Source organism: Lathamus discolor, chromosome 5, assembly GCF_037157495.1.
Source record: "Lathamus discolor isolate bLatDis1 chromosome 5, bLatDis1.hap1, whole genome shotgun sequence".
Classification (NCBI taxonomy): domain Eukaryota; kingdom Metazoa; phylum Chordata; class Aves; order Psittaciformes; family Psittacidae; genus Lathamus; species Lathamus discolor.
This window is the reverse complement of record NC_088888.1, coordinates 53,661,349-54,218,201: the sequence shown is the minus strand read 5'-3', so window position 1 is coordinate 54,218,201 and position 556,853 is coordinate 53,661,349. Positions and strand designations below refer to the sequence as shown.

Below are 556,853 nucleotides of genomic sequence, written 5' to 3'. Positions count from 1 at the left end.
CCAAACAATGAGGCTGTGTTTGCTCTGCTCTCACTGGCAGGAGCTCAGGGTTTCCTCCCAAATGCACTGTCATTACCACCCTTATTTTTGACAATATACTGGAAATTAATGCTCAGAACAACACAATTTGGCAGAAACTTCACAGACATTAATTAGTAAAAAACAGAGCATGGGAGTGTAAACCTATCAAAATTCACACTTTATAAGAGGTTTTCTTTGTATCTCTATCAACCACCAAAAACTGAATCCCCTCAGTATTCTTAGAGCTATGCAAGCGCAAAATATCACTTTTCTAAATCCAAACCTAAAGAAACTGTAAAAAGCCGTGACTCAGCTTAGATCCTGCACCGTACTCATTATTATGCCTTTTACTTAATGTTCAAAATTAAAATGAAATCGGGAACCCTACACTATAACTGGATCTTTTCGGGAAGTTTCACCGCAGCAAAGTCATCCGGCTCCGCCGTGATGTGCTGGGAGCACAATCCTCACCGCGCCTGTCCCAGTTCTGGACCGGCCACTGCCGGCGGTTCGAGTGATTTATGTTATTTTTAGCTTTTTTTCCTTCTAACTGGTACAACGAAAGGCCCGTTTAAGCCTAAATCCGAAATCTCGGTCCTCACAGAACTCCGCCACACAACCTTCCCCCCCTGTGCAAACCCACGTGGCGCCAGGATGCAGCGTCTCCGCAGGTTTTCCTGTCGGGAACAGCTGTCCAGGAGGAAAAACGCATAAATAAAAGGCAGCAGCAACAAAAGGGAAAAGTCCGGAGGCTCCACCCGCCAGCGTGAGGGTCTCCCGTGCCTGGGGCTCCAGGCAGGGCTTCCCCCGCCGCCAGCCCCCTTCCCCCGCCTCTCCCAGATCCCTTTAAGGTCGAGATGGGTTTAAGCTTTGGGAGAGCTGCTGCCTTTTGTCAGGGTTTTAAAAGCGCGGAAGGATTTTCGCAGGTTCCCCTTCATACCTGGCAGGTTTGTTGCATCCGAATCCCAAGTAACGTTCCCTTTTCGGAGGGGAAAAAAATGAATATAAAAGGCTTGGGTCTAAAGATTCCGCATTACTCACCACCACTTTGTCTGCCGCCGGGCTGGCGAAATGCATGCAACGGAGAGACGGGCACCCGCACACGAGGTAGCCGGCGCTGCTAGAGCCGCTCAGGAAAATGAAGTAATATTCATGAGCTGACCTCACTGGGCCTAGGAGACGGAAAGAGGGGGGAGAAAGGAAAGCAGCGAAGAGAAGAGAAAAGAGAAGATTAAACGGCAAGAACCCCGCCCAGGCCTGAGGGCTGAGTTGCGTCCCCTTCTCTAGCTGCACATGATGGAATAGGATTACAGAGCAAATGGGGGAAGGACCGAGCTGTATGCAAGGGATGCGCCCGGTTTCCGTTCCCAATGCATGCAGGCAATCGATGCCGATCAAATTATTCAGTGCCCCCTCCCAGGGAGCCTGCTCTGTCCCTGCAGGGCGCCACCGGGACAGTAACGGGGTTTTCCTTTGTTCGTTCTCTCCACCCGCGGTGGGAGCGCAGCAGCCAGGAAGAATTGAGACAAAGACTGCTCTGGTGGGGATCACCACCTGGTGTTATTTATTCTCGTGAATACAGGAACTACCGGGCCATTGACCCTATCATGGGCAAATCCCAGAGGTGATCATTTCTTTCACCTGCTTATTTTATCACGAAGTGAATTCACCTTTGCTCTGAAGCATCTCAGAGGACTCGTAAGATTTCACTCTTGAAGTCTTTCTTAATCACTGACAAAGAAGAGTGGAGAAAAAGCTTTCTTTCCTTTTCCTTTCCCATTTTCCTTCCCTTTCCCTGTCCTCTGAGGAGGTAAACTTTCCACCCCATGGCTGCGTCTGGGAGTGCCCTGGGCCAACCCGTGTCGGTGTTCTGCATGAACACTCACCAAGAACAGGCTTGGGGGAAGCAATGCTGGTGCTGGGGCCGTCTCCAACACCATTCTCCCAGCAGCAGCTGGCAGGGCCCGTGGGCTCCTGGGCTCTGCATCAGCCCCAGAAAGCACCAGGGGTACACAGCCTACACTTTGCTCCAGCCAGGATAAAACTGTTTTCAGCCTGGAAGTTCCTCTTGGGGATAATTAAATGAGGATTTTGTGCCCATAGGTATGCCAGCATATACATGCATGCATACATCTATCTACAATATATATATACAAATGCACTGTACGGACTTATATACGTAAATGTGTGAGCATACACATATGTGAGCATATATATTATATGTATGCACATGAATTTATATATTGTATCTACATATATGTAAGTATCTATATATATCTGTAGGTATATGATGTGAGGTCCTCATGCATCCCCCTTGCGCAGGAGGAGGGCAAGCTCAGAGGAGACAGCTGTCTTCTTTCCAGCTACCACTGCTCTGCAGTCCTCTCTATTGCTCTGTTATGGCAAGAGGGACCCAACACATCTGAAACAAGATATCCTGGGATACATGAAGGTGCTCCTCCCCATGCAGTTGCATGTCCTCCAGTCTTGAGCCCTGGGACTACAGGAACTTCACGTATATATAGATGCAAGGAGTCGAGGAGAGTCAGAAAATAGGAAATAGAACATTTATGCTGAAGAAGAAGAACACTGGGATGATGAAAAGCTACTTTTAAAATTAATCATATTTAATGATTTGTTAGGCCTTTGAAACTCGCGAATACTGACTGAAGTCGTACCAACTAAACACAAAATGTTTCTGGAGTTGGAGCTGAGAAATTTTCCTATGAACGTAGTGGGTAGATTCTGCTAGAACCCCTGGGCTACTTGTCTTGGTGAATATACAAAATAGCAGTGATGAGGTCATCGCAATAACATATTTCATCCACACAATAACCTCCAGAAGGACAAGAACATCAGTCTCTACCGTTAAGCACTGTACAGCAATTCGCATCCTTTCTGCTGCCTTGGTAGATGAGATCCCTGTAAGGACTTTCCATAGTAAACCAAACATGGGATATGGCGACATTGCATATCACCCACATGTTTTATTGTGCTTTTGGGGAAAGAGCCTTATTTTCTCATAGTAGTGTCCAAGTGAAGACCAGGTCATCAGATTATCTTCACCCATATTGTCAGGCGACCTGTCTATAGAAAAGATCAGTCTTACAGTAGAAAAACTTGCCAATCTCTCAGTGTCATTTGGGATTTTTGACTTTGTTCTCAACACTTGTATTCTGCCCAAGCCATCAGTGCCGACACAGTTATAAAAACTGACACAGGCAAAAAAATATGCTTCTACTCATAACATTTATTCTTCTGGGGGGAATTGATAAAATCTACACAAGCAAAATACTCTTTTGCTAATAAAGGCTCTATTTCCATTAGGAAATTTGCTGCTAGATCTCTGTAGGCATTTTACATCACCAGCAGGTCATGTACATAATAGATGCAATAATTATCTCTACCCTACAATAAGTCCAGTATGAAGAGACCTAACAGAAAAGTTAGCACAGTAAGAGTTCCATTTATGATCATTATGAGTCTCTAAAAAGCTGTGGATGGGAAAAATGCACAGAAAATAAAAATCTTAACTTCACATAGAAGACAAGGAACTCTCTGATTATTACCAAAATGAAGCACTGACATGATGCTTAGCAGTTGTATAAATACATTGGCTAAAATGTCAGTTCTAGGCAAAACAATGGAATAAAATATTAGAAATTATTTTGGGATAAGCGGAGAACAAACCAGAAAACTTTGTTACTGCTCCAGTGTTATTCCATTGTACAGACAGATTTTCATTACCGAGAGCAGTTCTGGTCCCCCATCTCAAATTAGGCATGGTGGAAATACAGGTGAGGTACAGAGAGGGTCTACCAGGGTCTGAAGTGTCTCTGTTCAAGGAATGACTAGGTATGGTAGGAGTCTTCAGCTGGAAATGGGGTGACTGAGAAGAAATATGATGCAAGTCCCCACAAACTTTAGTTAGGAAGGTAAACAAGAGTAAAAGGTTCACTGTTACTCACAGTCCCTTCCCATACAAGTAGTGAAAGATGCAAATGTGAAGGAAAGAAACAAGCAGAAGAACTCCAGAATGTAAAATGGTCCTTGTGGTCAAGCTATCCAACTCCTTGGCACAGAGTGTTATGAATATAAGGGTCTACATGAGTTTAAAAAGGGAATGAACAAAGTTATGGAAGAAAAGTCGGTTGGAGATAACAAAGGATAAACATGTTGCTGAAAAAGCTCTCCACTGACAGTTGGTTTTGTTGGGTTTTGCTGTTTTGTTTTTGTTTTTTGTTTTGATTTTGTTTGTTTTTTTTTTTTTTTTAATCTGGGAAATGGCCTGGGAGGGATACCGATATGTGTTTTTGTATTCTGTTCTAACACCCACTATTGATCGCAGCCAGTTACCTATCAGTAAGCTAAAACGATCTGTGATCTGGCTTCATATGAAAATCTTTATTCTATTAGTATTACCCTATAGTTTTGCCTCTGTGTCCCACATTCTTTTCATTTCTTAATTTCTTTTTCATTCTTCTTCCTTAGATTCGTTGTGAAGCAGAGCATTTGTAACCTGCTGCATCCTGGTAGAACATACCTATGACTTTTTCACTACTTTTTTGCCTTGAATAGCTAAAAGTATTTTGACTTGAATTAGAGCTGGAATACCTTGTTTTCTAGTCCCCATTATTGCTTGCTCACATAGAGATATAGTTTTTATTCAGCCTACAGCTGTGTTTAGTTGTATGCAGTTGTGCAAGAGATGAAAAGACACCTGGCTGAAAGAGGAGGAGAGGAAGAGAAAGGAGAGGAAAGATTTCTCCTCCAAGTAGAGTTTCAGCTGAGGTCATTTAGGTTTCTTCTCCTAAGTTAAGAATTCCTTTATGTAACACCCTAAAATTATGACCCAGACATGACCTCCTGGCTTTCAGTAGAGAATACTTTAATAACAACTTTCAGAAGTGGGTTGGAGAGGACGCTTTTCCAGGAGGATGCCTGGGTGGCACGCACTTGCTGTACATCTACCACTTTGCTTACTCACCTCCTCTGCCCTCTTGGGAATATGCTGGGTTATTCTAGGGCTGAAAGAGGAGCTGCTGGAGCGTGCTGTGCTAGTTCATGGTACTGGCACTGCCCCAGCTGGCACAGGATGCAACTTATCTCCTTACCTATGGAGATGTGCTGGGCATGACTAATTATACACCAGCCCAGAGCCCTTTTTCTCTGTCCATGAAAAATTGAAAGTTTGAGACTTTAACTCAACAACTTCCAATATGTTGACTAAGCAGCCTGATATCTATAGCACCAAGCAGTAATTTGAGAATAAACAATGAATACTTTATAACTGTTCTCTTTTCTTATTGACTTGGAAATTGAAAAGCTTTCCAGATATACTGCATAGCAGAACTGCATAGCAGAATTGCACAGCACTGAATCATGGTATTTCAAAATGAAGAAAGCCTTAAGTTAGAGAGGAATGAGATTTGGAGGAAAAAGCAAAGCTAGGAAACCAATAATCTTTCAAGTTCATGCAACTCATCAAATAAAAACATGCAAACAGCACCAAATAGTTTGTTAAAACAGGCATATTTTTGCATGCATGTTTGTCCAGATCATTATACAAAATCATGGTGGTCCTGGTTGTCATGTCTCTCTCCTTTTTCCTCCTCCTCCTATTTAACGGCTGCTCCTCAGCTGGAGACAGCTATAGCATGGCACATTGTGTCTGCACCTTCTGTTCATCCATGTCCTCCTACCCACAGACCCCACCAAGGGGACAATGATACCATCTGCACACTCTCTGACAATTCATCCCAATGGGAGAAGTAGGTCATGCTGCTTTTCACTGCTAAGTAAAGGAAATAGCTTCAGCCTATGTATCTGTAAAGGATCTCCTTTATCCCATGTAGGGAAGTCTGCATGTCACTGTGTCATACCTGTCTTGGTTTGAGTCTTGTGTTGCAACACACCTGGCTGGTTTCTCAGCATCACAGGGGGTGAGAAAGCGCAAAATATTGAAATTATAATGGAAATTAAAGCAATATTTAGCTCTGTCAATAAAAGCAGGTGAAATTAGATCTGTTGCTTATTAGAACTCGGTTCTCATAGAATAATGGTCTGGGTCTATTTTTGCTATTAAAAAAAAAATAATTCATCCTTTCTGAAGGCTTCAGGAAGTTTTATATTCCTGCTTTTTATTCCTACTGCAATCAATTGTACCTATTGTTCAGAGATAATGACAGAACTGAGCATGCTCTGAAACAGGCCAGTGCTATTCAGCCATTTCTAATGAAAAAACAAGCTCTACCAGTCTCTGTGTGTCTCCTGGACTTGCTATACTTTGTGTTACTAGAATGATTTATAAAAAAAAAATAATAATTTGGAACTTAAGACATCATTTACACTGAAAATAGTCTCTTTGTATTGCTGAGTTTGCTGCCACTTTTTCATATTCAGTGGATAGCATTATACCAAACTTGCATAAATCATGCATAGTCTATATATTGCATTAGTATCTACAGCTCATTGATTATTTAATGAGGCTAATGGGAGAGGAACAGTATAGAAAATTTTATAGCTAAGACTGTAAGAATGAAAGCTAAAATATGGAACTTCTGTAGATTAATCAGTCTAGTACCCTGTCTCGTTGCATTTTATGCAACATGCTTACTGGCTGCTGAAGAAAAACAATATTCCTGTTTGAGCACTAACATGGTACCAATATGTTCAAGCAGTCATTTCCAGGGAGACATTTGAAATACAAAGGACAATGATTGCAGGTAACCTCAGAGCTCTTCTCTAGCATTAAATGGATGGTCTTAAAAGAAGTTAGTCACGAGCAGGCTGTACTCCAGGGTCTGCCTGCCTCCTCCTGTGAGGGAGGCTGTGCCACAAGCTCAGCATCTCACCAAGCAGTGGCCACAGTCAATAAGAAGGTTTTGTGGCTCATTTAAAGTCCTCATTATGACTTGCTCAATCAGGTTGCAGAATTCTTACCACACTGCACTCCACCACAGCATAGACTAAGTGACAACAGCAGTTCTAGCATCCTAGGGGGTTTACAGATGCCTTCCTCCATGCCTAAGGAGAGTTTGGGAGAAGCAGGGCCATCCCAGTCTCATACATCCAGCAACTAACAAGGCAAAGTCCTTTCTAAAGGTCTCCACAGTAGGTGATTTTTCTTCATTAGTCCATTGCAGCCCAGCAGCTGACTACAGCATCAGTCAGGCAAGTGTAAAATGAAACTGCACAACCTTAAAAGCACTGAAGTGCCCAATTATTTTTGACTGCTGGGGGATAAGCCCTTACCTCGAAAAGGCAGGGGCCGAAGCGAGGAAGCAGTGATGAAACAGTCTGTGTTTTGTCAGCTGAGAGGCTTGATTGTGTTTTATTTTTTATTTATTTCTCATTTAATGTTAATTGATTATTTTATTTCCTCCTTGTTCATTTGGGATGCTTGTTTTAATAACTTAAGGATGCATATAATTGTTTAGGCTGGAACTGTATCTTGTTAACCTGGCTTCCAGGTGGCATCACATTACCATACACATAAACTTCCAGATTCAAATTTAATGTAGATTTTCCAAGAGCTGGTGTTAGACAACTGGTTGCCTTTCCACCTGTGGTGCCTCCTGAGTTACCGTCTGCCTTACTGTCATCTTCTTACTGATAACCTGTCTAGTCTCGCTGGTATTTATTCACTGTAACTTGTATTTCAGGATCAGTGGATGTTTGTTTGGATCTAAGTAATTTGTGAGACTGATGTCATTTTCCAGGATACTCTTGGACTATGAACTTTTGAAAATGTTGGCAAATTTATCTCTGTTCTTTATTCTCTAAAAAGCCTGTGAGAGCTCAGCATAAGTAACTTTGAAAATAAGTTTTCTCACTTGTATGTCTTAATGAATTCTGAATATGATGAGTTGGCATTTTATTTGTTATTTTACACTAGCAAAGGCTGGGGAGAAATCACTGTAATTAGGCAAGCTGAAAATTAATACATCAATAGTGAATCAGATCCTTTGTTCACCAATTTGTTGGGCTTTCTATCACGCCTGTTATGCTGTTATCTAAATCCTGGGTCATATCCAAGCTTCTTACATAATGCCCTGGTGCTTTTGGAGAAATCAGGGGACTTCTGGCACACATCACAATAATAAAATCAGGATATCAGGTTTTTCTGGTACATGTTGATGGAAAAGGCTCTGTAGGTGTATTGAGAAGTACATACAACAGCTCTGTTGTATGGCTTTTGATTCAGGGATCACACATTTGAAGAGCAATTGAGAAAATTATTTGCCCCCCCATATCCTTCTTTGTGTATGTTGGTATAGTTTTATGCGATTTTGAACGGCAGGCAGCTTCAGCTGGCTGTGATTATACCTACAACAGCTTTGCGTGCTGTAGCTCGGTGCGGGAATGAGGCCAGAATCCCCGTTTCTATGGTGACTTCACCCGCACATCACCCTATCAGGCAGCCCCTTTTCAATGCCATTGCCCTGGTGGGAGGGAGGGAGGGAGAGGAGGTGGAGGCAAGGAAGGAGCATTTCTGACTGGGGGCCATGGAAATCAGGGTTGGTGAGTCACCTTTGTGGCCTTTATGGTAGTCTGGGAGGATCGGGAGAATGCAAAAAGAGAACTCGCTCCTACTCAAACTTTGGGGGGATGTTAGACTCCTCACCTTATCTCCTTCCTGTACGCTTTGCATCTCTCAGAAGCACAGCACAGACAAGGTGCTAGTAGCCTGATACTGTTTGCAGTCCCGGTGGAGTAATGGTATTTGGCACAGCACATCTTACTTTGGTGTAATTCTATTACAAACAAAATAACTATCAGGCTTTGTGGAGAAAGGGCAGGCCAGGTGACACTGGAGTCCAGGAATAAACCGCTGGGTCACATTGGCACAGCAAAATGTAAACCCCAGACAGATGATATTGCTGCCCATGGAGAATCAGAATGCTGCAGCACAGATCTGAGATAATCATTTATTGATCTGAGACACTGGAGACCGTGATTGAAGGATTCCCTTAAGCTTAAGATAGTGCCTTTGCGTTGGAAAGAGTGTTGCAGAGTGAATCTTTCTCCTTCCCTCTCCTCTGAGCGCGGGGTTAACTTGGTATCTATCTCAACAAGGTCAGCAACAAATGCAGGTGTTTCTGTTTGGCCTAAATAATCAGTTATTAATGAAACATATATACAGCATGTATATATAGGATGCCCCACAGGTTTTATTCATTACTGAGGGAGAAAGTCCAAGGAAGGCATATGATTACCCTGCTGCAATTCTGTACTTGCTCAAAAGAGCTGGGATCTCCTCTTTCCAAACTCATTCTCTTTTCCCATGTTCCAGGTTGTCTTGTAGTTGTGGAAGACACATGTGCAGGAAGAAACAAAACCTCATATTACAGTGCTATCCTTTAAAATCTTCTGTGGCTAAATTTTGTCTCCACTGAGGTTAACAGCAAATCTCACCCTGTCATTAAAATAGCCTGACAAAAATGTTAGGATTCAGTGGCCAGTTAACTCAATGTCTCCTCTAAGGTGGCACAGGATTGTTCACAGTGATTTGAGTACTGACAGAGTTAATCTAGAAGCTTCACTAAATAAACTGCTATAAAGTAAATGCATATTTTCAAGTCACTGATTATTTCTGCCATGGTTACCAAAAAAAAAAACCCCAATGTTCCGTTCACCTGAAATACTTCATATAACCTGAGAAAGTCTGTGAATCATAACAGCGAATTGTACTACAAAGAGGTTTTATTAGAACAGCAGTTGTCTTTGCTGTCTTTGCATGCAACTTTTTTTGTATGACAGAAAAAAACATAAGCAGTGCACTCTGATCTCCTGTTTGGTGCTGGCCATGTACCACATGACTTTCTGTGTGACACTCTCTAAAAGTCATGATAATACTCGCTGCTGTCTCTTCCCCTCCTAACCTTCAGATCTAATTCTGGAACAAGCTATGAAAAACAGATTAACTCAGGGCAGTTAAGTCCCTTCTCTCAGAGAGGACTGAATTCAGGCTTTTGAGGGGCGGGAGGAAAAAAGGCATTTTTACCACTTTTCATTTGCATGTAGTTTCCATTAATCCAAAATAATTTAAAAAATGCCTGAGTTGAAGCACAATTCCAGCTTTCTTTTTGTTTAACGTACTCTTAATAGCTCAAAATGCAACTACACTGCTGAAGGCTTCACTATCATTAAAGCCCACAAAAAGACGTGTGTGGAAACTTTTCTTGAGCCCGGAATATCCGTCTTTCAGCAAGAGTAAGTGGCTCCTTCGGTGACTGCTGTGGCGATGTTCTTTCTTGTTGCAGGATGCTTTGTGAGCCACTGGGCTCTGAGTCTGGATCCGAGCACTGAATTATGAATCTGGTTTGATTATGTTTACTTTTATAGCTTTTCAGCCCCATTTTCTAGGCCATATGCAAGAGTTTCATAACTATACTGAAGCAGTTAAATTGGATTGCACATTGGGTACTGTGTATAATGCAACAGAGACTTGTAGTCCCCAAAAATGTTGTGTTTCTGCAAAGCTGAGAAATTGAGTTGCTGTGAATCTGCCTTATCTTATGACTTCCCAGGGTAAAGAATGTTCCTGCTAGCATCCTCAGCATACTGGAAAAATCAAGTAGTTTCCCTCCATGCACAAAGGAGGAAGTTGATCTGTCCGTAACGCAACTGGAGACATATAAGAAAACTGAAAGACTGATGTCTGATGTATACTGCTATTGAAGTAATACCGATGAAACAGGAAACAAAAGGCCTGCATGCAGGGAAGCCTTATTTCCTGTCACTGGAAGCTGAAGGTGCATACAGGGAATAAGTACAAAAGTTCAGCTGTATATTAAAATATTCTTGATGAGGGCATGAACTTAATACACAACAGTTAGAAAAGTCTAGCTAAGTCAGTTCTCTAGTTTGTATGAAAGAGGTAGCAACATCTGCTCCCCAGTTACGCTCTTACCAATATACTTGTAATCACACTCAATTGACAGAGACCAGAGTTGTTCACAGGCTCTGGAGCCTCAGTGCTCTAGTTCTGATAATGCTAAAATTCAAATATGCTAAAGTTTTATCGCTACAGATTTCTCTTCTGCAACAATAGCAACAACCTTCACAGCTGCTCTGTTGTGTCTTATATAAAAAGGTACATCTTTGCTACAGTGGTGGCTGTCTCAGACAGGATTTCTTAGTGATGCTTTGCTGGGTGCACTCAATGATTTCCCTGAAATCCACTCATTTTGGCAGAAGACTGCTGGGTAATTTTAATCTCCTTTTTCCTGTACTCTATTTGGCAATCTTGCCACAGTCAGCTCTGTGCCTCCTGGGACACTGAGGAGCCACACACCTTCTCAGGCGGGAGCATGACACTTTTGAGGCCCTGCAGGCAAAGTCTGCACAAATCATCCCACAACAGGAATCAGGATCAGATTCTGCCAAGAGTGCAACAGTGGAGGATTACTAAACCCAGCCCTGTGTCTTATGTTTTCCATATGCATTTTTATGTCTTCTCTTTTTCAGCATAGGCAGTAAATGAAAAGGAGCTGCAAGAACAGGATATAAATACACTCAGAAAGTACATCTTAGAAGAGATGTGTAAGTTGCATACAAGTGGAATTGCTGTACCTTTTTCTCCCACATATACAATTCAGGGTGTGTTCAATAGCACGTTTTTTTCAGGCAATACAAATACTTGCTGCGTTTAGTCTCTTTCTTGATTTCATAGCAGAATTAAATAAAAACTATGATTACTAGGTCTCAAATTAGTGAAATGCCATAAGACTTTTATAATTTGTGGAAGACAGGCACAACTCTTTTCCCACATATAAAGCAACAGAAAAATGTAGATAGATATTTCGGTGTCTTAACAACCAGGCAGTGGAAACACTTTCTGTCATTTCACTGTAAAATATCAGTGGTGTTAATGAATGTTTTTATTGACAGTATGCTGTAATTAATAGTATTAATACACTAGCTAGGTTGGGTTTTCTTCCTGGGTACAACAACAGAAGACTCAAGACATCTGTCAGATGACATTGTTATCTAGGAGCGGAGGACACATGGCCATTATTTAGCACTGTCTCTCTTTTCTTAGTTCGAGTCAAGAACTAAGCACAGTCACCCAACACCCATGTATCTTGGTGGGCAAACATTACAAAGCAAGACCAGAGCAGCATCAGTGAGCCAGAGCATGGGGGTAAAAAAGCATGCTTTGCATGGGTGGGGCAAAGCCCCGCACTCTCTTCACTGCTCTGCATGTGTCCTCCTGAGTTCCTGGGGGAATTTAGGACCTGAATTCTACCTGAACCTCACTCCCTTCCAGGCGGGGGTAGAAACACGGTCAGTGGGAGACAGCAAAAAAATGTTGTCTTTCCCCTCTTTCATGTAGGGGCAACACTAAACAGGAGTGGCAGGGACTGTCACAAGGAGACTTCTCCCTGACTCTACTTTGAGGAGGCGGAGCAGGAGCAGTGGGATATAGTAGGCCATTCCAGGAATGGCGTGTGACAAGCAGGGTGTAGGGACGCTGCTAACCTTGACGTGTTATTTGGTATCACTTGGGAGCATGCAATGGGTAAACCGAGCCAAGCAAAATAAACAATCCAAGAGTATTAGTACATTTTAACTTTAAACAAATGAGCAGATTGACTGAGCATATTTATGTATGAAGGAACAGGTAATTTTATCCCTGAAAGCCTGTAATACTTAATCAGTAGTCTATACAACTTGGCTCAGTCACGTTACTGAAAAATAGGAATTTATTGTTCTTACTATCCTAGTGGATAGAGTTTGTCTCTGGGTAGTGGCCTGAAAGTCCAGAAGACTTTGCAAAAGTATGAGACTTCTTTTCACTGGTGCAACACCCCCAGAAAAAAACCAAAAAGAAGAAACACAATTAGATTTAACCAGACAACTCACCTTTTGGAAGTGTTTTGTAGGTCTTGGTGAAGACCCTTTTAAAGCTGCATCTTGCAATCATTACCAAAGCTTGGGTAAAGGATCAACCAATTCTTTGAGCAACTTTAAAGTGTAACTCAAGCCCTTCTGCCCTCATCAACTGCCCTTTCAATTAGCCTGAAACAAGCCATTCAGATAATGGTGACCTGCACCAGTGGTGTGAAATGAGCACATCTATGACATCAGAGTTATTTCCATGACTGCCTGGTGAGCACATTAATGTATTTGCAATGTCCCTTGACCAGGGAGTTCTGGGAACTGCACAGATCCATACCTCCCTGGGGAAAGAGCAGTTGAGATTTTTCCTTTCAGTATTTCTGCAAGTGATAAAAACCTCATGAATACGTGAGCAGGTACTTGTCTGTATCTATATCCATCATGAGACTCAGATTCACTGTTTGGTTAGTGTTTGAACAGTGACATAGAGATGTGAAATGTAGAAGACATCAAGGATCTTATTGATCAGAGGAGCTTTTTCTCATAGGAAAAATAGGAGAATTCAGAATGACTCCAAAGCTTTTTCTGAGTCACAGCCTTTTTCTGTACACTACTACATTACCTGCCAGCACAAGTTTCATCTGGATCAAAACCAAGCTGACTTAGTCCAGTCAGCTTTATGCCAGTTTAATGCATTATCCTGAGTGCAGGAAAAGAGCTGATACTTGATACAGTATAAAAGCAGCTGAGCGAAAGTTACTTTTCACCAGTTTCCCAAAGCACTTTGGCTGCAAAGGTTTGCTTAAAATCATTCTGTAGCACTTTGCCACGATATTTTTGGTCTGGCACAAGAAACCCTAAAATCACATGTACCCTCTCGTTGCATCCATCTGTCAACAACTGCTGACCGAGAGAGGAATGTAGACTTTTTCACGTCAAGTGCTAAGGTTTGGCTTATGTGCATGTCTGCCACTGTATAGGAACCAAGTTCTATTCCAGGCTTCTAAGGTTTTATTTTTCCCAGTTACGTGCGAGAGGAGCAGAGATTGGAAAGTTCTATAGCATCATCTAGTGGTGACACCCAAATTCACACAGCCAAATTCACAGGGCAGTTTCACTGCCTTTACCCCAGCAGATTGCCCTGCACCGGTGCTGACTGCAAAGGAAAATGTGAGGTAAATTCTGCACTTCCAGCTGTGAACCTGAGGACTCTTAAGGAAAAAAAAATGAAGTAGAGCATCGGGTTAGGAGTTGTGTTATGCGCATTTACCCTGTTACCATTCACAGCTGTGGGACAAGAATATCAAGTATCTTCTTGCAAGGTTTTTTTGCAGATAAGGTTAAGCCAAAAAAATTTGGCATGCAATTTTAGTATAAAGCCCAGGATCAGAACCTGATGGAGTCACTCAGATTTAACAAAGTAAGCTATAATGCTTTTGAATTATTTGTTCAAAGGCAGAGCATCAGAACTGGAATCCAACCCTTCTGTCTCCAAGGCTGATCTTTTTAAAATTAGATTAATTAGAAGAAAATGCAACAGAAATCCAGGAGGAAGTCACAGACTTCAGAAGCCTGCCTTCTGTAAAGCTTGGCTGTTCATACTCCCTGTTCTGGAGGGGGATTTGTCTTCTGCCTCCTTCTTAAAAGCTTAAGATTTCAGTATTTCAAGAACTTACGATTGATTGTGTTTAACTGTGTACCGTATTAGTATGTGTAAATTAGCCTTCATCTACATCTATGCTAAGGCAAAAAAATTAATCCTGGTCTTTCTGGTTTCTCATTTAAACCTAGGCTGTAGGGTAAGGCTTTCTTATACCTGTGCCAATGTCACTCAGTCATCTCGAACAGGTCTCATCACTCTCTGAGGAGGGCAGCCTTTATTCCTAGGAAACACAGCAGCTTCCCTTCACCATCCGAACAGCAGAAGAAGATTCAGGTTATAGCTCCCAGCCTCTTCTGCTGGGTGGTTCCCCATGGTTTGCCATTCCAAAGTGTCATGTTGTGGTTCTCTTCAGTGACCACAGAGCATGATCTGGGCAGTGGTGCTGGCAGGGAGAAGTTGAAGGTAGGTTATATTGGAAACTAAGGTGGCAACAGGGCAGAGAGCTGGATGGGAGGCTGTGGGAGGCATACCTTTTTTCAACAAAGACTATTCTCATCTTCCTGATGTGAATAAAATATGACAAGTAAGTATGACTCACATCGAGTAAGGTCATGTGCCTCATTCATTTGAGGCTCTGTGGAGTAGCCCAGGAATGTTTGGGAAGCTGGATGTTTCTTCCAGTGAAATCAGTAAGTCCTCAGAGGTTCTCGTTTGAGTGGACTAAAAGAATGCATTTCAAACCAGTTTAAAACAAAACATGTTGTTTTTTTTTTTTTTTTTTTTCCATCCTTTTGATAATTCAAGGCTTAACTTTTTGGTAACATGGGGCAATGGACTAGAAAGTCCTGCCCCAAAGCAGTTGCCCAATTATGTGCCACATGGTTTTCATTATGGTCTCAAGCTTGGGAGCCTTTGTGGCACTTACTCATGTTTGTGTTTGCTGTGTAGTATCAGCAGATAGCTGTCAGCTACAGGAAATACTTTTCACGTGAATCTTTATGTGTTGGACATTCGTATTATGGAATTGTCATTGGTGTGCATGAAATTGTGTCTTGTGAGAGATCTCCAAAATCAAGTCCTTGGGAGCATATAGGTGTTGGATTTAAAAAGAAATAAAAGGTGTGATCTAAAAAGAAATAAAACCAAAATGAAACAAATGCATAAAAAAAAAAAAAAAAGAAAAAAAAAGAAAAGTGGAAATATTTATCATGTTTTCCAGAAAAATATTCTGGTTTACAAAATATGTTTTTTGCCACCTCTCAACTGCTGATGTGACACCTCTCCATATACTATGATTAGGTCTCATTTTAAAATAATGCTAGCTTTGTTGCAGAAGTATCTTTCAGTAGGCAGTCATTTCTCTCTTTTAATACCTGTCCATGCATGTTTGCTCATTCCATACCTTTCCTAGGTGTATAGTACCATTATTATGTTTCTGAAAAGACGATATGATGTAGGAAGTATATGTTAAATATACATGTTAATTTAATCAAATAGGTTTGGAATCTGTTTCTAGTGAGCTATTCATTCTTCTCTAAACAAGACTGAAATATCTTTTTCTTGAAAATGACCTTCTTTTCGTCTATCATTGAAAACAAAACAGCAGAACCAAGTTACTGTGTTGTATACCAACACAGAATATCAATTAGAAACAACAGAAGTGTTATTCTTTCCCATGACAGAAGCAAAATTAGGCAATGAATGTGAGGATGATTTCTACTTCCTGTCTTTTATTTTACTACATTTCATTCCAGTTGTCTTATACCAACATTTATCTTTCCTGCTTGCACACTAAAGACTCATTTATTTCTCTGAGAAACATTTTTGCTAGCTCTCCTTTCCTTTCTTGCAAGGAAGCTTCTCCCCTCCCCCTCCCTTTGATTTTTTCAGTCTAAGGAAAATGGCTGCAGCTGGAAGAAGATGGATCACAGTTCTGCGAAAACTGCAGAGGACTCTCTGCAGTCTCCGAGTTTAAAGAGGTGAAAACATCTCCAGATTTAAATTTCTGAATTAATTGCTTACTCCTAAATAGCAAAAAAAGCTGGTTTGGTCCAAGTTTTTAATTGATGCTGTCATTTTACACACTTCACATCAGTTAATCTGGGCACTAGCATCCAGCTACAGATTTACTGCTTTGGATGTTTGTGCGTTTCTTTTAATGAATCTTTGCCATTATGCTGATTTTTTCCTAATTAGTTATTCCCACTTATTCCCATTTTCATCTAATTAAAATGCCATGCTAAAAATATAAGTGAAGATTCACTTAATTTGCCTTATAAATGGATGCATAATTAATTAGAGATTGAAAAAAAGCCAACTCACAATATGGTTCTGGTACTTTTTCCTGCAGTTTGCTCTTTCCCTAGTGATATACAAACAAACAGCCAAAAGATTTCCTTGAATTTAGAAGCAGGCTTAGGGCTGTGTTTAAGTAACTGAGACAAAATAGGCATATTATATTAAAAGTGTATGATCATCTTCCTACATTAAACAATAGTCTACAATCCTGATGCTCTCAGGAATATATCTATTTTTGTTTAATCAAATTTTAAATATGCATTTCAGTAAGTGGGGGGTTTGGGTGGTCTGCTTTAAAGGAATTAATTCCATCACATTATGAAAATAAGACTGATGTCTTTTATGACATGCTGTTGAAGAGGTGGTGATGAAGACCACGTATCTGTAGGTGCCAAGTGGTACAGATATCCAACTTCATGCAGTTTAACCTTTGCCTCCTGAGCTGAAGATAACAAAACCACATGATGGTTACGGTACCATCTGAAGTAACCTATAAGGTAAATATACATTCATAATATCATAATGAAAATATAGGTTAATTCAAATTTTCCTGTTTGAGGTCTGATGAAGGGGGGGTTGTTTGTTTGTTTTATATATATATATATATAAAGGTGTATATATATATATATAAAGGTGTATATATATAAAGGTGTATATATATATATACACCTTAACGGTGGTCCTGCAAGCAAACCTGCACAGGAAATTCAAGTATTGCCTGTGCTTCTCTGGAGCACTCTGACTGAAAAGTGTACCTCTGGGACTGCATTGGGTACCCATTACGCATTCTGTGTGTAGGCTTGCTTCTAAATCAATATTTTTAGCTTGTTGGTAGTTCATTTTCTTTTAATAGTAATAATTGGAACTCTGGAAACACTGGATTTACATTTGTGTTTGTAGCCATTTATTCAGCCAGTCATTCGCCCAGCCAGCCTCATGGAAGAATGAATTATCTGGAACAGAAAAACTGCATAAGCTAAATATCCCATCACAATTATGAATCTGGTATTTCCTAAAATAGGAGTGAATGAATTTGATTTGAACATTATTCATTATCGGTTTATTTAAATTTAAATTTATTTTTTTTTAATTGCTTCTGTTAAACAAACAGACAAACAGAAAAAACAAAGCGAGTATTATGGCCATCCTTCATCAGCAGGATTTATCAGCACAATTTAAAACCTGAATTGTTGGGATCTGTAGCACAGGTTACTCTTTCTGGCAAGGCATGATCAGCAGATAACATAGGAAGGTTTTTGCAGAGGGGTGAAAAGATTAATAGATAACGTGATAATGATGTTATCCAATGAAGGAGAAATTTTAGGTCCAAGGATGTATGAAGGAGCCAGGGTATGAGTACACAGCACTTCATGCTAGATCCACACATGCAAAGTGTAACTTCCGCCTCAGATGCCTGGTGGTGTTACCACAACATCCATTGCTGCATTAGTGGGGGAGCCCACTCACACGGCCATGGGCTTTGGCTAATGACCTTTACACAGAACCACACCTAAAGGAAGTGAAGTGGCAATTTAAAACCCCTCCTATAACCCTGATATGAAATTTTGCCGGAGGACACTGGAGCCAGAGATCCTCCCTGCCAAATTTCAAAGGCCTGTGAAAAAAATAGAGCATCCATTCAAAGCGATAGCTGCAGACAGTAGCAACAGAGATGGCTAAACAACCGAAATATATTCACTGCTACAAGTTTATCCAATGAAATACATGGAGAATGCCTTTTGCTACAGCATGGTTTTGTTTTTCCTGGAACTACTTGCAGTCAAGCAGCATACACAATCAGTGGTGGAAGTGCCAGTGCATGAAAAAATGGTGACAGGGAGGTTCATCAAGACTCATTCTTCTTCCCCTTAGGACATCTGCCTGAAAAGAAAATGCATGAACTTTCAGTGTTGTTTTATGTGGCTGGAGGATAGTCACATCCCCAGATTCCTGTTAGGGTGGTGAGACACTGGAATCGGTTGCCCAGGGAGGTTGTGAGTGCTCCATCCCTGGCAGTGTTCAAGGCTAGGTTGGATGAAGCCTTGTGTTGGATGGTTTAGTGAGAGGTGTCCCTGTCCATGGCAGGGGGGCTGGAACTAGATGATTTTGAGGTCCTTTCCAACCAGAACTATTCTATGATTCTATGATTCTATGATTACCTGAAGGTTTCTCACCTGCAAAGCTCCATATCAATTCCAAGCTCATTCCAGTGAGAGTACTGATGTCTCTTCCTCACTGGCTTGCCAGTTTCTTCCTCATTGTGTTCCACCAGGACTAAGGAACTTCATGTTTTGACAGTCTGGGGACTTAAACATTGCCTGCCATTTCTTCTTATAGTTACCTTGACTAAGCTAGCTGATGCTTATTTGCTTTTCTGCAGTTACCTTGCAGCAAACTCTGCAGCCCAGCTGAAAACTACCGTGTTCTCTCTTGAAGCTTGACAAGAATTACATATCAGACCTGAATTTACCATCTGTCACTACCCACAGTCTTTTCCAGGACTTGCTTCTGTTACAATGTCTGTTAGAGCACAGTTGTACCGAGAAACTGGTAGAGTACTTATTAAGAAAGTGGTGAATAGATCAGTGATGCCGCCATTACCAATAACCTTCCTTAATCTTTCACTTATTTAAAATACTGACATCCCTGAAGGGACGCTATGACTCAAGACCTGACAGCAATACCACTCAAGTCCAGTCAATGCCACATGAATACTCCCCTCATCCCATTCAGGGCAGCAAACGAGCAGGACTGGATTCCAAGCTCGGAACTCCAGAGCAGAGATTTCTCAAAGCAAAGCTGTTGTTCTTAATGTCTTCAAAAACTTCAGCAAATTATTTGCCCACACAGATAAGTGGGGAAATGGTGTAAGAGCCACAAAACGAATTATAGTATTTTGCAGGAGGAGTACTTTTCTTACATTAATTTAAATATTATTCTTGACTCATTAAAGATTAACAGGGTTGTTGAAGTCCTTCTGTTACCATAATAAGGCTCAAACTTCAAAAAATGAAGGAATTCAGTACAGTCTGTCTAGTAGGTGTATTCTTGGTTTATAATTTTTCACTCTATGTAATTTACTACATGTAATCTGCCATGAGGATGTAAATATATGGTATCTCTGTGAAAAATGAAAATGTTTATTCATGTATCTTTACCTTAGGCACCTAAAGTGAAATCACTCATGTAATATGAATGACTGGTATCCATCAGTAGGAGAATTCAAACTCTACTCCTTGACTCTAGAAAGGCAGAGAGAGTTTAGACTCACAAATTGGACACTTGTCTCAGTGGTGGTAAAAATAACCTCCACTGTTACCCACTCCTCCAGGTTCCCAACTAGCATTTCTGCCCTAGTGCAATTGAGACCTTTGTGCCATTTATATCATACAGTCACACTTTCCTCCACATACCTTGTAACCTAGCTAATGCTTTTCAGCATTCCCGCTTTTCAGGTGAGCTTTGCTGCTTGTTACCTCAGTTACAGCCTAATAAATATATATTAGGCTCTAATATATATATGTTATATATATTATGTGTGCATATATATACATACATATATATGTTTTATATATATATTAAAAACCCAATACAGTTCTTGGCATTTATTCTTACCATTATTTTATAGAATGTCTTCTTTCAAGAAAAAACAAGTATCTTTGAAATAATTTCTGAAATAATTACATAAAAGTAGGTTAAACCGATATTGATTTTTTTTTTTTTTTTTTACTCTGACGTATATTTACATGTCTAGAGCTAAACCTGTAATTTCAACTCCCTCTGCAGTCACTCAAGAGAAATGCATCTCTCAGTAGTGTATTTAAATGAGTTATATCCTCTGCTTTGGCTGTCGAGGGAACGAACCTACATAGATAAGTTAATGTTTAAATATCCACAGTAGGGTTAGATAAATCTAATCCATAGAAACTCAGCGACAGAACAACCTGATTGCAACTTGATTATTTCAAATGTCTGTGAGGCAGCATGATTAGGAAAAGTGTTCTCAGATCTATGCTAATCTCTGTTGAACACTGATTGTTTTTCAAAAGCCTTTGGGTTTCTTTCTCAGTAAGGGAGCCAGAAATAAAGAGTAACCATTGAAAAATCATGCCTTTTGCTAGAAAATCTCCTTAATAAATAGCAGAAATTGAAGAAGTTTGAACTAAAATGATGCATTTCTTTTAAATTTACTATCAAAAGTTTTCAGCCAGTTTTGACTTGCTCTCATTCAGGGTTTAAGGTACTTTAGGCACACAAAGCCTGACCAGAACTCATAGAATTACTTCAAAGAAAATGGGCATCTGCAATTTTTCTCATGCAAAAGGAAGGCTACAGAGATAACAAATGATGTATTTGTTTGCTAAGTGCTCTTTGGTAACCCTTGCTTATCTGAGAAAAAGCAGCTGAAGATCATAAAGAAATAGGGGAGGTGAAGGTAAGTGGACAGTTTAATTTTTGTTGTATTGTAACTTAGGCAGACATCGACTTTATCAGTGGAGGATTCTGTTCTCTTCGGAGTCTACAAGATAGTGGAGCTCCAGGAGGAGACTTTAGGTCTTTATAATGACCGTTTCCACACAAGGCAAACTAACACTAAAAATAAAGCTAGCCAGGTGCTGCACGGCCTGCCACCAGGCTGGTTTGGCTACTTCCAATGCCTTCATGACGCAAAGGCTGCAGGCAGTTGTCCCAAGGCCAAATGACAAAGGTGCTAATGGCAGGGCCTGCCTTATGTCACTTCTGCTCCTTGGTCAGTGCCTGGAGCTATCATCAGAGCGCCTACCTCAGCCCTAACCTAATCCTGCCTGTGTCTGGCAGGGGTGAGCTCTATGGCACTGCTGTCCCCAGAGGGACAAACGTGACAAATACAGTGTAATCAGTACTGTACCACATCGACTTTGTGGGAGGTTGGGAGGGTGAGTATACATGGTGGCCAGCACAGATCTGGACGTTTTCTCATCGTACTGATCCCTCTTGAACATCTGGTGCTGTTCCCCAGATCCCACTGGATCCAGCTCCCCAGGGAGGACAGAGCATTACTCAGAGTTTGCCAATCCCGCAGCTCCACGTCAGGGTCACTGGAAAGAGGGAAGGGAGATAGACACCTCTGTGCCTGAGTCACCCTTTTCTGCCCAGCCCTCACCTTTCATGATAAAAGCCCTGCAGCCACGAACGCCTGGTCCACACACCTTCACAATGTGGTCTTACTTTGGCATACATGCTCTTCTTACAGTAACTATTACCCTGAGTCCAGTGACTGCTGCAGCGTGGAGTGAAAAAGATGTAACTGGAGAGGACATTTATCCCCCTCTGTGGAACCTCGCTCCTGAAAACCTGCTGAATTTCTTAGTAAAGGACAACAAAATCGTCATCAATGCTTGGAACTACCAAGAACGACTGGGATTGTACAAGAGCTTGCTAAACTCTTCAGCCAAATATTTTACTGCCTTTGGATACCAAAATTTTGGCAATATTCTCTGGGGATTACCATTGCAGCATGGGTGGCAATTTCGTACAGGTATGAGTTATGCCGTTCAGCTGCTGGAACAGCAAAGTGTTTACCAGACCTACTTTGGGCCATTCTTTCCAAGGTTTCTGCCTAGCAAGTCCAGTACAGCCTCCGATGGTGTGAATTTTGACATACTGGGCTAAGCTGCCAATTTGAAAAAGAAATCCTAAATGAAGGGAACACCCTTCACTTGTTGAGCAATAGCTATTAAACACTATTAAATGCGTATTACTAACATAGTACTGGTCAGAATTCAAAAGATGTGTGGTTTAGATGGACAATATTCCAGTTAGCTGAGAATCCCAGTTGCCTCAATTTATAGTAGGTATATTTCAGGGCCTGGACTCTGCAGTGCTGTTCTTAAATTGGTAACTAATAGGCTTTTTTGTTGTTGTTGTTGTTGTTAATGTTATGATCTTCTGTTGGTGGCTTGAGTTTCATTTCTAATACACATAGTGAAAAGTCCTCCTCTGCCCCTGAGAATTACTTCAGAAGTAGCCTCATTATTTTCTAAATATGTTTTTTATAAAAACAAAAGTTTGCTCTGCTTGGTGGGGGAGGTGTGGTATTGGCTCATCCCTCAAAAGCTGTTTGCCATCTGAGCAGCCATTCTTGTTTGCTTGTTGGCCGTGCCAAGGAAGGAGGCACAGAAACACATGTGGAAGGTCCCTTGAGGCTAAGAATGCATTATCTTATCAGGAGCTTTATGAGAGAACATGTTCTTCCACAAGCTGCTTCACATACAGGAGACAGTGAAACTTCCTTTCAAAACCACAGTTGACTTGCCTTGTTCTAGCAACCAGGAGATGTGGAAAGAAAGGTAGAAGAGTCAATGATGTTTTCAGGAACTTGTGGCTGATGGTAACAAGGCATAAGCAAATGCAGCTGTCTGACTGTTGTTTTCTGTAGTGGCTGTAATGTATAGCTTCACAAGGTGGTGGTTTAGCTGAAGCTGTATGTTCGGAAGAAGAGAGAGGTGCTGCAGCTGGTGGTGAAGGAAGGCTGCCAGCATTTAGTCACACCTAACAGAAAATTAATTGCAAGTCAAAATGAGGAAAAGGAGGTAGGGTAGGCAAAATCCTAGCAGGCAACTAGCTGCCAAACAGCAGCAAGAATTTGGTTGAAGTTTAGGCAAGCTGTTTCCTCTTTCCGCTCTTTATGTACAGGAAAAGAAAGAGAAGATAATGAGAATGGATGGTGCAGCAGGAAAGCTGACCCAGTGTGTGGCAGAGGCAAAGATGACTGGAAGCAGAAGCTACACTTGAGTGGTGACCTGCTGAAAAGGATCTAATTTGTGTAGTGTGGCTTCCTCCACAAAGGGAAGATGTCTGACTGCAGTGACAGTTGCCAAATAGAGTTGAGGGACATGGTAGGTGAAAGGAAGATTTACACCCGGTTGCACAGACAGGTAACGATCTACTGTCACCTGTCGGACAGGCATAGGGCTGGTCCTTAGACAAGGAGATACATTTTTGAAATTACATGACCAGAAGGTTAAAAAAATAGTAGAAGGTGAAATATCCCACGGCTGGAAAGAGTTTTACAGTAAAAAAAATGTGACAAGTAAAAGGATAAAATGGATAAGGGGGAAAGAAAGACAGAATTTTGGTACGTACAGTAGTGAGGTTACAAACTGGCTAAACCTAATCCAGATAGGCAGCTGAGCTAGGTTAGTAAGGAATGACTGAAGCATTTGTATACTGGCATAATAAGCTTGTGTAAACAAAAGCAGGGTTTAAGTTCAGAGTGCAAGACAGCAGATCCTTGAAAATGCTACAAAAATTGTTGAATTAACAGTTCTGTCTGATCATGAAAGTTATGTTGCTGAGAAAATATTTTTATGGGTATGATTCTATATAAACCATCAAGAGCAAGTGATGTTGCTACTTAGTAAGAGTGGCAGAAAGATATGCAATAATCTACTCATGGACATTAAATTAAATCAGTAATTTGGCTAAGTTTTCAGTAGAGACAATGATGTTGAGATAGCACAGTTGGCAGGAATGAGATTTTGGAAAAAGAAATTGTCACCTGGGAGACAGAGCTAACCTGAAAGTCCTGCCTACACAGAGTGAAGAAACTGGATAGCCTCTACCCCCACTTGGAAGAATTGACATATAGAAGTACAAATCCAGGAGCACTGGATTTAAGAACTTTAAAAAATATTCAGGTGGTATTGTACGTCGGAAGAGTAGGAAAGCAAAGTAATGCAGACATTCCTGAAATCGTCATGTGCATGTTTAAAGAATGTAATGAGGTTTACTTCTAAACTGACAGAAATGAGGCTGTCATTATTTAGCTGACTCACCCGAGAGTAAGTGCTCTGCAGGGCAGAGATGGGGAGCTTCTGGAACAGTTCAAGCACTGGACCTGACCATGGAAATTTCATGTCATACACTTCAAGCAGGATTCTTGACTCACTACATGACTGCTTACCACACAATGTACATGTACATGATGATTTCAGGGATTAGGTTGTTTCTCTGTGTCATGTGCTTAAAGTAAAATACGCTCTACATGCTGTCATGAAGAATTGTGAAATGTCTTGTGTGTTTGCTACAGCACAGGTGCTTGAAAACCTTCTTAATCAGACACAACATTTGCATGCTTAGCTTCACAGTAAGGTCATGTTTGTGTGCATCATTAAACTGGAGAGATTCCATATCACACAACCCAATTAGGTGAGACGATTACTAGCACATTTAATTTGTGCTCTTCCGTTCATTAAGCAGCTCTCCTACACTGGCAGCCCTGCATCTACGGAAAAAGCAACATCAGCTATGCATGTATTTATGTCTGTCTGTGCATGTATATTTATATCTCCAAAGAAATATCACTATGATGTCCTACTTTCAGACAGTTCCATAAATTCTCAGAGTACATTTACACTTAGGAATAAATCGAACTGTAAAACATAACCAAATTACTATGCAGTGCATGAAGTATTGACTGAGAAATGCGACTACTGTAGGAACAGTAATTTATGAAGCAAAACAACAGTAATTGTTCTGTGTCTCTGAGCAAAATTCTGCATTCTTCTGTATTTTTTTTTTTTTTTTATCACAGTGGGATTTCTTTTGTGAAAAAGATTGAGAAGTATTTGGTGTACTATTTAATTTGATTTAGGCAGATTAGCAGATCCTTCCAATGTGACTTCCTGTGGCTATGAAGATGGAGACCTCCTGTGTATATCTGTAAGAAGCTGGTGGTCCTGTAAGTATAAGCTGTTACACTATTCTTCTTCAAAATATGATTAGTGTCTGAGAAGGCAATTTAGAATCTTTTTTCCCCTTAGGCTTCTATATTACAAAATAATTTCAGTGCTACTTAATTCTCCATTAAAAACTTGCAGCAAGTGAGTAAATGATGTGAGTAAACGAAAGTTAATTGACTTTGATAACTTATTTGAGGAAGGAAAAAATTGTGAATTTGCAGCTTTAAAAAGAATTACACTGCAAAAAATGCATGTAGAAATGCGTGAGAAACATCACAATGGGTATCTGTAGACATTCATAGAAATTAGAGTTTTAAATTACTCTATAACAGTTTTGTTCAGTTTAGATTTTAATACTTCCAGTTAAAACTTAGTGTGAGAATGTCAAGCAGGAATCTTTGTGGTTCTTGCGTCACCCTCAGTAATACAAATCTAACAGGACTTTTCTGCCTTCAGTTGCACTTTTACAACTTCACTGTGGTCAGGAGGCTACAGAGAATGAAAAAAAGGGAGAATTTGTGACCATGACGTCCAAATGACTTAACTATGTTCATTACATTGACATTTACCAACAGCCTTTCAAGTATTCAGATAAAACTTAGTTAATATTTTGACCTGGTGTACACAAGCTGTAAGGCAATTTCTATTTACTTAAATATCGGCTTTGTAGTTCTAAAAAGTTAAAATTCTGGGTGTTTTTTTTTCATTATTCCAGTAAGTAGAAACAAACTAAACACAGTGACAGAGAGAAAGAAGTATAAAAATCTGAGTTTCCAGTGACAATGCTCCAGACATTTTCAGTGTTTTCCTCAATATCTCTGAAAACACACATCCTGATAATTCAGTCTTCCCCGCAACTGAAACATCAGAAAAAACCTGGATACTTTTCATAATTCGGGCCTTTCATATGTTGCCCTGTTGAACCGGAGGGATCAAGCTAATGCATGGTTTCTTTTAACTTGAGAAACACAAGAATTTCATTTGTAAAAATGTATATCACAGTGTAATGGAAGAATGCTTCTATCCCTTACACCCAAGCAAATTTGCATTGCAGGAAGCAGTGCCATCTCAGCAATGGTGGTGTCAAATTTGGAAGCACCTTTGCACTAGGCAGTGCAGAATAAAGGCAAAGTGACAAACTCTACCGAAGGACCAGCTGCGAGCTCAGTTGTATTTGTTGGCATCACTCCTGGTAGATGTGGCAGAACATCTTGTCCTCCCGGGACATAAGGGTAGGTCCACTGCCCTTATGTGAGACAAGATACTGTAACCAGGTTTTTACATAGAAAGAAAAAAAAATAAAGCCCAGTTATGTCCACTTCTACCTAAGAGCTTTGCTGAAGAGGAAAGGAAGGAATCTAGAATGCCACATGCAGCTCAAGGATATCTATTTATTACTGCTTAGAGCAGCCCAGTGAATAACATTTGTAGCATCAGTAAAAAAAGCACTGATATAGGGCTCTCTGTGTTAAGTGTAAGAATACGTGTAGCCTGTTTCCCTCTGGTATTTTTAGAACCAGGTCTATATGGAAACAGATTCCTCAAACAAAAATAGATAGTTAGATTTCCACAGAGTTCATCTTATAAAGGATTTCTTTTCTGAGCCTATGCAAAAACATAAACAACTGTTACATTTTCTCCTATGATTAATGAAATTTAATTAATTTCCCCACATAAATTGAAGAACATATCCCAGCCAGGCCGAAAAAAACACTCCTAAACAATGTTTTTGTTTCTATTTTTCAAAAGATGAACAAACACATACTTAAAAAAACAAAAAAAGAAAAATCCTCTTTTTTCTGATGTGGGTCAAAGTCAATATTTTAGGGACTTTTTTTTTTCTGAAACTGGAACTTTAACTCTTTTAGAAAGGTTATCTTCTCTTCTAAAAGAAGTTGAACTGACAGGTAAGGTAGGGGGGAGAAAGACAAAACTAATGTATGGATTACAATCACTGCTTGTATCTAAAGGAAATAAAATGATGGAAAACTTCTGTTTGGTATGTTTTGTTTTAAGGAGGTAAGAGGCCTTGCAAGCCCTCCAGCTTGCAAGCCCTATCCCGTTCCTTCCTAGGGAAGGGAAAGCTACACACTTTTCCTGTAGTACATTTTCCCTCCATCACTCTGTCCCTCACTCCCTCAGCTTCCCTGCTGTCCTGTTACAAGCCACACTTTTCGCTAGACTTGCTGGCAGGCTTCAGCAAACAGCTTTGTCCCTTCCCTGACACACAAGCACTTTGTTGTAGAGGCCCTTAGAATGAAGCTTCTGCCTTTGAGCTAGAAATTAAATGTATGTATCTTCAAGTAAACAAAGCTGTAAGCACAGAGTAAATTAAATATGTAAATTTTAAATAAAACCAAAGCTGACTGTGATACTCATTCCAACTTCAGTTTCCCATCTCTGTGAACAGCTAGCAGCAGGTGCCCCATGGGAAGGCATCCCACGCAGTGACAAGTAACAAGCATCATTACGTAGCCCTGTGCAAGCAGGGGGCCTTCCTGGAATAGAAATCATTACCTTTACTTCCTTGGTGTTTGCATTTCTGCTGTTCACTTCTAAACACTGTACATTTATTTGATACTAATTTTGCTGCCTCTAGAAAATGTATAAACTCAACCTTGATTTACCCTACTGCAGTAGGAGCGCACAAAAAGTCTTTCAGACTGCACAGAAATCTCTCTCACTGTTTTGAGGATGTAAGTGGTTTCAGCTGGCTTTCAGGGCAGCTCTCTCTGGCCTGAGTACTCATATGAAGTCAGGAATCGGCTTAAACCAGAAACTCACATTTAATACACCCCTAGGTGTATGAGACACTCCCTGCTTGAGAACGTCAGTCCTTTTTGCCTGGTATAATAGTCAATATAGTCCTCTCCTGCACTGTTTTCTGCCTGCCCTCTCAGTTACCCAAGCAGGCACAAATGTGTAATATATGCAAGCTCACTTAAAGTACTTTCTGAGGTGAAATCAAGGTTTCAATACTTCTCATGAAAATAGTGAACAAGAAGCTCATGCAAGGCTATTAAAGGGCAATATATAAATGAACGTTACAAAAAGTATCTAAATCAATACAGACATCATCATTAATGTATGTCAGTACATACGTCCTACTGCTGAACACAGCTGTATCAGTGGCAATTTGAAACCACTGCATTTAATATGGGAGAATGGTCATTTTTCTAAGCAGGGATTTTTAATTTGCATGAGGTTAACACCTTCTCCTTTCTAATTACCTTCACAGGCATGAATTACTACCTGGCTGTCATACCCTTTCTGGGGGCAGTGGAAGCTGGACTCTTTGGGCAGCTGCAGTATGAGATTGAAATACTGCCTCCAGAGGAGCGAAGATCTGATTTCTGTTATAGTGTTGCTGACTGCCGGTCTCGCATTCCCAATCTTATGAATGCCTGGAAGGCCTATTTTGAAGTAAGCAATTTTACTTTGGTGCTTTGGGCTGGGTTTTTTTCATATTTTCTGGGAAATTATACCAGAATATTGCCTTTTAAAACTATTATTACTGTTATTTGTAAGATTCAGAGAGCTTAGTTTGCTTTCAGTAACAGCTTGCTATAAAAGTAACAAGCAGGAAAAAATGAAAAGCATAACATAAAGTGAGTCAGACATAAGAAGGCCAGTTTTTTTACAGGTTATGGATTTTTTCCTTTCTTTAAGATAATTCTGTACTTTGTCCCAAGAGACTGTTTTGTTAACAGCTATATCTGTATTCTGCCTATAGTGCTTATATTAGCAATGCAAAATAAGCATGCAACATAGAACATTACCCTTGAGAAGTGGTCTTGCGTTGGTTTTATAGGGTTAATTTATTATTTTGAATATCTAAAAAACATGAAAATGCTGAAACTTCATTCAGAAGGACACATTTATGCAAGCAGATATTCTCTTTCCTCCTCATTCAGGTATTCCCAAATCCCCAAGACGACAATATTTCTTACTACATAGATTCGATAACTGTTTTTACAGATAGACTTCTACATTTGGCATTTTTGTTAGCAGTCAAATAATTAATAATGATCAGAAAATTTAAACCTTAAGTCCTTCTTGGCAACTGTGAGTGAATGTAGAAGTTCTAGGAGCAAGATTTGATTTTTCTTAAGATTAATTTTCCTACACAGTATGTTTCAGAAGTTGTTATAAAAGACCTGCTCTTCAAGTAGCCATAATGGTAACCACCAAGGATAATTTTCTTATTTTCTGAAAACCTTCAGAAAGTTGTGGTCAAAAGAACATAAGCAGGTTTTCAAGGAATCCAATACTTCAGCACAGAAACTTCCATGGCACTCAGATACAAAAGTACACTGAATTACCGTGACAAAGTCCTTAAACTATTTGGATAAAGCCCTCACTCTGTTGAAGTCAAAGAAGAGCAACTCCCATTGACTTCATCATCTATATTAATCACCTTTCTGTCCCTACGTCAGACATTGTAGTCATTTAGAAAACAGCACAATCTAGCTACTCAAAAGCAATTTCCCTTAGCTTGCAAACTTACTATTTCATGAGGCGTGTGTGTAAGTCTAAAAAATTAATGTGGTTTAAACCGCCCCTATGTTTCTCTGCCTTTTTATGTCTCCCCAGTATCTGTTATCTACAGAACACAAAGCCAAGAGCCCTGCAACCTTCTCCTCCTTCAAACTGGATGATGCCCTCTGTCTCATGTGGAGGGCACATGTTGCCTCCATTGCTTATGCACTGCCCAAGTTCCACGACAGGTATGGGGATGAGAGGGGTGGCCAATGGGGATCTTCCTACTTGTATGCCTCTTTAGAAGGATAGTATCCCAACAAAGTCCATATGAATTTTCTTGCTTTAGGCCTCTGCTCTTTAGGCTCTGCTCTCCCTTCTGCTCTCTTGGAGTATGAGAGAACCAGCGAGAGATGGCTGCTCAGGCTGCGATGGGTGGGCAGGCTGTGGGCTTAAAACGAGATGCTGATTCTTCTCTGGGAGCCAGGGCCCAAGTCAGGAGCTGTATTTAGTTTGGGCAGAGGCAGCGACGTAAGGATAAATTAGGTGCTCTACAGGCATGTCAATTATCTGTTACATTTTTATTTATTTTGATCTCTTTCAGCTTAAAATACCTCTCTGATCCAGAAGCAAATTTCGGTGAGGACTGGGCTAATGCTGTAGATTTCATTGCAGCCACATACTTCTCTACAGATTTATTGACCACAAACGACTTCCAGGTTTTCCTGCCCCAGAGGATGCTTGTTGTAGGGGATGTCGCCCCATTCATTAGCGACTTCAGTCCACAGCAAAATAGAGTCCTGCTTTCACTGAGTGCTCTTTATAAAACAAATAAAATAACAGGTACGAACCCAACCTACAGATGTTTGTACTCCACAGATATCTAATAACTTGTTCTCTCTTTCTATACCTTTCTCCATAGAAACACAGATTTTTTATATATAATAGTATAAGCACTTCCTAGAGACTAACAGTAAATCAGTGCAGATAAAAATACAACCATAAGTAAGCAACGCACCAGAGAGCAAATGCAACACTGACGGTATGCGGTGAGTATTTCACACGAGACAAATGCATCATTTGTTGGAACAGATGATCTTAGTTTTTTTCTCCAGTTTTTACAGGAACTTTAAACCACGAATACTAGTTTGTGTTTCACCAGGTAAATCTGAAGCCATTAAAGCTGTAAATGAAGTTATTAGATCGGTTGGCATCACTAAAAAAAAAAAAACTGGGCAAAAGATCACGAACAACAGTTTGTGTGCCCACAAATGTTCTTGTTTGGTCTTTTGGTTTTGTCTCAGTGTTTGGTTTAACAGAATATAATCTGTCCCAGCAAAACTGCATCTTTAAACAAGGCCTGCTTCCTTGCAAAATAAGTTGTGCACCACCATCCAGCGGTGAGACACAGAATTACAGTCCGTGGATATTTCTGTTTGTCATTTGTGGAGGAAAGTTATTTTGAATCTTTAAATGAAAATACAGCATAAAAGTACACTGAAAAATAAGTTAGTTCGTTTCCAGAGCTATGGTGTTGGGGTTTTTGTTTTTTTTTTTTTTGTGATCCTCTTCTGCCCATATATTTCAGTGCAAATTCTCTCACTAACTATAGCTGAAAAGCCATATAATGAAGGTATTCAGTGTTACAAAAAAGCATCCTCACATCACAGAGTGCTAGCCTCACACCTTCTGCAGCAGAGGGTCTCAGTACTTCTTAGGCCAGGACCGAGTCCAACCCAGTGTTGGATTTGATTTCTTAACTCAGAATTTGATTGTCCTTTATTTTCCTTTCGCTGCCTCTGCCAGTCCAGCTGGGACCTGTACTGAGACAGGGCTGCACTGTGTTTGAAGTTTCCTGACCCATGGACATCAAAAAGCTTCAATTTTTATGCTTTTCTTGTCACTGATGTGCAAAAGCAGAACAGCAGGTGCCTTGCTATTCAAGGCCTTTACTGCAGTCCTCACCTTTCCTGCAGTCCCCCTGCAGTCCTAGGAAAGAGGACTGTTTGCTGCCTTCTCCTCTTAACTCCTCATCTCCCCAGTGCAACACTGCAAATTCAGTTCCCCACTGCTGTCTGTTTCCTTCTAAAGCATGTTTTGCAGAATAAAGTCCTCTTGGTTTTCTAATAAACTTTTTCTTTTTTTTTCTTTTTTTTACCCTCAGATTTCCTCTGTGGGTCCTTTATCCCCCATAAAGATCAGCACTGAGAAGACTGGGAAGCAGGCAAACTGGTGCTAATACTGGCCTGGTTAGGCGTACTTCCTAGACAGCCACTGCTTATTGCCTGTATGAAAGTATGAGGAACACTTGTTTCTTTAGCTTGAAGGCTTAGCTGGCAGCAAGTGCAAATTCTTGGTGGTTTTAGAGTAAAAACAAAGATGTTCTTGACTATAACTACAAGGCTACTGCTTCATAAGCCTTAAAGCTATGTGCAGTTGCAGACCAAGACCTTAACATGCATATTCAACCATTTTGACTTGCAAGACTGGTGACAAGAGAACAAGCCCAGTTGTTTGTCACTACAAAGGATCCTGAGCTGAATAAATGGCCTGTGTCTCCCTACACATTTGTGGGCAATTATTACCCCATTGGCACACTCCTGTCTTTGTCTACATTGCAATATCCACAGGAGAGTGGTGGGTGTCTGTTGCTGGACAAATACCCACATCCACCACTCTCCTGGGCTTCGTCCCTTGTGTATGTGAGCTCTGTGTGCTCCATGTTAATTTCACAATGTCTTCTCGTGCTTCTTTTCAAGGAGGATTGCTGCTGAGTCTCTGGCGCAAGGCTATGTCTACTGAAGAAGGAAGAAAAATGGGCCGAAAGCTGATTGCAGACATGGCTGCAGGCCAGAAGTTTGACCTCCTGGGAATGTATAACGGTTTGAAAAGAGCTGATTTGACAGCACCCAGTTTCTTGAGAAAAAGCAGTTCCAGCATTGAGTGATTAAATCTTTTAGCAGATGTGTGCCTGGTAATCCAGACCTGGCAATTTCTTACAGCAGGGTTTCCTGAGTAGCCATGTGTGCATCTCTCATATTGAATCAACATTTTTATCCTTAATTTTCCTAATTAGCTCATTTGCTTAACGCAATTCTTTATAAATAAAAGACCTCACAAAAAATCTTACCTTATTGCTCTCCTCAACTCTATAAATAATGTATCACTGTTGGATACAAAAGTAAATGAAGGCAAATTATATTCTGTTTCAGACTGTTTTTTTCTCTGCATACAGGAATCTTACCAGATATGTAATTACTCAAGTCCTTGATGGTCCAACAGATGATCATCAGAAACTTTTCTTTGAAGTTCAAATCCAAAATCAATGCCTCGACTGTTTTCCACCAAAGTTATTATTTTGAAGACCAGCAGCAATCAAAGTTGAAGCTTTCAGTCTTTTCATATTAAACACACTAATACAGACAGATTCCCTCAGTATGCTGCTTTACAACTGGCGTGTGCCTCGTGTGGTGCTGTGGAGCCAGTCCTGAAGTAAAAGGGCTTATTCTCTGTCACCTCTTACACGATTCTGGTATTTGATTCATTTCACTTATTTCAAGAAAACATTGATCTATCTATCTGTTTATTTAATTATTTATTTATGTGGTTGTGTAGTCTGTATAGCCACAAGTTGCTTTTTCATTCCATGTCTAGTCCTTATTGCAGTGTGTCATACATTAGATTTGATTACCGAGGAAGAGATGTATTCGTACTGTTCACACTCCCAGTACCTGGCGCACTCAGACCCAAGTGCTGATCCCAGTCTTCTGTGCTGGGAATTGATAAGAATAACCTGGCATTCAGAGATTGTTGGGAAGTGGGGCAGGGGTCCTGCAGGCAGGCAGGCAGGGGTTGAAGGCTTCCTAGGAAACCTGCTGACTTGGATCCTCTATCCTCATGGAAACTTCCCCTAGAGAGTAGGCATGTTTGGAGCTCCCTTTCATTGGTGCACAGCTGGGGATGGCCACTGCCTGCTGCATCCTGTTAAGCTACAGCCTACATTGCAGCATAGTTAAAAATAACACAAGGCTTAGATTCATAAGTCAAAACAAGGGAAAGCAGCACTGCTTTTCCACCATTTTAGGCCTGCCCCTCATTTTAGGTTGCACGTAGCATCTCAATTGGTAACCATCTCACACCTCTTGCTTGGAAGGAGAAAGGCATGTGCCACTCACTCTTCTGCTGGAGCACAGAGTTCTGTGGCACTCACATACCACATTTCCTTTGTAGCCACTGTAGCAATAGCCTTTCTGACACATGTACAGCAGTCAGAAGTTTTCCACAGACTATAGGGGTGAGATTTGGACTTTTCCCCCAGTGCCAGTCTGAGAGATGCTCTCACAGCTCCAGTAGCAACCAAGTAAGGGCCCTTCCAGCAGGGCCCCTCTGGAAGGCACCTTGTGAGGCTGCCCTTCAGAGCCCAGATAGCAGGAGAAACACCAGTTCCCCAGGAGTCTCCACACTTCCTGAAGTATTAGCCAGGTACCAAGTAACTGAAATAAAAGAAAATCAATTGTGTCTTTGCCTGCCACTTTCCCAGTTTGATTGGTCCTTTCTCCCCAAACTTGCACCATACTTGCACTGGAAATTAAGAAATAATTACCAACACGTTGAGCAGTTAAACACTGCTCTGTCCTTTAACGTCCCAGGACAAATGTTTTAATTATTCACTGCCATTTTATGGATAAACTCTTAATGTATCATCATTAGCTAACAATTTTCAAAGGAAATACATTAATGAGGTCTAAGAAAATGTGGGAGTTTTTACCTTAATTACCTGGTTCATAGATCAGAGTAATTAGATTCCAACAGACTTTAGGTATAATGTAAAAGTAATTACCACAGCTGCCAGCTGTTAAAATATTAAGTTAGTTGTGTTCCAGAAAAGTTTGGAAAAAATTTGTTAACTTTTCTGTGATTAACTACACCTAAGGTGCATTTTGAGAAAACGAAAAGAGAGCCATCAATACAAATAGGAAAAAAACAATTTATAAACTGCCACACTTGAAGGGAGATTTGTAAAATGCATTCTTAAAAAGCAAATATTTCTTTACCTGAATTTATGATGACATTAGGCAATACTTCAGTGTTTTGAAAAAGAACCATCTTTCTTATTGAAATACAGAACACTTGTATATTTGAGACACTATGTCCTAACCTAGCATGCCAACCAGCCAGGTAAAGGCTTTAGAAATAAGCCAGCAATTGCGGTTTGGAGGTTGAGGCACGTATAGAAGTTTAGACAAAACAGAGGTGGTGGATTCTTACAAGTAGAACAAAACCAGGTGTATTGAAACAGAATAGAAGAATCCTAGGAAGAAAACGTGGGTATCAGAAAAAACAGCAGAGATGAAAGCATAAACAGAAGGCCGACTGGGCCAAGAGCAGCTGCAGCAAGGCAAAGGCAGGCAAATCCCACCAGCAGCTGGCAGTCTGCACTTAAATCAGAGCAGCACAGTTTAGCAGCTCCAGAGAGAGCTGTAAATGGCTATCCTAGAAAATGCGAAAAACCAAGACAAGAGACAGAAGCAGCTCATCAAAGATGTGTAGTACTGCAAAGCACAAGAACACTCCCAGCACACAGGCGCATCAAAACGAGGAGGGAGGAAAATAACAATAGAAAAAAAAACAACCCACCAAACCAGAAAACATCAAACCAACCTGTCACTAGTACATAATGTAGAAGCAAGAAAACAGTTTCTCTTTGGAGACTATCAGTTCCCATGTGGTGTTAAGTTGTTGAAAGTTAACATGGTACAGGCACATCAAAGTGAAAAAAGTTAGGAAAAGACCTGGACAGTCTTAGGAGAGGTGGGAATAGTGGCATATGCATTAGGTGAAGAGATAGCAAGAATAAACAGCGGCCTCTTATTGGAAGGAGTGTGGTAGATAAGCGTTTGTTTGACATGTATTTAAACAAAAGAGCTTTTGGCATTTAAAGAAGAATGCAGGAAGAAGATTCTACTTATCTTCCCAGGCACAAAAGCTAGATATTTCAAGAATATGCATGTGATCATCCAAACAGAAAATGCCATCTCACTGAAGGCTTAGGCACACATGGAGTACTGCGGAAGCAGTTGCTCCTGAGCCGGCCTTCAGTGAGAACACAGTGGAAATACTTCTTAGCATTAAAAGAGATAAGCCTTTAAGCTAACAAGCCTGGCAAAAGCTTATGCCAATCTTTTGCAAAGCAAATATCTCATTATTTAAATACACTTGTATTCCCTTCAGGCATAGCAATTGTGGTCTATGTTCAGCTGAAAATGGCTTTCCCCTCTCAAATGCAGTCTTCTTGAGCCTTAATGTCTGGGCATGATAACCAGATTCCTCAAGGATCGTGATGACATTATAGCTTTGTCAAACATGTATTAGCAAATAGTACAAAATCACTTTGGTCATCTGTATGGCATAAGAGAATCACAATACTTAGTAAATCTTAAGCATCAACCTTTTACTAGGATATTACTTCATGCCTCCTTCCTCCCCTCTGCTTTCTGCAGCAAGACTGGATGTTTTTCCCTTGCAGCGCAGCACCATGATCTCTCTTTCATGCCAAGAACCTAATGCAGATGCACTGTTTCTCCATGTAAACTTAATGGTCAGGCTAGTTCTCATTTCCGTGACAGGATATGATGCTGGCACACATGCCTAAGGAAAAGATACCAGAGACACCTTTGCTACTAATATATTTACAAGGTTCATAAAATCTGCCACCTTTACACAGATGAATTATACTCATTGAACTCAAGGAGGCTGAATATACAAGACAGGATTGTTGCACATCACTTCTTATGTGACAGGATCTACTTTATCCATTCAGCTGGGATAGAGTTCATTTTCTTCCTATTAGCTGGTGCAGTGCTGTGTTTTGGCTTTAGTCTGAGAACAGTGCTGATAACACACCAGTGTTTTGGTTGTTGCTAAGTAGCACTTGCCCTGATCAAAGACTTTTCAATCTCTCATGCTCGGCCAGTGAGGAGGGGCAGAGGAGAAGAGAAGCCAGGAGGAAGCAGAGGCAGGATACCTGACCCAAACTAGCCATAGGGGTATTCCATACTAGAGCATTTCATGCTGAGTATATAAACGGGGGATTTACCTAAAAAGGGATTGGATCACTGCTCAGGTCAGGCTGGGCATCGGTCAGCAGGCGGTCAGCAATTGTATTGTGCATCATGTGAGGCTTTTTGGAGGGCAGGGTTTATTCCTTCCTCTCTATTTTATTTCCTATTGTTATTGTTGTTGATATTATTACATTCTACTTTTATTTCAGTTATTAAATTGTTCTCATCTCATGGACTTTTACCTTTCTTCTGATTCTCTCCATCCCACTGCATGGGGTAGAGGACTGAGCAAGTGGCTGCATAGCTGGACTTAAACCACAACAGCAAAGAAGAGAGATTGCATTTTTGAAGCATTTTAAAGGGAAGAAATTATAAAAACGGATTATAAATCTTGGTTTTATTCACAGACTGGATCACATATACTTTGACAGAATGTCTGAAAGAAGCTTAAGATCTGTTGGGAAAGTAACTGTTGGGAAAGTAACTGTTGGAAAAGTAACTGCATCCCATACTATTCACACCCATCCTAACACTTAGAGCAACTAATGAGCACCTTGTTTTTTTCTAGGCTCTCTCAGCATCCACTTGTATTTCAGATGCTCCAAGTTCTCACTGCCCTTTGCTGGACTCACTCCAGTATGTCTACATTTGTACTGGGGGTCCCAGAACTGGGTACAGTAGTGCAGATGTGGCCTTTTCAGTACTGAGCAGAGGAAAGGAGTCACATCCCTCAAGCCGACGGCACTGTTCCGTCAGTGCAGCCCAGAAGGCTTTCCTCTCCTTTCTAGCTGTAGAAGTCAGGCTTCTGGCACTTCAGTGAAGAAAAATTGTGGTAGTAACCTATCACATTTTTCAGCCATCCAGCAAAGGACAGCATTACATTCAGTAGACAAAAAAGTCAGTAAAATACACAACAAATTTGTTTTATTCAAATAGCAGACTGCATTTGCTGGCTTAACAAACAGGGCTGTTTTCAGCTGCCATAAAGAGAAATACAGATTTTAGTAAAAAAAGCTTAAAATGCATTTCAAATAACCACAAGTGATGTATCATCTACAAGTTTTGTACACACCTGCAAGCCTCCATATTAACTACTGATATGCAAAACACTGTATGCTACATATGCATGGAATCAAAGCACTCCGTGTGGTATTTATAATACTTAAATTGTAACTGATTTTAATGAGGATGAACATTTATCTTGAATAAATTAATTTGAGACAATATTGAGAAATTCTAAATTAATTAGTGAAAATTATTCAGTAGAATTTTAATAGGCAAATCTGAAGATACTGTACTGTCTGCTTGAAAAGACTTTAAAGTATATTAAGGCATTTTTGTGAGCATATGCTTATTAACTCCTCAGTAGGACTAAAAATGTGGTGTGTCTAGGCTTTCTAAATACTTTCCCTTTCTCCAACCCTCTGTCTGGGACTTCTGGATATGCTACTCTGATCAAGCTGTTGTTGAGTCTGGAAACTTTTGGCACATCAACTGTGTATTTACACATCTGTTCTCAATAGCTTCCTCTGAGTCAAAGTATTGCCAGAGGGATATGTACTTGCCTAGATCTAACAATTCTAGAAACACAGCACTCACTATGCATGCATTGCCCAGATCTTGTTCTTATATGCTGCAAATGATGGGTATCAGACTGGCTCTGCCAGAATATGAGGCCTAAGTCCTGTGCCACCCAAAGATGTTAAGCACATTCTACCTGTACAGCTTGTGTGACTGCACATAGTGACCCTAGATAGGAATACAGCAGTTCTAATATTAGCACAAATACTACTCTTTCAGCTCCAGATTCTGTCCTTCCTTCCCAGCTGCATTTTCAGCAAATTGCTGAACATAACAGCAAAACAAACAGCTCTAGTGTGATTCTAGATAATTTAAGCTGTGCAAGGGCTTATGGAGGTGGCATTTGTAGGCCTTCTGAGTAACACTTCCCCCTGGTAGGAGTGGCATTGCTTTACAGAGTGAATTAGTTGTTGAGTAACAGTACTACCTGTGAAATAAAGCATTGCTCATTATCTGAAAGAGTGGCAGAATTCATCTGTTTCCAATTCTGAGCCTTAAACTGAAACATATGAGACTTGCCAAAGAAATAGACATTCACCTTAGACAACCTTCATTCCCCTTTCTACTGTTCCCTTCTATAAAAAAAAAAGGAAACAAGCAAGCAGCTTTCAGTAAGGGATGTTCATTTTGCATATGCCCTGCAGTGGTTCAGAAAATCCACTGGAATTTGAGGTACAATAAGAATGAAAGATTGGACTTGGCATCATTATCTGAATTCATGAATAAGTATGTACAGAGGAACTTTGTCCCTTCAAAAGGTGAGACATTATCTGGTTTGACTTCTTATTTAGGACAAGTAAGCAGTTTAGTTTCTCAGGAGAATATTATAGTTAAATTACAGCCTCGTATGCTCTTCATGAGACAAGAAGGACACTGTCATGAGCAGCTTTTTCTTACAGTTGAGGTCGATCTTAATGTGTGAAGGACACAGCTTCCTATTTGTTTCCAGATTATTTCAGAATTATTTTACTTCAGACGTCTCTGAAAACAAACAAAACAAAGTGACAGGGTGAAACAGGACATCTTTACATTTCAATTTAAAAGTTACACAGAGAATGCAGGTGAACGAGCTCTTGAGTCAACTGGCAGCTAGTTAGGGCTTGTCTGTGCTCTAAAAAGGTTTGTCAGTACAGTTACAGCAAAAATAAAGCTGATGTATGACTTCATCACAGCTATGCCAGCAACTTTGTCTAAGTGTGTGAAACCAGTGTGCAACCAGTAAATTTCTCTTTCACTAGTATAGCTTATGCAGTTTAGGGAAATATTTGACCTATACAGGGTGAAAGAGCTCATTCAGTCAGTGCAAGCTGTGACTCCAGCAAAATGCTTTTGTGGTGTTTCTCCAGTGTCACTATGCCCATGATGTCTGTGTGGTATTGATGGTCTGGCAGACGGGAGAAGAAATAGCCCCCTCTTGGAAGGAGGCTTCCAATGGGTGTGCCTTGGGGCTGGGATAAGGGATGCAGGCCTGGAGGGAACTTAATTAATAACTTAATTAATATTTAATGGCAATATGCTAGTGTGCTGAGACTTCACCAGTGGGCTCTGTTCCCAGCTCTGCCACATTACAAAAATGCATGTTTTAACCTGACGTCTAGGGGAGTGGCAAGACCTGGGCATCTAGAAGGAACATCTAGATAATTATGGTAACCTGGTAGTCTTCCCTGCCCTTAGGGTCTCTGAACCTATAACTGCTTTGAGACAGGCTGCTTGAAGTCCTGCCTACGTCAAAGCTAAGAATCAAATTGCAGCTCCCAGAGTAGCACACTATTTATTTGCTCCCTTTTGGCTCCTCCTTCCCTCTGTAATCACCATTGATTGCACTCTGGGAAAAAAGGTTCAGTTTTCACTGTGTAAAGTGCAGACACCAAGCAGTAGAAAAATTACCTAACAATGAAAATTAGCAAAGTAGGTGATGCTCCAAATCTGCATTGAAAACTACTTAAGAGGAGGGGGACTTTCAAAAGTGCTGAGAACGTACAACTCCGGTCTTGGATTTGAGTTTCTCGCTCCAGTATCTTCAAGGCTACAAAGTCTGCTCAGCCCTTCAGTCAGAGACAAGCAGAGCTACGAAAGAAACAGCCTGCTTAAAGGGTCAGTGGCATGAAAGCTCCAGAGAAACGTCTTGGAAAAACAGTACAAAAGGACTAATGAAGATGAGGTGGTCTTAGAAAGGTTGGTTTTCATTTGTTATCAAAGCTCTCTCTAGCTTTCAGTTCTGCAGGAACCTACATCTAACACAACCAAGATTAAAATAAAAATAAAATGGTCGTACCTCAATCTGTTTCATGCAATTACTTAAAAAAAAATGGTATACATTGAAAATAGAGAAAACTGCTTTGTCCAAAAAAAAAAAACAGCTCAGATATTGAGCTCATGACAAGAGGAAACACAGCTGCAATGTTTTTTCATTCCCTTCTGCATCTCTCTTCCTTTTCTACTTTTTCTTTTTTTGCTCCTCTTTAATAAACCACTCAGGCTTAGTAAGGTGAGACTGTTCCTTTTCCAGGATTTGTGTGAAGTTCAAGTCCAGAAAGCAATGCCCTGAAACAGCCTAACTCCAGTACTCATTTTCAGCTTTCCAGGGGGCTGGACCATGCTGTTTCTGCCTTTTTCATCCATGAGGTTACAAGGAGCTATGAGCTCTGGAGACAGAAGCTGCCTTCTCCAGTTTTGCTGTTGCTTTTTGTTGCCGTTGCTTCTGCTGCATGTCTCCATCTCAATTTTTGTTTGTAGGGACATGTGCTGAGACATTATAGCAGCACCAGAGGTATTCCAGTTCATTTCAACGAACCTTCTCCCTCCCATTTTTCTCACACCCAAGAAAAAACACTGCTGATATCTTTAATGCTTTCTAAAAGACTGAAAAACTGAGGGCATTCCTCATTAGAAAAAATAAAATCCCCCCTCCTCAACAACTCTTGGAGATAAAAGGAAATAAACTTCAGTTGTTATAAAGAAAGCCACACCATTTAAATGCTTTCAGACAGTGGGGTTTTTTTCTTACTTTCTCTTGAATCTTTAATGAAAGGCTAAAATATGTTAATGGTGGTTGTTGCTATAGCAAGCTCAGGCATCTGTAGTGAAGTCCCTGGTTTAATTGCTTGCTGTTCTGCAGTGGTGAGGTCATGTTAACATCACTGACCCTTGGGTACATTTATTCTATCCAAATTAACATAGCAATGACCTGAGGCAATCTCTGTTCTTTCTCCCTACTGCTTAGGATGAGGACTAGCCATTACTAGTTTCATCCTGGCCTGCTCTGGTGCTGATCGTGGAAAGATTTTTTTGGGGCACTGGTGAAACACTACAAATAATACTGATTTTCTCGAAGTACACCTGACTGTTGAATTTTACTGTATTTCATTAAAACTATCTTTTCCCCTAATGACTCTATTTAAAAGTAACTTGGATCAACAGTTTTAATTTTTATAGATCATACTGATAATTAAAAGTGGATATTCATAAATAGCATAGATGTCTGGAGGAAGGGAGGGACCATGGGTGGGAAATGGTTTACTGGTGAATTCTTGAGGTATAACTAACATGATCAGATGTTGGGCATTTAGCACAGGTGCAAGACCCAACATATTTTTGTTCATTGTTTGCCTGTAAGTAAGCCTAAAAGAGCTAATTTGGTTATTTTTTAATAGTCCCTTTAGCCAGCTGTGGAGCATCCATGCTCAAAACCTGATTTTTAAAGTTCATCAATCATTTTGCCTGGCTAGATAATTTATAGGGGGTTTGTCCACATTAAAGGTTAATTTCATCTGCTCACATGAAATACATATTTTTACAAAATGCTCACAAGTGCAAGTGTAGTAGCTTGATAGAAACTTAAAGTGCTAGATAAAAGCCATAATGGAGGATTTCTGATGGTCAGGGGGAGATTAGCAGGCTAGAGGAGCTATGTGCTCCTTGGCTAGCTAATGATTTCAGAGGGTGGATACTTCTGTCATGCACCAAGGGTGATAATTTATGGGACTGCTTCACAATCCAAACCAGATAGTGATCACCCTCAAGGCAGCAAAGGTCCTTTCTTTCATATTTTGATAGAGGCCTTAAAGAAGACAACTAATATAGTGAAACCTTGCCTCTATTGATAGGAAGTTTAAAGGGCAGGTGGATAAAAACTTAAAGGAGCTGATGCCACAACAGTAAGTAGTATAATTAGATGATGATCCCTTAGGCTGGCATAGCTTTTTGAAACTGTGCTTTTCCCTGAATGCCTATAGACAAAAGGACTATTTTAATCAAAAAAGGGTTTCATTCTCTCTTTCTTGACTTCTTTACTCAATAAAGCAAGTCACCATCACAGTGACATGTGGACTGAGAAAGCAACGCACTATGTGAAATGCATTGCTTTGTTTCATTTTTCATTCTTTCCTGTAAGTTGGAGTTTCTGTGGCTGTGAGTAGGGGAAGAGATGGCCACACAGATATCACACACTACTCCGGATGTAATGTTTCTGAGTGGTTTGAGCATTTCAGAAAAAAATAACAGCTTGTTTCAGATTCAGTACATTACTTACAGAATAGAAACATTGCATGCCATTTTAAAATAAATACAAGGTACATTTTGAAATAAACCACCACTTTATAATAAAGCAATTTTTAAAATCTCTGAAACACGACATTAAGTTTTGCTGGGTTTTCAGCAATTCAGCCAGATCAAGTGAAGTTCATAGAAGGTCCAGCTATAAGTGAAAAGAGGTGGGACTACACAGTTTCACTCAAATCTCAGAAAAAAGTCTAATTTATGTTTAGCTGGAAATGATGCCTGGATCTTTTTAGAAGCAAAGACCCTGTTCACTGGCACTTTAATTCTCTGCAGACTGCCAGAGCAGAACCTCGAGGCTCTAGTGAAAACACAGATAAATCCTGAAAGCTTTTTAAGAGAAACCCTTAGTCATGCACAATAAGGCATCCACTTCTCAAAAGAGGGAAAGGATTGCATTTATAGTATTATAATTTGTTACAGCAAACTGGCACAAACCAGAAAAATTACACAGGCTTTTAGATATAAAGCCTTTCTCTGGGTTTGTGCGTGTTTTTGTAAGGACTACTTTTTGTCTAATTAAGTTTTTGTCCCTATCTACAAACCTGATCTTGCCTGGTCACCTCTATCACCAGAACGATGGTAGGTACTGATTTGAGAAAGGTGACACAGCTAAAAGTGACAGGGGGTCACAGGCAGCAGCTTAGAGTTGCCCTTTCTGCATTATTTACAGGATATTCAGGGTAATAGTGTCAGCTCCCAGGGGAAAGCCTCCCTTGCTTTGCGGAGTCAAGGTTAGTGGCCATCCTGACAAATCATTCTGCCCACACTTGTTTGCATCCACAAGCGATCACAGGTCACACTCACCTTCTTCCTTCAGAGACTGCATGCTTATTTCTAATAGTGGAGTCTTGAAATACTTTACGTATGTGTTCAATTATGTTTTCATCAACATAGTTGTAGCTGTGCTCTTCCTCCTCATCCTCTTCTGCCTCACAATTGCCAAGTGCCTGATTTGTTAGACCTGAACAATTAGCAAAAAACAACTGTAAGGAAATGGAAGACTCTGCCCTTGCCCTATAAAAAATGTACAATTCATGCAGACAACCACAAAAGCAAAAGGCAAAGAAAGCAATGTTCTCCTCACTTCTCTTCATATCTTAACAGACTTACCTAAGTTCCTGAAGAATACCTGGCAGATCAAGAATGAAACCTACTTGAGCATTTTATGAGAGAGTCTTAGCTGAAGAATTCCTGGTTTAGTTTTTGCACAATACTTGTACCTCAGTGTCTGTAGACAAACTGGATAATCTGTTGCCTACTCTCCACTAGCTGCGCACAAGTAACTATAAGGTTTATTAAAATGGTTAAAAAGTGTGATCACTGACGGTGCAAAAGCAGGCAGATAAAATTGTCTGACTGTATCAAGAGAAAAGCAGTCCACTTGCAGCATGTACCATCCCTATTGCAGATTTGCTTTCCTGCAGTCATGTTTCGTTACCTGAAGAGATGAGCCTCTGCGGCTAGGAAACTGTTGTGTGACTTTGGGATTTCCTAGAACAAACCTCCCATTTTTTCTTAATCTGAAGGTGATATAAGAGATACAGGCCTGAAAGTGGCTTGAGGTTAAAACTAAAAGTTCTGAAGCATATTTATTTACATCCACCTAGACTAACCTCAGGCAATACTGAGGACAAACCCTCCCAAAAGCAGTTGAATTTTCCCACAAGGGCAGAGACCCTCACAGGAGTCCACGCTGCAGCTCTAGCACTGGGTTGAGTTCTGCACTGATTCTTGGCAGAGACAGCATAGCATTACAGCTCATACTGGTGAGGTATAGGTTGCTGCCAAAAGGTCCCAGAGTCTTCTTCTCTGCCTGGGTGATCCTACTGCTTCTCTGAGGCTAGAGGCAGCTCCAAGAAAAGCATGAGACCACTGGTCACATGGAGCAGGACATCACAAGTATTGGCCAGTGAATGCCCCACATTTCGCCTCCAGACCCGCCTGTTATGGTGGGGAAGAACCAGGTAGCAGTAGGACAGAAATTCCCATACCAGGAGCAGCTCACCCTTGGGTTTTATCAGGAGGCTTCACATTAGATGGAGCTGAGGGGATACTGTGTTTCTAAAGCAAAAGGTTTCACCTGAAATGGCAAAACAGTGTGAAAGCCTTTGGTAAAGCTGTTCCTGGTTGTTTAATTTGCTACAACATGCACATATGCACAGGGCCTCACAGCCTATCTGACCTAACAGCAAGGCTGTACTTGTCAAACAGGTCCTTCTTTATGGGACTAAGCTTCTCAAACAAGAATCCTCCCAAGCTTACTCTTACGACCACTGTGTGCCCCTTCATCAAGAAAATAGCTGCATATACTCTCAGTGGTGTCCAACTCCTACTTGTGCTCCTCCTGAGACTCTCCAAAGCTGAGGTGTCTCCCCTTGAAAAACTGTGTAGGAACCATTTCTTTCTGAAGTTATGATCCTTTCCTTTATAGATTTTTTTTTAAGTCCAGAAATAACCCTTAAGTTAATCAAGCAGCTGACTAGCCACACCAGCACAGAGTTTCTCATAGTCTAATTTACCTACAAGTACCCCTGCTACATTTTAGGAATGAGTAACTTAGAAAAGTATTTACAGATCTAGGCATCAAAAGAAAAAAAACAAACAAAACCAAACCCAAACAACAATGACAAAACCCCCAACCAAAACCCCAAACATATAATGAGAAATTTAATTAAGATCTCATTCACACATGTGGCCACTATCTTGTTAATAAACATTTTCAGGTTTGTAGTTCATTTGCAAGTTGGCTGTGTTTCATATAAGTAAACTAATGAATAAAACAGGCACTGAAAGAATAAACTAACCCCTTTGATTCAGCAAGTGAAATACTTTTTCTGTGCTTAGACTTGCTGATACAAAGCACAGACTGCTCACGGATGGCATAGCCAGACTCTGTTCTTTTCCAAACACATGGAAACAAAATGATATGGTTCTAAGCAAGATAGCTCAAGAAGAAGGGAAATTAATGTCATCAGGCCATACTAAATCAAAGCTGTCCTTAGTCCCAAACCTGTGTAGGATGCCTTCTGAAACATATATATTTACACTTCAGTAAAGCATTAAGCAATGAATAGGACAAGCTGAACGATCCCAAGAGGATTCTGAACAGTGAAATCAATGCAATTTCCTCCCCTGATTGAAAAAAACCCTATTACTCTCAACACTGAATTACTGAATCAGATATGCCATCTCAGCCTGCTAAGAAAACAAGTCTTATGTCATTGTACTGTCAATCTCTTCAGTACTTTTAAAAGGTTTTTTTGCCAATTTCAGTCAGATTTGAAAAAGGGGCAGAAGTCTCAATGTGATTACAAAAGCAAGAGTTGAATTAGTTCCTCTATTGAAAGAAAAGCATGCAGAACACAGCTGTTATACACTCCATTTGGCAGCAACCAGCAGGATAAATCAGTATGTGCATATTTGTTGGCCACTCAACACACACATAGCTCCAGACCTGCTCTTTTTCATTTGATAGGAGTGCCATAAGGAGAGTTTTGGTTATTATCAGGAGAAGAGCAATAGGGGACAACAGACCTGAATACTTATTAAACCAAATTTCATTAATCCTGCTCTTCCTGGAACAATTTGTATAATTATGTTTGCCGCTGTAGTGGAAGGGTAGTGCTCTGCAGACTAAACATTTCCATTTATCTCACTCGTATCCTTGAATGTTCCCCCCCCGCCTCAGAATATACTTGCTGTTTTTTCACAAAATTCAAGGTCACAACTGTCATAATTCTCAATTCTGCCCTCCTTCAAAATGTAGGCAACAGAAGTAACTCAACCCATCAGGACTCTTGCTTGAATGAAATCAGTGCTAGAAACCCCAACTCATGTACATACAAGGCCGTATACCTAAACAACTCTGACCGTGACCATAACACACTTTTATAGCTGTGGCAAATATCTCAGTTCAGGTTTTATGCCGCATGAACTAACATTCAACCACATAATAACATTCAGTGTTTATTTATGCCTAATTTGAAAACAATAGTTGTGAATTATTATGTGCAACAGCAATGTGAATCAAACTTGGCAGAACCACATCCTCATTTCTGCACATTACTGAAGTGAAAATGTACAGAACTAAAGGCATACACAGAAGCCAAAGTGTTTTTATGAACAATAGCATTTTATTTGCTGTGGGTCTGGTTCTAATGCTCCTCAGTACTAATGAGAGCTAATTCCTTATGGATTGCTACTGAAAACTATTCAGTGACAGCAGAATCAGTCTCTATAAAACTAACTGACTGTTCCTTCGGCTGGCATTCATCAACTATTGCTTCAAGTGATGATGTAACATACCTTTAAAAACTGCAAAGTGCTACAATCAAAGTATTTCATATGCACTGTTGGGTTACAATTCATGTGTGGGTAATATTTATCTCTTACTTGAATCTACCAACCCATTGTTTGGAAAAGTTTAATCTTAAACTTGATTTCTTAAAAAATCTTAAATGTCCTGGGAGAGACATCTGTTGGTTGCTTTCACTGTCCTTTTATATTTTAATTTTCTTCTTTGTCACTTTTCACCTTGCTGGTTTTATTGAATCTTTAGAGACAGTAATTTCCACTGTTGCACTACTGCCTCTTTTTGTAAAACAAATCCTCAGTGTATCAACAGCTCTTGCAGATGAGAAACAGCTCCCACAAGTTTTAAACAATTGCATATTTCAAGCTCAACAATACCTTCCTGCAAGAAGGTATGAGAAGGGCTGAGGGCACTGTCATGCACCCCTTTAGATCCCAGGTGCTGCTCTGCACAGAGCTCATGGAACAGAGACAGGCAGCATTGCTGGGCACTGGGCAAGATGGCTCACGTGAAGGCGTTTTCAGTTATCCTACAGGTAACACTGCTTTACCTTTTCCTTTGCAACCACTTCTCCAAGCTTTTGCCTGGAGCCTCTGCCTATTACTGCAATTACAATCAGTCATATCTAAGAAATTAATGAAATATGTAAAGATTCAGACTCTATGCTTTCTTTGCCCTGCTGTAGAATAAGTTACAGTTTGGTTCAGAGCAAAGCTGATTGAAAATGTTTAAATACAATTTAGGAACGTGTACTCTTTGTCCTATGAAATTATGTGATCTCTGTCACATCATTTTCTCCCTTTTCTAAACTTATCTCAGAATATGCATCAGCCAAGAGTAAGTTTTGTGTTCACAGCCCCAAAAAACAGAAAAAGAGTCCAATTGCATTTTTTAAAGATAGTTACAGGACCATAGAAGCAAAAGTATCTGATAACAGTTTTGCCCTAACTAAAGACTGAGCTGCAGCATGGAAGCTGGACAGAGTTGTCATACATGCATACAGTAAAGGAGTCCTAATTCATATTTCTTATCACTATGTGCCTGCTTCCTAATTCTGAATGTTAATAAGAAATCCCTGTGATGTCATAAAAGAGCAGCTTCCCCCCCCCCCCCCCCCTTATTTTTTTAATAATTCCTAATTCTATGGTTTTGGGGATATTTTGTTTAACTCATTTTAATGTTTATTTTAGACCACAGATCTGTAACCAAATGTGTGGCCCTAACTGATGGGACAGCAAGCTACAGCCCAGGGGCAGAAATTTCTTAAACCATCTTCATTGTCAAATTAGTAGACATTATATGTGTATCCTAAATGGCAATCAGAAGACCCATTCTTTTTTCATTTTCTCCAATCCACTGGCCTCCTAAATCAAGTGCTTAAAGTCAGAATGTATATATTCCCCAAAATGTCCTGACATCAATAAACAAAGTCAACATAAACACATTTTTATTGCATACTGTAATGATTCCAGAAAACTAAACCACAAGCAAGAAGATTAGGTAAGATTAGCTTTAGAAACTCCACTTAGAAAAAATTTCAAGGTCACAGAAAAACTGATAGAGAGAGTTATTATCCTGCAGATATTGCTATTATTTCTAACGAATTCAAACTCAGTCAAATATAATAAGATAATGCCTTTAGTGGTCAATTCAGGTTTAATTGCAACAGAAGAAAAAGGTTCAATTTCTTAGCAACAAAGATAATAAATCCTATATTTTTTAACATGAACTCTGTAAGGAAAGACAATAGAGGCATTAAAGCTGAAAGAAAAACACGTTGCTTTGCTTTTTGGAACCGTGTGGCCTTTGATAAGAAATAGAAATTGCCTCTGGTTATTGGGGGGTTTTCTTGAGAGCACAGATTCAACATCCTTATTAGGAATCTGAAACAGGTAGGTGATTTGAAGTGTGGCTTAACATTCATCAGTAGAAGTTTAAAGATTAGTCAGTGAATGGTGTATTTCCTCCTACTCAAAACCCACAGGAGTGTGTCTGTGTTATTAGTCTTGACATACTTTCTAATCCATTATCTTGTGAATTAGCAGAGCAGAGTATACTCTTTGGAACAGGCAAGCTTGTTGCACGCAACAGTGGACTCATGGGAATCCTTTGGCTGGCCTGGAAGAACTGCTATGTCATCTAATCCAATCTCCTGCATAATTCTGCAGTTATCTTTGAATTAAGTCAAATAATTTTGGGCTATACTAACACACATCTCACAGAAAAAGATTTCATTTTGTCAGCGTACAATCCATCACTGTTCTTTCATCTAGGTTAAATCTGCCTAGCTCAAACTCACACTACACTCAAATTTAAGACAAAGTTTGTACAGGGATATACTCCAAGGCAGTTTAACAAGAAGCAATTTCCTAGCCTTGCAAAAGAAGAAACACTATGATGTGCTGCTTCTTGATTTTGTATGTATGTACTAAACAAAGGAACTGAGTGTTTGTTTGAAACCCTCAGTAACAAAGGCTATTTTTTATCTGTGAATAAGCCAGTCCTCAGCATAAACGTTAAGCCTGGCCTACTTCAGTAAGGATGCTTTGGTCATGTTTTTTCCTGGTGCACCCCACCCGCTGCTTCCCTCACCCTGCAGAGATTAATCCATGCAAGTGATCCAACTGATCCCTGTAGCACGGACAGTGTTTTTCAGAGCCAAGTCCCAGTGATTTGCAGGTGGTTCCTTTGACACAGAAAAGTACAACATTAACCCATCTTGGTATTCATCTTTTTTCCTGGAGTTTAAAGAGAGGATAATGTCTTCTGTAGCTGCCAGTATGGAAGCTACCCTTTACCCCTACAAATCTAATCAAATCATTAAGCAGTGACAAAACGGAGCCTGCAGGTACATTTTTCAAATCCACTAAATATTGAATTTGGGATTATCTTTCAAAGCAGCCAGATACCAAAATACCTTTCAAAAACCAGCCCACAACCAATCAACTTCTACAGCAGTAAGGATGAGTGAATATTCAATATGCTAAACTAATTAATAATAAAAGCTGTTTATGTCGCATTTGGCATTATCAATATGAGTAGTTTCAAATAGACAGTCCTTTTTAAGAGTCTTACATGCTAAATGACAAGACAATAAAGGGAAACTTTATGGGAAATTCAGTTATGACATCAGTTATCAGTTAACAAGCGCTGTGAGAATGAGCATTTGTGCTTTACTCTTCCAAATATTTCAGTGTTGTAATTAATGTGATGTGTTCATATTTCAGATTTAACCTGTGAGTGACAGATTAATTAAATCAAATTCATTTTCTATATGTACTGCAAAGTGTTTTGAATTTGCCCTCTTATTCAGTTTCTCAACTTTACCACATTTCCTTCTGAATAACTTGAAAGATAACTAGGGAAACTAACTGTCTATCAAAAATGCTTGGGAAATTCAAGCAAACAGTGACTTTAAAACCAATTATCAGTCAAGTAATTTGCTTTTTTTTTTTTTCCTTCAAAATACAAAAATGTGAAGACATCTTGATATCTTTAATGTAAATTGTTTGCTTGTCTTTAAAACCTGTTGGAACAAGAGTTTTAATAACAGATTACGTGTAAGCATCATCCTAAAGCAAAAAGCAAGTGCATCTTTTCCACATGTCTGTTCCTAAAAAATACTGAATATTCACGCTGCAGAGTCAAACAGAGTTTAATACCATGCTGCTGTTGAGAGTTTGGATGAATTTGCCTTATGGCATTTATGGAGGAAGAACAAAAATGTTCACTTTTCATCTCTTTTGAATAAGGCATATACTCCAAGTGAAATCACACAAGATAATTCTGTATGTAAATTACTTTTCAGGGCTGGATATAAGCTTTGTTATATTAATAACTCAAATAATTAAGCTTAACTGACCTTTAATCACACTGGTGTCCACTGATGTAGCATTTCCAGTCATGTCCTTCTTACTGTCATGATGCACCAAATCATTTTGACAACTAACTTGCAATTCCAAAACATCAGCAGCTTGATTCGAGCACAATTTCTTGGTGGTGTCTACACAGAAATTCTGAAATTACATAGAAGAGCATATTGACTTTACATATAAATTGTTACTCCAAACTGAATGTTTTCAGAGATGTGACACACAAAAGGAACATTCTTTGGGTTACTTCTATGAATTTTAACCACATATCTTCTGTTTGTCAAAGTAATCTATCACATTTAACATAATGCTTGTCTTTGAGGCATGTATATCACAAAACAACATGACCAGAAGGCCGGCATCCTCAGTGAAGGAATTACCTTTAAAACTTATCTCTAGTATTTCTTTTCTTTTTTTGGGGGTATATGGAGCTATGCAAACACAAGGAGGGAGATTTATGCATCCCTTTTGGTTGATGCAGATTTCTTTCTGATTAACTATTTTTACTGTATCAATTATTCATTTAATGAGTTCTGTTACACATTACATCACAAATTCATATAAAGCCTGGCATTTCAATTACATTTATCCAGTAGCATTTATAGTATAGCAAGTATAGTTATATGATAGGAACAGACAATTATGATGTGATTAATTGTAATGTTAATACATTGCAGGAAGTGAGCTACATGGCTGTAATATTTACACCTCTTGAAATTCAGGCTTGATACATACATTTCCATAATTCTGTGTTTGGCTTGTTGGTTGCTGGATTGGGTTTTTTAATTCTGAAGTATTTATGTCATAAATACTTTCAATCAAATACATATTTTTAATTTGTGTAAATAAGGGTCAATTAAAAGTGTCAAAAATATATCTGTAGAGAAGCTGTACAGTAGCCAGAATGTAGGTACAGTCCAATTGTAATTGTTATATCAGAGAGTATGCATTTTAAAAAATATTCAGGATAGATTTTCCATGCAAAATAAAATGCGTATTTTCCTCAGCAATGACAAAGCCCATCCTATTCAGAGGGAGAAGGTCATGTTGGTAAAATTGACAGTAGCTATACAGTAATAGCATCTGCTCCTTTCAGAATCAACCCACAGTTTGCAAAAAAAACCCATGAGCCCCCATTTTATGACAAACTGCCCTTAAAAAAAAAAAAAGAGAAGATATCAGCTGGCAACAAGAAAATCACTCGTAATTGAAATAAAAATTTGTGAGAGTATATTAAGAATAACAGATAAGGGTGAAATCTGTAAAATCTATAGACAATTTTCGTCAGTGGGTGGGTCACAATGTAACATAAGTGAAAGACCCTCATTTTTAAGTTAGAGGAATCTATGGTAGTTTCTCCATTTTCTAAAATAAACACTGCAAGCTCAACCTGCAGGAGTTGACTGAATTACAGTATTCAATGCATAGCACAGGCTGTGCAATGCTGGCTAGTGCTCTCCTTGATTGCAAAAGAGCCTCTGAGGTCAAGCAAAGGTTTAAGGAATGATGTAATTCACAAAAACCTCAGCAATTTTTGCAAAAAGAAATAGGGATGAAAAATGTCAGAAGAAGTTCTTCACAGCTGAGAAAATAACCCAAAGAAAAAGGCACTGTTCAAACTAGGATAATGCTCAGCTGGTGTGTTGTGGAATGGCTTCACTGAGGTTACAAGACCTTTGCCTTTCTTTCATCTCCAGTTCTTTCCTCAACCATCCGCACACAAACATTCCTGTATGCACTACATGTTTGTTGCTAATCTGGTCTGAGAATATGAACATATGCTTTACAGGTAGTTATCAAGAAGCATCCACCTTTTGCTCAGGGAAAATACATGCTTAAATAATCATTTTTCAAAGCTGTCACTTCTCCTATCCTTACTATCAGTCACTCCTGTTTATGACAAATTAAAGGTCTTGGAAGGCCTAGAAACATTATTCAGATTCTTCCTGTGTTCAAGTTATCGGGCATACTTATCACATAGAAAGCTTTCACTTAAAAGTTAACTTTCAAGTAACAAGGGGACCTTAATTTAAATAGTAGACATAAAAAAAATGGATTTTATTTTTTTAAATCATTAATTCTCTTGTTTTCCAGTCAGCTCCTTATTTCATAGAATCAGAGAATCAGAGAATTGTAGAACCATAGAATGGTTTGGGTTTGAAGGGACCTTAAAGCTCCTCCAGTTCCAACCCTCCTGCCATGGGTAGGGACACCTTCGACTAGACCAGGTTGCTCAAAGCCTTGTTCAACCTGTCCTTGAACACTGCGAGGGATGGGGCAGCCACTGCTTCCCTGGGCAACCTGTGCCAGTGTCTCACTACCCCCACAGTGAGGACTTTTTCCCAAATCTCAGTAAAGCAATATTATAAATTAGTATGTTGAGATTATTTATTTTGCATTGCCTAAACTAACTAAAAACAAGCCTTGGTATCAAAACAGAAAGATTCTCCTCATTCAGAAGAATGTAGCTGAAATCTGTGCTAATCTATCTCATCAGTTATCAGCAAAACCACACATTGTAATACAATGGTTATCTGGGGTACCTTGCAAACAAATTAAAAGATGCAGAGTTCAAACATGAAAACCTAAACAGATTACAGAAGCTGAATTGTCACTTCGCTATATGCTGAAATCTGATATCACTTGAACATTCTTAACGGCATTATAGATAACAATTATGCTAGAGACCAACAGAGATAAGATACTTTTTTAACCTATACAAGAGTGAACTCTTACAGCAGTCTTTCTGATATGAGGAAGGCTTAACAGTATAAGGTTTCTGTCGACACGGAGTCATTGTTCCACTAATTTAAAAGTCATGATGTCAGCCATGGTCTCCAGTGCTGTTACTGCCAGAAGAAACACTAATTAAGTTAAAAACTCATGATCTCAACTATAGTCATTTGTTATAATGAATCACCCACTAGGAAACCCCAAATCTCAGCATTTGGAAATTCCAACCAACAGCAACATGTGCATGAATTAAAAATTTTACCCCAATGGCTAAGCATTGCCCGTTACATCTCTACATTCACTTAGTGCCCAGAAACAACTCAGAAGACAAAGCAGAAAGCCATAAAGGTCAGATAGTCTAAGTTTGCCCAGTTCCTCTCAGGAAATAGGAGGTCTTATACTGAACAGGATACAAAAAAGTGTGAAACCTAAGGTGAGAACTAAAGGGCTGGAAATGCATCACATTAGTAAGAACAGAAGTTTCAGCATTCTGTGTATGTACGTGAGTGCAGAGTGTATTGAAGATGCACGAACTGAAAATGCTGCAGTAGCAAACTGAGTTTCAGAGTGAAGAGTTTGAATTAATTTCCCTTGATTACCTGAAGAGCTTATGCACTACCTTCATGTGTGAGAGAGAGTTCTCTTCTGCAAGCAAGTTTTCCCTCCACTTGCAGTTAAAACCTGACAGGAGTTCTTGTTCTTACCAGTGTCACTGCGCAAATAGTAATGCTTTGTCTATCTACAGCAAACGTTACACAAAATCTGTTCCAAAAAGGGCAATTGCCCCTGAGATTTAAGCATATGCTGGTATCCCCTTCCCACAGTTCCAAGGTGTTTTGTCCTCTGACTGCAAAATTTTGGGCTATTAGCAGTTGTCTCTCTGTGAATATTTCTTTCATTACTGGGTCTAAATGCTTTTTGAAGTCATTTACATAGAATCATAGAATTATAGAATAGTTAGGGTTGGAAAGGACCTTAAGATCATCTAGTTCCAACCCCTCTGCCATGACCAGGGACACCTCACACTAAACCATATCACCCAAGGCTCTGTCCAACCTGGCCTTGAGCACCGCCAGGGACTGAGCATTCACAACTTCGTTGTAAACAACATCACGTGGCAACAAATTCCAGAGTCCAGCTCTGCATTGTGTAAAATTTCCTTTGAGTTTTTGCTTGTTGGTTGCTTTTTTTTCCTGCTCTACCTTGTGATTTCATGCTGCTGTTGTAATCCTTCTCTATTAATTTTCACCCTGCATTCAGGTTTTTACTCTTATTCCTCAGCACCTCTTCTTCAGGCTGAAGTGTTTCTGGTCTATTTTATCTTTCCTGTTACAGGAGCCAAACTGTAATTTATGATGCATAAGCTCCAGAAGTTCCTGCTTCTTTACAAGATAGATACAACCAAAACTATTGAAGGCAGTCCATATACCACACCTACTTCAGACAGCAGGATTTGGTCACAACTATTCAACAAGCTAAGAATATAGCAAGAGAATTCTTATGATAAAAACCCCAAACCAAAACAGAACAAAACCTTTGGAGGTGCCCAGTAAAACTAGTCTAACCTATTCTGAGATAGAATAGCAGAAAAAGAAGCTCTCATAGGAAGCAAGAAAGAATGAAAAAAGAGCTGTTACGTCTGTTTACAAAAAAAGCAATGTAATACATGTGTTCATAATATACATTAGCATTTTGGTTGCTTTTCTTCTTTTCGTTTTTTTTTCCCCTCAAGGAAAGAAGGCCTCAACAGCATCTAGAACATTCAGAGTAAAGAAGGAGAAGCAACATTTGTTTAAAATACAGAAAAATGTGGGAGTAAATATGAAACCAACAGCTGTCATAGTCTCTGAAAATGCTGTGAGAGATGTAGTGGCATAAACCAATCTGACAAAACTATGCTTTTCCAGGCAGAAAGTCAAGCTGTTATATGATTACAAATTACTCTAGTGAATAAGAGCACTCATTTGTAGGAGCAATCAGTGCTGGACATGGCACTATACCTTTGGAGTACATTTATTATGAGTCACCCGTGCTAGCAGGTACAGATCATAAAACTTTTACTGCAATCTTTAAAGACAGCTTGGAGCAGCATTCTTTCTGCTTTCAGAAACCCAAGCCAAAGCTCTAGATATATATCTTTGCTTTGGCATATACTGTACAGGTATATTTCTCTGTAAAATGCTTAATTGCTGCATTCACCCTTCCACCAGAAAAAAACCTCTGTATGTAGAATGAAAGTGCAATGAATGATTTTGCAGTCCAAACACATATCACTGTTTACAGACAAAAAAGACAAATTATCCTCACAAGCTACAAATGAAGGTTCTGTAAGAAAGCCACATAGCACTGTATTCATGAGGAAGCCCCTACCAGTCTGAGTGAATCTTTACGTTTTAATATTTTGGAAAATATGAGGGGTAGAGAGACATATATCAGTCTAAGTGAGATAGGGTATTCATAGCTGTTGATTTATAGAGAAGGCTTCTTGAATTTCAGAGCAACTTGAATTTTCAGAGCTACCAATGCAATTTTCCTCCAACCCTCATTATATCTGCATGACTTTCTTCAAAAACAGTTTGGAACTCCAGTGAATCAGAGAAGAATCACAGGTTTTGGTTCCCATACTGTATCAATACAGAACCAGGGTAGACACTATCATAATCAGAGCCTTGGACCATCCCAAAACACAGATCTGAATTATTTTCTGGTTTGCAAGCACATAAGCCAGAGTAACTACATTCTGAAGTAACTATTGGTCAGAGTCGGTCAGATTTACACAGTTGCTAGTCAAAATTTCACCCACTGTATGATGGGTGTATGAAGTAGAAATGGGTACTTCCACTTAAAAGATGGGAAACACAAATTCAAATAGTGGGAACACATGCACAGAAACTGCTGACACCTCTCAGGAAATTTGCATTATTATGGCGGGCAGTTAGGACTGATTTATTCCACTTGAAAGGAAACAATTACCGCTAGATTATTACTCATTTGTATCCCAAGGTAGCGTTCTTGTGTGATCTACTGGCAAACCAACTTACCGTGCACATCAAGGTAATATTTGCAAGGGCACAGTGTACCCATAGGTAAGGGTACTGACAAAGGTCTATGATTTTGTAGCAAGGAATTTTAACAGTTTTCCCCATTGCACTTATTCCAGTACAAGATTTCATTTTCCAGTACAAGCCTTCATTTTCCACAGTCCATTGGAGTGTGGAAAAGGAAAGGATCTAGTTAGAAGATGCTTCAGAAAGGCCATGGGCAATAAAGAGGATCCTCATTTAGCCTCATTAACATACAGGATGGGCGCCCTTTGGAGAATTATTGTTTGCCTGCAGAACTCATAAGGTTCTATAAACTACAGATGAACTATTTTTTGCCAAAGAAGGGGTCAAGATCATATAGTTTCAAAGACAGGAACAAAATTACATTGGTTTGTGAGTTCTCTGCCTAAAAGGGACATGAAACATCTGATGAAATTAAGTTTTCTGATCAAGGTTCAAGCTCTTAACAGGATTCTCTCTCACTAGGTATTTTCTGTACATGCCTACAATATCACAATTAATATGACTTTCATTATCAATAGTGTGGATTTTCCCAAGGATTAAAAAGGGGGTGGCTATGTAATAGCCACCGCAGGCAGATGACACTTTAGGCTCATTCTTGTGGTTCAATGTATTTAAAAAGCAGTATTCTCCTAACAGTAGGGACAGAATTAATCCTTGTTCATAGCTTGAACAAGAATATCTGGTTGTAAAAAACAAAGCAGACCAGAAAGTCACGTTCTAGCTATATTGATTTCTACAAAAAATAAAAGCAAATAACATATCAAACTGAATGTACCTGGAGAAATCAGCGGCAGACGGACCAGTCTGAGTTTTGCCCAACACACAGTTTATCCGGGAGCCTGAACAAATATTCTGATGACACCCTGGGTGAAAAAGACTAAACAGCAAAGGCAAAGAGATTCCTGCCTGCAGAGAGGGAGCTGCTCGGCACCAGGGGTCTTGGCTGGGTCGGCGGGCCTAGTACCACTAGATGGCTGTGTCCCCCACCTTATCAGTGGAATACGGGGATGAAAGAGCTTACAGTCCAACAGTGCAACAATAGGTACAACCCCAGCATGCCAACTCTCCTCTGACAAAAACTTCTGCTGCTCCACTCCTTTCCCCCGCATTTGAAAACCCACGCATGACAAATTCCACAGTTGTATCTGGGATGTTGTAGAAAGAAAATATTCTTGATAGGTTTTGATGATTTCCTGGAGCAGTGATGTGGTAAGTTGTTAAAATCTGATAAGTAAACAGGCTGAGGTTTAACAATTTGGAGGGAGTAGCAAACAGGGGAAAACAGGGATACAGCCAACAGGATGACCTTTAAAGAGTGGCTTTTGTATGTGCACAGTAAATGCTTTTCAAGGAAATTTCATGAGGGTTTTAAGGAGGTAACTAAATACTGCTACTATTCACTGTGAGTTCCCACACTTCAGGTAAATTTTCTACAGCTGATTGAGACAAAACAAGTTGCATTATGCTATCAATAAAAGCCATGCAAGAGTGTACTGCTATTACATTCTATTAAAATCCTTTGCTTGCTTCAGAAATTCAGAGCCACAAGCTTTTTGTTCTTAATCCAACAACTTTCATGTACTCATTCACTGCTCATAGTACTCATTTAATCATTTATTGTTGAATGAGATCTTTTTCTTTTCCAAAATCTGTCCCAGAATAGTACAGAGTATGTCTCAAGAGACTTTAAAATGAGGTTTTGCTACCAAAGGGTCTTTTATATCAATGGGTAACCAGAGCTGTCAGCCTCTTTTCCCAGACATTTTTCTCCTGCTCTGCGTGTGTACAAGCAAAAGAGAACAGAAAATTATGTTGGGCACCCTTGAGTTGCCTGGGAAGAAACAATGCTGAATTAGCCAGCACAAAATCACCAGGCTTTGTGCCTTCAGCTATTAATGTTACAAATAAAAAATAAAATCTTTGTTAGCAATAGTTCAAATGCAAAATATGGAACTGCATAATGCCCTCCCAGCTCCATCTCTTCCCTCTCCCCTCCCTGCTAAGCACGTAGAATGCTTGATCCCCAGAATCTCAAAGCAGAAAAGCTTTTTCATCTTTGCTGTAATGTAGATGATGTTAGCACTACATTTAGTTTTGTAGATATGTCTTTATCTTAAGGCCTATTTTTTTCTGAGTACTTAGTCTTAAACAGCACTTTCTTTATTCAATCTTCTGTGCAGTGAAACGTAGGTATTGTTTTCTGCATTTTACTTGCTGGCAAATTGAAATGTGCTCTTTCCCACATAGCTCCAAAAAGTGGGTAGGAACCGAGGAGGTGTCCACAGCTGTCACCTTTCCATGCATCCTGACTCTTCACCACCCTACCCTTCACCAGTGCCTGCTAGCAGCACTGCCTGCCTGCTCTACCCATCAACTGCAGCCTCGCTTGAGAGTGCTCAGCTGCAGAAATTAGGACTGGGCTTCCTCAGATTGGGCAATGAAACACAGTTAGTTAGTAGCAACCTGCGAAAATTCTGGTTTCCATGGCACTCACGGTGTGAGAGGGCAACCGTGAAAGGAGCACCCTGTTGTTTGATGGCAAGTCAGATGCCCTATCCCCAAGGCAGGCTTTGCTCTTCTCCTGGGATACTCACCCACTGAGCACTGAAGTTCTTGGGAGAAAAATAGTGTCCATCTGAAGATGTAAATTATTAAGATCTGCTTCTGCATTACAAATACATCTTACCTTGACAAATGGAAGTGCTTGTTTGTTCAAAGGCTATGCAATGTTGCATTTTGTGAAATCACCACTTAAGCAGAAGATGTGAAGTCTTCTCATTTATCTTTAATGGGGCATTAACTGGAAATATAATTACAATGGAGAGCTAATTATCTGCAGGTTTGCCAAACTGCAGATGGAATATACTCAACAGAATGGAATCTGAATGCTGAAGCTGATGCAAACATAAGTGCAGTTTTCTGTGGGGAAAATTTGAACTGAAACCAAATGAAAAGAGCAAAATTTCCTGCAACTCCTGACTCGAAACCTCCAAAGAGACACCCCTCACTGCACTGTTCACCCAGGTGTCTCCCCATCAGTCCTCAGATCTTCTCTGTTGCTAAAAAATGAAATAACAGCCACACTGTTCCAGGTCAAAATGCATCTCACTTAGTACTTCTTTACCGTTGCTCTAAGCAGACACAAAGAAGAGTGAGGACAGAGCAAAGCAATCTGCTACCTCCAAATACACTCTCAGCCCCTTCCTATTTTCAGCTCAGGAGAATTTCCTGAGTTTGATGTGGTTTGTCTATTAGTAACCCTGGAAGGGTCTCTCTTCCAAGTATTTGTCCAGTCCCCTTGAACTCCTGTTCCACTTCCAGCCTCATTCCGGCTGCCGTTGATCTGAATGCATCCTGCCCCATTTCCTCTAATTGTGGCCCTGCAAAGGGGAGAGGGGGAGGTGCTGGTAAGATTTTTAAAGTAAGTTGTTTTCAAGTTCTTACTGCTGTGCTGTTCTTCCTAGCACGAGTCTGCAAGTCCAGCTGCAGAGCTCACACTGTGCTTCCTCTTACTGCATGACAGAAAAAGCTGTGCGTGGCAGACAGCAGCCTCAGGAAAGCAGCAGGACGTTGCATTGGTAGGAATTAAATACTTCAGACCAGATTCGTATCTCAGAAACTGGGTGTAAGTCTGAAGTCTGTCTCTACAGCTTGGAAGCATTATTCTGGATTTACTCAGTCATGGCTGAATTCAGCATCAGGCTTCTTTCTTGTTTTTCAAAATCATCTGGTTTCCAGGCCACAGTGGGGAATGTAGCAGCAGGAGTGAGAAGAAAAATGGGTTATTTTATTAGTAAAATGCATTTCTATTCTAACAGGTATTTCTGCAACATTTGGATCCTTTCAAGGATTTTGCCTTCTCACACTTGTATAGACATATAAATGTACACAGAGGTATAAGTACATAAATATTTCAGCTTGCTCACTAGAAGGTAGTTTGTTTTAGCAGAAAGAAACTATTCTGCCCCATTTTTCACTTCACTCTTTGTTTTTTATTCTCTGACATAATTTCCAAGCTCTGACACTCTGAATTCTTTCACAGCTGTGTTAAATTGCACACTGGTGGTTAGAAAACCTGGCCAAATCACAGGGGGTTTTGGCTTGTTGGCAATACTGAAAAATGTCCTGGGGAGGAGCTAGAATCTTCCTCATCAGAAAGGACATTTGCATCCTGTAACTTCTGGCAAATTGGGAATTTCAATTCACTTCAAATTACAAGTACTTATCAAAACTATTAAAAGGGGACTTTTTGGTCTGTTTCTCTCTGTTGGAAGTTTAGATTTTGAATTTCCTCAGTTCAGTGTAGAGAACAAAAAGTAAGGTGAAGGGAGGCTTGCAAAGGCATTTGGTCCCTAGTATCAAAATGAAACTGTGCAATACAATGTGCCCACTTCTGCTTCTTGCCCCACTTCCCAAACCACCCTCCCTCACGGTGGGCTGGCAAGTTGAATTCCAGTTGAAACGAAAGGCCTGGGTGAATTCTATGGTGCATATAAGGTCTGTATTTGATGATATTATTAATGCTCTCACACAGTCCTTGGGGAATACTAATCTTCAAATTCACAGGAAGGACCAAAAGATTTCAGTCTCAGTCCCTGGGGTAATCTCTTGCTTTTGTTCTCAGTGCATGGCATTATCAGAATCTACCTTGTCTGGCAGTGAGTTCCCCTGGCACCGATGATGAAGCTGCCAAAACTGTATTCAAATAAAACAGATTTCAGCAACTGGTTGCCACTGACTGTTTTACTTGTGCAGTCATGTTCCAAGTCATCTGTCTTGAGTAGGCAGTTTCTTTGTAGCCCACCTCCCAGTGACAATATTCTTACCACAGCTACGGTAGATTGATGTGAACAGGTCATCAGGTAAATACTGATGCCATGCAAGAATAATTAAAAGAGTCATGATTTTACAGCACCCAACACCTGTGATTTATTTTTGTCAGACTCAGGAAAGTCTGTAATAAAAATTTTTAAGGCATTTAGATATTTAGGTAATTTTTAGACTTCAAGGCAGATTTTGTTCTCCTTCAGACAGCATGCTTGACAAATAGTTCTTTCACTGCTTGTCTCTTTCTGATACGGGACAATTTCTTTATTATAGAATGATACGTCAGCTATAATAATGGTTGGCTTACTTGGGTTAAAAATAGGAGAATGAGGATTTCATTAATCTCACTGAAGGTTTTTTTCTCACAGCTGTTCATTGAGTGTAGTAGCTCAAAAGGAAAGCATGAAATTTCAGCCATGTTAAGTATGCATTTGTCTTAAAAACTAACGACACCCTGATAAAACCTCAGTTGTTCTGCCGTTATGCAGATGACACTAATCATTATGCAGCCCTAAAAGCAGATGTTACTTCTCCCCAGTTCACATTCGTTTGTGTTCAGAATATGTCTAACTTCATGAAATATTGCCTGAACCTTGCATATTGTCTCAATGTACTAAACCAGACCCTTTAAACCACTTGTTTAATATTTTTTTCTGGAAGATTCTGTCTGCAGAAGACATTCTAAATGACAAATATCTGCCTTTCCTAACCAAAAAAAAAATGAAGTAAATAATTCCCATACTACATTTACAAAGCCCAAGAAGACACCGACACTGGTAGGTTTTTAAGCACTGCTGCAACTGACCAATGCATTAAAGATGTTGGCATGGATAGTCTTGCTGTGTCCCATGTCTAGGCACATACGCAGCTGTTAAATTCTGAGTTGTCAAGGCAGTCACATACATCTTCAGAGGGCTTTGCCACAATGATCACAGATATACACCAGTTAGATAGAAGGTTCTCTGAGCAAACAAATAGTTGCTTGGTGGATCGTGCTTCAAACTATTGACAAGAAAGCTCTTTTCAGTTTCCTCTGAGGATGAAGAGCTGTGTAACTCTCATGAATTTGGTCACATGGGACTGCTTTGGTGTCCTCAGCCTACTGAATTACTTTGGGAAGTTTGAAAAGATTTTATTTCTGCAGCCTGAAGTTTTATCTCATTCAGTCTTTGAACCAAGCTTAACTGTTTATTTGCTTTTCATTTCAGAAGCCAGCCATTAAAACTATAACACTATCTTTTCCTGAAGCTTCATGCTCAACATTCAGATGGTCAGATGGATCTGTTTTTTTTTTGGTGGTAATACTTCCTTTCAGGATATGGGAATTGAGATGACTCCAAGCAAGCTCACAGAAGATTTTAAAGAGATTATTGTAATATGAATCTTGTTTCAGTCTTCAGAGGTAAAATTTGCAGTCCCATTACCTGCACAAGAAAAAAACTTTCTGAGTCTTCCCAGCAGCAAGTATTTCAAACATGCAGACTAGACCTCTCCTCAATGGTATGTATCACAGGTCAGATTATTAGTAGAACTTTCATGCTCCATGTTGCAGAGGAGTTTGTAAGCAGCATCACAGGCAGGTCTCCCAGATCCACCAACTCAGCTCTCGTGCTTCAGTTCCAGGAGCAAAAAGGAGAGCATGTCTGATCAAACTGGCAGCAGTGGCAGCAGGAACTTTTTTCTTAGCTGAAACGACTGCTGATCTCTGCTCTCCCCTCAGTTCCTTTGTCTCATTTGCAAAATGGTGTCAGGCAGGAGAGGAGGAGGGTGGGCTCTTGGCTGAAGTGGCAGGAGTTAGTCCTTGCTGCCTCAGGAAATTGCCCAGTGCAGCCAGCCAGAAACACGGGGCTTGGTGAAGAAAGACTCACTGCAGCCAGCTGTGAGAAGACATTTCTCTCTCCAGAGCTGTTCTCTTCTGCATCTTTCACCAAACCCACAGGTTGTGTAAGTACAGTGCTACAGAGAGGCACAGCATTGAGCAGGTGCAAAAATGTTCCAGTACCAGAGAGACCAGGCTGTCTCCCCGCTGTGCCTTTGGCTAGCTACCATGAGCAGATCAGGGCTGCTGTAGATCATGCAAAGAGGCATGTGGCAGAAGTAAAATTGTCTGAGCTGAAACAAGATGGCAAACCTGAAGTGACCCTGGCTGAGTTGCAGAAAGAAAAGGTTGTTGGTGCTTGTTTCAAGCTGGTGGAAAAACAGCTTGCTGAGAGTTTAATGAGAGCAATACAAATTCTTAAAAGCACTTGGCTGGTTCTGGCTATTGTTGTCTTCTTGACTCAGTGCGAAACAGATTAATGCAAGATAAATATGTAATCATCTGGAGTAAATTAGTCTATTAAAATCAATGTGCATCCTTGTATGAGTATGCTTATGCATAAGTGTTTACAGGAGCAGAGCCTTAGAGGCTTTGACCCTGCCAACACATTCATACATACTTAAGTGTACAGCAGTGAACAATCCCATTTGGTAAATGGAAAATCTCGCCATGGTATTGTACAAGCCTCCAAGTTGGCAAGATCAGGACCTTGGACTCAGTGTTTTCCACAGCAAAGTATTTTTGGCATTAAGTAAATGAGAAAATGTAGCTGAATAATCTATCAGATAAACAAATCCTTTGTCTTAAACCGAAAAGTGTTCATGAAGGAACTATACTTCTCCACAGAAGAGGTCAGTGTTTAACATATTGTAGGTGCTACCAAAATTCAAATAACAAATACAGAAAATAACTAGGCATAATTTATCTATTATTTGCTTCTTCATGGATTTATGACAAGCCTAACAAGAATAAAAGATTGTACAGCTTGCTATCATTAGTTCTGTGGTTCAATAGTCTTTTTTTCACTTAGGTGTAGAAAACTGCAAAACTAACAAATCTATCTATGTTTTCTGGGTTTTTGGTGACATTAGAAAGCTTACATAAATAATGCAGATTTCAGGTTAGCCTCACCCTCCAACACTTCTTTCAGCTTCTTGGATAACTAGGAAAATCAATAGCAGGTGGCACTCCATGTGACAATGGCTCTTAGGAGAAAATTCTCTGATCTACCTGGAGCTGGACTAAAATCTATCATTAATTTCACATGAATCATCAGCGAGCATCTGTGAGGTAGCAATGGTTTGTAGATGAAACAACTCTGCTTGCCAGAAAAGCTTTCCCTTCAGCACCACTCATTTCCTACAGTCCCAGAATTCTGCATTCTTGACTGAAATCATGGAAACAAAATGCTGTGAGTTAAAAGACTGTGTCACAGGCAACCTGAGGGTATCCCTGATACCTCCTTCTGAGCCAGAATTTATCGGATCAGCAACTTCTGACTCCTCCTTGCCCATTTGGCCATCTCTATAACTAGCATGTTAGCAACAGGGAAACACACCCCTCTGTCACAGTAACTGGCTCCCTTCCAAGGCCCCATCTTACACTGGCATAGCAAAAAGAGGCTTCAGTGCAGGTGAGAGCTACATCCAGGAAGGAGTAAGAAGCCACACTTGCAGTGTTGGGCTCTTTGAAGCCAGTGAGTTTTCATTATTCTCTGGTTTTAGCAAACTTCTGCAGGATGTGGTCTATGTGGTTTTGTGACACAAAAGTTTCATTTTAAGTTTGGGAGTTGGGTGAAAGAAGACATTTGGGAAGAAACTGGGTGATTTACTTGTATCTTTGAAGTCTTGGTTTCTAGTCCAAAGTATGATTTCACTGGAATTTTCCAGTAGAATTCCTAAGAACTTGAGTTTTGATCCATCATACATATGTTTGAGATTAAAAAAGCAGAAAGAAAAGATCCTGCATTTTAAACTAGTTTATTTCAATAGATTAATCTAGTAAATGTTGCATAAACGTCTTCTAATGTCTTAGAACTTCATATTAGTAATACTGCAGTTACAAAGGAACGAGAAAAAGTGGTTTTCAGCATTCATATAGTGAAAGGAAGAAAGCAAGCTATAAAGAGGCTATAAAATACTCTGCTGATAAAAGCAGTATTACTGATAGAAATTTCTAGGTTTAAATAGTCCTCATCACCTTTCTCTTACAAACTTAAAAATATTCTTTACAGCAATTTCATAATGTAGCTGTCTAAAAATGTCTATATTAAGCCCTGGATTCAAGCAGGTATTAATTTTTTTGTGACTTTACAGGTACAATTGGTACATTGCTCCTGGCAGACCGGCAAGACGGCACACAAAAATTATCTCATTTAACTGTAGATCAATGCCATGACTGTGAATAAGAATTGTAGGCAAATTGTACAGCAACTGCAAAGTTATTATCAATCACTTTTAGCTCTGCAATGGCACAGGAGAGGGAACAGATATTGTAAGAGGCTCTCTGCTAACTGCAATTCATTAATATACTGGTTTCTTCCAGAGTCTTAGAAATCTCTTGCTCCCAATGGGTACTTTTGTCTTGCTAGTAATAAAAGTAGGGAAGTCAGCCCTGTTTCAAGTAAATACATCAGGATCAGTGATGACTTTCTTCTCATAGACAAAAGGGTTTATTTATTTATTTATTATATCATTTGTTAGAAAAGCATTGCATGGACATTTCATAAAATCAACCATTACCTTTTTGCTTTCACTTGGTAGTTAGTCACAGTCCAAAGTGGAAGACAAAGCAGAACCAAAGGTCTGCAGTGGATTTCCAGTATAGGCAGGTTTTACTTTACTGAACATGGTAGCATTAGAGAGGCAGAGGCATAAAATCAAGTGGCTGGTCAAGCCACAATACTATTCCTCAACTGCTGATTAGATTTTAACTGATAACACATAGATGCAGGAATGGAGACACACTCTTTGTCATTGCTGCTTATTATCAATGGCTGAAAAGTCATTTAAATATTTAAAGCAGTAGTACAGGAAAGTAGACTTCAAACTTTGCTTAAATAAATTTTCTTGGTTTTGCAAATCTCAAATATTTATTTTTAAAATTACCCTTTAAAAAGTATTTATTTAATTCCTGACCAAAACGCTAATTTCAGGTGGTCCTCTGACCCTCTTGCTCATGGCCATGGTGGAATTTAATGTTACGAGCCAGGGAAACAGTTGTAACAGACATTGTCACAAAAGGTTCTGGCGAGGATTTTACTCCACATGAGAACTGAGTACAGTTGTCACTTGCTCAAGGATTTCTTCTTACCTGCCTACATTTCACCATTCCACTATAAAGAGAATGAAAGGAAGGTCTTTGAGAAGAGTAAGGTGGCAAATTTATTCCTACTGTCAGTACAAAAGTGGGCGTCATTCAAGAAAGAGCTGTCTGGTTATGAACTCCAACTACTTCAGAATCATTTTCCAAAAATAATACTTAGTAGTATTTCACAAGGCTATTCTAACAAATAACTTTTTGCAAGGGTTTGATGTAGATGTATAAGGACACGTTACACCATTGTGACAAATTCAGCCTTCCAAGAACAGCATTAATTCAACCTGAACAACAACCTGTTGACTTAAAATATACTGTGGTAGCTGCGAATGCAGTTTGTAGGTTGATGGTTTGACAGACTTTGTTTCTAGGATCTCAGTCTATTTTTCTCCCCCAAAACTGAAAAGGAAAATTCCTGTACAGAGCTTTAGTTCAGGACAAAACAGGTCTGCTAGCCAAGAAACCTTGCCACTAACCTGCTGAGTGACTGCAGGCAAGTCATCTGCTGTCTGGTCCCTCTGTCATGTGTTATGCATCTATTTAGAGCATAAGGATGTCTGCTGCGACTGCCACACACTGAGTGTTTCTGCAGGGCTCAGAGACCCCAAGACCCTCCCTCTACATGGGCCTGTAGGTGATACAATGACTGTAAATATCCATGCAAGGGATCTTTACTATCACACCATTTCCTACTGGAATTTCATTTCATTCAAATACCCAATTCTTATTTTCCAGTGATTGGCCAAGCCAGGTCCCCAGGTGTGAGAAGCCCTCCAGCTGCCTAGAAACTGAAGCTACAGACAGCTGCAATAGTATTAAATACCTCCCCAGGATCCTTATAGCTAGCAGTAGTCTTTTGTTCTCGTCTCTTTTCATATTACCTTTACACAGTCCTCTTGTTTAGACAATACTAAAGTGAAAAATGTGAAAAAAGTCAAGCTTGCCTTAGTCTTGAGAAAACAGACACACTCACACACAAATAGTTGTATATCTATAAAATACAGATATTTTGAATACAGAATGTTGGAAACCTAAATGAAGCAGAAGTCTGAGGTCAGAAAAGTTCCACTAAGTTATGGTTAAGGGTGCAAAAATGAGTTGATTTGAAAATAGTCTGTCAAGAAAGCAAATTGTTTTCATCTCTGTACATACTGGGGAAAGAATCTTGTCTCCAGCAACTGACTTGTCTAACATCAAAAAATGGTGCAAAAGTGTATTTATCTGAACCACAATATATTAAAACCTAAACATAAAACTGACTCCTCAAGACAAAAGAGTTGCCTTTTCTGAGGGTTCATTGTATAACCCGGTCACCATGACAATAACTACCAACCAGCTTACAGTGTTATGTGAGACACTGCGGGGACCTGACTTACACAAAATAGCAGAACGCGGTACAGTGTATTCCAGTAGGCGGTAAGACAGTTTAGCATTGAAGAATATCAAGATTAAATGACAGGCACAGAATCAAACGCTTAGAAAGTAATAGAATCAGTTCATAGCTTCCCCAATGCGCATAATGTCTTTACAGGCCACATAAGCCTTCCATTTCGGTTACATTGACTATAACACCAGCCTTAACCCCGATACATTTTTTTTCTGCAGATTTTTGTTTGCTTGTTTGGTTTTGGTTTTTTTTTTTTTCAGATGGCAAGTTCTTTCAGCAAGTATCATCTCTTCCTCACTGTTTGCAAACAAGGCAGCCTTCTCTCACGTTTAGCAGCATGGGCATATATGCTTGCTGGCCCTGTTGACTCCAAATAGATTTTGACAGAAAGGAAGGCTAATGTGCAAGAATGGCAGCATCAGACATGGAGCAGGGCTACATGGAAGTGTGCCTCAGGTGCCACTAAGGCAGATACTCCAGCAATTAATGCCAAGGAGAAAACTGACCAGTGAAAACATAGCACAGCCTTTATGAAAATACTAATGTAAGACTTGGAAAGTAGAAACACATCAGCTGTCATAATTGCATAGTTCATCAGAAATGAAGCACCCCACTAACAGTTACGTGTCCGGTGTGCAGGTGTGAGTGGTGTCAAATCCATCACTATTCAGTCAAAAACCCAAGGGTGAAATTCTGTGCTGTGAAACAAAAAAATTACAGCTGAGGAAGAGGGAGCTTTGATGGTTTAAAAGTCTTCCTATCATCCAACTTTTAAATGCTTCAGGAGCTATAGCTGACACCAACCACTTTTATGCCCTACTACCTCATTTGTCCTTCAGAACAGGGGGAACATTGTAATGAAGTACATAAGCTACCATCCAAGGATGTTATTTGTTTCAGTCACATGTAGTGAAGAAGGCATGCTCAGCAGATGAGAGACAGGACATAGCAGAGAGAACAAAATTGTGGAAGTGAAGAGGAGCTGTTCAAATTAATCCATTTCCTCTGTCTTAAGTCATACAAAAAAATATAATTTCACTGAAGAGCAAGCCTTCCAAGTGTCAATTTCTTTTCTAGAAATAATTTAATGACACACACTAGTTGAGTGCCTGGTAGTTTACATACAAATAAAAATGGCAAGTCCTTGTACTTCAGTGTTGTCATCCAAATTAGACTTCTGAGACCAAGTCCTCTGTTGGTATAAATTAGCATAGCTCCACTAATGCTAGAGGAATTATTTATGCACCAGAAGGGAAAATAGTATGGGGAAAATACACGTTTTGACTGTAAAGCACCAACTTAGCCCTGATTGGTTTTATTTAAATTATTAATCCTCTGGGCATCTCCAGTGACTCGGTGATTTTATGACATTTGTAGATATGGAGAATCTACATTTACATTCATAAAGCAATAGGAAGAGGCCTTTCAGCTCTCAGAGGAAACATAGGCATAAGCTATGTAGAACAGGGAATTCTACAACCAAGGCTTCTAGGCTGCTTATGTAAAACTCCAGCAATTTTGGCTTTAAAGGCCACAAATGACAGCAGGGAAAATGGTCATAAAAATTACATATGCTCATATTTAAAGCAAAAAAATCCTTGACTGTTAATTATTGTCAGAGCCAGTGTATTCTTTGAGCTTTCAGGAGTCCCTTGGTGGAGAACTGAAATCTTTCTAAAGAAAAGTAACAAGCAGTAGAGTAGACAAGAGCATGCCACTGGTATGTGCTGTTAGTATCCACACATGGGATGTAATCTCCTGCCTGAATGTGTACCAGTCACAAAAGACAGGTAAAAAAAAAAATTTCCTGCAATAGAATTTAAAGCCTTGTAAAAAAAAAAAAAAAATCTCTAAAGTGGTACAAATTACAGCCAGAACAAATTGTGCACCTAAATTCTTACTGAAGAGAATCCAAGATGCTGTCCTTCAAGATCGTGGGACTCAATGACATGGTTGCATTCAGCACTGCCTTGAAGCCAAACCATTTGTACCTTATTGCAACCAGTTATGATCCCTTCAGAGGAACTACAACTGGGCTATTCATCTTTCACTGATGGTCCTTCAAAGGTGGTACGACATTTTTTTTCTTCTTCTCAGGAGCCATTAGGTAATGGTACTTTCACCTGCTGATGTGCATCATGAGAGTTCCCTTGTGAAATGTTCCTCAGGAGTGTTGGGAAACCAACAACTATACTTCTATTTCCTCACTGCTAATTCCATTTATTTCAGAATACTGCCTATGTGTTCTCTCTTCTCAAAGAATATATTCAAGTGGGCCCACAAAAATCAAATAAAAAACATTCAATTATTTAGAGAGAAAAAAATTGGGTAGCAGGAGACTGGCTAGTGCTCTGAACAGTGCTTCATCTTCTGAACTTTTACCGTATACATTTTGCTAGGAACATTTTATTCATTGCTCATGTTCTGCAAGTTGGATGACAGTGATGTTTTCACAGACTGATCAATTTCTTAAAGAGGGATTTTATAACACCCTATTTATTGTAAAGTGTAGAATGCTGGCTAAGTACCTAAAATACTTTTTTTTTACAGGTGAATATTGCATTTATTAAACTAAGCAAAAGTGAATCAAATTTTAATGTGAAAAAGTGTGCTTTTTCTGGGTTCAGGTTTTTCTCCACGTAAGTGTTGATTGAAAGAGTAGAGACGGCATCTTAACTGAAGAAGCTTTTAAATGCAATGCAATTATAGATGCACAAAAATGCTTAGTAGCTGTAGATCAGTAGACAACCCTGTCAGATTTGAAATAAGTCTTGTCCGAGGTTATCTAATATTGTAAACTATAACCATTTCAGGTAAATTAACAGAAAAACCTAACTCACTAGGCTTTAAGCAAGGGTTCTCAATACGGTTTGGTACTTTGTAAATCATAATTCTCTATAAATTAAATCTATTCACTTACATATTCCAGATGAAAGAGAAATGTTAGTGAAATAAAGATCAGAAAGTAACATGAAAGAGAAATATATTCACTTTATTGCACCTATAATGAAAACCTGGCCTCTGTGTGATTAGTAGCTGGGAACACATTTATTAAATACTGAGGAAAAAAGAATTCCTGTACAAAATTATTCTATGGATTATTTCTTTTATCTGCCATTGAAAATTATCTAGGACAGAAGTTCAATACAGTGCGATTCTTGTGTAATAAGCGTGAATGAAATGGATTGATAATATTAGAAAATGAAAGGAAAGGTCAAAGATTTTGTACTTCTGTCAAGTTATACTTGGCAATATCCCACGAGAAAGGAGAGGGAGAGGACCTATTCAGTTATACAACCCTATATGAGTGGGGCAGAATTTTAATAAATTGCTGTAGTTTATGTACCAGTGAGGAATGGAAAACCACGACACATGGATACTCTCTTCTACTTGAGATTCAAGCTGAACAGTCACATTGATATATGTGGTGTTTCAATATATAGGAATCAAAACTTACAGCAGGACTACAAACATAACCATTTCTTCCAATCCAAATGGACTTTTCAAATGTAAATTAATGTAGTTAAGGTTTTCTTTGTCACAACAAAGGTATTAAAATCTTACTGGAACTGTTTCTTTTAATTCAAGGTGGTACTTTATATCTTCATGGGAGTGAAGATGAAGTCTTCAGAAATATACATTATTTGTGCTGTAAAAAAAGCATGGGGGCATGCTATAGGCTTAGACTGTCAAAATAAACACTTCGTCTTTCTTGACTTATTATGTGTGTGCATGTTTGCAAAAGGCAAAGGGCACTGTTCAAGAATTTCAAGACTTCAAACAAAGATTCAACCACTAAGAAAACAACCTGTTTTAAATAAGAGTGAAGAATAAAAGCCACAGCTGTCACTTCTGAGTGGAAAGTGTTTCTTATGCCTTTGAAGCATGCATGGATCTTCTCATCTGTGTCCCCAGTTCCTGTTTCAATAAATGCTACGGAAGCAGAGTGGGGGATGAAAACAAGGATCTGTTAGACATCCTACACTCCACTGTGCCCTTCAATTACTGGCATTGTAAGAGCTGTGGAAACAGGATTGACTAGCTCACATTGGAACCCTTAACTTTATCTCTTTATCTAGAAAGAATTGGCATGACAATAATTTTAAGAAAAACATCTGAGAAACACTCCTTTTTTTTCAGCTTCACTAAATAATTTCATTAAATGTTTACTTACACATTTTCCCTGAACACCTTCTCACTTCAGTAGGAATCAAATGTGCACATCAGGAAAGCATGGATCCTCAAACCTTATTTTGAGAATCTACTTTGAAATTAAATTATGGTTATGTCTGCTTCTGTGCAGGAATGAACTTCATCCATGATATGCATATGGCCCAACTTCCAGCTGTGTGTGTTGTAGCTTTCGGGATGACACAGGGACACCTAAGCCTCATCATTCCCTGCTGAAGCATTTTCTTCTGAACCAGGGTTGCACCTTGTCCCTCAGACCTTATACCTGCACAACATCGCAGTGTTCAAGTCAATACAGCCGTGGCATCAGGGCTTTGCTTGTACTGCTGATGGGCCTCGTGTGTCAGCAGCCATAATGTGGGGATAATTTCCCTAGGCAAATGAACTAATTGCAGCTCTGTCATGAAAAAGAGATGCCTATCAATCATGCAGTTTGGGTTAATTCTTACACAGTGGGTGGAATTCAGCTCCAGGTCAAGGCACAAATATGTGCATAACTACACGTACCTATCTACATGCTTCACAGGTCCTTGCTCCGCCTTCAGTCAGGAAATTTATTTGGTACAGTTAAAAAGTGATTCATCTAACTGCAAAGTATCTATTTGGCTCTCTAGGCACCACTGATAATACAGGCCATAATGGGAATTAGAGACCTTGCATACACGTGGCCATGTAAGCAGTCACCTTTCTCTGGAGGGCTCTCCCAGCCCCTCAGTCACCGCACCATGCTGGCCCAGCTTTGAAGTAACAGATGTGCCATATTCCTCTTCCAAAACAAATCTTCCGAATTCACACTTCTTTGAAGAAGTTTCAGTTTGATTAAAATTATGGAACTGCATTTCCTTAAACCAAGTATGCACATGTCCCATCAGATCCATCCATCTTGAGCATAGACAGTCTAAGACAGAACATAGGCATCAAAATGTAGTCACAACCGAACAGCTAGACAAACAGTAGAACAGTCAAAAAAGTGCTAGTAGCAAGGATTTTGTAAAGGAAACTATTTGGCACTGCCTAATGAACAGCATCAGCTTGAAATAACAAATGCTCTGACAGGCATTTTCATATCAGAGTGGAGGTTTCCTTGTGGTTACATCTGAACAACACTACATGTTGAGAGAAACCCAAGCACAACAATTTTGTTGGGGCTTCATACAATGTATAAGCACATAAAACATTTGTAAAGGATTTTTTAAATCAACAAATGAATGTTGCAGGCTACCACATTATTACAACTGTGCTGCACCTTCAGTCAGGGTGAAAAGCTGCATTTATGTTTGCAGATTGTAAATACAAATTACATTTGTACTGTTGAAAATATATTTATATTGAAAAAGTTAAGAAAAACATGATGGCATTACTTGGCAATGTGTCTTTTGAAATAAACTGTTAAGTTCCCATTAATTTGAAATTGTTAGCATAACGCCATTAAGTATAAAATCTCTTTTTGTAACTACATAAGAGATCACAACCAACAAATAAAGAAAATGTGTTTAGGTGATTAGGAAAAACAAATTAGTTTAATCTATAGGCCACAGAATTTTAGAGTTGTATATTATTGTTGCTGTTGTTACTTTTGAAAGCTGCTATGATTTATTACTCTAAACATATAGCCACAAATTGAAAACATAAATTTAAATGTCTCCTACTTGACCTTTTCACAGATATTCCATGAATATAAATATTAATTTTACACATTCAACAGTTGCTGATCAAGCTATGTATTATGGAAAGTATTGTTTGAGATATTATTCCACCATATGATTCACATAGTTTCATGGCAAATTTTATGGCTATTTTATGTTAATAGGCATTTTACAAACCATCGCATAACCCGCACAAATTTACACAATGTGAGTGGCTGTAGAGGCATATGACGACTTCTGGTTTATGACTGGATGATCTTTGTACTTCAGTAATGCAAGAAATCCCCTTTAATATCACCCCTTCACCCAAAATAAATATTGACTTTTATTTATTAATTCAGAGACAAGAAATCAGTCAGCTACTCATGCATAAAACCGTAAAAATGAATGCACAAGAACAAAAATAAAGCAAGCCCTTTCCACTATCTCTTGGAATTTTATTCCTTTTCACATCTGCAGCACCTTCACTCTTAGACCTTACTTCTCTTAGGCACTGCAATATCAGTGAAGACTAAGCTGTCTCTGCTTGGTACAAAGCAAAGTAAAAGATAGTGCTGAGCTGCAATGATTGAATACAACTAAGAGTAGAATGTGTACTCTCTCAGTACAGCTACTAAATTCTGGTATGGGTTGTAGCCTTTTTTCCCTTGTTGAGCCACTGAGGGAGAAAAGATTGTTTACTCTCTTCTTCCCAGTGTGTATATCTGCCATAGGACCAAGCACACAAACAGTAAGTCCTTACAGTCATGCAAAGAATTCCATGGAATTAAACTTACGCAAGCCTCTCATGATAGAGTTCATGTGTACTCTGAAAAATAGATATCTCACCTGTTGCTGCACATGAAGCTCCAAGAATGGCATACTAATTCGCAAAACACTAGATATTACTAAATTTTGTCTATCTTTTGGGTAAAGAGTGAGAATTAAATAATTAAATTAATTTTATGATTTCTTTTTCACATGCAAAGATGTTAAGAGCATTATTGAATATTTAGCTAATAACAAAATCATCCTAATTCTGCATCACAATGCTAATACTTCTTATAGCTTGGTTACTTAGGAAGACCTTTCTCAACAAGTATGTTGATGAAGACTGGCTTTGTTGCAGTTAGGACTACTTGTCTTCTAGCCCCATTACACTTGTAGTATATGTCATGTCATGAGCAAAATGCTCTTGGGACATAAAAAAGAAAGCATTCACTGCCATTACAAATACTCAGATGGCTCTGATATCCCAGCAAACTGGTGACTCTAATGTGTGTGCTTTGAAGGAGGGCTTGGGGCTGCTTGAAGCTGACATAAATTTGCTTGCCCATCAGGTAACAATCAGGTACATGAGCTGCAAAAGGACTTGCCATACACTTTACATCATCTGCAACAAGTTGCCACCAGCTCCTTTGCCTTTCATTTTCTGCCAAAGCAGACTGGCTTTTTTTTTATAACTTCTGTTTCCCTCAAAACATGTTGCACCAAAAATTGCCTCTTTAGGTCCTCCTTAGGTCCCCCTATGATTTCTTGTAGAAAGTGCTTACTATTCATATCTATAAACAACAAGTTTCTTACTAGTTCATAACCATTTTTGGTTCTGTATACAGGCTTGGTGTTAATAGATTATTTGTTATTTGTCCTGCAAGGCAGTGAAAACAATTTGATGTCTCTGTGTTTGCTGGAATTATACTATTCATTAGAAAGCTACTTTAATTTCCTGCTTATTGCAACCATGTTGGTTTAACAGTGAACAGGAACATTTTCTGGGAATTATCATTTCAGCTGCCATAGAAAAGTGCTTTCTGTAAACTCTTTATTTTTTTGAGTTGAGTATAAATTATACTTACTCTGTGGTTTCTGTGTCCTTAATGAACTGTAGTCTGCATGGAAATGCACCACATTCCTCTGTTACACCCGTGGAATCAGGGCCTCCAGTATGCAATTTATAGATTTTGCCTCTTCTAAATGACATTTATTTAAGATGCATTTCCAACTGCTTTCAGTCTCAGCCTGTCTTTGGTCTTGTTTATAAAGTTAGTGTGCAGTAAGTTACAGTATGAATTTACAGTTCCTTGCCACTAACTCTCTTTGTAAACACTCCCACAGCACACTAAATTGCCTTGGTTTGAATCCTCTCCCAATGCCATGTGAATTACCTAATACTTTCTGCATACTGAGTAACCACAAAAGAGGCCATGCAGAAAACCAAATTAATTGTAAATTCACTGAAAATCACACTTCTTTATGTAGAAAAACCATCTATTTTAGTTGACTCTTTGCAAGTAGGTTGTAGTAATCATATACGAGCATCCCTGAGAAGTTTCATTTACTCTTTCTGCTTTCACTTTCACTGTCATGACTCTAGAGCTGGTGTCTAGTCAGTAAGAGAATCTTATTATAGCAACATCCAAATGTGACACACAGCAAGGATTAAAGTGTTATCCAACTTGTACATGCATAAGTAGGCTCCCTGGAAACAGAATTCAGACTGATATTTTCATTTTCAAACCTGCATTTTCCTGCATTTGAGCAGTCAATGGAGCATCTTCCTTTCTAAGTAAGATCCAATTATAATGAGAGCTTGGATTGACAGGAAACATTATTATAACTGAATGAGCTGTCAAATCCATGATTAATAAGGTTTTTCATTTAGGTTCAACAATAGCAGCATCATACCACTGGCATATTATTATTCAATAACTCATAACATTCGTACATTCATAATAAGGTTTACTTTCCATTTTGTAGGGTAGAGGGAGATCTTTCACATTCAGCTATTAGTATAGGGCAGAAGTGGTTTCAATATTTCAAGAGCGGATTTTACCTCTGTGTGTGTGAAGATGCAAACTAATGAAAAGCCTTATGCAAAATCTAAGCCTCCTGTATAAGAATTTAGTTTCTTTTTTCCTTCTAGCTGACATATTTTTGCATCCACATTCCTATTGCTTGAACCATAAGAACAGGGAGGGAGTATTAGTAGTGTAGGAGGTTGGTAGCCTGGGTGTCTACGTCATCAGATGTTGACTGGGTGGAGGGTAAGTAGGAGGCAAAACAAGACCTCTCTGGTCCATCTTTGCTCACTGAGGTGCAAAGTAGCAGATAAACAGCAGACATTTCATGTTAAACACCATGAACATATGCATTTTAAATCATTGTGTGCGACACAAACAGAGCAAGTTTTTTTACAGTACACTACTTTTCATTTTTATGTGAGGGACAATGAGGGCAGGATAGCTATGAATCAGTATATTCATAAGGTGAAAGAACAGATTTAGAAAGAAAAATCATCCCCCTCAAAAAAGTCTTTTTATAACAAAAATGCAATTCCCTCCATCCTGTATAAATTCTGCTTTCCCATCCTACTTCACAGTTTGATAAAATGTAACTAGATATTCCATTTTTCTGTTTCACTGTTTCTCAATTTCACCTCTCTAGCCTACTTCTTTAATCCTCTCTTCCATCCTAATGGTGGTGCTGCTCCATCGCTGCAAGCAGCATAAGTGATTTGGCTGTAAAAGCTATGTGCTAGGGCTGACTTTGAATAATGGCCTTTCAGTCCAGCATTCATTTATACATCATCAGTTACGTCCCACTACTTTTAATCCAAATATGATCTATCAAAATAAAAATATATATAACCCACACTGTGTCAGTCTCTTCCCTCATTTTCTACCCTTGCTGATACCTTGCATACTTGCACAAACTAACATTTGGCATGCAACTTTTAGTTTAATGTTATCATCTGTCAAAGTCCCACAAAGTGGGGAAATTTATGAAGGCATTCTGAGAAGCACCTGAGTTTCCATCCATAACCCTTCATATCTTGAAACTAACTTCTATCTTCTGTAAGCCAAAAGGTGAACACAAGACTTAAGACAGTGGATATACCATAACAGATGTAGAAGGCAAGCACAAAGGCCAATGTCTACTATAAGAATAAATGACGGAGTGATAACAGAATACCAAACATACCAAAGCGCTAGTAAGCCTCAAGGTTAACACCTGCAACGTTAAATATTGCCATGAAAAATCATAGCAGTCAAGTGAAGTTCCAGACGACCGGAAAAAGGGAAATATAACCCCCATTTTCAAGAATAGGGAAATGGATGACCCAGGGAACTGCAGACCAGTCAGTCTCACCTCTGTGCCTGACAAAATCTTGGAGCAGATTCTCCAGGAAGGCATGCTAAGGCACATGAAAAACAACAAGGTGCTTGGTGACAGCCAGCATGGCTCACTAAGGGGAAATCCTGCCTGACCAATTTGGTGGCCTTCTATGATGGGGCTACAGAACTGATGGACAGGGGTAGAGCAGTTGATGTCATCTACCTGGACTTGTGCAAAGCTTTCGACACTGTCCCACATGACACCCTTTTCTCTAAATTGGAGAGACATCAATTTGATGGATGGACCACTTGGTGGATAAAGAACTGGCTGGATGGCAGCACACAAAGAGTTGTGGTCAATGGCTCAATGTCCGGCTGGAGACTGGTAATGAGTGGTGTCCCTCAGGGATTGGTGCTGGGACAAGCCTTGTTCAACATCTTTGTCACTGACATGGACTGTGGGATTGAGTGCGCCCTCAGCAAGTTTGCCGATGACACCAAGCTGTGTGGTTTGGTTGATACGCTGGAGGGAAGGAATGCAATCCAGAGGGACCACCACACAGTTGTAAGGTGGGATGATGCCAACCTTATGAAGTTTAACCATGACAAGTGCAAGTGCCTGTACCCTGGTCTGGGCAATCCCAGGCACAGCTATAGGCTGGGCAGAGAAGAGATTCAGAGCAGCCCTGCAGAGAAGGACTTGGGGGTGCTGGTCAATGAAAAAATGAACATGAGCTGGCTTCAGTGTGCGCTCGCAGCCCAGAAAGCCAACCGTATCCTGGGCTGCATCAAAAGAAGCGTGACCAGCAGGTCAAAGGAGGTGATCCTGCCTCTCTACTCTGCTCTTGTGAGACCTCACCTGGAGTACTGTGTGCAGTTCTGGTGTCCTCAACACAGGAAGGACATGGAACTGCTGGAACAAGTCCAGAGGAGGGCCATGAGGATGATCAGGGGACTGGAGCACCTCCCGTATAAAGATAGGCTGAGAAAGCTGGGGCTGTTCAGCCTGGAGAAGAGATGGCAGCGTGGAGACCTTGTAGCAGCTTTCCACTATCTGAAGGAAGCCTATAAGGATGCTGAGGAGGGACCCTTCATTAGGGACTGTAGTGATAGGACAAGTGGTAATGGGTTAAAACTTAAGCAGGGGAAGTTTAGATTGGATATAAGGAGGAAGTTCTTTACTGTAAGGGTGGTGAGGCACTGGAATGGGTTGCCCAAAGAAGTTGTGAATGCTCCATCCCTGGCGGTTCTCAAGGCCAGGCTGGACGAAGCCTTGAGTGGTATGGTTTAGTGTGAGGTGTCCCTGCCCTTGGGAGGGGGGTTGGAAGTAGATGATCTTAAGGTTCTTTCCAACCCTAACTATTCTATTATTCTAAATATGGCAAGTTCTTCCTTCTTGTTTCTTCCCCTTTTCAATATCCACAATTCAGAATCCAGATGTCCTAGACAACAGTCACTTGCTTTTTGCACCTTTTATGTACATTAACATTCAGCTGAAAACTTTCAAGGAAGCCTAAAATGTACTATCGTGTAAGAATTTCATTGTTGATATTATTTTTATGTTGTTACTTTTGTTTGTATTGCAGTAACCAATGCACAAAATGCTGCATGCATGTAAAAATGATGCTTGTCTCTATAAATATCCGAGATGAGAAAATGAAGCATAGTGTCCCATTTCATAGACAGAGGAGACAGCTACATGAACAAATTGCCACCAAGTAAATGAGCGTGGATTTACAGCTTATTAACTACTCCATGGCAACTGTCTGTGCTTATTGCTCCAGAGTAAATGTGAGGTAGCTCTGACCCTGACTGAAAGTGCAGCAATGTATCCTGCATTTACCTGAGATTTAAGCACCTGTATAAAGTAACTAATGAGCTATAAATCCACACTCTTTCTTCACACATGGCAGTTTTTTCATGTATCTGGAAACAATGATATTTATGTGATTTGTCTCGTGTCAGTGAAGCAGAATGTGACAGAAGTGGGAATATAAACCAGACCTACTGAGCTCCTGCAAACTTTGCTCTTTGCATAGCCAGAATTTTCTTGTAGAGTTGCTGTTCAATTGCTTCACACATCTCCCTTCAAATGAGAGCAATTCACAAGCACACTCAGCCACCCTTTTCCTCATTAATACTGCAGAGCGTGCATATACCACTTATGCAAAACAGATGGATCAGTAAAAGTATCAGCTTCCAGATACCGTTTCTTCATTTCACACATAAAATATATATATTTTTTTTAAAAATACTCTTAAATTTAAAATTTAAAATAAAATGTTGCTTTGGGAATAGCTTCATCTGTTTTATTCATCAGATTTCAATGCTAGCTAATCTAGAGTCTAAATCAGTGCACAGTCTGATTGGTTTATAGCCAGTGTTGCCCACTAGAATGATGCATAGCATGCCACAAACTGGTAAAGAGGCTTCTTTCTTTTCCTTTTTTTCTCCAGTGACTCCTATCAACACTCCATCACAGTAGTTCAGGTTGACCATTGATATAAGCCACTGCCTACAGCCATTGCAAGCCTGATAATTGCTCTGATTTTTCAGTGGCACCATGGGAATTACAACCAAATTGAATACCCTGTGCCTCCTCAAACCCCTTGTTACTTTCCATTAAAAAGAAAAAAAAAAAGAAAAAAAAAAAAGAAAAAGAAACCCATGGAAGGACAACCTGCATTGCCACAGCATCACAACATACTGCCATTTAAAATATTTACCAGCAAAATTACTTCATGTCCTGAGGTAGAACAAGAACATAATGCTGTTAAATACCTTGACAAAGTTCAGTATAAATTATACACCTCTACCCATAAAGAAGGGAAATTAATTTTCTCAGTACAGATATTAGATACATTATTTTTCAGCCTTTAAAATCTCCGTCATATAATAATTGATAAACCTCATTCATTTCATTATCATCATGCTTTTTTATAGCATGTCTATGGACTAACGCATTCAGAAAGCAGAGAGGGAAAGCCCAGGACTCAGACTGTCTTTATGAATTTTAATGGATTTGATGAGTCTCTCCACAGCATTCTCTCATTTTTGATAATCGCTCAATTCCTCACTGCACGGACTTTCTGGAAAATGTGAGTCATGTTTACAGGTCTTTGGAGATTTGACCCTACTATCACACTGACAGCTACTTTCTCGTTTCATTTCATGGAGCAATACATTTCAAAGCAGAATCCCAACCTTCTGGGATGCTTTCTTTTCTAGGATGCCCGGGTCTGACAGTACTGCAAAAACTTGGATTTCATAAATGAAAGCATAATGTAAATGGGCAGTGTCAGTGCTTTTTTTACATTGACCTCATCCAACACTTTACTGACTGATGAGCATCCTTCTTTTCTCCTTTTTTTTTTTTTTTTTTATTTTTTAGCAGAGGCCACTAGTTTACAGTGCCTGTAAACATCAGTTTCAACCTGTGACAACTAGCACTTTCCTAAACAGCTCCTGGGCCTGATGTGGGGTTAGAGCACCCGAAGGCCCACTCACAGTTTGCAAGCAGCCCCACAAATAAGGCAGACAAGAGGATTATTAGCAGAAACATAAGCCACCTCATGCCAGTGCGCCTTCAGAGCCCAGAAAAGTCCATGAAGGTGTTTAAGCAGCGATGGAGTCAGAAAGTCTGGCAGCTGCCTAGAGTTCAGCAGCTGGCTCTGCGGGAGCCCTGGGAGCTGCCTAGCAAGTCACTGCCACTGCTGTATGTGGGTATCACAGAAGTATAGGGGACTGTGTTTACTGCTGGAGATTTGTTGTGGCGCAGATTATCTCTGGTCAGTTTAAACTGGAGAAATCTTTGGTGACTTCCAAACAGGCCAAAATACAGGCCACAAAAGGTAGCACTTCAATAACCACATTAATTTTCCAACCTCATTTTCCAACCTTCTTGCCATGAGAATGGCAAATGATAAGATGAAGCCTGGAGAATAACCCTGTGGAATGTCACGCTGCCTGGAACCCCAGCTGAAATAAAACATTTCAGATTTCTCTTCACCATTATATTTTGAAGAGTAGAGTTATTCTGCTGCAGTGCTTCCTAGAATTTTGGATTAATTTTTTTACTTTTTTGTCCTGCTTTATAATTATTCATAATTGTGTGATTTTGTTATGCTATGTATTTTGTTATGTACTTTCTGCAAGAGAGAAAAAAAGTGCCAGCCAATTCTCCCTTTACTGACATTAATGGCTTTTGGCTCACACATTCTGTGCAAAATTTTTCATTTCTTATCAAGGGTTCCATATTTTCATGTGGTCTAATTTTTTATTTCTTCTGGGCATCCTTTTGATTTTGATATTTCTTTTCTCTTTGTTCTCCAAGTAATTCATTTTTAGCTTTAAATTAAGCAATTTTCTTTTAATCAGTTGGCATTTTCATCAGTCAGCATATCCAAATGTTCATCTGTACCTTCCTTAATTTCATGTACTATATCAGCATTTCCTGTAGCAGTAATGGCTTTCTGCAATGAAACTTACACCTCAGATTGCTCAGTTTTTCAGGCAATTATCTACTGCTTGTCCTTCTGGCAGGCACATTGCTGTCTTCCCCCCTGTATTTTGGTTTTGAGAGTAACATCAATCCACAGTAAGTGCTTACTACAGACTTGGTGCTTCTCTGTAGAAATTTTTAGCTTTTAGTATTGTTTAAAAGAGAAAGAGGTCTTAATACCAGCTCTCCATACTGAGAATATTAGGAAAAGGCCAGTCATTTAATAGCTGGGGTTGTAGGGTTTCCTGCTCCTCTAACTCCTTCCTGTTGGTTCATACAGGCTCCATAAAGTACCCGGCAGGCCTGATACCCCATCATCCCGATTACAGTGCTTCTCCAGCCAGCAAATCTTGGCTGCTTCTGCAGAAAACGCCAGGACATGAGGTGAGATGACACACATGCAGGCTTCAGCCCAGCAAATGGTCACAAGCATCCAAGTACGTACATAGCTATAAAGATCTCTGTAACTAAGTCCTTCAGCTCAGACTGTCCAGCCTACAAGGAGGAAAAGGACCGTGTGGCACAGCACGGACTTGGTACTAGGAGGAGCAAGAAACTGCAGCACAAAGAGGTGGGGGAATTTGGGATCCATGCAGGAGAGGCTGCAGTGGGGATGGGATTTTGAGAGACTTCAAGAATGTGGGCACAACAACATGTCATAGTCACTAATCTGTAAGGGCTGTGCTACCAGCCTTTCTGTGCTATTTAATAGAGACCTACAAAGCTACTGGAAAAGTGACAGGGAGAAACAGTACATGGGATGTGGGGAAGGAAAGAGAGGGTGAAGGTGAGACAATGCTGCATCTGTCAGAAAGAAACCTTCTTTCTCACATTTGCATATGCATGGTTTTGTACCTGCTGATGAAACACACTTTCATCCCTCTTTTCCAGGCCAAAAGACTAATTCCTGAAGTTTGTTCTTACCTATTTCTTCCTGGCTGTCCTGTGTGTATTTTCTAATACATATTTATTTAGGAAGGTTAGTTTCTTGTCACACTGCAGAAATATTTATGTTAAATCTACTCTATAAAGACCCTAAAAGCATGAAAAAATGCTCTGGAAGCAGAAAAGAAATAGTTAGGAGGAAGGAAAGGAGGCGCTGCAGGAAAATTCATTTGCTGAAAAATGCAGCTTATGTCTTATCAATTTAATTCCAGATAAGTCTTCATTTTGCTGTGAAGACAGATGCGATAAATATGTTAATGGCAGATTTCGATAGCTCAGTTTGTAGCACTGCAAAGCCAGATGGAAATGATAATTTTTTCTTTTATTTTAATTTTGAAATAAAACACAAGAAATCAAGAAAGTTCCTGATACTGTAATACTGCAATGACTTTTTGAAGGATAATGGACCTTAGCACAGAATGACAATTAACTACCATGCCCTGATACTTACTATTAAATTCCAGTTTCCCTGGCTGGAATTCTCTCAGCTTTCTTGACAGAGCTGAGCAGATTCCTGCCTGTGACTGACTTTTCCAGTTCCACATTCATAAAGGTACTTAGCAGAAATCCTAACTTGGAGCTGGTATTTTACTGATTCTACTGATGCTCAGGTTAGAGACATGCCTAACCAAACCTCTGAAAAATAGCATTGGATGGAGCTAATCTCTCTTACTGTTTATCAGGAGCCAAATACTGCCTGTTTTAATTCCTTAAGCAGTGTACTTAGTGCCCTCAGGGTATTAGGACTAAAGTGTGGCCTTCCATGCCTTGATTACCATTCCCCCAGAATCAGTGAATATCAGTGAATATCAGTGAATGCGCTTAACAATATTCGGCATGTGATATTCTTTGATGGTTTCAATTTAAAACTAAGCAATTGAGGGTCATATAGTAACCTTCTTAAATCTGTAGGATATTTACAGCTTTAACTGACAGACCAAAAAAAAGCTGGAAAGTTTCTGCCACTTAAATCCCCTTGTAGGGTAGCATGTAAAAAGCCTGAGGAAATTTTACAAAACAATTCTCAAGCCTCTTTTGTTCAGGATCCCACCTGAAAGCTTATTCTGGAGTTCCTAAGTGAAAACTTGGTTTGTTGTATTCACTGTGGTGAGACTAACTGTGGAAAGAACAGGCACATCTGGCTTGTCTTTTTAAATTAACTATAATTTCAAGAAGGTGAGGTCGTGACTGGTTTCTCCCACAGGAACTTCTCTCCAGGAACAACTTGGCAAGAGAGATAGATGCTCCATTCTCAGATCAGTAGCGTTAACTTCTAGGGGTTTATTAGGTCATTCTCGCTTTCCAGCTAAGCTCACAAGTCAGAAATAGAAAGGCTGAAACTATTTAATTCAACATAGCATTTAGAGCCCTGTGAAGACTTTATTCCAATTATTCCAGTGAGGAAAACGTGGATTTCTTGTGAATGCCTGCTTGTATCCAACTTTTTACCATTAGACAAAGGGCACAATAATTGTTTTCTCATCACTGTCCTCAGCTGGGGATGCTTGTGGGTAGAGGTCATATTAATATAGATATCTGCTATCTGATAATGAGATAGTATCATGGATTGATAGACATCTGATATGTGAAATATCGGATTAATCTAATCATTCAATACATGCTATTTTGTTTCATTTGTTTAGTTTGCATATATTTTATTTAGGTTTGTCTTTGTTTAGTAAATTATACAAAACTGCAAACATATGTGGTCTGGCTGTTTCCTACCCAAACAAAATGATCAGATAAGAGGGACAGAGAAAGTCTATACCGTACTGTGGAGGGAAGAGGAGAGATCTCCAGGATCTGGAAGCGAAAGCTGTGTCAGCAGGAGCCAAGCCAACTTAATTAGCCCTGTGAAAAGACTGGGCAGAGTGCTTGGTTAATGGAGCTATATTATGTTTGAGAATTCATCTGGTGCCTCTGGACTTTGCTGAACTGTGCAAACATCCATGTCTCTGCAGCACTGCACCTTGCACTCAAGCAGAGGCAGTTCTTGCAGTCATCTGAGGTTCCAGTCCATGCTGGCTGTTAATCTCATACAATTCAGTGGCTAATATCGCAAAAAGTACACAGTGAAGCATACGGCACTACTCCTGGCCCTAGTGTTGCCTTATCAATGGCAGAGAACAGCAGGCAGAGACAGCTGAAGCCTCTCTGCCCCCACAGCTTTGCTGTGAGCTAAGAGGTGATCAAAGCACTAGCTATAGCTAGAGGTGATCCACTCTTGCAGAGCATCTTCAGGTATTGGCATAAAACAGCCAGATCTTAGTCCTCTGTGGACTCATGCAGCAGCAGCATTTAATCCTGGAGCACCAAGCCAAGCAGAGTTTCCCAGCTGGTGGGCAAAGAAGCCATTCACCACCCTCCAGCAAGTAGCCAGAGCTCCCTAAGCACCAGGCAGGGAACTGCCACAGGAGGAGCATGACAATTCATGCAGCACTATGGCTTAATTCAGCCTGCCACTTTGTCAGGCTTAAATTCAGCTCATTAGGACATTCATCTGTTATTTATGCAAATAAATCTATGCATAGTCACAAAATATGCAAAGAATGCCAGTTTATCAGTTTGGCACAATTTCCGACTTTCTGAACCCCCAGTCATCCCTGATACTTGTAGAAGAAAATGCAGTCTCCCCTATCACTACCACTGGCAGAGAAGCCAAGGCAAAGATTATGCACTATCAGCCATGTTCTCTCAGACGATTCATGGTGTTTGGAATAGAAAAGATAATGCATTCTGTGTGACTTTAAACCTATTACGTTACAGCTTAGGATGTTTGATCTTATGAATAAGGGATCTCCACCTGTTTCACCTTTTCAGGGAAGTAGATTCACAAATCTGCATAACTCTAAGCATTCCAATTGCAGTTTATATTTATTTATATAGAGCACATGACAAAAATAAAGTTTTCTGGATGAATTTGCTTAAATGTGTTTCATTGTACAGCTGCAGTCTGAGGTTGCTTTCACTCATAAATGTGCAAAAGAACCTGAGCTCACATCTCTCTTGCCCTTATTGCTCTCTCCACAATGCAGGAAAATATTATCTTCTGCGTGAATCTAGACTAGAGTCAGCATCTACCTGCTGCTCTCCACACACCACTATCAGTAACCGCAGGAGATCTGAGTCCTCCTGACAATGATACAGGTCTACCAGAAACACAACTTTAGGGAATTCTTCTCCAGTTCTTCACTCTACACCAACACCAGGATGATGGCCTGCCTGTTAGCTCAAGGGATCAGTTTCTTGTCTATCCTCCCTAGCCTATCAGGATGACTTATTTAAGCTGCTACAAGATTCACTGTACAAATTAGCAGAAAAGAAGTTTCTGTAATGCAAGTAAAGACAAGAAAATGACATGGCTTTTTACTGTATTACCCTATCTGAGGGACCCACCTTACCCATTCATGTCTCCTATGGTCTGTTGTAACCATCTCCCAGAAGATGTGGAGATGTGCACTTGCTTGTGGTCTTGGAGTTGGTGCTGAGGGGAAAAACACCTCCAGTAGGCAAGGAGAGATACTTAACAAAGGCTGCCCCTCCAGGGTCACTATAACTGGACCATAATTTGCTAGCAACACAAAAACTAACCTTCCCCAAACCCCCAAAAATAGAACTCCATGAGTTACATTGCATTTAAAGTGCAACACAATCACAATGCAGAGGCCTGAAAGTATTCCCAGTGTTTTTAATTCTTCCCCTGTAGGGAATTTGTATTTGCGCACGAGAACAACTGCATAAATTAAATACCTCCTGGACAGTCTCTCATTAAAGTCCATAAAGGTGCCCTCCTTTGATTCTTCCAATTTATGAAAGAAAATTGTGGTAGGCTGACCCCAGCCAGCAGCGGAGCACTCACCCAGGTACTCGCTTACTTATGCCTGACATTAGGATTATGATCTCATCAGGAGAGAGAATAATAAGAGCAAAACCAAGAAAACTTGTGGGCTGAGATAAAGGCAGTTTAATAAATTAAGGGGGAAAAAAACAGTGATACAAAGGCACCAGTGACCACCTCCTACAAGCAGACTGATGTCCAACCAGTCTCTGAGGTATGGCAACCTTCCCAGACCAACCACTCCCTCAGTTTTTATTGCTGAGCATAGCAACAAATGGAATATCCTTTTGGTCGTTTGGGGTCAGCTGTGTCATCTGTTTGCCCTCCCAGCCTCTTGCCCACCCATAGCCTGCTTTCTGGGGATGGGCAGCCTGGGAAAAAGAGAAGGCTTTGACACTGTGGGTGCACTGATTTGCAATAGCACTGGTGTTATCAATGCTGTTTAGTCACAAACCCAAAACACAATATCTTACGGGCTGCTGTGAAGAAAATTAACTCCATCTCAGCCAGACCCAACATAAAATGTAATGAACAAATGATTGCCTTGGGTTAGCCATGAAGAAAATTGTCCCAGAAAGGGCACTTACCTCTTAACTTCAAGTGCTATTCTAAACGTCTGCCCTTTTTATTCCAAATCTATTTGCCACTTGGGTAAGCTCAAAACCATGCAGTCAAAAATATCTGTACAACCTGACTTCCTGTGAATTTAATTCTGCTGGTTCCAGCTGAGAAAAAAGATCTTTATATCATTAAAACATATGCTTTTCCTTAATAAAAATTTAAATACAACCACTTCAACTCTCTTCCTTCACTTTTCCATTGGTGCAGTAAAGGATTATCCATGTAAAATTATCCAGCCAAGCTTTCTGCTGTGAGCTGGTATGGTTCCGTTGCTTTTCACAGAACAGTTAACACATACTGATGATTTTAGCCATTGTTGACTATAATGGCCAATTTCCCTATTACAAGAACTGAGAGCCTTCTGTATACAAGCTATTGCAATACACCAGTGAAACGGAGACTGTAAACCAACAGAACATGACCTGTGATTTTAAGAGATTCAAAGACAAGGTGTGATACCTTACCTTTGGAGCTTGTACATCAGTCACACCTTGCTTAGGTACTGTGAAACCAGGTTTTGGTGAAAGTGTTGGCTTTTTAGGAGGCCTTGGTGGTGAACGAAAGGTTTGGTTTTGATATCTTCTCACCATATAGTATTGCTCTTCACTGATCTCTTCCACTTTTGTCTTAGTCACAGGAGGCACAACTGTCTGGACATCTTTGCTGAGCAAATGGACGGACATGTTCAAACGACATACAGGAATCTCCCAGCTCTCCACTGGACTGCTGGCACTACTGATCAGCAAATAAGAGTCTGTGATTTCTTCTTCAAACTGCAGACCAGGCATGGCAGCCACGACATCTTCCTCAATGGAAAGGTCTCTCACAGACACTTTGACGTTAAAAGGCAAACGAAATTCTTTGCAAATCTCAGAAAGCTGGTACTGTTTCTTGTCATGAATCACTTCCACAAATCTACCTTCCATGTACATAGGGAGGAGAACCTTCTTATATGTATCACCTAGTATTTGTTCACAAGCTAAAACATCTATGAGTTTCTTTCTTCCTTCATACAGAACTTCACTAGTCTGGCATTGCTGAACTAGAAATTGATCTCCAACTGAAACAGAGAAAAGCTCTTTATGAGGGGAATCAAAGGCTTTAGTTGCTACGACATGAAGTTGTTCCTTTTCACTTCTTGCTATCTCTAAGTCATAGGCAGTAGGAAACTCCCGAGGTCTTCTTTTGAACCTTCCTTTGTAGCTCATAGGGATTAAAAAATATCTTTTGAGGGGATCACTTCTGATCTCTGAGGCTAGGACTCTTGTTGCCTGGTACTTTTTGTAGATAATGATCTCATTCCCTGTATCCAGAAATTTAAAAGGTTTTTGGCTTTCTGAAGGCCCTTCCATTATCTCAGCAACCATAGGAAATTCCTTGCTTGTTCTCTCAAATATATCTTCCAAAGACAGTGGCTGAAGGAAAGAGCTAATATCATAACAGTCTGTTATATCCTTGACCTCGACATCTAGATCTGAGAGGATATGAACTATGTCCTTTCGAACTGAAAAGAAAAAGACATTGATTTTTGTTTTCAAACTGACATTAGAATAAAACACACATGTCCTATTGGCCAGATACTAGAAGTACCTTCCCTGAGGTATGCATCTCCATACGTAAAGATGCACAATTAACAGGGCTAGTCAAAATCTAGTTTAATTTGAGGTATATGGCTGTTAGATATTCAGGAGACCTCATGAAGGAAGACAGAAACAAGAGGAGATGAGAATAGGATGTGCAAGTGAATAAAAGTTGAAAAAAAAAGGAAAGGGGAAAAAAAATAGCTCACTGTCTTTCTCATAGCACCTCCAAGTTTAATCAGCTGTGCATCTTATCATACTATTTTCCTTGAGTACAAGACGTATTTCTATTATTTCATAGTGACTTATGGTTCCTCCAGAGAAAAGGGTTAGGGGAACATTTGCAATAAATAAATAGCATTTGAACCCATTAACACATATTGTTGCTGTGGCCAGTCTAGGAAAAATATGATATTTTGATATTTATAAGAATAACAAAACCATCTACAATTAGTAGAAAATAATATTTAAAAAAATGCAAAACTTTTATATAATGAAGTCTAAGCTTAGTGTTAGTGAATGAATAAATTTCTACTATGCTCTTCTGTAGTTCTCTTGCATCTTTTACTGCAGCATCTAGTTTTGTTCACTATCAGAATTGAGCCATTGTATTTAACAGTCTGACTGAGAACAACTTTTCATCATCATTGAACTTGCAAAATTTTGGATGTAAAACTTCCAAGTACGAAGCTGACTATGCAGTTAAGGTTTGTTTAAGAATTTGGCTCCAGATCAGTGACACTACAGAGTGCTGACTGGGGCACTAAAATTTAATAAGCAAATAATAGTTAATGACTCTCTTCAGTAAGACTTATTCTGCATAGTCCTGCACAGAAGAATAGTATATCCTGGATTCACACTTTCTTGTAGCAGGACACACTGATATTTTATCCTTAAAAGTTGATAACAGATCTATTTCATATTACAGAGTTTTATGACATTGATTCAGGATCTGTTTATTCCAACAGTACTTTTGCCACATTGACATCTTCAGGTGACAAACATTCTAAGCACCGCAAAGGAAAGCCAATGAAAGAGGAATGACTGGTGAAAATTAAAGTTTTCTATGAGTATCTGGGGGAGTTCCACACACATAATTTGCTCATTATAAAAAATGAGAAGTGTCGAGGATATCTGCTCGCAGCTTGTGAAAGTGTAATCTGCTATCCATCCCTCTTATCGAGAATCTTTTTTATTGAACTGTGGGTAGTATTCCTCACACTTGTGCCTATTTATAGTTCTTCTAAAAATGGTGAAAATCCATTTCTCATGGTCCACAAGAAATCATGTACCATGAAGCCTACTTTTCAAGTTTGTATTAAATAATTATTTAGGACAGATTTAATGCTTTTTAAATATTGAGCACACTATGAAACATAAAATACAATCAACAAATACAGCGCTCCCAAGACAACTGAATCTTCAGAAAGCTTTTTGGGAACACTAAATTCTCATTGATTCTACACATATGTTTAAGCTGGTACTGGAATACACCTAAGTGAATCTAGCTTCAGGAAATGGGCTAGATTCCTGAATCTAGCCAGAGCTGCAGAAAATGTAGTAGTTTATCTCATGAAGATACACTTCCCAGACTCATGCATTAAATCACATAGAAAGTACACCTAAATGCCTCATGATAAGCATTTAACAACTATAGTATATTGTGCTTACAGTCTCTGCCCACTTTTATTCCTCTTTTATTGATTTACCTACATCATTCATCAGAGAAAGCTCAACTGTGAAAAGATTTCCTGCTTAATATACTCATGAATGACATATTTCTGCTAGGATTTAATTTGTATGGTGCACACTGGTTTGTTTCTAGTAAATGCAACTGGCAGAAAAACCTTTCCAAAAGCTAAGCTCTTATCCTGCAAACTTTAAAAGGGTGGGTGCATGAAGAAGTAGAATTGCAGCAGCCCAGGCAGTAGTTGGAAACCAGACATTTTATCCTAAGTTTTTCTTTTGCTTAGTTAGGTATCTCAGTTCAGAGAGGGTACACTATGCATGCACACATCAGTCATTACTGCAGCTTGGCTAGTCTAGTAACCATAGCTCAGGAGCTCTATGCTTATACCTTTGCACACCTTTTAATTTTATTCCCACGACAAATTTTGCTAGCAGGTTTAAAGACATTGATAAGAACACAACTCAGCAGTTGCTGTGTTTTGGTGGAACACCTAGAACAGTGTTAAAGTGTCATAGACAAAATACTTTTTTTTTTTTTCCCCTAATAAAAATTCATAACATAAATGATTGCTTTTAAAGATTTGATTTTCTATTATCTTCCTGTTTCCTCAAATCTAGAGGTTTCTGAAATTGTGAGTCTTTTCTGTTTATATTCTATTGATATTTGCTTCTGCAATAGAGTAAATATGGTTTTGCATTCTGCATCAGCCTCATCCTGAAAAATAAATAGTAATTGAATTTGTTACAACATGTGGGTCTATATTCTTTTCCTGCCTCCTAGCCATAGCCATGAATGATCAAGTGGCTGCTCCATGGCCAAAGTCTGAGACACAAAGAAAAACAATCTGAGAACTCAATAGAATTCTCAAGCTCCACCTTTTCATTATGCAATATATCCGATTTGCAATGATGATTTAATTATAGTAATCGATAAAATGGCAACAGAAAGAAATGCAAGGTAACTTTCTGAATTAACAGCTGATAAAGGAATAAAAGAGGCAATATTATTTTTATATTTCTTCATCTTGAAAGTAGCATCAGTGGCAAATATGGATCACTAATTCTTGACCAAACTGAATCCTTCCTATTTTAAGCAAATTTTGTGTCTTTTGCTATACCGAGTTTATCAGAACATTGACTTTGATTCCTACTTACATTTCATTACTGCCTGCACTTCATAGACAGGTGTGAGAATCAAGCAGCCATCAAAACTCTCAGGAAGTGGATTAGAGAAGTCCCACATATGTATAGTACTTGAAAGTTTGACAATCCTGTTTCTGCACTTAGGGATTTTCCATTCTGCAATCTCTTTTAAGGTGTATATTTGGTCATCTTCACACTCATAGAATTTTCCTTCTTGTGAAAGGGGCAAAGTAAACGAATGAGATTGGTTATTTCTGACCACAACACAGTTCACAGCCATTGTTCCATTGACCTCTTCCACTGAGTTGAAGGTGATGTGCTCACCGTGTTTGATAGTGAGGTTTGCCAACTTTATGTCCTCGTGGCTGTAGAAACATGGATGACCAAATCTTGTTGGCCCGATAGAGACTTTTCTTGTAATTTCTTCAATGCTGACATATGGTGTTTTATCTGCCATAACTTTATAAAGACCTAAGAACAGAAAACTTGCATTACAAAAGGGAAAATATACAAGGCAAGCCTTGCCAAATTTTAGACTATGAATGAAAAAAAAATGGGGAGCAAAGCACATAAAACAATTCATAGCTGATAGTTTGGTTGTTAGAACTGACTCTAAAGAGATAATATCAACTACATGATATTATGTCTAGGCAGCTGGAACTAGCCCTTTTTGCTCTGCATCTGACATCCAACATTTTTACGTCTATGGTAAAAATTTTTCTTTGCCACAGTAAGTAGAAAAATTATCTTAAATTCTCATTTGTCTTCCTAGGAAACCAACCTGTAAGAAATAAATGCAGACATGATATGAGGAAGAGCAGCACTAATGTGAAATGCAAGATAAGTTTTCTGCCTAACCATCAGCACTACATATTCTTCCACACACAGACTGGGGAATCCAAGACCAAATATGTTTAAAGATAGATCACAAATTAAAAAGTAGCACCCATGGATAAGAATAAGCAAAGAAAATTGGTTTTATCATATATGATAGCCCAGACCACCAGATGGAATAATTCGAAGTTTGGGTGTTGTAATATTCTGGCCATTACAAACCAATCAAAATGCTGAAGTTCTGCAAGACAGAAGCTGCATCTGAGCCTCCCTATCCCCTAGGGACACTATTATTTCATGTTAATCATGCCCCTTGAAGCTGTCTCATTGGGAGTTCACATCACAAGAAAAATGTGTACATTTCTGTATTGCATTAGTATTTTCTTAGATGCAGATGAAGTGGATGGCAGGACTTAACAGTAGGGTTTAGCTGAACTGTGTGATTCATCTGTCTTCTTCCCAAGGCACAGCAGTGTGAATGCTGCCTCATGGAATTACACTGCAGCTTCCTGGGACAGGCATTGACTTAGGCTTGCTTCCAAGTGACTATAACTACACATAGAGGTTATTCCTAAGCCAAGCTAGCTAGCCACAAATTAACCAGTAGCTACAGCTACAGTGACAAAGAAGCTACAGTGCCTTTTCTCCCTCATTTCCCCAAGCCCAACCAGCAGAAACTGCACAGGTACAAAGTACAACTTCAACACACTTTTCTTTCTCCCTGGTATTTTTAATGTTGCTCACAGTCGTTTTTAAGACAATTATGAACAAGCAAGTTAGCTACCCCAGTCCTAATCACCACCAGAGCTGCCAGTGCAGATCAGGACAAACTGGCTCATCAGCCTTTAGAATATATTGCAGTGACAAGGCACTAATGATAAACTGAAATCATGGGAAAGACAGTGTCCCCCAAACAGTGTTCCAGTGTCATGCTTTGCAAACACAAGATGGCCATCATCACCTTGCAGTGCTGGGAGAAAGCAAATAGGAATACTCTTCATTAAAAAATTTATTCAAAGTACATACAATGTATCCCAAAGGCAATGTTTATCCACCTGTGATACAGGAGCATGCATGTTGCCCCAAGAAAACCTCCAGAACTGCATTAAAAAGCCTCCATAAGCTATGTTAGAAAAATATTCCCCGTTGAAAATATTTGGCGAGGTACAGGTAAGAGAAATATCATTCTTCTATCTGAGTCTGACAGTAGACTCAGGCTCTACTAATTTTGCTGGTACTATGGGGCTATATGAAAGCCAGCTATTTCAGCAACAAACCAATGAGCATCCTGGGTTAGAAAGCAGGTTTCATATAGAAACATAATTACCAGATCTCATACAAAACTAGACAACTGATTATCCCCTTGGGCCAAGGCAGACTGACTCTGCAAGGGTTGGGTGCAGGAAAATCATCACCTTCCATTTTGCTGGTTTTCTTAATTTGGCTAGCAGAATGCTTGCATAGGCAACTAAAGAGCCATGTGTATACTTCTGCACTGATGAGACCCTTGAAGTAGAGGCACCTAATAACCGCCTGTTTATGCTTATGAGTATGTAAAATTCCATGTTTCTCTCCATATAGAAAAGAGGTGAATATATAAAAATTCATTTTGGTATGATGGGTGAAAGTCACTTGGTTACTATCTAACTCCCTTAATGTGTGATGGTATCTTCTCCTAAATGCTCTCCTTGATAAATATATATATATATATATATACAAAAAAACAAACAAAAAAAAAAGAACCAAACAAAAAACCCAAACCCAAAGAAACAAACACACACACACAAAAAAAAAAAAACACAAAAAACCCTAACCAACCAACCAACCAAAAAACCTCCCACTCTCCCCAAAGAAAAAATATGAACAAACAAAAAAAAAAAACCAAAACAAAACACAAATCCCACACAAACTCACCAAACCCAAAACAACATTACACTATAGGGAACCATTTAGAACCTTATTAAAATCATTATGAATTAAATTACAAACCCAAATATTTTCCAAACTTAAGATAGCAAAGAAATCTCCAGAGTAGGAGACATATGGTAAGTTTGAGATGCTAAAGTTTAGATATTTTGAGGTCAAACAAAAATATTTGTGCATTTTTTCATAAATCATAAAATTACTTAAATTCACTTAGGCTTTCCTAAGAGATCTTGGTGGACTAGTGGGGGGAAAGATGGAAATAGTAAACCTGGAAAAAAGTCTAGCTGGTTTATTAAGAGCTGGCATTATTGCTCCTATATATCTACTTTCTAAATGTAGTCATCTGGTCTACAACCAAAATGAACTGATACCCGATAGTTCTGGAAAAAATTACAGCTAGAGACAAGAATAACTACCCATACATAGTAACTACACGAATGTATAACCCTTGTCACACTCTATAAACCCTCTGCACCAAGGCATTTCCCTACCTAAAGTGCAGGCCTAGCCATAATATGAAAATCAGTAAGCACCAAACCTAATCAGCCCAGCACTTTCAGGAGAGTTTTAGGCACTGATGCACACAGTGGTAGAGAGAGAGGGTTTGGGAATTTGAAAAAAAATTTCTTCACTGGTATGGGAGAGGAAACACAGACCAAGAATCACCCATTTAGTCCAGTGGGAAAGCATGTTTTGCAAGAGGGATGTTTCTAGCACCTTTTTACAGAACAGTATATGCAGGTCTCTTTTAGCAGTTATTGAGTGATACAGTGTATTTCCCTGTATCTTTATAGAGATTCATTTTCAGTCTCAATTATAATTGAGTCCTGAAGAAAAGGAATATGCTTTTTAATATCTTTTTTATTTATTTTTCCTACAGAAAACTGAGAAAGCTAGTAGTTAGGCTCACCCAGTAGAGAAGCAAGTAGCCTTCAAGGAGAAAAAAATAGAAGACCTTCTGTTCCAGACCAGTAATGTCTGCTCCCCAAGGTACTGCAGAAGACTGGAAGGAGCTCAGTTCCCAACTTCTCTGGAGGTGATTTTATTTCTGTTCCTCTTTCCACTCACTTTCACCACACACTCTGCTACCTCCTCTGCTCCAGCATGCTCCTTTCCTTATCCTGCCCCAAAGGCCATCTCTCCTATGTCTCCGTCACCTCCTATTGAGATCAGCCTTCTAATGCCTAACCCCTTGTCTTCCACATATGTACTGTATGGCCACAGACAAGCCCCTGTCCCTTGGCTTGCAGAGGGGGGAAGCTAAAAGGCACAGCCATGCTCAGCTATGCATCTGTCAGACCACGTAGGAATAAGCAGCAGTGCTACCAGGGACCCCCCTGAGAGCACAGACAGCCTAGCAATATTTTTGCAGGAGAAGGAATTTAACAGAACAGAATGAAATCATTTGTGCTGGCACACAGTTTGGGTGTTGTGCAAATTACCTGTCTCTGCTAACTTGTTAGTAGTGAAAATCATAGTTCAAAATGCTGTTAGATGTAGTCATTGAAGTGTCTATAATAACAGCAGAGTTCCTTTTTTACCCAGTACATGTGCATAGAAAGAATAGCCTGGCCCTCTGAGGCATGAAAAAGAGCAAATTAGAATAAGGATAAAATGAAATAACACAGATAGTGAACTTGCAGTTGTAGTGGTTTCTCCAATGCAAGAGACACATTAGGCCTCTATCAAGGATCTGATTTGCCAGAGCAGAAAAAAAGAATTCTGTAGACTGCAAATGCATTCAAAAAGACAAAGAGTAAGGATCGTTTAAAGCAAATGAGCCCAGTTCTTCACTCACAGAGACACTATCCCCAGAGTAACAGAAGTAGAAGAGTTACTTATTTATGCTAGCATGCACATGGTGAAAGGATACATGAGCCCACCACACACAAATGATAACTCACAACAGAGGAAATTGAAAATAACATCAAAGCAAAAGATTTCTTTGCATCAACACTGACAAGAAAGCACTGTACATACAATGTAAATACAATGTCAACCTCCTAGAGATCTGTGGATATTTTTCTTGAAGTAAGTCAATGGCAGTGTGAAAAAGATCATCTGCAGTTTGGTTCTGTGCTTTGTTCTGGAGACAGGGGCAAGCCAGAAATGCTCTAATATAATGTTTTGTTCAGAGTTTAGCATGTGTATGCAATAAAGTGAAAAGGAAAAAGGTCAAGGAAAAGCAGAGACCGGGACATCTTGACTTTGTAAAGCAGAATCATTCTTCAACTCAGAACTAAATTAGAAAAATGACAAATTTACACCTTACCAAAAAGCTCTTGCATGCATAACAGTACACATACAGAGAGAAACAAGAGAGTGGCACTCCCTGTTCTGCTGATAAGAAGTGTCATTGTGCCCCTCTTCAGTGCTGCTGTTCAGTAATACCCGCCATGTGGAGGACAATAATGATGAATTTTAGCAAAATGAACTCTGAATTTATTTTTCTACTGAAATAACCCGGTTTTCTGAACACTGGTTGGGAGAATTCAGAAATATTCATGCGAATTGTAGTGATCAGACCAAATTTGAAAATGTACTCAATAGGGCAAAACCATCCAAATGCCAAGTTGTAAAGTTGATCACTTGAATGCGAACAAATCCAGATTCACCAGGTTCAAGCATTTGAAATCATAAGTCATTCTGTTCTAAAAATCAGGAGATTCAACATTAATAAATGTAGGATTACTTTTATCACTCAGTTGTGTTGGATATTTTAGAATTCAAATGTTCAACCCCATCTGCTAATCAAGATTTAGAATATGAGTATATTAGTATATGTGCCTATACTTTAGAGACAGAAGAAATTTTAATAATGGCAAAGCAGTTTGGATTTGAAGAAAAATACCAAGTATCCTGAGAGTTCACAGTACAGCTATACTTTAATATCTCTAGATAGCCACAGATAATTGTCTTCGATCACTATATTTGGGCCCTACTAATGCTTGAAAATGGCATCCCAAAAAAGTCTTTTAACAAGTGGTCATACAAATGGCTCTGATTCACTGAGTAAGAAAAACAAGAAAGTAAACTGAGGATCTACTGGGGAAAAGAAAATTGTATATAAGACTATTTTAGGCAGAAATTTGTATTTTAGAGATTGAAAATGAAGGCATGGCAAAAGATATTTTCCCGTGGAATTCAGATAAAACATTCATTCTCAGGTGCTTTTACACTTTACTTGCTTCATGAAGTGTGCCTTGTCTTCCTCTGTAGAAAAAGCACATACCAGTTTGGACACTGGCATAGCCTAAACCATATATATGCATGTGCACACATTCTCACATGCTCAGCAATTCATTAGAAGAACATCAATGAAATTACTAAGTCAATCAATTAGAATCATTAGAAGAACAATCATTAGAAGAACATCAATGAAGGTATTAGAAAACACGCAATTATGTTTTCCTACGCAGCACCAATTTAGCTTCCCACGTGCTTGCAGCACAACACAGTGTTAATTAAATGTTTACATTCTGTGATTTATTTTTGTTCTCCTACAGAACTGTAGTCTCATTCAGTGCATTAGCTAGAATTAGTGCTAGCCAAAGTGAGTTCTGGATGTGATCTTTGTCTCTTGAGGGCTGCTGTGTCTTGTGTGTGCTCTGTCCCAGTGTTTCCTATATTCAGGTGTCCCATAACTTCTCTCCCAGACCTACACAGGCTCCCTCCCACATCCCACTTGCCTCTTTTCTGCTGCCTGCAAGACTCCAAGCATATGAAATGCTGTACATGTATATTTCTGTGCGAGTGCAGTCCTCTTCTGATGCTGGTAAAACACCTCTACTGCTATCTCCAGTCCCTGATCTTTGCTTGTTGAGTCTTCATCATGTTCCCCTGCTCCAAGATCCAAACTTTTCCTATCAATCAGTTTCCTAACCTAGTTTGCCTCCTCCACTTCCCACACATGGATGCTGACAGTCCAGCACTTCTCCCTCCGTAGTCCAATAACTTCCCCATTTAACATGGCTGGGCCCTAACAACAGAGGAATTGAGATGAGAGAATTAAAAAATGAATAAATATGACATACAGGACTTGGCCAGCTCACCCTAAAGAGGCCATATAAACAGAGGGAAATGTGTTAAATAACAAGTCAGTACCACCTGCCAAATTTCAGGTCCATCCTCCAAAATACAGATATTTTGGGACTTTGCTATAGAACAGCTGAAGTGGTCTTTAAGAAGGAAAACACATCCATTTTCCTCTAATACTGTTTCCACGCATGGAGCAGCCACTTTGGCTACTGGAATTAAAATAAATCTTTGAAGTAAACCCAAAACATAGCAAAATATTTGCAATACTTTATATCAAAAATAATAAAATAAAAATATAATAATAATAAATAAATTATAGTCTGAGCACACAGCAAGGAGATTTTAGCTCAGAGAAAGCTTGGCAAAGTCATAAATAACTGAAAAGAAGCTTTTGTAGTAATCTTAAGTAGAGAAAGTTTAACTACCAAACATTATAACCTTAATAATATTTATCCAGGCTTGAAAAAGAACTGTAAGAGTTGAAATTTAAAAGCAAGATGATTGTGTCTTGCGCCATCTAATAAAATTATATCATTGATAGTAGAGTTGTAACCTAAACCAATTGTCAATCAAGGAAGCAAATTAATAAAATGAACAAAGCTGACTACTCAGGGTTATAATTTCTTAAAAACATGCATTCATGAAATACTATACCAGGAAAATTCAGTGGTAATTCCACTTTGGCTGAAAACTGGCTGACTTCATTATTCTCACAGATACTTGCTATAAGCTTATTAATTTTGAAGCCAATAACTTTAATGACTTCTCCTGTTGACAGGCAGCATTCATGTCCAAACATTTCATAGATGGAGCCTGAAAAGAAACACAAAGAAAAGCATTATTCAGCTTTTTCTCACTTTTTCAAGTGACTTTACCTCTTTGAATGAAAGCAAAAATACTTAAAACAAGTTATATGAAACAATACTTATATATAATAACTTATATATAACTAACCTAATGTTTTATTTTCTTCTTTAGTGTCTTGAGAGAATCTTGTGACTTCAGTGATCTCTAGGTCAGATCTATGTGTCCACTGATCTTAGGTGCATATGAGGAGAACAAGGTCTAAAGAACATGTATTTCCAAGTTACTAGACAAAAATGGAATGAAGTAGAGCATAGAATTACTCGGGTCATCAGGAGCTGCCTCCTGAAATCACCAGGCAGTGGAGCTTGCACAGGAAAGGTGCCTCTGCATGGCATAGGGCATAGCATATCCCATAGGAAATAGACTACAGCGGAAGACAAAAAAATCATATATGCTAAAGGTCTCCAGGATGAGCCTAGGAGACAGCAAAGTGCAACTACCATTTGAGCTTTCTGTAGGAACAGAAAACCTAAAGAAAGTACAAGAAATTGGAAGACTGGCCAATTGACAGTGGTAATCCCTGCCTCATGCTGAAAAAAAGTCTACTGATACTGACCTGGCAGCAAAAAAATTCCTTTTTTGTCTGTGATGCTCAGAAGTTTGAGGTCAGCAACGAGGCAATTCAATCAGGCATTTCAGAGCTTCCTCACAAAACCTGGAATTGGAGTTTGCCTGCCAAAAGCAACCCTCCCTTCTCTGCCCTGACAAAAGCAACCTTCCCCTTCTCCATTGTAGCTGTGGTCAATCTCTGCTGTTTCAGAAGTACGTAAGAATAAAGCAAAACCAAACCAAAGACAAGTTATGCAGAAGAAGGAAAATTCTTCCTGGTCATTGCAGGAGATTAGAAGAAGCTTTGAAGCATGGGATTAATTAATTTTATAGAAAGACAGTACAGCAAACACATGGTATTCCATTTGTAGATAAAACTGCATTGAACACAGAACATCAGAAATGCTGATTTTAATGCTAGCTTCTGTTCCTCTGATTCTGTGCAGTTCTTTCTAAGAACTTACCAAGCTCTGTATTTAAGTGATGTGAAAGTACTCTTTCTAGAATCCCATCTCAGAATTTCATTTCCCTGTGGTAAGAAACCTTATTCTCATTTTCGCTCCCAATGCCTTGGTAACTGTATTCATTTGCTCTGCTACTAATGTTGTTTTGCTACTTTAAATACTTTTTTTTCTCATTTCCATTTCTCCCTTCTCCAAAGGGTTTCAAGGTTATTTTTGCCCTTCTCTGGTCTCATTTTTGACAAAAATCTAGAAGAAACAAATTCTCTTTATCTCCTCCGGGACGATTTTCCTTCCCATAAGCCCCCAGTAGCCCCTTTCTTGCATTTTGTTCAACTTAAGTTTCTGGGTTTGGCTTCCCCCCACCCCATTTTAACCTAGGTAACCAGAATGATCTCAGGCAATGAGAGGTATTTAACACCTGACCTCTGACTATATAGTAGCAATCAATAACTGAGATAGCCTGGACTGACATATTGCCATTGCCTGCAGAACTCACTTCCTACAGAAAGCACCATTCCTTACTCCACAGCTCTCCTTGTAGTTGCTGGGGAGAAAAAACAAAGCTTCCCCCCCACCCCAGGTGTCATATCAGAAATGCAACTATTAGGTGAGTGATTTTCCTAATGATCATTCAAGATCAGTTCCAGTCACAACCACAGCCTGGGCTAATCAGCATCTCTTACTGAGTCTGGGATATATCTACTAACTCTGTTGCTGCACTTGCAGGTGACAAGCGTTTGGCTACCACCTCGACCTCATGGGACGTCACTGCAAGCGCAGGCTGAGCACACGTTGCTCTGGTTCTAGCCTAAATCCAAAGCCTCAAAATAAGAAGTTTGTATCAGGACAGAAGGATGAACAGAAGTAACACTGAGCAACTGGCTCAAGGTGCTCTGCTGTGAAGGCATGGCCAGGCAAACCTGTCTGTTGCTTGTGCAATGCTTTCAGAGTTGAGATGAACACTTGGAAATCCCCAGCTACTACCCTGAAGAAGACACATACCGATGTAGGTATTTAACCCTGTGTAGAAGGAATATCAGCCAAAAAAAAAACTCCAAACCCCAAAAAACATCAAAATATTGCGTGGCAGTTGCTTTCAGCAGGCTGCATGTGACAACACTGCCTGGTTTCTCTTGTTGAGAACACTACATAGGATCATGACTACTGAGTTTAGGCTCCAAACTCCCCCAGCAGGCTACTGACTCGATGATTAGCACAAAGGGATTCTGGATTATAGTGCCAGACAAATATATCAACTACAGCCAGGTGAAGAACCATGCTGTTAATGCATACTTTCAGCCAATCTGGTACCAAGAAGACCAAGAGAGCTGCTGCCCTTTAACTAAAAAAGAACAATCAGGTTTTCTTATTGTAAAGGTAGTGCATAGTTGTTTACTCTCCCTTGAGTCTCTCTGTAATTCAGCATTAAGTCAGATGTCTCCACTGGATATTGCTACAGCTCCCCTCAGTAGGCTGGCTGTTGCTCTAATAAGCACATGAGGAATTATCGTAGTTCTCATTCCTTTAGCTGAACTCCACAGGACATTTTATGACAGTCAGAAAAGTGTATGTGCAATACTTATTTCATATTACAGGGAGAGAGAAAGACTGAGCAGCCGTGAAGAGGGTAATATTCTTTTTGTGCTGAACCACCTCACTCCTCACATCAGACACAGTAGAGATCACAAGCAGCTATGATATTAGATATAGGGAATCCTAGGGGACGCAGCATGATGAGCTCTGCATTACAGAAACATGGAAAGATGAGAAAATAATTCCAATATTCTCACCTCTGAATAAATATTTGTGAAAACCTACTCAAAATGGGAGCTCATGGCTTCCAGAGTTGTTGGGGTTTTTCTTCAGTGCATATTTAGATCCAACTTCTCCAAAATAACTCCCTTGAAAATAGACCCTTAGAACTCATTTAACATATAAAAGTAACTGCACTGACTAATCATGGCCTCCAGGCACATTTGCCTGCGCTTCTGCTAGACAGCCTTTGCAGGCATTCCCCAGGATGCAGCAGGGCCCTGCTGCACATCCACATGCAGACTCCATAGGAGCATAGGCACTGTGCTACCCAGGTTCCACGGCCTTGCTGGCTGTGGTTGATTTCCAAATAACATGGTAGCTGGAGTAGACCAACCCAAGCAACGGCCCCAAGGGGAAGAATGGAGGAGTTATGAGGCTGAATTTCTCAAAAAATGATTGTGTGATTAAAGAATATTAAAGTACTACTGCTGTCTATATCTGCAGCAGAGTGGTGCCACCAAGAAATAAAGAGGGGAGTCAGAGGAGGGCCCTTTTTCTGATTATGGCTGGTTCTGAAAGACTTAATACTTTTACCACATTTACTTTTCCTCAGGCACAATAGCTTAATAACCAATCGTACGGCAGAGGTTGAGGAGTCCTGCCCTCCATCGCAAAATAAAAGCATAAACAGAGCTTGTGAAAAAGTGAAACTCATCAGTTAGTGATGGTCCCAGTCTGAACATCTAATCTGGCAGTATTATGAGAAGAGACTAGCTCTGCCAAACACTAAAAAATAGATGATTGGATGACACAAAAATTAGCCTTTGACAAAGCAATCAAAATATGCAAACCATGAGAAATACATATAACAACCTATGCAGCGTAAACAGTGGCCTAGCACTGTAGAGATGGCAGAGAATCTAAAATGCTACAAGAAAATAGAATTTCCACTCATAAAAGAGAGAAAGTACCTGAGGCAGACAAGCATATGGAGTGCAAGCTGGAGTCTACAAAAAGCATTACATGGAGCTGCAGGCTCTGTTTGCGACATCAAGGGCCAAGATAATACATTCAGAAAAAAAGATGGATTATAAATGCCACACTGCAAGCCACAGAAGAGTGCACACAGAATAGACAGACAGGGCTGTCATAGCACCTTAACTCTCAGGGTCTTTCAGCAGAACAAAACGTAACATTGTGGAAAACAATGCAGATGTGGAAAACAAGCGGATGTGGAAAACAAGCGGATCATTAATCTAAAAGCACCAGTTTGAGGGAAAAGTGAGATGAAAATTAAAACTTAAAAAAACCCCAAACATTTTATGGCTTTAAATAAATTAATTAAAACCCCCAAAATTAAGTGAGTTGGTTGTCTTACCATCAAAGAAATAAACTATCACATGGGTACATAATCTACTGGCAAAGACAATGCTCTGTAGTAATACCAGGGAAAGGGAACCCATTCTTGAATTAAAAAGGAAGAAATAAAAGACATACTTTTTTTTTACATCATCGAGAAGGGAAAGGGTATTAAGCATTTAGGAAGGCCATTTTAGATCTTGTAGAAGCAAGGAAAGCTTTCAGCAGAGTAGAGGTGGAGAGTGCCCAAGAATCCCAGGACTCATGGTCACAGGACTGTACCTTTCATAGCATAAGAAAAGTTGGATAAATTGCTTATGTAACCACTGAGTAACAGAGGTATCCCACCATATTTTCCATCCAATTAAGGAAATCAGACACCAACCTTCAATAGCTTATCAGTAGTAAAACATATAGAGCATATAGACAGACAAATGTGTGCACATGTATGTAGAAATCTATCTAGATGACCATATTCATGGGAACTTGTGGGTCTTTAATTACTCCTCATTTATCAGCTTCATTTAAAATAGACCAAGAGGTTGAAAGATCATGAGGGTGAGATGCTGGGAGGAAATGGTTTACAGACCGAGACTGATTTCAGAAGCCTCATTTTTAATGATACCAGGTTAAAAAAAATAAAAAAAAAATAAAATGAAACTCTGCCATCCATGCAAGAATAGATTCGTTTTTGGGGGTCCAATTGCACATACAGTATTGATTGTAATTATATATTTGTCTGCAACCAGATTGCCTTAGCCCTGATTTTAGCCTTTCCTTGGCGGTTTGCCTGGAATAGTACAATGAAGATTACATTCAGACAAGAAAAATGTTACCTGTGTGATTTGTCATCTAGGCATTTGCAGCAAATATTTGTGCTGATAAAAGGGAGGGACGGAAACTGCATGGTTTTCAAAAGGGACAATAAAAATTCTTTTTCCTTTAAAAGCCATGATAATTAGTCTTAAAACACTGTGGAAATACCCGCTGTGTGACAACGTGACCCTGAAAGATTTTACTTCAGCTGTGTGATGTGGACACACATGAACATTATAGTTAAAAATAAAATTTAAATGGACCCTTGCAGTACCTTAATCTGTTGTTGCCCAACAATAACTGTGTTTGTCTCACTCAAGCCACAAAGAAAGTCTAAGATGCTGAAAATGTAAATCAAGTAATCTTTTTGATTTGAGAAACATGTATGCAACATAATGAAAAAAACCCACATTTTAGCAGAACCCAGAATAAAGCAGCCTATTTACACTGATCAAACAATGCTCCTGAAGGCTGCAATTAAAGAGCTTCTTGTCTTTGAAACTACCTTTTTTGGATTGTTACTTCGTTCAATAAAAACCACATTTATATCCTTTCATAAGCTCATTTCTAGTCTGACGATCCATATTAGCAACTGCTGTGATCACATCAAAGCAATCATAACAATTGGTTCAGTATCTTTCCCTCCAACTTTCCTAAAATGCTAAGCAGCTACAGCACCATCTTCCCTAACATGAGCCCTTTATTTATTTCTCATTATAGGTACAAAAAGAGTTTTATAAAAACAACAATATAAAATACAAATACAGTGAATGCCTAAGATGGAGAATGACATTCTTCATGTCAGGACACATGAGACCACTGAGAGAAATATTTTATAATACAAGGTAGAACAGCAAATATCTCAGTAATACGTTCCTTTTCCTTCCCAGCAGCTTAGAGCTGAATTTGGTGACTGCCCTCGGAGTGAACGCTTCACAGATGCTGATAGGAAGTATGGCTCAAAATCAGTCCCATGACTGAACAGCAACAATACATCGCTCCTATGCTCCCTTTTGCTGCATGCTCCTTCACAGTTTAGCAAGAAGAGCTAGGGACAGCAATGTGAACAAGACAAAAGGCTTGACTAAGGTGGCACAGAGGATCATTCAGCAGGATTGGAGCTCAAGCCCAGGCTGGCTGACTCCCAGTCTAACCGTCTGTCTGCTACAGGGTGCTGCTAAGCACTTCCAAATATCATCCGTTCTTTTTTTCGTATTTTTTGAACCAAGACCAAGCTTTTTTCCTAACAAAACAAATGTCTTCGGAGTCCAAGCACTAGGCATTGACGCCTCAGCCTATGAGTTTGAATCCTTGAAGGAAAACATTACCCCTTTCATCTCTCAGAAACACCCACTGAATTCATTGCAGCTGGCAAGCTGATCAGTCTCTGAAAGAAGATCCAAAGAACTGGGAACCTGGCTGCTTTGCAGGGAGATGAAAGATCTCCTGAAAGAGTAGAATTTTGCCCCAATGTCCTTTTCCCAGTGCTCCTTTCTCCACTATTATGTTGTCATCAGTTGCCCATATGGGTGCTGCCTCCCCATATCAGAGGTGACTCTGTTTCGGGGGCTGGTGAAATGGTTCTCCTTTCACATAAAGACATGATCCCTTGGTGCAGCCATTCAGCCAGAATAACAATATCCTGCTTTCCCCTACGACAGAGCTCAGCTGAAATCCCAGTTCTATTCAGGCTGCTGCAGGCTCCAAAAGTAACATGAAGGACATAATGTATCTATAATTAGTGTCAATAAAAAAGATATCATTCTTTATGGGCATTATTTGAGGGGTTAGCCAGTTGTTCAATTTATGCTCTTTGGCAAGAAGAGAGATCTACTTTAAAGTTGCGGGGAGGAGAATTTTGCTTAATAACTTTAATCATATTACACTCTGATTAAGCAGTAGTGAAATGTAACCTATTTCTGATGGTGAGAAGTGTCTTTTTTTTTTTTTTCCCAGTCAAATACCTCCTGAACACCGCAGATGCTAATCAGCATGCTGGAATTCCCCCACTAAACTCAAATAAACTAACAACTTGTGGGAAAGATATGAAGAGGCTAAAAATCATATGCTCAATAGCAGGCAAAGAGGAAAGCATGACCCAGCTTCTCTTTCCAACCCCAGGCTGTGAGAGTGGCTGCAAATAGTATAAAGCACTTGTATGGCTTTTATCCATCCCTTCCTTCCTACACCTGGAAGGTGCACCCACCGAGAGCAAGTGAGCCCAGCTCTCCTGTGCCCACAGGGTGTTCCAGGAGCCCAGGGCTAGCAGTGGTCACAAAGGCAGCGTGAATTTCTGTAGAGATCCTTTATCAAGTGACAGAGCAACTTACTAGGCTTTGTAATGGCTCTTCTCTCTTTAATATGTCTCAATCAACAAAAATCTGCAGGTTTGGTCAGTCTGGGACACAAATCCTTCAAGCAGTTCAGCTGCTGAATTGCCATGAAGGTAAATTCCCTTCAAAAGGCTCCGTGGAAAGAAGGCATCTTATCTTGATCATACCTAATTAGGCTGCAGAAGGTCTGATTTTTGCCAGCACAAAACCATCAAAAACCCAAAAGCTCTAAAATTTATCTTTTCCCATACAAAGTCAAACTTTAAATGCTAAGCGCTTTAAGCCATTTCAATCATACTGGAAATTTTCAAAAAATTACTTATGCAGTTTCTGATTTATTCCTTTCCTAATAGGTTTATGGCTATTTATTTTTTTTTAATACTTTCTTCTGATTCTCATCTATCCAGAGGGCTCATGCTCTGCATGTGGCAACAGAGCTTTTTGCATGCAGCAGCCACTATAATGAAAAGAGCAAGCGAAACCACAGCTCCAAATGCAACATCTTTGACCTTCTGTTTGTGTTTAGACATGAGTCAGAATTACTGCTGCAGTGAAGAGAATGCCAAAAGCTGCTTTTGAACAGTATCAGTCACTGGTTTAGCTGTTTATGATTTATTTAGTTTTATTCATTTTCTTTGCAGTGTTAATTACTTTCACTTTAGGTATGTTTACTGAAGTGTACGTTTAACTGGAAATCTGTGCTTTGATCGACTAGGTCTAAGAAGGCTGCCTAAATTAAATTGCAGATCGGGACAGTGCTGAGCATGTCACAGGTGAAGTGCAGGACTGGAAAGATGTTTAAGCATCTTTCCCTATTGAGATCACAGCATGCTGCCCCTTGTGCCATTACTGTGTGTCCAATGGAGCTAACCAGAAACTGTGAAACTGTACTAATGCCATGTCCCCTTATGAATAGATCACCAGGAGCTGGAGAAAAAAAAAATTACTCCACAAAAGCCCTGTAACTTAGAAACAGTGCATGGTCATGGACTTGTGTATGATGTTTATCCCTGGATCCTCCCTCCTTGGTTATTTGCTATGGTTTGTCCCATTACCTTCCCAGAACCTGAGTTTGTAAGAATTGTCTTGGCATTTTTATAGGATGATAGATTCATGTGTAGGCAAACAGGGCTCCTCCTTTTGCAGTCCTCTTCCTCACATCCCTGGAGGCCCAAATGCAACAACAGCCAGGGAGCCCTCTCTGCTGCAGGAAACCAGCACATTGAGGGCAGCTTCAGTAAGCCAAGGCAGGGGGTTGACCCTTGCATCAAGACAAGCCAAGCAATTTGGGTATTCTTCCCACCTCCTATGAGATCCACAGAGAGGCCCAAAGGTGAATGTAATAGAAAGAAAATCCTCACAAGAAGATCCTTGAAGCAGTTTTGCCCTCAGCACCAGCTACCCAGGGTCAGATTTTTCTGTTTCTGGATGACTCATCCCATTGAGGGCAGCAGCATGAATAAAATGAGCAATATTTGACCCATAAAAGTCAGGGTTTGTTCTCATATTGCATTCACTGAAGGGCACTTTCCTTCTTGTTCAGAATAAAGCATAGTTTTGAAGCAGCCTGAACAAGAGCAGGAGAATTTCAGTGGTATATATTAATAAAGAAAATTTACCAACATTCTCCAACTACTGACCAAAAAAGAGAATCCAAACTATCTGTACCGTAGGCTGTACCTAGGGCTCTTGCTCCTAACTGCTCAAGCAAGAGGAAGGGAAACAACTGTGTTCAAAGGAAAAAACCCTTCAATTTTTACAGTCAGGTTTGGCATCTATCTCTATAAAAAAAAAATGTGACAAATTAGTAAGTGCAAACACACTACCACAGATTTCACCCATTCCATGTGCAATTCTCCCTTTGGCATGCACTCAACTGAGAGTCCACTCAATAAATGCACAGCTCATTTTTATTCATCTTCCACCTCTAAGAAATACAACCCTAATTATCTTCATCAAAGCTGTTCAAAGACGTTCATGCTTCAGCCTCTGTTTAAATTGTCTTGCTGCTTTTTATAAGGAAAAGTGCCTTTATTAATCCTGAAGAGGCAGCTTCTTAGTTACATTCATAAGTATTACAGACTGCATATCCTAGTGCTCATTGACTCATAAGCTTTTCACATCTCTAGGTTGGCTTAAAAACATTAGAAAATCATTCCATCCTATGAGATGATTTTCTGTTAGTGTTGAGAGTGATGTATTGTCTACATTAGGACTTGGGACAGCTGAGACTTGATATACAAGGGTTCTTCTATTTGGTTTGCCTAGCTGCAGTTACGGGGTTAACAGGATTTTTGTAAGTGGCTCCAGCACTCTGCCCAGCACTCCCCTGAAAAGCTCACAGAACCACATGCTGAAAAGATGCTGTTACTCAGTAACAGAAGCAGAAAGGGTGAAATTGAAACTGTAAAGACAGTGAGCAGGTACGGATACACAACCAGCAAAGGAGAGCCAAGAGAAGCCATGAGCCTAAGCATGTTCATGTTCTTTATGGTTCACCAAAGGGAGTTCTGAAATGGAACTATTCACATTCCCCAAAGAAGGAGCAAATCCCAAGATGTTTTTGTTCGTCATTGCCCCTCATGCAGCTATTGGAGAACACCAAGCAGCTGCCCAGAGCTGGGATCTCCACCTGGCAATACTGAGCATCTTTAACTCCCTTAGCTCTGGAAGGGCATTAACCAGGGATGTATCTGAGATGCTACTGTTGCCTTTTCCCACCACTTTCTCCCTGTGTAGAAAGACCCGGCACTTTTCTGAGCCTCAGGAGAGAGAGCAGAGGGCGGAATACGCTTACAGTATGTTGCTTCACTGCACTCCCGGCCTGCAGAGGTGTAGGCTGCTGGCTTAGAGTTTCCTCAAAGAAAGAGACCAGAGCATAAACTTTCCTGATGTGTTTCACTGGTCTGTCATAAAGAAGACATGTCCTGGCACTGTGATTTTTTACAACACAAGTGTTCCTTTTGAACAGCTGATCTGCAGCGAGGTGCTACCAGCTCTTCCTGTATTCTCACAGGACCCAGTCCATGGTGTCCTAATCCCATTGCTGATGTGCGCATTTAGCTTTAGGGGAATAAAGGCAATGCGTGATTTTTAGTTAGGTGAAGCAAAAATGGGAAGGCTGTGGGTAGGAAACACGGCTAGCAGCAAGAAACACCAACAGAATAGGTGCCTTGAGAAGTTCTACATTTTTCACAATTAAAGTTTGACACTTTTTACTGTCCTGCCACTGGTTAAATTAAGCCTGCAGAATGTTAAATTCAATTACCCATAAAATATTACATCAGTATTAAAACAGACACAATTTTTTCAACACAAAGATGAAAGCCTGTACTTGCATGCTATCTGTAAAAATCAGTGGTCATACAGTACTTAGCTAAGTATAAATATTTACTAAAATGTTCAAAGAAAGATATTCAATCAATCAATTTTCCAATGGAGTTTTAGTAGTTTAATTTTTAATAACATATTTTAATGAGCAGTTAAATTGTCGTGTACTTCAGTCTGCACTGTAGTTTCTTTCTAATAAATGCTGATTACCAAGATACTTGTATCTGGCAAATTTGCTCTCATTTTATAATCAGCCTTTCTATTCCCTCCAGAGATTCAACAGTCCAGTTCCTGTAAAAACAGTATTAAGACTTCAGAGTCCAAAACAACTTCCCTGAAAAGCATCCCTGAGGTTTGCATAACCGCCCTCTCCTTTTACCTGTTTCTGTTTTCTGACGAATGAAAAGCACTTTAGAACAAGTTGGGGCTATTACTAAAACCCCACATTCCTGAGTCTGCATAGTGTCAGACAGTCATAGGTGGTGACTGCAGGCTGGGACTCTGGCTATGAAACTACACACTGCTAGAGGGAAAGGAGAGTAGGAACATGGAAGTACGAATAAGCTCTTCAAACCTTGGCTATCCTGCCTGAAGTAAACTGGGTAAGGCTTCAACCAACCCCAAAGTCCAGGTGTATCATGAAAAATACTGATATGACTGCAGTGGAAACCCTTCCCTCTGATTCAAGCCAGGAATAGAAATGTGAACAGAGCTTCCTCAGAAAGGTGTCTAGGTGGTAGTACTCACTACTAGCAACAAAAGTTCAACTGCCCATAGCTTTTCTAGCTGAAAGTATTCTGAATGGAAACAGGGTCTATAAAGTTCTGTCCATTTGTAGTTTGGGGAGCTACAATTTCATTAACAGCAGCAAGAACTTAATTTTTTATAGGCCAGTAGAGAGAGTAATGGTGGAATGAGTGCACACAGCATGTCTCAACCTACTCTCCCCCAGGGAACTGCAGCAGGCAGGACTGGGTTTGAAAACAAAGGCATAGACTACATTTGGTGTAACAGCATGAAGGCAGAATGGGATCTTTTAGAGCTTTTACCTTGCCCAAAGCAACCAAATTCCCACTCTTTCCCTAGAGCTTGACTTTAATAAAAATACCTCACCACATGGGAAAATATACATCCATCCTAACAAAGAGCACTATGCTTTCCTTATGCTTCCAGAGGTACTGAAAATCTGTTAAGAGTAGTAAGGCTAATTTGCAAGTCTTAGAGGAGTGTGTGCAAAATGTTGCTTCCAAATAGAGTGGATGAAGAGTTTCATTCCCACAGCACACCATTCACCACAGAAGACCAGTGAATGAATTACACTTTGTTGTCTTCTTACTAACTAAATTACTATAGCCGCCTTTGCTTGGCTGCTACAGCCTTGATGCGACAGCTCCAATGGCTTTAGTAGATCATTATTTTCTCCATTAGCCATTTGATGTTCCTGGTTAAGCTGACACTAAGAAACGTTGCACCTTTTTCTGGTGTTGCTGATAGGGGAACATACATAGCATGTACATATATACATAAAAATCCTTGCTATTTTAAATGTTTACACCAGAAAATTAATCATCTCTTGTGACTGACCAGTTTCAAACAATCCCATGTAATGCTTTAAAAATAAATCTTCTCCGTTACTATCTGCATGTTCTGTTGAGAATAGTTAAAGATTCCTATGAAATTCAGCTCCATAAAAACATTAATCTAAGTAGGACTCAGCTAACCAGGCTGACTCTGTAGACATTTGGGAGCTACTATAATCTGCACAAAAGCTCTGATTTGGCCCCTGCAACGGTAGCAATAAACCCATATTGGTTGCGACAGCCCTGCCATTACCCACAATGAGATTGCTGGTGTACTGCATGTGGCAGAAGAAATCAAAAAGATTATTGGAGGGGTGCGGGTATCTGCCTAAGGAAGGACTAAAGAACGGTCACCCTACTAGAAATTCGAAGTGCATAAAGTGGTTCACTCTCCTGTTTAGCAATATAACAGGATTTACTTCAGACTCTCTCTAAAGCACTACTCTTGCTTTAGAAAATGCAACATAAATCAGAATGCAATCACAGAACAGCGTGTTCACCCCTACTGTCAGGCACGGAGGGGAGCAAAATGTTCAGAAGGAAGCCAACATGGATAGAGTGCTTAGGGAGGGAGGGAGGGAGGGACAAGGGGATGGAGGAAGGAAGGAAGAAGAGGAAGGGAGAGTTTGGTCTGAGAATGTCTTTTGTAGCCCTAGATCCTACAAACCTATCAGGTACATCATAGTGCCTCAACTATCTCAAGCTTCCTCTGAAGCCTCTGAAGCAGGGAAGATGATGATAAAGGAACCAAGAAAAGCCTGCTAGCTGACATCTGTGTTTCTAGGTATTCTGGGGATGTGCCAACTGTGGGAGGAAGAAGCTAAATAGACTGTCTGCATTAGCCTAACTTATTGCATAAGCAAGAAACACCTGCATGTATGTTAGTGCTGCATCTAGCCTGCTGGTGGAATCATATATGAGTATAGCTGAGAGAAAGCCACTGGGAGCAGAGAACAGGAAGAAATGGTGCTGCTGAATACTGAAGCAGCATCAGAGAATCACAACGGCTCTCGGATTTAGTGCAAACATGCCTGACTCTAGAGCACACACCACTCCCTCCCAAAGTTGTGCACACTCTTTTATTATATGCAGTCATCAGCTAATAGCCACTTTTTCTCACACATGGGGATACTGATGCAAAATGGTCTGTGGTATATGTCTCCACTGTTTTTCTCTCCTCATGAGGAAGGATTTACATGATAAATGAAAGCACAAGCTGAAATACCCTGGCTCCAAAGATGTACCGGCATGAGCTTTACCATCCACTAACAGCAGGATGCAGACTATAGGAACTCAGAAACCTGATGACAGCTGGGCTACCATAATTTTACCATAGGATTTTGTATATAAGTATATATCTCACAGTATTTTGTGTACACGTATACACACACATATATGTATACATACACATATATATGCAACTTGTATTTATATTACTACTATTTCCTAGGTGTGTGGAAGGTGGCCAACATTGACCACCTCCTCTCTCCTCTTACTATGGTGCAGAATGGGGATTTTTAGATTAATGTAAAGACAGATATTGTGAATCCTGGAGTAGGTATTCTGCTGAAGCGGAAGTCTTCAGCTCATTTCATGAAGCCCTCTCTGTTTTATTTAGCGTGACCCCAAGTTTACCCTTGCAGTGACAGGGGGGTAACTTTCTTTTCCTAGACTAATGCATGATGAGCTTGACATGGTGTTTTTGTTGTCGTTAAACAGCACCTATGCCCTGACTAAGCACCTAGCATTTCCCTCCTGTGCAAGCCTCTTTACCATTCTTCTACTGTGTTTTGTGCACACGCAGAGCCCAGCACTAAATACAAGAAAAGATCTGCATCAGGAAAACCCAGCAAAATACTGCCTCTGTGGTACTCCTGTCTGGCTCGTACCTATTCTTCTGTATTGTTGCACCACTTGAAGTACCTCCAAATGCAGGGTGGAAAACCGTATAGTCCCTCACAGTCACTTTCCAAACTCCCTGTCTCTTTATTCATGTGACAGAGAGCACCTCCTCATGCCAACCCCAGAACAGTAGAGCTAGGTACAATCAATTAACCTTTGTGAGGTGATCTGCATAGGCTGGACTGATGGCTCTGTGTGACTGCAAAGCAAATTCATGACTCATTCCAGGATACAATGAAGACTATCTACAGCTCCTTCCTCACTGCCTGTAAGAAGACCAGATGCACACCCTATCAAAGACATTTCCAAAGCTATTAATTCTTACGCTGCTTCTTCAAAGGGGAAATTGCAGCTGGTGGAAAACTGCTGGGAGACAACTCTGTCAAAATCCTCCCTCTGCCTCCCCTACATCTAGATCCCAAGGGGGACCTGATGTCAGACTTGCAAAGCTCCGTCAGAAAGCACCCGATGCTTACCTTGGAAATAGATGCCCGACTGGATTTGGAGGACCCTGGGAAGAGTTCTGGGGTCCACAGAATGAATGAACTTCTCCAGAGTAGATGCCATGGTCCGTAGCAAGGCAGCATGTGGATTTGGCACATAAAAAACAGTGAAGAGCTTTCGAGGCAGCAACACTTTCAGCCTGGTGCATGCTGCGCCCAGGAGAGCTGTGGGGCTCCGCAGTGGAGGGGAGGAGCAGCACAGAGAGGTACTTCTGCTTCCTTCGCTTCATGGCCATTTCCTCCCATGGCTGCAGCTGGAGTGTGGTGAGGCTGGGGGATCCTAAGCCAGTGCCTCACCATCAGGATGGGGCACCTGTACCCACCAAAGGACTAGGAGAAGTCCTGTGGGAACTTGTTTTGCAGCAGGCAGAGGGTTCTGCCACAAAACTCCATCTCATCAGTGACAGTCACTGACCTTGTGAAAACAAGATACTATCATCAGTCCTGCCTAGGGTGGGGAAACACCATCATGTCTGGGTGGGTTTTGTTTGTTTATGTATTTGGAGCACAGCAAAATAATTTGGTGTTTGTTGTCTTCAAAACCACAAGCAGCCTTTGAACAAAAGAAAGGAAACCATTTTGTTCTAATGCTTTTGCTGTCTTAAACATTGTATTTGGATTTAAGACTCACAAGGAGAATCCAAATTACTTCATCATGTAAATGGACATTAAAACACAAGGTTGTTTTGCAAAAAGGACAAGATTTTTTAATGTCACCAGTGACTTGTGGAGCTTTGAATCTGAGATGCTGCAACTGGAAATGAATTTTAAGAGGCTGCTGCCCAGTACCAAGTGAAAATCAGACTACACTGAGGGCAAATCCCAAGCATCGGTCCCAACCTTGCTCCTCTGAGCCTGATGGAGTGTTGTTATTGCAGTAGCACTCTTCTGAAGGTGAGATCACATAGCAAATAAGCAGCAGACTCAAATCAGGAAAACTGAAGTCACTGTGATTTCATGTTCCCTTACACTGTCCTCATGTTTCCCTGATGTGTCAGGGAAAATACGATGTTGTGACAAAACGGTGAGTGAGATAAACAACTGCTTATTTTCAAAAACCTACATTTCACTTATATGTAATCATAGAATAGTTAGGGTTAGAAAGAACCATAAGATCATCTAGTTCCAAAGCCCTGCCATGGGCAGGGACACCTCACACTAAACCATACCACCCAAGGCTCCATCCAGCCTGGCCTTGAACACCCCCACGGATGGACCATTCACAACTTCCTTGGGCAACTTGTTCAAGTACCTCACCATCCTCACAGCAAAGACCTTCCTCCTTTTATCCAACCTAAATTTTCCCTGTTTAAGTTTGAACCCATTACCCCTTGTCCTATCGTTACAGTGCCTAATGAAGAGTCCCTCCCCAGCATCCTTGTAGGCCCCCTTCAGTTACTCAAAAGCTGCTGAGGTCTCCACGCAGCCTTCTCTTCTCCAGGCTGAACAGCCCCAACCTTCTCAGCCTATCTTTATACGGGAGGTGCTCCAGTCCCCTGATCATTCTCGTGGCCTCCTCTGGACTTTCACCAACAGCTCCATGTCCTTCTTATGTTGAGGACACCAGAACTGTACACAATAATCCAAGTGGGATCTCATGAGAGCAGAGCAGAGGGGCAGGATCACCTCCTTTGACCTGCTGGTCACGCTCCTTTTGATGCAGCCCAGGATACAGTAGGCTTCCTGGGCTGCGAGCACACACTGAAGCCAGCTCATGTTCATTTTCTCATCGATCAGCACCCCCAAGTCCTTCTCTGCAGGGCTGCTCTGAATCTCTTCTCTGCCCAGCCTGTAGCTGTGCCTGGGATTGCCCAGACCAAGGTACAGGCCCTTGCACTTGTCATGGTTAAACTTCATAAGGCTGGCATCAGCCCAGCTCACAAGCGTGTCAAGGTCCCTCTGGATGGCATCCCTTCCCTCCAGCATATCAACCGAACCACACAGCTTGGTGTCATCGGCAAACACGCTGAGGGTGCACTCAATCCCACTGTCCATGTCAGCGATGTAGATGTTAAACAAGACCGGTCCCACCATCAATCCCTGAGGGACACCACTCGTTACAGGTCTCCAGCAGGACATTGAGCCATTGACCACAACTCTTTGCGTGCAGCCATCCAGCCAGGTCTTTATTCACCGAGTGGTCCACCTGTCAAATTGATATCTCTCCAGTTTAGAGACAAGGATGTCGTGTGGGACAGTGTCGAACGCTTCACACAAGTCCAGGTAGATGACATCAACTGCTCTACCCCTGTCCATCAGTTCTGTAGCCCCATCATAGAAGGCCACCAAATTGGTCAGGCAGGATTTCCCCTTAGTGAAGCCATGCTGGCTGTCACCAAGCACCTTGTTGTTTTTCATGTGCCTTAGCATGCCTTCCTGAAGAATCTGCTCCAAGATTTTGCCAGGCACAGAGGTGAGACTGACTGGTCTGCTCGAGAATGGGGGTTATATTTCCCTTTTTCCAGTCATAGGGAACTTCACCTGACTGCCATTATTTTTAAGTATGACGGCCAGTGGCTTAGCAACTTCATCCACCATCTCCTTCAGGATCCGTGAATGGATTTCATCAGGTCCCATTGACTTGTGCACATTCAGGTTCTTAGGATGACATCAAACCTGATTCTTCCTACAGTGGGCCTAAGATCTTCATTCTCACAGTCCCCGCATCTGCCTCCCAAGACCCTGTCACAGCTCTGAACCATTCCCACACGTCCGATCAATGGATCCCAGTGAGATCAGCACCTCCCTCTCCATTTCGCCTCCTTGGGAAGAGGTGCAGAGAGCAACGAGGTCACCCCTCAGCCTCCTTTTCTCCAAACCAGACAAACCCAGCCTCCCCTCACAGGACATGCCTTCCAGCCCTGTCACCAGCTTTGCTGCCGTCTTCTGGACGCATTCAAGAACCTTCATGTCCTTCTTAAATGGTGGGGCCTAGAACTGCACCCAGTACTCAAGGTGAGGCTGCCCCAGCGCTGATTGCAGCAGGACAGTCACCTCTTCCTCCTTTGGGTTTTTTTTTTTTTGTTTGTTTGTTTGTTTTTTGGTTTGTGTTTGGTTTTTTTTCCCGTTACTGGCTCCCACCTTCCCGGACTGATGCCCTCCTCCTTCTCTGTAAGCGCTGTGGTGGACGCTTGTGGCCACTGCCCAGCTCGGGCCTGGAGCAAGCAGCCCCGCTCCCTCTCGGCTCCCTGACACCTTTCCGCTACCGGCAGCGTCCTGCAGCTCAGCCCCTGCCGCAGGAAGGCCTCCACCGGGGCGCACGAGTGCAGCCCTGCCCGCTGTGCACCCTCGCCCCACGAGACCGGGGCAGGCCCGTTCTACACCCCGAGCTCCGCGCTGCAGCCTCCCCCCGCACGGGCTCTGTCCAGTGCCGCCGCTCCGGGACGCGGGGTTTCCCCTGGCTGCGGGGCTGGAGGAGGCTCCTCTCCGGAGCTGCTCCGCTCAGCACCTCTGTGCCTGGCAAGGTCCTGGAGCACGTTCTGCTGGGAAGCACGCGAGGCACGTGGAAAGCAGCGCCGTGGTTGGTGACAGCCAGCACGGCTTCACTGCGGAGAGCCCTGTCTGACCCGTTTGGTGTCTGACCCATTTGGTGGCCTTCTCTGACGGGGCTGTAGAATACAGCTCTGCATGACAAGCTCCGACGTAGGTCTGAGGGGCTGTCTGCAGCCCCAAGGGAGGCCGGGCCCCTCCAGTAGAGCACTCAGGAAACAAGCCCACGGGAGAGCGACCAGCGGGCATTCTGCATTTCAAGGATTTGAACGAGAGCGCTGGGGGGATTTGTTGCCAATCTCTAAATCTCTGCCAGTCCCTACACAGTACCCTCAGTGACACTGAGCTGAGGGTTTTAAAACTGTTCTCCACAACTGAGCCAGTTACTTGGTTTTCCGGAGTGTTGCAGGGGGAACCTGCGCAGTCCACACGGTTCAAACTGAATTGGGATCAAATACTGAGCTACCAGGAACATGGAAGTAGGCAGCAGTCAGCGAAGGGTTGCATTCGAGTAGTAACACAAGAGGTAACCCCCCAAACTAGACACCTGAATGATAATAAACACAAGCAAATACCTAAACACCCTGCGAAACAAACGCAGAAGAGAGCTCTGAAATTCGCCTTTCCAAGAAGACCTCACCATAAGCAGCGCAGTAGCAAATGCCACTTGGTGCATTGGTAAGGAATGGTGAGGAAATCCTGTACGCGCTCTACGTTTCTGCAGAGCTCACACAGAGGGAACCAACTCCCTTTCTTTCACCTCTGGGCTCACCACAGTCAAATGACCGTACGTGGTATGAAAGCCTTTACTGGCACAGTCTGAACATACAGGTTAACTAACAGGGACCCCCGCAGCGGTGCCCCTCTGTGGCCGCCATGCGCAGGGACATCCCCACGGCCTTTCTCCGCGGCGCGCTGGGTGAAGGGGCAGCGGCAGCGCTGCGCTGGGCGGGGCTGTGGGGGCCCCGTCACCCCCCTGTCATAGTGCAACCGCCCGCCAGCGCAGCATCACAATGCTCTGGGGCGGGGTAAGGCCGCGTCCTCCCGTGTCCCGGTGCCAGAGTGCCCGGCGCTGCCACCGGGACAGGGCTGCAGCCTGCAGGCACCCGAGAGGAATCCTGCAGGCACCCGTGGGATTACTTGGAGGGGCAGAGCAGGGAAGACTGCCCGAAGCTGCTGGGGGTTCTGTGCTGCAATTCCGGATCCGGAGGGGGCACACTCGCAGCTCATCGGATGGATGGAAATCCTGCTTCAGTCTTCGGGCAGATCGCCGCCCTCATCTTCTGGGGGGACAGTGGCAGTAGCCATAAGAAATAGGATCCACAGATGGGCCAGTGCCCTCCCCCCGTGCTTTGGAGCTCCCACTGCCAGGCACAGGAAGGAAGAGTTCTTGTCCCTAGGGGTTGATCAGGCCAGCGGCGTTTTGCTGTTGTTGGAAGCCCCTGAGATGGCTCCAGGTGGAGGCAGAAAAGGCAGTGCCAGTGTCCCCTTGTCCCCTCAGAGGCATAACCAGCCCGCGGACCAGGAGCCGGTCATGCTCACATGCTCAGGGAGTAGCCGATCGCCAGCGCTGGGGTCAGGAAGGAATTTTCCCCCGGGGCAGATCGGCACTGGTCCCCGGGGGTTTTTTGCCTTCCTCTGAGCACTGAGCATGACCACTTGGCAGGGCTCCTCTGGTCCTGGTGCTCTGGGTTATCGCCTGGTGCTCGTGCTCCACGACGGTGGCCCTCGTGTCCTGCAGCTGGGGGGGGAAGGGCTTTTTTCTCCCCAGGCTGGACTAGCAAGTGTCCCCGGGTTTTTTGCCTCCTCCGCAGCCGAGCACAGCCCCTTCATGGGGCTCCTTTGGGCTATTGGAGCCCAAAGGCAGCGGCTCGTGCTCCACGCAGCCGGCCCTCGTGCCCCGCATCCGGGGGGAGGCAGCCTTCGGCACTCCCAGGGTGGCCCCAGCGTGGCCCCGGGACTCGCTGCTGTCCTCTGTAGCACTGAGCACCACCCCGTGTCAGGTCTTCCCCGGCCCATTCTGGCTGGGTTCCTGCACTGCTCTCGCACCACCACAGCACCACTCTGAAAGATTTAGAGAAAGAAAATATAACCTAAACTAAACTAGGCTAAAATTAACTAAACTAAGCTAAACTAAAATAATTTATAAATAAATAAAATACTCTTTCCACCTGTAACCTTACTGATTTGTGTCTTTGAAAGTGGTTTTGGTGCTGAAAACCCCTTGGCATTTCAGGTAAATAATGGTCTCATTGTTACACAATTCATTGTGAGTGCAGGGACTGGACTGGACTGGGATGGAATGAAACAGAGCAGAAGAGAATGGAGTGAAATTAATGGAATGGAATGGAATAGAACGGAATGGAACGGAACAGAATAGAACAGAACATCTATGATATGTTATGCATATAGTTCTGCATGACAAGCTCTAATGTAGGTCTGAGGGGGCTATCTGCAGTGCAGGTCCCAAGGGAGGCCAGTCCCAGGCAGGCATTGAGGCCTATCTGAACTGAGTCTCTTGGACATTGCGTTTCCCTTTGCTCCAGTGTTGAAGGCTCCTCTCTGGAGCTACTCACCTCAGTAAATAATTTAGAGGAGGCAATATTACTAAATATTATTAAAAACCTCACATATTAAACTCCAATTGTTTATAGTGGGTGCTCAGGCGTTTGAGGTGGCAGGCTAACTATAGGGTTTGAAGAGTTTGTTAACTTAGTCTTAACAAACATTGCTCCCGAGAGTGTGAAATGGATTTTGTAAGTGGGGAGCCTGCAGGTGCAGAGCTCACTATTGCCTGTTGTTAACACTGCAGGTGCTGCAGGCAAGATGATTAACAGGACTTTGGGTCTAGGAATGACAGGTATTAGTAAAAGCCAAACTAGAGAACATGCACAGCCAACCTCTCATCAACTATTTTAGAGCAAAAGATCCCACATTCTCCACTCCCAGTAACACACATTTGAAATTAAGCAAATATAATTGATTTGGGAGAGAGCTGGGGAAATCACATACATTCAGTGGTAATCAAAAGACCTATATTGTAAAAAGCTGGTTCTTACAGAGCACAGAGAACTGAAATGTGTGAGTGGTTTCAGCTGTTCCAGTGGGACATCTTTATATTTTTAAAAATTATGTGTACAACTCTAGCAAATCAAAGCTAATTTTCATGATGTACCAGCTTTCCAAGGTTGTCAGGTATTGTGTCAGTGCCAGCAGCTGGGCATTACCTGTCCATATTGGTTTGGCCTAAGTATAAAGAGCCCCTAAGGCCATTTCTGCTGTTCCTGAATTCACTTGTATTTGGCTCCTTGCATTGATAAGATTGCCAGGAACAATACCACAAAAATATTTAACATGAACTGCAAATGTGCATAAAAATTAGAAACTGCTTTCAAAATCACTCGAATCCAGCAAAGCAGATGTACAAACAGGCATGACTTTTATACAAGAAAAATCAGAACAAAACCCATTTTATGTTGCTAAATTCAGCAGCCCAATAGCATGGAGGAGGCAGCTGCAGCTCTGTGGTTCCAGGGTCAGCCAGCAGCATGTGTTTGCAATAGGCACAGACATGCACACATACATATACAGCACCTATACACATAAATATACATGCCAGCCAGCCACCTCAACCCAGGCAGAAAACACAGCATGCACACAAATACTAACAGCCTCTTTCTGTTCCCCTCTGTGGCTGACCCAGATGAAGTGGGAAGTATGCATAAGTATATATAAAGTGGGAATCCCTCCAGTAGCTGAGCCTAGGCACAGTCCAGCAAATAACCTCTGTGCTGGCACTGCGGCACACCAGCAGCCCTTGAGGCCTAGGGCCCCATGCTACTGGCTGGTACAGAACCCCCTAATACATGTAAGTACACACGCACAGAAATACAGCTCCCACTCCCATCTCCAACTGGCACTTCCTCTGGCTCCCAAGCCACTTGCCCTGCTGTCACCCACATGGCCCTATGACCCATGGTCCCACTCTAGCTGCTGGCACTTAGACCCCCATACACACAAACACAGAGGAAAATAATTAGAAATGGAGCTAAATGAGAAGCCAGGACTGACTGGACTGATTCGGTGCAGGGCATGGTCAGCGTACAAATGTACTGACCAGCAGCTTGCTTTTGTGTGACCTTTTACCCCCTTAAGCCCTGTGTTTTCCCACCCTTGTTCCTTCCCAAACCACCTCGATTTCCCTCCTTCCCCATCTTTGGTTTCACTTCTAAACATCCTGTATTAAGTCTTGTACACGGCTATTGCCCTGCTTTCTGTAGTGAGTCCCATAGAGCTTCATCTCAGTCTGTAAGGTGCTCCAGGGAGCCTCTCATGTCACCTCATGTGGTGGATATCACACCCAGCTCAAGGGATGGTCACCCTTCTGCAGTGCCTTGGGGGGCTCTAGACAGGACCCCATTTCTCTGGTGGATTATTGGGGTGCTGTGCTGGTGCTGTGCATCTGTGCTTTCTCAGTGGGAAACGAGCTGTAAATGGGCTGATGGCTCTCCTATAATGTCCTTGTGCTTTTCTCACCCACCATAGCTCCTCCATGCTCCAAAAAGCTCCAGCTGTGTGCAAAGAGCAGCTTTTTATGACATAGTCTGACAAACCCAATTATCTTAGGTGCAGTGAAAGAACTATATATGCACTTGTTTGAAATCGCAATCCAAATCAGGAATGTTACTGACCTCTCACATGTTGTCATAGGAATCCCCATCTCTGCTCGCACCTAGACTGGTAAATGATAACCACTGATCTGGTCTCCCGCATGCTCTGGAGGAGTTTTTTGCAGTTTGCTATGCAATACCAAGTGCAGATAAAAATAATTTGCCATGTCAAAAACCATTCCCGATCCTAGTGTGGAAGATTATCACAATGTAATCATAGACCACTGGTAATAAGGGACCATTTTGGGGGTTATCCTGTTGGAGATTTAATCCTCAGTAGGATCTTGGCTTGCAAATATTCTTTTTGCTTCATCCAACTTTCAGTATGGAAGGTTAAGAAAAGCTGCTGAAAAATGCATGTACTCACAGAAGGCTGTATCTGAGCCTGTTCTTCCTGTACTGAAAGAACAGAGATCACAAACCTCTCCTTACCACCCTTCCATTTCTGAGTTACTACTTTCTTCATAAAGAGCTTATTGGGACTTCCATGTTGCCGATGTCCTGTGGGTGTCTTCAGGTAGCATTCAGTTTGGCCACTCCATCTCCTACCACCAACAGGGTGAAAGTCAAGCCAGGCATGGAAACCTGCAAAAGCCAAAGTAGCCATGACTCTTCATGCAGGCATGGTGTCAGCAGCACAGAGACCCACAACTCCCCACATAGAAAAGCCCCTGCTTGCTCCCCCAAGGGGGTGGCCAGGAACCTACTATAGGGGAATATGCCTGAAAAGTAGAGGTCAGCTAATTCAGAAGAATGGACAAGGCGCAAAACACAGAATTTTGAAAGCTATTTCCAGTAATATTTTTTCTACCATGCTGATGAGTACTCATTTGCTTCAGTTACTGGTTTTCAGGAAGCTAATAAATTGTTTCAAGTTTCCAAATAAATCAGTTCTGACACTGTAAAGGTTTGTGATTTTTTTTTTTTTTTTTCCCCCAAGCTCAGATCATTCTCCAGGTAAATGCAGCCACTGAGCTGGTTGAAGGGAGTCTTTTAAATGACTCTGTAAATACAAAACCAGGCATTATTATTATTATTTCTGGAAGGCATGCTAAGTCACATGAAAAACAACAAAGTGGTTGGTAACAGCCAGCATGGCTTCACTAAGGGGAAATCCTGCCTGACCAATTTGGTGGCCTTCTGTGATGGGGCTATGGAACTGATGGACAGGGGTAGAACAGCTGATGTCATCTACCTGGACTTGTGCAAAGCTTTCGACACTGTCCCACATGACATCCTTGTCTCTAAATTGGAGAGGCATCAATTTGACAGGTGGACCACTCGGTGGATAAAGACCTGGCTGGATGGCTGCATGCAAAGAGTTGTGGTCAATGGCTTGATGTCCGGCTGGAGACCAGTAATGAGTGGTGTCCCTCAGGGATTGATGTTGGGACTGGCCTTGTTCAACATCTCTGTTGGTGACATAGACTGTAGGATTGAGTGCACCCTCAGCAAGTTTGCTGATGACACCAAGCTTTGTGGTTTGGTGGGTACACTGGAGGGAAGGGATGCCATCCAGAGGGACCTTGACATGCTTGTGAGGTGGGCTGATGCCAGCCTTATGAAGTTTAACCATGACAAGTGCAAGGTCCTGCACCTGGGTCGGAGCAATCCTAGACACAGCTACAGATTGGGCAGAGAAGAGATTCAGAGCAGCCCTGCAGAGAAGGACTTGGGGGTGCTGATCGATGAGAAAATGAACATGAGCTGGCTTCAGTGTGCGCTCGCAGCCCAGAAAGCCAACCGTGTCCTGGGCTGCATCAAAAGGAGTGTGACCAGCAGGTCAAAGGAGGTGATCGTGCCCCTCTGCTCTGCTCTCATGAGATCCCACTTGGATTATTGTGTACAGTTCTGGTGTCCTCAACATAAAAAGGGCAGGGAACTGTTGGAACAAGTCCAGAGGAGGCCATGAGGATGATCAGGGGACTGGAGCACCTCCCGTATGAAGACAGGCTGAGAAAGTTGGGGCTGTTCAGCCTGGAGAAGAGAAGGCTGCGTGGAGACCTCAGAGCAGCCTTCCAGTACCTGAACAGGGGCCTATAGGGATGCCAGGGATGGACTCTTCACTAGGGACTCTAGTGATAGGAGAAGGGGTAATGGGTTAAAACTTAAACAGGGGAAGTTTAGATTGGATATAAGGAAGAAATTCTTTACTGTTAGGGTGATGAGGCACTGGAATCGGTTGCCCAGGGAGGTTGTGAATGGTCCATGAAATGGGGGTGTTCAAGGCCAGGTTGGACAGAGCCTTGGGTGGCGTGGTTTAGTGTTGGGTGTCCCTGTCCATAGCAGGGGGGTTGGAACTAGATGATCTTAAGGTCCTTTCCAACCCTAACTATTCTATGATTCTATGATTATGTCTAGGGGCAGATATGCCCCTTTTACTGAGCTTACACAAAGGAAATGTATTTGATACCTGAGCTGGCAGAACTATAACTCCAAAGAGGAATTTGCTTGGGGAAAACTGGGAACAGGTAAGCCCTGGGAGGGAAGTGTGAGTGAGGTTTGTATTGAATGGTTATGTTATCTTTTGAATCAAACCCATGATACTGCAGGAAATACACTTATGCCTTTTTTCCAGTGTAAGGTGGAAATTCCACCTGTCATTAAAAATATAGTCAGAATTAACTGTAGGGAATCCTTCCTGACACAGGTGCATTGAGCCATGAAATAATCTCCAAAGGGAAGAAGTAGACACCTGGGGTGTTTGGCCTTGGGTAAATACAGGACTGTACGGCACTATCAAGAGCAATTCTGACAAAAAAGAAAGATAGGTCATCTATTCCTATAGGTGCTCAACTGTAGTGTCACCCTTTATTTTTACATTTTAGCAATCTACTGGATCATTAGCTAAGTCAAGTGAATAGTATTATACCGAAAAAGCTCCAGAGGTGAACCGAGCATGAAAAGAAGCCGCAGTGACTTCAGGAGCTGGGATCTTCCCCTCCTGCCAGTCGGCACCAGTCCTGGTAGCATCACTCAGGTTTTGTACAACCCACCCAAGAAGCACCTGACACCCAACAGGCAAACATGCCTTTTCAGTAGCCCCTGAAATGGAAACTGATAGTCTCTGCAGCTTGAACAAGCTGTCCCCATCATAAGCAAAAAATACAGCCCCTGCAATGGCACCCCTGGATTTGTTCCAGAGACAGGGACTGAATTGTTAAAGACTTAATTGAAACAACATAAATTGGTGTAACATGAGTTACAACATGATGGATGAATCTTTCTTTACAAGCTTTTTCTACTTCTGCATGTATACATACAGGATAGGATCAGTTGCCCAGTAAAGCCACTGAAATCATTCTTACCAAGGAAATGTAGCTTTGTTACCTCAACTTTTATCTAACTTATCCTCCAGAACCTGCAACAATTGCTTCTAACTTCACCTGAAAACATAAAGGATTTATTGAACAACGTATTTTAATGACACTCCTCCGCCCCCCAAAATATGGGCTTTTTATTAACATTCCTACTTCCATGGGTAGTCTCTGCTCATACTCCTTGTAAGATAAGGACTTTTTAATCCTGCAGACAGAGGCGTAGCAAGATTGTGCTGAAATTTGAAATAAGGAGCTGTGTTAAAAAGCAAGGCTGATTACCCACAGAAATTTATACTATTTCACTATCAGCTGAAGCCCATAGATAAAATCTACCCTTCTAAAGATACTACCTTGCTCTGCTCCAGCATTTAGGGCTTGGTACAAAAATGATTGGGTTGAAAATCCTAACACCTTCACAAAAAAGGCAGTCACCCCAGTGAGCTGTGATGGCTCCTGGCTTTAAAAGCCTGGAGCATTTTAATGCCCTGTGGTTATATTGTGAACTTTCCTTTATGCTTTCAAGAACTAAGTTTTGGGCTCTTTGACATTTCTTTCAGCTTGGCAGAGAGATCTTAGATGTACTCTTCATATGAAATTTAAATGGCTTAGCAGGTGTGAACAAAAGGCTGTTAGTAAAAGCTTCTGAGCCCAGAGGGTTGTTTGCCAATGTTTGGCTCCAGTGAACAGTCTATTGAAGAACCAGGATCCCCCAGTGCTTTTAAAAGAACAGGAGCACATGTACACACATTACACTTTGAAAAATAGTAAGTTTTTGGCTGAGTGTTTTTATGGACTGAACAATAATAACCTGTAGGTATTTTCTCCATTTTATTGAGCAATTCTGTACCTACTGGAGTCAGAAAGGTCTTTTCATTGATTTTAGTAGAGGTTGGGGTAAATTCCTAGTTAGGAAGAGTTATGGCTTTTGGTTGGTTGTGGCTTCCCATAAAAATGCCTTGCTGACAAGGGCATTTTAAGTTACAGCTTTGTAAAGAATATTGACATGCATTTTTGCAAAGTGTCTTCAACAAAGAAAAATGACTTTGCATACACCAGTAACCTATAGGAAATATATCTTCAGAACTCTCTCTCTGTCATTAAGTGTGATCAGCATCATAGTCTTAATAAACACATTTAAATTTTCAGCTCTGTGTATGAATTGGACGCTCAAAACCCTCAAAAGTTCAGGTGCTGCATAGACAGCTCTACTAATGTTTTGTTCAACCACAAAGAAAAGGACGTGACCTGAGGTTTATAACCTCTGCACTAGTCTGGACTCAAAATCTCAAGCTAAGAATTTCCCCATCTATTGACTGGCATTAATTAATGCTGCCTGTTTTTATAATATATTAAGATGATTGATTCTTGAGTGTTTATAAAGCATTTTGAAGACAAAGCAGTATGCAAATGTTTAATACAGTAGGATTTCTGGGCCTTTCCTATGCAAAGAGGAACCTGTCAAAACTGGTGTTTATACAAAATACGCCATCCAGGTGATCCCCAAATAGTGTTGCCCCTTTTTATTTAGCAGCACAGAACATGAACTCTGTATTCTCATGGGAATATTAATATCTCTTTACAAGGCGTCACACCATAACATCTACACAGGCACTTGACCAACCCTCAGTGTTCCAGTAGCTAAGCAAAAATTAAGCGTTTTTGGTCTTTATTTTCCATACTCAGTTTGGGGCAATGCTGGACACAAAACAGAGAATTTGAAACTTATTCATAGGTTCATGGAAAATCTATGGCAGAGCCATGGCTGGTCCAGATCTTCAGAGCCCAACCTGAGCAGTTGTCCTGGGTTTACCAGTAGCCGTTTTGCTCCTTCTTAGTAACTGGTGCAAGCTCTGTGTTTTGACTTCCAGCTTGGGCAGAGAGCTGATAACACCGATTGTTTTCAATTGTTGTTAAGTAATGTTTATTCTGGCCAAGGACTTTCTGAGTCTCATGCTCTGCCAGGGACGAGGGGAGGCTGGGAGGAAGCAGAGACAGGACACCTGACCCAAACTAGCCAAAGAGGTATTCCATACCACAGCACGTCATGCCCAGGGAGGTAACTGGGAGTTACCCGGAAGGGCACAGTCTCTTTTTTGGGGGGGTCGAACTCGTTTGGCGGTGGTATCGTATTCTCTTGTTATTTTCTCTTATCAATATTATCATTGGCGGTAGCAGCAGTGATTTGTGTTATACCTTAGTTACTGGGCTGTTCTTATCTCAACCCATGGGAGTTACATTCTCCTGATTCTCCTCCCCATCCCTCCGGGAGCGGGGAGGGTTAGGTGGGGGGGTGAGTGAACGAGCACCAGTTACTAAGAAGGAACAAAACGGCTACTGGTAAACCCAGGACAGCAGTCTACAAAACACCAAACAAACAAACAACAACAACAAAAAAAGCCAATTCCTGCCACCTCTGCAGATTTTATTAAATATCTGGTTTCTGTGGGTTGTTGTGGTATTTTTTGCCCCTTTTTTTTCTTTTTTTTTTTTTTTCTGGGGCTGGGGAGGGTAGAAAGGGAAATTAAAAAAAAAGGCACCCCACAGTTTTGGAGAGAAGTGCAGGCTTATTGAAGATTTACTTTTTGAGTAAAAATTACTTGAGATATCTTCAAATTACAGAAAGCATTTTGCAATACATTTGGCGCATCTTCAATGCATTTTTGACAGCTGGAGACATGTCAGATAAATTTTTTGAATCAATTTTAAATATCACCCCTTCCCTTTGTGGTTTCCTGAGCAGGGTGTACTGTAATTTATTTTTAAATAGGCGATTTAGGTTTCTAGCTGCTGTTAAAAGAATCTGAAATAATTTTTTGCACCCTGCTGCTGTTCAAAGAAAAGGACAATGAATGCATTTAAATATATTTGTGAAAGATTGATTCCCCCAATGCAATGAAACATCTTTCATTAATTATTCCTGAAGTTTCACCTATCACCAGACAATTTTCTGTTGAAGGGAAGCAAAACAGTTTGACTTTCCCTGACAGCAAAAAGCTTTAACAGAACTAGAATGAAAACAGACATTTCACACTCCTTACCCCCCTAATGTCTACATTACCAGAAGAGCGAGTGCTAATAACCACTTTTAATGTGAACGTTAGAACCCGGAGTTTAGTTTAAGCAGCTGGGAAAAGAAATCAACAAAACATTTATTTTAATAATGGTTACCTTGAATTTTTTGTCATACTTAGTATTTATCTTAAGTGACAGACTTGTTGTCTGAATTTCAAATTAATAATAAAGCAGTGGCACTGAATCTGTTTGCCTGTTTTTACTGGAACTGAAATATCAGCTGTCATGTAAAATTACATTCAAAAACAAGCATTCCCTTTTTCTTAAAAAAAAAACAACAAACAGAAAACCAAATAAAAACTATTAATAGGAGCCTCTCTTAAAAGGACAGTCTATTAAGCACACAATTTTATTGGCCTGATTTTGGAAACAGCTTCAGGAAGTTGGTGAACAAACTTAATTGCAATTACTTCCATGCTGTGTATGAAGTAGAATCTAAAAGCAAATTGTTTCTTCAGGAAAATTGGGTTTCATCAAAGAATAAAGGCTCTATATAAAATGCAGTTAACACTTGCCAACATATCAGTTAAATTGATTCTAATTTCCTACCTTTTTCAAGGCATTGATATTACCCTGCTGCAAGGCATTTTAGTTATTATTTTACTGTATGAAAGCTTAGATGTATTTATTTGCTGCCTAAGTGATCTGCATCTATCCAGGTTCCAGGTGTCCCTTGCCCTTTCTGAAGAAGCAGTATAAAGATTTTGGTAAGTGGTGGACCTCTTTTCTTGGAGGGTTTTTTATTTTTGGATTTGCTTTTTTTTTTTTTTTTTTTTTTTTAGTGATAGGGTTTTGTTGTTATTTTTGTTGTGTTTTGGGGGTTTTTTTGTTTGTTTTTGGTTTTGGTTTTTTTTAATGCCCAGGAGATGAAGAGATCTGGAAAAGTCTAACAAAGCTGTGGGAAAAATAAGATCAGAAATAAAGAAAGGCTAAAGGGTCATTTTATTAGAAGAGGCAGCCAGAGTTGGGCTGGCACCTGCTACAGTTTCAGCCTGTGGCAGAAGATGATACCCAGGGAGTTCTCAGTCTGGCCTCATGACTTGTCACCTCTAAGGATGATCAGGAGGCCAGAACTCACCTTCATTTCAGCACAGGCACAGATACAGCTAGTGCTCTATTCCATGTTTGTGTCATGTAGGCTTTGTTTTTTTTTTACTTACTGGCCATAAAGTTATTTGGTTTCACAAAAGAGTCCCAGTGCTCTTCTTCAGAACAACCTATAAAAAGAGTGGAAAAACCCTTTTTTCTTGAAGAACCCTTACGTTGCATTTAATCTAACTTTTATAGCATGTATTTTATCCCTTTCCTATTAAAATACTCAATCCAGAATCTACACTATGTGTTTTCTTTCCTATTTTGTCTGTTTTTCCAAAGCTGGGTAAATCTCATTACTTCTCATGTAGAGGTAATTTACTGAGCAGCACACACTACACCCATTTCTTCTTGCAGCCTTGCAATATGGAACATATGTTATGATCCAGCCAAGGTCCTTTCACCTTGTCCTTCTCCACAGCCTTCATTTAAATTATCTAAGATTTCAAACAGTCTGTAAGGAAACATCCTGGGGCTCTCGCTTTGGAGTTTAAGTCCTTCTGCCAGCCCTTCATCTTGTTTTCAGTTTGTTGCACCTACATTTATTTGACATCCAAGAGCATTTGTGACCCTTGGGCATCTCATTCAATGTGTTCCTAGCACATGTGCTCATGGGTGAAGCGTGGCAGTTGGACCCTTATTCTTCCTTCTCCTCATCATACTGCTAGAGACCCCAAACCACAGGGTGTTGAGAGCCTGTGGGGCACTACAGCATCCTGGACCTTCTGGTGCTGGGCGCGTTGTGATGTCTATCTAATAAACAGCCAGCATGAATAGATAGATACATTTTGAAAAATGGAAGTCTACAGCTCCATTCACATCTCTCTGAGAAACGTATTTGTAAGTGCTCTTGTAGAATTATGTCAACAAATTAATTCAAACAGACTTGCCATTGCTAAAGGATGAAATCTGAAATCTGAAAAGCCATCACTTACACCAAAGTCCATTTTACAAACAACATATTTTGCTGCACTCTACTCACCTACAAAATCCACCAACACAGTATGGCTGAAGACAAACTTGCCAAGGAAGATTTACTACATTATATGAGAGAAGGGGAAAAAAGGGGGGAAGAAAAGCTTCATTCAGTCCACACACTCAAACTTCTCATAGATGAGAGAATAAAACAAAATCCAAGCAGAGTTACAGCAAAAAACTGCCCAGAGACTGAAGAAGAGTGCTGGAGAAAATGTGCTGATTCCTGTTTTAACACACAGCTGAGAATGCTGTCTGGTTTCCTGAAACTAGCAGATTACCGGAGCCCCTTACTCATCCAAGTCTATCCAATGATAGGCACTCATCACAATGCTGCTCCCTGGGTTTGGCCTCTCTCCTTGCTTGGACAGTAGCAAAAAAGAGTAGTCAGCTCAAGAGATGCTTGTAATTTGAGATTTGAAGTGCCTCAACTTATTTTGGGCAGTTATAGATTTCCCAAATGTCCTGGGTTCAGCAGTAGCAGTCATTTTTCTCCTTCTTAGTAGCTGGTGCAGTGCTGTGGTTTTGACTTTCAGCTTGGGAACAGCGCTGATAACACCGATGGTTTTAGTTGTTGCTCAGTAATGTTTACTCTGACTACAGCCTTTTCTGAGTCTCATGCTCTGCCAGGGAGGAGGGGAAGCAGGGAGGAAGCAGAAGCAGGACACCTGACCCAAACTAACCAAAGAGGTATTCCATACCACAGCACGTCATGCTCACTATATAAACTGGGGGCAGTTACCCAGAAGGGCTAGATCACTGCTCAGTAAGGCTGGGTATCAGTCGGCCTGTGGTGAGAGGTTGCATTCTCTTCCCTTGTTATTTCCCTTATTATTATTATTGGTGATAGCAGTAGTGGTTTGTGTTATACCTTAAGTTACTGGACTGTTCTTATCTCAACCCGTGGGAGTTGCATTCTTTCAATTCTCCTTCCCATAACTCTAGGAGCAGGGGGAGGAAAAGGGAGGGCGTGAGTGGCTGCCTGGTTCTGGGTTGCCGGCTGGATTTAAACCATGACAACAAAACATTGTATTTCTGAATTCTGTCTCCAGGCCATGTGTTTTAAGTCAGCACCTTGGCAAAGGGACAATGCCTCTCCACTTCCATGTGGACACCAGGTATGGGAATATTCCTAGAAGCTGGGCATGGGAAAAATTTTGCTTCTACACCCCCTTCACTAATTAGTATTTAAGCCTCATTCCAAAATCACAGTAGCACATTTCAGGAACTGGCATGACCAAGTCAGTTACACCATACAAACTGGAGTACGTATGCCCAGATATTCCTATTTCCCTTCCCTTAACACCTAGGATCTCCTATTGAGTTAACCAGCCCTTCCCATACATTGTTGGGTTGATCTTTTTCAAATCAAACACAGCTAAACACATCACTAACCAAACTTCTTCCTGTACTGTTTCATATTGCTTTTAAAGCCCACAGACCCTTAAAGAACTGGAAGGGAGCAGGTTTTTCACTTCCTCCCCATCCAGGAGAAGCACTGGAAGGAACAGAAAAGTGGCTGCAGGTGTTTCACTTTGTAACTAAGTCATTGCCATCCTGCTTAACACCCTCAGCAGACTGGCGAAAGACAAGAAGTTCGCTTTTAGAGGTGCAGCTGATCCTGGCCCAGGTGAGATCAGAGGGTGGGATTGTGTTGGTCCAGCTGTTTAAATTTGAAACTACTCCTTGAATTTTCTGCTGAAAAGTTGAAATGTGTACGGAAATAATACCATGTCCCATGCCTGCTTAGCTTCAGCCTCTGCTAAGATGTAGGAGGAGTTAAAAAAAAATAAATCAGTGAAAACAAGAATTAAAAAACTAAAACCAAATCAGCAAAATTGAGTAACCTAAACTACATTTTGAAAAGGGTGATATACAATGTCCATTTACTTGGATTCCAGTAATGTACAAAGACCACTGGAAGAAAAGGAAAACCAAACAGGTAAGTTCGTAGAGTCTAGTCTGAAAAGCACACTGTCTTGAAAAGAGATGAATATATTTCTTTGTTAAAAGTTTGTGTGTCCTGTGACAAATCCGGAATTGACACCTCGACACCAAACCCAAAGTAATGAGCAAGATCAGGATATCGTGATACTGTGATGAGTCTTCGCATGACTAAGTGTGTGTGTTACTTAAAGTTGTAAAAGTGAAGATGTGGAAAATGCAGGCTCGCATATCTATACCATCAAAGTAATTGTCATGATATTCTTTGCTTTTCCCAGGGCCATCTGCTAATTCAATTTTTATTTTGCCATGCTGGACTGTAAACAGAGAAAACAACTTGCAAGGCCTGTGCCCCTGCCCTACCCAAGTTTTGCAATTTCTCCCAAATGCTAAATGATATATGGCTCTGAAGCTGTTTAATTTATCTAGTTGGGTTATGCTTTCAAGACACTCAGAATTCTTCTCAGTCTTGGAAATCTTCATACAGTGACCTCCCTGAGGCCATAGTCAATCAGCTGCCTCTCAGAGTGCTCTTCCAAAATGCTTCTCCTCCCACCCCCCAGTCTCTAATGTTGCTTCTCACAGTATAAATTTTCTTCTTCTAAGAAAGCAAAACCAAACCCAAACTATAATTATGTTTAAAAACAAACATCAGAAAGAAGCCTGCTGTGTAGCATTTGGCTCTAGTGGAGGAGGGGCTGAGATCATGCCTGTGAAATCACACTTAAACTATAATTTACTGTCATATTTACTTCTCATTTGTTGCTTGTCCTCAAAACTAGGATAAGGATGATCTGAACGATAATGTCCATCAGTGTTGTTGTCCTCCTTTTCTTGATCAGCAATGACAAATATGTTATGACAAAACCTTCACCTTGTGGGCTTCAAGGCAGCTGACTGCCCGAGTCCAAAAATCAGGTGGAGTTCATAGGTCATAAAATGAGTGTGTAAATTGATTCCCAAGTTTCTTGCCTGTGCTAAGCCTGGTTTTGGGGAATTATTATCTTTTAAATCTCTCATGATGCCTACTCAGATCTTACCCTTTATTGAAGGAGCTGCTCACATAAACTGCCTGTTTCTTTCCATGATACTGTCCCTTGCTCAGTATCTTTCATCTTCAGTGGCCTAAGCTACCTGTTCAACCTTGTTTGACTACTAGCATGACATACACTCAATATTTGAAACTTTTCCACTGACTGGGAATTCAGGATTTTATTTCCTTCCACGTATTTCATGACCACATACTTCTTAGGAAGTTCCCATCTCATCTAGATCTTTATAGTCTCCATCCTGCCTATTCTTCACATCCAAAACTGGTGCTTTCTGTGTTGTTGCCCAAATAACTAGAGAACAAGATTCCTATCTCATTCTGGTCCTAGCCAGTTCACTGATTATTTTGTTCTCTTTCTCTTGCACAAATTTAATGAATTCCCATGTACAAAAGAAAAAGGCCTATTCCTGAACCTCTGCCCATTGTAGCTCCCTCCTGAATGCACTATAGCATCCCTCATACCAGTACCTGCTACCTTTAATCCATATACCAACAATTTACTTGTATTTAAGGACAGAGACTGCTGCAGGCTGTGACTACTTAAAGGACTGTCATCTCAGAAAGGGTGTATGTTAGGCAAGGGTCTTACTTGAAGTAAGTTCCTGAAAGGAAGGCACAGTGAAGTAGAAACAAAGCCTGCACTTCTTCCCTGCTTTTTACAAGAAACTTTTAAAAGCCTTTGCCACAGACAGAACCACACAGCTATTTTCTCACAGCTGTAATTAAAGCTCACTGTCACACTAGCTGAACCAGCTCATCTCGCTGGAGGAGAAATATAGAAGAACCTATACTATGCTTAGTGCTTTTATGCTCCATTTTTATTCTCATTCCTGCAGTTGTTTGACCTGTGAGAACTACTGCTCAAACACTGCTGTATTTCTTAATGCAAGGTAAGCTGGAAACCTTGATCATTTCAGAAGGTGAAACTAGGCAGCAACCTATTTATACAGTTTAAACTGCTTCAACCAATACCGTTGTGCAACAGAAAAGGTTGCAGCAGTGCCAGAATTTCCTAAGCCTGTGCTTTCTACCTAACTCAAAATGAAGGCATACACCCCTTCAGCAGGTGGCTTCAAGCATTTACAATAAATACAGGAAATTTTGTGTTGCTAATCTGTATTATCAGCAAGTTCCATAACAACTTTATCCTGAAAACAGGAAAAAAGTCTATAGTACCAGGTAGATAGTTCAGAGTGTGGGTCCAGATGGGCTATTTACTGTGCCTGCTCATGGGTACAGCAAGTGGATCAGAAACACTAACAAAGCATAAGCAGTGAGACTTTATGTCCTTGAGTGCAAATGGACTGGGATTTCACCGGCTGGAATTAAGAAAAACAAATGTCTTTCAAAACATTTCTGAAACTTAACATAGTTCAGCTCTATGGCTGCCGCAAAAATCAACCCACTCTGGTTACCTCAGGAGAGACACTCTAAAGGTACTGTAATTTCCAGTTTCATGTTTGCTATTGCAGTGCAAAAAAGACAGTAGCTTCCTTCAAAATATCAGGACTTGGTAAAACATTGTATTGGTTCAGTTACTATTCTACAAAAGATTAGACACACAGAAGAAAGACAAGAGTTTTCCACCGTGAAATGGAAAGAGCTCACACTGGTTTGCACCTGGCAGGAAAAGACATACAATTATCACAATCTCGAGGTACTGTGTTTTGCCAGATGCCATTTTTGTGCTCGTTACCAAAAAGCTCTAGCATATTCTGAAGCTTGCAGAAAGATCATGTTTTGGTTCCAAGTCCAGAAAAGGTTTGTTGCTGTTTGGTTGGGGTTTTTTTTTTCCTTTTCTTTTTAAACACAGACTTCATTTTTCTGTTTAATTAGTGGAGATCTGAAGTATCTTTGAACATATGGGGATTGCAAATTTATCTTGATATAATTTGTGAAGTCAGGACTATATTCTGATCCAGATGGAAGCTAGAGCAGGTTACACAAGATTATTGAAACCAAGCTGTTGTATTTCAACAAGGCCCAAAAACATCTGTTCTTTGTTGGCCAAGACACCGTTAATAAACATTACTATTAAGCAAGCATCCTATTGTGCCTGCCATCATACATGTCAATTGCTGCATAAATTAGGACTCTAAACCAAACAGCAGGGAAAGAATTAATTTCTGAGAAGTGTGGGACAAAATAATGTTTATGCCTGTCAACCACAATCTTATATCATTCTTTTACTCAGTCTTAAAGAGAAAGCACCCATCAAGCTTAAAATAATTTAGAAACACTTCTATATTGTCAGCATCTCAAATTTTGCTCAAAGCCTCTAGTTAAAATATTAATAAAGACAAGGTTTTGCTGCATAAAGTTGAAGGGAAATTTATGGGACTAAGCCTCTGAATATTCTGACTCTCAACCTGAGTACACACAATCTGTTTCTAGCAGATTATTCAACCCCAGAAGGTAAAGACTTAAGTGAATATTCACAGATACCCTGGACTATTCTGGATGTGCAGAGGTTACAAGACCTTTGACTGTTTAACAAAGGAAGAACAGTAGCAATAAACCACCACAAAGGTTCTTTTGTGAGATTAGGATCACTTAAACTCAATTCAGACCTCAACACCGCAGAGGAAAGTACAGCAGAAAATGAGTTACTTTTCACTACAGAGCAGTGCACTACAAAAGCAGCTTTTACATTTATTTCATGATCTCAGGGTTTGTTCTGACACAGCAGCAGAATGAAGCTTAAAAGAGGCCCTTTATACGGTCATTTGTCAGCCCAGGTGGCCTGGCCATGCAATGATCCTACAACATTTTTTCTCAGGCTGCCCTTTCCTTGTCCTTTAACATATCAATTAACTTTGGAGGCTCAATGACATAGCACTTACGTACCATTGCTGCCCCAGTTTGCTGCTTTAGACGATTGATTTTGGAGTTGTTAACCCTTTTGAAAGAGCATACTCCTGCAGTAGCTTTTGTTTTCATATTTCTCTAAGGAATATTGTGTCTCTTAATGTAGTACCTTAGGCAAGACAAGAATGTACCATAAAATACCTAACCCTCTTATCAGAGAGACTTCCTGAATGAAATAAACCCCAGTATCTGCTTGCATATACTGAGGATGTTAAATTTCAAGCTTCAAACTCATGCCTGTGACTAGTTTCCAGGAAGGCAAAGCTTCCCTCAAAACTATTGCTTCCTGATGGCAGCATTTACCCAGGAAGCAGGAAATGTAAATTCCAGGATCTCGTCGACCAGCTGGTGTCTGATCTGTTAAAAAACTGGCTCTCTTCACACCTCTTTCTGCTGGAGCAGGGTCACTATGAACAGGGAAGGCAGATTCAGAGTGCTAAAACATACAGACCAAAGAGAGAAGCCTCTCTCCAATACAGGCTGCTGAGGTTTACTAGCTCTGGTTTTTGCAAACTTAAATCTACATAACACTACTTTACACACTTCCAAGGATTTTGGGTACTCAATGCCTGATACGGTCCTTCAGTGCTGGATCCTAGGATCTGGTTATTTAGAGAAAATTCACATAGTTTGAACACATCCCTAAGCTACCTCTTTGACTACTGTTCTATAGAAAATGAACCAAAGCCATCAAAGTGACACTCAGAACTCCTTCCGCTAGCAAGTATGGACACTAGGACACTGGAGTCATCTCAGTTTGAGAGCAATAAATACCTTCTGACACAGAGCAACTATGTTTTGGGAACTTGTACACTTCTTTGCTTCCTTTCTTGATGTGACATTAGACCAGTTTCAATTTCATTCATTTCAAATTTGAATCGTCTCACACTCCTCCATGAATAAAGTCTTTCGTGCCTTTTCTTTGCATTCTGACTTGATGTCCATTTACTCTGTCTGTATTTATGGCTTGAACTGGTCCAGTCTTGATTTTATGCTGCTGAGGAAAGCAGCTGAATGCCATGGCCTCACAGAGAAAGCTGTGAATGTTGCAATACTGACCCAGTGAACATCTTCAAACCTGATCTGTTTACCTTGCTATTCATATGTGGGAACTAACAATGGGCAACAAAAGGAAAAGACCTTTTTTATATATCTGGAAGAGGTGGAGCTATGCAATATAGATGGAAACACTGAAAAGAAATCCAAATTTCTCTAAACATTTTGTTGCCATTTGTAGTGTTGGTTGGGTAACTCCATGTGTCTGAAATAAAGGAAGAACCTTAGGGCATAGAGATGACATGGAGTCTTCTCAAATCTCTGAAACACTTGGGTGAAAAATAATATCATTTCCTTTTGAGGTTTTCCTTATCCAAATATATTGCTCTTCCAAGACAAGAATGATTCCTTAACAAAGACAGTAAGTGAGAGGGTATCAAAATAGGAAATAAAATAATCTTTAAATAAAAGTTTAATTCACTCTAACTTTACAGAATATTTCAAAGCACCATATTATTTTACTGTCAGTTCTAAAAAAAGACAACCAGAGACTGGAATGATCTTAGCTGGTAAAATATAGGAAACCTTGTGAACAAATGGATACAAGCTACGTGAAAGCACAGTCATATTTTTGTACACAACAACTATAATCAGAATCTGGCATTGGTTTATTCAAATTTTGCTTTCTTGGAAGCAAAGCTTACATGTTCATAAACATCAAATTAAACATTGCTTAATTTCACAATTTGCTGAACAAATACTTTCATACCCTGAAGGGCATATGTAGAGCCATCTATCTGTCTTTCAGTTCTCCTGTTGACCTCTGCTTCGATATTTTTTTAAACAATTGGTTCATTTACAATTCTAATGGTGCTTAAAAATTTCCTCCAATATTGTGCACGTCATAGGGAAGTCCATTTTGATGTGTGCCCTTCCTTACGTAGTTTTCTGATCAGTACTTCACTAATGCAACTGTGAAAAACTATACATTTTCAGGAAAGTGTTTTGATTTTGGTCCTGTAATTAAAGACCTTCTATAACCGAGTTGTTTACGTGGATTCGGATCACAAGCATGTACACAACAAAACCACTATACCAATATTTCTGGGTCTATGCATAAAAAGTATGTCTTCTACTTACACTAAAACATACAAAAAATAAACTACAAAAATTGTTTACACTTGATTTCAGCAAAAAAAGCTTTCTTCAAGAAAAATGATTCTTCTTTTTCCAGCCATCAAAAAAGGAATGCAAGTAAACAATAAATACATGTGCTTTCTCCATATAGACATATTTACACTTGAGTCTTTGGCTTATGTTTAAGTTTCTTTATAAAGATCTTTATGTGATCCAGCCATCATTGCACATTAAAACAAAATAAGCCAGTTTTTTCTTTTTACTATATATAATATATATATGCAACACTTGAAACGTATAAAGAATGAACCTTACTATCAATTTGCACTGTTATTGTACTTTAACATTGTATCAAAAGGAAAAAAAAAGAAAAATTAATACCATATAGGAAATATTGATACATGCAACAGATGGTCGCTCTACTGTAATTGAGAGACGGCTGCATATACAAACACTGAAAGTCCTAATTTGGGCAAATCTCTTCTGACTCTGGTTTTCATTAAATAGTATTTATGTGGCACTAAATGTTGATACTGTATACAAGCATAGAAACAGATTGAGTTCTTTTATTAAGATACACAACTTCATAAGAAAAATACTTTGCATTTAAAATTTAAAATCCCTCCCCCCCTTCCCCCAAATCTTTCTTCACAGGATCAAGAACTGTTGACAAAACAGCTTAATGAGATTCATGTATTTGGTGAACTTTGTCACACCCATTCTGACTAGGAGGATTCCAGGTACTCCAGTGCAACATCGTAGCAGAAACGGTACTGCTCCTTTAAGTGGAAAGAGAGCAAAAAAAAAAAAAAAAAGGATAAATTAAAATTCTAAAGTTTTAGCAGGAATATCTACAAACAATAGTCTTTGCTAAGTACTATGCAATTTTAACTTGAAGCCTGACATGTGTGGTTTTTCTTCCCCTGCTACACAAGTGAAGTATATTACCAGCTCCAACTTAAAATCTCACCCTAACCAACGAACTGGAAAAAACCTGACCACGAAATGCAGTGATTTGCTTCTCTGATTTTTAAAGCTTCTGAACTAGTTTATCAAACATGAAAAGTTCTCCTGTCAGAGCATTCTTGCAGGAAAAGCACCTCGACTCTGACATACTATTTATACTTAAGTTAGCTGATACTTAGCAGTTAACTAGTGCCGGCTGCTTGCACAGCCAGCAAGTGGCTGGGGAACACTGGGCTGTGATGCAAAGCTGTTTGGGGCCCACAGCCTGTTCATACAGTCATGAAGATGTCAGATACACGTTCAAAAGAGAAGTTAAAGCTCAGAATTTCGTTGTGGTTAGTATTTCTCCTAACAAGGCTGCTGTTCAGAGCTGACACAGGGGGAGAGGGAGGAGGAATGTGAGAGGAAAGGGCCTGAAGAATAAAAAACAAGGGAAATTAATAAAATCTCTATTGTCCTTGTGACCTAACAAAGCAAATCTGCTTTTGTGATTTATTTTTGTTTGCAAAGGAAGCTAGCACGAAGCATTTGCAGGAAGCGGTGAGGATATCTTAAAGGCTTTATTGCGCTGCTCGTTTTTGTTATCTGATTATGTTGCTGAATGTAGGGCACACAACAGTGTTATACATTGGCTTTCCTGGTTTGTTTTCTACCTAACAACTCAACAGCTGCCGCTCTTCAAGAGTACTGAGTAAAAACCCACACAACAGAAACACAACTATGGAAATTCAGTAACTGCAGACTAAAGCTGCAATGGAATTCAGGACTATTTTGAAACGAAATATAAGTTTACAGACCATTTATAAGAAACACACACAATCTACCTTGGCCTCCCTTTACAGTGACACAAATAATTTTCCATCAATCTGACCTGTTTTCCTCACAGCAGTGAACTGAAATTCAGGCAGCAATTCACTATGTTGTGTCTCAGATGTCTATGGTACAACAGACTGCAAAGCATTTGCGGCAAACCTAGCAATACCTAGACCAATGTCACTGCTGCTACAGGATGCTCTATCTCTTCACATTTTAACCATCTTCTTAATTTATGTGGTGGCAAGGGTTGGAAGCGGTGCTACTTGATACTAAGCAAACAATAACACCTGGAAAAAAGGGCAATATGGGAAGATGCAGCTACCGCCATTTTGCTCAATATGCAAGTTCACAAGGTCAGAAGCAAATTTCACTATGCATAAACTGCAAAATGTTTTTAATTTCAATTGGCATCCCTGATTTTTATGCTGTAGGCAGCCATATGGCTGAAAAATGACACTGGCTGCTAGCAGTGCGAGAGGCAAATGGCAGAATCTCCCAAACACTAACCTGCTTTCACATAAAACTGCAGGAAGGAAAAAAATCCATTCGGAAGAATTTTTTTAAGGACTTTCCAAAATGTTCAGTCTTTGTGACTGAAGGATTGATCACTTGGGTAGATAGGCTTTCATACTATACGCATAAAGACTGACCAGAAGAATGAAGGTTATTTTGAGTTATATTGAGAAATATTTAATCTTGTGGTTATGCTAATTCAGGCTTATACTGTTTATATTAGTTTACTGTTTATACTGTTTATTTTTTAGGTTAACTCAATAATCTTAACAGTCTTCTCCAATCTAAATGATTCTATGATTCTATATATTCATTTGCAACATACTAGATCGAAGTCTTTGATTTTAAAGTTCTGAGGTATCATTTTGACTACTACAGATCTGAGTAACAAATATTATAATTATTCAGTACAGCTTCCAAAGCAGCAGTTGGTATTAAGAAGCAAAATATTCACATCTCTAGCTACTAATCTAGACTTTACAGCTCATTCGTACCACGAAGAAATGCCGTGCTGTGTGAAATTTCAAGATGCTTTGTGTGAGTACAACCCCACTGCAAGTTCTCTTCAAATAGACTGGGTTATTTTGGGAGATTAACATGCATTCTGTTAACTCAGAATGTTTTCAGTGAAAAGCATGGTAGCATTACAAAAGGAGAAAAATGCTTAACCTGGCCTCTCATGATACTGACTTGTGTACACTCAATAAATATTGCTTTCTTCTTGTGGTACGAACAGGTTTGCTTGGGTTTTGTGCATGCAGGACTGAGAACGCAGCTCACACAACAAGGGAGCCTCTGGCTCCCTGGCTGTCTGCAGTAACCCTGATGGGCTGGTGCTTACCGGAGTTTCTACCATGTTGGGTTTGCTATTCCGTAAAGTCTTCACGGCATGGAAAACGTCCACCACATTCTGCCTTTTTACCATCTCAACCACAATGCCGATGGCACAGAACATCCCGCTCCGGCCACCGCCGTTTCTGTACACAAGGAAAAGAGCTGGTTAAATGTCACTATGGTGCAAGAGAGCATCCAAAACGCACTTCTGTCCTTTTGCTCTGTAAGCATGAGTGATTTGTGAGTCCCACAGGGAGACTGGGCTTTAGCAATCTCCTTGCAGCTCCAGTGGGTTTGGTCTGAAACATTTGCTGCCTCTGACCTTCCTCTCAATTACTTTAGTTCAATTCTGCCCTTACAGCCCACCATGCTGCCCAGCTATGCTATAGCCAAATTTGCATAGACATTAGAAATCAAAACCCAAGTTCAATGGCAAGTACATTTTCCACTTAAATCTCATTTAAATTATCCTATGGCATGAGGATTATCAAGCCAGGGTAATGCCAAGGTATCACTGATCTGATATCTTCTTGACCTTTGGGGATACTTCTGAACTATTTTAATTGTAATTTCAAAGAAATTAAGGTAGGTATTTCTTCTTTGTTAAGTTTAAATTAGACAAAAGGTTCTGCAGATAATGAGGAGAGGTGGGCAGAAAGGGGACACAAGTTAATTCTGAATGTTGAAACAAGAGTCCTTTCAAAAAAGTAAGGAGAAATTGAATTTCTAAGTTTTAAACTCTATATTTAAGTAAGGTAGGAGAGATATTGGTCATTCTCTGCTTAGGGAGAAAAAAGACACCACCTTTTCAAAACTCCCAAACCAGCTGCCAGTTAAGTATCAGACTCAGATAAACAGCCAGCAGTCATTTACCAGCAGTAGTTTTAGGATCATATACTGTGCTATAAAACTTTTCTCTGATTTTGTACATCCATAGTTTTCAGACTAAAACCTTCAAAATATAGTATGCCTTCCAGAAATTATTCAACACACAATATGCAAGAGATACACACAAAATAACTATTTGGCACGTAGAATAAAAGACTTCCTTATGAAGCTGTACAGAAGAAACTGATCTGTACACATTTTGTACCTGAAAAACATTCCAGCGTGTACAGAAGGGGACAATACACAGTATCATTGCAGTATTATGTCCAAAATACTCATTCCCATGGTACCTTGAACTAACACAGACAAATCTGAAAGTCGACCAAAAGCCAGCCTACAGTAGCACTTTTTTTTTTTTAATAAACGAAACAAGGGCATGTGCAAAAGAATGTAACCATAACAACACCACTTGAACTGATTTAGAAGCATTTGTTTGAAGAGCAATTTGACTTTGTCTCAGTTACTCACAAGCAATGAATGATGGTCCGGCCTTCCCCTTCTTCACATTCCTCTTGCCATTTTTCAACCTGGAGAATTAACTTTAAGAATGATCTCTTGGAAGCTGGCACATCTCTATGAGAAGCCCATCCCAAATACTGGAATTGCTGCACCATCAGATAGCCCTCTTGTGGCTGAAGGGAAACCGAAGAGCTTTAGGTCAATATGGCATCTTTACATCTTGGTTTAAAAAAACAAAATATAAACCTGACTGAAACCTAAGTGTTTATATTATTGTGTGCATATATATTTGTGTGTGTGAGTGAGCAAGCGATGGCTGGTACTTAGTTACTGACTTAAATCACAACAATTAAGAAGAGATTCCAACATGTATGTACATTGCATGGTAGGGTCTCTATTAATTTGTATCACTTGAGCTCAAGGAAGATGTCAAAAAAGGAAAAAAAGAAACTAGACTGAAGGCAACATCACAGTTTATCTATTGCTAATATAATCTATCCTTATTCTAAATGGAAAACATTCCCTAGATTCTAAGTGTCAAGGGGTTTTATCCGTAACATCAACAGTCAATTAAAAACATCACTGTTAAATTCCTAGACCTACAAAAATTAATAGATATACCTTTTGGTTCTTATGCATGAACTGACCCCATTATAAATAAATAAGTAATATTGGTAAACAAATATGGCTCTTTTCCTTGAAATCTTCCCTTTTTTTGCCAGACTATGATAATCATGACAGCCTTACTGCCAGTCTCTGAGCCTTCCATGTGCTCAATGCTACACAGGGGGAGCTCTGAATGGAATTACACTGTCACAAGAAAGGCCTCAATAATTGGAACAATAGTCTATTCAGTTCCTTGGAGCTGAAGAAGACAAAGAGTAGTAATATGGATTTTAGAAAGGAAGAACAGAGCAGAGAGATATTCAGAAGCAAGACATAAAGGTGAAAAGGCATGTAAGACAAAGAGAAGCAGAGGAATAGAAAATCAAAACATGGTAAAAAGAAAAAATGGAAAAAGTGAAAATAAGAATTGGCACTCCCCTCTCCCCCTCCCAAAAAAAAAAAACAAAAACAAAAACCAAAAGAGGAAGTCTCAAAATATAACAAAAAAAAAAAAAAAAAAAAGCTATGGCGTAATATTTGCCAGCGTGCCTACACCGCAGTTTCCTGTAACTTCCAAACAAGGTATGAAGAGCCAAAACTGTTTTTCTTAGCTCTGAATATAAACAAAATAATTTTGGCTAAAACACTGGCCACACAAAACCTGATCTCTGCACCTTGAAAATGAAAATCTGACCAAAAGAAAAAAAGTCCCCTGTGCTTTGTATACACATCAGTTTTCCCCATAGCTATTCTTCAACACTAACGAAAGTTAAATGTATACTCCAGGTAGCAATTGGTGGTGGGTAAGTTCAATACAGGATGATTCAAAGTAGTTTTGGTAAGTAAAACAGGGATTGCTGGTTAACTATACATAAAAAGGTGGCACAAGCATCTGTAACTCTTTTTGTATAGGCAACATAAGTGATTTATCACGGTGAGCTAAAGGAAATGATGCTGTGTAGCAAACAAGGTTTGAGAAGATACTGCAATAGTGTGAAACATTAAGTGACAGCAAAAAAACAAGATCGTGCAAAGCGTGAAAGAGCTACAAGAATCCAAGACTGGCGCTGTGAGTAAAGTTGAGAAAGAGATGATAGGTGTAGGTCAAGGAACAGTGGTGCAGAACCCTTGAGAGGCAGAGGAGCTTTCAGAGTTTTTTCACACCCCACTTTGCAAGGTGCTACAATCCTCCTTTTATGTTGTGGTTCTCACATCTGAGGCTGAGAAGGTACTGGTTGCATAACCAGCCTCAGCCCTCCCGTCCCTGATTCTGCATGGAAAATGTCTTACAGAAGCTGTGTATGCCTGTCACTACATGTTCATTACAGGGATATTTCTATTTCTCAGATACTAATACTTATTTTTGATATCTAAGATGTTTGACTGACTCTTTGGGGTAATGTTTTAAGAACATTAGTGTTTTACTCTTATTCAGAATTAAAAACCACAACAGCCTAGACAGCGCTAAAAAATATTTTTTTCCCATTATATATTGTTATGATAATGCTTACTCTTGTTAGATTGCATATCCTGAAAATTCGGCTTATGACGTCGCAGTCCATTGAACATGACATGCATTCCACTTGGATGGGACCGTACCGCAGTATCCCTTCCTCAGGCCAGTACTGTGGGCAGCCCTGTGCCAGGCATAATTAAAAGGTAAGTTACAACTTGAGTGCTGCCTTATTCCACTGCAGACATCTCATCTAACCTTTACTGAGCAACTAGTGTTAATTAGTTGCCTTAGAGCACAGAATAACTGTAAAGTCACTGCACTGCTCTGCATTTTGATCGTGTGGTGGATCCAGAGTGATTAAAGCATGCAATGGTACATGGAAAACTTGAGCCCCAAACTAACCTGTGCTAAGTCGACTTCATTTAACATCACAAGAGACGTACAGCCGTAGTCATACACTAGTCTCCAGAAGTCTTTCACAGTGTTTGGTAGAGGATGTTGTGTGACAATAAAAGCTGCTGGCTGCCTGTAGCTCTGTAAAGGCAAACGATTTTATTAGCACTGGTAGAGGAAGTACTTAATTACTTCTACTCTAACACTGCAACAGAAAAAACATATATATAGAACAAAGCTGCAACATCGAGTACACCAGCCTTCACCAAAGCTGTTAAAAATACATTACTGTATCCAGTAAGAAGAAAGAGGTTACTCTGTTTAGGTCTGCCTTCTGTTTTGTTCATACATGCATGGGCACTGAAGATGTTCTTCAGGGCTCTGCTGAGCTGGGGCTCAGGCAACTCTGCTCCAGGCACTGTGCCTAGGAAACTGAGCAGGAAACCTTCTCCCTGTGTTACAAAAATGGGTACAGAGGTCTCAGAAGATCACCCCATTCACAGCAGATTACACATAAGGTCTGTGACTAAACCGAGTACTAAGCTCAATCCCAAATTCTGTTTCGGCACCACAGCCACAAGGTCTAACCTTCATGATTACTGGGGCCTATTTGCATCAGAAAACATAAGGTAAACAGCAAAACACTATTTCCTTTCATGACAGCAGATTTTACTCTCTTTATGTTGCATTACGCGCAACTGCAAATAAGGATTTCCAGCCTTGCATTAGCTGAGCAGAAGGGCTAATTCCCTGGAGCACACATATTACGAGCAGCAAGCAGAAGAGTAGAGAACGGTTTTTTGCAGGCAATTTTCAACTAGCCATGGAAGAGTTTTGCAGTAAAGGAATACAGATATAAACTGACAAGGAAGCACCAACAGGTTAATCAGAAACAGAATAAGATGGTGAATATTCTTGTAGGCGGATGGGAGCATAAGTCACTAGTTTGAAGATGAAGTGCTGGGACTGCTGTATGTGATGCAGAGATCCCTGTGTTTAGCACCCATGCTAGTACCAAAAGCAGTTTGGCTGCTTTTTTGACTGAATTTAATAGACTAAATTTACCTAGGAGACAGACGTGACAGTGCAACTAAACCATATGTAAGCTTGCTTGTTTGAAAATTGATGTGAGAGATCATGTACAAAGTATCGAGACTTCCTAAAAGAGCGTAGCATGAGGCCCAGAAGAAAATAAATACAATTATTTTCACTCTTCTATTTGCTGTAAATTGTAAGGATAACAAAGTAATGTCTTAGAATCATAGAATAGTTAGGGTTGGAAAGGACCATAAGATCATCTGGTTCCAACCCCCCTCCCAAGGGCAGGGACACCTCACACTAAACCATGCCACCCAAGGCTCTGTCCAACCTGGCCTTGAGCACCGCCAGGGATGGAGCATTCACAACTTCCTTGGGCAACCCATTCCAGTGCCTCACCACCCTTACAGTAAAGAACTTCTTCCTTATATCCAATCTAAACTCCCCCTGCTTAAGTTTTAACCCGTTACCCCTTGTCCTATCGCTACAGTCCCTAAAGATGAGTCCCTCCCCAGCATCCGTATAGGCCCCCTTCAGATACTGGAAGGCTGCTATGAGGTCTCCACGCAGCCTTCTCTTCTCTAGGCTGAACAGCCCCAACTTCCTCAGCCTGTCTTCATACGGGAGGTGCTCCAGTCCCCTGATCATCCTTGTGGCCCTCCTCTGGACTTGTTCCAACAGTTCCATGTCCTTCCTGTGTTGAGGATACCAGAACTGCACATAATACTCCAGGTGAGGTCTCACAAGAGCAGAGTAGAGGGACAGGATCACCTCCTTCGACCTGCTGGTCACGCTCCTTTTGATGCAGCCCAGGATACGGTTGGCTTTCTGGGCTGCAAGTGCACACTGAAGCTGGCTCATGTTCATTTTCTTATTGACCAGCACCCCCAAGTCCTCTGCAGGGCCGCTCTGAATCTCTTCTCTGCCCAACCTGTAGCTGTGCCTGGGATTGCTCTGACCCAGGTGCAGGACCTTGCACTTGTCATGGTTAAACTTCATAAGGTTGGCACCAGCCCACCTCACAAGAGTGTCATTAGCATCAATACTTGTTTGACAACAGAAAAAGGAGCCTGACAATTTTTTTCTCTCTGTTTGCTAAACTTTCCTTGTGCAGGAAGCATACTGGTGTAGTAGCATCTGTGTCTTACTTTCTAGATCTGCCTGGGGAGCAAAGAGGCACAACCAATATTGATTCTTCCTTTGTATTTTTAAGAAATAAAACATGTACTAGCTGATAGGTTTCCTATCCCTATTCACTGTCATTTCTGGTCTTTCCCAAAATGAGAGAATGCACTGAGATGATCAGGTTTTCAAAAAGAATAGGCAGGAGATCTGCTGTCACAATGGGAAGCAGACACCTTCTTGTGGGAACACAGGGACAAGCACATTGTGGAAAGGGAAAAGCTTCCATTTCGGTTTTGCTATTGAAAGCCCCCTTTCTTTGCCTAGCAGAGGGGTCCCTCTCTCTGAATAAATCAGTCTTAAAGAAACAAACAGAAGAGAAATGGCAAGATAAAGCATTTATTGCCCAAAGTTTTAACCCTGTACTTATAGCCTTGTTGTATGCCTGCATTGTAATATATTACTTTTTTCCTCTTCTGCTTTTCTCCTTTTGTTACTACCATTTCTGTCTTTCCTTGCTTGTCTCTGATTGCACATAGCATTGCTAGGTTCCTGCTCCTGCCTGCCACACACTGTTATACGTCCAGGGTCCTCCTACCACCCAGCCATTCAGCCTGAGCTATCTTCTTTTCTCCCCAAACCACACTCCTCTCTGCACCTGCATTGGTTGGTCCATAGCACATCAATTTTATCCAGGTGCTTAATGTAATTTTAACTGCAATTGTAAACAATTTTGGTTGCTACCAAAATTCTGCCCACTGCTTTAATTCATTCATTGAGCCCCAGTGACTCCCTAATAGATTGGTCTCACACATGCTACTCCCCTATTTTTCTGGCACAGTAGCTAATTGTGAGATTAGGCACTGCATTTTTCTAGCAGTTCAAATGTTTCCTGAACTCGCTCAGGCAGAACTCCAGGATGAATACCCCATTCAGTCCTGATGATTTCTGCTGCTGTTTGTCATTTTATTTCATCATCTCTTCTTGACACTGCAGTTTGTGACAGCACTTTATTTCTGGGGAAGAGGAGACGATCCTGGAAATCAGGCCAGTTAAGTATATACTGTTAAGGTGGCTTTAGGGGCCTAACTTTGGAAAAGCTAATAGCAGGCACAGGCAGGCATCTGACAGCACATGCAATGAACTGCTTTATCGATCAGTCACCTACAAGCAGGGTCATCTCTACTTTTCCTATTAATTCACCTTTTCCCCTGACAATACTTTTGTCACTCAGACTTCAGCTTTAAAGAGCTGCAACTCAAAATATGAACACAAAAATCCCAACTCTATCCCCAAACATGCCAAGGAAACATTTTCTTCCCCTGTCTATCCTGCCTCAATAAACATAGCCTTTTGATAAAATAGCAGTAGTAACCTCCTGCTCAGGTAGGTAATATTTACTTCCCAACAAACAGCAGATTTCTAAGATCCTGTTGAGATTTGGAGGGCTGTGGACTAGAACTTTATATAATAGTGTTGAAAAAGGGAGATTTCCTGTAGGTCCCACAAGGATGCAAAAGACTAACAAACCTTCTGAACAAGCAACACAAACTGGTGGTGTTTCTTACCCATTCCCCCCATCCTTCTTCATTAGGACTGTTTTAGTGGGCACTACAGTAAGAAAGAATTACCCTTTCTTAAACCAGCAAGTGCTCTCTCTCATATTACATAGCCTTTCATGGCACACTACACAGACAAAGAAGATAGTCTCTTACGTCCATAAGAGCAGCATTGATGTAGTTACTGCTCTCCCCATCAATAGTAATTAAGAAAGGCAGACATCTGTCAGGTGGCAGCATATCCATGAAGCGATTCTTGTCGTGGTTCCTTGGCAAGCAGGCTATGCTGCAGTCCTCCGCTTGCAGGCGAGGGGTCACAGAATTCAGGGTCTAAGGGAGAGAGGATGTTCACTTTACCATGCTGAACTAACACAATGGACTCGAGGGTCCCCAAGTTTCAATTTAAAATATTGCAATATCAGAAAAAGTGAGGCATGTATTAAGAAAACATTAGCAAATAAGAGCTCCTATCTGTGTTTTTGGGAGTGTTGGGGCTTTTTAAGCGGGGGTTAAGCTGCAGGTGTAAAAGGCAATCTGCATACCACTGAACCGATTCCGCATGACACCATCCCCTCTGAGAGGAGCAGAACAAAGAGGATTCTTTGGAGCCCTAAAGAGTGATGCCTTAGCTGTGCAAATGTAAGCCAAAACTCTCTGTGGTTCCTAATCAGTGCTCTTTATTCCAGACCGATACTTACTGCAATTTTATTCAAAGGAGGATAGTCCATATTTAAACAACTTTGCAAAGCACATAAACATAGGCGCTTTATTTTGTGGACTAAAAGTAAGAGACCAAATGCTATAAACATTATATAAAACCCCTCTCCCTTAAAATAAATTAAATGCATCTAGAGGCAAAAAAACTGTTGTCACATGAAGAGTTAGTAGGAACTGTGAATACCTGAAACTCATCTTTGAGATGCGAAGAGTTTGTCTGTGAGTCTATTCTAATCATATCAAAATAAGCAGCTTTGAATTCGCAGACAGGAATGGCAGTTTCTCCACACAGGCAAGCTTCTAGAATGGCATCATGAATAAAGATGTACTGCTCCTACCAAATTAGGCAAGGAAACAAAAATTATAGCCATTTAAAAACAACAGATCTTCCCTTCTTTTAGAATAAACAGATGTCCCACACACTCATTCAACATAGTGTCCACCAATTAATAATTAAATAATGCTTCAGTATAAACACAATCTTGTCCTAATCGGGATACAGTTAAAAAGGCTGTTTGCAGGACCAATTTAAATTCAGTAAAACTTAACAGAACAGGCATAGCAATATATTTAAGTTGAGTTTTTCAGTTTTCTTGCGATGCTTGTGGGATTCTGCATATCTGCCAGTGACATGTTGGCTTTCTTCGTTTTTTTTTTTTTTTTTTTTAATAGATTTCAGTCTTATCATACTAGCAGAAAGTGTAAATTGCTTCAGGCATTAGCAGTGTGATTAGCAATTATTTGGCACGCTGCGTTCTCCTACTCATGTGCAATCTAGGACAGCAGTTGTGTGATAGCCAGCTACAGGCCAGTAATAAATGCAAACACGTTCCAACAGAAACAACATTTTGCCACTATTTTTTCCTGACTTGTCTTCAGATATCCTGAGTCCTGGACAACTGCATTACTGTTTCAATCAGATCTCCTGTCAATTTTTACACAATGCCTATTATATTTATTCACTTTGAGAGTAATAGGTGTAAATCATGTCTATACAGCACATTGCTAGAACTGCACCGGCGTCATCCAACTGTTGTGGATACCAATATGTTATTAACAGCACAAACTTAAATATGTGCCTATAACAAGAGCACTTGCCTAGGGACCGTGGCCATATTCTGGCCTTACAGCTTCACCTGTTTTACCCACCTAGCTATGGACCTACTGCTATCACTGTTGTATAGATAACCATCACAAGAACTTGCTGCACTTACAGGTTTATTTTGCTGTGTAAGTATGAACCTCTGAGAAAAAACAAGAAGTAAGAGGCGAAAGGAAGAGAAAGAAATAGAAGTAGGGGTGTTAATTCACATACAAGAGCAGATTAAACTGGGATGGTTAAAGCAGTCACACTGAAACACTCCAGTCCATGCACTTCCCAAAGGTTAATGGCCCTACAGCAGAGGTAGTTGATCAGGAACATTTACTTGTTCAGTTGCCACAGGTTGCAGCATTGAATAAAAACTGCACCAAGTTACTTTGATATGCCTGGCCTCCAGCTCCAGAGATTTCCATGTGGTCACAGGTAAAATAACTCCTCAGGTAGATGTCCATATGGAGGACAGAAGTGGCAAACCACTTGTCTTAATTAATAACCTATGTTTCTGTGGAGGGTTAGTGATATGCAGGAGGCAGAATGGGAGCTGTTATAACTTCATCACTAAGGCAATGATTTTACTGTGGAGTTGCTGAAGGCATGACAAAAAGGGTAGAAAAGGAAAAAGGCTTGGCAATGAGGTTTATTAGTAAAAACAGATAGCAAGTAGAACATGTAATGGTGATTGGCTGAAATATCAGATAATGGTGATTGACAAAGAAAAAGGTTTGGCAATGTGGTTTATTAATAAAAACAGATAGCAAATAAAAACAGAGGTGAAAAGGGAGACTGAAGTGGACATAAAGTTTCACAGGTAAGTCAAATTATGGACAAAGTGATTGAAGAGTCTAAAACTAGTAGCAATGTGCTGAAATTCCAACTCTGGGTTCTTGGAATTGCTGATACCAGAGCTAGAGAGAGGTAACAGACAGACCTACTGTAGGGTCCTCCCTAAAAAAAATCTTCCTTGTTTTCTTTTTGTCACAAAGTTAGGTAGGCACTTCTTGGTGTGGAGACTCAAGGAGCTGGCACCATCCTGGTTCTGGGTGTTCTTTGTATTAAGCAATGCTCCCCAGCGAAGAAAACCCCTCAACAGGGCCACTACTTGCTCTTTTCAGAGTAACAGTGAAATCTGATGCATTTCAGAAAGCATCAGGTGCTTTGAAGGTAAACTACTGTACCTCTGTCTGTACCATGTTGATGCGACGAGACCGCAAGGCTTTGACACAGTTATAGATATCCACAACACCTTCTCTTTCTGCCATGTCTAACATGATATCAATCACAATATAACAACCTGTCCGTCCAGCACCAGCACTAAAAAGAATCAGTAAATACTGTTAGGAATAGCCCCAGGAAAGCACCCACAAACTTTATAAACCCAACACTGAGAGCATTTTTATTAAGTCACTCAGTTCTTTCATCAAACCACTAATTTTTATCTTCTCTCCTTCCTTTCAGAACACCCTTTAAATCTTTTGATGTGCCCCAAACAACCTATTTCCATCAGATTTGATCCACTAAGAAAAGAAAAGACTGTTTCTTCCTTTTATCACCCAGATCAATACTTGACGTAAAAAAGAAAAGTTATTTAAACAAAAATCTAGAGGATGATTAAATTCACACCCTTCAAAATATCACAGATCTTGTTTTAATTTAGTAAGACTAAGGATGATTTTTAAGTGATGTATTAGAACAAGAAACTCAAGTCTACGTTTTTATTTTACACATTTAACAGTATCCAGAAGAATCTCTCTTGATTTATTTTGATTTTATATAAAGGTACTGACAAGTTTTGCACAATGAATTTTTGAAATCTTTAAAGGCTGTGTAACTTTATCTAGAGAATGTAATTAAACATTTGACAGTGCTAAAGACAATTCTATTTGTCAAAGAAACACAGAATTTCTTGTTTGTCCCAACAACACAAACCTTGCAAAACTTGCACAGAAAAAAACAACATTCTGTATCTGTTGCCATTAACCCCATTCCATCTTCCTTCACCTACTTGTTTACTTCAATTTAACTTCATAATGTGTTCAGTCATTATGTGCAACACCAAGCTATCAAAGCATCTGAAATTCTTGAATGCTGTCACAAAATTATTGTAGGGTGCCTAACATTATAGCCTGAAGAATAAATAAAAACTCTAGAATCCGGTTATTTCCAAACTTTGCTATAGACAGCCAAATCCTACTGCAGGGTGAACTAGGCAATTTGAAAAGGGACCAAACAAAAACAAAACACTTCAAAATGATGGATGCTTCCCAAGAGACTACTATAAATAATCACATACACAGCTGTGGAAAAAAAAATAAATCAATCTACCTCTTCTGTACATACCTGCAATGGACAACAATGGGCCCTGCGCTAGGAGGGTTGGATAATTTGACTCTCCGTATAAAGGAAAGCAGGCCTGTGGCATTGTAAGGAACTCCATGATCTGGCCAGCCAGTGAAATGAAACTGTTTAACTTCACGGATTTCATTGTAGCCCCTCTGTAAAAGGGAAAATAATTAAAAAAATAATTATGAAATTCAAAATATTTCACAGACCAAATGTTGTCTGACTCAAATAATGATAACACACACTGATAGAATCTACATGCTGTTTTGTTTCACCACTTATTTAAAGCAAAGACCATACAAAGCTTAAAAATATCATTAGGGGTTTTTTTAATTATTATTTTTTTAAGTTCGTGGTTTTTACTTTTGCCATTAAGTATGCTAGTTTTGCCTCATTAGATTTTTTTCTTATGGACGTAGATGCAATTCACATTGATTTTCAGAAGTTTTGCTAAGACCACAGCAAGTACAATGATTTACCCAAAGACCACAGCTGTATCACATACACTGCATTAACAGGGTTTGTTCTTTGATTGAAGTGAGACAGACTCAGCAGCATTCAGGGCAGAGTGAATGGAGACGAATGACAGGTGTGACTCATAACCCAGTATTAGAGACCAGCTCAGAAGTGTGGCTACAAAGAAAAGGTGACTGTCAGAGAGGGGAGGGTAGCAGTCAACATTTCTGGGGAAATCTGAAACCCCACAGCGCGATACATATTTGGATAGTGCTGATGCAGTGCATGACATCCATGGTGAGGTAAGGCTGCCTCCACTGTGGACCTGCTAACCAGACAGAGGGACTTGACACTGTACAGGCACATGCACAAGCACACCCTCCTTCATATTCCTTGCTACTAGGGAAAAGTATTTTGCCAAGCCCTTCCAGAATGCACTTACCCTTCCTAGAGTGAAGGTCCTGACGACATACTCTGCAAGGGGCTCCATCTCCACACAAGTCACTTTGAAGTCCCCATAAACTTCTGTGTCATCAGGCCAGTACTTGTAACACTTGACCTAAATACAAAATGGGAGCATATTTTACACCAAAGGAAAAATAAAAGCTTGAGGATACGTTACTGCATGTACTGCATTACACTGCATTTATTTCCAAAATGACCATGCACTCATGTGGCTTGTCATGGCTAATGGCTGTTCTGTCAAGTTAAGCACTTGTTACAAGGAGCTTCCACTGCTTTACACAGCAGTACTTAGATGCCAAATTAATTTCTAAATGAGCATTTATATCTTTTTTAGTGCTGAGCTATGGAATACATTTCCACTTATCTTAAACTGGGATGCATTTCATATCAGTAATCAAACTGTTGCACATAATCCCAGGTACTTTGTATTACTCCCCGAGGGATGTGTTACTGCTAAACTGTAAATAATTTGCTGATTTCTAGCCACTGATACAGAAGCACATTTGCTCACTAGTCCACTTACTCTGCTCATCTGAGTGACAACATACAAATCTATTTTGCTGAAATACGATTTTTGGATTTTTCACCACTCATGAAAGCATCAGTCTTCTTTAGAAACTGGCTTTGGTTTTACACAACGCCATAACTGCAACAACGTCTGGGCCCCTTCCCGTCCTCTCAGGATGCAGGGTTGTCCTTCACAAGACTCTTCTACATTCTGCTGACGGCATGTCTTGTCAGCAGGCTTTTCTTTAGGCTCGTAGCATTAAAACAAAACGAAAACTTACTCTCCCAACTTCCACTAAATTTGTGACCATCACAACACAGGCTGATTGCTCTTGCCATATCATTCTCCAAAAGTCATACACAGTCTCATGAACTGGACCTGTAAGAGAAAAAAATCCAGGTAATACTCTGCCAAAAAAGAGAACTGCAGTCAAAGTAAACACTAAAAATAAAATTCAGTGCTTTTCAGAGCTGGTACACATGAACACCCTTGCTCAAAGACGAAACCTTCAGGAAACCACATCATCATACCGTCACACCAGTTTCCAGACTATATTGTTATTTATAACCAAAGCTGAATCTTCTCCGTTTAACTGAATTACCACTTGAAAGAAATTAATAGCAGTGTTCCGCATAGCTAAACACCAGAAGTTGCAAGTAGCTTGAAAACTACAAGGATGCAGCAACATATCACTACCTCTAAGTTGCATTTCTAGCTTTGTTTTACACTTGTTAAATATAATGTGTTGAGTGTGAGTTTCTTTAGACGTTCACTAGGAGATGCCGACACCAGAGTGAAGTACTGGTCAGGAGGATGGGTGCTACAGGTTGTGTGCACTTACCATCAAGCTCCTGGCAAAATGGCAACCATGAGTAGGTGCTGAGCTATAAACTCCCCACTGAAGGGTATTTAAACTAACTTAACTGCTTTTCTGTGAAGCAAATAAGAAGCTCTTTTTTAAGCTTTGCCTCCTGCTCTGCTGCACAGGCAAGACACAGCCGGTTGAGTGACAGAGGCTTTTACACTGTTATAGTCATCTCAGAAACAGCTTCCTGACCACAGTCCAGCAGTAGTATAAACATTGCTGTATATGAGACTTCTGAAGACTCAACCATATTCCTTCATATGCCAGATCGAAGGAGCTGCATACAAAACCAGCAATATTTTTTTGTGTCCCTTACACAGTATTATGTGCACAGATTTACAAATATAGGCTTAACTGTCACAGACCTGTTTAGATAGCACTTACTGTCTGTGCTCTTACTTTTATGTCCACATTAATAAAAATGTGGACAGAAATTTGAGCATCTTACTTTAAAATAAGCTTTTAGCTTGTCTTTCTTGTGTGCAGCTACAATCAGCTGAGGGCACAAATAATAGGATATTTCCAGCCAGCTATCTGATTATACTCACAGTTCAAATAATGACATGTCTAAATCTCATTATTTTCACTTTAATTCATAGCCTCTGATATTTCAGTGCAATCTTAGACTAACCTATTTGGTTTTCCTCATTGTTAGGAATTTTATCAGAAATACAAAATGAATAATTTCCATAAATTCAATTTTTTCATTTAACTCCTCTTTTTATTAGCAGGATGTTATATGATAAAGATTTCCCTCACTTCTTCCTACAAAGAGGCTTTGTCCTTCTCTGGCCTTACTTCATCCTGATTTTCTGAGATAGTGTTTAATTTATCATGACTATCTATCTTCACTGTCTGTGTCCTGGACTAAATCCTAGACAGTAAAATAATACACTGTAATATGGAAAGAAGAATGCCTCAAGGCAGGTTGAAACTGTTCTCTTCCCTGTCTTCATGCTTCTTTTCTCTATTCATCTTCATAATTGGAAATCATAGTAGTAGTTTCTGACTTTATCAGCTGAATTTATCACTGAAGGATTTGTTCGATAGCTAATTAACATGATAAATTAGTGCAATTTTAGCATTTATTCACAATCCACCTGAATATGCGATGTTAATTTACCATACCACAAGATGACAACTCACAATATTGGATATGCTTTATTTTCATCTTCCATTTTACCAAAAACACTGCTTCACACTACAGAGAACACTTGTTCAGTTTGATTAATGCTGGCAGATTCTTACCTTGGGTTGCAATGTAGTGACTTGGTCTCTGATATCCCTAAAACAGCAATATAAGTTGGTTTAAGTACCATATTACTAACAGAGAGGGGAATATAAAAGCATACGTCTACTACAGAATTCTTATCTCTACACAATGTTTGCAGAACAAACCAATATTTAAGAGCAGCATGAAGCTCAAAACCTAAAAAAATGGTTAACACTGAAAAGGTTCAAATGACAACAGATAAGATGGAGATAAGAATAACTGGCTTGAACAGACATTGTAGCATAACTAGGAGTATTCTAGATGAGTCCCTTCGGGCTAACAATTAGTCCTCTATTGACATTATCTCCCCAGATGAATACACCAGGGCATCTATTTAAAATTTAGTAAAAATTGTCTTTGTCATAAGATTATCTCAGTAGTTGATCTGTGTTCCCAGCTTATCCAATATGAAAAAATACACACCTTTTGTCTTATTTTAAATAGAGAATTATTTTAAGACACAAAGTGGTATGTACCAGAGTCATAACTAATAGGGACAGAGCTGGACACTGTGCTGTGTGCACAGAACCAAGCTCCTACTGCAGTGGAATCTTCTGCAAAATATTTTGCACTACTGCACAAAGTGTGCATCAATTAGACTGGACATGATACACACAAGTATATACACATACATATATATATATATATATATATATACACATATATATGTATAGACAGATAACCCTACACACCTAAACCTTTCCAGTTAGCTGGGCCTAGGGAATGCAAACAGTACTCTACAGCATTAATTGGCTGCATACAAACTACAAGACAAAGAGCTGCTGCTCTGGAGGAAATAACCCAGAATATATTTTGACCAGCAGCATTAGCTACAAAAAGGAAGGATACTTTAAGTTTAGCTGGTGAGAAGACAACACAGAATTTCACAATTTGTAAATGTTAAAGAAATTACTCCAATTATTTTCTACGTCACAGTTTTATTAGGTCACTTGTTTTAAGTATTGCATTACACAGGGTACAAGTCCTTCGATTCCTGGTACTCACAAGATGCTACTAATGTGAAGGATTTCAATGTACCCAAAGATTTTCTATTTTTTTCCATGGACTGCTTCATTATCCTGTCTAGAGTGAGAGCACCTTCCTCTGGTGCTTATGAAAAAGCTTCTGAGTATCATACCCTTGGCTTTACAAGAGACCAACATTACATGAAATGACTAAAAAAATTTCTCCTGGAGTCCTTCATATCAAGCCCTATTTTCAAATTATGAAAATGAAACTTGCATTATACTGTTTTATACTCAGTAATGCTTTCAAGAAGAAGGTACAAGTGTCACTTTACAATTGCAAAGTGCCAGTTTTAACTTGTTGCTTTCCTGTCTGGTTATAATAAGATTCAATTCACTTCTAAACAAGAGAAACAACATCCTCAAGGAACTATAGAATTATTACAAATCTGGGAGTATTTTCTTATTTAAGGCCCCAAGCAAAATATCATGGGCCTAACACTTCACAGAAATTGCCATATTAAAATACCAAAAGACAACAATATACCTGGAGCTAAATCTTTATATCCTGGAAAGTTAAGAGAGTCTATCAACTAACACTGGACAGGAAAAATTAGTAAGGTGCAATAGTAAAGAAAAGCAGCCAAAGCCATGCATTTTAAAAACTCTTTTCCTAGCTTTTCCAGTATCTTTTAATTTACTTTGGAATTACTTCCAATACAACAAATTGTTTATTCCTAAGGCATTCATCAAATGAAAGTTATATTTTTTTAATCAAAACACCTGTCAGAATTTGTTCAAATTCCCTGTTTGTATATTTTTCATTTATAATTTAATTTGTATTTTAATCAAAGTGTGAAATTTCAAACTTCAGAGGTTTTCTCCAAAAGCAAGTAAATTTCTGTGTTAAAATTTTTATATATATGTTTGTGTATATACTTTGTAATACCTAAATTGTTGCTACAAACAACCAACCAAACAAAACCCCACAAAAGGCCATCATCCCTCCCTTTTTGCCAAACATATATTACAACTACTTCACAGGTACATTTTCAGACGAGTACAGTACAGCATACAATCCAGCTTCTCACATACAAATGGGAAGGGGAAAAGAAAAACTAGTGGCTAAAACCACCATTGAAAAAAAGAGTGAACAGCAAACTCTCTTTAACAGAGGTTCACCTGACTTATCTATCAATGTTTAATAAAATTCGGAGCTATGTTATAAGGCTAAATTATCTTTTCAAAACAGGTACAAAAAATATTCACACAAAAGGAAATTTTTAAAGGAACAGATGAAACAAAGTAGATGAGGCATGCATAGTTATCAACTGATAGAAGAGGAAAGTAATTAATAACAATATCTATATTAAATATTTACAATAGGATGCCGTTATTCACATATAGTGGTACTTACATCCCTGTACAGCCAAATCTACAGCCCAAACCAAAGTCAGATGTGAAAGAAAGCACAACAATGTCAGTGAGTACTAGGACGTAGAACAAGGAAAGTGTACATTTTGTTCTTAATAAAAGAAAGCTTTCAATATATTTGTAGGCATTACATGCAATAATTTCACATAGAGAAGCTGGCAAGTTGAGAGGGAGAAAGCTGTGCAATCCACTCACATCTATGTAGTTGGCATTAATGTAATCTGAAGATGGATCATCTTCAACAGGTTGCAAAATCACCCTGGAGTGGTCATCTGTAAAAACCAAGTGGTTACAGTGCCTTTTTGAAGTGTGATTTTTAAGTAAGATATTACAGTAAGTCATCGAGAAAACCAAAATCAGCTGGCATAAGTGTCTCACAATTTATAATCCTTAAATAGTAAGTGTTTACAGAGAACTAAAAAGAACCATTTCGTCTGAGGTCTCCAATTACTTCAAAAACATTCACTAATCTTCATTAAGTGTAGCTGAAAGGTATCACGCTGTTACATGTGGTTAAAAAGACACAAAGAAACCAGGTTACTTGCTCAAAGTCCCTTTCAACATTAGCTCCGCTGATGGCAATCTAGAAAACCAGAAGTTCTGATTACTGTTTCCTTAGGTCTGACCCTAGATGGCTTCAGTTCAGATTGAGACATTAAAGAAGATAAGGAAGTCACGACATAGGGGTGAGCAATGCACTTGGGTTTCCATGAAGAAGTAACTCTACCCATTCAGGGACTTCTCCAGTAGCTTCATTCCTGTGTATTCAATTACATTTGTAAAATAGTAACAAATTGCCAATTAATAGAATTAACATCCAAATGAGTACTAGCTTGTCACTGTAATATGCTTACCACAGCTTTCACAAGAGAGATGCAAATGCGAAATTCAGCTTGAGTTATAAAAGGAAGCAAGTTGAACTGCGAAGGACAAAATAAAACAAAAAAACCCTGGAAAAATCACTTGTCCTCCTTCTCCACTTGGAGTATTAAGCAGCTATGCCACCGGAGACTTGTAAAGAGAGAGAGAGAACATGACACAAATAACACACGACTACAGCTATCGCTCAAACCAAATTCACCGATACTCACATGCTATAATGTTTCCATAGCGGTTCTTTGTTCTGTTTTGATCCTTCTTAGCGACATCCCAAGAAGCTGACTGCCCCTCAAAGAAACTCTATAAATAAAAATGTTCCGAAAGAAAACATTCTGACCATTAATTTATCTCCAAAAATAGCAGTTTAAAAGACCTGCCCTACCATAAAGTAAGTTCAGCTTTGCCTGTCCGCTCTGGTCACCCAGGCAGTACGATGATACAGAAATACATCTAGAGTAGACAGGAGTCTCTGGAGTCTCTCTCCCCTCTGATTGCTACAGGTCAATGGGCAATTCACTAAGGGACTCCAAGGGGATTTCAAATCCTGGCATCGCTGGGGAGCTAAACTTGCTCAGACATCCTTGCTAGGGAGGAACAACAGTAAGCTGAGAAAGCACAGGAAGACCGATCACCCTTCTTACAAGACACAGTTAATATATAACCTGTTTACTACAGCATTTCACTACTTTCCTTGTCTTGCTCAGTACAACAGCTTTTCTCCCTACAGAGCCATCAGGAAACCTCCTCTACCAATATTCATTGTTTATGCTGTTTCTCTTCATATCCCTTCTTCTACCCACTAGCAAAATTATTCTACATTTTTGAACTCTTAAGAAGAGTTTGATCTCTCAGTAGTGATAGAAGCAGATTTATTCCTCCTTGGCTTTTTCTTCATTGCCCGTAGATATTTTACAGCTGTTGCAGGTTTATGCTATTTTTTCCTTCCAGATGTTCTGTTATCCTGATCTGGGTAAGTTACTTTCAGAAAGTACACAGTAGCCATGGAAACAAAACTTGAATGCATGCTCAGAAGCCCCGGCCAGAGCAAAGATGTCATGTATGGTAACAGAAGAAGTAGTAAGTAGGAAAACACCTGATGTGGATCAGGGACCACCCTCCCCCCCCAGCAGTGGTTGACACTTGGTCTTAGCCCTGAAGTTAGGCAGAGCGTGACGAAGCGTATTTAAGTAAAAGAGAGGAAAAGAGAATAATATTCTTTTAAAAACCAGACATTTATTTATTCCAGTTTTTATGTTACAGTAGAGACAGCTGCAGAAAGGAGAGAAGGTTGAAAACTGAGTCAGAAGAGGTTACTTACTCAGAGAAAACTCATTTTAAACCTAGCTGTATTGCGAGTAACCTTGGCAGTACCATTCCCATCTTTCCTGTGTGCCTTGCATGATATTCTAATCCCAAAGAATCACAATAGATTCAGAGATCAGAAGCAAAAGGAATCTGTACTCATCTTCTATAGCTAGCGCTGGGATTTTTTTGCTTCTACTTTAACATTAAAGTTGTAAGTAGACATGCTCAAGTCTAATTAGAACTTCAAGACATTATTACCGTGGCATGTCTTTACTGCTTCTCAGCTGGAGTTTATTCCCAGTATTGCCCTCCTGAGATGCTACAATAAATCATGACAGTGCTTCCAGTCAGCGCTTCTTGCAAAACCAACCAGGTTAAATCTTTTAACATAATACAGGAGATTTGCACTGAAGATGGCTCAGAAAGCTCACATAAACTAATTACAGAATTTCAACTAAAAAGCAGCAATAAAAAGGTGTCAACTTCTTGCAATATGTCAGAAAGATTCAGCAGGTCATGTCTTCCTATACACGTTTTTTATACAGTTTTTTTTTTTTTTTTCCAGCTACTTGTAAAAGCTCAAACCATTGGACTCCATCCACTATTTCACTTTTGGGTTACAAGTACAGGAACCTTACGCCCGCTTATCCTTATCTCTTTTTCCCATAAACCCATGACATTCAGTTGCATCCTTTTGCAATGCAATGCAAACAAAAGGATCTCCCTTTCCAAGGAATTTTTTCCTAGCAAAACCCCACTACTGAAGATCTCACCTCATACTCCTCTTTAAATCCATAGCTGTCAGAGGTCTTCATTAGATTAATATGCTGCAGGAGATCAGCCACCCTGATGGCAGGATGCAGCTGCCCAGTCTGGTACGGGGATTCTGTGCCTTCGCAGAGGTAACGAGGGACATCCAGGAGCCGGCTGGACTCTGCTGTCACACTGTGATTTTCATCTGTATTTAGAGAAAACCAATGCATTAGGTACCTGCAGAGTAATAACACCTGCTGCCATACATATCACATCTATTTTCAACCTCTTCCTTCAAAAACATGTCTGATTTCTGAAAGCGTAAAGCGCTTACTCTACAGTAAATAAATACCTTGAAGTACATAAAGGAATTTAACTGCAAACACATACAAAAGTTTGCAATTCTTCATCCTGCAATAAAGATGTCTGAAGGGCATTTTATTTGAAGCTACAAAACTTTATGACATTAATGTACTTGGGAACTCCAGCTTCTATCACCCAAAGTAACTTTTTTAATGGCTAATATGTATCAACAGAAATACTACACCTTGAGCAATAAATTAGAATAGGTCTGTAGTGGTATCAGCACATCATTTGTCTAAAGCCAAGAAACAGTAAATTGATATTCCAGTAAAAAAGAGAAGCAATTATTCTACCACTTCAGAACTATTTGGGAACCCTCTATTTGGGAAGACGAATCAGCACTTCAGAGCAGTCATTTTAACTGAGGTCTTTTAGCAGAGAAATGAAACTTGAGTATGCTGATTTCAGCCGCAGTTTTTGCTCTGTACAAAGTCCTCTCTGATGCCCTATGCTACACACCAGTCCTCTTATCAAAACCAAAGGTCAAACCCGCACGAAGAGATCACATTTTGTCAATCCCTCCTATTGAAATAGCTTTTTTAAACAATTAGAAACCAGCATTTCAAATGTATTTACAGGGAAAGAAAAATTCGAATTGAAACATTTTGGGGAAAGTAGCTACCGAAATGAGAAGAGCGGAGCTGACTCCTCATTTTCCTTCCAAAGGATCAATATTAAGAAGTAAAACACTTCAGGAAAAAGAACACCCCAAGGACTGGATTTTCTAAAATTCCACCAAAATGCAAACCCCATTAATGCCTTCTGAAATGAGGTCTCCTAGTAAGAAACCCAGTTCTTTGAACTGCCACACAACTTGATAATTTCAGTACATTTATGTCCCACTAAACTGCCTAATAATGTGAGTGACATGCAGCAGTCACTTTTTATTGTAGTGCTACCAGTATTAAATCATACACATTTCAAACCACCCCAGGATTTACAGTTTCCCCCATTCCTCACGGTATACTTACCAGTAATAGGCACTTTAACCCATTGAGGCAGCAAAAAACAATGAGTGAAAAGAACATGAGAAATTTATTTCAGGACTGTATTAGAAAATGACTACAAGAAAATGACATCAAAAGTTGCTAAAGCTTCACAATAGGTAACAGTGAAAGCCATTTTAAAAATATAAGGGCCACATTATTATGCCATTAATGTAATGATAGGAACTTGAGAAAAGTAAAATTGTCATACTAACTTAGTGCTAATGTACACAGAATGGAGAGTAGCATTAATAACCTATACATGGAGAAAAAGAAACCTATTACAGCTAAAAAGTAATAAGAGCTTAATATAAAATAACATGTTCTATAATTTATAGGCTATAAAATTTTGCTAATCTCTACATAAAACAGAGAAAAACTGTTCTGTGATGCTGGGCTAAGCAAGGGCTATATGAGGGTAAAGTAGGCCAAATGATCTAGTTCCAAAGGAACATGCTTAGAGGTACACAACCCATTCTGCATGGTATGCCAAAAGCTTGTCTACTTCCTTCTGCTATTTGAGTCCATGCAACTAAAAATCATTACCTCTTCCAACTAGTATTTCTCTCCCTACACCAGGAGGCTATCATGCTTAGAACACCATTACTAGTTTATGGAAACGCAGACAAAGAACTATTAAACTGTTCTTCAGTTCATTCCTTACTGATCACAGCTGCTCATATCTGTGTCTGCCACAATGTAGGGGCAACACACTGATCTTTGGAATATACTTACAGACTAAATGAGCTATTAGGAATAGCTTTACAAGTATCAGCAGAGAGCACCTATGTAGCTTGTAGGTGTCTGAAATAAGGCTAAAAGAGACAAGAAGATCAAGAATATCTCAGAAGAATTTCAGGAACATACTAATTTTCTGTAAGTCCACTAATACAGTTTCAGTAAGTATTCAGATTTACTGAGTTTAACCCTCTGCTCTTTCAGGCAATGGTGCCGTTTCACTCAAACTTCTAAAACCACATGGTTATATTTCCTTGGGCTCAAAGTGGAAGGCTCCAACATCCAACTGCTCTGATACATTATAAACTGTCTAGGACATTACTGTAGTCAATAGAATGGTACCTGCAATGTTATCAAAAGGAAATGGGCAGAATATGGCTTGACAAATTTCCCACATGGTGAGTATATCCAGCTTGACAAAGACCAAAGACTACTCACAAACAGGTATTTGCTCTCATTCCCATAGGACAATTTGCATGAAGATTTGGTATACTTTCTACCAACATTTTCCCCCACTATTTGCATAATGGGATAGAAAATACCCAGATAGCATAGGCAGAGGCCACAGATAAGGCATCACAAGCATGTCACAAGTACAGGATCATATTTCAAAGTTATCTTGATTATTTGGGAGACAATGCAGAAATCAACACAGTGAATTAAACAGTGAACGCAATATGCTGTGTGTAGAAAATAAATAAATAACTATAAAATGTAGTAATGGGCTGGGTAATGATAAGCAGGATTTTAACAGGTAACTGAATGCAGGTAAGCAACATAAGCACAATAAAAAAGAAGACAAAATACGGTTCAGGTAGCAGGAGCACTACAAGTAGGGCATGAGGGTACCTATTCCACTCAGCTCAGCATTGAGACTTCTTCTGAGAACTGTACCTGATTTGGGGTACCACAATTTAAAAATCTGTCCTACGTGTTCAGTGGAAAGTTCAGAGGAAAAGAATGGTAAAGTTAGAAAACATGAGCTGCAAGGCGATGAGTGAAAGATCTGGGCTTAACTACATGAGAGACAACCAAGTACATGTGAGCCTTTCAATAGGTTAAAGACTGTTCTAAAAGGACAGGAGTGTGTCAGTTCTTTCTATGAGTCTCTCAAAAGAAAATGGCTCAATCCACAGCAATGAAGATTTAGTCTAGACGAGTCTAGTTAGAAAAAGCTAGGTGTGAGCAGTAACAATGCTCAGTAGTAACACTCAGGCAGTAGTACCTAATACCAAAAAAATGGATCTTTGGGTCCCAAATAATACTCATATGGAATGGAATTTTATTTTTATATCAATTGCCATAAAGCGTCTATATTATACCTATAATGTCGGTTCGCAAAAACAGGGGAAGGATAAAATTGCCTCTAGGTCCCATTAAGTTTTACTTCTAGGAATCTAATTTTCAACCTTAGTTTATATTTATGTCCACTTCCTGATGTTTGTTTTTATCCTAAAATAAACTTAGCAACTGACTGAAACTCAATACTGCACATTTTGTTTATCACACCAAGAACTCAGGTACAAATTACACTATTATCTTTGCATTTAAAAAAACCCTAAAACATGTGTTCAGTGTCAGATGTGACATAGAAATCAGCATATGGTCACATCTGCTGTTCTTTTTAAGTAAGTACAAAGTTGAAAAGCTGACAGGTTAAAATAAATTGAAATATGTAACTAATATAGGTATACAGGAATATTTGTACAGAACCTACAAATGAAGTTGTTGTTTCTTATTGGGTATTATGCAAGATTTTCCCTTTTCAGTTTTTATTTTCATTCTTGTTAGCTAGAAAATTGAGCTTTGGGTGCCAAATAATGCTAATATGGATGTGAATTTTATTTTTCTGTTATCGCTCAATAGAGTTCTAGGTTCACATGTCGCTTCATCGGAACTCAGTTTGAATGCTCTGGGGAGAAAAATTTCAGCATTTTCCATTTACCTATTTCCTCATTTACTCTTCCGTTAGCACTAGCTAGGAATAACTTCCTAATGAGAACGTAACATAATTTTTATTCTAAGAGCAGTGTCAGTTTAATTCTGAATTGCTAATCTGAATGTAGAGTTATATTCTGACAACAGCATAATATCTTTCACATAAAACAAGCTGTTTCAACGTTCAGTCATGCAAGGAGACAAAACTCATGCAGGAATGGATAATGAAGGACTAGGGTCCTCACCTAACACAGCTGTCGGCACAAGTGGATCATTGGGCACTGTAGGAAAACAAAGCTCATGAAGAAATGCATTACCCTCAATTTGTGTATGTTTAAGAATAAAAACAATACACTTCAGAGTATAACCAAGTGATAGCTAAACCCCATTAATTTTACTACAACAGAAAAACAGAATGAATACACAGTTCCAGAATAAAAAAAGGAATGAAAGGCAGTGATTTTGGACTTCAGAAATGTGATGATAAAGGCAAAGAGATTCTTACTGAGAGGAGAAAAAGAAGACATTACATGCAATTTAGTTTCTGAGAGGGTTCCTCCTTCACTATTGTTCTTTCGCTTCACAATATAGGTTCACTTTCATAGAAACAACTCCTTTTCTTTTAAACCCATCCTCTCATGTAATACCTGAATAGCTCATCTCAAAATAAAATGGTATTTCTTTAAAGCCTTCCAGGTAATTTAGAAAAATTATACACATATTTACAGTTAATAGCTTTTTTATGTGCAATGCCAAAAGATATTACTCTTAAGGAACACAGGAAAAATCACAGATACTTGGATGCAGATGCTGGAATAAAATTCATAGATTTTTATCATTTGTTATCACAACAAATGATAGAACTGTGCAGAGACAAACGTGTTGTTTTGGACAGAAATGTCTGGAATCCACAGTGTAATTTTGTTTCAATTTGGAAAACAATTTAAAATACCAACATCTCTGCGGTAAAATTGAGACCCAGTTCTCAGGAAAAATGCCTAAAATCTTGTGAGCTTAGAGAGTTCTTTGCCTCAGCACAGATGATAGTGAGGAGAACTGAACCCTTCAATACCCAAAAAATCACATATTTAAGGCACTGGAAAACAGTGATGCCAAAATGCTTTGCCAACCATCCAAGACAGCTGTGGTGGCTGGGACTCATAGCTCTTGGTGTCATGTCAGTCCATCTGCAAGACTTCCCAAGTGCCTGGCAGCCCTGGTTCTCTAATAGCCATGAAGGCTCCTGATGGGTACTTTGCCTGGGATCCATCATAACTTAGTCCAAATCAAACTGCCTTTGCAAACCTGCCTCCATAAACTTTGACGACAATAAGACATCAAACTCTGGAGAATTTTCAAACAGTTCCAGCCAAAACTGTATAGAAAGACTCATAGGCTGATGCTGAACTCCTATTTGTAATTGGTTATGAGACACTTAGAGTGTTAGCACCGTGCAGTTTGGTAGGCTTCAATAAACTGAGCAATAATCCCTCTGCCAAAACCTATTTCCCTTATAACAATCAAGAAAGAACTGAGGAGCCTTAAGGGATGTATTTTGCTTAAGCATGGTAGGCAAGAGAAGGGAGATGGAGTGCCTTTCCCAAAAGACGGCAATTCAGAAGCAGCTCAGGCTGCTCAGATCTGTTTAAAGCCAAGCCACAAGTCCACATGGCTGTGAGAAGGTCATGTTCCCACCAGCTCCATGGCAGAATTGCAACTCTTTGGTAACTTATATGCTAGTTTTGAGGTATCCACTGAGTCTGCCAGTGGAGTATCTTGCTTTTGTACAAGGCACAGTGCAGAAGGTGGGAGTTATACCCAGCGAGCAAACGTGCTGGGTATAGTAGCTATAACCCAGACACTTAACAGTCAGAAATTCAAACTGCCAAACTTTGTCAAAATGAGATAGTTGTCAAGTCTATAAAAAAGGAATAAAAATACATGTAAATTTGTAGATATATTAACAAGCTTGTTCCTAAACTTCACAAACAGCATCAACAGTTGTCAATGTTTCCTTCTAATGTCCTTACTGCCAAAAGAAAATAATTAATTTGGACCTCATATTATTATTCATTACAGACATGGCACTACACAGTAATATTTAACACGTTGGTATTAAACATCCCCATGAGGGAAAACTCAATTTCAGATTTTAATTGAGATATTCTAGAAGTATAATATTTTTCCTAGAGCAAGTATCAACACATACTGAAAGTACACATAAATATTTAAATAATTGGCCACAGACCAATAAAGATAACATGAAAAACCCTACTCAACCTTTTGATTTACCAGTGTTCCTAGAAAAGCTGGAGCTTACAACAATTTTCCTTAAAAGGTAGACTGTTTTCCATGTTTCTTATATTCACCTATTCTCCCTATTATCTATCACTGTTGTACTTACATCTGGGGCTGAAGTTATGAGAGTCCATAAACGTGATTGAAAGGGGATCCTCTGCATGCAGGGTGCTCTGGTCAGCATAACTCCTATCCATCGCATTCACCATGTGTGTCATCTCCTGGCGAGTGGTCCCCATGGCATCCTTGCGCTTCTTTGCGAGTTTGCTGCCCAGCCAAAAAAAAAAAAAAACCCAAACCACCTTAATATTTCATGAACACTGATGTCTACAGCAGTCATTATCTATAATCCTGAATGACTGAAAAGTCTGGCTGCCTTTCCTAAGTACAACTTTTCCAGCATGAAGTTGATAAAACTATGCACCCTGCTATGAAGGAGTCGCGACCGTGTGTTTTCTATACACACAAATGCAGTAATGGAAGTGCCAACTTCTGTACCCTGGTAATATTTTATTTTCCTGTGGAGTAATTACACTAATATAAACAAATTAGAGAATATAATTACATTTTAACTGAAATGATAAATAAGAAGCATCTGTGCATGCAGTTTTATCAACCATCTCCATTTAAATCGGTGGTTTGATTTTATAAATGGGTAATTCATTCCCCTTGCTTGCCTTGTTGGGAAGAAATTATTTAACCTTCTAAATTACTTTGTCAGTAAAAGCCCCTATGAAATAACAAAAGAGACATAATTATTCAATATGGATTCATATTACCTTTTATTTTAAAGGTTGTTCTTCCCATTCAGTACACAAGATACAGCATGATACCACACTTAATTCATGATACTGAACACTGGTTCTTTAAAAACCAAACAAAATCCCCCTCATCGCTCTACCCTTTCTTGAAGTTTGGAAACATCTTAAATTTTTGACGCTAACAGTCTTACACTCTGTCACCGTTAAGCAGCAACCAAACCTGTACAACTAAGCCCCCCAAATGAACAGCCCATGCCTTCAGGTGCATGCTTCAGAAATATCTCTCAATTCTTTCCTTTTGAGGAAGAACTGGAAGTGATTTTCACTGTCTTCAGAAGTCGGACGGAATCAGATGACATAACCTAATTATCACTTAAATCCTACTACTTTTAAAGCATAAGTAAGAAGTACACAGAGCAGCATGAAATAACACCTAGGCTCTGCAGCAACCTTTGACATACATTAGACTGTTCTGAAACCTCCCTGTTTTCACCTGAAGCTCTGGCTGCAATACAGTAGGTACCCAACCTGCTTATTTGGATAAATCTGACACCAGGTGGGAGAGAGACAATCACTGAAAATACTGTGTTCTTGAAAATGCATGTTTAAAACAGCTTAGCTTCACAAGCTTTTCCTGCATAAAATACCACCAAATATCCTGTTAACTCTAGACAGTGTTTGTCTTACATTTCTCCAACTAAAAAACCTGCTTGCTCTTCCTCTATTCTCCAACAACTTATAATATTCTGGGCTGCACTCTAACAGAAGACAAAAAGAATATTAGTGTAAACTACTTCTCAAGTCCTGGGAAACATCCACCAGAAAAGACCTACACCACTCTCCAAGACAGGAAGCACTTAATGTTTTTGTGTATTTAAGAAAATGCTTAATAGATGATTGTTTCTTAAGTTAATACCCTTGGTTCACAATAAGGGGCCACAAAGTAGGATATAGATGAAGAAAACATTCCCGAGAAGAACAAAGATTCTTTCACTGATCAGACTCATCTCCTTATTTTGTTCCCTCTTTCCCCTCCCCACGTTCTTTTCCCCATTTACAGATAGACTAGTTGGAAAATTACTACTCAGTAACCACATTGCTACAAATATCCAAAAGATGGTCTCTAAACCTATCACTTTTTTCATCAAACCCTTGAGGTGTACATGAGGTGTACATGTGTGTATCAGTTTTGAGTGAAAGCTAAACAAAAAAAACCAACAATGACATCTGGCTACCCCCTCTAAAATTCTTGATTTTATACATTTACTCCACACATTCTTATTTACTTAAGAGAAGTTGGTTTCAGTGATAATCTCGTCAAACAAATGAAGACCGTTAGAAACTCCAGAAGTGAAACTGCTTGAGGTTTATAACTGCTTCCCAGTACTACCAAAGCTTTCACAAAATTGGCATTTCCAGTTCAGACTGTTTTTATCAGTTTTCAAAGCCTTGCAGATAGTCTCTGTACACTGAAGATCGCCTTTTTCTAATGCCATCTCAGAAATGGAACAAAAAGACTATTACATCTCATCTCTCGACTATATTAAGCCCTTCTTTAAAGCATCACTTTTTAACAAAACTTGCTAGCTATGTTAATAAATCAACAGCTATTAAGGCTTTCAAGTTGTTAGCTTATTACAGTAGCTACTTTCTAATACTTATGCTCTAGCTCCTAAAAAGGCTTATTGTGTTGCAGCACCACAACCCAAAGCTGCTGGGAAATGAAAGGATAACTTTATTTCTCAACAGCTCCTGGTTCCCTTGGGTTTGAATTCTTCTTCCTTTCTTTTTTTATGTTCCCTCACTCAGCTAAAGGCGCATGTAATCTATGCTTCAGTTAAGCAAATCCTTAGGTTAAAGTACTTGAGGCTGACAGAACGTGTAAATGAGTCTCATTATCTGCTAAAGGATCCAGTTGGGTGAAACTGTGCAGGTGGGTGTTTCAGTGGGAGCTGGAGGGGAAAAGTGCTCCATCACAGGATGAAACTGTTCAGTTAATTATGTTGAGCAATTGTTATTTAACTAGGAAATTATAATTTGTCACAATAAACTGGAGAATGGCAGCTGGCTAAACCAGCTTAGCGGTGGGGTTTTTATTTTTTTTTTTTAATTTTTAAGTTTTTTTAAAGAATTCAACTACTCTGCTTAAAAATGTGGAAGAGCATCGTTATGAGACACCACCAGTTCATCAAAGCACTTGAGTGCATTTTTAGATCACCTCTTAACTCCAGGGCATTTATTTAAAATTAAGAATGGGTGTAGCTGCTTTGCTCAATCACAGCCAAAACTGCTGCAGCACTTAAAAAAACTCATTTGGTAAACATGTATTAGAAAAAGTCAATTTTGCTTCAGTGAAGCAAAACTTTATGCAAACCAATGTCATAAAGCAAGATCCACACTTTAAAATGTGTATGCAAAGCACCTCACAAGCAATAACCGCAGACCACTTCACAAAAAAATATTTCTGTAAAGCAAGAAAAGAGTTTGGTACCGCAGAGGCAGACATGTTGTTCTGCCATTGGTAGGGCAGAGACCTATTTAGAAAAGTTGAGCATCTGCCTATGATCTGTGTAGGAAAATTGGTGCACAGGATCACTACTCATCTGACATGTTCAGAATGAACGATTTTTGATTTACAAGCCCAGTTCTCTCGCTGGGAAATGGGAAAAGAGGTTTTTTCTTTAGTGTTATGTGTTGCTGTGAATCATAATGCAAATTAAATTATGATTACAATAAACTAAAATGATAGTTATGGGAAAAACTGTAGCAAAAACTGAAAGTCTCAATACACAGTTAGAAATACAATATCCCTTTGAAAAAAAAAAAAACTACCAACAGGTAAGAATAACAGGAACGATACAAAATGTCTTTCAATCCTGAGAATAACGAAAGGTAACTTTCAGTAAAACTTTAGGGAAATTATAGAGACTGTTTTTCTTTTTTAAAAAGGGATACTGCATCTTTAAAACATGTAAAATAGTAAGTCACCCGTGTTCTACTTACAGATAGTAGGAGTAAGAATAGTAGCTCCTCCTGGCAAGCAAATCACAGACAGTGGAAAAAGAGAAGCAATGGTGAATGAAAAGCGTGACTCTGTCACATTCAATAAAGCAGAGAAATGTGCGTTAAAAAAAAAAAAAATTGGAAAATTCATGTTTCTTTGGTTAGCATTTCAACTTGCTCATGCACAAACTAGCCTTACTTTGCCATGCAAGTAAAAAAAAAAAAACCAAAACACACTAGCATATAAAAATGATTTGTTTTTAGAAAGATCACTTGAGAAAATTACATGCTGAAATTTCATCTATTGCCAAAAAATTTGAAAATTAAATGGATTGTGTATTTTCAACATGCAGTTCAGCATAATATAATGATTACCACCTAGATGTCATGACAAATGAACAGCTGTGTACGAATCTTGTGCAGTAAATAGGATTTTTACTTTTCAGTTACAAAAATTAAAGATTCCATTAATAAATACATTTAATCAGAAAACAAATTTCATATCATTAATTTTAACATCTTTATGAGTACACAGGTGTATACATATATGTTTGTATGCATACTATATGTAGCTATATGAGTACACACATGTTAAAGAATGCACGTTCACAACAGATATGTGTGTACTGACATATACACCACACATTTCCTGAATGCAAACATATGCTTCTGTTTTAAAATCTTACAGTTGGAAATGCTGATGTAGTCATGCTAAGCATTAAAAACATGGAAGGTAAACAAATGGAAGGAAATGAAGGACATTTGGAAATAGTCCAACAATGACTGAAAATAAAAATGGCATTGCTTGTTAAAGATGCAGTATCCCTTTTCTTAGCTGGTTTGATTACGCCAGTAAAACTCTTTAAGAGCTGTTAAGAGCTTCATTCCGGAAAACTTCAAACCAATTTGTACAGAATGATCAGGCAAAGCTTAAAACATCTCAAGCTCATGAACAAAACTGCTTAGTACTTCATTTTTCAATAAAATGTAATGCTGCATTTAACCAGTTTGGGATAGTGATGGCTGTGTGAAACCAATGACTTATGAAACCAATGAAAATGCAGAAACCATTGTTTTATTGGCTTTTCAGTGTAATAAGTTGCAGTCAATTCAGGTACCAAAAGGGATACTACATAATGGATCACTGAATATGTACACTACAGAAGATGATTCAAATGGATTTGGTTTTCAGTCCCACCACAGCTAAGTGTGTTGATGTACGTGTGAATGCATCGGGGTTTTTACAGGTGTTCCTGGCTTCATGATATGAATGGCCCTGATTCACTAGGTGAACTGAATTATTAACTCAAATATACAAAGGTTTTCTATGCTTTTTGTAAAAGAACTTGACTAAAGCTGGTACTAAAAAAACTTTCCCTTGGGTGGGGGGGGGGTAGGGGGGGATGGCACACCTATAACATACACATTACACAACCAATTAAGCTATCATGATGAAAAATTGCCAAATACAAAATATCCATTAAACAGGTTAATTTTGCACCTATTTTGAATACAAAATAGTACAGAAGTTTATAAATGTTGTGTGCTTTAGAATGATAATCAAGTATCATTCCTAAGAGGGTACTGCCTTTACAGGTTCAGAGGAAGGAAGGAGAGAAAAGGGGAAATTTTAAACTACTGTTTCATGGACATAGTTAACTTGCTTTCATGAAAAAACTCAACAGTGAAAGTAGGAGTCTGAAAGGACTCTGAATGCAAGAGGTAAAAAGGACAGGAAAAATACACACATTGATTTTTAGGCCTGTTTGTTTGTTTGTTTTTTGTTACTTGGAAAAACTAGCCAATCCCGTCTGGAAGTGACTGACATTATTATAAAGTGGTACACAGTCTCTCTCCCTCTCACACACACACATGCGCACACATAGTTTCCTATTAAGCATAAGGAGACCACTGCATCACGCACTGAGAAGATGATCCTCCCAGCACATACCCTGCAATAAAGCTATGAAATATAATTTTTTTCCTAAAAGCTGAAAGCAACATTTTTTTTTTGTTTGTTTTTAAAAAGTTGAACTTGTGTAAATAAAGTAAATTGGCTGACTGTATGTCATTTTTGCATAGGATGAGTTGGACCTTTCACATATGTGTTAACTCTCAACCACAGAGGTAAACAACAGAGAAAAGTAAAAGCACTTTTGGGAAAAATCACATATGTAGCTAACTAACACAGAACACTATAAGCATACCTAATGTTTCTAATGCAGACGTTTCTTCTCCAAGTTATATATCTCCAGGGATAATTGTAAAGAGGCAATAAATTAAAAAAATCTAAGGCAAACCAGTAATTATAACATATAGAATGATCTTAGGTACAATTTTGATTTTTTTTCTTAATAAGTAATAGCAAGCTGCATTTCAGAGGAACAGTCACAACATTTACAAATATACTTTTCGTTAAGACTTCTGCAAAAGGCAAGGGAACACAATGCACACACCACCGGAAGACAAAGGTCTTGTTCCACCCAAGAGAAACCAGCTTGTGCCCTGTGAAGGGGACCCGCCAGGGAGGGGTACACAGAAAAAGAGGAATTGTTTAGATGCTAAAACTATGGATTTATAGAGCCGTGTTATGAACTTTTATGCCAGGTTAAAAGAGTTGCAGCTACTGGGAAGTCGAGACTTTAAATACTGACCGAGCAACAGCGCAGCACAATTTACTATAGGTAGGAGCATTTGGATGTGGAGTTAGCATTGTACAATGCCAGAAGATGGCGATATTGCTTACTAAGAAAGCACTGGAAAAATGAGAATTCATTTAAATTAATACACTTTAAAACAATTTCATGCACTAAGGACTCGCTAGATAATTTTACAGTGATGTGGTATGACTTTTAAGAAAAACTCCAGGTTTACAAGAGCATAAATAGAGGTATAAAGTTACATTATTTTGCAAGTTGGATAACATACAGATACAAACAACTCATTAGAGCTGCATATAGAAAATAAAATTCATTAGGTGATTATAACATGAAAACCACAGTAATTTTTTTGTTTACTTTGATTAGGAAAAAAAGGTTCTATGAATTTCGATTCCACCTGTTCTAACATTTTGTACATTCTTCCAACTGCAACTTAAAACTAGCAGGAAATAATTAAGTATGAGAAAATGTATAATTATTGGATTCCAAATATAAAGATATCCTCTCTTTAAATCCATCATAAGAATCACAGCAAACCCAACAGGAAACACAAAGAACTCATCAAAAAGATGATGTGAGCTACTGGTCCTGAAACTCTTTTTTTTTTTTTTTTTTTTGAAGACCTATTTAGTTATTGTTTGAGTTGGAGGAAAAAAGGAAGAATCAGCACAGATCATTTTCTTACCTTTTTTTGACGATCAATATGACAACAAGGAGAAGTAGGATGAATACCAGAATTCCAGCACTTATTCCTGCTATTTTCACCACTCGATCTGTTTGTTTAGCTGGATCTGGAATCACCTCAGGTTCTTCTGTTGCTGCTGCTAAATGAATTAAAAAAGAAGTTGCTTATATGTGTAAGCTAGGGACAAAATCATCATCATTGGTGATAATTTCCAAATATGTGTGTGTTTTAATACAGTAGCCAGATTATAGATACATGCATCATGTGTTTATACGTCTACATATATGCATATAGGCACACTATAAATTTCAATCTACATGCCATACATTTGCAACAAGAATATGACTATGTATGTGTATACAGCTGCATATATATATATATATACACACATATAACTTCATGGATCCAGAACTGTATATGCATCTGGATTTCCAAACAAATTACTGTATTACAAAGCTGAAGACAAAGCAGAAATAATCTATCAACTAAATCACTGTTACTTCCTTTAATGTTCTTTTTTTCAGGTATTAAATATGGAATATTTAACATTGACTACTGAGATTACATTAACACACAAGCAGTAAATTAAACTCTCTTTTCCAAGCTGCAATCAGCACCTTTCGCTCCTCTCCTTCACCCAATTTCAGTCCACCATTGCATATTAATTCACCTTACAGCATCTGGCCTGCAATCTGCATTCTCCTGGGAATTCTGATTCTCCAAATAAGGTCACCCACAAAACCAAGCCTAAAGTCAGCAGTAGTTTTATTTCTGTTTATAGGCTCTGAGAAAAGAAAAATTGCTGTTCTACAGAGATGAAACCACTCCGTAACACAGCTGAGCTTGCTGAGGCCACAGGTTACAGCAGAGAGCAAAACAGAATATATGTGAAAGTGCACAGCCATTCAGTCTGCATCTCTTTGTATCAGAGCCTGATGTACAAAGGATCAGGAACATAGCGTTTTCTAGCCTGGCAAAAATATCAAAAAAATATAAATAGGTTTCAGCCAGGGGTAAAACCCCATGAGGTGTTTACTTGTAAAATAGGACGCAGCTCTTCAGTTCTCTAGTTCTTACTTTCTAAGGCTGTGGCTCAGCACTTCACCTCTTGCCTGTTAGGAAGCACAGATGGGTACATGTGCTTTTTCTCTCTCTGACCCTTCTTTTGCTCTCCACCCAGCATGCAGCAGGTGCCACTTAACCTCTCCCCCCTCACAGCAGCTGCACATGGAGTAGTTACAAGTCGTTGGTATCATCATGCCTGTGCCATTACAAAGAAAATGTCCTTCACTCTGAAACCAGGATCTGTCTCAACAGACCACCAAAACCAGCAGAATGAGAAATAAGGTAAAGCCACACCACAGGAAGACTACTGGTGCCCTAAAAATCTGCTCCACAGGCCTTTTAGAAAGCCAGTGTAGTCAGTAGCAGGGATTACTGGTATCTAATACTTTCTAATTTTAACCATGTTGCTCTGACCATTTCTATTCAGGGTGCATATGCAGGAACCCATATTACCTTTTGAGGGATGGATCATGCTGTTGTTTAAAATCACTCTATTACTTGTTTCTGTAACCTTTATCTCAGCAGTATCTGACCCACTTACAAACAACTTACCCTCAAAACAACCTTCTGAGTTAGGAACGTGCTCTCTTTCAGACACCTCTGCGAGAGCTAGGCAGACAGTGAGAGATCTGGCAGTGCTTTAATCATAAAACATAATCATCATCATAAGACTTCATCATCATAATCATCTCTCTCCCCTACAGCTTGAACTCTATCTGCTGAGAAATACTAAATGCTTCCTACTTCGTGTAAATATATGCTTGTATGCATACTTGCATACATAACATGTGTGGACTTAATATTGTATTTTGTTTGTATTATGTGTATCGTTGAGGTGTCTAGGGGTAAGAGTAAGGATCAGGTAAGTGGTGTCTGCATGTGTAGCTGCATGCATACAACACATACACACGAGCTAGAATTAATGCTGGACACACATATGATGCTAACAGAGGAAATGAGGGGCATGACTTTTGAGGTGAAACTGAAAGAAGGTGTTTGAAATTCTCAATGGTTAAAATGAATCAACTCCCAGTCAACTATTAGCTGGGCTGGATGTGACAAATACGAATGAACACTTGATGAGCAGCAGAGCCAAAAGGCCAATCAGTAGAGTCAAAAGACCAATCAAAGCTAAAATAGAGATAGCTGTATATGCCAAGGGGAAAACCTCTCATGTTTGCTGTATAGGGTACTGAAAACCAGCAAGGATGTGGGAAGGGCAGAGAGGGAAGCACGCTGGAGTAGGATAGTCACTGTGTCTGGAATTGCCATGAGTACAACACGAGCGCACCTGTGTAGCTTGGACCTTGCAAAGGTAAGAACTACTCAAACTGCAAAATAACTAAAGCTTGCACAAGAGATTTAGTTCTGTGGATGGAGATTTAAGGCCAGGTCTTTGAGAGATTTCAAAATATGAATCAGAAGGATTGGATGTGACCTGAAGACACACTTCAAAGCTGAAGGCTCAAAAATACATCCAAAAGCTTTGAGCTTTCATCTCACTCTTCCCTGCAGAAAGACAGAGCAAGATTCATTGACAGAGCAAACTGCAGTATAGGTGGTTCCTACTGTTTGGCCGCTTATAATGTTATTTCATTCAGAACAGCTACTTTAGAAAAACAACTATACACTACTCAGAAAATCTGAAAGAAAGGTTACTTGAGGGAGTTTACCTATTCACATAACTTTGGCACTGGTGTTTTACTATATACATATATATATATTCTATAAGAAATGACTGAGTTTGCATTATCAGTAACTGTTCAAAACTGACCAAGTTTTTCACTGTTGTTTTTCCAGTAACAGTGGAAAGTTGGGATGATATCAACTGCTTGCCCATTTATTCTGGTTTGCTTACATTAAAGGCTTTGAAGTAAGAGACAGTAACTCATTCCATGAACTTTAATGCTGCTTATGAGACAAAGTTGGTGCCTACTAGAAACATATCACAAACTCCTAAATTAGTGGAGAAAAACTATACTGTATGGTGATAGACTAAGTATAACAAGTGGTTGAGAATCCTGCATCCAAAATGCTAAAACGTGCAGGCAAAATGCTGCCCCTTTCCCCAGTATCAACAGGAAAATTGCTTTTGACATAAATGAAGCCAGGATTATTGTATGTGTTTTCTAGCACCGGATAATATATGCATTCTCTAGACTGAATGTTACATTTGGGGACTACATGAAAGCAATTATAGATATAAATCACACTGTAATCTCTTATTTATGTGTATGTGCATTGAATGCAATAAGTATACTATTTTGAGGACGCTACTGAATGTCGAATAGAATCATCTAAGGAAATGTAGGAATTTGAGGGTATTTCATATTACTTGTGCTTTAATTTTGATGAAGTGTATTGTAAAACGCATGTGTGGCTTACGCATACACGACCAAAGGCAAAACTACAGAAACCTTGTGCCTATGTGTTAAAACTTAGGCATGTAAGTCAGTGTCTCCTGGTTGCTGGTTGCAAAAGGACTACAGCAGGAAGAGAAATTTTGCTGACTCTGAGAATTTGCTCCCTCTATCATCTATAGGACTGTCAGATTTGCTCCCTCTATCGTCTATAGGACTGTCAGGTTTTTTCTTTCTCTGAAGTGTTTTTTCTATAGACTGAACTGCTCCTTTGCCAAACAAATCAACACAACTAACCAAGGCATCACCAAGGGCAAATCATGCCTAACCAACCTAGTGGCCTTCCATGCTGGAGTGACTACATCACTGGACAAGGAAAGTGCTACTGATGACATCTATCTTGAATTCTGTAAGCCTTGATATGGTTTCCCCCACAACATCCTTATCTCTAGATTAGAGAGATACAGCTGCTGAAAATTGAATTATTGTGATGATTGGAGTTAACTACTGTTTATTTCTAAAGAAGGTAAAAATCATCTGAAATTATTTAAGTTATAAAACAACATGCTTTACTAATTCCTAACATTCCTTTTCAGTAATTTAGTCTTGCAGCCCTTTCTTATATCTTGAATAGCAGACTGTATTAAAGGTAATTTACCAGCATAAAAAGGTAATTAAATGGTAATTTATTGTTTTGAGAAAGAACTTTGTGTGTTAACAGAATGATGATTGTACAAAAATGGACACTGTTGGCTATTAATTCCTTTAGCCAGCCTGACTGCAATACGCCTTGTTAATTTTTACAATATCCTTGCATATTACTGTTTTTCATGATTTGACCCTATCAGTCTAAGAAGGGATAATCCTTCAGTTTTCAACCAGTGCAAAGTCATCCTGCATAAAATTTGCAAAAGCACCTGATCTGAAACAGAGTTAACTATAGTCCATCTCCCCCACCTCCAAATGAACAGCTGCCTACAGAGAAGATTTATGAGCTAGACTTGGAGGAGAACACTAGGTTTAGCAACTCATCCACTCACCTTTCTTCTGAACTAATGAACAGTAACAGCAATCATATTCCACAGTGCCATTCACAAAGTTCATAAAATAACTCAACCTAGTGATTCTGGCTCTGCACATTGCAAATAGTCACCGTATAAGAAGTAGTTCTCCTTGTTTTCATAGATGCTAAAGGACAACATTCAATCAGTTGACTTCCATGATCAATAGCATGAAGTTCAACTGTGAACAGCACTAAATTAGACTAGGATTGCTAACACTCTCAGGGACAGTAAAATTCTAAACAGTTGGTGAGGTAGAGTACATCTTATTCTCACAATTTCCCAATGTACTCAATTCCTCTAAATTCTTTCATCATGTCTTTTATCAAATACACCTAAAAGTCCAACACCCACTTCTAAAATTGACTATGCATAATATTTATACTTAATTCTTAAAAGTCTACGGTGGCATAAGGAATCCAGTCAGCACATATTGCTTTCCTGTCTTCTCCTTCCCTTCTGTGGTTTGGAAATTTACACACAGCTTTGCAAAATTGTCAGAGAATTTTAGACTCAGCACAAAATCTATTCACCTATACCTTCCTAAGGAAATGGTGCTGGAATTAAGAGAATGATATTCTACTTGCTCATCCAAACAAAATTATTCAAGAAGAAACTTTTGGTAGGATTTTGCAGAGTTGCTTGCATGGTACCTTTTAAAAAATAGACAGCCTTCTGAAAGACAGCTTTTAAATCAGAGATTTTAAACGAGATTTTATACATAACATTCTTACCATTCCATTTGACTCTCTTAACATTCACAGCATTTTATGCTGGGTTTCTTTTGTGTAAGCAAGGGAAGAAACTCCATTTTAGGCATGATTAAAGCTGCTATTTTATTACACTGCATTTTCTTTGAATGTTAATTTCTGTTTATGGCAGATCTTTGAATTCTCACAAACTGGTGCTATTGCTGCATAGCTTGATATTCAAAATAGCTCTGCTTGAGATAATCTGTTCTGCACCTTTGTTATGTGGCATTCAAAAACTTTTAATTAAATCCAGGAATGACGTCTGAATGAGTTCAACAAGGTAACATCAGGATAACATCAAGTGAAACTGGAGTTCTATAGCCAGCTCTGGAGATATGACAGTCTACTACCTGAGAAAAGGGCTCTTTGAAAAACTAAGTGAGATCCTCTGATGAATATTTTCTTTTAGACTTGTCTGCCTGTGTTTTAATCATCCACCTAGAAAGATCGCTCCATCTCGAGTTTTGTTTTGTTACTGCTTTACTAGAATGATAATTATTGTGCAATTAAGGAAATTTTTAGAAGCCTGAAAGTTAATTAATAAATTCAAGTTCAGAGAGACAAGATCTGTAACCACTGTTAGCTCAATTACATAAAAAAATAAAATAAGTCTCAGCTGATTCTATTTGATGAAAACACTAGAATGTGCTTTTGCAGGGATGGGGGAGATGGGATGTGCAACTTGTTCACACATTTCCCCATGTGAGTCAGTTTGGTACACCGCTGGCCTCCCTTCAAGATTTTTCTTTTTCAAGTTGAAAGCTGGAGATACATTCACTGGGAAAGGAATCCCCACAATTCCCCCTTCTCTATGTCTTCTAAAGAGCTTCTCTCTTGGAGTACAGCTTCTGGGAGATGAAGGCATGATAGAAATTCACTAGGACATGGGTACATCTAAGCTGTTGCTTCCAGGACTCTAAATTACAGCTTTTTAGGGTAGCATTATTAAAAAGAAAACTTGCATTTGATTGTGAACCAAAACTATGATTCACCAAGCTGTGCTTTGAAGTGTCAGGTTCATCCCTGTCACCATGGTAACCAGGGTCCATGGCTGACCCAAGGAGAAGAGTTTTAACAGGCTCTGCTGGTGAAAAGAGGGGTATCTGGCACCACCAGCCTCTTTTCCACACCCATCCTGAAGGAGGAGGGTAGTGAGGTGATGCTTAGATAAAATCTGCTGCCTTTGTGTTGCAACATACTGTGCCCACCTTTGTCCTCACGTGTTTCTTGCTGTGGGAAAAAGGGAGGTGTCACAGATGCTACCAGCTATGCTTAACAAAGGGAGGTCCTCAAGGGCCCAAAGCTTTGTGATATTATAAGTTAAGCCCTCATACGAACAAAATTAGATACCATTGTTCTCTATATAAAAGGTCATTGCTGCAGAAATGGATAGACACCGTTTCATGGGCCCCTATAGCTCCTTCTGAAACAGCTTTTTGATCCTTCTCAGAGGATGGCTTATGTGCAGAAATGAAATAAATACAGTTTCAGGCTGGCTAACCTCTAGTCAGATTTGGGATGGTACAGGATGCTACAGCCATTAAACACAGGAAGTCCCACAGGTGATTCTGCATAAAAATACGGTACCAGGTAAACAGGTGACCACCTGCTTACACACCCTGGTTCCAAATAATGCAGAAAAATATCCTGAGCTTATGCTACTGGATGCTTTTTAAATTACAAACATGCAGTTCATAAATATTTGTATGCATTTTAATTGATTAAACAAACTAGTACAGCATATCTATACAATAATGAGAATGTTACCGGAAAACTCCAATATAGTATATACATTTATATATAAAAGACCAGTTCCTGGCCAGTATTGTTATGCTCTCACTATATATATGTATATTTGATAAGTCAAACACAGTAATAATAATAATAATAATAATAAGTAATAATAATAATAATAAAACAACCCCCACAACAATCCCATCTTCACTACTCTCCAGGACTTTCGGTTCAGTCCATTTACTGGTTCTACTTTTGTAGGAAATAACAAGGAAAACAATCAGGTGAACCAAGTGTCTGCTGGTACTATGGCCTGAAATAAAATTAATGAGAACTTACTCCTGCAATGTTCCACTGAGAAGCAATTTAAATTCACAATGACTACTCTGAAAACAGTAATGTTCGTGAATTTATAACCAATAAGGAAAGAGTTGACCTTAAAAGATTCAGAAGTATCAAGTGAAGAAAGTGCTGAATCTGTTTGCCTCACTAACTGTCAACCCTTGGATACGTGCAGATGACGAGAGCCAAGGCAGGAACAACGCTGAGGAGACAATGTACCAGCAGCACTCTGCCCTGCTGTCCACAGATCACATCGAAAGATCAGATTGGTGTCTTCAGTGCGTTTCTACTACATCTGCCACTAAGATGTACTATTTTTGTTTGTACTTTGTAAGCACTTTCCTATCTTTGAAGTACGCAAGGGTAGGATTCAGTTACAGGGAATGAAAATGATCAGTTCATCTTACAATCTACAGATTGCACAGCTTTTGATTTGAAAGGTACTATCCTCATGCATGAAACAGCTGTTTATGTAGACATACCTATGCTAGCTTTAAGCGAGCTGGCTCAGTGGCGCAGCTGTGTCCCCAGGACGCAAAAAGCTCTGGGTGAATGCAGATGTCAACTGTGATGAGGTATAATACATCAGGGTGTAAGTTGAAGTTACAATACCATCTTTGGGTTCAGTTGTTTTTACTGGGCAGGACACAAGATAAAAATATGGGCTGAGGATTCTGAAACGGCTCCTCTCAAGGTAAAAGGCATACTCCAAGGTTAGAGGAACACAGCTCTTCCCTGTCTTGCAGCAGCACTGCCCAAGAAGGGAGACTCCTCCTGGCTGGAGCCCATGACAAAACCCACGTGGCACAGTTGTACCTCTGTAATTGTCAGCTCCAAAACGTACAGTGCAAGTGACATTTACACAGTGGAAATCTACCCCATGGATAAATTAGAGTCTATTCATTAGTCGATTTGACACCTGAAAATCCAAGTTTTTTCTCCCCTCCCCTTCTGGCCTGCCTTACCTTCAAAGCAAATGAGAACAAATATTTGAAAGGAATCAGAATACAGTATTTCAGGGTCTTGGTACTGTGTTTTTTCAATCTTTGAAGTTCCCTCTCAGGTCCTCCATTCAAAATTGTCACCAACAGTGAAAAGGCTAGAGATTTAGCCTGAAAAAATCCTAATCTGTGTGGAAACTTACATTTTTAGAAGGCTATAGGATCTAAAATGTGAATTGTGGACAATACTAAGTGCGAATTTCAAAATATCAGGTCGCATCCCATAACAGCTGCACGTTTGAAATCCCTAATGCAATCTTCTTTTAATTTATAATCTGGTTAATTTTCTGTGTCCTGGAAAAAAATCAGTTTTCAGAATAAGACTTTCTTGAGCCACTTGATGTGCTTCTTTCAGTAGCCAGTAGGGAAGCAGAGATCTAAAGACGCAAACCAAAGGGTTATTACACATAGAAAACCAGTTGTATAAATACATAACATGCATGCTGTAAAGTATTGGAGTGAAACAATGCAATCAATACCACTATTTCTCCCTGATTTTCTAGAAAGGGGTATTGGTTGGGAATAGCCCCCTAACACTGACCCAGCTGATCACAACCATTTAGCAACAACTTGTCGAATGGATTGTTATCATTTCTTAAGGTCACTATGAGCACTTCCTAAGTACAAAGGGTCTGTTGTTAGACCTGTTGTAGCATTCTTTCCTGAGAACATACAAAAGCAGTCAGCCTTCTGGTAATGCGATAATTTATGAGGCATTCTAGGGGGAAGAAAAAAAGTGTTAGCATTTGGCCATGGTATAAAGTAATCAACTTTCAAGTTCTAGCCTGATCAAACAGCCTGCTTTCAAAACCATGTGTTTTTAAAAATAAATTCTCACTTGATGTCAGTTACAAAATTTCATCTATGCAAAACACTGCATTAAGAAATTATCTGGCTTTGACAATGACTCCTGTATGGCTTGTTAGCTCAGAATTGAACCTGAAAAGAAAATTACTTTAAAAGCAATGTTTGCTAACAAATACACAAAATGCCTCATCTTTATGTGCCTTTCCAGCAGGTAACATTTAGGAAGGTTAGCAGAAGAAGTACATTATAACAATTGTTATCATTTATATAGACATACAACATGGTTTATGGGGAAAAATATTACTCTCAAATGTCTGAAGTTCCATTTTGCTATATTTATTGAAAAGAACATTCTATGAATAACTTCTGCTAATTAAAGCAACTATAAAATCATAAGTGAGAATTTACTTGTATTGTGGAAGTTGCAGAGTTATTGCGGACCTGTGCAATTACATTGAAGGAAGCAAGGATGGCTTAACTCTCCTCCATCACAAAACTACAAACTCTCAACCCAAACTTTACTCATACTAGCTCAAAAAGCAGAAATTGCTTTAAAAATTAAAAATTGCTTTAAAAATTGCTTTAAAAATTATCTTAGATCAAATGCAGTGCTAAATATGTGGAGAATGGAATCAAAAGACAAAGGCAATGAGGAGGAAAAGAAATTGTGTTTCCTTCACCGTTTCAAAAAACCCCAAATCCACATGCATTAAAGTTTATACAGTGCTAAAACTAGTCTTTAATGGCCCCTTTTGGTTATTAGTATCCTGAATTCTTACCGTCATGAGTGCCAGCCTTCAGTATTTTTTTTGCTGTAAACTTTGGTGCTTTTTCAAATAAAGTGAAAAGGTAAATATAAGTAACCTGAAAGAATCAAAGATACTTTCTTTCACATTACTTCTATTTTTCCATCTAGAGAATTTTTTTTGTGACTTCTTCAGTTATACAACACTTTCCTGACAAGTTTCATTGTCTATAGGAGTCCATTGGGATAGCTGGGAAACAACACAGGATGCACTGGTGTGCAACACCCATGGCAGATAATTTATCTTTAAAATCTTCCCATTTGAAGAGCATTCACTTTCAGAGAGTTACACAGGTCAAAACTCTTGAGGTTCTCCTGAATTCCTTAGCACTATTAGGTGTTCAAGAAGCTGGGGGTCTGGGAGTATCAGGGAAAGGCAAATACCCTCTTTCAGAACAACTGGGTATCACCCAGCTGCACACATCAGTGGGCTGAAAGTACTGTCTCATCCATTACTCTAATTATGCAGTTGTTCCCAAATCTGCTTATCCAGATACATCTGAAAGGTCTTCTGTCAGCACTTTAAGCTAGACCACCTGATTTTGCACTGAAACATCAAAACAGTGGTGCTTATCCATGCCAATCTACCAGCTTCAATGTGAGGGCAACAGCCAAACTGACTGAAAGCTTTGACATCTTCCGCTACACCAATCATTTACAACATAAATATGTTACCTAAGCCTTAAACCCTGTGTAAGAAGTCACAAGCCTGTTTATAGGCTTGTTTACCACATTTGACATCTAGAAACGCAGCTGTAATGGCACTGCAACAGCATGCAGTGTTGAAAAAACATTGACTTTGCAGCTCTGGATTGATTGACATTGACTACCGAGTTCAGATCAGGACCTGTAATGACATTAAAAGCCTTTCATATCATGTCATTGGCTCTCTTTCTACATATACCTACGTTCCTAGTATTTTTAAAGAAACTTTCCAGCAGGAGGAAGAAGTGGGAGTCCTGCAGACCACAGGAAACACATGCCTGCAAACAAGGTGACTGTTGCTGTTACTGCCACTTTCTGAACCTTTGGCTTTACTTTTTCACATTTTTTTTCCTTTCATACAGGAATCTTGCTGCCTTCAAACCTTGAACTCTAATCAATTTCTCTTTTTGAAAGAAATAAAAGACTTTTTGTTGTTTCCATTATTCAAATAAATACACAAAACTGTGATGGGGGAACCAGATGTAATAAAGAGCCTTCATGATTCAAGTTACATAAACTTTCTATATCTGTTACTACACTGGTTCATAAACAATAAAGATGGAACAGTTTTTAATTGCACAAAGCTTACTCTGTCAGAAGGCAGTCAGGCTACAGGAAAATCAGTTCTAGGTTGTATAGTATGCAGAACTAAAACAAATTAGTTTGGAAGTGGATCTGTGGCCCTCTTGGCTGCATGGTTTTGTGGGTTATAGAGCATTTAGTTGTTTTTATCCAGAGGATGAAATTAGCTCTCTGTACTGGATATGCCTTGGGCTGTTGCTTTCCCAGCTAGCTTCTCCAGGAAAATAAAACTCTATGAAAGGAAAAAAGAATATGTCTAACAAAAGCTTCAAATTCACATGGAAGTCAAAATAAATAAAGCCAACTATAACATGCAAATATTGTATTACAATTTATGTAATGGGTTGCTGGCAAAGAAGATTACTGTACTGGTATTTATGATTTAAATCTGGTTTTAGGGTTGTCAGCCAGTTGTGATCTGATTAAAATCTGACTGATTTGGAGAAAATCACCTTAAACTGAAGTAGTGCCAAGAACTCTTGCAGATGAGATGGCAAAAATATCTATACTAAGGCACCGAACTTTGCCTAACAATTACCAAAATGAAATTTGCATTTTAAAAGAAGAACAGAAATTGAAATAAACTAACATGAAACCATTGTGCTCTAGTAATGAGAGCCACGGGCTAAGACACGCCTGTATCTATCTCATGTAAATTGTCCTTTTGGCAAAATGTGACTTGTGATTTGAAACACACAGGCCACTCCACAGTGTGAGCAATATAAGCAGACATTCCTGACAATCCACAACAAAAATGGTCTTTCTTCTCTTCAAGGAAGTGAAAAATGGCTTTACTTGGTGGCTAACTTGATACGACTTTGATGAATGACTCACTTCAACTTCTTATTACTTAAAACCCAGGCAGTGCTCTCTATCAGTTTTCTTAAGAGACAACTAGCCAAAATTTTCAGACTTTGGTAGATGAAGTCACCCTGACATATTCAGACAGTATCAACAGAAGAGATGACTTTCAGATGGCTTGAGTACCTCTTGTAAATCAGATACACCATCACATTTTAACTAATCTTGGAAAAGAAATGTACATCTGGGGAAACATATTAGCCCATCGATGTAATCACAGTATCTCCAGGTAAGACATCCTCTTGTCTGATTCTGGTGTAATAATCAGACTACTATTACATGAAAATATTACACAATCCAGTAGGATCATGTCTGCTACTTACAGAATATCCCAAAAGTACAATGAAATACAAAACTGTTTGCATACCTCAAGTATTTAAAAAATACAGTGGAGAACAATAATATATTTCTGAATCAAACGTTAAATAACTTGGTAGCACATTAAACTTTGTGAGAAAACAATAAAAGCATTTTTTGATCACTAGAACACTTTAGAATGTAAATATTTATCTATTTTTTTTTCAGCAGGATAAAAAGCTGAAAATGAAAAGCAAGAAATGACTGTAACTGCATCTAAAATCACATATAAAACTAACTTGTTTTCTCCGTGCAAGAAATACAATTCTTCAAAAATCTATAGCAGTTGAATGTCAACTGTCTTTTTAATCCCACTGATTGTTTAGGGGTAAATATACCTACCATTACTCCACTGAGAAAGAAGAAAGGATATAGTAACCTTTTAGTTTTGTAGACTTAAGAATTTTACTCAATGTAACCAGTAAAAATAAATGTTCAACTCTGTGCTCCCAATCTTGCACCAGGGTTGACATGTTTCCCCTCAGCTACACATGATATTCTCTGTGGAAAATATTTCCACCTTTTTTCACATACAAAGGCAAGTTCAACACCCTGTACTTGGGATGGTAACACCACACCATGGTATAGCATAAGGTAGAAAGCACCTTTGGAGAAAACAGGGAAGGAGAAAATTGGTCTTGTTGCCATCTTCAGCTGCCTTATGGGTGAATGGATGCAGAGTAGATACAGTTAGACTCTGCTCGGTGAGATGTACAGCAAAGGGACGAGGCACAACTGACATGACCATATAACAAGGGAAATCCCCAAGCAGACAGAAATCCCCCTCCCCAAAACATGAGGGTGGTCAATCACTGGGACAGGTGCGCAAAGAGAGACATTCTTGGAGACATTCAAAACGCAGCTTGACAAGGGCCTGAGCAACTTAATTTAACTTCCAATTTAGATCCAGTTAAGCTGCACATGCTCGGAGTAAGGGTTTGACTAGGCAACTTCCACATGTCCCTTCCAACTGGAATTATTCCAAGATTCCTACTTCATACTTGAAGACACCAACTAAGACTCTGTTCATCTCATTGCTCTAAGTAGTTATTATTGCCTTGTTTTCATAAATAAATAAATGCATGAAGCAATATTCTCTGAAATGCAGGGAATGCAAATTTAATTTTGTATTACTTCCAGTTTCAGTATTTCACTTAGATTCACATTTCAGGCTTTTTTTTGAGGCTGCTGGAATTTCAAAAACAATCCTCTAAGATTCAGTCAGAGCTGGCTTCTAGGCGCTTTTTAAAGTTGACTGTAGCTGTAAGCTTCTGGCCCTGAGTATTTAAGAAATAGCTCATGCTCTGCTTTGCTGAGAGATTCTCAGTGACCACTGATTGCCTGTAGACTGCTCTTCAGGTCCTGCCTCTCAGCCCAGCAGAGAAGAGACATTAGATGAGTTAGTCCCTGCTTACCAGAAAGCATCTCGATCAGATGAAGTTTCTTTAACTGAGAAATGGGATAAAAAGCACCCTTTCAAGCTGCTATTAATATGGCTACATACTGGGCAAAAGAGCTTACTGTCTATAGCGTATGATTGCTATCCTCCCTGAAACACTCTCCTCATTTGCTTGTGGACGTCTCCCTAGGGGCCCCCCAGGGCTGGAGAAACCCTACTAAAAGAGAGAGTGTGGAGATAAAAGAAAGCCGATTCGGGGTTTAGTGGCAGAAAAGACAGCTTGTGGTTAAAAGAGCTGCCCTAGGTCTGACAGGAGAATGAAAATACAGAGACATGGCTAGGGAAATGAGGTAGCAAAACACAGAGAGCCTGGAAGACAGATATGCAGAACAAAGAAAACACAATGCAAAAACAATTGGACTATTAGGAAAACAGAAAAAGAAAAAAAGAACAGAAAAATACCCCACCAAACAGCAAAAATAAGGAAGCACAAAACACACACACACACACAGAGAAATGGGTAATGGCTGACACAGAAAATGCTTACAGTTTTTGTGATAAAAAATTATTTTAGATGAAATAAATGATTTTTGGTTGTAAATGTCAGTTTAAATTGGACTTGAATTGCATTCCCTTGCTACATAAATCTGAGTGATACATATGAATGTAAAGCTGAGCAAACCCATCAAGGATCTCTGAGAGCAAAATAGGTGGCTTCTTCCTTTCCATCTTTCCAAAGGCACAATCCCAGACCTGTTACAAACATTACTTTGCACATTCTAGAAAGATTCTCCCCTGTGCTGGTTAGCAATGGAACTCCAGATGGTACTACACATGCTACCACCACACAAAACTACAACGTATCTCTGCATAAATTGTCTGCCTTTCTGTGAGATGGGCAGAACAAGAGCATAAGTAGTGTTAGAACATAAATAGTGTTACAGATCCTGACTGAAATGCACTGTCAGATCTGCACAAAGTGATTTAGAGGTAAACGTCCTTGTGATATGTATTACCTTGGGTCATTGCTACTAAGTCTTCAACTCTAGCTGTAGCAAATTAAGTTCCTAACTGTTTCTTACCCTGCAGGTAAAAACAAATCAACTAAGCAAAGTCACTGAAATGAGTACAGTAGTGTTACTTTCTCCATAACAGAAAAATATTAATGTGGACCTCATCATTTAACCTTCCTCCTCCTCAAAATCAAACAACTACTGCCTCAAACTATCACACTGTTTTTACACTCGATGCTACCCATAAGGTTTCTAAGCCTGTACACTTTTTCTCTAAGCTTAAAGAAATTATTTCTCAAGTAATCTTTACTGACCAAATGAATAAAAATCAGATGAAGCCTAAATATAAGCAAAGCACCATGTAACCATGTCACTCTTGTAAAAAAAAATTTGCTATGAGTATTGTAAGCACAGAGCCATTTTTTTAAAAGAGTGAACAGGTTTTTAAACTAAAAATGTTCCAGTTTGCTTCAAATATTTTCTACATTCAGCTATTCTCTTAAGACCTGGGAATAAAACAACTCTGCATGCATCTGAGAGCAGACCTTCAGATGCAATCAGTGGGCCTATGCCAGGATGGGCAAATGGAGGAGTGGTTCAACCATGCTTAATAAAAACTACTAAAAGAAAAGCCGTATTTCAAATCTCTTCATCTTCTGCTTCATCAAATGTAGTGAATAAAGATAACAATTTAAGGACTTTCAGTTTACATAAAGCAATACCTACTGAATTTTTTTTCAACAATTTGTTAGATATATTGGCTTTAAACTCCAAGCAGAATCATACACACGTTTACAGCATTTACAGCAGAATGCATTTATGCTAACAACAACAACAAAATTATTAAGCTTTCATAGATACTGCAGGTATTTATTAAATCACTTTCATCACCAGAATATTTTTCTTACATAATATTAATTTTCTATCTGTTTATTGAATGCTTGTAAAGCCTTTCTCAAAAACCAATAAAATACATGAAATGTTTTACTGCATAGCAATACACTAACTAAAGTTCATTCTCACTCAGCTCATTGACTTAACAATGTTTACGTAGTGGATGCAAGTTCAAAACAAGTTTCATTGCATTGAACCAGGTTACACTGATCTTTACTTTTGGCAAGGGTAAAAAGTACCATTAATATTTAAGAAACTTTAATTACAGTTGCTGATTGAAATCCCAGTAACAGCCAAATTCATACTTCTGAAGCAGCCAAACATTCCTTATCCTGTAAACCCTAGAAGAATTAGTTTTTTATATTGGCAGGTAGTCCCTCATCAAAGCCAAATACCCTTCCCCCATAGCATTGCCACCATATATGTGAGCCCAACTGACCAAAGGGATACTTCTTAATATACGATGTTGTGCTCAGAAATAAAATCTGTGAGTTTCATTTTTCAAATTAAGCTTGGCGACTGTCCGAGCATTTGACTGTCTGTGGGAGGACATGAGTGACTGCTTTTGTATCACTTTTTGAAAAATAGATAAACCTTTCCTTCACTTCTAAACCATCTTTATCTCAGCCCACAAGTTTTCTTGCTTTTGCTTTTCTGATTCTCTCCCCCGTTCTGCTGGTGGGCAATGAATGAACAGCTGTGTTGGTGCTAAGTTGCTGACTGTGGCCAACTTCCTCCAAAAAGTATTCAGAAAGGAAAAAAAAAGAGCAACAGTGAAAATAATTTGAAATCTTAAAAAGCAAAAGGAAACAAAACCCCTTAATACCATTGGCCATTTATATTCAGGTTGGCCATCTAAACCCAAGGAAGTTATTTCTTCTTCTCCAATTAACATATTTATGCAGCTTCATTCAGTTAATTACTACATTGTAAATTGCATGCCACCTCTCTTTCTAGTCGAATCCTAAGAATCTTTTCAGGTATTAACTTGAGACAGAATACTCCTATTTAATAGCTGAAAGAGCTGAAACAGAAAATAAACAAGCCTGGGGTTAACAAGAATCTCACACTTGAGCTACAAATGTTCACAGATAAAGGTAATGTTTGGCATAACTCTTACTTTTGACACCATCTTTTTCCCCCTCCTCATTCTGCTGCTTTTATGCTAAGGTAAGGTAAGGTCATACTAGCTTTAGCAACCAAAAATACAAGCAACCTCCACTTACTGGCACTTCACACATTTCTTTTTGCTATACCTAGCCTTCCTCCTCCCCCAGTTTTTACACAGTATTTCAGGCATCTTAAGATTAAATTATTTGAATGATAGTCTTGAAAGGTAAAGCACTCCAGTTTACCACTACTTTTTTTCTTCTCTATAGCAACAGAGGATGAATGAAAAGGGAATGACACAGTAGTGCTTTCATACATCCTTCTTCTTCTAAGAGCATTCTTTTTTATTCCCCTTGCTTTCAATTCACCCCATTCACAAAGGATTAGCATAACACATCTTTTTATGCTTGTAAGGGTTACAGCTGTAATCGCTTCACCTCATCACTTTACTTAGAAATCCTGTCTCCAGAGGAGTAATTCAATTACTCATGACAATCCAACTTTTGCCTAACTAAATAGAAATTCATTATAATGCTGTGCTGGTGCATCAGTTTACTATGAGTGGATGGGGGAAAAAAAACCCAGCAACATGAATAGCTGGGGTGAAAGGAAGAAAGCAATTGTTGCCGAACAAAAGGCTACCAACAAAAGATAGGATGACTAGCAGAAATTCTTAGTCCCATGGGCAGGGCAGCCTTCAAACCTGTAATGACCTATAGCTTTTAAAAGTCTTGGATTTCAAATGGGTGCTGAAAGTCTATAAGTTGATGAGAGCATCCAATTGCTTCCATCTGACTAGTCTTTAGCAGGTACTGGGCAGGCGTGTGTAAAATCCTGATGCAGAGCTTCTACACAGGCTGAGGAGTCAACACCATCTTCTGGAAAATACCTCTATATGCACGCGTTAGTACTTACAATGGCTTCTTTTGCTCTCTGCTTCTGAAATTTGGAACGTACATGCAGGAATCTGACTGCATACTGCTTCAGAATAAAACTAGTACCATCCTTAGCGACTGACAGTGGATAAGGATAAAAGATGAAAAAACAAAAATGAGGACAACTGGCATCTCCAAATGACTTCCAGTTGTCCATATGCCCACAAGCATAAATCTAAGAAAAGACATGCTGATTGTGGCACAGAAGGACGGCACTTGGGGCAGAAGCACAGATGCCAGGATCATGCCTTCTATTTAGAAGTAGAGCATTTTCTTTTATTTTATATTATTTCTGTAGAGTGATTTAAGATGCCCAGATGTAATGAGATAAGTTCTCAAAGGCAACATTTGTTATCCAAAGGTTTAGGAGCATTAGGATCTAGCTGACAAATCTTTAGCTGTTAGACTGGCTTAGGTCTGTTTTCAGCTTTCAGAGCCCATAACTATCCTCTTGATTTTTATTTTTACAGATTCCTAAGGATTGTAGTACAACATATGGGCAGCATTAAGGGCATTAAGGATTTATAAATTTGTAATTTTATTATAAAACCACATGAAGCCTGAAATATATTTGGGGTTAACTGCAATACATATACTAGTTGTGGTCAAATTAAATATTGATGTGTTCATGTCTGCGTTAAGTAGAAAAAGAGAAAACATCCTGTTTACAATAGCCGAAGAAAACATTCCACACTCATGAAGAAAGTCATTCACTGTGTTTAGTTTAGTCTGCTTTGTTTTTAATCTGGAATTTCTTTTTACTTCAAGTCGCTGCTCTTTTACATCCTTCTAGGCACTGAACCTTTATTGTGATGTGTATGTACTTTACAGTGACTGGAAATCAATAATAATTCTGATACTGAGCCTCTTCGTGTTGAAAAACTTAAACTATCCCTAAGACAGCATCTTTCTTCAATGCTACTCATGGGAATTTACTAATAATCACATTGTTGGATGAGAGTGGAGAATTTGAGTATGTGGAATAAAAGCCAGACATTAAAAAGAAAGTCCTCAGAACACAATAAAGACCCAGTGGGTTATTGTTACTTTGCAAATTACTGTTCAACATAAACATAGCTACGATAACTATGCTCACTGTATACAGGCAGAGTATCTGTATTTGTTACATTTATTCCATAGTTAAAAATGAGAGGAGAGCAATCCAACCAAAATTCATGCCCTGATCCTAACAAGATGTCCAGTTTGAAGAGAGAAATTTACAGCTGCACAGAGAAATGGGGCAAGATTCAGCATCCAGTCTTGAATCTATAACATATACCCAGAAATGCAGGAAATTGTTCAGGTACAAGAACATACATTCACTTTTGTCTCCTGACACTTGTGATTTGCCATTGTTTGATTGCTGAAAATGAAGTTACAATATTACTTTTTATGTGAGTGTGCTGTTAAAGAAATGAGCTATTGTTTGAAGAAAAATAGTTCTGATACACTGTGCAGAGAACACAGGCACGGTTGGGAAAGTCAATGCTGTATATCACAATGGAAACAAGACCTTTGTCCTTAATAAAGAGCTCCCACCAGAAAAGCTGAAATACCTCCTATTAAACTGGACAGTAACAATAATAAAATGGAAGCAGCAGTGGAAAGGCCTCAGCACAAACACGAAAGCAGACATTCATATTTCATATGTCCTATCCCAAATTAGAAAAAAATCCTCAAAGTTGTTTAATGAAGCTAAATAAATGTTGTGGGACTGTAAATACCAAACCCTAGCTATCATGCTTATAGATAAAGTAAACATTTTTTAGTGTTCATTATGAGGATATCTTTCTTCATTTTGCTGTACTTCATCTAGTTAGACATTCAAGCAGGAGACAAAGACTATATAGTTCTCAAAATTAATGTTACACAAACACCATCAGGATAGAAAAATGGCTTAGAGTATCTGTTCTCATAAAAAATTGATTTAAAACACAGTAGCCAGTTTCAAAGCTGGCGTAAGAAACATACTTTACATCTGTGCTTAGCTTCCTGTTTAGGGATGTTTCATTTATGCTTCTGTCTCAAACATTTATACCACAGTATAAATTAGTTCAAACTACCTTAGCCATGTTCAAATAAGGACAGAAAAACATAAAATATTTACAATCAGCTTATCCTGCATGATTATATTTCCCCTTTAGCCTAACAAATGTTAAGACAATTTGCTGCAAATCTTGCATTTCTTATTATGCCATGGCCAGGAACAGCAATGACAAAATTTGGCTTGGTAAAATACTTCTGTATTGGGAAGGGTTCAAGAAGGCTCCATAAATGGCTGAGTATGCTGTACAGCTGACATGTTTTGCTTTGAAGAGAGGTTGAGCAAGGAGCTGAAACATGGAAGGAGTGATATTTTAACAAATGTTATCAGTTGATAAAAATCAGCTGTCAGTTGGTCTTATAGTTTTGAAAAAACAGCCTAGTGTCTTGTTCAGCTTATGGACACATTCTAATTTTCCGTGATCTCAGATTGCGTATCATGAGATAAAGGCCTGGTGGGAAGAGGGGCTCAAGAAACCTGGATAATATTTAAGGATCACCTCCTCTAAGTTCAGGATTGATGCATCCCAGTAAAGAGGAAGTCAGGCAAAAACTCCAAGAGCCCTGCGTGTGTGAAGAAGAGCCACTAAATCTTGAAGTCCTGCATTTTCAGACTATACTTGAAATACAGTGCAGCTATGCTGTCTTTAGAAGAAGGGCTCTTGTCCTGGGTTCAGCTGGTGGGGTAGGGCTGGGTATTGGTCAGTGGGGGGTGAGTGGTTTTATTCTCTTCCCTTGTTATTTCCCTTATTATTATTGGTGGTAGCAATAGTGGTTTGTGTTATACCTTAGTTACTGGACTGTTCTTATCTCAGCCTGGGGGATTCACATTCTTTCAATTCTCCTCTCCACCCCTCCAGGAGCAGGGGGAGTAAACAGGGCAGGGACTGAGCGGGCAGTTGCATGGTTCTGAGTTACTGGCTGGGCTTAAACCATGACAGCTCTGCTGATCTTTTCTTATCACAAACACAAGATGAATCAAGAAGCTTGCCATGAAAAACTGAACAAGCCTTTCTGCAGCTGAGCTTCTACAAGTCAACCACTGTCCGCCAAATGCTGCAGCACTGTGTGCCTGCAATCTATCACGCTACATTATGATCTATTCGAGTGCTACAGACCTTCTCCAGCAAACCAGATTGTTTTACCTAAGTAATTGCTTGCATTTATCCAAAACAATTCCTTGAATAGGTTATTAAAAAAAAGCATAAAAGAATTGCACTTCCCAAAATGATTTGGAGAAATACTTTCAGCTGGTTATGTTACATGAGTATAAAATTTCACTGTCCAAATTTCACCAGTAGTACTAAAAAGGGACACTTGGGAAGTTACAATTTCTGTTACTCAATTATCTGCACACACAGATCGATTACACTTTTCGAGTTTGAGAAAACTCTTCAATTCTATTTGAACTTAATCTATATTATTAAAATTATTTGATTTGGCTAAGTAACATCATGCTTCAGAGCTTGAGGTGAGTGAGCAATACCTTTTTATACAAAGGCAACCAGATTACCAGCTTTCGTATTTGGACAAGCATATGATGAGATTCAGTTTGCCATATTTCAGTCCCTAAACTGCCAGCTGCTTATGTAGAATGAGGATTTCTAAATTCTGTTCAGAAGCAAAATAAGATCTTGGCAAATTTATAAATAGGTAGTGATTGCTCCAAATACCCACCAGTCTTTCCCATCTTAGTGTGCAGCATGGTCTAGGCTGAAACACAGAAGTGGTTGGTGACAGCATCAGCATGCTCAACAGTTCAACTTACTGATCAAAACCCCAATTTAACCCTGATGGTTAATACCTGATGCCTATTTATGGGGACATGTGACTTACATTCCTCAATAGACAGAATAGAACTTTTCAGTATTTTACAAACCTTTACACCATAGCAAGGAATAGTAACCCTTTCCATTAGGTGTACAAAAGGCAGTATTATGAAAGATGAAAACGTGGATGTAAATCCCCGTGTCAACATTACGGCTCAGTGATTCAAAGCAGAATGGGAACTAGCTGACAATCTTTCTAAATTTTGGAATAATATCAGATACTAAGCCCTTCAGGATTAAAACTTTATGAACTACCAGATGCAAGAAACTCTAAAACGCTGTGAGAAAATCTGTTTACATCTGCAGAAAATGACAGCATGTTGAATTACCAGGCCTTATAAAATTTGTTACAAAATTCTAGGGAATGTAGCATTGTCACTTCAAAACACAAATGACAGTCTCAATTCAATAAACTGAGAAATCAGAAACAGACCAAGGATTAATCTGAGATTTGCTTGACTACATATTTTCTATTATAATGGGTCAACAAAACAAGCAGACAATTCAGATAATCTGGATAGTGTCAGTGTACACAAAAATTAACGTTCATGTTAAAAAATGCCTGCACTTGTGCAAATGAACTGCCTTCCATATGTTGAGGAAATTTCAATGCCAGTTACATGATTGTAGAATCCTACCCTCTTCTCTCTTTCTCATATGGAAGAACACTCACCCTTTCACTGTCACCTTTTCACGGTCATTAAAAACACGGCTGTAACAGCAAGAATCAACCCCTTCAACAGTTCCAGCAAATAGTCACCAAGTTGGTTTTCCTGTCATTATCTAATGGTCCTAACAAGAAGATATACATTTAGAAAATGTTTTTAAAAATGTATCTTCATATCCCAGATTCATAGAATAGTTTGAATTGGAAGGACCCCTAAAGATCAACTTGTCTAACACCCATGCAATGAGCAGAGACATCTTCAACCAGATTATGTTGCTTAGAGCCTTGCTTGACTAACGGGAGGAGTTTCCAGGGATGTGCCATTTACCACCACTCTGGGAAACCTGTACCACTGTTTAAAAAAATATGATTTATATCTTCCATAAGTAGCCACTTGAAATGGCAAATTCAGAAATAGAGTAACACCAGTGATGGAAAGAGAGTGATTATGATGTTTGTTTTCCATCAGTACATAAGCAGCATCATACATTGCTGCAGAAAGAGGCCCATTTTCATGATACTGTGAAGTGCACAGATATAATCTGTTTCAGTACCATATTCATCATAAAGAACCATTCCAATTTTATTTGCATGTTATGACGGCATAAGTACGTACACTGCCAGTGCAGAAAATCTTCACATGTAATTTCCCACACTGCTGGCACATAACTGAGGATTTGCATTAAACTTGCCCATTAACTACCTCATTATGCTACCTCTGAGCTTTTCTCTGCATTTCAACCCATAGAATTCCCCATAGAAACTGACTGAGCAATCTGTTGTTCAATAAGAGAGCTAGGTCCAGCGTAACTGGACATCCTGTAATCTTGCTCCAGTGTTGACAACATGACAGCAATTTAGGAGTGTAGCATTTAATCCTGCAGTTTTATGGCAGCAAAGGAATGAAAGCAGTGCATTGGAAATGGCTTGGATGCTTGATGCGGAGACTATATACGGTCCAAGTTTTGCAGCCATACAGAGTGGCAACAACTAATGCACAATAGATGTTTACTTTTATTTGAAGCCACGTGTCTCCTATTTCAGACATGCTGCTTTAATGTCCTAAATACTATACTGGCTTTTGCTATTCCCTACATAACTTTGTTATTAACTGTGGTGTTCTGAAAAAAGTATGTTGCTGAAGTAGCACTGCTGTTCTCACAAATTTCAGTAGTGTATTGTCAGTACAGTAGTAATGCCTCAGGATATTTTCCACCACAGGAAGGTTAAAGCAGGACCTCTTTTTCCTCTATGCTAATGGCCTGGCCAAACCACTCAGCAGAGAGGCTGAAACAGTCGATAATATGTGCTTTTCTTACATATGTTTGAATAACCAGTAGTCATCAGCAAAGAGCAAGTAACAAGTCAGCTGATATGGGACCTCTGATTTAATGTTCAGGTTAAATATTCTGGCATCTATATGGTATTGAATGTAGTTACCTTTCCTGTTGACTCAATGAAGCAAATTTTAATCAGAAGTGGCAAAGGATGCAATCTGCTTTGTGACTTCCTTGGCAGTAAAAGGTTCTGAAAATCCATCCTGATCAAGAACCCTAATCACTGTGAAGTGTATAGAGAATATTCACAGGGCTTTCCAGACTGCTGAATTGTCACAAAACCCTCCACACATTTCCAAGGTCAACAGCATTGAAAACCACACACAAAGGTTGTAATTTTGTTCCCTATGCTTAGGATTACCTGGCTACCAAACTCTCCTAAATCTCTTTAATGCCTGTAACTGCCTCCCGCTCTGACAGACAGATGTGAGGTAACCACGCAATTTCTAGAAAGACTGTCCCTCCTGCAACGTCCATTTGCATAACTGTCTGGTCAGGGTCCTTCCAGAACCAGTGTGGTTAGCACACAACTTCCCATTACAGCAGAAAGCAATTTGTTCTCCTCAACTTCAGAGCCATTGTCTCAAACAGCTGACAAAGCATCAATCTCTGTATTCAAGTAATTTGATAGGAATGCCAATCAACCATACCGACTTGCTCTGTAACACTTCTGACAGTGTTTAGGAAGCACTACTATACTTGGCAATGCTGCTCCCTCTTTCTAGGTGACTAGCTGTAGAACTTAACACTGTGTCAGAGTTGACAAGCAAATAATTTAATAAATCATTGTAATGTTCATGACAACAAGGTGGAACTTCATTTCATTTAGTAAAGTGTTTGATGGAAGTGCGGCAGAAGGGCCAGGAGACCTCCTTGGATGGAGAAGGAGCTGCTGAGGAAAATTCAAAGGAAAAAAGAGGCTTATAAAAAATGGAAGCAAGGACAGGCGGCCTGGGTAGAGTACAGGGATGTTGTCTGGGAAGCTAGGGACCAGGTTAGGAAGGCTAAGGCCCAGTTAGAAATAAACCTAGCCAGGGATGTTAAGGATAACAGGAAGGGATTCTACAGGTACATAGCAAACAAAAAACAGACTAGGGACAACATAGGCCCCCTGAGGAAGCTCTCGGGAGAACTGGCTACACAGGATTTGGAGAAGGCTGAGGTTCTGAATGGCTTCTTTGCCTCGGTCTTCACTGGCAAAGGCTCTGACTGCACCACCCAGTTCTTAGAAGGCAGACGCAGGGACTGTGAGAATGAAGACCTTGGGCCCACTGTGGGAGAGGATCTGGTTCGAGACCATCTTAAGAACCTGAACGTGCACAAGTCCATGGGACCTGATGGAATCCATCCGCGGGTCCTGAAGGAGCTGGTGAATGAAGTTGCTAAGCCACTGGCCATCATGTTTGAAAAATCATGGCAGTCAGGTGAAGTTCCCAACGACTGGAAAAAGGGAAATATAACCCCCATTTTCAAGAAGGGGAAAATGGATGACCCAGGGAATTACAGACCAGTCAGTCTCACCTCTGTGCCTGGCAAAATCTTGGAGCACATTCTCCTGGATGGCATGCTAAGGCACATGAAAAACAACAAGGTGCTTGGTGACAGCCAGCATGGCTTCACTACGGGGAAATCCTGCCTGACCAATTTGGTGGCCTTCTATGATGGGGCTACAGAACTGATGGATAAGGGTAAAGCAGTTGATGTCATCTACCTGGACTTGTGCAAAGCGTTTGACACTGTCCCACACCACATCCTTCTCTCTAAATTGGAGAGACATCAATTTGATGGATGGACGACTCGGTGGCTAAAGAACTGGCTGGATGGCTGCACACAAAGAGTTGTGGTCAATGGCTCGATATCCGGCTGGAGACCGGTAACGAGTGGTGTCCCTCAGGGATCGGTGTTGGGACCGGTCTTATTTAACATCTTTGTCGCTGACATGGACAGTGGGATTGAGTGTGCCCTCAGCAAGTTTGCCGATGACACCAAGCTGTGTGGTCCGGTTGATACATTGGAGAGAAGGAACACCATCCAGAGGGACCTTGACACGCTTGTAAGGTGGGCTGATGCCAACCTTATGAAGTTCAACCACAACAAGTGCAAGGTCCTACACCTGGGTCGGAGCAATCCCAGGCACAGCTACAGACTGAGCAAAGAAGAGATTCAGAGCGGCCCTGCAGAGAAGGACTTGGGGGTGCTGGTCGATGAGAAAATGAACATGAGCCGGCTTCAGTGTGTGCTCGCAGCCCAGAAAGCCAACCGTATCCTGGGCTGCATCAAAAGGAGTGTGACCAGCAGGTTGAAGGAGGTGATCCTGCCCCTCTGCTCTGCTCTTGTGAGACCTCACCTGGAGTATTGTGTGCAGTTCTGGTGTCCTCAACATAAAAAGGACATGGAACTGTTGGAACAAGTCCAGAGGAGGGCCACGAGGATGGTCAGGGGACTGGAGCACCTCCCGTATGAAGACAGGCTGAGGAAGTTGGGGCTGTTCAGCCTGGAGAAGAGAAGGCTGTGTGGGGACCTCATAGCAGCCTTCCAGTACCTGAAGGGGGTCTGTAGGGATGCTGGGGATGGACTCTTCGTCAGGGACTGTAGTGACAGGACAAGGGGTAATGGGTTAAAACTTAAACAGGGGAAGTTTAGATTGGATATAAGGAGGAAATTCTTTCCTGTTAGGGTGGTGAGACACTGGAATCGGTTGCACAGGGAGGTTGTGAGTGCTCCATCCCTGGCGGTTCAAGGCCAGGTTGGATGAAGCCTTGTGCGGGATGGTTTAGTGTGAGGTGTCCCTGCCCATGGCAGGGGGGTTGGAACTAGATGATCTTGAGATCCTTTCCAACCCTAACTATTCTGTGATTCTATGATTCTATAAGGAACAGTGATGCTGACTTTAGGGCTGTAAACCATTTTTGTAAAAATTCAATAAGCACTTCTCTGGTTTAGATGTTTCTGAAGTTCTGCATTCTTTGGGCATCATTCTTTTCTGAGACAAAGTCCTGTTTGCCCTTTCTATCCAGATGCACAGTGAGAAGCTTTATTGCTCAAAAATATTTTGTCTTCTACTCAAAATATCTCTCTGTTAGGTGGCTGCTAATGCAAGGATGGATAATTGCAAGGATTATCACCTCTGTGCTAAGGTGTCACACATTGATGCAACATTTTGCTTTTTGTAGTTGGGCTGAAGCAGCTTTGACTTTGGGGATCAATTTTTCTAGCAATTTTAAGCATGACCTCAAGACTTTTGGCATGTGAAAATGGTGAAGCCTACTTCCCGTTTACTTTTCACCAGTCCTCCAGCATGTAATCTCATTTCTACCCTGCTTGTGCAACTGTTCTAACCTAGGAAACATTTAAAATTATTTTGATTATGTAAAGTTAGTTTATTCTGGTGAATATAAGTGAGACCAATCATTTGTAACAGGGATAGCAATGAGCTGCTGACAGGCATTTTTTCCACCAGCTCTGTGACCACTAACCGTACATACTCTCCAAGAATTTAATTTTCTATCTGTGTGGGCTTATGTGTGATCTACTGACATCACCTCCTCATTATAAACTATCAATCACATCATCAATCTGCCACATAAATAATTTTTACTTCATCAGCGCTAAGTTGTAGTGTAGAATGGAAGCTGCTACTATTTCAACACTGAATGCATCCATGATGTCTTCTGTAATGACAGTGCATCAGAACTACAGGAGAGTGATGACTAGCCAGGGCTCAGAGCAAACCAACAGCTATTGGAGTGACATTCAGTTTTTCATTAACTCTTTCAAAACAAGCTGGGACTTTATTTACAAAATTCCAAATCTAATAAATGTGTGCATATTAAAATCTCCCAGACTAATACACCATTTCATGCATGACTGTATGCGACCTCTTTGGTTTGAACTGTAATTTCTGTCCAGACACTAACAATGGTAGCAAGATACCGGTATGCAGAGATATTTCTAGCATCAGCAACTGGTTGCTTTATCAGGTATAGAATTCATCCTAAAAGTCAATGATATGTGTGGCAAAACCTACCCTGGACTGTCAGTGTTGACATGCCCGCTAATGTGGAGAAAGTGTCATTCTGGCTGAAAACTACTGACTGGATGTAGACATAATTAGTAATTCCTAGAGATTCCTTTCTCCTCCTTTCTTTGAAAAGGTGGAACAGCGCTGTACCTTAATAGGGCTGCTCTAAAGCTCCACTGCTGCACAGGGAAGCCAGATTCTTGTCATTCCTGGGCCAAACATGCATGCGAAATCGGCTGTGACAGACTGTTGGAGGCAGCAATCTCTGCCTGTTCTATCTCCTGCACTCTTCTACACCAGGCATTGCAAGGAGCCATTTTATCCAGTAGTACAGTTAATAAAAAATGAAAGTAGACATAGAGAGTCTGTGTGAAAAGCAGATAACGAGCCCAGCCCTATCAGGTGATGGTAAGATTTACTTTCTTTAAACACTTGTAATTTTACAATAAAAAAAAAACATAAAGACATAAGAAAAAGCAAGTAAGAAATGATGAAACAGGAAAAAAAGAAGAGCTAACATAAAAAAACTAACCCAAGACACTGCAGTATTAGCAAGTGAACAGCTTAATTCCTAATCTTAATTCCTAATAAAGCAAATCAAGGATTTTTCTATTGATTTAGATGTATAATGTGTTTTGTAAAACCAGCAGATTTCTACATTTATGTTTCCATATTCTCTAACAATGAATGAAAAGCATTTGATGCACATAATTCCTGACATAATATTCATAATAGCTGAAGAGACCTAAGAAACCAGACACCTACTAAAACAGCATATATGCTAAGATGTTGTTCAGGGAATGTATCAACATTCATCCTCTAATATTTAAATATAAACTTGAATCCTCCACCTGAATTCTTAAAGATTCTTATTCTTTAGGAAACCTTTAAGGTTCCCAAGATTTCAAGCTGCTTACAGCAGCTGTACAAGGTAATTTATTAAGTGTCTAGACCAAAATAAGTACCAAAACATTTCAAAATCAAGGAAAGATAATATTTATTATTTCTTTGGATGCAAAATTTCTTCATTCAATGTCCGATTAAAAAAAACCCCAAACAACCACACTGAAATGTCTCATTAGGGTTTCCTCTTGCAAACTTACTAATTTTAAAAAAGTTAACTTTCAAAACTAAAATAAATTTAATAAAAGAACAAAACCAAAAAATAAAAGAATGTTTGCATGTAATAAATTTATTCACTAAGAAATGTATTTAAAAACAAAGTCTTCTGGTAAAGCAATTAGATTTATTAACTGTACTTACTAGATTTACTCCTCCATGAAAAAACAGTCCTTTTCAAAACATAGTACTAACCCTGTATTCCTGGTGGCTTAGGAAAGGGGTTGGAAACGCAAAAAATACTTCTGATCATAATTGTTTTCAAATATAGTTAAAATAAATAGTTCAGCTCAGACAATGTCATAAGCATATCCTTTGTTTCTTAGAGATATCAAGTAACAAGGAGAAAATGGTACTTCTCTTTAGTGCCTTATAATAAAGAATGGGAAACACATTCTCTGAAAACTGCTGTCCCATGCACATCAATCATATAGCTTACCAAATAAATGCTGTTGTTACATCATATTCTATTTTACTCAAATAAAATTTTGGCCATTGAATTCCACGATTTTATTATCTGCACATATATGAAAATACCCACATTATAGCTTTTGTGTCTGGAAATCTGGAGGTGTCCCTCAGTTTACTACTTTTTTTATAACTACCATCAAATATTCCATCAAAGGATCATTCAATTTTTTATTTACAACTAAAAGTATCACTTATCAGAACTACCATATGTGGTTGCTCAGTGAGCCACTGCAATTTCACATACAAAAGAGGGAAATACGCCATGCTAATATTATTCTTCCATCTTTGGAAAGCTCAGCAAATCACTTAAAACCTCCTCTTCGTGAGATAGAAGACATTATGCAAAAGACCACTGAAGTTTAAACTTATTAAATAAATAGCTTTTTCCTATAAATGACTGGAAAGAAAGATGTGATTTAGGCAACATCTGCATCCATCTCTAAATTCATATTGCTAGTTAGGTCTCCAGTGGCTATTATGGTGGTACAGCTAAAGTCATTGTAGGAACATTGATCCAACCATAACAACAGTGAGAGTTTTGTTTCATATACATTTAGCATCTGACATCTTCCCTTTGTTTGTGCATTAATCAGTAACAGACATATTTGAACATCCTGCCAGGAGGTGATTTGACTTTCACAAATTTCCCTAAGAGAAGAAACATCATCAGGAACAATTTCAAGGAAATAATTATGGTCTAGACAGATTTATGACTTCTAAAGACCTAATCCAAAGCACATTAATGTCAGTGGAAGGACTCCCATTGACATCAAAGGCCTCTGGATCAATCCCCAACTGCTGTGGGAATGAATTCAGAGCAATAATGATGGTGGACTAAATGCACACTTGCAGTTGAAATGTTACCACCCAGACCTTTTTATTCCTCAAATCAGATTAAAAAGTCATTTTCTGCTATTTCACAATTACTTCCAGATGCTCATCATCTCAAACGGCATTTTCATCCATCTGTATGAACCAAACGTGCACAGAGACAGAGAGGTTCTTCTACACTGCCTGAACTAATAATACAAATTAAAACCACCAGGGAAAATAATTTCGGAGGTGATGAAGTTCATGTTATAAATGCAAATGAGAAATCTTGGGTTTCTTTTATTCCTTCTAACTGGAGCTGCCAGGCCCACCACCTCTTTATTTACTGCCAAAGTACATTCTTTCTCATTCAATTTTCAATATTTTTTTTCTAGTCTCCTAAACAAAACAAAAGAATACATGTAAATCTGTGTAACTCTCAAACCTGGCAGCCTACAAACTGTCAGAAATGTCAGCTTCATATACTCACTGCTTAGTAACAGCTCTGTTGTCCCTTCTGTCCTTTTAAATGTCTATTTAAATGCTGAATAATTTGAAGCATCCTTCTTTTCTATGTTAATCGAGTTTCATTCTCTTAGCAGTTGATAACATTTTAGACTGTAAAATGAAATGCCATCATGTGCAAGTGAAAACCCATTCAAAGTTTCACACAGTCCAAGATGTGACTGATCAGTCATAAACATCGTGTTTTACTCAGAAGTGCATGCTTCGAGAATCATGCATCTTTTATTCACGCCTCTATCAATGCTTTGCTTGAGTTACCACACATTCATTGTGCTATGAGCATGTTATGGACTAGTTGAACTCTGCCTTACCAAATCAGTTTTAGAACTTTTGTTAGAAAATTATATGTAACACTTTTTTTGTCAAATAATGCACATTGCTTAGCATAATTCCATCATCTTTTCATTCCTAATGAATATCTGACCTATTAATTATCTATCAGTCTCTCTACCCTTTTCTGCACTTAGAAAACAAGAGTTTTTAATTTTTTTTCTCCTTCTTCAGTTACTGTGGGTGGGATTACTAATGACTGGGTAATGCTCACAGCTAGATTCAAAAAATAACAAGGCAGAGAACAATTGGTTTGTTTGTGGGTCTGTTTTGTTGTGGCTTTGATTTTGTTTTTTTTATTGGTTTGTTGTTTTTCTTTTTAACTGATGCTGATCACTTGTTACTAAGAGGATCTGAATGGGAATGGAATTCAGGTTAATAGAGGAAGATGGTATTCGCTAAAAGCATCCAAGGAATTAAAAAGGTTCACAGCTCATACATTTTCCGGGCTATACATGTCATGGAAATGGTGCTTTAGGTGTGTTCTACCCACCACCTGCGTGACAAGGAGATATTTTAAACCTAGTTTTCTCAAGCATCAAAGATTATGTGAACAGAATGTGTGCAACTTTCATACCCTCTCACCACATCTAATAACTTGGGACCTCCTTGGCCAATACAGTCCAATCTGCAGAAGGGCAAAAGTCATAAAGTCATAAAGGTCTTACTAACTTTGTGGAAATAGGTGTCCAGATAAAGGGGGAATCCTATTATTATCCTAAATCATGGCCATGAAAGAATCATTCTGGCATTCATACTTCAGCTGCAAGTACACAGGAACTGCTCAGGAGACTACATTTAATCTGGTGCTGTTCCAATATTTTCTTCCAGGAAAAATTAACTCAATGTATTTTAATATACCAGACACTAGTAACTCTCTCAGCTTACTCTAAAAGCATTTTTTTCAAGACACACCAAAAGCAGCAACATACTTCAGTCATGGTTTGGCACCATCTTTTAGATGAGTTCACGCTTCAGTGCATTTTGTTATCAGAAGCGCATGAGAACACTGCACCTGGAATATATGGACTAAAAAAGTCTGAGCACTTCAATTTAAATTTGCTGACTTTCATTAGTTTGACACCAATAAAAAACCATTTCATCAGTTCTCAAAGGTAGGGAATGGGAATCCATGGAAAGGGTACATGCAAAACCCTTATGTATTAAAATCTATGTAAATTCTATTAATAGGAACTGCCTAACCAAACAGAAAATTATCAGGGAAAAAACACTATAAGAAAGTTAAATCATCAGGATTATAATTTCAGGGATATGAACTGCTCCAGCACCAAATCATGACATTACTACCGTATTTTTTCCCATCTTTACATCTCACCAGTGTGAATATACACAGTAAATTACACCTGATGTTTGAATGAGATAAAATGAAAAAGTACCTTTGCAGGTAATACTGAACTTCATTACCAGGGAAATTTTGTCTTGCTTTTACATGCACCTTTAATGTTATTTCCCCCTTCCCCAGCTCTTTATGATTTTTAATGCCTTTTCAAAATGTCCAAAGCAAAATTCATTGTGTCCAGCTGTAGGCTGCTTCAAGTCATGGGAAATGATGCAGAACTACAAAATGACACACTGCTTTTATAACTGAATGCAAAGTTTAAACAATTTTATGGATTTTAAAAGGGTATGTTAGCTTTAATGGGGTGTATTAGGTAAGGTGAGGCAGTCCTCTTTTCCTTATATTACAAATGTAAGCTTACATATCCCGGGCCATTGACTCAAAGAAAACTTACACGCTATGAAAAAATTCAGCACAACCAGATGAACATATACAATATGTTAAGTATACTTTTCTTTAAGTACAACAAATCATGGTACTATTTTTACAGTGAAAACATGGGAAAAAATTTCAGTGTCAACTTTTAAAACATGGTCTAGAATACCAGTGTAACTCATTTGAGAGGTATGAATGTATGTGACTTTGAAGCTATGATGCCCTACTAAATGCCTTCCTTCACTGCAAGAAAAAGCCTTTGCTCCTAAAGTTGCCTCCTCCCACATTTGACATCGACTAAAATAAATTCAGAGAAAACATTTTGGGGTTTAGTTCCATATTCAAGGAATATAGTACTGATATATAAGGCATTTACTTCAGGAAAACTTGTCCTTAGTCAGAGTGGCAAAGGCAAGATTTATGTCCGGATGGTAAGAAACCTGCTGCTCATTTCCCCCTTCTTTCAGACTACAGCCATTGGGGTGAATGTGACTGTTACGGCAGAGGGAGGCATAAAAGCAGCCACCAACAGGACTATTGCTCTTGTGAACATTACTTTGAGATCAGTGGGCAGAGTACAGTTAAGTAAAAAGTAATTTCCTCATAAGACAGGTGAATTCTTTCCCTGCTTTGTTCTCACTATCCAGAAAATTCATGAGAGTTCACCACCTTCCCCTTCCTCAGTCCTGCAGTAATTTAGTTTTTTCTGAGCCTTTCAAGACTCACATCCTAGCAATACATGCTTGTGGTACATAAATATTTCTTTATATAAATGTATCTTAATTCAAATATTTAATCTTGCCAGGTAAACATACGTAAGATAATGCTGATGTACTTTTCACAGAAGACTTAGCTCACAGTTTTAATTTTCTGTTTTTATTAGCTTACCTCACTAGATGAAAATTTAACACGTGTTGAGAAGTACATTTTATTTGCTGGTTTCTCAAGAAAATACTTGGTTGCTACACCTCATTAGAGGCATCAGCTTTTAATTGGAACAAGTTTTAAATTGAAAGAAGTGATTAATAAAATGGTGCTGATGTGCTGCTACAGTACTTTAAATGCCCGCTTGCTCATATCTAAAGTTGTTTTTATGCTGAGTATCAATATGCAATTAGAAAATACAATATAAGTAGTGCTGGGCCTCTGCAGAGTACTCTTTTAGCACTTGTAAAGTCGTTCTTGTTTATGCTGCTGAGGTCTACCAAAACAGTCTCATGTTGACACAAGCAAGCAACCAGAATGAATGGCTATAAATACAGTCAAAGCAAGAGATAACAATAATCAGAACTAAGTTCTCATTTGAAGATGAAACAGCAGTTTTGAGTGAGCAGTATATGATTAACCCACTGCATGTGGGGTCAACACGACTTATTCTCACAGCTATGCATTCAGTCTTAGCCCTGGGCCTCACTTGCCATCAAAGACACAAGCCTTCCTCAAATCAACCCTCCCTTATGTCTAGCTAACATTCAGAGCTTGCTTTTAGGAACATTAACTATCATGTCCTTCATTTAAATTATATCCACCCACCCCTGCTTGGAAATAATTGTTAGCATAACAGACAGTTCAATCAACTGCTCTTGCTAGTCTCCAGTCCGTCTATCTGCCACTTGCAATGTTCCAGCAGCCTAAAAGCAGACCTCAGAAACCACAGAGGAAAAGAACCAAAACCAAACCCAAAACCAAAGGGGTGCTTATTTTGTGTAAATCATGAGTATTGCTAGAACACCATTCTTTTGGCCCAAGACCAAAGAATCAGTAGACCATTACATTTTAAGACAATCAAGTGGCTCAAAATAGAGGAACGGTTATGGCCTTGGTTCAAACATTTAATACAAATGTCACATTTCATTAAAAAAGCTACTTTGAGTAGAGGGACAAGGCTCTTACCTTTGGTAGCTATTCGAACACATTGAGTTTTGGTTTCCTGTTGAGGAGGCAAGAGTAAAGAAAACAGTTAGATCAAGCTACTTTTTCTTCCCCTCCCTGCTCCATAAATTCATCTGAAGATCTGCTGATCAGCTGGGGCAACCCAACAAGGTGGCTCAGGGCTCTGATCTTAGCAGGAGAGGAAGCTGGGAGTTTTGCCTTTGAAAACTAGATGAAACTGAGACATAGGTCTGTATTATTCAGGATAATGATGGGAAGAAAAGGTGCAAGACAGGCCAAATGTAGAAAAATTTCAGAGTATTAAAATCTAATGGAAATCATGCCATAAGAATACAGAGAGAGGGTACACTGAAAGAAAAAAGGATTGGTGCTACTGTTTATGTCATGGCAGAGAAAACCTCAGCCAGTGTTGACCTCTGAGAGTACCATGCAGCAAATAAGGTGCATTTGTTCAGCTCTGCCTCCAAACTTGCCTTACTGCATCCTGACAGCCTTGAACAGAGTCACCTGATGCACATTGAAACATAGTCCCTTATGCTTCTGAGGATGGAATGAGCACAGAAGCAGCCCAGGTACTCCTTAACATGACACAGTTAATCTACAACTTATATAACCTGCCCAGGAAAAACAGTGATTTGACAGTGATGTGCTTCAGAAGTTGCACATGCAAAGACAATTTATATGTATCCTACTTTCCCCCTTCTCCTTTAGAAGTTTGGTCAGCAATTGAAATAAAGAAACAGAGAAATGACTTGTTTATGCACAGTTTGGACAGCTTGAACAGACAAGGGTCAGTCACAAATGGGCTTTCTGACCTTTTTGTACAACGTACAGTCATTTTAAAGGCAAACATACTGAAATAGCATAAGGTTGAGTGAGAGGATGCAGCTGCTGTTGTATTAAAGAACTCTAAACAATATCATCATGTAATTAGAAAATATAATAACGACAGTTTCATTCTATAAAACATGCTCCCTCAGTCCTGCAGCCCCCAGCACTCCATCCCTGAATGTATCCCCTCTTGAAGATTCTCACACAACAGGCAAAATACGTTGGTGCTATTTTGCAAACACAGTTCATAAAGAACAAGCAAAGCTGTGAGCTGAGGTTTCCCATAAGTGTTCCATAAAGACAATTTTTCAGTCTAAATGAAAGCCCAGCAAATTTTATCAAAATAACCTCACCTAATTAGCACTCTCCCCAATTACTGGATTTACTTGTCCGCTTTTGGTCAAAATGTCTGTGAAGATCACAGCATAACCCTCATCACAATCCTACAGCATGTTTCAGAGCATAATTTACTTTCCGTTGATGATTTTGGTGCTCCCAATAGTTTATAGTAAAGCAACCGTTTAACATTCTGCAGCTTAGAGGTTATCTTACAATAACTAGATCTCTGTCCTGGAAGAATGCAGTGCGCAAAGCCCCTCAAACCTCCTCCCAAATCCCTGTAGGAATAGAAATCTCATCCAAAGTTGTAAATCATACCAGAGAAAAACATTTTAGAATTAAGATCGATCACAAATTGAAATCAAGTTAAAGTAAAAAGCTGTATGTTCTTCCCTTATCTTCTACTTATCTGCCAAAATGTAAAAGCCAAAATAAAGATCTATTTTTGTATTTAATATTTTTATTTTATTCTTCCCTCTCATTTATTTCTTGAGGAATGAAACAAATTCCCTTACAATTTAGTCTGCGGGAAGCCAACAAAAGCAAAGGGAATTATTTGTAGCAGGTAAGGGAAATATAAATGAGTATCTATCAGATACCTTTTATTTTTGCTTACTTTGCTTCATACAGGTCTATAGGTAAGAACTAAAAAGAAGTTATAGTTTCTTCTGTCAGAAAAAAACCCAACCAGTTCTCAAGCAGCTCCAGTACGGTTTAATTACCTCCTCCTTTATCCCCATTTGACTTGATGCATATGCAATTTTCATAACCATAGGTAGAAGGTGAGATTTTCTTTGAAAGACTCCAAGGCAGGGCTGCCTGTTAGCCAGGATTTGTTCAGTCACTGCCGAGACCCAAATGTAAGGATGGGTAAACACAGCAGCTTCTCGTTTCTGATGGGCCTGGTGTGAATAGCAGCTATCACTCTGGCTTTCCTTTCTAGTTCCTTTCTGACCTGCCTGGACACTTCATATAGAGATGCCTATGGACAAATGACTGCAATTTCCTATAGTTTTCTAAACTATAAATAAAGTTCACACAAGGACGGTGTGAAATGTGAATGGCACGCTGGCATACTGTCACAGCATGGAAGGGATTTCAGCCATGTCACTGCGAACACCTACTACATCCAACTCCAACAGTCCTCTAACTGTCACCATGGCCATGTCTTTGACTCCTTGCAGAAGAAAGGTGTAATTGGCACCTACCTTCTCAACGCTGCTCATGGCCTGGAAATAGATGTTGTAGCCTTTCCGAGGAGCCAGCGGTGGGTTCCAGAAACCCTGGTAAGTCCTGTTATCACCCACGGTAAAAGGGACTGGCTCCGGCAGGTTTCCAGGGGGCAGCTCAGCAGCAAAGTAATACGGTGACCCTCCGCTAAGAGCAGTCTGATAGGTGACAGGGATTTGGTAGCACTCCATGGCACCCGTTTCTCTTTTTGTTCGGTGCGGATGCAGTTCCTCAACAACAATCTGGTAGGCACTGGTGAGACAGGAAAACCAGCATAACCTTAAGGTCACCTGCTAGGGTCAAATCTGTAGTTTCCAAAAAGACTTATTATTAATAATTAATTAATAATAATTAACTCAATTGCTTTCTGTAAACTTGAAAAAGAAGGAAAAAGAAAAAGACAGCAGATGTGTAGATGAAGAGAAGAAACAAAGGCTTGAAATATAACAGAGCTATTTAATTCAGCCACTGGAAAGAAGCAACATTCTTGTGTTGGTTTGTTTTTTTTTCAGGAGAAACAACAATGCAAATCCATACAACAATAACAACAATAATCCTTCTAACAGCAATATCTATTTTTCTTTTTTCTAATGAAGAAACCCAGTAATGAATCTGATTTTAATCTACACTAGATTAAACTCTTGGCTAATCGGAAGCATCTGAAGTTAGCATCTTCTTTTGAAACGATATTAGATAAAGCTGAGCTTCAAGGCCCAATGTAATGACTACCTCCAGGTTGTGCCTGAAGCACCAATTTGCAGTTGTCATATCATTAGAGACAGAATATGCTGACAGGCTTCTCCACCTCTCGACCTTGCTTTGGCTTCTATCTTGGCTCAGAGCTATGCAGATCTAAAGTACAAGTGACATGCTGCGATACAAGCACAGATGGACAGAAATCTGTCCATTTCACCAAAATAGACTGCCTCATTCCTCTACAGTTGTCAATGATAAAACATTACAAATTGCTAAAGCAGATGGCATTTTGCCTATTAAAATGCCATCCCAAACTCCCAATACTTCTCTTGAAATGGTCCATGGCTTGGTCACTTTTCAAAATCACCTGCTCAAAACGGAACAGGCAATTATAATTATTCTTTTTCTTTAGGGAAACTACCTAACTGCAGGTTGTTACCAACTCGTTATCAGCTTCCTCTGCTGTGCAGAAGTACAGAACTTACATATTGAGAGCAAGAGGCAATTCTTCAGTTCATACATTAAAAAAAAGGAGATAAAAAAAGAGGGGTTTCGGTTTTAAGAACTATACGTACACGTACGCACATATGCACAGATGTGTATACATGCAAACAATTTCTCATTTATATGCAGATACGTCTGAAGACCTTATGAAAGATTAGTATGAAAATATGCCTCAGCATGTAGACAAGACCTATCAATTCAGACAAGACCTGTATTCAATTCAGCCAGCAGAACTGCCCATCTTGGTTTTTTTTAAAGCTGTCTAAACAAACATAGTAAAATGGAACAGAGTTCTCGTAGTGCCAGTGCATTGCTGCAGGGACTCCGAAAGGCACAGGAAAAGGCAATCCTCCTTCTTTCAGAACTTATGGGGCAGCATTAAATTATTTTGTCAATTTTCTTTGCTACTACTGCTCTGAAAACCCAATAACTGTAGTGGCAGAGATGAAGTATGATACTGGGGAATTGAAGAGAGGAGAGAAGAAAAAATAAGAAATTAGTTTCGTGTCTTTCTTGAGCTGAAAGAAGAAGTTAGCATTCCCTTTTCCTAGCACCTAAAACATTAAGGAGGAAAGCCTCTTTCTTCCCTGTCAAAGTGTTTAAAAGGAATATACAAGGTCACCTCATTTTTGAAACACCAGGTAAAAAGAAGATACAAAAAAAAAAAAAAAAAAAAAAGAAAAAGATGAGTTAGTTCCATCGATCTCTATTTCTCATAAACCTTTTGTGAACTGAGCCTGGTTGTAAATCACCTACTGTGGTAAACTCTATGTATTAACCACGTCCAGTTAATGTGGCCTGCACCACAATTCACTTCCACAAGACCCCTATTTCTATGCTTCAAAATTAATGTACTAGCAAAATCCCCTAAAAACATCGATATTTCACAAACTTGTCAGGATATAAAGTATTAAAAATAATTTTTGTTTACAACATCCAAAGGGAAGAAATGACTACTGGCACTGTCATTCCCTCCCTGGCCCGGTTGTGGACCCAGGCAGGGTTAAAACCACTGCTCCCAAACTGGGCAGCCAACCAACTGGTGAGTCCTGGGAACACAGACACTGCATCTCTGCTCCCTCCATTCTGCAGTCTTCTCTCATGAGCTGCCAAAGAACTGGGACAGACACAAATTCTGCTCTCTGAAGTGCCAGGAGAGCAGGAAACTTGTCATCTGTGACACCTGCCAACTTCAGAGAAGAAAGCCAGCAGGGAGAGTAGAAAGGCAGACAATGCCTGTGCATGACAGAGGCAACTGTCCCCTGGAACAGCCCAGTTTGTCACCTCTGAGAAGCAGAGCTCCACCACAGCTACCAAATTAAATAACACCCTCTCCTCCCTTCTCTCCTCCCCACCACATTTTATAGAATAAGGAGTAAATGAGGAAATCTTTTCTCTAAGGGTCAAATCTCTTTGGAGACAAAAACAAAACAAAAATCAAAGATGAAGGGCATGAGTGTTATATATCAGGAAAGTCTCCTTCAACAGCATTCTTTAAAAACACACAGCAGTTTTCAGTGTGATAGAAAAGGTATTGCAAAATTTTAAGCATGAACTGATAAAATGTGAAGGCTCTGAAAAAATTTCAAATGAAAGCAATTTACATAAAATGTTTCAAAAAAAAAAAAATGCTTTTTGGGTCCCTACATCTGAAAAGCTACAAAATATGGAAAATAAGAAGTAGATATACACATTGTAGCCTTCTGCATTTATACAGTTACTTTCAGTTAACACAGTCCTCAGAGTCTCTGTAAAGTCTCCAAGGCTTTAAGTTTTTGTCTGGGGAGGTTTCGTTGTTTGTTTTATTTTATTTGTTTATTTTTGTTGTTGTTGCTTGGTTGGTTTTATTGTTTTATTATTTTGACAAAGCTTTTTTTTTTTTTTTTTTTAATGAAAGATGTGCCTATCCGTGTGGGAAAGGGGATCTGGCTGTATTTTTCATGCAACATTACAGACTAACAAGACACGGAGGAATACAGTCATTTAGCTCTGGGCCCTTTGTGATACCATCTGTTTAAACCCATTTACTAAATGCTATAGGGCCCCAAAGCAGCACTGTTACTCCATGTACTCATAGTAGTGGTCAGAAAGGACACCCTGCTGTAAGATGTGAAGAGAGAAGCTGAAGTTAAATTTGCAACTTCAAAAGCAGGGTATTCACTAACTGTAAATGTGGTCTGATATCAGCCTATAAGTGAAAGTTTAACAACTATGTGCTCTCCTTCTTTACATTAATACTTTTACATTAATAATTCTAGCTTCAATGATCTTACATTTTCTACACACTTCTTGTGTAATGGTGGGAATTCAATTATTGAGAAAGCTTTCTTATGACTGGTGCTGGGGGAATTCCTACAATAGCAATTTTTTTCTGGTCTTCCCATACATCAAGGAAAAAATAACAGAAAAATAAAGAGGAAGAAGGGAAAAACCTAGATGACAATATCCCTTCACCGTGGTGACTAAAATAAATTCTAAGCTATTCTGAAGAGTAATACAAATTTCAAAACCTGCTACATAAGTTATTGGGATTATAAAGGCCAAACAGTCGCCTAAGACCGCCATGTATGAAGAGAAAGACGTAGCAGGTAAAGAGCTCCTCAGCTGAGATTTTGCATGAATAATTTATTTTTCATGTCAAAACCAACCCCTTTTTTCACTTTTTTTTTTTTTTTACTCAAGAAAACCTGCACAATACCTCCCTATTGACCAAGACCATTACAGAGAGCTGAAGGAAGCCCCTTCCAACAGATCTTCCTTTCCACCTCTCAATAGAAATTCAGGCTTCCAAAGGGGTATGGCAGTGAAAATGTTTGTACTTCAGGCCTAGTGGTGACAAAGCATCTTCTCCTTTGACAGGTACCAGACTGACTGCAAGCCCAAGTTACAACCCCAGCTCTTGGAATCCTGACTGACAACTAAGTTTTAGCTGCTTCCTGCCATGCTCCACTTAATTAGTCTTGTCGCAAAATGAAAGCAACCTGATTTTGCATATTGAGGTGTAAGAAAAAAACCCAAACCTTTACCAGTCAAATAAAATTAATTTCATAATTAAAAAGTTGTCTATCCTGATTCTGATATACATTGCTTGTAATCCTCATCTGCAGTAGGATTTGAAAACAAAAGATTGCTGTTCTGGTGCTCAATTAGAATCCTTCGGAAGAACTACAGTGACAAATCACATCTTCAGATGAATCAGTGAAGCACCATTGGTTCTACTGACTGGTATCTCATCCACAAGATTGGTGGTGAAACGTTACGTGCTTCAGAGTGAGCCTGAGCCATACAGCCCCGTCTCCCTTTGCATTTCTAGTTTGTAACTTGGCTTAAAACTCCAGGAGGACATAAAAAATGCTAGAGATTACACCGTAACAATTGTCAGGGGAGATATTATTAGAATCATGTTTAAACTGTGATGACTATAGCATCTAGTGTCTTAAATAAATGACTGACAGCTGCATATAGATTACACTTGAGTTAAGGAAAATCCGTTTCCTGAGGGGCTGTAGTGATAGAAAGGCTGAAGTACAACAAAATCTGATCATAGTATTTTGTTTGTCAAAGCAAAAGAGTATGAGAATAAGCTTTATTATTATTACTATGATTATTTATTTTTTCTTAAAACATGGACATACTGCTATTACATAAAATGATCTTTTGACCACCTACAGCTCCAGGGATTAGAGCACTGGCTGAAAACAAACTTTTTCAAAAAGTCAACTGTATTCTTCAGTGTCAGGCTGAAAAAGAGCATTTGAGTCCCTTCTACTCAATCACAGCTGCAGGCATGGTGATGCATTTTTTCCCACCTACCTACTAGCACTCATTATGGCAGCAAGCCAGCTTGTAGTGGAAACACAACCGCAGTGTGGATGGAGTAAAGCTTCACTAAAATGCATCATAAAGTTTAGTGAAATGCATTTAATCAATTCAGAATTACAGTGTGCTACATTTATCTTCCCTATTAAGAAGCTGCTGAAAAAATACCTGACTGCAACATGCGTTAACTTCAGGAAAGGGAATGGGACCATGTCTTCTCAATTCCCCTGGAATTAATTCAAGTGAATAATAAAACACCTGGTTTGCTTTAAGAAAAAAAAAAACGAACAAAACAGCTCTCCGGTCATGGTAAAGGACATATTTCCTTTGCCTTTTGATGTTAGAAATTACATGTAATCTCTTAGGTTTTAGAAATTAATTAAAGTGGAGAGGAAAGATGGGAGGCAGGAAGAGGAATGTATGCTTTTTTGAGAACATACTCAAACAACACTTTATTAATACTCTATCACACTATCTATTAATGTTTAGTACATAGATCTTTTTTGCCACCTTCATAAGTGCTGTAGCTCATGCCATAGTACGCTGCAAGGAAAACTGAGAGAATATACATGAGGTGGTGTGCTGTAGGTTTACTCTGCAGTGAGTTATCTGCCAGCCAGCACAGTGCATGGAAAGCAGAACTCCCCAAGCTAGGTATGAATAATCCTCTAGCCACATCCCATCATGCTACCAGTCTACAAAAGAAAACCCCGAGGAGAGAAAAGTAGGTTGCGAGACTGACCCCTCTCAAAGTGAGTGGTGGGACGGAAGGTGGGTGCCTGCTGCTGTCTGCATAAATATGCCATACGCCAATTGCTGTAACGAAGATGTGCACCACTGTCAGCAGATCCTCATGGGGCCTGGCAGGCATGCTCTGGGAAAGCCAATGCATCAGCCTCCACGGGAGACCACATATAAGACTGAAAGGATTTGGTATGGTATAGTTGAGAGACAGATACCACATTTCTCAAACCGGTACAGCTCTGGTCACGGCCAGCAGCAGGATACCTGGAAGGCTTTAAAAGCACCTACAAAGGTGTGTAGTGAGTTTAAGCACTTGTATAACTTGGGAGCATTTTCAGATCACAGGACTGGTTTCTGCTGTATCAGTTCAACAAAACCCCTATTTTAAGTAATCCAAGTTCTGAACTGGATGTAGTCCTGTCCATTTTATCATTCCTCACACCCCGAAAACTTCTAGGTTTGGTCCAGGTCAATCATCTTTCACAAACTACGTATTTCAGAAATGTATGGGGTTATTATTTATGAATATAAACCCCACCAGTATGTCCTATAAAGGGGATGACTTCAGATTATCTTCTGTGACAGACTATAAATAAATAACTTGAGCATATCAATCATAAGGGTGACTATATGACAAGCATATAAAAATGCTTATAGGTACGTGACTCATCCCCACAACATCCATGTAAAACATGCATTTCTCTTAATGGAAACAGACTTAAGAAATAGTTTATTTTCCTATTAGGGAATATTAGGGCTCAGGCACATTACTTGACAGCAGCTGAGCCACAGTAACCGACTTAAGGTAACACAGAATGAAGTGCATTAGCTTGCATTTCTCTAAAATGTCACAATGGTAAGAGCATGAAAAGGTTCTGATGTTCAGTAGCTAATTAACCTCCAATTAGTCAACCCTGTCCCTGAATATTGCTGATGCAGCCACATCAGTAAAACACAAATGGAACCAAATAATATCACAAAATTTCTGCACTAACAAGTAGAAGCAAAGAGCAGAATGTGGACTAATCTTTGCAAACAGAATTAAATTATCTCTCAATAGAGTGCAGAAAGGGAAAGACCCCTCAAAGTTAACATAAATGAAACACTTTAATATGATTATAGGACACGGCAAATAAAATTTAATAGCCTGCTACATGATTTCTAGTAAGAAGCATTCTGAGAGGAAAAAGGTCAAATAGTTTGTATTCATCACTATTATTCTCTCATTTCCTCTGAGCTTCCAATTTTGCAATCATACACATATGCTATAGAATAGCTGATGTGAAGCACTGGAGAGAAGTGTTATTTTCAAATCCACTTTCTGACAAACACCTTTCAACCTCATATTTCAGAGACACTGTGAGAAAGTAAAATGAAATGATAATGGATAGGAGATTGGTCCTGGGAACCCTAAATCAAACAGGACAGCCAGCAGGATGATTCAGGTCATGACTATTAAAAAAAGAAAAAAATCTTTTTCATTACAGATCTATTGGCAAGCTCAGGCTAGCTAAGAAAAACAACAGTAATGTCAAATGAATGTCACTTGGAAATGAACAGCTCTCTCAGCTTCCATACAGCACATAATTAACCCCAAAAAATTATCTTGATTATTCAGGGGTTTTAATTTCTTTTTTTTTTTTACCTGATGGGTGCACCTTTGGCCTGTGCTGGTCTCAAGAGTACAGTTATTGTAGTAGCAGTTTCATTGAGAGATGCATCGACTCCTTCATAGTCCGGTAAAGTGGGAGCTGATTAATATTGAATGGGAAGGAAAAGAATAAGAAACAAATCAGTGAAAGCATTCTGGATTTTCATGAGATTATGGCTGTTTGCAATATAGTAAAAAGCCACAGTCTTCACCATCCACAAGAGTCTTTTAAAATGATTTTCTAGTCAGGCTCAATCCTTTACTACGGCATGAATAGGCACTTTACCAATAACAGACAACCTTACTGCTCCCCCTCAAATCATGGTACCCATCAAGTCAAACAGGTTTATTCAAGGATAGAAATGGAGGAGGTGACTGCCAAGAAACCCTGAGACTATAAAATCTCATTTTGGCTTCACTATTTCTACCTTACCAAGGACTATAATCACCATCTTGAAGACCCAATCTCTGACACCTCTCTTTTTCCTTCTAACAATTTAAGAATCTCTTACATATCCTTTTACAGGTCAAAGGAGACCATACCAATACCAGCCCAAGTGCAGGAAAACTGGGCTTGGATAGACATGCATCTGTGGAGTAAAACTGTACAGGGGAATATGTTCGCATGCCAATTTCCCCATCCATTTCTAACAATACATGGTCAAGCTGCCTATTAATCAGCTTCTGAACCACTGCATTCTTCAGCCCAGCGTATTAAGAAAAAACAAGAGCAAAGTCAAAGCTAGAAGCAGTTCAGGAACTGATTAACTAATGAACTGGCTGTCAGGTCTTCATGGCAGCAACTCCTATGTTGTGGGTTGGATGGCTGGTGTTGGTGGTTACTTCAACCATCCCACTTTATTCTGCTGCCACAAACCTGTCCTTACTGGTAATATTGTTGCTGACTCCAGCTCTAGCACAAGGAAAGAATGAAGTTTTTCTGCGATTCAGAAAATAATAATTTATATTAGTTATTAATCTTTAACAAGCTTGAAAACTATCTGCAAGGGTGCTGGTTTTTTTTTTTATATCTTTATATTGTTAATGATGCCTGTGTATTTCAAAATTAGTTTTCACAAAAAAAAGATGTTTCCTAGTAGGATATCAATCATTTCAGTCATAATAATTTTACAATAATATATCAATAGATAGAAGAGCACTGAGAGATTGAAAGCTTTGCTTCATTAGTCTCAGATCTGAGATGAACATAAATATTACTCTTATTTCAGGAAATATTATTTTCTAGAAACAGTGTTCATTTAATGTTCATTTATAAATTACTGTTTACACCATGTTCACTAGGATCACAGCAACTACTTGTAAGCTTGTTTAAAATGAGTAATTTCACTCCTCATTAAAAAAGCGCTACCATTTCCTGAAACATTGCTTCTTAAAAAGTGCCAGCACAAAGTTCAGCACAAAGCAAGATGAAAAAAACAACAGTCTGAAATTAAGATACAAAGGGTGTCACAGCCTGCCTTTAAGATTTCCTTGTATTAATCACGTTTTGCAGGCTAACAGATGCATACTGTGTCTAGAATGCGTGGTTGATGGGATTCTGGTCAAAATTCCTGAAATTTCTGGGCGGAAAACAATCCAAACATGTTAAGGTGCTTATTTCTCAAAATACTGAAACGTCTGGGTGACAGACATGCAAGCAAGCTATTACATAGTTACACCTTTCTTTTTTTCTTTTTCCCTCCTACAAAATGGTTAGAAGACAAGTATGCAAGTACTACACCACCATTATCCATGAAAATTTATGAACTGGGATTTACTGTGAAGAAACACAAGGACCATAAAGTAACCTGGGTAAAATAGACTTCAAAACAACCTAGTAGATAGATAAACAGAAAAGAACATTTTGCTTGATTATCTTTTTTGGTGATTTGATGGTTGGCGGTTTTTCTTTTGGGTTTGGGGTATGCGGAGTGCTAGTGCTTATGTGTTGGGATGGAATTCAACAAATCGTTCCATTTAACTATGACAACTACAGCATTTCACTTGCTACATAATTCAAGGAGCCTGATTTTTCTCACATTTTGATTTATGCACATGTTTTTGGGAACTGGGTGAGAAGACTATGTGAGTAGTTTCCCACAGAAATGGTAGGTGCATTCCAATACATTATTAACTTCACTTATAGGACAATAGAAGTTTCATTATGGCAGATATTAAGGAAAATAGCCCGCTCTGTGCTGCTTAAATTTTTAAATGACTGAATTCTTTGATCCCTTCCAAGCTCCAAAGTTGTGGTCATAAAATCAGCTCTTTAGATATAACAATTTACTTATCTTCTGCTATCAACTTCATAAGTGACTATCCTCTTTTTTTTTTTTTTTTTTGAGAATACTGAAATTAAAAAAAAAAAAAAAAAAAGCTAAGGCACGGCATTTGACATCACTTTCTTCTAGAGTTTGCAGTGTGTTATTTAGACAAATAGTGCCAATCTTGGTGCGCTGCAGTAAGTGAATAAGGGCACAAGGAAGCAGACCTATATGAATCTGGCAAAGAAAATTCACACTTCCTCCTAACCGCCCCAATTCTGTTATAGCTGCATACTACTACATGGTGTCACCTTGAGTAAGTCAGCATCTGACTTTACTAATCTGCAAAACAAATACAGTACTTAATGACCTATGGAGTGCTGTAAGGCTTAATTAGTTAAGGTTTGTACAGCACTTCATAATCTTTAGATTAAAGTAGAAGATTACACAAATCAAACAGTTAACCACTACAGGTGTGCAATTTTCATGTCATGCAAGGATTTATCCCTGAACTTATGCTACTCTGGCAAGTATGCTCAAAAACATTTTCAGTATTATAGTTGTACAACATGACAGGCTTTTTTTAGGGGTTTTCTTTTCCATTCCGCACCAGGGCATGATTTTTCCAGTCTTAAAAAAAAAAAAAAAAAAAAAAAAAAATAATCCAAAACCATTACCCTTTATTTTTTTTCCTGCTCTCATTTTTGTTTTTACCTGAGATGTTGGTTGTCACATTGATTGTGGTCGCTGGTCCAAACCCTTTGACAGTGCTTGCACGTATGAAGAACTGGTAAGTAGTACCAGGATGCAAGTGTGAAAAGACGTGGTGTGTGCTGTTCCACAGCTTTGAAACGGTTTGCGGAGGTCCTGCAACTGGAACTGCAGGATCAAATGACCTTATGCTGCTATAGCTGACCTGTGAAAAGAATTAGTTTTGTAACAATTGCTGCAGTTTTGGCACAAGCAGATTAGGTTAGTTTAGCTGGAAAGGAAAAAAAAACACATGCTACCTAGTTACCTTGGGGATAGCATGGGGACTTGTAGAGACTGCTTCACTTGAAAAGGCTATGCAGGTGCCCTTCATCCCTCTTTGTTTGTGATTTTAGTTTATGTATGTGAAATTTCACAGTTACGACACCTCTGCCATCCTCCCCACCTCCACTAAACCCCTTTATTTCTCCTTAATACATTTCCCTCTCCTTTTCTAATAATCACATTGAAATGCTGTCCAAACTGAGCTAATATATTTAAAGTCAGCAATGATATCTTAATGTACTGGTTTTGACTGGAACAGATTTAATTTTCTTCCTAGAACCTTGTAAGGTGCTGATTTTGGATGTGATTAAAACACAAAAGCTTGTACTTTTGCCCTTCCGATTCTCACCCTATCCCACTGTGGAGAAGTGAGTGAGCAGCTGAGGGGGCTGAGCTGCCCTCCAGGGTTAACCCACACTATTTAAAGAACTGTGTTAGCATTAAATAGATAAATAGATCTAAGGAGTTTTGTCTGCTTAGTTAGTTTCTCTTCCTCCTGTAATTCATTACTACACAATATTTTGTCCTCTGGTCCTTCAAAAAAGTGGTGCTGAAGAGGATGGTGTTTGCTCCTCAAATCAGCTGTGTTTCCTGCCAACCTCCTGTGGAGGTCCCCAGAAGGCTCATACACTAAATACACTTTAAATAGAGTATATATGGAGGTTTCCTTGCAGGGTGATACCTAAAGGTTTGACGAAGCTAAAAAAATATTGCTCCAAATCTAATAACCATCTTGCTTTTCATGTAACTTTCTTTTCCAACAAAGAAGATTTCACAGATCACAGCTGTCATGGCTTTGGAAAACTATATATTAATGATACAAGATTTTAAAACCTCGCACCTCCCATGTGGATTGTAATATTGTTATAGTCATATGTCAAAGCCACTTGACAGGGACAGCCAGGCAACAACAAATGCACAATAATTATGATTTTTGAGTATCTGATCACTACACAAAATCCCATAATCTGCAAATGAAAGCAGCATATAATTAAATAGCTGCCTACAGAGCAAACACCCACCATCAGTCACCTTTCTGGCTGCTCTTTCCTAGCCCTACCCAATGCTTGTTAGGTGTTTAATGATTACCTCGTACTGAGTAATGATGCCATTTGGATCCACAGGTTCCTTCCAGTTGAGGAAGATCTTATCTTCAAAAGGAGTTCCTTTCACCGACTTAGCAGGTATAGGGCCTGGCACTACAAATAAAATAACATTTTTAAAAACATGAAATTCAAGAGACAGAAAAAATTAAAGAGGTGACAGAACATCCTATTAAAAACAAAAGTGAGCACAGGTCTATTTTTATTAATATTCATTCACATGCAAAAGGCAGTGGTAGGGAGTATGAAAAAGCACTTCAAAGTGGATTTTGTCATTCAAGGTGCAGAGAGAGCATGAAGTTGAAACGTTATCCCCACATATGGTTTTCAAAACTTCATGCAAAGTCAAATCGTCTCGTTGTATAGCCGGGGGAAACAGTTCAAGCTAGATTGTGACTTCAGGGAACATCACTGAATTCTGTAATGAGCGTATCTTAGGACAAGACTACATGGTTTTAAAATCCTTTTAGAAAGAAAAATCAAAGGCAAGGAAGAGCCTCTGTTATACAGCATCTTCCAAACAAGAGAACTGCTTACAAAATAGTTTTCAGTCACCCCTTCTTATGATTTGTTGTTTAGAAAGAAATCCTGGTTTAAAAAGGAGGCTGGGCACAGGACAAGCACACCAGCTCAAGCTGCCACTTCTTTCAGCCACCAACATGCTTGTGCTCCAGAAGGACTAAAACTGCTTACTTCAAATCTTTCCAACAAGAGGCATTTTCAAAGCTTTGAACTGAACTACACTAAGATGACCCTACTTTCTTACTTTAAATGGAACCAATATCCCTGGTGTAATAACAAGTCTGAAGTGTCACCTCAGGCCTCTCTGCCTGAGTGATTCACAGGACCTGGTAATCCCATCAGCATCAGGCAGGAGCGCCTAGTTATCTCTCATTTCAGCTTACAAGATATTTTTGCCTGCAAGTATGGTTCCTTTTTAACAACAGCAGCTCACCTAGATTTGAACACATACATGCTAAAAGAAGGCGATGAGGACAAAAGAGAGCCTGAAGAAACCCTGAACCCAAAGAAAAAACTTCCCCCCCCCCCAAAAAAAAAAGCCAACATTGTCCAAATCTGCAGTCCTTCAAGCTAAAATGTTACTTCTATTAATTTATTGACATATATTTCTCTCCCCATCTTAATCGGCCTATTTTCTTCACTGCAACTGTAAGTGAGCCTCACGCATGACATTTCTTGGGTATTAATTATCAAAGCAGTCTGCAGTTTTACAAAGAGCAAAAATAAATTAAAACCCGCTGGATCAAAGGAAGCACCAGGCACTGTGCTAGCAGCACAAGGGAGTGAATGGTCTGTCCCAACAGTGGGATTTATTTCAGTCTACACAGAAGCTATAAATGATGATCTGACCCTTGGTACAAACAACGTAATTTGGCGCATTAATAATAAATTCATGGAGTCAAAAAAGCCCACGAGTAAACAGATGAGAGCTTCACAGAAACTGCTCGTCCATCTGTCAGAGGAAAACTTAGAAAAAGTTAACTAAAGTCATAGGCTGCTGCTTTGCTTCAGTCCCAGTACAGACTGGGCAGTGGATGAAGGCTGACACGCCATGAGAGCCCCTGTGTGCTGTTCTTGGCATTGAGAGACTTGCTATAGGCAACATTTTCTTTTTCATGGGAATGTTCTACTATTTTTCTTGTCTATATGTCAGATGAGGTATGAACATACTCTGATGCACACATTTTCCCTGGACTATGTGTGCACAAATGTGTGTGTGTATGTGTGCACACGCATGTGCATGTACATCTGTGTTTGGGAGAAAACACAGGAATGCACCAAGGCATGTACAAAGAATACAAAATGTGATATTAAGCACATTAAAGCATGGTAGGTAAAATGAAACAGACAAATTGCTGAAAACCCTGAAAAAATACTTTTCATGTGGTGCTTTTAAAGGACGCGTTTCATATGCAATTTGAACTCTGTGCATTTGAAACTGGCTCTATGTTCAGGGGTTGCATAAAGCTTTCTACATTTTCTGTTTAAACACCCAAGTGGGAGAAGCCTCTAGGCTCATCACATTGCATGAGTGTGTTTTCTTCTCCTACAATACCAAATGTGATGCTTTGTGGCAGTGGCAGCAATGTTAAACTGACTGGAACTACTGAATGATCCCAGTTAGTTTCATGCTATTCTTCCCATTGACATGGGAAGGGCACAAGAACAGAAGTTAGCACAGTGATGAGCAGCTTGCTGCAATCACAGTAAAAATGAAGTCAGAAAGTAAAAGAGAGCAAGTGTCTAAAAAAATAGAAGAGTGACTCCCCACAAACCTCACCCACCCCTGCAAATTCATCAAAAATGAAGCTTGGGATCAGCTTAAATTATTTCAGAGCTCAACTGGAATTAAAGAAACAAATAAGAGTTCAAATGCCTAAAAAAAAAAAAAAAAATTAATTTGAGTTTGAAGGACATGTTTTCATGGGCCTGAAGTTATTTTTTTCCTTTCATTTTTCAGTTCAGCCACAGCAAGAACATCTTTTAATTGCAAAGGGGCAAAAGGAAGTGAGGAAAGAGAAAAACAGTAGCAAAAGTATTTGAATAAGGAGCAGAGTATCTGTGAGCAGGCCCATAGATTCATCAGCCAGGTTAGTCAAAGTAATGTCTGGGCATCCACATTTGTGGTTTTATGTCTTTGTTCTGAGGTCAGTATTAAATACAAACAGAAGTTTAAAAAAAGCTCAAATTAGTAAAAAGACCCCAAACACAGAAAAGAACAACAGCAAAGTAACCTGTTGGTAGTACTGTCTCGAAGACTTGAACCGTATCTCTCCATGTAGGCAGCCATTGCTGTCTATTCCCTATGACTCCCAGGAGGCCTCCAAGGACTTAAGAAATAACCTTAAATTCCATCTTTCCAAAGCAGTGTTAAGATACTTCCCTTTTATAAAATACTTAGCGAGGACTCAGGTGAAAAAACAGCCAGGTAAACATCATCCTTGAGCTGATAATAGCTTTTGGAAACCTCCTCACGAACAGCCCCAAAGGCTTTCTTTAGACTTGCAATTCCAGAAGCCCCATCGCTCACCCCAGGGCCTCTCTGCTGCCTTTTCAACTCTCATTCTTCTTCCCGCTCAAGCTCTTGCTCTTCTCCTTGTACTTATGGACAGTCTATGCTAAATCAAAACATTCAAGACTATTTCAAGTATATATTAATGTGAAGTATGTGACTTCAGATTCCCTATCAAGCTAGGTATCTGAATAATTCGAAAAGTATAAGTAGCTGCTAGAGACAGACTAGGACTTTTTGGTCTCTGCACTTCCCTTTAGAAAGATTCTAGTCCCACTGATTTTCTTTCAATCTCCTGACCTTGTGAAGTGTGACCCCACCATCTGTCAGGGACAACAACAGTAAACACTCCTTCTTTCACATGTATTATTCTATGATCAACTTCTAACAAGTCAAGATTTCCACTTATCTGAAGAAGTGAAATCATTTAGGTAGGTTTAACTATATGGGTTTCAGAAGAGCAGGGGAGTTTTGAACTTAAGCAAATAAACAAAATATTTTTCCCATTAAAAAGAATACAAACATAAAATTCACAGGTATACAAAAGGAACATAAAAAATTCAAAGGGAATTTCAGCACTATTTTATAGTGGAAATGTCACAAGCTTTTCTTTCATGATTTACATGTATCTTCAGAGCCCTTTTAATGAAGCTATATATCAGTACAGTAAATAGCTGATAATCTTTTCTTTACATACATGTAAGATGGACTTTTATAAATACTATGAATAATTAAAGTACAAACCATCAATCTGATATCAGACCAATTCATTTTAGAGCAATATATTTGCATTAAATTATGTCATAGTCACAGATAAACTTATTCACAAGTAGTGTCACCTAAACCTTGTTCTACAATAACTTAATAGGAAATTTATATTACAATACATTACTTTTGGTAAAACAATGTATTAACTGACACCAACCACTATAAAAATGTATTTATATTACTTCAGTTTTTCTGCTACAAAATGAAAGTGCATGTAAGCAGAGTATTTCATTAATATTATACACTGTGAAAGCCATGCAGAGTATTATTATGCTATATGGTAAAGGCTATGTGCAGATATGTGCATGGTTACACTGGGAAAAATTCCTCTGTGGTAGTCAAAAAGCGAGGGTATATCACAGCAGGAAACTTAGAGCCTTTCTCTGAAGGCAGGTGATCATTTTCAGGAGATGGTGACAGTCAATCTCTTTTATTGTTTAAATGTTACAAGCAATTAAAATGGCCCACCTTTCCATTGGCTTTTTCTGAGGGATTTACCATTTGAACTTTATGCTTTGCTACAACTTGAGACTAAGGCTTAAATAGGAGCAAATTTTATATAATAAAATAGGGGGGAATACCAGAATTACTATTTCTAGTCTTTACTGTAAAAGCATTTGCACCAAAGGTAGTGACAGAAATTGCTTTGGAAATTGCTCAAGCTGCTCCATTTACAGCAAAGAACAAAGTGCTATTGAGAAGAAAACTGATTGCCTATTAATAGTCTCCTTTGGTGCACATGCCCTTTGGTTAATGATCTCTCCTCCTGGAGAAGCTGGGCTGGGCTGGGCACCCCAGGGGGCAACGGAGCAATGGGGCTGTGCCCACAGCCCAGCACGTGTGTGCATCGGCTAGCTGGGGCCACTGCCGGACTGCACAGGCACTGACATGCTCACATCTGTGATGGCTCCCAACTCCTTCCAGCCTACATGAAATTACTAATGTAACAAACATAAATGCTCACAATCAAGCTACTAAATAAGCTGACAGAGACTAAGCAGTCCCAGTAAAGGCAGCAATCACTATAGATATTGGCGCAAATATCAATGGGGGTTAAGTCCACAAGTTCTGCATTTGCTGAATTCAGGCTCCTAACAGTATTTTAAGTCTTTTTACACCAAATGCTGACATCAGCACTCCTCATTTCTGGGATTTGGACATGTTTTTCCATGTCAGGCTGAAATAACCTCCCATACTTTACAGCTTTCTAAAAATATGCAAATCAGTATTTGGAAAGTGCTTTCAGCTAGTGCATGGCTTTGGAATAATGGGAACTTGTGGGCCCAGGTGTAAGCCCTCATTCCATTGCAAACTGCTGAATAGCTGCTAATTCTGGCCTATTTGCAGGCATGGTTATGTCAAACACACCATTTCAACAAAGAATCTCATATGCAATCACTTTTTCAGCTATAAAGCTTCTAATATAGGTACCTAAAGGAAATGAAAGTAGGAAGTTGTTTCAGCCAGAATACATAATTCTGTGCTTCAGGGCCCATTTTTCCTTAGCTATTAATGTAAAACTTAGCTTGTATTTCTAGTCTCTGCAATACCTTAAAACAGCTTACTTTGTTTTGTTGTTTGTTCAGTGTAAGCTTAAAATAAATCTCTGCTAATATTTTCAGTATTTTTCTTACTTTCTCACTTTTCTGATGCCTTTAAGAGAAACTGCTCATGTGTCTTTCTGCAACTGCTTTTTCTCACTCTCAATGACATGCCAATAACAAATCTTACCTACCATCTTAAGAAAGAATTGGGGTTATTTTCACAAGCTGAAGGACAAATAGGTTATCCCAGGCTACCCAGGCTCCTTTTACCAATGTCAGTAGGTTGGGTATAATCAGTTTTGGTTCACTCCTGATGAACACATAAAAAATTCTTCCCTTATTTGACTACATTAATACTAAATTTTGCAACTGCTAATGACACAGATGTTACTAGTCTTCCTTTTAGATCAAGGACCGAGGTCTGTAACTTTAGCAGTGGCATTTATGGCCAACTTCAGATTGAAACTGTCGTCTCTTGCTCATGGGTTTCTCTTTATTAACTACAATCATTTGCTGATTTTTTTCCCCAGCAGCATTAGTATACTGCGTTCACCTCACACCCTTGTTGAGTCACAAGGCTACGTATGTTACACATTTTTTGAGACAGTTTGCCATTTCAAGCAATCTTTGCCTGCTCAACCCACTGCATTAACTTTTCTCCCAGGTGGGCTGTTTTTGTTACTTTTAAAGCGCTACCAGTAGAGTTTTAAGTCTCCTTTTTCAGAGCTTCTTGAAGCATTGTTCATTTGTTCATTTCCTTTAATCAAAGAGTATTTTCTACATTTTCCTCCTCTCCCCTATCCTCTCTTCTCCTGTCTTTTCCTTGAGTGCCAGAGGATTTGCAAAAGCACAAAGGAAAAAGTGCTATTTGTAGTAAATATTTGTAGTAAATAATAAAGGGGGAAAGGAGATGCAGAGAATGAGTTGTGGGGTTTTTTGATGTGTTGTTTTGGTTCTCATTCTTTTGGGCATTTTCTTTGTTTTAAGGCAACTTACAAAGCTTACAATGCTCAATCACAGAAAAAATATTAAATGTCAACTACTTCCATAAAATTCTCCTTCTCAAAGCTGGTAGAAGATAGTTCCTCTTTATACGTCTAGTCAGTATATAAAGTATTACATCTTTTAATTTAAAAAAAATAAAACCTAAACATTTCCCCTTCTTCTGCTGTTACCCAGAATAGTAAGCCTGCTGGCGCTTTCCTAGGATGCATGAGCAATGGTTGGACAGTTGGTGTCTTAACCCCACACTGTAGCTCTAGATATCTCTGCATGGAGCTGAATGAGCCATACTCAGAAAAACCACGGGACCTCATTTCTGTCCAATGAGTATGTCGTGTGGTTGAGATCAAAGCATTGGTATACTTTAAGCCTCAAAATGGGTACTTACCCTCCACTAAGAGACATTTTTAAATTAGTTGTTTGCCTGTTGTTAGCTGACACATTTCCTCACTAGTTATAAAATCAACATCGAACACTTTAACCTTCACAATTTGCTTTCTCCATAGCTGCTCTCTCAGAGCTAATGTCACTAGTCCTGTTAATCCACTGCCTTTTGCATCTGTTTGCAATTAAAAATTAAGGACGCATTTATTTGCTTTAATCCCATTCACTGTCCGTTGCTCTTAGAAAGGGTCCCTTTGAGTTTGCTGTGTCCTTGTTAAGAGGAAGCGCCAAGAACGTGTACATGCTGTTGATTTATGCCAAGCAATAAATTTACTGCTGGTTCTTGTACTTTGCTTCGAAATGCCAAACATCACCTTTGCCCAGCATGCATTCACCCCCAGACTGTGCAAACCTTCCTCTTCTTCCTTTATCAAATCTTCAAACATTGTACGTCTGCTGTACAAGCCAGGTGAAGCAGCAAGCACAGATAATACTGAGTGCCTGGTTACTCAGAAGAACTTTCTTCCAAACCTCAGAAACAGAGTGATCTCTCCCCAGAGCGAAAGACAGGTGTTTCACCTCTAAAACACTCACAAACTTCCTTGTTTTCACCTTCTTTTTGCACAACTTGTTTAACAGTGTATAGCTCAAGGGCTTTTTATTTCAGTGTGATACAGCTTTCTGCAAATTACTATGATATACTTTAAAGATTAATTCCACCTACCCAAGTTAAACAGAAATATTTAAACAACCAAGTATTCAGATCTAGCTCTGGTCAAAAAGGAGGCTATTTTCAGACTGATGTTCCTGGACTTTGCTTTCCTGCAGATACTGAATTATAAGCTATTAAAACCTTCTTCATTTCTCAATCATTGTTACAAAGTTCTGAAGCACAGCTTTTGAATCTTACCCTGTTCTTCTACTAATTGTTTCTTGAATTAGTTCTTCTTGTGGTGTCATACATGGCTCACTTATCACTCAGCACCCTCACAGGTCTGAACATATCTGGAAGAACCCAACTCAGCTATGCAGCCTTAAATAAATGTGAACCTGTGTGAAAAACAACCAGGGATCCTCACTGTCTCACACCACAGCCTCCCAGAAGTCCAAATTCCTCTGCACGTGAGGAATCCCAGAAGTTCAAAAATGTGAAAAACTCCTGGCAGAAGGCAACATGATAGAAGTAGAGAAATGAAAGGAAAAATGTAAACAAAACAACGGCAAAAAGACCAGAAAAAGACAGACAGGTGAAAGCATGGGGAAAATGGATAAAGCAACAGAAGTTTAGGGGAAAATGGTAGAAAGGAAGAGAGGCAAGGAAACCTCTTACTCCAATAGTCTACAGAGTTTTTACTCGATCAGCAGATTTTTTTTGTAAGAAAGAATGGCATTGGAAAGAATACTACACTATAGAAAAGCTAAAAAAAACCTTAAGTATCTGTTGCCATCAGAGGTTTTAAAAGTTTCTATTTATGACAGGTACATGATGTAAGTACACAGCTTCAGATAATCATGCAATACATGGCTATTTCTAATTAATGGTATTTGCAAAAATGTGGGAAAATAGTGTGATACTTCTATTTCTTTCTCCTAAATGAATCACTGACAATGCCCTCAAATTGCAATTAACACCGTGTTTATTCTGTGAAACTGGCAAAAATAATGAAGACAGTGAGGATACATCTGACTACATGTGCAAAGTGCAGCACACATAATCATGTATCAGGCAGATACTTGATTGCTTGGACATTGGACTAAACTAGCATCATACACATAAGCAGTCAACCACAGCACTTGAGTTCACCACTGCTATGTGCTGTCAAGGAAAGATTCAGGTATGAATACACCTTCGATCCTCCAACATAGTTGAAAGTCCTGCACACTGCCTGCATGCTCTGTATTTTGAAATGCATGACAAAATGGGCATAAACTTCCAAGTCAATCAGTAGGATGCAATTAAAAATCTGCATGTTTATGCCTGAGAGCATCACTGAGTAGAGCTCACAAGAGGCTATTTTCAGACCACAAGCATTATTACCACTGATGCCTCTAAATATAGGTACCTTTTAGAATGTATTAATCCCTCCACGGAAACAACATCTGCTTGAAATAGTTTACCTTAGCAACTTCTGCCCAGTAGGTGAGGCTTCTACACTATTAGACCTCTGACACCAATGCTAAGTCTAAACAAGTTCACTGACAGCACACTGGTGTGTTAGCCTGAGATCAAAACTTGCCTTGTGTGCATCATTTCCTAATAACAGTCCACAACAAAACCAGAAGACACAATGTGTGCACTTGAGTCTGCTCTGGGCGAGCACCCCTACAGTGATCAGCCACAATCTCCACACATCTAACTAGATCAAAGCTATCAGAAACAGTAACCTTTCTTGAAAACTCGGTTAAAAAGAAATTCCATATTCTGTGGATATAAAAAAAAATTCCTTTTTTTTTTTTTTTTAACCTCAAGGGAAATAGCAACCATAAAAATCTGTAATGTAAACACAGGTACAGAAACAATTCCTCATGGATTGTAGTTACCATTGACCTCAAAAAAAAAAAAGAGTAATGCTAGAATTTGAATTGCATGAAATATTCTAATTCTGTACTTGTCAGTGATCTTCACATGATGCATCTATGTCTCTATAGTTTTCTACAGCTTCTCATATTCTACCTATTTAAAAAAACTGCTTCCCTCCTTTATTGCAACAGTAAACATATTCCTCTCCTATTTCTTATAAAACTGAAAATATATGGCAAAAAGTGGCATCAGATTCTAACTTTGACTGCTCTCCATATATAAAGCTATACTCCCCAATCCTTTATTTTACAGGTAAGCAAACACACTATCTTTTTTAATTTTACCTTTTTATGTATCTTCAGTCTTACATTAATCCAAGTTGCTTTTTTTTTTGTCACTTACAGCAGCATGTATTTTAATATTGTTGTTATATTTAGATTTCATGAAAATATTGACAAGAAAAGCAAACTTAAATAGCTCTTTGCAACCATATTTTAAATATTATTAGGGAAAAATATCTATTTTAATTCCTTTCATACCAAAGTTCAGAGCCTAACCACTGAATGCCACCATTAACACATCTACATCTGTGCTTTATTTCTTTCCAACTATAGTAAGTTCAACTGTCTTGTCATTGAAATTTCATTGAAAGCATTTTAAAGAGGAATCATAGAGTATCTTGAGTTGGAAGGGGCCCAAAAGGATCACTGAGTCCAACTCCCAGGTTGTCAAAATAATAATTGAATATGATAGGTGGCTTTCAAACAGTTAACAGATACTATATGCTGTAGCCTGCAATAGAAAGTATTTGCTGAAGAGGTTTTAAATCCTAAATAGAGCCTTTAAGCACTGAATTAAATATTTATTTATAATTTACTGAATTAAATTCATTTTCAAATACTACACCTAATACTGTGAAGAGGACCTCGCCTAACACCTCCATGTGTTTCTCATCACCTGCATTAAGGCATTTTTTGAATTACTGGGAAGCCATCCTCCTTTTTCTTGCAAGAGAGAGATTCAGTTTGACTTGTGCTGCATGGACAGTTTCAGCTATATATGCAGGGTGACAGCTATAATAATTATATACAGCTACCATTTTGAGGCTAATTAATACATTAATAGAAGAGAACTTCCATCCTTCAGGACACACATTGTAACACACACAGTCATTTCCTTTCACTGGACTTCGATTTAATATCCATAACAGCATTTAGACGTACCGTCTTCATCTGTCTGGATAATGGTCTCTTCACTTTCCTTCCTCCCTTCTGGGTTGGTTAAGATCATTTTGAGGCTAACATTCGTGTAGGGAGGCAGGTGATCCACGACATGCTGGGGTGCTTTAGGGTCCATGTCCAAGCAGTCCGCCTTGCTCTCATTGTGTCCGCAGAAGTAGTGGTAGCATATAGTGACATTGAAAGTGTGGCAGCGAGTGATGTTGTAACCCAGAGATTCCCAATCCACAGCAATGTGTCTGGCCTGTATCTCAGCAATCTTCAAAGTTTTTGGTGTTCTCATAGGTTCTAGAAAACAGAGTATAATAAAGAAAAACATCATTAACATTCTTCATCCTTGCACTGAACTGGTAGTTGTTACCTCCGGGAATATGAAAGTAAAGGAGGTACCCAACAATCACGGACTCATTACTAGAAGTGTCATCTTTTGTACAGGTACCCTGAAGTGAAAAGAAACTGACAGTCTTTTTTTACTTCATTCTTCTCTGGCCTCTCTTTGCAGGCTTCAGTCAGTAATTAAGACCTAGCAACAGTGAGAAAAAGAACTGTTAATTAGCAGATGCAAGAAAAGTGACCAAAAGGCCACCCAGCTGTCACTGCTGGCTCCCCTTCTTGAATGCCCCCTTACCAGTTTTTTCTTCACCTGTGTAAATTACATAATACATCACAGTGGTAAAGAGTCAACATTCACCGTACTCTGATTTATCATGCCATCAAGCAATGCTGTATACTAATTATACTAATTACCTTACTGAGCTAGCAGTTACAAAAGGAATGCAGATATTAATTATTGTTTATTATGTAGTAATTAAGTTATTCATCCAAGCAAACCCCTTTAGAAATAGTACAAAAAGTGCTTCTGGATATGTATTTGTATCCTGCTTCTTTCAGATCCCCAAAACTTTGCCTCTACATTGTTCTGACGTGCTACCCAAGCTCAGCTGCTTTCCACACATGCAGTTCCACCAGCAGAGTAAGAGATGCTCCCCAAGCTGTCATCGATCTTTCATTATCTCCCTAGTGCATTCATTCCTCATGCAAGGTTAACTTTTATCATTAAACTTAATTAAAATTATTACACAATGAAAATCATGACCATGACTATGTACACTAGAGTTTCACTGGAAATATAGCAAGGGTTATTTATACCCTGCTAATACATCCTTCTTCACCAGAGAAAATAAAGCCTGCTGTAGGTACAGCTTCAGCCTTGTGTTCTTGCTGGTGCAAAGTAGTGTCAAGATTGTTCAAGGAAATGAAATATAGGGTTCCTTTTCCTGGGCATAACAGTTCTTTGTAACTTCCATTTATGCAACTACAGTCCCAAACAGGCTAACAACCTGCCAAAAGCACAGATGGCATATTGAAATAAGGAAAAGTGGATCAGGGTAATCTATTCAGCATGCAGTTTGCCAGACAAACTGCAAACATTTAGTTTCAAACATCAAAACAATCAAATTCTAAATATAACATAAAGGTATTCCTAGTAACACATGATGAGTGTTGAGGATTAAAAATGTGCCTATTTGTTTCCATGATCTGTTTCCTTTCTGGATTTTGGAAAAGCTTGTTCTCTTTGCCCTTAAATGCCGATTTATTATATACATGGTGAAAAATACAAATGAGTAAGTAGAATTCCTGGGCAGTAGCTTTCTCAATATAATGTACACTGTAACAACAGAGATGTGAGCCTGAAAGATGGCATTGAAAAGATCCTCTAGAGATCAGACACTTGAAGAGAAGAAGGTAAAAAAAAAGGGGGTTTATAAAGTAAACAATGGCTGGTGCTTTAGCAAGTACAGACAAGTGTGAGGCAGTCAAAAAAGACAAAAAAAAAAAGGGGCAGCAACACAGCAGAGCTACTGAAATCATTGGCAGGATTCTCCAAGGAATCAGTATTTTCATTTTAATAATTTCCTTTTTATTTTACTAATCTGGGTTGTGTCTTCAGTCACCTCAGAACAGAGATGGAATTTAAAATTTATTGGAGCCTCTAATATAAACACAACATAATACATGTTGTCTAGTCATGGAGGTTGAACCTGTTAATGTCTGAAGCTGAGTAATCAGTAACAGAAAATGCACTCAATTTTTATCTTGCTTCTTTCCTGACAAGACTTAAACTGCATTCACACTATGCGCTTTCAAAAGAGAAGAAAAAATAAAAGCTTTGTTAATCTTAAAGAAAAATTATTTTACAATTCTATGCAAATTTTACAAGTGTGTTACAGTATCAGAAGAGATACTGAAAAGCATCCTTTATTCACCTGTCAAAAAGGAAAGAATGAAAGACAGAGTGTGATCTCGCTTTCTCACAGCTATTCCATTCTTTGGCAGAAATTAAACTTTTGCAATATTGAGATGGTAATTAAAGTCTGCAGAGTCTCTCAACAGCTTTGGTAAACTCTGCCAACTGTCCCACTGCTCCTTAAAATGATGCTTTAAAAACACAATTTTACTCTTGCTTCTGGGCAACATTCATCTTGGGCTCTCCAGAGGTAAAGACCAATTGTTTTAAACTACCACACCACAAAACCTCCATCTGTAACACCTTGGTAGAAAGCAATCTTCAAATAATTATTTTTTTCAGATAAAGCACCATTGAAATTTTGAGTAGGCTTCCCAAAAATCTCTGCATTTCATTAAGAGCAACTGCCTCGATGAGGGCAAAAAGAAGTGTTCATTTTCCATTTCTCCTTTTTCCCATTACACATTTAGGTCTGCATTTCACTAAAACACTTCCTTAATGCTACTGGGATTTAATTTAAATTTATGCATTCACTTCTGACCTCTGGATACTTTTTCAGTGCTACTAATCCCAGGAAATCAATTCACATCTTGTCTTCCCAGTTGCAGTTTTCCCACCTTTTTTCTTTCAGTCACATCTAAGAACTTTTATTCAAAATGCATGGACATTCAAGCACATGACTCTCACTTCTTTGTTGAATTACTCATGTCAAATTTGTACTGTATGTCAAAGAGGGAAGAAATAAGGGTCTCAAAATATCTGTTAGTTCCTTATCCTATCAGCTGGAGTATCAATAATAATGGCAGAAAGCACTTAATATTTTCCAAACATTAATCTACTAATTACCCCTATGAGACAGGTAAATGGTGTTAATCCTTTTCTGCAAGGAGAAAGAGACACAAAAAGGTTAATAGCTTGTTCAGAGCTACAAAGTGATTTACTGCCAGGGCCATAAGAAAACTGAATGCTACCCAGCTCCCAGGTCACCAGTGCTCTGGCCACCCCATTGCGTCAACCAGTAGCAGCAGTTTATTTGCCAGCGTTTCCACCAAAATGCTAACTCCACTCCTCACTTCTAGGGGGGCTTTTTTTCTTTCTTTTTTTTTTTTTTGTGTGTGTTTTGTTTGTGGTTTGTTTTTATGGTTTGTTTGTGTTGTGGGGTTTTTTTCCTTTTTTTGTGTGTTTTTTTTTTTGGGGGGGGGGGTTGTGGTGGCGGGTTTTTTTTGGTTGCTGGTGGGTTTTTTTTTTTCTTAGAACAACTTTGAAAAAGCGGAACATGGCCAGACACTAAGTGAATAGCTGAGCATAAGGACAAGCTATGTAAAAAACAATAGTTTGGCTTATTCATTTTGAAAGATTTCTTGATTGAGAGCTTCAAATGTGAGTGAAACTGCATATCATTTTGCACTAGATCTTGTATTTAAAATTAAAATTTTAGGGAGGAGGTATTCATAATTTATTTTTTCAAGCCTTTTTCTCCAGCAGAAAATATGTCTGAGATGGGAGAAAGTTCCTTTTGGTGATAGGGGAAAGTACTCAGAGCTCCTGCTGTTACAGGAAATTCAATATCCTGTGACTGTATCAAGCGCTTAGACAGCTTCTGACAGTCAGGATATTCACATCATCAAACAGAAACATGGCAGTAAGGCATAGGGAGGATTTGGTGGTGATGGTGGCAGGGTGGTTTTAGATCTTCCCAGGCCCTTCTGCTGATGGCAGGCTCCCTTCTGCCAGACCCTTCTTCCATATGGGCTGCTACTACGACCTCTGCTCCTTTCCCACCTCTGCTTATGGCCAGCTTCTCACTCTGCCCTTTGCTTTCAATGCCTGGCAATACCCATCTCTGTTATCTTCCTCCTCCTCACCCTCCCTTTATCTCTGGCAAACAAATACTCCCAAGGGCCTACTGCCTCATCATCCGATCTGACTGTTTTTACGCTAACTGAACCAACTAAAACCAGAGGCATTGGGAGACTATCAAAAAAATAAAACCCCCAGAATAATAAAAGAAGTCTCTACACTAGAACAGATTACCAAGTCTTCATTCCTTATCCAGGAACCGTGTTAAATAAGAGAATTATAAGCACATGGAACTCACTCGCAACAATTTATGGATCAAAAAGATTTAACCCAACTTTATGGGATAAAATAAAGAACAGCTTTAGTAATTCTCCAAAGGTTAATAATCCACGGGTAGATGGCAAAAGAGACAGAACCTGTTGACCCCGTACCACCTCTCAACTGCAGGATGATTTAATAAGGCACTCCAGATAACAGATAAAATTAAATTCAATTTCTTTAGTGCTTGATAAGCAACATGTGATCTGACAGGTCAATATCACAGCCTCTTTGTAGAGATTATTTTCATTTATACAGAGATGGCAGTGAAAACAAAAGCCTTCACAGTTTCAGAAGCAGCAACTTTGGGATCTCTATCCTGCTCCCACCTGAACTCCTTCTGGTATGGTATTACACTGACTTTAAATTTCTGCTTTAATCACACTGACTGAAATTTATATCCACTTTAAGAGTGATCCAGGTTGCCTTCATTGGTGACACAGGAGGCAAAAAGTAACTGGACTTGGAGGGTGAGATAGTGCAGAAATTTGGATGAGGTTTGAGGATACTGCAGAGAGATGTGGGGTTATATAAAATAAAAAAAATCTGTCATTCAAAAGCAAATATATGATAATTATTAAAGTAGTAGAGTAACTCTGGCTTAAGGTAGTATCCTCGTAATTTAAAACATGGTGTATCCTGCAGAGGCTCTCTTAATAATCTTGCCTTGCAGTTTTGCAAAGCAAAAAGCAAACCAAACAAAAATGACATAGAAGTCTCAGCCTGAACAGCCATTGAACAGCCCCAGACTTTTCATATATGAGAACATGAGTCTCTCTCCTGTGGCTTCCAACCTTTCCCAGACAGGTCCCTTCTTGGCATGTGGGAAATAAAAAGAGGATTATTCTAAGATATCACTGAGGCTCCTGCTGCTTCCTTGGTTCATATAAGGTGCTACAAACAAAATGTTTCCAAAACTAAATTAAAACAAACAAGCAAACAAAAAAAGATTTAATGTTACAGTCCTGCTGCTGTAAAGAATTCCTCAATTCTAAACTCAATTTTAAAAAGACTCCTGATAAGAGCATGGAAGAATGACATAAGTGGAAAACACCAGAAGAAGTGCAACCCAAACCAGAACTGAGCTGTCAAATGTGCAGTAAGAAACTTATAAACAATGGTTCCTCACTTGCTCATTTCAGTTGCATTACTCTCAATAATGACATTTTTCACTAGCAAACAATGGATCACATAGAAAGGTTTTATACACAGAATCACAGAATCATAGAACAGTTAGGGTTGGAAAGGACATTAAGATCATCAAGCTCCAATCCCCCTGCCACGGGCAAGGACATCTCACACTAAACCATCCCACACAAGGCTCTGTCCAACCTGGCCTTGAACGCTGACAGGAATGGAGCATTCACAAATTCACTGGGCAACCCATTCCAGTGCCTCACCACCCTAACAGGAAAGAACTTTATATCCTTATATCCAATCTAAACTTCCCCTGTTTAAGTTACCCCTTGTCCTATCACTACAGTCCCTAATGAAGTGTCCCTCCTCAGCATCCTTGTAGGCCCCTTCAGATACTGGAAGGCTGCTAGGAGGTCTCCAAGCAGCCTTCTATTCTCCAGGCTGAACAGCCCCAAATTCCTCAGCCTGTCTTCATAGGGGAGGTGCTCCAGTCCCCTGATTATCCTCGTGGCCCTCCTCTGGACTTGTTCCAACAGTTCCGTGTCCTTTTTGTGTTGAGGACACCAGAACTGTACACAATACTTCAACTGAGGTCTCACAAGAGCAGAGTAGAGGGGCAGGATCACCTCCTTCGACCTGCTGGTCACGCTCCTTTTGATGCAGCCCAGGATACGGTTGGCTTTCTGGGCTGTGAGCGCACACTGAAGCCGGCTCATGTTCATTTTCTCATCGACCAGCACCCCCAAGTCCTTCTCTGCAGGGCTGCTCTGAATCTCTTCTCTGCCCAACCTGTAACTGTGCCTGGGATTGCTCTGACCCAGATGTAGGACCTTGCACTTGTCATGGTTAAACTTCATAAGGTTGGCATCAGCCCACCTCACAAGCGTGTCAAGGTCCCTCTGGATGGCGTTCTTTCCCTCCAATGTATCAACCAAACCACACAGCTTGGTGTCATCGGCAAACTTGCTGAGGGCGCACTCAATCCCACTGTCCATGTCACTGACAAAGATGTTGAACAAGACCGGTCCCAACACCGATCCCTGAGGGACACCACTCGTTACCGGTCTCCAGCCGGACATCGAGCCATTGACCACAACTCTTTGTGTGCAGCCATCCAGCCAGTTCTTTATCCACCAAGTGGTCCCCCTATCAAATTGATGTCTCCAATTTAGAGACAAGGATGTCGTTTGGGACAGTGTCGAAAGCTTTGCAGAAGTCCAGGTAGATGACATCAACTGCTCTACCCCTGTCTATCAATTCCATAGCCCCATCACAGAAGGCCACCAAATTGGTCAGGCAGGATTTCCCCGTAGTGAAGCCATGCTGGCTGTCACCAAGCACCTTGTTGTTTTTCATGTGCCTTAGCATGCCTTCCTGGAGAATGTGCTCCAAGATTTTGCCAGGCACAGAGGTGAGACTGACTGCTCTGTAATTCCCTGGGTCATCCATTTTCCCCTTCTTGAAAATGGGGGTTATATTTCCCTTTTTCCAGTCGTCGGGAACTTCACCTGACTGCCATGATTTTTCAAATATGATGGCCAATGGCTTAGCAACTTCATTTGCCAGCTCCTTCAGGACCCGTGGATGGATTTCATCAGGTCCCATGCACTTGTGTACGTTCAGATTTTGAAGATGGTCTCGAACCAGATCCTCTCCTACAGTGGGCCCAAGGTCTTCATTCTCACAGTCCCTGCATCTGCCTTCCAAGACTTGGGTGGTGTGGTCAGAGCATTTGCCAGTGAAGACCGAGGCAAAGAAGTCATTCAGAACCTCAGCCTTCTCTAAATCCAGGGTAGCCACTTCTCCTGATAGCTTTCAGAGAGGGCCCACATTGTCCCTAGTCTGTTTTTATTTACCATGTAACTATAGAATCCTTTCCTGTTATCTTTCACATCCCTGTTAGTATACAGATACTAGGTTCCCCCACATCATAAAGTTGGTTAAGATTGCTATACATACAAGTTTATTACTCATTGAAAAGGACTGAAGTTATACATTTCAACAGACAACCAAAGTCTGAGCAAGAACTATGGGCATTTACTATGATCACTTCTGCACTTCTGTGGGTGATATACTACATGTCCAAAGAGCATCCTATGATTATGTTATGAACAAAGCTAACAAAAATCCTTAGAAACCATGAGCTGTTCTAGAATATCCATAATAAAATTCCTGTGTTTTGAGGATTATTAATCTACAATTCCCAAAGACTTTAGTTCAGACTAACTCCCAATAGCTCCATTATTTAACAATATGATGGTATTTCAGGAAGACCTGATTTATTCAGACATCCCATGAATGCCATGAATTCCACTCTCATTTCCTTGCATGAGACTGTCTTTATGACAGAATAATTCTTGTAAATTCTATTCAAGTTTCTTGTTTTTCAAATTCATGTAGTTCATGAACTGCTTAACTTTAGCCAGGGACTCTTTCCTACCTATTTATGTGTATTTCAAGTCAGACACACACAAAATCATATTACCAACTGGATCGATGCAGATTTTTCATATATTATTGGAATAAGTTATTATTCTGGGTATTCCAAGTGTTGTAGTATCTGCATCAGATATGTATATCTACATCAGAATGTATAAAAGCCAGTCTGTCTTGTACATAAATACAGGTTTTGTTTGTTTTGACTTTTTTTTTTTTTTTTGTTCATATCTTGTTCCATGTCATCAGTTTAGAGGCCTGACTTCAGGCAGCCAAATCTGAAAACTTGGACACTCAATCTTTTTAAACTTAGAAGCATGAAGAGAGTGTGATCATGAAAGAGAAATCAAAGTTGGCAGAATTTGTACAATTTGAAGCAATTTCAGCAGTCTGACATAAAATGAAAAATTAACAGGTACATATTTCCGCAATAAAAATCTAGAGGCATTACCGGGCATCTCCTTTCTCAGATGTGTAACACATAGAGAATACAAAACAAATATAGATGCAAAAACAAAAAGAGCCCACTTTATGTGTACTAGTATGTCCATCTTCTCACTGTATGAAATATGAACCCAGAATAAACGAAACAATGGCATTTATACTGTACCAGCACTACAGATTTATTATGTTGCAAATGAAGGTTAAAATGCAATTGCATGAAAATCTATGAGCTTTTTCTCTTTTCACTTCATGTAGCGACTGACTTATTAAGCCAGCTTACAAATTTCTTATTGACCACGTACATCAGGGAGCCGAAGAAAACATCTGAATTATTACATAGATAATCAGCTGTATTACACTGGTTTCAGTAGCAATGAGGGGATATTCTATATATTTTAGGACGTGCCATTTTGGATGCAAAGTATAGTTGCCCTTGCTTCAGTGTAGAGATGAATAAAACTCCACTACGGACAATTATTTGTCCATTCCCTCTTGATAGTATGTTTATCCTGTTGCCCCAATGCATGATCAACAGTTTGTGTATCCTTAGCATGCAATCAATAGCTCTGAAGTCTCGCATTAGCTTTAGAGATTAGACATCCCTTGATTATAAATTCCATTGAATTGATTTCTTCAGTTTCGCTTAGCTGCAGAAATCCACCTTTTTTCTGCTCTCCTCACGCTCCCCTCCCCCCTTCCCCAAGTCTAAATTAAAAGGGGATATATAGTGTTGGAGGAGAGAGCAAAAGCTGGCATGACCTTTTTAAGCTCATTCCTCCAGATGAACAAAATGTGGTGACGTAAAACATGAATCAGCAGGTCAACAAGAATCAGACTACAAGAGGAAACACAGGCAAAGCGCCTAGCATTATAAAATTCCTAGGAAATCTGTCCAGGACTGCAGAGGTGAAGTTTGCATAAAGTACATTACAAAATTAATAGTGACGGGGAAAGAAAATGAACTTATGACTTACGTATTAGTGGCATGAATATATTAAGTCAGAATGGAAGACTCATAATCTAAAAATCATATTATGACTATATTAAAAAAGAATATATAAATATATTTTAAGCACAGTGTTGTGGTTTAAATCGAGCCACACAGCTCGTCCACTCACTCCCCCCTTCTTGCCCTCCCCCTACACCCGGAGGGATGGAGAAGAGAATCGAAAAGAATGCAACTCCCACGGGTTGAGATAAGAACAGTTTGGTAACTAAGGTATAACACAAACCACTGCTGCTACCACCAATAATAACAATGGTAAAGGAAATAACAAGGGGAAAGAATACAACACCTCAACACCAGCTGACCGATAACTCGCCCCACCCCACCCGACCAAGCACCAACCGATACCTCGTCCAACCCTGCAGTCCCCTAGCCCTTCCGGGTAACTCTCCGTTACATCCCGGGCATGACGTGCTGTGGTATGGAATACCTCTTTGGCTAGTTTGGGTCAGGTGTCCTGTCTCTGCTTCCTCCTGGCTTCCCCTCCTCCCTGGCAGAGCATGAGGCTCACAAAGTCCTTGGTCGGACCAAACATTTGTGTTATCAGCTCTGTTCCCAGGCCAAAAGTCAAAGCACAGCGCTGCACCAGCTACTAAGGAGAAAAATGACTGCTACTGCTGAACCCAGGACACACAGACATACATACTTTTTACCTACCTTAACACTGAACCTGACCATTCAACATCATGAAGAAAGCATTTACAAACATTTATTTGAATATAAATCACTAGTTTGCTTAGATGACACATTTTTCATTTTTCTCCAATGCACATTCATAAATATCCTTTTATGTCTTTGTTTACAAACAATATATGTAGGAAGTTAGGATGTTATGAGTATTATGTAAAATGCCTATGTTGGATTAGACTGAATAGGCAAAATAAGAGTTTTCTGTGGATATCATTAAAGATTCAGTTACTTTGTCCTGTATATAAAAATTGTGGTCCTCCAAGTCAGCAAGCATAAATATCAGCATATGAAATAAAATGACCCAATGTAGAGCACAGTATGTAAAAAATAAATAGTAAGAACAAAAGAGATACTCAAACTTTGAATAAAGTTAGGGCCACATTCACCTCTGATGACTAAGAACTGAAAACTGCAAGTAGTAATTATTGATGCCCACTTAAAACTATATGTGTTATATATATATACACAGATATATATATATATGTGCACATACACAGATACTTGTTCACATACGTGTTTCCTCACATACAGATAAAACACCCACCAAAATACATTCTCTCTCTCTGCACACCTACTGAAATGTTCTTAACCTGATTTGCCCTTGTTCCCATTTCATCCCGTGTGGTTCCTGTAGCCCCTGGGTTCCTGCATGAAACTATCTACCTTCCAGCCCACTTCCTGCCACCAGCAAAGCCTCAAATTTCAATCTGGGTCACAGCCCACAAACTTGCCCTTCCAGTGCTGTTCGTATGGTAAAATAGAGCAATAACTGTATGTTTCATATTGCTCTGGCTATGCCCCTTCCACAAAATCAATATATACCATTATTTAGCATATAATGTATATATTGTGTAGCGATACGTATCTGTCATGTAATGTATACGATAAACCTTAGCTGAAACACTGAAATACAAATTCATTAAGTGGCTTAAAACCAAAAATGACACTCTTGTCTTCACAGTGAAAAAATCCTGGTGTTTATATCTTTTTCACTCCAAGTGACCAAACTTGCAGCTCCTGTTGTACAGAAAAGTTTTCCTTAAGCATATGTAAATTTATGTAGTAAATTAGCTTTTTTCTTTTCATTGATTCATACATTCATACATTGACTCAAAATACAAGCAAACTTGTTTTCATCATAAAAGCTGACACAAAAACCCCAGGTGAACAAAGAAGAATTCATCTGACATTAAAATCCTGAGGAAAAAATCAGAAACTATTCTCAAAGATACTCAGAACTCTAAAACTGCTGTTAAGGTACCAAGAGGCAACTTATTTTTTTAAATTAGGTACTTGATTACTGTAATCTTTTATTACCTTTGGATTTTGATGAAATTTTATTACTTAAGTCACTCAGCCACCTGTGAAAACTCTTCTTAATCTATTGGTCAATGACCAATGCCAAGTAACTACCGAATTGTCATACTTGTCCCAGGGTAAAGAATCCTTTTTACTTATGCCTCCAGCACACCTTTAAAGCTGGTATTTCTTTACAGATATTTTATACAACGATAAACTTTCTGTGCATTTTCTGTGCACTTTCTGTGCATTTTATGCAACCTAATTTCATCCATTGATGTAACCGAGAAAAAAGAATGTATTCTTGAGTAAACAGGCAAAGACTGTTTACGATTTGCTAATGGCACAGTAGTGAAATTTTCAGTAGAAAATACAGCCCAAAGTTGTTAAATTCCAGAGGAGTTCTGTTCCCCCTCCTCCCTCAGAATTTCTTTAAAATGTTTGTTTTCAGAAAGGAAAAGGGTGATAAGGAATATTTGCTTTTAACGTCAACTTGCTGTGCCTAGGCAGAACTCACACAGTATCAATTCTCTTTCGTGCCTTCATCACCTGCCTATGAAGGTTTGTAAGGCCATTTTGGGAACTGGGACCTAATGCTGTAAACCTTTTGCTCTTGGACTGCTTTTGCCCAAAAGTAGCAGGGCTCTGCAGAAATGAGCTCATGAGCACCTCTCCTCTACCATGAAACAGGGTCCTTACCACAAAGAATGCAAAAGCAATAAAAAGGCCTCTGCTGCAAACAGGCACTAGCAAGTTGGAGAAATGCCTTCTAAAAGAGACCATGAAATCTAAATGATACATTTCCATTTAACATTTAGCTGAATTAAACACTCTAAAGAAATTGCCTGGCTGCTTTACTTTCAGCCAGACAGTGTTTTACAAAGCTATTGCTTCCTGTTTAAGCAGAAACTTGGAAAACATTAAATAACTCACCCTAAGGTAAAAGAAGGTAATTTATTTTAGAAACAATTTTCTCTTTGAAAACTTACTCTGAAGTCTTGTGGTTTATCCCATGATCCCAAGACACAAAAATGCTCCTGAAAAATTATCCTAGAGTATTTTCACTTGACAGTAAAGCTGGATGAGCGATAACAGAAAAAGATGGCAAACCCAGCAGCTTACTAGAAGCAGCAAAAGAAAAACAATTTTAGATGCTGTTAATAACTTATTATTCTTTCAAAAGAAGCTGTTTTCATAAAAATTAAGTAATGAACAATTGATCCTACTTTATACAGAACAGATGGTGTTGTTAAACGCAAACCTACCTTTCACTCACATGCAAATATAATGGATTAGTTCTTCACTTGCAGGAGTCACCTCTTTTTACTATCTATTCTCTTATGCTAGATACCCACCTAGAGATCTATCCAGTTCAATACCTATAATCACTAATTTTACCACGTTCTGACTTTCAGAAAGATATTGTACTAGCACAGTTGTCTTGGCTTCACTGTCACTGCAAAGCAACTGTCAATGTTCTACTCCAACCAGCAGTGCTGTAAGTCACCCAAGAGAGTGTCAATCACACCTGCTGAGTAAATGGAGTTATTAAATCATTTTTTTATGCCTATGCTGTACATGCTGAATCACTGTCATCATACAGTCACAACAGAATGCAAAAAGGAAAGGCAGCCAATTAGTCAAGTCAAGGCCATATAGGCAAACACAGTATTAATTTGGAAGTGCAGACTAATTGTTGGACACCAGCATTATGTCTGTCACTTAAACGAGATTTACTGCAGAGTGCAACAAATGCTTAAGTATAAAAAGAACAACAATCTCTTCCTCCTAGCTTATACTGAAAGGCTTTAAAATCATCCTGAATGTCTGTTAGGAAATTCTAGGGCTAGCTTTTCTCTTCCCCCCCCCCCCCCATCTGTTAAACCACAATCAACCCATCAGCTCATAGCATCTGAAGGGGGATTATAGGGATGCTGGGGAGGGACTATTCGTTAGGGACTGTAGTGACAGAACAAGGGTTAATGGGTTAAAACTTAAACAGGGGAAGTTTAAATTGGATATAAGGAAGAAGTTCTTTAATGTAAGGGTGGTGAGGCACTGGAATGGGCTGCCCAGGGAAGGCTGTGAACGCTCCATCCCAGGCAGTGTTCAAGGCCAGGTTGGACAAAGCCTTGGATGACATGGTTTAGTGTGAGGTGTCCCTGCCCACGGCAGCGGGGTTAGAATTAGAAGATCTTAAGGTCCTTTCCAACCCTAACTATTCTATGATTCTAACTACAATAATTTGCAGGATTAAGAAACTGCTGTAGAACATCATGAAATTCCTCAGAGTTGAAGACTTTTATGACTGGTAATGATAATTTTTTTACTTACATTCCCAATATACCTGAGTCTTGACAGCTTTTTCATTCCCTTTTATGGTCGTTCCATTCATATTTGTATCCATTCATACCAGCTAGCTATGCCATTCTTAATCTCACACTGGCTACACTCTTCATAACCATCTTCTTTTTCTCTTTCTCCTTGATTTGAACCTTGCAACAATACCTGCTCTTGCCCTCCCATGGGTACTGAGTACTTCAATATTTAGGCAAAATTTAATATAATAATTAATTTGAGCTGTAACAATTACATGCACTAACAGGCAAAACACAGCAACTAAAAACCTTTAAGCACGTGTTTGCCTTTACCAGTAGCCCTTCACTTGTTACTTTTGACTTGGATATCTGGAAGGCAGATTGAATCATGACATCACAGAACGTTTCAGGAGAATCCAAACCGAAGTCTTTTTTATATCTGCTATAGCACCAAGGTAATACACTGCTCTTTTCAGCACTGCAACAAAATGAGTGATCTGTATTAACTGGTTTTGAGCAAACGCTTTATACAGCAATTGAAGAGGCTGATAGAATATATTATTTTCACAGCTAAGCATTTAAATCAAACCAGTTATTAAGAGGGTGAACTAGTTTATTTAATAATGAGGTCTATCATCAGATATGTCTGCCATGGCTGTAGAACTGGCTTATATAAGTGACAGAGTCTGCAGGAAAAGGGGCATATACTCTGTAAAGTGAGAGCACAGGTTGCAATTTAAATATAATTCATGAAGGGCTTCAGAGAAAAAGTCACCACAGCTACAGAAGTATCTAAGCAAAGAATGTAATCCATGCTCTACTTGCAGTTTGGCTCCAGAGGAATGTGTCGCACACGAAACACATCTAGTAGGCTTTCATTCCAAAGGGTCAACTACCTAATTAAGCAGGGCATATGAAATGAAGCTGCTGAGGAGCTTGCTGAATGTTTATTTGTTTTCATTTGGTTTTGGTTGGTTTTTTTTCATGTTTGGTTGTTTTTTGTTTTTTTTTAATCTACTCTCCATTTAAATTCAGATTTTTTTTTCCTAGACACAAAAATCTTCAAGGAGGTTTATTTGAAATGTCTGGTTGGTTTCCTTGCTGTTGCTGGCTCTGAAGTCTCATTTTTGCTTATCTGTTTTGATCAGGCTATGACTGAGTAGCGTCCTAGGAAAACTCCTATATATCTTAGAAAGGAACTGAAATACTCTGAGTTAGCTTTAATTATTTTATCATGATTAACAGATCCAACATAAATTTGAATTTACCTAAATATAAAATATCAGAAGAGGAAGCTATCCATAGACTCATAAGGAATTAATTAAATTAAAAAGCCCACAAATGGAACAGCTTTGTCTTTAACAGAACTGGCTGGAGACAGTTTTACACAGCCTGCTGTTGACACAGTGGTTTAAAAGCCTGATTATAACAATCAGCATTTGGCATTTGAGAAGGAGATGTAATAAACTCAAAAGATACCAGATTTTATTTACAACAAAATGATACTGACTCATTGCAAAGGTAGGTGAGGTCGTAAAATTTGTGTTACCTTCATCTCCATTTGAGTATGAAAATTCAACAACTTTCTCCTCTTTAACATCCCTTGGAAAAGGACAAGAGGATGAGAATTTTTTTTAATTATACTGATTTGAAGTAAAAAAAAAAAAAAAAGACGGAGCTGTAGCTACAATTACAACTATGCTTTGGTACCCCACAGCTGATAAAATCCCAGTGTTATATGGCTCGTGCTACTGCTTGAGCTCAATTTGCTTCAGATAATGTATCTGGATTCCACAATATGCCTCTTTGGTGAAACCAATAACTGAAAACAGTGGTAATTCCTCAGAGAGATATAATTTATGGCAATTGTCTATTCCCACCACTTTTCTCAGTAATTTGTTCCAGTGATTAATAGCCTCACTGTTAAAGATAAATAATTGTGCCTTACTTCTAATTTAAATGAGCCTGACCTCAGCATGCAGTCATTTGAGGTTCTTACATTTTTCCTTCTCTAGAGAAAAAAGGCCTTTTGTACCTGGTATTGTTTTCCTCCTACATACATACTGTATACTCACCTCTCACCTTCTCTTTGACAGTCTTAAAAGATTGAGACCTTTAAGTCAATTTCTGTAAGGCTACATCTTAAACTACGACCCTTCTTGGGGCTCTTTTCTCCATTTCTCCCAAATCTTCACCAGTGTGGTGAAAGCACGGATGCCAGATGTGCGTGCAGTAAACCAATACGGCTCATATTCATAAAATCACATCTTTCCTCCTAGCTATGATCCTGTTTTTATCACAGCACTATGCAAAGAAACACTGCTGACTTCTGATCTATGTCCCTCACAATTCTTTTTGGGTTTCTGTACTACTTCTAAATACATGCTTTTATTTACATTTGTATGTACACAGTAAGGAGTATTATCTATACTATCATTACTTTATAAACTATGAGAGGAGGGAAAAAAGTAAAAATTACACCCCAAATTTAAATCTCAAAGCAGGTGCAAAATATCAAGTGTAATGTCATAAATTTATATAGTGAGTTATCTTATCTTTGCAGATTCTCACTTAGCAGCTCAAAATGCAAAACTGATTGCAATTTGCATTCAAAAGGTGTAAAAGATTACAAGTAAGCACAACAGGCTAAAGTGAAGGGCAGTAAACCTTATCTACAAGCATCTTTACTAATTTACTTTGGTTGTTGCCCAAAATGAAGACTACGTATACACACATTTGTCTAAATTAAAATATGACAATGAAGGCATATTATCAACTGCAGAGAAAAAAAAAAAAAAAAAAAGGCAGAAAAGAATGTCCGTGCACTGGAAAAGGGGTTACACCATCTCCCTATATAAACAACACAAAAAGAGAAGTCATGCTTCACTGCAAAGAACATTCATATAATTTTTTTCTTAAAGGCTAGTGTCTCACTGAAAGTCACTGAAGCTTCCCCAAGGACAATGTGAATTAGAGTCTGAGGCCAAATGTAAACATACTTCTCTGAAACCTAATCCTTCCCAGTTAAAATGCTCCTGCAGCTTCTGACCAGGAAAACCACTGTGACTGCACTGGTAGTTTTGCCTGGTTTTCTTTAGCGTTTTCAGAACCAAATAACTCAAATCTGAACAAGCATCAACACAAAATAAAAACAGCTGATCTCCTCCTTTTGCTACTCTATATAAGATTTTTTTCCCTTTTAAAATACTGTCTTCTGGCACTATCAACATTAAAGTGTTCTTCACTTTCTCCTTGAACACTCCGCTCTTCCCCCTGCTTCACCTGGCTCCCTTAATGCTTATACTCCAAAAATGCTCCATCTTGAAGGCTCAGTTGGATTCTCCTACCACAGTTAGAAAAATATTTCTCTGCTCTTGATTTGGTCTAACAATGTGTCGTGGTTTAACCCAGGACACAATGACATCAGCAACTCCAAACACAGACACAGCAATTCAAGGTAACTCTCGCCCCACACCAAGGCATAAATCTAAGGTATTCTGCAATTTATTACTTGCAAACAAGAAATGCAGTACTGAAATATTGATATATTCACTGTGAACATGTCACAAATGTGTTTATAGTCTTTGCAACAATCTGAAAAGCATTTTAAAAATCGTTATTAATATGCTCCAGATTCTCTGCTTTCTTTCTACCAGTGCCAGGACCTCTCCTACCTTCTCAGGGCTTTGACTTCAATGGGGCATCTCTGAAGAGCTCATGTCTTCTACAGAAAAATCAGAAGGGACACAACACCACCCAAAATTATGACTGGGATGCCAGTCTCTCGTTCCCTTCAGCCCACCTCCCTTCCACATCAAAATGAGAGGAAACGTCTCAGGTCCAGACAGTCTTAGGCTTATGTTGTGTGAAGGAGTGGACTACCTGCCTTCTCATCCATTTTCATTTAGTCTTGCAAGTGTATACTATAAATCAATAAACAAGCTGTTGAATTGATTTTTATCAAGACATTAGATGCTGAATAAACTAAGCCTTAAATAAAACAGAATTCCAGCAGAGGAAATTTCACAGTCTGAATTGAATTAACACAGTCAAAAAATACACCAAGTATTCACCCTCTTCTACTTAACACTAGGAGCTGAAGTCTGGGTAAATTAAGACAAAATCTCTGATAATCACACACTACAAACTTTCCAAACACCTGAAGGAAAATCTCATGAGTTACGTTACAGCTAATTCATAACATAGTATACAATTACTTTAAATTAGTCTATGTATTTTATCCCTTTCCCCAAATTTCATTGTTGAAACTGGACAACTATCCTTTAAAGAACAGCTTTTACAATTCCTCTGTAGATTATCAGTATACTGAACAGTTATTATCACATTTATTAATTATCATATTTCAGAATCAATCTCTTTTCATATGAAGGTGAGCTATGTATTTCCATCTGTATCTTTCAGTTTAACAGTCACAGTTATCAAACGTCCTGGGAAGCCTCCTTCAACACACTTTTGCATTTGTTACTGGTAATATCAACTCCCCATTTTGTGAACAAATACTGCACAGTTACCCTGTGTATAGCACACCTGAGAAAGAAGCTAACACAGTAAATAATGAAAGCCTCAGAATTATTTCCCTCCCCACCCTGAACAAAATAATACTTCATAAATAGAATGTTTTGATGAGAAAATTCTAGAGATTTCTTAGCAAATGCAAGCAGGTTAGACGTTATGTAATAACAACAATACACAGCATAGACATAGCAATCCACATATTATTATAGAAAATTAATTGATTTCCTGTAATAGTGCCAGAATTAATAAATCACTGTTAAAGATGTAATACTGTATTTCTAAAACTGGTATCTTTTGCTGCCAATTCTGTCTCTGAATACCAAAGTAGTAAAGGGCTATTTTCTATTGCAAGGAATCTCTACTTAAACCTTTTTTTTTTTAATAATTAATGGGTTTATAAAAGAAATAAAACTACAACCCATATAAGACAAATACTCCAGTTCAGAATACACAGTATTCAAGACTAGTAAAGTGCTTCCTAACCCTGAAAGAGGGCTCAGCAGACTGACCCAATGCTAAACCAGTAGGAAACAATTGTCACTTAGCACTGAATTACACAGCAATCCAAATTCTTAAGTCAAGCTTTAATAGGCTAGCTCTATTATGTACCCACTGCATAATGAACCAGCTGCCCTCAACAGTTTATTGTCACTTATGATAATAAATGAATAAATTAAAAAAAACCCCAAATATTTAATTTCATACTCTCTTAGCAGAAAACAACAATAACAAAATAAAAACCTTATTTGTTTGTTTGCTTTACTTTGGAACGCACCTAGCAAATTTTGTTTTAAATGAATTTATTCAAATTTTCCTTTTATTTCATATTGCCCTATACTTTCAGGCTTTGTAGTACATAACACACAATTCATTCCCTTCCCTCAACCGTATGGGATCAAATCCGCAGCATTACTTCATTTTCACATATATGACACATATGTAAGAAAATAGCAAACTATCAACATTCCTGTTTTGCCTCTAATATACAACTGGGAAGTCAAGCAGCATTGTTAAAACTGTTACAAGAAGATCTAATTGTGTATGTTTAGTACAGCCTTTCAGTTTGGAAGCATGTCATATTAATAAAATCACTTCAGTATGGAACTTTTTTGTTGAAATGGTAAATTTCCATGCTCCTTAGTCCAAATAAAAATTGAAAAATAAATTTGAAAGTTGTAAAAGAAAAAATTATGATATAATCAGCTCACATGTTCAGAGATTTTAAAACTGTCAAAAATACACAATCAGAGATTAAGGAGATGCAACGTCTGCTGTGACGACAGAGGGACTCAAAATGACTGAGCAAGCAAGAGCAACAAACCCACAAAGTGAAAAACAACAACACCACCTCTTGCATTCCTTTTGCACAGCATTTGTTTTGCTTTTGATATTTACTTCCCAGCTACTCCATGTAAACTATTATTAAATAAAAGCCTTCACGCTTGACGTGCCATGAAGCTGCTACAATTACTCTCTGATAATCTTGACAGCTACTGTTGACCTTTTGCCATTTGCTGTGATTTTGCATAACAAGAATAATGCATATGACATTTTTACTACAGGAAAACTTAGGAAAGAGATAAACATTTTAATGATTAGGAAGGTTTCTTTACGCTCCAGGACTTGAGATTTGAACGCCCACTGACACAGACATGACTATGCCAGTGCAACCCTTGCCCAGCACAGGCAGCAGAGCCATAGCTTGAGTGCTCCACAATACCCAGGCCCTCCCAGTTCTTAATAAGCACTGTATCAGGCTTTTATACTGAACAAATGTACGTAACCTGTGCTACAGCATTTACCTGGTACTGCTTACAAACATCAAGGTTTCCTACTCTATTTCAGCTTATATCAGAGAGACTTGTTTCCTTCCTCTCTTCAACACAATTTCTGATCCCTTTCCCCTAAAATGGATCTCCTGGATCCTTGAAGAGAACCACTGCTGTGTCCCTTGAAAAACATGGCTGAAAACTATGACCAGCAGAAACACTGTGTATAAATATATGACTTTTAATGTGGACATATTAAGTGTGATCGTGTAAGCTAGTGTTTAAGTTGCCTAAATTATTTAATAAATAGCAATCTTTGATGTCAAACAGAAACAAATTAGTCTACAAACCTAATTGCCTTAATCAAAATGATGCAATGCTTAAATTATAATATTGAAATAAATCTTAGGTTGTAGAATCATAGAATACTTAGGGTTAGAAAGGACATTAAGATCATCTAGTTCCAACCCCCCTTCCATGGGCAGGGACACCTCACACTAAACCATGTCACCCAAGGCTCTGTCCAACCTGGCCTTGAACACCACCAGGGATGGAGCATTCACAACTTCCTTGGGCAACCCATTCCAGTGCCTCACCACCCTTACAGTAAAGAACTTCTTCCTTATATCCAATCTAAACTTCCCCTGTTTAAGTTTTAACCTGTCACCCCTTGTCCTATCACTACAGTCCCTAATGAAGAGTCCCTCCTCAGCATCCTTATAGGCCCCCTTCAGATACTGGAAGGCTGCTATGAGTTCTCCACACAGCCTTCTCTTCTCTTCTCCAGGCCTTCTCTTCTCCAGCTTTTGATAGTTTTAGGTACCAAATATCAAGATAGGTGAAAATTAAGAGCCTTTGCTCTTGATTGTTTACCTTACCCCTTCTATCTGTGGAAATGGTAAGATTTTAATAGCTTCCTATTTACCTGCCAATGAAATGCATTTAATTTTCCATGGATTCTTTTAGTTCTTTCTGTTTAACGAAAATGATAAAAGCATAAACCAAAGAACCTTCAAAAAATACAGTGTATTGCTTTTGTGTTCTGTGTTCTGCGTATGCAACGTATCATCTTTGACAAACTTTATTATGTAAAGCTTACAGTGAATTAACACTTCTTGTTCTATTAAAAAACCCAGTTACAAAACAAGCATAAACTTACAACCTCTTACTCATTTTTGCTCTTCTGGCCACAAGTCATCACAATCTGTACCGGAATCCAAACCAAATTATACGCAATCTACTCTTCTACAAATTAACAACAACAAAAAGAAAGTGATTAAAAAATAAAAAAACTAATCAAAGGAGTTCTTCCTACCAGCTGTCTCTTCCTCCCTGAATACCTGACTATTTGGAGTTTGTATCTCCTCTGAAACGTCAAAGTGAATTTTAAACCCATTGTAACGTTTGGTGTTTTTTTCTAGAAATCAGATTATACAACACCTGCTCATCTCTTTCCCTCCACTTTCTTACGCTGGTATCAGGCCGAGGAGCTGAATTTAGCTTTCCAACATCACATGCAAAAGGAGAATCATTAACCTCCTTGCAAGTTCATAACTACCAGTCACTTTGCAGACTACCTCTAGTGTTTAGAGATACCTCATTTTACAATAAAGGGCACTTAACACCTGTAAAGTAATTATATCTACCAAACGTTGATGGCCTGAAATATGAATATATAATTGTTTCTGCCATCTGTCAATTATACTGGTTGAATCACTTATTTAATCATGTACATTTACTTGACATCTACAAACTTTTTAATAGCTTTCACAAATGCTATCCTGGCACTCATGCAGAACTAAGTCATTGTTTATGGGTCCCACAAGGAAACAACACTGATATGTGAGGCCAAATATTGCAGCAGCTCCACAACATGAGAAGGCAGCTAGTGCTAGACATCTCCTCAGCCTGTCTGCGCCAGCTAACAGCCGGAGGAACCAACAGGGGTTTTCAGTAGAGGCAGGGGCATTGTTTGTCAGCAATAAGAATGTCTGAAGACCCAAGGGAGAAGGGAGGAAACTGGCAGAACGGGATGTGGAGGGAGTGACAGTACAACCTGGCTTACTAAGAAAGCTGTCCAAGTGTTCCTCAGGGTAATGATTGCTGCTGCTGAACATATACAGGTAAGGAATCCATGCAAAACATTGAACATTATGTCTACAATGCACAAACTATATCACAGCTTTGGCACTGAGCTTGCATTGTCCTCTCCAGTCTTTTTAAAGAACCTACCAGTGTCCAGCTGAGGCTGCTTTAAAACAATGAAGAACTGCTGTACATGCATATTTTGGAGATCAGCAGCCTAAATTACTCTGAAACTTTTGATGCAAATTTCAATGTCTCTAAGACTACTTCTCTGAGCCATTACAATGCAAATCAAAGTATTGCTGCTAACACAGCACTGCAAGAAAAGGTGTCCCTAGTTTAAAAAGAAAAAAAAAAAAAAAAAAAGCATCAAAGTTAAAAGCAGGTTCTTATCATTTGCACATTGAAATAATTATTTTAACAGGTAATATTTTCACATATACAGACATATCCTCACTTCTTTCTACCTTGGAGAAAAAAAATAAACATTTTTCAAAAACCTCCTTTCTATCAGTTCATCATTAAAACTAACAGTAGGTAAGAAACATGCATAAAATTTCTTGCAAGCATCAGGATAGCTGTCATCCCACAGAAATCAATTTATAACCTGGTACAATAAAGTGAGCCCCATCTTATCTCTTCGTCTTCACAGCTGGTTATATTCTGCAGTACTCAAAACTGCTGACCTTTCCTAGAGCTACCTAAAAATTTCCTCTGGTGCTTGAACATTAATCCAGAACTCACAGTTGAACTCTGCTGGTTGTCAAGTGAAAATAGCTGGGACAACGTTTCCAGCCTGGTGTGGCAGTGGTGGGACAGCAGCACAGGGAATATAACTTGACGGTGCCAGAAGCCTGGGAAGCACTGGGACAGGTACAACTCACGGTCATCTCTACCCTACAAGGCAGCAGATCTGCCTAATAGGGAAATAATGGTATTTTTGATGTGACAAATGCAAATGCAGCTTGCAGAAAATCAACAGCACCCTTATGCTGGTACACAAGTCAAGACATTCTTGCAACAGAAAAGTTTTTTGTTTGTTTTTTTTTTAACAATTCAGTTCAAAACCCAAAGAAATTAATTCAGATGAATCTATTTATTCTACTTTGCAGCTACTTTGCATATCCCTTGATTGATAAATAGTATCTATTGAATCCTCTACACAGAAACTGCAGAGTTATTTTATTGTCCGTAACACCCAGAAACTGGCTACAAAAATTAGAACTTTGCCTGGAGCAGGACTACAAATATGCATTTTGCTTGGAAGGGCAAAAGTCATGCAGTCTCTCCTTCATTTCTAGTGGACATCCTGGATTTCTCAAGCTTCCCCACTTTTCCTGGGAAGCAGCGGCAATATGCCATCACAATCACTATGCAGAAAGGCAACCCATTGGGCTGGAGCCCACAGAATCCCAAGGGTTGGAAGGGACCTCAAAAGATCATCTAGTCCAACCCCCCCGCAAGAGCAGGGTAACCTACAGTACATCACACAGGAACTTGTCCAGGCGGGCCTTGAATATCTCCAGTGTAGGAGACTCCACAAACCCCCTGGGCAACCTATTCCAGTGCTCTGTCACTCTTACAGTAAAGAAGTTCTTCCTGATGGTAACGTGGAACTTCCTATGCTCCAGTTTACACCCATTTCCCCTTGTCCTATCACTGGATATCACTGAAAAAACCTAGCTCCATCATCCTGACACCTACCCTTTACATATTTGTAAACATTGATGAGGTCACCCCTCAGTCTCCTCTTCTCCAAGCTAAAGAGACCCAGCTCCCTCAGCCTCTCCTCATAAGGGAGATGTTCCACTCCCTTAATCATCTTTGTGGCTCTGCGCTGGACTCCTTCAAGCAATTCCCTGTCCTTCTTGAACAGAGGGGCCCAGAACTGAACGCAATATTCCAGATGCGGCCTCACCAAGGCTGAGTAGAGGGGGAGGAGAACCTCTCTTGACCTACTAACCACTCCCTTTCTAATGCACCCTAAGATGCCATTTGCCTTCTTGGCCGCAAGAACACATTGCTGGCTCATGGTCATCCTCCTATCCACCAGGACCCCCAGGTCCCTTTCCCCTTCGCTACTTTCCAGCAGGTCAACCCCCAACCTGTACTGGTACATGGGGTTGTTCTTCCCCAGATGCAAGACTCTACACTTGCCCTTGTTAAATTTCATCAAGTTTCTCCCCGCCCAACTCTCCAGCCTGTCCAGGTCTCGCTGAATGGCAGCACAGTCCTCTGGTGTGTCAGCCACTCCTCCCAGTTTTGTGTCATCAGCAAACTTGCTGAGGGTGCACTCAGTTCCCTCATCCAGGTCATTGATGAAAATATTAAACAGCACCGGTCCCAGCACCGACCCCTGAGGGACTCCACTAGTCACAGACCTCCAGCTAGATTCATCATGCCAAGCATCAGTTGAAACACACATCCATCCTCCTTCTTTCAGAAGGAGGAAAGGGATTAGAAAAGGCAAGATGAAGGATGTTGTCTTTGAAAAAGTCAACAGAAAGGCACCAGTGGTGCCATCGAGGTGTTAGGGGGCCTGCAAGCAGTGGGGAACCCCCAAGGAGGGCTGGGCAAGGACTCAATTTGGGCCCCAAAGTACACAGATGCTTCTTTCTGTGCACACCACAGAGACCTCAGACACCTCCAAAACCTTCTTTGAACATGCAAATGATGTCTTTAGAGAAATTAGGAAAAAGTTGAGTACACTTTATTGGAATCAATTATGACTATTAACTCAAATATTGAAATTAATAAAGAGGTTAGCAAGTAACTTAAAAAAATGTTGAAGGGATATCTGGGTATAAAACAAAGCCTTAGGCCATAATTGTCTCTCCGTATTGCTCAGAAGTTCCCCATGTGAAGATGACTTGCTAAACCATCAAACTTTCTCTAAAGAAACGAGGAATAAATTGAAGTCACATGCTGTGTCTTTTTCAGCAAGGATTAAAAAAATTAAGAGGATTTCATTAGGTATCACAGATATATCACCAAGAGCTATGGGCTCAAGATCTAACATTCTAACTATGCCTGTATTGATTTTACCATTTATTTTGATATTAGTTTTCCCTTTTTCTCAAGCAAGTGCCACTTTAAAAGCGTGTGAATGGTGAGGACAAGCACAGCTAGGCACTCTGCCAAGGACTATGAATGCTCAGAGGCAGCAGAGAAAGAGAAAAAGGCAACAATCTGAACACTGGTTTGAAAGGATTAAAAAGAAAACTAGCCCAAGATTGGAGATTCAGGGAAGACATTGGCAAAGATCAGTGCATCGCACTAGATAAAGGCAAAGGATCCATTTAAATACACTTATAGTACACACAAGAAGCTCAAGTGAAAGCAGACAAGTTTTCATTACCAATCACCATAGGAATCTTTCATATTATTAAAGACAACAAAACTGTAAATGAATTCAGGAAAAGTTATCCAGCTCAGAATTGAACTATATTCTCTGCTTAGACATCTTGGTAATTAATAATTGAATTTAATGCCAAATTGTTTATTGCCTATTATTTCTTTCCATATGCCAAAGCAGATAACTATGCACTATTTTCACATTTGCAAGTCACGCAGGAACATAACTAACCATATCGATAGTGTATTATACACGCTAGAGCAAAATTATTGATTTTCTATATTGAGAACTCCTTTTTCTCCAGTATATGCCTCCCTCACCCCTCGACATGGGCTAAGCTGTGCCTCTTGTCTGGCCTGGCAAGCTGCACACAGTCCAGAGGCTGTTATGCAGACAGAGCCATTCATTCTTAGCATGGGCCTGGATGCCCTGAAGTTTACTTGTTTGACTTTTTTTTTTCCCAGGTGTACCACTGGGCCTAATAAATTCTATAATTTTCCACCATAAAGCTACCTCCCTATAGCATTGGCCATCACAAATACAATAGCGCTCCTATTCCTAAATATTTTGCATGGTGAGGTTCCCACTGACTCCAGTTGTAGCTAAGAAAAATGAGCAGCTCTGTAGGTTGCTCCCCAGGACCCCAGTGCAGGGGCCCAGATGAAATGCAATCAATGGTCACTTGTGAAGTATTTGGTTTAATGAGACCTGCCTAGAATCACTCTGCAATTTCCAGACAATCCAGGGTTTTGAGAGCAGAGCTCATTTTCTTTCATCAAAACTGGATTCACTCTCTTCCCCAAGTCTTTTGCCTTCTTTGCCAATAAGTCTCAACTTTCTGCAAATCCAGTAAGGGTCTTTCTGCCAAGACACCCCTTTATTAAGTAACTGATTCTTTACGAGACACCCCAGAGCACAATCATCCTCTTCACTGAATGAGCTAAAGATTACCGCTAATGAGACAATTGCACATTATCTCAGCATGTACCCTGAAGAGGAACAAGTAAAAGATTGCACTGGCAATCAAACTCTGGCATTTCCTAACTAACAAAGGCTTGACTTTGACACCTGTGTACAAAGTCTTTTCCTTTACAGAACAAGCTGTGCCATTATGCAGATATCCACAGAATCATCAATAGCTTTTGAGCTTTCAAGTCCCCAGCAGAGACACCTGCAGCTTTGAGGCAATGAGGCAACAGGGAGGGACTAGTAATCTAATGCAGATATATGGAACATCACTTTGGAGGGATGTCATACTTTATCATCAGTTTTGCAGTTTTATGCTGGCATTTAAAAAACAGTGACATACAGCAATCCTGGAACACGTTTCAGGCTCACTTCTCGGCTTTCTCGAAATCTGATCCTTTCTTATCTCTCCTCAAGGCTGTCTATGACCCACATCTAATTTTTCCCTTTTTTTCACTCCTCTTGCCATTATTACTTCTCCAACATAGACTCTTTTGTTTTGACTCCAGGCTTCTCATCACAGTGCTTGCTTTCCAGTCTGCCCTACTTGCAGAATCACACAATGTCTGAGGTTGGAAGGCACCTTGAAAATTGTCTAGACTGACCTATCTGGCTAAAGTGGGGTCAACTGGAGCAGGCTGCTCAGGGCCCTGTCTAGTCAGGTGTTGAGAATCTCCATGAATGGTGACTCAGAACTCCCCTGGACAACCTTTATCCACTGATCACAAACTGCAATAAAGGAAATCCATAAGAAGAAACTTTACTGTCGCGTGAGTTTTGTGCCCACTGCCTCTTCCACTTTCAGTGCATACCACTGAAAAAAGCCTGGCTCCATCTTCTTTATTCCTCCAATCAAGTATTTCTACACATGCATAAGAATCCCCTCAGCCTTTCTTCTCCAGACTAAACAGTGTCAGCTTTCTCAGCCTCTCCTCTCATGGCACAGACCAGTCTTTGTGGCCATAGTCATCCCATAACCCTCTGCTTTCTAGTACTGTCTTTGCTGTCTGTCCTAGCTCTATGACTTCTTCTCCTCTCTTAGAAGACTCTGCTTTCCTTGGCTCTTGTCCATCTATTTCCAGCCCTACCCTTGGCTTCTCTGCATTGCTGCTTTCCAGATCCTATTCAACCTACGGTCTGTCGAACTGACCTTCAGTCTCCATTGACTCCCACACAGACAATTTTTGACAATTGTCAAAAGACAATTAAAATCCTAACACCTGCTATTAAAAACTTCAACCCAATGTTATATGCAACTAAAAACAGGGCAAACAATAAACATTTATATAAGTAATTGGAAGTAGCAGCCAGCTTGATAAACACAGCCAATCCAACAGAATAGTCCCTGCACACTTTTAGTCTTAAAAAAACGGTTTCTGTTTATAAAATTGAGTTTTATCAAGTTTAATCAGACTTCTCAAGCAGAGATACTACCAATCACAATCCTAAATTGAATGTCATGATCTTTAGCAAAATCCAGGAATGCTAGGAAAGGTCTGCATATATTTTTAGGATGACTTGTTTCTCTTTTGTCCACACCTCTGTTCCCTTTAGTCTTTACATTTTCTGATGTAGGACAAGTTAGTTGAGTACATTACTCATATTTACACTCTGAAAGAAGAAAAAACCCTCTACCATACAAAGGAACCAATGAAGCCTTTCTTGCCAATCCTGAAAATATAGTTCAACACCACCTGCACTGTAAGAGGCTATAATAGTTCAGTACTTCTTTTTCAACACAGTGCAGTTTTTAACTTTACATGATAAGTTTCTGGAGTATATTTGGGAGCATAGGAAGTTATCTGTCTGTTTTTCATCATCAGCGAGGATCCATTTCTAACTTACATCACAGCCCAGAATATTGCTCTTTATGAGTATAATTTGATCAGTGGAAAGATAATTTCCAATATCACCATTAAAAAGGCATAGAATGGATTGTTGCACACATTACCTTCCTAATTTACTGTCACAATAAACTGCAAGAAAAAAAAAAAAAAGAAATTTAGAAGCATGAGAATATGCACGTAAGAAATAACGAGGTAACTATTGCTGTTTCTCTCTCACATAATCTTACAGATTCATAAATCAGCGCTATTCATGAGACTGCAGGTGTTGCACTAACTTTCAGTCTTTATCTTTCTTCAAAATTGTATAAATAAACCCATTTATACTTTTGCCGAAAATAGACCCCACTAGAATCTTACTCAAGCTACATTTTGGAGAATTCAGTTCTACAGTTAATGAAAAAGCAGGAGTAATGCACCAGGAAATATACTGTACTCACTGGACAAATATAGTGTAGCTTTAAATTCCTAAGAAAGTATGTAGCATGTTTTGGAAGAGCCAGGAAGTCTTACAATAATGGGACGTTTCATGTCAGTCATGCACTGTTAAATCTTTGCTCAGTGGTAAGGACAGATTGTCGCTCTGCACAGATAAATTAGGAAACACAGCGATGAATAAGACCTACTCCTCTTTGAAGAAAGTGCATGCTACTTTAAAGTAGAAATCTACAATGGATATGCTATGCAAAAGATCAAGTAATCACAGCAGCCTTTGTATAATTAAAAGCAGTTCTAATTCTGGCATTCTTTCAAGCACTGGAAGACAAGCAAGTGTCTGTAATTATGGCCATTTTCCAAATCTGAGATGTGCCTGACTGGAATAACTCCTTACCTTGGTAACTAAACATGAACTACTAATGGTTGGGGTTTGAAAGGAAACCTGACCTAATGGAGATCAACAGGAAATTTTGGCAGACTAGGTATGCATTGTGCTCTGTGTACAGGATGGAGAGTCATTTAGAAGCACCTAATCAATTAATTAGGCATCACTGTTGAAATCCACTGATTTTCTCCTGAAAGCTGCTCTCACCACTAACCCCTGTGCTAGATAACAGCGTTCCTATCTCACTGAAGTTGTATCTGAAGAACTTTCAGTTACTGGGGGATAAAAAAAAAGAAAAAAGAAATTTTCACAAAGCACAATGTCATCACTTAGGTACCACAGCACAATTCTGTGATGAATAAAACCCGTTATACAGTGTGTACATAAGCACACAAGTAACTGAATTTTGTAAAAAGGAGACAATATCCTTCCTCTTCTCTTACAAAAACCATACAGGTAACCATTTAAATATAAAGAATGTCTCTCTACCAGTTCTTGATCATGTCAAATTAGTGGCAACTAGCGCTGCAATGCTTCATAATAGGATACAGAAGTTGCAAGTGGTGTTATGAGCAGCTCTATTTTACTCTGATCTTTTCCCCAAAGTAGACAATTACCTTGTGTAGTTTGTATACAAAATATTTAAATAAATTACTCATTTATGCATATGCATTTGTCTTTATAGATAAAAACAGGGCTTTGCTCCATTCAAAAATGATAAAGCATTTCCGTTGTTACAATTTACTATGGTAATTTAAAGCAATGAAGAAAAAAAAATGAAAGAGCAAAACACTGCAACAGAAATTGTGCATAATTAAAGGACAATTTTACAGATGTTTAAAATCCTACAGTCTTAAAGTGTATTTTTCAAAGGTATATTTCCCATGGAACTTGAAAAACTAAGGAAAAATAAATCATGACTGCATAACTTGGATAGAGGTAAGGAAGGACAGAGGAATGCTGGCTAGTATTTACGTTCACCCACTGGTTAAACTCTATGTGGTTTTCCTGAAAGTTAATGTTTGACACCAGACTGCTCTGAGTTTTAACATGGATTTATTTTCAGTGTCACTGCATGGCTAATGAAGAAGAAACAGGTCTATAACCAGATGCAGTCAACACAAAAGTGCACAGAGAAATAACTGTGAAATTCTTAGTTGATATTTACAGTGCAACTCCAATGAGTCTAGGGTCGATAGATCTGTACAAATATTTGTAATTATCCTGACCACAGCAGACTTTCTACTTCCTTACCCCAATGATTTTGAGGAAAAAGGCCAATATTTTTAAGAGGGCCACTTAATTTTTCATCTTGGAGTTCCACCAATCAGCCAAAGTGTTTTACTTCTAAAATAATGAAGAGTTAGGAAACAGTGATATTAAACAAAGGTCTGTAAAAAAGATGATAAGATTTGATCCCCTCCCTTGGCCTGCTGTTTAAAAGGCAAGTATAGCATGTGACATTTGAAGTGCCTGTGGAGCTTTTCCTGTTGACAGAAGACATCAGCAAACTATATAGTTCTACATTTTGAGCAAACAAAATGCTGCCTTCAAAGGCCTTGTTACAAAATGATTCAGTTTCTTAAAATAAAGATGTGACCTACAGAAAAAGAGAAACAGTGTTTCCTCTATCAATTTTCTTCTCCTTATCTACTCATCAGGAAGGAAGAGCTCTTCCAATATAAAACTGACTCATCACACGACCAACCACAAAATCTAGATAACTGCTAGGCTTCTAGAAAAATCTAATGCCATATAGTCCAAGAACTAACACATCATCTTCATATTAATGTATGGTATGAAAAGTAACTGGTAGCCAGCAGCTGAAAGGGAAGTAGGAGAGAAAAGAAAGCGTCAGTGAAGGTATATCATGACTGTGAACAGCTGGGAAGGTCACAATGCTGCCTACTTGATTTATTTAAACTTTGGAGAGTGTTTCTTTTGAAAAACTTGTGTCAATGCAGAGTGCATAGCTATACGCACAGTCTGTAACCTCAATGCTTTTATTTCAGGCATGCTATGGTTCTGTCTAATCAGGATAAACAATTCACTCTAATGAAACTAAAGTATATTAGTGACAGTTGAACATGTTTTGCATTACATAACTAGGAAAATTACATATCTCCCCCAGACAGAAATTAACTTCAGTAACCCATGAACAATAATTACAATCAACTAACACTAAAACACAACATGACAAAATGCACCCTGCAATTTAGCTCCTCAACAAAATTACACTGCACCAAAGGGAAGGTATTCCATCACTTAACTCAGTACCAAAGCACCTACAGGCTAACAAAGTTCCTTTACTTACTGTAGATTCCTTCAAAACATTAGCCATTTAAGATGGAACAGATGCCATACACATACCCTCCTTTAGGAATTAACATAAATGTAATCCAACTGATCTCTTTATTATTCTACATCCTTTTATTTTCTGAAACGTAAAAGTGAAACTCAGTACAAGAGAGCCATTTATAGAATCACAGAATAGTCAGGGTTGGAAAGGACCTTAAGATCATCTAGTTCTAACCCCCTGCCATGGGCAGGGACACCTCACACTAAACCATGTCACCCAGGGCTCTATCCAACCTGGCCTTGAACACCGCCAGGGATGGAGCATTCACAACTTCCCTGGGCAACCGATTCCAGTGCCTCACCACACTTACATTAAAGAACTTCCTCCTTATATATCTAAACTTCCCCTGTTTAAGTTTTAACCCATTACCCCTTGTCCTATCACTTGCAGTTCACAGAAAAGGATGACCCAAATAGACAGCACTATTTGACTGACACTCACTCAGTGATGATCGGTATTATAGCAAACCCTGCGCTGAAGAAAATGCTTACAGCTCAGTTATATTGTAGATGTTGAAGAATAGCAAACAATTTTGTAGCAGACTTATCTCTCCCTTGCTTAGTACACATTGACTGGAGTGGGAAACCACTTCATGAGCACTAGAGCACCTAGCAGAGTAGAAAAGTGAATACCAGTATTCCAGTTCGTGAAGGATACAAACCCAAGCTCTGGATAAGGGACTCCTTTGGAAAACAAACAAAAAACCACCCCAAAACCATTACCAAGACCTCAAGAACAAGCACCTTCCTTCTATTACTGTCTTTGTAGCATTAAACATATGGAGGATAAATTAGCAGCATTTTCTTAGAATACACATACTAAAAAAACAATGCAGCTCATTAATAAGGACAGTGTAATATATTTATTATTTTCAGAGCAAAGAACAAATGTCTTATAAGTCCAATTAAGTTATATACTTTACATACAATTAGATTAGGCAGAGAAAATCGTCATACTAAAAAATTGTACATACTGGCTTGATTCATTATCCCTTTCTTGAAACAGCTGGTTTACAAAGGAAGGTGCTTCTCTGCTGTATGCTGTAGAATGTTAGAATAGATACAATCCCTAAAATACTTCAATGATGCTTAGCTTGAGTGAATTATGGTACACTGGTAAGTTAAAAAAATTACACTCATAAATTGAGTTTGACTTGATTTAAAATCTGATATTATCATAATATTAGGTGTGCCTTCGAAGGTGCAGAAAAAACTTAGGCTACCAATAAGAAATTCCAATAATATTTAGCAACTTTTTAAATACCTACCTGACTTGGAAGCCAAGCGTGAGTTAATATTTGTCTTATGGGATAATGAAGTGAATGATTTACATGAACATTATTTGTACACTTGGGCCTGGACTTTGAGTCTGTCTAACACGAAAAGTACCAATTGCTCTTGCTCTTCCTGATGTCTTTATCCTAGCCAGCAGATCTCAGACTTTCTCACAACGGGAAAGAGGTGAGGGAGTACACAAAAAAGCATAGTAGACGTAGCTGCTGATCAGAATGAAATCATAAACACTTCAGCCAAAATCAACAACAACCTGCAAGCCTGATATCCTCCAGTTATCACACCAATAGGAGGGTGCAAGAGTAGCTCTCTGCAGAAGCTCAAGAAGCAGCACAAATTCATTCATTTTCAGTTTTAAAATTCAAATTGAGCTGCCTGCAGAGAAGCTGATAAGCTCTCTAGTAGAGTATAAAGTGTACACAGACCTTAAGATCTAGCACAGGTGGATTATGTGTAATGAAGTAAAAGGAATAAATATCATCTAGGGTGAACAAATCCATCACAACTCTTACCCATGCAAGCAAAACAAAGCACAAAATGCAGCCAGTTATGAATATAAATATCTGAAAGATCATATACATATTACATTTACAAGAATGTGCCTTAGAGTTGTGTGTGAAATGGAGTTCTATGGTACACATTATATTTTTAAGAGAACAAAAAGCAGAAGGTAAGGGCTTTCCTTCTTCAAGTATTGGGTTAACAAAAAGTGACCAGAAGCACTCATGTAACTTCTGCACAGCATTTATCTTCAGACCTGTCACCAAGATCAGTCAATCTTCTTTATTTCACAAGAGTGGACTTCTTCAGAATTAGTGTTTACATTCCCATTTCATACATGAAAAACGAAATAAAAATGTAGAGGCTTTGGGGATGTTTGTTTTTTTTTTTTTTGGTGGGCTTTGTTTGTTTTCTTTTGTTTTACAGGCAAGCCCACAGCTGTCAACAGAGAAGAAACATCAATATTCATTCTATACAATTACCAGGTTGTATACATGATACCCTGACAATGTCCTAAACTTTGCACCATGAAAATATCATTTTCATACCAGCATCTGAGACACATGTATCCTATGGCATATATGTAAGGAAATTTTTTAAGCTGGACAAAGACCTGCTTCTGCATTTGTATTTCCATATATTTATTTTCAGCAATAGACTACATTTACACAATAGGAAAACATGTAATGTAAAAACTGCAAAAATTCTGGGGAAATTCTGATTTATCAAGTAATGCCAGGAACATACTACAGGTTTTAACCAGCACTGTCAAAGCCAAAACCAAGAGCACCTGACATGACATTTTTCAAGATGAAAATGATAGGTTTTTTTCAAACCAGAAAGGCTGCTGGGGCAAGAGAGGGCTTTCCCTGATGGCCTGACTTTGGTTAGAGAAGTCCCATCTCAGTGCCCGTTGGTCTTCACCTCTTCTAGGATAATTCCAAACTAACAAAAGATGCCATCGTACTCTGGCCTGCTCAAATAAATGCTAATTTTCTGCAACTCATACACACGTTCGAGGTGTCATGCACTATCTTTCACATAACACTTCCATCCCTGACAGGGCCACAGCTGTGATGCAGGTAATAGAGTTAGTCAAGTTCCTGGGTGCTTTCTCCTCTTGGCTTTGCTCTAGTCCCTCCTGAAGAAATATAAAGCTCCTTTTCCTTATCTAAGACCTTTCCTGACCACAGTGCCTCCCCAAAAAACGTCAACTATTAAACTAAGGTGGCTAAGTCAACAGTGCCCCATGTTGCCTCATATTTTGACCTCTCTTTCTCGGTCCCCTGTTTTAATCTTAGCTTCTAAATTATTTACAGCAAGTAATGTGTTTTTTTCCCCCTCCTCATACTTGTCCTGGGTACTGCAGAGAGGAGCCTTATTCTGCTTCAGAGGAAACCTGACGATTTTCTGCAACATGGAGGAGACAATTTGTAAATCTCCTAACATTGGAAGCAAATAAGTTAAAAAGGAAGAAAAAACATGTACAATTAGTTAGAATAAACATTAGCAAATGTTTTTCACTGTGATAATTCACAGCCTATTAGCAAATATTCTAAAGTATTTTCATATTCTCAAACCATTTTAAAAATAGGAATACATTTCAGGAAAAAATTATATGGTAAGTGAGCCGGAGTGTAAATTAGCATTGGCTGTAATACTGTTCCATTAAATCTGTTATTTTGGGGAACATACGGGAAAGTTCTCAGAAAACTAGTGCTTCTTTACTGTTACATTTGCAAATGCGTACTGGGGCAATGACAAGTTAATGACAAGAATTAATACTTTAATATTGTTTCTTGAGCAGTGAAACCAGTTTCATATCATGTTTACAAAATCTACACAAAACGTGCAATTACTTCAAACATGAACATTTTTCAGTACAAATGAACAGCTTAAAAAACATCCACCGGAGGGGCAAAATGGAAACATTCTTCCTGTTTTGTTAAAATTAGCAAATCATTTACTTTAGCTCAGTACCACTGCTATCTTTTGAGATATAGCTCCTGTACGCCTTCAATCTAAGCTGAATTTTAACTCTTGCATACAAATGAGCAAACACACCAGAAGTTCACTGAAAAAGCAGATTTGGCTTTCAGATTCTCAGCTCTGAAGAGTTCTATTTTAGCCTATATTAACAATTTTCATTCCCCGCATCGATTGCCCTTTTCCTCCCTTCAAATTAGACATAGTTTAGTGGAAAGATATTGGCAATACTTAAAAATACCTGTTCTAACATCAAAGTTACTAAATTAAGAACATCTGATTTTAAATTCTAGAACACCCAAAGAGTAAAAAAAAAAAAAAACAAACAAAAAAAAAAAAAACAAAAAACCCCACAAACAAACATAAAAATCCCAAAGAGTTTCGGGTTTTGGAGTTGTGGATGGGAGAACTAAGATTGCAAAATTTCTTTTAGGGACTCAAATTATCTTAGTAGTTTTCATGCAAAACATTAATAACAACTTATTTTTATTTGAAAGCTCAGAAGATATCCATGTCACAGTAAAACATACTGCTGCTCGGCCACATCCTCTTATCCTATTTTTATGCTAGGATCAGAAGCGAGGTAGCACTGAGCTCACTGCAGGCATGGATCCTCTGAACTTGTCCAGGTACCTACCGAGGTTTTCAGCTTTTGCTCTTTTAGCAATACTCCTACCACTATGGCGAGTGGCTAGGTTAAAACCTGGCTTGGATTTACACAAGTTTTAACAAGATTACGTATGTGTGCCAGGTAGATATAACTTGAATAGGAAGTTGGAGAGGATTCACTGAAGGGATGATAATCATACTTATGTAGGTATATTACTTAATCATACTTAAGTAAAACATTCATTTTAGCATGTTGCAGTTTCCTTTAATATGAAGGTTAAGAACTTCTCTCTTCTTAGCAGTCAAGCATTCACAGGCTTTCTCAAGTTACCCTGATATATGGTGTGGTCAATAGGGGCATATACTACATTTATGTTTTGTATCCAGCCTTATCCTTTCTCTTCTCTCCCAGTGAGGCTGGTGTTCTAATATACTTTTTCACAGGATTTTGGATTAACTAACAGCTCTGCAGCTCAATCAGCAAGTGCATTTGGCAAAGCAAATTATTTGCAGGTGCCTGTATTCTGCAGAGGGGCACAGGGGTCGTGCTGACAACCTGGCAGCAATTCTCCCTGATTTCTGAGAGCTTAAATCCATCATGCCCTTTCCTTGCAGGACAACTCTGGAATCCTACCTCCACATCTTACATGGGGGTAGAATATCCAAAATGCTACTTAAAGACATAGGCTCTGCTTGGCACCAGTTTCCTACCATGCAGGAAAGCTCATTCTCCATAATGTGACCTCAGCCTTTGATTCTGCTTTCCCTTAAAAGCCCAGGTCAGATGATATTGATAGAATAATTTAAATTGTAAATCCATGAACTAGGTGACCCAAAACTAGGGGACTCATTAGCCTTGGCTGAGATAGCAAGGCAAGACAAGTATTTCAGAGATTGATGAGATCAGAAATTCGTGTCGGCCAACAGCAACAGACTGGAATACTTGGCCAGAGTTGGGCTATGTGGTGGTCTGATCTACCATGCATAACTAGTTAAGATTGGTTATGCACTGCCATATAGAAAACTGTTACTTAAAATATATGAAGGAAAAAGAAAGAATGCTAGACATGAAGCAATTTAGTGGCTCCTCAAATGTTATAAACTTAACAAAATAGGAGGACAAAGGCTGTGGTGGAAAGGGTTTATTCTGCAAGGGATAATGAAGGAAAAAAGGAGAGCCTACCCTGTCTCAGACACTTTCACAGTAATCATCATGAAAACTATCAACACTTCTGAGCAAAGACTATGCCTGATTTGTCCCTGTGGACCTATTTGCAACTATAGAATCCAAACAATGGCCATAAATTGTATTTCAAAATAACAAAAAGTGCAGAAGATGGGCTCAAATTACAGATCTCTGATTAAGACAGAGAAAATTCTCAGCAGTCAACCAACACAATAGGTTAGATAGCGTATAGATTCATTAAGTTCCACACTTCTTCCCATAAATTTCAGTCTTTTTGCTCTTTAAGCAGACAAATTGGGACACTCAATGTAAAACATAATGTGAAAATCCTGTGTATAATGCCTTTTCTCATGCCCGGTGGTATATGCATTTATGCAAACGTCATACTCAGTAACAGCTGCATATATTAAAAAGGTCGCTTAGGTTTTATGCCCAGAAAACTATAATTCTATCCTTTATGGATCATCCAATATCTGTAACACACAATTTTATTCTGTTTTCAAACTCTACTGGACCAGAAACTATGAAGCTTGCTGAACCTTAAGCCTGATCTGCAGGACTGTTAAACTAGAACATGTAATCCAAGTCAGGCATGATTCCAGCACAGGAAGCTTAGCCTTCCCTTGGGTCTCATTTCCTCCTCTCTTGCCACAACAGAAGCAGCTTGCTCATTCTCCTGACTCTCACTTCACAGACTCATTAGCCTATTAACCAGCTGGATCTGATAAGTGGGCTCCAAAACCATGAAAAAGCCAAGGGCATTGTGAATCAGGGAGACATGTTTCGCCATGTCCCTGGCAGTAGCCCTGAAGCACAGCTTTTCCCAGTATCCGGTGGAAAGGAGGTGTTGCATAATGGATGCAGGGCCGGAAGGGCAGACCAGAAGGGAGTTTTTCTCCCAGCACTACGCTTTATACAATCCCCCTAAAGTCTGACATTGAGGCTTCAAGTTTATGGGCTACTTCAAACAATTTAGGAATAACAGTTCAAAAGACATTTTAAAGCAACAGCGAGCTGTGCAATTTGGGGCAGAGAGAAAAGAAGCAAGCAGCTCTAGATCTTCATTTCTGGCAAACTAGGTACAATTACATTGTATTTCTCATCTTTCATACTTTCATAATTGTATTTTATCATTTTGAAGGTTGAAAGAAAATAACTGAAATATCACAAAAATAAAATGAAATGAATACCACGAAAATATTGAGAAGTCCAAAGAAGACCACCCATGTCTTCCTTTTCCCATGAAAACATCGGGACATTTGTTCTGTTCTCTGGTAGTAGCAATGCATGAAGAAAAACAAGGAAAAAATCATGTGGGCATCACCTGAACCCATGGGTCAGGCTGTGTGTCTCTCAAATACCACCCACTGTCTTCAGAAAGTAATGACTGTTAAGATATTTTAAGAAATTAATGTGAGAAAATATAGATCTCATGGAACTCACTCCTAGTGAGTCACCATTTTAGGTTACTTCAGTCACCATTTCATATCCAAAGTAGAACTGTGATAAACCTTGTCAGTTTGGCATATAAGGATAGCCAAGGACTAGGACAACGTCAGTTCTACGGCATGAAAACAGATTAGGAGCTAATAGATGTTATTAGCATGTACCTCCTTTTCTTTTGTTAAGCGTGTCAGTGTATTCTTCTTTATCCAGGTTGTCAGCCAGACAACCCTGACTGGATCCTAAAGGAAGGTTTATCCTTTCAGAATCCATTTCTCAGTCCATAAAATACTCCCTTCAACATTAGCAACATCTTAAATCTCTTTGGTCTTAACCTTGCATGCAAGCACAGTTCAGCTGAACTGCTGTAATTCTGCTGGGACTACTCAAATGAACAGATACAGACATTTTTACTTGCAAAGCTAGGATGTAACGATAATGCCACCTGAATTTTTAGAATTATCAGAGCCAATGCTAGAGAAATTCTGACAAATGTGAGAAAAAACATTTCAAAAGCAGTTCAGACACTTGGGGCTTTGGAGTCACTCAGGTGATTTTTTCAGCTATCCTACAGCTTTTGTATCAAATTCTACACTTTTGCTTTATACGACAAAGACCACATCAAAGTTGCCTGCATCGTGAAAAACAGGATCAGTTAGTGAAGGCTGAGATATTCAATAACAAACAACACAAAAGAGACGTCATATCCCTGTAGTCTGTACCACATTCAAACAGGGGCTTTGAAATTACTTTTCTGCAATATTCTTCTGAAGGTTGTCAAAGACACAGCCCACACAAACTAACTACTCATAATTGAGAAACATGAAGGAAAATAGCCTGTGGAATATATCAGCTAGTCTAGTTTCTCTATTATTAGCAAATACTCAAGCCACACTGTTGGGCAGCCTTAGAAGTAGCTTGTAAGTGCCAAATAAATGACTAAGAAACTACTAAACCGTATTCTAAATCCTGCTAAAGGCATTTTGACTCTCAACACTCAAGTAAAAGGTTTTTAGGTTTATTTGGTTTCAGGTTTTCTTGATTGGGTTTTCATTTTGTGTGTTTTTTGTTTCTTTTTTAACAGAAACTATTTATGTATTTCGCCTTCATGCCATGGTTTTTCAAAATCTCCTCAAATGATTTGACAGAGAAGGTATCATACATTTTTGCACCTCAGAGTCTGCTCGGCCAGAAGGGAAACAAGAAGAAAGAAAGTATAAGGCAATTGCCCTTAATAAAGTTAGAGATGGAAAGATAACAGAAGCATGTTGGAAATAAAGTCACAGAAAGATTTGTAATTGAATCTGTTTGGGGATTTTAAGGGTTTGAAATAGGTGACAAAAAACTCAACCATTTTTTAATTTTTACAAGGGCAAAATGAAGAGAGTGAAAGAGCAGCCCATAGTCACATGCCAACAAAATCTGAAGATTTAATAAAGATGAAGAACACATTACAATTTTGAAAGACTATTTCTTTCCAGGATCGGGCTGCATGTATTGTAAATCACCCAACAGGATATAATTAAACAATAACACATGTCAGGCATTAGTTTCTGAACAGTGGAAAAACACTATAGATTTCAGTTGAAAAAAACAAACCAAAACACAAAACCCCCATGGTTTACATGTTACTTATCACAGTTTGTACAGCTTTCCTATGACTAGGCTCAGCATGCACAATATGTATTCACTTTGCTGTACAGTTGCATGAAACTCTGTGCAATCATATCCTATAAATCCTTAATTACTTCTTGTGCATAAATCAAGGCCAGTTCTGAAGGCAATCCAAACACAGAATCCTCTCTGTTGAGAGTCCTGTAATCTTTTTATTAAGTTAAGCACTATGGGTGATAAAGTAAACCTTAGCATTCACTAAACATGTACTGACACATTTTTATGGTTGAGAAGTTCCCTGTCCCATCCTGTATTCACTTTGTGATTCTCCTAACAGCAGATGGCCAGCCAACCACACTGCACACAGGAAAACAAAGACAACAGCGTTTTCTCCATGAGTCCAACCAAGAATGAAAACAATGGTAAGATATTTTCTTCTTAAAATATGCTCAGTGCTTAAAATATGCTCAGTGAGCAGCCATTGTTCATTGTATCTCAACCCATTTATATTCTACTGCAAAGTTATTACTTTGTATACTGCAATTTATATTTAAGCTTCCGCAGCTTTGGCATGTTCCTGAAGAAAAGTAACTTCTAAGCAGATTAAGACCATGCAGCACCATTATCACAACAATCACAGTTAAACATGTACTCTTAAATAAGATTACAGTCCTCTCAGAAAAAGGGACCTCTGAATAAAACAAAACAAATACAGTTTTGTACACTGTGAAATACAGTTTCACTGTGCATTTTGGTGAATGATCACTCTGCAGCGACATACTAATGGTCCATTGTTCAGCCCAACTCTGAAATCTTCAAGAACCTGAAGAAGGCATCATGAGATTTCCTTCTATGTAATAAGCACCACTTCTAGAATACTAAACAAGGCTTTTTAAAAAATGACTTGTGCTACGCAGAACAACTTCTGAAATCTAGTGGTGAAAACTGCAAGTAAACGCTTATAACAATGTTCCCCATCTCCTCCTTGCCCAATAATTCCGCCTGCTCATCAGCAACGCTGTTTTACTTCCAGGAAGGGTTCTGTAATATTAAATGAGATTTTGTAACTCAGGTTGTTCCTAAAACAGAAAATGTCTCCCACTTCTCTTTCCCCATGGGAATTTGTATAAGTCTGCTCTTGTTACATCCCTCCACATTTGGGTGAAATGCTGCATTGGCCTCCAAGCTGATACAAGTCTATCTATGAGGCCGCCTACCACAGCTCCTGCATTTCAGAAATTACCCTCACAGAGGTGCTGATGTAACTGTGCTTATGTTGCGCTGCAAACTCAGCCAAAGGAACTCATTTGGCTTTCAAAAACCAGTTAAGACTCGACTCCTATACCTTAAATATTACTGATGCCAAACTTTGCTAAGAAACTCCACCACCAGGCTGACTTCTGCATATTTGTCCTTCAATTAACTTTTGCCAAGATGTGTGTGATTACTGAACACAAGGATAACTTTAATGCCTTCCAATTTATGAGCTTCCAAGATACGATTTTTGAAGCCAGCATATGCATGTGACACTCAAATCCCTGCACAAATCCAGAACTTGGGTGATCTTCACTTTTACCTCTCTCTCCAAAAGCAGCAACATGCAGAAGTTGGATTTCATCACAGTTCATACAACACCATCAAAGTATTCTTTGCTTCATTGCTCCTGGAATAGGAGACAGTCTCCTTAAAATACATCAGCCAACACAATCAGAACAACCTGTAGCTGAAGTACTGATTATTTGCTCACTAGAAAGACCTATCTATTGACTTATAGCTCCCCACTGACTGCCTATTCTACAACAGAAATACAGAGCTTCATTTTGGTCGTGGGACAGAGCATACAGTAGTGATAATGGAGAAAAGGCTTTAGTTCTTCTGGGCAGAAATTCGCACATATATCACAAGGGTCTGAAGGCAATACTAGTTTTACCTCCTGCCTGCCTGTCTTATTCCTATTGCTTCAGCCTTCAGCCCCTCAGCCCCTCTACAACAGAATTTACGTACATTTGTAGACTGGCTTACAGGCTTAAAAAATGCTCCACAACAACGCTTCACTGTCTAATGGGAATAAAGGCTTACAATTATAAAAGATTTCTCAAAAAAAAAAAAAAAAAAAATCACACTGGCATGCTTCATGGACTATGTATACAAGAACTGCTGTGGCACTCAATTATGCTATAGCCAGCACAGCTGATACTGCACAATACGGGCTGAAAAGTCTGCAGAAATAATACTTTAATGATGTTGCCAGCCAAGATGGTATTTAAATCACTGGCTGGCCCCTAAATACAGATCCTGAGAAATGTTTCCTCCTGAGACACACAGTGCCATCAAAATTTTGCAGACTTGTCAATGAACACTTGGATCAGTGTATCAGAGAAAATAATTTCAGGTGCAACTATAATGTACAGTCAAGGAAGTAATTTTCTTCTACTGATTTCTTCAGCAGTTTGCACCAATATACTGTGTGTATCAAATGAAGCCCCTTTGGCAGAGGCAGAATTCCAACACAATATATATAGTGACAATAGAATACATGTAGCGACAAACATCAAATAGACTGTTGACAACTTTAAAATATGAATTCTTTAGCTACACTATAACTGGTCCCAGTACATGCTACTAACACAATGTAGTTTCACAAAACTTCATTCATATACCAAGAAACATACTGTACAGGCGGACCCCTGTTTCTCTTGAGAGGAGGGATGAGCCCTGGAAGACCTCTTGGTTGAGGTCTTGGATGTCTTGACCTCTTGGATGAGGAAGACTCATCAACTTGGAAGAGCATATGTAGCCCTAAGCAACTGACCTGCCTTTGATCCCAGCTTATGCACAGGCCAAGTTACTTTTTCCTCCTTCCTGTTGAAGGTCAGGAGATTTGTGGAGCAAATACCTGGGGAGGGGACATCTAATGGACCATTCATGGAACATCATCTAAGGAATCTGTTGGAAAGGTAAGCTAAAAACTTCAGAACAATCAGTTAGAAGAATAGCATATTTAGAAATTATAAAGCCACTTTAAAAAAAACATGGATGGAAGCCAGGAACTAAGCACAAGTTTTTCTTTGCTTGGCTCAACATCAACGGCCTTCCAAATAATAAGATACATGCTCAGCATACTGGGGTACTTAATAAACCTCTCAGTTTCACAAGGGAACCTCAACTCCAAAACCATAAAGTTGCATAAAAGGCCCCTCCTAAAATGTGGGTTACAGCAGCTGCTGTTTGGCAAACAATATAGGGTGATGCTAGCTATAAAGCAGTTTTAATAGTGGCATTTTGGTTGTTAACTGATGTAAAAAAATAGCAGCTTGCTGCTGCTACATCAAATACATTGTTTGTATGTACATAAAACATATAGTGTGCTAATGTTCGAGGCAGGACTAGGAAAAGAAAGTGGATTTCTTTGTCTGCCTGATACACGTTTCCTTTGAGTGCCCTTTTTTGCCCTCAAGAAAAAAGTTGAAAGTTTTCACAAGTTTCCTTTGGTCAAAAGCAATCAATCCAATGAGGACTTTATTTATTTTTTTTTTTTTTAAAGAGGAAAGGCAGAGGAGAACTCTGAATCCTCCTGTGTGGCCAGGCAGAGCTGCAGTCCACGGTACACACTGCAAATTGTGATTTCTGGACAAAAGATAACATCCACTTTCCAAGTCCTATTATGAATCTGTGGTTTTGTGTTTGAAACTTGCTTCTGCTACATTTAGCTTTTATGTATAATCTTCATTGAACAGAGACAAAGAGGCAGGAAACACATACTTGAGATTATGAAAGAAAAGCAGCAGATTTCTACACTGTACTGTCTCTGACCTTGCAAGTTCCCCATGTTTTTCTTATTCCTCAGGCAAACATATATGATAGGGCTCTGAAACACAATACATTCAATTCTGGAAAGAAAAAGCACTAGCATAATCAAAACAGCACTTTTCCAGTGCTTAATAGCAACAGATTACAAAAGCATTATGTTCCGGTCCTTCTCACTTTTAGAGCAAAAAAATCTGAGGGAGCCTCAGTATTCCGTATGGCACCCCTGCCTTCCTACAGAAGGAAAAGAAGGTTAGTCACTGTCACAAAATTCTCTTTCAAATACTGGTTGTGCCTCCACCATGAGTCATTCACATTAACTTTTCAGGACAGAAGGTAGTTTTCCATTATCTCTCTTTATTTACACAGAGCATCTCTTGTGGCCAGAGCAAATTAGGTTTTCTTCTCTTATGACCCTTTATTCACAGCAATTCCCTAGCTGGACAGCAAAAGAGACACACAATGACAAAAAGAACAGGGAAGGAAAGAGATCTCTCAAACATCACAAGACAGGCATTCTCTAGGAATGAAGCTGCTTGCCAAATGGTTTGCTTGGGAACAGGTGCTGAAACCACCTAGGTTTCTTCCTCACATGACTAATATCTCAGTATTTATCTGTCTCTTTAGAAGGTAGTTCCAACACACATCTTATGAGGCCATCATCCCGGAAGCAGCTTCCCATGATGTACAGATTAACTCAGAAGTTCTTGACTGTGAACACGGCATGAGGAAACCATCAGTAACACTGAGAGAAATCACGGAGTTGCCAAATTTATTCAAATAGCTCCATATCTTTGTGTCATTTAGCACCAGATTTCACTTTCGTGCATTTTTATCAAACGCTTGAGACTAGGAAAGAAGGTTTTCTGATTAGATTATCCAAAAAATCCCCCGGATTCTTGCAAGGAGGGGACAGGGAAAAGTCTACAGACTGCTTTGCACAGTGATGCTGCAAGGACTTCTGTTCATTCTGAAATATAAAGCCAGCTAACCTTTGGATATTGCTGGATATTTTCACCTATTGGGTTTTGTTTGTTAGCCTGTGTATGAGGCAGCACCTATATTTATATGGTCTTGTTTACTTCTTCTGTTTTCCTGCTAATGTCTAGAGTACTTTTTGCATTATCCCACAGTCCACCAGTGCCCCGAAGATGGGTGGGAGAAATGTTTGAGAGTGCCTTCACAAGCACAGCTCTGGTCTACAACCATATTTACAGGGAACACCTCTGTCCTTGCTATTTCTTGGGACTGGACATAGGAGCTTGCCAACCTTATTTTCTCAAGAGTATAACTACTTTAGTTTATCATTTATCATCAGAGCTTTATTATCCACAAGTTTTGGTCTGCCCACAGCATTGTATTTTGACATATTCGCTGCTTTAGCTAGGGTGAATTGCAAGTCTTCTAATAACTTACTTGTGCAAACTGGCCATGGTCTGTGGTTTCTATCTAGTCAAAGCCCTTTCTCATCCTGTGACATCCCGCTCCACAATGAAAAATGAAAAAAAGTAGATAGGCAAGTATAGCCAAATTCTCCATGCTTCTGCCTTCCTCCTGAGCTCTCTTTTGGAGACACAGCACTTCCTGTGTGAGTCTTCTCCATAATTCAGTAGCTTCTTTATGACTGTTTTCTACTATAACTCTTCGCTGCAGTTGAAGATCAAAGTGCTTGAAGCGCTAGTTATTTCCATTAGCTTTCACCTGGGCTGGACTTCTAAGATCTCAATTCTTCTACTCCTAATATTGGCTTAGTTAATTCATTTCTCATTCTATTCAGGAACTGCTTGGAATCAAGGATTTTGGGAGAAACAGGCATCATTTAAACACAGAATCACAGAATAGTTAGGGTTGGAGAGGACCTCAAGATCATCTAGTTCCAACCCCCTTGCCATGGCCAGGGACACAAGAATTTCCTCCTTATATCCAATCTAAATTTCCCCTGTTTAAGTTTTAACCCATTACCCCTTGTCCTGTCACTACAGTCCCTGACAAAGAGTCCCTCCTCAGCATCCCTATAGGCCCCTTTCAGATACTGGAAGGCTGCTATGAGGTCTCCACGCAGCCTTCTCTTCTCCAGGCTGAACAGCCCCAACTTCCTCAGCCTGTCTTCATACGGGAGGTGCTCCAGTCCCCTGATCATCCTCATGGCCCTCCTCTGGACTTGTTCCAGCAGTTCCATGTCCTTTTTATGTTGAGGACACCAGAACTGCACACAGTACTCCAGGTGAGGTCTCACAAGAGCAGAGCAGAGGGGCAGGATCACCTCCTTTGACCTGCTGGTCACGCTTCTTTTGATGCAGCCCAGGATATGCTTGGCTTTCTGGGCTGCGAGCACACACTGAAGCCTGCTCATGTTCATTTTCTCATCAACCAGCACCCCCAAGTCCTTCTCTGCAGGGCCACTCTGAATCTCTTCTCTGCCCAGTCTGTAGCTGTACCTGGGATTGCTCTGACCCAGATGTAGGACCTTGCACTTGTCGTGGTTGAACTTCATAAGGTTGGCATCAGCCCACCATACAAGCGTGTCAAGGTTCCTCTGGATGGCATCCCTTCCCTCCAGCATATCAACCGGACCACACAGCTTGGTGTCATCGGCAAACTTCTGAGGGCGCACTCAATCCCACTGTCCATGTCAGCGACGAAGATGTTAAACAAGACCGGTCCCAACACCGATCCCTGAGGGACACCACTTGTTACCGGTCTCCAGCCGGACATCGAGCCATTGACCACAACTCTTTGTGTGCGGCCGTCCAGCCAGTTCTTTGTCCACCGAGTGGTCCATCCATCAAATTGGTGAAGTTTAACTGAAATCCTGCCTAACATATAACATGACTAGTTCTATCTAGTTATCTTAAAAGCCAAATATTATTACAACTCAGTAATATTTCTGCTGACTCAGATGCTGACTAGTACTCAAATGCACTAGCAAAGTAGTTAATAATGTATTAAAAGTCACAAATGAATGCACAATTAATGCTGAAATTCCACTATCAGTTCCTGTTAAACAAAAAATAAAAATAGTTGGAATTGAAATTTATACATGGCACTAAAAATCACATGTGGAATTTAAATGCAATTAAGTTTTTCAGAATACAAAAGAGTCACCCTAACATAATATTTCCAACAATCTCTTTCTCCCCCTTCATCAAAGATATTCTGGGTTTGTTTGGTTCTGATTTTTTTTTTCTTTCCATCATTTCTCCCTTCTGAATCAGTCAAAAAATGCAGAAAGCAAGAACTTCTGTAATACCCTTCATTTCCATAGCAATAGACTCAGAGATTGAACACGATTTTCAATTACCAGCTAAATTTATACAGTATGAGAGACCAGGGTACTAAAAAACCCCAGCTCAAAACCTAATAATAATAACAACAATAATAATAATACACAAGCTCCCTTACCCACATAACCAGATCCAGCATTTGGGAATAACAGGATAAAAACCAAAGACTATCTTATCAATGTCTGATTTTCCTTTTCTATGTGTGTGAGCAGTATGTCTTATGATTAAAGCCTTATTTTGAAGGCTGACAATGGTATGATAGATTCAAGAAATCCCCAGTTTGTACACAAATAAAAGTGAAAAATATTTTTCCCAGTTCTCTCCCACCCTACTTCTCCAGATATTCCTTCTAGATAATTATGTGTTTTATAATCATAACAGGAAGCAATTTAAAATACTACTTCATTTTGCTTTGTATTTAAAATGATATAGCGTCCTCATTGTTTACTGGGGTATGTTATAATTATTTAGATTAGTAACAGCCATATAAAAAGTGGATCCATTACTTATTCAGTGACATAAGACACATTGTTTGTTTGTTATTGTTTCTTTTACTAACTCCTTTTTTTTTGTTTTGCTTTGGTTTTGTGTTCAGTGTCATACTGTTCTTAAAAACTAATGTATTTGTCTAAGTGCGAAACAATACAGGCTCATGAGCCTGGCATTACAATTTGCATTAATCCTGTATAGTAACCAGATTTCCCCACACTTTCATAACTTCATGTAACAAATAATTTTAAAATTACCATAACAGAAAGAACTTTTCAAAAGGCCTTTACAATCTCTCAAGAACCGATCAATAAAATTATGTGCACTGTTTGAAAATACTGATTTCTTTTCAACATATACAGTGACAATTTTTGAAGAAATCAAAGACTAGGTGAAAGCAGATTTGAGATTCATGACATATATTTCCTTTCTGATGACTACGACTTTGAAAATGGTCTTTCACTGTTCTTGGTTCACAGGGCTTTTCTTTTAGCAGCTGTTAAAATACTTGCACATAAAGCTATGGCTTCTTCCTAGTAAGCAGCAGTCCTTCACAACAATTTAAAGGTCTAAGACTTCAAATAACATGATTCAACCAAAAGGACTATAAAATCATAATCATTGCCCAGACAGTCTTAAGATCTCTACAGAGAAAAGCTGCAAATATTAAGACCAAATTTCCTTTGATCAGAGTCCCTTATCTTACTTGCCAGGCTATCCATAGTGGAGTAATAAAATATCCTCAGAGGCATGTCAGATTAATGTAGCAATTAATTATCAGCCAGAAAGCGACAGTAGATCTACATGGAAGCACCGACTTTACACTACTGGTTGACCACTCTTTTGGTGGTCAAAGACCACTGATGGAGCATCTCCACTGAGTTAAACCAGCATGCAATCTCTGCAACTGCAATAAGGTTTACAGAGCTATGAGGAAAATGATCTAGTTGGCTAACATTTCAAATGCCAAGGCTGAGCGCTTCTTTTCCCCAGGTACATTCCTCTGCTGCTGAAAACCCCCTTAAGATTTACAATACCCTAAATTCCCCCTCCTGCTGTCCCACAGTCTCCTTTTTCCCCACAGCCAGCTTTGAAATCCAGGTTCACACAGATACAAGCAGTCCCCCTAAAGCACATGGCAACAGCACAAGCAAACAGTGCAATTCTGCAGGCAAGCTCAAAACTTCAACACCAAATCACAACTTCCCAGCCACAAAACTTGTTGGAGAGGGACTGACCAAGTGGGAGAGCTGCTCAGCACTGGCATGGTTCCCCCGGGAGAATAAACCTTGCAGGGCTCATGGCAAAGTTACCCAGGCACAAGTGAAATGCTGAATTTGGCTGGGAAGACAGCAGAAACATAAATACCCTTTTTGGATATATGTAAGGCTTTTCATAGCATGTGGCAGGTTAAATCTTCAATCAGAAACATGGAGAGGCATGGTCCTGAATCAGAGGAGAAGGCTTCCTCCTGGAGAAAAGCTCATTCTCCTCCTCTGTGTGTTCCAGGTCCTCTGAAAATTAGCAGTGGCAGTGAACTATTCCCCGGCTGTGAAACAAGGTACTGAGGTGTAAAATGAAGCAAATCTCTGTACAACCCCAAGGAATGCTCGCATACAGAGCTGTGAGGTATGTTCAGTTCAAAAGACAGAAGAAAAAAAAAAATGTGTGTGTGGGGGGACACGGGGAACTGGGAACGACAGAAGGAAAAATTAGCTTCAGTAAAATTGAAATAAAACTTTTTCTCTGGATGTCTCAATATAATTGTTGCCAGGTAGGTTTTCTTTATCCTTTTAAAAATTTAGCTTAGCTCAATTTCAAAACAAAACATAATGTCAAAATCAAAGAAGTGGAGCCATTTCATTTTGAAACCCCTGAAAAAAAATATTTAGTCTCCCAATATTTCTCCTCATCTAAAACTACTGGATGAATTGCATCAAAACAAGAAAACAGCTTTGATCAATACAGTGTTGTGTCTTTCAGTTAATACAGTATTTGCATAAACAATTTCATCAAGCCTTCCTATGAGTGCAATTGAGACCACAGAAATAAGTCAGTCTGCCTTCTGGGTAATTTGCTGTAGGATGCAAACTACATCATTGCTTAAATTCAAGGACAAGAAATTGAATAGCCAAAGAGTAAGTGACATTCCCACTGGTCCCCCCTGCCCTCCCCTGACCCGCCAATGTGTCACTGCTACCGGTGTCTGCTTTAAGTAGCTGAAACAAAAGGATGGAGAGTTTTTATGCAGAAAATATTTGAGATGCAACTGCTTTTCCTTCTGAGAGAAGGACAGAGCCAGAGCCATCACATAGTTGTCATGCTATTGAAGACTGCCCAGATGAGCCATGAGGATCAAGGCTAGGAAAGCATCCTCTCCTAGGAAGGGTTGAAAAGGCGCAAAGTCACAAAGGATGCAATTCCCTGGAAGCATAACACAACCTAAAACTGCATCCACACACTCCCTCCTATGGCCAGTTTTACATTCTTTCCCTTGGGTCATGTATTAAGCCCAAGAGACCAGGTAAATCCAGCTGAAGCCTGGTGAGACAGCAAGGCTAGCCTTTAGCTGAATGGCCTGAGATGAATTTCTGCAGCCAGCCAGCCACACCTTAATGGACACAAATGTCAGGATGGATCAATGTGACCATCTGTGAGGAGGAAGAGTTTTCTGTTTTGGATAGAAAGCAACTTCACTCAGAAGCAATAAAGTGAGCCTATGCTCCCTGCAGACAAATAAGCTGAACCTGCAACACCCGCCTCACACAGGTAAGCGAACAGCACAGTTTCTCAGGTGCCCAAATCCTGGAAACAAAGCGAAGCATTTTTGAAGCAATTGGTTTCTGGCATGAAACTTCTGCAGAATAACAAATGGTGTTTGGCTTCATAATTAACAGTTTCAGGGGCCTTCTAGAATATGAATCAGAAGGAAACAAAATTTGAATAATGCATTAGTGAGAGTTCATGTTCTAGTAGCCCTATGTGGATTGTCAGTATGTGTTCCAGTAGCTCGTTATGATTTATCTTCATCAGCCATGGGCTGAAATTACCAGACTCCAATTACTTTGCTTTCCGTGTTCAAGAGAGAAAAAAAAATATTGTCAGGCCTACCACATGAGATGGTTTAAAATGCCTGAGGTAAAGAAAGTAATCTACTGTTCTCTGACATTCACTGCCTGAAAGTCATTCACATTAACAACCATTCAAACTTGTTTAGTGCAAACCAATTGCTTCTATTTTCCTCTTGTCAGTAACATTAGCTTCAATTCAAATTTAACTCTTCGAAGATTTAAAAATGTAAAATGAAATTTAGCGAGGCTTGACAGGGACAAGCAAGGGTCTTGACAGAACGCACTGTTACTAGATCTATCTTCCTTAATCTGTTAATTTTGAAATTTCTATTTTCAAGGGAAAAAAACCCTGATGATCTGCACTTCCCTCTCTATCTCAGGAAAGCCAAGAGATTTATGCTGATATTTACCAGACTCGCATTTTAATACTACTCCTAACACAACAAGGACTACGGAGGCAGAAAAATAGATGCACTCCATTTAAACTAACTAATTAAGCGATTATTTACGAGCACAACTTGAGGTTTAGTTACGCAGCAAAATACATTTAATAACTTAATATCCCATCGCCATGAATGCTTAGACTTGTATAACAGGCCATTAACTTCTAAGTACTTTGGGCTTATAAGGTTAATGTCTACAGTGAGAAGGGGAAATCGGTTAGATGGTTGAACAACAGTGGCTGTCACAGGCTGCTCACATAGACACCAAGGAGCCTGGTTTTCACCAACACTCCTTCTTCAGGTAACTCCCACCAGAAAAATGCTTGTATAGTTGCTCTTATAGTTAAATAAAATAAACACCCTCCCTCCCCCACACAAGACACCCACCCAGCCTCACTGTTTAATGTATCTATCTAAAAACAAAACACACAGTTGTAGCATTACTAATGTCAATTCAGAACATGCCCCAAAAGGCAACTTTTCATATGAGTTGAGGAGAGGAGAACTCCAAGAACAGAGGGGGAAAATTTATTTTCTTTTGTATTGGTGAAATCAGAAAGGAAAGAAAATGTATACAAGCTTGTTCTGGCTGTGATAAATATAACCACATTTCAAGCAAATTAGTACTGTTATAGTCCTTTGTGGCACAAATAATTCAACCCAAGAAAAAGCCAAATTATCTCCCACATGCTGCAGAAATGAAAGTTGTAAATCTCAGTATTACACAGTTAATTGTTTCTAAGCACAGTATATTCATTATTTTAAAACTAGCAGTAGAAAAACTTACCGACAATAATTAACTTTGAACAGTTTGGGGGGCAGTAGCTGGTTTACAGGCTAAATCAGATGGGTTGATATGAGCCTGATGTCTACAGCTTACATATCAGATCCTGTTACACAAACATGACATTTCTTTACCCAGCCAAACAACCTTCTAGTTTTGGCAGCTCATGTCAAGACAACAGCTCCCTTGGGAAGACTCACACTTACCTTAATGCCGGAGGCTTGGCATCACCGTAACATGTCAAAAATGCAACACAGTAGTTACAAGTTACAAAAGAATTTGACCTACTGCCTTATATTAACATTAATATTACTATTTTACTGGTGGATTCAGCATAAAGCTGGAAATTAGAACCTGGACTTATAATTTCAGTTTTAGCGTTTGTTTCAGTTGGCCTGTACAGCTCTCTTCAGGCAGTTTCATCACAGGTAATTTTATCATGAAATTTCATGTTTCATGATCTAGCCAGAATGTACTTTTGCAGATATATGTTCAAGGTAAGGAAAGAGAGATAATCAAAACCTTGATACTGCCCTGAATGTACTAGCACTCCAGCAGTTAGCTAATTAATGCCTGTCAGCCAGCAATTCTCTCCCCCAAAATCTCCGCCAGTAGAATGAGCAGACCTCATTTTCTTTAGTGAAAAAGTCAAGCAGCTCGAATTAAATTGCCAGCAATGGGGATTTCAGTTAATATGCAAGGCTGGCTTTGCACAGAAGTAGGTAGAGGCCTTGTGTGATCCTTTTCGCTCACCTGTCTGAAAGAAAGGCTGGGGAAGGCAAGGTGGTGTCATTCCTGATAGATGCAATGTTAAGAAGTGGAAGGACAATAATACGTTATATATTACCTATATGTAAAGCAAAGCTTGCAATCAGCATACAGCTACAAAATAAGGTAAAATTATTGGAAGAACGTTACGTAATGCAAAACCTTGTTTCGTTTTAAGGAAAGAACTCACCGGTATTTGGTAAAATATTATGAAATGAAAACACATACAAGAATGCAATGGCATTTTCAGAAGTCTTAAGACACATAATTCTGTCTATACAACTGATGTACCTCCACACTTCTGAAAAAGAAATCATGCTTCAGAGGCTCCTGGGCCGAGGGCTGTTCTAAGTTAGGTTGTCTCAAGTACTTATATGGGAAATCCCACATTACTTCTCGCATTAGAGAACTCTGGGACCATTTTCTGTTGATCACAGATCACTTTGCTGTCATAAAACTTTGCAAGCATTCTAGCTCTTTGGGATTGGAAATGAAGAAAATGGAAAGAAAATATTTTTGATTAAAAAGCACAAAATATTAGAGTATGTAAATTCTCAGCCATCAGATACATTGGATTAATAATATTATACAGTACTTCATTGCTGATTTTCTACTCTTTCTAGGCATCAAATATTATTACTTGTTATTGGTACTGGTAAGTTGATTATTCCAACTATTTTTATGATACTTGGGAATATGACTCAAAGGTATTATTTAATTTTTACTTTTTTTTTTTTTTAGTTTGTTATTTTTCAAAGCAAGCTTTGTCTTTCAAAAGTTAGGCTTCTAACACAGGAAATGACAGCACTCATTTATTACCTATATCACATTCGCAGTAATTCAATCTGTTCTTTTTCAATCAATCTGCATTGTTAGTTTCTTGAGATAACTGAACTTCAATGTTATTCTATACCCTTGTTTCAGTCCTTATTTTCTGTGGAAATTGCACTGTGGCAATAGAAACTTTAGGAAATACAAACTAGTTACCTTTATGATTTTCTTCCAACTGCCTGAACTAAGTTATTTAGAAAGACAGCAAATGAGGTTTTGGAACTTATCAACCTGACATGGAAATTTTACAATTATAAATAGTAGAGCCAATGTTTTTTCAGAAGCATACTAAAGCAAACTTCTTCATTGCATATATATGAAAACAACACAGAAATAAAATTCATACCATTATAGAGTATCTTCTTCCTAACAGGAAACATAGGATAATACCCCTCAAGAATAATCCTAGTGGTGCAGTTTCTATGTTTTGAGAATGCATGCAATTTCCTGACCCAAGGTTTGCATGCCAAAAACTGAAATGCTGCACATATTTTAATATTAATAATAAAACTGAACATTCTACCCAAGGAATGCAATATTCTCGAAATACTAAGTCTTCTGGCTAGTCCAAATATAATGGTATTTCCAAATAAAATTTCAAACTAACAGATCATACCTGATGGCACTGTTCTGCACTGAGGTTATCCCCATTAGCTTTGGTTATACCAAGAATTCTGTTGCCATCGCAGAGCATAAAGTGTCTGACAGGCTTATGTCAGATTTTAAGCTTATCATGTCGTTTCATTCTATTGATGCTTAAAGCAAAAGACAAAAGTAAGAAAACTCATGTTACCGAAAACTCGGGAAGTTGCACCTTGAGAAGCCTCTTCTCATTATTTTAAAGAAGTGATGAACACATAATTCAGAAATCAGGCACCATTTAAGATACTCTGACTGAATAATGAACCAAAACAGTCAATTACTGTTCATTGTTTTAATTTGAATATGGTCATTTCCTTGGTTTTTTTTTTTGCAACAGAAGTTTATTAAACAAGAAACAAAAAGGTTGGCCTCCTATCTTCTTGCAGGAATTTGTTTTTTTCTGCCTTATCACTGGACAAAAAAACATATAGAAACAAGAAAAACACAACCATAAAATTATAGGTATTGCTAAGACACTTTGTGGCAGATGATACAGAGAAGAATACAAGGGGAATAAAAGTAGACACTGATACTGGTGGGACAGAACTACAGCCTCCATTTGTTTCACAGTAGTCCATATCCACACCTGTATTTCAATTTCCAGGTTCAGTATCAGATACTTAACTGGAAATTGAAATCCTGATACGACAGAAAGGTGGAAAATGAGTACCTGAGGGCTAGACAGTTGATGTGAAGTGGCAAAGCACATCCAAATTCATTGCCATCGGCACTAGGGAAAAAGGGCTGAAAGGGAGAAAATAAAGTACAACAGCCTTGAATCTTCTGCTTTGTGTTTTTCTTTTGAAAATACAAGAAACAAAAATACAACATCAAAAAAAAAAAAAAAAAAAAAAAGCACCAACCCATTCATCACAAAACTTTATCTTTATCTTCCAGAAAAAGGGGACAAAGGATTGGGGGTTTGGGATAAGACCTTCCTAAGGACATACTTCCTTCTAAAAGCTGGAAATTAAATATACGAAGTGAATAAAACTACTCTTAAAAGAAAAAATATAAGAAGGCAAGGAATGTTATGTAAAAGACCATGTGCTAACATAAATGCTTGAGAGGAATATAGGATAAAACGAAGTGCAGATGGTTTTATCTAGCATCCCACATAGGACCAAATGTAGTTGAGTAATACTTAAAATGTGGGATATTCCCAATAGTGTAATTAAAATTACAGCAACAAGGAAACAAATCTATACAGAATTCCTTCTACTTAATAATAAAATATAGAAAGCCAAATGATTTTAGTGCCAATTACATTAACATACTTGATAGCAAACATTTTTAAATATGTTTTTCAACTTAAACACTGCGTGTGAAAAAACACAGCCTTATAGGCTGTCATAAGAAATAGCTTGAAGTTAGCACTTTTACTTAATTACACAAAAGTATAATATGAAATCAATTCCTTGTGTCCTGTATTAGTGCCTTGCTTATTAAAAAATACTTTTGTATTTCCTTTGTCAACATAAATTAGACTTGCACATTTTTTTTAACACCACTGTTAAATTAAATTTAAAGTAATGCAAAATTGGTATTACGCTTGTGTGCTTTGCAAGTATAATACTAAACTGATGAAGCTTCTAAATGCCATTAAAGCACTGTGTTTCCTTTTTATTTTATTATGAAACTTTAAAAATCAAAATAGCTCTTAAAAGATGTTTTCAATAATCTGCACTAAGAGCAACTGAGCTATCAACTTGAAATAAAAAAGAGCAAATTTGCATCCTGTCTATAAAAACCTGAAAACCTGCAGCCACCCTTTATTCATTAAAAATCAAACACCAGAGAGAATGCTACCAGCAATTAATTTTGAGCATAGCTTGCATTATCATTTCAAGGTCAGGTTTCACTGCCCATGCCTCAGTGGGAGCTTGGTTTTGAGGAGATCACTAAACACCACTCGCAAGGGAAACATCATTAAACATGTGGTTGGAAAACTGAAATTATTTGCAATAGCAACAACCGAAAAACTCCACCAGCCTGAGTCGACCTATTTACCCTTCAAACAGAAGCAGGTGGGTGCCTTTCAGTAAGCTTTCCCAAGCCACTATGTACCACCAATGGAATACCTGACTCTACCCTTAATAACAGTTTGACCATCTGACCACAGACCCAAAGACTGGTTCAGTCCTGACAATGCCAGATGGGAACACAAAAGAGGTGACCAATACTTCTGGGAAAGATTAAAAGCAGAACACTCAGAAGGCAAATTATTGCACCAATGGGGATGAGGGGGAAGAGAAAGCACAAGCAGTCTTGGCTCCAGCAGAGATCAGCCGTGATCTTGACACAAGGAAATCTAATCTCGGATATCAATGACTGGGATATCCAAACACTCACTCATGCCACAAGCATGATTTTCTATCTGTAGCAGTTCTTTTAGGTCTTCTCTAAAATCCTCTCCATGGACTTAAAAAATGATGAAGCAAATTAAAAATAATAATAAAGAGGTAAGTTCTTTCCCTCCCCATCTTTAACATTCAAACTGCATTTATTTATAATCTAGAAATCTAGATGACTTTTTTTTTTTGTTTTATTTTTGCTACTAATGTAATCCTCTGACACAGCTGTTCAGAATAAGTAGTTCTTTCTCTCACTATATACTCTCCTTACGATGCAGGGGTTTCTAAATAGTAAGGTGAATTCAGGTTGCTGGTGTAATTTATGTACCCCTCTCCCATGACCGATTGAGATGAAGATGTGACTATGATGTGGCGCTGACAATTTGGAAAAATGCACTGAAAATAAGCGGCCATTTCTTTGCAAATGATACCTGGCAGGAATATTGACCTCCTTTGTCTATTTTTCCAAATTCGTAAAATACTGCAGGTATGGATTTTTTTCCCCTTCAAATCTACCATAATACACTGGGGAGAGAAAACAGTTCTAACTATCTGACTAGTTATTAAATATAACATACAGAAAAATGTTTCAGTAAGCTGAAACCAGTATTATTTTCTTCACAAAGCTATCAGAATATTTTTCTTGAAATTGGTATATATATCTCCACACATTTATGTGTTTGTGTGCATATGCATGGTTTTAAATCTCAAAACAAAGGTTTCTCTGTTTTGATCACAATTTTTTTGAAAAAAACACTGCCACCAACACCTATGAATGGTGACGGACATTTGCAAGCAATTGCTGGAAGCAGTTAGGGACCGCAAGTTTTCAATTCAACACCAATGAAGTCCAAACAAAGCTAGATCTTTTTCATGCCCTTCAACGCAGCAGAGAATATTGGTCTGCTTTTCTTTTTTTTTTTTTAATTTATAAACAGCTAAGCAAGAAGCATGTATTTCACCATGACTCCGTCAGGAGCTGTTCACGTTGGCTCTTCCCTTTATGCCTCAGACAACTTCCATACAAAAGGCAGGTGAGAAGACACACTACTCCTCACTGCCACATGCTGTTTCCTGACCCCAGCTTTCAAAGGTGAGCTGCTCCTTGTCTCCTCCTGCCATTCAGTTACAGCAGTGAACTTCAGACTCTCAACAGCACAAGAGCAGCAAGGATTTGCAAGGACAGGCTAGTTCTCATGTCATGCAGCGCTTTGATCTCTTCCCCAGCTTTCCAACACAGATGATCTTAGCTGCTAAATCTGGGTCTCACCACCATCATCTCTTCTGGTCCCATCAGCCCATGTGAGTCTGTACCCTACGAATCCTTCCCTGAAGGACCTTGGAAGCCAGGAACTGCCTTCTCTGGTTAGTGACCTCATGGAGGAGGAAAACACAGCTGCCACCTTGCCTCAAAACATGAGCTGAACTATGTGGCAGAGAAGCAGCTGAGGGATGAAAGCTTCAGTTGCTATATGATAGCAAAGTCTATCAATTAGTTCATTCCTAAGAAAATCTAACATATAGCAGTGAGCATTTCAAGACCTCTCTTGCTCTCCCCTCCATTTTATTTTTAAATATAGGATATGTTTAATGGAAAATGCTGTCCTCTTCTATAAGGACTTCAGTTGATGCTGGCATGGAAGAGGGTAGGGAAGAAGTGTTCTGGTAAGCAAATGCTGGCCTCACCACTGCTGAGATTTGCCCTGTCAGTGTGTAACTGTCAAGGGAGCAGAAGGATCCTTCAGACAAAGTGAAAGGCCTGAGGGCCAGCAGCTACAGAAGATGCAGTCTGTTAATTCTCAGCATACACACAGCAGTACCACCACCAATACAAATCCAGAGGTTACCGACTGCTACAAAGAAATTGATTTACAGATGCTCCAAGAACACTACAAAAACAGCAAAAAAAAAAAAAAAAAAAAAAAGAAAAAATCCCCGCAAAGTAGGGATCAACCAGGTAGGTAGTCACTTTGCAAGTCCAAAAGATAAAAAGTCACAGGGAAACAGACTTTGTCATGTCTGCCCTGACATCCAAGACAACAACAGGATTGGGAAAGACATGCTTTCTTAAGAGTTGGAAGGCTAGTTCTCCTAATACAATTTAGCTTATGAAACAAAGGTGAAGCTTGCTACACAGAAAATTGCTACACATGCTTTAACTTAGCTAATAAACGTCAGTCAGAGTAATGCTCCAAAATGTGCAGACTCAAGCAATTTAAGCGTTTGCATGTTTTGTGCATTTGAAGGCAAATAATTCTCTTTTAAATGTCAAAACACATTTTTTATTAATTTTATTTTTCTCTAACTGCCAGATGAAACTTTCAAGTTAAAGAATTTGAAGGATATTCTTGTTTGTTATTGTTTATAGGAAATTATATGCACAAAAGCTATCTCACAGAAAGAGAGCAAAATGAAGTATTCCAAAGTTAAGCAATGCTATCTTTGAGATATCAGTAACAAATTTAATTCAATTTCCTTATCCTTATGCATTATCATATTATGTTTAACCACATGATTTTCCTTAAAGCAACTTGGAAAGATCTATACAGAAAAATATGTCAACTAAGGTAGGTGATACAGGCCGAAAAAAGCGATAAATACAACCGTGTAATTTTCTGGTGTTCCTTGTATACAGCTTTAAAATAATCAAACTATATTGCAAAAAGGTGAATGAGAGAACACACATTAGTAACAGCTGTAGAAAAAAAAAACAAGTGCAGCCGCGTCGGCGTCTTACTGCATGAGCTCTCACACGCATGTTGTGAATAGTCAACTAGACACTCATCAGAGAACATCCTGAGAGGTTTGCCTGGCCTGTTAAGCTTCTAATGCTTATCACAGTATTACCTTCATAATCTATCATTTGATTCAGCACATGCTAGGGTAGTTTATTTATCAGTTTTCTAAACTCACAAAGTCCCACTACAGAAAAAGTGTCCTCAATTTGCTCAGCAATTCTGAAAAACAACCCAGTTATCCTAACTCTAACAAACTGATATTGTGGTTGCAGCTAGAAAAGCCTACATTACTGATTTAAAATGAAAAGAACAGAAACACAGGCATACTAAACACATATTAAGCTATTAGAAAATTATTCTGATTATGCATATTGATTTAAAAAACATTTTCCTGTATCTGATTCAGGTCAAGTATTTTAAATTTCCAAATCCTTCAAACATGAAAGTAGTGAGTTGTTCCACCACACCACAGGTTAAGAAAAAGCAGGAAGTTCCAGGATGGCACAGCCTATTACTGGAGGATGCCTTTTGTTTTCCTTATTTTTATAGATGATAACTTAGTTTCTCCTTACATATGCAGAAATCTAACAGTTGCAACAGTAGTATGTAATAGTTCAGAATTAAAGCAAGTTTGCTATAAAATGTATTTCATCAATATGCAGAATATCATAATGAGAGTGAATATTGTCGTTCAAAGACAGGACTTGACTGATACAGACTGTGTAGAACTTCTCTATCAGCTATTGCAAAAATAAGTTCCCACTGAGAAGGGAAAAATAAAAAAAACCCAACACACAAAATTCTATTCTGCCATAAGCCCCAGCATACACACACGCTGCTGGAAAAACAGCAGAAAAAGAACGATCAACTCTCTCCAAGCTTTTATGGCAATAGTACAAAGCTAACAGGCTACTCAGTTCAGCTTGGAGAATGGACCCAAAAGAGGAGGCAGTCTGAGGTATAGCTTGAGGTTTTACAGGCTTCCTAATCAACAATAACTTATAGGCTACCAGAAACAAAGCCTCACTCTTCTAGCATATTCCAGGCACCTCTGCATCCAGCTTCAAAGGAAACTGGATAACTATTTCCCCATTTCAGTAAGTATACAAAGCCCATTCACTATATATTAGCTGAGCTCCAGCAGAGAAACAACTTGACAAGTCAGAAGCTGAAGCAATATGTGTCAAAGAGATTGAATTCCACTTTTATATTAGTACAGAAAAAGACAGTGCATGATTATTGCTTGGAGCATGTGGTTGTTTAGGGGATAATGCTAGCACCTTAACACTGAGAAGTAATGGAAATTGTCTGTCTTGTTCTCATTCTTTCTGAGACAGTCACTTGTGATATGTCTTGTTACACTGCCAGGTCATTTCTCTCTTCAGGCTCCTTAAATATCACCTGTCCAAGTTGACAATACATCTCTCCAATGATGACATTATGCTTTGTCCCTTGCTAAATAGCTAGACACTCACTTTACCAAGGATGAAAAGTTACACTTTACTTGCAGAAATTAAAACATTACAGGCTGGCCACTATGTTAGAGCTTTGCTTTCCAACACTGCCCATCTGCAAGGACGCTCAGCCCCCCAGCATCAAGGCATCTTACTCTGCAGCAGCCCAGGCTCCTGTCATCCTTTATGTTCTTGTTTCTCATAGATACAGATTACTCCTAACATGCTAAATTCAGAAAGATGGAATCTATCGATAAAATTTCAAACAAACAAAAAAAGCATACACAATGACTTCAATGTTCTTTTAAGTGCCACCACATCCACGGAAAGGAAACTCTATTACAGAAGTTGCAAAGCTTTGAGTACCCCCTTTTCTCTCACCATCAATTATTCCATGCAGAAAACAACTCAGCAAACCCCACCCTAAAAAGACAGAACTTCAGAACAAGAGAAAGTAGTTTCTTCATGAGCTGTCAATGCTATGTGATACTTAACTACTGCTACAAGTCCACACCAGCTGGAGTAAAGCATAGGATTAAACACAAAAAGGACGGTGAGAGTAATGGTAGGATATTTAAAACCAGATTTTTGCTACCCAAGGTTGAAAAAACTATACTGTAAAGGTTATAAGTTTTTTGTTGTTGATGTCCCTTACTATCATTGCTACATATTTGTTTTCAGGCCTGAGTTACTGTGTAGACCGGCAGAAGGAAGCATGCCCATCATCCTGAGAGCTTTCCATGGAACTACTAAGGCAGGATGCCTGCTCTCCAGAGGCTAGAAAAAAGCCACACATGGGCACACGTGTGTTCACTGAGAAAATATATAAATTATCTAGGAGATTGGTTTAGGAACAGTATCTGTAATGGAAGCATCTGACATTTTCTAATTTAAGTCTGTCCACAAGGCAGACTTTCAGAGTGACCTGAAAGAGCACGACTTCCACAGAATTTGCTCATCATGAGGCACAGAAGCCCAGCTTAAGCCCCACCCCTTGGAACTCTATAGCATACCTATTTCCAAGAGATCTTTAAATCAAGCAGAGTCATCACAGAAACTGCTGTACAGATTCAGAATTCCCACTTTAGACTTGCAAATCCTCTCTTAAACATGGAGACAGAAAGCTGATTTGTGAAGGCAATATTGAAGAGTGGTAGCACTTTTGTTTCCACTGTTGAAATCAGATCAAATTAACACAGGGGGAAAAAAGGCAAGTTTGTGAACTGACTTTATTTAAAGCACACAGCAACTAGTAAATTCAGGACTAAATAATTCACAGTAAGAAATAAAGATCATGGTTATGCATGTTTGTTGAATTCTGTACAACCTTACGGTTGTATATATTTTTTTCCTCATTGTATAAACTATGGGTATATGCTCTGAATATGTCCAACACTAAAGTGACAATAAAAAAAGTCTACCATGTTAATTTTCTTTCAAATATGTGTTCACCACCTTTCCAATTACCAGTAGGCAAGATAAATCATATCTATGAAACTTTTTACTTGTTTCTCTTCTGTATAGGTTGTCGTGGTTTAATCCCAGCTGACAACTAAATATCATGCAGCCACTCGATCACTACCCGCCCCACCCCAGGGGGATTGGGAGAAGAACTGGAAAAGATAAACCCCACCAGTTGAGGTAAGAACAGTTTAATAATTAAAATAAAGTAAAATATATTATCATCATTATAATGAAAAGGGAAGTAATAAAAAGAGAGAGAGGAATAAAACCCAAGAAAACCAAGTGATGCACGATACAATCGCTCACCACCTGCTGATCAATACCCAGCCTGACGCACACAGCGATTGGTCCCTTCTGGGTGACTCCCCACATTTTATATACTGGGCATGACATGCTGTGATATGGAATACCCTTTTGGCTAGTTTGGGTGAGGTGTCCTGTCTCTGCTTCCTCCCAGCTTCCCATGCCCCTCCTCACTGGTAAAGCATGAGAGACTGAAAAGTCCTAGATCAGAGTAAGCGCCACTTAGCAACAGCTAAAACATTGGTGTTTTATCAGCACTGATCTCAGACTAAAGCCAAAACACAGCACTGCACCAGGTACCAAATGAGACCAGGACAAGGTTCTAATACTGTATTCATCACCCTGTAATCTGTGAGGCTTCTAAAAGCATATTACTCAATGTGAATAATTTCTGCAGCGTATGTTCCTTCATCCACTGTTTAGAAAAAAAGCATCTGTACTTTTGCTTCTAAGCTTTAAATTGTGTTTCATGGCTGAAGGGAAGGAATAGATGGGGTTAGAGGGTGGGTATTGCTGTGTTTAAAAAACCCAAAAAGCTGAGCAACAGTAAAAGAAAACTTAGTAATGGCAACCTAAGAAGTCTTAGAGGTGAAGTGGCACACACACACACAAAAGGAACGTGTTCAAGTAGCATGATCCTTAATTATGGCTATTCAGAGAATAAGAGACAAGTGCTAAGACAGCCATAAAAAAAATTAAGTTCAGGAATAAATTGGTCTCCACTGATTTCTATGCCGTATGATTGCTGCGCTCCCCCTACATTCCCCAGCCCAGTAAGCATCAAGTGAACACCAAGAGTACACTCTGCAAGGACAGACACAAAGAAATGTTGGTCACGCTAACAGCTGAAAGCAGAGCAGTTGCTCTTTATTTTCAAGCGGGTGTGTGTGTCTGCCCACAGGACCACAAAAAATTACATCAGTAAGAAAATTTGTCAGTCAATAAAAATTTCTTCTCTAATATGATCTTCATTGTACTAAATTCTAATTACAAACTACTTAGCTGTGGAAAGCATTCAGTCAGATAAAGCAAAGATCTCATTGCAGCCAGCACAATAACAGAAGTGTTAGCTTTGAAAATAAAATCAATTTTCAAAGTCACATGAACATGAGCGAAAACACGCACATTAACCCTGTTTTCCAAATGGCATCGAGATGCGAAGTGAACTGATCTGTCAAGGTGATAAAACAGCCACAAACAAAGCATTTTCTTGAACTGCAGTTCAGCACTGTCTTTGCATGTCACTACTTTAAGGAAGTGTGGTGCAACTGAACTAGTTTGCTTATTTGTAATCATCTAAGCAGCTACAAGTTGTAAACTGTAAATGCAGCACATTCTATTCCCAGTAGGTGTCCATGCTCTGACATTTCAGCCTAATTGGTAGAGTTCATTTTGCAGACAAAAAAAGGTATGCTGTCAAATATATTTTAACCAGTCCCTCACATCAAGCATAATTCTCCAAAATAAAGCTAATAAACTGCAAAATGTGTGCTTATGGTACTCTTAGTATTTGAAATGTTTAATTATCTGGATGATAATGAAACACGTTGCCATTTCCAAGAGTAATGAAATAGCATTCGGCAATTAATGACCGGGGGGGAGGGAAAAAGGCATAAAAGGAAATAGTTTTAAAAAGTAATATGAAATGAAAAATATCACTATACAAATTAAATGATAGACTGATTATGCAGTGTCATTGGAGATGTGAAACAAGGAAAATAAGTTTCAACCACATGAGAAATCATTGTCTAAATCAGATCTGCATCTCTAAAACAAGTATTAATTCTGGACATCTTAACAACAAGATTTTGCTTCCAGATTTTAAGTTCCTGCCAAGATTCTTTTATTTTTGTTTCCTAAATCCAACAACAATCTATTCCACAACACCATCCTTTTAATTCTATAGAACAGAATGCTACGCAGATCTGGGGAGATGTTGGAGAGACAGGGATAAAGGGCTTAGGTCAGAACGAAACTAATTTGGTAAGCAATTTCAAATATGCACCTTCAAAAGCTTTAAAACATTCTCTAATACTAAGGAAAGAGTAGGAAATTTTGCTCTGATTTACACAGCCATGGACTACAGAAGCACTTTTCATTCCAGTGCCCAAGTGACAGCCCTAATGGTCAGTGTTCCCCACATAGTGTCAGCCCATGCCTAGGGCCGGAGCCCCTCCTTTTACCCCTCTATATGGATTATTATATAATATGGACTATTTTGTTTTTATTATACTGCAGCTGGCCTACCTGAAACACAGATTAGCATCTCTCAATTCAAACCACTGTAAATTAATAACCCAATTCTTTCTGGGAATGTTTTTTTCCTACCACTTTCATGATAATTTGCAATTTGCCAGCTTTATCATAGTTACATTTTCTTTATAAATTCTGTGAAACTGTTCCTGACAGGACCCAAACAGAAATGTTTATTTAATTACTTAATAAGAACAGTTTTAGATATATCAGAGAGTTCTTCTCCATTTGAGTTGATTTTATTCTTGTTTCTTAATCAAAATGTTTTATATAAAATTAAATGCATTAGAGAAGAACAATATTGCCTTTATTAACGAAATACGTAATCTGATTTTTAAAAATCAAGTTACTCTGACAAGACCAGTATTCCATAAACCTGTTGACTGTCTTTAATTGCATTACTTTCTTAATTTTTCATTAATCAGCCCTTGTATTGGCTGTTCCATTATTCTGTTTAGAATTAAAGTCAAGATGATGAGCTTTTAATTAATTGGTTGATCCTGATACTTCATGTCAGTATTTTTAATGTTTGTTTTTAAGTCACGTGGAACAGATTTTTTGTTTGGTTTTTTTAAACAGCAAACAAAACCACGTAGCAGTAAGAGTCTTCACAAACCATTTTAGGATTTTTGACTTACTGATTACCCGAGGTGCAACTTGACATCAGCTGTCACTTAATATGCTCCTCAATTTATTGATATAATGGTAGCTATTTCATTAGCCTATCATAAAAAAGCATCACCTGGAACATTCCCCATCTCAGCACCAGCAGGAGGATTTACTGAGAAATAAAATGAAGAAAGTGAAATTCACACGGTTCTGCCTCACACAGTCTCGGTTCAAATTAGGAGGAAAGAATTAAGCTGCAAATTTTTAAAATGAAATAATATTGAGAAAAAAAAATCAAACAAGAATTAAATGAAAAACAAAGATTCATGTAACAGAATAAAGCCTAAAGAATCAATGCCAGTGAGAACAGGGAAACCTGTCCTAAACTTGGGGGGATGTTAATCTCAACTTTATCCCAATCTCACAGCAGCATTAATAATATGACATTTCCCTGTAATGGCTTTGGAGGAGAAAGACATATGGAGGAAAAAGAATAATGAATGCATTTGGGAAATCTCATCAGTATCCATCCCCTCAGCACAGGCTGCTGGTGCTGCTTTCCTCTTCCACATCACCACTCATGCTTCTCACACAGCCCTCCCTCCCTACTCCATGCTACTCCAACAACAGTGCCAAAACAATAGCAAAAAATTAGTGTGCTTCCAAAACCGCACATCCATGTCCTGCAATGACCCTAGTAACTTTCAAAACCCGACTAAAATTTTCCCTGCTTAATTTTTAATAGTGATAAATGAAAATACAATAAATAAAAGCCAGTCCTATAAAAGTACGTTTTATTTCTGTACTTACCATTTCCCATACACTATGAAAGTGATATTACGCTACTAAACAGTTGAGAGACCTTAATTATGAAAGCAGACTAAAGTATCAAGCACACAAATGAATTATACTAAAAAATATTTATTGCAGCTGTAATTAAAAATAGAATTTGCAGTTGAAAAATTATCTGCAGTCTTCTGAAAGGGTAAGATTTTCTCAACCTACAGTCGTGCTCTTTGGAAGTGAACACAGACCAAAAATCTGTGTATATCAGTCCCCAAACTCTGGAGAAGGCATAATCAGGCTCTGAGTTATCTGGCCCAGGTGCACCCGTAGCATTTTCAAGTGCTGCAATATGAATTATTGCCCATGTCCATTCTTTTACAGCTGGAATGGGCTCCATGGATTAATGTACTACAATACATTTTCCTGCCACAGACAGTGCTCCTCTTGAAAGTGTGATCTATTGACTAGTTACATGCATTTTCCTTATATCACAGCAGTCTCAGTGCTTTGGCGTGCTCTGCCCTGGGAAAAGCTGCTCAGCAAGCTTAGGTAAGACAGGAGATGGAGGGATCGCTTGAAAGACAGGGAGGCTCTGGGTGGTGTTGGCAGCTGCTTCTTTTCGTCCGCCAGCCTCTGTTATACAGATGAAGTGATATCCTGACCTAATGTCTTTCACGAGAAAGACAGCTATCATCTTTGACTCAATGACCTACCTCAACTTCATGGACTTGGCACTGAAGGCCTGACTGACCAGCATGTCAGGTGCCAGTGACCATAACTACATCTTGCTGTAGGTAACTTGTCCCTCCCTGCCCACTGGTAAAGACTTCAGAAAGAAGGCAAAAGAAGACGTGCACACAACAGAGGCTTTGCAAAGTGGGCAGCCACTCTAGAGAAACTATCTAGGTCTGCTACCTTAACTCTCAGTGATTTAGAGCAGTGTGATTTACTGCTGAGTTCATCACTATACAATAAAGAACTAGCCTTGAACAAAGCTTATCCCAAAAATGAAGCACAAGAGAATTCAGGAAATCCACGTCGTGTATAACACAGCACTTGTATAACACAGCACTTGCAATGCCATAGGACGAAAGTTTCCAGTTAGTGCAGAGGCAGCTTGCAGCTGCAAATACAAAAAAAAGATTATACTAAGCAAGGCTGAATATAGTGAACAAAAAAAAGTTGAAAACTAATTTAGTGGAGGTCAGTGTCTGAACTTGCAGTTTACTGCCAATTCAACTGAGTCATCTCCATTGTGCTCCTCTGAAAAAGAGGATACCATGCTTAATTTACACAATCTGACAAGAACTTGGCTTAGACAGTCTTCCTGGTCTCCTGCTAGGTGAGTCAGCTGCGCTACGGTCCTTTCTTATGGATATAACCATCATTAGGATTCTATATGTGGTATCGGTATCTGAACAGTGACAAGCAGCGCAATAAGCAGAATATGGTTGTGTGTGCCAGCCTATAGTCCAAATCGGATAGCTCTTCTACAGGATGCTTTCTCAATAACAACTCTGGTATTCAGCCCTAAAGGGAATATGATCAAGTTCATCAGTCCAGACTTTCTCCATTGTTTAAATACCTTTTCTATTTTATTTTTTTCATATCGTCGCCAACTAGTAAACCTATATGAAACAAGAGACTGGTGCATTTGGTATCTGATAGCGAGCTCTTAAATGTTTCCAATTACTACTTGGCCAAAAGCCCAGAAACAGTCATGAATGCCAAACACATTTGTAAAAACAACAGCAACTTATAAATATTGGCATAATGTGGGCCTTTCTCCAATGACAAATGTAAAATAATTTTTAAAAGTACCACATTCATTTAGTTTCAAGTCGTTCATTTTTAGTTTATTCTAAGAAAGTGTTCAACTTGTAAATAACAAAACCATGGGTAATAAAAACATGCAATTTAAGCACTCAAAATGTACTTAAGCTCTTCTTGAAGCTATATGTTAAGTCTCTAATGACATCTACTTGGAGGAGAAAAAAGGGTAAAGATTGTAACATTAAGATGACTATTTTGCCGTAAAGGTAAATATTTTCTCTATGTCCACTTTAAAAAAAATTGAAAATTACACATATATCTCTATTTCTATTACTAGTTATTAACTATTTAAATAATGATTTCAGATTCACTACTGCAAGAGACACAAAGAGCGCAGCTTATCCATTCAGTGTCATATTTTCCAGAACCCTCCTGTGACCTTGACTGTACCCAATTTTACAAGCCCCTTGCCTCACATACCAACATCCTAAATTCTCACATACAGCACACAGCAAAGCCTATAAATCCACCTCTCCACCTTGAACTCCCCACCTTCACTCTTCAAGTGTAAAAGGCAAACACCACCCAAAGAAGCACTGTACGCTCCCCTCATTGGGGCATGTAGATTCTATACTGCACCATGCCTTTCACCCCATTCATTTTAAAAATCAGTTCAATTTTCATGTAACCAGAACAACATTTTAGTTCTCCAGATGGGCATACAAAGTCACTTTCTCAATGGCAACATTGCCAAGGTCCCTTTGTTAAAAATCTCAAGAAAATGAAAACCCAAAACCCAACCTTAAGCTTGCTTTTCTTTTTCAATGTTTCTCCATGTTTTGTCTTCCTTTTTTTTTTTTTGCTAGTGATGAATTCAGCAGTATCCTGTATTCTGTGTACATTGTTTTAAAAATTAATAAATGTGCAAATCGTAAACAAACATTCTGCACTTGAAAAAGGCAGGCAGAAAGCTGCTGAGCTCCCAGGCCTTCAACTGCAGGCAATCACATGCCAGCACTGCACTGCACCGCTGAAACAGCATCTTTGCTATAATGCCTTGAGGCTGGCTGTTACCGTTAGGTCTCTGTGACAGATAATGATTCTGAACAAGCTAATATTATTGTTTTTAACAATAACAACAATAACAATAATAACAGTAATCATAAAACCAATAAATATTGTTCTGTTCTCAGCTTTGGTAAAGCTATAAAGCTTCCCCTCCTCCTTACTCATTATCAAAACCAAATAATGCAGGCAGAAGTTTCCTCAAATCAAGTTATTTTGAAAAAACCTAAAACCACATAGGGCTGTTGCTCCAACTGCTCTATAATTCTCCAGGTTTTACTGAAGAAAAAAAATAAAGAAAAAAATCACATCCTTGCACTCAACTTCAGTAAAGCAGGAGCAAGCAATTCCACTGTGTACATATATTAAGCTCTGGACAGGCTGAACTATTGACCTCCTTTGGCACTAAAATATCAGCTAATCATAAAACTGAGCTGTAAGCTGTTACTCAGAAGCAGAAGCCAATATAAGAAAATAACTTCTAACTTACAATTGATAAAGCAGGCTAAGTGGACAATTTTATATTACCACATACTGTCTACACTCCCCACACGATCTCCAGTCTCAGAAGATACGTTCAGAAGGACAACACACTCCAAAGCCACAGAAGCAGCCATAAGGAGTACTTCTGATTAAATTACTACCTTCTGTCTTTCATTTTGGTTTTAAAGTCCTTGAGAAGTCAGTAATTTGAGCAATGACACCAGGCAAGAGGTATAGTCATACTGAAATAAAGCCCAGGTGCCCCATGAGGACTGATGGGAGGAAGGAGCTTTCAGCATCTGCAGCTTTAAATTATTTGTATTTAACCACACACAGGCAGAAAGACCACACCACACTCAGCACCAACTGCAGTTGTGCTTAGAAATGGAAATACAAAGCATACATCTGGCTATTAATGAGGATAATATCAGAATATAATGTTTTGCTTCACATGCTTTAGTCTTTTAGTCTTAAAATGACTTAAAAGCTGTTTAAAAACACGCAGCGCTTTCATATAGTTGACTGCTCAGCACTACCTTTAATTGCAGACTGGTAAAATAACACACAAGTTTTCTAGCAAATTCTGTAACTCAGCTTCAGCACAGGACACCTTACCTGGGAAATGCCGGGTACACAAGTAGGCTGCCAGAGCACTTTTAACTAGTGGAAGAATTATCTCTTCATTAGAAAGCAATTTTGTTTCTTGTTAGTGGAAACATTTACTAAATGAGTCACCAGACACTGGTTTTGCTATGAGGAAGACAGAAAATTATCTAAATACTTAATAATAAAAGTGCATGTCTGATACCAAGATAAGAACAGTCATTCGAATCGTTCAGAAGTAGGTTAAATCTGCAGCAAAGCACAGGCCAACTGATGAATAATATGTTATTAAGAAATGTCATAAAATTATAAATACTGAATGAGTTATGGAAAAAAAAATCATTTTGAATTTCATTTGAAAACAATGGTAATATTTGCTTAGATATTAAATAAACAAAGAACAGAATGCCAAGCTATTTTTATTGATGTATCAGTGAGTTTACTATTGCTGCTACTTGGAATGTAAACATTAGAAAACTCATCAGATCAATGTTCATTAATGTGTGGGTTTTAATTTGTATGAAGCGCAGTTAAACTTCAAGCTGAAAATTCATTTATTTCCCACCATTCCTTTTGACACTGAGCAGATAATCAATTATAACTTGTTTCAGAATTTGAACTAATATGCACAAAACTCATGGAAAGACAAAATTGACAAAGAACATCGACGCAAAAGAGTGTCTGTCTGAAAAATAAGTGATCTTGTCAGAAACAAGAATTAGGAATAACTGAAGAATCTCCAGAAAGAAGATATTGCTGCAGAGATGTCATCTAATATAGCACAGTAAATCACCTGCCAGTCACTCATATAATACCAGCCACAGCAGAGACTGCAGGGTGAGCTATTCCATTATTATCTTTATCTTTTCTTATAAATCTTCTCTTCAGAAGAAACTAATTTTTATGTACATAGTTTGCCTTTTATGAGCAAAATATAAATAAAAATATATATAAAAACATATACACATTTATATTGACTTCGGCTTTCAGTTATCTTACAGAAACCCTGGGATAACACTGTGGAAAAGGATCTGCCTTCATTTTCCAGACAGGTGAGGAGGCAGCAGGGCAACTTGGTGCTCAACCTAGTGCTTTCCCTGACTCATCACTGGTGCTGAGCACAATCCTTTGGTCTCTTGTTGACTCACCTTTTTCTAATTGAAATCAGTTAATAGTAACATTTATTTGCCTTCACTTTCATAGAATAAGAAGAACCAGTCCTGCTGCAAGACAAACATCTCAAAATTTTATTATTGTTAAAATAATGCTGGTCTGGAAGTTCGATTTGTCAAGTATTTTTTTGATCTGGTTCACTTCATAGTGGATTAAATTAAGTTAAAAATTTGTCTCAAGCCAGACTAGATTTTGGAAACTTACATGTGAGGGGTCAGGTTAAAAACAAAAATAAAATCATACCCATCATAACTTTGTTTCCCCTAAGTGGCTTCTAAAACTACATCACATAAATCACAACTTCCTTTCTTTCCTTTTCCCAATAAAAAAAGCTTTAGTTTGTCACAAACTGGGTAAATTAAATTATATTTTTTCAAGCACTGGGAAAAAAGAACCTAAACATTTGGGTTTTGTTAGTCTTAGCTCAGCCTTTTTAAAACAGAAGCTGTTTTCAAATTTCCATTTTCTCAGAACAATGCCTAAACCAATTCAGTAGAATAAAGCAATGCTTTAACTTAGATCACAACCAACTGCCATCTTAACTGAGATGGACACAAAGGTCCTTTTACTTCACAGGAAAGACAGACTAAATTACAAATGAGATCACAAATTCCAAAAACCACCTTCAGTTTAGTCTTGATCCAGCTGTGTCTCAACTTCTGACAGTACTACACCCAATTTCAAAAAAGACTTCCTAGTACGGAGATTCATACCCACTGACCCAGTTCGCATGAAGTCCTGGCTTCTAATGCAAACCCTGACCCTATTGCTTAAGTAAACAAAATGGGTGCTCATCCATGCTTAGATGAGAACTTGAACAGTTGTCCTACTGAGGTCTGGCACCAAGCTGTGAGAAAATATTTGATTTATATTTGTTTTGTATATGTGCACATATACATGACACATGGAAATCTGCAACTGCAGCTCTTCTTACTACTTTAATGCAGCTTTGACTAGATGGTTATTAGCACTTTTTCCTAAATCCAGTTATAGTGCAAATTTTAAGATACTGTCAGGCCATAAAAATTGTGAGATTAGGAGGGAAAAAAACCCCAACCCCCAAAATACCCAACACCCACAATTTAATTTCTGCTTATTTGCCTCCCAGTCTGATGTTCAATTCTACATTTATTCTTTTCCCCTGCAAGTAGAAGACGTAGGTATTACCTTTCTTCTTATGAAAGCTGATATTAAAATAACCTCCTATAGTTTTAGAAGAAACAGCATACAACACAAATTGGAAGAGCTTAACCTTCTATTGGCCATGTAGGGGCACTCAAAAAAACGTAGCAGGCAGCAGGATTTAGCAGAACATGATTGTAATGGTGATAGTCAAAATGGAGAAAAAAGTCTACTCACATTTGCAATTGTATTTTAGGAGTTAGAGATTTTGGTAGTTGTATTTTAGTTCTTTGAGATTCTGTCAGGCTATGCATATCCTCTTGGAAAATGAAAAATTACTCAGAAGTACACTGCATTTATTTTTCTGTTAATAAAATTCTATTTCCTAAACAGATATCTTTTCCCCCATGCAAGTTCCTTTATGTGCAAGTTTACTTAAAATGTAAGTGAAAATATCCATACATATTCATATTTTCACTGAAAAAAAAACCCATATTTTCATTGTGAAAAAAAAAAACAGATGGTTTGTCCATTCCTAGAAGGATGAAGTCTCCTTCCTTGCATGAGAAGAATAAAAATATTTTCTTAGCTTTCTAACACCCCACTTCTTAACCTACCCTCCCGGGCTTAGCAAACACCAGCCTAGACAGTGACCAGGCAAAGAAGGGGACAGAGCAAATCCTTACTGATACACAAACTTGAGGATCCTGGGGATGCCAAAAGAACCCATTAAGTTCTGCTACAGGTTGGTTAAAGCTAACAAACTTGTCAACTAGTTAAATCATCAGAGTTTTGTTTGTTTCCTTGTTTTTCCAAAGCAGCACTCACCAGCACATTTGGTCCTGGTGATGAGTGGTGGTCCCGGCTGCCCAGTCCCACCTTCTCCTGGTCTGGTGAGCAGTACCCGAATCTCATACTCGGTGTCGGGGTCCAGGTGCCACAGCTTGTAAGTCGGTGCATTGACAGCATGGGTTTCAGTCCAGGTCCCAGATGTCATTCGGTACTCCACTTCTTTCAGGATAATGGGTCCATCCCCAATGATTGAATTGGCGTTCAGCTGAATAAGCAAGTATGTGGGCCCAACGCCCAGCAGCTGTGGGGGTGCGATTGGCCGAGGCGGCTCTGTAGGGAGATAAAAAAGCCAGTGACAAAACAAAAGATGTAAAACCCATTAAGAAAAGGTCTCTTTCCACAGAAAGTTGTCATGTTTTGGTGAGTAGCAATTGCAAAACTCAAAATCAAAATAAAACTGACATCAGAGAAGAACAGCTGAGGAGAATTTCCACAGCTGGAAGTGAATGGTGCACCACTGGCATCTGCCCAGTGCTATTTTTTCCATTTAAAAATCTCAGCTAGGGACCACAAAATCCTATCTGACGGATATACTGCTAGTTCCTCACATTTTTTCTGAAAAAAAAAAAAAAAAAAAAAAAAATCTGGGTTCATGCTCATTTTATCTAATTTACTATGGCAATAACTTGAGATTTTCAGATGTGTAACTGATTTTCTTTTATTCACAGAAGCAACATATGTACTTTCCTTAAAGAGACAGTTGCAATGGTTGATACACTAGTCCTGCACAGGGTAGTCTTAAAAATGAGTATCACTGCAGTTCATCTGAAACCCACCAGATGCAGGTAGGGTAAAAGATGCAGATGCCTATTACAGGCACTCAGAATAATAAGAACTGAGCAAAACTTGACAGGAGAATGACAAAATAAAGACATGTACTAATGACATATAATATTTTGTTCTTTGGCAATTTACTACTGATTTAGAAACTTAAACAATAGGATGTATGGTGCCTTTTGTCTTCCTCTGTTCTTATCATCATCTGACTGCCTAAATATTTCAATACAGCTGGAAAGTAAAAACGTAACAACAGGCCAAACAGGAAGGTGAGGTCTCCCTTACACTGAAAAACGTTTGCATGGAGAATCAGCACACTGCCTTAGTGTGATTTATTTTAAGAAACAAATCACAAGCAACATCTACTTTTCTAATAAAATGAATCCACTGATAAACATGGAAGGTTCATTTTCATTCCAGATGGCTCATATTTCAACTAATTTGCTTCAGTTAATTAGGCAACAATGCTAAATTCATTGCACACAGGGGTTTCACGCAGCTGCGATGCAGAACTAACAACGCAGCAACTCTAAGCAGGTAGAAGGGATCTGATGGCCAGTACACTAAAAATACATTTAAACCCAGACCACAGGATTTCCCTAGAGCAGGGCCCTTTCTGATCACCACTTCCACCACCTCTCTATGAAAAAGAAATTAAGATTCTATGATTCTATGCTGAGGCATCGAACATATTCTGCCTCTTGGGAATGACCTGTCCAGTGCCACAGAGCCCATGGCGGGTGGGGGAAGAGATGATGGAGGGGCTTGCAGCAGGCCTTCAGACCTCCTCTGACATGCCACCGTCTCTGCATGGCGAAGTCTGGCTAACAGCTCCCTGGTTCTACACATCCAACAGTAAAGTTTCCCCTCCAGATGCCAGAGATGTCTCCCAACAATGTATTTACCAGCTCTGTAAGCACCTGAGTTTTCACATGTTTTGGTAAACAAGGTTTCTTGCAGATTTTTTTCCTTGATAACCTGTCTCTCCTGCAATTCAGTTTGGAGACCAGGGGAGCCACAAATGTGCCACAATAGCTGCAAGCAGAGCTGATTTTCTCCTCCCAGAGTGAAAAGGTAAATACTCTCAGGTGTATATACCCCAAAGCAGAAACTCTACAAAGTATCTCAATTAAATATTAACATGTTTTACCCATTTTTGCCAAGAAATACTCATATGAACTAATTTAGATCCCTACCTGCATCAAAGCTCAGAAATGCATCCAGCCTTAATAAGGGCCGTTTATTTGCTGTGGAACTAACACATTAAATGTCAAACTAATGAATTTGAAGGTCAGTGTATATTACAGCAGAAAACATAAATGTTGATGAGCATGATGCACTATCAAGTCTGAGTTATAAACCTCTAAAACATAAGGCTATGTTTAGAAGTATACACTTTGATTAAAAGCACGATTATCTCAAATAAAACCTCACATTAATGAGACTAATATACCATTGCATATTCAATTTTTATATTAAGAAGTAAAGCACATTCTTATATTAGCATATGCATTTTGGTTTTAAGCTCTTGAGGACAAGGAGACTTATTTATAAAGTCTCTCCCAGTTCCAATAAATTATGCATGAATTTTAATCAGTTAGCAAATGAACAAGTAATTGTTCTGCAGCATTATTAATATTCTTCATAATATAATACACTATCAGAACCAGAGGTGAGGTGCAACCAGAAATCCCAAAAGTACATTAAGTATCAACTGAAGCATGTAATCCCAATATACCAGGATAAACTTTTCTGATGTTACCCAATTAACTTTCTATTATTCTCATTCGTTATTTTATAACCACATCCATCAAATATTCCCCAATTATAATTTGAAATCACATGACTTCTTTTTATATATACAGCAATTTGAATCTTTTACAGTTTAAAAATCACCATTGATATCTGAAAGACAACACAAAGCCTTTATTGATGTTTCGGTTGCCATTCTCATATCAAATATCACACATATGAACAATACTCCTTTTCCAGTGCATTTTTAAACACAATTTATATCCCTCAAAGAAGTAATGTTGCTGGCTTTCCACTCAAGAAATCTGGATCCAACTAGTAGTACATAACAGCATCAGTGTTCCTAGAAGACAGTCTGCCAAAAATGAAAAACCTCTTACATGTGGTCTGAGGGGAAAAAAAAAAAAAAAAAGAAATAAAAACGATGTGTGAAAGGGAGCCCCAAACAAAATCACCCCTATCAGAAACTTGGTTTGGTTTATAAACAATATAAACACCCAATTTTCAGCCAAGTAAAGAGACAGCTTTGGAGTTCAAAACTTAGATCAGAGATAGCATTGCAGGTAGCTGAGGCTCACCAGTGACCCATCTCAGCAGCTTCCCTTCTGCCTGGCCCTACCAAGGCACTCTGCTGATGACCATGACTACTACTCAAACACATTTTGTGGCTTTTTGTCACCCATACCCTGCATGGTGAGTTTCATTTCTTCCTTTGCTAAGCACAAATCCTACAATTCCTTTTCCAGTGTAACTAATTTAATTATGGACTCATTTTTCTCTATGTTTTTTCGCCACTGCTTAAAGGTGTTAAATCTGACGAAATCTCTTCCAGTATGCATGACCACTAACATCTCTGAAAGACTATGTAAAAGGACCACTTATACATCTGTGAGACATTACATTAAAGAGATGAAAGTATTTTCATGCACAGCACTTTGCAGTATTTGGTCAGTTCTGGTTTTGACATAAAATGCCCACAGCTAAGTTAATAAAAAAATTAAGACTGACATTTCATCAGCACAAAGTTCCCATTCTGCTGAGCTACTAGCAGTACATTGCACTCACATCAGTATGTATATGACACTATGTATTAAATGTGCTGTGATATTTAGGCACCAATGACTAGAATAAGCATGCAGCATCAACCCCAGCTATAAGTCTTCCTACAGTTAAGCAGTTGTGTCATATTCTTAATATTAAATATTGGATGCAAATAATTATGTGTTCATAGACAGAAAAAATAACCAGAAAGGTCACTACTGTTATTAGTACAGTAACTAATATGCATAAAACTTCCTATATTCCCAAGAAACATGCATACTATGTTGCTTATCACTATTTACCCAGCCTGGATGACAATAGCCATATGACAATTAGCCTTCAAAACTAAACATCTCTTGAATTTAAAATGAAGGAAGGGGGTTTTGTTAGTATCTTAGTGGTAATCATACGCAGTTAATGATCAGCTCAAAGCAAATTAAAAAAGACCTAAATACAAACACAAACCAAACCAGAATCCTACAAGTTTTTCCACTTAGGAGGAAAACCTGATACTAGATACATGAAGTCATGTTTTGCTGAGCATAAAATGTACCAGTCACAGAAGACTGTTGCCTTACTTACAGCAGAAGGCTTTGGGATTGTGGGAGGAGAGGGCTTGGTCACCACAAAGCCTGAACATGGAAGATAGGTGCATACCTTCATTCTCATCAATCTCCATCCCACCTCATTTCCTCTTTTAGGGAAATTTCTTGCAAAGCTGTTTAACAATGCCTGCACATCACTTGCAAGTACTCTGGGTTGCTAGTTGAGGTTCAGTGCCTGACCTACGCTAGCTGTGCATGGTTACAGTACAACTTTTGTCATATGAAGCCCCCTGGGATCAGGGCCCCTAGGGAGTGCAGTCTGAGGCACATAGGCCAAGAGGAAAATTCTTACTTGCCAGAAGCTAGACGTGTGCAGAAACATACTGTTGCTTCTGTGTTGGGCATCAGATTGCATACAGAGTTGTTGTGGCAAAGCTGTGTCAAAAAACCTATGATATAGAGCCGGAACAGTATGGGGAAGCCGTGCAACAGCTAGCTATACTGCTTTGGTACTCTTCCTGTACTGGAAGATTACATATGGCTCTAGGGAGTCAATGTGTTTTAAGGAAAACATTGAAAAACTGAAGAACCAGGAACATTTGTTTAAAAGTCGGAGGAAATGTATGAGATTCAGCAGAAAGAACAAATACTAGCAGGGAAACAAAATTCTCAGTCTTAAAAAAGGTTAAATTCAAATATAGTATTAAGCCACAAATTTAACAATGAGAATAGTAACTGAATAACAATAACTTGTATTACTGTAAGAAATTCTGTATTCTCTGATCATTGTCAGCCAAGGCTGGATGCCTTCTTACAAATTATATCTTAGAGGGAAAAAAAATGGAAGATGGCAACAATATATATGGCTCCAAAGAAGTACAACTGAAACAAATAATGTGGCTCTGAAGGTGGTCACAAAATGAGCTATGAAAAGTTTGAGGACAAAAACACCACAGAGACTTTCAGCACAAGCACTGGGTTCCTTTTATTTTTAGAAAAAAATCATTCCACACATGGCATATCTTTAATATAAACCAGAAACATTTTCAGCAGTTCTCCAAAATGGTTAGGAAGTACTGCTCTGCTAGGGGAAAAGAAATAAATCAGAATTTAAGACAAAAAGGTTTATTTTGGACTTGTGCCTGCCTGAAAGGACACCTGGCTGTCTTCTATGCTGACAGCAGCCTGACAAGACCTGTCACCCTCAGTGCCAGCAAAAGCTGTATTAACACAAACAGGGGGCTTTGCCAAGGAAGGGGAGAAGCATTACAGAAAGCAATACTAGACTGATGAGAAATTCCTCTTTTCTGTTAAAAAAGCAGGTTAATGCAGAGGATGAAGCGATCCCAAGCTGAAAGCACAGATCTGAGGTATCACAAACTTTAAGAGTCACAGAAAGATTCTGCAGTTTATTTTTAAACTTCCAACAAGATCTCAAGTTTTCACTTTCTCTGCTTAACAGACTACACTCACAGCTCAGTCTGCCACCCTATACGTGCCATCTCTAGTGAGTAGTTTGGTCCTTAATGGTTTTGTTGTATAACACACAGAAGACAAATAAAAACCCAACAGCCTATGTATCAAAGAGATTGCCCAAAACACTGAGGATAGTTTATAGTATAAGCTGAGTGCTCTGCAGGGCTTCTGAAAAGAAAGAAAAAAACCCCAACAACAAAACAACAAGCACTTCTAACTTACATTTCACTTTTCTGCATTCTTAAAAGCATACTTATAGATGTACGTTACTGTGAGACCTTCTAACCAGTAGCTAAAACTTCACATGAGAAGTCCAATAAACAAGAGTTACATCAGGACGATCTTAACTAATTCAAAGATGAAAACACACACATCCTTAAGTATAACAATGCTGTTGTTATGGGCTCAGGTAATGGGATTCTTGCTTGCACACCATATACTAGTATTTCATTTTCTCACCTGGGCAGCCTCTATTATTCTTGTGGCAAAGGAGGAGAGTAAGAGTAATCTTATTCTCATCCAGACGTATTATGCATCAGCTATGGAGATTACCCCTGCCCAAGACGCAATGCATGTGAAAAATGATAGAATAAAGGAGCAGGTGCACAAGCAAGTCTTCAATTGTTGTAGGGTTACTTGTGGAAAAGGGAGGGGTTGGAGTGAGAGGCAGCTGTCACAACAGCCTCTTTTGTTCCCAAAGGTTACACTTTTTAATACCACCTTCCTGCTCCCTCAGTTGGGTAGAGTGTACTGGTTCGGCATGTATCAACTAGGCATGAGCCACCACCACCCAGCCCATGCTTGGTCCTGTATCTCACCTCCAGGTGAAAGATACTCAGGCATGGTGTCAGTCAAAACCAGTCTTGCACAGTAGGAGCCCAACTGCAGGCTGTGCACGTTGCAGAGACAGTAGGAGAGCACAGTTGCTTAAACCAGCTTGTAATGCACAAAATAACACACAAAGACTTCAGAGGAGCTTGAGAGTCACCTCTTCTACTCCAAAACCAGATGTTGTTTGCAGATTCATACAATAAAACCCCCACCAGCTGCAAGACCTTTGGAGTTCTCATGGCTTGGCCATTCTTCAAGTTTATTTCCTTAAGCCATTGCTTGGCTTCTCTCTTTGTTCATAAACTTATTTACCATTTTTTCAATAAATTTTGTTTGTTTGTTTTTTGTTTTCCCCAATGGTCAAACACTTGTCTCTGCTCATCAAGTTTAACCCTTTTTAAAGACTGCTTTATTTTTCTACATTATTATCTTCTTCCGGATAGAAAAGTTTCTATTGCTCTCAACTTTGCCTTCTGCAGGTAACTTGGAGGAAACATTTGTGGGTTATGGCTGATCATGCAAGTTAACATCTGGCTCTGAAAGTATACTGCCGAGAATGCAGCAAAATCCTTGTCAGCAAATAACTGACCGTAACATATTACATCATGTAATGATTTCACATAGAAAATCATGTAGGAAATTGGTAGGTTTTAGTTTGGGGTTCCAAATAGCCACAAGCCTCCCTTTACAATTTTTTCAAAAACAATGAAAAGCTAGTTCAGACTTATCTCAGCTGCCATCCTGTGACCATAAGTGATAGTGGTTGCTTGGAGAAACTCATACAGCTTGTGATCTAGTATTCTGCCATGACTTTTTCTCCAGCTTTTTTTATTTGCTTTTTCTTTTTAATGATACTTGTGCAGACTTAATTCCTGTGACTGCAGAAACATTATCTCTGTGACTTTCAAAAACGGCTCAGTACCTGGCACTAGTTGCTAGTCCCAAAGCTGAGACACAATACCTAGAAAAATGTTACATTTTAATTAAGAGAGTTAGTTGTCTGGAACAAAAGAACTCATTCTAAGCGATAGCTTAGTGACCAGGTCATATCAAGTGAATTATCCAATTCACTTCAGAGAGTCTGCAAGACCAATTTCATTGCCTTTTATTACTTGGAATAAAAAACCTGAAAGAATGCATTTTAAACAAACATTCAAAATAAATATCTGTAACATAGGGAGATTCGGGTTATTACCTAAAGAATCAGCTACTGGAGAAAAGCCAGCAACAAACAGTAATGCGAGTTTGAACAGTGAGCTCACAATGTTGGCTTAGGTAGCATACTGACATTATTTCACCATAATATCACTTCTAATTTTGAGTCTGCAAACAGAGATACTATGTCACAAGCTCACCTCAAACTACTGATTTGTCTTTGAGCGCCTGCCTAATATATTAAGTTTGTGTGGTAAGTACAAAATCTGCAAGCTCATGCAGCTAAAACATACTTAATTTAAGCGACATTGCAGTCACTGACCACTTGAAGTGCTGAAACAAGAATTATTTCAACAGTGAAAACTGCTAACTTCTGCATAGCGATTTTGTATCTTATGCATCACTGTGGCATTTTATTCACCTTGAATTGAAACTCCACTGCATTCATTTTATTACGCTCCTTTAAATAAAAGGAACAGTGTGTCGCTTCAGCATTGTCAGAGGAAACTGTAAACAAGGTTAAGCTCATGCCCAAATTACATGTAAAAAAAGTCTGTCTAAAAATTGGATCATGTCATCCCTCTACACAATTTATGAGCAGAACACACGTCTATTTATTGAATGATGGTAGGGCGTGCTACTCTGGGAATCAATTAGAAGAGTATGACATATTTTGTCAAAAAGATTGCATTGTGTTAAAGACGTACGCAGTACGCTCCTACAGGAAAAATGAATAAATGCAAGAAAAAGAGGTGCCTGTAATGAGAAGACATTAAAATTCTCAGGAAAAAAAAAATAATAAAAAAATAAAGCAAAGCTAGTATAAATGACTCAGCTGTAGAAACATCTCAGGCAAAGACTTGATCACAATGACTTCATTATTCACAAGTATCAGTAATTCCCTTGAGACCTCAATATTGAGATTATTGTTGGAAAGAAATATTTCACCTGCTTCATTGTCAGGAGCCAGCAGGTTAAGAACAAAATTGGATGCTTTCTTCAAAACTGGTATTTCCTATGAAAGAATTACTCTCAAGTCTAAAGGCTTTGCAATGGGGTATTTGACAATACTGCATTCTGTATGCATATCCACATGCTGCAAATGATGAAAACAAATAAAACTGGAGATTAGGGAAAAAGTGTTCAAAGGACAAAATATTATTTTAGGGACTCCAGGATTGTCTTTTACATAGCTATGTAATGGGTATATAATTTTCTTTTCCTTCCTGCTTCAAGTACATGGATTTATTTATTTTTCCTTTCAAGTTTGAACTGGCCCAATAAACTAAAATTGCAAAGAGTTTTGCACTGATGTTATACCTGTTGATGCCATAGTCACAATCACAGTCAGTTTACTGCCTAAACAAACTAAGCACAAAAGCTTTCTCTTGGACAAATGGTACAGTGGCAAGTTTCTAATCAAACTCAAGTGTTTCAAACATCTTGTAACAAAACTAGAACATTTCTGTAGAAGCCAGGGAGAAAAACCAAAAGAAAAAAGAAAACAATCACGGATTTATGCATTACTACCTGTACATTTCTATAAAACTTGAAAGCTAAAATAACATATATCTACCCAGCACTCCTGAAGTTTGGTGAAAGCCATCCATCTTTCCTGCATGAGGCTGTCAATAACAACTTGGAATGACCTGCATGTAGCCCAGCTGTGTTTCTTCAGTAATATGGTGCTCTCTTCAGTTGACAACATGACTGTGACAGCTGGGAGATACACACTTTCCTGTGCACCAACTGACTCTTCCTGCTGGGGTGTCTTCTTGTTCTGGAACACTCCTGTATGTCTTACTTTGGAAGTCATGTTATACCTGGCCAAGACTACTTCAGATTTTTATCATCAGCTTTCCTGCATGCCTTTTAAATGACACAGAAAAATGTTTCATGTGCTGTTGGGACGGTATCATGGCTAGGCTGAATTCAAAACTCTATCATGATCTTTAAGTCCATTGGTACACTTTGCTGCACCAGAAGGGTACCAAAATACCTGTAGCAGAGATATGGCTGGCATGGTTTCAGCTTCCAAGCATTTACAGTTTTATTTAATAATGATTACAGAAACTTGAAACATTTAACTGGTGAGTCATGCACATCTCACCTTCCCAGCCCTCCCCATCCTCTGTAATATACCAGCTCACCCAGCACCTGAGACACTATTAATATTTCAGAACTGCTCACTGTCATGCAGCACCTGTGCAGGTTTTTGAAGGTTTTTGCCAAGCACCTGCAAGCTGTTTGCACACCTACAGGGCTACATGCCAAGTCACTTGCTGCTCCTATCCCACCACCTTGCACTGTTCTCCCTCAGCTTTGCCTGCCCAGCAGCACCCTGGAATTCACCGAGGCAGTCCCAGTTCCTCCTCCTGTGTCTATTTCTTTCACTTATTATTGAGGCAAGGCCCTTTCAAATGCATGGGAGACAGGGATGAGCTTGAAACCTTCCCCTTAAGACTGGCAGGACATCCAGGAATGCCTGTAGAAGAGGATGTTTCCTCCAAAGTTCTTCCTCAGGTATCCCATTTCATTGAAGTTAAAAGCTTTCTGACAGTATTTCTATACTACCATCTGTCCTGGGTTCAGCAGTAGAAGTCATTTCTCTCCTTCTTAGGAGCTGGTGCAGTGCTGTGGTTTTGACTTTCAGTCTGGGAACAGCACTGACAACACCAATGTTCCTGGCTGTTGCTCAGTAATGTTTACTCTGACCAAGGACTTTCTGAGTCTCATGCTCTGCCAGGGAGGAGGGGAAGCAGGGAGGAAGCAGGAACAGGACACCTGATCCAAGCTAGCCAAAGAGGTATTCCATACCACAGCACGTCATGCCCAGTATGTAAACTGGGGGCAGTCACCCGGAAGGGCTAGATCACTGCTCAGGTGAGGCTGGGTGTTGGTCGGCAGGTGGTGAGCAGTTGTATTCTCTTCCCTTGTTATTTCCCTTATCATTATTATCATTGGTGGTAGCAGTAGTGGTTTGTGTTATACCTTAGTTACTGGACTGTTCTTATCTCGACCCATGGGAGTCACATTCTTTAGATTCTCCCCCCCACCCTCCCTGATCACAGTGAGGAAGAAAGTGGGGGAGTGAGCGAGTGGCTGCGTGCTTCTGGGTTGCCAGCTGGGCTTAAACCACGACACCATCAAAGGGAAAATGCATGCAATTTAGTATATGGGTTACACATTCATGATTATCTAGAGATTTGATGTGTGCTCAGACTATTTAAGTCTATGGGGAAAATGACAGAATCCAGCACTTCTAAGCAAACTTCTTTTTTGAGGGACTGTCTCTTTGCTCAAATCCCTCTATTTCTATTCATAACCTTTTCCAAGACCCATTCAGTGTTCCCACCAGCAATACCTTCACATTTTTATTACAGCATGCCCAAATATTTCTTGTCAAAGTGCCAGAAGGCAGCCCACTGGAATGATAGATAAAGGGTTAATTTTGGGAGGCACTGAGACACTTCTCTCAATCTATGCAATGAACCAACAGAAAACAAAATGGAAACCCATCTGGTTAATTTTTACACCACAGTCTTACATCACACGTGAATTACACGTCACCTAACACCTACCAGAAAGGAGAGCCCTGCTCCTCCACTTCCCATCGTCAGTGTCGCTTGCAGTGCCACACATCTACTCTACATCCAAGGCGGTTTTCATTAAGAACTGATCCTGGTGGGGGTGTACACGGAGGTTTCCTACCTTCATGGGTCACTGAAGTAGCTCTCAGTGGCTTCAGAGAGGAGTCACTGTCTGCCAGAAGCAGAAGCATAAGTCCAGGTTCTTGACAGGGAGGAAAAGGGAAGGCAAGGATTGAGACTGCCTTTCAGCAGGCGCTGGGCACTGCATCTGTTTAGCTTTACCATGAAACTGCCTTCAGAAAAGGGCAGGGGTGATAGGGGTAGCCAAAAGGAACCAACATTCTTGCCACAGCATCTTGACTGATGGCAAGAAATACCTATGAATTTAGGGGAATAGGTAACAAAGCAGCTGCCTACTTTATTGTTGCTGAATGGATTTTAATTGTGATGAAAAACCTGGAAGAACTTTAAAAAAAACCCAACAAAATCATCAACAAAAATCCTCACACTTCTTCTCCATGCTAGTAAGAATTATGATATTGTAATGTTTTATTATGTTATATACTTCTTCAAAGGAATGAACAGAACATAATGATTTCTTAAGAATTTCACCAATGCAGTGTTGTGAAGTGGTAATAGAAGAGTGAATGGGGATGAAATTCTTACGTAGTCAGTGGAGAGGGGTGACCATTTCATTTATATTAAAAGATCCTATTCATATTATCACTCCTGAGAGTTCACATTGATTTAAGGGCCTTTTTTTTAGCTGGTGCAACAAAAATGGAAAATGAGAATATTTGCCTTTGTGAGAAAGCAGCACACTAGACAAATGGAAAACAGGGTAACTTTTGGCCCTAAAAAGCATTTAGACTAGTTTTATGAGGGTATTTTCATAATCTACTTTTCAGGTAGAGCTGTTTTGCTGAAGAGTTTGAAAATATGTATATTCTCAAGTATGACAGCGTTGCTATGAAGAGGGTGTTCTTGTAATTAAATTGATGCTCAGTGCATTGAATTCTAAATTCAGTACAGGGCATAAAAGCATAGACAGCTTAAAAAGAAAAGAAAATAAAAGAAAAGAGTATGTGTGTTAGACGATTTGGATTATAAAATATGTTCTGAGGAATAGTTTGTAAAAGCTTTTTGTGAGTTATAGTTACCCTACTATCTTTGTTGTGTTGCAACAAATATTTAAAGTATCAATATGACAAAACCCTACCAAACATTTACTCTGGAATTGCAACTCCCTAAGTATAGTGACAGAGTCTAAATTTTGCATCTTATTTCTATTGACAAACATTTGCTTTTCTGTAGCGATATTTATGTGATTAGTGTGACTGCTTAAACTGAGAAAAATCTGACTAGGAAGCCTTTCTTGTCTCAAGAGAAACAGACCCATTCAAGTGCAACCTAACTGGACAAATCAATAAAAGCCAGCTCAAGTGTCTGTAGATCTGCAGCACAACTAATCCACAGCGCTTGAGGTTCAGTCATTAGCAATTAAGAGCTAACCATACCTTAAGGTATGGTTGCATACCATATTTATATCACTCATCTGAGAGTCAGAAGCTCTTCCACTCAAGTTTGTAGAAATGTTTCCTCACAACAGATGGACAACAGGATGGCAGATCACTGAGGAAGCTTGCCTTTGAAATCCAGTCAGCACTGGGTGGGAGGATAGGGCAACACTGTTGTTAAATACTGTGCTTGTCACCTAAAGAGTACCACCCCTAACAACCCTCCAGATCTGCCTGTGTATGTCAAGACATCTGCCTATTTATGACTAGATTTCAGTAAAGGGCAACACTGCTGACTGAAATCCGGGAACATCCTGCTATGAGAAACAGCTTGAGTAGGGAAGGGATCTTCACATTGGAAAAAGAGATGATCTAGGGGTAATATTGTGACAGAGCTGCTTAAAAATCACACACCAGAAAGATGTTAGGATTAATTAATCTTCACCTTTTCCAAAACAGCAACTATGGGTCATCAAGTGAAGCTAGCAGAAGGCAGGCTAAGACAGACAGACTGACAGAAAGAAAGGGGTCTTCATGACAAGAAAAGGTAGAAGTGTCATTGCCAAATAATGTGGGCAAATGAAGGTTACTCTGCACTAACCAGACAACCACCAGGATCAGAACCAGGATCTGCTGAAAGGAATCAGATGCTGAGTGTATGAGGGGAAATGTCACATATGCTTGTTAAGCAATTTCTCCTCCCAGGAAGTCCTCCTCTGGCCACTGCTTAAGAATCCCGATTTAGCTGGCTCGTTTGTTGGAGCATGTGTGACTGTTCCTTGTTGCGCTCTTGTATTCTGTTAATTTCTCTCTACTTAAATTCAGGAACTTTGACATTGAATGGCTAAACTGAAGACAGGGCTATCAATTATGGGGTAAGATAAATGATAATTTTTTTACATTGCCCTGACTCAGGCAACTGAGCTGATTCCCACCTTATCACAGCTTTATACCTAAAATGAATTTTGTTTCTACAATAGTCAAAGAAAAAATCATTCTTTCTGCTACCTTATTTTAATTGCTGTAAGTTATCTTATTAATTTTTTGATGAACAAACCTGAGAATGTTCAGCTTCTTATTCTACTACTGCATGTTTTAATTCTTGAAAATGATGCTAATCAGCATCTTTCAGGCTGAACTAGCACACTGAAAGTTCAGTAACTAGTGGTGTGTATTCATGTAAGAAAGGCAAACAAAATCAACAATGCTACAGAAATAATGAGGTCAGAAGAAATTACTACTGCAGAAACTGGATGGTACAGCTTTCCTTTCCAAATAAAAGATCGACTGCTAATAATATAGTTTATAATAGTTTATAATAACATACACCATTATAGAGATTGCTACCTTCAAAGATTACACAAATAAACGATGTTATTTATTAAATTCAGATGGCCTGTGCACATGGGCATTTTCTCTAAGGCTGTGTTTGCTCGTTCTGCATGTTGAACCGAGCTGTTAAGAGCACATTACAATAGTACTGGTTGGCAAAAATAAATCAGATTGTCACCATATTACCAGTTAAACAAATAGGAATAGTGCCTTAAGAAACCCTTAAATTTTACATAAGCATTGTTAACAAAAGCATGTAACCATGGGGAAAAAATGTTGCATAATTTTATCAGCAAGCTCTGTTGGCATCAATACATAAAGCTAGTAGCACTTTTTCAGGAGTTTTAAATACCACTTTTCATAAAGAGAAGTGAAATCATGACACTTCCTGACAGATCCCAAAGTCCTACCTTAAACTTCTGATGTGTGAGCATTCTTTGAAGGACTTGTTTGTCTGTTTGCCTTTAAACTATTGCAAGCACCAGGAAACCACTCTTGTGGGACTTGCTACTCTTTTGATAAATGTGATTTCACAAAAAACCCCACGAACAGTTCTGCCAGCTTGATCAGAGGACTGGTAAATCTGCCCCACTGAACTCTATTTAGGCTTCTACCTCTGGATCCAAATAATTATCTTGCCTGCTTTCAAGAAAGCCATTGCCTATTATTCACCTTTCTCACCCACCTTATAATGAATAAGACAAACTGGGCTTACAGAAACATTCAAAATAGGTACACATACCTTTTCCCCAGCATAACGAGACACAACACAGCATTTTGACATTTAAAAAAAAAAATCCCCTAAACCTTTTCCTTTTTATTTAAAATAGTTTTTCTTTCAAAATTCACTGGAGTTTTACTTCAAGAAGTTAAATGGTTTGGCCACTGAACTGACAAGTCAGAGATCATCTAGATGTGCATCTCTAAGCTCTCCCCACTGAAATGCTGGCACAGCTTCTTTTCCTAGTTTCTGAGCATGTTTCTGGATACAAACCCTTCTGCTTAGTGCCTACATCCAGCCAGTGAAAATTCAGGGGCTTGGCGACCCCTGAGCACAAAGCTAATTCTGGCTTTTTCCTCAGTCCTCAAACAATCCTTCTCTCAGGGCCACACAAGTGCTGGAAACCCATTTTATTGTCAACTTCAGTTAAAGCCGAGAATATAGAGGTACCACAAACCAATCTCACACATAGATATTTTATACCTTCCTCAGTGAAGGGGCTTAGAAATTGAAAACAGAGGAACTCCACATAAAGGAAAGTCTTCCTTCTTCTAGAGAGTGAAATGAGCTAGGTAGGCTTAGGATGGGATTGGGATTTTGTGGAGGAGGAGGAGAAGGTGGGGGCATGCATGGAGCAAAACACTAAATACAAGTTTAAGGGGTTAAGATAAAAAAATTGAACAATTAATCCAAAATCCAGTGAATAGCTGCAATAAAAAAACATTTACAATAGCATTTTCAAAATTATATATTTTGGCTTTTCAGCCTCCTTGCATGTGAAGCATTAGATAGTAACACGGGGCACTGAGAGCATATTTCAGGACTGTGTCTATAGAGAAGTGGCTTATTCTGATTTAGTCAATATCTCAGCATAAGGACATTCCACAACCATTCTTGTCTGACTGAACTGGGACAATGATTTGATCAGAGACTTACCATTTCCCAGTACATCTCCTTACCCTACAGGTTCAGGGATCCTTAGGAGAGTTGCTTATCATGTTCTCCAGAGGAAAAAAACCCTAGCAGCTGTAAAATTATTGAATGTTGGATGAAGAGACAAACACAAGCTTCAATCCATCTTGGTGAGTGCCCTCTACATAAAACCACAATACTCCCAACTCACCTCCTCTTTCAGGGTGCGAAAGGCTGCATGGCCACATTTCCTTCTCATTTTACTATGAATGATCAAGTTTCTTTTTTTCTGATGCTTGAACAAAAAGCACTTGGTTTTAAAACAAAAACTACTCTGCGATGAGCTAAATTAGTATAAGCTAACCGACTGAAAAAAAAAGAGATTTTCTGTTACTTACATCCCTAAATGGTCAGCATAATACAGATGTAGTAAGAGTAGCATAATTATGTTGTACCTGCACTAAGTCATCCCACTTACATAATATCTTATGAAAAACTTTCTCCCATCGCATCATCCCCTTTAATGTATGAGAGAAAATAAACAGTGAAGATAAACAAAGTCAGCAAGTAAAATAGCTTGTTGGAACTCCTTTAACTCCTCCTCTTACTGCATGCTAATCCATGAGTATTGCTGGGGCTTACAACTGTTAAATACCTTAAAAGAAGATAAAATTACCACTTGTCTATGCAGCCTTTCCTGTCAAGCCAAAATGTTATGCCCTGCTGCCTGCCTTTGTTTTACAGTCAGTATAAACAGTTCCCCTACTGGTAAGTATTCTAACCCTGTGGTGTTTATACTTTCTTTAGCCTGAATTATTTATCATTTCTTTCTCTACAATATATAAAAGAAAAACAGGTAACGGAAGGGGGCCAGTAACATTGCTGAAGCTCAAAATACCCTTTGAAAACACTAAAGCAACTTAGATATTTTCCCTTTGATATGTTCTTTATTTTTTCTCAAGTTATTATGTAAGTACTTCTGTTCATGCCCTATGTCATTTACACCACATATTAACTGTTTATAAAAAATATCAAAACAAAACAACCCACTTGTAATTCCACCTGTCTTTAGTAGCACTTTCCTCATCCAGATTCATAATGCTTCACTGTTCAGTATACTACTTTTGCCTTTGTATTGTATTCTTTCTTCTCTGAATTAATAACACCTTAACAGTGCTCTCTGGTTGCCTTTCTCCTTTTAAATGTCTTTTTGAGCAACATGAATCACTTCTAATATTGGAATCAGCCACTTTTTCTTCAGCAGAAGTATAGTTTTAATTTAAGCTCAACAAATCATTTGACAAGAGTGCATTTTTTCCATAGTTTTGTGGGGTTTTTTTTCCACAGTTTTGGGGGTTTTTTTGTTTTTTTTTTTTTTTTTTGGGGGGGGGGGAGGGGAGTGTTTTGTTTTTTGGTTTTTTTCTTTTAAGACTTTATTGTAGGCAAAAAAAAAATCAAATACGCTTTATAGTAGTGCACTGACGGGTGTATAGCTGTTTATCTTATTACTCATTTAACTACTACTGGTACAACAACTACATAGATGTTTGTTTTTCCACACTTTAATTATATACAAATAGTACTAGCGTACTTCATTAGGATACCATAGAAAAGCCACTCCAAGTGTCATTGTATTTATGTTATTAAATGTCATGATTAGTATTCATAACCTGAATTGGACATTGAGACATTTTGCTTACTTTCCATAACCTTTCTTTTCCTTTTTTACTTCCTCTTCTTTTTGGTAGATTTTCTCCTTTTCCATGCCAAGTCCAATTGTTCTTTTTCTTAACAATCCAAAGATGAGGTTTACTGCAGGTTTTTCTATTCAATGCTATTACATTAAGGCACATCATTCTGGTATCTAGTTATCTCCTCTACTATGACAAGATAATGTGGGCTTGAGGGAACATACTAGTATCTCCTGTCAGCCCCCTCCTGTTACATCAACTCCTCTAAGGGCATGTTCATACAAGGAAGCTGCTATAGAAAAAAAACCCCAAGACAACGGGTGTTTATCTCAGGAACCATTCCACACCACATTTCCCTGTAGGCACAAAAATTTTTGCAGTACAGTGTAATGCACTTTCAAAACAGACTGAAGATGCTCTTTCACATTATAGCTAAGCCAACCTAAAATAACCAAATCATCACGGAGAGTGAACTACCACCTATACCCTGGTCTTTCCATCTGTTCCAGACCACTGGTTCTACTATTAGAAAGCTACCATGACATAAAAATACCCACTTCTTTCTACAGTGTCTATTTTTTGTCAGTTTAGCTGCCAGTCGGCTTACTGCAGAGTGGGACAAGTACAGTTCTGGTAGAAAAGTAGCAGGAATAGCACATTGTTGGGAGTGGGAGAGGGGAAAGAGAAATAGAACCACACCTTTTGGTGCACCTGCTGTGTCATCAGACACTGTTCCACGTATACAGACCTTGAAAAAGCCCTACATATATATTTCAGAAGGGGTCCAACAAATAAACAAACAGACAATTCATGTATGAACCTGTTCATGAGGCACAGAATCAGACAAAAATAGATCACGCAAAAAATTCCTGCACAGATTAGGAAACTTCATTAATTACAGCAGTGTGGACATGCATCTTTCAGAAATTGGGTTGAAACCAAACAAAACGATGACTTTTGGCCTCAGCTCCTTACCGACTGCAAGACTCTCTGGAAGATCTCCTCTGTACCCAGATGCTGAAAGCCAAACCAGGATTCTTGCCATCAAACAATCGCTTCAATGACTCCCTCTCAATCTCTTAAAATTCCAGAATCCTGTGAAGTTTTTAATCCCCCACAGGAATCCAGTGAGTTCTGCTGAGCAGGTGATGAATCCCAGCAAATTTCAATATGGAAACCTCAGGTAACAAACCCCTGGAAGTCAGCAGCAGAACTGGAAGTGCAAAAAGTACAAGGACACTGAACTAACCCTCACAGGAAACAGACTGTAGGTACCTGGTCCATTAATATCTGTTAATTGCCTGAGAGCTCAACTTAGTTTCATTTGCTTCCACTTGGCATCTGCTTAGTCAGTTGGCCAGAAGGCTGTCTTCTTGCTGGAACATAGTTCATCTTAATTATCAGAAGTCCTAATGATGCAAATGTCTTAGGGGACAGTCTCCTTAATAAGGTGACAGTTTGTGCATACCATCTACTGTTTGGCAGACACTTCCTCCTTGCCTCCTTTCTTTTTTTTTCCATATGTAAGCAATAAGAGCTCTACAAAAAACTCAGCTTCTAAGCAAGAACACTCTCCTCCTTTCATTACATATTTTTAACAAATTATTTGTTAGAGCCTGGAAGCACTGACGTATGATTAAATCGCTGTTTTGGGGTTTGTTTATACATAAAGGGCAACAAAATTTGGTCAAAACAAAACATGAATTAAACTGCTCTTATCTGTCTGCAACTCCACAAAGTTGCTTGGTGAGCTTCTTGAATCAGCCACTTGGCGTGGCCTGAATAAAAAGCCAGTCTGTGCGCTCTCTCAATCAATTCTTTAACCTTACACGTTACTCAAAGAATAGGCGAAAGCTGCTCCTGAAACAACTCAAAGTAAAAAAGGAGGATCACTTGGTTTCTAACTGTGAAAATGTCACTGATAACAAGTGTAATTTGGAGGGAAAAGAGATGTCACTCGGGCACAATTCCTTCTGTTGCAAAGTCCACATACTTAGAGATCAAGTACTGGAGGTGTTCGCAGGAAAAATAAAACTCATTAAATATTTCTTTAGGCAGCCATGTTGAATGAAAAATGCAAGAGGAAGGTCAAACAGATTCCTGAAACAGCATTAATAAATAGCTGAAGTTAAAGAACTTAAGCAGTAAAAAGAGAAAAATGAAAAAATGGAGGCAGGTTCTCACATAAAACAAAGACAAATCTCAGGAAAGAAGCCTGTAAGCCTAAAGTCAAAATACATGTTCAACATGCCTGCAGCCAGCCAGAAAGTTGATGTGGTCCAATCTTTTTCTTGAAGTATTCAACTATATTGCTTTTACAAAGCCTTTTAGAAAGAGTTACTCTTTCTAGTAAAAGAGACTTTTTAACCACCTTTCAATAACCTCTTTGCCATTTACTGGTGCATTAAACCTGACAGCATTTTCTAGCAACCAGCAGGTAGGGCACAAAGGGCTGGAGTAGTTGAATCACATTGCAGAAAGTCCAACAGAAGGTCTACTGGTGCACAACTGAAAAATATATAAAAAGAGACAGTGGCAGAAGTGAGGACTAAAGCATGCCATACTTGTGAGAACTAGCAGAGAAGGGTATTAATGGCAACCCGTGAACATGCGTCACATCACTTTGTTAACTTGCTGAAGGAGAGCCAACACAAGGAGTGAAGAGGCACGAGAAAACTCGTGAGGCAAGTCCCTCCCCTGCAGAACTAGAAATGAGATGCTGAATTAATATGATGCCAACCAAAAATAAGCAGCTAAGCTGATTCAGTGGCACTTTCTTGGGTGGAAGCTTGGTTTGAGAGGACAGCAAGTGGGACTCTGCAGGTAGCAAAGAGTTGGAAGAGTCATCACAGGAGTAAGATTTGAGTCCCTTGCTTCAAGTAACAGACTAAAGCTGTTTCTGGAACAGCAGGAAGAGAAGCATCTTTGCAGAAATACTGATACCAAGTTTGAAGCATGGCTTTTTTCCCCCACAGTTGTCTACTTCACCAACTTCTTTGAACATATGCCATGTTTCACATAACTAAAAGCAAAAGGGAGGATAAACATCGCAGATAAGGACTCTGGCTTATCCAGTATGAAAATGCTAAACTCCATTGATTTCACTTAAGCTGCTTTAACTTATTCAAGAGCTGAGCAGGAGTTGTTGCTTCCTCCATTATTATGCTTGGAAAAAATGTGCTGGGTTCCCTCACTCTTTTGTCTTCAGACACCACAGAGACCAGAAGAAGCTGGTCCGAGGGCAACTTCTGGTCTGCAGATCACCCTTAGACTAATTGAGGGCATCTGGGGGGTGATCTGCAGAGATGCTATTTTCCTTCTGCCTATATTCTGAACTCATGTATTTCCCCTTGCTGTGCAGCAGGGGCAGACTAGACTAGAAAGAGGCAAAAAGACACAGAAACACTAGAGGATGTTTCTGGCTGGCTTTCAACAGGAAAACTCTTATATTGTAAGATGACACAAGCTTTCAGCTACAGGAACATGAGAGACCTTTTCTCCTCTTCAGTCCACTAAGGTGACCAAGAGCTATGCTGCATATGTCCAAAGGAAGAAACTGTGCCACAACCCCACATATGAACAGAAAACAACAAAGACTCACCCTACAACTGTACCCTGGAAGTACCTGGCACAAAGCACAACACAAAGCAGTGCTTCACAGACTGCTGGACAGCTGCTGCTTTATATCCCCAAGAAAGAGAAGGGGAAAATATTCACATGGCTGGTAATGCAACCCATAGATCACAAGCTTGATCACACTGACTGTATCTTGTTTTCTCTAGAACATGCAAGTCACCCAGCCCAAGACAAGTGAAAAGTCAAAGAATAAATCATTAGTCAAGACATTTCCAACTGCTGTCAACACATTTCAAAGTCAGAGTGAAGATCAAAGCATTAAAAATCATGAGACTACAATCTCAGTTTTTAAGCCAAAGGAAAACATTTGGTTTATGCATATCTCCCTTCAGAAGCAATAGCCTTCACATCTCCAGTTATTAAAAAAAAAAACGTATGTTACCATGAGGATGTCAATGTAAGAATAAGAATAAAACTGAGAGTTTCACATAAACTGTGAACTGCAACGTCAGGTTTAAAAAAACAACACCCCCAACAACAAAAACCAAAATAAACAAATCCCCCACAAAGCACTAATCACACTAATCTTGATTTTCTCAGGAAATGAGTAAGCTGGTCTACAGACAGCTTTACAGGAAACATGTATGGCATTAGCACTTTAATATTCTTCCTCGTGTCCACAAACAGGTAGAGTTTCATGTGGCTTACGGGATCTACCGCAAAACAGACACAAGGAGTAAAAAGATAATACAAATACTTGAAAATTTGGCTAAAACTTTCCACCAGGTTACAGAAATTATCCTAAAATGCTTGGCAATTTCAAATGGAGCTTAAATTCAGTTAAGCTAAAATCTATTTATCTGGGTGAAAATCTAAACAAAACCTTTACTTTCATCAAGCATTTTTACTGCTATTTATTGAAATTAAGTAATTCACACAAAGTTGGGACTATCATTCTTAGTAATGCCAGAACTCCTCATATCAGATGCTGACTTTACTTTATAAGCCTTGAACCAACACCATGCAATTTCTAAGGCTTTCAGATCACATTGGTTAAGAACATACTTTGTGTTCAAATCCTCCTTTCTTGGAGGGTAAAGGTGATGCATGTAAGGCGACTGTTGAGAGATTTTCCCCACCATCCTTACTAATCCCCTTTATTAGACTGTAAGGTTTCTAAATAAGTCAATTCTAGGTAATTTTTGATTCCTAAGAAGGTATTCACGCTTTGTCCTAACACAGTCCACTGAGTTTTGTCTCTGTTTAGCCCATAAGCTCATGAGTGGAAAATTTCTTTCATTTACTAGTAAAGAATCCAGGAAGTGAAAAATCACACTTATTACCATGTATAGATATCAACTGGAATGGTAAACTCAAAATGTTTGACAGTACAAGATCTGCTACAAGATTAAGAGTTAAATGACTGAGAAAATAACTACACCGAGTAACGACTTCCAAGGGCCTTGACACAAAGCATTTAAAAATAAATAAGTAAAATAAATGAAAAAAATCACAAGTTTAGGGAAGAGTTGAAAATTCAAACTTCAGTCCAACACCACAGTGTCATCCTTCCTTTCAGAAGAGGTAGGGTACAGACTCTGCCATTAGCAACATGCACATACCTGGAGAGCAGGGGAGAGAAACACTGATTTTCCTTGTAACACTCCTTAAATCTTCTCTAAGACATGCCAGTTTGCAGTTCCATATCAGTTTCAATGACAAGCTCTCTAGCAGACCAGCACATCCAAATTCAACACCGCAACTCAGCAGGAAAAAATCTTCCCTTCTGTATGTAGCTAAGCTCCCCACTTCTTCAGGAGAGGATGATATGTTTCTCACTAATTTTTATATAATTCTGAAAATATACTTTCTTCATGAGTTAAAATTTCAGGGTAATCCTTCAATATGAATTATTAAACAAGTAAATATTTCAAGCTCTTTAAGAAAGAAAAAAAAAAAACCTATCCAAACTATTCTAAGTAAACTTTTAAATAGTCTCTTTAAAATTATCCTAAAATAAGTCCCCAACAAAGATGATTAAAGGTCACTAGTACATTACAAAGCATATTTTTATGAGATAAATTCCATTATAATTGCAACAACTATTCCAGCCACAATTTACACATAGAATCCAATTATCCATTTCATTTTCATTTACACCTCATGGGCTAGATCATTTATCACGTTTCATGATAATGATCAGAAGGCACATGGAAAGTGATTTCTGGAGGTAACAAATTACCTACCATATTAGCATAGCTTACAAGATCCTGTCAACAAGTACTATGCATAAATAAGAGGTAATTAAATTTACAATGTGCAGGAGCATTTGATATGCCACTCGCTTTTCTAGCAGCTGCCAAAAAAATCTGGGTTACTAAATTCAACATACCAGTTTAGTTACTTAAGTACAGTAATTTAGCTCTTCATAACACATCAGGAATCATTATGCCACTAGAACACCAACAGGTAGAGAGCATGCTGTGGGCTTAAGATCTGGAGATGAATCTCTCATCTGGTATTATTGCTTCTTGCCACTGAACCATCCATCATGTCTCCAAGACAGCTTGGAATGATAGTGCTGGACCCTCACATTACTGCTCCTTGAACTCTGTCTCATCCATCTTTTGCATCATTCCCCATCTGCAGGTAAGTATCATCTCCCTGCTGCAAAACTGAGTGTGAACCTCCAATGCCTTTAACCTGCAGTGCCACTCTAACAGTAATTGATTTCTTTTTATTGCAGAAATGGTGCTCAGTAAAACTATGTACGGCTGCTGAAACTGGGAGATGGTCAGGACAGTACTACAATGCAAGCGTCTTATGCCTTTAGGAATATGACCTATTTCCAAGGAAATATTGCTATATTTTCATTGCTAGCTATTTTATAGCGCATGTATATTTATCAATATACAAAATTGGTATAGGAACTGATAATGCAGTTTGTGTTCCTGCAGTTCATCTACAATTTAATGGCAAGATTCACTCAAATGCAGCTGAAAATTAATGTCAGGGGTGGCTTCACTTTGTATTTTTGTTAGGTGATTCAGTATTAGAACACTATTAGGTCTTTAAATACATACTAAAGCACACAGGAGCACCTGCATTCAAAAAAGAACTTAGATTAACTCTACATTGATCATGGCACGACTTCACCAGCATGATGAGTTTTGTACCATAAACCAGCCAAGACTAAGCGTTTTAATTCAGCTTCATCTGAATGCTGTTATAAAAGTTTAATAAATCAAAATGATCAAAATGCCCCCAGTGGCAGGTTGGGATTCAGTTTCCAATTCAAATTCCCTTTAATATATGGCTTCTCTGACATCCTGCATTTTCTGCCGTCTATGTTGAATTCCAAATGCACTTCTTCTCGTCATTACCATGCATCTACTCATCGGCACACTTTTTAACAACCCTGCACAATACACAGAAACATCAAACCTAGAGAGGTTTTCCTCTCCCCCAAACTGGAAAATGATGGCAGGTAAGGGAACTTTGCACACCCTTACGTAAATATTTTCTTAACCTCCACACTAATGTCAATGGCATTTAAACTGAGACGAACCATCCTGAGCTGCAGTATTCAAATATAGCATTTGATTTAAATAAATGTAGAGACAGACCAGATACTGGAAAGGAAATTATCCAAGTGAAATACAGCACTGATGTGGTGGGGCAGGTTGGGTAAATCTCTTAAATGAGAAAAATCACATCTCTGCAAATGATCTTCAAGTCATTGTACCTGGATAAAATGCACATATAAGAAACAACTAAACCCCCTTATTTCCTCCCTGAAGTGAAATCTGCCAAGAGTTTTTTCTTTGCCTCTTTCTTATCTTTGCACTGCTTCCCATCAAGTCTAAAGTCAAACAGGGATCCCACTATTCAGTTACTACATTTTAATTTCCTAACTGCTATATTTGCTGTTTGGATTCACCTATCTACTTTCCCAATATGGAGCCACATGAGAAAATGAGAGAGGTATACAACACCACCTAAAAGGCAAGCCCATGCTCAGTTATTATTATGCAGTCGGTTATTAATGCCACATCTGTGGTATCACTGGCAACACAATTTTGAACTGGGCTGAATGAAGCTGCATCATATCTTGGCTTTGGCAGAGCAGGTGATACCCAGCTTATGATGCCTGTAAGGGAGCTGATAATACCTGTTTTGCCACAGAGGCAGAAGATCTCAGAGGACCATTACCTAAAGCCAAGACTATGCTGTCTGGCACAGAAATAGCTCCTCTGCAACTGTGAGCAGCCTGGTCAAGTTCATTGCAGGTCACTAATTCCCATTATGGTCTTCCACCGATTTTGACTGACCCTATTTTACTGTCAAATCATGATGAGGTCTCCACAAGACCTGACAAGAACAAGTAGCAGCCCATTGCCGTTCAAGCAGGGGAGGGCCCCTTTCCTACCCTCCTCTGAGCTCCAGGCTCCCAGCCTTTCAGCCAGTTCTGATGAGCTGATTGCAGTTCCCAGTAAGGCAAAGGTGTCCCAGTCAGGCTGAGACGGAGCAGCTCGATGCCCATTTTGTTTTTGAACCAGCTCACAGAAGTGACAGATCCCTAGAGAAAAGAGAAGATGAATAGTGTGAAGCTAGAAGCATGGGAGAGGAGCAAAGCCTCCCTTGCTGCCAACAGCTGCCCCATCATCATCACTTTACCTGAACACTAAACACAGAGATTCCTTAGAGCAGTTAAGAGGACTTCCACAGAGTTTGCTGTCCCGTATGCTCTTCTACAGGTGGGATGAAGCCTTTCAGAAAACACAACAGGAGCTGCTGGCTGCTTGGACTTGCTACCAAAAGTACCACAGAGCACCAGCATCCACCACAGATGTCAGGAAAAAGTATACAGCAGGCAAAGAAAATGGCAAATAGATGATGTACCTGGCACTGAATTAATTAGTTAATTGTGAATCTGTTTTGTTTCCTGCATAGTTACTTTTTAATAGGTTATTTTAAAGCTATGATCCTTGTATAAAGATATTTAGCAGTTATGCAAAACTCTACGGAGGTTATAAATCTATGCTTTCATACAAGAAGGCATCCATTATCCATTCTTACCGGTGAATGATAACAGGATTGAGTTTGGTTAAGAGAGGATCTCATGAGAATAAAGATTAAAAAAAATGCCTTAAACCACCTCAATCAGCTTGCCTGGTCACTTCTTTGATGTAGCCATTAATTTTGTATATCGTTAGTACCTGATAAACTCTTTTGACAGGCTCTGTGGTTTCCTGTGTAGAACAAATAGCATACTTTTGATAAGAAACAAGTTAAGGCGACCAGTATCCTCTCCCTGACTCTGTACTTTGCCCCTCTGTTCTACACTCATACATCTTCTTCCTGAAGGAAAAACTAAGGAGTAACACCAATATCCAAGCTGAGACTGTATTGCCCCCTACTTAACAGACACCTGAACCACAGATTCCACGGAAGCTAAAATCCCATGCCAACACAGGACACCTCTACATCCACTCTTCTCTGATACTCTGCCTCAAATACCAGCTTCTGTTCCCAGCCATAGGCAGGACATGGGGCTACAAGAGTTTGGCTTTTGCTCTAATCCAGATCAACCACTTTAAAGTTCAGGGAATGCAGTAAGAAGGTGCACATCAGCACTGAAAAGGCTAGCTTCTGCTAATATTATTTTAGACTGTATGAAGCAGTACAAAACTCATGTCTTATGAGATAAAAGTAAAATGTGTGCTTTACCTTACATGTTACAGATCTTCCTGAGGAACAAATCACAGAACTACAACAAAACAACAGTTCATGTTAAAAAGACTTCAAGAGGATTATAAAGGAGGTAGAAATGCTCTCCATCCAAACGAAGCCAACACTGCAATGTAAGCAGTCCATCACACCAAACAGGAGACTGATCTGTCAATAATTGGAAGGTTTTACTTTTAGTGAAAACCCCAAACATATACACATGAAAAGACTTCAAAATGAAAGCACATTGCCCTTCCCTTGGAAAAAAAATAAACAATCAAACCGACTGCTTCAAAGCATTGTAGCATTTCATGTTTAACATGTCCATTAAAGATCTGGATGATGGGACAGAGAGGACCTTCAGCAACTTTGCTGATGACATCAAACTGGAAGGAGTGGCTGACAACGCCAGAGTGCATGCTGCCGTCCAGATGGATCTCAGCAGGCTAGACAAATGGACTGACAAGAGCCTCAAAGTTCAGCAAGTGCAAAGTCACAGAATCACAGAATCACAGAATCCCAAGGGTTGGAAGGGACCTAAAAAGATCATCTAGTCCAACCCCCCTGCAAGAGCAGGGTAACCTACAGTACATCACACAGGAACTTGTCCAGGCGGGCCTTGAATATCTCCAGTGTAGGAGACTCCACAACCCCCCTGGGCAACCTGTTCCAGTGCTCTGTCACTCTTACAGTAAAGAAGTTCTTCCTGATGTTAACGTGGAACTTCCTATGCTCCAGTTTACACCCATTGCCCCTTGTCCTATCACTGGATATCACTGAAAAAAGCCTAGCTCCATCATCCTGACACCTACCCTTCACATATTTGTAAACATTGATGAGGTCACCCCTCAGTCTCCTCTTCTCCAAGCTAAAGAGACCCAGCTCCCTCAGCCTCTCCTCATAAGGGAGATGTTCCACTCCCTTAATCATCTTTGTGGCTCTGCGCTGGACTCCTTCAAGCAATTCCCTGTCCTTCTTGAACAGAGGGGCCCAGAACTGGACGCAATATTCCAGATGCGGCCTCACCAAGGCTGAGTAGAGGGGGAGGAGAAAGTCCTGCACCTCTTAGGCTGCCCCAAGTATCAGTATATTTTAGGAGCCACCCAGCTGGAAAGCAGCTACCAGAAAAGGACTTAGGTATCCTAGTAGACACCAAGTTGAACATGAGCCAGCAACATGCCCCTGGGGCAAAAAAAAACCCCAACAAAACAGAATGAAACAAAAAAAAAAACAAAAAACAACCAAAAAAACCAACAAAAAAACCCCCATCCAAACAACCAGCCAAACAAAAACCCCAAAACCAAACCAACCAAACAAAACCCACTAATGGTATTGTGGGCTGCATTAGAGAAAGTATTGCCAGCTGGTTGAGCGAGATGATTCTTCTGCCCAGCACTGCTAGGTCCAGTGCTGAGTTCCTTGGTACAAGAGAGACATGGGCATACTGGACAGGGTCTAATGGAGGGGCATCCAAAGATGAAGAAGGAACTGGAGAATTTCTTCCATGAACAAAGAAAGGTTGAGAGAGCTGGGACTGGTCAGCCTAGGAAAGGCTTACGGGGATCTTAACAGTGTACATAAATACTGGAGGGAGGGTGCAAAGAGGAAGGAGCCAGGCTCTTTTCAGTGGTGCCCACTGGCAGGATTCACAGGCAATGGACAAACCTGAAACTTGGAGGGTCATCTGAACATCAGTACATGGCTATTTGCTATGAGGGTGATTGAGCACTGGCACAGGCTATCTGTGGAGGTTGTGGAATCTCCATGCATGGAGACATTCACAAGCCACCTGGACATAGTCCCAGGCAACCAGCCATAGGTTGTTCTGTTTGAGCAGGAGGGGTTCGACCAGATGACCTCCAGAGGGCCATTCTAATCTCAACCATTCTGTGATCCTGTATCTTCAAATGTAACCCTGGACAGCTACGATTGCTCAATACAGAAAAATGTAATTGAGTCTATTCCAAAAACTGTTACCTCCTGCAAACCTAAGTCACTTGGCTTCTTTTAAAAATTCAGTCAAAACTATTTTCTCCTGCATCTCTAGGAAAAGCAACATTCCTCCACGTTCAAAGGAAAATAAGCAATGCACCTATTAATTACATAATGTTGGCTTAGTTAGCAAAGGAGACAAGCAAAGCTTGTTTGAACAGAAAGAGAGGGAGGAGTTGTCTGAGGAGGAAGCAAGGCTGCTGGTAGATGTATGAAGTGTTCAGGACTCCTATCCAGTTCAATTAACTACTTATGAACATATAGACCCTACTGAGGTGTTTTCCTATATTCTTGTTTCCTTCTTACGTAAACAGATTTTGACTTCAGGGTGACATCTCCTCTTTACCTACTCTAAGAAACAGGATTGAAAATAGGATGATTCCTATGTTAAACCTGCTTAAAGAGAGTAAGATCTTAATGTGGTAGAGAAATTAAAAGCAGAGGATGCTAGCTGGATCCTGGACTCTCTGAAGGATACTTACACCTAAATATACACCAAAATATAACTTAGCGAGGTTTAGAAAAACCTCACAAAATCATGCCATCTTTCCAATTGATGCAAAGTCAGTAAAACATTGTCACTGCTTCTCCTACAGGGATCCAACCATTAGAGAATTAGGCTTCAACTAATGGGAAAATTTCAGACACAGAGTAGTTTTGAAGGTGGGCTGGGTATCCAAAATACTAACAGTATTAATATCTGTACTCCAGGAATGCACCTTATGAACCAAGCATAGCAGCCACACGGGCGTTCTGACTCACAGCTAAAATGTTTGCATACTCCTATAGAAATCTGGCAATAGTCCAAAGTGGCACTTAGCCAAGACAAAGATGTAAAGCACACGGATTTCAAGAATGTGGACTGTGGAATCTCTCTCCCCGGTTTCTCCTCTGCTCTGAAATTCAGAGAATTGAGAGAAACACACAAAGACCCAGCTCAAGACTCTTCAAATATACAATCCAAGGCCCTATTATAGATCACCACTGTTTTATGGAGACTGACTTTCTGAACACATTACAAAGTATTACTAATAACCTGACTTGTCTAGTATTTCTGATGTGGGCGATATGAGCAGAGGTGAAAAAAAGCAAAATCTATCATTCATCAGATAGAGAACTTAGTAAAGGACAAATGTACGGTAATTTTGCAAAATTGGCACCAAAAAAATTAGCTTATTTACAAGTAGGGAGTATATATTCAGACTACCTGATGCGTCTACTTCTATCTGCCACCTATTGCTCTCCTTGGCTTATTTCTAAGTCTGCTATCATACTGAACAAAACAAACCAGGTAGCAAAGTTGAGGACAAGCATCTGGAGCAAGTCCAGAGATTTGATGTTTTTCCCTGGACAAAACAAGTATTTGTGAAATTCGGAAAGTGTATTTCAGTCCACAACTTTCTCAAATCAAACATTTTAGAGTTTTCTTGTAAGAGGAAAAAAGAATGATATTACTACAAGAAGTACTTGCCAGGGGCAAACTCCATCTTCACAGTATTTTGGCATCACCAGAGACCAGATGAATTGCTGTTTTTTCCTATATAAAATCTCTAAAATTATTTCAGACAAGAAATGCAGACATATCAGTGCCAGATTTAATAAGAACTGCTCCTGATGGCAAACAAAATCCAGTAAGGGAAACAAAGAAGAATATGATCAAAACCCCTCCAAAATCCAAACCTAATGACTTCGAGAAGAGACTGGTTGCTACGTCAAAGCAAATTCTAGAAACAAAATAGCCTCTTTCATATTCACAAACTCATATACATAGGTCAGTTTACCAGAACTTGTGCTTTCTGGAATAACAGTCATAAGACAGTAGTGAAAAACATGTGGAGGAAAACTGCCTTTCTGTTCTTTTCTGTTGTCTTGGATTTGCCAGGGTCATGAAGATAGTTCCATATTGGAACTACAAATCAAGGTGTAGGTCTCCCCCAGGTTTGATCCCACCACAGAAGAACTGTCTGGGTTGGATGAAGAAATGTTAAAGGAAAACTACATTCACCTAGTAAAAACATTAAAATAATGTCATACTTTATGACTCAAAATGCAGAAACTTATCAGTAGAATCAGACATATGGCAGAGCTATTTGCAGATTATTAACAAACACTACAATTGATTCATATATTTTGAGGTTTTTTTTCCCCTTAGTTTTCTCTGTCTTTAACACTAACCTACATAACCAACTAATCTACGTAAGACCCACTATGTAACATAGCACACACCACACTTCCTGCTGATTTTGCAGTATTTAATAGCATGTTACTATGTTTTGTTACTCTGCTAACAACATGTAGCTACTTTAATAGAAAACAAACTTGGGAAAGCATGCAAACACTTTACATAAACTATTTTTCTTTATTATACCATTTGACAGAGTGGGTTTCTTTTTGACAGAGCAACGAACTGTTGTTTCACGAAAACAAAAAGACAGACTTAGCACTCACATGGATCTTCCAGGTACACTGCAACCAAAGAAAGTGGCAATTTGATTCCTGCAGGACAACTTGAGTATGAGACATTTCAAAGAGGTATAAACTGAATTTGGATTAATTTAAGAAGTTTTGCTAACAGACCACATAAGAATGCAACTTCAGCTTCACCTTCTCCTCACAGCTACTTTTAACATGCCAGGTCAACCAAGTTGATCACAACTGCTGTGATAAATACTGCCTTGTTTCTCGATGCACAAGATCACTTCTCTGATAAATATCGCCAATTTCAGACAAACCTTCCAGTAGGCTTTTTTAAGAGCTCTGAACAATGACACAGTGCAAGAACTGATTACAGGGTGAAGTCCTTACTGATTGGAGAGCAGTGTTTGGTACTGTAACTTGCAAAATCTATGGAAGTGTACATATCAAGTACACACAAATCAGGGCACAGGTGATTTCTTTGGGCAGTTAATTTCTACAATTCCATGTTAAGTAACAAAAGGAGCAGAAAAGATTTGAGAGCATAATACACTTGTTGTCAAAAGCAATAAAGAAACAAGTAAAAAGAAACTGTCAGTGTCTTCTTGTTCACCCTTACAGATCACAAATACTGTTCATCCCAGCATCTCCCTCAAGCTCCAGAGCAGACAGCTCTGAAGACTTCAAGACATTACCTTCCCAGAAATTGCCAATTTACTGGCCACCAAGGGAAAATATAAATAGAAAATTAAACTGATGGGCCTATTCAGGATAAGTCAACTAACAGTAACGACAGTACCAGGCTTCCTGTAAAAGGAAGGGGAAAGGGAGAGCTCCTTCTACACATATCCAAGAATGACAGTAATGCCATAGAAACCATGTAAAAAAATCAATACAATGAAGCCACTGAACTGGGAGTTGAAGACTAAGCAAAGGTGAGACACTAAATCATTGGCTGAAACTCCTTTTGGTAAAATATCATAACTGAATTACAAATTCTATCCTAGTCTAATTTTTCTTAAAGAAATTAATCAGAGTAACTGAGTTATCCCTTTCAGGGTCTTTAAATGTATACCATCCCTTTGTAATAAACATTTGCAATAATGTTTAGAACTCCACTGATAGTAATTCTTCTGTTAAAGCTCAAAATGAAATAATAGTTTTCATTATACCACCATAAACTTCCATTATCAAGACTACCTTAAGGACTGCCAACTAGAAAAGTGTCAGATGACTTTGCACCCATATTATGCTACCACATGTCTGTACAGATGTAGAATATGTAATGATCTCATCCACGTACCTGAACACCCAAGTTTTGAGTTACAGGGCAACAACTCCTGCTCCTCATCCCTCTCTCTCTAATAACCAGTATTGTCAATAAAGTTTGGCTTCTACAAACTGAAGACCTTATCATTACTCAAAATGATCTGGAAGCAATACTAAAGCCATGACAAAGTAAATTGTGTTTCATCGTTTTTTTCCCCCTCCTCTGCCTGTGAGAACACACAGATCAATACTCTTCAGCATGAGAATTCTGCTGAGAAATTTTCATTTGTTACAAACAGCAACAAAAGGGCCCCAAGCATGCCCTGTCACTTTCAGTTTAGAAGGAAATGCACTAATAAACTCATCCCCCAGGGTCCTCTTTGACAATGGGCAATACTATGCCAGCTCTTATTAAAGGCAATTCGTATCAGTGGCCCAAAAATTTCCTTTAAAATTATCATCTTTTGTATCCATGTAGCAGGATGTCAGCTTTAAAGTGCCACTGAGATATAGGACCTGTCATTATGGTTAATTTTCAGCACAGTTTTAACACCAGGGTAGCTGATCCCTAAGGGTATGGGTATGCTTTTTTGGCTAACAAGATTTATTTAGTGATAATCCAGACAAACAAGAAAATATATTACTATATACTGCTTTTCAAATATAACAGCAAGCAATAAATCCTGCTATAAAAACATAAATCTTTAATCTTTACCATAAAGTCTAATAGATGAATATTATTTTAGAAGATTAATTTTTCTTTAATTTAGCATTTTAAAAGATTTTATATATATATTATATATATATACACACATATATATGTAATATATATATATAAGAAGGAAGGGAAGGGGGAAGGGAAAGGGGAAGGGAAGGGGGAAGGGAAGGGGAAAGGGAAGGGGAAAGGGAAGGGGAAAGGGAAGGGGAAAGGGAAGGGGAAAGGGAAAGGGGAAAGGGAAGGGGAAAGGGAAGGGGAAAGGGAAGGGGAAAGGGAAGGGGAAAGGGAAGGGGAAAGGGAAAGGGAAAGGGAAAGGGAAAGGGAAAGGGAAAGGGAAAGGGAAAGGGAAAGGGAAAGGGAAAGGGAAAGGGAAGGGGAAAGGGAAGGGGAAAGGGAAGGGGAAAGGGAAGGGGAAAGGGAAGGGGAAAGGGAAGGGGAAAGGGAAGGGGAAAGGGAAGGGGAAAGGGAAGGGGAAAGGGAAGGGGAAAGGGAAGGGGAAAGGGAAGGGGAAAGGGAAGGGGAAAGGGAAGGGGAAAGGGAAGGGGAAAGGGAAGGGGCTTCCAATCCTAAAAGCACATAAAAAGCAAAATTAACCTTAAAATATGAAACCTATATAGCTCATATATATATATCTATAGATCAACTTTATGTTTCAAGCCATAAAGATGGTATTCTCTATCAAATGGCCTAAGCTTCACAGCAGGACAATATGCTGCATTTAAAAAGAGAGAACTATGAAGTTTGATATTGTTATCTCTTTTTTTTTTTTCTTTTTCAGAGAAACAGTGTTTTAAACACCACTTTATTGCTCTATTATACTAGGAAAAAATTCGAAAACTTCATTTATTGGATAAATACATGAATTTTCCCTGCTTTTCTAACAATAGTCTGCTTTCATGCAATAACAGAACTAATTTCATTTGTTAGGATAAAGACTATCTTGTACTGTGCTAGACAAAAGGTACATCTAACAAAATAAAAGAAGAAGCTGTTAACATTGTCTAAACCCTCATACAGTCAGCAAATCCCATTTTTATTGATTTTATATAGAAGGAATAAAATCTAGTTGACCTCAATCAACTTGTCTCTCAGGGAAAAGACCTCTGCCAGCAAATGCCAGATACCAAATGCCTTAGAGCATTTCCTATGTTACTTTAATTTCTACAAGCGGACACTTGTTTTCCCTGTCCCAGATCCAGACGCAGTTGCTGACTCCAGATGCTGCAGCTGATTCCAGATGCCAGCTGACCAAACAGCCCATTGCTGGACCAACGAGTCAAGTGAGAGCCCATTCTACACCTTAATTCTTTGTCTTCCTTGGCCAAAACATCCTCCACACTGGGCACAGCAGCACCACAGACAGATTTTGTACACTTTTCTTTTTTTCCCCAGCTAAAATAACATAAAGCCTCATGACAAGTAAGAGCAAAATGGGCAGTTTTGCTGGTGACAGTTAGGCAAGGAGAGGCTTAATAACTTATTCCAGGCCAAACACAGCAAGTGACTTTTGGAAGTGAAAACTGAACTCTGATACTCAACCATATCCTTTGCCAGTCAAGATTACATGCTTCCAGAACACAAAATGCATAAATAAAATAAATCACCAACCCATCATTACAATGCACAAGCTATGGCTGCATCATGAAGCAGGCTTCCGAATGAATACAGAAAAAAAAAAAACAACCCAGTATTTCAAGTGTAAAAGGCATGTTTCTCTTATTCTTCTTTCTACTTCAGAGGTTAGAAATCATCACAGAACATCTCTATAATGCTCAGTCCTTGGGAAGGTAAAAGTTTACAACTATTTTTATATATGTCTCCCAGGTAACAGAACAATGTATTATTTGCTGTACTACCAGTCTGCTCAAGTGACAGATTTTAAAAGGGAATGTTAACTAAGTACAGTGGAATCTCTCTTACCTGTAGAAGTACTTATGAAAAGCAGTTTTCACCTTAAATTCAATAAATAGCATCCACAGAAAAGCATACTGGCATGTTACATTTGCATTGCATGATCAGGGTTTTTACACACATGCATTTTACGGAAAGCAATTGTAAGAAGTTTTGCAAACCAGTCTTTCGTTTCACAATAATTTCAGAAGCTTCACAACGGTATCTTTGTACGATCATTTCAGATCAAGGCATCTGTAGGCTACATAAATGTTCTTAATAGTGATATTAAGAACATTTAACTGGATAAAAAGAAAGCAATAAAAACTTTACCTCGAACAATAAGCTGAGCAAAATTTGACACTCCAGAACCTCTCTCTGACTGAGTTACACAGCGATATAAATCCTGGTCGGTTTTTGTCACCTCTTGCAACTTAAAGGTAGCAGCAAATCTTCTGTGATTGATATTTTTAGTTTGAGCAACTGGAATGTCTTCTCCATTTCTTCTCTGAAAATAAGAGTAACCAAAGTAGAGTTTATCTCGCAAGAATTAAAAGACATTTATCATGATCATCATACAAAGAATTCACTGAAAAAATTAACAAACAACAATGCATTTATCCCATGCTGCATTTCCATGGTAGAATAGCTCAGTGTTGAGGTCCCATCAAGAAACAGGCAGTACTCAAAAGCATATCAGAATCACATTTCAGAATCAAATTTGAAGGTGAAAAGCACCATCAAGCTTTCACTCTTCCACAAAACATGACTATGACGTACTCAAGTGCCACTGTTTCATAGCTGAAACCTTCCTAGGAGAGCCCAGCAGTAGCCATTGTACTCCTAAGAAAATTCATTCAACTTCAAATAAGATTATAACAGATATAACGTATATTGTAAGAAATACTTAAGCCTGGCATTGAGGGATTTCACAGGTTTTCAACAGCTCTTTATCAGCAACCAGCCAATATTTTCTTTATAATGCTACCTTTTATCTGTCCAAATTCAATACCTTCTAAATTTGTACCTTTGTTATACACCAAGCACCACCTATCTACCTACAACTAGTGGAAATAGAAAGGGGAGGGAAGGAAGATTCTAAAAGAGTAGTAATATATATCTCATGTAAAGAAAGCAGCTTAAAGAGTTCTGAAAATATCACAGCTACCACAAATCACTGAAAATATTAATCTGCCTAGAGCTCTGGATGCAGGGTGAGAGGTCAGTAAGGCAGAAACAGTTTGAGCTTCTTTCTGACCTTATTACCATTCACATTAAATGATCAGTTTTGATTTTAATTGAAAACCAGACCCTCCATCAAAAGTTAGCATTAAGAAAAAAATAAAAGTAAATCCAGAAGCATGCACCAAGTTAACAAATGATTTTACTGTTCTCTCCCACGGATCAACCACATGTTATTCCCTGACCAGAATACAGCTTCTGAGCTTTGCTCAGTCACCAGAAAGAGATCATAATTTCCTTCTAACTGCATTGCCTGCTCTGCTTGATACGTAGCCAAATGTGACCTCCAAGGACATTTTTAGCTCCAATCAACCCCTGGAATGAGAAACTTCATTGAGGTATTAAACTCTGAGCTTTCTGTTTAATACAACAAGTGCTACTGCTGAGCCACAGAATTTAATAACCTGAAAGCCTGTGGCAAAATACATAGGGGAGAAAAAGGAGATGACTTAATGCTGCACGTGTATATTAGCTGGCCTGCTGTCACAGGCAGGAGTACTTCATAATACTCAAACACTTCATTTTACATCTGCCCTTTGTGATCTTAGTATGAGTTAGTCACTCTCTAAACAGTTTTGCAGTAGATTAGCTAGGGGTTCAGCACTACTTCAAACTCACTGAAACAAGTATTCATTTTAATAGTAAAAAAGTTTAAACAGATGAATTTCAGATTCTATTGTCTTTTCTTGCAGAAGTCAAAGCACCCACCCATGCATCACTGCAAGCCTTGGGAGAAAAAGTTCATTTATAAGAATATGCCAGATTTCAGTCATTAGTATCCCACTACAAAAAAGACACCATCACCTTTACCAACAGCAAGTTGTGAGTGTATGACTTCCTCCTTTCACGAAGACTCCATCCAGTTTTTTCTTCCATAGCCACCCTTTTTGCCATTACACCAGAAACAGCAGGAAGCCATTACCCAAGGGTAAGCTTAGCCTGTAGGGCTCTATTGGTGAGATGCAAAGAATGAAAATGGATCTCCAAAAGAAGATGGTGTATGAGATCCTTCCATAAGTTACTTTCACTGCTTCTCCCTCAGTCACCATTCTGTAACCACAGAAGCTGGAAACTATCTGACAGGGTGTTCACAGGGCAAAAGCGGTGGAAGTTGGGCACTTGGAAACCTGGGTCCACCGTAGCACAGCCAAGTCGTCCTATGACAGACACCGGCTCTCTACATAGCTCTATGAATATCTGCCTCCTACCTGGAATTAAGGAAGTTTGCTGATGCCTGCAAAGACTCCTACAAATGAGAGCCCTTACTGAACTTCAGGGATCAATGAAATTATTAAAATACCACACAAATGAGGTGTGATGTTAAAGGCTTTATTTCAGTGCTGCTTAACCTGCAGCAGCAAAATTATTTTGGGGGCAATGCACCTCTCCGTCCTGTTAACTGGCAGCTTCTCATAGGAAAAGCTAAACCTGAAAGCAGGATTTAAAAGCTACTTTCCCCCTTCCCTCCCAGTTTTGACCAAAGGCTTGAACTCTCTGGAATGGTAACAATATAAAACTTGGATCTAGTGCCTTGAACTAAGCAAAATAAATAAACTAAGCAAAATAAATAAACCTTATGGTACTTCCTTCCTCTTGTCCATGCCCTCCCACAGCGTGTGCTCTCATGTGCGCCTCAACAAGCCAGCAACTGGGTGTCAAGCTCCCCCACTAAACACAAACTTGACATATAATTGTTAAAATTACCAAGCAGCATACAATAAGCAGAAAGCATATTTGTAAAAATGATATGACAGCAGACTTGATAACTAACTCATGTAATGCAGTCATTCTTGACCATCTCTGTGAAGAAAAACAAATATTAGAGAGTTTTCTGAAATGAAAGACTGCCTTCACTAAGTTGTGTTTTAAATTTCAATGCCAAGCGCTTACTCTGCAGCAGAGAATCACATCCAAGCTTGCTGTGCAAAATAATTTACCCTCCAAAGCTCAGAACTTGCTTACTTAATCTCATCTGCACTCTTCATGTTGAGAAACAAAGTGAATTGGGCTCCTACTTAAAATGAAATATTAATGCACTTTCAGAGCACTTGATCAAAATGAAATTTAACAAGCTTTACAGTTCTACTCCAACAACAAAACCTAGGATTTTCTTTTCTATTTACATCAGTAATTTCCTAATGCTTTATCTTACAAGGCTTAAAGTAGTTGCTCAAATTTCTCTGCATTAGGGTTTGTTTCTTGGACGCCAAATGCACAATTACATTTTCAAAGTCTATCTTCATGTACAGCTTATCAATTAAAATTTTTTTTTTGCACTAAAATGATGAAAACTTAAAACAGAAGAGACTTCTCACTTTAAAATTAATGTTGAAGAAAATAACTTGCATTCATTTCAGTTCATATTCCTTACACTGGTAACCCATTAGCCAGTCAGAGTGCAGATGCACTGCCACGATCTCTTAATTAAATTCTTCTTTTTAATGTCAGGGCATTACCACTGATTTTAAAGGAGAGGGAAGAAAGGCAGCAGTGCTCTTTGCTTATTAGAGGTTTCTGGTACCTACTATTTCAATTTATGTCCTGCTCACACTGAACAGAGCTTCGAAATGCTGCTCAATTAAGTTTTAAAAATTCAATTTAAAATTAATGTGGAGTTATACTAATAGGTAATGGCTGTACCCTGTGTGATCCTTGGTTCCTCCAGTCCCTTGCTGTCTGATTTGATAACCCTGAATTGCTCATTTAGGAGAGGTCACCACCAGGCAATTCTCCTTTTGTGGAAATAACTCTGGGCTTCACAAAGAATTACTCTCCATAAACACTTCATTAAAAGAAATATAAGCATGTGGAAAAACCTCTTTAATTCTGGCATTTCAGGCATTTAAAATTATGACCTTAAATGAATCTCTATGACTTCAAGGTTATTTTTAATTTGATAGGAACATGATTTTTCTTTTCTTCCATGCAGTGAAATGAGATCATCTATATTTTAAACAAAGTCAACAGTAAAGTCTATGCCACTTAAAAAACAATCACAGGCAAATTAACCATTAGCCTTAAATTTCTCTCTTCTGTCTCAGGAAAGAAGTCAAGCATTTCATAAACATGAAATGAAATTTTAATGGATTTTCCAGGACTTGAATGGAACCAGCAGCATCTAAAGCCACATGTCTTATTGGTAAGATTTAGTTGTATTTCTAATTTCATAATATAAATTTAAAATTTATCTGCATTTCTCTCTCAATTCTTCAGGTTGAAAAGTGGTGGGTCTTGCTGTTTTAACAGAAGTAAGATACCATACCTTTCTGTGGTGATGTTCCCCCTAAATTTTCTGAACTCTTTTTCATACTAGTGATTTTTACCAGCCTGGACAGCTCAACCTTGCACATCCTCATCCCTTTCTTAGTGTAAACACCTTAAAATAAGTCTTCCCCAGTGCCAATAATTACAGTCAACTCTGGTTGCCTTCTCAGGGTCTCAGCTAGATGCCAGGATGCCTCCAGAGACAAGAAGATGTCAACACTTCGGCTGCAGTGACACACGTTACTTAGGCAGCAGTGCCCATTTCAGCTGTCTCCCACAGTCTTCCCTCCTCGCCTTCACTCCAGCGCTCAGGCAGAAAACTGACCCGGAATAAAAAAATACCTGCCTGAAAAACATATTCCCTCCCCATCTATTATCATCTGCAAATAGGTTAGTTTGTGATCAGATTCACTGCACTGCCACAGAGAGTGGAGAGGGCAGGATCCATGTTGAGAGCAGGGCAAAAGCTGAAAGTCTGTCTAAGCAACTTGATCCCTCAAGGTGCAATCAAAACTTCGTTGGACAGCAGAAGGGCTGGAAGGATGCCCCCAGCAGCCCACAGAATTACGCCTCTCCTGCCCCAGAGGAAAAGGGAATTTGTAAATAACATGCTCCAAAACATCCCTGGATTTACTCATTGTTTTAAGGGAGAAATGTCATTTTTTGCAAGAGGGAAGAGGGTTGAATGTGGACAGTCCGAATGCCAGCAAAAATGCATGATTATCTGCCAAAAGAGGTTTTTTTAAAAATAAAACTATGTGAGGGGCATAAACAACACAAATAATGATACTTTTAAAATCTTACATGTAGCTGTCTCACACTTTTCAGCACACACAATGTATGCTTTTACAGCACTTAAGACATTGTTTGCAAATGGAGAAAAATCTATATTTTATAAAAAAATATTTGTTATTTTTATTTTATTCTGTCACACAAATGTATCTATAAATCTTGGGGCTTTAATTAAACATACCAAAACCATGATAAAGCCCCGCATCTATTTATCATAAGAAATTATAAAATTTTATTTTTTTCCCCACCTACAAAAAAGCAAAAGACTGAACAAGTGGGATTATTTTCTCCAGTCAATCTTATTTACAAATGGTTTAAGCCTAAGGAATAATTTTTTTTCAAGCAGAACATGAATTGTAACTATAGCTTAAATAATACATCTAGAGGGACTTTTCTTCTTAGTACACAAAAAAGGTGAAACAGCAATTTCTTCTGTTTGATCAATTTCTTAAGAGAAAGCATGCAGTTGGAGTTTAAGGGTTTTTTTGGTAGGAAATTAATATAGCTTTCTTTAACTTGCTGGTCTCCCTACATGCACAGCTGACCAGACTAAGACTCCACTTTCCAATGAAACACACATTCATTTATTAGCAAGGCACACAACACAGATTTTCCCACACAAACATATACTAAAGATCTTGAATAAATGTGACAAGCCAAATTTTATCCTGCATTGCACTGCAATACAGAAAAATCCATGATTACTTTAAATGTCCTGGGTACATGCACTGCTGTTACTCAAACTTGTCCACTTTGAAGCAGCTCAATTTCCCTCGCCCTGCACTGAACCTCCTACTGAAGAAAACAAGGTTGCTCATGAAATAATGTAATTGAGAGCCATCTGGCCCTTCATAGGTGGCATTCCTAATTTATTTTACTATAATAGAATCTACTGGAGGCAAAATAGCAAAAGTCATGCTACAGTGATCCTCACCATTCCACTATGCAAACAAAAACGACACTTGCTTTTTCTGGATATTTTAAAGCCTTTTATTTTGAACCTAATCTAACATATGCCACAAAAAATCTCTATTAAAAAATTATAATAATAAAGAAGTTTTTCAGAAAGCTATAGTTCTTGAATGCAGTGTTGTTGATCTAAAAAAGAAACCAACCAAACAAAAAAACCCAACCAAAACAAAAAAAACCCCAAACATGATTCATAGAATTTCGGACACAGCTATTAAAGTTCTATTCCACCTTAAGCAGTGTATGCTGAACTACAATATTCATGCTGCAGCTCAAAACCAAAAAGATGACAACAATGAAGGAAAAAAGTTGTAAAAAAACCCCACTACTGAAGACTAACACTACATGAGACAGTTCCTCAAACAATTCGTAGCAGATGATTTCACCCTTTTCTGAAAGCAGCCAAGTATACCAGCCACTTGTATTCTGTAATTCATTAAGTCCTGCAGCTATTTGAGGAAATCAGGCCTGTGGTACCAACAACCCATCACACCTTTGCCAAGAAGACACCTTGAATGCAGGTGTTAACAGACAACTTTCACAGAACTCAGTGGTCAAGGAATTTATACCACCACATGTTTTTATAATCACCTTTATTTCAGGTGTCTTGTTTACATGTGTTTAAGCCACTGGCTGGCTGAGGAAATATTACCAGGACTACATAGAGTGTAGTCCAACACAGCTGGTCTACCTGTAAGCTACAAAACAGCAGCCTGATAAGGTAGTGCCCAGTATTAGAAACAGTGAGTTCCTCCTGTCACCACCACAAGCACAGGCAGCGGTGCCAGCACAGCACCCAGCACCAGGTGCTCCAGACACCATGGGAGCAGCAGTGCCCTGAGGGAAGACCCACAAGGATGACAACCCCAAAAGCTGCTGTGTAAACTAAATGACAGGTAGCAACACAGGCTGGAGGACTTAGTTAACTGGGGCAGAATTAAATTAAAACCAGGAGGATTACAGTATTTCATGTTGCTGAAACCTAAGATGACCGGTCGTCTAGGGAGAACTGCCATATTTATCCAAGAAGCTGATAAACTGAGGAGGCAGAGAGAGTTCATTCAGGGTTAAATAACATAGATAGTACCAAAGGTGAATACAGAGTGAAAAAAACAGAAGGGAAAAAACATCTTTGTGAAACAAACAAGAAGAAGAAACTCAAATATGAAGTTATGACAACTGTATTTTTCATTGTGGAATAATATTTATAACCATGTCAAAGTCAGCAGTGGGTGATACAGAATAAACTACAAGTCAAGTTATTTATAAGGAGTTTGATATATCACTTTGAGGCAGCTTTTCATGAATGTTAAAAAAAAAAAAAAAATGTTTGGAAAACCAGAACGTCTATTACAGAACATAAATATGATAAGGTGCAAATACAGGTAAACCAGATAAGTCGTAGCAAAAGAGGAGTCCTGTCCTCTATGCTTCCCCACTTTCTTCCTCACTTTGAAAAAAACATCTTTTCTATAAGTAAAAAAAACCAAAAAAACCCAATGATGAGACAAATGAGGGCAGTGACATTTCTGCGCAAGCCTCAAGTGCAACAGAAAAAGAACTTACATGCTGCTTAGCTATTGTCAGTAATCAAGCTAAAGGTAGGATGATGTAGACTTGATCAGCATTTTATCAGCTGAGGAAAAAGGTTTGGTATGAACAGCCCAATTAGCTATATTTATTTTGGGCAGATGATGCTGATAACCAACAAGTCTGCCATCTGCCCCTCGGAAGGCACCTCAGAGGTTCACACACCACTCCTGCAATCTGGGGATAACAGCAAAACCAAGTCCTCTCTACTCCTGCTGCCTCCACAGAACATCATAGCTTTGACTCTTCCTTAGGACAAACAGACCTGACTGACTTATTTCAGTTCAACACCAAGAAGCACCAAACTTCAAAGCTGGCTAAAAACAAAAAAGGGACCAAAAATCCCCATCACAGTTCTACAGCTGAAACTCCATGGGTGCTAATAAGGCACCTTCTCTGAAATTTCTCTAGGCCCCACAAAAGAAAAAGCAAAATAACTAAACTCTAACATTCATGGTGTACTCAGCTTCCTTTAATTTTCAGGGGCCATAAAACTCGTGTGAATGAACAAAAAACATTCTTCACTGTAATGAAAGTGGGAAATAGGCAGGTGCACTGTAACAGCAAGTGTTTTATCATTAAACTAAAGAAATGTTATCTTAACAGTTAATAGGCTGTATCAACATGCAATGGGATCTCAAAAGGCAAAGTTACATTAGAAAACGATGAAAACTTCAAATTAGAAAAAAACCTTGCAAACTGAGTAAAACAAAGTTAAATTAAACGTGATTCCTATTATACATTTTCTTCTGAGACCATGAGCAAGCCTCCCAACACTTCACTGCAGCAAAATGGTTTAGGCCAAAGGCCCACAGCCCATACTTAAACCCTCCTGCTGAATACTGACCCATGCCTTCACCTTCTGGGTATAGTGGGAAGAAAGGAATCATATGGCACAACTTCTTTCCTCTAAGGGGAAATAGTGTCCTTCCAAAAAGCAAGCCAAACCAGTTGATGTGTCCCTCAACCCACTGCCACAGGCACATATTCTCCTATAGACTCTCCAGTCTAAATTCCTGAAATACATTGGTTCTGCAAAATGACCTGGCCAAATTCATCATCATAGGACACCATCTGCATGTGCCAGTCCAAAGACTTGTTAAAGAGCACACATACACAGCATCTAGCAAGAAAAAAATGAATGCTAAATATCAAATCACGTTCTGGGGCAACCAGCACCAAACCCAAGATGCTGGTAAATAGGACATGAAAGGTTATGGCAGTTCCCCCAACAAAGTATGCAGGACACAGCCAGTTGTTTGAGCCCGAAGAAACAACCGCGCAGATGCTTGTTCATCATCTGGTAACAGTTGGTACCGCTGGGAGGTCAGCCCAGGTTTTTACAGCAATTTGCATTTTATTTTCCATAATGCTGTTTAATTTCACTTTTTCAATTATTACTCTCAGGCAATTGCTTTAATCGTCTGTTATTCCACAAGGAAAGACATTTTCCTCTGGCGGAGAGACGGGCTGCATCAGACCGCATTAGCGCTGACGAGCCTCTCCACGGGCGAGAGCAGGGCAGCCTTGCCAGGCTTGGCAGCCCAAGTGGAGCGGCCGTTAGCCAGCACCCACAGCTACTGCTGACAGATTGGCCCACTCACCACCACTGTGATGGCAATCTGCACAGGATTACCGGGCGCATATTAAACTTTTAAATGCATGTGGTACCCCTTTGAATTTCAGATTCGCCAAAGCAAATGGTACCGCTGCAAAACCATGGCAAAACACATCCAACTGCAAAGCCAGAACAAGCCGCTTTTCCTAATCCAATGCTATGTTAATGCAAAGCTCAGCAATGATGGATGGACTCATTAGTGCCGCAGTTATCGCCATCTGAACCAGGTGCCAAGACATATGGTTTAACAGATGTTCCAGCAAAAAGCTCTGTTCGCCGCGCTGTGCAAGTGTCCAGTTAAACCGGACATCGATAAGACACTGAAAATCGCATTGGGCTTCTGGGAGCCACAATTGTTCCCAGCTCAGGAAGCTGTTAAACACAGCCTGATTATGCACAAAACCCTATTGCTCTGATATCCCAATTAGATTCACAGAACAAATGCTAGACAATATGTACACTGCTTTCTGGAGTCTTTGTGTACCCTAAAGTTATTATATTCAATCAATCCTATTTCTCCACTGTTATAGTAAGAAACAAAGCTTAAAACTGTGGAAGCTTTTTGCACACAGATATTTCAAAATCAAGGGGGGAAACAGACCCTCCTACAGCCCACTCCTGCATTTTCATGCTTAGCATGCCCTGCACATGCTATTCTTTCAAATATTTAATACTAAACATATCCATCCCGAGCAGAGGATTAACGTGCAGAACTTGTTTGCCAGGTTATTTATTGACGTAGCTCCATCGGAATGAATGGCGTTTCACAGGGGAGAAAACAAACAAACAAACCAACACAGAATAAAAAGGGGGTCCTAGTTATATTAATTCAGCAAATCAATGTGCACAATGCAGCAAGATGCACCAAATGTTAATAAACAAAAGAACATTTATTCTTTAAGTGTCTTTTCAAGGAAAGAAAATTCATAGACTTTAATAAAAAGGCCAGCAGATGTGGGCAACTGCTGATGAGTTATGATGTCTATACATGTTATATTCAATCTTTTAAGATTAAATACACACTTATGTTTACCTCTGACAGAAAACAATTTTTCAGCAAGAACTTCTGCTAATTCCTGATGCTCTTAAGAGAGCATACCAAAACATGACTGGTGAAAAAAGGCTAGGTTACCACCTACGTTTTGGGGACTCCAACCATACAATCCAACTGCTTCCGTGTGTAGTGGCAGAAAACTGCAGCTGTTGGTGTGTGACACATTACAATGGAAATTTTAAGAGGAAGTGAAAAATATGGTGAAAAAGTCCTCGACACCATTACATTCAGAAGCGGATGGCAGGGAAAAAAATAATACACACCAAGAACAAATGTCTTTCAGAAACAACATCAATGCTGACTTTAAACCAAAACTAAGGACTTTGAAATTTTTACAGAATTTGCTAATACTTGCAGGTCATAAGGAGAATCCTTCAGCTCACAATTGTAAGAGATTCAATATTAGATTAGAATGAAAAGGCGAGCAACAACAACAAAAAAATAATTCAAGTGCTGCTTCTCCTGCTCCCACACCTACTATTAACATTGTCACAAAAGGTGTGTTTCAGATCATCTTGTTCAACCAGTTAAATCTCCTTATCTGTGCAAATATTTGCTTCATATTAATGCAGCTGCAACTTTTAAAGACTTCTGTTATCTTTACTGCTTATCTTTCAGTGCCAGAGCTCTGACTGTCCCAGACCTTGGTCCAGCGGGGTTGCAAAATGCAGGGGTGGGAGGGAAGGAGTATGAAATAAGACAAGAGACCAGATGCAATCTAAAAACAAACAGGAGCAGAATCTGCAGGCACGAAAGTCAGGAGAAGTTCAACCCAATGTTAATTCCAATTTGTCTGAAAGGTTCACAGGCATACATTCATAGAAAATGGAGTTGATGAGAATACTGTCAGTGCAGTAGTAAACAGACAGCAAACAGAGTGTTGAAATACTGTGCCTATTTATACAAATTTTTATTTTCAGACAGACCAAGGTATGTGCATTTATATAGATGTATTAAGAAAGAGATAAGCATGGAAATAAGCATGCACATAGATCATTTTTTATATGATCAGGGCTTTTTCCCAGTAACTAAAAAAAAAAAAAAAAAAAAACCAAACCCCAAAATAATTAAAGCTTATGTTTGACATTATAATGAGACAGACTACCAAGATCAACTTTTGCTTCAGCACAGGCTGTTATCATTTTTCCCTCTTCCCTGTTTCTAACCAAACATCCACATCTTTTTCCAACTGCTAGCACTATTTATACAGCTAATTCAGACACGAATCAAGATAAAAAAACCCAACAAAAATCAACAAATCAAAATACAACCAAACAATCCTCCCCACCCCAACAAAAATCCAATTTGGGCTGAAATCTTTCAGTCAGATCACTCTCCTAAACTGACTTACTGGCAAGCTGCAAAAGCTCCAGCATCAGTGCAGAGAACCTGGCTGAAGCAGCTGCGGGACTGCATGACTGAACACAGGACAGGGTTGCTGCTATATTTTTTTCCTTCTACTGCTGCTGAATTCACTTAGCCCTTCCCTGAAACAAAGGGCTCGAGAGCCAGAGAGCACTGGTAGAGTCTGTGATGAAATCTGTGCCTGCATATCTCTATTACTTCAATGTAAGAAATTATTATTTCAGATACAAAAAGCTCTAGTGTCCCAGACTGCAGCTCGGATCTTTACTTATCAAAGAAAGTGTTTTAATAGCAAATTGTTCGCCGTTTTTTCTTTTTATCTTTTTTTTTTTTTCTCCAAAGAAATATATTTTCTCTTTCAATAAGGACATAACCAAAAGCCATTTTCTCTAACACAGTCTACTTAGAAAACATAATCTTCCCCAACCCACCCCTTCATTTTTCATTTTTTGCACTTTTTTCTTCTTTTTTTTTTTCTTATTTTATTTTCCAGTGGCTTTTTATGTTATGAGAAAAATACATTCCTGGAATGTTTCAAGCTCAGAGCTCTCAAAAACAATTACTTAGGCATTTGATTTGATCTGCCAGTTCTTCTGTCCTGGGTATTCGGGCTTTATGAGTCTCTGGTTCGGTCAAAGGTTAAAGCGAACCTTTCCCAAGTCACGCTCCTGAGTCTCACGAGGCCCATACATATCCACCCCTGGTTTTAAGGAAAAGGAGTAAATTCACTATTACCTGTATACAACAGCAGTAACTTGCTGTGTTATCTAAGGAAGAGAATTCAGAGAGGGAAGATTGCCAATTCACCCTTATGTTGGGCAAATAGAATGGAGTGCAATAAGGAGATGGGAAGAAAAAAAAAAAAAAAGGCTCATCTTTAAATTGGTGACAATTTGGCACCGTTTAAGGGAAAACAAAAAGAAGAACAGAAGTTCAAGTACATACTTTTATTAGCAAGACAATAAGCACAAGCAAGAGCTATGATTTCAAAGGTACCATACCATGTGCACCAAGAAATCAACCACATCTGTGATACACACACAAAAAAACCCCAACAAAACACCTATGAAGTATAGGGGGGGAACAAAACATATGTTTTCTGAGTTGTTCTGGCTGCTAACTGGGCTTCTCAGGGGAGTGAAAGTTAGAGTTATCTGCCAGAGTTATCTGACTCTGAGGAGTGAGCAATAGCGAAGATTTCCAACTGACTGTCTCCACTGAGCCTTTCCGACCCATGGTCAACTGATGGTGGTGCTTCACAAGTTTGCTTGGTATGCTCCTATTGCTATTGTCCTACCTTTGATATAGTAAAACCCAGTTCAGCTTCATTTTGTGTTCATTTTGCACTCTGTTTGGCAAGTCTCTGAAATCAAGCTCCTCTTCCTCAGTGAATGCATTATATGGATTTATATTATATTTTAACAAGTTACTACTCAAAGATGTGGAGTACAAAATCATTCCTACTGCTATGATACCTTTTCACTAAATACAATGCAGATACTGCTAGATTTATGTTCCTTTTTTTTAATATTGCAGTGTATTTGTCCAGTAATAGACGACACTGCATATTGGATTCTTCTAATCTCGTTCTATGAAAAAGATCTCTTCAGAATGTTGTTTCTCACATGCCTATATGCAACTGTTACTCAAGGTTTGTGAGCTCCACTCTCTATTAAAAGTAAAAATCAAACAGATTGAAGTAACTGATTGTAATTCATTTCAAAGTACAATGCCTCCCCAAAAAAGTATGTATTTTACAGTCCTGAAAATACACAAATATACACATCTTTAAAAAAGAAATCTTGAAGGGCATATTTAGAAATCATTTGAAAGGAGTGTTGGTGCATAAGGTTTATACATAAAACTAAAGCATACGCATAATGGTACACATACAACTAAAGTGAGTTTTTAATTTTTTTTTAAGTGGCAAAATTTGATTTTTTAAGGAGTAACTGCGAAACTTTGCTATTCTTCTACATAACTGATGAGCTGCTTAACTGTAAGCAACCCCACTCTCGCACAAAGGAAAGTAGCTTGTTGGGGAGGTGGTGGTGGTTTCTTCTTTAATTTTCAGTGAGAACGGCCATTTTCTGGTTTTAGCCATCTCCTACCATATATACATACTACTCACAACTACACACAGATAAAAGTTTAAGTCTCTCCTATTATGGAGACAAAAGACATGCAACTGTCCTTTCATATTGGGCCATTAAATATGCTGCTGAGTAGAACTGATACGCACATAGAAGTACAAGCCACATCACTCCAGCCACCTGCTTGGACAAAGAATTAGTTGCAATTTATATGACAAAATAATCCTCAAATTTATGACAGCTGTGTTACATCTGCGTTTTACTAGATTCCAAATGCCAATTATCTATATTTAATGATAATAAATTTTGATACAGAGAAGATAATTTCCAAGGAGAGAAGGCCCTCAATGCCTTAAACACCAACCCCTCCCCCACCTTACACACCACTTGTTCGAATTTTCAATCCAAGCTTTTTAACATTATTAAATTGATCACGAGTTTCTCCATTTAACAGAGATAAATTTTAATTTAAACTACTTTACATGCAGAAGAAAAAAAGGCTTAGAAATTTAAATATTTCACCTCCAGAAAACAGCTTGTCCTCAGACTAAATAGGCTTGCATGAGTTAGCCTTACCTGGAGCCATAACTTGTTATTCACTGCATCTCTCCCCGTAGCAATGCATTGAAATGTAGCATTCTGCCCTGCATTGACCTCTACATCCCCCAGCCTCAAGAAATGTGGAGATTTATCTGCAGAGGGGTAAAACAAAAAATTACAAATAATGCCTATTGCTAAAAAAAGGTGACTGCAACATTATTGTCTCCCTGAAGATGCATATTATAAAAACCTTTAGCTAAAAAGCAGAAACAGAAGAGAGAAAATTATTTGTTTTATCTCTGCTCAAGAAGAAAGATTGCTTTCAGTCCTTTCCCTTCTCCCCTGGTGATTCTACTAACTTTATGTTATACATGAGTTATAATAAAATCTTTTAACAATAAAAGCCAGGAGAAGGAGAACAAATGCCAAAATGTCAGCAGCACTTTACAAAAATTATCCTAAGACTGAATTCTAAGAAACCCATCATACTGAGAGAAGCCCAATTAACAGGACACTACTCAGGCAAAATATGACTGTACTATCTCAATATGCTATTCAGATTGTTTGCAATGTAATTCAGAGCTCTTTTGGTTTACTAGATTAAATCATATTTGCCACTAAATATAGTATTTCAGGAGCTGAAAAATCTATTTTCCACATTGCAAAGCCCCTAGAAAAGCTCAGTGGCACTACCACCTGAAGGGTTTATTAGACGTAAGAAAGCTGACAGACATATTTGAGGAGTGAGCATGTTACACAGGTCTCACCTGTCCCTTTCTCAAGAACTACTTACTAAAATAGTAGCTGAACTGGGTTTTTTTTTAATTCTTACTAAAAGCGAAACAAAATAAACACACACACACAAAACCCAAACACATAGGAAAAAAAAAGACCCAGCGCATCGGAACAAACAGGATTTAAAAATCAGTAACAAAAAAAAAAAAAGCTTATCTGAATATTGTGTCATGCTGATAGTTTGCCATCATGGCTGTACTCAAGTGCCTTTCCTTTTGGCACTTACGAAAAATACACAAAGGGAAAAAAAAAAAGAAGGGGGGGGGGGAACAAATGAAAAAACACCACACACCAGAAGAAAAAAAAAAAAAAAAAAAAAAGAAAGCCAGATACTGAATCTGAGCAGAGCTTTGCTGAATACAGACATCAGATAGCTGGGCTGGCTGAAATATAAAGAGGTAGCTCACTCAAATACCACTGGGGTGCTTGGTAGTCTCTGAGAGCTATGGTCTTAAAAGTTTTGGGGTAGGAAAAAAAACCAAAATTTGAAGTTGTCAATGCAATTTTATTATTTGGCATCATTTTGCAAATTTGGGTGGGGGTTGTTAGATCTTGATAATTTCAGAGAACACATAAATAACCAGCCATGAGGTACATCATACTGAAATCCCATTTTAGAAAGGGGATGGATGCCTAGGGGAAGATCGGAAGAGTGGAACAGAACCAAATTACCAAAAAAGAATAAAATAAATTGATAAGTGATAAGATGCACAGTAATAATTTATTCCTCACAACTTCTTATTTATAGAATATTCTCACTATTGCAACTTGTGTTTCTGTGCGCAGTTTTTCCCCAGGATAAAGCAGGAAAAGGCAAACATAAATGCCTGAAGTCTGTCCACAAAAACAAAGCAACGAGACCCAAGTAGTTCAATAGCCAGAAGCCTTTTTTTAATAAACATCTGTTGTGTCCGTTTGGAAGGAAAAGAAAAAAAGAACAAGAGCATGAAATCTGATAAACCTGCTACCTCCTACATGCATCTGCCAATTCAGTTTTCTTTAACCAGTGAGTATACACATTAACATTAAAACCCATCTTGATTATGCACACCAACTCTGGTATGACTAAAAAAACACTCTAGAATTTCTGCTTTTGTATTCCCATATACTTCTGTCAGACAAAGATTTTACCTGGGTAGATCCCTGTTGCAACACTACATTTTATCCTGGAAGCTGCAACAAAAATGCTATTGAAAAAAACAAAGAACATCAGTGATCGAGTGATGAAAACTCACCAGTCTACAGCAATATCAAATACGTCCTGAAAAGACAGAGAAAAATGCAGCTCTTAATCATTACTTACCACAAGGGTAACTCAGAACCTGGATGTCATCAATGGCGATGTAGCCATTTCTCCCATCTGAGACTTCAGCTTCAAATATTACCTGTCAAAATGAAAGAAAAAATGTTTACAACACTCATTTCTACAGAATTCCCACAGTGGCAAGCGTGTAGATATAAGACACATTGCCTTTTTCATTTACTTGAAGTTCCTGCAAGGTTTGATGACTGAACGGAATATTTATTACTCAATGTATTGCAGTTCCATACCATTCATATACATGACTTGCCTTGGATTTGCTGCTTACGGCACACCAGAAGAGCATGTTTATTACCTCAATTAACAGCATACTGCTTTCACTCCACTAAACATATAAACATGATTCAATCCTGAAAAAAATGCCATCACTTTCAGATAGGTTCGACATTGCAGCACACAACTGATCGACCAATTTTAACAAAATTTATATTCTTGTCAGGGGTCACGGTATAGTCCACAGTCTCCTGTAACCTTCTGCAGCATAATTGCACAGGAAAACACAGTAGCACAGAAATAGTGCAGCACTCCCCAGTGGCAATGAAAAGAACAGCTGTAGCATAAGATTTATGTAGTAGCTGTTAACTTCATTCTTCATTGTTGCAAGGCAATGGGGAAAACCGCTGTGTGTGAAGGAAAAGAAGAGGTTGTCTTCACATCCAGCTTTTTGTCCTACCCCATATGGACAGTAACAACAAAGAATTGCTCTTGAACTTCTCCAGAGCACAGAGCTGTCTTTTACTACATATATTGCAAAACACCACCAACTGACAAGAACAAATTTATTGTCAAGATTCATGCTTGTATGGATGAAAAAAAGTAGAATGTAAAAGGAAAATAATTAAAATGAAAAAAAAAAAGAAAGATGAAGCACAGATATCTAAAGGAAAGATGTGAAAGAGGGAAGGACACCAATAGAGACTGAGCTAAGAGATATTATATAAACGTGCAGCCATGATTACCCCAAAATAAATATTTGTTGGGGTCTTCTGTACAAGACTTTGAGCAAGGCAGCTGCTCTATAGAAAATCTTTTCACCTACTTTACATATCTCCTTCTAAGGGACAACGTAAACAATCAGCCTGCAGGTGAGCAGGAGAATGAAAGCTGTTCACATCAGGTTATCTTATTGGGGAATCTGTATGGCACCTTGCTAGGAAGTAATGATGACTGTACTCTTCAGTCTCCCATCTACCTCCAGGGTTCCTTTTGGACCTCTGATTCCCCAAAACTACCCTCTTCAGCAAGATACCTGGCATTTACACAGTTTGGCTCAGAGTGCTGCGGCAGGAACACTTCTGTACGCTTATGATCCACTGACTACATTTCCTCATCCTTACCTCCCACCCAGATATGAAGTGTAACTTATCTCCCACCAAAAGGGGCAGGGACCCCAGGTAGCCTGTTTATACTCAGAACTAATTTCACAATCTCAAAGTGAAAACAGGAAAACATCAAAGGAAAGATGATATATAGGCACATATATATGGTTCACAAGGTCTGCAACTTGTGCTTTGACTGCAGAAAGACAAAACCTGTGAGGGACATATACTTAGACAGTGCCAGGCTACAATCCCTCTTCCAGCTTCTCTGGAAGTTCTTGCTGGGTTTCCAGCTGCACTGCTCTCCACTTTTTCTTTGTTTTTTTCTCTTTTAATTTTATCTGCACTCCAGTGCTCTTAAATTACAGAAACCGCTTCATTCTCTGCCTCCTCCTGCCCCTTGGTCAAAAACAGCTTAATGGAAAGCAATTTAGTGTCTGGGATTCCTACTTTTATTCCCTTGTCCAACGACCTTTCTGACCAGAATACTGTTTCACTGTGCCCACCTGTTCCTCAGGCACCTTCAGAGAGCTGGCATTTGTTTCCAGTAAGGAATATCAACATGAATATCTTCAACTATTCAATAATTTGGATTAACCCTCTTTTTTTTTTCTTTTTTTTTTTTTTAATTATTGCTTGTGTGGTGTGGAAGACAACACAGAAAAAATAAAGTCCTTCTGACAGACCAATTTCTTTAAAACAAAGCACAGTTCTATTACATACACAAACTCTGAAAGCACTTTGTTTCCCAAAGACCAGTTAAGAAACCTGAGCATCGCTGTTAAGAACTGGCCTAAATTTATACCTCGATTTAAACTGGATTGTTATTAATTCATTTAGAAGCAACTTAGGTCCAGTCCAGTGCCCAGGGAAACTTGGCCTCATGTGTGTCCTTCCCCTCTGTGCTGATACCTTTGTATATTGAGGGGAAAGTGGAGAAAGTTACCATCCATGGGACAGAGATGGCAATGAATTTTTAATACCTTTTCCAGAATAATTTAATTAGCATGCACACTCCAAAAGTAGGAATTTACCAAAAAAAAAAGTTCACATGAAAGAGTAAGATTAAGGCACAAAGATCCATGAGAAGGAAAAAAAAAATTAAAAAAAATCACAAAATAAAAATCATGAAGGAATATGGAAATGCAAGAAGCCTACACAATGTTACAGGGAGTAATGCTTATGAGGTAAGTAAAAAGAAAATAAGGTTATTGAAAAGACATAGATTAATAATTGGTATAAATACAGCTATGAAGCATTAATAACTATAGACACTGTACAGCAAAAGGTGCAGATCAGTTAAAAAATTCTTATCATTCATTAACTTGATAACATCTGTTTACATTTAAAATAGGAAACTGACAAAGAGAGTTGTATATACAGGGGAAAACCACACTTTAAAATGTTGACAAGTCAGACCAGAACCCAAGGTAGCTCTTTTCCTCACATAAACACACACTACTTGAGAAAAACAAGACCTGAGCTATTCCTTTCACTAGAGGAGTTTTATACTAGTAAGACTCCAGTGATTTGGGGTTGAATCCTCTGCTTAGCCTGCACTGCTGTTCAGTTTACAGTCTTAGAAAGGATGGCCTACACTTTAATTTTAGCCAGAAAATATTAGTTGCCTGTGCAACTATAAATGTCCTTCTACTTATCACAATTTAATTGCATGCTCATCTAGTGCACTTCTGAGAGATGTTCACTTCCTTTAATGCAGAGGAGAGACTGTTTTTGGAGGATGAATTGGACTTAGAGCAGGGCTGTGGAGACAGCTATCCTATTTCATTTGTACCAGCATCATCACAATGAATGAGAATGGGAAGTGTTGAATAGCTCAAGTAAATCAAATGTACTCAAGGGAATTAGATTTGATCCCTGAATTTTTTACACAGTTCCAAGGTAATACCCAAATAGTTTGTTACTTCTCCAGATAAAATGGCATGTCCTTGCTTATGACATGCCTGCACTCAGATGCTACTGAAGATACAGTATCAGAACCTCCTCAGCTGGACATGCTACTACATATTTAACCATCGCTAATGCAACTCTTGTCCATATACTGGTCTAAAACAACGCCAGCTTTTAGTGAACACCCATTCCCATTTGGGAAATACATGGGTTTACTACTGACAGCATTAAGAGACATTTCTCTTTGTCTGTTTTCTACCTGGCTTCTTTTAATGACCCAAATCAGTGACAAATTGATCTGAACCACCCTGCTATATTATTCAAAATTTTGTAGACCTCTATGTCCCAAGTAATGTTGTCTCAAATTTAAAGCGTCACAGATTATTCCGTCAATTTTATATAGAAACCATTCCATTTTCTCTGATTATCCTTCTCATCCTTCTCTAAGCAATAACTGCACTATATTCTTTGAAGATAACGAGAGCAGAGCTGGCACACAGTAATCAAGATGTGGACGAGTCATAACTTATACAACAGCATAATATCATTATCTAATTTGTCCTGAACTTCCTTAACCATTCTTAAAACTTCATTTGCTTTTTTTGACCATCACTGGGCTCTAAGATGACATTTTTATGAACCCCATGATCTTGCTGCAATGTGCCAATGGCAAGCTTCGAGTCCATCATTCTGCATGTGAAATTAGTTTTATGCAGTATTCATTATTTTATATCTCGTTATCTACACTAAAACACGCCTGCCATTTTATTGCCTTATCATTCACGGTTGGCAGTACTGTGATGGTCCTTCTACAGGTCCTCACAATCACATACTGTCCTTGCTATTACAAAGTAGCTTTCACCTACAGCCTTTTAACTTCACATTGTTATCTGGCCCTCACTATGGTCCTTTATGAAAGCCTGTGGAAAGGCACAAATTTTTACAGCATGCCTTGGTAACTATTTCTGGGCATACTGACAATTTATTCATACCTTCTCTTTTTCCTCTTAAACAATTATCTATCTACAGAAGTATTTGTCTTCTCATACAATAGCAGCTTAGTTTTACTACAAGCTTTTGTAGAGGGACATAGTCAAGAGCTTTTTGAAAACCTAAGTAGTCTGTATCAATCAGATCACACTCATCTATATGCTTGCTGACCCCTCTAAAGGAGCCCAAGGTTAAAAATTAAATGTATGGCATGCAAAATACACCAAAAAAGAGAAAAAAAGAGGAAATTCTAGTAGTTTTGTGCCAAGCACTGCAAAATAGCACATACTTTGTTTTTGCATCCCAGTTCTAAAATGCAAATGATGACAATCACTCCTCACCTAATATTATTCCAGAAAGAAATGTTTGTGGACAACTTGAGTACTTGACAGTGCTTGAATGCAATGGAAAAAGTAGTAACTATTAGAGCAGAGACCCCTAAAAGGATTTAGTTACCTAAGTTTGATGCTTAAGAAATACTCAAACTTTCACATTCATACACTGCTCTAACAATGTAATCACCACAAAGACTAAGCCTGCAGTTGCAGCAATATACAAAATAGACATCTTAAGGATTGGCCTCTCTGAATTTTTTAATTTTGCCAGGATCCAAAAATTTCAGTATTCTGATCATTAGCTCATTTGAGGCAATAATTAAAATAAGAATTCCCAAAGCATGCGTAGCCAATTCAGTACAAAACGCAGTCAAGAAACAGGCAGAACAACTCTGTAGCCCAAAGCCTCCCCTTAGAACATAATTATCCCTTTTTCCTAAACTTATTCTAACAGTTGTTTTCTTTTAAACTATACACCACTGTCATCAAACAGGATATTTTAAGTACAGTTTGAGACCTTGCTTGTCCTTCCTTCACTTGACTAGTTCTGACTACTTGCGATACTGAAGAAAGAATCTCCCACAGTTTTGACAGCAGTTCTGTCAGACCATCATATATATGAAGCAATCATCCATAAATCAGTCAGGTAAACTGAGTACTAAAAGGTTTAGTTACAATTGAAATGTAGTGTTTTATTGACTGTTTTTTCCTGCTAAGCTCTAATACACATCACACACACAAGTCTAACACAGAGAGCACTAACAAGGAATTCGAGATGGAGGAAAAAAAACCCAAACCACTGAAATAGTTAGATCTTGTAATTGCCACAGAGCATTCAGTTTGCAACATTTTGTTCAGCTATAGGAGGGCTTCTACTAGCTTAATTATGTGAAATCAAACTTGTAAACAGATCAGTTCCAATGCTTGGTGGAAAGGTGTATTAAAGAGCTGTAAGTAAACAGGAAGTATCATGTTTGTTATAAATCACATTACAACAAACCAAAACCCAAGCGAACAAAGCAAAAAAAACAAGCCAACGAAGAAGCCCACAACTCAAACTTCACCTATAGAATTGCTAGAAACCTTATGCTCTTTTCTCACTGGTCCTGATGGTGTGCATTTGATATTTTTTTGGCATATGCCACATAATTTCTATTCATCTTGTGGATAGAACAAATGAAGAATAAGTTACTTAAATCCAAAAGCAGCAGTGGAGTTATATTGATATATACTATATATTTATATAATTCATACACACCTACTTCATTAATTAATTTTAATTTTTGTCAAAGCACAGTAGGGTTGACTCCAGATATACCTGAACCTAGTACTTACATTAGAAGTGGCTAAGATTGAACACCACATAGGATCAAATTTGTTTTGTAGTAAAGACTTTCTGCAGATGAGAAACCAGAAACAGCAAGACCAGCTATAGACAAGATAAAATACTAACAAATCCCGTTCACTGAGAAGCTTCTAGTTCTATCCAATAAGTATGAAAATAGTATCACGTTACAAAAGAAATACCTACTGTAAGCTAACTGAGGGAAAGGGACAGGTAACCGAATTTTTACCTAACATGTAAAAATTTTGTTGACATTATAAAAAGCATTTGCCTTGTGAAAGTTATATATAATTTTGCTGAACTAATTTAGAAATCATGAAAACATAATTACTTCCATTTGCATACTTAAGTAATGCAGTGAAGCAACCTTTGCTGCTGACAGGGCCCAGGAGAAATTCCAGCACAGCAAAATCAAACATTTGGGTGAAAACTTTGCGAACTCAATTCTGCCAAGCTAGCTAACACCCTATTCTTTTTTACTCAATAACGTACATCCTGAGGTTGCAAGCCAAAGGAATTAAGGGTATCTTCTCAGTAGTGTCTTTACCAGCAAAGCTGATCAACTCAGATTCTTTGACCACCACAGAACCACCCAAAAGGAACCTTGAAATACACCCCACCCCACCCATCCACAAATTCAGATTAAAGTTCTATATTTCCAAGATTCATCTCAGTTCACGCTCTCTGGTGAGGTACTACCCAGAAAACACTCCTAACAAGGGTCCCAAAGGGTAAAAAAAAAAACCAAACTAAACCACACACACACACCTCTCCCCACTAAAAAAAACCTAAACCAGTTCAAACAAAAAATCCCCAAGCCTAAAATTTTCTCTTTACATGTAAGCAAGAACTCTAGGTGAGCTTTAGGAGAGCTACGCACTGTAACATACACGTTACAGGAAAACACATAATTAAGGCAAAGCATAATAAACCTTTGAAAAGGACTGTACAAGAGTTACCTGATTCAGGGAAAGCTAGAGACTTGACTCAGCAACCCTGGAGACCCCTATGCTAGTTAAGAACACCAAGAAAAACCTCATATCCTTCCATTTATCCACATTCCACTTATTACTGAAGTTGTTTATGCCAAATCTTTCTAGGCTCATGCCTAGAAAATGTCTGGATGAAGTACCACACACAGATGAGTTACAGCTGCTCTGGTTTTGGAGCAGTAGTAGTTTATCATCTGGGAATACTTAACAGTCTTACAAAAACCCACCCTGCTCTTGACTGACTGAAGAAGTTGAAGAAAAAACATCCTTACAGAGTCTGTAAACACAAGATCTTCAACAAACCAAAATATTTGTTTAAGAGTGAAAGTTCTTACATTATTTCAGATTTAAAAATAGTAATAACAACACTGCATGCAAAGTCGTGACTTTTAGCCATGGGAAACAAAAACCTTGATAGCATTGTAAATCATGACATTTAAAGGCTAAAACTCTAACAGTAGCAGAAAGAGACAAGTTGAGAATCAATATGAAACACTCGATACTTCACTTATTTTTGTGATAGACAAAAACTTTAAGAAAATACTTTCCAGTATGACAGCAGCAGTCTCTTTAAACATAGAAATCTGCTAGGAAAAGTAGCAGTAAAAGTCTGGCATGATGCCATTGTACTTTTCTAAACCTAGAGCAAAGGTCAGTCCTTTTTGACTTTCAGTGACCTTTGGGAATTCCCTACCATGTGGGGAATTGCGGGTTTTTGTTGTTGTTGGGTTTGGGTGGGGTTGGTTTGTTGGTTGGTTGGTTTTGTTTTACTTTTTTGTTTGGTTTGGGTTTTTTTGTTGTTTTGTTTTGTTCTATTTCTTTATAGATGCTCCATCTCAAACCATATATGTTCCCAGTGAAACTACTGGTACATCTGAAGACACTCAGTAATCATAACCATTAAACCTTAAAGTAATGTCTGCATGATATACAGATAAACAAAATTCTCAGTTTAGCAACCATGGGATCTTTTCCATACTCAATTAAGACAAAAAACCCAAAGCAAAACAAAACAAAAAAAAAAAACACCACCCCCCCCCCGAAAAAAAAAACCAACCAAAAAACCAAAACAAAACCAAAAAAACCTAACCAACCAACTTCATAAAATCAAGTCTATGAAGAACTGCAAAACAAAAAAGCTATGCAGACAGACTAAAACCAGCAGACAAAATTCATAGGTTCATGTTGCTAGAACAATTTTTTCCAGTCCATCTCAGAGAAAAATATCTAACCCTGGTGATTTTCAGAACAGCAGCCAAAAGAGTTTGAAGCACTTATGCAGAGTCAAATCCATATCCATGCATTTGCTTGATCCAGAAAAAGATGCTGTTGAAACCACTTTTTTAATTCCAGCAATCACCAACCAAAGTGTCAACAAGTGCCTTGCTTTCTTTTCCCTCCCTTTTCTGCTCCTCCATAATAAAATTCACATCAGCTATAACTGAAGCTATTACTCTCTGTAACTTTCTCCAAAAGGGTTAATACTCAACCTGCTTGAAGAACAACCCCTCCCAGAACAGAATTAGAGTGTAAAAATATACAGTGAAAGGACAGAATTTTGAATGAACACTCATTCTTGTAAGGGATCCATTCACAGTAGAGTGCAGAAAGATTATGAGTTTTTCAAAGAATAAAAATAGTACCTGGCATATTTCAGAGACACATCTTGACAAAAATACTTTAAATATTTCTTTTTAAAGCCCCAAGCGTGGGTTCTTGTTCATAAGACAACAGAGAACGGTTGCAACTCAGTGGCCAAAGCTATTCAGTTATTCTAGATTGTGACAGCGCTAAATTAGTATGTCAGGAAGGAAACAAACACCAAAAAAAAACCCCAAGCAAAACTGCACAGTAACCCCTAATCCTGTGTCACTATGGACAGCATAGAACAACATCAACATGTCTTAACTCAGGAAAGTTTGGATAAAATATGTTCCAATATAAACAAAGAGCAGTTTAATATGCACAGTTTAACAGATATTTAATGAATACAGAATACAAAGAAAAAAAAACAAGAAAAAACAACCAAAAAACCCCAACTTAGTAAAAAAGAAAAAGCAACTCAAAGCAATGGACAACTTGTGTCAACAGTACAGTGGAGATATTCATTGCATCAGTACCTACCTACGTTGATACTGAAGCTAGCACTGTGAAGGAAATTATTGACACATTCTCTCCAAAATATACTTCAAGATGCAATAGTTCTATCTGCAAATTCTGTATATCATCTTATTTTATCCTCTCTAGTCTGCATTAATCACAAAACACTGGTGCTGGACAAACACAGAAGATGAGAGCCATCTGAGCAAACAGCTTAGGTCTAAAGACACAGGACTATGATGTCAAAACATTTCCTTGCTCTCAGCATTGCACAATATCCAATAAGCTGAACTGAATTTTGCAGATTTCAATTTAGCAGGGGATGTCAAGGGCAACAAGGACTTTTCTAAGTATATGAATAACAAAAGGAAGACTGGGGAAAATGTTGGCCTGCTGCTGCATATGACAAGGAACTGGGTGACAAAGGACATGGAAAAAAAAGAAAAAAATAAGGTACTGATTGCCTTAATCACTTCAGTCTTTTCTTGTAAGATTGACCTGAAATCCAAGGACCCACAAACCAGGAGGAAAGTATAAAGCAAGGAAGACATGCCCTAGGAGCAGTATATGCTGAAGACCACCCAGCTGGAAAGCAGTTGGCAGAAAAGTACCTAGGCATCCTAGTAGACACCAAGTTGAACATAAGTAACATGTGCCCCTGCGGCAAATGCAGCTAATGGCATCCTGGGATGCATAAGACAATGTTGCCAGTGGGTTGAGGGAGTTGATCCTTCCTCTCTACCCAGCACTGGTAATGCCTCATCTGAAGCTCTGAGTCCACAACTGTACACCTCAGTACAAGAGAGACATGGACATCCTGAAGTGCATCCAACGAAAGGACATACAAAGACGATGAAGGAACTGGAACATTTCTTCTACAAGGAAAGGACAGGCAGAGAGAGCTGGGACTGGTCAGCCTAGGGAAGAGAAGGCTCAGGGGAGATCCCACCAATATGCAGAAATAGCTGAAGGGAGGGTGCAAAGAGGATGGAGGATGTAGCCAGGCTCTTTTCATTGATGCCCAATGATGGGATCAGTGGCAACAGACACAAACTGAACAGAGGAGGGTCATCTGAACATCAGGAAATACCTTTTCACTGTGAAGGAGACTGAGTACTGACATAGGCTGCCCAGGGAGGTTGTGAAGTCTTTATCCTTAATGGAGATATTCAGAAGCCATTTGGACACAGTTCTGGACAAGAGGATCTTGGCAGTTCTGCTTGAGCAGTAGGGTTCAAACAAATAACTCCCAGAAGTGCCTTCCAACCTCAGCCACTCTGTGAAACGCTATTTGTGTAAGTCACCTTGTCGTGGTTTAAACCGATCCACACAGCTCGTCCACTCCCCCCCACTTCTTTCCCTCCCTTTACTCCTGGAGGGATGGAGAGGAGAATCGAAAAGAATGCAACTCCCACGGGCTGAGATAAGAACAGTTTAGTAACTAAAGTATAACACAAACCACTACTGCTACCACCAATAATAATGATAAAGGAAATAACAAGGGAAGAGAATACAACACCTCAACACCAGCTGACCAATAACTCGCCCCACTCCCCCCAGCTGAGCACCAACCGATACCTCGTCCAACCTTGCAGTCCCCTAGCCCTTCTGGGTAACTCCCCGTTACATCCTGGGCATGACGTGCTGTGGTATGGAATACCTCTTTGGTCAGTTTGGGTCAGGTGTCCTGTTTCTGCTTCCTCCCAGCTTCCCCTCCTCCCTGGCAGAGCATGAGGCTCAGAAAGTCCTTGGTCAGACCAAACATTTGAGCAGCAACTAAAAACATCGGTGTTATAAACACTGTCCCCAGGCCAAAAAGTCAAAACACAGCGCTGCACTAGCTACTAAGGAGAAAAATGACTGCTACTGCTGAACCCAGGACACACCTGGAGTACCTGACTCAGAAAGGTTTGCTAGTCCCTTCCACTAGAACCTAATATAATGCAGCCTATCAAAAAGTTTTGAGCTATAATTCTCCAGTAACCATTTTTAGCCATGACAAGAGGTATCCATAACCACTGAAACTTAACAGTTGATGTCCATGGAGAAGGAGAGACTCTCTCAAGGGACAATGCAATATATCTCAAACCATCTTGCCCTACCCTCTGTGCTTGTAGTGCGAGCTCACAAAGACTTGGTTGCCAAATGCTGACATCTGAATAGCCACAAGGAACATTTTTCAAACCCAAAGCCCCAGATCTATTGAATTCTCATTTGTTTCCATGTGAGAATCCAGGTCTAAAGGACCATAATGTCCTGGATTATGGAACTGATACAGTATCACAGAATCACAGAATCACAGAATCCCAAGGGTTGGAAGGGACCTAAAAAGATCATCTAGTCCAACCCCCCTGCAAGAGCAGGGTAACCTACAGTACATCACACAGGAACTTGTCCAGGCGGGCCTTGAATATCTCCAGTGTAGGAGACTCCACAACCCCCCTGGGCAACCTGTTCCAGTGCTCTGTCACTCTTACAGTAAAGAAGTTCTTCCTGATGTTAACGTGGAACTTCCTATGCTCCAGTTTACACCCATTGCCCCTTGTCCTATCACTGGATATCACTGAAAAAAGCCTCGCTCCATCATCCTGACACCTACCCTTTACATATTTGTAAACATTGATGAGGTCACCCCTCAGTCTCCTCTTCTCCAAGCTAAAGAGACCCAGCTCCCTAAGTTATGTTTTATGCTCTTTTGATACTTCCTAGCTTGTTTATTGCACCTCAAAGCTCTTCTGTGTTTTGGTTTAATGAAACAGAAGTTTAAGAGAGCAGTCATTACTACCTTTTTTTGTGATAAATGTTTATCAGTAATGACTACAGACCCAAGAAAGCCACATATACATATATGAAGGATAATCTTAAAACTATAATTTACAGGTGGAACAAATGCATGAAGGCAGCACATGCAAGTTCTCTAGAAGCACACTACAGGAAAGAAATTAATTATAAAATGGCTTTTCTCACAATAAAGCAATAGAATGCAAGCATGTCCACATTAATTCATTGTTCCATAGAAGTTTCGCACAGATCAGTTTGACAAACAACACTTTTACTTCAGTGTAAGTAGCATAATTCCCACATTGGCTAGGATTGTAGAATAATGCCAAGCCATGCCTAATAACTGGTCTGACTCCTTTTTTCTATTCCTACCACAACTGAAAGAAATAAATAGTTCATGGTTAGCAAACTGACAGCAAAGCGTATCAAATTCACATTTGTGAATGACAAAGCAAAGCATGTGGTTCTCAAGAGCATTATGCATTGAAAATATGAGAACTGGAAGAAGAACAAGCTTAAACCAATTTGTGCTTCAGTATACATAAGCTAATATCTCTCAAAATATTAGAATACATCTCCCTGGATACAGTATTGTAGCAAATACTTTTTTTTCTTTGCAAAAACATCTTAATTAAAGAGAAAAAATCACAAAAAATAAAACTCACCCAAAACCAAACCAGCCAAAAAAACCCAAAAAAAAGAACCAAAAAAAAAACAACCCACAACCCAAACCCCACAGAAAAACAGAATCACCAACTGAATTTTTTAAATTATGTTAACTGATATCCTCATATATGTCATGTCTAGGGTGTGCACTTGGGACCAAGTTTTGGCAATTTTGCTTTGAGAGGAACTATGAAGAAAAAAAGACCTTGAGAATGCCTCTACATATACCAGATATGCCAGGCCACCAGACATTCAGATTAATTTCAAGAACTCTCTCAAAATTCTGAAAACATTAGACCAGTAACTCTGAAACTATTTAAACTTTCACTATTGCTTTGTTAGATGTAATACCACATGCCTTGCTTAATGAAATCAGACAACTCAGATTAATTTCGTAATTTCCTAGTTAAAGCAGAAACTTGCATTTGAGATAGTGAGTGAAATATTTCTTTTCCAAAGTATTTCTACATCAGAAATTAGTAATAAAGACTATGAAGCACCAAAAGCAATGGCTGTGGAATCTGTCTGCAATATCTAGAAGATAAACATCAGTCAGGAATGATACAGACCTAGTTTACCCCACCACTAGACAAGGCCAATACATTATATTAACTCGAGATTTTCCAGATGCGTTTTTCTGGGATATTTTCAGAGCTGTCAGGCATTATATCATTAATAATAATTAAATACAGAACCTTCGAAGTTTCTTCTACTTATTTGGAGCAGAAAGCTATAGCTTTTCACTAGTTTGAAGTGAGAAATACCAAAGAGCTAGGTGCTATTAAATAGCTGAACAAATAAAATCAGATCAGAGTGAAGACAAGTTACTGACAAGTCAAGTCAGGCACATCACAGAAAGATACAAATCAACAAGACGGAGACTTGGGGGCAAAGAACGTCCTCTGTCCTCCTAAAAGCCTTACCTTGAACATACCTACTAAAATCTTATTAGTCCTTTTCCCTTCTACCTTCCCTCTATTGATCAATCTGCAAAGAAAGCTGCTACATTAACTGGCCTTTGAGCAAACAAACCAAAATGAAAAGTCAAAGAAAGGAATGCTAAATCCTAAATTCAAGAGAAAAGGGTCTTTTCATTCTGAAACAAATTATTTTTAGTTATTGAAGATTTATACTAATTCTTTGTTTCTTCTATAGGTGTATATCACGTAAACAATTTCACCAATTTTGGCTACCAAAACGAGTGATGCTTATGGTCTCTGGTACTGCACATAAATTTATCATTCTTCACAGAAAGAGGTAAGCAAAAATAGTCACTGCCAGAATGAGCATTGTCTCTTGAAAGTCAGAAATAACCAAGAACCATTCTTGCTCACATCTTTTGCACTTTTTCAGGGTAAAGAACCGACCTCTTTGGAAATTGTTCAGAAAAAGAGCTATGAAGCACCAAGCAATTACTATTCTTGAAATAGCTTAAGTTTTATAACTAGCATAACAAATATCTTACCATAAGCTTCTACTAATTTGAGACATATTTTTAACATTCCTATAAAAAAATTCTAACTGATGGATTATTAAACAGCAGAAAAAGATTGCATAGATGAATACAAAACTTTCACTTAAAAAATTACAATTTTTGTCTATAATAAGCAGATGAGAGAAGGACATCCTTACTAGTAACCCTCTGAAGATAAATCCCCAAACATATTTTACAATTTCTGCTCTCAAAGTTCATTGTTCATTATTGTAAGCCATGGTAAGTTATTAAAGACTGTGCTACTGGCCATTACAGGGAAGTATCTGTATTTAAGCTGCCCTTCTTGCCAACAGGGGCTGGGGGCACTGCTGCACCAGTGGATCCAATTACATTTGTATCATAGCACACTGCATTATATTCAACATGGCACTGATTGCTTACATATTTTATGAGAGCTGGTAATGGTGATTTTTAAGTGGGAGGAAATTGAGGGTTGCAATTGAAATGGCAATTCCCTCCTCACCAGATAAAGGTTTCTGGTGTGATCAGATCTTTAGTCTCAAAGGTGGTGTAATATTTCAGACAGGCTCAGTCAGCTAAAGCAGCAAACCTTTACTACTTCTGTCAGGCAATCTGGGACCATAGAATCAAAGAATCATAGAATAGTTAGGGTTGGAAAAGACCTTAAGATCATCTAGTTCCAGCCCATGGCAGGGACACCTTACACTAAACCATGTCACACAAAACTCCATCTGATCTGGCCTTGCACACTGCCAGGGGATGGAGCAGTTGCAGCTTCCCTGGGCAGCCCATTCCAGTGCTCACCACCCTCACAATAAAGAACTTCTTTCTTATATCTATCCTAAACTTCCTGTTTAAGTTTGAACCCATTACCCCTTGTCCTATCGCTACAGACCCTAATGAAGAGTCCCTCCCCAGCATCCTTCTGAACCTGTACAGCAGATTTAGCTCATTGACCAGATTTACTTTAGACCTCAAATCCTGACATTTGAGCACAGAAGCTCTACCTAGATTTAATTCTTTTAAAACAAACACCATACCAAATTTATGCCTTTTAATTTATTCCATGACATTTGCTAAAGCTACTTTTGCGCTTTTTGCTTAGAGAACAATAAATTTGATTCAATAACTTCTATAGCCTGCTCCTTTACAGATGATAGAGAGAAAACGTTTCATTAACTAAGAGTAATGTCCCAAAATACTACAAAATATTCAATTACCTTTATCAGCATTTGTTGTGGGAAATTAGAGGTGTACCTTGGCAAAGCTGACTTTCATTTCGATCACAGCAAACAGTGATAGGACAGGGCTATTCAAAGCATGTCTATTGCCCTCCCTCCCAGTGACTACTGTTTAATAACGGTAAACAAGACAAATTGACTAATACTCATTTTGTCCTTTGGCAAAGCCAGTTATCCTTGGCTTAAGTTTAGTCAATCCAGCGCACAAAACCAAAGTCAAACATCACAGTTCTGACAAAAGCAAGTGCTACTGGCCATTTTTTTTTTTCTGAATAAGGAAATTTTTTTTTTGTCCTGAATAAGGACAATACAAACTAAAAGAATGGAAAACTGTGATCCATCTCTGTGCTGTAAATAGGTCTTTGGATGGGAAAAAATGCAAGGTATTTGTAGAACAATAAATTCAGTGGATGTCAGAATATCTAGGCAACTCAGGTGCTATTTATCTTGTGGCTGAAAGATATGCAGAACAATCCCTTACTAATAGTCATAACTTCTTTTGCTCCTTCCTCTTTATATTTTACTACCTTACTGTAAGACATTGAATGCCTCAATTCTTAAATTCAGAATACATTTCTTAGTTTGTTACAATGCTTTCATTGTAAGCTCAGCAATTTATTAGGGACATGTCCAGGTAATAACACACGTGTGCATGAGCACAGGGAGGATTTTTACCCTTACTGTCCTATTGTTACTCTCTCTGACAACACAGAGGCTTTCAAGACACAGTAAGACAGATTTTCAAGAAAGATTTCTGAGTTTGTTCTGAAAACTTCATCCACACATTATATGAAGATCCAGTGGAGAAGTATACTGTTCTTATCACAGTTCACGTTTTCTTATATTCAGAAAGTTAACATGTAGCAAATAACATTCGGGAACAATTAATTTATAGTGGGATGTTTCAGAAATGTCTGATTTCAACCCACAAAACTCTTTAGGTCTTACATCCAAAGAAAACTTCTCATGAGCACCAGAAGGTAAGACTGAGGTAAACAGTTAATGCCAAAAAGTCATCAAGAAGTTCCAGGGCTTTAAAGCACACTTTGACAAACTTCAAAGCCCAGAGATCTACCAGCACCTCTTATATTGCCTCAAATACTATCTAGCCACTATTATAAGTTAAAGAAATACAAACAGTTAAGTGGGACATATTTTATTGTATTATTTTTGATCCTTGTGAAAGAAACTAAATTTATACTTATTGGGTACCAAAACCAGACAACTGGTATTGTAGAATAGTACTTAAGTGCAAAGGAAACACATAAGAAATAGAAAATAGCTGCTTTGTAATTACTACACATTTTAATTTAAAAGGCAGAAAACCCAGAAGTACCATGAAAGTGAATGCTCGTGACACAGACACAGCATGCTTATTTCTATGCATCTTCAGCACACCTTGTACCTCTGTGTGATTCAGTTACTACAGCAACTCATGCTTTTACTAGTTTACAGAGCTGTAATGTAAACCATTTCACTAACTAGCATGCAAAACACCAGTTCATTCATCCTGAAGATATTGTTTGAGGTGCATCCTCCACTGAAACCTCAAACATGCTTTCAAAAATCCATACAAAACATATAAATATTTACTATGCAGTCTCAGTTGTTTAATTTTTATTTAGTTTCAAACCTTTCTTCAGTGAACAGAGGAGCAGCCAATCAAAAGATAAACCATTAAAAAAATAAAGGGGGGGGTTGAGGTTTGGGGATTTTTGAAGGGTTTGGGTTGGCTTTTTCTTTCTTTTTGGGGATTTTTTGATGGGTTTGTTGTTTTGTTTTTGTTTTCCTGTTCCACCTCCTCCCATTTCTTGCTTTGACTGAAAAAGAAAAGTAATTATATAAAAATGAGGGGATTGGATAAAAATACGACAATTGTCATTGCAGCAACAGCTCTTAAAATTCATGCAATGTGAAATCAAGCTCATTCAGCAGTTAGCTGAAATTAAGTTTCTCGGTGCACATGGCCTCAGGAAAGGCATTAACGAATAGTTGTAGCAGTAAAATAAGGCCAGTTCACTTGATAATTTATTACAAGCCAAAGGGTCATACCCCTTTTCACAGGTTGGTTAGTGGCCAAACCTGTTATATTAAGTCACTTCATGAGAAAGATATTCCATAAAAAAAGAAAAACAACCATTATATTCATATGTAAGTCTGCTCAGCTCATCAAGTCAAAGTATGCATAAAGATGTATAAATTTAATTATTATCAACATGCCCCAAAACATCTCCCCTACCAAGCTTTCCTGATTATCTCCCCTTTTTCTCTTTCTTCGCCTTTCAGCAAAGGATAAAGTATCTTTTGCTATCCTCTGAAAAGTTCTTCAAGGATAGTAATTTTGATGCCTTCCATTTAAACTGTTCCACTTAATTAATGAAAAGCTGTGAAACTTCTACTATCCAAGGCTACTGATGTATTTTTCAAACAGATACAGGAAATTTTATTACATAGACAATATCTTCATTTGTAGGACAGTACAGTAAAAATAAAGCCAGAAGTTTAAAGTGTCCCACAGCTGGCAGCAGAAGTCTGAAATAGAAACTTTTCAATTACTTCAAGAGAAAAAAAAAAAAAACAACCCAAACCACAACCCCCTCCCCCCCCCCAAAAAAAAAACCCAAACAAACAAAACCCCCCACACCAAAACAATATTTTTAAGTCACATGAAAAAAGCCCATCCTGTTTTACCATCCCTTTAACTCACTTAGGCTGCAGCCTATATATAAACATTAAGCATCTTTAGTAAAAAAAAAAAAGCATGAAATCCTGCTTCTTAACTACTGCACAGTATTTTCTCCTTGGAAGGCAGAAAAGTCTTGTAATTCATCATGTGTGGTTGTCCCTGCCAGCAAAGTGGATGCTTTGTCTGGTCTAGCCAATAAGACCAATTTACCTTAGAAACACTTTTCAAAGATACATGTTGTTAAATACTTCAGTGAAATAAAGTCTTCAGCGTTCACTGGGCAACTTTCTAACTGCCTCAGGTAGCAATTCACGGAGTGACTTCAGCAAATCCAGTAATTACACACATCTCAAAGAACAAAACACTCCAATTCTAAAAGACAAAATAAAACATATACAAAACAAAAAGCCATGTGCACACTGTATGTCTGAACAGCAGGCAAGGGCTTCTTGGCCATTTCCCTGTGCTGTTAATAAAAGCATCTTGCTAAGCATAACAAACTTGGACAATTACAGAGAAGCTTCAAAGCATTTGAAGCTGTTTTTCTCTTCTCCTACATTGCCTTTTGTGCATCACCTGTTGACACAACACAAGGATGACCACATTCTCCACTTCTTTCTCAGTGCTGCACAGTTGCTTATTCTACACCTCCATTTACAAACAAATCTTAGGACCCTTTGCCCTTGTCTTCCATACGTTTGCAACCATTGCTGGTTTGTTTTCTAGTCCTACCTTCCTGAACTACACAATTTCATACAGAGGACCTTTCACTTGGAATCATGAGATTCATTGTATCCTGGACCTTGAAGCCTTCCTTGCTCTTTTACTAATTCTCATTCACTCCAGATTTAAATTATAAGTTACACGAAGACTCTTTCATCTCCTCAAATATTCCACCTGCAAATCAGGAAGAAGTGAGATTATTTAACGTACTTTTTAAAGAAACCTACTATATCACGTATATATATAACTGTTAGGAATGCACTTAAGTCTTGTTATGACAATTGAGCAGCTCTTAAAAAAAGATTTGTCTGTGTTTCAAAAATAAGCACTATACTACAGGCAAAGCAATAGTCTTGCTTAGCCTAGATCTAGCGCATTTTGACAATTTGAGATAAATGTACTGAACTTAGCTGTGGCACTAACTTCATACTGATTTTTTTAAAAGCTTTGCTATATATACAGGTAAAAAAACCAAACAACAAACAAATAAAAAACCAAACAAAAACCAACCAACCAAACAAAACCACACCAACAAATAAACAAACAAAAAACCCCTACACAAAACCATAACAGGTATACAGAGGAAGTGATCAGATAGCGATACTGGAACAGCAAAGAATCCAAAAAGTGCTAAATTTCTCGCTTTTAAAATGAAGGCCAACCTGCCAGAGTTATTGGGTTTGACACTACGAGTAAAATTGTACAGACTGAAAAGTTTTATAGAACCTCTACAGAAAAACAGTTAGAAAAGATAAAAAGGAAAGCAATCACACTGATGTTAAGCCTTTCAAAAAGTAAGGCTCAAGTAAAAATCTTTAAATAAATTCATGCTTGATACACCAGATCACTTATGTTACCAGAAGTACATAATTATTCTTGAAAATAAAGAGTATTTTTATCATAAAAGAATTCACAGGCCTGTATCTAAGAGAGCAATTATTTTATCTGGTAACATTTACCTGTAAGTGATAGTTTTTACACTGCTATATATATGCATATGCATATTAATGACCACATTATCAGTTAAGTGACTGAAGTCTGTTCAGTTGTTGAGATTTAAAAGCAAGAGCAAAACCAGAATCTTATTCTTTAAAGAATGGTTCATCATCTGTCTGGAGTACCACCTACCCAGAATTATCCCTCCTTACCTAAGAAGGTCCAGTGTGTACACTTCAGAATATACTGCAAACAAACTAGTGTTTATTTTACTACCATTCTTTTGTTTGCTTCAGTCTTTACTTGGCAATATCTGACTGCTCACATTTCTGTACACTCCTTTTAATTCACTGTCATTTACATTACATATTTTCCCTTTGTAAATAAGCTGCTTGCTGCTATAACAACATGCCTGCTATGAATCAATAAAATATAAATCTATTTTATACAAATCAAAGAGCCATCACATGTCAATTACTGTGAAGAGCACTGCCTAGCATTTCCATTTTCAGCCCACCCATGGAGATCACACAGAGCTTGCACTCTGCAACCTCATATGATGCTCAATTCAAACACATTTGTTACAAACTACTGCTTTTTAGAAGTCAGCTAGTGCTTTGCACCATTTTCAAGTTTTACATTACACACATAAAGAGGTTTTTTGGGGCTTCATTATTTCTTCTTGCCTGCCTATTTTTCACTCTTTCATGCAAGTGAATAATTAGTTAATTCCTTCTTCACTGAAAGCTCAGAGTCTTTCTCCTACAGGTAAGAGCAACTGGCTTTGTCCAGGTGTTGAGAGCTGGCCCTTGCTTTTTACAGGACAAGCTGTGCTTACAAAATATGTCCCAGAGTGATATACTGCATCCATACAGCCAGGATGCTGTGCAAAGTGGAGACTGGGAAATTAACAAAGTTAAATGCACAAATGTTGGCATAAATGTAACACAATCTAGAACTGAATATCTTTCTGATACTAACACAGTCCCATAAAGAAATGAATGGAATTATTTCTGTAAGTAATCATTTCAGAAAGATTTCCTCCACTGCTTTGCCCCATACAACCTTATATAGGCATCCAGTTCACCCAACATAATTCACCCAAAATTTTCTGCAGCAAAGTTGCCCTTGGGTGACTCCATGAGCAGTGCATGAGACCCCACAAACAGAATGCTGGGACAGTATAGGCTTTTGCCATTCCACCTACAAACTCTGCACATGAAAGGGCGGAAGAGTGACAACACTACCTTCCAAAAGCTTTCAAATCCACATAGTTGCTTTTGAATATCCAAGACCTTAGTCCAACCACTCACTTAAAGCAAGCCAACTTCAAAGTTAAGGCCACAAGCAACCTGATTATGCACTCAAGTTTGGGAGATATTCCACTACCACTCCAGGCCACCCACTTCACTGCTTAGCTACTCTTTTTTCACCACTACATCCAGTCAGAAACTTTTAACTGCTGCCTCTTATCCTTTTACTGTGCACTTCTCAGAAGTATACAGCTTCATCTTCTGGTTAACATCCTTCAGGAAGTAGCTCCAAGGTTAACACTAGGAACTTTAGATACCTGTATCTATTTGGCTTGCAGCTTGCTTTTCCACAAACTTTTGGAAAGTATGTTATGTATCTATATGCTTATCCACATGCACACATACTTCATCAAAGCCAGTCACGGAAAAAGGAGGAGAACACAAAAACAAAGGAAGCCTGTCATCCAGAGATTTCTGATTATTAGGAGGAGAGATCCTAAGCTCTATTAATTTTTTAATAACACGTGCCCTTTTAAGCAGCAGTTCAGTGGTTTCCATCTTACAGCTAATGAGATCTATGTTTCCTTAGACAGAAAATGCTGACAACAAGATGACAGTGAGAAAAGATAACGATACTTATACTTTTGTTTTTTTCCTTCTTGGTACGATTATTTATGGGACATTAAATGAGGAGAATCCCCATTCTATTGCGTGCCCTTTCGCAGTCAAAGATTGTTAAAATAGAAAATCAAAAACTATAATCCTCAAAAAGACATCTTCTTTAATGTGCTAGAGGAAAACTTTAGGAACATAGGATGACACTTGCCAACATGGACAGCATTTGACACCTGAAAAACCCTTCGGAGTAGAACTTACTCTGAAGTATTTGAAAGTTTAAAAGGTTGAGAGCAGACAACTTTGCCTTTCCTCTACATTTGCCTAACTTAAAACCAAAAAAAGTATGCTAAGATACTCTCACTTCAATACCTATGGCATTGGTCTCTCTTACGTCTCTAAGAATGTCATAAATTTATAAAAGATGGTATTCAATTACATACTTTCCAAAGCAAAAGCTAAAAAATTCTTGTATTTTGGCCCAAAATATAATTTTCAGTGTCAAAATATAAGTTACAAGATTAAAGATAATTCTAACATTGCTCTTCACAATTTGGCCAACATTACATTTATTCATAAACCTGTGAGTCAATCACCTGTTGTTAAAGTTCCCAAATATAAAACAGTCATCAATAACTATAATGAAATTGTTCCATATTGCATACTAAAAATCTTGATATGAAAGTTTACGTTATGTACTATAAATGGTTAGAAAATCCTCTTTTCTCCAGCTATTGTGAAGTAAGTATTTAATGAAACCACATATTCACCATTTTTCCTGCTCTTTAAGGAACTTTTGCTATTCTGAAAGCTTAGGAAGTTGTTTTCCTTTGTTCAGTTGTCTCTTGTTTTTATTATTTTTTTTTTTCAAACCAGTTTGCATAGCTGCATGGCAGGCACCATTTCAGAACAGTCAAAAACCTGATGCTATTAGAACTATTCCCATAATGCTTTCTGCTTTATTATATATGTATTATTCCTCTCTTAGCAATTCTTAATTGTTTTATTTTTCTTTATGATTACCTTTTTGAGTAATGAGATTTCACAGAACTATCCAATGACACCAATGTCTCTTTCCTCCTGGCAACAGTTTCTTTGCCATCATCTGTGATCATCATGAGATACAAATTATTAGTTGGAATTCCCCCTCAAAGTCATCATTCATTCTGTAATATATTTATTATTAAGTTTGTCTGGCTTACTCTTGTCCTGGAAGAGACACATCTCTTCAAAGATAATTTTAGTTTTGAGTATCTGAAATAATTTGGGATGATCTGAAAAAGATTACCACTTGCTTAAACATCCATTTTCTAATTTATTTGTGAAGATGCTGAACTGCCTGGCTTCCAGAAGAGACCTTTTCACAAGTCCAGTATCAGCTTTTCTCTCACTTCCCCAATCTATGCCCACAAATTTCACTCATACAAATAATTTCCTATTTTACAAGCCACTGACCTGTAAGTTGTCTTTTTGACATATTTCATAAGCAAATTTAAGACTTGGTAAAGAAAGTTCGGTTAAAACTTTTCATTTTAAATCCCTGAAAATATCAACTGAATCATCCTTACACATTTCCTCACGCAATTCATTCCTAGGAACTCATGGATCTATGAGGAATGACTTATTTCCAGAAAGTAGATGAAGACTTCAGTATACTGTTTTTGTAATCTTAACTCTTGTCTTAGCTACTTCTACTGGCTCATAAGGTGCTGCATTTTGGATTTTTAAACAAAACAGTGTTGATAACACAGGGGTCTTTTAGCTATTGCTGAGCAGTACTTGCACAGCATCAAGGCTTTCTGTTTCTCATGCTGCCCCTCCAGTGAGTAGGCTGGGAATGGGCAAGAGGTGTGGAGGGGGCACAACCAGATCAGCTGACTCCAGCCGACCAAAGGGATATCCCATATCATATGACATCATGCTCAGCAACAAAAGCTGGGGGAAAGACAGAGGAATAGGGAGGAAAAAAAAAAAAAAAAAAGGAAAAAAGGAAAAAGGAAAAGAGGAGGGGGAAGAATTGGTTTTATTTTAGTCATTACTGTTTTGGCTCTGTTGTGTTACTGGCTTACATTCTCACTCCCTTTTATATTACTGTCATTAGGACGTGACTTGCACAGTGTAAAAGTTGCCCTCTTCTTTGTAATAGTCACTTTAAGACTCTGGTCTGAAATCACAACAGGTTTTGGCTTTAATGGTGCTGGGATATTCTCAATCCTCTTAGATTTATTCTTCGTGACTCCTCTTACACAGGAGCGTTGTTCCATGTTATCTGCAACTGCTTTAACCTTTCAGCTGCTCCTCTCAATGTATTTTTTTTTCATTTTGCTGTAGAAAGGTCTCACACGTGTGAGACAGCTCGTATGGAATGCAACAGGATAACCCTATGGAATAGCTATAAAGAGAATCATAACTGGAATTTTCCTCTGCTAGACAGAGATTTCTTTTGTAGATTTCCTAACTAATTGCCTCAAGAAATAACCATTTATAGAAGTGAGATATTTCTATCTACATTGCACCTTAATATTTACCCCACCAACTAGTATTACTGGCTTAGTATATCCCATTAACAGTAACCATCCTGGACAGTAGAGTCCTAGCTAATATTCCTCCTAATCAGGTTCACAGTGCCTTCCACTTTGAGGGGATTTTCTGAAAAAAAATAAAAATAAAAATCTCAATTTTCATGATTTTATGGGGTTGACTCAACTTTAAGAGCCCGATGCTGCCCTGTGAATGAACTGGTATAGAACCTCTGTACTCCTTTAATGAGTTATTTTCTTAGGAGCAAAGATTCTTCCAATATCTCCATAAGGACAGACAGAATATTACTGGAATTTTTCTTAGCGAGATTAACCTTTTCCTTTTCTGCATATCTTACCTTTTATTATATATTTTCTAAAGGAAATTAAAAGCAGAAATGAACCTACAGATTCAGCAGAATAGAAGATTCTGAATATAACTTGTCAGAAGACTTAGGAAAAAAAAAGCCACTCATTTAAAGTCACATTAATTAAAATAAAATCCCCGATTAAGTGCACTTTGTCTTCATTTTAACAAAAAAAAAAAAAAAAAACCACAAAAAAACTATCCCCAATTAAGTATGCTTTTTCTTGGTTTTAACAAAACACTTATCAACCAAACATTGCAAGTCTTGGTTGCTATGACAAAGATTATAATAATTAATGTGGTTGGAAGCAAAATAAAAAGTGCTGTATACTGAAGAAGGTATTATAACGGGCCACAATGATAAAAGGTCAGAAGATACTGTAGCGAATTAACCTCTCCTAAAGGTCCCAAGAGAATCTGCTTTTCAGTTTCTGTATTCTCTAATGTTCCTTGAATCACAACTGAAGCTTAAACCATGGACTTGACATCTCATCTACCACAAGCAAGACAAAACAGCTGTCTAGTGCAAAACTCCAGTTTTCAATCCTTCAAGTACTCTTCGAAGAATGCAATTTCCCCACATTTAGTAAATTGGCTTCATCAATAGGAGCTGTCCCTTTACATCCTGACATGAAAAACTTAAAGCTTTTGAAAACTTACAGAAGCAGCTTTTAATTGCAGCTTATTCCATATCAGCTTTCCCATCTTTCCTATATAGTAAGTTCTACTTCCAAACACCTTTAAAGGTTTTAAGGTTTTTACAAATAATTTAAGCAACTCAATGTTTGGGATTTTTTTTTTTTAAATAGCCATATTTATACAGTAAAGGTTGCTATTAGGGTAGTTACTAGAGGGTAATGATAATTTGAGCATCAAAGAAGAAAGTGAAGACTACATTTAGAAACAAACAGCAAATTATTTTTCCAGACCAATATAAACAATTTAGTATTAATTTGACACAACACTTTTTAGAGTAACCAAACTGCACTGAGAGGCTTATTGAAACAGTGAGCAAGGTTTTGAAAGTGAGCACTCTTAAGATAAGCAGTAACTGACACTGATTAGAGGGATCTCTGTGACACAGCACACATAAGATGTGGGTTGGTTTTAAGTTAACACAGAATGATCAGTTTTTAATAAGTAAATCCATGAAATCGTGTTTCATTTTCTGTCAGAACCTCAAGAACAGATCTCTGCTTGTTCCAAAAACACTGTGAAGAAATACCAAAAAATACAGATGCTATTCTTAGGGTTATTTTCAGATACCTCATACATATGGCTTATAACAAGTGTCTCTATTACAACAATCTGTAGTTTTCAAGCTTTTGATCATGTTAACAAACACTCGGGATTCACGGATATGTAAACGTGTTTTAATTGGGTTAATTAATTGTAACACACAAACTTCAAAGGCAATTAAAAAAACCCCACAAGTTTCCTGAAATTTGGGTATCTGTCAACATTTTACCGAGCAGCTGACACTGTTACCACCTTCCCATCAACAAGGGCAGATTTCCCCCTTATTCTCACTGATCCTGCCTGCAGATTCCGTGGCCTGCCTTCTGCCAATATCATAGAGCATCAGATCTTCCCAGTAGCCAAGGCAACTCTGCTCCACTGATTTTTACAGTAGTGCTAGGTTTTTCTGCCAGACTAATGGTTAAACCAGCTGGTTGATCCAACAGGTCCCAAAGTGTGTAGAATGCAAGCAGTGGCCTTACACAGCCACAAACAGGGAGGGACAGATCCTCACCAGGCTCCAGGGCTGACACAAGTGCCCTTTTCTCTTCTCCAGCCTTGCTTTCTTTCATGTAACCTGTGTTCATGCAACACAAGTCTACACATGAAGACAACAACTGTGTTAAATAAATTAGAATTGCAACAAGCTTACCTTTTCAGAGCCACAATCAAACTGAAATCACAGATGAAGCGGCTTCACGCTTTCTTATGACCAGGTAGCATTTCCCCTACTACTAAACACCAGAAAGCTGTCAGGGACCAAGGAGACTCTGGCTGACCCACACTGGGTGTGGTGACGAGGAGAATATGTTCACAAACTCACGTGAAATCACAGGCAGACTTGACTGCCTCATTTTACAACCATGCCCCAAGCGTGCCTGTTCCTTCAGAAGTGAAGTTATTTTCTTTTCTCCAGTTCAAACTGCAGTTCCTGAAACTTACAAATGTCAGTCTTCTGACAATTTAAATCTGTCTGTACTGCTCTCCTGTAGATGTTTCCCACAAGGCTTCCTGCTCTTCAGATGAGAAAAGTGGGTGAATGAAGTCCTCCAATGGAAAAATGAAGAGTTACTTCTCTGAAAATGTGCTGTAATTCAGGCAAGAAGCTGAGCAGAAAAATCACTGAATGTTTCCCATCATTTTCATCCAGTACCATATACTAAGCCCACTGTTAACCCTAACTTCAAATGAAAGAAAAAGTTCTTACTGGGAGAGAATAATAAGGTAATATAAAACTGAAACACTTCAGAAAAAGAAAACAAATACCCAGTGAAATAGAAAAATACTGAAAAAAAGAAAAAACCCAAACATGGAAGCCATAGGGTTCCCAAACCTCACCTCTGAGAGCTAACCCTACACAACTTGCTTAAGAGTAACTCCAGCTCACACTAACCTAACAAGATAGCAATAAACATCATAATTATTTGTCCTTTTGAGTTACTGTTACCCTCAACACCTCGCAAAGGTTTCTTACTAAAAAAGAAGCACTTATACTTCCAAATGACCAATGGTTTTAGATATACTTTAAAACCAACAGCAACAAACAAAAAATAAAAAATAACAAAAATAAGAAAACCCTAGTTCTTTGCTGGAATATATGTAAAAATACCCCAAGCACACACACACAAAAATAAACCAGAACCCAACCAAAACAAGAAACACAACCAACAGCCAAAACCAAAACACAAAAACCTCCAAGAATCTTCAAAATTGCATAGAATCTCATCCTGCAAGGTACAGAGGTACAGAAAAATGACCCTTTGGGTACAGTAACTGAGGAAGAGATGTCTTGCTTAATAGGCTTTAAGGAAGGTTTTCTTTCATATTATTACAAAAATAATTAATGGGTCAAGGCTCTGTAACTCCCTCAAAATGACTAAAAAAAAATTTACTGTTCTGCACAGTTAGTTAAGTATTTTAAGGTCTTCACAACATCAAACTAAGAGCTTCTATACTCAAATGGGCAAAAAAAAAAAAATAATCACTTCAAATCCTGATTGACATTCTGTCTTGCAAATATCTACATTCTGCTCTAATTAGATGGCAAGAAGTTGCTATGATGTTTTTCTCAGAACTGTTATTTAACATTTTCCAATTCTGCAAAGGCCTGAGAACATTAAAACTCTTTTGTTGGAAGCAGAGTGCTTGAAAACTCATTGGCAGAGCAGTTACATCCACTTTTCAAGAACACATGATAATTCTCTCTCTGGTTTCCCCAAGTAGAGGAGGGAAGAATGCAGAAAGCAGGAGCAGTGCACACAATATGTTTTTACTTCCATGTGCCATCTGTCAACAGTTTCAGCTACTTGGATAAACATGTATTTATAATCATCAGGAAAGATTACAGTCTTGTCTACATCCAGTTACAGCTGTTCATGAACAAGCCCAAGGTGAGGGCATTCTTACAGAGGCTTTAGTTAAAGAGTGAACAGACATATGATATTTTGAAATTATAATACCCAAATAAAGAACTATTCAGTAGCAGGTGCTTATGAAATAAGCTAAATATAAAACAATCCACATATTCATCACAATAGGGTCTACCTGTATGCTCACCAGTATCTACACAATGCAGAATCTGCCAGCACAGCCTCGTTCTTCGGAAACTGGCGGGAGAAGAAATTACATGTCTAACAAGCGTATCTATGCAGACAGATACAGAACCTTTTTGCTGTTATGTTTCAGGTTAATTTAGGAAGTTGGATTAAAACACATCTCTATCAAAAGGTTCTTTTATCTTGAGAAAAGTAATTGCTTTTTTACTGTAGTTCAGCTGCCTCTTTGGCAGACAAACTGTAAAACCTTCGCAGCTTCAATGAGCTCAGTTTAGCACCACTGTCATCTTGGATCCTTCCTGCCTTGGCCTCTTGAATAAGTGAAAATAATCTGACCTAAAATGACATGATGGTACACTACCTGTAACTACACACTGGGAGTAACGATCTTTCATTTCTGGTGGAAGCGATTTTAAGATGAAAAATGGCAATTGCAGCCTTGTGAGAATTTTTTAGTTTTCTCCTGAAATTGCTGTTCAGCAGGAACGGCAACAAACCTCACAATGCACAGGGCACTGATGGGGTAGGCTCATCCCCAGTAGAAGCAAGTCAATATGGCCTTGACTTGCAAAGTCAGCTTCTCCTGAAAGCAGCTCAGAAATGCCCTGTCTGGACTGGGGTACTATTTTTAACATGTATATGTTCAAAAGGAATGCAGAAATACCTGACATACTTGACTACACAGTAGTTTAAAGCATATACCTGCTAAGTGTAAATTAAGTTTGCTTCAAATGTTCATAATTGGGGGAATTACAGTACTAGGTTAATACAAGTATAATTGATTTATTTCTTTTTTTATATTTTTGTATGACAAATAATCACGGAATACACCAAAAAAGTTAAGCCTCAGCGCTGCTAACTGACATTACATATGGCAGTATTAGCCTTGTTCCACAGACTTCAGTTCCATGCACCAGCTGAACACAAAAATCATACTCGTGTTATTATCAAGTAAAACATCTCATTAATTTTCATTGTTTACTGTATGAAAACGCATGCTAAATTAAAAAAATCTTCCGCATACACGTTGCCATAGTATTACAAGTAACCCTTTTATTCCGCACTCACTACATTCGTATGTGAGTTCTTCAATAGACTAAGATGTGCATAGCACAGACTGTGTCTCCACAGTGATGCTAAGCAAGCCAGAACTGCTGACCATGTTTTAAATGTGAACACAAGAGGCTGAACATGGTGAGCACAGAGGACTTTGGAAACTTCTTGAACTTGCAATTCCATGGTATGACAGTAGTTGTCTGCCAGAGAGGTCACCTGTTCTGCATTATGTCTGTGTCTTATTGCTGACTTGGGCTTATGTATATCTAAGCTGTCAAATTTGATCTCACTGAGAAGGTACCAGTAGACCACTTTTAACACATCACAAACAAATTATCTTTAGAGTATGCTGATAACTTAACTTAATCCTCTTTTCTGTGTAACAGACAGCCTAGAGCTGCTACAATGACACATGCAGATACTGAATCTGTGTTACCAAACACTCTAAACAGGCTGATTTCAATGACGGATACAAAGCTGCAAGACATGACAAAGATTAATGGTGCACAAAACATCTAAAATCAGCTATCAAGCATTAGTTTGTAAAAAACGTTTACATTTCACTTCAGGAAATGCATGTCTTGAGATCCTGTAGCTAACCAGAAGAGACAGACCAATTCATGTTTAAACTGAGTTTCTGTTACTTGTTTTTAGAACCACTGTTTTCCTTGGTCTGCACCAGCCGTACCATGTTGGCTCAATATCAACCATCCTTAGAAAAGATATTAACAACCAGCACAATACCAACAGTCTGTTTACAGGAAAGGAAACAAGTCCAAAAGAACAAGTTACTCCTTTGAAAAAAATAGCAAAGACTCATTTGTAAAATTTAATACCAACTGCTGTAACATGGGTGATGAATTTGCACATTAGGTAGATGATGTCCAGGAAGACAAAGTAGAAGAAAGTTGTCTGAAGTTTGAATCTTCCATAATTCCATGAGGTGACTCATGCTGCCTAAAAAGCTTCCACTAAGCTTGGTGGAAGAGGTAACATAGCAACTCACAATCCAGGGATGGAGGTTATTTTTCATTTTAATTGGCTTGGGAAAGAAAATAGAAAAGAAATCTAAAATACCATCTTTAAAGTTGCCTGTAATTACTGCTACCTGCCATGGCAATAAGAGTAAGCAAATAGGAAATACTATTACCATTGCCATGTGGGAGCTTGCATTGTGGAAGTCACTGGATACGTCTTTGTAATGCTAAGAAAATCAAAGCTTAAGTACATTTGCTAGCACAAAAGGCAACAACAAGTGAAAAGATAAAGCCCACTAATAATAATATCTGTATTTTCTCATAAAGCCTGGAAATCCTAGCTTTATTTTAAATAGGGTATGTGACAATTCTCCCTGGAGAACATCAGAAGAATATCAATCCCTTCCTGAAAAACACCAGAACACCATCTAGACTACAGACTCATTCAGCACCCCCTTTTGTCACAATTTATTTGAAAATACTGTACAAAAAATAAAAAAAAATCTACATAACTTTATTTCCTGAATAATGAGTATATTTCTGCAGGCAATCTCAATCAGCTTTGCAAGCAAATTTTACGCCTATGCTCTACACAGCCAACTTCCTTTTGTAACTATATTAGAGCAGAGATAAAACAGCTCCTACAGCTCTAAACTGCAAACTTTAATTATATCTTAAATATCATCATTGTGGAACTAAAGGAGGTAACACCTGGAAAACCTCAATATTAAATAACATAGGTAAAAAATACTTACCAACTTGAATCACAATATTTATATGCGACTAAAGGCTCCTTTGTACATTATGAAAATTTACTACACTGAAAATTACAGTATTTGAACTAATAAAGGTGAAGCAGTCAAAGCCACATTTTAACAACACAAACTGTGTCAGCTTTAATAAACTAATCTGATTTTAAACTGTATGAGTGATACCAATGGAAAATCAGAAGTCCTTCAGTGCTTGCTAAGTTTTCTTGGATAATTTTTCAGATGTTGAACTCCAGCTTCACCTAGCACTTTTAGAGAAGTGTTAGGGAAAAAAATAAAATCATTTCTACACAGTCAAGTTCCATTTGCAGGTGCACACCTTCCCTATGTGATCTTTGGAGGCATAAAGTATCTGGCCCTATTCTTGTTCTGGAATAAATTTACCCTAGCAAATAATACTCAAATTATTAAGCTTCCCAATTCATACAGTTTGATCTGATTTTCCATTTTTATGAAAACAGTACTTGATGTCTTTATTACATTTTAAACAAACATTAATTATAAATTCTTTTTCTGGTTTTGTTCTGTTTTTTTCAAACACAATAAACCTGTTAACTACACTTAAGGAGACAGATTCTGCTCTCATTTTCACATATATATTTTGAAGGCAAATACCTAATTATTATTTTTTTTGCCAAACATGGATTCTCCCTGGAAATACTCGTGTCTTCACTTCATGTCACTATCAGTGCTCCAGAGTTAATTTAACTAGCTATTAAACAATGCCTCAGCTACAGCAAGTTGCCGCTGAAGTGACAACTTTCAATTATCATCCCTGCCTTTGCCTTCTGGTGCCAAGTGATCCAGCAGCTCCTCTTCTGCTCATCCTCACATTTGGAGCCTTCCCTGCAACTTATCCCTTATCCCTTCCATGCCCACTTGAGAAAAAGCCCCTACAGCATTTTGCATTTGTTACAGGTTTGGAAAATTCCCGAGCACAAATGCCAGAGACCTGCCTGAAGTGAAGTCAAGTCTCCAAACAGCACTGGCACAATGTTTTCTCCCAAACACCTCTGTGAAAATAGCCTCAGAGATCTTAAATGAAAGTACAGCTTTTTTTTTCTCCCCACAAACCAACAGGGCTGGTCCACTGAGTGCAGCATCAAGGCAGAAGTCCCAGGCAGTTTTGCTGCAGCCCTAGTTGAGCAGGTGCAGGTCACAGCATCAAAAGCAGCATCATGCTGACCTACAGACTAAAAAGTGCTGACCTAAAGCACTCGAGCCCCCTGGTTCCCCAAACTGCTCCCTTGCCTCCCCTTTACTTCTGCTGTATGGTTTGGCTAGGCTTTCTTCTGGGTGCTTGCAATTTTTTAGTTTTTAATTATTTTCCCCACCCTCATTGATAAATCAAGAACCTGCTCAGGGAGGAAGCCAAAGAACACTAAGGGGAAGGAGTAGCATTTGCAAAATGACACCATTATTTTCCATGTGCTGTGCTTTACCCCCGTCGCAGCCCAAAATATTTTTCCTCAAACTTATCAGAAAAGATTGTTGTGAAAGTACATGGATTTGGAATACATTAAACAAATATTGCCTGTTATATGAAGCTACCAACATTTTTCCTCAGAGTTTGTGTCAGAGGTGTTCTGTAGCATGACACTGCTCTGCAGTCTGAGACATACACAGCACTTGCAGAACCAGTTTTAGCAGTAAACTTACTGTAGCAAAATTACTGTGGATTAAAAAATGGACAATCTAGTTTTCTCAATTTAATTAACAGTCTAATTAAACTGGAGAAGAAAATTGCTTACCTTCATTATGACTTTGAGTAATATTATAATCCTCTCTGTTTATTAAGAGTATCTGTACCTGGATTACACTGACATTTTCAGATTCATAGAAAAAGAAAGTAAGCTTATTGCCTGTACTACTGATCCTGCCGCTTCTTTTTGAGAATGAGCAAGACATATATGTGCTCAAAACACTAACTTTAGAAGCAGAAACATGAAGACATATGTATTTCAACAAACATCCCCATTACAGATCTGACTACAGCCAACAAGGTCCTGAAGCGTGCGCATTTTTCAGTCCTCTCTTACTACACATAATACCCTTAACAACAGGAAAAAGGAAACTAATAAATAAATAAATAAAAATATGCAAAATGAAAGCTCTACTGTTTGAATTTTGAAAAAAGTAAAGTAAAAACCCCAAACAACCCCTTTCTAATCTGGGGGGCAGCTCTTCAATGAAACATATTCAGCCTAACTGATGTTTCTGTAAAGCTGCAGCCAAAGAAAGTGTATGTGTCTGGTTTAACTGTTTTGTTGTGACAAAATACCCACTTAACACATTTTTCTGTTCCAACAGGCTATGCAGTATTTATCTAACATACGTAAACAAATAATATATTAAAATGCATGCCATGTTCTATTTCACTAGGGTTTCTGAATCAAGACAAACATAAAACTGAAAGTATTCACGTAACTTCTTGAAAAATATTGTTTATACTACATGTTATACCTTGGGAAATTAATAATAAATCAACAGTTGAGTAACATAATTCAGACCACATTCAATGCTACCGAGATAAGCACATCTGATGTTACAGCCCCTTACAGAAAACCACGCAGCTGCGGCTAAACTTCATTCCCTTTCATTGTTCAAATATGTGAGATACGAACAAACATATGTTGTTAAGATCTCATAACTAAGTCCAGGACCACAGATGACGCTTTAAGGTTAATTTTTAACCTTACAAAAACAAAAGCAAAAAATTTAGGCACATGCAAACAACGCCCATATACATACACAAACTCCATCCCACCTATACCCACTGTCAGTTCTGTTCACCATTGTTGGTTAAAATTGAAATGTGCCAACCATACCAGCTTCATTCTGATTTCCGCGTGAAGTTGCTGAAAAAATAAACTTATATCCTGTCAAGACCTATGCTAGAAAGTATTTTTTAGTAACCTGCAAACTCATTGCATGCTCCTTGATATTTTAACCTGTATCAAAAAAAAACCAAACCAAACAACCTAACACACTTTGACAACTTAATACAGTTTTTAGCACATCACAAAATGGTTTAGTAATTTAGTTTATATAGGAGAGAGCAAGGGGTGGTAGGGGTGGGAGTAGTAGTATTATTACTCATTATTATTAATCATTATTTTGTTTATGTTGAACAAACATTAGTTTCTTTAGGTTTGCGTGTTCTTCACAAGTACAAGCACAGAGTAAAAAGGCAGCACATATGCACTCTACCAAAGGACCAAAGGAGAAGACCAAATACCACACCCCATCCTGCTGCCCTCCCTCCCCTTCTGAAGGCAAATATGAGATTAAGGGAGGACCTCACTGCTCCTTGGCTACCTTTCCAGACACACAGCACGGTGGCTGCGCTGTAGTGAACCAGGATTAGAGAAATGCCAAAGTTCAGTTCACCACCACTCCACATGGCAATTCAAGTGCATCACTGTCTGAAACTGATTATTTTCTTTTTCTTTTTGAGACACAAAACCTCTGAAAGACTGAACCAACTGGAAATGCAGACACACAAGTGTGAATTTATACTCAATACAAATTAATTCAAAAGAAAAAAGGCAAAAAAAGACAATGCAGGTTGCAGCTGCATTAATTTTATTATGGTTACAAAGTTTACAGTAATAACCTAATCATAGCAGAGAAGATGAGGGTGAGAAACAGAGGTTCACTTACTTGTGAGAGGGGTATGAACATGAGCATGTGTGCCTTTAAATTCACAAAAGAAAAGAAAAAATCGTCTAAAGAAAGATTATCTATTTCCATTCCCACGTTAAAGTCCACAAAGTTAGTGCACTTCAGGTTTGGGTTTGTGTCCCTTTTTAATTTCCTTTTTTGGGGAAAGGGTAGGGAGGGGAGCTGCATTTTCACGACATGCAATTCTGAAGTTAACCAGTTAATCCCAAAACTTGAAGCTAATCAGGTCCAACCGAGTCAGCTAATGATTAAAGCTATCAAAGTTACATGATACAAGTGTAAAGCATGCCCAAAGGACAGCTACATACGTTCTAGATAGAAAGTACTTTATTGTAGATATTGCTCATTCCTTTCTCCTTCTCTTCAACTGCTGGCAGAGCAAGCTAAAAATGCTCAAGCAAGCAGCTCCTTTAGGTATCTGCTGCTGCTGGATCTGGCACAACCGTTGTGATATCTCGCTTTCCTAAAAACCAGTGACAGAAACTAACATTTTTTTTTTTAATTTTTTATTTTAAAGACTTCTCATAAAATCATTCAAATTGAGCAAGTGAAACTATTCTATGATGCTATTCTAAATGTGTTTTCCTTGCTTGTAAACAATTTCATTCCATAAACAGCAGCAAACTTCTACTCCTTTCAGGTGACCTACATATGTGTGTCATATTTGAAGAACTAAAAGCCTGCAATCAAACACAGCACAATAATTACAAATAAAAAATAAAAAATTGCACTATTGAAAGATGAAAATTGCCAAGTTACTTTCTTCAAGCAGGTAACGCCTACTGAGGAATGCACAACCTGTGAGATACATTCACTGCCTGGCAAGCATAGCAAAGACCATGGCTTGCTGTAATTTTCAATTTTCTTGTCCAAGCCAAAAAGTTGACTCAAGACTGAAAATTAACCTTATGAATTTTCTACAGGTCACTCACACCCAGGCACCAAACAGGAACACACAACCACCACAGTAAATACAATGTTTACACTGAAGGACCGTAAAGTCACACTACCGTAACTGCATGAATTCCTCTGCTCTGCACTAGGAGGGATGCTCCCTCCATCAACATAGAAAATGCATCTTCACTCTGCCTTGCAGTTGTCAAGCGCTATTGCACTGTCCCAGCTCAACACAGTGGAAGAGCCATGGCATGGGTTTACATTTGCTGTTGCTTGTTTGACAGACAGGCAGAGAAGTAGTAATCCTGGTGTGTGCATCAAAGTAACCTCTGCAGGCAACTGTAAACCCTAAAACCAAAAAGGTTTTTAAGCTACAGAACCTATTACAGTAAATGCACAGCATGTGAAAAGGTTTCATGAACCACATGCAAAAGACTCTAGAAGACCCTGAGGCCACACAACAAAGCAAACAAAACCAACAAAACCCACAACAACAACCACCAAGAAAAAAAACCACCAACACACACCAGAAAAAAATCCAGCTTGGCTCACAGAATTGCACAGGGTTTCTTCTAGGTAGCCAAGGTACTTTGCTGATGTCATCTACTCCAACAAGTTTATACAAATTCTTTATGCTTTCAAACCTCTGGGATTTGCACATCAAGACATTTAAAGAAAGTAGCAAAGGAGCTCCACAACTAAGAGAGAGAGCTCTCAAAGAAGAAAATAACATGTCTGCAAAAACTATAATGCAACAGTTCCTAGCTTTGAGCCCGAAACGCTATCTGCCTGACTGCTCCAGCACCCTGCATCCCACTGAGCAATTACTAGTTTGCAAACTTTCCATTACTTCCTTAGAGAGAGAAAATTATTCTAGTTCAGATGGTGTTTCAGAATATCCATAACAGGGGTACAATTTACTTCTGGCAGGAAGAGGGACAAGGAGGGCAGGGGTGTCTACAAAGTGCTTTACAATATCTTTGGGCAAAGGGGAAAATTCCACAATACAATATTGTTTTCTTTGTTCGCTTATTTGTTTAAATACACGGAAATGCAGAATGTGATCCGAATGCAAAGTAATTGATACATATCTTCCCCCATCTTTGAATTTTAACTGTTTTTTCATTCACAGCAACCATCTCAGGTGCTTTTCCAATGTCACCTTAAACTAAGTCTAAAGAAAAGTACCACCTAGAGGGTAGAGAGAACTATAAAAATATGAGTCATCTATTTCCCTATGAGGAGGTCATATCACCAGTCAACATGGAATTCCTACTACATACTTCTCTGGATGAAGAAAACCTTTTGACTTTACTCCAAGCCTCAGGCTTGTTCACCATTTAGCATTAGAAAAAGACATAACACAAGAAAAGAGAAAAACTGTAAAAAAAAAAAAAACACAAAAAACAAAACAACCAACACGCATTACAGTGTTCACAGACTCAAAAAACCCCAAATTCTTCTACAGCGTTTCATCTTGCCCTAAATAATGAAAGGCAGGGAAGGACAGGAAAAAAAAGGGGGGAAAAAGGAAATTCAAGTGCCTGCATAGTTCTCATAATTGGGCAGGAGGGGAATGCAGACATCTAGCAGCATACAATGCTTCACATAAAAAAATTACAAAACGATACATCTTATCAGGGATGAACTGATGAGTTCAGACTTGTAAGTCAAGGTTGCTGACTCTTCAAAGCCTATAAATTTGGAGGCTGATTGGTTTCCAATTTTTGAATTGCAGATATTTTAGTGAGCTTCTTGATAAATGATTCAATACTGCACTATTATACTTTTTCTTGTATTTACTTTCACTTGGGGTAGTCTGGAAAAACCTAGAAGAGCACAATTCATTACTCACTCTTTTCAGAGCCTGTATAAAGAAATAAAGAATTATCAATTTTTGCTTTCCTTTAGCCATCTACTTCAAGTATCTATCACTGATTACTGCCATAACACTCTTTCATTCATTTCACTTTTCATGTGAATAAAAATGTATTTTAAGAAGAATCAAGAGGAAGAGCATATCATTCCTAGGTCCTCAATAGTTTGAGGTTCACAATTTTTCCTCAGAAGTGATAGGATCTTGCAGAAGGCAATAAAAATACAACAAAATCTAATCTTCTTACATAAAAGTAATTATGTTTTGCAACTAAAAAAAAAAAAATATCTTGATAAAAGGAACCATTCAGAACTTCTTTAACAGGTCGAAGGAGGTGATCCTGCCCCTCTACTCTGCTCTTGTGAGACCTCACCTGGAGTATTGTGCGCAGTTCTGGTGTCCTCAACAAAAAAAGGACATGGAACTGTTGGAACAAGTCCAAAGGAGGGCCACGAGGATGATCAGGGGACTGGAGCACCTCCCGTATGAAGATAGGCTGAGGAAGTTGGGGCTGTTCAGCCTGGAGAAGAGAAGGCTGCGTGGAGACCTCACAGCAGCCTTCCAGTATCTGAAGGGGGCCTATAGGGATGCTGGGGACGGACTCTTCATCCTGTAGTGACAGGACAAGGGGTAACGGGTTCAAACTTAAACAGGGGAAGTTTAGATTGGATATAAGGAGGAAATTCTTTCCTGTTAGGGTGGTGAGACACTGGAATGGCTTGCCCAGCGAGGTTGTGAGTGCTCCATCCCTGGCAGTGTTCAAGGCCAGGTGGGATGAAGCCTTGTGTGGGATGGTTTAGTGTGAGGTGTCCCTGTCCATGGCAGGGGGGTTGGAACTAGATGATCTTGAGGTCCTTTCCAACCCTAACTATTCTATGATTCTATGATTCTATTTACACACCATGACTTAATCTTGTAGTTCTGAAGAATTGAATCAGCCACTCCGAGGTGGCTGATTAGCAATAGTGTGTTTTCCACTTCACTAACTGACAGCGCCTGCGCTATGATGGGGAGGAGAATGCCACAGGCTTTTCATAATCTTGGTAATCAAGGTTAGTATAAAATTTGCATACCACCTTGCTGATGAGGGAATGTGGAATGTTTCCTGGAAGACCCGTGAGGTTAAAGTCACATATATTTCATCAGAAATTAAGCACTGGCTAAAAATATTACATATTTATCTCAAAGTAAGTCTTCACAAGTTTACAGCCAGTCAGTTTTCCACCCGAGACTTCTAGGTAATTAAAGATCATTTATAACATGGACATTAACCTCCAAATCTTTCATTGCCTTTGGAAATGCCAAACTTCTTCTAAAACTTTGTCAACTTACCCTGAAGATAACCACTACCTGGTGAGGAATAGTGAAAAAAGTCAAAATGCCCATCAGCTTCCTTGACACTAGATTATTCAATGGGGACAGAATTTTATGTCTTGTATGTATAGCCACACAATTCCTTACAATACTCCAATGTTTCAAGTATGACATTTCTAATCTATTTTTAAGTTCAGATAATACATTTACCAAAGGAAATACAGAACATGGTAGGAAAAAAACAAAAAAGCTACTCGCAGACTGTAGTATAACAGAAATCAAAAGAGTAGAAAAGACAAGTGTTGAAAAATTTAAACAAAGGAAAAGGGAAACTTAGAAATGTGTTATTTTCTGAAGACCTGCACTGTTGCTAAAATTTCCTTTCTAGATATACAAACATTTTAGCTTCAAAATTGTGCAAATTCATTTTTTGTTTTCAGCACAGGACTAAGGATAGAGCAATGTAAGCAATTCCTCAGACTCCAGATTTCCTTAGCCTGTAAAAACAAAGTTGTCCAAAGTAACTGCTTCTATGCTGCTGCTGGAATGGAGTTCTTGGTGTTTTGGGATGTCGCTGCTTGCAATGGAGAAGTACAGCCTGCATCACCAACTTAGGCAAGGTTGGCAGTTTTAACCTGATTAACAATAATCTCTGCTATTTTTAGTTGCAAAAATTCTTTGATACTAATTTGTCATACTTGCCCTTCTTTTATTGTATCAGACCCCAAAACAAATTAGGTATTTCCAAAATATGTTAACAAAAATTAAATCCACCAAGCTAGGAAAGCTATAATATACATCTCCATATGATAATTTAAAAGATACTAAGAAAAAGAAGGAAAAGAAAAAGGGGGGGGGGGGGGAGGTGCTGACGGGGAGACACAACATAACATAACAGCATATATCACCAACATTTACTTGCTTTGTCACCATCATGATTCACTTAACCCTCAGGAAATTCCTGTGCTCATAATGAACTAACTCTGGATGGAAAAAAACCACATTGTGGCTAGCCTGAAGAACATTTCTGAAACAATGCCACAGATCTGAACTAACAGTCAACACAAGCATTATCATTTACAAGAAAAAAGAAAGAGCTTCCATGAAATCTCCAGTACTTATGGTGGGACTGAAAACCTGAAGGCTGGGAGTTCCCTTCTACTCTGCACACCATGATTTTCCAGTTTGAAGACTGGAATGAGACCATATTTGTAGAAGTCCTTTGAGAGCTGTAAGTGCTTTGTGATCTACAGAACTAAATTATTAAAACACTGCTGGTAATCACTGTGCTGGAACTCAATCTTTCTTTGTCCTCACCAAATTGATAAACATCTTGGAAGAAATGAGACAGAAATGTGACAGATATGCTTGCACACTTTCATGTTTATCCTAACAGTTGAAAAAGATGGTGTTTTGTTTGTACTAACAAGTCTTGGAGAAGCAGAAAGAAGTTCATTATAAAAAAGCATTTCTCCGTAACTCTTTAATAAACTGTGTAAAGAAAGTCAGTCTTTTGATTAACTGCTGTCTAGCAAGTAACAGTCAGGAAAACACTTCGGTGTTTACGAAGGACTTCTGACAAGAAAGTAACATCGTTCCTATTTGGAGATATTTCCAAAGGGGTCCAAGTTTTCAATCATTAGTGACAGCAGTAAGCGGTGAGACAGTTAAAAATGCTTTTAACTAATGGAAAATACAGAGAACAGAAGGAAAATGAAAGAAACAGATTTATAAATCATTTCATTGTGTTTTAATGAACTAGGAACAAAATTGTTTATAGACTGTCAACTTAAATTCTTTAGAGCCATGAAGTATTCTCAAAAGAGTTATTTCACAAATGGGATGCTAAAGAAAGATGAACTTGTACGAGGAGCATTTTGGTGACTTATACCACTTACTAAACACAAGCTGTTGCAAGTTCAAGGGGTGAGGTGGGTATCTGTCTCAGTTTAATATTAAGTTGGTTTCTTTAACTAAAAAGCTAGCCAACCTTTTACTAAATAATTTTTATATCCCGGCTAGAGCAAAATTCCAGCCACGCACCAAAGCAAAGTTCTAATTCACACTTTATTTCTGAGAATGCTTATAAACTCAAAGAATTTTAAAGGCTTAATTTGCAAATTTCACTTAAAAAAAAATACCTAAAAATATCTATTACCCCAAGTTAGATTGAAAGGAGATCAGAAGGGGAGAAGAGCCAAGAGGAATGGGGCTTAGAACTGGTACTGGCAGATGAAGTTAGTTTTCAGTTCTACAGCCAGAACAAAAACTTTCACAAATACGACTAGACTGATTAGGTTAACACAGAATATAAAAATTGCATTTAGTCAGCTTAGGAATGCAGAAACAAATTAAGTACATGTCTATTGGGGGAAGCAGGAAAGAGGCCTTTGCCCTTTGGATAAAACTTAATAAGTTAGCTGTTTGGGCCAAAGGTCTACTTACCAAAACATCTTTTCCTGGTCATAAGGAAAGGTAAGAAAAGGGCAAGCATGCACATCACTTCTGTGTGCCCCCCAAAACAATTCTCTGCTCCTCCAGCTCATGAGACTTACCAGACTTGTTAGCCTAATTACAGATTTCTAGTTCTCTTTCAAGAACTTGCCCAGGATCTCCTCAAGCCTACATTCTCCTCTGGCATCCACAACAGTTAATTCTGAGAGACTTTCATGGGTCTAGAGCCTGCTGTGTGACATATCTCTATTTGCTTCTTTTCAGTCTGTTTCCCCCACCAGAGCAAAAAAGCCCCTAATTCCTGAACTGGAAGAGGATTCATGACAGTGACAATTTTGCAGAGCTCTATTATATTTGCTTGAACTGTGTCTTTTTCCAGGTCAGAGAAACTTGACCTACTGAGCACTGCCTCTCATGTACACCTGCAGACCACTCTTCTGGCTCTGAACTCTTGCTCATGCTGAGATTTCCACAAGATGACTTTGTCATCTCATAACTCAACACCCAAGACTTGCACAGCGAGTTTTAACATGAATTTGACAAAGCAGTCAAATCAGTTAAAGTTCTTAAAGTTTTCTTAAAGTTTTTCAATGTAACACTTTCTACAACTTACACTAGTCCCAAATTTTATTCATCAAGTATGTCTTTGGTATTAAGTTATTTTCTGTATTTCAATAGATTTTAAATAAAATCCTGTGAATGTATCAGTCCTTTGAAATGCTTTGTTTTTTGTTTTTTTTTTTTTTTTTTTTAAAGAGCTCCTTTGGATTTGCTTGATGCTACATATTGTTTCAAGGTTAGAGAATGTATAGTATCAAGGACATCTGTCTTATAAATTGTAAGTGGGAGTTTGAGAGGGTGGGTTTCTTCTTAAGTTGGCCTATAACTCAGTTCTACACAGTTCACATAGGCTGTATGTACTTCTCTTCCTTCCACTACCATTTCTGCACACAGCAGAAAATGTCTACAGGTCAACAAATTTGTAATAGTGATCTGATATCCAAAAAGGCAATAAATCATTGTATTTCATGAAAATTCTGATCCCTACTTTATCTGGCACTTGGCCCAATTGTACACAGCATTAGAGAATCTTCAATCAGAGGAACGTTCTCCTGTTATACATCTAGTACATTTTCAAGGCCATTTTAGATCATTAAAAAAAAAAAAAAAAAGAAAAGAAAAGAGAATTTTCCAAGATCTTTGAACAATTTAAACTTCTATAAATCCTATAAATCATCGATATTAAAATAAAGAAGATTCATTATCCAACTCAGGATTCACAATTCAGCAAGAAAATTATTTTGCCTTCTAGAGTTTTTCTGCGCTTTTTAAAATGGTCAGTCATCGTTAGTCTTCATGAACTGATAGAAGAACTTCTTCTTGGTATGGTTCAGTATTTTTATTTTGCTATCTATACACCCAAGTGTAAACATCCCTTTATCAAGCTGGTATCCTAGACAGCTTCTTTGTAAAACTACAGATCACCATTACTGTATAACGAAGTTTTAAAGAACCATAAAGAAACAAATAATTCATTTTTTACAAGTTTGAGATTTATGATTCCAGGTCTATCAGTTTCTGGTCAAAGGTTACAAAAAACAGAGAGCTGTAATATAAAATCAAAACCAGAAAGCCCATGGTTCACTTTGTCAAGCAGACCTCACCACGTAACCAAGGAAGGATGTGACCCTGTGGGAGCAAAACAAATTTACTGGGTGGGCAGAATGACAGAAAAAGTAGGAAACAACAAAATAGGAAAGCAACTTCTGGGAGACCATGTTTGAAAACCAACCAAAAAACCCCACAAACAAAACAGAAAATAAGAACCCAGATTCAAAAAGCATGACATAGGTAGCAAGGTAAGTGGAAAATGACTGTGACAAAAGCAAAAAGGAAGACACAGCCCTTAGCTGCTAGATAATTCCTACTGTCCAAAACAGGAGAGAACTTCGGGAAATGAACAGAAGCATTAGTCAAAACAACACATCCAGACAGGAATAAACAGCTCTACTAAAATGTGTTACACTAGTAACCAACACAGACAACAGAGAGACAAAACTCACAGACAAAGTCTAAACAACCGAAATCCCAAAATATTTTTACTTTGAAGCAAACTTGATGCAGGTCAAAGGTGGCATATTTCCACCTGAGTGATAAAAAAAGGACTCCAGAAGCAAGACAGACAGATATTAAACCGTACCCTCAATCCCAAGGGATCCCCTAATGAAACCTTTTTCCTCAACAGTTCATCCACATGTTAAAAAAGCAGAATACAAAATGCAGATGTCTTGCCAGCAGGCAAGAGAAGACAGACCGTATCACTACAGGACTGCCAAAACTCCCCTAAGTACAGAACGTGATAACTGAAGCATTGCAGGCCCCATGCTTGGAGCAACCCACACAAACAGTTCTAACACGGAATTAACATCAGTTTCATGTCATATACACCATAGACACTAAAAGTTAAATCATGGCAAAACCATGAACTATATGGACTAACAGGAATATTGAAAAGCACTACTTTGGTTTTTCAGCTCAAAGTCCTTGAACAGCAAATAGGCTCAAGACTGGAAGTGTATTCTGGGGGAGGTATGACCATGACTTTGTCCTGTTTGTGAACTCTTCTACAATCTTCCACTTTTACCTACCATCATAGACACAATACAAAGCTAAGCAAAAATTCAGTTTGATTCAGTAAGGCTGTTACAATAAACTGCACTATGTTTTCCCAGAAAATAAAACAACAGAATGCAGTTAAAGAAAGGCAAGTAAACGGATTATTAAAATAATAATAATCCCCTAAGTGAAAAGAAATTTTAAATTAATCCAAAAATGCATTAACTGTATCTATACTGTGTACTAGAGTGGCATGCAAAAAACACTGTTAGTTTTGAACAGGAAGCACGAAGGCATAGCAGAGCACAGAAATGCTGTTTAAGAGCTCATGAGCCTAGGTGCAGCACTTCAATAGTACTATTAACATGTAATATTAACATTAACATGGCCATCCAGTAGCTTCCAAGTCACTGTATGAGACTTCCTTATAATGTAACCTGTGCTATTCAGCACTGCTAATTTCTAATCTCTTTCCTCACTTAAAGTGAAGGAAATGGTGATGAACTTGACCTGATTAATGAAGTACATGCAAACAGTTATGCTCCAGAGTCATCTTTAACAGTGACCTTGCTTGTACAAGCAGGGATCCAATTCCCAGTTTAGTAAAGAACCATTTGTATCTCGTTATAAAAAACAGTGCATATGTCCCTAAGTGCTAGCTAAACTGATCAACCAGCAGGAAGATCAAAGTGCCAAAATCACGAGCTAGAGCTCTACAGCAAAAAAAACCCTATGAAAAAAGATGTTAATGCTGAAGAATAACTCAACTCAAAACTTACACCAAAAAACAAAAACAATGAAGCGTGATGTTGACTTTGAGACCTCAATGGACCACTGAAAACCACAAAAATACCAACCCTGTTTATACAAACAAGTAGATGTGCAAAGAGAGCATGCAGATTTTCCCCCTGATTCATAAGAGCAATCGGGCAAGTCATACGCAAATCATGATAGGTTGCATTAACAGTTCTCCAGCCCTACCCCAGATTAATTTTTAATTTAAAAATAAAACTGTGTTACACAATTTCAATATTCTGCTGGATGACCAAGCAAGGAAAAGAATGAATTTAAGCACAGCCTACAGAGAGATAATGTGAAGGCTGTAACGTAAGTGAAAAATGGCCATGTTGCTAAGATAAGGCCCCAACCACCAATCTCACTGTCAAGCCTGGCCATCTGTCAGCAGAAACCTGATTTACTGCATATAATACTGCTATACTTGATTTCTACCAGACTGTTATAAAAGGATCCTCGTCTTTTTAAGCACACCAAAAGCTACTTTCTAGCAACAGTAAAGGGTTAATAAAACACCCCCTCAGAAGCCAAGCTCTATAGAAGCAGGTTTCAGAACTTTAAATTAAATTTCACCCAGTTTCAATGTCACTGATAGATTAAATTCCTTTATAAATGAAAATATTCAAACCAGGGAAACAAAAACCAAAGAAAAACATAAAATGACAGTGAATTACATTGGTTTTACCACTTAAGAAAGGCTGCTTGCACTGATGCTTGTTTTTTACAGAGATTATTTTGATGGCAGGCAATTGCAAAGAACTTTAGAAAAGGCACTTTAAGAAACATTCCGACAATACCACTATTCAAGAAAACCATTAAAAAAAAGAAACAAGCAAATAATAAAAAAAAAAAAAAACAACAAACAAGCCATTTGCTTCATTTGGTAACTAGTTCGGACATCCAAACTGTTTGCAAGAGCACTAGTGACCTGAACCATCCTTAGATAGGGGCCTGTAAGCCCTATGTATAATGATGATATAACACCTCATGGTGTAACAACCCAGATGAGTGCATCTAATCCAGCTCTTCCCCCTCCTACATGCCAGGACGAAAATGCCTGTGCATGAGATTCATCCTTCACATCAAATACCCACTGAGCAAAACAGCTGTAGGTACTTTCTCAGGTTAATCAAACAAATCAAAAACAACGTCTAGTAATAACAAGACAATTTTTATCTCTAAACAACAGCCCTACACTGCAGGTGGTTTTGTCCCATAGCGAGCAAACAGGAGAAAAGCACATCCTGAGCAGATGCTCATTAGGTGAGCACCATTCTGCCTGTACAGCAAATGAAGTAAATGTCATGTGGAAAAAAACAAAACAAAACAAAAAAACACAGTTTACAGTCATGTAATTAGACATGGTAACACAGGCACATCCAAAAGAGGAGGGAAGACAGATACAAATCACAGTTCCACAAGCAATTTATTTCTGGGAGTTTATAATTTTTGATGTTCCTGGACTTTAACCTTACCATTTATTTTAATGAGGCTTGTTTCCAGCTTATTTTTTAACTATTATATAATAGACAACTTTGAATGACTGCCTCCTATAAAAATGACCCCTACCCAAGTAATTATTTATTCTAAACAGGAGACTATTTAAGGACACTGGAAAACACTCTATCAGAACAGACCGAAATGAACACAAAGGGTGCAGGGCCTCACCAAAAATGTTATAAAGTGGCGAGAATTTATTACAAGCTTACCTGATACTCATTGGGCCAGAAAGTGCTGACAGCCAACTCTGCTCGAAGCCAGTCTTTGCCAGTGGAACCAGTAACATTCCAGATGGGATTAGCCAACGGCCCTTTGTTCACCCTAACCAGGATGTTCAAAGCACCCGGGTTTACACCGTTCTTGCTGTACAAAAGGTAGCTGAAATCGATGCAGTGAGTATCATTTTCTTTCATTGTTGGAAGCTGAAGTCGAGTCTTTTCTCCGGGGTCATGATCTGAGGAAATCACTATCATATATGATCCTAAAGAACAGGGGAGTGGGAAAGGAAATAAAGAAAAAACAACAGAACAGTAGTAAGGCAAAAGATTAATGCTAGGAAACTGATCGTTCACTGTGAGAAAAGGATGGAATGCATATGTTTTCATATTCCAAAAACTAAAAACTCAAGTAGCAAGAAATCCAGGAAGTTATAAAATGCCTAGAAGAATCACTGAAGCACTATCTACAGAAGGCATCATATATTTCTGAGGATCTATCCAGATACTTGCACCTACAAAACTTTACTACTTCTTGTTTTAGGATCAGATAATTGGAAATATGACCACAGACAAACTGAATAAAAATAAGAAGAGGGGCAAAGGATCATCATTATTCTGAGGTCACTGAGGCAAAAATTCTCTCAACTTGCTCCACAGGTTCCCCAAAACTGAAAAATATTGACTAATAAGGTCCAGATTCCTAAATGCAGCTTTATCACACCTTTTCCTTCCCAGAAAAAGAGGCAGACTTGAATTTCAGATACATTAGCGTGACTCACTTAGAACACCAAACCACATCTGTCCTGAAAAGCTGGGTTTGCTGCTCTGTTTGCCAACGGATTTGAGGGGATAACAGAACCTTCTATAGCTGGAAGAGAGCCCATCTTGCAAATTTATTTTACAAATATACAGAAGGCAGAACAAGCTGAGCCTGTCTGGCTACAAAAGCAGAAAGCGGAAATCAGATGTTTAAACAGGTTATACAGGACATAATGGAACAGTTTGTCCTGCTGTTGTGCAGCACGGACCTTAAAAACAGGGCTACCATCTATTCCGGACCTAGAGCAGCTCCATTTCTCCCAGAGTGACAACTCCATACCAGGTACTACCTCATGAATGAGCACCACAAAAGCAAAGCTTCTGAAACACAGCATGCCAGGCAAAACTTTACAACTGGGAAAATCCAACTCAGTATACAAACTGAATCCTTCCAGTAGGAAAGTTTCCTACCCTGAACTTAACTACCCTCCTCCTTAATGATACCAGAAGCTCCACATTGACAGATTTTTCCTTCTACTTTCAGTCCTAAAGAGCACCACAATAAGGAACCCTCCCTGCTGAAAAAGGTTCGGGTGAAATCCAGCAAAACCACAGTTAAATTAGCCTAAATTTAAAAGATCTGATTTGTGAGTGTTTGCCCAAGTGAGTAGTCTCACACTAGTCCAGACTATATACATGAGTGAGCATTTAGTGGTGAAAAAGCTTCTCTGAAGTATATATTTGTATAAATTATTATTATTATTATGTATGTCAACTTTTGCGCCTTTTTTAGGCAACAAGGAACTCTTGTGTTCTCGTATGTCCTCAAGAGCTGTATTAACCATTCTGAAAACTGTTGACAAGCTGTTGCCCAGGAAAAGATGAACATTTATGTGTATGGATTAAGTCATCTGTGCAATGTGGTAACTGACTAGCCTCTAAGTAATTCTGTTACTAAAAAAATATAACAAAAGAAGAGCAATACTATAGAATGAAAGCAGCTCTTAAAGTACAATGCCAAGATCTTTATTTGTAGTACTAATTTTACTATTACTAGTACTATTTTCAGTACTAATCTTAAAAAAAAAAGTTTAAAGAAAATACTATTGTAATGTAACATAAGCAACTAGCTCATATTTAGAATTACATGCAGAATCTGTTATCGGATTTATTTTTAGTAGAAAATTTGACAAAGTGTTTGTTTCTGACCATCTCTTCATTACTAACCATCATCATTAATACCCATTTATAAAGACACAAAGGAATCATATTATTATAAATCCTTTGTGCTTATGGTAATTTGAGGTTTGTGATTATTAGAAGTCTTTAATGATTATGGTCTAGTCTACAATCAATTGACAATTGCATGAGAGCTGCTCAAAAAAAGTGTTTGTAAACCACTTTCATTTATGCCCTTGATGCTAGAAAAAATTCTTAGAACATGCGTGTTTGCAGTGTCTATCATAACAACACATATGCTCTTGTAAGCACCTGATTATTCATGGTTGGCACACCAAAATAATATTTTCAAAGCTTTGCTTATAAACATCATGCACATGGCAGGGGGAGGTTGTATATCAACAATTTGTGGGGTTTTTTTTCCCCTAGAGTTAGAACAATGAAAAGTATCAGGGGAAAATGACAGACTGCTTTCTACATTGTTAGCACTGATTCTTCATAGCTATCTACATTGCTGCTTCACCTTTGTTACATTTATCTTGCAAATATTTTTAAAGCAATACACAAAAGGAACTGATCTTTTCCTACACAAAACAACCATTTATTTTTAACATTTCTTAAGCTGAGATCAGGCAGCAGATAAACTCTCCAACCTTTTCTGGAGGGAATCTGGGAGGGGAAGGAAGGAACAGAATATAAGAACTGACCTTAGCAGAATTTTTGAAATGTTTCTTTCGATTTATCTCAAGATAAAACCATTAGGGAGGAAAGAAAAATTGTGATCAAAGTATAACAAATAAACTAGAAGTATTTCAAGATCTTATTCCTATAAAGGTACTATGGTATAGTCATTGGAAGCTCCAACATATATTTTTCTGCATATCAACACATTTTATAGTACTCCACTTTTTCAACCTCATTTTTCATAATTTAAAAATACTTAGCAGTAAATTTGCATCTATCTATCTACAGGTGTTAGTACCACAGCATTTCATGAAATTCTCAAAGCATTCATAAGCCATTTATCACAAAGCAGAACTATCTGTTTGGTATCTCACAAACTACCTCCCCTCCATTTTTTAAACTACAGAGGTTATGTCATCAAGGTACACAACCTTGCTCCTTCCTCAGCTGTCTACCTACTTCAGAAAAATCAGAAACCGATGCCAAAAAACAAAAATATATATAAAATTTATACTTTGAAAACAGGGAATTATTTTCTTACATCTTTTATTAAAAAGTCATTCTTTATTTGTAAATAGATGATGTAGGAGTGAGAGTTGTATTTTTCGCTGCCATTTATACATGCTTGTAATATCTTAAGTCAAAATGTAAGCACCTTAAGCAAATCTTAAGCCATAGATAAGCTCCCTCTACAGTTTCTACAGGGTCTTTTAGAAAAGTATTTCCTTTAATACTGAAAACTGTATTCTACAGTACTATGCACATAGCAGAAGTTTCTGTGCAATCCGATAGAATGACGCCACATAAGCATGATTAATAGAAATTATAGAAAGGATAGTGCTTGAAACAAAAGATTTATAATTAGACATCCATCAGAGTTTGATGTAGCATAGTGTTGATGAGATCAAGCTATAAAGTTTTCAGATTTGAAAGGTACTGGCTAACGTTAGACTACTTTTATAAAGCAGCACCCAGTGAAAGAGGGATCCATTATAAGTACTCGAGTATTAGCACCAAATGCCCATTCACAAACCAAAAAAACCTGTACATAATGTACATACTGCATAAATGTTAGCAAACATGAAGTAAAAGGTTTAAATAAAACCAGTGCCAGAATATATTCCCTTTTTTTTTTTTTTTTTTTAACAATTACCTACAGAGAGCAGGAATTGTGTTGATTTGTTCTATGAAGTAATTTATATCACTATTCAAGCGAATGTCAAAATATATGGGTATTAAAACCAATAATTTTACAGATAATGTACACTCCAGGGTACACACAAATGCTGGTGCAGAGAGGTCCCAGGTGGTCAGGCAAACATCTGACCCGATCTGAAGTATAGCTAATGCAGTGCCTAGCTGACCATGTAAGTGAGCAGACAACATTTATGTTTACGTACAAATGATGAAACACAGGCATAACTGCTCATGGAAAAACAGAAGTAACACACAGAGGAAATAAATCTGTAATACTGTATTTATTACCAAATCAAAAGTTTTCAATTAATTGATGTATTTAATAAAGAGATGACAAACCAGCAAAGAGACCACTTTGCAGAAGTAACAAACAATTTGGCTTACAATTACAATCGGTAATACTGGCAAGGTACAAAATCAAGTTGGTACGCAAACCTCAGCAAACTTCTTCAAGCAACAGGGAACAATTACCCAGATATTTAATGTTAACACAGTGAGAAATAACAAGAGGACAGGCAATTAGATGGTACATTATTATTGGACTTGGCAGAAATGCTAAGTACAAATGAGGGAAATGTTCAACAATCTTATTAATCCTTAAGATTAACTAACTACTTGAGAATTTCAGTGAGAGTTTAGAGCAAATGTTAAAGATAACTGTTCAAAATGGTGCTTCAGGCTGGAGCAGGGAACAGATGAGAAGGAAGGAGCAGCAGAGACAAAGTGAGATGGATTGATCAGAGCCCCCAGTCTCCATCCCTTTGTGCTGGAGGGTGGGGTGAAAATGAAGTTATTTTTTCCCAAAGTTCAGTCTGTGTTGCCTGTGACAGTAACTGGTGATATATTAAAGAAGCGATCTCCCCATCTTTGTGTCGACCCATGATTCCCCTTGTGCTGTTGCAGGGAGTGAATAAGGAGTTGGATGGGGCCCTGTCCAAGGTCAACCCACTACATTTGCTGAAAAACTAAAGAGTAGCGGTTTAGACAGTGTTAGCTAACTGCAGCTAGACAATGCATATACTGTTTTATTAAATCCCTGTGGAGACAGGCTCTGTGATTTCTTCCATCATTACTAGCTTAACAGATCAAACACAAGAAGATTTAAAACACTACATATACATACTCTTCCTTTTTCAGACAATAAAAAAAAAACAAACCACTGACCTGTGCTCTATTTCCCTCTAAGACTTTACAAGAAGAAAGTCAGTATGAGTTGCCTCATTAAAACCCAAAATGGTTTATAAATAAATAAATAGCATCCATATTTTGTGGACTGAACAAAGAGAAACTTAATGTGAAAGAGCAAAAGTTCATTTTTTTTTTTCTTTTTACAAGACAGAAAGGATTAATTCCATCTGTAAGAAATGCTGTAAGAAATTAGAGGTGCAAAGTATCCAAAGTCATGATTTACACCTTGACAAAGAGCCACTGCTATTAACTATTCCTTTTACTGCCTATTTTTCACCATGCCCAAGCACAAAGTTTTTATTTACTTCGGCAGTAGGACAGTTACAAAATGCATCACAACTCATCAGTAACATTTTTCTTAAAACATGTAGTTGACATTGATTCTGCTTCACCCTCCTCTCCGTAATTCCCAACAGAATCTTCCCCATCCTTGCAAGTTTACAATGTTTAAAATTCATAAAGCACATTCTCTTTCCCCCAGCACACTTGGGTGTTGATTTTTTTTTTCTACTTATACATAGCTTACACTTCTCTAAATCAAACTCCACCCTTTCATTTGTTTTTCTTTTCTTAAGTGGCTTCTATTTATTTGCCAGTTAATAGCTCCTAATATTATTCCTGATGTAAAAGGTCAACCCAATTCTCTGCAGTACAGAATAGAAACATCAGAGTATGAAACAGCTAAATAGCACAGCATCTTAAGTCTTTACCCAGCTCACACCAAGAGTAAACACATTAGGATCTGACTTTCAGGAAGATTTTGATGCATATTCAGCACTTATGCATGAACACTCTTAAAAGGCATCTACACAGATATGTAATAAGAGACATCAGACTTTTCCACAGCTGTATTATTAAATATATCTGTATATTCCTTGTAGCTTTCAGTGTTTTATTTTGATAAGCATTGAACTTGATGTCCTAGCACAGTGACAAGGACAGATCACTTCAAAATAAGTGAATTCCTTAACTAATTAGTTGTGAAAAGCCTTAGTTTTTAGCCCCTAATGAAAACCAGGATTTCTTATCATCTAGCAGCTAATTGCAGGTAAGGAATCATGCTAAGATAAAAAAAAAAAAAAAAAAAAAAAAAAGGACTAATAATCCTTAAATAAAATATGCCTGCTGTAACATATCAATGTGGCAAGATCAGTTTCCTGAGCAAATTATTTTCTCTCACTTCCTTGCTCCCTGAAAAACTGGCTTCTATCTGAAGTGTGAAACTTGTAATTTTCAGCAGGCTTGTCTCTGACTCCTGCAAATCCTCTTTCCTCAAAACAAGTATTAACCATCAAAACATCTCCATTTCGAGGGCACACTGTAGTAACTTCCCTGCCTGCAAGTGTGCTCCTTCAGTTACTAGGACACAATTATGTGATCTTTGGGTGAAAAATAGTAGTTCAAAAAGTTCTGAGTTTCATATGCAATGAGATTTATGTGTACAGAAGTGGATTCAACTTTGTGGTTTGCTGATGAGGAAGGGGGGGGACTGATATATATCCCAATGTAGTAGGGAGCAAGAGAAGATGTGTTTGCATAGATTCACAGAAGATCAGGTGAAAAGAAGTCTTCTCCATAAAGTTAGAGGAAGGGGTTACCTTTACTTCACAGCAATGTCAAGGACATGAGGTAGATAGTCAAGGTACTTACGTGCATTAGCCTTAAGCTCACTACTAGGTGATCTTTTTATTTATTTTTTCAGAATGACTCCATAACATTACAGTCCCCAGTTAGGTTTCAGGCAACATTTATGAGACAGTGGCCAATGAAAATGCAGAAATAGGCTTGCAGCTGGAAGCAGACTCCAAACAGAAGTTCTGAATCACCTATATTAATTCACAGAAAACCTACATTCCCCACACTCTAGTATTTATGCTTAATTTGTTCTTCATATTCCTGTGATCATTTTGCAGAGGGCTCTTTACATGTATTTCTTTAATTTGCAAGAACGAAAAAAGAGGAGGCTAACGATAAAACCTCGAAAGCTATTAACTTTTCCTTCTTGCAAGAAGAATCTTCTTTTCAAAAGAAAAAAAAAAACAACCAATGAATAAATTAAATATACTCCAGGTAAACCTCCATCTGCTTGGGTTAAAATAAAAAAAATCCTCAAACCATTATAGCATACTCTTCCTCTTTCTCTTTACATTACCCAACACAGTTAATATCTCCCACTCTAGGACAGAGAAAAAGCAGTATTTATGAAGATGAACTGGAGACAATATTAAGGTTTATAATTTTAATGCTCACACCATCAGTTCAGTTTCATGTCTTAAGTACTGTATCTAAACTTAAATGTAAAGACACTATAATCCCATTTAAGATGCACTGCTTGATACACACACAAAATATGCAATCTCATTATATCCTGATTTGCCGATCAGTCAGCTGCTTTCATTCACAAGAATTAAAATACAATGTTACACAACAGCTCTCAAAAATTTCTTTACAAGGCTACACTTCAGAGTATCGGTACACACACTACAGCTGCTGTATTATTCTCTTCCAAATTTTTGAAGGCTTGTTTCAATTTCTTTACAGAATGTCAAAATGAAAGGAGAAAAAAAATATCAGGATGACCAATCTCAACTTTGCTGCATATCTCACTGTCAATGCACCACAACTCAAATGCAAGTCAAGACAAGACTCTGAATTTACCACAAAGATTAGAAACAACAGCAAAAAAAACACAACATGAAGACATGAGAATTTTTTTCTGGAGAATACAACCTTTTTTCCTTCCCCTCCCCCGCTTCCAAGACCAAGACTTATTAAAATAACCATGCAAACTACACCATGTAAATAAAGGCAGAGGACACATTCATTTGAACAGAAACTCTGCTTAATAGACTGCAATAGCTCCTCAGTTTTGATACAGACACTGAAAATTCATATAATGAGAAAAGGTGTCCCGTCTTCCAGCCTGTACTTGACAATGCCAAAAGCACTGTTCGACAGCCAGTCCATGTAACTGGGATTCTCCCATTTTCCACACCCACAGATGCCAAGTAACAGGGAGACATCTTGACAAGGCAGTACAGAATAAGGCCAATTCAGGCAAGATAAATAAAAACAGTACCAGGTCAGAGATAGAATAAGCATCACAGGTAACACACACATTACCAGTATTCACACCTAGGATACTACTTGCATGATACTAGGGTTACTCATGACGCATTCCATAACAACAAGAAAATGCTTGTCAATTAAAAGAAAAACAAACCAAAATAATAAGAAAATAAGAAAAAAGTTTCAAAGGTATACTGGTATTTAGAGCAAAGTTTATGAAGAAGTTTTGAATGAAAATCATTCCTCAGGCTACAAGCACCTACAAAAATTCTGTTCCCCATACTAACATTTTAGATATGAATAAACATATGAAAAATACACACTTCTGAAGTGTTTGAATTCCTAGTTTTCTCGTACATAACACCAGCTCTCTGTGGATTTGTGTTTGTACTGATGGAGAGAAAGAAAACATGATGATACACCAGTTTCTGAGGTATGATAATTTAAGTCTTTTCTCCGTTTTTTTCTTGCGATGGATCTTTAACAAATACATAGGCTTTAAGCACTCCAAAATCTAAGACAGGAAAATGTCAGCAACTGAAATTTGTAATGCAAGCTTGCAGCATTTGTACAAAAGAGTGTTTATCTTATGACATGCTCCTTTGAACAGTCTCTTCGAACAAAACCTTCAGAAAATGACATTCGATATGGTGCATCAGGCAAGCTTATGAAAGGACAATGTCACTGAGTAGTAGCTACTCAGCTACCAAAAGGCACAAGGAATAATTTCAGATTTGCTTGGGAATTAAACAAGGCACTTGGTCATGAATTCGTAACATCAGTGTCCATGAATGTATGGCTAAGACAGAAGTAACAACAGCTCCGAGTTGTCTGAAATTCTATTGTAAATCCATAAATATCCCATGGGTGGTGGCATGGTGACTGTAAGGATACTTCTCAGTCACCCAGAGGCTGATCTGGCAGCTCAAGGAGCAGCATGCATTAGTCAGCTATCTGTCTGGAAGAAAATGCAAAATTCCCATGAAACTTCCAACTCTAGAATAATATCAATTCAGTATGAAGCTATCCAACTGGGATAGCAGATAACTGGCTACTATTCATGCCTGCACAGCCTAAAGGCAGTAAGATGTTCTAACATGCAGCTGCTTCCAGAGGGGCAAGCTGACACTGCCAAAGCTCCTGGGAAAAAATCAGTTCCATGGAGACACAGACATCCACAAACACTTACAACAACTTCACTGTATGAAATACAGGTGTAAAAAAGAAATTCAGTTTGCCTCACCGTTGCTATAAACTGCTCTGATATTACTTGGCCGGATGACCGTTAATGCACAGACTTGTCTCTGTGCATTCCTTTGGTTCCTCTCACTTTTGTGGAAGACCTTCCAGGATGGAAGACCAATATTGGCCATCTGCATCCACCTATTGGACTACTATGACACCATATCAGCACCATTAGTGAACATAAACTGAATACCCAAACAGACCCTCAAGCCAAGGGACATTTAGATTTTTCAACTACTGACTAAAGCAACACACTTTACTGAGGTTACAAGCAGACACAGATGATACCCATGTCCTCTGTGGGGTATTATTTATTTGGAAAGAATTCAAAGCCAAATTTGAAAATATCAAATTATTCTAAGACAGACAGTCTTCTAGAAAATTTGAGTGCTGAGTGTTTGTGTAAGTCTTCAGTGTACTGGGCATTTGCTGTGGTGAACAAAAGCAAGTCCGCAGAGAATTCACAAATGTCAGCCATGGCAACCTGAAAGCTCACTGCTGTTGAAACACAAAGCTTTTCCTCTCAGCACATGGATATACCTCTTGTCCTCCTCCATCTGTGCTCATCAATCTTGCATGACCCAAATCTACACCCAAACCCAGCAAAAAATGACCCACGTCTCCTGTCCCATTCTTAAGAGAGGCAAGGGGACAGAAAAGTTTGATTTCTCCCTAGGTAAGGGAAATGAACTGACTCCTGGAACAGCCCAACAAGCACCAAAACCAGGTTAAGATATGAAAGGAAACTGAAGCTATAGTACATACATAGACAAGGTTTATTGCCCAAGGTGGGAGAGGTAGCTAAAAGTAACTTCTTTCAAGTATCTGGAAAGCCTTCAGAGAAAGGCCGCTCAAAAAAATAGTGGTAGGATTCTTTTCTCTTCATTGTCAGCTAAAAATAAAAAACAAAACAAAACAAAAACAACAAACAAACAAAAAAAAAGCCACCCAAAACAAAACACCAAACCAAAAATACCAACAAAAAACACCACATAAGATGAAATACCCCCAGGGGGGAAAAAAAAAAAAAAAAACCAACCAAAAACACAAAACCAAAACAAGCCAAAAACCAACAAAAAAAAAACCCAAAACAAATAAAACCTGCAAACTCTTAAACTCCTTAGGGTTTTTTTTTAGATTTAGGTTTTAACTGAGAAGGAAAACATAATTTCTGAAGCAGCATTCATATTCAGAGGGTCTTTAACTCACTAATCATTCTTCCAAAAGCAACAGTATTTAAAGTACATTGGGAAAATACTTACTCTTATCTGTTTAAGACATTGAAATTGAAAACAGAAATTCCCTGGATGAGCATGTGACAGCAGAAAATAAGAATTAACAATCTGCTGAGAATACCACTCCAAAAGGATAACCAACAGTTAAATAAAGGCTCAAAAGCCATAATCATTACTGTATGTGACAGCAGATTACAATTCTTATTACAGACCTTACAGAAGAGGAAATTTTGTGCCCTGTATTTCTTGAAAGTAATCTTGGAATTTATTTAAAGCATAGGAGGCTTATAAAATAGTTTCATTAGTTTTTTTTTTTTTTTTTTTGGTAACTGGAAGAGTAATCATTCCTGTATTTTAGACTACTTCATGGCACCAAATAATTTTTCTGGCTCTGAAAATAATCTTCCTCGGAACACTGCTTTATACAACAGCAACCTGAAGAATCATCATCTTTTTTCAGATTTTATTCCTTTTACAGGTGTAGGACCTACATGTAAGAAGCTGTAGATCTCTTGATTAAATGCTCAACACGAATTAAGACTCAGCTAATGATAAGAGTTACCACTGATGAGAGTTCTGAAGAACAATATAGAATGATATCTAAATAGTGGAAATAATACCTACTATATGATCAGAAGATAGATCTACTAGCAAATTGTTACCTATTCTTCAAAATATCAGCCAGTCTCCCCTCTGAAGTACATACCTTACACTGTAGTGATTCACACTCCAGCTGAAAACCAGGAGTCATGTCTTTATCAATACAACTGCAGTACTATTTAGTGGATTTAAGTACTTGCTTAAGAGGAAAAAAAACCAAAAACAACCAGAAAAACACAAAAAAAAAAAAAACCAACCCAACCTAGAAGTTTATTATTGCCAAGGAAGTCTTTAATCTGTCTTCAGACCATCAGCTACATATGGCTATATTTGTAAAATAACATCTTAAGCAATGTAACAAGTGTGGTACATTAACACCGAATGCCCCATAAAGCTCTGAATTTTATATGGAAAGAAAAAGGCTGAAAGAAAGAAACATCTACAGACAGCTACTTCTGGAATCCTTTGGATTTTCCAGTTACTGTGATGTTGATCTTACAAGCACAAGCAGCTCTATATGCATCTCTATGATAACAATAATAAATAACACCACCTAAAGAGAACAGTCAAAATCCATGGATCCTACATATAAAAAAAAAAAAAAATACACTGAATAATCCTATCCAAGAATAGGATGATTCATAATCCATCATATTAAAAACCATGGCAACAAGATTAAAACCCCTAAATATCAGCTGTGCACCAGAAAGAATTCATAGAGGCAATAAAAACAATAAAAATCTATGAAAAATCCATCCAAAACACAGTCTTCATACTCTAGGGAGGCTTAAAAAACACATTAGAAACTTGAGTTCAGAAATTAGAATTCTTTCTCTACTAGATGCTGGAGTTCTCAGTTAAAACAGACAAATGGGTTTTATGGTGTGTGACAACTCTGGTCATGCTTCACCTCTTGCTAACAGCCCTCCATTCCGCAGGCATCAACTACTCTTCTCTCCCAAATACTTAGACTGATTAGCATTAATACATTACATCCAGAGTAATGGTTATAACCTGTACTTAGGTTGATGTTTGATACATCTCCATCAAGCATGATGGAGGCTAGGATGCCTAAGAGGTCACCATATTTTCCATGTGAATTAGTTGTTTTAAAATAAATGAATAGATAAATAAGCAAGCTCTCCTTATAAACCCTTGTTTCTCAAATTATATTAGAAGCTCAATTGGTTTTACACTCTAATACACACCATCTTTCTTCCACAGGGAAATACTTTTGAGATGGATGGAAACAACCCTATCTATTATAAAAATCACTCATGCTAACTTACTAGCATTTTTTAATAGAGTTTTGAAAGAAATAATTGGTCTCAGTATTCAGCAATGAGAAGAACAGCGAGGAAAAAGAGTGCATATAAATAAGGACTGCTGTTCTAGAGAAAATCTTAAGTTCACAGCTATTAATGGGGTTTGGTGTTTTTTCTTGTTTTGGGGAGGATTTTTATCTTGTTCGCAGAAAACATCTCAGTTTATGAAGATCAGCATCTTGCCTCTTAACACCACAGTTTCCAAGTAATAAAAATTTGAAACAGCTATTTGCTTCCAAATAGCTAGTTTATACATGCTAATGCTATTTAAATCCTCTATTTTGAATACCGAAGTTCAAAATGCCAACAAAATACACTAGGCAAATTCACCCAAGCCCATAAAACATTCCTCTATCTGCCTGAGGTTACCAGGTAATGCTTGACACCAACTAATGTGATTAACCTAAAATTCTAAACAACTCAAAACTTAGAAATCTATCAGAAGATCTACCATATGACAGATGAGAACCTAGTCTCCATTTCAGGCAACTTGTAAACTTCTAACACTAATATTCATTTGTCAAACACTGCACTTAATTAGGACTAGGAATTGAACCCATGTCCCAAATGCAATTTCACGCAAATTTCTGGTGTGATTATTTCACATTTTGGTTCCTCCGATGCCACAATACAGACACCAGAGTACCAAGTCATGCAAGGAGCTATTTAATTTTATGTTTGTTTTTTTTTTTTTTAAACTGCAATTAAGCTTTTACTTAAAGGTTTTGTGCTTGAACTTCCTAAAGGAGTACATAATTTATCCTGAGCTAAGCATATAATTTCAGTCTCTAAAACTTCTCTTTCCAAATTAGAATTTTTTGAAACCATAAAGGAAAACTGAAGTTGTTAACAACTGTGAATTGTAGTACTGCCTTCAAATGTTCTGAATGTCCAAATAAGGTACACAAAGTAACAAGAAGTAGCTCAGAAAATTAAGATTAATCATATAGTATTGTCTTCCAACACTAATTTTTTAGAAAAACCTTCCTATGAAGAAAATATTAAAAAAATAAGAAAATGAGCACAATTGTTTAGCATCATAAAGTAGTTTCTAAAAAAAAGATAAAATATTTTATTTCCACTTGTTTTACCTGCCAGTCCTCCTGGAATTGATCAAGGGCTAACCAGAATGCATTCCCTATACAGAATGGAAATCCACAGCAAACAGGGGAAGAAAAAGAAATTTAAATTCTTTCCAAAAAAAAAAAAAAAAAAAAAAAAATAGACCATGAAGTCTGTGTATTGTAGGCTGACAGGTTCCTTTCTCACATACAAAAGGCATTTATGTACACAAAGGTATTTCAGAGGGGAAGACCATGACAGTAGATCCCAGAACACTTATGGCTCTGGTAAGAGACAGTTATTAAGAACTCAGTTCCAGAATTCAATTAACATTTTAGCTATCTCCAACCTCAATCTCTCTTATTGCAATTTAAGATTCTTACTGCTTAACCTACTTCCAGCCAACATGAAGATTAGGTTACCAACTTCTTTGCCCCAACCTTTTAATTTCTGAAAATTTCAATTTCCTTTTTTCACTCATGTAGCAAAGATGATCCTAATTTCTTCAGTATTTTCAGAGAGGATATGCTGCTATCTAGCCTTCTGTCACTTCTATTTCTTTCACCTGAGCTTCCCCAGAATGGGTATTCTCCTTCCATGCTCTAAAGTGACTACAAGTTCCTAGTTCCTATTCTTCTAACCACACTAAGAAAAACATATGAACAGCTGCCTTTTTCACAACACTGTAACAATGTGGATTCGCATTAAATTAACAATTCACAGGAACCACAAAAAACATTTGTGCATATCTACTGCTTCATCTTGCCCTCGTGCTGCTAATCATTCCACCCAAGTGTAGTTGCAAGCCTGCACAGTTTCACCAAATAATTTCTTTTCCATTGTTTTTCAATTCTTATTGATTAGTTGTACCCCAATCCATCATGGCCAGGGATGTTAAGGATAACAGGAAGGGATTCTACAGGTACATAGCAAACAAAAAACAGACTAGGGACAACATAGGCCCCCCCTGAGGAAGCTCTCGAGAGAACTGGCTACAAAGGATTTGGAGAAGGCTGAGGTTCTGAATGACTTCTTTGCCTCGGTCTTCACTGGCAAATGCTCTGACCACGCCACCCAAGTCTTAGAAGGTAGACGCAGGGACTGTGAGAATGAAGACCTTGGGCCCACTGTAGGAGAGGATCTGGCTCGAGACCATCTTCAAAATCTGAAAGTGCACAAGTCCATGGGACCTGATGGAATCCATCCGCGGGTCCTGAAGGAGCTGGCGAATGAAGTTGCTAAGCCACTGGCCATCATATTTGAAAAATCATGGCAGTCAGGTGAAGTTCCCGATGACTGGAAAAAGGGAAATATAACCCCCATTTTCAAGAAGGGGAAAATGGAAGACCCAGGGAATTACAGACCAGTCAGTCTCACCTCTGTGCCTGGTAAAATCTTGGAGCACATTCTCCTAGATGGCATGCTAAGGCACATGAAAAACAACAAGGTGCTTGGTGGCAGCCAGCACAGCTTCACTAAGGGGAAATCCTGCCTGACCAATTTGGTAGCCTTCTATGATGGGGCTACAGAACTGATGGACAGGGGTAGAGCAGTTGATGTCATCTACCTGGACTTCTGCAAAGCGTTTGACACTGTCCCACACCACATCCTTCTCTCTAAATTGGAGAGACATCAATTTGATGGATGGACCACTCGGTGGATAAAGCACTGGCTGGATGGCTGCATGCAAAGAGTTGTGGTCAATGGCTCGATGTCTGGCTGGAGACCGGTAATGAGTGGTGTCCCTCAGGGATTGATGTTGGGACCGGTCTTGTTTAACATCTTTGTCGGTGACATGGGCAGTGGGATTGAGTGCGCCCTCAGCAAGTTTGCCGATGACACCGAGCTGTGTGGTCTGGTTGATATGCTGGAGGAAAGGGATGTCATCCAGAGGGACCTTGACACGCTTGTGAGGTGTGCTGATGCCAGCCTTACGAAGTTCAACCACGACAAGTGCAAGGTCCTACATCTGGGTCCGAGCAATCCCAGGCATGGCTACAGACTGGGCAGAGAAGAGATTCAGAGCAGCCCTGTGGAGAAGGACTTGGGGGTGCTGGTCGATGAGAAAATGAACATGAGCAGGCTTCAGTGTGCGCTTGCAGCCCAGAAAGCCAACCGTATCCTGAGCTGCATCAAAAGGAGCGTGACCAGCAGGTCGAAGGAGGTGATCCTGCCCCTCTACTCTGCTCTTGGGAGACCTCACCTGGAGTATTGTGTGCAGTTCTGGTGTCCTCAACATAAAAAGGACATGGAACTGTTGGAACAAGTCCAGAGGAGGGCCACGAGGATGATCAGGGGACTGGAGCACCTCCCGTATGAAGACAGGCTGAGGAAGTTGGGGCTGTTCAGCCTGGAGAAGAGAAGGCTGCGTGGGGACCTCATAGCAGCCTTCCGGTATCTGAAGGGGGCCTATAGGGATGCTGGGGAGGGACTCTTCGTCAGGGACTGTAGTGACAGGACAAGGGGTAACAGGTTCAAACTTAAAACAGGGGAAATTTAGATTGGATATAAGGAGGAAATTCTTTCCTGTTAGGGTGGTGAGACACTGGAATGGGTTGCCCAGGGAGGTTGTGAGTGCTCCATCCCTGGCGGTGTTCAAGGCCAGGTTGGATGAAGCCTTGTGTGGGATGGTTTAGTGTGAGGTGTCCCTGCCCATGGCAGGGGGGTTGGAGCTAGATGATCTTGAGGTCCTTTCCAACCCTAACTATTCTATGATTCTATAATCTCTTTGAACCCCAGACTACCCTCAAACAGGCTGGGAGGCTCAGTAACCTGGATATCCTCAGCAAGTTAAAAGTACACTTCTGTTCCATCATCCACAGCACTGATGAAAATGTTAAGAATGGCTGGACACTACCAGTATTTTCCAAGCAGCTTTTTGCCCACTGTGAGCAGTTTCAGTTTCATCAGGATGTTTCTTCCCTAACCTTAACAGTGTAAGATCTTTGGTATTTAGTGCTTCACTTCCTTTTCTTTTTACAGAGAAATTAATTTGAACTTTATTAACTGTTACAGAACTTCCTTCACCATGCTCCCCAGAATGAGTACTTTTGCTCACTACCACATAAAACATACTGTAATTTTGAGAGGTAAGGAGCTGAAGATCATCAGCTATGCTAGATAGAAAACATCTCCTTTCAATTTCTGGCCCTGCACTGTCCAGGTCAGCAGAAGGAGTAGCTACTCCCTGGACTCCAGGGGTCAGCAAGGATACCTGCCCCCAGGGCTCACACAAGTAACTCTATCCAGGCCACCCAAACTGGCCAGGCAGCCTTTCCAGCCACCCAGACTGGCTGGATTGCTCACCCCTGAGTCTTGTATTGCCTCCACAGCTCCAAGACACAACCCTCCTCACACCTTTGCGGTTTGAAATACTTGTGGTGGGAAAGGGGGCTGCACTTCAGCAGCATTTGCAGCAGGATGCTGAGGTTATGGCTGCATGCCTCAGGCCTACACACCTATCCTTCCTTTCTGGAAGGAGAAATCTTGGTGATATGATGGCAGATAACATAAGGCATGACCTGAAAAAAGAGTGCAGCACCCACACTGCCAGCTGAGTAGTACTCAGAACTGCACCTCGAGGAGTTTGGGAAATGAGATCAGCTGACAGCACAAACATACCAGGTTTTCTTTAGGCACATCTTATTAAACTACGGGCTATGTATGCAGGGGAAGAAACGCACAGATCTGGAAAATGTTTGCCTGTATTAAATAAAAGTTTACTGTTACACAGCTGTTTCCATTATGAGTGGAATTGATCGATTGGTCTATCAAGAAAAAAACCCTAACAATAGAAATTAGTTACATATAGTCTACTGTACATAAGAATCAATTGTTCGGGTTTGGGGGGTTTCGGTTGGCTTTTTTGGGCAAGCTGCTAGTAACCAAGTGTGTGACTGCATGTGGAGAGAGGCAAGGTGGAAAAGGATTTCAGGGACTGTAACTGCAAAAAGCCATTCTGACTCTCTGCAGCTGCAATCTCAATTTCCCTTGTTCCCTTCCCCAATGTTCTCATTTCTGTATGTATGTTTCATATAATTATAAATAAATGCCCAGAGATTTAGGGACCCACAGCAACAATTAGGCTGTAGAGCTGTGGTTGGTGTAACTGCTTTGTTTGAACAAAAAGGAAAACAACAACAATAACAAACAAACAAAAACACAAAAAACCCCCAAACAAAACAAAACAAAAAAACCCCAACCAAGCTTAGGTATATTCTAAAGCTAAAAAAAAAATTGTTTTAATTCTATACATCTCATAAAAACCATTAATTTCTTTCAAAGTCATGTACTAAATACCATTTTAGTTGTAAATCTACTATAAAACTAATAAGAAATAAATAATACATTGAGAGGCGCAAGATATAATTTGAAAGAAGCACTTTTTTTCTTTAATATAATCAAGCATTTTTGTAATATGCAACATGGCTAGGGTGAGGCAAAGCTTGCAGCAACCATATGGCTCAGTCATTTAACAAAACAGGAATTAAGACAGTGCAGGTGGCTATGGAAGTATTCAGTGATGTTTAATTTTAATGAACTGATTTGAACAATGTGTGATAAAATCAGCATATAAATGATGCTTATTGCTAGAATTATCAAGAGATATGTCTCTCTCCTGCAAGGCTAAATAGTTCCACACAAAAGGCACCTTCAAAGATTTTGGGTGTACAGGGATACATAGGAGGGTGAAGAAAACAGAAGGAAAGTATACATTGATTGCCCCTAATATCTATACCTATGTAATGCCAGACAGCTGTACTGTACCTAAAGCAATTACTCCAAACTCTGTCCTTAATGTTACGCTTCTCTTTTGCCAGGACTTATTCAGTTCTGTGTGTCTCATAGCAACTAATCATCCTAGTGTATTTTTGCAATTTATATTCAGAGAATATATTAATTTTTAGTAAATTAGCATTTGCTTTAAAATGCTAACACTTTCATATTACGTGATATCCAATGAATCAATACTTTCCATGAAAAAAGAATAATGTCATCTAAACCTGCTACTCCAGTTCAAAATCACAGCTAGGCATAACTTTTGGGAAAGAAAACTACCAACAGACCATAATTTTTAATATCTGCCACAATTTCTCCTTTAATTCAAAGGTCAGCAAGAGCATTTGCTACTCTGAGTGATCAGTGCCTTATTGTCTTTATAAAGTACAATTACTTGGACAGCTATTTATCATCTCTAACAATTAAAAAAAAATTGCTCCTGTCTTCAAAGCAGCAAAGGTTATAAAGTTTCACCTCCAGTCAAAGCCTTAAAAATTTGATTACTTACTCCAGACTGACAGGGGAATCACATTGGTATGATAAGAGGATTCCACACTGATAAATCATAACACTATTGAAAGTGCCTTGCTGCCAGAGAGACTCACTTTAAGCAGCATACCGGAAAATTTCCATTCGATGTAATAGTGAGTCATATAAAAAGGCTCTTATTGTTACCCTTTCATTTCAAACCAAACACACACCAACCTGCAGTACCCAAAGTAATGAAAAGGGCTGGAGCAATCCTACATCACCTCCAAACACATAATAGTCCCATCAGATTCAACAGACACAATCTTCATCTTTCATGAATCACTTTGGATGCTGTGTAATTAAGCTGAGGAAGGAACAAGACAATAACATACATACCTACAACACAATTACATAGGCAGACATTTCAATATGGCTCTGAATTATTTCTGAGAGCCAATTTAATAGGCAAATTTAATACTACATATTTCTCTGCCAGCTTTATTCATTTCTATTCAGGACAACTCACCACTGTGAAATGAGTAGGCAAAAAAATCTTCTTCCCATTTAAGACCTTTCCTGCTAAGTAGTTCACACTTCTATGGCAAGAACCTTCTTGCCCAGAACAAAATAAATGCAAAGGGGGGGAAATAAAATAAAATAAGATAAAATAGAATGGAATAAAATAGAATGAAACAGAATAATTCTAAACAAAAGGAAAATAGAATGGAATCAAATAGAATGAAACAGAATAATTATAAACAAAAGGCAAATTCAGTAGAAGCTACCATATAAATATGGCTTTCATTACCCTGAAACTCTCCATTTAAAACAAACAAACAAACAAACAAGCAAACAAACAAAAAATATCTCACATCAAACATGCTGGTGGAAAAAAAGCATCACAAAACTAAATGGGAAAGCAGAGATGAAAATTTTTATAAATATGTGAAAGAAAAGCATAGCTACACACACACACACACACACCCACATAAAAATCCAACCACACTTTGTTAAAAGGGCAACTATCAGGCAGCAGAAGGTTAACAACCGAGTTCTACAGGACCAGCCCTAGAATGCATTATAGTACAAAAAAGCAGTAGTACTCTGCAAGACTGCTTGTGGTAGAATGCTGGGAGACATTTAAAAGTAATTGAGAACAAGAGCATTACAAAGAAAGGAAAAGAAAGTAACAGGTGAAATACAGTTGTAAACCAGGAAATGTGAGGAATTAAAGACTTTAGATGCAAGATTCCAACAGCTGAAAAGACAGGGGAGGAGGAGGAGCGAGGTTCAAGAGAGAGAGAGCAAGTTACAGTTCAAATACTGCTAAGCAGCACACAACTTCACAAAGTGCAGCTACACGTTACGGTTAGCTGAAAGATTATGCTACATGATCATAAAGTCCTCTTAAAATAGATCTTTAACTAAATTATTTTGCACATTAAGCCTAGGAGGATCTTTTTCCCCAAACAACATGCACTTGGAACATTATTTCAAGAGTTCCAGGATATGCGTTTCTTATGCATAAATCTTGCCTATGTTTGAAAAGCAAAATCTTCCACTTTTAGGCTACCAGTTCAATAACAGAATTGCTGTTGTTGCAAATATCTGGCAATACAAACCTTCAGAAGACAGCATCAATTTAGTGACTTCAATACACTTAAGACCAATATCTGCCTCACAAAAACCACTCTCTATTACTTTAATTTCAGTAGAGACATCATTAAGTGAATAAGCAATAAAAACAAAGTACTTAAGGGGGTTTGTTCCACATAAGTAGGCACACAAGCAACACATAGAAGACTAGACTGGGAACAACTCTTCCATCCTTGTCTGTGGATAGCTAGCTAATTAGGCCTCCAGACTATGAAAAGCTTCATAGATTTCATAAACAGTGAAAATAGCCTTAAAAACCCCAAATGAGCCCCACTTAGGGCTCTCCTTGACCTTCCCTGCAGAAGTACTGAATGGAAGAGATACACCCATTAAGAATGATGCAGACATTCTGAAGCTCCCTGTCCCTCTCCAGTACTTGTGGAAAAGCTATGGAAGTAACTACTGAAGGGCCACCAAGCTTGCTTTGCATTGTATTATTTGAAGATTAACACGATGTTTGGAGATTTTATTATTTCACTTTCACTAAACTTGTTTTTAGCTCTCCTACGAATCCCTAATCTGCTTGTTCAGGTTCAGATTCTGATAAGCAAAGGCTGTAACATACTTGTAGATATATTTCAAAGGTACATACACAATTGAAAAGTTTTATTTCTTATTCCACTTCTAGCTCCCTTAAAAAAAAACAAACATATCTGTAATCTGTATATCTGTATATCTGTATATCTGTAATGGGCTTAGCTGTAGAGAATATATAAATGGAAGGTATGGATATCTTACAGAGGAGATGGGGGGTATATAAAGTGACTAAAGGTCTTGAAATAAAATCACAAGGACTCCCAGTTTGCCTTTCCAGTGTCTTATGTCTCTTATTTTCTTAGCTATGATTTGACAATCGTACCAAATAAAATTGTGAATCCAAAATGTAGAGGGGCAGACAAAAGAAAACAGTGTCTAGTAAGTAGAAAAGGCCAGAACAGAGACCAGAAAACAGGAGTTAACTGGATAGTTGAGAGAAATTGGCACTTCACTCAGAAACAATTCTGAGTATTAGGGGTTTTAATAATACTTCTCAGGTTTTAGAAAGACTATTCACTCTTAAGTGCCAAGGGAAAAGAACAATACAAAGATGACCCTTTTCTTACACATTTGATGTAATCATAATATGCAGTATCGAATGAGTGCTAAGAAGCAAACTAGCATGCTACTGCATGATGACTGTTTTCCTTAAAAATGTGCAATTTTAAAATTGTTATTTAAGCCAGATTTTAGAATCATAGAATAGTTAGGGTTGGAAAGGACCTTAAGATCATCTAGTTCCAATCCCCCTGCCATGGGCAGGGACACCTCACACTAAACCATGTCACCCAAGGCTTTGTCCAACCTGGCCTTACCCCTTCTCCCTAATGAAGAGTCACTCCCCAGCATCCCTATAGGCCCCCTTCAGATACTGGAAGGCTGCTAGGAGGTCTCCAAGCAGCCTTCTCTTCTCCAGGCTGAACAGCCCAACTCTCTCAGCCTGTCTTCATACGGGAGGTGCTCCAGTCCTCTGATCATCCTCATGGCCCTCCTCTGGACTTGTTCCAACAGTTCCACGTCCTTTTTATGTTGAGGGCACCAGAACTGCACACAATACTCCAAGTGACATCTCACAAGAGCAGAGTAGAGGGGCAGGATCACCTCTTTGACCTGCTGGTCACGCTCCTTTTGATGCAGCCCAGGATACGCTTGGCTTTCTGGGCTGCAAGTGCACACTGCCGGCTCATGTTCATTTTCTCATCGACCAACACCCCCAAGTCCTTCTCCGCAGGGATGCTCTGAATCTCTTCTCTGCCCAACCTGTAGCTGTGCCTGGGATTTTGAGGAACTGTTGTTGTTTTCTGGGATTGAGGAAGTGGAAGGTGCACAGTGAGGGGGGTTGTTCATTGTGGGTTTTTTGAATAAAATATGATTTATACCCAACCCATATTCAGAAGAAATTCCCATATCAAGCTTTGGATGGTGGGTGGGGGTGACACAAACTCATTTTCCATTCCTCCAACATCAACCAATGATGCTAAAACACTGACAATCCTTTATGACATCACCCACCTTCTACCAAGGAAAAAAGAAAAATCTCAGGAGCTGTGAGATCAACACTAATAATGAAATACCTGAGAACTGCAGTTGGAAAAATGGACAGCAAGGCACAGCAAACACAGCCATGGCACCCTTAATACTGATTCTTATGGGACTTTTGACTATTAAAGTGACCTTTCCCACTTACTCCTAGACTCCCTTTTTGTGTGGGAGTCTTCTCCCTCTTCTACCTCTCTTCTACCACTGACAAAACATCAGTTTTATCTTCAATATTCTTCCTGCTCTCCAACATGTACATCCTGCTGCCATTTTTCCCAAGCAATGTTTTGCCACACTGCTGAAGTGATTCAATCTGCCACAGATCCTTCCTGTTTATACAAATCGCACCAGGTCTCTCACAAAAATGTTTTGTTCATGCATACTGCTTCTCTAATTCAGCCTGCCCAATACAGTGTTTTTCTTGTGAAGGAAAATGCAACATGGCACTGAACTGGGCCCCATGTATTAACCTTGAACTAATCAAATTATTAACATCCCTGGTAAAATCCATTTAATAAGAAACTAGACAAATAATAGCCCATATCCATCCAGCTATACAATGCATAAAAGACTGCTCACATGAAATTTTAAGCTGTTTTGCCAAACCTGGTCTCCATGCTGAATTTAAACTCCTGAAAAATATCCAAAAATTTGCCCTTTCAAAAATATCTATGAAAATGCACCACCCCCTGGGAAGCAAGGGCAGAATAACACCAACAAGGGGTGGCAGCAATACGCTGAAAACAACTTCAACATGCATTTCATGACACTCCCCATTGATCAAGTCTATAAAAACTTTGAATCTAAAAGAACAGCTGATTACAACTTTATCACTGGTTAATGTCTTTTTTCAAGAACAGCAAAACTAAGAACCTGTTAAATGATCACTTGTAAAAAAACCAATTCCTATCTAGCATGAACACCCTCCAGTCTACTACAAATGACAAGTAAGGATAAAGCTCAAGTTTTGCAAGTACTCACTGAATGCAAAAAGCTGGTTTTTTTTAATTATTTTTTCATACATCCAATTGACCGATCAATATGTTTTAATAAGTTAGAAATGAGACAAATCCTTCAAGTCACACACACGCATATATCTAAAAACAACGAGTTGCCTGAGCTCATACATTTCTAAGCAAACTTACTAGAGAATTATCTCCATGGTGTTGCTGTTCGGCTTGCTAGTTCTGTGTTTAAGATGGTTGCTAACAGTTTCCCATATTTTAACCAGGCACCCTCTCCAGTCCATGAAACTCATCTTAAAAATATTTTTTTAAAAAATGAATTATAAGAGAATCTGAGGGGATATGCAATTTCCGTACATATAAAGTTGCTTCTTAATCTAAAGAAGCTACAGTCTCAACTTAGGGAGAAACACAGTATGGGTAAAAACTACGTAAGGAAGCAAAGAGATAAAAGACGTTCTTTAGGAAGATCATAAAACTTACAAGGGAAAGATATTACTTTTTGTTTGTCTACTTATTTATTTTCCCAGTGCAAAAGAAGAGGCGGTATATACACAAAAAAATTTCACCATTTTTGAAAGCCTGTAGAGGGAGATGCCTAAGATATATGAATGAGCCAACTCTACTATGCACAGCTCCAGCTACCAGACTTCACTTTACAGTTAACAATGCTGAGACTGAAGATGCACCTCTCTGGCATTCCTAATTTCAAGATGTGTCTGGTGCTGCCTAAATTTTCAGTAAGATGGAGAACATACTCATAGACAGAAAAACAGTATCAAGAGAATTTTTCCCCATAAACTCTTTATGTGACTATCAAACCAAACCTTCTGCGTAGTAAAAGGGAGATATAGATGTGTAGAAAAGGATACAAAAATACAGTTGTCTGTTTACAGCTAGACAGCTTGTCAATACTTTTTTGGTAATTTTTTCATAAAATATTTTTGTCTGAATCAAAATTTACACCTTAAAAGAATGAAAAACAAAGCTGAATGTTGCTTTCCAGTGCAGAAAGAGGATGGAAAGGTAAAAGGAGAATGTTTTTAAAAGCACTTTAAAAAATAATGATGTTTTGTTTCAATTACATCCTGTTACCATAAAAATATGTTTTAATCAATTCTAGACAGAAAACAGTACTCTTGACTATATAAAGATGCTAATCAGTTATTCATACTTTTTTGACTACTCAACAAGATTTCTTCCAATTCGAAGACATCACAGAACTATGTAACGTACCACTCAGAAAATAAATGACGGGTTCTTTCATAAAATGAACACAGCCTCACAGCTTCCTTCTGAACTTCTGCTTCAAGAATCCCTACCCCAAGGTCTTGAAGGTCTTATGCAAATCAATGATCACTAAGCCAAAAAAGGCTCTATACCTTTTAGAAGGCATATCCAAACAGTCCTGCAATAACCCACATTTCCTCTAAAGAGCAGAATCTGAATCAATTCTCATTGTTTAACTGTAACAGACAGCCTTTTCAGCTGTATCTGCTAGTTCCTAGCCTACCAGCTGCCACTAAGCCATGCAGCATGAAACTGAGAATATTCAGGTCCTGTTATTACCCACCACAGAAACTATCACAGTTTTATAGTAATTTATATCCCTATTGTTTGGAAAAGGGCAGAACTTGGAGGAAGCTACTTAGAGAGGCAGCTTCACAAACCACTTTAAAACTATTTTTAATATTAATAACCTTTGATCCATTTATGGGCCACTCCACACCAGATCCACCTCCTGGTAAAATCAAAAGTTGAATACTGATTTATCATGCCAGCACCTCTGGTTCCCATAGCTAGTTTAGAACCAGCCACTTTCTTTCTAAGTCATTACAGGATAGAGCTGGAGACAGCAACATGCAGCAGCTTCTGAAATAACCTCTTACTTTCATGAAACATTAAAAGAACATAGTAATTGTGACACTGGCTGTTTGGATGTGTAAGGAACAGCATAAGAAAAGGACTAATCTTTTCCCATGTTCATTATTCCAGCTAGCAGACCAGGAATTCATGAGCCACACTTTATGACCTAACTCTTGTGCTAAGAGTCCTAGCATTAATTCATCCAGAACTTCCATATGTCAAAAAAAACCTTATTACCTGCCAACATACGTCCTTCATTATGATATGTTTTCACTGTCTCACCCCACTACTGGCATTTTAAGAAAAACTATTCTGAATTCATATATACTGGTTTTTCATGGTTGTATGTAATGTCTAACATATATGCTCTCTCCCTTCTCTTGTCCAAGGGGCTGTACATTACTTGGTGTTTTTTAGAATTCATTACCTTCAAGTAAAGGTAGGAACAGAGCTATCACTCTTTAACCCTTTTTATTTATTTTTTGTTGTTGTTCTGCTTCTTTATCTTTTTAGATGTGTTATATCCTTTTAGACAATACTCGATCCAGTCCTGATCATGTGAAAAGACGAAAGTAACACTGATTTATATCACCGCTTTGGTAAAGAAAATTCAATCAATACAAGTTCACCACGTGACCACACTCTCCCTTAAACATGTAAAATACATCTCCTGAATATTCACAATAACAGGGCAAATTAGTGAAAGCAAATACTATGCAAGGTTTACAAATTGCTACAAAGCTAAGGCTCTTTCAAGAAGCAATATTTCCATGTCATAGAAGCATGTCTGCAAAGGTAATTCTACTAAAATTGAGTTGGACTGGAATATCATGCCACCTATGCAAACACTGACCATGGATATACTTACGTGAGTAGAAGAGTAACCTAAAATTGCCTCACAGAAAGGAGCAGTAGCAATTGTTGGAGTTTTTCCCCCCAGTGCAGCAAAAGAAGTTCTATTGAAAACAGTCTCTCTATATGCCCTGCACTGCGTAAGCTCCACATGCAGCACAAGACTGCAATTTTTTTGAAGTCTACAAATGGTTTCCATTTTCTCATCCAGCAACTTTCACAGTATTTGACTATTTGACAGGCACTTTTTACAGTGAACAAAGACTTATTCCATAGTTTGGATAATTAAATTAGTGCATTGTGTTTCACATACTTTAAATACATTCTTTGTATTTTCCAGCCACTCAATGAGATTCTTCTGCAACACTCTGGAATAAGCTAGAGATTTAAACATCCTAAATAACTCTATTCAGCATGGCAATTATTTAGGTCCAGAATCCACCCCATTTAACAAAACATTTCTGATGTAGAACAGCAAAGGTCACAGGACATAACTTTGGAAATCCTATTGATAACTTTCCCCACTGTGAGATTGGCTGTTTTTCCTTCTTCCCGCTCCAGTCCTTTTCAAAGGCTAGCACCGGTCTTATATCTTCCAGTGTCAGCAACTGTCAGGACAGGAGCTGATACTTCCAGTTTCACACCACAGTTTCTTGTGGATGTCTGGAACATTATTTACTGCTGCCAGTGATTCCTTGCAATGGACATTATCTGCTATGAGGACTTAGTACCTATAAACACAGCCATAGATGCTCTTATACAAAAAAGTTCCTCTACTGTGTATGGATGATTCAGACAACATGTTCAGCTCCCCTATGATAAGGTGGCCTGTTAATCCTTCAATATCTGTTTTCCCCAACATCCCCCTCTCCAAGCTCTTAGCTTCTGATGTCTCACAAAAAGTTGAAGGTTTAATTAAATTTTAAGCTTTTAGCAAGTTCCTACTAAAAATCTGTCTTGTACAGCTGTATTAAAATACTGCATTTAATGTTCCACGATTTGTACTCTTTCCTGTTTTCCTCGCTGACACATAATTTACACTCCTAACACATTTGACAAAAAAATAACACCTTGAGCATTACCTATAACTTCATTCTTTAGTTATAGCTAACAAAGCTTGCAGTGGCAACTCAAGCCCTCTCATAGGTTGTCAGTTTTCTTTCCAGCTTTATTCCCTACTTTTCAAACTACCAGAAAGCCTGATGACACCATTTTATGCATGCATACTTATGATGTATCAAACATCACACCAATAGCAATTTTCTTCATCTTACTGTAAATACACTCTTATGATAAAGACAGGAGAGCAAATAGTTTTCACTACATTATATGAAATAACACTTATGAATGTGGACTCCGGAGCATTAAACAATTGCTTGTCCTTGCCATGGCAGGAACAAATATAAATTCAACAGTTCAGTGACATTAGTAATAGCTTGCACAAATCACAAAAGAACATAATTCAGTCTTCTTTAATACGACAAGAATTTTATGCAAGACTTGAACAATTTGAAGTCCACTGATTTTCCAAGACACAACTCAGTCCTTGCACACATGTGGAAAAATGAAGGGTTAAAGAACTGAAGACACACCACTATGGAGTAATCTTAGCTGCAAAATGAATTAACTGCACCTGTGTTTAATGTTTTTTAGTCAAGAAAAACTTGACAGCCAGTGAGCAAGACAGTGCTCCAAGTGTCACAAAAGCATTAACTAAGCGGGGATAACAATTTCTCAGTTTCTGAGATGGGCAGAATGACACCTTTTCCATAATATCTAGGGCTTTGCCACAGCTACTCCTGAAGAAATTTAGAGGGCTTAACCTAAGCATATCTTTGGAGCAGTTTACTTGTGTGGTCTTCAGTACCTTCACAGTCTTTCCAAATAACTGAAGTATCACCTTTCTTAAGCCCATTTAATAAAAAAAAAAAAAAAAAAAAAAAAAAAAAAAAGGCAAGTTCTGGATTACAGCAACTACCTTCCCTTACTTGTCTCATCCCTCTTGCACAAATGATACAGGAAGTTCTCTGTATCAGGTATGAAAAGGTAGAACTCTGCTTGAGCAAATGAAAAATAAAGCCTAAAAGGAGAATAGCCTCAAGGCAGACTATGCATGTCCCATTATGACCACTCCAAGGTGGTTTCTAAATAGTAAATGTGTACGACACTATTAGTTTTATTATTATTTAATCAAACTTAGTAATGTTTATACCAAATCTCAAAACAATGCTTTGGCACACTAAGTTCTTAAGACACAAGGAGCAGTGAAATCCTACTATGAAAAAAGCTCATTCTGAAAATTTTTCTTCACTCTTGGAAGAGCTGCATCTCTAGTATATTTAATTTCTCAGATCACCTGTTACATAGGCTTTCTGAAAAACCTGGTTTCAAGAGGTGGTGGGAACAAAATAGATTTATTCTCCCTTTTGGGACAATTAGGGCAAATAACTACACGATGCACTCTGGTTATTATTTCTGAGCATTTCCAAAGGCTTTCCTAAAAGTTGTCCCAAGAGAGTTAACAGCATTATTAGCTTGAGTTTAAAAAGTTAGAAAACTCCAATATTTAAGTCTAAGCTAACAAATAGGAGTGGATTTATATCTTTATGCGCGTTTTAGGTTTTAGTAAAAAAAAAAAAAAAAACCAAAAACAAAACAATAAAAATTGTTTTGGTACCAAAATCACACAGAGTCTACCTGTATTTGATGTTTTAGATTTTTTCCATTCAGTTTTATTTTGTTGTTCGGCATAGTTTTACAGAAATGAAAAAATACAGACTTTACATTGACAGAGATTTCAAATACTACATATTTTAGGAAATATTTCAAGATTTTAAAAAATATTGAAGAAAAACACATAACAAAAATGCAATCTATTTAGGATTGGCAGCATTGTTATTACATAATTATGGGTCTAAAATGTTAGTTGCCATAACAACTTGGAACAGTTGTGCACCCATTATAAATCTTTTGCTCTCTTTTCATATGTATGCTTATTTTTAACCCTGATTTCCTCCTGATGCACTTTTTGCTAGGCAACCTCATTAGCTCAACTCCTACTGTGTCAGATTGGCAGATACAATTGCAGGCATTCCCACAGCAAAACAAACATATTATCTTCACACAAGCTGCCAGATGTGCCATATATCTTATAAATGTGGGTTTGCGCCTCCTTTAATTATGGTCTCATCTCTTGGATAGCAAAAATACACTCCAATTTCTCCATCCCTTAATAAAACGCTTAAAGACTTGAAATTACTATAACATACCAGTTAAAGGCACAGTGCATTGCAATTTATGCATATACCTAATACAATATGGCACATCATAAACCTGAAACTTCAAAAACACTAAAATTAAATACCTACCTTCTGTAATTTTACAGACTTGTACTATCTCAGAGTAGATTAAATCTTTGAAAACTATTTTACACCTATATTTCAAAAAAGAAAAAAAAAGTCACGCAAAGATTGAAGAAAATGTGAACAAATCTACTCTTCCCTCCTCTCTCTCATAAATCTGAAACACTGGCATGCATGCTACCTATTTGTAGAATGTTCTTTATAATGAAATGCTCTAGCGGTAATAAAACTGCCTGTGTTGCCCCAGAAGCTATATAAATTAACATTGCCCATATGAGAAATCCATCAGAAATTCATGCTAAAGTTGTGATTATTAAAAAAAAAAAAAAAAAAAAAGGAAAAAGAAAAAAGTAGTGGTGTAAGATTAATGTGTTTTGCTTGAGTTATATATACTTACTGTGAGCAATACTGCCTATATCAACTGGGAAAAGTAATACGAGAATCCTAACAGCTGTGCAACACTTAAGAAGGGAGAAGTTTTTCCAATGATCTTCTAGTTTCACTCTCACTAAAAGTCTAGGGAAAAAAAAAAGTCTCCTTCCATATACACAGACCACAACAAGAAAAGAGCTGGACAATACCTTCAGAGCCAGAATATTCCTTTTTCTTGTTGTTCTGAAGCAGTAAGTCTTATTTTAAAAGTATTCCTCAGTTACAGAAAACCAAATTCAAAGATTTCACAGAATAAGAGAAGGTTGAGATGGGAAGGGACCTCTAGAGTTTATCTGGTCCAAACCTTTTTTTATCACACTATAAAGATGTTTCCTGATATTCACACAGAACCTCCTGTGTTCCACATTGGGCCTGCTGCTTCCTGCCCGTCTTGCCATTAGGCATCATTGAAAAGAGCCTTGCTCAGTCTTCCCTACACATTCCCTGCACATATTTGTATATATTGGTAACATTCCCCAGTTTCCTAACTCACTGATGCACAAGACTATACATTTGGCCAGATTTAAAAAAAAAAAAAAAGTAACACAGCACTAGTGTTAGGCATTCCCAACAAAAATCTAGACAAAACCATATCTGCTTCCAGATTTGGTTCAAGACTAGACTACCAGATGAAGGAAAGCCCATAACTGAAAACAAAGCGTCATAATAATTGTATATTTGAGTAGGCTGTTAAGAGAAAATCCTTGGGTAGAGGAACTTTAAAAAGCAGTATTTGCTTTTGGTAAAAGCATCTGATTATTTTCATTGGTGATCTAGCCTTTTTTTTTTTTTTTCATTCAGATGTAGAAGACCAGCTGCGATCTTACGATGCTCAAAGCATCAGGAGACTTGGCCTTCGTTGCACCAGTTTTACCAGAACAAAACCTCAGCCAGAAAGCCATGCAGGGTCTCTGTTCTCCTTCATTACAATAAGGCCCTGAATTTCAAATCAAACATATTTGACCTAAATTTTGCCAAGTACCATGGCAACGTTAACTCTCCTTACACTCTGGCTTGAAAGAAACAGGAGCAATTCTTCATCATTATACATTAATTCAGTCTTCTGTAAATAAAAAGCAAACAAATAATCTTACAAACCTACATACTCCTTATTTACATTATGTTCCAACGTGCCCACCTACTCATGGGAAGTTTCATCTTCAGGACTTCCTTTCAGAAGAAATAATTTGGTGAATAATTTCTTGATTTATACTTCAAAGGTCAATTAAGAACTTTGTAAATGGCTGGCATTTCATCAAGTTGAGAAAAGATTAAAACTTGAGTCATTTTTTGTTTTGTTTTTATAAGTGGTGCAAATATATACAAAAAAATGCTTGTTTGTTCTTTTGCCTCAGGCTTCCTTACTGTATCACTTAGTCTCATTTAGCACAAATAGAAGGTCCCTGGAGGTGGGAAAGAGATGAAAGGAATAGTAAAATACTTCAGATCTTGTATATATGCAATAATGTAAAGCAAACAAACTGATTGTAAAACAATGAAGTCACATTGCTGCAGCTTTGGGTGTCCTTTTATTGTATGACCTTGTGCATTCAATGTAATGGTATGTAAGGTAAGTTAAAGCATTTCATGAGAGGATGAGAGGGAGGGGGAAGAGCCTGAATAAAAAGAGGAGGGGATGGCTAGCAAATTACAAAGTACAAAATCAACATTTTTCATCATTTAGGTGATGAAAGAGAACTACAGATAGTTACCATTTTAATTAACATAGAAGGTCAAAGACAAACATCATTATATGTAATTTTTCTTCCTATTATAAATTTCAATCAAGTACAGAGGCATTAGAGAAGCATGCAAATTACCATAGGTTTTTAAAAATATTAAAATTAACTTGCTTATTTAATGCCAAAAATATTCAGTACCCCATCAACTCCAAACATGGGAAGCATTAATGTGTGTATTTCAAGTTCAGATCTTCGATCAAAGTTGTCAGATCTTACAGAAAACTAATATGCTGATAGTATTGCAGAATGAAGACTTTGTTGCGGTGAATGATGAATTAAAAGCAACTTTCGGTTAATGTTTAGCATAAAGCACTCCCTAATATTCTTGGAAGTTGTCTGAAAGCAGACTGGTATAGCAGCTGAATTTAGTAACGGAACATACAAAAGTGCAGTGGTCCACAATGAAAAATACTTTTAGTTTAGATCATGCCTTTGTTTTATTTCTCAAACTTTATTTCCAAATATAAACTTTTAAACAAACAGTATTTATGAAGCCTGCCAAATAATTTAAACATTCAGTCCATCAGCTTTAGATCTTATAATCTTATCAATAAAATTCTTTCACTGCTACTTCCAGTTTTATATTAACTCTGGATTTTCCTTTTCTACATAACTGTCCAATCTCAATTAGAATTTTAAAGACAAGTAGATCACCAGATAAGGAGTTTTTAGTCCCACATTTACAATATATGTTTGGATGAAGGGATAGAAGTACACAATAAAACTTATTTTCAGTTGATACTTAGACTTCAGTTCCTTTAAGTCAATTTTCTTCATTGTAACTCCCACATGACCTCAAAAGATTTTAGTACATTTCTAACCAGTCATCCTAAATCTTGAAGGAAGACAAACAGATTGTAGAGATGTAACATCTTCACATCTTTAACAAAGCTTTTATACCACTAACTTAGAGACATTTGTTTTCATTATTTGTTCAACTTTAACAGTACTAACACAGTGACCAAAGAGAATCACATCCTAAAGTCTAAATGATCTCTTCTGCAAATATGCTGCAGTATCCTGATCAGTTATCTATACGATTGTGAACAAGTAAGTTATAAAAACCCTTACACAAATCTTTAAAGAAATTATTATTTTCTAGACTATTCTTAAATTTCAGGTTTAAGTTCCATAAGATTCTGGCTGACAGAACTTTATTTGCTTTCCTTCCCTCCAAGAAACAAAGGATTTCCTTCATTATTTTCACAACTAATTTTTTTTGTTCTGTTTTACTTAACTTTTAAAGTAAAAAAATAAAAAATAAAAAAATAAAAAAATCAATGCAGTACAGCTGAATAAAGTCTAAGACAATGTAACCTACTCCACATTTGAAGAGCAAAAGGATTTGTAATAAATTTCATTCAACTGTTAAATTCAGTACCTATTCATTATGGCAACTATGCACCACATTACATTTCTCTCCTGGTCGGTAAACCACTGTTGAATAAAAGATGAATATTGAATAAATACTTTCCTATTCCCCACTCTCACCAAACTACACAACTGCCACAACGACCATGATGGCAAAGAAAACACTTGGTTTGCTCCTCTATCTTAAAAAGGTTGAAATTGCAAGTTATTACTAGCTCTAAAACAGACTCTATATTGCACATGAAGCTCCAGAACCATGAAGCTAACGGTACTGCTTGAGCAGCTTTGCATAGTTTAATAAGCAGTTTCAGATTATGTTTCTTTATTAAAATCTTATCAAAACATACCTTAAATATTTAGAAGTTATTAAATAATATATATTGACATAAATATTGCAGGTCCTTCAAGGAGGTATGCATGAGTCTCCAGCACTGCTGTGACTTCCCACATCTGGGGAATCACACCTGTAGTGGCCAACTACACTGAATCAAAGAGAGCAGCTGAAGCTGTATACATTTTCAAGATGTGTATGGCTCCAAGAGTGACCACTGCTAGAGCATTAGGTCCTGATGTCACTCCTAGCACCTGCTTGCTGGTGGACGGGCCTGAGCAGATGGGGTCATCCCCTGAGATCTCAAACAAGAAGGAGATTTGGAGTACACAGAACCTGCCTCGGTGTAGCTGGGAAGGAATATGGAGGGGGCAGTTTGTTTTAGGAGACAGGAGGGACAAGTTGGCCGAGTGGAGGAATACTGGGCTGCTAAGGGGTGATCCTGGCCTAGGGAGATGGTGCTGAACTCTTGGCCATGCCACAGTTACCCAACTTACTAATGTGAAAGTTTTGGACATCCTTTACAGACTTAAAAATGCTGCCACACTATGAATATATAAAAATAAATAAATGAATAAATAAATAAATCTTTCCACCAAGCAACTTCCTGGAAACTGAATAAACCAAATTCTCCCCAGAAAGACAAGGAAAGGCCTAGCTGCCTTCAGGCTTTTACATTGCAGCTCATTACTCAGCTTGCACCTTCACAGCACAGATCCATGCAATCACTTCTCCAGACTGAACAGATAGTTGTTTTCAGATTGCACATGTGGAAACTAATAAATATGTAAACAGACTACAAAAACAAGGTCTGAAGTAGGCCAATTACAGTCAGTGAAAGCTAAAAAGTGACAAAACTAGCAACAACAACAAAAAAAAAGTAAATAAAAATTTAAACCTAACCAAAACTGTTTGAATGTTAGCTTCTCTCACTGGGAAGTGTTTAAAATCTGGCTGAGGAGCATTCGTGTAATTTCTGCTTACAATCATTAGATACTACAATGTCTTTGTTGGCTGAGTTTAATAGCTATCACCAATTAAACCTTTTCCTCATGCAGCCACTTTCTAACCATTCTCACAAAAGCTGAAATGTTTTTTTCAGATTGACTGAAGAGACCATTACTCCTCAGTCTCATCAAGAGGCACTTTCTGAATCCTTAACCTTGCTCACTGCTCTGTTCTCTGTTCTTTTCTGTACATCAGCATCCGGTTTTGAAATAAGGCAATTGTAAGGGCAAACACTCACTGCAAACATAACTGCTTCTGCCCACCAACAATACACACTGCAACAGTACTCACATCCATGCGTGGCTGTAAAACTGCCTGTGATCCCCACAATCTTCTGAGTCATTGCTTTTCAAGCTGCAGTCCCACAAATACATTAGTCATAAATGGCTGACTGAACACAGGTACCAAAACAAGGAATATCCTCTGAATAAAACACTACCTTCATAAAACAAACACAACAAAACAAAGAAAAAAATCTACTTATGCTACCACCTTTAAGCTTCATTTGCCCCATGATACTTCTCTGCTGACATCATATCAACTGCCTCCCAAGCAGCTTATTTTAAATGGCACCAGAAGTTTTGCCTTGTTTCTAGTCTTGAAAAAAATTACGTCTCATACAATGACATCGTCATATCAACAAGCTCATAATGAGATTAAAAAAAATTAAAGCATAAAACTTCAAATAATCTATAATCTTAAAAAAAATAAAAATCTATCTCATCTTAAAAAGATAGTACAAATGGTTTGGAAAAGTCTTGAATCAAGAGTTTGATACTAAGGGTCCTACATGCAAATGATACTGTTCCACAGATTTAACATGTATTTATTTTTCAGCAGTTGCCATATGATATCCCAGTTACTAGTGGGATAAAAAAATATGTTACTACCTGAGTAAAGAGTACTGTACCCTGACTATTCCTGAGCAGAACTCTCAACTCACTCAGATCTATCAATACCCAATACTGATTTGTGACAGGCAGAAACTTCACATCATTTTCCCTGTATGCTGTTCAACTTGCTAGTCTATTTTTCTCCTATTTAATTTTATTCATCTTAATTTTCTAATCATTGATTTATACTCATTCTTAATCAGCAGCCTGATATACCTGCTTTCATGGAGTCACAGAGTAGTTCAGGTCTGAAAGGACTTTTGAAGGTCATTCTAGTCCAACCCACTGCTCAAATCAGTCTAAATTTCATGGCAGACCTATCAGGTCTTTAACACCTCCAAGGATGAAGATCCCACACTATCTGTAGGCACCTGCTCCATTTGACCACTCAGATAGTAGAAAGTATTTCCTAATATCTAACCAGATTTTCTCACATTCCAACTTGCACACATCACCCTTCATCCCATCACCATTAGAAAAGAGTACAGCTCTACCTTCTCCATACCTTCCAATCAGCCAGTTCTAGACAAACAAGGTCTCCCTTCTCTTTTCCAGGCTGAACAGGCCCACCTCTCTCAGCCTCTCCTTGCATGCCCTGTGTTCCACTCCCTGATGAGTTTGGTGGCCCTTTGCTAGAATTATTCCATTATGTCCATGTCCCTCTCGTACTGGGGAGCCCAGAACCAGACACAGCACTCCAGCTGTATCTTACCAGTGCTGAGCAGGGAGGAAGGATCACCTGCTGCCTACTGCAGCCCAAGAGGCTGTTAGCCACCTCTGCAGCAAAAATTAATTGCTGGCTCATGGCCCACCAGGACTCCCAGGTTCTCCAAAGCTGCTTCCCAGTTAAGTGGCCTCAGCATGTGCTGGTGCATGAGGTTACTGCTCCTCCCCAGGGCCAGAACTTTTCATCTCCCTTTGTTAAATTTCACAAAGTTCCTGTCAGCCCATTTCTTCAAGCTGTTGTTTCTGCAACCTATGATCCTCCAAGCACAGCCCTTCCCTCCAGCATACTGATGTTGAACTGACAACCAGCAGGACTCTGCAACCTTGATCATAACTTTTGAGCCTGGGATTCCAGAGATTTTTTCATTCATCATCAGCTTTCAGAGACCATTTCTCACCAGGTCAGTGATAAGTAAACTATGAGAGCCTGTACCAAAGGCCTAGATAAAGCCAAAGCATACAACACATACTATTTTTTTCTTGTCCAGCTCATAGCACAGAAAGCAGTAAGGTTGATCAGGTATGAGTCACCCTTTTTGAACCCATGTTGGCTGCTCCCACCAACCCTTTTCTTGTCTTTAGCATGTTTGGAAACTGTTTCTACAACGATCTGTTCCATCATTTTCCCAGGAGAAGGCTGCAGACCAGCCTGTAGTTCCCTGTACCCTTTCTCTCATCCACCTTGAAGATGGGTGTGATACTGCCATTTTCCAGCCCGGAGAAGCCTCCCCCAAGTACCATGACCTTTTGAAAATAATAAAGAGCAGCCTCACAATGACATCAGCTACCTCTTGGATGCATCCTAGCTGGTCCCACAGACTTGTACATGTCCAAGTGGTTAAGTCATCCTCATCTCCTGCAGGTGCATCCTCCCTCCCACAGACTCTGCCAGGTTATAAAACCTTTGAAAACCTCTAACTTTGAAAGCTGAGGCAAAGAAGGCATCAAGTACATCCACTTTTCCCTTCACACGGGGTCCAAAAATCTCACTGGGCAATGTGCCCAATCTTTCCTTAGCCCTCCTCTTGCTGCCAGTGTACTTACAGAGGAAGCCTCTCTTGCTGTCCTCCACCCTCCTTCCTAGCTTCAATTTCAGATGAGCTTTGGCTGTCCTAACTCCATCCCTACATAAGTAGGCAATGTATCCCAAGTAGCCTGTCTCCGCTTCTGTCTCTGTGCTCTCTCTTTTTGTGCTCAGGCTCAGTCAGGATCACCATGTTCATCCACGATGGCTTTCTGCCATGCCCGCTCAACTGTCTGAATAAGGCCAACAGTCCATCCCTCTGCTCCAAGAGGCTGTCCTTGATTAACCAGCTCTCATGGGCCCCTTTGCCCTTCAGGGCACCTCCTAATGGGATCCTGCCAAGCAAGTCCCTAAACTCTTCAGAAGTCTAAGGCTGTAATTCTGCTGTTCGTCTTGGTGACTCCTCTTAGGATCTTAAACTGAAGTCTCATGGTCATTTCAGCTGCCCTCAACCATACTCTGACAGTTTTTCCTTGTTTGTGACGGCAGCACTTCTAACAGTCTATGACTGTGAGGCTTTCACTAGCTGCATAATGAGGGCTTCAGCTACCTCCGGCTCCTGATAAGCTGTAGCAGACACTCACTGCAATATCACCTGTGCCGACTTATCCTCTGATCCTTACCCATATCTAGTTTTGTAGCTTTGCTTCTTTCACCCTTCTAAATCAAAATCTTTATATAATTTCTACATATTACATGGATATAATTTTATATAAATATAAATTATATATGTAAATTAGGTTGTATAGATTATGAGTAATATGATTTTTTTATAAATGTAAGTAAATTTTCATGGTGAATTTAAGGGTTTTTTTTTTCCTTTACATACTAAGTCAACTGATCACATTGCGAAATCTATTTATTCTAGAGGAAATAATCTGATTTCTTTTTAATCTAAAATGTTTCTTTTACACTTTTGCCTATGATTGCTTTAAGCTATGGTAACCCAACCTTATTATTGACTAGGCTACATTTTCTTGATGTAGCAGTTCTCTTTGTGCAGTCACCTGCTCCTAAGTAACCCATCACTTTTTAATTGGTGATAACCTCATCTTCCTTATATGCTTAATGAAGTACAGTGGAGAACGTTTTGCAACTATGCAACACAAAACACTTAAAGGGTCTGGACTATATACCTGACTGAAGTCTCCAAAGAAGCTGTTTACATGGTTCTCCACATTTGGATAGGGCACTTATACACAACTGCATATTTGTCTGACTCACAAGATGAACAGACTCATCTCTGAGGGTACTGACAGGACCACGCAATGAAAAACTTGGGGCTGACAGGGTGGAAATTAGATTATATTTATCACAAAAGTCAAAGCACAAGCTGCCATTTACAGCTTACAGGTGTCATGACCTAACAGCTCCCTGCCTGCCTCTCTTCTCAAGTTTATGCCTCTCCTCCTTCCAGCTCCTTCATTCCCTGGTGCTGCTTTGATGCTTGTCAGACCTTTCCATGAGTCAACACAATTCACTAAACCAGATGAATTTAGAAAGACAACAGCTACATTTTCTCTGGGATAACAAGTTATATCGGCTCTTAGTAAGCCGATGAGTAAAGCTAGCTAGGCAAGCTAGCTGAAGCATAAAGGCAAGAAAGGAGAGGGAGTAAAAGGGAGCAGAATAATCCCTTTACTCAACATTAAGGAATCAGGTTGGCTCACTGTGACCTGTGATGCTGCACCCTAATTGGAAACTTATATTAGCTTAATATGTACCTGCAACTGCAGTCTAATTAGAAAGTAGAGCTGTTGCTGCCAGTCTGGAGGAAAGTGATAAGAGCCCACCTAGAAAATCTGGAGCCAGAGCAACTTGCTCCCAAGTGACTATAACCAAAAGTCACAAAGAGCATGCGAAGCCATCTCTACTGACTGTACAAGGGACACTTGCTACTAGGACTGCAGATGTCACTCAACTGCATGTTTTCTTTATTTCCTTTAAAAAGTCCGCTAATTCAGAGATCTCAAAGCAATCCATAAGCTTGGCAGAAACAACACACACAGAGTGAAAGAAGCCAATAGAATGCAAAAGCTGGGTTACCAGATGTCAGCTATACCAGAGGAAACATCAACAACAGTAGTTTCTTGTGTTTGAATGCCACATGCTTGCTAATCATTCATGGGAATTAGTTAAGAGAAACCAAATGCACAAGAGAAATGCTTAGTTCATACTGTTTGTTGACTTTCTCTAAAATAGTATGGTATGTCTGATTCGTGTTTATACATGGCTAGGCTTTCTTCCTCAAGGGAGTTAAATATGGTTTGATCCAAAATAGAACAAATAGCTGTTATATCCTGAGAACTGCTTTTCAGAAAAACAAAAGGAGGAAGTTGTTTTTTTTGGTGGGGTTTTTGTGGGGGTTTTTGTTTAGTTGTGGTTTTTGGGTTTTGTTTTTGGTGGTGTTTTTTTTCTTTGTGTGTATGTGTGCTTTGTTAGTTTTTTGGGGGGAGTTGTTTGTTGTATCAAACAGAGACATCACTTTCACCAGAGGACCATATAACTTTTGATATCTAGGCCATCTGAGCCTGTGACAACTCTGGTGAATAGCTTCTTGAATGAGATGAGAGCCCTTTAAGGGGGGTGGGGATGTGTGTGTGGGGGGTGTGTTACTTTTTTTTTCTTCTCCAAAATAGACACTATGTAAAACAGATATCAAAGTTTAAAATGTATGATCTAATTCAAGTTTTCTTGTTTGCCAATTTTAACTATGGTTTAACTAGAATCCACCCATCTTTGGACAGAAGCAATATATTTTGGAGTGAAAAAAATGCACTACATTGTAAGAGTAATATTTGTTTCTTAGTTGGTCATGTTCTTCATGGATTTAGTTTATGAGTAATATTCTAACATCTACACTAAAACATATTTAAAGGAGTTTACACTTTTAAGTCCAGGAGGACATAGAAGAAAGGAAGACAGTTTTGAATGTCACTACATCTGTGGCAGCAACATTACCCATGCTAATGGTTAAGTAAGATTCAGAAACAAATGCAAACATCATATACAAGGCAAAGCAACACAACCAAATCTTTTCTCATATGTGACATAAACCTGCTTCTTCTCTAATATATCCACCTAAGGAATTGTTCTTCACAGCCTACATACTTGCAAATGAGGTTTGTCACCCCCCAGTGATAGATCTGGCTTTTCAAATATGTCTATATAAGGAGGTGAGAAAGGGAACAAAATAATCCCAGAAAGTACTGGGGGGGGGGGGGGGGGGGGGGGGGGGGGAAGAGGGAAGACAAGATATGAAATAAGCCTTATTGGTCATAATCGCCTTGATAACAACAATCCGTACAAGTAATGATAGAAATGCCCCAACTAAAAATCTTACTTTTTCCCTGAATACAGTTGCTTTTTTTTAGTTCACTGCACCTTAATAAAATGTGAATATTCTCAGTCAACTCAAAATCTCTCCTGTAAAATACAGTTTTATTATTACTGCAGCTTTTGTCACTATTAACAAACATCAGTGATTGCTGCATCAGCATGGACCTGCAGCAAAAGCACAAGGGAACATAAATTACTGAGCAGCAAAAGGGTTAGACCTCAAAAAAATCAATATTTAAGCAGAAAGGAAAATCTCAGGCACTGTACATGAAAAAATGTGCAGGAAAGCATCATATCCCTTTGTTTTCTTGCTGTTACATGTCTTAATGAATTTCACTTGTTCATACTTTTAGGCTTTTTTGTTTGTTTTTACAGATTTTGCTACTTGTATTGTTGGGGTTGTCATTGGTCAGGTTATAGATACGTAGTTAATTCAAATACTAGTTTCCAGTTGCTTAATAAGTCCTGTATTAAACGTGGGATTAGGAATGCCCTTACTCAGCACTGAGGGGAAGGGGGAGAGAGCCACCTACACTTACAACAAATTGAAGTGGCCATGCAAACATAAAATTAGTTCACATACACTAACTGTCTGCCTTTTATCTTCCCTGTTAAAGGGTGCAGCCAAAGGCTACAATGTCACTAGGTGTGCTGACCCCACACCATGGCCTGGGGGCAGGAGCACAAGAGCTGTGCCCTGACCTCTGAGACAAACAAAGCCAGGTGAGAAGTAGCAGTGTATAGGCCTGGGTCTGGCTACCCACTACACTCAAAAGATAGCCAGAAAAACTGGGAAGCAAGGCAGTTATCTGTTATCTTCAGGAGGGGAAACAAATAAACACACACACACACACACACACACACACACACACACACACACGCAAGCAGGCTGAGAGTGAAAAAGATGGTAGGACAATGGCACAACAGGCAGATATACTCAAGCAGGTCTGGCTTGCTCTTCTCCATGTAGGGAAGCAGATACCAAACAAGCACTACTCCACTGCATTTCAGGCCTCCAGTTTTCCACACTCTAAACATTAAACACCTCAACCTGGACCACCTTCCAGGCTACCAGGACGCTATTCAAACCCTGTTTTCCCTGTGACTTTGAAAGACTAGCACAGTACCATTCTGCTTTTTGTTCCCCCTATATAATGCTATCAAAATAGCAGCTTCAGGAATGCCTCCTTGCTGACATTCAGTTCCCCAAGCCGCGGCTGACTTCATATAAACAATGAAATACTTCCACTTGGAGTCTGGGCTCCTAACGGAGGTAAGAGATGAAAAGAACTGAAGAACTGGACATTTCTTGCCCCCACCGAAAGTGTTGCAGTGATCCCCAACACCATTTGGACACCTTGTAATATACATGTTGTAAGCTAGAAAGCTACACCATGCAATAGAAGGCTGCATCAACAGCAAGAGTACTATTATGAATGCTCTGATGGTACCCAGCATGGCAAAGGTGGATTTGCCTAAGACTAACCTACTACTTTAGAACTCCTATCTATAGCAAACAGATTTCTCCCCTTGCTTTAGTTTATTACTCCAGATTCAGAGTAATAAACTAATGCTTGAAATACTGAACTAGGGAAAAAAAATAAGAAACTAAGAAAGAGAATGAGCAGTTTCTCAGAAGGCAGCATTTTATACAGTTTCCGCTAGAGTTTGGTTACGCTACACTCAAAATAACAATCTGACAGATTTCCTAAAATGGAATTGAGATAAGGAAAATGTACTCATTTGACACATACAAGCCAATAAAAAGAGAAGCTGTTCAAGAAAAAATGAGCTTTTTTGGTATCTGTATTGCATGGAAGAGGTATGGCTGAACAACAGGATTATGACTTTAAAGAATAAAAACAATTAAAAAAAAATCAATCCCCAAAATATCACTCTGCAGACGCAGGCATAGCAGCAGCCGCTGACCTGGAAAGTGAAGTTTAATTTTATGCAAATACAGCAAATATTCTTTCATCATGCAAATGTAAAAGAATAAATCCATCTGTGTCAATGAATGGAAAAAACAACACAGAGATGTTAGAAGTGTGAAAATCATTTCCATTGCTACAAAAAGCTTACTTTTATTAACCCATTGCCTAAATTTCCTGACTTTAAAAAATGGCTTTTTTAAAAGTACAGAAGCACTGCTACACTGTGCCCTATCTATAAAGTCTTCCCTGTGCCCCTCCTTTCTCCACTTCATACCAAGTGAAGTGTGCTTGAGAACAACAGGGAATCCTTGGAATTAGTCAATAGATTGATTAGTGCACTGTACTGAGCAAGCCAAATAGGATCAGGACGTTTACAGGTGTTCCTTAGGTAGACATGAATTGCGCCATGCTAATAAGTTAGGCTCCTTTCTGTTAAAGATACCAACAAATAATACAGACAAGAAACCAACTATAAGGCTTACTGAATAAGAAAGGCAGTAAAATATCTTTTTCTGACCAAGGAAGTATAAAATAAATTCAGTATAAATCCAGCTCTGTAGTATATTGACAAGTAAAATGTGAAACAAATATCACAATTTTCGGGGCCAAGGAGTGTTCAAAGACTGAAATATCTAAGGAATAAATGAAATAAAAAAGAAATTCTCTCAGTCACCTTAAATAAATAATATCTACCCCATCATGTAAAGAAACATAAAAGAAACAGAGACAACCGGAATTTCTTAGCAGCCCCAAAAACAAATCCAAGCTTTTCCGATTTATTTCGTAATGTAATGATCCAAATAAGCTTTCAAAGATCAAACTTTAAACCTTCCTGAGCTGCATTTGCCAATTCATGGACTAGTCAATAAATCCCCTTGTGCACAGTTTCTCTGATCTATTACCTTTATACTGGCAATGCAAACCACACAGCAGCACAACCATGAAAAGTCACCTCTCAACTGCTCAGTGGACTGGTGAACATTGTTAGCCTGTCTGAGACCCACAAAGCATTCTGTTTGAACTTCACCCTTCTGTAGTGCAAAACAGCAAGCCGGCGCATCCTGTGTGGAGCAGCATCGCCATAGAAGAGCTCAGAAACCTGGGACATGGTGTCAGTTCATTGAGATCTCATCTTCTCAATGCCTCAAGAAACACACAGCTTTCAGCAGACACTGCTTCCCAGTTAACTTTTGTCTGACTGTACACATACACATAATTTAAATTTATTCATGGGTTGGTGGCTTCACTTTTAAAGGAGAAAAATGCAAGTTTAAGTGAAGCAAAAGGCCAAAAGTCTCATCTATATGACCTCTACATTGTAGCTTTTCTTCCTGAGCCACATTCACATGAGATCTATATTAAAGCACAAATTTCATGACCTTCACACTCCCCTCTCTCATCTACACACATCATAAAAACTTAGGTTGGTCCTGTGCTGAAATTCATTTTGGGCCACACAGGTGACACAAAAGCTATTTCCTTTCTGTACAAGGCAGAACTCGAATAGTGCACAACTGACCTTCCGGATCACAACAAATGCTCAATGCTACTTGTACAGGAAAATTAAAGTTGCACACAAAACTAAGGGTGCAATTTTCATATTTCTTTCAGGCATCTCAGCTCCCACGGTCCTCATCCATCGCACCAGTGCAACAGCTCTTTTTACAGCTGCACAATGAACTGGGTTAACTGACCCATGCTGTATACTACCCTCTCCACCCCCACCCCCGAGGTTATTATTCTCAACCCACACCATTTCACAAACACATGCACATGAGAGCAAATGGAATGAGGCAGCAATGTGAGAATGCCTCCAGGAACTACAAGACATGGAGCAGCCAAAGACATTCAGCCTAAAACACATATAAAAGAAATTACTATGAGAGTGTGGCTTAAGATTACTTGTCAACACACTTCCTCCCATCTCCACTGCCTTTCATCATGTATGTAATGTTTTATTTTTCAGGACTGTTCTGGTTTGGGCTTTTTTGTTGGGTTTTTTTTTTTTTTTTGTTTGTTTGTTTGTTTTTTTGTTTATAATTGGAGTAATGAATTTAGTTTTATTCTTTAAAATGAGGCAACATGTAAGGTCATATATAATTTCTGCAAAGTTAAAAATAATTTCTGCACTACGTTTCCCTGTAAAAGATTTGCAAAACACACTCTAATACAAAGGAACGTCTTTAGATTCTTCATCTCTTCTCCTTTAGTCATGCTAGATGACAAGCACAACTAAGGACTTCCCCCACTACTGTTAATATACTTTCCTCAGATTTCTAGAAATCCAATTAAAAAAAAAATTAGTGTACATCCAATCCAGGCACATTATCCATCTGAGAGATTGGAAACAAAATGTCCATCTCAGCACGTCACTATTGTCCACTATAATTTAGCCATTTTTCAAATTGCATTTGTATCCAGGAGGGTAATAGACCTTACATTAAAAAAGCCCTTCATTAAGTGACTCCCTGTCACGCAGACAATTACAGCCTCTCATGCCCTGACCCTGCATAGCCTCACAATAATGCAGCTTTCAACAGGCAAACCAAACAGGGTAAATACACCATCTTCTCTATCTAAAAGTAAAAACATCAGTAAATGTATTATTAACATGGGTAAAATCACCTCTTTGCACATCCCCAGCAATAAGAAAGTGCTATCATTTACTTAGTCTTCTGCAAAACAAAGTTTTCCACACAATGATCAGTTCCCTAAAATAACTGGGAAAAATCTATAGCCAAAATTGGATTTCATTTTAGCATTCTCTAATTTCTATCTTGTACAATATAATGTAGAAAAATCATATACCTGAAAACAAAATGCATGCACTAAAGCATTTACTTCAACATACAGATATCTTTCTTCAGAAGTACAGAGACCATCACATAATTTTGTCCTTATTTTTTGTCACCATGTCTACAAAAACATAATACTTGGTTACCAACCTTGCCTCACACAAAATGCAAATCCACAGTCGTGAAACTATTTCTACATAAGGAACAACTCAATAGTCTTGGATTTTGTGTGTGTGTGTGTGTTTGTGTGTGTTTAAAACGTATTTAAAAAAACTGATGAGTTGGAGAAGGTGATTAGGAATCACTTTTCCTCACTACCTGTACAAGAGGCCAACATGTATCAAACAGAAGTCACATTCATGTTCAAAATAAGGAAGAGCAGCTATGTCTTCCCATGATTTGTAACAAAAGCTGGAACTCCATTATAGGACACAGCAGAACACAAAATCTTCAAGGAGCCCACACACAGTAAGACAAAGCCAACAGGGCAAAAACATTAATTCATTGAGAACATTGCCAAAAAGGACCATTTCTAGTTGAAGAAATACATAAACGTCAAACAGCTGGAAACTGGGAAAGCATCCAGGGCATGATCACCACTCATTTGTTCTATCTGCATTCTTTCCTGGGCAACTGTTAACGGCTACTCTCAAAACCACCAGATCTTTAGCTTGATCTGGCATGGTCACTTTTATATGCTCCTAGAAACCTAATGTTGGATGTCAGGTGCTTTTCATGGTTTTAGTAAGTAATCCAAAGGTTTTGCTGTGTAAGCTGCAGTTCAAACAATTTACAAGTTGGTATTTAAATCTGTACACAAGCACCTGCTCTGAGCATTCACTTTATTTCAAAATTAATCATTATGTACTACATTTATTTTTCCCCATACAGAAGATAAGTGGCTTTTGCCTCTGCTCATAATTGGAGAAATACAGTGTAGGTCAGTATATAAAAAAAAAAAACCACCCTGAAGTTGCATTAATTACTAGGAGGTAATTATACTTGCCTTACCAGTAGTGTTTACTATTCCTATACCTGCAAAGTGCTTTCTGTTAGGATAAGTTTTCACATTTTCAAAGCACTCCAAAGCATACACCATTAAGTCTGAAATTTCCCATTATTTATCCTTCACCAAAGCACAGCGTGGAATTAAATCCCTGCTTTGAATCAGAAGTAAAACATGAAGTCAGTTGTCAAATCTTTCTCCTATTTTTCCTGTGTCCTTTTCTCTCTCTCTCTTTTGTCTTTTTTTTTTTTTTAATAAGACTTTCCAAAGCTATTGAAGACTAAAAATTGACATTTGAAAATTGAGTATAATCCTTTATGACTACAGTGGTCTGTTAGAGCCCTGAAAACCATATATTCAGCATAAGGGTATTATATTTCTAACATGCAGGTAAAACAGCTCTCCTTCCAAGACAATATGTACATATGGAATATGTATTTCATTCACTAAGGTCAAGGCCAGGATGTTGTATTGGATTCCAGAGAGATGTAAGAGACGAAGGCTCCAAACAGAACAAAGGTGTCCATGAAGAAAACTTCAACACCTGCATTAAGGAGCTTTGTGCCTAGATGAAGGATTATAGAGCCTGAGAAGATATAAAAGAGAAAACAGCCCCTCCCTTACCACTTCAGTTACTGTGATGCTCAGTTTTTCTGGGTACCCCTTCCCTCCTCTCATTCTCTGACTGAGCAGGAAGAAGTAGGCTGACTGATTCCTAGGAGATCCCTGGCTTCTACAGATTAGAAACCCCAGCATTTTTCAAAGTGAAAACAGCAGTATTTTAATTTTACCTATTCCTTCATTACCACATCTTGTTCTACTTGGATAACATCCTCATGAGCAGTGAACTGTTTTCTAATCTACGGTCTCAATAGTAATCAGGCATGGTCAGCAATGTTAAAAAACTGCACAGCAGATGATTGCACACTGTTATTTCCCATTCTGCTTTTGCCTGAACCTCTTGCTGGTCTACTTCCTGCAGACCTGCCAGAGGAATTTAACACTCATTTTAGAACTGTTATATTCTTAGACTTAATTTATAAGTGTGCTAATTTCAAACCACAAAAGAGCTTAAGTATTTAGATACAGCATAGATCTTCAGGATTTGAGGATTCTGAACTTTTTAAGTGCAGCTCATCAGATGGAGACTGCTCACCTTTAGTCTGGACCTCAATTACCAAGCATCCAACTTTTAAACAGAGGTCCAGGAAGCTTAGAATTCTAACCAGAGGAAAGAAAAACAATAAACAGAGATTTTTCTGTATCTGTTTTGGACCATCTTGAAAACATTCCTTTATTCTGCTAGTTTTTATTGAGCAGCCACATTGACATACATATGTGAGCTTCCTCCAAAATGCATACAGCTTCCTCCAAAAGAGTCCACGTGCTACCCACATCAATGGAAATGGGTCTGTAGCGGAACTGAATGGAAATGAGGTGCCAACAGAGAGTGCTGTAACTCATTCAACTGAAAACTGCCTGACAGGTATATTATTTGGGAGAAGCAAGAAGCAGCTATCTTTTCATATCAACTCATTTGAACCAATTCCTCAAATTGCTGTTCTTCCTATGCGAGGTGTGCCTGAGATCTGATAAAACCAAATTTTCTCATAAAATGGTAAATCATCAAGATCATCACAATTACGATATCTTCAACCATTTTAACAAGCCGCATAGACTCTTAAAAACACAATCTGAAAAGTAACTAATTTCAGCCTTCCTAGGGGAGATACTAGCTTGAAGTTGTTAATGCAAGATTATCGTGAATGCTGAAGCTTCAGGGCTTAAATATACTCTTCCATATGCAAAATTGAAGTGCCTAGCAGTCCATTAACTAAAGTGTCGATCTTGCATAATTAACCTATTTTGTAAAATATGGGGCATGATGACAGCTGCTTATATCAGTGACTCCAAAGCAGGAAGAACCCAGATAGATAGCAGTTAAGAAGTAAAATTACATACACTGACCACCATTAATAACGCACAACAAAATATAAAAAGCAGAAGGAATGGTGCAGAGGTTAGGTTACTTCTGTGTGGCAACATTTCCCATTCCTTCTCCACACGTACCTCACTTCTCAAAACCTTTTAGATACAAATAAAATAGCCATGACCTTTTTTCCTCCTCTGCATGATTAATTACTTAATGTATTATTAATTGGAAAATGTAGCTGAATTTCAAATGCTTTCATTTTCACAGCATATCATGCTGTCTGGGAAGCGCCGATTAAGCTGTTCATCAAAGGTGAGGAAGCAAGGTCATGTAGGCTGTACCTCTTTAGTTATTCATTACCTGTCCTAAATAGTAATTAACAACTGCAATATTTCCATAAATCAGAGCTTTTCTGATTACTTTCAGATGATGAGCAATTGCAGGGAGGGGAAGGAAAGAATCAGGGTATGGCCGTTTTTGCATGTATCTTTTTTTTTTTTTTTCACCATTTCTTTTAATGCATACCTGAATAATGGAATCGATACATTAGCTGTCACTTAAGACAGAATTTCACTGTGAGTCAACAGGAATTCCACGCAGAATAAAGAAGAGGTTATGGCTTCCTTTCTCCCTTCCCTATGCCCCTAAACTTTAAAGGGTGATTTGGTCTAAGAAAGTTACTCAGTTACCAGGATTGTTATTTTTATAATCTTTGTTTCTTTTTATAACCTCCATTATCAAGGTTAAAGTGGAGATCACAGAGTGTGACCTTGAGGCCATATTCAGTGGGGCTCTGAGTTTCGTAATAAACTTATCCCTTCAGTATTTATGGAGTTTCTCACCTTGAGGCATCTCAGGCGGTAAATAGTGAGGCTCTTGAGCACTGACATGCACCCAGTCGAAGTCATCATACAAGTCTTGGTGGTAGTCACAGGGTCCAGGACCATCATCAAAGGTACATCCTCCTAGGGAAGAAACTTGTTATTAGTTTATTTAAAAGCAGACCCCTTCTAAGAATCAAGCAGAGGTATTCCTTCTGGGCACACAACTACGGAGCCCATGCAGCCTGTGGTGCAGTTCACAAGCAGCTCACCCATCAGTATTCCCCTCTCTTCTTTGAAATGTCTCTGCTTCACACAACCAATTTCCCTAGAAAGCACCTTCTGTCAGAGCATGAGATTACAGGCCGAATCACTCAGTCCAAGTGAAACCTGGGCCACTGTCTGTGTGACAAAAAGCAACATGCTATTTAAACCAAGAGGGAAACAGAAAATAATGGACTGAGCTCAAAAAGTGAAGTGGAAAATCAACAGCTCTGATGCACTGCACGCATAAGTAGTCCAAATACCAACGACGAGGATAAATACTGTGCCCAAAATAAAAACAGTGAAACGAAATAATTAAAATTACTTAGAAATGAAATAATTGCTGCAGAATGAATTGGATAATCTTGCTTTATTAAATCAATCTAGCATAACAGAATACAAATTAAAAACACTTTTTCAGGGTCACACAAACAATGGATAAGAAGACCTTACAACTAAAGTTGTAAAGAGAAGTAACAGGAAGAAAGAAGAATGGAGGAAATGTAAAGAATGGGGAGAAAAAAGAAGATAAACCACCCATATTCCTGTGTAACACAGTAATGCCTGCCCTGTCTCATTCACTAGTTTTTTTAATTAGATTCTTAACTAAAGACAATTAATTAGGCTGTAGAAAAGAGCAGAAAAAGTCGCAGTCATAGAAAGAGATCAAGGTTTGAGAGAGAAGAAACAAAGGAATCAAAAGAGCCCAGATAAAGAAGTGGAGCATAAACACAAGAAAATACAGATGTCATGCATACAACCCTGTGGCATGTGTTATCAAAATCATGGCACACAGTTGTCCTGGTCAAAAATAAAGGCAAGACCTTGACAGAGTGAAAGAGAAAATACAGTGCATTCATCTTCATTTAGGCAGTATCTTTTTAATTGAGAGAAGTTATGTAAAAACTCAAGAAGTAGCTTATAAACAACTGTTGGAAATCAGGCGAGATACTTCATGTACCCTTTTCTTGTTCTCAGTAGTTACGACATAACAATCCAATTAACAGCTGTTGTTACAACAAAAATTCTTCTTGTTAAGAAGACAATTCTAGAGTAACAAGAACATTTCTGTTCACTTTATTATCTTTCTGAATACAAAATACGGGACAAGTGCTGCAAGTCCCAAGAACAAACAAAAACTCTTATTATGATAAATTCTAGAGTGTCACCGTAAGATGAGTCACTGCCACTGCATCAACTGCAAACACCCTCCTCTGCCTGCCAGGCTCTCACCAGCCCATACGATACCCCAGAGGAGAACAGGCTGGAGGTGGGAAAAGGACTGAAGACTGAAGAACTACAGCCTGTGCTCATTTCTGCTCTCTGTACAAGACATACACAGCCTAAAACTAGGACAGGCCAAAGAATAAGGAAAGGAGGAATAGGAATGTCTGCCACCAAACTGAGGATAAAAATACTTTTTACCTGCCCAAAATGTAATATTCCAATGTCACATAACAGGAAGAGAGTTTGTAAAAACAGTGTTCATATTTGGGGAAGTGGATGTCCCTTTCATGAAATTTCATCAGCAAACCTATACTGCATCCCAAACTGAGATTATGTTTCACCTTCAGTTAGAAACAACTCAATTCCCACAGTTCTACATCAGAATCTGTTATTTTGAATAAATGACAAAAACCAAGTTTTAGCTAATTCTGCTTCAGCAAAAAACATCGCCAAATACTCATTCTCTGTCACTCGCAGGACCACTTGTAAACCAGTGTTTTGTCTGGCATGGACCACACCAGGAGAGAAAGGAAACTATATACTGTAGCAACATTTCTGCTAAACACTTGTGCCATAAAACCAGAAGACTTCATATTCAGCTCGATCTTAGCAAAATTTTCTCAAATGTTGCCCTATGAAAACACAAGCACAGTGTCAACAACAAAAAAGCCCCAACATGTCAGTCTGTACTAAGCCAGTTACTACATCAGTATCACTGTCAAAGTCTGCATGACACAAGAGAAATACTTCTGCATCAAAGAAACACACACGCCTTTAAGAAATCCCAAGTCCAATGCCCTGTTACTACTGAGACTTTTCCAATTAACATCTATTATGATCAAGCCAGAAAGGCTTAGAACATAAATCTTGAGGTTTGACTTAACTTAGAATACACTGCTATGATCACCTACAGCAAAAATGAACATTTCCCTCAACACTTAATTGATAAATGAATAGCAGTTTCCCTTAAAGGGAAGTTATCACTGTCTGCTGTCCCAGCACCAAAATGACATATGGCTTTGAAGCACATGCCTGTGGGGCACCCATTACCCTTTTTAATGGTTTAAGTGCCCTCAGTATATAAATTTCAACTACCAATGAATCTTCCAGACTCATTTGGAAGATGAATGTCCTTAATTGTTCATCTTTGTGCCCACTATTAATTTTAGTTATCAGGCTTCCGATTAGCAATAATAACATGCCTATTAATGCACAGCAAGCAACCAAAATCTCCTTGTGTGTAGCAGCACATCATGTCTGCATCTAGAGAACAAGCAAGTGTCCATCTATTGCATGCACTTGAGCAAAGTTTATCAGACAGATTATCGACCCACTACAAAATCCACCATGTAACTGCTTAAACCAATGGCTTCCTGTCATGAAGCACACCACCTCCTCTCATATCATGAGATTTCAAGGCAAGTCAGGTAAGCACCAATGTTGTAGTAATTTATCCAGCATAACACAATGAGACAGACTAAGCATTTCAAATCCCTGCAGACTACTTATGACTTAAAACATGAGCAAATTTGGATCTCCCCTTCTCTGTTTAACTGCTGACCTCCTGCACACTATTTTGGTAACTCTGGGTAGTAAGAGACAAACCTAAGTGTAACATGCAGTGTGGAAAACAGGACAGGAGATGGTGGGTGGGTGAAACCTGCAGTGATAGATTTTGTTCCCAGTCATTTGTTCAAAACTATATACATTTTAAATTAACCCTTAACCACTCAAACATAAAAATCACATCTGACAGAAGTACACTGTAAGTCAGGAGTTGGTAGCACCCACAGTCAGCTACTGGGTCACTCTCCACAATAATGTAATAGCATAGTTCAGGGAAGAAACTGGATTGGGCTTCATGAACTTTTAGTACCTTCAAATCAGGATCAGCAGCTGAACAGAAATACAGATTCCTATGTTGTCACCCAGCATTTTGACAACAGCCTGGTAATATCTTACAAATGACAAGCTAGAAATCTCTAACTCAGCCATTTCTAACTTCCTCCAAAACTCAGTCAAAAGGTACTTCACCTAACTTGACTTAAGTGGTTGGTAGTATCAGCAGCATGTTCCTTTAGCCAGCTACAGCTGATGGATGCAATTTATCTTCAGTACTATCCTGCTGCTGGAATTTGTGCATACCTACCAACACACACACCATGCCACAAACAGCAATTTGTGCACCTCTGCTCAACCTGTCAGCTGGAAGCACAGAGCACTGACATTCAAACGCTCTTGGCCATTGCAGTGTCTAAATCCATGTTTACCTTAAATTTCTAGTATGATATGTCAGAAAAAAAAGGTGGCAGCAGCAGCAGAGCAACAAATCAGACTGGTCCAGCCTCAACCAGCCTGATGAGAGCTTGGAGACCAGCACACAAGGCAGCCATTACCTCCTCCCTTCAAATGATGCTGCCATCAGGACATGGCCCAGAAGGGTTGGATGGATACAAGCAGCATGCTCTCCTGAGGGGCAGCACCAACCAGAGCCAAGACCTGCTACACCTCTGGTGGTGGCTGCAGCCACAATTAATTTAAAAAGAAATATCAGGTAGTCCATCAGAATTAAACGCCCTGTCAACATCTGGAATTGTAAGGGAGGAGGGCAGAAGGGATTTTAAGTCTTTATGATCATTTTGTCAAACTGCTAACTGTATTTTGGGTCAATCAAGTTTGTTCACTTCCTGGGAAACCTTTACATTCAACAGAAAATAAGCAAATTAACAATTGAGTGTTTCCATTTCCTTTCCCCATAAGCTTCACTATGTTATTAACTTCAGCTTAAACACACATAGAACATGCACACATTCCTCTTGATATTCTTCTAAAAGATAAGTGATAAATCATGCTAGCCTCAAAAATTGCCTACATTTTCATTTATGAAAGATAAAGAATCTTTAATGTTCATTATAAAAAGAAAGATATTAACAGCCAATGCTGAACTCTCAGAAATTAAAGCTCCACTAAATAAGGTCATTAAGTTTAAACTAAATTTATTCTTCAAATTAATCTTAAATCCCAAAGATTAATAAACTTAATAAAGATCTTGTCGTCGAGGTTTACACATCACCTATTGCGGTGGCTTGACACTGGCTGAACGCCAGGTGCCTGTCGAAGCTGCTCTACCACTCCCCTCCTCAGCTGGACAGGGAAAGAGAATATATGAAAGGTCCACGGATTGAGATAAGGATAGGAAGATAATCTGCCAATTACTGTCACTGGCAGCACAGACTCGACTTGGGGAAATTAACTTATTACAAATCAAATCAGAGTAGGATAATGAGAAATAAAAAGTAATTTTCAAACACCTTCTCCGCCCCCCCCCCCTTCTTTCCAGGCTCAACTTCACTCCCAAATTCTCTACCTCCTCCTCCCAAGCAGTACAGGAGGACAGGAAATTAATGTTTCAGTCAGTTACCACACATAGTCTCTGCTGCTCCTTCCCCCCCAGGGGGAAGACTCTTCACACTCTTCCTTTGCTCCAGCATGGGGTCCCTCCCACAGGAGACAGTCCTCCACCAACTTCTCCAACATAAGTCCTTCCCACAGGCTGCAGCTCTTCATGAACTGAGGGCCACAGGTCCTGCCAGCAAACCTGCTCCAGTGTGGGCTTCCAATGGGGTCACAGCCTCCTTTGGGCATCCCCCTGCTCTAGCACTGGGGATACCCAAAGGTGATATCTGCCCCACTGTGAAACCTCTATGGGCTGCAGGGGCACAGCTGTCTCACCATGGGCTGCAGGGGAACCTCTGCTCTGGTGCCTGGAGCACCTCCTGCCCTCCTTATGCACTAACCTTGGGTTCTGCAGAGCTGTTTCTCATACATACTTTACTCCTGTCTCTGGTTGAAGTTGTCCAGTTTGGGTCTTTTCACCTTCTTAAATATGTTATCCCAGAGGTGCTACCACCATGGCTGATGCCGTCTGGCATTGGCTCCATTAGACAGAGGGGAAGCTTCTAGCAGCATCTCACAGAAGCCACTCCTGTACCTTCCCCCCCCACCCCCCCCCACCCCCGGCCACTATCAAAACCTTCCTATGCAAACTCAATAACACCTCTGAAAAGCTATTTGAAGATGCTTGAATTTAAAGACAAATTACATTTTTTTTTTAATGTTACCATGACATTTCTTCAGCAGCAACATTCAGAACTGACACTGTTCTTTGATTTCTATTTACCCTATATCCTTTCATACCAAACCAGAAAAGAAGAGCTGAACAGATTTTCCCCACCAGGTTAAATTATAAATAAGCTTAAGACTAAGAGAAGCGTGTGTCAGCAACTCCCACTGATAACTGGATGCATACTACAACTTTATGCTGGCCTCTCAACTTAACAGCTCAGGGCAGACAGGAAAACTGATTCAGATTTTGAACAAATGGTCTTTAACAACTAATGTGTTCTCGCTTACACTTACTAGAAATCATGTCACGCTTACTATTTAGAATAGAAACAGTTGCACACCTATATTACATGAAATTTAAGGTATCCATAACATTTATTAAGAATGGATGATATACTGGAGATCTACCGACTTGTAAATAACAGGCACTACTCACACCTAAAATAGCTATATGTTTTCATATTTAATTAGACCTTAACAACTCCAGTGCTCTTTCAAATACACTCAAAAATGTGATAGTATCTAAAAAAAAAAAAAAAAAAATAAATTCAAAGCATTCCGAAAACTACTAAATGGTGGTAAAGACCTATTGATAAAAGTAGCTGATGAAGAATAGCACACATTTACTGGCTATGCTTTATACCATCTTTAAAAAAAATAAAAAATAAAAAATAAAAACCCCATTACTTTTAGCAACAGGGTAGGAGAAGGGAATGGCTAGCATCCTCTTTTCTAAATCCAAAGAATATATTTCTTTGGCTTATGGCACACTTTCTACAGCATTAAAAATAAAGAAAAAATAGTATCAAGAAAAAATAGTATAACAAATTATATGCAGGAGCAGGAACAAGACACTTATTTTTAAGTCTCCTATGATAACAATATCTATCCACTAGAGCTCCCACAATCTCAAAATCTGGCACAAAGTTTCAGAAACTAATAAGGGAAAGCAACAAAAGAAAACTGCACCTTCTGGATTTGGGGCAGGAGGAGAGAGAGAGAAGGGAAACTCTAGTACCTCATCAGGTTTCTGAAACAAATTGATTTTAGAAGTTTTCTTCGTTGCTTATTTTTATAACATGTAACATTGCAAAGAATTTTTTAATCCATAGAATGGCACGTGTAGAAGGACAGTTGAAAGAACACAACCTTACAGTTTATTTCCAAGATCTGTTCTTGCATCCAATTACTTCCGGTTTTACATAAAATATACTAGTAAAATCTTAAATTTCATACTCCTTAATTTTAAGTTGCTGGTTATAAGCCCAGAAATTTGTCTGCTAAGAACAAGCAGATCACCAATACAGGAGAAAAAACACTCAGCATGAGAGAAGAACTACCAGCACACAACAAAACTTTCTACATCACAACTTTTTTCTTACATAAGGTTCAGTTACCAATGGTTACTTTAGACCTCATATGTATGAAGGTGTCATACCAGGAACAAAACACTCTTTTTCTCATTCAGCTGAAATGACTAGTTGGAACAATCTGCTCCTTTTATTCAACAGCATGCTTTTATTTTTCTCCACCACCTGCTGTAAAAGCATAATGACTAGCTCTAAATCTATCAAAGTAGATAGCTCCATAGTAAGAACGCAGTACAAAATTACATTTACCTGGGATGCCAGGTAAAAGTCCTGTGAAAATTTAATTTTTCTCCTCACACTGATTGGTGAATTCAAGGCTTGGAGAGCATAAAGGTGCTACGGCAGGTCTCTTGTCAGTCAAATATCCAGAACAGGTCCTGCTTTTAAAATCACCCACCTACCACATTAACTTACTTGTTTCTATCACAGCATGCCTGAAAGCACAAGATGTGTTCATCTTCTAAAGGTACTACATTATTTTTTTTATGAGCATTTTAATGCTCTGTTATCAAGGCGTTTTAAGACGCCTATAAAGAATATACTATGAGTTGCTGTTAATGCATTTGGAGAATAAATTTTAATGACTTATGTTACAATGCTTATGTTTAGTTTTACTGGTTGAAATGTAACTCTGAAATAACCTTACTTAACCTACAGCATCTAAAAAGGCAGAAGGTCCGAGACAGTTTGTGGCACTTTTTTTTTGGTTGTTTTGTTTGTTTGTTTGTTTGTTTTGTAAATAACCATGAAAACGGCTGCACTTAAGGAAAATGACAGATTCTCCTTCACTATGTGGAGAAATCATACTAAAACTAAGAATACACTATCTTCTTCTCAGTGGCATCTTATTTTGTAGTACTAGAATTCAAAACACAACTGATTATAGTTAAGAGCAATAAAAGCCAAGTAAACTCAATTACCTAGAAATACCTTTTAAAATTTTTCTAGCCCTGTTCCCACTATTAGCATGTTTTAACAATTGCTTTTGTGTATTAACCTGAACATGGAACTTCAAATCTCATCCAAAACACCATTGGTCTGTAACATCAACAGCTTAATAGAAAAAATGGCTGATTATTCCTAAATCAGCCTTATTTTGTTTTCATTTGTAGGGCTTTTGTTGGTGCTGTTAGAACCCCTGAATACTCTAAATATCCCTATAAATGTACACTTTTCGGAAAAAGAAGTAGACAAAACCACTCCTATTTTGGGAGAGCATGAAGATTCACTATTAGATATGGTCTACCTGGCCATGCAATTTATTAGATTTCTCTATTAAATTAGGTTCCTTCCTTCTATGCCAGGCTTGAAAAAGGCTTCTTCGCCTATGATTTCACAAATCTTCATATTCACAGGCAACAGGAAATGTTTCAGTACTTCATGTAAGTGAAGCTACCAGGGCAGTTTTCATTTCAGCTCATAAGATGTTTCTTAAAGCACAAAGAGATTCAACAGTTTCACAAAATTATTAATAGATCCTCATTACTATACAGGTGTCAACATCCACAGAACACCAAACCTATTTCATATTTCATCTCACAGGCTGCAAGATTTATTATTCCTTCAGTGCACTGAGCAGACTTCTGACCAGTTGCACTGGTGACAAGGAGTTATACCATTTGAATACAAATAACTGGGGGGAAGAGAAGAGGAATCATGTACTCAAGATTAATAAATAATTTCATTACTATACCAATAGTTAACTAAAACACCAGCAAGCAAATTCTCTGACTTCAAGGACATGATTGAGAGCTCCAAAAATAAAATAAATCATAACTTTGATTATTTAGGGATATGTGGTCTTACAATGCTACTTCTGAGAACAACACCTTTTTCCAAGACACTGTTAGTGCTTATTTATAGAAAACGTTATGGAAATATCACAGTCTCTGGCATTTCTCCTAAGCTTTCTCACAATATACTGTTAAAAGTTAATGGATAAGAATGTGATTAAACTCAGCAGGAGTGCTGAAAACAGTCCTACAACCACTATATTAAATCTCAATTTTTCTACAGATTGAGAGTGCTATGGTATTTTGTAACCTAAAAAAAAAAACAAAAAAAAAAACACACAAAAAATCCACCAAAAAACCCCACACAAAACAATTGGAATAAGAAAATTTATAGCTAAACTTTTATCTCTACTGATTGTATCACCAATTCAAAGACAAAGCCAGGCCTAACAACTACACTAGCTACCCTGTTACAATTTTGACAGTTTAAACATATTGCAAGGGAAAAAACATTTAACTAAAGTTTATTCTAAGGCCCGTCAAAAGCAAGAATTTCCAGCTGGACAGTAGGAGCAGCCATTCTGAAAATAAAAGGGAGTCTCATTTAAGGGCAGCAAATAATCCGATTTACCACAACATAACTACAGAAGCCACACGAATGAGGAAATAAAGGGACTGTGTTTAAATTATATAGACTCAACTATAAAAGAAACTTAAGGAACAAGGGAACAAAGAGCCTAAAAGGAATATGGCGAACATGAAAGCTGAGGACTTCCTAGGGGGAGGTGAGCATACAACTGTGCATAAAATTTTAAATGGTCATGCAAAAGGACGATCAAATTAAATGCAAGGAAATGGAAAATGCTCTGATGTCAAAAATGACAAGCTGTTACATAAGGTCACTTCTGAAGCCACAGAAGGAGATAAGTCCTATAAGGTGGAGAGATGATTGAAGAGTTCGGTCATGGTATATAAATCCAGAGTCATAGGAGGATGACAAGAACCTCCCAGAAGAGATCTTTCAAGAAACAATATCAAGGTACAAGAAGAATTAAGCTAGCAGTGAATCGCAGAATTCAGGCACATGAATGAGGAGGGTAACATCCAATACTGAGAGCAAAAATACATCTTCACACACATAGGCACTGCTGAACTAAATAATTAAATTATTAAGATTATTAATCCTTTTGTATCAGAACTGCAGCTACTGCTCTAGTTTCCCATTTCATAGTAAGAAAATAGTCATAAGCATTTTAATATCTGGCATATCTTTTCATGCAATCCAGCAATATTCTGACAAAGGAAAGCTAGACCCATAGGAAACAGGCAAGCTACCCAATTCAAAAGAAGACCTTCTGAGATACAGACCAACAAATAACAGACCGCAGATGTACTGGCCCACATCTACAGATCAGAGAATAGTTGAGTTTGGAGGGAACCTGCTCAGGACATCTGGTCGAACCCATCTGCTCAGGCAGGGCCACCTACAGACAGCTGTCCAAGACCATGTCCAGACAGTTTTTTACTATCTCCAAGGATGGAGATTCCACAACCAACTTGGACAACCCATGCCAGTGCTCAGTCACCCACACTGATGTTGAAACCATTAAATGTTTTTACATGCATAAATTGTGCGTGTAAGAAAATAATGTGTCTTCTCTCCCTTCATATTTAGTCCTCTGATGGAAAAACAATACAAGTCATCACATAATTTTGGACAAGGCCTACTGATATATCATCAAATTTAGTTTTATTTGAGCAATAAAGAAACAAACAAACAAAAAAAAAAAACCTAAAACAACAAACAAACAAAAAGAAAAACCTCTCCAGAAAAACTGCAATAGGCGTGTAAAATTCTAGCAAGAAATCACTGGTTTAGGATAAGCATATTTACAATCAGAACCGTATTTCTACTACAATTTAACAAAGAAAACATTATTTTGTGTCTCCCCAGGGAACTGAACTTGAGGACTTGAAACTTGTATTTTTATTTGCAAATGTGCATTTGAGTTTCAATAGAAGTAACTACTACAAGAACACTTACCTGTATTACAGTATTTTTCTAACAGATTTAAGTTGTATTTGATCTCTCCACTTCTTAAATGGAGAAACACTCTCATTGGGGTGAATTTATGAAATGGTGTAACGGATAAGCTTGAAAGTTAGATCAATCCTACATTACGCTGTGAAGTGAAGTTTTAGTATTTTGAGGCCAACCACCTGCCCATGTCCTGAAGGCACACCGTGCCCAAAGTGCAGTAAGAAAACTAGAGAAGCATGATTCCTACAATCTTACCGTTTCAACACACAAGTGAACTTTTATCCCTTTATGTTATACATTGCACAGAAATCAAGTACAAAAAAAAACTACAGCTGAAAACTGTCCTGGTAGACACTGATAGCATACCACTAATAGTCTCTGAGCAGATATTTGCCAGTCAGTCTTAAGATTTTATTTTCATTAAAACATCAGCTTCATGCTAAATAGTAGTTATAAAATAATGCAAAATTCAGATGTTATCAGGAAAGAAATTTAGACAAGCATGCTGAACATTTCTTTGCAACATTATAAGCCACATCCAGACATTACATGTGGTTCTGGTTTTCCATTTCCTAAGGATACAGAAGAAATTAAAAAGGCTCAGAGAACATCCAATAAAGATGATCATAGGATGTTGAAAGTATTAGAGATAACTTAAAAGATCAAAATTTTCAGCCAGAGATGACACAAGAAGTAAGGCAGGTACATATTTGGTAGCATAAGTTGAATAGAGATCAACCACTTTTTGTATGTGTTTGTGAAAACATTACAGGGCATTGTATGTCAGAATCAAACTAAACAGCAGTGTTAAGCTATGGGACTCCTTGCCACAGGATGCTATGGCCGCTACGGATATTTGGTGGATAAGGACAGAGAACAGAGAACAGACAGGATCCCTGGTACCAGCTGAAAAACATTAATGAACAACTTTGGCTCAGTTATGCCACATGCCACTAAGACAGCATTTTGGGAAAGAATACCGACAGATTTGCCAATGAATAGAAAAGAGTATAAAAACAGGGTCTTGGATCGATACATTGTACTGAATAAGATGGAAATGTATAAGATATACAGCAAAATAAAGACAACTATTTGTTGTAATTATGAGGCTAAATTATCTCAGAGAGCAAAAATGGGACACTGCAAATATTATATTGAATGGAAGAGGACAAGAGAGAATGAGTAACAGGAGGACTAGAAGACAAATCAGTAGTGAAGAAGTCTAAAGAAATCATGTCCTGAATATGCATTGTTGTAAGTAGCCTATCTGAAGGCTGGTGCTGGTAACTCCCAATCACCCTACCACATGCAGTCGCTGATTGACAAGTGCAGAGAAGCGTATATTGGTCTCTGTGAGGAAACAGCTATACGCAGCTCTGAGAATGAGTTAACGATGCAGATATACTTCTGATGTGATAAAATAAAAAGATATAAATGCTCTAGTTTACTTGGTCATTGTCAATCACAAGTGCATATACCCCCTAGTAACTATGTTTTTTCCATTAAGCAGGACTTCAGAGCTTAGTAACTGAAACTGCAATCAAACTAGATTCTAGGAAAGATGCTGCATTTGATAATTCACTCTTCAGAGGACTAAAGTATGTTCTGTGCTCCTCATATCTAGGGTAAAAAGAAAGGAAGAAGAAAAAAAATCTTGCACTAGCTTCTCTTTTCAAAGTAGACAAGACATTTACACACTCATCTAGAACTTGTGCAAACATTACATGCCCATGTTTTCACTATATCTTCTCAGTCCTCCTTTGCTAGTGTATTCACAAAAATGTGTATATGACAAAGTATTCATTTTTTGGCATACTACCCTACAAAAGAGTGGTTTGCAAGTGAAAGTAGAGAGACAGCAACAGGGTAAGCGTCTATAAAATATCAGTCAAGTTAAAATTCATACTATATCTCATCTGACGACAAAAACCTCATGGAAGGAGGAAACATCTGAAGAGTTCATGTTTTTTTAAAGCCAGGAGTGTCAATATGAATTGTTTCAGTGGGCAGTGAGTGTCTTGATGCTTGCATTAATTGTTACTATATATACACAAAAAAGAAAAAACAACACACCCAATCATTCTACAAAAAAGAAGCATTCTTCTCCAACCATTTCTTATTTTTCTATATTATTGAAGAAAGCTACAAACTGGCTTCGCACTACCAACTTATCATCTTGAAGTTCAAATACAGAACACAGAGCAATAGTCAGAAGAAAATACTTCAAAGACCAAAAGCCAAGAAAGGCATAAAAATGTTTAATACTATATAAAAATCAATATTTAATAACCAACAAATAATCTGGATGCATTGAATAAAGCAACAAATATAATAAAAAAATTGCTGATTTTAAATTGAAACACTTTAGTACCACAGGGTATTCACAATTTATAAGGTGTGACCAAAAGTTCTTCACCATCCCCCAAGTTTTTGCTGTATCACAGTCCACCCCACAAAAGTATGAGACAGTGGAAAAAGAGAAATTTTTGTTCAAACCACATGTCAGTAAGTCAACCACAATTTCATAAGGAACACGAAGTGACAGGTATAGACTGCTGAGAATTGCTGGTTTAAGGTCATATACAAATTTATGTCCCCTACTGGTGTGGCTAGGTTCTGTCCTCCTTTGATCCCTGTAATTGTCCCTTTGAAGTGTATGCAAATATTCACAAAGATGGACTCCAGGTCTTCCCATCTGCACCTCATCTCTGGGCATCCTCATCTACAAATGCACTTGCAAATATTTTCTCCACAGGATTGACTGATCTAAAGTGGTCTCCTTCCACCTAAACTGAACCTGCCTGCCCTTCTAACAACATTTGGCTTCCATAAGCAGCGCAACACAGTCAGAACCCTTTTACTCTTTCACTCCAACTTTGATCTCAATTCAGCACCTCTTTTCTCAAGTATTATAGACACCATCATCCATCATTCACATCTGCATTCAAGCCTCTTCTTGTGTCCTTCACTCCATCTATGCCTGATTTTTTAAGAGTAACTAAAAAGCTTCTCTAAGACAGACTTTCTGTATAACTCTCCCAGGTTTCATCTCCCCTTAACCCAATCACTTCAGCATCTCCTCTCTGCCCTCGACGAATGTGTCTTCTCCCACTCTTATCTATTCACAGTACTGCTGAAAAGACTCTCTGCAGCCCATTGCTTTGGCTGCCGTCCACTTTCACTTCCTTTCTCTCTGTTTTCACAGAACAAAAATTATTTTTGTAACCATTCATTCTCTATGCCCACTTACGGAAAGCTAGCCAATTCAACTCAACAGACACTCATGGCAGTCACTGCCAGAACCCTATTCCTTTGTGGTTAGATTTGTTTACCCATGGTTTAGCTGGTTAAAACAACCCAGAGGGTTAAGAATCAGGAAGACTGAGCAGTCAAACAAGCACCAAAAAAAAAAAGATTATAAGAGTCCACTGCTAGAACAAGGAATAAAGCAGATGTGCGTAAAGGGAGACAAGAAAGCTCTGAGTGTAAGCATGGCCAAGCTGGCTGGCTAGTTTCCTGCTTTTGTCTGCCCACAGGTCATTAAAAATATTAATAATAATAATAATAATAATAAGCACATTAAATAAATAAATAAATAAATAAATAAATAAAGCAACCAGCTCACACTCTATCTCACTTATCTAAGTTGCCAGCAACTACTTAGAGTCAGAATGGCTGACGCGGCAAAGGCACAAGTGTTTTAGGTAGCGAACAAGCTAAAATCTCTCTGTAAAGAGCAGTTGCAAGTATAGCTACCCCGATACTATCTGAGTTTGAGCACAAAAAGCCTACTCAAAACCCCTAGCCAAATTGAAAGGCCAACAAGCTTTATTTTACAGCCTTACACTGCTTGCATCTCCTACCAGCTACAGAACAAAGGAAACTGAAGACCAACTTCAGCACGTTTTTGATTAGCTGAAGAGAAACACATTGTCATCACCTTCTCATAAAAGACAACTCATTGTAATGTTTACACACATTTAATACCCACATACCAGATTTCACAGAAGGTACACAACTCAACAGTGACCACTCTCTCCTTAGGTGGCAAATCTTGGAGCAGATTCTTCAGGAAGGCATGCTAATGCCCATGAAAAACAACAAGGTGCTTGGTGACAGCCAGCATGGCTTCACTAAGGGGAAATCCTGCCTGACCAATTTGGTAGCCTTCTATGATGGGGCTACAGAACTGATGGACAGGGGTACAGCAGCTGACGTCGTCTACCTGGACTTGTGCAAAGTGTTTGACACTGTCCCAAACGACATCCTTGTCTCTAAATTGGAGAGACATCAATTTGATAGGTGGACCACTCGGTGGATAAAGAACTGGCTGGATGGCTGCACGCAAAGAGTTGAGGTCAGTGGCTCAATGTCCGGCTGGAGACCAGTGGTGTCTCTCAGGGATGGGAGTTGGGACCGGTATTGTTCAACATCTTTGTCGGTGACATGAACAGTGGGATTGAGTGTGCCCTCAGCAAGTTTGCCGAAGACACCAAGCTGTGTGGTCCGGTTGATACGCTGGAGGGAAGGGATGCCATCCAGAGGGACCTTGACACGCTTGTGAGATGGGCTGATGCCAACCTTAGGAAGTTCAACCATGACAAGTGCAAGGCCCTGCACCTGAGTCGGAGCAATCCCAGGCATGGCTACTGACTGGGCAAAGAAGAGATTCAGAGCGGCCCTGTGGAGAAGGACTTGGGGGTGCTGGTCGATTAGAAAATGAACATGAGCCGGCTTCAGTGTGCGCTCGCAGCCCAGAAAGCCAACCGTATCCTGGGCTGCATCAAAAGGAGCGTGACCAGCAGGTCGAAGGAGGTGATCCTGCCCCTCTACTCTGCTCTTGGGAGACCTCACCTGGAGTATTGTGTGCAGTTCTGGTGTCCTCAACATAAATAGGACATGGGACTGTTGGAACAAGTCCAGAGGAGGGCCACAAGGATGATCAGGGGACTGGAGCACCTCCCGTATGAAGACAGGCTGAGGAAGTTGGGGCTGTTCAGCCTGGAGAAGAGAAGGCTGCGTGGGGACCTCATAGCAGCCTTCCAGTATTTGAAGGGGGCCTATAGGGATGCTGGGGAGGGACTCTTCATCAGGGACTGTAGTGACAGGACAAGGGGTAACGGGTTAAAACTTAAACAGGGGAAGTTTAGACTGGACATAAGGAGGAAATTCTTTCCTGTTAGGGTGGTGAGACACTGGAATCGGTTGCCCAGGGAGGTTGTGAGTGCTCCATCCCTGGCAGTGTTCAAGGCCAGGTGGGATGAAGCCTTGTGTGGGATGGTTTAGTGTGAGGTGTCCCTGCCCATGGCAGGGGTGTTGGAACTAGATGATCTTGAGGTCCTTTCCAACCCTAACTATTCTATGATTCTATGATTCTATAAAAGGAGCGTGACCAGCAGGTCAAAGAGGTGATCCTGCCCCTCTATTCTGCTCTTGTGAGACATCACTCGGAGTATTATGTGCAGTTCTGGTGCCTTCAACATAAAAAGGACATGGAACTGTTGGAACAAGTCCAGAGGAGGGCCACGAGGATGATCAGGGGACTGGAGCACTTCCCATATGACAACAGGTTGACGAAGTTGGGCTATTCAGCCTGGAGAAGAGAAGGCTGTGTGGAGACCTCATAGCAGCCTTTCAGTATCTGAAGGGGGCCTATAAGGATGCTGGGGAGGGACCCTTCATTAGGGACTGTAGTGACAGGACAAGGGGTAATGGGTTCAAACTTAAACAGGGGAAGTTTAGATTGGATGTAAGGACAAAGTTCTTTACTGTTAGGGTGGTGAGGCACTGGAATGGGTTGCCCAGGGAAGTTGTGAATGCTCCATCCCTGGCAGTGTTCAAGGCCAGGCTGGACAGAGTCTTGGATGACATGGTTTAGTGTGAGGTGTCCCTGCCCATGGCAGAGGGGTTGGAACTAGATGATCTTAAGGTCCTTTCCAACCCTAACTATTCTATGATTCTAAGAGAGCTTTTCTGTCTAGGAGTGACTGTGGTGCCTATGCACCATCACACCTTGGTCTTGCTCTTTATATCGTTCAGTTATATGCAAAACACTGATCTTCCAGTTCACATCAGTTTCACCCAGTTAATTTGGCAGACACAATATTACATACTCAAGCTCCAAGAGACAGTCTTTGTTTCTGCAATTTGCAAAAGGCTGACTACTGCAAAAGGGCAGGGAAAAGTTGAGTCATACCATCACCATTTTGATTCCATTAGCTTAAATTCTTGCTTGTCCACAGCCCTCTCACTAAGGTGAACAATCCCCTTCTGGTGACAGAAATAATCACCTTTAAATCAGGATAAAGATCAATAATATTTTGTAAAACTAGGTCTGTTTCTACAGCGCAATGCCCTTGTAACCAGCCACTGTGTTCAGTGTCTGCAGGAATATCTCAACTGAATTTAACAGTCAGTATGAGTACTAGCCCTCTGCATTTTTAAAGCTCTTATCAGTGACACCCTTCAGTCCGTACAGAACAGTTATCTATGCTGATAGTATCTGCCTGGGTACCTACTCTCAATCCTTTTCTAATCCTGAGGGAACAAGGAATTGCAAAATGGCAGTTACAGCTGACTCTTACTTCAACTGGCATATTTTCCATCTCTAGTAATGCTTTTGTGACTCGGTAGCAGAGCATTTCCAAAAAAAAAGCTGTACCATAAGAATCCACATCTGCTCTAACTCAGCATCACTCTCAATAGGTCTCTCTGACTTACCATGGCCATCTGATAAAATTGGATGCAACACCTTCCTTTCAAGCCCAAAAACCACTATAATAGTCTACACAGCAGCAATATTGGATCTGCCCTGGAATCACTTGTGCTCTCTGGACATCTGCTCTTGAGTGCTGATACTCTACAGCCTGAATATCACGTACCGCTCTGGGCCCACCTACCTTACATGTAGTTAGCTGTCATGCAACTCCGCACTACTATGAATGCCATTTCAGACTACAGATGGCATCTCTGTCCCAGCTGTCACTGCTGAGTCATACTGCTTTGCCATTTGCTCACTTTGAATACGCATTTGCTAAAATAGTCATACAGATTGAAAGCTCATTGACTTATTGTACCCAGATCTGTTTTGGTACCAAGCCTCAACTCTTTTCTTACTGCCAGCTTTGTCACATTGCTGTTTGTGATAGGCAACTCACTAGAAGTGGATAAGATATCACGCAGTAACCAGGTTTTTCTCTGCCTCACTACTTCAGGATGCTCCCAAATACCCTTTTTGCCAAACAGAAAGGCCCTTCGTGAAAGAAGGTACCTTGGGACCAAGCTGGGTTCAGCTGAGTGGAGAGGAGAGGCTGGCACATCTGCATGCAGATATGGGGAGCAGCAGGATTGCAGAGGACAGGCTTCACCCAAGAGCAGTCATGGGCCAATACAAGAAATCAGATTTCCAAAACTGCTGTGGCTTGGTTTTTGTATATACATCACCAGTACTAATAAAATTTGAAATGTGATTACCAGAAATATTTTGCTACCTCCTTCAATCCACTCAATACTACTAAATTTAATCCATCAACTGGAGAATTAGAAAAATCCCAAAGAGGAAAAGTGCTAGAAATAATAAGTATTAATTTGTTAGTTAACAGGGAACACAAAAAGAAGACTGACTGACAGGAAATATTTTAATACCTTCAGCATTCAGCTAGAAAAAGACCCACATGCCCAAATGCATCATCGTACTTTGTCAAGAAAATGTTAGGCAAGGTAAGTGTTCTCAAATATTATTCAAGACAAGTGACTAACTATCACATTATAGTTATGAAATTAATAGTACTTAAAACAACAAGAGACAGTCTTCACTGACTCTGACTCAGACAGCAAATAACCACTAAAATTAGGATCCCACCTAATCCTCTAAACTCCTCTGCCACAGAATTGAAAGCGCTACTATGATACAGTGGGTTTTATGAAAAGCAACTTTCACCAGGTTGATAAGGCAAGGCAATTCCCCTCACCTCACCCCATCGTCTTTATATTTGTACGCTGTACAGAGGAAATGTAAAAGTACATACTCACTCTACACCAACAAAACCAATCATACTTTTTGGAAATATTGGAAGACTATTAGAAACAGGAAACAAGAGACAGCTAAGGACATTTTTTCCTTGGGCCAAATAATTTTCAGTATCAATGTGATTCTAAAGAGGGTTCCAAATTTTGTGTTTTCTTACTCTCGAGAACAAGCAGATATCTTCATCCTTTGCTGCTTTTAGGTCTAGCAGACAGAAATTGACAACTCCAGCTTCAGAAAATAAGCACAGGAGTATCTAATTTGAATAGGTTATATATTATAGATAAATTAATGAATTACGTTTATTCAAATCAATATTTTTGGATCACCTTTAAAACTCCTTCTACGGATTCATATGCTATACTCATTGCTTCAGTTTCATCTTTCTTTCCTCTGAAGAGGAAATTCCTATTTGTAGCTGTAGAGCTTGAAGAGCAGAAGGCATAAGAACTTGCTTTTCTGGTTCTTTTCAAGTCTCAACATTCATTTTGCACTACTATAAAACCAAACAAGCCCAACAACCAAAAAAAACAAAACCTCAGACCTTAAGTTTCCAATTTTTCCATTGAATCTGCAATTTGCAATTTAGAAATGGTAAATGTATACTTTTAAGCACTTTTTAATACCATATCAGAGAAGCTGAGTACCTGAAGTCTAATGGGAAGACAAAAAGCTATTAAAAAGCCTGTCATTTAGAAACTGCAAAATACATCATCATCTGCAAAGCTCACGCAGTAAGCGGCAACGACAAATTATTCCATCTGGCCAGTAACTTATGACCCAAAACTTCCACCTCACTGACATCCAAAACTCATCAACGAATTATCATACAGCGGTCACAGTCTGAGGTGACCGCAGGAATACCTCTGGTTTAGACCTTTTCACTGACATTTCAAAATGTTATTTCATCATGAAAATTAAATGCTCTTACATTTCTATAAAACGCAAGCACCAGTGCTCTACTCGGTAAGCAGCTAGCTGACAGCGAGGAAGTAGTCCAAATTTTGGACAAATATACTACTTGGCCTATGGGAGGGAGCACCGAGCATTGCTGCTGATGCAAAGAATTCAAGAAGGAGGAAGTGTCAGCTCAAGAAGAGTAAAAAACCAAGGAGCAACACTGGAGTGACACAGTTCTGCCCCAGGACAGAACACTGTTGCAGAGTCCTCTCATCAGCTGTGCCTGAAATATGGAAAAGCAACATGAAATAAGCTTTAGCTGTTACTCAGGATTAAATACAGTAGGAATACGTAAGTGCAGATTGATGCTAAAATTACAAGAACTTTTTAACACAGTTTTTCTTTTTGGTTTTTGGTTGTTGTGGGGGTTTTATTGAGTCAAGATGTTATGCATACAGGGGCTATTTACATGCATGTTAATGCTTCTAATGCAGCAGCCTTTTTCAACTCTGGCTGTTGAAAATAGACATGAATGGGTAGGAGGGGAAGTGCTCCTCTATCTTACTTTAAATGGATAGGATTAAAGGAAAATTAAGAATAAGTCTTGAAATGTGAAAGAGAAGGATAGCAGTGAATAAGTGTTAGATGTTATACTACTTCTTTTTTTTCCCCCCAGGAAAAAAAAAACTTTATACTGAATTCTTTTTATACAAGCCACCAACACAAATGAAACAATGAATACTCAGGAAAAAAAAAAAAATCAATAAGAAATATTTCTAGTTAGAATCACTGCTAATTACTTCATGACAAATTATCATTATAAAATGTTAAACTTCCAATTTAGGCAGCAAGTCTTAAGTTATTCAGTGCCTAAGACACAAGTTACAAAAGTAATAGATAGATTTAGTTAAGTTTAGGCCAACTCATTTATATGAAGAATTCTTCCAAGTACTGTTCAACAGAAAACACACTTTATAAATCCTCCTAATATACACAGAGTATCAAATAGCTGTAAAAATCCTGTATTTCCTTTGTTAATCAAATATATTCATAAATACCCTTACAATTACCTTTCAATAAAATAGAATACACCTGGGACACTGGTAATGAGACACTTTGTGCAGCACTGACAAATGCCACTGCTCAACATTTCACTCCCCTTACTCTGTTGCATAGAGGGCTAGGAAAAGCTACTGCTTGCTTAACTGATTTTTGGTGTGGAATGGCATTACTCTTTTTTTCAGGCTTTACCGTAAACGGTGTGGAAATATTCACTTCCCCTATTTGAAATACTCTATTCCAATTCTTTCTACTCCATTTTATTTTCATGAGAACCAAGTACAGTAAAAACTAGAACAGTTCCAGTTTTATTAAGCACTAACTGTACACAGTTGTCTGTCTTCAGTAACACAGCATTGTTTTTAAAATACAAATTTCTTCTTACAGATGCATTTGTTTTCAAAATCTCTCAAGATTGGTAGGCAGGAGCTGCTTTCTGAGGAAGCTACAAAATAGGGTGGATTAACAATTCCTAAACAATTAAGAGTTCTGTCTCACAGTTCACCTCTGAGTCCTTGATACACATCATGAGCTTTGCTGCCTTTAACTAATGCAACAGCTCCTTGCTGGGCCACTGCTGTTACAAATCAATTTTTCTGAAGTGCCAGAACATTAAATTTCCAGTGACTATGGTCACTGCCACATTTTCGCCTATGCATCAGCCATTTAGTATAGCTTCTGATTTTGCTAGCTGAGAAAACGACAGCGATTGCTTGAAATTGACAGAAAAACAGGACCTTTTTGTTTTGTTTATATTTTTAAGGAACTATATAATATTTATGTATTCATATATAATTAGGATATTTGCATATCCTGTCAGAAGTACAAAACCTTCCTGAAAGAAAGTGAGAACAGGAAGTTTCCGCAACATACAGGAGCATCAATATAATCACTAACTTCACCACACACTCTTCTGCTTGGTAAATCAAAGCAACTGACTTGTAATTAAAGGACTCAAATCCAACTTACCCTACACTTAGCACTTCCTTCTTGTCTACTAAGCAGAGAGAAAACAGCACAAATTTGGAAAGGAAATGAGCACCAAGGAGTAACCATTACTTTCTATCAAAGTTCCAGAACCTCTCTTCCATAATATATGAGTTGACAAGGGATTTAAAAGCTTCAATAGCACACATGCCCCTCTTACAGATCTCCCCAATTTGACTTTATCTTCCAAAAGCAGTCCTTGCAATTCCCTTTCATCTTATGTGTCTGTATGCTAAGAACTGTAATTTTCCTTCTATACTTTAAATAGCAGCAAATGAAATGCAAAAAATACAATAGAGACTACCTAGAGTTTATTCTGCCCTACGAGCCAAACATGGACATCCAGAACAGCAATTTCTCATCCTAGAGCATATTAGCAGCTAACATTAGCTTTTGATTAAAAAGATTAGTAGAGATTCGGCCTAGAAGTGAAGATACATTGACCTACTGCTCACAAATAGCAATGAGCAAGAGTTTTCATGTATGACAAAAGAGATCTTATCTACACGTATTGAAGACATTTTGTGAACTATAAAAGTGTTTGATATTCATTCTCTCCTCTCCAAAACATATTTTTGTGTTTTGAATTGTGATGAAAAGCAAACTCAAGTCTCTCAGCAACTCCACATTAGTACTTTTCCAATTGTAAAAGTAAAGTTTCAAAACTTCAGGGTTTTAAGTAAAATGAGGGGGGGTTGTTGCTTGGCAGAGAGAGAGGGGTCTAAAAATTAGCCAGGGAAAAAAAATAAATAAAAATCTAAATCTAAAACCTAGAAGCAACAAGAATAAAAGTGTCCAATACAAGAACTATAGCTATGACTTATTACATTTTTTACTCTGTGACAGTCAGTGTTTAAGGAATGAGACCGTATGAACAGCTTAGTCATTTTGGTTTCCGAAGCTAGAATTTGGCTAATGGAGTAAAGAACACTGAACCTAATTATGGCCTTTATTAATTAAAATGCATATGGCTGAAAAAGGTTTGTCACCATTACCTGAAAACTGCCTACTCTTCCATCAGTGTGCAAATCCCACTAATTACTGAAATCTACAGGTTGGTTGTTTTTTTTTCTTAAAGAAACTAAGCTAAGTCCAGGAAGACCAGTGAAATCTTTCTCTAACGAGCACAAACATAAAAGACTCCCTTTTTTGAATATGGAAAAACATCTTCACATCATCAAGTAAGTGTTCCAGTTACTGCATCCTAAGTAGCACACGCAAAATTAATCCCTGCTTCTCCAAAAGCAGGTGGGCTCCTCATTAACTACTTATTAGAGGGATGAAACTGCCTCTGTCACTTCAGCCACTTGCCCACAGCCTTAATGCCTCCCTGCAGGCTCTCCTACAGCTTCTGCTGCTTGGTGCAACCACAGAACATCAAGGTTATGGAAAGCAGTGATTTGTCAGGCTCACTAAACACAGTCAGCCCATCCACGCTGGGCAGACCGGGACGCCCTCTACCCTGGCTCCACAGCAGATGTGAGTTTTCCCTGCCAGCACCCTGAGCTGCTGGAAAGCTTTGTAACTGTGTTAATATGGTGGCCAGCCTGAACTAAAAAGCCCTGTTTGGAAAGAAAACATTAGCCTAACCCGAGTACTGCACTGGGTCAGCATAGATCCTTGGCAAGAGCTAACATGAAGCTCTGACGGCACAAAGCATGTTCTAACATCTTGCTGCAAAGTTCTCTGTGGGCATACCCAGTATTAGTTATCTGCATAGAGAAAACTTCAGCAGAGAGCTGTTGTCACTTCTCAAAAGATGTAACATCTTATACTAGAAATTAATGCAGGAAGAAAAAAAAAGAAATCCAACCACGTTCAGTTGGGATGCAATATGTTAAACACTCCTGTCAAAATAAGACACCATTTTAAGTGCTTAAGATGAAACTATAAGGCCAGTAAGCAACAACAGTTTTACAGCAGAGCCTAGCCAAAAACATTTCAAGTCACAGTGACTTTCTGGGTTTGTTTTTCGTAGAGAAGTAATTGAGAAAAAGCCTCAAAAGTCATGATGCTTCCTTGCCATAAGGACTTGCCATAAGTATCCTTTCCTGTCTCACCGGAGCAAAAGGCCAATGTAACACAGAAAACTGGCCAGATTTACATGAGCAATGACAGTGAAGAGAAGTGAACCCTGACCTGCCAATACAGAGTACTGTGCTACCAATTAAATACCAGATTTATGAACAAATCTTTCATCAGAACAGTTTTGCAGGTCTGACCTAAATTTATATGCAATTCAAGGCAACTGAAACTATATTTAGTACCAGATAAATGCATCAAATAGACATCTTCTACACTGGCTTACCAAATTACAACTCTCAAATTTGTGCTCACACCTACAAATCATTTTGACCTTTAAGAAGGCAAGCTTGACAACAACATACTGTACTGAAACAAGAAGATATAAATGCAAAGTGATATTAAATCTAGAGTTGCACATGAACAGCTCTAAGTAGAACAAGAAATTCCTAATACATTTGAAGAGCAATAAGCCGTGTATTAATACTGCAGTCTGGGGATATTTTACTAAGCTATTTCAATAGAAAACAGGTCAGACAAACTAGCGCTATTTGAAGAAATGAGAGCATGATCTACGCTACTGCTCTAACCAGTTTTAAAACTGGTTAGAAAATTCTCAATGTATACAGTCCCAAAGGCAAAATAATCCATCTTAAATGCCCCTAGAAGAAATTAAATTGTGATATTCAAGCTGCTGCTTCTACTGGCACCAGCCAGAGATTCCCAAATCCAGCCCTGCTGATACATGTCATGAAAATAAAGAGACAAAAGACTCTAACAACTAACAACAAAATAATAATGAAACCATTGGAAAAAAAGTCAGAAAAGTCACTATAACAGATTAAGCATAGAGAAATAAAACTGCACAGGAGCATCTTATTTCAATTTTATAAATAAATGTAATTTCTATGCCTCAAAATAAGCTTTCATTCTTGGGAGGGAGGGGGAGAAGGCAAGGCAGGAGATGATTGACAGCTTTCCACATGGAAGAATTCAATTAAAAAATTAATGATGCCGTATTGACAACAGTAAAATTTAAAGTGTACAAGTTTTGGACTTCATCATGATTTTTAAAAATAGCCTTTCTTGTAATATTTCTTAAATAACATGTCTAGAACTTCAGCATGTAAGAAACAGTTATTAAAGTGGCATCTGCACAGCTGACAGTCTCTTGTCCAATGTACTGTCACTCCACATATTGCAGCAAATTGTTTCAAAGAAAAGACCACTTTTACAGCAAATAATCAAATTTCAGGGAGCTGAAGTATTTTGATAGCCAAGGCATCACTTGAAAGATTCAGGAAAAGGGAAAAAAATAAAAAATAAAAACCCATCATAGAAAAGATCTTTAGTTTATTGAAACTTTTGCTCTGTGTCACACTTCAAATATTCAATCAATACAGTAGGCCTTAATCAAAGTCCACTACATCTTTGTCTTCATAGTTATCTAACTAAACCTTTCCAAATATAATTACATTTCCTTCCACTAAATGGTTCTGGTAATGTTGGATGAAGAAGCCTTTCCTTGACATTTCCATCTTTGAGTAAACCAGACTTACTTCATGAAAGTGAATCTGATGGGAAGGATTCAGATTAATCCATGGAAATGACTATAAAAGGTAGCCTACAGAGATTAAGTAATATACTGAAATTATAATCACCTCAGCATGGCAAGTCTCAACATTATAGCTGTGCTGTAGCTTTGTGGTTTTAACATCTGGTATATTGCTGTTGGTATACAAGACTACCTTATCTCACACAAACTACTTCCAAAAGCAGCTGGAAAACACAGAGTTAAGTGATCACACAACAGCATTGCCTATAACACAAGCGTAAAATTTGCGGAGCATTCATTGCAGCAGAATTCATGAGATATGCAAAGAGGCTCACAAATGGAAATGCCCACCTGGAATCACAACAGATTTGTACCACAGTCCTGCCAAACACTGCTTCATCTTGGCATCATATTCTGTAATCCCATCAAAAGTTTACCTCCTTCTCCAGAATTTTTCTTGAATAAACCTGCTTACTTTACATATACATAAATGTTTTTCAACTTCATACCCATGTTTCACATTACATGAATGTTATTTTTCATTTATATGAAGTCCAAAAGTTCAATTTACTACATATTTTCTCCAACAGATTTTCAAATGACTAAGTAGCTTTTACAACAGTTTCAACTTCTCAGTGCCGATCTGCTTGTTTCATATACACAAGCTCTTGATTTTGGAACGACAAGAAAAGCTGGTGAACCAATAACTGATTACTCAATGCAACACTGGTATTTTTTTCACGTTTATTCAGCATACGCATCATCTTCCCAGGCTGTAACTTTACATGATTGTTTTTACAACTATCCTATCAAAAGCACTGAAAGTAGTTACCACATTCATTTAAGGATACAGCAATGTAACTTCTTAGTAATATTAAGGATATCAATTAGTGTCAACAGTGCTATTGGTAGATACTCCTGTTTTAAAAGGAAAAACTTCAATATGGAAAAACACTGAAAACATCTACATTAACGTCTTCCTTAAAATAAAGCTGAGGGTTGTTGATAGACACATCTACTCTACCTACGGCCATGGTATGTATAGTCATTTTCAAGAACAGACTCAACAGAGAGCACATAAGATCCAAGTACTGCAAACACTTCATTTCTGAAACCAACAGTCTTTGAAGCCTGCTTGTGAAACACTAGCATGCTTACTTCTTCTAAATTCAAAGGCTTGCTTAAAAAGTAAAATGTAAAAACATGACTTTAGTAACAAAAAATGTATTAAATTATGAAGGTCATTTTCTCCTTCCTAGTGGTAGGGGACAGCAGGGATTCAAGAAGCCAGGTTGCCTGGAGGGATAAAAATGCACTCCTATCTACCATTAGCATTTTTGCAAAGCCTGCACTCTTATCAGTATCTCTTGATACTGGCTGTCTCCAAAGACTCAAAATAATTGACTGCAAGCTATGTTGTAAGAGTCATGTTGTGTCAGCTCTATGATAAACTGGCTAAAGGGAGAAAGAGGGCTAGGCACACACTACACAGCTTGGGCTGCAACCTATGACTCATTGAGAAGCTATTCAGCACTTCTAGAGCAATTCACATAAGAGGCAAAGAAAATGGTTGTCTTTTGAAAGCTAGGATTATGCTACCTTACCACACTATTGTCGATCCAGCCTTGCACTATAGCAAGCAATCTTCTTTCATGTCTATTTGACCTGGAATTGTTGGGTTTTTTTGGTAACTCTTAGCAACTATTCATAACATTCTTAGCAATGACAAAAAAAAGACAGAAAGCAAGAGTTCAGCAACTTAAAGCACAGCCTCCTACACAAACCCCATGCCTCTTTAGCTACCTGTGTGGCTGCTGGCTCAGCAATGAGGCCCCCAGGTGAAAACAAGGTTTACCAGCTACCAGTTTTTCACCAGAAAGTTCATTACATTCACAGTGTTCTCTCACCAAATGATTTAATCTTAAAACAGATTTTACTTCTTTTGATCCAGTTCAGCACACTGGGATTTTCCAGCCAGACACCTGACCTAGAAGACTAACGAGCCGAATGGGTTCACTGAAGGCAGTGTACACACAACCACCTCCCACTGCCCAAACCTTGGGATGAGCCAAGAGCATTCAGAAACCACAACAGCTTTGGTACACAAAGTCCAAATTGGCACAGGTTGCTGAAGTATCACACCTTATTTTGTCATTATTGCCGTTTACAAGCCACACTATTAAGCCTCATATTCAATTCCAAGTTCTTCCTTCACTTTCCTGGTTCCGGTTCCTGGAAGATGAAAATTTTCAGCCTGGTCTCCAGAACATATCCTAAGAATTTAGGAGGAGACCAGCACTCAGAACAATAGCCCTGATCATGTATTTTTGCTACTGTTTCTAGCATGCATCTTTTGTTCGGGTTCAATAAAATAAACAACTATCCTGCAGCTCAAACCTTGATGTAAATCTAACACATTATTGCTAAGTTGCATATCTTACTTGAGTTTAGAGTAAGGGATTTACATTAATTCAGGATAAGAACAATTACACCCAGAGCATTACACATGTATAAGTATACATACGAGTGCCTTTATATGTATCTAATTGTCAGATAGATATCTATATACATAGATTCGCACATTTCCAACTCACACTTTACCTTCAATAACAGACTATTAAGAGCTATGGGGCAGGACAAAATAAGACTTGAATCATTAAAAAAAATAATAATCACCATCAAAAAGAACAGTTAATAGCAACAACTTAGCAATGACATTGAGCTGACTGACAGAATGTTTACAATCGGTATCTCTATAGATCATTGAGGTGTGACTGAAATTCAGAAGACCGATTCCCTGGATATCACTGTTCTAAACAACCAGGCTAGTTCTGTGAAAAAGAAGAGAGTTCAAGATCCAGCACACACATTCAATCATTGATTGACTAGTGCATTTGCAAGGCACTCATTTTAGTAATTAGGGTGGGAAGTCCATTAATATACTACCCATTAAATAATGATCTGTAAGCCTAATGGCTAATTGGGAGTGGGGGGAAAGGGAGGAAGATTTATTGTGAAGGTCATTCATGTACAAGTGAGCATCAATAGGAAAGATGCTGAACATGTTACATAGCCAAGGTCTATTTTATCATAAAGAGTTTAATATATAATCATTTTGCCTCACTTTTTTTTTCTTTTCTCTCTCAAACACATGCCCACTGAGAAAAAAAAAAAAAACCCCACAAAAACACACACCACCCCATACAAAACAATCCAGCAAAAACATGCATTTCAACTAAGAACAGATAAAGCTATTGACAAAGCCTAAAGTTGTCTTCAAATATTTAGGAGAAGTTTTATAAAGCATTGTAAGATCAGAAGATTCCTTTGTGGGTATTTTAAATAGTCAGTCAGCATTTCAAACACTTATCAAAAAAGTACTCAAAAGCACTCTGTACAGATGTTCAGTATTCATTATGCATTTTTATGTCTTTATGCATGCTCTATCATAGATGAGAATTGGCACAAACCAACCAAGTAAAGACAAAGCCGACAAACATTAACACTCTTTTCCATGCTATAGACAATTATATATCAATAACCCTGTACCAGTATGATTTGGGACATAAAGGATAGTAAGGATTTGCAGCGCTGCACAGCTGTATGCAGCACTGCACACCTGCATGCAGCACTGCTCCCTCAAACTCCTGCCTCTCTGGCCCCAGGGCATGACCATGCCCTTTCTCTTTTGTGCCCTAAGGAAGACACAGTCTTGTGTAAGGAATGTTCGCTGTCCACCTCTCTGGAAGAAGAAAAGCAAAGCCACTACACCTATGGTCACAACAGCAACATCGGCCATGTGAGGGGCCTGAAAATTATACTACAATGGAAAATAAATAAAGGGAAGGAGGAGGATGGGACAGAGTTCCCAAATTACCCATGGCACATGTCCTTAACCCAATTCCTGTTGCCTACTCTCCCAGCAGGGGTGGCAGCACCTCAGCAGCATATTTGGTATTGGTATCATGGAATACTCTAACTCAAAACTGCGATGGTACACCACCACTTCACACACTTATATAAGCCTGACAATGTTAACTTGACCTGGAAGCCAATTAACCACATCATCTGTTTCTGTGGTTGAATAATCAACTTTCTACATTAAAATTTTACTCTGAAGAGTAATGCAGGAAAACAAAGGCGTACTTAAGCCAGCCTATCATCTCTGAGAAAATTAACTCATCAGCTAAAAATTCACTCAAGGCCTACCTCGCATCCCCTTAATAGCATGGAAACTTTTCCAACAATTTCTGTCCATAAACAAGTTCTCACAGACTAGGCTGTCTCTTTGCAGTAGACTAGCAAAAAGAGCCGTGACAAAGGACTCAATTCAGTACAAATCTAGCAAAGAAAATGCTTAAGTTAAAAAAAAAAAAACAAAAACAAAAACAAAAAAAAAACTAAACAAAAAACCCCACAAGACCAAAATCCCAAACCCCCCCCAAAAAAAAAACAAAAAAGACTTGATAGCAATTACTGCTTTGCTTACTGAAGAAGGCTCCATGAGTCTCAACTAAATACAAGAAATTTTAAGTAAGAAGAAAAAGAAAAACAAGTCCCATGACAGTCCCCTGCTGCTAAGAGAAAAGAGGAACTAGAAGTACATCTAGAAAAATATCATTCTTATTTCAATTGTAAAAGGTACAAAACCGATTTTATCTTTGACATGACAGACTACTTTTTCTAGTTAAACACCTGAGTCCATGTGACTGTGAAATACAGTCCTATATTTTGGATGAAATTACAATAGATAGTGTTAACTACAAATCAGACTGTGAACTCTATGTATCTGCCTTCCGTATTGCAATTAGTAGATCACAGTACAGCAAACAAAACAAGTTAGTTAAAATCTGCTGTACTCACATTAAGCGTAACAGTGAATGACAAATTTCTCAAGGGCCTATACGAGCCTTTCCCAAGCTGAAATATGAATTAAGGGCTTATAGCATCATATATATTTTTCTTCATCTTTCATTTGTATAGGATTACCATTCATTAAACACCCACATATTCAAACCTGAGAAGAAAGTCTTTTAAGTCGGAAGGGTGAAGTCATAAGCTGCGTATGAGGACACACAGCTCTGGCAGGTGTCCCTCCCAAATCCAAACAAGAGAAAGAATCCTTGGAGTGCTTTTCCTTTTATATATATATAGTTACATACATACTAACACCTCTTATTAAATGACAAGCATAACTGCTTAATACAGAACACAAAGTGTTTTGTTTTATAAATGACGTGGAGAGAAGTATTAGAAGTTTCTACTCTGACAGAGTGTAGGAACAGACAAGAAAAGAGGAAATTTGAGACAGTAGTACAGGACAGAAAAAAAAAGAAAAAAGATAACATTCTGGAGGCAATAGAAGGAAACTCGGGAAAAGTACAAAGTACTAAGAAGACTACCTTTGTCACAAGGGACGGAGTAAAGCAATGAACTGCCAGTGTGGACAAAGGGAGAGAAAGAAGGAAACGATAGAACACAATGGCTTTTAGCCTGTATAAAATCAGGACTGTTGTTTAGACCAAGTCTGCTTTAAAATATTCAATTAAAAATTAAAAAAAAAAAATAAATAAATAAATGCATATTGTAACTGCCAAGTTAAACCCAGGTAAGGCACCCTTGGTTTTGTATGGGGGGGGGAACAGTATTTTTAACAGTATTAATTTATATTGATACCAGTGCAAATTCATACCAACAGGGTACACAGGAACTTTGGCATTTTTAGAGAAGATTACTAGCCACTCAAAATTGTTTTAAAAGCTCACCATAGCTTCAAATATATTAGAAAATACTGCAAGCATACAGTATATATCACAGATATTTTCCACTATTCTAGCAAGCTCTAATATTAAGCTAGCAGGCATCAGAATTATTTTCCATCCTGTTTTTTAATATATTTCTTATTAAAAACATTATTTTTTTTTTTAGTCCAAAAATCAGCTGGAAGGAACCAGAAACTGGCAAAGTGCAATACAGAGAAGTGTTCTTGAGAGAACATTAAGTACCAGAAAAGAAAATTATTTTTTTTCCTATACTAAGAAATTCAAATAGCATATTTCTTCATTTAGAGAATCAGCTTTGTTTTGAAAGTGCCCTCTATTTATCTTTATACAGTAGGTGATTAAACTTGAGAAGATGTAGCTCTGAAACAATGATAAACTTACTTAGAATCTAAGCCTCTTGGCTTTTAAGAAAACCTTTTCTGTGTGATGAGCTACTCCTTTCCCCTGTAGCAAGTACTCAGCTCTACCACTTCCGTGTACACAAACATCATCCAGGGTAGCATTTGTTTCACGTTTCCTACCTAATATGCCTGAAACTCTAATGAGGGCAAGCACCAACACACATTGGCCACTTGCAATTTTTAAGACAGCATCATGGACAAATCACCCTGGTCTACACTAAGGCTGCAAGCACTGGAGCTCTGCCAACAGAAGCTTGTGCAAAAATGCTGGTACAGTTGCAGAGCCTCCATCATCTTGCCAGGTGACCAGGCGAGACTTGATCCAAGAAAACGAATCCACGTGCAATTCCTGACAGTCCAACAAAGCACAAGGCATCAACAGCCTTTTCTGCTACTGCAATTTACAATCTGGACTTCCCAAAGGCCCTCTAGATCCCTCTGTGCCAGGAGGGCGGCTGTGGGTGCACAATGTCCCTCTGTCCTTGGCCTCACCTCAGCTATCCCCTCCAGTATCCATAGCCTGTACCCTCCCCTTCACAAGGAATTGCCACTGCACAAAGTGACAGGGAAAGCAAAACACACACAGGCTTGAATTTTATCTATGATGGTTAATCCTACAGAAGCCAAATACTAAGTTACTGAACACGCGTAGAATACTTTACATAGCTGCATCAGAAAGAAAGGCTTGTAACCAAGCAATTTTGCACTATGCCAATCACGTGCAAGCTGTCAAACTCAAGTACTGAGAAAGCTTTAATACAGACAATAAATAGCAGAAGGCTGGTATGTCTTGTGATAGAAAATAAATTGGCAACCCATCTACTTAAATGCAGTTAAATTTCAATTTAAACTAAATTAAAAGGTTTGAAATTAGCCACATTTCAAGACCCTGAAATTACTCCTTCCCTTCTCCCCATCAACTTTAATACCTGGCCTAACTTGTAAAGAAGCAAATGAGTAAAAAAACCAGCAAGATCTTTCAGAGAAGCCTTGTTTTACTGAAAAAATAGGAATCCAATCTACACTTTGATGGTGACAGAATGGTACAAAACTGGCGAAGATTTTCCACGTGACCTCAAATAACTAGGTTTACAAATTCTACCACTCACAGTCACTATTACATGAAGTTTTACTTCAGGTATAATTATTCCATAAGGGGAAGTCTGTGCAATGTAAGTGCTTTCTAAACACAGTTCTGTAAAATCTGTCTTAGGCCAGACAGAATGGATCAAACTACATGAAGAGCATCAACAGGATTGGCAAGAGAGAAAGCGAGCAGGGGTTTCATCTTCACTGAATGCTCATCTCCACTCGGATTGTTCAGCCTGTTAAAAAGATGCTCTATGCAGAAAATGCCAAACTATACTGTAAATGAAGGGACTGACCACATGCTCACTTACATTGTCCTAGCTCAAAGTTTGTGAGAGCAGAGTCATAGGCATAGACCCACTCTACTTCCACAATCTGTGTACTGCATTGCAAACTGTGACCTGACCTGAATAGGTCCTTCTCCATATCCTAGATATTGTTACTTCATGAGCTTCCACCCTGCTAGTCTCTTATTTAGTATTTGTATTTCAAAAATATGCGAGAAAGAAAAAGCATGAAACAAAACTTCAGGGAAAGTGGGATATGAAGACATTTAACTACACCTTCATAATTTGACAGTTACCTTTCCAGTGCAACAAGACATACTGTTTCAGCAGCTTCTGGCCAATAATCAAGGACTGAACTGAACAGGTAGTAATTCAGAAGACACATCCAAAGTGAATTACATGAAGGTCAAGAAATAATAAAAAAACTGGTACTATCATGACTTTTATCACAACAGAACAGGCTGTGCCTGATTCTGCATTAGGGCAGGGGTTATCCTGGTGCCAAAATGGATACCAGTTGGACAGGAACATCTTGGTGGGCTCGGCCCCTTCAAACCAGACACTGACACAGACAGAACATGGAAGAAGCCCTTGCATAACAAGCAACTTTCCTCACTGACAGAAGCTGCTCTCCATCACCACAGGAATTGTCTCAAAAAAGAGACAAAAGTCTTCTATTATTGCTATTAATGTGAAGGATTCTGCAAAGCACTTTCCAGGAAACAATTCTTGTAAATTTCTGTGACACAACCTTCTCACTCTACCTCTGAGGAGCCTCTCCCCACTCTACCTCTAAGGTGCGCTACTTAAACCTGGGGACAGGCAGGAAAGATAATTAAAATTCACCCTCTGATAGCAGCACATATAAAGGTTTCATCACCAGTTTGGAGACAGACGTAATTTTTAACTCACTGTATCTCAGAAGTATTTTGACTAAAAGCAAGTCATTGGAAAAACAAAACATGCCCAACCACACACTCTACAACACTTGACACCTTTACATCAACATCCCCAGGCATCAGATAAAAGCAGCAAGACACTACAATTTTTAAGCATCTCCAAGAATAAAATGTGATTTCCCAAATTCTACCATTTACCTATATTTATTACATATTTTATTGCCTTAATGTAAGGATTTCAGGTCATACATGCTGCTTGACTAGCAATATATAAGCTATACTTTCAGTAACTAGCTTTCAGTAACCAAAGATAAAAGGTCTGGCTTGACTACAGGTTGTTTAACTCAGAGCAGTCCCCCACCTCCACACACACAGTCCTGCTAAATCATCACACTGCTTCTAAGTAATATTCCTTGCCTACAGTTTCACTAGTCCAAAAGTAGACTATGCAATTTCTGCCAAGGAACCCAGCAGAAGAGGTGGGGAGGAAGGCTAACCCACTGCCACCCACCACAGGAAAAATAAAGCTCTTGCTGCAAACCATTTTCCCTCACTTTCTGTCAAGAAGTTAGCTTCCTGGACCACCCCCTGTTTCTTTCAACTTCGCTAAAAATAAGCAAACATATTGACTCACAAATATCCAAGGAAATGGTGGTGACCAGATAGCTTGGATGACTATTTCTTCCTTCAGGGAAGCAAAAGGAGTGCACAAGGGTAAATGATAAGAGGCACTGTGATGGAGCACTGAGAAATCAACCACACATCAGTAAGCATGAAATCCTTTTTCACCATTAATTCAAATTTAAAACAAAGCTGAAGTAGCTGAATGTCACACAACTCAATGAAATTACAGTCACTTAATGAAGTCCATCACTACACAAATTAGTAAAAACAGAAATACTACTTCCTCCTTGTATGCATATGCATATTGTCCTAAGATGCTGAGAAATCAGTATTAGCAAATTTTAGCTGGAAAGGTTTAGTGACTTCCCCTAGTTCTAAAATTCTGCCAGAAAATACCTAGAGGTGAACTTTCAGCATGTTTGCTATTAATTCAATACAAGTTGTTATGAAATGTTGTCTAAAAGGATTTTTTTGTTTGTTTGTTTGCTTGTTTTTAAGAAAAATCCCCAAAAATTAGGAACAGTCTTGTTTCTGTGTTCACCACAGAGAAAGAGAGGGGAGGAAGAATCACCAGTAGGGTAAGTCTCGCCTCTTGTTAAAATAAGTCAAGACTGGACTGATGTACTTAATGATGTACAATTAATGATGTAATGATGTACAATTTTAGGCTCTTCAAAACAGAGGGAAGCTTTTGTTTAAGTGAATTTTATATGAAGTAGCTATGTACAGATAAATTTTTTCTTATTTGTTGAGCTGAATTAAATACCAGCTTGCACTGCAGTATCTCTTTCTACCTCCTTCACTGTCTCTCTTCTCTGTTAATAAGAGAAACCAACAGATGGAAAAGAAGTTTTAAAAATAGTTTCTCTACGTACTCTGAAAAAGAGTGAAAGCATTTGGTTTTGCAAGATAGAAGATGATATAAAAAGAATATGAAAAATGCAAACAGCATTCAAAATGTGAACATGTGCAATGTTGTGCTTTTAAGCCACTCTAACAGAAATCTGCCTCCAGCCAAAAATAGCAAGAGCATCACTGTAAACTACAGCCATTCAAACCAAGATTACTATGCTCTACTCACCCATCAATCTGCTCCACCCAAGATATTTGGAAAATGAAATGCAAATTCCCAACACAAATCTTACATAAATTAAATCTTTACAGATTCTTCTACAGGTTTAAAGTGGCCTTAATTCAACTATTAAATGCTTGCCTAAATTAAGTTTAAGAAAGCCTTTTAGTAGCAAATGAGTACATGCAAGGTTAAAGTACTCTATTGTTTGCTCAGCCTGAAGCTAACACACAAATTAAATTACAAACTTCCCTTTGTTATGCCCTGAGAATACTTTTTAAATTTCCATAAATAGGTATATCTACTTTCAAGGCACTATGAAATCGCTACTAAAGCCCCTAAGGAAATTCTGACATCCTGCCAGTGACTAAGAATGACTGTAAGACCAGTACACTATCTGCAAAGACAACAGATGCATACACGGGAACAGAAGGAGGAGGTAGGGGAGAAGTGCTTGTTTTTCTGTGTTAGAAAGGTAGGCAGTACTTTACCCAAATGCTTGCAAGGCCAGATCATTCTTTTATAGTTTACCATAGTATATACCATAGCTAATGGTATATACCTGGTTCTCGTATTACCTCTTCTCCCTCCCAGCCCAAACTTCCATGTAATACCTTTCACATTCACTCTCAAACTATGATCTCCGTAAACCTCATTGCTTTTCTTTTTCTTGTTGGTTCATTCGTTTCATTCTCTATTCCAGACACCCTCCCCTATGAATCATCCTCTTTTTATTTCTGTCTCAAAAATATCTTGCTTCCCCAGTTGTCTACATTTCTGAAGTCTACTCAAAATATAACATCCTTATTGCCTTCCCTCAAGAAACAAAAAAGTATATGTACTCTCACGCTCTCTCCACCACCATCAGTTGTTTTTAATTTACAAAATTCAGTCTAACACCACTTTAAAATCTAATTAGAATGAGGACTTGGGATATACAGGTGTCTTGTGGCACAATCACTCACTCCAACCCACTCCCTCAGCAGCGTTGCTCAACATGTCATTCACAAAGCAATGGGGGAAGAAGGAAGAGGTCAGGCTCATGAAGAGCCCCTTCCAACTGTTTTCAGTGCATGCAGAGATGAAAACCACATTGTCACCATAATTTTAATTGAAATTGTTATAAACTATGAATAAGAAGGAAGTTCTTTACCCCACAGCTAGTCCATCGCGTTTTAAACTGGCAGACGTAGTACTGAAAGGCTTTGTTACATTTGTGCCAATGTCAAGAATGGAAGACTGGCATCAACATTCCTGGCTTGGTCTTCCATTTTTTGAAGGCTTAAACTGGCTACAGTGCAAAGGGTGTTTGATGAGAGGAAAGTTTTATTTCTGAAACAGAAAAACATTTAAATGTATTGCATGTTTTAAAACCAAGAGAATTCAAAATGAATCAGACCATGTGTAATCTGGAGAAGTCTGACTTCTACCCAAGATCACAGCCAGCTGGCATTTTCCATATTTTGGAAGAACTCTTTTACCCTTTCCCAGTCTCTCAGGAAAGGGTGACAGTGCACTGCTGCAGGCCCCAGACATGAAAACAGTGACAGCCCAGTCAAAATGAGAGCTATTGCACTGCTTTACATAAAAGTAAAACGGAGTAGTCCTAGACTAACACAATCCCACCCTTGTTATCCTCTTGATATATGATAATCCCAGTCTACAAGCACAATATATTGAATGAATCAAAAGCTGACTACTCAAAATTCCTAAAACATTTTGTCAGGGGAAGGACAGAAAGCAGAGTGTTCTACCTATCTGACGCACAGTCATGGAAAAGCTTCATTGTTTTTCCTTTGAGATACACCTTTAAGAGAAAATGAGAACAAAAAGGTATAATAGCACAAAAGATCAGCACTCACTTTAATTCTGAAGTAAACTTTAAGGATACTAGAGATTTATCACCACTTGATCTGAAATCCCTTAAAAGGGCCTTAAATAATCTGTCCTACAGTTATGTCCCAGCCTGTTGGGGAATTCCTGGCAAAATGGAAAATTACAGTCCATTTAGGGTGGTGGGGCACTGGAATGGGTTGCTCAGGGAGGTTGCAAGTGCTCCATCCCTGGCGGTGTTCAAGGCCAGGTTGGATGAAGCCTTGTGTGGGATGGTTTAGTGTGAGGTGTCCCTGCCCATAGTGGGGGGGTTGGAACTAGATGATCTTGAGGTCCTTTCCAACCCTAACTATTCTATGATTCTATGATTTCTAAAGGGAGGAACATAAATTTAAATCTCCTAAACATTTTCTGCTGTCCCTATGCTGATTTAAGGATGCTGTATAATACTGGTAAAAGCAGGTCCACACCTGCTCGCTGCAGTAGATGACCTCTGATTTTCTGGGGCCACCCTGGTTTCCAAGCACAGCTTTGCTAACTTGAGCAAAGCTGCACAGGGACAGAGTAATTTTTGTGAACCAAGCTAAGCATTTTATGGTGGACATTTGTCCCACAATTTAAATCACTTCCTCTGCAGGCAAATATATTTAACTATGAAGTTGCGACTGTGACTGTAATTTTGTCCTCATGTTAAGGGAGTAGGAGTAAGTAAGCAGATAAACTAAGCAAGTTAAATATATCTAAACAGCAGCTAAATGGAAACATTTGTTCCAACCATCTAGTGCGCATAAAGAGCAAGCAATAGCTACTAAAAGGGAAAAACATTGTCTTCAACTATGCCCTAATACAGGCCTTCAATGAGTGATCCCATTGCAGCCACAGTTTTCCTCCTCAACCACCCAAATAATATCTTTAAAGATAAAAAGATACCAAATAAAAGTGACTCTGGAATTGCCCTTCAGCATCTCCAAACTCATGTTACATTGTATTATTTGCAAAGCAGCATGTTTGTCTTTTGAAAGAGACAGCCAGGGTACTCGCTCCCCAAAAGGTGACAGTTGATTTCACACTTGTGCCATGGCAAAAGGCATAGCACAACAAAACACAAATCAAGTGCAGGACAGTTCTTCAACCTTGAAAGTTTGCCTGATTTTTTTTCAGTCTGTCAAAGCAGACATCTGGTTCTTTCACTGAATTAATAATATAGAGTGTTTAAATCAAGAGATTAAACCAAGTTCAAATACGTTTGCAAGATGCATTTAATTGATAAAAGATTAGCTAAGGATTAATCCTGATCACTCCAGCCTATTCACTTTACTCCTAAATGAGTTCAACAATACGAGCAACAGCTTCCATAAACCTGCTCAAAAAGGCGTGGTGGAGAAAGCACCAGAATCCTAAGGAAAAAAGTAGGAGTGCTGTTCAGTTATTGCAGAGGCCCTACTCTGGTCTACAAAGTATCTGTTGTCTGCAATCAGATAATTCTATTCTTTGCAGAGAATACAACTAATCAAACAGGTTTCCTTTTTTACTATAAGCCTTTAGTCCATATACTTCAAAGCAAGAAAAGTAAGGTCAACTGAATATTTTCCTGTAGGTTTGAACAGTGGAGAATTATAAGCCAATTTTTTTTTTTTTTTTTAATTTTTTGGTTTTTTTTTAATCTAGATGAGATTCAAAGCCAGTCTTTTGAATTAAACATATTTTTATTCACTAAAGTCTTCATTTGAAACAACTACATATATAAAGCAATAGAAAATTTAATGGCTAAAGCAGGGGCAAAGTTCTTTAACCTAGCACATATCCAGTCAAAAAACAGGCACTTTGGATTTGTATTGTAGTTTGAGATCTGCAGGTTCAGCAATAAGAACAGAGTATTTGCAATAGTGAGATCAAACAGGGGGAACGGCTTCCTTCCGTGAAACTCTCTGTAACATGTGTTACGGTAATACCTGCTGAGAAAACCCCTCCTAGAACATCAGGACTAGCAGGATGACATTCAAACACCTCTGCTTTTCATCCTTCTCGATGCCAGAAAAGGATGCAAAATATATCTATCTCTTTAAATCTTCCAATAGACTCGTACAAATAAAAGTGAATACAATCACTATTTCTCACATTTCTATCCTTGCAAAAGAGGAAAAGTAAAAAGAAGAATTGCATATCCTCCCACACCTGACTTGCATTTATACATAACTGGTTTTCTATATAATTGGGTTTATTTATATGTATATTGAGTGCATGCGTATATTAAAAAAAAATGTGCGCATACATATATGAGTTATACACACACACACTTTTATTAAATCAAAAGAGGAGCTAACTTGGAATGATGTTTAACCTAAATCCAACTACCCTGACTAAAACTGGGTATCTAAACAACAGCTAGCGTTAAAACCTTCTCAAAAATAATTACGTGAACTTTCCTAAATCTCAACAGCATATTTTTAAATTATAGAACTCCTTAAAAATTAACAGTATTTCATGGCAGGAAAACTACATTCCTACTCTTTCTCCCCTTGTCCTATTTAACCCTTAGTCCTTCCTGAAGGACTAATGGAGCCAATAAAGCAGAGTGGTAGATTTTAAAATGTTCCTCCCTTACCCTCTAGTGCTCTAACCTGTCATGCCTACACAGCAGCCAGGTGTTCAAAGAACACATCCAAGCCAAAGAAAGCAGGCAGCTGCCACCAGCTGCAGCAAGGGACGGCAGTTCGACCTTAAGGCTGCTGCTTGGATCCCTGGACTCGTTTGTCTGTTTGGGAGCACTCAAAAGTGGATGAAATTTTCTCAGTAAGTGGTGCCAAGAGATTGTGTCCACTCATGGCTGCCCATTTCCCATGGCTGCAAGAGGAAAATCGATTATTAAACTAGGAGGTTGTGTAACACTGGTAATCTCCCTGAAGAAGCTATGACACACACACATGTTCATGATGAAGGGACAAAAACTTACCACATTTCCTCAGCCAGTTTTAATGGAAAGGCTACCTAAAAGGCTACTTTAGAAAAATGCTACCCTACAAAAAAAAAAAAAAGAAGCATAAACTGTTTTCCTAACGGTGTTCATTTACAGCTAAATCTTTCTTAGGTTAAGTCTTTTACATTTCTTAATTATTTTTATTCCCTCTCCTTTGGTTGCTTTCATGCAAGGAAACATGCAGGTACATTCTTTGGAGGAGTTTATAAATCGCATTGTGAACTATCATCGGGTGTCGTTTAGACTACAAGCTGAGGGAAAAGAGAAAAAAAAAAAAAGAAGCCTTCAGTGAACATTCCTGAAGCAGTATTTGAAGCTTTAATACAGAGCACCACCAAAACACAGCCTTCCTCACCCACTTCCTCTCCCAGGAAAGAGGGGGCAAAAAGGAGACTTGTGAAATAAGGCTTAAATTTAGATCAGAGGGTTATTTTGGTTTGGGGTTCATTTTGCTGAAAAGGAAAACCCAACATACTGAGAGACTTTATACACTCTCAAGCAGATAAAGGAGGACACAGATTCCTGCAAGTAAACAGGAGAAACTAAATCCTCTGAAGACAGGCAGGAGCTGCCTCTGCACAACAGAAAGCAGCTTCTATCAGCAAAGGCAAATAAAACCAATGTACCCAACCTAACTGCTTCCTGAGAAAAAGGACAGAAAAATATTAGTGAAAAAAACCCTGCAAAGCAATTACTTTTGCCACATTTTCTACTCACCAATACTGTCTTTTATAAAATATATCTGAGAAGCCATTTAAAACCAAACCAACTGAAAACCTGAATTACTAACTCACTGATAGACCAGATACTACTGATTTAGGACAAAAACATGAACAGCTGGGCTTGAAAAGCAAGCATACCTGTTATCTTTTCACAAGGAAGTAAAAGTGTTTCAAAGGACTTGGAAACAAATGAACAAAAATTGAAACTTGATGTCATTATAGAGGTGCTTTCTTCCAATATAACCCTTTTTTTTCTCCCTTCCTGTTGCCATTCCTTTGCTTTTCCACTGTTTTAATTTTTCAACCAGGTCAAGCCGAATATAATCTAATTTATTGCTTGCAACTTTTCTGTATAATTGCTCCTATCTTTTTTAAAATATCCAAACCAAAACAAGTTCAGGGGAACCATAAACAGAGATGAAAAGTGAACAAGTTCAAAATCCAGAACACATGGGATCAGTCAAGAACTGACCTTCTACAGACCCTCACCATCCTCCAACAGCCTCCCAATGTGTATGATGGGAAGAAACAAAAGGAAGGGAGATTTCTTTCCCCATCACTCCCCAGTGATAGGATTGCTGATAGCCAAGAAAATAGAATGCCTGGTTTTGATTCCTTCACTCTTCCGGATGAGCTTGGTAAAAGTGTTGAGAAATAATTCAATAAAATATTTTTCCTCTACAAGCTACTCAATAAACAAAAATATAAAGAAAAAAGTACTGCAATTGGAAAGGAACTATAATACCCATACACTTCATGCTTTTGCATAAATACATTATGAGCCCTGCCAATTTAAAAGACTATTCTTCCACCACCCACAGCTACTTCCTTTTATCTTATCAGAAAAATAGCTCTTCACTGCTGTAGGCTAATTACACCATCTGTTTAGCCCCAGTACAGTAACACTAAGACATGGCACATTAATTCCTTAACCTTCCCACATGGAACTGCCTTGTGTTGCCCTCATACTCGCAAAAACAAGGGGCTGGGCAGAAGGAAGGGGGAGGGAGGAGGTTTACAGGGGAAAATTGTCCTCATGTTATTTGTATTCCCTCTTCCTTCACCACAGCTCTGCTGCCAGGCTTCACAGGGATTTAAGCAATCTGACAATTTCTCTCTACCTCACCTCAGTACAATAGTGCCAGTTGTCAGGATCAGCAATGAAAAACATCAATCACAGCTGCACACAAAGGAGGAGGCAGTGTCTATGCAAGTTTGCACTGCTTGTCCTATCAAGTGAGCTGCCTCTCTCCACAGTGGTCAAAGACGGCTGAATTCAAAGTTAGAGCCTTCCTTGGAAAACAGAAGAAACAGAGCCTTGCATTAAAAAGCAGGATTTCTTCAGCTTTTTGAAATTAGGACACACACACACATAACTCTTCCACCTCTCCAAAGCAAACACATCTTGGACCATCCACCAGGAGTAGGCATGGCACTCAAACTGCTGACTGTCACTAGGGTAAGAGACACTACCCACTATGCACCACACATTCTGCTGTGCTGAGAGAGGTCTTCACAAGATCCCTAAACCATTTTTTTCTCCCTCCATTTCCCCAACCTCTCCTTCTTACCCCAACTCCTTTAAGTAAGCCAGAACATTAAGGATATTACCACTTTGAATTCCTTAAGTTATCCCCAATAGAAAATAAAGCAGCAACTTTAGAGTGTGAACCCCTTCAAGCTCAGGCAGACAGTGCAGGAGTTTGTCCAAGCCCTGGCTGTCTTGATCAATGTCAACAGCCTTTTTTCAAGAGTTTATCCCTTTCCTCTGGAGACCATTGCCCTCCTATCCCCCTCCACAGATCACAGAATCGTAGATTCATACAGTTGGAAAGCACCTTAAGACCATCCAGTTCCAACCCCTGACATGGGCAGGGATGCCTCACCCTAGACCGTGTTGCCCAAGGCTCTGTCCAACTCAGCCTTGAACACTGCCAGGGATGGAGCATTTACCACTTCTTTGGCCAGCCTGTTCCAGCGCCTCACCACCCTCTCACAGTCCATCAAGCGATAACTATCTTCCAGATAAAATTGCATAGGAAACCATTTATCCAGCTGACTTGGACAAATGGACTGAAGACTTAACACATAAAAAGAAAGGGGAGACAAAAGACACGAGAGGCTGTCACCTCTGCACAACAGCAGTTACAAACAGCTACATACAGCAGCCTCTTTGACCAGCAAAGCTTCAAAGAAGGAACACTTGTCTGCATCCTTGCAACTTTAAGAGTTTTCTTCTACAGCTATAAATGTTAGAAAACTTTTCCCCCTTCCCTCTTAGAAGCGTGCCTGCATTTATAGTGTGGTGATACAAAGCCCTTCTTACAAAATGATGTTCCAGTTCAGAAATTGTTTTCATGAGAAAAAAATACTTGCTACTGATAACCATTAAGATTACACCAAAGGTGAAAGGAAAAATTCTTAGACATTTAAGACCACTTTGCATTGTTCAGCCAGAGAGTTTTATTAACAGTTATTTATAGATTCCTGTTTCTGCTGTATGTTATAGGCTTGGGTTTTGGTTTGGATTTTTTGGGGGGTGTTTTTTTGTTGTTGTTGTTTGGGTTTTTTTAGTTTTGTGGGTTTTTTTTTTTTTCTAAATAAGGAATGGTGGGGGCTGGAAATGAGAGACAGAAATAAGAGAATACTTCACCTTAGAGAGCTTGCTCAGGAATATTTTTACATTCATCTATAGAACAGCAAGGGCACAGGTCACAGGGAACAAACTGGGACACAGAGGAGAGGAAAAAAGGAAAGGTGAACTGAGCCCAATTATGGTCAATATCTCTGCCCTCAGGTCCCATCAACAGTGAACATCAGGAAGTGTGGATAGGATAGGGACAAAAATAAAACTATTCTTTCTTTGCTTAAGTATTACATTTGTATCTTTACTTATTTCAAATTTAGAAATAAAGTACACAGCTATTCTTAGCATTGCATACAGAAATTAGAAACATTTTCGTCACTTTATTTCTCCTGAGCTTTTTAGTGACAAAGCTACTCAAAAGGAAAGCAAGGAAAAGAATAAAGCAGTAAGTTACTTCATTAGTAAATTGCAAGTCGAAAAAATGATAAATACTTGCCCAAAACCATCCAGAATTCATCCCACTATTTAGTAATAGCCTGCCTATACAGAACAGGCCTTAACGCAGTGACAGCTCAGTGAAACTACCCAAGGAGCAGACTGGCTTAGATGACTCCTAGACAGAAAGTCAGGGATACACTGTGCAAGACACACTTCATGTAACACTGTACTTGTTTCTATTCTCTGAGGCACTTTCCTATCATGGAGATAAAAATGTAGAGCCAAGCATTCAGTGCTATGACAGCCGTATCTGCCCTTCCAGCTAATGGAAAAGTACCAAACATCAACACTAGGCCATAGAGAGGAGGATCTCACAAAACTGCTGTCATTTAAAGCATTCCCTTCCCACTCATGGTCAACAGCAAGGCCACGGTAAGTCACTGAGTAACTTTATTAAGCAGGTAATACATTAACTTTAATTGTAGGACAGAAAGTATGTAATTTGTATTTATCAATTCTGAAAAGGTGTTCAGTAGACTCTCATAATTTTCAAAGGAGTTTTGATACCATAAGCCCGAAAATTCTGCCAGATGATCCTCAACTGAAAGACAGTGTTGCAAAAATAAGTGCCCCATAATGTAAAAGAAATTCTACTAACCAGCCTATCATCTTCTCTTACCTCAATTTACACCACAGATCTTTATGCTTAACACACAAATATAAACAACAATATTTATATTTTACTGCTAAAATAACAGTTGCATTTGTTGCAGGGACATGCTTCTTAAGCAATGTGCCTTTCCTATATGTACCACCTATTTGCTTACAGAAATAGTCCACACACAACCCCTGTACCCCAATATAGTAAACAACAACAAAAAGAAACAAACAAAAAAAAAAAAAAAAACACAAAAAAAACTACAAGCCCACAACTTTCCCCCTCTCCCCTCTCAGAACACTGTCATCCAGATATAAGTGAACTGAGGCAGTTTCGTTGTCGCATAAACTGTAGCTCATTAAAGCAAAACAAGCTTTAGTTTTACACGAAGAAAGGGATTTATGGCTTGATGAGAAACAAATTGCCAAAAAACCCTCTGCAAACTTGCAACCTAATTAAACGCCTTCTGTTACACGTAGCATGAAAACTACCACCACTGCTTTTTATGCCTATAAAACCACTCTTCCTTCTAACTGTTATTTACCTCCCATTGGCTAAGTGTAGAAAAATGCTGGCATGCACCCTCCACAATTTCCATAAGCTCCTACAGACAGTATAGCTCTGTGTATTGCTGCTTTTGTGCTAGCTTGCAAAGAAACATATCTATAATCCCCAAAGAGAGGGGTTTGTTTCTGAGCGGCACACATCTCTGACATTAAAAAGGCATTGTCAATAACTTAATTGCCTTGTTATGTCAAGTGTAATACATACCAAAAGTTAACAACATAGACCATTTCCCTCACCCCAAAAGCTCACTAGAGAAGTCAAACTGGAAAGATAACTCCCTTGAAACATTTGACAGTCATACAGATGGATTAAGTAAGTATACATGGAAAGCTAAGCACCTCTGTAGTATTTCATTTTCTCCCCACTACACAGAACCATTTTATCAGATGCAAAACTTAATTTTGAAAGCAAGTATCCACCAAGATTTGAAATTATGTAAAACAGAACTCCAAACTCTTAACAGACAAGATATTTCAACTGTACATGAACACTGTAAAGTATCAAAGTCTGTCAGTGAATCAGAAAATAGAAAATAAGAGAAACATGCTCAAAGTACAAGTTTTGATGCTTTTCAAGATCCTGCACATAAAGTAAAATTCTGGCTGCTTCAACCACAAAATTTCACTCAATATCTGTATGCTAGCACGTCACGAAGTCTTTGAAAAAGACTCCTTTTACAAGAGGTACAATAATTAACCACAAGTTTCTAGGCAGAACGCAGAAAAGCACTTCCCAAATTTCAGAAGTCCTGAGCAGAATCCAAACACCTTGACTAAGACAAGGCAGGAGACACTGACTTAGTGTAGGCATCATAAAATTGATCAGGGACTAGTAAAGTAGGGGAGGACAACAGTTAAGGTTAGATTAAGTTTCTGTACAGAAGAGCTCTCTAAGCTTCTACTGTTTGCAGTACCATAACTCCCAAGTATTAAAAGACCCTCTGAAGAAAACAAATCTGACTTTTTTTTTTTTTTTTAAGACAGCCAAATGTATGCACCCTGAAAAAAAGAGATTTGGTAACCCAATGAGAGTAAATCTAACCTAACAACACTTCCTGGGGGCTCAGAAAGGCCCCCAGAAAAGATTGCCTTTAACTGCTGCAAAAGTTTAAATTGCCAGTAGTGGGGGAAAAAGAAAAAATAAAAAAAAGTCATGACAGCTAAGCACAGCATAGACTCTTCCAAGAAGCAAACAGCCAAAATCATCTTCCAGTAATCTGGTGGAAAAATAACATGACAAGTGTGACAAAAACATGTGAATTTACACTCTGAAAGCAAATCCTCACATGAAATACTGTCCGGATACAAAGCCGCTTTAAATTACCTTCTCAGAAGTCTGAATTTACATCACAGATGTAGCTACATCAAGATTTTCTAACACCCAATTTTTCCATACACATTACAGGTTGTTCTTGAAGCCACACACCATCCCCTTCTGCTATCACCACTACACTTCTTTGTTCATACCTCACATTTTCTTACGCATGGAGAAATAGAGCTCTCATAGAGTTAGTTTATCCAAGCACACCGATCAGATAAAGGAGAGATTACAGCCATCCAGAAACAAAACGTGTTTAATGATCACTTGAATATTTTCACTATGTTTTACAAATCAACTGTGTACTCTAAACAACACCCCATGTGAGTATTTTAAGTACAAGAGAACAACCATAAGTCCTTCTACAGACAGCTCTAACTGTCATACTGTATTTCTCCACCTATTTTCAACACATCACAAATAACTTTAAAGATACTTCATCCAGATTCTTTTCTGTCTTACAGATCTCCTTCCCAAACCATTCCCTTGGTAGACCACACAGGCAATGCCATTTCGAGTTTCATTGTGGAAGCATCCCACTGTGTTTTAAACCCATGTTTCCAAATAAACTCCATTTCACAGAAGAAATAATCAGGTGTACTGCTACTATACCCTCCACAGAATCAGGCACAGCAAATACAGTCCCAGGCCTTCCCCTCAGCTGCTGCTGCTCAGTAGCTTCTCCACTTCCTCTAATTCAAGCCTACCTATTGAGGAAAACACTTCCCTGATGCTAATACTGAAAGGAAACCCAATCAGGGCAATCAGAACTCTCAGAAACAGAAATCACCATGTACCTTTACACAGATTAAGAGCAACCTAACCCAGCTGTATTCAGTCACTGGTAGAACAACATCAAATGCAGCATCAACGCACTATCACCTTATCCCACGTTAACCTTATTTTTTTAAATAGTCATGTAAACATCCAGAATTTCTATCTGACTTGCCCTTTTCCTCTCCCAGTGAAGAACACTGTACCTAGTACTACCTTCACAGGCCTAATCACCTGTAAGAACTTTTTTTGGCCAAAGTACCACTTCAGCTGTGACAGCCAGAACACTTTAAAATTTGAAAAACTGTGATTCTAAGAGCCTCAATTTATCCACAAAGTCTCAGACTGACATTTTGGCCCAATAGTACTTCTGTACACTAATTAAAAAAAAAAAAAGGGGGGGGGGGGGATAAAATCAATGCTATTAGAAATTGTTTTTAAATATTTAGAACTAGACTCTGATCTCAGTGATTTTGGTTCATTGATGGTATCCCATGATACCAGCGAAGCTCCTAAACATAAGATATTACTGTTTAATAGCTCCATTAAGCATGTTTCTAGCTACAAAACAATTTTGTGAGGCCTGGGGGAATGCAAAAAGAACGGGAAATTACACTATGTGTGAGTCAATTATACTATCTGTGAGTCAACACCAGCTCTTCTTCACTCTCTAAATATCTCCACAGAAAACTGTTTCATAACTGCATTCTGCCTTGGACTTTTTGACAGCCCATGATCATTAATTGTTTCATCCTCAGACTTGAAGGGAAAAAACTAGAGGAAAACTCAGTTTTTAATAGTTCATGGTAGGTGGTATATGGAAAACACAATACACATTCAAACAATACTGATTTAATCTATGACGAAAGCTTATTATAAGGTTGGACATCCCATTATCCACTAGCATCCAAATAGTTTTGTTTATGCAAGCAGCATTTTTAATTTTAATTTAATATTCCCAGTCATGAGAGTGACAGTGACATTCACTTATTTATTCTTTAAAAACTAAAACAATATGGGAACAACAGCTTCATGCATGATCATGCTAATGCAGCTTCTGGGAAGAGACCACTTACAAAACCAAGAGGATGATTCAGCCCCTCTTTGTGTATTTGTTCTTTCATTCTTCTGCAACTGAACATAAATTTGGATTAACCATTCCAGCATTTTGCATTATCTCATTTCCACATCATGTGTTAATGACTTTTGGACTACTGAACCAGGACAACATAAGCAGCTGATCTCAAAGTGAAAAGCCCAATACCCCATTGCCTGTGTCATAGAACTAAAGTTTCATCAAGTAAGCTTCATGAAAACTTACTATAAGCAAATTACACAGAAATTCACAATAGTTTTGTTTAGTTGCTTTTGCCTATTGAAAATAAGTCTCAGATTTTTACTAAGTACCGTGGTCTTATCATCCATGTTTACCAAAAAAGCTATTTCCGAAAAGCCTGACAAAATCCAAGCAAGACAGAGAGTATCTTCCTATTTATTTATATGTGTTTCAAGAATTAATTGTCCCAAACTTCCTGCAGTAGTTATCTCAGAGAAACTGTAAAGTACAGGCAAGAATCGGTAGCCTCATTAACAATTTCTCGATTTTACTTAGCGACCCCACAAGAGCAAATAATTGGCTGTCAAACTAACATCACATACCAATTACCCTTTGGAACTATGTGACAAAAGTGAAGTAACTGCAGTCTATACAAACAGGAGGTTCTGCTTCCTAAGGTTATTTCCCAGATGATTTGTCTTATTCCTAAAACAGTTCCCCAACTTCTCTGAAGTCACCACACTGAAAAGCAATCAGATAAATTTAGATGATACTTTCTGTGTTCCCACACAATGAATAAAACCATTAAAATCCCTACATCTACCACTTCTGATTTCAGGTTTGCAATACTCCCTCCCCCTGAGCACAAAATGCCCTAATGGAAATAACACAGGCTAAACCTAACAATGACTACAGATCTGAATAATTAAATTGCCCATTTTATCAGGAAACATGCCAATATCCTTTTTAGTTTCTGACTGAGATCACATCTTAAATCCTTCTTAATCTGAGATGTGATGAAAATATATGAGTATTTACAACTATCCTGTACACCCTCACAGCTTGGCATTTAAAACACTGCTAAGGCCGTCTCTCCCTCTAGGAGGTCTGCAACCAATCTGTCAAGCATACCCTATTTCAGCCAATCTTTCTAATCAAGCAAATACAAAATTCTCAATTAGGTGATCTTCCAGAATATCTTCTAATGCATTAGCTGCCAAATTTGAATAGAAATAAAACTACACTGACAAGCATTCAAGCCTGTCAAGATCATATACCAAAGCTGCATTTCCCTATACAAGACCTACACTTTAGTGCTGGTGAAGCCAACAAGAGTAAACAGATACCATCCCCAAAAACGTTGCCCTGATCTCTTGACACTCATCCTTCCACTGGCATCAGAGAAACTATAAAAATGAGCAGGACAGAAGTTAAAATCCTCCCCTTTTGGCAGCAATACACAGTACATGCAAACAACAAGGTTTTACTACACAGTAAGAACAGAAAACATCCTTCAGGCTCCTTCCACCAGTACCGCCATGTCCCCAGTAAATTTCCTACTCCCACAAAACTCGCTGTGTTGGGTTTGTTGTTGTTATAAAGAGGAAAGGTCTGCTTACAAACAAGCTAAATATTTCCTTTTGTAGCCCTACAAGTTCTTTCATGCTCTCCATTAAGAGAAAAACACAACTCCTGCACAGGCAAGTATAGAACAGTAAAATCATCCAGAAGATAATCACTAGGAGCAGACATCTCCAAGAAGAGATAGTGAGGAAGGTGGCCTGATTTCAACATCTGTTTCTACATGTTCTACACTTGGATTGTGGGCTACCCACCCTACCTTCATGACTGCCCCTTGCCTGACTGTTAATTAATCACTTAAATCTTGTTTCCTAATCTATACCACAAGGACAACAACAAAATGTGTGAGTGCTCCCTATGCCAGATTTTCTTTTCAAAAATCATAATACCTGTATTTCACAGGTTTAGTGCAAGAGCAGCCAGGTCAAACCAAAGGATTTGAGAGTTGGAAGGTGGAACTAACAGCTCCCTGGCTCTTAATCCACCACAAGAATAAACAGACTTCAGCCTATCTGAGGATTCCACCAGAGACACATATTAATTCCTTCTAGCAAATATTACATTTGTGTAGACAGGCACATCAAGTCCTAACGCAAAAGAACTTTTAACCTTTCCCCAAAAGACTACCTTTAGTCATGGCTAGTTTACAAATGGAATCAGACAGCCTCCTTGCTCAGATAAACCAAGAATTAAAAGGCTTAACTGCACTGGGGACAGATTGTGTGAAGTTTCCTGACTCTTGCAAAATGACCAGTTGAACAGCATCGATGCTGTATTAAAGATTCCACTAATTTAAAAAAATGCACTTTTAAAGCATCCATAGGCAGGACAAACCCATTAATGGCATACTAAAAGATTTATTTTTCAAGCTCCTAAGCTTTTAGCTTAAGCAGAGAAAGGGAATCTGATTCACTAACCAACAAACTAACAAAAGACTAAGAAATACAAAGAGAAAGCTCTATTCCAGAGGACAAATCAACATTTCTTGGTTTATGGTTTCTCCATTTCATAATAGGCACATAACCCATGGACACAGTATATTCAAGTGTGGTTTTGACCTGTATCTAATTTTTTTCTAGTTGGAAATAAATATATCTACACACTCAGGTAATCATGACAGACAATTGTACTGAAAAATATTCTGCTAATTTTAAAGAGTTGAGTTATACAATGTTGGAGGAAGAATTCTGGTTCCAGGATTATTTAAAATGTTCTAAGCACTATTTCTAGAAATAGAGGAAAGTTAAACATAGCTAGAAGCACACTGCATAAAACAAATATATCACTGCACTGGTGCTATGAATAACTGGTAGGAAATGCTTTTCTCTCTCTTAGCATCTTCAGTCAGTGTGACTAGCTGTATAGAGCACTAAAGCAGCAAGGAAAAAGAGACAGTTTGGCAAGAGGGAAAGGAAAAAAAAAAATCAGTGATCTAACTGATATGTTAGCCCTCAGCTATTAATAAAATAGCCATTAGGACAGCTTAATAGTTAGCTATTCTTCAGCCATTGCTCGATTAACATAATTAAATAAAATTCAGAGCGAGTGATTAAAAATCTCAACCCAGTTTGAAGCTGACTTGAATACAAAACTTGAATCTCAAAATGTATTTTTTTCCAGGTGTCTTCCCTCTTCCACTTTCAGTTCTTTCCAGGTGAAAAAAATGTTCACTGCTTCACAGGCAGAATGCTCTCTGCAAATCCACACACAATGATTGATTTTACATATTAACGTGATGGATAGGACACTACTTTGGAGTGGGAGTAATCGGGGTGGTAGTGGGGGGAATCTACAGTGATAAACAACGGCTATTTTCAGGAATTTCAATTCAGATAGGGCTTGGTATTTTTTTGTTTTAAAGATATTTTTTTATATATACATATCTCAGATGCAACTGAAATCAACAATTTAAAGCTAAGCCTTAATCCATAGGTAACAAATTGCCGCAGTTTGTTCCAATGTATTTACATGAATATGTTTGACTGCTGCATTCAGGGTAGAAAAGGACACGAGAAAAAAAACTAGTATTTGAATACAGAACGCAAAGCTATTTCTCAAGACAAGATTTTTGGAGATTGCATGAACTTTTCAGTGAGTCTTCCAGTACCACTCTAAAAATCCATATCTAGAGGAATATCAGACTTCAGCTCTTCAGCGATGCATCCAATAAAAGAATGTTCAGAAGTTACTGAATAAGTTCACAGTTGCAGGTTTTTTGGTTGTTTGGTTTTGGACTTGAATCAAGCTATGACACCAGGTATATAAAATCCAGCATTTTTTTATTTTACTGATGAGTCCTCTCACCCTCTAGTTTTACCTAGAAAATTCAGCATGACAGAAGAGTTATATTTGTGATTTAATCACCTGTTTCACCTATCAAGTAACACAACAAGCAATCTTTCTATGTCATGTTGCAGTACACAAATAATAAACTAATAATGTAAGACTCCATAACATTAGTGCACCATAATAATATATAAAAATAAATTTATATACTTTATATAATAATATATAAAAGTATATTAATAATAATAAAAAGTAGCATTTGGTCAATCGACTTTTCTACCCAGTATTCCCATTTCACTTGTGTTGTTAAAAGATGGTTAAAAGCCATAATTGGAAGAGTCTCCCATAAAGTAGAAATGGACTTATCTGGACTACCTAATAAGAGCCTTTCAGTTGTAGGGTACATAGAGCTTATTGAAGCACACATCTACATTTCCATATCCTCAAGACTGACAAAAGCAATCATCTGTAAATCACAATTAAGTGTTTGCTACTCTATAGCATGTTTTGCTGCACTGTGCCGTCTAACACTCTTACTGAAAACAGTCAGTCATTCCTGCTTTTCATTAATTTGTAGACAGGAAAGTATCTCCTATATGTTACATTGTGAATTATACATGAGTCTTGGTCCAAGTTCAAAGAATCTTAGCCTCACCACATTTTAAAAATCAGGTAGATCACTTGCCCTTCTCAAAAAGAGTAGCGACAGCAACACAAATCTTTTGTTATTTGCATGGTTGAGGCATACCTGATCACAGAACAGATACACCATTTCCAGCTGTTTCATTACACTGCTTCCTCTATCAGGTGACTAAACCAAACACTGCTGACAACCCTTAGAGACTGCCTTCGGAACATGTTTAGTTTCTCTGGGAATAAGTCTCAAAAAAAAAAAAAAAAAACAAAAAACCACACACAACAAAACCACTAACCAAAAAACTTAATTTTGTATTACAATCAACTGGTTTACACAAGAAATCAAAGTACAAATAACAGTATGTTAACTTTATGTTGCTTGGCTACTAAGCACCAAATTTTTTCATTTTTTCCACAGTGACTAGCAGAGAAAGTTCAAGAATTCATCCTTACAGTGAGGCGTGCTGTCAGCCACTGTCAAAACAGGCCTGGTACTCCAGTCTGTTTAATGTTCTGCTACATGCAACAAGCACTTGAAAGAAATTCTTCTAAATAAACATGGTAAACTTTATCCGAAGGTAGCTACAATTTCTCTCCTAATTCACTGATTCCTTCTCCTTTTAAAAGAACCAACTAGATGGGACACTCCATAGATGCCGATGCTGTCCCAGTCACAGGAGAACGCAACACAACAAAGAATAGAGTAATTCACCTGTCTGCGCTGTAAACTGAAGTGTGGAGCATTTTGCATGTAGTGGGCAAATATAAAAGTAGGTAACCCAAAAATGAAAGCCAACTTTTGGTAGCTAAGGCTTAAAACCTACAGTCACCCTAATGGCAATAATTTTGTAATATGTTGAAAATATTTTCTCAAATATAGTGAACTACTTTTTTCCATGGAAAGAGTAGTTGAAGTGACAGATACTTGGACACCCTGCCGGCAAACATACTAAGAATAATTCTTATAGGACTGCACTGCACCATCCCACTCTGGGCCTTTCCCTTTGGAAGTACCAAGTTTGGTACTTCCTCTAATCGATATCAGACACCATCACATATTGTTGCTTCTCATTGTTTTTACACAGCTGAATTCCTACAGTTAAAAAGACCTGTAACCACACTTCGCCTATAAACATAACTCTGAACTATGACTCCTTTGGGGCTGACAAGGCCTTCTCCCTACTGAAGGCACCATAGGAAAACAATGCTTTACAACTACTGTAGACTTCATTTTCTAGGAGATAGGACAGGTTTCCAGGGCTTCCAGTACTAATTCCAGTTATAAGTTTGTCCTATTTAATTCATGGTCTCATTAAAATGTATGCAACAGGTTTTCAGCAGCTTTGAAGACAACACTGATGATTATGAGTAGACTAGCACAAGCATGGCAAACACTGCTGTGAAGTCTTCCCCCAGGGGTTAAAAGTCTTGCAGTATCCCCCTCCTCGAAGTTACCCACTTTGCTGCTACACTTTGAAACACAGATTTGTGAGTCTACTAACTACATGCTTTCTCCAGGTTTATAGGAAGCAAACCTTTCTCATATTCAGTTGTAAGACCAAGACTCATTTCACTAATAATGAGACAGACTGCAACAACTCAGCTTACAGGAAGCAGAAGGCATGTCCTACCATAAAACCTTTGGTGGGGGGAACACAACTCTATTTTACTCATCTCATGCCAATAAAAGGAATTCACAGCACATGGGAAGATGGCTTGAGCTCTTGCTTTACTCCTCCCCCTACTATTCACAAGACTTCTAAGGATGTTCCAAATCAGAATGAACAAAAACCTGCTAAATAGTTTGCTCCTTGCACCTTATGGCATATGTTATAGGACAAAGCTACCTAGACAACAGACCACAGCCTATATACACCAGCTTCCCAGCCCCAGTGCATGTGAATATGGTGCATATTGCTAAACTAGACAATCCTTAGTTTAACACTTTTATTCTACTATCTGACCCAGAAAGACTGTTAATAATGTGTTAAAGAACCACCCCTCCAGCTTAAAGAGTAGGGCAGCATTACCCTTCATCACAGTTTGACCTCTTCATTTGTCTGTGAAAGCATTCTGTAAGCAGCTGCTCTTCATGGTAACTACCTCCTCTGAATGCCTCTATCAATATGACATCTTTTTATCTCTTATCTTCTGACAAACTTAAAAATCCTTTTACGGTGGACTCTACCCTCAAGGTCTGAGTTTAAGCTGCACCCTCCTCGTTAACTATAATTGCTCTCAGCCAAAACCTGTTTTTCCCCTAGCACCAGAGCTCCACTAGACAATGCTGACGAGGCATTTGCGGACTGAAACATCCTGGCAGGCTCACTCCGACAGCCTAATGCTTTAGAGGTATTATTGCACAGACCTGATTAGTTCAAAACACTGCCTGAGCATGTGTCGTGTCTCCCTAGAGGCACATCAGAGGTCACAGAAATGGGCCTTCAAAGTTCAGTCTTGCCCTTATTAGCATGCAGCTCTGTGTCTCAATACCACAAGTTTGTTCTATTTATATCCCAAGACCTCTTGCATGCACTGGATGAAATCCACTCCCTATATAACCCTTGAAAACATCAGTCACTGCAAGCATCAGGAAAAAAAAATGTTTCACAAATTGCTCATTTTGATTATAGCAGCCAGACATGAAATCAACTCATGCCTAAGGTATATTTCTGGCCCCCTCTTCCACACCATGAATTTTCAGAAATTTTAGTAATTTCTCAAATACATACTCTTCCTTTACGTTAGTAGCCACTGATAACAGTCCTCAGCTCAAAACTGATTTTACTAGTAAAACTTCTCTACAGGCAGTTTTACCTTCATGGTCTTTGCTTCTACTCGCTAAATTTCATCTGAGCCACAGAAATCTTTTCAGTGGCTTAAATGCATGTCTCCCATTTTTAACAATTTCCCAACATTTCTTAAAGAAATTACAATCAGTCAGAGTTAGCATTCAGCTTTTTCCTACTTTTTATTTTTTTAACCAATTTCCCCACTTGCAGTTTTGCACACCTGCCTGTAAATTAAGCTTGTTTTCTTCTTTAGCAACATGTTGTGAATGTACCTTATCAATTGCCAAATTAAATTCCAACTTAAATTAAACTAACGTCTCTCTCAATATTCTTCAAAGCCTTGCCACTAGGCATTTGTCCCTCCAATTACATACTCAGCTAATCCCAAGAAGCATGCCAAAAACTAGAAGGCTTCCTTCTCCTCTTGTCTCCTAACTTATCCTTACTCCCTGTATGGTTTTCAAAAGGACAGTAACTACTTCAAAGGAGGTGATGGTCCTTGTGAAATCATCAGCAAGACTCATATTTAGAAGCTGCTGAGAAAAAAAAATTGGAAATTACAGTTAAAAACCCAACCTGCTAAATGATTTTCCTACTTCTTAAAATAACTTTAAGGGGGGACCTCAAAAAAAAAAAAAAACAACAAACAAACCTTAGGTTTGGGTTGTTTTTTTTCTCCAAATGATGACTGCAACTCCAGTTACCATGCAATATTCCTAATACTGCCCTGAGCTTCCTTTACTCCTTTTGACAAAGCAGATTCTACTTTAACAAGCCTCCTCAAAACATACACTAGAGGTAAACAAACAGCAAGTTCACAAAGAGGCCTGTGGGCTTTAGCATACCATATGAAGTATTCACTACCAAGTTTTCAGGATGATAACTCGACCTTCCTTATAGTATGGAAAAACCGACAGAAAGAATTGCCAAAAAAATAAACCATATCACTTAACTTTTACAATACATAGTATATTTCAACTTCTATTCCTTCCTACCTAAGGCTTCCCCTGTAACACAGGAGGCAGGTAGCAACACAAATGCAGTAGCACTTCTGCTTTAAAATTGTCCTAAAATGATGTCAAGTTTACTGAGTGGAATATAAACTTAGTTTTCAAAGTGGATCATAAGAAAAGTTGTACAAGACAACATAAAGCATTTGTGCACAGAGTTACAGCTACATTCTTTCAAAAATGTAAATGCCAGAACCAAACCTAAATCTGTCCCTCTTGTAAGGAAGTTTCTTCGCTGTATTTAGCGTGTCAGAAAATACACAAATTCAACTGCAGCACAGCATTCCACAGCTGCCAGTACAAAGGACACACAGCGAGTGTTAAGCATTAAACCAACACAAACAGCAAATCGATTTTCCAGAAGAGCCTTTTAGAGCATTTCAGAACTTCAAAATGGAGGGAAAGAGGCAAGAAAGGCACAAAAATTGAACTGCTTTGCTCTCCTGTAGGTATGTGATTCAACACCAGATACAGATGACAGAGAAAACAGAAGACATTACAATTACTAAATAATAATGAGTTATGCTAATTATGGCTTTGAATAGGAAACTAAAAAATCCCAGGATTCAAGCAAACATCCTGCTTAAAATACACAAGTAACACTTCTATGCAAGTCAGGACTGCAGCTAGCTTGTACATACTGTTTCTTGAAGTGGGCAGTGTGATGCAATGCTGTATCAGGTGCATTTCAAGAGGGAGCCTCTGCCACCAGCCAGACAAACCTTTGCTTTATTGACAGGGGAATGTCAACTTCAGATGGTAAAATCATATGCAAGATCACCCTTGCCAAGCATGCTGTGGGCTTGGGAAAGACAGGGTGCAAGAACCATTATTCATACAGCACAAATTAGCTGCACAGGCTTACAAATTGGTCTAATAAAATTTAGATTTTTGTGACCACATGAAGATAGGAGTGGGAGGGGAAGAGGTGTTTCACTGCTATGTTTCCCCCTTCAAATTCCCAACTTTCAGTTTCAGCAGCTCTTCAATACAGCTAATAGGCTAATTTTTAACATCTCTCCAGCTTCACAGCTCTAACTCACGGATATCTATAAATCTTTGGGAGAAAAGGATGGCCAGGAAAACGAAATCCAAAAGGTTCCAATTTTGCAAGTGATGGATAATGGGTTTAGGAGACAAACGTTCACATAACCTTAAATAAGTCATTCACTGTCTACACCATATTCTAGCTTTAAAAGAACACACTTATTAAAAATTCAGACACATATTGCTAACTCCCACCTCTCTTCTCCCTAGTTTGGGCTAGTAAAACCTCAGGACAAGCAAAACAAACAGAACAGTTTAATGCAAACAGCGTTTAAAGCAGCGTTTCTCGGGACCAGACGTGAGCGAATGAGCATCCATCCCCTGCAAGAAGAGCCGTGACAAGGGGAGTTCCGGCAGGCAGCAACGTGCGCCGCCAGCCTTCGCGCGTGTTCTCTACCGCCACCTGCCGGCAGCGGGCAGGCCTGCGGAAAGCGAAGCGTTCCTCCCTGGGGCGGCTGGGAACGGAGCGGGAAAGGGAGTGGGACGTTGGAGGCGGTCTTCGGAAAACTCTAGCGGAGGGAAAAGTAAGCGAAACCAAACGAGAAAACAAACAAACAAACCCAAACAGAGCCCCCACCATAAGTATTGAGTATTTGAGTTAGTTTCAACTTTTTTTTTTTTTTATTTTTTTCTTTAAAAAGCTTTTTCTTTCCCCACAAAAAAAAGGAAGAGAGGCTTGATCAAGGCAGCAGGTTAATCTATCATGCTGAAGATACACAGAGACTACGAGTCTGACAAGCTCAGGCCAACCAATTCCCAACAATATCGTGAAAAAAAGTGTAAGACAGCAGTAGTGTCTCCTGGACTGTACTAGTTTTTAATGAAATGGAAATCAATAAAGCAGCTTAATCTGTGTCAAAATATGAAACCAGCAAGTACCTACAGAGCTCCTGTTCCACAGAAAGCCTAAGTTCTGCAAGCTGGTGAGAGCTCACCTGGACATTTACCCACCTCCTGACTCTTATTATCACCTGCCTTCCTCAAAGTTCCAAAAGGGCCCCCTAACAGTCTTCATGGGTTGCCCAACCAGGAAGGGGTATCACACACTGACAACCTCTACAGCTTTCAATCAACTACATGGCTACTTGAGCTCATCTGGCAGAAAGCTTAAACTTCATTGTAGCAGGCAGCATATCCCACATCCACCACTCAGATAACTCCCAGCTAGTTGCAAAAAGACAGCCTGGAAACACCAGAAATCCCTTCAGGTCCACACTTAAATGGCTACAGAAGAAAAGGGTACTTCTGTGAAAAGTGGGGTAAACCAAAGCATTCACCTCAAGTCTTCCCTTAAGGCTTCTTCAACGCTTTTTATCATTTTACTTCTTTGCACTTGGCCACTGATTACTAGCAAAAGGGACGCCCTTGTGCAAATAAACCAAGCATAGCTTCGAAGAAAATTGCTGCATATATGAAGCTTGAAATTCCACACAAGACATGGAAGTTCAGGGTCAGAAAAATAACACATGAAATTATATGCACTATGTACAAAACCCCAGAACACAATTATTCTGATACATTTCTTGTGGTTGTACCTCACTGTAGTTAAGACTACCACCCAAGATTTTATACCAGCAGAAAGAAGATAGAATTCACATGTGCAACACCTGTGAAATCACACTATTTAAACATCTGGCAAAACATATTTATTTTGTGGTTATGTTTAAAGTTAATGTTGCATTTATAATTAGTGCACATACAATTACACAGAAGAGCTTTTTTCCTAAATAAAATAAAATGAATGGCTACTATCAGAGAAATAAAAAAAAAAAAAAGCCACAAAAAACAACACAACCAAAACACAAAAACCACACACAACCAAACTAACCAAGGAACAAACTAACAAACTTTTGGAATTTATAAACATGGCTTACAAGCATCTGAAATTGTCTGACATTTTCTACAATCTCCAACACAGGCTGCTTATAGAGACAGGTCTTATAACAACATCACATGTAAAATAAAATGCAACCAACTAACTTTGTTAGAACAATTCACATGCGCTTGCGTGACACCATGCTACGAGCAACTCAATTCTACATTCCTGTCAAAACAAATCTAATCTCTTCCTTACAACAAGAGTTCCAGAGCCTTCAAGTTGATTTTACCCAAGAGTATTTCTGGGCTATCTTTGGAATGCTTGCAAGGGGGGGTGGGGGACCAGGAGGGAGTGGAAGAAACACCAGCAAGTAATAAGCAAATACGGATGGAAGTTAAACCTTACTTTGGATGTTGACCAAAAATAATCATGACGTTCCTTATAAATTAGGGTTACACTTGGCTAACACTGACCTTCACGAAAATATTTACAAAGCTAATGCTGTCCTGTAGATCCAACCTCTATGAAAAACGGCCATTCAAATTTACAGGCTCTACTGAAACAACAAACAGCATGCATACAAATTCCTGCACAAATTGCTTTGTTAGGAACATTCAAAAGGCTAAACAAGTTACAAGTTTAAATCTGTGCCAGATTCGCTCTTTGCCTCTGCTGTCACCACTGCTCCTAGAAGTCCTAGAAATCCTTCTCCCATTGTCTGCAACAGAAGTTGAACTGATGAGAAAGATACAAAACCAAGAAGAACATACAGAGCATGTTCTCAAAGAGTTTCTTCCACAGATTAAGTGCAGCAGTCAGTGAAGAGGAAGATTACTTTTTCACTGTTCTCAGTTTGAGGTTTTCCCTCTGTTGACCCAAAAGAGAGAATAACTCTGCTTGTGATGAAGCACAGTACTAGCCTATTAATCAGAGTTAGGTATTTTAAAATGATTACTTTTCAAAAAAGATAAATTGCCATTCCTCTAAATTCCAAAGTTTGTTTGTAACCACAGCTTGGAAGCACCTACAATTTCATGTTTTCTATTACCTCAAACACAGACACTTGGCACTTGTAACGTGAGAGATTACAAAATGCTTCTGTGTAATGTAAAGTGTGATCAACTTCATTTCTTTTTTTCTGCCGTGCATTCTGCTACTCATTAGCAGACATTCCCTGGGAGAAGGTATTAAACCCCACAAACGTTATTTAAAAATAGGGAACTTATAACATCAAATTTCATAGCTTTCATAAACCATTCAGCCATTACATTGATGGCTGTGGGAACATTACAAATAATTTAAGCAAATCCTACTGGTCTTGTCCCGCTTACATGACTTGAATAAAGGGATCTACGTAGATTTAATGACCAACAAAAATTAATTAAACAGGAAGGGTGAGAAAATGCAGGCATCTATTCTGAGATCTCCCAGAAGCATTAGAGAAATACCTTGCTTAGTAGTAGCAGAAAACATTGTAGAACAAGGCTCTTAAAAGGTCTAGAACCAACTTTGACCTTTCAACAAGATTCAAGATGAGGACAGCCTAAAATTTTGCCTGTAGAAGTAATTTTGTAGCCAAGTACTAGCTAAAAATGTCATATTTAAAATGCTTGCTGCTCCATCTACCAAGACTGACCTCACCTTCTCCACAGCTCTTTTGCAGACATTGCCCAAGATCGGAGATCCCATATTAGGAGTCTGACTGGTAGAAAAATTAATGTCCCACATTAACACTGAGTTAACTGCCTTGGAGTTAGCCTTCAGTGCATATTATAAGGACTAAACAGCAATCAAGTATTGTGTCCTTATACAATTATGGGCAAAACTATATTTAACATTGAATTAATATACTATTGCCAACTGTCACAAACTCAACCAATACCTCTCAGACACACAGTGCTCCCTACCCCTCCTACAAAGGCAGCTACAAAGGCCATACTAACAAGCACAGCAACCTCTCTAAGCTATGTTTATCTCTTCCCAGAGAACCCCTTTATGTTCCAAAACTGCAACTTTGAGATGAATGACTCAACCATGAGAATAAGACGACACCACAGATTCTAGCTTGCTTGACAATGCAGAATAATATGAAGTCTTTCTACTGCTTGTTCTAGATATAGCCAACACTACTTAAACAGAAGTGGAAAGAGTTTCCAACTTGTACCTTCAACTCCACTTTCCCTGTTTCAATAAGATCATAAGGAAGTTTCTATACAAGGATTCTTTTCTAAATGCCTTTGAAGCATAAAATCTGATACTGAGCTTAAGTATAAGGACGTGAAATGCTAATATTCAGGTGATTAACTCAGAAAAAAGTGGTTTAAATAATTGTTTTCTAGGAGCAGTCTGTCAAAATCAGATACTTATGCTTCATATATCCAAGGTCAGTGACACAAGTTATTTTCTGACTCATTTTTTACAAAGTAAACTTTAAAGACCAGAGTGGCCACTGCAAATGGCTTTTTTATTTAAAATATAAATAAATAAAACACACAACAAAAAGCCCCAAAGCTCTAGTAAATGCAAATGTGGTAGGTAACATGTTAATGGGTAATACCACTGCTGGTAATACAAAGCCTGCATAGAGCATTCCCTAATGACACATTACGGTTAATAGGTCTATCAAGATTACTTGGATTCATATCACTTGTCTGTTTCAAACCCCTTCAAAAAAAAAAAAACCAGTATGTCACAGGTAAGAATCCTATCATTAGAGATGGTCACAGTATCTATACTGGGCAGTTAAAAAGCTCTGGGGTATTAATCACATAGAGTGATCAAGGAGGGATAGTGCTAAGAAAATATAGATCTGTTCAAATCATTACAGTTACAACCCAGTTTGCATCTATATCAAATGGTACATGGAACCCATAAAATAAAACTGTGATTAGAAGCAGCAGACTATACCTCCACACAACACTGACAGGACCAACAATTCAGAAAACAGAGCCTTGAAATCACAATGAAAAGAATAAATCTGCAGACAATAGATGTTGATCATTTACATATTTAATGCCACCTAATAATACTACACATGTAATTACAGTGGAAGGCTATAATTAGGACGATTTATCTAGAATAGGTAGCATTTTCAGTCTTATAAAAAAAAAAAAAAAAAAGAGGTACTGACCTACAATGGCAAACTACAGATCCACTTTTATGAAAATACTCCCTGGTTTCAAATTTCTGAACAGAAATCACTGTAGAAACCTTCAGATGGGATTTGTGCCATCCAGAAGGATCTCAAAGTTACCCTGAGTCAAAAAAAATGCAATTTCAGCCTGGCCTTTTCAAGTCTTTCAGCAGTAAATTAGTAGCACCAGTAACAGACTGCCTCCCTCTTCACCTAACACTAAAGGAGGGCTACTTAGGAAAAAAAAATTGCAATAGGAAAAATGCATCCAACATGCTGGCATACTAACTATAGCATGCTCATGTTTATAAAAAGGTTTCCACGTGCTATGCAAGGAAAGTTACAAACAGCCTGTAAACTGCTAAAATAACGTCTAATAGGGGAAGCATGCATTTTGAGTCCAGAAATGGAATTTCCAATTATGACCTTTAATCACTTTAAATCACAGGGAAAAAAAAAAAAAACATCACAACTACAAGCATGCAAAACTCTTTAAGGTAACTTTATAACCTTTTTGAGTAGTTGAACACATATTAATAAAATGTCAAAGAGGCCACAGGAGACATAACAGAGGAGCTACAGAATGTTTTCACAGAGGAGGCTTACAGAGGGTACTGGCAATTTCAGATGGTCAAACCAGCACACAGCTGAATAAATCGTGAGTTCCCATATCGGTGTGTGTCTAGTCAATGAGCATTTTGCAGTGTTTCAGGATGAAATAAATGGAATCATTTCCCCAGAAGTGGATGGTGGATTCTGGAGTATTTCCAGCCTTTTACCTGGAGCTGTAACTGTGGGGAGCCGAAGGACGAGGAGCAGGCACTTCACCCCTTCTAACCAACAGCAGGCAGTCAATCCAAGCTAAAGCAACATACCCAGTCTTAACTCTGTAACTCTGAAGCCCTAAAAAGCTACCCAGCCATGTTGGATGAGGAAGAAATTGAAAGGGTTATTAGTAAACAGAAGGATAGATGAAAGGAAACCCTAAGGGCATACTTTAACATTCATCACCCTTATCTAGTGCCCACACTGACTGACTTGGCCTCCACCTTTCGGTGAGCTATTAAGGCAAGAATCCAGAGCTAGCCAGAGCTCGACCCCACACTCCCAGGAGTACCGCTGACCCTGCTGCCTCCCTGCAGAACAACACTGCTCCTGGCCCTCCTTTCCACCTGCTTGGCACCTTGGGGAATAGTTTCCTGCTGGATTATCAGGCTGGACTGGCAAACCAGGAACAGGCAGGTTTATGCCAAGTAAAGGAGAAGAGGCACACCAGGGAAGCGTCAATTCAGGTCAGCTGGCAAAGAACTGACTTCTAACCTTACCTCACTGAAAACCAGGAAAAGAACTGCTTGCCATCTTAGCACAAATGTGTTATTATCTTTTTTAAGATACTTAAACAGTAAAATCTAATCAAGCACCAGGAAAAGAAAAAAATAACTTCACTTCCACATTGCTTTCATAGAAATTAAGTAGGCTTGGAGACACAATTACCATAACCACCTACTTTCCAGAACACTAAACCTATATGTAAAGTTCAGCACAAACTCTATCCCATGACAGCCTAAAGCTACCATGAGTAATCATCTTCCACAGCTCACAAGCCAGAAGCTTCAGCCAATCTCTTCCCACTTTTTTCCAGAGTCTTTTACTGGGAACTTGGTTACAATCCTCAGAGCAGGTTGAGCAGGAAGGTCGCAGAAATACTGAAGGGGACGGGCAAAGGCACAAATCCCTGGTTTCCAGGCAGTGCCATACATACTGGACTTTCAGAGGAACTCCAAGACTTTCAAGCACCTGCCTCCAGATGACAGAAAACTTCAGCTGTGCTAGAAGCAACCCTCCAACCAGTCCCAAAAAGCACTATAAAACCAGCTGCAAATTATACATTAGGCCAGACAAATCTATAATCTTACAATAGATTCTAACTTATACTGATTATCGCCAAAAAAAAAAAAAAAACAACACAAATAAAAAAACAAACTAGAAACATAGCCCCTGAATATAATCATTTCAACCTGCCAGCATGAAAAGTAACCCTTTCACTTTATTCATAGTTTCTCTCATGATTTCCCTACTGTCTGCAGTAGTGAAAGCAATTGGAATGAGTGCTCAAGAATTAGAAAACTAACGGGGGGAGGGGAAGGATAATAGCCACTAAACATAAGGAAAATTAAGAGAAAAAATATATAAGGATATATACACGCACTTTTTGACCACTTTTAAAATGGTCCTTGCATCATATAAAAAAGGAGTGAGCAAATTCAAAAATTTGCTACAGAATGAGGCAGATATAGCTTCAGTGAAAACAGGTATAGCAATCTTGCAGCACTGCTTTAGCAATGTGGAAAGATTTCTTGTTTAATTGAGGTGTTCCTAGAAACACAAAGAGGGAAATAAAGCACCAGTCTTTCTGAATTGTAAGCATATATTTAAGTTTTTTTATCTAACAGTGTCAAATGCTGTATAAAATTGCCTCTCTCTACATTAGAAGCTTGCATCAATCTAGCCTGAAAACAAAAATATTCACACTTCTCATCTTCCCCTCCTCATTCAAGATAGAAGCATGTAATATCCATAACACATATGGCTCTGCAGTGAACTGTGACTTCAACGTAGTTCCTTGACAATGAAGAAAGCCCCAAGGCCTGTATTTGTAAGAATAAAGCAGATCATACTAATCTGGCTCTAGGAATTTAAAGACTGGTATCATATTGCAAGTGGCTACCCACTTGAATGTAATTTCTCCTCAGGTTTTTCTTTCTACTTGAACTGCCAGCAGTGCTAAATCAACTCATTCAAGCAGCACGTATTACCACCACAGAATCCAAGGAAAGCTCTAGGTCCTACATAGAACATTCTCCAATACACAAAAGCACACAGAATTTAAATTTCATTGGTTTTGAGATCACTCTAAATAAACCAGTTCCCACTAGAGAATTGGAAACCTACACACTATATTTGAAATTATTTTACAAATGCAGTCTTGAAGGCTTGAGAATTTTTGTTTCCCTCAAAATAGGAAGCCAAAAATTGAACAGATTTTCTTGGGAACAAGAAGTAAGTTTCAACTGGAAACCACAAAGTTTATGTTAATTGCTTTGGGTAGTCCTGAAGTACTCTCCGAACTGGGTTGCTTAACTTTTTTAAGCACAGTCATTTTAAAAAGATCAAGCAAAAAACATCCTTTAAAATTGAAGCATTTTCCCAGAAATTCCAGGGAACTGTAAAAGCGTCAAGTATATTCAACAAGACATAACACTGCAGGTATTTTAAAATGGGACTCAAACGTCTAAGCCAACAAATACTGGCTTAACTCTTCTGAGGGTGTTTTTTTCTCCTTTAAATCTCTCTCAGACTATGCCATGTATCTGATCAGAGCCTGATGCCTGCCTAGCTTCATACTTCTTCAAAGTTACAGGAAAAAAAGAAAATAGGAAAAAAAAAAAAAAAAAGAAGAATTAAGACCCAACACAAAACAGAATAAAATTCAGCCACTTTACTAAACACAATCTCCGTGCTTTGGTGCTTCCACTGTTCATTGGCTTCTCATTCTTTCTTCATTTTCATTGATATTGTGGATTTCCTAATTAAAAAACATTTCGATCATCATTATTCCCATATTTATTTTTTTTTATGGTATGGAGTCATAAAGAGTGACGTAATGCACAAAAAAAATAAAGAAAAAAGGCTAAAACACCTGGGTCACCTATGTTTCAATGGGAAATGCTGCCAGCAACCAGTGGGAGAGAAGGTTTTTTCCACATCTAAACCTTCTGATCTTTCTCAAGGCAAAACTTTAAAGCAAGAATTTGGTGGTTATCTGCATATTTGTCTTCACAGTGTATTTTTTACAACACCAGTTTTCCAGAGCATGCATCAAATTCCTCATCAGACTGAAAATGCTGCGTGCAAATGAGGAACAGAGTGACAAAGCGAGAGGACATACAACACGTACAGAGTATACAAAAGCAGGAGCAAAACTCTACAATCTACCAAACTACATGGTGGTCATAGCATTATGTGGATTAGCATTATGTAACCCTCAACTGAATGCATTCTAAATGAGGGACTATTCCTTCAAATATGGTAAACGTATATGGAAACATAGGGAGCTTTTAAGGATGCTGGGGAGGGACTCTTCATTAGGGACTGTAGGGACAGGACAAGGGGTAATGGGTTAAAACTTAAATGGGGGAAGATTAGACAAGGAAGATTTCCTGTTAGGGTGGTGAGGCACTGGAATGGGTTGGCCAGGGAGGTTGTGAATGCTCCATTCCTGGCAACGTTCAAGGCCAGGTTGGACGAAGCCTTGAGTGAGATGGTTTAGTGTGAGGTGTCCCTGCCCATGACAGGGGGGTTGGAACTAGATGATCTTAAGGTCCTTTCCAATCCTAACTATCCTATGATTCTATGGTATCAATTGCAGTTTTAACAACATAAAGTGTGATCTTTAAAGGTAGTAAGAGTCCCATGACAGAATGAATCTTGCCCATAGAAATTTCTGATGAATTCTGTATCAGCTAAGCAAAAGGAAATTCTTAATCTGCTCTTTCAATCTTCCAGTTAAGCAACAAGCAATGCAACAAGGAAATTACTGATTTAGATATTAAAACTTTACACTGAACCCACACTAAATTGTCTATATGCTACAAAATTTTGTACCAATCTTATACAAAACAAAGACTGAAGCTCTGGTAAAACAAAGACTGAAGCTCTGGTTGCTGTAGGAACAGCTCAGAGTTTTGGTACAAGGACAGAATTTTATGATCATAGAACAGTTAAAAGTTGAATGTTTTTGATAAAAACAAAAACAAAACCAAAACATATCATTCAATAATTAGCAAGCCTTAGCTGACCTAGAATGAGCTTCTATCTGAACTAGTGAATTAAGTCACTAGGCAGGTGGATCAAGATGTCAAAATATGGTTAAAGTTACCATAATTAAAGGGTCTTCCTTTAAAAAAAAAATAATTAAAATAGACACCCTACACTTCAGCAACAGAAACTGCTTCTGTTTCAAATTCTAACTTAAAAATAAAAGTCATTCCATTTATCATGTTAAAATCAATACAAACAAAATACTCTTCCAACATACCAAATATTCTGAATATATTAGCACAAAAAGTTTTGACAATAAGAATAAAGCTTGTTTCCCAAATATTAGTTTACATCACATCGAATGCACACACACAAAGGAGCTATTCTGTGGGTTGTTTGGTTTTGCAGGTTTCGGAGAGAGGGCATATTTTCCTTGGTAAGCAGCAGCTTGTTTCTTGGGTTTTAACCATGAGAAGGTTGCCTATAATAACTTCAGAGCACTCAGCTTCAAGGAGACTTAAACTAATCCCTTTCAGAATCTGCCAACACAGCACACTCGCGTGCTCCAACTGCCACTGGACTTGGTTAAAGCAGATGAAGGAGTTAATTCCCTTCTTTGCTGAGCAAATGCCTACAGAAACTGGAAAAGGGAGCCAGGAGGTCACTGCCCAGCAGATCATCTGTACCCATCACCCTTTTTGGGAGGAGCCATGCTGACAACTGTGGCACACAAAAAGTACGGCCACACTTTTCTCTGTGATCTGCATTTTAGCTTAGAGCTCTGAAGAGGGCTACTGGAGCTGACAGTCCAGGATAACTTCTTAAACTGCCCCAGAAGAGATCACCAGACACCTCAGGGACTTTAACTATCTCTATAATTTCTGAGGCTAAAGCCAATCAAGTCTCAATGAAAGCACTGCACAAACACGTAATGCACTCTTGCTAATAAACCTTAATGCCATACCTTTAGTTAAGTGACTGTGTTCTGTTGCAGATACCACTTCACACATATTTCCTCATATTTCCTTATTGATAAATTGAAAAGTGTCCTTGTCCTGAAAGCTACTTGGTCTACACCACTCAACATGAATAAGCAAAATACATCAACTGACTTCTTCTGAAGTAATCTAGTTGACGACCGTTAGAAATGTACCTCCCTGATACACCAAGAAAGAAGGATCCACAGGGCCCTCAGTGGCTTCCCAACAGAGAAGGATAAAACAGGGGCTCGACATTAAAAAAAAGTGATTTGAGGTTTGACCAGCAGAACAAGGAAGGGCTGGATCACACATACTCTTTTGCCAGGATTAAAATCAGTTTTATGTACCCCAGGATGACATATTGGAACAATAAAAAGTAGTCCGAATTAACTCCAAAGTCATTTACTTCACTCTAAAAAACTTGTGTAGCTTTTTTTTTTTCCAGAATTAGTCTACTTTAATCCAATTTACCGTAATCTTTTCCTAAGGTGAATTATACTAAACTGAATTTTAATATGTCATTTTAATACTGAATGAAAGCAACCCACACAAGTTTAACATGATTTAACTAAACTGTTTTAAATTAATTTTTAATTTGAATGTAACATATGGATAAGTCACCTTCACCCATGCTTTGAAAAAAGGCCTGACAAGATGAGCCATTGTATCTAGAGATACACCGCTGTGCCAGGCAGAAAACATCACATAAGGTGTCCCCCCTGTCGGAAAGGCAGCTTCTCACTTGGCCACCTCCTTAAAAAGCGAAGTGTTAAACAGGCATGAGGGTTCCACCTCAACAAGTGTTCCTGAATATAACTGTAAAACACCTTTTTGATGGAACAATGGAAATCATATCCAATAATCTGCAGGCACCCTCTTTCTAATAGAGCTATGTTTGCTAAAGAACAGAAACAAGTTCAACCCCAAACCCTGAGCTCTGTGCTTGACTTTAAGGATAACTTAAGTCTGTGAATCAGTCCACATTAAGAACCATAAATCTTGCCTAATTAACAGAGTTGGGGGGGATAAGGGGAAGGTGTGTGAAAGGAAGTATTTCTGCAAACACATTCCTTATCTGCAACAAAAACTTCTGGCAGTTCTCTGATACCAGGTCAGCTGTTGATGCATCACTTTGCCAAAAGAAATTTTAAAAAATCCAGCCTGACCTATGAGAGCAGGAGCAAAGGTTATGAAGGTTATGAAAAAGTCTCTTTGGAGCAGAGAGCAAACAGCCATTCTGCCAGGCTAGAGTGTTTTCAACCTGCATTGACCTGTTCCACACCCCATAAAATTGCAGGCTACAGTTCTAATAGAACCAAAGAAGTGTTGTTTGTAAGGCATCTCTGGAGGCCATCTAGGCCAAACAACCCCCTCAAAGCAGAACTGTCACTAACACTATAACATGAGGCACAGCTTTGTCTAGCTAAGAATTGGAAACCCCATTGGACAGGGAATCCCAAGGGCACCCTGTTCTGAAGCTCAACCACCCTTGTCCTCATGAGCAGTGTTTCACAGAACCCAGTCAGAGCCTCTCTAGCTGCAATTTGTGACTACTCCCCCTTGTTGTATCATTTGATACTATCAAAGAGCTCTGTCATCTTCATAACTGCCCTTCAAGTTTTTGCAAGCTTACCCTCCTACTCTTGATCTTGAGACCAAACAAGTCCAGCTCCCTTCAGGTGCCTCTTGCAGGTCACACCATCCAGGCCCCAACTATCTCAGCTTCTCAACACACTTCCAGTTCCCCCTCATCCTGCTTGACCCAGGAGAGGGCAAGAGCCCCAATGCCTAACAAAATACTCCAGACATACCTCACCAGTGCTGAGTACAGGGAGACAACAGCTTCCTCCAGCCTGCTGGTCACACTCTTCCCTCTCAGGATGCCATTCACTTTGTTCAAATACACACACAAAAAAACCCCACCACACTACCTAACGTCAACATCCAACATCAAGCACCACCAGAACTGGCTCATACTCAACCAGGTATCAATCCCAGATCCCTTTCGGCAGGGCTGTCACCTAGCCACTATCCAGCCTGCACACAGGCACAGGTGTATTCCTCCTACTGAGATTGTTCCAGTGCTCCATGCATCCATGCACTGATCTTCTGGGTCCAGATGCCCTTCATGCCATCATTCAGAAATAAATGATCAACCCCAAACTATTCTGATTTGCAGTAATATACCATGTGTCATGACTAATGTAGTGGAATAAAGAGATACCACAATTCATTTTGTAAATCATGCTGTTTCAACAACAGTCCCTGTCAGAAACAGTAGCATTGGTCACCCTCCATTTAAAAAATTGGCATTGAAAATGAAAAGACAGCAATAAGCGGTAAAGCAGGTATTGTTACTATGACATAAATTACAATTATGCCTCTCTTCTGAGAGCCCGGTAAAACTCACACCTCTGAGAACTGATATTCACGTGACTTATGGCAAAAGTAAAGCTATACACCTAAAAATAGTGCAGCTAAAAACTGGAGGGGGAGGGAGAGGGCAGGGGAGTATTTGAGAGTTTTTCCTCCCACATTCAGATTTTCCCAGTGTACAACCAAGTATCTCTCATCGGGAATTGTTCTTAGAGATCACTACTTTGATATGCCAATACTTCCCTCACTTCTTCAGTGAAAACATGCACTAGAAGAACTTGACGAAACAGGCAACTAATCTTTAGTGTCTGGAATGTTAAAAAAAGTGTCTTCCAACTGATCTGTATTTCTAACCTGATTAATCCATAATTTGAACTGTAATACTAATATTTTGAGTAAGAGCTGACTCAAAGTCAATTTCTGCAGGCATTTCAGGAAGAGCATTAAAGGAACACATTCGTTATAATAAATCAGAATAAAGTTTAAGAAAAACTAAGCATAAGCCTACACCTACCTTTTTTCTAAAAAAAGATTGTGTTTTAACATTGAAGTGTTAAATACAAAAATATATTGCAGTTTTCTAACAGATAAACACAGACTATAGAAAGTTTGCACTTCCCTCCTCCCCAAGGGAGATCTAACCTCTGAAACTGTGCTTTCAGGAGCTGTTGAAATGACAGAATTAGAAAGAACTGTTTGATATGTCAATAATGACATCGATCCAATCATTGCTTCAGCAGAAACCTGATCTGCTTATTACTTACTGCATAAGAAAGAGGATTAAATATGAGAAGAGTGAACTTACCACAATTTGCTTTGCAACATTAATAAAATGTTCAATAGTAGTTTTGTTGCTAAGTCTGCTAAAGTAAAATGTCCAAATGGCCTTGGAAGAATCTATTTGACGACAGACTCTGAAATAAAGTCAAGGCTATTTACTATGCAAGAGCTATAAGATCATCCTCTTGGTATGGAGAATGCATGCTCATCTTCTTTCCAAATCAGATTTTTGTTATTCTGTGTGATATTAATCTGCACGGGGGTGGACACCTCTGTGAAGGTACAATGGTTCATCTCCTGATCCTGGTCAATTCTTGTTTAATCTTATTTCCAGATCAGATTTTTCACACATACGGAGATATTAATCTCTATAGGGGCAGATATCTCAGCTGGCCTTAGCACACAACATTCCCCCCCTCCCCCCCCCCCCCCTTTCTGGTCAATTCTATTTTAGTTCTAATTTCCTGTGATTTATATTCCTCTTTCAAGTTTAATATTCTGCTTCGTTCTTCTCAACAAGTCTCCTCTTTCCCTCCCCTGCCTCTTTTCAGAGATTTTCACAGCAAAACTACTGGTTTGACCCCTTTCACCAACCATTTCCCTTAAAATCACTGTAGGCGTTATTGGTGGTGTTGCCAGATGGAGATGTTACCGGTGTAATTATTAATAGGCATTATTACCATCAGCACTACTTGCAAGCATATTGATAATGCTTGCCTTATTAAGGACTAGTTTTCTCAAACACGTTTAATTTTGAGCAGCCTTGTTTCGTATAAAATTTCACTTGTCAATTTCAGAATGAGATAATCCCATGCCTAGACAATGAACTAGGATATATGTTTAAGTCAGAATGTAAGTAATTAAAGTATACTGCCTTACCACAGATTTTCTGACAGTCACATATCTGAGCATGCAGTCCTGCAAAATGAGGGGTGTAGTACAAACAGATCCCACAGGAACATCATGAAGCTGAAGTATTTTGGATTTCTCACATATTACTCTCGTAAGGGGCAACAGAATCTCACAGGATGAAAACAGAACCAGAGATCCTTAGCCTGCATGACACTTAGCTTCAAACATTTTGAGACCATATCTTTGGTCTTAATATTTAATATAGAGCATTGCACGAATACAGTATTTAATTTCACTATCTAAACAAGCTTTCCATTTTCACTGCAAGGTTTGCTTCTGAGCACCGAAAACATTATCACTTTCTCATCACCAAATTAACATGCAATGATCATCTTCATCTCCTATTTGCCTGCTTGAAAAACCTACCTGCCAAACGGTTAAATCAAAAACACACAGGTACACAAGTTCATAAAAAGGGCAGGAGACATTAATTCAAAAATAGCTCTTTCAGAGCATGTTTCTCTCCAATTCTTTTGTCACACTAATTTGATATACTGTGTTGCACAGAGCCTAATGTCCTACCCAATATTTTTTAATAGACTCTACCTGTGTTAGGAGCTTGGTTCCAAACAGCAGGGGAAAAAAAATGAATGCCCTGACTGCCTCCATTTACCAAGCACTAGTTTGTGTATGAGAACTGTGCCAAGAAACATGAACTACACCACCACATTCAGAGAAGAGCAAAACAAAAGCTCCACTTCAGAAGCACTCCAGCACTTCACAGGGAAGCTTGGTTTGGAGTTAGTATACCATGTACTGCAAAATCCCTAAGAACACAACAGAGCAGAGACATTTGGCCTACAAGAAAAGACCATCTAACCTGAAGTAATGCTGCCTGGCTACGCCACATGAAATGGTTCCGAGAGCCTCACTATTTGCAGCTCTTCAGTTCAGTGACCAGCATCTATTCCACATAGTTGCTTGCCAATGTAGATACAGTTATAGTCTTGAAAACAGAATTGCCCTGCCGGTTCCTAGTGTCACAGGTGAAACCACCAAGGTCCTTCTAACTTCTTGCCATAGCAGCTCATAGGAGCTCAAGAGCAAAAAGGCAGTGCAGCTAAGTGTTCAGACAACCCTAGCCAAACTTAGCCTTATTTTGCCTTTGGAAATTATTTTTCAAATGTTTCTATTCACAGCCATTTGAATTAAAAAGCCTAAATTAAAAAAAAGGAAGCCTTCCTACTTAAGAGAGTGGATTTTCCAAGTCTTCCATTCAATACGCTTTGGAAAGCAAATGAAATTACACTTAAGAACATTTACCCAAGCTTTGACTTCATTTAATTTTACCATGCATTTGCTTTTTCATATGTGGTCCTTACGTCTGTCTGCTAAGCTACTATCTTCTGCAGTCCATTAGCCAGTTTCCAAACACTGATTACAGTCCTCCAATAACAATATCTTCTTTGCCTATGCACTTCATCTCCTGCTATTACAACATTTCATAGTGGCACAATCTGTAAACTGTGTCTGAGAACAAACTATTCTGTGTCTTCGGCACACTGATCAATCATATATGAATGAAGCCAAGAATACACCAAGGAACCTTGAACTATTTATGTATTTTGCCATGTATAAACACATTCCTCAAACAGCCACTGGCTCCATTTACGAGCCATACGTTAATTACTGAACATTTACATAGAAGATACAATCATTGGTAGTTTATCTTATATACTGCTACAGGCAAATCCTCTTAGTTATAACTTATTTAGACAGAAATTTGACATGTGCAACTCTAAAGTTGTTAATGTTGTTACTCTTTCTTTACTTTTTCCCTTTCCCCCAAGATAAAAGAAATTCTGAGGTCTGTTCCAACTTTTTTTTTTCTTTTTAATTGGGTTCTGAACCTCAAAAGTGTAAGGAAACAGCAACTTCTCAGCGTCTAAGCATAGCCAAAGTAATCTTCAACATAAAAAGACCCCATTTTGCTTAAATACTGAGGCCAGTACTGTCTTCCCTTTCTTAATTCTTACACAAAGTAATGTAAATTTAATCAGATGCTTGATTACTATAGTTGGGATACAGTAAACAAACAGGTGAGAGAGAATGTAAAAGAAAGGCAGGAAAGATACTGTGACAAAAAAGACAGTCATCTCTGATGCAAAATTTCTCAGAAAAGGATTAGAAAGTCAACAGAAACCAGTTTTACCTGCATTCCTCCTTGATGAGGCCTTTTTAATACCATGACCTGAGACTTTAAAAAAAACCCCACACCAATAAAACAAAGGATGAGCAGAGGCAAGGAAGAAACTGGAGCATTATCAGGAAAATTACCAAAACCCCCAACTTACGGCTGGGAGCCTGCAAAGTGAGGTGTTAAGCAAGAAGGTATTCAGCCCACAGGCTAATAAACTCGTTTTAGTTTATGTCCTGTTTAATCTGGCAATACAGTAAACATACAGCATGAGTGGAGTGGTTTGGAATTTTAGTTATTATTGCCCACACACCTACCATTGCCAGGGTCACATGATAAGGATAAAACAAAAGTTATTCCTGAAGTACCAAAAGCTGAAGAGCAGCAACAAGCATGGCTTAACTTCTTTTGATTCTCAGTCTACATTGTGCATCCTAGAGAATAAAGCTGTCCTCCTCACTGATGGCACTACTGAAGAAACTCATCAACTTCAAGACTTTTGCAACATATTTACAGACCTTTCTGCCACTTTTTATATTACACATTCTTCTTCAATTTTTTTGTTTCACTTGCTTAGATGCAAGACTGCCATCATCTCATGACTCAATGCTCAACCACAAGACAGTAACTGATGCAATGTGGAAGAACATCAAAGAGGATTTGGGATTTTTATGGCTTAAGGGTTTTTTTTGTTATAAAAGTGTGATCCCAGGACCTATTTCTTTCCCTCAACAAACACAAAAGCAGTTGCTTTCCCTTTGAGAGAATTCCTCTAAAAATAATTATACTGATTTTGACACTGTAACAAGAAAAAAAGTAGTGCATTTATGCCTCCTCCATATTTCATAAACTAAAGCAAGATCATCTTATGTTCTCCTCATTTTCAAAATAGTATTCACAGAAAAAATTACTCAGAAACTACTTGCCACTATAGTTTTGTTGCAAGTACTGGGCACACAGTGCCCAGGGAACAGTATTTACCAAGAACTTAACAAGGTATCCACTAGGCAATCAACTTCAGTACTGCAATGCACCTGAAAAGTGAATCAAATTGTTATTTTATTTGGGAGGTAAACATTTACCAAGTTCACCCATTTGTTCCTGTGTCCTCTGGGGACTGCCTAATGTACAAACTTACTAAAATAGAGCATTTGAGCATTTTCTTTGGCATTTGCTTCAGTTCCTGGTTTTCCTAATGGTTGGGGTCTTTTTTTAGGTTTAGGCTGACAATGTAAATGTTTCACATCCAAGTGCAGCGTTTTGTTTGTTGGGTATTTTTGTTTGTTTGGTTTGGTTTGGTTTTTAATCATGCTCTCGCTTCCATTAAACAGATTTTTTTCCTCATTCTCTCAACTTTAACATCATAAGAATAAGACTGACCTATAAATTACTTAAGGTTGCTTTCAGGTGACAAGAATAGGTTTTTTAAAAGAGTGATGGCTAAAATTATTTCCCCAAAACACAAAATATCCAGTGCTTGTTTTCATTCCCATTTCCATGCTTCAGCAAACAGAGAGAGATGTTTATAGTTAGCATCTGGATACTATCACTATGCAAGCAAAACCATCCAACAGATTATTTCAGTATTCCTAGGGTCTGTAAATGTCATTATTAATCACAAATGCTACTCTTTCAGGTTCACAGCCTCATCACATAGACCATAAAGCTCAGACCAAAGATTTTCATATACATGGTTTCTGTCAAATTGAAAGTAATATACAGTCTCCCCTCTTCTGAATGCTCATAAAGAACATCTGTGCAGTCTCTCTAAACAAGAGCATAATCTTGCTCTTCCTAAATGCTGGTCACTTAACACAACTTCTTGCTCACAGTTCACAGAAACACCAATAAATCACTAGAAGAACTGAACATTTGGAGTATAAACTCAAAGTAATACAGATAAGTGAGCTAAAGGGAACAACCACCACCACCAGAAAAAGCTGTTTAGTGTATCTACTTCAACATGCTTAAAACAACCTATAAACTGAGCCTGGTATTTAACTGCTGCTGTGCAGACACAGGATACACACAGGCAAGGAACTTTCTCATCCCTGGAAAGGACTGCAGACCTGGAAGCACTTCATGCCTTCATCATGACTCAGAGGAGCTTTCACCCTACCCTGTAGTATTTAACCAAGTTGGTTTTCAGGGTATACAGGAATTTCAAAGGAAAGAAAAAAGCGGGGGGGGGGGGGGGGGGGAGGGGAAGAGGGAAGGAAAAGAAAAAAAAAAAAAAAAAGCTGTGAGAATACCACACCACCTAAGCAAGCAACATCCTCCCACTTCTGGAAGTTGAATTAAAGCATCAAACTAACATTATCAAAGAAAAAAGCTAAACAGCTAGGCTATTAACAGCACCAAATTCAGTAACTACTAACAGAATTGTTTTAAAAGTATTAAAAAGTTGACATCAGAAGTGTGAAGTAATTTGACTGACTTCCCACTGCCAAGTTTCACCCACCCCAGCCAGGAAAAAAGTAATTTTTACATTCTATGACATTACACTCATCTACTTAGTCTGTGTTTAGCAGGGAAATTATAGTCCTTTTTATTACCAAGCTTTGTTTCAACTGCTTCAGAAATCCAAATCCTCCTATACTAAGGGTTTTGCTGTCACCTGGAAATAGTCTGTCCTTATTTTACACTTATATATGCACGTACATTATAGCTTTATGTATGTAGCAAGGGGATGAAACATTTTCTTGGTTTGTTATACTATATGAAAGAAAAGGTAGAAAGAAAGAGGAAAGCCAAACCCACAGAGATTTATAAATGCAAGAAACGTAATATAAATAGACCTTTTGCACTAAACAAGACCACACACACACAAAGTATTCATATGCTGAAGAGATGGCAAGCATGTGGAATTATCTTGCGATTTCTCTTATTCTCACAAGTTGAGTCAGGATGGACTATCAGCAAAAACTAACTGCAAAGACAATATTTATTTGGCTTTCTGAATTGACTAAGGAAAAGACCTAATAGACCATTTTATTACATTTCTGTTGTGAAAAAGAAGAAAACCCCTTTTCGCTGGAAATTTTCTAGCCTGAAAAATCTGAAGATTGAACCAAACAATGCTGTCAAATGAACAGAAACCAACACAACTAAGTAGTTAAATTAAAAGCACATAAAACATTCCTGAGAAGTGTAATAATTTCTGCTCATTTGTCACTTCAGAGTAAGGAATTTCATATACCTTGCTGCTCTTCAGTTATGGGACAAAAGCCAGAAGAGTGCCATAAAACTCTTCCAACAAAAACCAAGGAGAGACAAGAAGATTACAAAAGGGGGGTGGGGATGGAGGTAAAAAGTATAGTGGAAAAATCACAATCCACTTCTTTTATCAGGGATAGTGAAAGGGATTATGGGATGGTTTGGTGGTTCTGAGTTTGGTTAGAGCTTCTTTGTTTATTTAACACTGTTTTTAAGCCAACACCATTATGTCTTCTGTTAAACATGACAAAAAAAGCATGGAAAAGTTAGTACAGCAGTGTTTTGGCATACCATCTTCTACAAATATAAAAGAGCATTTCTTCAAAGGAATCATAAGTTGAACAAAACATAAAACTGCCTTCAGTATTACAGATGAGTAAGTTTTAACAAATTGTCTCTTTAAAGCATTTTAAGTATGGTGACAGCAGTCAGCACTGAGAACTTATCTCTGCTGTATGAAGTCATGAACTCCACCACATTTCTTCAGTGCTCTCACAGCTGATAAGCACTTTCACATTTACAAATAACAGGCAAACAGGATAAAACTAGGAGAACGAAGACAACCGATACTCCCCGTTTTAACTTACTCCAGCTTAATGCCATGTAGAGTTGATCAAGATCTAGTGAACTGATAAAATATCAAATCAGAGCATTTTTATGCTCTGCTCAACAGCTATGTTGACAGTTCTCTGCCACGTCTTAAAATTTTATTTGGTGGAGAAGACAAAAGCAGCCTAAGATTTTAGCGCTTCAATGCATTTTTTTATTACTTAAATCCTTAAGTCATTTTAAAAGCAACAGGCATCCTAAATCACACTATACAATTCACAAATAAACATGACCTGCATTTGGGAATAAAAAACAACCTAAACATTAACTCAAGAAGTCAGCTATCCACTCAAAATTTTCATTCTGAGCTGTTTTGAATTAATTTGAACTACAGCCACAATTGTTCTTTGGAATATTTTTCTCTTCTAGTTAATATTCATCAATCATTTTTACTGTTACAGAACAAGTGTTTACACACAAAAGAAAGCATACAACTCCACCTCAGAATAAATTGAGTAACCAGTGTGTAATAATTAGAATGAACATACCATAATTTAATTGCAGCAGAACTTGGTTTTGAAGAATACAACAGTGTCTCATAAGTCACTAGAATTAAGTTCATTACACGGTAGTTGAGAAATTACTTCTTTTGCTATTCAATTAATAAATATAATCACATGTTTTTTGTAAGTAGTAGCAGAAGTAAATGACTTTCTGGCAAACTGAAAGGTCCAATCTTTCGTACACTGGCTAACAAAAATAACCTTATATTACAAGCAGTAGAGAGAAAAGGATTTAATCTTTTCACAGCACCAATCCTCAAGAAATTAAGTCTCTCAAATCTTTCACTGAGGTATATACTTCGTGCATTACCATAAATATCAACCGATTACATATATGTACAACCTTCTTAAAAAGAACAAATACCTGACAAGCCCATGCACAGCACCTTCTATCTTAAAACAAGTTTTTACATGTTGAAGTTAATTCATACTTATGGAAAATACTGATTTCTCCCCACCCCGGACTATTAGACCAGAGAATTTCTTTTATACCTTGTTATACCTTATACACTTTCAAAGTTTGGTGGTATGTTTGGGGGGGTTTGTGTGTGTATTTTAGGAGGGGTTGTTGTTTGGGTTTGTTTTGATTTTTTTTCTCCTGCTTACCATTGAGTAATTTGGGGGAAACAAACCCCCACAAATCTATTAGCAAATACAGCTATGCTGGCAAAAAATCCTAATGTAGTCCCAAGATTTAAACCTACAGGAATAGTTTACAGTTATGACTCATTCTGCTTGAGAAAGCAAATCAAAGTTATCACTAAAAGGTTGCCCCATTACTGTAACATTGCTATGATTTCTGAGAGGCACTTGCTGGCAGTGGCCAGCACTTCTCCCTGCTCTATAAGGAGACTCAGATGTTTTAAACCAGAGATCAGCATATCATTTATATGTCATGCTATTACTCTATAGCAAGTCTTGCTGCTATATGCTTATGTTCTTACCCCCAAATACAGTTATGTATTACAGATGTTTCAACAAATACATTGACTCTAACTCCCCATCATCTACCCAGTGCTTTCAGGATACATTGTCCGTCCTGAGGCCCAGTTCAGCAGCCTCAATTCTATAACAACTTTATCAACAGTAGAAATTCTCGATTAACTGTTTTACAGAACTTTTTGCACATATTCCTTCAAATAAAACAAGTTACAGCAATATGCCATTAGATCATTGTTTCCATAGTAGGTATAATACTAGATCCCATCTGATATTTTTAGGCTGTTTAAAACAAAACAGCGCAAAGGCTGTCAAGGCAAAGATTTAGCCACGGCAGGAACCACAGAATAGATTTGGTTAGATCAACAAATAAATGGTTACTAACTGAAATTCATATTTTGTTAATAAAAACTCCAACTTTTATGGACATTAAATTTCAGTAACACAAAGCAAACCTAAAGGCCTATATTCACTGATCAATACTTAGCTTTTACCTTCCAATGGACAAATGCAGCTTATTTACAGAGAACAATGTCAGAGAGTAAGTCAAGTAAAAGGAGTTCCTTAAGCACGTACGTATTCTTTATAATTGATAATTTTACGCCTATTCCCACAATTTTAATGGTTATTGAGCCCCTCAGCATTCAGAAGGAAAACAAAAAGGGATTTAAAATAGTTTCATGTCACCATCAGCTTTTCAAGTCTGAGGGTACATTGCTTATGTGCTGAGGGTTTGTGCACTTACAAAAAACCCTACAAAACAGCTATTCTTTTGTCATATTAAGTGTCTTAGAGGCATGTAGCTTCTTTGCTTGTTTGTTTCTTTGTTTAAACACAGCACTGAGTTGACACAAATACTAATAGTCTCCTTCCAGAAAAATATTTCTGTATGCTTCTGTTAGTTTCTAATATTTATAAAACTTCTAGAAAACACAAATATGACTTTCTACTATACAGCTTCCTGGTAAGAGTAGAGTCCAAGTGACTTTAAACTACATTGTAAGTATGCTCTATAGGTGACTTCAAATTGGGTAGTTGGCATAGTTTTAGACAATGTTTAAAGTCACCTGTAGTCGAGGCTTACCAGGAAGCAGCTGGTCAGGAAGGCTGCTATTACCATGAGGTAATAGCCTGCCTGACCTACAAAATGTGGTGCAGCAAGACCTTACGCTCAGTCAGAAACTATAAAATTCTCACCAAAGCCATTTACCATTCCTCAACTGGCTCACCCTGGCCTTTAGAATTCATTTTCCCTCTTCTACCCTCATTCACATGTCTCAGGGACAATCCTATTTAAAAACCCCACAGAATGGGGAAGGACAGATCACACAGGGAAAAAGGTGAAACTGCAGAACTCAGCTTTAAACAGGTTCCTGCTGCACCCCAAACTGAATGTCAGAACATCCTTTAATTCTAGCCTGGTATCTGGGTGTCATCTCCTCCAAGCCCTCCACTCCTTGTCATAACACCTGCTCTCTACTAAGTGTCATTAATAGGCCACTTACTGCTTATACCTTTATATAATAAATGCCTTAGCTATCTATTATAATGCAAGAATATATTTAAGCCCAGTTTACTCAAAGATGCATGTCATGGAAAGATATGCTAGCACGGTGTCATCAGTTTCCATGCAGTCAGCCAGAATGCAGCTGCAACCACCTTCACTCAGTCTAACCCCTCCAGCTCCAGAAGAAACACCAGGCCTCTCCTCCCACCTCTCTCTGTGCCCTCCTGCCTCATCTTTGCACTTCTTTGAGTGAACAAAGCGCTGCACAGCAAACAGAGTATAGCAACAGCAAGACTCAAAACAGCACAGGTTCACCTTACATAAGCTGTGGTGTTACTACAGCTTGTTGTCAAACTGAGCCATCCCACCATCAGCCCCCATCCTCCCATACATCAAATTTATGTGGCCACAAATTCAGAGATCAAAGGAAATTAACCATCTTTCTTCCCAGAAGATTCACATAAAGCTAAATTAACTCACCCACAAGCCACATGATGACCAGATCTAGCACAGGCAAAGACCTGAGAGGCATGAAGTGACGGAAATGCCCCCCTCTGTGCAGCTGTAACTTAAAATTTGCTTAATGGCATCAGCAAATTGTGCCTGGCACTCCAAATCAGGACGCACACTTCTTGGAGCAGCACTACAAAGGCATCTGTCCACGACAATAATAAAACTATGTCAGATGAGATCCCATCAGCACGTGAAAACATGAGATATGTCCTGACTTACTCAGTTACCAGGACTAAAGTAATAGTTTTGGAAGCTTCCTATTACACATTCAACAGGATCTGTGTTGCAGAAGGAAGAGTAGGGATTTCACCAAAACAGATGCTAATGAAAAGGAAAGCTGACACTTGGTGATGTATGCAACTCGCAAGAGGTTAGATGAATAGTCTTCCAGCTGAAGAGGTCATACAAAGACATCATAAAGATTCCAGAGCAAGAAGCAACTAACTAGGCAGCAGAATTGCAGTTTTCTGCATGTTAATTCAGATATTGTCAATCTTTATGTGCAAGAGAATAAACTCTTTTTAACTCGCTTATATTAACAGCATTTCAGAAAGAGAAGACAGACTACGGTGCTAAGTATTAAACAGGCTAACCCTCCCAGACAACCAACACAAGGTCATGGGTACTTTAAGAGCCTTGCTTAAAAGTTTTCACCTCACACCCCCCTAAAAAGGGCTGGCTAAAGACTCTCCCCTTTCCCAGAGTCCTGCTGTCCACTGGCACAGCCACCCTACAGCCCGTCATTTAAACACAAGATCTCAGCTTTTCAATAATAAAATAGATAGTTCCATGGAAGTGTCACCTCGCAACTAGGAGTGTAACAAATGGTCAAAAAGGCAAAGCAGATGCCAGGAACTATTTCAGTAAAGACAGGGAACAGAACAGAAATCGTTGTTAAGCACTGTATAAATCCTCTCAGATACTCTGAGCAATGTAGACCTGGAACAGAAAGAGAAGGCTGGTAAAGCATGAAAAGATATGGAATGGTACCTTCACAGCAAGTGGCTACAAATGGACTTTTCTGACGAGTAAAGGAGTGGTTGAGGGAGGGTGGGAAAATGCTGTGTGGCAGGAAGAAGGTAAACTGAGAAAAATCACTGATCATCTTTTAGTAAAAGAGCTAAGAGATATTAAATAAAACTAGTAATTTCAAAAAACAAAGGACCATGGCTTTTTCCTATAACATACAGACTCCTTGTCACAAAGTGAAGAAGACAACAAATGCAATACAAGCTGAAGATGTTACCAGGAACGATCATGGTTACAAGAACTGTTACTGCGGGCAGACAGTACTCAGAGGAAGTCACTCACCCTGACAAAATCCCTCTCCCCTGAGTGTCCACCACCAGAGGCTGCATACTGGGCTAGGCAGAGCTTTGCCCCAATCCTGTGCAGATTTCTTAAACCCCTCCCTTTTTTTATTTTAATTATCTCAAATGGATCTAAGTAAGGGCAGGACATCTGCCTGTTTACACACCACTTACGTCGCTATGAAACCGATCAAGCAGTACCCTGATTTCTCAGACAAAGGGATCTAAACAAGCCTCTTGGGATAGTGTTCGTTCTGGGTGCTTTCAGTTCCATCTGAAACAGTTAAGTGTCACTTTGAAAATCTATATATGTTTTATAATTGTAATACTGCGAAATATAGAAAACCAAAAGATGAGTGATGGCTGAACCACCAGTGCCATGGAAGAAGCTGAATGCATAAAGGAAAGGAAAACATTTGGGAAGGAGGGGGTAAAAGCGACAAAATAACTCACTTTTTGTTCTACTCATCTCCTATATCATTTGTCAGTACATTTTAACAGCTTGGTGGAAAAAAATGCTACTGAGAAGTCTCTTATACCTACACGCCTACCTGCACAAGTGTTTCTTGTATAGCACACTCAAATTGTAGCACATTCAAGGATAAAATCTCACTGAAACAAGTTTTGCTCTTCTGACAGCAAAGGGCTAATTTGAGTTGAATTACTAAAAAAGTATTTTAAAGCATTTTCAAAAAGCCCTTAATTTCTTCTACTATATGATTACAAGTAAATAAAAAAATGTTTATTAAAATTTGTGTCTATTTCTCTGTAAGTATATTTAATTACAAAAATCCTTATAAAACAAAGGACATCATCTACTTTATAATACAAAATTTCTGCATTAGATTCTCTCCCAAAGACAGACTGTAACAATTTTGAGGGGGGGGGGAGGGGGGGAATGAGGGGGATGGAGGAACAGGATGGAGGGAGAGTGTGATGTGCAGATTAATACAGCGATATTTACTCTTGCCTTTTCATTTGTGATACCATAACTACTTTGTATGAGAAAGTCTACTGTATGAGAAATAGCTACTCGAATAAAGGACTTGAAATTGTAAAACATACAGGCCTCCTTTTTATGCTTAACGGTCCCTGTGGTCTGAAATCCCACACTTTTAACATCAGGTAAGCTGAGGAGTTTCTAGAATTTTTATCCTCATATCTTTCATTTTGTATTAAAAAAAAAAAAAAAGGAAAATAAATAAATCACACGGTTGCACGGATACCATGGGAGGCAGGGTAAAGCACATATCCATCAGCTAACTGGCAAGCTGGCAATGTTCTTAAAAAATTGGAAATATTTTCTTTTTTTTCTCAAAATTTGAAGATGTATAAACTGCTATTTTTTTTTTTTTTAATATAAGTTTAAACTGATCTGGTTGTGAAAACAAGCTGAACTTGTTCTTTATCAAACTGTAGGAGTTGCAGATGAAAGGAGGTGCTATATAAGGAATAGCTAGACTTCAACAGAGAGTGTGCTGCCAAAACATTTTGGCCTAGATTCTGACAGGCACTCACCCAAGTTGAAGGGTCATGGAAAGCAGCGGTGTAAAGAAACAATCTACAGAGACCAGAAAACATTACACTGTGGATTATGGTTGGGTTGGGGGGCAGGCAGAGAGAACCTGCTTGGGGGTTGGGTTTGGTTTTGGGTTTTTTTTACCGTTTGAGATCTGTGGGGAAACACAAAATATACAGTGTTTCAACTATGTGCAAAGAGGGTGGAGATGATACACAAGAACAGCCTTTAAAAGGGCAACAAATTACAAGATGTATCTTGTTCCTTTTCCTAACTTGCCACCGTTCCTTTTCTTGCCTTCTCATTTGCTTTCATGGAATATGTTATGAGGAAGAAAAGATACCAACCATCGCACACACACACTCCTGAAAATGGCCAGCTTTCATGCTCTGTAATTTGATTAGACCCTTAATAAATATATCAAAATTTTTGTGAAGAGACTCAGGACCTGGCCAACGTTCGTGCTCAGGAGTAGTACAAAGCATCATCAAAAGGAAATATAAATCGAATTACAGTGAGAGAGAGATTTGCGAAAGGTCCAGACTGAATTAATAGCTTCATTAACGGCAAAGAAAAAGTAACTATTTAGAATTCTTACAATAAGATTACTAATAAAAGGGAAGCTAGAAATGGGCTAGATTCAGTTTAACATGGAAAAGTACAGGCCATTAGATTAAGGTGAGGAGGGGGGAAAGGCAGTCAAAGGAAAATGCTTGAAAAACAGTACTGTTAAACAGAGTAGATGACTGTGAAGAAAACAGATGCTCCTGTGTGCACCAAACACAGAAATATCTCATTGTAGGCTAAAGAGAGGCCTTTGATGGAACAGACACGTGAGCCCCAACACACACTTCAGGGACTGGTTTAGAATAAGGAACAAAAACAAAGTTTGTGGCACTTGTCAAACCCAGAGCCTTCAAACCAAGATTAACCATAAGGAAGCATTCAGCAGGGGCATAGCTCTACGTGTGAAAACTGAACATATTTCCGAGCACCATACCTTAAACTGAGTACACTGAAAGCACCAGCTACTAGCAAATATATTTCTCCAAACATTCAAGAAAGTCTGAGCAGATCTCTAATTAATAAACCTCTGACCGGTGCAACACATTTTTGATGCTTGGCAATAGAAACTAAAGTCTCTAGCTGCTGACATGCTAGACACACACACACACAAATTAATCTCATGTTTCCTAGATACAATTGTTTAACTCCTTGACAAGCTTCACCTACTCCGGTCAGAAGGACACTGAACATTCTTTTCCACTTACCTAACACATACCCCGCAGTACCAACCTGGCTTCTTGTACTTGCAACTCCAGCAAGGGCTGCGTGACACATTTTCAGCACAAAATACCATGAAACACATAAGTTATCAGAACTTCCTACTCTTCTTATGCCAGTGAACAAGCTCATAAGCAATATTTACGTAAGAGTCGCCTCTGGTGTTAACATCAGCCTGACAAGTTACAGCAACACAAAAATCACTGGTCTGATTTTAGTACGGTTTTGAATGAAAGACGTTATGCTTGGGCATATTTTATTTTGGCTATTTCTACAACATACCAGCGGCATGTATGGTGCACTTCCCTTGGCTTGATAAAAGGCTTGCAGGCACTTATGTAATTTTACAATTCTGATACGCAGACATTAAATGATACACACCAAAGTCAGCCATACAGGAGGGATGTAATCTGTTCAGACCAACACAATTTCCCTTACTGCTTCAGCGCATTTCTTAATCGACGACACATTTCAAATGTCTCAATTAAAAACTAATTTACAGGAGAACTGCGGGAAGGAAAAGGGAAGAAAAGCCTCCTAAGTACACATCGGTCCTTATGAAAACCATGCTTCCAAGTCTCCCAAGTGTAGATACTTTTATTAACAGCAGGTTTTAACTTAGTTATCCTACAATAAACGCTTTGAACGCGCCCAGTGCAACTGCAGTGCTATTTTTTCAAATAACAGAGCCTGAAGTCTACTTCAGCTAGCCCTTCGAGTAATACTTCACACCACAAACAAGAACACGTTCACGATACAGCTTCACCACAAACAAACGAAGGACGCTTCATAAACTACAGCGGAGGAGTGGGGGGGTGTCAGGGTCCGTAACACTAGCCCCCACTACTCTCCCCACCCTCCACTTCCCGGAGCGACCTACCGCCCGCCCCAGCCCCGCCGGGAGCTTTGCCCCAAGGCTCCCCCGGGGCCAACAACTCACCGCCGCACCGGCCGCAGCTCCCACCGCCCGGCCCCGTGGGCTTTTATTCTGCAAAACCCCATGACGGGGGGGGGGGGGGAGGGGGGGGTAAAAGGATGGGTTGAGAAATTCGCGGGTTTCAAACAAAACAGTCGCCAACCCCATATGCTGCCTTCCCTCCACTTTTCTCGCCCACCACTCTTTTTGTATAGGGGGAAATCCCGGCAGCCGCCGGAGGCCAGGGCCGCGCCTCCCCGCCCCGCTCGTTACGGGAAGCGGACGGGGCACCCCGAGGGCTGCGCCCCCCGTGCCGCGCCGGCCAGGAAAGCGCCGGGAAAAGTTTGAGCGGAGGAAGGGGCGGTAGCAGCACCGACGCCACCTGGGAGGCTGGCCTGCGGGGAGAACGAGGAGGAAGAGAGGAAGAAGAGTTTGTGAGGCTCCCGAAGCCCGCGCCCTGCTCGCCCCTGCGAGACCCGCGCCGGCAGCCTGTGGACACGCGTGCGTCGCCCCCCCTGCCGCAACGCGCCCCATAGAGCGGTGGCTGGGGGTGCTGAGGAGGAGGAGGGCAGCTCCACCACCGCTCCTCGGGGGCGAAAGCCGGGTCCCGGCGCGGTGCCACCCGCTCTCTCCCCTTCACTCCCATTCCTTAGCGAGCACCCTGGGCGCGGCGCGACCCCGCCCGTCCTCACCTGAGGGCCGAGCGCCAACTCACTCACCTGCAGAGAGCTGGGCCCTGGCCGCCCCGAGCAGGGCGGGCGAGCAGCCGGCCAGCAGGGCGAGCACCGCCAGCAGCGGCAGCGAGGCGGTGGCGCCAGCCCCCCTGCCCATGCCGACTTGCCGAGAAGTTTCCGAAAGAGGCCGGGGCTGCCCCAGCCCTCGGCGGTGGCAGCGGGCGGAGCTCGCCTCGCCCGTCCCTCCCGCCCCGGCGCCTCGCCAGGAGACCCCCGCGCCGAGGGGCGCCCGCTGGCCCCGGGGCCGCCCGCTGGGGCAGCCGTCTGCAGCGCGGCGGCGACGGCACCGGCTCTCCTCGTACTCCGGAGTTACTTTGCTGCTGGGCGAGCGGGGAAGGGAGGGAGGAGCCGAGCGTGCACGTCCAACCCCCGCTCCCCGGCACTTGGCAGCGAGAGTGTGGGACTCCGGCCCGCGGCCCCGCACGGGCGCAGCGACGCACGGCAGCGCCTCCTGCTGCAGGCGCGGAGGCCAGCACCGCCTCGGAGAGGCACAGCTCGGCTCTCCTCTCCTCGGCACGGCAGGGCTCAGCTCTCCTCCCCCGCTCCGGAATGGTACGGCATGGCACAGCCTGGCTCAACGCGGAGCGGCTCAACGCGGCTCGGCACAGCGCGTCCCGGCTTTCCGCCCCCTGAGGACGGGAGTCTGCTGTCCCTGGAGGAGAAGGAGGCGGCGAAGAGAGGCGAAAGGGAGAAAGCACTGGCCGAGGCGGGCGGGCACGGGGGTGGGTGGGGAAGCCGAGGCTGGGAGAGCGGCCGGTAGCGGCGGGTCCCGGGAGCTGCTTGCCCGGCCGCCTCGGGTGGGCTTTGCCGGCTGCTCCTGCTGGTATAAACGCGTTATGGACAGGGTGGCGAGCGTTGCGCTGTCATCGTGCATCAAGCAGCCCGGCTGTATCTTCGACGCAGGGTTTGTGGGGCTTTTTTAATTCGGTCCCCTTGCTTTCTTTTGGCAACTCCTGTCTGGCTTGTGGTGCCAGCAGAGTCTCATTGCTCGGAATTGAGCTGGTAATAAGCAGTGTTGCCCTTAATGCTATAATTTCCACATGTAATAAAAGACCAACCCTTCAGACAGGTCTGTATGCAGCTATACGACACTGACACCCGTGAGTTGTGAAGCAGGATCTTCTCGACATATCCAGGCTCCAGGTATGCCATATAATACAGGCCTTTTTCTGTGTCTCCAAAAGCACTGCAGGTCCCTGTGCTTCCAGGGCTTAGAATCCTAAAAAGCATTTGGAATGACAGATAAGGCACAAGTGCTGGAATTTCTGTTTAAACAAGAATAATTTCCTCCAAATTTTTTAACCTGTATTTTATTAGTTTTTCTTTTTTGCATGGCAACTTGTAATTAGAGATGTTGTATAATGTTTACAACAGAACCTGAAACCACTGGAAACTCACAGGTTTTATTGCAAACTCGAAATTCAATCTGGGTTCATCAAAGGTCTGCTGTGATTCAAAATCCTTTCCAGCCAGTGTCTGGCAATTGATAGGTTTGCCTCTAAACCCCTCAAAGCCAAGTGTTTTCACAGCAGAAATGTGAAGCAGGACATTTTGCTTTGTTATACAAACTAACATGTACTTCACACACACCAAAAAAATCAAAACAACCACACACACAAAAAAAAAAAAAAAAAAAAAAAAAGAAAAAAACACCCAAACCCCAAATACTAAAAAAGCTCTACATACAGACACCTCTGTATTTCATTTGGGTGGAGCGGCTGAAAAACAACTTGTATGCTTACTGTGAACTATGAATTGATGTGCTTCAGTGAACACTGGCTCTTTGTTTGAACTTCGAGAAGGATGGGAGCTGTGTGAGGTGGATCTCACAACACCTGGTGTTTCGTGATAGATGGGTCACGTTCTGGGTCCAAGTAAACATGAGAAATTCTTCCGAGCAAGGTGAAGGAAAGAAGTGTGCCAGCCTGGCTTCTGATGTGTTAGGCTACGTTGCCATTTCTGTTGCTATTGGAAAGTTTTACTGAAAAAGATGAATCAAGTCATATTGGTGTGGGGGTGGAGAGCTGTCCCTTGTGCTGGGAGCTATAGAAGTAGTGAATGAATGGTTTGGAAGGGCAAGGGAGAGGAAGACTAATGCTCGCTTTCCCTTAAAGGAAAATCTTCCACGAGGAAGGACTGCCTCCACGGCAGTCTTGCAGGTACTTCCCGTGGTCAGCACTGCAGTTTGCCACATCCAAAGTGCGAGAGAGACTATTAGGTGATGGTGGATGTGCAGCATCAGGTTGCTGCTCCATTTCACTGCTGTGAGGTGATAGGTCCCACTGACCTACAGTCACCTGTGCTCTATCCAGACAGCTTCTGCATCTTCCAGTGGGTGTCTCTTGGGATTTCATCCTTTCCTGTTACTCACATTCCTGTTAAAAAGCAACAGAGATATTTTTTTATTGCTGCTCTTTCCTTGACTGGAGAGCTTGAGCTTGAGAGGCATGGACAAGACTCACACATGATCCCACTTTTCTTTCAGGTATGTACCTGGCAAACTATTATGTGTAATTCACTCTATGTGTCCTACTGTGCTTGGCATCCTGAGAAATACTTAAACTTACCTATCAGGCTTGACATCATTTTTATGTTATATGACATGAATGGATTTATTTTTGTTCCAGCTTTTACGGTTTTAGAGCTCTAAATGTTTTACAGTCTTTTGCATTTTCAATTAAGAGCAAAAGATGTTTATATTACCTTTTGCACATCTTTTTAAAAACTGAGCTAACAACCTGTGTACTAACAGTGAGCCAAACATAACAGCAGAAAGATGGAGACACCCCACAGTAAGGTCTTTCCCTTCACCCTGCGGGGTGTTTGGAACTTGAGGGAGATACAGTCTTTATCCTGATAATTATAACCTCTAAATAAAATGTCAAATAAATCTCTGTCAAGTTCAAGAAAGTCTGGTCCTGAAACTCCACGTTGTGCCTCAGCCCTTTTGGCATTCACTGTTAAAACTTTCCTGTTATACTTTTAGTTGTTGCTAAGCCCTTCATAACACATTTTTTAACAGAGGCTATCATTTCATTTTGTTCATAATGACTGACAGCTGTCTAGAATAATATATAATCTCATAGTAAAATATCTTAAACTAGCAATATTCCAATACTATAGATAGAATTTGTATCTAACATGGTATTTTCCCATGGTATTCGAACAGTATGTAAAATGTAGCCAAATATGTATTCCTAACCAATAAAAATATTCCCCTCTTTTTTTTTTTTTTTTTTCCCCCCAGGAACTTTTAACCGTTCTCTTCATGCACAAAGGGATTTTGAGAGATTTAAATAAAGTTCTTCTAGCCAAGAGATCAGATAGTCAAGAATTCTCATTATCCTGCCACTCCCACCCAACTTGTCACTCCTCAGCACTTTTGCTTCCTATGTGAAAATCTACTCACTTACTTTATAAGCCTTAGTAAGGTCCAAGCCCTTGAAGATCTGGGTGTTCAAGGTTGTATATCCTAAAGAAAAATGACCATTCTATTGACTCAGATTTTGTTGGTGTTACCCAGTAATGCTCAGGTAGTGTCTTCATTTTATTTTGATTTCTGTGAAAAAAAGTCTCCATAAAATGTACTGCAAATTTTTATTAAATGTGTTATTTTATTGTTTAGCGCTTGCAGAAGCTTTTATAGAGCATACTAATTCCACTGAGAACCAGTGGCCAATGCTTTTGTCATAACAAACCATGGACACATAGACTGAAGAGGAGACAATGCTGAGAGTCTTACCAATGCCTTTGAAGAGTCCTCTTTCATACAGCTGCTTTTCAGATGCAAGTGTAAGGCATCCTAAAAAGGATGGAATTTCACTGCTGCATATCATGTGTGCACAGGTGGACTAGGATAATAGCTTCCAAATATGAGCATCTTACATTCACCTCCTACTTGTGGCACATGGTGAGAATAGAGCATACAACCTGGGAACTGCCCTCTGCTGTTGGTCCGTGGGGGCAACTCTGAAGCTCACGTTCTCCAGCCCTCATGTCATAAGAGCTAATGACAGGTTTGGGTGATAACAGAGAGCCATGTGGGATTTCCCATCCTGAGTCTCCTGTTCTTACTTGACTACCATTCTCAACAATGTTCACTTTTCAGCCTAGAACTTCCTGTTCTTTACCCAGAGATAGGGTAATACTTTGGTCTGCTTGTCATATCTGCAGTTTTGATAAAATAGCCTGTGTTTTTTAAAGAGGAGCACATTCCTATTATAGACCAAACCCTGTTTTATTTTTTCTTTGATCAGACAATATAGTTGACAACTGAAATATAGCATGGGAATAGCCTTCAATGAGTGAAGCATAGCCTTGTCCAGAAATAAATTGTTTTACTGAATTTCATCCTTCAAAATTACATTGCACTGTGCCTTCCCTATGTCAGGGTCCAGTCCAGAAAGAAACTGGTCTCTGAGTTTGTCTAAGCATCAAAGAAACTTTTCTGTAAAAATCTCCATGTTAAGAGTCTTGTTCTGTAAGACGCAATTTGGCTAAATGGTGTCTTACTGGGGGTGTTGGTTGATGAAAAGGCTCAACCAGTAGTGTGTGCTTGCAGCCCAGAAAGGAACTGTATGCTGGGCTGCATCAAAAAGATCATGGTCAGCAGGTCAAAGGGGATGATTCTCCTCCTCTGCTCTCCTGAGATCCCACCTGGAATACTGTGTTCAGCTTTTGGGCCCCAACATAAGAAGGATGTGGACCTGTTGGAGTGAGCCTAGAGGAGGGCCACTGAGATGATCAGAGGGCTGGAGCATCTCTTCTGTGAAGACAAGCTGGGAGAGCTGGGGCTATTCAGCCTGGAGAAGAGGGGGCTCTGAAGATACCTTAGAGAAGTCTTCTAGTGCCTAAAGACAAGAAAAATTACCTAAAAACATGAAATCTGGAAAGAGACTTTTGACAAGGGCGTGTAGTGATAGGACAAGAGGGATGGTTTTAAACTTAGAGAGGGTAGATTTAGATATTGGGAAGAAATTCCTTATTGTAAGGGTGGTAAGACACTGGCACAGGTTGCCCAGAGAAGCTATGGCTGCCCAGTCCTGGAAGTGTTTAAGGCCAGGCTGAATGGGACTTTGAGCAACTTGGTCTAGTGGAAGGCAGGTGGTTGGAACTCGATGTTCTTTAAGGTTCTTTACAACCCAAACTATTCTGTGGTTCTGTGATAAAGCAAGGAATGTCTTTTGGCAGCAGCTAGTAGGTAAAGCACAGTATGTCTATGGGTGATTATGAATGCATTAAACTCCTCAGAACTATTTAGTTCTAAACAAGTTCTTGCAACACATTTTCTGTATGTATGGGTTTAAGCAAATACATCTTTCCACATTGCCTAGAAGTCTTTTACTAGTTATCTTCTACCCCCATGCTGTTTGTCACAGTTTTGTGCTTGTATTCCTCATTAGAAATGTAGGAAGAAACATCACTTTTTTGAAACTGGGAAAGATACCAACAAGACGTAAGAAGTTTCTGAGGACTTGTGGAGGTGCATTGCTTTTCTGTACCGATTAGCCAAATCTTTTTAGATTATTATACTTGTACCTGCTGCTTGCAACAGTTTGAAAGCATGTGGAGCTTTAAAGTCCACAATACTAAAGCTGAGCTTGAACTCAGTTGAAGGTTTTTGTTCAGGGTTTGGAACAGCTCCAAAAGGGCACTCAATATGCCCTTCAAAGATTCATAAGAAACTGGGAGAAAAATGGACAGACAGCCTTAGGGGGTATGTTGCCACTGAAGTACAGCAGAGAAATTGATCCAAAATGGAAAACGGTTGAGTCAGATGAGGTCTTGCAGGTGTTAATCTGAGGCAATGAAAACTAGAAGCTGATAGAAAAAAGGATTGTAAAAGGATAATACATAGATGGGCCATCTAGAGAAATCATTTTAGCTGTGGTTTTCTGGGCTAAATAGTTCACTGTGATCAGTAGGATAAATCAAATAACATTGCTTCTGTTCCCTTACTAGGTAAATCTGCATATATTTGTGGCTTAATTCGGTAAACATGCACATTTAAAATTCAGTGAGTAGGATGTTTGTAAAAAATTAATAGATGAAAAACAAATTGAAAATAAAATCAATGTTGTCCAAAATCACACCGCACTTTTCATCCAGCTTTTACCTCGTCTTAGTGTGCTGTGATTGGCACAAGCAACATGGTGATATTTTGTACATAAAAGGAAATATAGAGTTGGGTGATTTCCTCCTGAAAACCTTTAAAGAGCACACACTTTGTGAGCCTAGTCAAATGATAGGCCTGGAAACACTTGAATATCTCTTTCCTAGGCTTTTTTTACAAGGTTTAAGTAATTTGGAGGTCGCAGAGGAGACATCTCATACAAAACAGACATCAGAAATGCATTTGTAAATGTCAAACCCTGGCCCCATTACTGACAAAAAGTTCGATGACTTTATTTGAATGGTGTAATACATCTAGGGAGAGTAATGACATACAAGTTGTCCATAGCCTCAAAACCTTTCACAGTGCTGTTACGTCCAGTTGCACTACATCCAATGATCAGTTTATTAAGGGGCCTTGGAGGCAAATTAATTATTTAGAAGTACAATAAATGGAGAATTCAGTCTTCCCTCACTTAATGGAAGTTGCATTCTTGAGATTATATTTTCAATACCAGGCATCACTGAAGTCTTATCTGAAAGAAGACTTATTTGAGAAAACCTTGAAGTGAAATAAATAAAGCTTCTAAATCAAAAATTACTTTTAAATAACACAGAGCTCTGTAGTGTTTAGCACGTCTGCTGGGATCAGTAGTGATTTTGTTTTGTTTAATGCAGGCATAAATGTCCAATATAGGTTACTGCAAAGCCTGTTACTGAAATTAAAAAAAAACTAGGGTTGGCTTGGGGGAAAGCAATTACTCTTCCTGTAATAATTGTTGGTGTTGCAGTGGTGCGCTCAAAACTTTTATGAGATCTGAATTCTTACATGTTTCCGTCTCTTCTTGTTAATTGGAAATTGATACATATGAGGGTAACTGATGAGACTGCCTGAATATAAAATGATCTAAGGAAAACAACCCTGAGCATAAACAAGCACAAGAAAGTGACAATATAAAACACATTACCCATTCCTCTGGCACATTTATCCATTAAAAAGGAATATATTCATGTTCTTGCTGTTAACCAAGAGATGGCTATGATTTGAATAAGAAAGAGGCTCAAGAAGCCCAGTATATGATTCAACCTTACCTGCACAGATTTTAATGATAGCCAGGAATGAAAATTGAAATCTGCAATCAATCAGGCCATACTCAAGGGAACAAGAATATGATTAAAGACATTTTGAGTTCGGCATTATACTCACATTTATTTTTGCAATCTCACTGGCTACCAACTGAAAGCAAAACTGGGGCCCAGCTGTGTGCACTTCATACCTATGGCTACACTGCTGATCATCGATAGCTCACCTGAAAAAGAAAGGTCACATCTGGCAGGGTTTTTCTGGCATTACCTGCAACAGGGCAGGGAAAGATGCTAAGCAAAATATAGCCCTCTCTTCTTCAGCCTACCATGTAAATTTGTCAGCTGGTTCAGGGCTATATGACCTCCCAAAGAAGGAGGAAAGTATATTGAATTATTTCTTCATCTTATATAAAACCGAGGAAATGTTAATGCTCTGAAGATAATTCTGCAGAAACAATTGCTGAAAATTCATGGGTGCCATCCTCTCTGCAGTTTTAGGCAGATTTCATCCCTGAGGGAAATTAGTGGAGTGACATTAATACATACTCAGCAGACTCACAAGTCACAACTGACATCTGGTATAGTGATTGCTCGTGTCATTCCACAAAGGCTTTCTCTATTAGAGCAGTCTTTCATAAGCCGCTACTAAACTTTTCTTCCAAAGTGGAAAATCTCATCAGATAAATCTTACAAACTCATAAAGACTTTGTCTCTGGGGTCTAACAGCTATTTTCTGGATGCGCTTAGAATATTACTGCCTCACTTCTGTGTACTTTAAGTTTAAGATTTCAGTGTGACTTTCAGATATCTATCACAAAGCCCCAGATTTTCTCTTTTATGTTCCTTCATTTCAGAGCTGAAGTATTCTCTTCAATTCCCAATTTTTAAAATAAGCTACTAAAATGGAAAAGGCTACCCTCTCCCAGAATAGATGTGTATATATCTTATCCAAAGTAGGTTTATTTCTGCCCAAACAGTTTGTCGGCAGTTGAATTATCGTTCTCTCTCTTTGCTGAATGGCAAGTGACTCACTCTGAATTACTGTATGTCAGGATGCTGGCACCATGTGTAAAGTCAGTTTTCAGATCTTTATTTAAAACTTTCATATATCCATTTCTTATATCCAGTTTAAGTTGTGCAATACCTGGAGTATGTCTTCTTTCTCTAGAATAAGTTTATATGAACAAATCAGAAAAGTTGGAGAAAATAGCATTATCAAAGACAATGCTGTCTGAAACAGGATACTGTAATACATTTAGTAGTAATTTTGTTAGAGTCTGGAAAGTGTTGAAAAGTAAAGTCTCTGTAGAGCAGAATTAATGGGGTTTACCTGAAAACTTGTTATAGAAATTGTGGTTTCCTGAAAAAAAGGTTCACACAGTCATTTATGTGAGAAAGAGGTTTTACCTGGCCTGATTGGTCATTTTAGTTTTGAAAATAGATCTTCACTTGCAGGACCAATAGATCTTTGCTTACAGGGCCAAGCAAAATGTCTTTACACTTTATGTAGAATAATCTGACAGCTTTTATAATGAACTTGGTTGGATTTTTTAACTCTCTCTGTACTGGGGTGTCATGGCTACGCTCACTCAGTTAAGCTGTATTGCTGTCCACTTTATCTCAAAGATGACCAACTAGGGAACAGAAGAACAGTTCAAGAATAATATGGTAAGTGAAATGCCAATCTTCTTCAGCTGTGAAAAATATATTGCAGTAAATTGCCATCCTTTTATGTGCTGTAAATAAGCCCATATCATTTGTTTTGCCTAACTCCTTCCAAATGCCACTTCGTCCAAACAAATCACAGTCTTCAGGTTCCCATCAATATTTGCTTGCAGACTGAAGTTGTTTGTGGATCTTCCTTTAGCCTACAAGAAAGTAGTTTCTCCAGGTTCATCAACTGAATCTGTACATTTTACTGTTTCAATCCACATTATCCCATCCTGTTCTTGAAATGCCATCTCTTCTTCATAGGGGCATTCCAGATACAAACAGAAACCCTACATCCTTATTGTACAGATAGCAATAGTAGCGCCAATGATGTTTGCAAGGCAATGTTCCTGTGTAAAGGACTGGTCTTTTTTCACCTCAAGCTTGGGTTTGGTTGCTTAGTATCTTCCTAAGTCAAAACTGCCCCCGGAGACCTGAAGCAATCTGTAGGATCTCAGCCTTTCTTTCTCCATGTTCCAGTCTATTCCTCTCCCTTCTTGGCTGCTTGTCCTCTGGAGAAGAAGGCAGGGTTCTCTTCTAGGCTCAGACACCTCAAGGAGGTGTTTAGGAATGAATCTGTCCCCAGAAAAGTGTATCGTAATAAATTCCAGTGGACCTGAATTTGGGGCTAAGTCAGCAAGATTTTGGTCTCCAGGAAATTCCAAAATGCTTTTAGGTTCTGTTCACAATAATTCGTCACATTTGTGTAATTTTTGGTGTCCAAAAGAGAGGCAGTAGCTAGTTGTTTGCTCCCCTTACAGTGCCCGCCTAAGTGCCAACGCTTAATGACTGCTGACTATGTGACACCAGTATAATGATAGCACTAGTGACAACACCACTAAACCAACAATAGCATTAAATCATTTCCCCAGAGCATATGATAGACAATGATGAAGCAAAAGAAGAAAACTATGAATACAAGTGATGATTGTCTTGGAGAAAATCACTAGTTTATTCAGCAGGAAGAAAAAGACAACAACTATCAAAACCCCTGCAGTTTCTATAGATGAAGGGTTAAGATTTCGATGAACTCCATCTAACTACAGGTTTCATTTGGATTTCAGGTCAAGTTATTTGGTTATTTTCTTTACATAATCAACCAGAGCGCAATCCAGCAAGACTGGCTCTCCATGTGGTACTGTGAACAGTCTCACTCAAATCAGGGCCTCATTCATTTAATGGCTTGCTAGATTGGGCCTGGTCTTACAACTTCCTCTTCACCCTTCTTTCTGAGGGTGTTTTCAAGCAATTTGGATGAGAAAAATGTATATTAAAACACCCAAACTTGTAAAAAAACAAGGTACCCCTAAAAGTTGCTGAGATTTCAAGATTTAGCTTTTAAAGACACTGGAAGGTATGATTTGTTTGCTTTCTGCGTAACACGGTCAGTAATAATGTCATCCAACAATACCCTCTGTTAAGTGATCACACTTCTGCTCAACTAACCAAAGGTCTGAAAAGATATTCAGTCTTTATTTTAGTAGAGTCTAAGTCTTTAACTAACACTCTGCCCATAATAGTTTTCAGTGACTAATCAACTTGATTTTGAAAATGTGTCAAGCTTTAGGTTCCAAAAAGTGTTCTAGACAATCTCCCTAAATTAGTCTTTGCTTTTGCCTACACTAATTGTTGTTTTATCTATATACTATAGATCTCAGAGGGGGTTGTCAGTAATAAAATTATTAAAAAATATTGTTAGCAAGCACTTAGGTTAAAATTAATTTTACTGTAATTTTTTAATCATCAACTGTCAGGGATCTGAGTCATGCCTGATTTACAATGAAATCTGCATTTCTGACACCTGAAGAAGATAGGTTATTCTATAATTCTGTGATTGACTTATACTAACAAAGAGTACTCCAACAAGTCCTTGGGATCACAGAGTGGAAGCCTACCTATCCAGTCATAAATTATAAGCAGTCTCATTAATTTTTTTTCAGGCTGGCACATGAAGGGGTTTTTATAACCACGGTTGCTATAAGGCAGGTAGAGTGCCTAGCAGCATGCACAGATTCCAGAGAGGTTTGTGATCTTCTCATCCTGCTGTGTTCAAAGTTTCAAGGATTGTCTTGAAGCGAATGTTTGATGGATAGCATACAGTGCTCTTCCAACCGGCACTGTGAGTCATAGCACTGTGTATTGTACCAGTTTATTCAACTTCCACAGACTAGCATATCCCACACAGAGACCTAAGTGTTTCTTTTCCCTTTCTCTAAAGACAAACTTTCTGATTCTACTTCATATTCTTTATCCACAGCTTGTGAAATGGAATGGAGTTCCAAATGGGGAGATTGTGACTTGACTCTACTTCTCTTTTTTTTTTTTTTTTTCAAGTGGAGAAATAAGCCCTGATTAATGATGAGTTTCTGTTCACAGTGTTCTTTCTTTTAAAAGGCAAAACCTGTTCTCTGTATGTGTGGAAGATGACAGATTGACAGCCCTGGGAGACTGGAAGCCCTCTGTTTATCCCAAGTACATGTACAGCACAACTAGTAAAAATGCAACTTTCTGTGAGCTACCCAGCCAATGTATTTCATCACTGATCTACATAGCCAGGGAAACATTCAGGACACTAGAGGTTAATTGAGTTATCTAGGCTATGTGGTTCTTTGTCTTTGCCAAACTACTCACCACTGTGAGGGCAGTTTCTGTGATCCGGATGTCTGAAAACATCAGCTTTCATTGAGCAGTCATTATGTGGTAGTGACTTTCATTTAGGACTGATCTGGTCTGAATCTGAACTGTGTTTCATAGAGAAATGCCTTAATATCTTGTTTCCGATCACCTGAGCCTTCCAGCTGCTCTGAGTGTCTGAGTGTCCTTTGTTTGAAAGGAAAAGAGAGGTTATATTTTGCATTTGTTTGACTGGGTAAAGGGTTCTTAGCTGATGATACACGAGGCTGATCATATTCATTTCACTGCTTTGGCGCCTCTTTGAAACTGATAGGGATATGCCATGAGTGGCATACCATATTTTTGTGACTCTTCTTGCGTAGCTTTACATTTCTGTGAGTTCAGAAGAAATAGCTAGGGGAGCAGCCTGATCATGTGACAGTGAATAACATATTGAATGAGTGGTTATTTGCACACTGATTATTGCAAGAAATTTTCACAGATGTAGATTAGGAGGATTATAGATGGTAAAATGCTTTAGTACCATTTTAGGAAGTGATACACTGGAGATGTAAATGAGGAGATATTCTTAATGATCAGTTTTTTGGCACATTCTTGTTTCAAGGAAGCCAACACAGCATTCTGTGGTGGGGATAGGAAATGGAGAGCGTTGGTTGGGCATATGGCTGTCTCAGGACAGCAGGCATCAGTGAGGGAGAAGATGAGATTGAGGTAGGAATACTCTTGTGATCAAAGAGAAGGAAGGAAAGAAGGAACGAAGGGAAGGAAGGGAGGGAGGGAGGGAGGGTGGGAGGAAGGGAGGAAGGAAAAAACATGCAGAACAAAGGTGACCAGAGAAACTTCCCAGGATCTCTTTTTACACCCATGCCTGGCATTTAGTACTCAGAGAGTGAGTTTAAAATTATGTTACTGTGGTGAATTTTGGTCAAGAATCTGCTCAAGCAGCCCAAATGAAATATACTTTTTTTTTTTTTTTTTTTTCCCCCCCTTCTAAGAAAGAGGTTCTGTAGAGGCTTGGTGCAAGGAACTCAGCAGTTGCAGAAATTACTGAAGGGACATTTGGTCTTTGTGAACATGTGGTGAAGTGCTACCTTGCACTACTACGGTGGTAATATATGATAAATATTGCAATTAATAGCTCGTGTTCCTCCCCTGTGCACCCAGATACTGAGCTCTTTGAAATCTGATTCAAGAGATCTTGCTGCAGTTGCAGTGTTCTAGGTACAATTACCCTGTGCTTTTATAACACTGTAACTAATAATTGAAAGTTATTCTATTCCCAAAGTCCCCAAATGTTGGGTTTTTTTTCCTATTCTCTACAAATAACATGTGCTTCAAAGATGTGAATATTCTCTCCATGTTGATGAAGGTCTACCTAACACTGAGCTCTGTTATTTCTGTATTTATTTCCACACTGAACTCCAGAGTATGACAGCAGTTGCCTCTATCTTCTAAGACAAGAAGGGAACTCATACCCTGAAAAATTGGAAGACTTTTGGCCATTGAAGGCCATTTAGAAAATCTTTCCATCCAGCTCTGGAATCTGCACAAGCCCAAACATTTCACATATATGCCTAATGGAGAATCTTGACACTGCTTTCACGTACTGTGGGATT

The 556,853-nt window shown here is 38.9% G+C and overlaps 3 protein-coding genes across 8 annotated transcripts; 1 reads left to right on the top strand and 2 right to left on the bottom strand.

Annotated features, from left to right (window-relative positions):
• The first annotated feature begins 21,949 nt into the window (after nt 1-21,949).
• Nucleotides 21,950-32,917, top strand: C5H6orf58 (chromosome 5 C6orf58 homolog). Its single transcript, XM_065679114.1, has 6 exons — nt 21,950-22,286; nt 25,404-25,490; nt 28,730-28,914; nt 30,085-30,218; nt 30,575-30,813; nt 32,730-32,917. Exons 1-6 carry the CDS (start codon nt 21,965-21,967, stop codon nt 32,915-32,917), a joined length of 1,155 nt encoding a protein of 384 aa, XP_065535186.1. The 5' UTR covers nt 21,950-21,964.
• Nucleotides 32,918-37,986: 5,069 nt separating this feature from the next.
• Nucleotides 37,987-115,095, bottom strand: THEMIS (thymocyte selection associated). Of its 2 annotated transcripts, XM_065679112.1 has the most exons (7): nt 114,986-115,095; nt 100,209-100,367; nt 92,769-93,227; nt 88,809-89,848; nt 51,347-51,500; nt 43,977-44,133; nt 37,987-39,593 (listed from the first exon to the last, which is right to left on the bottom strand). In XM_065679112.1, exons 1-7 carry the CDS (start codon nt 115,074-115,076, stop codon nt 39,584-39,586), a joined length of 2,070 nt encoding a protein of 689 aa, XP_065535184.1. In that variant the 5' UTR covers nt 115,077-115,095; the 3' UTR covers nt 37,987-39,583. The 2 variants fall into 2 exon arrangements, with proteins under 2 accessions (XP_065535184.1, XP_065535185.1); XM_065679113.1 differs by lacking the exon at nt 37,987-39,593 and having other exon boundaries at nt 43,973-44,133.
• A 25,158-nt stretch (nt 115,096-140,253) lies between these two features.
• On the bottom strand, nt 140,254-544,110 carry PTPRK (protein tyrosine phosphatase receptor type K). Of its 5 annotated transcripts, none has more exons than XM_065680919.1 (31): nt 543,682-544,110; nt 455,964-456,086; nt 407,009-407,280; nt 360,814-360,895; nt 358,752-358,867; nt 344,522-344,696; nt 309,235-309,528; nt 236,029-236,331; nt 225,539-225,648; nt 224,129-224,330; nt 221,142-221,247; nt 213,712-213,985; nt 211,334-211,370; nt 176,771-176,909; nt 169,768-169,928; nt 167,609-167,644; nt 163,359-163,543; nt 161,493-161,580; nt 160,597-160,673; nt 157,978-158,014; nt 156,145-156,242; nt 155,334-155,450; nt 154,433-154,587; nt 153,271-153,406; nt 151,178-151,327; nt 150,433-150,606; nt 146,567-146,698; nt 146,220-146,345; nt 144,112-144,275; nt 142,763-142,898; nt 140,254-140,405 (listed from the first exon to the last, which is right to left on the bottom strand). In XM_065680919.1, the coding sequence occupies exons 1-31, from the start codon at nt 543,791-543,793 to the stop codon at nt 140,352-140,354; spliced, it is 4,371 nt and encodes a 1,456-aa protein (XP_065536991.1). In that variant the 5' UTR covers nt 543,794-544,110; the 3' UTR covers nt 140,254-140,351. The 5 variants fall into 5 exon arrangements, with proteins under 5 accessions (XP_065536991.1, XP_065536992.1, XP_065536993.1 ...); XM_065680920.1 differs by having other exon boundaries at nt 176,771-176,906; XM_065680921.1 differs by lacking the exon at nt 167,609-167,644.
• Nucleotides 544,111-556,853: the final 12,743 nt, after the last annotated feature.

Excerpts from the sequence above, each read along its gene's own strand:
- C5H6orf58 (XM_065679114.1), top strand. The coding sequence starts at position 21,965 with ATGTGGTCTTACTTTGGCATACATGCTCTTCTTACAGTAACTATTACC. Across the intron at positions 30,219-30,574 it reads CTGCCCAAGTTCCACGACAG|CTTAAAATACCTCTCTGATC; the intron begins GTATGGGGATGA and ends GATCTCTTTCAG. Across the intron at positions 30,814-32,729 it reads TAAAACAAATAAAATAACAG|GAGGATTGCTGCTGAGTCTC; the intron begins GTACGAACCCAA and ends CTTCTTTTCAAG.
- PTPRK (XM_065680919.1), bottom strand. The coding sequence starts at position 543,793 with ATGGGCAGGGGGGCTGGCGCCACCGCCTCGCTGCCGCTGCTGGCGGTG. Across the intron at positions 360,896-407,008 it reads TCTGGCCCAATGAGTATCAG|GTAATATTTGAAGCTGAAGT; the intron begins GTAAGCTTGTAA and ends TCATTTTGACAG. Across the intron at positions 309,529-344,521 it reads TGCTCAGCTTATTGTTCGAG|AGCCGCCTCGGCCAATCGCA; the intron begins GTAAAGTTTTTA and ends ATCTCCCTACAG.
- THEMIS (XM_065679112.1), bottom strand. The coding sequence starts at position 115,076 with ATGGCATCTACTCTGGAGAAGTTCATTCATTCTGTGGACCCCAGAACT. Across the intron at positions 51,501-88,808 it reads CTGATGTACAAGCTCCAAAG|AATTTCTGTGTAGACACCAC; the intron begins GTAAGGTATCAC and ends ATGTAATTTCAG. Across the intron at positions 44,134-51,346 it reads GGACACCAGTGTGATTAAAG|GTCTAACAAATCAGGCACTT; the intron begins GTCAGTTAAGCT and ends CTAATTGTTCAG.